General features: G+C 61.3%; 64 protein-coding genes, 1 long non-coding RNA gene and 1 pseudogene across 139 annotated transcripts; 36 read left to right on the top strand and 30 right to left on the bottom strand.

Annotated features, from left to right (window-relative positions):
• Positions 1-1,385: 1,385 nt before the first annotated feature.
• LOC311425033 (uncharacterized protein) lies at positions 1,386-2,975 on the top strand (the record flags this gene model as incomplete). Its single annotated transcript, XM_084500513.1, has 1 exon — positions 1,386-2,975. One exon carries the CDS (start codon positions 1,386-1,388, stop codon positions 2,973-2,975), a length of 1,590 nt encoding a protein of 529 aa, XP_084356639.1.
• Positions 2,976-6,823: 3,848 nt separating this feature from the next.
• Positions 6,824-8,416, top strand: LOC311425032 (uncharacterized protein; the record flags this gene model as incomplete). The annotated part of the gene is made up of 1 exon (XM_084500512.1): positions 6,824-8,416. One exon carries the CDS (start codon positions 6,824-6,826, stop codon positions 8,414-8,416), a length of 1,593 nt encoding a protein of 530 aa, XP_084356638.1.
• Positions 8,417-15,350: 6,934 nt separating this feature from the next.
• On the top strand, positions 15,351-17,039 carry LOC311424997 (uncharacterized protein). Its single transcript, XM_084500475.1, has 2 exons — positions 15,351-15,386; positions 16,500-17,039. The coding sequence occupies exon 2, from the start codon at positions 16,521-16,523 to the stop codon at positions 16,779-16,781; it is 261 nt and encodes an 86-aa protein (XP_084356601.1). The 5' UTR covers positions 15,351-15,386; positions 16,500-16,520; the 3' UTR covers positions 16,782-17,039.
• A 4,543-nt stretch (positions 17,040-21,582) lies between these two features.
• LOC311424996 (uncharacterized protein) lies at positions 21,583-21,861 on the top strand (the record flags this gene model as incomplete). The annotated part of the gene is made up of 1 exon (XM_084500474.1): positions 21,583-21,861. The coding sequence occupies one exon, from the start codon at positions 21,583-21,585 to the stop codon at positions 21,859-21,861; it is 279 nt and encodes a 92-aa protein (XP_084356600.1).
• Positions 21,862-24,666: 2,805 nt separating this feature from the next.
• Positions 24,667-24,945, top strand: LOC311424995 (uncharacterized protein; the record flags this gene model as incomplete). Its single annotated transcript, XM_084500473.1, has 1 exon — positions 24,667-24,945. One exon carries the CDS (start codon positions 24,667-24,669, stop codon positions 24,943-24,945), a length of 279 nt encoding a protein of 92 aa, XP_084356599.1.
• Positions 24,946-27,950: 3,005 nt separating this feature from the next.
• Positions 27,951-28,800, top strand: LOC311424980 (uncharacterized protein; the record flags this gene model as incomplete). The annotated part of the gene is made up of 2 exons (XM_084500470.1): positions 27,951-27,979; positions 28,480-28,800. The coding sequence occupies exon 2, from the start codon at positions 28,501-28,503 to the stop codon at positions 28,798-28,800; it is 300 nt and encodes a 99-aa protein (XP_084356596.1). The 5' UTR covers positions 27,951-27,979; positions 28,480-28,500.
• A 2,959-nt stretch (positions 28,801-31,759) lies between these two features.
• LOC311424981 (uncharacterized protein) lies at positions 31,760-32,059 on the top strand (the record flags this gene model as incomplete). Its single annotated transcript, XM_084500471.1, has 1 exon — positions 31,760-32,059. The coding sequence occupies one exon, from the start codon at positions 31,760-31,762 to the stop codon at positions 32,057-32,059; it is 300 nt and encodes a 99-aa protein (XP_084356597.1).
• A 2,981-nt stretch (positions 32,060-35,040) lies between these two features.
• LOC311424979 (uncharacterized protein) lies at positions 35,041-35,891 on the top strand (the record flags this gene model as incomplete). The annotated part of the gene is made up of 2 exons (XM_084500469.1): positions 35,041-35,070; positions 35,571-35,891. The coding sequence occupies exon 2, from the start codon at positions 35,592-35,594 to the stop codon at positions 35,889-35,891; it is 300 nt and encodes a 99-aa protein (XP_084356595.1). The 5' UTR covers positions 35,041-35,070; positions 35,571-35,591.
• A 2,735-nt stretch (positions 35,892-38,626) lies between these two features.
• LOC311425031 (uncharacterized protein) lies at positions 38,627-38,926 on the top strand (the record flags this gene model as incomplete). The annotated part of the gene is made up of 1 exon (XM_084500511.1): positions 38,627-38,926. The coding sequence occupies one exon, from the start codon at positions 38,627-38,629 to the stop codon at positions 38,924-38,926; it is 300 nt and encodes a 99-aa protein (XP_084356637.1).
• A 4,467-nt stretch (positions 38,927-43,393) lies between these two features.
• On the top strand, positions 43,394-44,359 carry LOC311424917 (uncharacterized protein; the record flags this gene model as incomplete). Its single annotated transcript, XM_084500439.1, has 1 exon — positions 43,394-44,359. The coding sequence occupies one exon, from the start codon at positions 43,394-43,396 to the stop codon at positions 44,357-44,359; it is 966 nt and encodes a 321-aa protein (XP_084356565.1).
• Positions 44,360-56,063: 11,704 nt separating this feature from the next.
• On the top strand, positions 56,064-56,663 carry LOC311424840 (uncharacterized protein; the record flags this gene model as incomplete). The annotated part of the gene is made up of 1 exon (XM_084500272.1): positions 56,064-56,663. The coding sequence occupies one exon, from the start codon at positions 56,064-56,066 to the stop codon at positions 56,661-56,663; it is 600 nt and encodes a 199-aa protein (XP_084356398.1).
• A 2,689-nt stretch (positions 56,664-59,352) lies between these two features.
• Positions 59,353-60,018, top strand: LOC311424820 (uncharacterized protein; the record flags this gene model as incomplete). The annotated part of the gene is made up of 1 exon (XM_084500238.1): positions 59,353-60,018. One exon carries the CDS (start codon positions 59,353-59,355, stop codon positions 60,016-60,018), a length of 666 nt encoding a protein of 221 aa, XP_084356364.1.
• A 4,019-nt stretch (positions 60,019-64,037) lies between these two features.
• LOC311425056 (uncharacterized protein) lies at positions 64,038-64,295 on the top strand (the record flags this gene model as incomplete). The annotated part of the gene is made up of 1 exon (XM_084500536.1): positions 64,038-64,295. One exon carries the CDS (start codon positions 64,038-64,040, stop codon positions 64,293-64,295), a length of 258 nt encoding a protein of 85 aa, XP_084356662.1.
• A 7,992-nt stretch (positions 64,296-72,287) lies between these two features.
• LOC311425249 (uncharacterized protein) lies at positions 72,288-72,623 on the top strand (the record flags this gene model as incomplete). The annotated part of the gene is made up of 1 exon (XM_084500895.1): positions 72,288-72,623. One exon carries the CDS (start codon positions 72,288-72,290, stop codon positions 72,621-72,623), a length of 336 nt encoding a protein of 111 aa, XP_084357021.1.
• Positions 72,624-74,163: 1,540 nt separating this feature from the next.
• Positions 74,164-76,018, bottom strand: LOC311425243 (uncharacterized protein). Its single transcript, XM_084500891.1, has 4 exons — positions 75,891-76,018; positions 75,350-75,505; positions 74,758-74,893; positions 74,164-74,357 (listed from the first exon to the last, which is right to left on the bottom strand). The coding sequence occupies exons 1-3, from the start codon at positions 75,903-75,905 to the stop codon at positions 74,789-74,791; spliced, it is 276 nt and encodes a 91-aa protein (XP_084357017.1). The 5' UTR covers positions 75,906-76,018; the 3' UTR covers positions 74,164-74,357; positions 74,758-74,788.
• Positions 76,019-80,535: 4,517 nt separating this feature from the next.
• Positions 80,536-82,510, bottom strand: LOC311424916 (protein MRP-126-like). The gene is made up of 3 exons (XM_084500438.1): positions 82,315-82,510; positions 81,599-81,757; positions 80,536-80,910 (listed from the first exon to the last, which is right to left on the bottom strand). Exons 1-3 carry the CDS (start codon positions 82,321-82,323, stop codon positions 80,701-80,703), a joined length of 378 nt encoding a protein of 125 aa, XP_084356564.1. The 5' UTR covers positions 82,324-82,510; the 3' UTR covers positions 80,536-80,700.
• A 2,461-nt stretch (positions 82,511-84,971) lies between these two features.
• On the bottom strand, positions 84,972-86,595 carry LOC311425017 (protein S100-A7-like). Its single transcript, XM_084500482.1, has 3 exons — positions 86,529-86,595; positions 85,613-85,826; positions 84,972-85,260 (listed from the first exon to the last, which is right to left on the bottom strand). Exons 2-3 carry the CDS (start codon positions 85,805-85,807, stop codon positions 85,096-85,098), a joined length of 360 nt encoding a protein of 119 aa, XP_084356608.1. The 5' UTR covers positions 85,808-85,826; positions 86,529-86,595; the 3' UTR covers positions 84,972-85,095.
• Positions 86,596-88,560: 1,965 nt separating this feature from the next.
• LOC311424911 (protein S100-A12-like) lies at positions 88,561-89,605 on the bottom strand. Its single transcript, XM_084500432.1, has 3 exons — positions 89,478-89,605; positions 89,204-89,360; positions 88,561-88,929 (listed from the first exon to the last, which is right to left on the bottom strand). Exons 1-3 carry the CDS (start codon positions 89,516-89,518, stop codon positions 88,702-88,704), a joined length of 426 nt encoding a protein of 141 aa, XP_084356558.1. The 5' UTR covers positions 89,519-89,605; the 3' UTR covers positions 88,561-88,701.
• A 2,094-nt stretch (positions 89,606-91,699) lies between these two features.
• LOC311424912 (protein S100-A6) lies at positions 91,700-93,511 on the bottom strand. Its single transcript, XM_084500433.1, has 3 exons — positions 93,036-93,511; positions 92,293-92,444; positions 91,700-91,923 (listed from the first exon to the last, which is right to left on the bottom strand). Exons 1-3 carry the CDS (start codon positions 93,100-93,102, stop codon positions 91,783-91,785), a joined length of 360 nt encoding a protein of 119 aa, XP_084356559.1. The 5' UTR covers positions 93,103-93,511; the 3' UTR covers positions 91,700-91,782.
• Positions 93,512-93,740: 229 nt separating this feature from the next.
• On the bottom strand, positions 93,741-94,717 carry LOC311424913 (protein S100-A4-like). 2 transcript variants are annotated; one of them, XM_084500434.1, is made up of 3 exons: positions 94,624-94,717; positions 94,127-94,284; positions 93,741-94,017 (listed from the first exon to the last, which is right to left on the bottom strand). In XM_084500434.1, the coding sequence occupies exons 2-3, from the start codon at positions 94,265-94,267 to the stop codon at positions 93,853-93,855; spliced, it is 306 nt and encodes a 101-aa protein (XP_084356560.1). In that variant the 5' UTR covers positions 94,268-94,284; positions 94,624-94,717; the 3' UTR covers positions 93,741-93,852. The 2 variants fall into 2 exon arrangements, with proteins under 2 accessions (XP_084356560.1, XP_084356561.1); XM_084500435.1 differs by lacking the exon at positions 94,624-94,717 and adding an exon at positions 94,374-94,438.
• Positions 94,718-96,122: 1,405 nt separating this feature from the next.
• Positions 96,123-97,580, bottom strand: LOC311424915 (protein S100-A4-like). Its single transcript, XM_084500437.1, has 3 exons — positions 97,512-97,580; positions 97,186-97,336; positions 96,123-96,613 (listed from the first exon to the last, which is right to left on the bottom strand). The coding sequence occupies exons 2-3, from the start codon at positions 97,324-97,326 to the stop codon at positions 96,455-96,457; spliced, it is 300 nt and encodes a 99-aa protein (XP_084356563.1). The 5' UTR covers positions 97,327-97,336; positions 97,512-97,580; the 3' UTR covers positions 96,123-96,454.
• A 2,594-nt stretch (positions 97,581-100,174) lies between these two features.
• S100A16 (S100 calcium binding protein A16) lies at positions 100,175-103,029 on the bottom strand. 4 transcript variants are annotated; one of them, XM_084500429.1, is made up of 3 exons: positions 102,900-103,029; positions 100,979-101,147; positions 100,175-100,863 (listed from the first exon to the last, which is right to left on the bottom strand). In XM_084500429.1, the coding sequence occupies exons 2-3, from the start codon at positions 101,129-101,131 to the stop codon at positions 100,699-100,701; spliced, it is 318 nt and encodes a 105-aa protein (XP_084356555.1). In that variant the 5' UTR covers positions 101,132-101,147; positions 102,900-103,029; the 3' UTR covers positions 100,175-100,698. The 4 variants fall into 4 exon arrangements, with proteins under 4 accessions (XP_084356555.1, XP_084356554.1, XP_084356556.1 ...); XM_084500428.1 differs by lacking the exon at positions 102,900-103,029 and adding an exon at positions 101,611-101,737; XM_084500430.1 differs by lacking the exon at positions 102,900-103,029 and adding an exon at positions 101,487-101,736.
• A 2,587-nt stretch (positions 103,030-105,616) lies between these two features.
• LOC311425223 (protein S100-A14-like) lies at positions 105,617-110,047 on the bottom strand. The gene is made up of 4 exons (XM_084500846.1): positions 109,905-110,047; positions 107,710-107,807; positions 106,239-106,385; positions 105,617-106,141 (listed from the first exon to the last, which is right to left on the bottom strand). The coding sequence occupies exons 2-4, from the start codon at positions 107,740-107,742 to the stop codon at positions 106,022-106,024; spliced, it is 300 nt and encodes a 99-aa protein (XP_084356972.1). The 5' UTR covers positions 107,743-107,807; positions 109,905-110,047; the 3' UTR covers positions 105,617-106,021.
• On the bottom strand, positions 108,735-109,590 carry S100A13 (S100 calcium binding protein A13). Its single transcript, XM_084500845.1, has 2 exons — positions 109,362-109,590; positions 108,735-108,927 (listed from the first exon to the last, which is right to left on the bottom strand). The coding sequence occupies exons 1-2, from the start codon at positions 109,512-109,514 to the stop codon at positions 108,790-108,792; spliced, it is 291 nt and encodes a 96-aa protein (XP_084356971.1). The 5' UTR covers positions 109,515-109,590; the 3' UTR covers positions 108,735-108,789.
• Positions 110,048-112,138: 2,091 nt separating the features above from the next.
• S100A1 (S100 calcium binding protein A1) lies at positions 112,139-114,567 on the top strand. The gene is made up of 3 exons (XM_084500427.1): positions 112,139-112,267; positions 114,018-114,166; positions 114,272-114,567. Exons 2-3 carry the CDS (start codon positions 114,026-114,028, stop codon positions 114,413-114,415), a joined length of 285 nt encoding a protein of 94 aa, XP_084356553.1. The 5' UTR covers positions 112,139-112,267; positions 114,018-114,025; the 3' UTR covers positions 114,416-114,567.
• An 825-nt stretch (positions 114,568-115,392) lies between these two features.
• On the top strand, positions 115,393-124,219 carry CHTOP (chromatin target of PRMT1). 2 transcript variants are annotated; one of them, XM_084500426.1, is made up of 6 exons: positions 115,393-115,548; positions 116,706-116,787; positions 118,278-118,431; positions 121,371-121,554; positions 121,667-121,804; positions 123,018-124,219. In XM_084500426.1, the coding sequence occupies exons 2-6, from the start codon at positions 116,723-116,725 to the stop codon at positions 123,218-123,220; spliced, it is 744 nt and encodes a 247-aa protein (XP_084356552.1). In that variant the 5' UTR covers positions 115,393-115,548; positions 116,706-116,722; the 3' UTR covers positions 123,221-124,219. The 2 variants fall into 2 exon arrangements, with proteins under 2 accessions (XP_084356552.1, XP_084356551.1); XM_084500425.1 differs by having other exon boundaries at positions 121,368-121,554.
• Positions 124,220-124,881: 662 nt separating this feature from the next.
• Positions 124,882-131,948, top strand: LOC311424903 (mothers against decapentaplegic homolog 4-like). Of its 5 annotated transcripts, none has more exons than XM_084500406.1 (12): positions 124,882-124,941; positions 127,129-127,377; positions 128,505-128,679; positions 128,783-128,803; positions 128,896-129,084; positions 129,199-129,339; positions 129,431-129,559; positions 129,644-129,697; positions 129,802-129,985; positions 130,767-130,935; positions 131,368-131,506; positions 131,615-131,948. In XM_084500406.1, exons 2-12 carry the CDS (start codon positions 127,141-127,143, stop codon positions 131,824-131,826), a joined length of 1,650 nt encoding a protein of 549 aa, XP_084356532.1. In that variant the 5' UTR covers positions 124,882-124,941; positions 127,129-127,140; the 3' UTR covers positions 131,827-131,948. The 5 variants fall into 5 exon arrangements, with proteins under 5 accessions (XP_084356532.1, XP_084356534.1, XP_084356535.1 ...); XM_084500408.1 differs by lacking the exon at positions 124,882-124,941 and adding an exon at positions 125,448-126,604 and having other exon boundaries at positions 128,946-129,084; positions 129,209-129,339; XM_084500405.1 differs by lacking the exon at positions 124,882-124,941 and adding an exon at positions 125,451-126,604.
• Positions 131,949-132,136: 188 nt separating this feature from the next.
• Positions 132,137-133,852, top strand: SNAPIN (SNAP associated protein). Its single transcript, XM_084500424.1, has 4 exons — positions 132,137-132,578; positions 133,127-133,173; positions 133,278-133,396; positions 133,492-133,852. Exons 1-4 carry the CDS (start codon positions 132,466-132,468, stop codon positions 133,594-133,596), a joined length of 384 nt encoding a protein of 127 aa, XP_084356550.1. The 5' UTR covers positions 132,137-132,465; the 3' UTR covers positions 133,597-133,852.
• Positions 133,853-133,998: 146 nt separating this feature from the next.
• On the bottom strand, positions 133,999-138,597 carry ILF2 (interleukin enhancer binding factor 2). 13 transcript variants are annotated; one of them, XM_084500421.1, is made up of 15 exons: positions 138,525-138,579; positions 137,882-137,928; positions 137,541-137,583; positions 137,297-137,416; positions 136,417-136,521; positions 136,088-136,165; positions 135,797-135,899; positions 135,657-135,722; positions 135,430-135,546; positions 135,242-135,320; positions 135,032-135,119; positions 134,817-134,878; positions 134,616-134,730; positions 134,450-134,540; positions 133,999-134,262 (listed from the first exon to the last, which is right to left on the bottom strand). In XM_084500421.1, exons 5-15 carry the CDS (start codon positions 136,513-136,515, stop codon positions 134,102-134,104), a joined length of 1,059 nt encoding a protein of 352 aa, XP_084356547.1. In that variant the 5' UTR covers positions 136,516-136,521; positions 137,297-137,416; positions 137,541-137,583; positions 137,882-137,928; positions 138,525-138,579; the 3' UTR covers positions 133,999-134,101. The 13 variants fall into 13 exon arrangements, with proteins under 13 accessions (XP_084356547.1, XP_084356540.1, XP_084356536.1 ...); XM_084500414.1 differs by lacking the exon at positions 137,297-137,416 and having other exon boundaries at positions 138,525-138,597; XM_084500410.1 differs by lacking the exon at positions 137,297-137,416 and having other exon boundaries at positions 137,869-137,928; positions 138,525-138,596.
• A 1,168-nt stretch (positions 138,598-139,765) lies between these two features.
• On the top strand, positions 139,766-149,610 carry NPR1 (natriuretic peptide receptor 1). Its single transcript, XM_084500404.1, has 21 exons — positions 139,766-140,453; positions 142,097-142,296; positions 142,593-142,706; positions 143,086-143,221; positions 143,470-143,561; positions 143,649-143,784; positions 143,876-143,960; positions 144,045-144,165; positions 144,266-144,340; positions 144,411-144,488; positions 144,577-144,681; positions 144,830-144,901; positions 145,242-145,401; positions 145,479-145,634; positions 146,385-146,553; positions 146,679-146,825; positions 147,475-147,667; positions 147,753-147,927; positions 148,660-148,758; positions 148,862-148,953; positions 149,215-149,610. Exons 1-21 carry the CDS (start codon positions 139,781-139,783, stop codon positions 149,275-149,277), a joined length of 3,141 nt encoding a protein of 1,046 aa, XP_084356530.1. The 5' UTR covers positions 139,766-139,780; the 3' UTR covers positions 149,278-149,610.
• A 907-nt stretch (positions 149,611-150,517) lies between these two features.
• INTS3 (integrator complex subunit 3) lies at positions 150,518-188,438 on the top strand. Its single transcript, XM_084500403.1, has 30 exons — positions 150,518-151,136; positions 153,291-153,374; positions 154,271-154,354; positions 159,044-159,157; positions 159,375-159,459; positions 160,988-161,054; positions 164,461-164,605; positions 165,461-165,590; positions 168,647-168,744; positions 169,519-169,710; positions 170,650-170,737; positions 171,263-171,342; positions 173,280-173,371; positions 174,204-174,310; positions 175,100-175,219; positions 176,576-176,705; positions 177,629-177,683; positions 178,578-178,681; positions 179,213-179,257; positions 179,630-179,749; positions 179,865-180,018; positions 181,581-181,649; positions 182,915-182,990; positions 184,286-184,399; positions 184,505-184,553; positions 185,312-185,479; positions 187,015-187,115; positions 187,330-187,402; positions 187,479-187,635; positions 187,722-188,438. Exons 1-30 carry the CDS (start codon positions 151,038-151,040, stop codon positions 187,797-187,799), a joined length of 3,078 nt encoding a protein of 1,025 aa, XP_084356529.1. The 5' UTR covers positions 150,518-151,037; the 3' UTR covers positions 187,800-188,438.
• Positions 188,439-189,209: 771 nt separating this feature from the next.
• SLC27A3 (solute carrier family 27 member 3) lies at positions 189,210-194,199 on the top strand (the record flags this gene model as incomplete). Of its 2 annotated transcripts, XR_014686251.1 has the most annotated exons (11): positions 189,210-189,720; positions 190,973-191,182; positions 191,277-191,435; positions 191,520-191,644; positions 191,727-191,921; positions 192,016-192,106; positions 192,215-192,413; positions 192,538-192,635; positions 192,727-192,857; positions 192,941-193,271; positions 193,332-194,199. XR_014686251.1 is itself a non-coding variant. In XM_084500789.1 (10 exons), the coding sequence occupies 10 exons, from the start codon at positions 189,210-189,212 to the stop codon at positions 193,115-193,117; spliced, it is 1,896 nt and encodes a 631-aa protein (XP_084356915.1). In that variant the 3' UTR covers positions 193,118-194,199. The 2 variants fall into 2 exon arrangements, 1 of the variants encoding a protein (XP_084356915.1); XM_084500789.1 differs by having other exon boundaries at positions 192,941-194,199.
• A 975-nt stretch (positions 194,200-195,174) lies between these two features.
• On the bottom strand, positions 195,175-231,291 carry GATAD2B (GATA zinc finger domain containing 2B). The gene is made up of 11 exons (XM_084500398.1): positions 231,200-231,291; positions 210,179-210,508; positions 206,361-206,490; positions 205,972-206,103; positions 205,529-205,660; positions 203,751-203,921; positions 201,656-201,971; positions 200,340-200,542; positions 199,338-199,448; positions 198,663-198,780; positions 195,175-198,530 (listed from the first exon to the last, which is right to left on the bottom strand). Exons 2-11 carry the CDS (start codon positions 210,505-210,507, stop codon positions 198,397-198,399), a joined length of 1,776 nt encoding a protein of 591 aa, XP_084356524.1. The 5' UTR covers position 210,508; positions 231,200-231,291; the 3' UTR covers positions 195,175-198,396.
• Positions 231,292-232,007: 716 nt separating this feature from the next.
• On the bottom strand, positions 232,008-243,556 carry DENND4B (DENN domain containing 4B). Of its 3 annotated transcripts, XM_084500392.1 has the most exons (26): positions 241,443-243,555; positions 241,113-241,365; positions 240,957-241,026; positions 240,467-240,636; positions 240,148-240,389; positions 239,990-240,056; positions 239,854-239,912; positions 239,615-239,759; positions 239,334-239,415; positions 238,528-238,628; positions 238,212-238,427; positions 237,306-237,451; positions 237,078-237,217; positions 236,869-236,992; positions 236,550-236,756; positions 236,331-236,459; positions 236,112-236,238; positions 235,850-236,020; positions 235,407-235,774; positions 235,200-235,307; positions 234,940-235,115; positions 233,755-234,139; positions 233,567-233,675; positions 233,318-233,483; positions 232,567-232,631; positions 232,008-232,455 (listed from the first exon to the last, which is right to left on the bottom strand). In XM_084500392.1, exons 1-26 carry the CDS (start codon positions 243,147-243,149, stop codon positions 232,310-232,312), a joined length of 5,679 nt encoding a protein of 1,892 aa, XP_084356518.1. In that variant the 5' UTR covers positions 243,150-243,555; the 3' UTR covers positions 232,008-232,309. The 3 variants fall into 3 exon arrangements, with proteins under 3 accessions (XP_084356518.1, XP_084356517.1, XP_084356519.1); XM_084500391.1 differs by having other exon boundaries at positions 235,407-236,020; positions 241,443-243,556; XM_084500393.1 differs by having other exon boundaries at positions 235,407-236,020; positions 239,334-239,509; positions 241,443-241,870.
• Positions 243,557-244,705: 1,149 nt separating this feature from the next.
• Positions 244,706-253,015, bottom strand: CRTC2 (CREB regulated transcription coactivator 2). Of its 2 annotated transcripts, none has more exons than XM_084500395.1 (14): positions 252,830-253,015; positions 250,655-250,756; positions 250,403-250,519; positions 250,207-250,268; positions 249,188-249,256; positions 248,217-248,320; positions 248,085-248,114; positions 247,899-247,978; positions 247,615-247,664; positions 247,249-247,493; positions 246,435-246,880; positions 245,934-246,203; positions 245,637-245,817; positions 244,706-245,545 (listed from the first exon to the last, which is right to left on the bottom strand). In XM_084500395.1, the coding sequence occupies exons 1-14, from the start codon at positions 252,998-253,000 to the stop codon at positions 245,337-245,339; spliced, it is 2,136 nt and encodes a 711-aa protein (XP_084356521.1). In that variant the 5' UTR covers positions 253,001-253,015; the 3' UTR covers positions 244,706-245,336. The 2 variants fall into 2 exon arrangements, with proteins under 2 accessions (XP_084356521.1, XP_084356522.1); XM_084500396.1 differs by having other exon boundaries at positions 247,899-247,963.
• A 686-nt stretch (positions 253,016-253,701) lies between these two features.
• On the bottom strand, positions 253,702-256,322 carry SLC39A1 (solute carrier family 39 member 1). Its single transcript, XM_084500400.1, has 3 exons — positions 256,018-256,322; positions 255,219-255,349; positions 253,702-254,714 (listed from the first exon to the last, which is right to left on the bottom strand). Exons 1-3 carry the CDS (start codon positions 256,193-256,195, stop codon positions 254,034-254,036), a joined length of 990 nt encoding a protein of 329 aa, XP_084356526.1. The 5' UTR covers positions 256,196-256,322; the 3' UTR covers positions 253,702-254,033.
• Positions 256,323-256,717: 395 nt separating this feature from the next.
• On the top strand, positions 256,718-258,839 carry CREB3L4 (cAMP responsive element binding protein 3 like 4). Its single transcript, XM_084500399.1, has 9 exons — positions 256,718-256,909; positions 256,999-257,197; positions 257,300-257,382; positions 257,464-257,550; positions 257,633-257,742; positions 257,835-257,903; positions 257,989-258,073; positions 258,208-258,304; positions 258,363-258,839. The coding sequence occupies exons 1-9, from the start codon at positions 256,832-256,834 to the stop codon at positions 258,815-258,817; spliced, it is 1,263 nt and encodes a 420-aa protein (XP_084356525.1). The 5' UTR covers positions 256,718-256,831; the 3' UTR covers positions 258,818-258,839.
• Positions 258,840-258,951: 112 nt separating this feature from the next.
• Positions 258,952-263,785, bottom strand: LOC311424899 (ras-related protein Rab-13-like). The gene is made up of 12 exons (XM_084500401.1): positions 263,626-263,785; positions 262,286-262,346; positions 262,143-262,203; positions 261,970-262,047; positions 261,789-261,878; positions 261,634-261,699; positions 261,481-261,531; positions 261,315-261,382; positions 260,373-260,413; positions 259,678-259,763; positions 259,490-259,569; positions 258,952-259,364 (listed from the first exon to the last, which is right to left on the bottom strand). Exons 1-12 carry the CDS (start codon positions 263,747-263,749, stop codon positions 259,208-259,210), a joined length of 963 nt encoding a protein of 320 aa, XP_084356527.1. The 5' UTR covers positions 263,750-263,785; the 3' UTR covers positions 258,952-259,207.
• Positions 263,786-263,890: 105 nt separating this feature from the next.
• Positions 263,891-265,054, top strand: RPS27 (ribosomal protein S27). Its single transcript, XM_084500402.1, has 4 exons — positions 263,891-264,060; positions 264,290-264,398; positions 264,500-264,610; positions 264,832-265,054. The coding sequence occupies exons 1-4, from the start codon at positions 264,055-264,057 to the stop codon at positions 264,858-264,860; spliced, it is 255 nt and encodes an 84-aa protein (XP_084356528.1). The 5' UTR covers positions 263,891-264,054; the 3' UTR covers positions 264,861-265,054.
• Positions 265,051-296,817, bottom strand: NUP210L (nucleoporin 210 like). Of its 2 annotated transcripts, XM_084500394.1 has the most exons (40): positions 296,642-296,817; positions 295,898-296,034; positions 295,501-295,632; positions 295,236-295,329; positions 294,524-294,674; positions 293,939-294,071; positions 293,047-293,205; positions 292,425-292,493; positions 291,589-291,695; positions 291,017-291,157; positions 290,007-290,144; positions 289,030-289,182; positions 288,353-288,554; positions 287,913-288,058; positions 287,108-287,329; positions 286,434-286,607; positions 285,769-285,961; positions 284,994-285,082; positions 284,577-284,681; positions 283,879-283,980; positions 282,894-283,022; positions 282,564-282,691; positions 281,774-281,906; positions 281,255-281,317; positions 280,509-280,688; positions 279,834-279,914; positions 278,784-278,915; positions 278,208-278,366; positions 277,845-277,936; positions 276,945-277,119; positions 276,136-276,311; positions 275,659-275,879; positions 274,509-274,645; positions 273,747-273,873; positions 273,211-273,360; positions 272,845-273,095; positions 266,585-266,789; positions 266,384-266,488; positions 265,696-265,770; positions 265,051-265,425 (listed from the first exon to the last, which is right to left on the bottom strand). In XM_084500394.1, exons 1-40 carry the CDS (start codon positions 296,800-296,802, stop codon positions 265,358-265,360), a joined length of 5,595 nt encoding a protein of 1,864 aa, XP_084356520.1. In that variant the 5' UTR covers positions 296,803-296,817; the 3' UTR covers positions 265,051-265,357. The 2 variants fall into 2 exon arrangements, 1 of the variants encoding a protein (XP_084356520.1); XR_014686216.1 differs by lacking the exons at positions 265,051-265,425; positions 265,696-265,770; positions 266,384-266,488; positions 266,585-266,789; positions 274,509-274,645 and having other exon boundaries at positions 272,841-273,095.
• LOC311424825 lies at positions 266,822-270,359 on the top strand (annotated as a pseudogene). The gene is made up of 4 exons (XR_014698959.1): positions 266,822-266,994; positions 267,165-267,380; positions 267,646-267,879; positions 269,004-270,359. The product of XR_014698959.1 is annotated as an uncharacterized misc_RNA (transcript).
• Positions 296,818-297,031: 214 nt separating the features above from the next.
• LOC311424890 (uncharacterized protein) lies at positions 297,032-311,866 on the bottom strand. 19 transcript variants are annotated; one of them, XM_084500386.1, is made up of 12 exons: positions 311,698-311,866; positions 309,165-309,298; positions 308,323-308,440; positions 308,026-308,096; positions 307,173-307,248; positions 306,081-306,143; positions 305,894-305,963; positions 304,085-304,163; positions 302,189-302,258; positions 299,843-299,898; positions 298,754-298,873; positions 297,032-298,158 (listed from the first exon to the last, which is right to left on the bottom strand). In XM_084500386.1, the coding sequence occupies exons 1-11, from the start codon at positions 311,827-311,829 to the stop codon at positions 298,807-298,809; spliced, it is 936 nt and encodes a 311-aa protein (XP_084356512.1). In that variant the 5' UTR covers positions 311,830-311,866; the 3' UTR covers positions 297,032-298,158; positions 298,754-298,806. The 19 variants fall into 19 exon arrangements, with proteins under 19 accessions (XP_084356512.1, XP_084356510.1, XP_084356511.1 ...); XM_084500384.1 differs by lacking the exon at positions 307,173-307,248 and adding an exon at positions 306,614-306,689; XM_084500385.1 differs by lacking the exon at positions 307,173-307,248 and adding an exon at positions 306,614-306,689 and having other exon boundaries at positions 299,862-299,898.
• A 334-nt stretch (positions 311,867-312,200) lies between these two features.
• On the bottom strand, positions 312,201-314,928 carry LOC311425029 (uncharacterized protein; the record flags this gene model as incomplete). Its single annotated transcript, XM_084500501.1, has 4 exons — positions 314,784-314,928; positions 314,236-314,365; positions 313,257-313,443; positions 312,201-312,231 (listed from the first exon to the last, which is right to left on the bottom strand). Exons 1-4 carry the CDS (start codon positions 314,895-314,897, stop codon positions 312,201-312,203), a joined length of 462 nt encoding a protein of 153 aa, XP_084356627.1. The 5' UTR covers positions 314,898-314,928.
• Positions 314,929-318,852: 3,924 nt separating this feature from the next.
• On the bottom strand, positions 318,853-322,412 carry LOC311424889 (protein C1orf43). Its single transcript, XM_084500371.1, has 7 exons — positions 322,249-322,412; positions 321,217-321,318; positions 320,913-321,021; positions 320,670-320,723; positions 320,367-320,533; positions 320,204-320,262; positions 318,853-319,910 (listed from the first exon to the last, which is right to left on the bottom strand). Exons 1-7 carry the CDS (start codon positions 322,315-322,317, stop codon positions 319,712-319,714), a joined length of 759 nt encoding a protein of 252 aa, XP_084356497.1. The 5' UTR covers positions 322,318-322,412; the 3' UTR covers positions 318,853-319,711.
• A 95-nt stretch (positions 322,413-322,507) lies between these two features.
• UBAP2L (ubiquitin associated protein 2 like) lies at positions 322,508-351,908 on the top strand. 9 transcript variants are annotated; one of them, XM_084500362.1, is made up of 29 exons: positions 322,508-322,624; positions 325,769-325,898; positions 326,744-326,821; positions 327,246-327,356; positions 329,702-329,870; positions 330,118-330,213; positions 330,923-330,968; positions 331,253-331,365; positions 332,811-332,870; positions 336,069-336,121; positions 337,406-337,491; positions 337,932-338,103; positions 338,957-339,158; positions 340,445-340,722; positions 341,003-341,175; positions 341,872-342,061; positions 342,662-342,716; positions 343,205-343,379; positions 343,875-343,947; positions 344,508-344,703; positions 344,801-344,889; positions 345,589-345,642; positions 346,260-346,341; positions 347,860-348,077; positions 348,164-348,269; positions 349,450-349,517; positions 349,782-349,979; positions 350,430-350,480; positions 350,991-351,908. In XM_084500362.1, exons 2-29 carry the CDS (start codon positions 325,809-325,811, stop codon positions 351,084-351,086), a joined length of 3,378 nt encoding a protein of 1,125 aa, XP_084356488.1. In that variant the 5' UTR covers positions 322,508-322,624; positions 325,769-325,808; the 3' UTR covers positions 351,087-351,908. The 9 variants fall into 9 exon arrangements, with proteins under 9 accessions (XP_084356488.1, XP_084356489.1, XP_084356486.1 ...); XM_084500363.1 differs by having other exon boundaries at positions 332,811-332,885; positions 350,445-350,480; XM_084500360.1 differs by having other exon boundaries at positions 332,811-332,885.
• A 623-nt stretch (positions 351,909-352,531) lies between these two features.
• HAX1 (HCLS1 associated protein X-1) lies at positions 352,532-354,372 on the top strand. The gene is made up of 8 exons (XM_084500370.1): positions 352,532-352,599; positions 352,720-352,931; positions 353,005-353,120; positions 353,228-353,273; positions 353,359-353,474; positions 353,775-353,925; positions 354,009-354,153; positions 354,245-354,372. Exons 1-7 carry the CDS (start codon positions 352,547-352,549, stop codon positions 354,125-354,127), a joined length of 813 nt encoding a protein of 270 aa, XP_084356496.1. The 5' UTR covers positions 352,532-352,546; the 3' UTR covers positions 354,128-354,153; positions 354,245-354,372.
• Positions 354,373-354,949: 577 nt separating this feature from the next.
• On the top strand, positions 354,950-357,045 carry AQP10 (aquaporin 10; the record flags this gene model as incomplete). Its single annotated transcript, XM_084500829.1, has 6 exons — positions 354,950-355,054; positions 355,793-355,919; positions 356,056-356,193; positions 356,331-356,449; positions 356,523-356,740; positions 356,817-357,045. 6 exons carry the CDS (start codon positions 354,950-354,952, stop codon positions 357,013-357,015), a joined length of 906 nt encoding a protein of 301 aa, XP_084356955.1. The 3' UTR covers positions 357,016-357,045.
• Positions 357,046-357,277: 232 nt separating this feature from the next.
• On the top strand, positions 357,278-368,087 carry ATP8B2 (ATPase phospholipid transporting 8B2). Of its 2 annotated transcripts, none has more exons than XM_084500480.1 (27): positions 357,278-357,436; positions 358,153-358,211; positions 358,917-359,030; positions 359,191-359,289; positions 359,484-359,545; positions 359,677-359,749; positions 360,084-360,154; positions 360,345-360,424; positions 360,655-360,813; positions 360,905-360,993; positions 361,068-361,264; positions 361,970-362,178; positions 362,404-362,447; positions 362,541-362,706; positions 362,786-362,974; positions 363,122-363,237; positions 363,371-363,535; positions 363,615-363,726; positions 363,839-363,944; positions 364,056-364,200; positions 364,280-364,463; positions 364,649-364,872; positions 365,207-365,290; positions 365,551-365,796; positions 365,930-366,068; positions 366,169-366,299; positions 366,397-368,087. In XM_084500480.1, the coding sequence occupies exons 1-27, from the start codon at positions 357,406-357,408 to the stop codon at positions 366,682-366,684; spliced, it is 3,582 nt and encodes a 1,193-aa protein (XP_084356606.1). In that variant the 5' UTR covers positions 357,278-357,405; the 3' UTR covers positions 366,685-368,087. The 2 variants fall into 2 exon arrangements, with proteins under 2 accessions (XP_084356606.1, XP_084356605.1); XM_084500479.1 differs by lacking the exon at positions 357,278-357,436 and adding an exon at positions 357,626-357,718.
• A 262-nt stretch (positions 368,088-368,349) lies between these two features.
• Positions 368,350-371,928, top strand: IL6R (interleukin 6 receptor). The gene is made up of 10 exons (XM_084500805.1): positions 368,350-368,498; positions 369,361-369,600; positions 369,716-369,839; positions 369,968-370,152; positions 370,224-370,384; positions 370,476-370,620; positions 370,708-370,748; positions 370,846-370,930; positions 371,036-371,144; positions 371,224-371,928. The coding sequence occupies exons 1-10, from the start codon at positions 368,405-368,407 to the stop codon at positions 371,417-371,419; spliced, it is 1,380 nt and encodes a 459-aa protein (XP_084356931.1). The 5' UTR covers positions 368,350-368,404; the 3' UTR covers positions 371,420-371,928.
• An 858-nt stretch (positions 371,929-372,786) lies between these two features.
• On the bottom strand, positions 372,787-377,163 carry SHE (Src homology 2 domain containing E). Its single transcript, XM_084500269.1, has 6 exons — positions 376,234-377,163; positions 375,395-375,521; positions 374,168-374,464; positions 373,931-374,081; positions 373,712-373,831; positions 372,787-373,267 (listed from the first exon to the last, which is right to left on the bottom strand). The coding sequence occupies exons 1-6, from the start codon at positions 376,681-376,683 to the stop codon at positions 373,081-373,083; spliced, it is 1,332 nt and encodes a 443-aa protein (XP_084356395.1). The 5' UTR covers positions 376,684-377,163; the 3' UTR covers positions 372,787-373,080.
• Positions 377,164-379,274: 2,111 nt separating this feature from the next.
• Positions 379,275-387,335, bottom strand: UBE2Q1 (ubiquitin conjugating enzyme E2 Q1). Its single transcript, XM_084500241.1, has 13 exons — positions 386,998-387,335; positions 386,212-386,316; positions 385,822-385,926; positions 385,371-385,421; positions 383,159-383,299; positions 382,557-382,641; positions 382,024-382,084; positions 381,396-381,486; positions 381,237-381,295; positions 380,897-380,945; positions 380,540-380,635; positions 380,129-380,195; positions 379,275-379,700 (listed from the first exon to the last, which is right to left on the bottom strand). Exons 1-13 carry the CDS (start codon positions 387,277-387,279, stop codon positions 379,669-379,671), a joined length of 1,224 nt encoding a protein of 407 aa, XP_084356367.1. The 5' UTR covers positions 387,280-387,335; the 3' UTR covers positions 379,275-379,668.
• Positions 387,336-387,699: 364 nt separating this feature from the next.
• On the top strand, positions 387,700-391,968 carry CHRNB2 (cholinergic receptor nicotinic beta 2 subunit). Its single transcript, XM_084500240.1, has 6 exons — positions 387,700-387,978; positions 389,064-389,209; positions 389,295-389,339; positions 389,799-389,908; positions 390,016-390,973; positions 391,630-391,968. Exons 1-6 carry the CDS (start codon positions 387,936-387,938, stop codon positions 391,798-391,800), a joined length of 1,473 nt encoding a protein of 490 aa, XP_084356366.1. The 5' UTR covers positions 387,700-387,935; the 3' UTR covers positions 391,801-391,968.
• A 1,246-nt stretch (positions 391,969-393,214) lies between these two features.
• ADAR (adenosine deaminase RNA specific) lies at positions 393,215-406,060 on the bottom strand. 4 transcript variants are annotated; one of them, XM_084500844.1, is made up of 15 exons: positions 405,995-406,060; positions 402,316-403,854; positions 400,925-401,111; positions 400,698-400,855; positions 400,143-400,284; positions 399,736-399,953; positions 399,332-399,488; positions 398,167-398,365; positions 397,476-397,569; positions 395,937-396,065; positions 395,699-395,832; positions 395,358-395,540; positions 394,757-394,869; positions 394,232-394,359; positions 393,215-393,954 (listed from the first exon to the last, which is right to left on the bottom strand). In XM_084500844.1, exons 2-15 carry the CDS (start codon positions 403,755-403,757, stop codon positions 393,714-393,716), a joined length of 3,525 nt encoding a protein of 1,174 aa, XP_084356970.1. In that variant the 5' UTR covers positions 403,758-403,854; positions 405,995-406,060; the 3' UTR covers positions 393,215-393,713. The 4 variants fall into 4 exon arrangements, with proteins under 4 accessions (XP_084356970.1, XP_084356967.1, XP_084356968.1 ...); XM_084500841.1 differs by lacking the exon at positions 405,995-406,060 and adding an exon at positions 405,769-405,966; XM_084500842.1 differs by lacking the exon at positions 405,995-406,060 and adding an exon at positions 405,769-405,965 and having other exon boundaries at positions 398,167-398,338.
• Positions 406,061-414,420: 8,360 nt separating this feature from the next.
• Positions 414,421-441,818, bottom strand: KCNN3 (potassium calcium-activated channel subfamily N member 3). Its single transcript, XM_084500478.1, has 8 exons — positions 440,910-441,818; positions 436,525-436,620; positions 431,392-431,810; positions 426,911-427,052; positions 424,717-424,827; positions 422,728-422,855; positions 422,456-422,525; positions 414,421-421,157 (listed from the first exon to the last, which is right to left on the bottom strand). Exons 1-8 carry the CDS (start codon positions 441,648-441,650, stop codon positions 420,861-420,863), a joined length of 2,004 nt encoding a protein of 667 aa, XP_084356604.1. The 5' UTR covers positions 441,651-441,818; the 3' UTR covers positions 414,421-420,860.
• Positions 434,516-436,478, bottom strand: LOC311425014. Its single transcript, XR_014686221.1, has 2 exons — positions 435,744-436,478; positions 434,516-435,436 (listed from the first exon to the last, which is right to left on the bottom strand). It is a non-coding gene; the product is annotated as an uncharacterized lncRNA (long non-coding RNA).
• Positions 441,819-443,050: 1,232 nt separating the features above from the next.
• On the bottom strand, positions 443,051-445,431 carry PMVK (phosphomevalonate kinase). The gene is made up of 5 exons (XM_084500359.1): positions 445,287-445,431; positions 445,137-445,200; positions 443,978-444,130; positions 443,786-443,915; positions 443,051-443,570 (listed from the first exon to the last, which is right to left on the bottom strand). Exons 1-5 carry the CDS (start codon positions 445,367-445,369, stop codon positions 443,434-443,436), a joined length of 567 nt encoding a protein of 188 aa, XP_084356485.1. The 5' UTR covers positions 445,370-445,431; the 3' UTR covers positions 443,051-443,433.
• A 669-nt stretch (positions 445,432-446,100) lies between these two features.
• On the bottom strand, positions 446,101-450,041 carry PBXIP1 (PBX homeobox interacting protein 1). 3 transcript variants are annotated; one of them, XM_084500243.1, is made up of 11 exons: positions 449,944-450,041; positions 448,879-448,969; positions 448,698-448,800; positions 448,560-448,615; positions 448,328-448,472; positions 448,032-448,247; positions 447,928-447,951; positions 447,772-447,845; positions 447,562-447,687; positions 446,433-447,469; positions 446,101-446,345 (listed from the first exon to the last, which is right to left on the bottom strand). In XM_084500243.1, the coding sequence occupies exons 2-11, from the start codon at positions 448,936-448,938 to the stop codon at positions 446,288-446,290; spliced, it is 1,899 nt and encodes a 632-aa protein (XP_084356369.1). In that variant the 5' UTR covers positions 448,939-448,969; positions 449,944-450,041; the 3' UTR covers positions 446,101-446,287. The 3 variants fall into 3 exon arrangements, with proteins under 3 accessions (XP_084356369.1, XP_084356370.1, XP_084356371.1); XM_084500244.1 differs by having other exon boundaries at positions 448,566-448,615; XM_084500245.1 differs by having other exon boundaries at positions 448,879-449,068; positions 449,944-450,004.
• Positions 450,042-450,125: 84 nt separating this feature from the next.
• PYGO2 (pygopus family PHD finger 2) lies at positions 450,126-452,113 on the bottom strand. 2 transcript variants are annotated; one of them, XM_084500247.1, is made up of 3 exons: positions 451,943-452,110; positions 451,770-451,819; positions 450,126-451,658 (listed from the first exon to the last, which is right to left on the bottom strand). In XM_084500247.1, exons 1-3 carry the CDS (start codon positions 452,067-452,069, stop codon positions 450,558-450,560), a joined length of 1,278 nt encoding a protein of 425 aa, XP_084356373.1. In that variant the 5' UTR covers positions 452,070-452,110; the 3' UTR covers positions 450,126-450,557. The 2 variants fall into 2 exon arrangements, with proteins under 2 accessions (XP_084356373.1, XP_084356372.1); XM_084500246.1 differs by having other exon boundaries at positions 451,770-452,113.
• Positions 452,114-452,711: 598 nt separating this feature from the next.
• Positions 452,712-462,472, bottom strand: SHC1 (SHC adaptor protein 1). Of its 6 annotated transcripts, XM_084500353.1 has the most exons (15): positions 462,375-462,460; positions 460,666-460,733; positions 460,340-460,417; positions 456,992-457,153; positions 456,689-456,759; positions 456,164-456,227; positions 455,861-455,980; positions 455,430-455,483; positions 455,246-455,297; positions 454,950-455,076; positions 454,696-454,864; positions 454,418-454,478; positions 454,127-454,294; positions 453,715-453,977; positions 452,712-453,528 (listed from the first exon to the last, which is right to left on the bottom strand). In XM_084500353.1, the coding sequence occupies exons 2-15, from the start codon at positions 460,675-460,677 to the stop codon at positions 453,400-453,402; spliced, it is 1,530 nt and encodes a 509-aa protein (XP_084356479.1). In that variant the 5' UTR covers positions 460,678-460,733; positions 462,375-462,460; the 3' UTR covers positions 452,712-453,399. The 6 variants fall into 6 exon arrangements, with proteins under 6 accessions (XP_084356479.1, XP_084356480.1, XP_084356481.1 ...); XM_084500354.1 differs by lacking the exon at positions 460,340-460,417 and having other exon boundaries at positions 462,375-462,456; XM_084500355.1 differs by lacking the exons at positions 460,340-460,417; positions 460,666-460,733 and having other exon boundaries at positions 462,375-462,472.
• A 248-nt stretch (positions 462,473-462,720) lies between these two features.
• CKS1B (CDC28 protein kinase regulatory subunit 1B) lies at positions 462,721-464,070 on the top strand. Its single transcript, XM_084500358.1, has 3 exons — positions 462,721-462,889; positions 463,533-463,660; positions 463,771-464,070. The coding sequence occupies exons 1-3, from the start codon at positions 462,831-462,833 to the stop codon at positions 463,821-463,823; spliced, it is 240 nt and encodes a 79-aa protein (XP_084356484.1). The 5' UTR covers positions 462,721-462,830; the 3' UTR covers positions 463,824-464,070.
• A 404-nt stretch (positions 464,071-464,474) lies between these two features.
• On the top strand, positions 464,475-468,737 carry FLAD1 (flavin adenine dinucleotide synthetase 1). Its single transcript, XM_084500350.1, has 8 exons — positions 464,475-464,618; positions 465,236-465,995; positions 466,250-466,397; positions 466,600-466,698; positions 466,787-466,976; positions 467,373-467,446; positions 467,550-468,288; positions 468,605-468,737. Exons 1-7 carry the CDS (start codon positions 464,478-464,480, stop codon positions 467,683-467,685), a joined length of 1,548 nt encoding a protein of 515 aa, XP_084356476.1. The 5' UTR covers positions 464,475-464,477; the 3' UTR covers positions 467,686-468,288; positions 468,605-468,737.
• Positions 468,738-469,624: 887 nt separating this feature from the next.
• Positions 469,625-473,201, top strand: LOC311424880 (mothers against decapentaplegic homolog 6-like). Its single transcript, XM_084500349.1, is given in 6 exon segments — positions 469,625-469,840; positions 469,842-469,946; positions 469,948-470,005; positions 470,287-470,703; positions 470,884-470,991; positions 471,604-473,201. Coding segments are annotated over 6 exon segments (1,425 nt in total). The 5' UTR covers positions 469,625-469,639; the 3' UTR covers positions 472,140-473,201.
• A 217-nt stretch (positions 473,202-473,418) lies between these two features.
• Positions 473,419-489,544, top strand: ZBTB7B (zinc finger and BTB domain containing 7B). Of its 5 annotated transcripts, none has more exons than XM_084500346.1 (3): positions 473,419-473,495; positions 486,337-487,349; positions 487,785-489,544. In XM_084500346.1, the coding sequence occupies exons 2-3, from the start codon at positions 486,346-486,348 to the stop codon at positions 488,227-488,229; spliced, it is 1,449 nt and encodes a 482-aa protein (XP_084356472.1). In that variant the 5' UTR covers positions 473,419-473,495; positions 486,337-486,345; the 3' UTR covers positions 488,230-489,544. The 5 variants fall into 5 exon arrangements, with proteins under 5 accessions (XP_084356472.1, XP_084356473.1, XP_084356470.1 ...); XM_084500347.1 differs by lacking the exon at positions 473,419-473,495 and adding an exon at positions 475,323-475,502; XM_084500344.1 differs by lacking the exon at positions 473,419-473,495 and adding an exon at positions 475,497-475,630.
• A 688-nt stretch (positions 489,545-490,232) lies between these two features.
• Positions 490,233-493,930, bottom strand: DCST2 (DC-STAMP domain containing 2; the record flags this gene model as incomplete). The annotated part of the gene is made up of 15 exons (XM_084500500.1): positions 490,233-490,332; positions 490,413-490,670; positions 490,771-490,864; positions 490,939-491,054; positions 491,162-491,292; positions 491,368-491,468; positions 491,566-491,733; positions 491,853-492,017; positions 492,111-492,268; positions 492,345-492,558; positions 492,674-492,739; positions 492,858-493,052; positions 493,139-493,240; positions 493,369-493,539; positions 493,621-493,930. 15 exons carry the CDS (start codon positions 493,928-493,930, stop codon positions 490,233-490,235), a joined length of 2,349 nt encoding a protein of 782 aa, XP_084356626.1.
• An 87-nt stretch (positions 493,931-494,017) lies between these two features.
• DCST1 (DC-STAMP domain containing 1) lies at positions 494,018-497,789 on the top strand (the record flags this gene model as incomplete). The annotated part of the gene is made up of 14 exons (XM_084500499.1): positions 494,018-494,117; positions 494,196-494,321; positions 494,396-494,470; positions 494,558-494,686; positions 494,773-494,912; positions 494,986-495,163; positions 495,284-495,427; positions 495,591-495,712; positions 495,790-495,947; positions 496,119-496,218; positions 496,333-496,428; positions 496,507-496,633; positions 496,772-496,888; positions 497,008-497,789. The coding sequence occupies 14 exons, from the start codon at positions 494,018-494,020 to the stop codon at positions 497,787-497,789; spliced, it is 2,394 nt and encodes a 797-aa protein (XP_084356625.1).
• Positions 497,790-498,591: 802 nt separating this feature from the next.
• Positions 498,592-514,550, top strand: ADAM15 (ADAM metallopeptidase domain 15). Of its 6 annotated transcripts, XM_084500341.1 has the most exons (29): positions 498,592-498,920; positions 499,926-500,029; positions 500,750-500,826; positions 501,220-501,298; positions 501,390-501,466; positions 501,551-501,731; positions 501,808-501,870; positions 501,947-502,015; positions 502,117-502,286; positions 502,381-502,465; positions 502,532-502,680; positions 502,771-502,948; positions 503,101-503,193; positions 503,319-503,514; positions 503,584-503,692; positions 503,762-503,912; positions 503,988-504,065; positions 504,139-504,253; positions 504,361-504,499; positions 504,841-504,894; positions 505,162-505,267; positions 505,816-505,887; positions 506,215-506,286; positions 506,423-506,544; positions 512,315-512,607; positions 513,483-513,551; positions 513,672-513,731; positions 513,812-514,077; positions 514,185-514,550. In XM_084500341.1, exons 1-28 carry the CDS (start codon positions 498,848-498,850, stop codon positions 513,904-513,906), a joined length of 3,129 nt encoding a protein of 1,042 aa, XP_084356467.1. In that variant the 5' UTR covers positions 498,592-498,847; the 3' UTR covers positions 513,907-514,077; positions 514,185-514,550. The 6 variants fall into 6 exon arrangements, with proteins under 6 accessions (XP_084356467.1, XP_084356462.1, XP_084356463.1 ...); XM_084500336.1 differs by lacking the exons at positions 512,315-512,607; positions 513,483-513,551; positions 513,672-513,731; positions 513,812-514,077; positions 514,185-514,550 and adding an exon at positions 507,056-507,209; XM_084500337.1 differs by lacking the exons at positions 504,841-504,894; positions 512,315-512,607; positions 513,483-513,551; ... (1 more) ...; positions 513,812-514,077; positions 514,185-514,550 and adding an exon at positions 507,056-507,209.
• Positions 514,551-526,120: the final 11,570 nt, after the last annotated feature.

Raw genomic sequence — 526,120 nt, 5'->3', positions numbered from 1 at the left:
CATTTACCATTACTTCGAACAGGCTGGCAAGTTAACATTTAAAAGAAAAATAGCCCTTGAGGGTAAATATCAGAGCAAGAGGTGCTGGGGAACCGAGGTGAAAGCGAGGTGTCCCTGCTGCTGTCCCATCTTCAGCCCCAGCACCCAGCTCGGCCACCACAGCCCAGGCTGGCACAGGAGTACCCCATCCCCTGCCTGCCCCATCCAGGGGATCCAGCCTGCACCAATCAGCACCCAGAGCATCCAGCTTGCACCAGTCAGAACCCAGGGCACCCAGATTTCACCAATCAGGATGCGAGGAGTCCAGCCAGCTGCACCAATGGGCAGGCAGGGACTGAAGCCAGGACCCCTGCCCCAAGCACCTGGCTGGATGTCTTCACCCCACCTGCAAGGGCCAGCGTCCCCTCCTGCAAGGGACATCACAATGCAGGCAGGACGGGCATGCTGGGGTGGTCCAGTCATGGGGAACCTTCTGCCCCCCTCTGCTGCCTCATGGCTGCAGTCCTACCCAATGCAGCTCTCTCCTTTCCCTTGGGCATCTCCATAGCCCATCATGTTCAATAAACACAGTGTCACTTCAGCTGCCACCCGCCACCCCATCAGCCTCTCCCAGCAGGGGTGGGGGGCTCTAGCTGCAGCCCCACAGCCCTAGCCTTCGCCCTCAACCACAGGGCAGAGCTCACATGATATCCATGGCCAGACTTCAAGTAGCCTAGGAAGTGATGCACCAGAGAGGCATCGATCTGATTCAATGACTCAGGACAAGTAGGTTGATGGAGAACAGTTTGTTTTGTAAATCCACCCATCGCCATTCCTCTGGATGCCTCACATCCCAATTAGGAAAACTAGAAATGGTATAAAGGTTGCTGAGTCTCCCAGGTGCTCCATTCGCTCAGCTTTGCTCTGCTCTCTGTGTTGCCAGAACAGGGAAGGGTAAGTCCATTTCTGCTGAAGGGAGCAATGTTTCTCGAATATTTGTGCTTACAAAACAGAAATGTTTAGGTGGAGTATGCCTGATGGGTGGTGGCTTGAAGGTCAGGAAGGTTGCTTTGGTGAATTTAAGCTTTTTGTGGATATCACCAGAAGCAGGATCATCCCATGATACTGGAAATAGTGTTCCAGGAGGATAGAGATCTAGATGGAATATCTATGAGATAAAAGACTCTAAAATAACAGCTGATTAGCTATAGGGTCTCTACTGTCAGCAAAAGGCTTTATGTGTGATTGGGATGGATGGATAACAAAGTACATAAAGGAAAGGGCATTTGGTGACTCCAGAGGCTCTGCTCGCAGTGGCACACTGGTGCTGCTGCCTGGGGTCTGTGTCAACAGTGGCTTCCTTTGGGTAACAAGCATGATCTTCCTTGCAGAGTTGCTGTACAAAGATGTGCTCCCGACAGAGCTCCGGAGGCTGCCATGAGACGTCCTCCCAGTCCAGCGGGTGCCACAGTGGGGGCTCGTGCTGCCACGGGGGCAGCTCCTCCAGCTACCAGGCACAGGGCTCCTCTTGCTGTGGAGGCAGCAGTGGGGGCTCTGCCCAGGTCATTGTGAGCTCCGGCAGTGGAGGAGGGGGATCCTGCTGTGGTGGAGGCTCCTCTGGTTATGGCATGGGAGGAGGGTACAGCAGCGGTGGCTCTTCGGGATCAAAGAGCATTATTGGAGGTGGAGGCAGTGGTGGTTCCTCTGGGTGCTGCGGTGGAGGATCCAGCAGTGGTGGATCATCAGGAGGCAAGATCATAATTGTCGGAGGTGGAAGCAGCAGCGGTGGATCCTCTGGGTGTTGCGGTGGAGGATCCAGCTACGGCATGGGAGGAGGATACAGCAGCAGTGGCTCTTCAGGATCAAAGAGCATTATTGGAGGTGGAGGCAGTGGAGGGTCCTCTGGGTGTTGCAGTGGTGGATCCAGCAGCGGAGGGTCTTCGGGTGGCAAAATCATAGTTGTAGGAGGTGAAAGCAGCAGTGGTGGATCCTCTGGGTGCTGCGGTGGAGGCTCCTCAGGCTACGGCATGGGAGGAGGATACAGCAGTGGTGGATCAAAGAGCATTATTGGAGGTGGAGGCAGTGGTGGTTCCTCTGGGTGCTGCGGTGGAGGATCCAGCAGTGGTGGCTCTTCAGGAGGCAAGATCATAATTGTTGGAGGTGGAAGCAGCAGCGGTGGATCCTCTGGGTGTTGCGGTGGAGGCTCCTCAGGCTCTGGCATGGGAGGAGGATATAGCAGTGGTGGATCTTCAGGATCAAAGAGCATTATTGGAGGTGGAGGCAGTGGAGGGTCCTCTGGATGCTGTGGTGGAGGCTCCTCTAGCTATGGCATGGGAGGAGGATATAGCAGCAGTGGCTCTTCAGGATCAAAGAGCATTATTGGAGGTGGAGGCAGTGGAGGGTCCTCTGGGTGTTGCAGTGGTGGATCCAGCAGCGGAGGGTCTTCAGGTGGCAAAATCATAGTTGTAGGAGGTGGAAGCAGCAGTGGTGGATCCTCTGGGTGCTGCGGTGGGGGCTCCTCAGGCTACGGCATGGGAGGAGGATATAGCAGTGGTGGATCAAAGAGCATTATTGGAGGTGGAGGCAGTGGTGGTTCCTCTGGGTGCTGCGGTGGAGGGTCCAGCAGTGGTGGCTCTTCAGGAGGCAAGATCATAATTGTCGGAGGTGGAAGCAGCAGCGGTGGATCCTCTGGGTGCTGCGGTGGGGGCTCCTCAGGCTACGGCATGGGAGGAGGATACAGCAGCAGCAGTGGAGGATCTGGCCAGAAGATCGTTGTGAGCTCCGGAGGTGGAGGAGGTGGCTCCTCTGGATGCTGCTGCAGTGGGGGCTCCAGTGGGGGCAGTGGCAGTTCCTCGGGCCACACAATCATCATCGGCTCCGGCGGGGGCAGTGGCGGTTCCTCCCAGGCCATGCAGCAGAAATGCCCCATTGTCATTCCCAGCACCCAGGGACATCAGAGCAAGCAGGCCTGTCCCTGGCCCCCCAGCCACAAGTAACAGCCCTGGCAGCTCAGTGCTCAGCACCAACAGCCATGCCTCTGTCTTACAAGCTTGCTCATTTCCTTCCAGCGTGTCCTCATCTCTTCCCCTCATGTACCATTACTATGCTGTGAACTCCCAGAAGACTTTTGTCACCCTTCATTGTAACATAAAATAATAAAAAACTACTGCATTTAAAAAGAACTGGTTTTGCAAAGTTGCTTTTATTCTTTGACAGTTCCCCGTTTGCTTTCAGATAGTTAAAAAATGCATCAAACACATTCAGCTGAGAAATCTGCCTGCAGTGCCAGAACAGATGCATGTTAACAGGTCTTGCTTGAGAGAGATCTTGTTGCTTAAGGAGAGTTTGGTGTCAGTCTTGCTAATAGTGCTCACCAAGGCTGTAACTTAACCTGGGGAAGAGCTCCATCTCTGTTTCCCCTTCCCAGATGAGGAAGCCAAGCACAAGCTCTGGGTTTTGCTGCTGGGATTTCAGTGCAGGCAGCAGCATCCTTTGGAAATACTCAGCCAGGGTTTTATGTTCTCCATTTCTTGAGTTTTATCACAAGGAAACCACACATGTTGGTAGGCAACATACAGCAGCATTTGTGCCTAAGTCAGACATCTTCGGAATAGATGTCATTCAGTCTTGTGTTCAGTAAATTTTATGCTAAAGGTTTCTGTGTCCATCTCCCACACACAGCTGGTAGGCAGGTAACAACGTTAGGCATATAAGGGTAATTTTCCAGAGGTGATCAACAGTCATGCAAATGCTTGAAGGTTTAAAACTGATCAGATTGTGTGTGTGCAGAAAAATTGGAGAGCTCCCCTTATGCCAGTGGTATCTTCATTGTGACCAATGCCATCCAGGTCAGCACTGCCATGCATGAAGAAAGCAGCTGGGGAAATGGACGGCGGGACCTGGCCGAGGTTCTTCTCTCTCTCCACCAACACACACCAAGGCACCGTCCCTTGAGGTGTTTGCAGTGCCATGACTGAAGGATAACAAAACCTGCCTGCCTGTCCTGAGCACAATGAGTCCACCACACAGAAAAGAACCCAGACACTGCCTGTGGTTGTTTTACCTTGCTGGGCAGCTGAACTCTGCCACAACCACTCTCTCACTCCCCCCCCCCTCAGAAGAGGAGTGGAAGAAGAAAAGGAGAGAATTCATGGGTTGAGATAAGGATAATTTAATTAAAGGGAAAAGTATTATTAAGGGAAAATTAATTATAATTAATTATATAATTTAACTAAGAGAAAGGGGGAAAAGGGGAAAGGGATAAATAAATCAATAAATAAATAAACAAGCAAAGGCCATGTGTAAGTGCAGAGGAAAGAAATTACTCTCTGCTTCCCACCAACAAGCAATGCTTGGCCATGCCCCTGAACGCACATAGCCGCTGTTCAGGAGGACTGACATTTTCACAACGAGAGCCCACTCCTCCCCTCTTCTTCCTCTTTCCACCTTTTATTGCTGAGTGTGACACCACCTGGTATGGAATATCCCTATGGTTGGTTTAGGTCGGCTGCCCTGGTGATGTTCCTTCCTCCCCTCCTGCCCACCCCCAACCTGCTGGCTCTGAGGGGTTGGAAGGAGTCCTGATGTTGTGCCAGAACTGCTCAGCAGCAGACACAACACTGGTATGATACCAGTGCTGTTCTAGCTACACGTGCAGAGCACAGCACTGTACAGGCTGCTGCCGGGAAAGTTAACTCCATCCCAGACAGACCCAGACACTGCAAAGCAGGGTGGCCCAAATTTGGGTCAGTCTCCCCATGAAGCATTTTGCATCCCACCTGGCCTTTACCCAACATATGTATCATAACAGCTCTTTAACCAGAGGGGTTTGATGGGCACCCATCCTGCAGCAGTGGTTCCAGCCACACTGTTCCTCCATGTGGGCTGAGCAGCACACATGTGCACGTGTCACAGGCTCCATGTTTCCAGCCTTTGCACGAGGTCTGCGTGCACACAGGTGGCACGGTGCTTGCAGGAACACTTCTTGCCACCCCTGCCAAAAGCCTCCACAGCTTTCCCTCACAGCCCGGGTCCTGATGAGCCACAAATCCTGGATGCCCCTCTGTGCAAGTCCCTACAGGTTAAATCCAGGGATCAAGGTGTTGTGATGCTCCATAGCGTGACACCCACACTTCACGGCTGAGAGCCAAAGTTGTTGTGAGACCTTAGCTTTCCCTTCGGTGACTGGAGCAGGGCTTAAGCTACTGGAGGGAGTCCAAAGCAAAATGCAAGAAAACCCCTGCACCCCCTTGCCTGGAGACAAGGCTGATGGTCCTGTCCCCATGCCACCAGAGCTGCATGTGTGCCCAAAACTATGTTCATCATGAAAGGGCTGGGCAACCTGTTGCCACCGTCATGCATCCTCTCAGCTAAAACCACCCAATTATACCTTCCTCTACTCCGTCTCTGTCAGGGTGGATGCTACCGTCAGCCTCCAAGCATGCGTGACGCAGTGGAAGGATGAAGGTGCTGCAAAGCATGGCAGCCCGTGCTGCAGTTTACATGCTGACAAAGTGTTCTTCTCCAGAAAGGCACATTTCACAGCAAAACATACAGATGCCCCCCTAACCTCAGCTGCAGGGGGGCTGTCCAGCAAAGCAGCACCTCCAGAAGATCACCGGAGACAGAGGAAACACTCAGTGTGCTGTGCATTTCCAAGGGTAGGATCTTGATGACCTTCAAATGAGCTTTTGCAGAAGGAAATATTTCAAGACTTTACCAGCCCTGATCACTCAGCCCAGTGATCAGGGCACCTGGGAAGCTGGAGCTGAGCACAGACCTCTCCCAGGCCCCTCAGGACTCTGCTCCAGCACATCCTTTGCCCTCGTCCTTCCACCTAGCCCTGCCTTGCTGCAGCCTCCATCCCTTAGCATCTGCTCTGCCTCCACTCTCTGATGAGCACCCAAGAGGCTGCAGACAAGGGGAAAGGAGTAGGGAGCCCCCTCTTTGTCCTGGGGGTCAGACCCCCAGGAGATATTGACCCTCAACATATCAGAGCGAGGCTCCCGGAAGTTAATCATTAGCTAAAAATAGCAACTATGGTTCAAAACGTAATTGGTACATCATTGATCACCTCTGTATCACCTATCTGCAGCAAGTGAGTCAAGGGAGGCAGGTGAAGCCAGGCTCGGTAAATAAATCTATCAGCATTCCTTAGGGTGTCTCACTTCCCTTAAGAGCCCCGTTGGTTCGATATAAAAGCTAACGTATCCGACAGCTCCTCATTCGCCTACCTCCAAGCCTTGCACGCATTTCCAGCTGCACGGAAGGTAAGCCTTTGACAAGGGAACTTTCCCAATCCTTTCTCAGAGAGGTCGCTCTACCTGCGGTCTTGGGGCATGCTTTGAAATGGGGAACCGTGCCAGCTCGACTTCAGTTCTACAAAACCTTTGTGGTGTGCCTGCAGGACTGCCTCCCTTACAGAAGGGGCTGTACCTGGCACCCTCAGGATACTCAGCCACGGCCAGGTTTTTGATAACCGCAGGTTTTAGCAGCTTGTAAATCCAGAAGGATTTCCAGTCGGACTAAGCTTTTCACAGAATGCCGGCTCTGAGCTTGTCTGAGCAAGCACGCAAATCTCTGGGGATGTTCTCCATGTTCCTGCGTGCAGCATTTTTCTGTACATGGTGTGATCAGAGGGACAGACCATAGGAGGTTATCAGTGCAGGTCTTCCCTGCTGTCTCTCAAAGGAGAGGGGATTTATGAAGCTGACATTGAAATAGGACTGGAGAAGATGAGGCAGATGGGATAATGCAAGAATTTGGGTTTGCCATGACACCTCAGCAGCATCTCTGAGGGGTTCCTGAATAACAGCTCTGTTCTTTGCAGGGTCGCTGCTCAAAGATGTGCTCCCGACAGAGCTCCGGAGGCTGCCATGAGACGTCCTCCCAGTCCGGCGGGTGCCACAGTGGGGGCTCATGCTGCCACGGGGGCAGCTCCTCCAGCTACCAGGCACAGGGCTCCTCTTGCTGTGGAGGCAGCAGTGGGGGCTCTGCCCAGGTCATTGTGAGCTCCGGCAGTGGAGGAGGGGGATCCTGCTGTGGTGGAGGCTCCTCTGGTTATGGCATGGGAGGAGGGTACAGCAGCGGTGGCTCTTCGGGATCAAAGAGCATTATCGGAGGTGGAGGCAGTGGTGGTACCTCTGGGTGCTGCGGTGGAGGATCCAGCAGTGGTGGATCATCAGGAGGCAAGATCATAATTGTTGGAGGTGGAAGCAGCAGCGGTGGATCCTCTGGGTGTTGCGGTGGAGGCTCCTCAGGCTCTGGCGTGGGAGGAGGATATAGCAGCGGTGGCTCTTCTGGATCAAAGAGCATTATTGGAGGTGGAAGCAGTGGTGGTTCCTCTGGGTGTTGCAGTGGTGGATCCAGCAGCGGAGGGTCTTCGGGTGGCAAAATCATAGTTGTAGGAGGTGGAAGCAGCAGTGGTGGATCCTCTGGGTGCTGCGGTGGAGGCTCCTCAGGCTACGGCATGGGAGGAGGATACAGCAGTGGTGGATCAAAGAGCATTATTGGAGGTGGAGGCAGTGGTGGTTCCTCTGGGTGCTGCGGTGGAGGGTCCAGCAGTGGTGGCTCTTCAGGAGGCAAGATCATAATTGTTGGAGGTGGAAGCAGCAGCGGTGGATCCTCTGGGTGTTGTGGTGGAGGCTCCTCAGGCTCTGGCATGGGAGGAGGATATAGCAGTGGTGGATCTTCAGGATCAAAGAGCATTATTGGAGGTGGAGGCAGTGGAGGATCCTCTGGATGCTGTGGTGGAGGCTCCTCTAGCTATGGCATGGGAGGAGGATATAGCAGCAGTGGCTCTTCAGGATCAAAGAGCATTATTGGAGGTGGAGGCAGTGGAGGGTCCTCTGGGTGTTGCAGTGGTGGATCCAGCAGCGGAGGGTCTTCAGGTGGCAAAATCATAGTTGTAGGAGGTGGAAGCAGCAGTGGTGGATCCTCTGGGTGCTGCGGTGGGGGCTCCTCAGGCTACGGCATGGGAGGAGGATATAGCAGTGGTGGATCAAAGAGCATTATTGGAGGTGGAGGCAGTGGTGGTTCCTCTGGGTGCTGCGGTGGAGGGTCCAGCAGTGGTGGCTCTTCAGGAGGCAAGATCATAATTGTCGGAGGTGGAAGCAGCAGCGGTGGATCCTCTGGGTGCTGCGGTGGGGGCTCCTCAGGCTACGGCATGGGAGGAGGATACAGCAGCAGCAGTGGAGGATCTGGCCAGAAGATCGTTGTGAGCTCCGGAGGTGGAGGAGGTGGCTCCTCTGGATGCTGCTGCAGTGGGGGCTCCAGTGGGGGCAGTGGCAGTTCCTCGGGCCACACAATCATCATCGGCTCTGGCGGGGGCAGTGGCGGTTCCTCCCAGGCCATGCAGCAGAAATGCCCCATTGTCATTCCCAGCACCCAGGGACATCAGAGCAAGCAGGCCTGTCCCTGGCCCCCCAGCCACAAGTAACAGCCCTGGCAGCTCAGTGCTCAGCACCAACAGCCCCGCCTCTGCCACAGCACTGCTTTCCCTCCCAGGCCTGGCTGTTTGCCAGCCTCCTCTCAGCGTGTCCTCTTCTCCTCTCATCCCTTGGTGCTGCCTCCCCATGCCATGAACTCCATGATCATCAGCCTTTTGCCCTGCTGCTGGCTTTGGGACATCTTTGATCGGACACCTGCTTTTTCGAAGATCATGTGTAAAGCTAATAAATGTAATCATATCGCAAAGCAGACTTAGTTTGCAGTTTCTTATTTCTTGTATTCTCACCCAGCTCCTCACTTTCTTGGCAGCTAGGATAATATCTGAGTAATCATGTGCCACCTCTCTGTGGAGGAGATGGTCGGTTCAGCAGTGCTTTGCCACAAAGTGAGCACTAAAGCCACCCATCTCACAGCCCGAGCCACTGTTGCACCTTTTGTTTCCCCTAGGCTCCAAAACAGAGCAACAGCACTGCCTAAAACACCAAGCATGCACATCTCCCTGTGTCCCTGCAACACCTCTGTAGGGTGCTTCCCTCTCCCAGCCATCCCAGACCCTAGCCCCCTCCCAGGACTGCAGAATGTGAGGATGCTCCCAGAGCAATGCAGAGCTGTGGGAGGATGCAGCTGAGCTCCTCAGGTTTGCTCCTGAAGTTCAAACACCAGGGATGAGCCATGCTAGCAGCTGTCACCACCCAGAGTGGCTGATAATTCCATGCCAATGTCCATGTCTTTGCTCTTCCCCATTGCTCCCAAAGCTCAGAGGGGTTCTGTGCAGAGGTGGGCCTCTGTGCTGGCTGAGCCAGCCCTGGGCCAGGCAGAAGGAAATAAAGCCAGCAGCACATCCCTTAGGCCACTGAACACACCGCAGCACGCCTCCAGGCCTTAATCCCTCCTTGCCCAAGCTCTGGAAACCTTCTACTAAATGCAATACCAAGCACAGCAGCACCACCCCTTTGCTTTGCTTACTGCCCGGTAGATTTGGCCTTGAGCCAAAGCTGGGACTCAGCGTCCCCAAGGGGAAATACCTTGGGGCTGAGCAGACTCTTGCCAGAAAGAGCCAAGCTGGGGCACCAAGGGTCAGGTAGCACCACCGGCACAGCCCCCGCACAGCCCCCTGAGGCCAGACGGAGCAGCCTCCCTGCAGGCCCCAGTACTCGGTGGTCTTCCCAAACCAGAGGAAGGGCACAGAAGGGTGTACGCAGAAGGAAGGCAGCTGGTGGGTTACTCCTTCATTTGAAGGGTAATCCTGCCACAGAGGATTTAAGTGTTAGGACATTTACACCTTTGCAATTCTCTCCAGGGTCCCTAAGCTTTCCCAGAGTATCTGTAGCATCTTCACCAAATACCCAAGCTGGCCGCTTTGCTTTGGACAAGCTCCTGGTTCAGAAAATTCCCCTACAGAACCACCAGTGAGATGTTGGAGGGTGCTGGGTGCAGCCTTGGATGAAAACATCCCCATGCCTTCCCCTCTCTGAGTACCCCTTTATCACACCTGCCTTGGCAGTGATGCTGAAGCTGGACCCAGGCAGCACCCCCCTCTGCCCCACACTCACCAAATTCTCATTCTCAGCATTTCCCTGCACCCACGCTGCCACCCACCTCCCCCAGTGTTTCTGCCTTGCTGGGGACAGGAGCCATTCTCCTCGCTTGGGGCAAGAGCACAGGAATAGGGTCATTAAGCAGAAAATAGGATCATTAAGCAGAAGTAGCAATTACCGCCGCATGCAGCACAGTGAGCAGTGCGAGGGAAAGATATTGATCAGTTGTCATGAGTCAAAGCAAACACTGAAATCAGTGTTTGATTGGTAAATAAATCCTTGCCATTCCTTAGGGTGTCTCACTTCCCATATATGCTAAACGCCATATAAAAGTTCCTGTGTGTTAAAGCTCCTCATTCAGTCAACTTTAATCTTCTAAATGTGTTTCCAATGGCTGACGAGGGTAAGTCTGCTTTTTCTTCATCTTTATGATTGTATATTTATGGGAGATAGATAGCTTCATTTGAGATCTTGACCCCTGCTGCCTGAGCACCCCTAGCAAAGTTCTTGGGGTCTGTATGGTTTATTCCTATGGCACAGGCTTTATTACACTCTCCCTTGGACCACTGGGAAGCAAAGTAAAGTCAGGTCACTGGAGTATGAGCTCGAGCAGGCTGAAAACCCAGCTGAGTCTCTAGCAGGATCAGCAGAGGATAACTGGCAGAGTCTTTGCAGCTTTCAACATGTTTGAGAGATATTTTTTATATTATTTAATAACAAGCCTACATCGTACTTCCTAGTGGTTACGTAGGAAACCTCCCATGGCTGGGCTGCTCACCTTATCTAAAGCCCACTGGGGACACTACGCAAAGGCTGCAAAAATGCAAACGGCAACGTCACCTTGCATGGAAATCTCGATCCCCTGCTCTTGCAGCACTTTCTAAACAGAAGCAATGATAATCCGTGCTGTCTTTCCAGATCATCATGAAGATGAGTGGGGGGAACCGTAGTGGTTATTAGAAGTTAAAAGAATGTATTTCAGATTCTGATTCTCCAGAAAGACAGCTTAGGGTTTAGAAACAGAAAAGCCATCCCAGCAACAGTCAAAATGCTCTTGTACTTGAAGATGAGCTGAACAGTGTCCTGGCATTGCCCCAGGCCCTGGAAACACCTTTCTGACCACACTGTCTGCAGTCTCCCTGCCTGCCAGGGTGCAAACCTGAAACAAAATGAGGCAGTGAAGTTTTTCTTTTTCCTCTTTCAGATTTTTCACTGTCTCCGAGGGAGATGCTCCCGCCGGAACAGGGGCTACAACAATGACATCCCCTCGCACTACAGAGGATGCCAAGGGTGCTCCTCAAGCATTGAGGGACGGGGCTCCTTCTTCTTTGGCGGGGATGGCTCCGTCACCTGCAGCCGGGAAGCTTCGCCCTGCCCAGTCATGCCAGCATCCTCCACCTGCAGTGTTTCAGCGGGGTACAGCTGTGGCGGGGACGGGGCTGTTATCATAAGTAGTGGTGACAGTGGGGGGATGTCCAGCTGGAACACTGCAGGAGGCACAGTCCCAGCCTACAGCACCCGGCGGGGAGCAGGATACGGCATCGAGGACACGGGACGGAGAATGGTTGGCAGCTCAGGGGGTGGTGGAGGATCCAGCTGCTACTCTGGGAATTTGGGCATCGGTGCGGGAAGAGGCTCCAGCTATGGAGGCTATGCATGCCACAGAGAAAATGCTTTAACCGCAGGTGGGAGCAGCGGGGAATTGGGGTTCTCTAGTGGAGCATCGGGCTATGGCAGTGGGGAGTTCTCCAGCCCAGAGCTGAGCTCTGGAGGTGCTGGGTCCTCCCAGGCCATGCAGCAGAAGTGCCCCGTGGTCATTCCCGACATTGAGACCCAACAGAGCAAGCAGAGCTGCCACTGGCCCGCCAGCCAGAAGAAATGAAGGACCCAGCAGCCGCCCCTGCCCATGCAGACATGCCCTGGATGTGCCACGCTGAGGCTTTTCCCATGGACCAGGAGCTTTGAATTCCTTACATCAGGCTGCACTTGTAATGCTGTTGGGAGCACCGCTGGGAAAAGGTCTTCATGCTTTGGTGGTTGGTTTGGCTTCCTCCTTTTTCTCATGGCTTGGGAAATAAAGCCTCATTGTCTGTGGGAACTTCAGTATCAGGATGGTTTCTTTAGTTTCTGGCTCCTTCATTCATAGCACAGGCAGATACTCAAAGAGTCTACTTGAAGATTTACTTTCCCCTACATATGACATATGTTTCACAACAAGACCTAAATGTAATTTAACTTTAGTACAAGTAAAATGCACGGCTTTCACCAGCAGGAGAAGCTGCTCCATGTGGCTCTTGGAGATGCTGGAGCTCCCCCTGATGCTTTCTCCACCAAGAGGAACCGCTCTGCCCTGCTGAGCCTTGGCAGGGGAGCGCAGGCCAGACCCTACAAGCTACGTTAAGCAGATATGCAAAACGCCCAGGTGATTTCCACCTGATTATTATTTACAGCGTGACCTTGGGAGTGCAAGGCTGTTTACTTGGAAACAATTACACGGCAGGCTCCCGTCCCAGCAAGATTGCAAGAGATGTCGTAAGCTGGAGCACGTAAACGTTTGCTTGCACCAGCAGCATGAGGCAACTCGAACAAGCTGGTTTCCTTCCTTGCAGCAACCTGCTTCATGACATTTTTTGATAGGATCAGGCCCTAAATTACGTGGAGGTAGAAGACAGTTCCTCTGTGCTGATGGGGCAGTGCGGGGGAGGCTCGAACGCCAGGTCCTCCTTGTGACTTGATATGTGCCAAAAGTTACAAGTTTCAGGATTGTTCTCTGGATTTTTGGACTCCTCCAAATGTTGGTAACAGAGAAAAAAACACCCGTAGATCTGTGCTCACTTAAATTTACAATTCTGCTGTAAAATATTTTTTACCTTTGCTTCTTTCACTCACCTGGGAGGATTTTGAACCTCTCGCCTCCATAAATAACCAGAAAACTTTGCCCTGATGTTCATAAAACACCACGCCTTACAAAAACCCAAATCCCCTGAGCTCCAGCCCTCTGTTCAGTGCCATGACAGGTATTTTCTTGCTGTAAAATGTTGTAAGACTGGAGACCTGTAGTGCAGGGAACATTACACAACATTTTGTCACCAGCCATAATAAATTCCGTTCTAAAATTAGTCATCCTTATCATTTATTTGCATCTACTTATATTTCTAAAATCTACCTCTTCATTATTGATTTCTATTATTTTCCCTGCTTCACCTGGTAGGATCATAGGTAGTGAAGAACTCAGAAAGCTCAAACAACTTCTGAGAGACTTCTAGAAGACCCAGTAAAACCTGGAGTAATAAAAAACTTTTTGGATATTCAACTAACTGACAAAAACAAAAACAAAACAGAAAAAAGAAGAAGAAAAAAAAATTCCACTAACACCACCCCCCAAAAAATGAAATAATTGAAATGTAGACCTGTTATTCACTGTTCCACCCAGCTCGTTCTTAGAGGCTCATCTCAACAAGCACAGCACGAGCTTGGCGCTAACCAGGCTAGATGATACAATAATAAAGTAGACACAGCAGAGGAGGATGCTTTTGCACCCAGAGTTTGAGCACAATGCTGCTGGGCCTGGGGCTACATCTCTTTGGATCCCTCCATCCCTGGGGCTGCTGCTCTTTGCATGCCAACGTGCAGGGCTTATCCCTCCAGCATGAAGCTGGGTGATGCAGAGGCTGGGTGTAAGAGCAGGCATGCACACTCGTGCGTTTGCACTTGCACGTTTCCCCTCCACTAATCACAATGAGGTAAGAGAGATTTGCTTTTCCTGGCTGCAGGTCTGCGATAGCATCCCAGAGCGTGTTGGCGCCTGCCAAAGCCCCTCTGCGTCTGTTTGTAAACAGGCACAGCAAATGGTAAACATGAATCTGGCATCTTGATGAAAGCCATGGACTGATTCCTCTGGATAGAAACTAAAGACATTTCTTTACAGATAGCATGTGGGAGGCAGCCCTCTGCTTCAGAAGCTCCATCGATCTCTGCCCACCAAAACCTCACAACTCCTGCGTCTGCAGAAGGAGCTAAGATGCAAAATGAGCAAAAACACTGAGTGAGCACTGCAGGAATGGCACAGTCTAATGGGAGAGAAAAGGAGAGATCAGGGCTGTTGCAGCTCAGCCCTGGGCCAGGAGCTGAGTAATTATTTGTGACATACAAAGCAGAGGTTGCACAGACGATTGCAGCGGAGCCGGGCATGCAGCAGCCCGCTGCTTTGCACCGCGGGGGGAGCTCACGCCGGGCATCAGGTGCAGGGTCATGGTCCCTGCCCTCTGTGCTTTCCTCACAGCTTACTCACAAGCAAGGTTTGCCCCATCGGCAGCTGTAGGCGTGCGTTTCCTGTCACAGACAGTGGCCACTTCAGGTACAGGTGACAAAAAAAAATAAATAAATAAAATAAAATAAAATAAAATAAAATAAAATAAAATAAAATAAAACAAAACAAAACAAAATATTTGAAAAACGATCATTTAAAAGTGCAATTTTCTTTGATGTTTTTCAGCGTTGGCCAGGAAAAATGTCAGCAATGAATACTAGTGGTAAGTGTGTCGATGCCAGTGTAATGGCTATAAACATCAGACTTGAGGGGAGAAAGACAAGTAGAGAAACCACACGGCATGTTGGGGGAATTCACAGGTACAAGGCAAGGCTTCCAAAAGTGGCCAGCATTTTTTCTGCCCAGCTCTTATGGGGCACTTTCCAGCTGTAGCTCTCAGTGCACTCCCCATGCCCCCATCTTCATTAACCATGTTTTATTGCTACAGAAAATGACACAGGCTGAGAGAGAGGGAGTCAAGATGGGGCCCTTGGCTGCTGACCCACACAGTTTGCTGGCACCTCCAGATGTCATACGGGTGAAGGCACCTTTAGAGATGCTTATAGAGGATGTGTGGTGGGGACTTTCTAATAGCTTGCCATTAGTTATGGCTGGATAGTGGTGGCTCTTGTCCACCATGCACGACCCTGCCAAAACACTGAGAGGCACCACAGCCAGGTGTTGTGACCTCTCCTCCCCGCCAGACTTAGGGCAAGAGGTTTCAGCAGGGCAGAAACCCAAAAAACGCCACCTTTGCCATCCATTTTGCAATATAAAACGCATCCGGGCATGACGGTGAGACAGCCAAGCCACCCACACGATTTTCACTCTTCGTGCATTACAACCCGTGTGGGGCAGGGTGGCAATTAAAGCTGTGTAACACAAGGAAGACAATCTACTATATGACAAGTCAATCAAAGGAACCAGGCTGAATAAGCTTTTGAAGGTGGTGGATAATTAGGGGTGGGGCTGTTTTGTAAATACGTTGGTCATTTTTCCCCAGGGGTTATTGCATTTTCAGGAAGAGAGCTAGGAACCGTATAAAAGTTCTCAGATGGGAGAGCAGCTCATTCACTCAGCTCCACTCTCTCTTCACAGACTTCCCAGCCAAGGTAAGTTGTTGCTGCATGGCTAACATTGCATTCCTAGGAAAATCTGCTAAAATTAGATATGTTCTTACAGAGACAGCTTGGTCTGCAGGTGCTGGGATTATGGCCAGCCAAGTTCTGCCTCCCTGGCAGGGGCAATTTGCTCCATCAAAACTGGTCTCCAGACTGCTGATGCTAAGTAGCAGAAATATCAGATGTGAATGTATTTGGGTTGCTTCAGTGTTCATGATTTCTAGTATTTGAAGGACAAACTGGAAACAAAAGAGTAAAGAAGGGGATGTGGAATGAATGAGAGATGGCAGGCTGATTTTTCAGAAGAAACCTTCAGGTTCAGCCAGGGACTCTAATTGCTCTTATGAACCTGATTCCTTTACCTAACTGTTTTAGAATATGTAAATCTTCAGGAGCCGTAGGTATTTAGCTGTCATTATAGACATTTAGGAAATAACTGAGAAGGCAGATTTAACTTATGAGAGGAAGTAGCCTGAAGAGCCTATGGATCTTCTGAACTGCTGAAACATCAGCTCCAGGGGCTCGGTTCCCCTGAAGGTGGTCAGATGTGCCCACCAGATATTCCTCATGCTCTAGGAAGTCAGGCAGCAGTGAGCTGTGGGTGTGCAGGGAGCAGAGGGTGAGGAGGCCAGAAGGAGGGAGGAAGGCATAGGAGTTTCTTCATTTTGGGAAACCGGCTTTGAAAGTGTATTTTGCTGCTGCTCCAATACCAGCAGTCCCAGCTGAAAATTCATTGACTGTGCCTGGGAGCCCAGTTTTTCAGACCCTTGTGCCCCAGCATAGACTGACAGTGGGCAGTGCATTCGTTCCTCCCTTGCACAGCTTCTCCCAGGACATTTTGCACGAGTGCTCATGGGATGCATCAAGGGAGAGCAGGGAAAGGGAATGTGGAGCCAGGCAGAAATGGAGACTGGGGCCGTGGTGAGGGCATTTTTCTGGTGCCAATGATGTGGGAATGAAGCTCCAAGGTGGGAAAGCAGGGTGGGTGGGTGGGCAAACCCTGCCTAGCCCAAGCAATCTCGTAAACACACCGAGGAAATCTGAATGCAAAGCAGGGTGTGGAAAGCTTTGTGCATCTAACTACGAGGGTTTTCTCTTCCCCAGGCTCCCCGCACTGATCAAAAAATGTGCTCCCGTGGAGACAGAGGCTGCCACAGCAATGAGAGCTCCTCCTGCCACAGCGGCAGCTCTTCCTGCCATGGCTCCGAGGAGGTCGTCTGCCACGAAGTGAGCGCCGTGCAGGATGTGACACCAGTGGTGGTCCTGCAGCCCCAGGGCCCCGTGGTCACTGTGCCCGGGCAGGGTCCGGTGGCACCCGTCCCCTGCCAGCAGCAGCAGCAGCAGATCAAGCAGCCAGTGCAGTGGCCCCCGCAGCAACAAAAGTGAAGGGCCGAGGATGCAGCGACGGTCAGCCGGCTGCGGGGCTGCGCTCGCCCCTCGCCTCCGCAGGGTGCAGCCCTGAGCTTGGGCAGGTCCTGCCCCTTCCCTCCAGCGCAATGTGCCTCTCCTGCTCCTGCGACGTGGTGTTAGCACGTCCGAAATGTGATTTGCCCTCTTGCGAGCAAGTATTTGAATCCATTAATTTCCTGCTTCTGTCTCCAGTAGCAAAGATGTGATATATATTAAAACCTAAAGCTCACAAAATGTGCTGGTGTCCTGGTGTGTTTCCAACATTACTGCGTTTAGCATCATTTCCAAGCTCACCTTTATGAATGAGAGCTGCCTTTCACAGCCTGCAGACAGCTGCCCCCCTTCCCACGGCACCTCCCAGGCAGCAGTGATGTGCTACAGCTCCGGTCCCCAAACCTTCAGCACCTGCCAGGCAGATCCAGGCACTGGGTTGGGCAAAACTGTCTGGGGCTGGAGTTTAAGGTCACCCTTGGATCTGCGATGCCAGACCCTGAGGCTCAGACTCTTGGCACATTTTGAAAGAGCAAAACCTAAAAGCAAAGCCTTGGATTTGCAATGCTGAGTCCTCCATACATGGCTGCCAACCACAAAAGCAGACTCCTTCTAGGAAACCTAAAAGTCACTGATGACCATAAACAAAAGGGCATAAGGAGAGGGAGGACCCCATTATACTTAATCATCCTTCTGATCTATTCTAGATATGGAACATGGGGTTAGGCAGATATTTTGTGCAAACTTTACCTTCTTTGAAAATGCCAGCAAGGGCCCATATTGCCTAGATGAAATATTGGTTAATGGAAGAAAAAAAAAAAAAAAAAAGAAAAAGAAAAAGAATTTAAGTCAGACCATATGCTGCAGCATTGACTCCCATTGTGAACTCGAGACCTGTAACCACCACATACTGGGGAGGAGGGAGGAATTAAAATGCTGAGCTTTCCTAGCAGGTGGAGAAGAAGAAAAACATAAATAAAATAATATCAAATGGAGAGATGTCCATAAAAATCAGCAGCTGTGTTTCCATTTGCACTATCCGCAGCTTGCACCAGCACAGAGGCAGATTGCTGCCTAAACTCGTGCCTCTGTGGGATGAGAGCAGTATGGTGTGTAATGTGCTAGATATTTAATTAGCGAAGGGTTTGCACTGAGTCTTTGAAAGAAACGAGAAACTTATTATTAGCACTTGTTTTATTATAACTGTTAATTAAAATAATAAGGTGCATGGTTCCCATATGCAAGGGACACAATTGCAGATGGAAGGGTCAGAGATGTGCAGCCCTGTACTGGCAGGAATCATTGTGTGGTGCCACTGACTGTCCCCATCCACCAGCCACCAGGTACCTGTCTCCCCATGCCAAACCTACCCTACGGCACGCAGGACGTGGAAACCAAACCAGACAGGAGGTTCTGGGCTGGGCCTGAGCCTAACTGAAAGCCTTTGAGGGAAGGGGAGATAAAATCTCCTATCTTAGTTCTTTTATAGCAGTCCAAGTTCTCACCTACGTGCCTGGCTAAGCTGCAGTGTTGCAGGTTGTGTCATTCATTTAGGGATGAGTCCAAGGAACAGAGACAGCAAATCTCACCTTAGCTGGAGTTTTATTATCTCATCTCACTCGGCTGGGAAGAGGAGCCAGAAAGCAGATTGCATAAATTCAACAAGAAATTGTCCTCACCTCCCTCCTGCTGCGATGGCACCTGTGCCAAGAGCAACCTCCACAGGGGACATTTTCCGGATATGGCCTTGAGCCATCCAGCAGAAAAAGGGGGACAAGAAATGGGTTGCAACAAGCAAGTTAAACCAAGGCAAACATCAGAACTGGGAGAGGCGAGAAGGAGTGCCCCCGGACCACATTTCTCAGCATGAACCACAGCTATGGGATCCCACAGAGCTCATGGCTGCCTCCAGCTGCAAGCCCAGCCCACCACCTCCTACCAGGTTGAGTTCAAGCTGAAGAAGGATGCCCCCCAGGGGAGCACACCATTTCAGGCCCTGGGTACTCATGCTGGAAAGGTCACCTGGTGCTGGATACAAGGAAATCTCTTTCCACACCGTTTTTTTCTCTACTACACTTAGAGATAAGCAGGGCTACCCAGGAGTAGAGGGCTTTCCTACAGTAAATTGGGACTTCTTTTTGTCCTTGTTTTATCTTTGTCTGTGGTATTATCTTCTAGATGACATGTTAGAAATTATATAAAAGCTTAGTCCAAAAACCTCTTTATTATCATTTTTAATAATTAAATGTGATTTATCAGTGAAAAAAAAATAAAAAATGAAATAATTTTTTTTAAAAATCAAGGAATATTCCTTATAAAGTATCTCTCACTTGAACTATTTAAAGTAAACAAATTGTTTGGATTTAGGCAGAGCCAAGTCAAGACGTAGCGGGTAAAAACAGAGCTACAATCTACAAATAAGTTTCCATAAATGATCCAGATCATCAGTTTAATCACGTACCTTACTGAACAACAGGGGTACAGTGTAAGAGGTAAAGCCAAGCTGAAGGGAAGGGGCTGAAAGAGGAGACCTTTACAGAGAAAGCAGTGATGAGGCACTGCAGGAGCATAGGGGCTCTGCTGTCCCCTGACCACAGCAGTTTTTATTTGCTGCCCTTTCTTCCTGGTAGCTGATTCACCTCTTTTATTTTACCATCTGGTCTCTTCAATATGACAATAGATTTACTTCCACATGTGACCAAAGGTTTCTAAAGGCATCACCTAGCTACAGCCTAAACAAAACATTGCAGCAAAGTATTTATAGGTTCATTCTGTACGTTGTGATACTGAGGCACAGACACAAATAGGCCAGTTTGAGGGATCCCGGTGAGTCAGGAGAGCATCACCCAAAATCAGTTGTGCCTGATGTCTAATCCCACAATGCCATCCCTGTGCTGACACATTCTTGCCTTTTATGTGAGAAGAAAATGTAATTGCTGGGTGAAATGGGCATGACCTGTATGGGGACATGGGAAGGAAACCTGGAGTTCACCTGTGATTCACATGAAAATCCAGACTCGAGAGCATGTACTTCTACCGCAGTTGGCTGGTTTGTTTGTTTTTTCTTGAGCTACAGCCCTGTCCAATGTGTATTTCTGCAAGAACTGCAGAACTGAAAGCAGGGCAACAATACCAGGAGAGTGCTCTCCAGCTAACAGTTCATATATCATCTTCAACATTCCTTCAACATAACTAGATGATCTTCAAGGTCCCTTCCAACCCAAGACATTCTATGATTCTGTGATTGTATGATTCTATGATCATTGTGAAGTTTAAGAACTTCCACCTTATGCTGGAGGCAGGCACATGGCTCACCTGCTTACAACCTCAACTGGTAAAAATTTCCCACAAGTAAGCTAAAGACACATTTCATTTAAAATTTTAAGAGGTAAATAGGAATAAATTAAAGGACAAAGGAAAACAGGAACAGAGAGTAACTACACCTCTGGGAGCACGAGTGGGACTTAAGAGTGGTGGGTGCACCTCAACACATTGTGCCCTAGGCACTCCATACCACTGCCATCGGCACAGTATTGCAGAATTAGGCTAAGGCAGCATCTACAAGAGGAAAAAGAATCTTTGATAGGACATACCGTATAGACAGGTTGGAATTATCCATGAGGGACTTACGAGGGCTAATTCCGAATCTCTCATTAAAGTTTCCGGTTCCATTGAGCAATTCAGTTAGAATATTCCTGCCCTAAACATAATCCCCATGAGTTCCCATTAGTAATCAGTTTTCTTCACACACAGGTGTGATGACGTTTAGCTCTCAGTCCATGTGACATCCCGGCATAGCTTGAAGAATTAGTGTTTCTGAATTACAAACACCTCTTCCGCTTGATACTTGCTGTCCATGACCAGATCTATTAGTATCTTCAGTACTGGCGTCACTTCACGCAAAATACCTTCCAATCTCTTTCATAGGGAGGTGAAGGAATTAAAGCACTATTAATAACCTATGGGACAATTAAAATGCTAAAAGTACAGTGCATCAAAGGGAAAATGTCGGAAGCTGAATACAGTGGATAAAAATGGGCTGGGATATGTAATTAGGTTACACTTGCCAAGAGATGTCTCATGTCCCAGATAACCCTCTGGAACAGTATAAAAGCTCTCTCATCCTGGTTTCCTTCATTCGCTTCTCTGCTCCTATACACCTTCATTTCTGTTGCTGAAGGGGTGAGTTTAATTTTTCTGTTTCTCCTGAGTTTCTCTACAATACCATCTGCTTTCATAGAAGCTCTGGTAGAGTTGGAGTATGATACCTATTTCTTCCCCCTGGGCCTTGGATATGCCAGTGACCAAGTTCTTGTTACCTATGAATGAACATAAATGTTAAGTGGGATGTAGACTTCACAGGAAGAGGCACAAAACAAAACAAAACAAAACAACAGAAAGATTGGAAAATACCAAGAGAAGAGGAGAGTCAGAGAGCTTTATGGAAAGGAGAATTCTGAAGTTTTCAAAGAAAAGGCACTGGAGGCTCTGGGACAGCTTATGGGCAAGGGATAGTTTGAGTAATTTTTTGTCTGAGGAGAAAATGGCACCTGTAAAAGGTCATTTTTTTAGTGGGGGATGTAAATCCTTTCCCAATACCTAAGCAGCATTTAAATAATCTTCTTGTCCATGAAGAAGAAATTAGGAAGAAAATGGGAAGCTCCAGAGCAAATTAAGGCAAGCAGGTAGGAACTTGCACATTGGTGACTTCTGTATCAGTATGACGGTCTCTCTCTTTCTCTCTCCCTCTCTTTTTTCCCCACAGCTTTGCCGACTCCCCAGAAAGATGTGCTCCCGTGGATCCTGCCACAGCCGCGAGACCTCCTGCCACGGCTCCCGCTCTTCCTGCCATGACTCTGGGTCCTCCTGCCACTATACCTTCCAGAGGGAACCCGTCCCACAGTTCCCCTGTGTGACGCCATGCTGCCCCCCCGTGCAGCGCTACTGCCCCCCCGTGCAGACCTACTGCCCCCCTGTGCAGCGCTACTGCCCCCCTGTGCAGCCCTACTGCCCCCAGTACACCAAGAACATCTGCAAGCTGCCGCCAACATACCCCAAGTACTAGTAGCAGGATCCAGACACGGACTCGCCAACACCAGCTGCCTCCTCCCGCGGATTCTCTCGATGCCTAAAGCTCAAGTCGCCATCTCTCCATTCCCATTTTTGGTTTATGTGAATCCTTAAATACCTCTTTTGTGATCTGAATTTTCTTCAAAATATAAATATGATCTGTTTCAATGTATTTAGCATGCAAGACCCATTCTTTGTTCTTCTCTAAAAGGCTGGGAATGATTTATTCTAGTAGTGGCTTATATATGATATTTCTGTGTCATCCTCCAAAGGTGTAGATAAGACAATAAAATTTCATTTCCAAATATAGAAAATGTTTATGCTTTTTTACTCACTACATTTTTACATGAGAATTATCTTTACCTCTGTCTTCTTAGTCACAGCTCCTTGTTCTTCTCTTCTCAATCACCACAAAATGCCCACATCCCAAAGTTTCAAAATGAATGAAAGCCAGTCATTCCAGACACACTTCTGCAGCAGACGAATGCATTTATGTACAGCAAAGGGAGCTTGTCTGCACCCTGGTTAGCCTGGGACTGTCATTCTCACTTCCCTAGTTCGGCAGTGCCACATACTGTGTTTGTTACTCTGACTCAGAATTGCAAAGGTTTTGAGGTGTCTAATAAATGCAAATAGGCACCTAGAGGACTTCTCTAACCCTCCTCTTTCACTGAACTTCAAATTACTGTTTTCAGCAAATATTGCACACACTTTAAAATAAATGTGAAATCTCTGTCTACTTTTTACAACCTAAGACAATTCTTATCTCCCCAGTCACCAGCCCATCTAGCTGAGACATCTATTCTAGAACAGGATCGCTCGCTTCCTTCTGCCAGTTCCTCTCCATCAGTTTCACAAAGAGCTCCACAATTAGCTTCAGCCTAAATGACTAACTTCTAGTAGCTACAATGGGGTGAAATTAATGCACCCTGCAAGACAGAGAACCAACACAAGGGTCTTCCCAAAGTATACTGCTTTATCAACCTTGTTGAACCATTCCTACATTCCTTAGAACTCACAGTGCTGTGCAGAAGGCTCCAGATGAGATTTTCTTAAACAAAGGCAAGCTTATTTTTTGCTGAATCATGGCTTGAAAAATAAAAAATAATTAAAAATAAACAATATATATAATAATTTAAAAAAATATATATAAATCCAACCAGAACATGGAGGCATGCTGTCCCAGGATGTGTTTTCAGGTTCAGAATGAGTTAGCATCTCAACAACACTGACAAAGTAGCAAGATTTTTTTTATTTCTTTTTTCATTTGACATGAAAATACACTTCAAAAGGCATCTCTACAGGGATAGCTGCCAATTCATGAACTCAGTAAGCAACTTTTCAGACCCTCTTGTTCTACTTGCAACAGCACTGATCCACAGGGTGCTCCTGAGGGTTCCGGCAGCTCCCACCTGGATAAAAATCACAAGAAAATAACAAATACCCATTTCATCATTGTAAAGTCAAGTCCTAAGCTGCTGTAAGAGAATCCCAATAGTAAAAGGTGAAGCACTGCAATGAGTTAAAAACTACAAATCTGCTTAAGTAAGGCAGAAGCCTGAAGCAATTGGGGATCTGAAAACAGGGGGCTAGTAGGTGAGAATTTCCCAGCACTTTCTGGTCAATATTTTAAATCCTCTTCTTCTAGGAGGAAAGCAAACAGGATGGTATCATGGCACAAGGAAAAACAGCCAATGGTTTGTGAACTCACAAACAGAATGAAAAAATTGGAATTGGAAACATCCTTGTAACGTCATTTCCAGTGTTGAGGCGTTAGGTGCATTTGAGCTAGTCACCAGGACTTCCCCCTAAGTATGGTCCATGTGAGTTGTGGATGTTAATTACTGTCCCTTGTGTCATGAAAAACATATCAACAAAAATGTGAGTCTGCCACATGGACAAAGGGACAGCATGCGGAGCAGGAGTCAACACTTTTGAATTGCACGTTGATGCAATACTGGTTGCCCAATGACAAATCACTCAATAACTTTAGGGTTAGGTTCTTTCTAATATGCAACTATGAAATTACCTTCAAAATCCCCTTATAAAGCAGATTAGGAAATCCATTGCCAATTAACATCTCAAGGGAAAACTACTAATTGTTTTTCCCGACTGTCAAATCGGAAGTGCTAAAAATTACACACAGAAGATAAATATGAACGTGACTACATGATTAATTGTCAGCATTGCCAAGAGATGCATAATTTCTTGGGCAAGCCTACTGCAAGTATATAAAAGTAGCCATCTCCTGCTCCTTCTTCATTCAGCTTCGCTTCTCAGTGCTCTTCCCTGCTCCGACAAAAGGTAAGTTGGACTACACTGAATTATCTGTTATGTGACATTAGGATACCACACAGGACATTTGGTTGACCGGTTCTGTGTTGAGACCTTGACTTTCTCTTAGATGTTTCTTGTTCTTAGTTTGTGACTGGGAGCCTTTGGGATCTAGCAAGGAACTAATTCCCAAACTACATAGAGACAGAGGGAGAGAAATTTCAGCTGAAGCACTGCTGAGAATCAGAAGTAAACATCAACCTTCAAATGCCATCAGAATTACTTTGCTGATTTCTAAAATTTCCACCAGAACTGGACCACCATAGATTATACCCTAAAAGACATGGCATTATCAATTTCAGAATCATCATTACGTACATATGACAAAGGACAGGAAAAAAACTTCAAGAGAGCAATAGGGAAAACCCTAAATAGAGTGCAAGAGCTTGGAGTAGTGTTGCTGTACAAGTGTGACAGTATCTTTCTCTCTCTTTCTTCCCCACAGCTTTGCCGACTCCCCAGAAAGATGTGCTCCCGTGGATCCTGCCACAGCCGCGAGACCTCCTGCCACGGCTCCCGCTCCTCCTGCCATGACTCGGGACCCTCTTGCCATTCCACCTTCCAGAGGGAACCTGTGCCACAGTTCCCCTGTGTGACGCCGTGCTGCCCCCCCGTGCAGCGCTACTGCCCTCCCGTGCAGACCTACTGCCCCCCTGTGCAGCGCTACTGCCCTCCCGTGCAGCCCTACTGCCCCCAGTACACCAAGAATATCTGCAAGCTGCCGCCAACGTACCCCAAGTACTAGCACCAGGATCTGCTCACCCAACGCCAGCTGCCTCCTCCTGCACACCCTGGACACCAGGAACCCATCCTTATGTCTGTCCCAGGGCTTCTGTCCCTTGCCTCACCACTAACCCACTTGAACTCTGCCATGAAGAATCCCGCAAACAGTCCTTCTTTCCAACCATACAGGAGATGGCCCTTCCAGGTGTGCCGGACACAGCTACCACCAGGAAGCCTTTGATGCTGCATGCTGCTCTATCAGGATCCTCTAAATGGGGAAGACAATAAAGCTTATAATTCATGAAACCCACATTCTCTTTCTGTTCCTTTGCTCACTTTCCAGGGCCTTAGAGGTCTTCTGGATTTTTCTCTCCAAGGTTCTCCTCCTTGACATGGGCACCATTTTCCCTATCTAGCAGCAACTATTCCCAGGGACATCAGGGAATAAAAGAGGCTCATTGGTAGAGGAAAAAGCTCTTAGCTCACAAGTCTCCATGTGCATCTCGGGGGCTGAGCAGCACAAAGCTCCCTCTCTTGACACAGATCATTTGCTGCCCCACACACCTTTGTCCCATGCTCTGGAAAAAAACTACAGCAAACACCACTGACTGCAAACTCTGGCTTTGGGGCACAAGCAGAGCTGTTCCCTGAAAGGGCAGGAAGGAGTTCAAAGCTGTCCATCCCTTAGGCAGTCCATGCAGTGAGCTACTCCAATGCCAGCTGCCTCATCCTGCACGCCCTAGGCCATGCAGAGCCCATCCTTACGGCTGTCCTGGGGACTCTGCCCCGTGCCTCACTGCTACCCCACATTAACTCTACCCTGAAGCATCCTGCAAGCAGTCCTTCTATCCAACAATGCAGGAGATGGCCCTTCCAGGTGTGCCAGGCACAGTTACCAACAGGAAACCTTTCATGCCGCGCACTGCATTTTCATGCTCCTTTAGCTGGGGAAACAATAAAACTTACAATTCATGAAACCCACATTCCCTTTGCATTTCTTTGCTCACTTTTCAGGGCCTTGGAGGTCTCCTGGATTTTTCTCTCCAATGTTCTTCTCCTTGACATGGGCACCATTGTCCCTGTCCAGCAGCAACTATTCCTAAGAATATCAGGGAACTAAAGAGACTCATTAGTGGAGGAAAAAGCTCTCCGCTTAAAAAATAAATCTAAGTACATCTCAGTGGCTGAGCACCACAAAGATCCTTCTCCTGACTCAGACCATCAGCTGTCCCACACACATTCCTACTCCCAGGCTCTGGGAAAAAAAAAAAACAACAGCAAAGACCACTGCCTGCAACCTCTGACTTTGGGGCACAATCAGAGCCATTCCCTGGAAGGGCAGGAAGGAGTTCACAGCTGTCTGTCCCTTAGGCAGTCCATGCACCAAGCTACTCCAACTTCAGCCGCACAGATTTGCCACATCACTGACTTCATATATATTAATGCCTCGGAGAAAAAAGAGAAGCCATACACTTCTCTCCACTATGCCACTTCTACTGGTCACTGGCATATGCTTTGGAGTTGAGAAATGGCCTAGCATGTGAATGTTGACCTCACATAAGATCCAGGTTCACTACTGTGACACCAATGCAGTCCCTGTAATCCCTTACGATGGAGAAACCATCAGACAATCCCTGATGAATGCAATCGAGGCTTGCTTTGGCCTTTCCTCTTGTACTCCCCTCAAAGAAAGGCACGCCATTGATGGCAGCTCCACACAGTCATATTTCCCTTAGCGGGACCTGAATGTGAGAGCTCAGAAACATCAGTGAGAGGGTGTAAAACGAGGATGCCCCACACAGGAAAGTCTTTGGATGGAGGCGGAGAGAGCAATGGAGAACGCCAATGGGACGCTGCAGGATGAAGCCTGCAGGCCAGCCAGGAGAAGACTGAGCACAAAATGGACACCCGCAGAGAGCAAGCACCAGGGTCAGAACCTGGGCACTTGAAGCCTCCTGGAGTTTGGGATCCACAGCAGAGTCAATGAATGTCCGTCAGCAATTCACACCATCCTTCCTTGCTGCAGAAAGTTCACTACAAGTCACTTCATTGCCTTTAGCCTAAGGTATTCCTTGGGCTGTGGAACACCCGGGTTCTGGAGAGATGGGAGAAGAGGTTCTGGGACCAGAGAGCCAGATAGTTGGATGACTCATGTTTTCCAAGGGGGATTAGCTGACACCTTCCTGGCTTTACACTTGACAGGATGACTCAAGTGGGACTAAAATCCAGCCTTAATATCCATCATGTTTCCCCCGGGGACAGGATGAAAAATTTCTCAAAGTTCAGCTGAAAATCTCCCTTGCTCAGAATCATTGCCTTCCACTCTTCCCTGCTCATGAACTCAGCTGATAAAAGTGTACGAAACGGCTGTAATGAAAAAAAAAAAAATAAGGAAAGGAAACCTGAATGGCCACAGACCACGGATTTGTTCTCTGAACTTCAGCAACAAGGAAACTTTGCTACAGGTGGGGAGAAAGGTGAGAGGCCCTTTCCTCTGGCAAGTGCAGAGCCAGGTGAAGAATCACAAAGAGTTTCCATTTAGCCATAGTACAGGGCCAAGGAAATCCCAGCAGACTGCCCAGCATCGAGCCAGGCCATGCTAATCCCATTTCCTCTTGCCGTAAAACAACACCTCAATTAACGTCCTGAGCTGTCTCTTGCACACAACGGTGTGCCTGCTGCAGGAGTCAGCATTTCTGAGCAATAACAACATTTCTCCCCCTGATGCAACCCCGGCTACCAATCAGCAACCCAGGGAATACTGATGAGCTTAGTGTCAGTCTCCAGGAAACGGGAAAGAGATCGCTTCCCCCATCCTCCTAGGGAAATCTCTGGCATTGAAAGATGGGAGAGAACACCGTGCGTCAGTGAGGAAGCACTAAGAATAGGGTAGCGCCAGCACGTGCCACACTGAGCGCGTGAAGAACCCCACCGCCCTTGTGCAGTGGTGTCTCATACCCGATGTGACCTCTGGGAGCTGTATAAAAGGCAGCTCAGCCCAGGGCTCCTCACTCGCTCACCGTCACATCCAGACACCGCTCCCTGCAGCTCCAGAGGTAAGAACATTTTCTCCTCATCCTCTTCCTCCTTCTGCTGCTGCTTCTGCTAGAGGAGAAGCTGGCACTGGGGGCCATGGTATCCTCCTGGGTGTGGGCACAAAGCTTTGTGTCATATCATCACACTCGATTACTGCTCCAGGAGAAGCTGGTGTGGGGTTGGGGATGGTGGGGCAGGAGAGGGGGCAGTGAGACAATGGCAAGGGAGCTCCCTGCAGGTGGCCCTGCACCCTGGGATGGGAAATGGTCTTCAGGACATGCTCGGAACACTAATTGCATTGGCGCAGTGGGACTAAGCTCCATGCAGGAAGGGCTGGAGCAAGACACAAGGGTAAGGCAGTCCTTAGGGCACATTCGGGTTGGGCTGAGAAGACACAGGAAAGAAAGAGGGCAAAGAGGAGAGATGGGGAAAAGGTATAATGAAAGAAAGGCGGGGACGAGGCTACGTGAGAAGTGCACCTGGGTCTCCTCTAACCAGGATGATCTCTTCCTCCTGACAGCTTTACCGACTCCCCGGAAAAATGTGCTCCCGTGGATCCTGCCACAGCCGCGAGACCTCCTGCCATAGCTCAGGGTCCTCCTGCCACGGCTCCCGCTCCTCCTGCCATGACTCGGGACCCTCCTGTCATTCCACCTTCCAGAGGGAACCTGTGCCACAGTTCCCCTGTGTGACGCCGTGCTGCCCCCCCGTGCAGCGCTACTGCCCTCCCGTGCAGACCTACTGCCCCCCTGTGCAGCGCTACTGCCCTCCCGTGCAGCCCTACTGCCCCCAGTACACCAAGAACATCTGCAAGCTGCCGCCAACGTACCCCAAGTACTAGCACCAGGATCTGCTCACCCAACGCCAGCTGCTTTCTCCTCCGCACTCTGGCCATGCAGCACCCATCCTTATGGCTGTCCCGGGGATTCAGTCCCGTGCTTCACCGCTACCCCGCGTGAACTCTGCCCGGAAGCATCCTGCAAGCAGTCCTTCTTTACAACCATGCAGGAGATGGCCCTTCCAGGTGTGCCGGACACAGCTACCACCAGGAAGCCTTTGATGCTGCATGCTGCTCTATCAGGATCCTCTAAATGGGGAAGACAATAAAGCTTATAATTCATGAAACCCACATTCTCTTTCTGTTCCTTTGCTCACTTTCCAGGGCATTAGAGGTCTTCTGGATTTTTCTCTCCAAGGTTCTCCTCCTTGACATGGGCACCATTGTCCCTGTCCAGCACGTACAATTCCTGGGGACATAAGGGGACAAAAGGGGACATAATGGGTATATCAGACACATTATCAGAACAAAAAGCTCTCACCTCACAAATCTCCATGTGCATCTCAGGGGCTGAGCAGCACAAAGCTCCCTCTCCTGACACAGACCATCAGCTGCACCACACACATTCCTTCTCCCAGGCTCTAGACAAACAGCAAGAGCAAACACCACTGCCTGCAAACTCTGGCTTTGGCGAACAAGCAGAGCTGTTCCCTGAAAGGGCAGGAAGCACTTCACAGCTGTCCGTCCCGTAGGCAGTCCATGCAGCCAGCTACTGCAAACTCAGCCCCACAGCTTTCCCACATCTCTGCCTTCAACTAGCTTAATGCCTCAGAAAAGAAGAGATGTCATGCACTTCTCCTCCCTGTGCCATCACGGCTGCTCAGTGAGGTATGCTTTGGTGTGGAGAAATGGCCTAGCAGGTGAATGTCGACCTCACGTAAGATCCAGCTTCACTACTGTGGCACCAATGCAGTCCCTGCAATCCCTCACGATGGAGAAACCATCAGACAATCCCTGATGAATGCAAACGAGCCGGTACCAACACCCACATCACTCAAAAACTGCATTTCATCACTCCACGTTGGCCTTTCCTCTTGTACTCCCCTCAAAGAAAGGCATGCCATCGATGGCAGCTCCACACAGTCATGTTTCCCTCAGCAGGACCTGAATGTGAGAGTTCAGAAATATTTGTGTGTGGGTGAAAACCGAGGATATCCCACTCAGGGAAGTCTTTGGAGGAGGTGGAGAGAGCGAGGGGGAACGCCAATGGGATGCTGCAGGCTGAAGCCTGAAGGCCAGCCACGAGAAGACTGAGTGCAGGATGGGCACACACAGAGGGCAAGCAACAGGGTCACCGCCTGGGCACTTGCAGCCTCCTGGGGTTTGGGATCCACAGCAGAGTCTCCAAACGACCCTCAGCAATTCACGCAATCCTCCCTTGCTGCACAAAGCTCAGTACGATTCACTGCATCGTCTCTAGCATAAGCTATTCCTTGGGCTGTGGGACATCCATGTCCTGGAGAGACTGAAGAAGAGGTTCTTGGAGCATGGAGCCAGTTAGTCGGATGGGGTAGTGTTTCCCAAAGCTGATGAGCTGACACCTTCCTGGCTTTACACTTGACAGGATGACTCAGGTGGCATTACAAATCCAGCCTTAATATCCGTTGTGTTGCGCATGGGGACACGGTGAAAAATTCCTCAGAGCTCAGCTGAAAATCTCCCTTGCTCAAAATCATTGCCTTCCACTCTTCCCTGCTCATGAGCTCAGCTGATAAAAGTGTACGAAACGGCTGTAATGAAAAAAAAAAAATAAGGAAAGGAAACCTGAATGGCCACAGACCACGGATTTGTTCTCTGAACTTCAGCAACAAGGAAACTTTGCTACAGGTGGGGAGAAAGGTGAGAGGCCCTTTCCTCTGGCAAGTGCAGAGCCAGGTGAAGAATCACAAAGAGTTTCCTTTTAGCCATAGTACAGGGCCAAGGAAATCCCAGCAGACTGCCCAGCATCGAACCAGGCCATGCTAATCCCATTTCCTCTTGCCGTAAAACAACACCTCAATTAACGTCCTGAGCTGTCTCTTGCACACAACGGTGTGCCTGCTGCAGGAGTCAGCATTTCTGAGCAATAACGACATTTCTCCCCCTGATGCAACCCCGGCTACCAATCAGCAACCCAGGGAATACTGATGAGCTTAGTGTCAGTCTCCAGGAAACGGGAAAGAGATCGCTTCCCCCGTCCTCCTAGGGAAATCTCTGGCATTGAAAGATGGGAGAGAACACTGTGCGTCAGTGAGGAAGCACTAAGAATAGGGTAGCGCCAGCACGTGCCGCACTGAGCGCGTGAAGAACCCCACCGCCCTTGTGCAGTGGTGTCTCATACCCGATGTGACCTCTGGGAGCTGTATAAAAGGCGGCTCAGCCCAGGGCTCCTCACTCGCTCACCGTCACATCCAGAAACTGCTCCCTGCAGCTCCAGAGGTAAGACTTGTTCTCCTCATCCTCTTTCTCCTCCTGCTGCTTCTGCTAGAGGAGAAGCTGGCACTGGGGGCCATGGTGTCTACCTGGGAGTGGGCGCAAAACATTGTGCTGTCTGCCACTGCTGAGGGCACACTCTGGCAGTGGCACCGAGAGCATCAGGTGCAGGGACAGAGACAGCAGGGGCTGGTGAAGAGACACCGAGGCCTCAGCAAGGGATGATCGGAAAGCAAGAATTCCCTGTGGATGCACCAGGTTCCTGGGATGAAAAAAGAGCTTCAGGACAAGCTGGGAAGGTGCCTTCATCAGCCTGGGGGACTAAGCTGCATGCAGGAAGGGACAGAGCAAGACACAAGGGTGAGGTAGGGCTCAGAGCGTATTCGTGTTGGACTGGGAAGACACAGGAAAGAAAGAGGGCAAAGAGGAGAGATGGGGAAAAGGTATAATGAAAGAAAGGCGGGGACGAGGCTACGTGAGAAGTGCACCTGGGTCTCCTCTAACCAGGATGATCTCTTCCTCCTTACAGCTTTACCGACTCCCCGGAAAAATGTGCTCCCGTGGATCCTGCCACAGCCGCGAGACCTCCTGCCATAGCTCAGGGTCCTCCTGCCACGGCTCCCGCTCCTCCTGCCATGACTCGGGACCCTCCTGTCATTCCACCTTCCAGAGGGAACCTGTGCCACAGTTCCCCTGTGTGACGCCGTGCTGCCCCCCCGTGCAGCGCTACTGCCCCCCCGTGCAGACCTACTGCCCCCCTGTGCAGCGCTACTGCCCTCCCGTGCAGCCCTACTGCCCCCAGTACACCAAGAACATCTGCAAGCTGCCGCCAACGTACCCCAAGTACTAGCACCAGGATCTGCTCACCCAACGCCAGCTGCTTTCTCCTCCGCACTCTGGCCATGCAGCACCTATCCTTATGGCTGTCCCGGGGATTCAGTCCCGTGCTTTACCGCTACCCCGCGTGAACTCTGCCCGGAAGCATCCTGCAAGCAGTCCTTCTTTACAATCATGCAGGAGATGGCCCTTCCAGGTGTGCCGGACACAGCTACCACCAGGAAGCCTTTGATGCTGCATGCTGCTCTATCAGGATCCTCTAAATGGGAAAGACAATAAAGCTTACAATTCATGAAACCCACATTCTCTTTCTGTTCCTTTGCTCACTTTCCAGGGCCTTAGAGGTCTTCTGGATTTTTCTCTCCAAGGTTCTCCTCCTTGACATTGGAACCATTGTCCCTGTCCAGCACGTACAATTCCTGGGGACATAAGGGGACAAAAGGGGACATAATTGGGTATTTCAGACAGATTATCAGAGCAAAAAGCTCTCACCTCACAGATCTCCATGTGTATCTGTCGTGGTTTAACCCGACCGGCAGCTAAACACCACGCAGCCGTTCACTCACCCTTCCCCTCCCTCTCTGGGACGGGGGAGAGAAATGGAAAGTGAAGCCCGTGAGTTGAGATAAGGACAGTTTAATAAGACAGGAAAATAATAATAACAATAATAATGATAATACAGTGATGATAATAGTACTACTACTAATAATGTGTACAAACAAGTGATGCACAATGCAATTGCTCACCACCCGCTGACCGATGCCCAGCCTAACCCTGAGCAGTCCGGCCCCCTCCCCCGGCTAGCCACCCCTATATATTGTTTAGCATGACATCAGATGGTATGGAATACCCCTTTGGCTAGTTTGGGTCACCTTTCCTGGGTCTGTCCCCTCCCAGCTCTTACTGCACCCCCAGCCTGCCTTTTGGCAGGACAGAGCAAGAAGCTGAGATGTCCTTGGCTTGGTATAAGCACTGCTCTGCAACAATTAAAACATCGGGGTGTTATCAGCACTCTTCTCATCCCAAGCCAAAACACAGCATACCACCAGCTACTAGGAAGAAAATCAACTCTGTTCTAACTGAAACCAGGACAGCATCTCAGGGGCTGAGCAGCACAAAGCTCCCTCTCCTGACACAGACCATCAGCTGCACCACACACATTCCTTCTCCCAGGCTCTAGACAAACAGCAAGAGCAAACACCACTGCCTGCAAACTCTGGCTTTGGCGAACAAGCAGAGCTGTTCCCTGAAAGGGCAGGAAGCACTTCACAGCTGTCCGTCCCGTAGGCAGTCCATGCAGCCAGCTACTGCAAACTCAGCCCCACAGCTTTCCCACATCTCTGCCTTCAACTAGCTTAATGCCTCAGAAAAGAAGAGATGCCATGCACTTCTCCTCCCTGTGCCATCACGGCTGCTCAGTGAGGTATGCTTTGGTGTGGAGAAATGGCCTAGCAGGTGAATGTCGACCTCACGTAAGATCCAGCTTCACTACTGTGGCACCAATGCAGTCCCTGCAATCCCTCACGATGGAGAAACCATCAGACAATCCCTGATGAATGCAAACGAGCCGGTACCAACACCCACATCACTCAAAAACTGCATTTCATCACTCCACGTTGGCCTTTCCTCTTGTACTCCCCTCAAAGAAAGGCACGCCATCGATGGCAGCTCCACACAGTCATATTTCCCTCAGCAGGACCTGAATGTGAGAGTTCAGAAATATTTGTGTGTGGGTGAAAACCGAGGATATCCCACTCAGGGAAGTCTTTGGAGGAGGTGGAGAGAGCGAGGGGGAACGCCAATGGGATGCTGCAGGCTGAAGCCTGAAGGCCAGCCACGAGAAGACTGAGTGCAGGATGGGCACACACAGAGGGCAAGCAACAGGGTCACCGCCTGGGCACTTGCAGCCTCCTGGGGTTTGGGATCCACAGCAGAGTCTCCAAACGACCCTCAGCAATTCACGCAATCCTCCCTTGCTGCACAAAGCTCAGTACGATTCACTGCATCGTCTCTAGCATAAGCTATTCCTTGGGCTGTGGGACATCCATGTCCTGGAGAGACTGAAGAAGAGGTTCTTGGAGCATGGAGCTAGTTAGTCGGATGGGGTAGTGTTTCCCAAAGCTGATGAGCTGACACCTTCCTGGCTTTACACTTGACAGGATGACTCAGGTGGCATTACAAATCCAGCCTTAATATCCGTTGTGTTGCGCATGGGGACACGGTGAAAAATTCCTCAGAGCTCAGCTGAAAATCTCCCTTGCTCAGAATCATTGCCTTCCACTCTTCCCTGCTCATGAACTCAGCTGATAAAAGTGTACGAAACGGCTGTAATGAAAAAAAAAAAAATAAGGAAAGGAAACCTGAATGGCCACAGACCACGGATTTGTTCTCTGAACTTCAGCAACAAGGAAACTTTGCTACAGGTGGGGAGAAAGGTGAGAGGCCCTTTCCTCTGGCAAGTGCAGAGCCAGGTGAAGAATCACAAGGAGTTTCCATTTAGCCACAGCACAGGGCCAAGGAAATCCCAGCAGACTGCCCAGCATCGAGCCAGGCCATGCTAATCCCATTTCCTCTTGCCATAAAAAAAAAAAAAAAAACACCTCAATTAACATCCTGAGCTGTCTCTTGCACACAACGGTGTGCCTGCTGCAGGAGTCAGCATTTCTAAGCCATAACGACATTTCTCCCCCTGATGCAACCCCAGCTGCCCTTCGGCACCCTACGGAATACCGATGAGCTTAGTGTCAGTCTCCAGGAAACGGGAAAGAGATCGCTTCCCCCGTCCTCCTAGGGAAATCTCTGGCATTGAAAGATGGGAGAGAACACCGTGCGTCAGTGAGGAAGCACTAAGAATAGGGTAGCGCCAGCACGTGCCGCACTGAGCGCGTGAAGAACCCCACCGCCCTTGTGCAGTGGTGTCTCATACCCGATGTGACCTTGGGGAGCTGTATAAAAGGCAGCTCAGCCCAGGGCTCCTCACTCGCTCACCGTCACATCCAGACACTTCTCCCTGCAGCTCCAGAGGTAAGAACATTTTCTCCTCATCCTCTTCCTCCTTCTGCTGCTGCTTCTGCTAGAGGAGAAGCTGGCACTGGGGGCCATGGTATCCTCCTGGGTGTGGGCACAAAGCTTTGTGTCATATCATCACACTCGATTACTGCTCCAGGAGAAGCTGGTGTGGGGTTGGGGATGGTGGGGCAGGAGAGGGGGCAGTGAGACAATGGCAAGGGAGCTCCCTGCAGGTGGCCCTGCACCCTGGGATGGGAAATGGTCTTCAGGACATGCTCGGAACACTAATTGCATTGGCGCAGTGGGACTAAGCTCCATGCAGGAAGGGCTGGAGCAAGACACAAGGGTAAGGCAGTCCTTAGGGCACATTCGGGTTGGGCTGAGAAGACACAGGAAAGAAAGAGGGCAAAGAGGAGAGATGGGGAAAAGGTATAATGAAAGAAAGGCGGGGACGAGGCTACGTGAGAAGTGCACCTGGGTCTCCTCTAACCAGGATGATCTCTTCCTCCTGACAGCTTTACCGACTCCCCGGAAAAATGTGCTCCCGTGGATCCTGCCACAGCCGCGAGACCTCCTGCCATAGCTCAGGGTCCTCCTGCCACGGCTCCCGCTCCTCCTGCCATGACTCGGGACCCTCCTGTCATTCCACCTTCCAGAGGGAACCTGTGCCACAGTTCCCCTGTGTGACGCCGTGCTGCCCCCCCGTGCAGCGCTACTGCCCTCCCGTGCAGACCTACTGCCCCCCTGTGCAGCGCTACTGCCCTCCCGTGCAGCCCTACTGCCCCCAGTACACCAAGAACATCTGCAAGCTGCCGCCAACGTACCCCAAGTACTAGCACCAGGATCTGCTCACCCAACGCCAGCTGCTTTCTCCTCCGCACTCTGGCCATGCAGCACCCATCCTTATGGCTGTCCCGGGGATTCAGTCCCATGCTTCACCGCTACCCCGCGTGAACTCTGCCCGGAAGCATCCTGCAAGCAGTCCTTCTTTACAACCATGCAGGAGATGGCCCTTCCAGGTGTGCCGGACACAGCTACCACCAGGAAGCCTTTGATGCTGCATGCTGCTCTATCAGGATCCTCTAAATGGGGAAGACAATAAAGCTTATAATTCATGAAACCCACATTCTCTTTCTGTTCCTTTGCTCACTTTCCAGGGCATTAGAGGTCTTCTGGATTTTTCTCTCCAAGGTTCTCCTCCTTGACATGGGCACCATTGTCCCTGTCCAGCACGTACAATTCCTGGGGACATAAGGGGACAAAAGGGGACATAATGGGTATATCAGACACATTATCAGAACAAAAAGCTCTCACCTCACAAATCTCCATGTGCATCTCAGGGGCTGAGCAGCACAAAGCTCCCTCTCCTGACACAGACCATCAGCTGCACCACACACATTCCTTCTCCCAGGCTCTAGACAAACAGCAAGAGCAAACACCACTGCCTGCAAACTCTGGCTTTGGCGAACAAGCAGAGCTGTTCCCTGAAAGGGCAGGAAGCACTTCACAGCTGTCCGTCCCGTAGGCAGTCCATGCAGCCAGCTACTGCAAACTCAGCCCCACAGCTTTCCCACATCTCTGCCTTCAACTAGCTTAATGCCTCAGAAAAGAAGAGATGCCATGCACTTCTCCTCCCTGTGCCATCACGGCTGCTCAGTGAGGTATGCTTTGGTGTGGAGAAATGGCCTAGCAGGTGAATGTCGACCTCACGTAAGATCCAGCTTCACTACTGTGGCACCAATGCAGTCCCTGCAATCCCTCACGATGGAGAAACCATCAGACAATCCCTGATGAATGCAAACGAGCCGGTACCAACACCCACATCACTCAAAAACTGCATTTCATCACTCCACGTTGGCCTTTCCTCTTGTACTCCCCTCAAAGAAAGGCACGCCATCGATGGCAGCTCCACACAGTCATGTTTCCCTCAGCAGGACCTGAATGTGAGAGTTCAGAAATATTTGTGTGTGGGTGAAAAGCGAGGATATCCCACTCAGGGAAGTCTTTGGAGGAGGTGGAGAGAGAGAGGGGGAATGCCAATGGGATGCTGCAGGCTGAAGCCTGCAGGCCAGCCACGAGAAGACTGAGTACAGGATGGGCACACACAGAGGGCAAGCAACAGGGTCACCGCCTGGGCACTTGCAGCCTCCTGGGGTTTGGGATCCACAGCAGAGTCTCCAAACGACCCTCAGCAATTCACGCAATCCTCCCTTGCTGCACAAAGCTCAGTACGATTCACTGCATCGTCTCTAGCATAAGCTATTCCTTGGGCTGTGGGACATCCATGTCCTGGAGAGACTGAAGAAGAGGTTCTTGGAGCATGGAGCCAGTTAGTCGGATGGGGTAGTGTTTCCCAAAGCTGATGAGCTGACACCTTCCTGGCTTTACACTTGACAGGATGACTCAGGTGGCATTACAAATCCAGCCTTAATATCAGCACTAACAAACCTTTGACAGAGGAGGAGAAATAAGAGGGGCCCGATCCTCTGGCAAGTTCAGGGGCAGGTGGAGAATCACAAAGAGTTTCCATTTAGCCACAGCACAGGGCCAAGGAAATCCCAGCAGACTGACCAGCATCAAGCCAGGCCCTGCTAATCCCATTTCCTCTTGCCATAAAAAAAAAAAAAAAAATCACCTCAATTAACGTCCTGAGCTGTCTCTTGCACACAACGGTGTGCCTGCTGCAGGAGTCAGCATTTCTGAGCAATAATGACATTTCTCCCCCTGATGCAACCCCAGCTGCCCTTCGGCACCCTACGGAATACCGATGAGCTTAGTGTCAGTCTCCAGGAAACGGGAAAGAGATCGCTTCCCCCGTCCTCCTAGGGAAATCTCTGGCATTGAAAGATGGGAGAGAACACTGTGCGTCAGTGAGGAAGCACTAAGAATAGGGTAGCGCCAGCACGTGCCGCACTGAGCGCGTGAAGAACCCCACCGCCCTTGTGCAGTGGTGTCTCATACCCGATGTGACCTCTGGGAGCTGTATAAAAGGCGGCTCAGCCCAGGGCTCCTCACTCGCTCACCGTCACATCCAGACACTTCTCCCTGCAGCTCCAGAGGTAAGACCTGTTCTCCTCTTTGCCTTACTCCTCCTGCTGCTAGAGGAGAAGCTGGCACTGGGGGCCATGGTATCCTCCTGGGTGTGGGCACAAAGCTTTGTGTCATATCATTGCACTCAACTACTGCTCCAGGAGAAGCTGGTGTGAGGATGGGGATGGCTGGGGCAGGAGAGGGGGCAGTGAGGGAATGGCAAGGGAGCTCCTTGCAGGTGGCCCTGCACCCTGGGATGGGAAATGGTCTTCAGGACAGGGTGGCAGGACTCCTTGCATCAGTTTGTAGGACCGAGCTCCATGCCAGAAGAGCCAGAGCAAGACACAAGGGTGAGGCAGGGATAAGGGTGCATTCGGGTTGGGCTGGGAAGATGGAGACAAAGAAAGAGGTCAAAGGGGAGAGATGGGGAAAAGGTATAATGAAAGAAAGGCGGGGACGAGGCTACGTGAGAAGTGCACCTGGGTCTCCTCTAACCAGGATGATCTCTTCCTCCTGACAGCTTTACCGACTCCCCGGAAAAATGTGCTCCCGTGGATCCTGCCACAGCCGCGAGACCTCCTGCCATAGCTCAGGGTCCTCCTGCCACAGCTCCCGCTCCTCCTGCCATGACTCGGGACCCTCCTGCCACTACACCTTCCAGAGGGAACCTGTGCCACAGTTCCCTTGCGGGACGCCATGCTGCCCTCCCATGCAGCGCTACTGCCCTCCCGTGCAGACCTACTGCCCCCCTGTGCAGCGCTACTGCCCTCCCGTGCAGCCCTACTGCCCCCAGTACACCAAGAACATCTGCAAGCTGCCGCCAACGTACCCCAAGTTGTAGCACCAGGATCCGGGCACGCGCCTACCACCACAACCACTGGATGACTCCTTGCTCAAGGCATTGAATTTGTCTCCAGTTTTCGTCGCTCACCATCCGTAGCACTTCTCTGCAATCAAATGCTTTTAAAGCAGTTGGAGTGTCATGCAAATTTTTGGATGAATATCTTGCTTTTACTATCCTAGAGCTGTTTAAGTTCTATCAGCCAATGTAAATCACAATGTTTTCTGCTGGGATTTTCCTTCATGCTTTGCTCCTTCAATCTTCAGCAAGAAAATAAATGTTGTATTTCAACAGTTCTGGGTGTTTACAGTCATCATTCCATCATATCTGTTTTCTTATGGCATCTCTTTTACTTTGTGGCTTTTCATCCATATTTTAATCACTGGTGAAATCAGCCTAAGTAGGAGGAATGCTAAGGAAACACAAAAGTCGAGGGAAATGCCTGCGGCACCACAGGCAGAGGGCTGGAAGAAACGCATCGGTTTAATTCTTAGTGAAAACTGACTACTTGAACTGAGCTCAGCATATGCAACGAGGGTTTAAGAGTTACAGCTGGGGGCCTTGCCTGCACATTCATGTTTTCACTCCAGATGGGATCTGCTGCTATATCTGGAAACAAAACAAAGCAAATCCTGCAGGGACATTAACCTGCCTCGGAACACCCCTAATTAAACATTTTCTACAGTGTAAAATGAGCAAAGGTTTCCCAAGCATGATTCATCCATCCTAGGGCAGGCATGGGAAATAGGCTGGATGAGCTGGGCACTGGAATTCCCTAGTAAATAACCAGTTGGTACATAAGTAATTGGAATTAGTTCTTTATAAGTTACGGATAAATTCGTCATTATAGAGGAACAGCCTATTAAAGAGGAAAAGTTGCAAATGGGAGACAGAGGACAATTAATTACATGTCTAAGTTGTTGCCTTCACTACGAGACGGTTCATTTTCATGCAACCATCGGGAACGACATTAAAAACTCTTTTCCCTATTCATTTTTCACCTCTCTCCAATTGGGCATTAGATCAACAAAGCTTTCAGAGCACATGAGTAGTTTTGCCTTTAAATATACATACGTTCACTTTCCTTTCCTGCCCCAGGCCTTGAAGTTTCTATTCTGTGACTAATCACAGCATATTTCCTTTCCTTTAGTCCCACAAAAGGCATGAAGCCTCCAAGCTGGGTATGCTTACTGCTGCGCTTGAGCTTGAAGTTCCCACTAGCTTCAGGATGAGAAACCAGAAATAAGGAAACAAGAATTAAGCTTTTGTCAGCCCTGGAAAGATTCACCAGCTGCAACAGCATGGATCAAAGCCTTTATGGAAGTTTTACTTCACTAGAATACTTGTAAAAAAAATCAGAGACCATAAAATCTCAGAAATGAAGAAGTTCTCCATACCTAATGCTTTAGGTAGCTTAGAGGAACATTTCTGCTCCACTGTGTCAAATAACATAATAGCAGATTTCCACAAGCAGCATAAACCATTAGCAAACCCCTAAGGTTTAATGAGGAGGAATTTGTGTTAGCTGGTTCATGGCAAGGATTGCTTCACCACATTCGTAATTCTCTAAACAAAATAAACAACACTTTCTTACTCTGGGCATCTTTCTGAGGCTTCTGTGTTCATTTACTCAGCCTGAAATATAAGCGAGGTTTCTTCTTAATTTTTTTAATCTAATCGCAATTTTTTTTGTAAAACTCCTCTTGTAAAATTGGTTACAGTTCACCAGGCAGCCAATCTGGCTGTCTCACATGGCTTTATCCATCTCTGATGTGCACATCCAGCTCTAAAAGCAACAGTGCATTTTACATTCTAGCAGGTGAACGGATAAAGCCCTGCACTGGATCCATACATAGACATGTAGAAAGCTGCCTCACTTCAACCAACATCTTTTATCTCACTGCTTAGTCTTACACATTTCTAACATTGGGGTCCCCTCTCATTTCACAGCAATTTCCTCCTGTCTATCCCCTCTGGTTGCCATCAGCCTCCTGATTGTCAGCTGAGATGCACAGACTCAGCTGTTGTCAATTTGTATCATAGAATTCAATTATAGAATGGCTTGGGTTGGAAGGGACCTCAAAGATCAGCCAGTTCCTACCCCCTGCCATGGGCGGGGATGCCACCCACTAGATCAGATCACCTAGGGCCTCATCTAACCTGGTCTTGAACACCTCCAGGGATGGGGCATCCACAACCTCTCTGTGCGGCCAGTGCCTCATCACCCTCCAAGTGAATACTTTCCTCCTAATCCCTAATCTAAATCTCCCTTCTTTTAGTTTAAAAACATTCCCCCTTGTCCTGTCATTATTTTATTGTATCACCAATTAGATGATAATGTGTGGCTACAACCAAACCTAACCAGGTCATTACCGTAAAGCTAGACAAATTCAATAGGCGATGAAGCCTGTATTTTAGCAGACAAGAACATTGACCTTGGGAAGAGCTTGCCTAGAGAAATGGTGACTTCATGGTCCTTTGAATTCTTCAAAGCAAAACTGGGTAGCTTTCTAAAAGCTGGGATCTAGCCAAACAAAATCAGCAGCTACCTGACACAAATTGAGTGGAAATGTGCTTCATGCCACCAGAGGTCAAAATGAAGGTTAATAATGACCTCTTCTGATCTCAGCATCTGTGATTCTGGATTTCACTGTGTTCAGGAAAGTTTCAGGAAACACAAAAAGCCTGATTTTTCTAACCTTTATCTTGGCAGAAATCGGTATATCTCCAGTGGAGCTGTAAGGGAGGGTGGTCCAGGGTCCTTCAGATGCACAGACCCATGGTGGCATGAGCAGGCATTTGCCCCAGGGTGATCTCAGAAACAAAGCACTCAACGACGTCAGTCATGGGCCTGGGTCCCGTGAATTCCCTCTGACCGGAGACATTTTTTTCAAAAGATGTAGTTAGATTCGAAATCTTAAAGATGCTCAGTGCGTCATGTGATGCCTTCAGGCTTTCAAACAAAATAAATATTAACATCATTAATGAATAATTGCAACATGATCATTAACATCAGCACTAATGACTGCCAATGGGTGACTGAGAACTGAGCATAGAGCTACTCCAAAAATAACATCCGTAGGTGGATATTTCATTACTCGAGGGCATACTAGAACTTGGAGTAGAAACGGAGTAGGAATTTTGCAGATCAAGTCATGCTAAGCATATGCTAAGCATGTAAAACTTCCAAGAAACTTTTGTGTTTTGCTTTTATGTAAAGATGTCCAAAAGGAATTGTAAAACTCTGATTTGATCCAAACTCTATTTCACATTTCCATGATGAATTTGCAGAGTTCTTTCATCTAAAATTTCTGATATTGGTAAGACCAAGGCATGCATTTTCCTGTATCTTGATCAAAAGAGGAGATGTCAAGAGCTTTCTGATCCGTATTTGCTCTTCTGATGACCAGAGACCCCAAAGAAAGCCACGAGGCCTTACCATTTCTGCACTCATAAACAAAGCACGGGGACATGGAATCATACACGCTGGAATTCTATGTAAAAAAGACATACCAAGGAGCGACTGACGTCCAAAAGGCCTTTGCGTACCTCTGGAATCCAATGCTCCTCAATCTGAATTATGATTTGTATGTTAATTTCGCACTTGCTAGCTCTGAACTAGCCTCCTAGCCACTTGGTGTAACAGCATTACCATATGCAAAATGAGCAGAAACATATGTTTTAAGCAGTTCATAAGCATCACACGAGAATTAATTTGACATTAAAAAATTGTAAAAAATTTACTGAACAAATTGATAATAATACAAAATTGAGGGTTGGTCAAAAATAATGAGGCAAAGACTAAATAGATGAAGGCACATTCAACAAATAAGTATAGGCTTAGTGGGTAAATCACGAATTGCTTTGGGGTATCTCATTTCCGTCAGGGCCATGTCGAGCTAAATAAAAGGTCTCCCCGTCCCTTTGCTCCTCACTCAACTGAACCACTCAGTTAGCAAGGTAAGTGTTACCTAGTGTTGTTTGCTGACAACGGTTCTCATTTGGCTTTGGTCAAGCAATGGATGTAAATGTGCTTTTGTATCTGCTCTACAACTCTGTCTGAAATCCAGACTTTCCAAGTCTGTTGATCTATTGCTTACTGCAAAAGACAGTTGGTGAAGAGAGCTCAGGCCTTGGGAGTGGAAAACAGGCTTCTTGGGATGAGAATTCAGCAGGTGATGTTCATGGATCAGCACAGGGAAGGTAACACCTAGGATTGTTCAAAAAATGCAGAAATATTGCTGGGGTAGTGGCAAGTAGCTCAATTTCTATAAGGGTTTTTTTGGGCAACTCAATACAAATAAATAGGAAGTGAAGTGTGGTATGGCTATCACCCATGGGGCTAGACAGCAGCATTTGTATGCCAAAATAAAACACATCTATGAACTTATAAAGATGGATTGTATCTGTATGTAAACTGTATTTCAGATCCTCGCTCCCTCCAGCTTGGACTACTCTACAAACAACATGTGCCACAGTGGATGTTGCTCTACTGGATGCTGCTCTGTTGTGAAGAGCAAAACGGTGTGCTGCAGCCCCTGCCAGAAGACCGTTTGCTGTGACCCATGCCAGAAGACCATCTGCTGTGACCCATGCCAGAAGACTGTCTGCTGCAGCCCATGCCAGCAGTCTTGCTGTGACCCATGCCAGCAGTCCTGCTGTGACCCATGCCAGCAGTCTTGCTGTGACCCATGCCAGAAGCCCTGCTGTGACCCATGCCAGCAATCCATCTGCTGTGACCCTTGCCAGAAGCCCTGCTGTGACCCATGCCAGCAGTCCATCTGCTGTGACCCTTGCCAGAAGCCCTGCTGTGACCCATGCCAGCAGTCTATCTGCTGTGACCCGTGCCAGAAGCCCTGCTGTGACCCATGCCAGCAGTCCTGCTGTGACCCATGCCAGAAGACTGTCTGCTGTGACCCATGCCAGCAGTCTATCTGCTGTGACCCTTGCCAGAAGCCCTGCTGTGACCCATGCCAGCAGTCCTGCTGTGACCCGTGCCAGAAGCCCTGCTGTGACCCATGCCAGCAGTCTTGCTGTGACCCATGCCAGCAGTCCTGCTGTGACCCATGCCAGAAGCCCTGCTGTGACCCATGCCAGCAGTCTTGCTGTGATCCTTGCCAGCAGTCTTGCTGTGACCCATGCCAGAAGCCCTGCTGTGACCCTTGCCAGAAGCCCTGCTGTGACCCTTGCCAGCAGTCCTGCTGTGACCCTTGCCAGAAGCCCTGCTGCTGCTGCTGTGGCCAGCAATGCGTGCGGACCTGCTGCTGTGGCTGCCGCCCCTGCTGCTGCTCTGGATGTCTGTCTTGCTGCTCCTACGTGGTGAAGAAGAAGCCTGTTGTGGTGTGCTGCAGCCCCGTGAATTACTGCTCCCCCATGAGAAAGTATTGCATTCCCATCCAGCAGTGCTGCACCACAATCAAGAAGTGCTGCTGAGCCAACTCCGGGTAGGAAAAGCAGTCTGCTGGCTCCCATCTCTGGCGTGCAACAAGAACAGGCACAAGGGGATGAAAACCTGACCATCATTCACTTGTTTCACATGATGACGGAGTAACTGCCTAGCAATTTTCTTCTGGTTTTCTTCTTTCTTCTTTCCTTTAATTATCGAAGATCTACAATGCACTTGAGTATGTCACCCACGGTGTAAGGCAAAGAGATCTTACATATTATTGTGGCTGTTAGTTATTGTGGCTGTTAGTTCTCTTCTTGGTGTATGGGACATGGGATACTTTTGCTGTTAATGTCATCATTCTTCATTTTCTCTCTTGACTTGTAGACAATAAAACTTGGCATTAAGCAAAACGCAAAATACCTTGTTTGGTTGTTCTTACATCACTTTGCCTAGAATGGGCCCTTGTTCTGCTGCCATTTTCTACATCATCATCAGACTCCCAAGGGTTACAAATGTGCTCCCATAGAAGGGAAGAACATTTTAAAAAACAAAGAACCACTCAGCTTTGCTTCCTGTTGGCATGAATTATGCCATGCCTAAAGAGAGCAGAGCAGTGTGATACCTTCTTGCGCTTACTGCAGCTCTGCCTCAGATACTCGGCTCAATTTTGACTGTAAAAGTAAGTGGTTAAGGTAAATAAAACTCAGAGGACTGAATAAAGTATGCATAATTCCAACACTGAAAACACACCACCCCAGCTATGTATAGCAACCCATTCCTGATATTTTAATGGACATTTTAATAGGTACTGAGAGGAATTCATTACTCACTGAACAGAAGACAGCATCTTCTTCCACTAACACCTTTGAAAACAAAATTTAGAGAGCACCTTTAATTGGTGGATTATTTTATATCAGCAAAGATTTTCCTATGTGGCATTCCTGGATTACAAGCACTGGAATGAAACCCAAATGCTAGCACAGAACTTAAAAGCTCCATTCCTCAAATAGCACACACATGAGTCAACAATACCTTCTCTACCTGGCTGGGACTTCCTTTACTATTAAAATTCAGGACACAGCTCTGAATTGCATGTCTCAGAAAAATGCCTTGAGCACTGTCTTGATTGCTTCTCTCAACCAAACCTTCATAGTATACACTATGAAGATATACACAAGTTTGCATTAGAATAAGCTCTACCACCTTAGACTCTCCTGAAAAGATTATTCAAGTCTTCAGGAGTTTTTGATTAATAGATAAATCATTTCCAATACACTGGCAGAAGGATATCCTATACCATATTATAGAATACTATATCAGAAGTGCATATTGTGAATATTAACTTTAGCACATGCTGGAAAAGTTGCCATCACAGATTCCTCCCAGTTCACAAAGGTGCTGCCACTCCCAAACTCACGTAACCACCGTGGAAGTTTACAAAGCCATAGCATGGCATGTAACAGGGATTTAGTGTGGAAGATATTTCTGACCAAATAAGCATTAAATCCCATTATCTTCTCAATACTTGTATAAAACCCTGTTTAGCAACAGTCCTGCAGGGTTCACATCCATTTCTACACAGGGATAGTCTTGGCCAACATGACAGCAATAATGGCTGATAAAAAGGGCAATGACTGATTTATTCAGCGGGTGGCATGTTTGAGGGTTTCCACAATGGGGTATTACCTCCTGCAGGCAGGTATCTGCCTGTTATTGTGTGACCAATGGTCCCCTGGGGACAATTCCAGCAGGGACACCCAACGTCATAGAAAATCATGTTCACAGCTTGGGAAGAAACTACGTGTCCCAGCCAGCATGGATCTCCTGCTGTCACTCCAGCCACACATTCAGAGTCTGCTGAACATGACGGCAGCCTTTAATTGAGGTGCTGTCTCAGCATCTTGGGACTCCAATCTTACATTTTTATTCCCTCTTCTCATATGAAAACTATCTGCAGCTTCTTCTCAAATGGAGCTGTCCTGACTCTGCACGTGACCACAGCTCTTTTCCTCATCCTCAAGCCTGTTTCATAATATCTTCATTGATTCCAACACAATCACAAAATCAGGGAATTTTCTATGTGAGAAGAGACCTCTGGGTCCATCCAGTCCAACCCCTGCTCAAGCAGGGACACCCAGAGCAGGCTGCTCAGGACTATGTGCAGAAGCTTTTGAAGATCTCCAAGGAGGAGACTCCACAACCTCTCTGGGCAACCCATGTTCAGTCCCCAATCAGTACAGAATTGTTTCTTGGTGCCCAAACAAAACCTATGCTCCAGGTTGTGCCCAGGGCCTTTTGTCTGGGCCTTGGGCAGCATTGGCAGGATCCTGGCCCTTGCATGGACATGGATGGGATCCCCCTGAGTGTCCTCTCCTCCAGGCTGATCAGCCCCAGCTCTCAGCCTCTCCTCCCAGGAGAGGGGCTCCAGGCCCTCCAACAGCATGGTGGCCTTCATGGTACTCTCCCCAGTAGGCCCAGGCCTTTCCATGGGACTCTCCCCATGCCTCTCCTGGACTGGGGTCCCAGCACTCCTGATGCAGCCTTGCCAGTGCTGAGCAGAGGGGCAGGATCCTCTCCCTCGACCTGCTGCAATGCAGGGCCTAACACAGCCCAGGACACCATCAGCATTCTTTGCCCAAGGGCATGCTGCTGGCTTGCATTCACTCCAGGGCCTTTCTGCCAGGCCACTTCCCAGCTAGGCGCCCCCAGCATGTCCTGGTGATGGAGCTGATCCTCCGCAGGGCCAGGACCTTGCACGTCTCCTTATTGAACTTCATGAGGTTTCTGCCAGCCCATTTCTTAAGACTTTCCAAGTCCCTCTGGATGGCAGCACGATCCTCTGGTGTATCCACCAATTCCCCCAATTTTGTTGTCTGCAAACTTGCTGTGGCCACATTCTGCCCATCTTATCTGTCTCCTCCTATTTGGCAGAACTCTGCATGCACAGCAGCCTTGGCCTTAGCTCATTGCATCCATAACAGCTAGAGGCAATCGCTGAAAAAGTGCTGACAGGTGCCTGAACCTAGAGCACCTGTGTGATACCAGGTGAGCATTAGGGGTACAGGAGAGTTGAATATCATATTTGCAAACAAGGGTGTAGAATCAAATTCTTTGTATGACACCCTCAAATTTAATCAGCATGAATATCATGAAAGACAAGTTATCTCAGTCTCACAGACCTTAAAAATAATCTCAGAAAATGAAGTATACAGAAACAACACAGAGGAAAGCTAAAAAGTGTGCACTGTGGCTTTGAAAGCTGCTTAATATAGACTCAACAGAGCCCTTTATGAGTGAAAATGAAAAAAAAATCTTTAATACTATGCAAGAAATAAAAAGTGGAGGTGTGAGGACAAAGCACCATGGTGTGAGACCTAAGCACAAGTCTGAACAAAGATAAATTTTTCAGTCAACTTTGGACGCACAGCCACCTCTCAGAGGCAGGAAAGAATGATTCACATTTGCCAATAGTTTCCACTGGTCCCCAGAATCACAGCCAAGCTCAGAGGGGACATGTGAGTGATGACATTTCCTAGTTCCAGACACAGTTCTCCCACTGCTTCAGCACCCACCCCCCCCCGGGCAAATTGTTAGGTGCTTCTGTGTCTCAAGGTCACTCACTCCTTAGGAAGTGGATGGGAATACCTTATAGCTACCTCCGATTCCCATTAATGTAAATTCATTAGAAAATTTGCACCTGTTGTTCATATGTACAACTAATTATGGTGCAGAATTGAGGTGGTGAGCAAACAGAAAGAGGTAAAGATTAAGTACCGGAAGACACGTGAGAGGCATATACTGGGTGGTAAACAGTGAAGTCAGAATTGCTGAAAAATGCCTCATTTCCAGGGGGTGGTGGTTTTGAACCATATAAAAGGCTGCCCATCACAGAGCTCTTCATTCACTCCTTGTGTTCCTCTCACCTGTCCTCACTGGTCAACAGGGTAAGTTGGAGTTTACTGCTTGCCTTCTCTTTTGCACTCTACTGTATTTCTGTGTACTTTGTAGGAAGTCATCCATGATTTCCTACACTGTCTTGTCTGGGGCCAATTTGGAGGGATTGGTTTGGAGATCCATCTGGGTGGCTTCTTTCTGATGGAACCAGTGCTGGCCACTATGCCAATTACACCGCTGGCCAAAGCCGGAATATGGATATCTCAGGGACAGGCTACCTTGGGATTCTGGACAGAAGGGACTACACCATCCATCCAGTATGGGATAAACCTGGGGATAAGCAAGGTTTAATATGCATAGACAGTGGTCAAATTCAGGCAGAGAAAAATAAATTCTTTCTGTTGCTTTCCAGCTTTGCCTACACTACCAACAACATGCCCTACGGAGGTTGTGGATGCTGCGGTGGAAATAACTACTCTGTCTGCTGCTACAGCAGTCGGAAGTGCTGCAAGACGCCCTGCTGCTACCCCTCGCAGTGCTGCTGCCCCATGACCTGCTGCATGCCCATGCAGACCTGCTGCTACACCATGAACAACGGAGGCTGCTGCGGTGGCAGCGGTGGTGGCTGCTGTGGCAACTAAATCCCTGGGCATGAGGCAGGCAGGGCTGTGCTCACCTCCTCTGCTGCAGCACTGCCTGCTGCTTCCCACCTGGCTCACTCTGCCTTGGATATGGATATGACCCTAAATGTTCTTCATCCTCTATTTGGAGACTGCAGATCTCTCCTTTTCTTTACTTGCCTTTAATCACCAAATGCCTGTAACATGCTTTGAAGTTTCTACACACTGATCAGTGTGATTTTTCTTTGTAAGCATTAGTCCTGCTGTTAGTTTTTCCTCTTGGTGTGTGGGATGTTATTTTCATCACTGTTTTGCTTCAATCTGTCTGAAAAAATGAAATAAAACCTGTAGTTCTTGAGACTGCAAAACTTCTGGTGGTTATCTGATTTCTAGCTGGTACACCTGGAGTGTATCACCACATCTATCACATCCTTTTTGCATTTTCTTCTGGCAATGGGATACTACTCTCTAGAAGGTGTTGACTAAGGGGGCTTTGACCACATAAAGAGAATCATTGCATCCCTGATGCAGCTCTGAGCTTATGCATGAGTCTATTCTAATATAAGCTGTGTGTCTTGCACCTGTGCAATCAGCATTTCTACTCTCACTGTAAAACTACAAAGAAATAGGATGAAAATCATACATAAATTTACAAGGATGTGAATTTCTTCTGGAACACTGGCACAGGCACATCACAACTTGGAAAGCTCCATGTATTTAAACCACCTATAGGTCTACTTAAGTACCTCTAGCGAGTTCCTATAAGCAGTTTAACATTTATGAGAAGGAGGCCTTGCTTTTGCTAAAACGTCTGGGTTGTCAGATTTGGAGCTGAATGGTCAGAAGAAATGGTGAGAAGCCTCTACCATCTTCAACAAGTGGCTGGATCAGTAAGAATTTTATTAAAACACAGCATGCAAGACATGTGCTACAGTCCTCAGTCTTTGTCTAATGCCCTTTACCAGTTCCGTTTCCACCCCATGTCAGTCCCTTCTCTGCATTAGGATCTGCAGGCCACTCACCAAGGTCTATGAATATCCAGTTCACCTGCATTGCTGGACATTGCTGACACAGATGGGAAGTGCCCACCTAGATCCTCCCTTCTTGCAGCTGCAGGATTTGCAAATGAGAACTTCCCTGCTGAAGGCACAAGTGAAGTGTCCCCTTTGCTTCTGCCCCACTAGTTCCCTGTAAATTGATCAGTTCTCATGGGCAGGCAACATACGCCTCCTCAGAGGGGATCTGCTAGAGAGGAAATGCCATGCATGTTCTTCTACCCTGGCTGCAGGACTTGCAATTACAAGTTACTTCTCCAGTGTTTTGCTCAAGGAATTATTCTCATTCAGGAAAGTATGGAAAGGAGCTGGCTGGATTTATTGCAGGGGTGAAGCAGCACTAAAACCACAGCCTGTTCCTTTGCACTGTGCAGAAAGCAAACCAGCGTCCCTGCTAGCATCCTTGGGGCTGACAGCAGCTCAGCCAGGAGCAGCTGGCTCCAGAATGCCCTGGGGATGCTGGAGGATGCCGGGCAGCAGCAGGGAACTCACCAGGCAGGCTCCACCATCCTCTCATTAGGCAGCACTCCTCTCAGAGTAATGTTCCCAAGCCATCAGATGAGAGCTGCAATTTTCATCTGTGTAAAAACTTCCTCTCAAATACCCTGTGTTCCTGCCAGCATTCAGCCCCACAGCAAAGTGCATGGGAGGCCGTGGCTGGTGTTAAATAAGCATTCATTCACCCTGGCTGAGTGTCCCATGGTTCTGCCTTACCTTGACCTTCCTGCCTCCCTCTCTCCCTTCCAGAAAATGGTTCCACCTGAGCAACATCCCTTCCTGCATCGCTTCTGAGTCTCTGCCTTCCACTTAACTCCATGACCCTTGTGAGGACCAAGGAGCTCATGCAGAGCTAGGTCAGATCAGTGCCAGGGCTCCAGCACACAAGGGCATTTTAGCCAGATGCAAGGGGAGGAGGGAGGAGGGACATTTTGTCTTGAAATGACAGAATCATGAAAGGTTTGAGTTGGAAGGGACCTTTAAAGATCACTCAGTCCAACCACACTGCCACTGGCAGAGAAACTTTCCTGTAGATCAGGCTGTGGAAGCCCCATCCAGCCCAGATTTGAACACTACCATTGCCAGGGCATCTGCAATGTGTATGGGCAGCCTGGGCAAGGGGACCTCACCGCCTTCATCGTGAAGGGTTTCCTGCTAATACCTAAGCCAAACCTACCCTCTTTCACTTAAAAACCACTGCCCCTTGTCCCATCACTCCAGACCCTGGTAGAAAGTGCATCCCCCTTGTCATAACCCTCTTTATGTATCAAAAGCTGCAGTGGGGTCTCCCTGGAGCCTTCTCCAGGCCTAACCCCCCCAGCTCTCAACCTGGCCCCACACCAGAGGTGCTGCAGCCCCTGAGCAACCTCGCAGCCTCCTCTGGCCCCACTCCAACAGCCCCACGTCCGCCTCATGCTGGGGACCCAGAGCTGGATATGGTGCTGCAGGGGGGGCTCATGAGAGTGGGGCAAAAGGGGACAATCCCCTCCCTCGCCCTGCTGTTCCAATCTGCTGTTCCAATGGGGTTGCTCTCAATCCACCCGTACCCAGTTAGATTACTCCCACTAGGTGCAGGAGAATGCACTTGGCCTTGCTGGACTTCCTGAGGCTATTTTGCATTACACCTGGCCCCAGAGCCATGCCTCCCTGCATTACCATTTGCACAAGCAGTCCCTTGACTTTTTAATTAAAATGCAAAATATCCTGAAGTGAGGCCAATTCACTTTAGAGTCTTAGAAAATGTTCCCAGGGAAGCAAAGTGGAAAGCAAAGCACAGCAGGAACTGAAGGACTCTTGTCCAGCCTGTGTTGGTAATGCCCACATGCAAACCTGAACCCATAGGCTGGAGGATTTGCAGAAGTTTAGGCAAGCCAAAGGACAACACCAAGATGCTCTCGGCATGCAAGAGGGGACGATGATCTTGTGCGGAGTCATGTGCGGGTGACAGACCCAGGAACTGGCGTGACTCCTGACATGTCCCGAGCACGTGGTCTTCTCACTCCCTCCTCACATGCACGTCCTGTGACTAGTAACAAGCATACCTATTTTCATGACATCTGCCAAATATTTCTCTCAAACACCAGCCCGGTGAAGCAACCCATCATGTGCCCAAAAGACATGACCTGGGGGCTTCTGTTGGGCTCTTACACTGATTCAGCACCAGCCACTTCTGAGTAAGTCCCTTAGCATCTCTGGCCGTCACCATCTGCATTCGTCAAACGGATGCAAGGATGCATTTTTTAGCTCCCATGCAAGGCTGCAGAGAGAACAAATTCATTAGTATTCATAGGAGCCCTCTGATTATCTGCAGGCTAAATAGTTATGAGACAAAACAAAGGTAGTGATCACATATAATAAGGCAAAGAGTAAATAGCTGAAGACACGTATAGCTAAAAAGTATGGGTTTGTGTTAGTAAACAGGGAAGTCTGAATGGTCGATGGCTGTCTCATTTCCACATAGGATGGTGCCCAGGACTATAAAAGGTCTCCGGGCCCAGCTCACTTCATTCGTTCATCTTCTCCTCCCTTCACTTCTCCTCACCGTTCAACAGGGTAAGTGAGAACATCTTGATCTTCCTTCCTCTTCACTAAAGAAAAATGCTATGGATATCTTATAACAATAGCAAATACAGATGGGTCTCTAGATTGGACCTTTGGCTAAAGTTGGTCTTTATGAAGAGTGTACTGGGAATTATGGAGACAAATTCAAAGCCTTAAGATGGAGAGGCTGCAGGGGTACCAGCAGGGCCATGCAGAGCAAAAGGTCTGAGAATGTTTCTGGCCCAGGACTGTCTGCACCGTGTTGGTAGCACTGCTACCCAGAGGGATGCACTGGTGCAAGTAGGTGAGCATCTACATGGCAGCAAAAAGACAGAGGCAGGAGTTATAAGCAATATTTATTAGAAAAAAAAAATAAAGACAACAGTGGGTTTCAGTTCCTAGAATATCTGAGTTTAGCATAAGCAGCGCAATGGATGATTTCTGCATTTCCAAATATGCTGCTCCTGATCACAGCCTGACTCTTTCCGTTGCTTTCCAGCTTTGCCTACACTACCAACAACATGCCCAACGGAGGTTGCGGTGGATGCTGCGGTGGAAATAACTACACCGTCTGCTGCTACAGCAGTCCGAAGTGCTGCAAGACACCCTGCTGCTACCCCTCGCAGTGCTGCTGCCCCATGACCTGCTGCATGCCCATGCAGACCTGCTGCTACACCATGAACAACGGAGGCTGCTGCGGTGGCAGCGGTGGTGGCTGCTGTGGCAACTAAATCCCTGGGCATGAGGCAGGCAGGGCTGTGCTCACCTCCTCTGCTGCAGCACTGCCTGCTGCTTCCCACCTGGCTCACTCCACCTTGGATATGGATATGGATATGACCCTAAGTGCTCTTCCTCCTCTGCTAGACTGCAGATCTCTCCTTTTCTTTACTTGCCTTTAATCACCAAATGCCTGTAATGTGCTTTGAAGTTTCTACAGTGTGATTTTCCTTTGTAAGCGTTAGTCCTGCTGTTAGTTTTTCCTCTTGGTGTGTAGTATGCTTAATGCTGTTGATATATCATGCTCTTCTTTCTTGCTTTAATATCCAATTACTCATGAAAGACAATAAAAGCTGTGGCTTATGACACTGCAAACTTCTGGTCTCTGTTCATTCATTTATCTTTTCCTTTTAAGCTGTAGCTCTGATCCGGGACTTCTTTAGCATCTGCTTAGTTTCTGATTATGGGGAATTTTTCAACTATTCAGCCTGCTGCCGATGGCAGCACCCCAGGATATGCAGTGAACTTGGGTCAGCCTCTCACCTGAGGAAAAGCAGCACTTGCTGGTGTCAGTGCATTAAGTGACAGGCTATGCAGTGTTGTGTTATCTTCTCCCTGCTTATAAGATGTGCAGTCTGCAATGGAAGCATCTGTATCATCCTAAGGCTAGAGCTGAGGGTCTTTTTTGTTAATGGAATCCTTCCCAGTAAATTTGCTGAGCTTTAAAGCAAGCTTCTTAAAGACCCAATGTCTTATCAATGAGGTGAAATAGACCAGCAAGTGTCTCATCTGAAAACAGATGGTGCAAGGAGAGAGCCATTGAAAGTCTGGCCTGAAGGATTCAGAAATGTTATCTAATTCCATTTGGGGTTCTATTAAAATATGGCACATTTTAAGAGGTGATATTCAGAAGTGAAATATTTGCACTTCATGATTCCCTTGGGAACAGAAGTGACTCCAAAACATCTTTGTTAATATAAAAATCCAAGTTCTGTAGAAACACCATAATCGCAAGAAAGCAGTAACGAGCTATAAATCAAAAGTCCTAGTTGGCCCCTAACCAAGGGTTTTTCCACCTCTACATGCAAGTCCTGTGCCTTCCTGCAAGGCAATTACATTTTTCCTGTAGCTGAAGAATAAATTATCTCAGCAGCAGCGGAGCACGCGCCCTGCAGTCACACCCCTGAATTCTGCACATGCTTTTCCCCGTGATTCAAACCCAACCGCCACTTGGACAGACCTCTGAGCATCTCTTCCACAGCTCTGCTGCGGAGTGAGTGGATGGAAATTCCTTTTGCACTGACAGCCCGGGGCTGCTGTGCGAGATACATTGCTGGCATTTAAAAAATGCCTTGACCATCCACAGAAATGCACAGAGGAGGAGCTCCACAGACAGTGAGTCAAAGCAGAACTGTCAGAAGGCGGATGTGGCACTTGACAAAGCCTGGCGTTGTTAGTTCGTGAGGTCAGCAGTGCCCTGGGTTGTACTCATTCCAGATTTGCAGAGCATAAAAGGGCTTTTGGTGTTGTACCCACTCACTTGGCTGAGAAACTTCTCACTTGGAAGGGAATTAACTCCTTAAAATGGGGGAAAGGACATACCCACCACAGCCTGACCCCGTGCCCAGGTGCCTGCCAAAGGCTCTCTGGGCACAAACAATTAGGTGATGGTACTCCAGGACCATGCACGTGGGAGAGGTCCAAAGTCACCCAGCCAAACAGGAAGGAGATCAGGGGTGAAAGAGGGGAGAGCTGTGGGAATCCCCCAAGAAATTTCCTATTATTTCTGCAGGCCAGTGGGTTTGACACAGCAGTGACATGGCAGTTTCACAAAGTTAGCATTATAAAAAAAAAAAAAAAAAAAAAGGTTTTCCCACTACTAGTTTCATTCAAGCAGGAATGATAGGTGAATGTAGCCCCTGTGCCAGCCGCAGACCACAGTGCCATGGCACAAAGCATGGAGAGGCAGGAAATTCCTCTTGTCTACATCGAGCATGGTATTGCAGCACCAAACTGGACTTCCAGCTGTGGGTGAAAAGGCCAAAGAGTGGCTTGGGGTTAAACCCCAGCTCCATGAACACAAAGACTCCTGGTTTAGAGTTGGCCAGGGTGGTTTTAGGCTGAAATAGAGTTGAAAAATCAATCACTTATTAATGAAAAAATAATTTATTTCTTATTCCATTTTTTCCTTTAAAAAAATACTTTGCAGGAAGCTTTTTTTTTTTTTTTAATGATAGATTTCTCTCTACTTTGTTTTAATCTCATGAAAACCTGTCTCTATTTACCCACCTCTGCTCTGACACCCCATTTCATGGCACTAGTGTGCTGGGACATGGGACTGGACACCAGGAACCCCGGACCTGTAGGTGACTTTCCCACTGCCACGAGAGGCTCTTTTTGCACACACCAGTCAGCATCACGGCATTCCAGGTATCCTTATCCCAGGATCCCATCTGACTGACATTGGGTAACAGCCTATTTGAACATGACCGATGGGAGAACAAATTAGTTAATGGCCAATGCATATGCAAAGAGCTAAGCTGACGTTACAGCGAGGGAGATGCTAATTGCAGCTGATTAATCCAATAGCAAGTGCCAGAAAAAATATACATGCAGAAGTGGCACTCACTGCTTAGCTATTAATTCCCATGGCATGCCTCATTGCCAAGAGAGCAAGGCTGCATATAAAAGCTTTTGGCTCCAGCGCGGTCCTCAGGACTCGGACACCCTGCTCAGCCCGTCTGTCACCAGTCGCAGGGTGAGTTGGATTCCCTCTGCTGCCTCAGATTACTAACATTTTTTCATAGAAAGAGCCAATTAAAATAAATAAATAAATAATAACATTAATAATAACAATAAAAAAACTCCATTGTTTTCTTTTTCTCAGACTTTATCCCCGAGGGCTTGGACATCTCTGCCACAAGATGCAATACCGTAAAGGCGAGGATGACCAGGATTTGTGCCATGACGACTCCATCTGCGGCTGCCACGAAAGCCCCATGGGGGTCACGGACCTGTCCCCCTGCCAAGACCCCGGCAGCCTCAGCCGCGACGTTGAGGGGTCCTGCCAGAGCGTGCCACAAGCCTGCCAGCTGCCGGAGCCCTGCCCACCCCAGAATTGCTGCCCGCCACAGCAACGCTGCAGTTTTGGCAAACCCCGTCGGCGGGTGGAGCTGAGCCCCGTGCAGCCTTCTTGCCCCCCGACTAAAATCCACCGCCGGCCTCTGCAGCAGTATCGGCCACCACTGCAAAGCGAGGATCCAGGGAGCTGCGGCAAGCCCCGCAGGAGAGTGGAGCAGTGCCCCGTGCAAGAGCCCTGCTCGCCCATCCCGCTGCATCCCCGGCCACTGCAGCGCCGCTGCCCCTGCGTCCCGTGCTGCTGCCCACCCATCCAGCACTGCCGCCCACCCATCCAGCACTGCCGCCCACCCGTCAAGTACTGCTGCCCCCCTGCCGTGCAGCATCCCAGCCAGCACCAGCACAAACAGGTCCCTCTCTTGCCCCCCTGCCTGCAGAAGAAATGAGGAGGGGGCCCTCCCCAGCGTGTTCCCCCTATGCCGCTGCTCGGCGCGGAGATGCCCCGCTTTTTGCTCAAACTGCTGGTGCTCTCAGCTCTGCTTTCTGGCTGCTGCTCTGCACGCCCTGGATTCAGGGACTGTGATCCCCTGCTTGACCCCGGCACTGACACTTTAAATCAATGCCCTGGCGCAGGCTGCCCGCGGGTGCACCATCCCTGGCAGTGCCCAAGGCCAGGCTGGATGGAGCTGGGGGCTGCCTGGGCTGGGGGCAGGGGTCCCTGTCCACTGCAGGGGGGTTGGAACAAGGTGGGCTTTAAGATCCCTTCCAACCCCAACCACTCGGTGATTCTGTGAAATTCCCAGGATCTTCCCCCCACCAGGGAATAGGCTTTAATCACCCAAACCCCATTTTGCTCCTCCTTTGCTGGGAGTTGCTGGTTCTTCCCTCTGGTGGGAAGGCAAGCAGAGGGGATGGATGAACTGAGCAAGAAAAGCCAGAACAAGGAGGTGCAAGCAGCCTGCAATGGACGCCCCTTTTCTTGCAGCTTCAGCGGACTGTGATTTCAAGGTTGTTCCTAAACAGGGACAGGACTGTACTGGCAAAAGGCACACACTGTGATGGCAGGAGCACCAGGGACTCCTGCAATTTTACTTTCTCCCTGTGTATTCAAGAATAAAATTGACAAAAATTAGTTGACACTTTGTTCCTTTTTCTTTTCCACCAATAATATCACTGATATTACAATGAGTAGATATTAAAGGTCATTAGAATTCTCACAAGGATATCTTTGAAGTTAAAAACAAAATTCAAGGTCACACATGACAACTTCAGCCCTGGCCATGGCAGTTTCACCAGGCTGACCTCAGCTGTGTGCTGTGAAATTTTCCCCATGGTGGTTACCCATGAGAGGACCGATGGGTGGACTTCACTATTGCCCATCACGCACCCTTCCAGTAAGTGATCTCAGCACAAACTGTTTGCCCCACAATGTGTTCCATTACCTCCATTAGCTATGCAGTAACACCACACTGGGAGGCTGTCCCTCATATAAGTGCTAATCAGGATAATGAAGCGTGTGCCTCAGCACGTGAGGCACGTCTGAGCATGCCAGGAATGTTCTCCCTAGGTGCAGGAAGGTGCGGGTCAGCCTCTTCCCCACGGACACGCTGCTAATGTGCTGCTTCTCTCTCACTTTAGCAGAAAAGCCTTTCACTATGCACATTAAAATACCCAGTGTTTTTTCTTTGTATTGCCTTAGCATAGCCCCAAGGATCCCCACTAGCAATTCCCAAGGAAAATCAGGGGGAAAAAAATAATTTGTATTTACTTAAGACAGAAAACCTGCCATGGAAAGGCCGCAGGCCAGCTCAGTCCTCACACCTCCAGCTTGGCTCTGGTCTCTCTTGTCTTCAAAACTTCTTTTCACCCGTCCCAGCCACAGGACTCTTTCTCTAGCCTGCCCAGGTCCTGTCCTCCAGCAGTCTGGGGCACTCACCCTAATTTGGTGCCACCTGTGGACTTGCTGAGTCCACCTCATCATCCAGGGCATTAATGAAGATGTCAGCCAACATCAGCCAATGTTAAACCCACCATATAGTTTACCCGTTCCAGGCCATACTTCCACCAGTTTAACCACAAGGCTGCTGTGGCAGACACTGCCGAAAACCTTGCAAAAGTCAAGGCATCGCCATCCATTGCACTCCCCATCCACAGAACCGACATCATCATCATCATCATCATCATCACCGAAACCCATCAGCATGATTTGCCCTCAGTGGCTCTGTGCTGGCTCTTCCCAGACCCCTGTTTGTGCTTCAGACACCTGGAAATGCTCCCCGTGGGTAGCAGAGTGGGAACACCGGGGTGATAACGCTGTGCACATGGAGGCTCCTGACTCATAGGTCACCCATCAGCCTGCACGCGGTGTCTCAGTACTCTGGAGCTGGTGAATAAGTACGATATTACCTGCCTCATATAGACTATGTGTGGCTTAAACTCTGTGAGTCCTTTATGTGCACTACACAGTAACTATGGTATAATTAAAAGATACTTATCAAGAATCATGAGTCAAGCAGAACATGCCAAGTCCTGGGAACAGCATCCAAATGGAGGGGATGTTTTGTCAATAAATAATTTAGTCCTCGTTCCTGCAGTGTGTTTCATTTACAAGGGGAAGACTTGGAACTGTATAAAAGGGCTCGGTCCCTTTGCCTCTCACAATCTGTTCCCCCACTCAGCGTCTGCCTTCTCCTTGTGAATTGGGTAAGACAGCTCAGAGCACCTGGGTTCATTTTTGGATGGGTGTCTGGATTTAGGATGTCACAGACCGAGCATACTAGTGCTTTCCTTTAGACTGTGCTCCTCACACAGGGGCTAGAGGATGGTGGGCTAAGCCGCAAAAGAAGCCTTTGAGGGACTTGGGTTCAGGATTTTCAGCAATGTCGCTATGTGCTGCAATGCTATATGGCTGCCTCTGTTCTTGGAGACGGGAAAAAAAAAATAAGAGTAAGGTCAGAAAGAGGGTTTGGACATACTGAGTGACAGCAAGGACTTTCTTTAGATCCTGGGTTTTAGGATAAGCAAAGCTGGACTATGCATGGGACACCAAAGTAGCTTATGAGAAGTTAAATGAAAACAGAGATGAAAACACAAGCTTCTTCATGTGTTTTTCAGATTTTTCCCTACAACTGCACTATGATATACTCCTCTGGAAGGGAATCCTACTTCAACTTGAACTCAACCTGGTACGATCCCTCAGGGTCCTGGCTGGACACGCGGCGCACGCCCTTTCGCTACGGCTATGAGACCTGCTCCTCGGGGTGCGACGGCGAAGGCGTGGAAGGAATGAGGGGGCACAACTACCGGCACTATGGCTACCGGCAGCCGGTCTGCTCCGAGCGGTGCCACAGCTACACAGCGGCTGATTCGTGCCACGGAGGCGGGGGCTGTGTCAGGAGACCCACCTACAGCTATGGCTCCACGGGGGGATGCCACGGCTACGGGCAGTCGGTGTGCTCCGAGAGGTGCCACACATCCTCGGGTTCATGCCATGGAGGTGGTGGTTCCAGCTGCGTCAGGAGACCCACCTACAGCTACGGCTCAACCGGGGGATGCCACAGCTACGGGAGGTCGGTGTGCTCTGAGAGGTGCCACACGTCCTCCGGAGGAGGATGCCATGAGACCCGCCAGAGCTCAGGGTACCAGCCATGCTGCAGCAAGCCCGTGCAGCGGGTGCCGCAGATCTGCCCACTGCCCACCTACCCCATCCCAGTACAGCAAGGCTGTGTGCCTGTGGCAAAGTGCATCCCCAGCCAGCAGAAGCAGCAGGTCTGCAAAGTGCCGGCCCGGAAAATAAAGTAGAGGATGTGAGGAGTGGGGATGAACGGGAAACTTCTCATCCTCGCAACATCGCCCCAGTTTTCGGCATGTCCTGTGTCGCTCAAGGGTTTCCACTCTTCTTGTCATTTTGCTTGTAACGTGCTTTGAAGATGTAACCCACTGTCTCAGTGTGAAATATTAAGTGCTGTTCCTTATCTTGGTGGCTCATGTAATGAAACACCCTGCACTGTGATCAATTCACCTCCCACAGTTCTTTCACAGCAGATGCAGAGCCAATAAAAAGTACAGCTCATGACCCCCTTGTATCTGTGTTTTCTACTTCATCCCTTTGAATTGCTTCTGACCCTTCCTGTGGTGGAATCTGATGTCTGCAGCACCCCCGTTCACCCTGACTTCAAGGCTCCTGGTTGATTCAGACCAGTTTCACACTATTCCTCCTCCAGGCACACCTTCCCTGTTGAGAAAAAGCTAACAGTTTTCATCACATGCTCTGTGTGCAACCCAGCAATTAAATACTAATATATTAACATGAAAAAAAAAATAAAAACACACCACACACACTTTGTCAGAGAGGTAAAAAGAAGAGTTCTGCTTGGCACCTCATTTCATTCATTGCCCTCTGTATCCTGGGCAGCCGGAGCTCAGCAACGTTCGGTGCCACTCTGATGGGTGCTGATGGGGTCAGGGAGGGGTGAGACCTCTCGGGGATGGAGCCTTCAAGCTGGGGGAGGAATGGGGACTGTTTAGCTAGGAATACAAGCCAAATGGGGATCAGAAGCGTGGCAGTAGACAGGGGAGGAGTTGGCTGGACCCACTCTCTTTAGCAGGGCAAAAGGCCCCCAGCCCCCTATAGGGCCAGGTCAGGGGGGTTAGAGGAGCTCCCCGGGGGGATTGCTGGCAGCAAAGCAGGGACCTGCAACTGGTGACTCACAGCCTCATGTCCCAGGAGGCTCCTCGCACCTCACCCAGCCCAGGCAAGAGCCTCCAATGTCCCCACCGCCCAGCGTCCTGCCCGGCCCAGCCTGCAGGATGTGACACATCGCAGTCAGCTGCTCGGCAGCGTTAGAGGTGGAGATTTCTCCTGCAGCACAACCTGGAGAGGAAAAGGAGGTGATGCAGGTGCAAGGTGCCCCTTACTGGAATGGAGGCTTTGTCAGTGCACGCATGGGGCTCTCGACATGCCAGCCTTCCTCACTGAGCTCTTCCTCACCCAGGCACACAGGATGATGCCATGACACATTGAGGATCACACAGCTCCCATCCCAAGCATGGCTCCTTGGGCTGTCCCAGCCCTGTGCAGCCCAACAGCACAGCCCACGGGCCTCGAGCACTCAGGCTGCAATGGCTTGGCCACCCCATGGCATGCAATGTCACTTGTGAGCACCTTGGGGACCTCTTTGGGAAGGATGGTGCCAGCAAAACTTTCACAGGAAAGGATGGGGCTGGGGCAAAGTGACAAATCCACTTCAGATCCCTTCTGGAGCTCACTGGGCTGGGGAAAGGAGGGATGGGACAGATGTCAGGAGGGCAGCTCCTGCTTTCCACTCCCCGGGACAGGAATTGCTTTGCCTAAGCCAATTCGACATAGGTTTGTCCAACCTCTAGTGAAGGGGATTCCGCATGAACAAAACCTGCCTGAAAACAAAAAGGGATTTGGAAGTTTGTACTTGTGCCAGACTTGTCCCACAGATTCTTCTAAGGTGTAGTATTTTTTTCTGTGCTTCATTTATCCCCTCTGTAAATTGAAAACCAATAACTGAAATATGGAATAATCATGACCAGTATTAGGACAATTGCAAATGCAATTATTTCCATAAAACCAACAAATTACACACAGAACAAACCTGCAATCCACTCCATGTTGGACCAAGGGACTCAGGAAAGCATTTCCCAAAGTCTAGGTGCTTTGTAGAAGAACCTTGGGTCTCAGGCAGCAGCTATAGGGTCAGACACAGGTCTGGGTCTCTAACATGCGTGAGCATCCTCCCTGCCAGACCATGTTCAGGTGGATGTCTCTATCGCTGAGAGAAGTGATAAACATGTTTGTCACCATCCGGGTGATCCAGGGTGCAATTAGTGCTTCATCGTGAATAATAGTTTCACAAGAATCTTCATTCTTCTGTCATTTGTGAAATATCCCCAGACACGTTCCGGTTTCCTCTCGGACCTCTTCAATCAAGTGATTCAGCTCCACTGCCTAGCAGTGAATTTCCTGGACACTATTTTATTTCAGTCTGTCCGTGCTATTATTAATATTACAGTGGCCTCTAGAGTCCTGGCTGGGATCAGGCTGCATGTGCTCCACAGGCAGAAAGCCACTTTCCTCCCCAAAGCAGAGCACTAAAGGGCAGAGACACAAATCCAAATTTACATGTGAAGACAGAAGCAGAGAGGGAGGGAAGAGCTCAAAAAGCTACAGAGCTTTTTTTCCCTCTTTTTTCTCCTATCTGAGTGTCAGAAAGGAGATCAGTATCAGACACTGGGAGCAAATGTCAGGGGGATGGGACAAATGGCCTTGTGAGCCTCCTGTTGGGATGCGTTTGATTTCCTTATAGGGTCTTAAATTCCTTCTGTTTGGGTTAAATGTCTCTCCTTCAGTTAAGAAGGACTGACTTAAAATATTACATCACTCCTTTGTGCTTCTTTGCTGTTTTAGTCAGAAATAGGTTTATCATCAATGCTGCTCCCCTGCCTCCCAGTCCATGCCCAGCCTGCATTCCCCATTCCCATCGCTCCAACTGGATGCATCCAGCAGGAGTTTGCTCCAAAGTCTCCCACCTGAAAACCCCAAACCCAAACCTCAGGAATGGGTTCAGACCCCAGAGGCCTATCCACTCCTTCTGTACCCCAACAGGACCAGCCCCTATTGCCCTGGGGCCAGTGGAGGATGCTCACACTCCTTATTTCAGGGCACCAGCCCCAGGCTCTTCGCTCACCTCCTGCCGACCCATCATGTGCTCATACCTGCATCCTTAATTCCCTTTATCTCTTTCGCCCACTCACAACCTAGATTTTTTTTTTCACAAGCTGCCCAAACACACTCATTTATCCTACACACCACCATGGCCTTTTTTTAGCCATTTTTTTCTGCTGGGTCCCTTGGCAACCCATAAAACCCCAAGACCAACATCCCACCCCATTATTCCACCTTCCTACAACATGTTCACATTGCTGAATTGGACTCTTGGCTGCTTCATGCAAGGCAAATGCAGCAGGCAAGTATTTCGGGTAAATGCAGCACAACTATCCAGAAACCTCCCCATCCCTGCACATGAACAACACCAGGTGTGGTGGGCAATTAACGTTTTTATGGAGTAACAAGAGGAATGGTGATCCCAAAGGCAGGATATTGATCTGTTTGCAACACCGTGAGTCAAAATAGGAGAGTAAAAACTCCAATTAGTGAAGTGTTTGCAGTGGTGAACAATCAAGTCTCTCCGGTGGGAGCTCCTCTTGTTTCCGGAGGAAAAATCCCGAGCACCCTATAAAAGACCTCACACCCCATTTCTCCTCATTCTCTCAGCTTCACATCTCCTCTTGAGCTCCTGCTGAACAGAGTAAGTCCAGCTCAAACTCCTGCGTCAAAAGACGATTGCCAACTTTGTCCTTGGCCACTTCTCTTACGCTTCTCATCTGTGTGCCTGTCTCTGCTCACAGTAGCTCAGTCCTTCTGGCTATGTTGTCTTCTCTTTCTGTACGTGAGTAAAAGAAAGTAACTAGAAAAAACTTAAAACTTTCTGCTTCAGGCTGTTGAGGTCAGGACTCTTCAACTCAAGTGCTGGACTCTGGCCACCACTTCTCACTAATCCCCGAGTACCTTAACATCTATCTTACATCTTTGCTAAGCATGGAAGTGGAAGGGTTAGGGGTATGCATCACTAATTTTTCTCTATTCTTCAAGAACCTGGTTTATAATGATAATATATTCTTGATATGTAATCCCACATAATGGCACTGCTGCTGCTGGCTGGCAGACACGGCAGTGCCTCTTGCCTTTGCACCCACTCTAAGGTGACGGTCTTTCTAACAGCCCTGTGAAGATGTGCTCCCGCCAGGACAAGGACCAGTGCCACCGGCAAGAGCGATCCTCGTGCCACAGCAGTGAAGGGTGCCACGGGAGCAGCGGGGGATCCGGATGCCACAGGAGCAGAGGATCCGGGTGCCATGGGAGCACTGGTGGATCTGGGTGCCATGGGAGCAGTGGGGGGTCTGGATGCCACAGAAGCAGGGAGGGATCCTGCCATAGAAAGCCACAAGATTGCCAGCAGCAAATTTATCAGGTGTCAAAGATGAAGTGATCGGGTCACTGCCTGCATGTGGTGCACATGTTCCAAAATCCTTGCATGTCTCCCAGCAATCATAAAATGCAATGTCTCTTCTCCCTCTCCTGGCCAGTCTTGTACCTCTGATGAGCTTATGCGTAGGTGCCAGAAATGTGCTGTGCATATTCAGTCTGACATGGTTTTCTCTGTATCAGTCTTTGACAATAAATGAGCCATAACCATTTGGAGTGCATTGACAGTTTTGTGTTCATGGTTTTTCTTTCCCCTTGCATTTCATATCATGGTGGTGCAACACCTTGTGCTTGTTTAATGGCTCTGAATTGACCCTGTGCAGGTCCAAGCAATGGGGTGGGCACTGCCACTGTCTCCTTTATGAGCTCCTAATGAAAAAAGGAGAATAAATATTTTTAAATGCTGGCATTTTCGGAGGCTGGCTCACACATCCACAGTGCAGGCTGTTCTCCTCCACACCATCTTCCCACCGAGACCCCATAGGATGCGTTGCTTAAATCTTTGGGACCAGCTCCGGACACACAGAGGGGTGACACAGAAAAAGTCCTCTGGGGTGAGGGGATGGGGGCAGAAAACCCTTCCATTGCCATCTGCCCTCGAGGCACCATCCCCAGGGCAGGTGTCTCCATGTGCCGGTGACAATCCTTCCAGACAGCCTTTCCAGAAGCCCCCTGCCCAGTGCTTGGAGAGCCCTGGGTCGAGCCAGAGGTGTAGCACGATGCTAGTGGTACATGATGAACTGATAAATTTCTTCTCAGCACGTAATTAAATAGAATTGTGTAATTTATTGGTCTGCTATTGCCGTTCATGAAATGGTTGTAAGATGATTCCCGAGTGTGTCACGATGATCAGAAATATCTGGCATTGCTGAAAAGGGTGCAGACAGAAACAAACTCCCTGGGCAGGCTGCGCTCAGCACAGGAGCACTGAATCGATTGAAAAAGCCGGTTCTGTGGCTTCGTGCCTTACGTCCCAATTACAAGTCCCATTCTCAAGGCATGCTAAGGAGGACATGCACAAAACTTAGAGGTGCCCAGGGCTGCTGATCTTTAACACACTCAGTTAAACAAAAATGTGAGGAACTGAACACAGCACAACTTCCAGAGCTAAAAATTACACTTAACCTTTTATTCATGGAGAACACTTACTATATTTCTTCTAATGGCAGATCAAAATACAATTAAAAAGAAGTGATCAAACCTGAGTACAGTTTGCCCTGACACTGTTCTAGCTCGTAACAGCAATTAAGCAATACAAAAGAAGCATTTAGATTGCGTGCCTGATTCATTAGCCCTGCCCTGCCCTCCCGCCTTTCTAAAAATCCTCCGCATTTAGGTAGCAGCAAATGTGTCAGATGTTTTCCGGATGAGGAACTGCTCAGGATGGGCAGCACGTTAACAAAAGGCTCAAGAACCAGGTCTCAAAGCAAGAGCTGACACTGGGCTGGAGATATACTTCCACGCCTGGGTTTTCTTGGTTTTATAGCCGTTCCCCAAAACACGCTGCGTCTCATAACAGTGTGAGCAAAGTAGGGATGGGGCTATGGCTGTTGTGCGGGCCTGGGAGTAGCATGAAAACTTAAATGGAAAAATTAAATGCATGAAGAAAAAAAAATATAAGGCAGCAGAGTTGGACCAAGAATACTACACAGTCCTCAAGTATAATGAACATGGTGGAGGACAGGGAGCCCTTCAGTAGCCATGATTTGAGCATCTCTTCAGGCAGGCGAAATACTTCAACGTTGCTTGTGGTCAGCCGGTATTTGCTGAGCTCTGGCAAAATCTCAGCAGTTCCTTATTTCATCTGACTCTTCACAGTACTGATTTTAGTCTTTTATTCACTGCCTATGCAATAACTGAAATATCTTCCATGAGTAGTTGCAGAAAAGGGCAAAATGAGATCTGTGGTCCTCAGCACATACCCAGAGCCCAAGCAGAGGAGGTAGTGGAAAGGTACAAGGACTATCCCAAATTACTGCTTGTAATTAGCTCTCATTGCAAACACAGTGCGTGGCCTCAAGGCTCCTGTGGGTCTGTGCATTAGTCAAAATAACACATGGATTTCTTGGCCAATTATGAACTAACTGGGGAGAAAAGGGCTCCAAAAATGATGTTACTACCAGCTTGGAGAAAGTCCCTGGGGTCTGCCAGCTCCCCAAGGCACAGCACCCACCACAGGCCGCCACGCGTCACTGAGGGCAGCACCCACGGGAGCCTTCTCCTCCACTCATGACCTCAAAGCAGCCACCAGTGCTGCCACTCCGGCATTAATCACAGGCTGAAAGTTAACCACATAATTATGCACCTTGCTCATCTGAGATCACTACCTAGGGCAGATCTTCCCCCTTCCAAAAATAAGAATCCCAGATGCTTTTGGTCCTTCTCACAAAAGGCAGAAAACTTTTGGGCCAATAAAAAGTTTTATAGGAGCTGCCTTTTCTCTTTCTTCACAACTGCATCCCGTTCCTGCTAGGTTAGCAGAACCCAGCCAGCAGTGGTATCCATCCAACTGCTATTAAGGTAGAGCTCTACAGTGCCAAAGGCATTGCTGGTACTTCCAGAAACATCTCTGGGTTTGTGGGTGTTTAAGAGCTCCCCTAGACCTTTTAACAGGTGTACATGACGCAGGTCCAGGACATCGCCACATCCAGCTCTGGGTCTCCAGCATGAGGCGGATGTGGGGCTGTTGGAGCGGGGCCAGAGGAGGCCGAGAGGCTGCTTGGGGGCTGTAGCACCTCTGGCCAAGCAGACAACAGAGGAGCTGCAGTGGTCGGCCAGAAGAAGGCTCCAGGGAGACCTCCCTGCAGCCTTTCCATACACAGAGGATTAAGAGGGTTAGGAGAACAAGGGAGACTTTCTACCAGGGCCTGGAGTGATGGGAGAAGAGGCGATGGTTTTTAAGTGAAAGAGGGCAGTTTTGGTTTAGGTATTAGCAGGAAATCCTTCACGATGAAGGCGGTGAGGTTCCCCTGCGCAGGCTGCCCATACAGGTTGTGGATGCCCCATCCCTGGCAGTGCCCAAGGCCAGGCTGGATGGGATTTCGGCAGCCTGGTCAGGCAGGAGGTGTTGTGCCTATGTCAGGCATTGGAATGAGATGGATTTTAATCCCCCTTCCAACCCAAACCATCCCATCGTTCTGTGACTCTATGATTATTCCCCCTTCCACTTCCCCCCAAAGGCGAAGCAATCCTGAGCTGCAATCAACACCAAAAACAAGCTGTGGAAATCAGGGCCACCCACGCGACTCCCCCACCAGAGCTAAGTGCAGGTAGGGCTAGTAATTAAATATTTCTGTGGCACAGGAAAGATAGCCGATAACGAGAGGCGATACCCAGCGCAGACAAGGTGAGTCACACAGGCAACCCAAAGAGTGGGGACGCAAAAAAAAAAAAAAAAAAAAAAAGCCACCAGTGAATTAAATGAGCAGACAGACCTATGCAATGGGGAGGTGTTTCATTTCCAGACCACATCTGCAGAAAGGGTATAAAAGCGCAGCTGTCCCAGAGAGACGCATTGCATCCTCATCCCTTCATTGCACGAGCACCTCGGGTAAGAGCAGCGATGCTGCGGGGCTCTGGGCTCAGTGGGGTTGGAGTTTGCTCCATGGGTGCTCAAGAGCAGGGAGATGGGGTGAGGAGGGAGTGCAGGGCTCCAGAAGGGCGATGCTGAAAGAGGGCAGAGAAGTTTGGAGCCAGAGGGAGGTCCTGGGGCACTGCTTTGTGAGTTTTTTGGAAAACCCAGCCACGTTCCCCCTGTCCAACAACTCCAGATGCCTCCTAGCATCTCTGGAGACAGCTCCACTTGGACAACCACAGAGGTTCTGGAAGAGACTTGTGGCACTAATGGACCTGGTTTAGTGGTGGGACTTGGTAGGTCAGACTTGGACTTGATGATCCTGAAGGTGTTTTCCAACTTAGATGGCTCTACGATTCTGTGATTCTTAAGTTTAGAGGTGATTGTGGGAGCTGGCGAGGAACAGATAAATGTAACTTCCAGAGTCCTCTTCCATGGAAAAGCAGAAATGGGAAAGGAAAACCCTGACAGCCGCTCTCTCCCACAGGCCACTCCAGCACACAAGGATGTGCTCCCGCCAGGAGAAGGACCACTGCCACAAGCAGGAGCGCTACATCCGACAGAGCAGTGGTGGCTGCCACAGCTCCGGCGGTGGTGGCTGTCACAGCAGTGGCAGTGGTGGCTGTCACAGCTCTGGTGGCGGTGGTGGCTGTCACAGTTCCGGTGGTGGCGGTGGCTGTCACAGCTCCGGTGGCGGTGGATGTCACAGCTCTGGTGGTGGTGGATGTCACAGCTCTGGAGGCTCCAGCTGCCACGGGAAGCCGCAGGTGGTGTGCCAGCAGCAGCAGCAGCAGCAGCAGCAGGTCCACCAGCTGCCCTCGCAGAAGCTGAAGTGATGGGGCGTCCCGTGCGGCCCCGCTGCGGCAGCAGAGCCCACGCATGGACCAGCTCCGTGCGGCCTCCCCGAAGCTCTGCACGCCCCGGGGCACCCGGCTGCAGCCCCCCAGCTCTGCCCCCCAGCTGCAGCTGCCTGGGATGGGCATCGCTCCTGCTTCCCTGCCGCCTGAGCCACCAGGCTGTGCCTTGGCCCCAGGAGGTGCCAGCAACCCAATAAAGCATCACATTTCTCACATCTCTCTTGTCTCAGTGTTTCCTTAAGCTCCTCATCCTTATTTTCCATGCATGCCATAGGGATGCAACTGGGGTTTTGTGGGACATAGTGTCCATACAGTTATTAACTTGTCATGTATCTTAACCAGGGGATGTCACCCCTGAGGACATGCCCTGCCCTTTAGCCCATGTGTACAAGGAGACTGTTTGGTGTTGCCTCCCAGGGAGAACTGTACTGCAGGAATGAAACAGTACAGCGTGTATAAGAACCAAATTAATTCACTGAAGACTTTGCCCTGTGTCTTTCCTGAAGCTTGTTGTGCGTGTGCCAATGTCAGATGAGATCAGCAGATACCTGCCTCTGTGGGATGTGCCACAGGATGCAAAGAATCCCCCTTCCAGGAAGAGAGCTGGCACTGAGAGAAGCCAAATGCATCTCTCTCTGCACCCAGGACCTGGCAGAGATGCTACAGGCAGGCAGGGGCCAGCCAGGGGAGAGCTTTTGCAGCTGGTAGCTGCAAACAGCCTGGCCCAGGTGTTTTACAGTGCTGTGCAAAGGCTGACCAAGGAGCTGGGGGTGCACCATACCCCACTGCCAGCCCAGCTCATCCAGGAACAGCAGCAATGCCCTAGAACCCTGAGAAAACACTAGGAGTGACGGCTAGCTGTATGTTTTGATGGTCTTTTCCTTTGCCTCTCTGTTTTTTGTCTGTTTAAAGGTTTTAATGTCTTTTTTTGTGTTTTTTGTTTTGTTTTGTTTTTCCCCTGTAATCGTAATCTAAAAAAAGACAGAGGCTTCTATGCCCCCATTCTAATGTGTTTTCTGTCTTTAACTGAAAGTTGAATTAACTATCCTGAGAGGGTGGGCATGCAAGGAAAGCACCAACTGTTATGAAACATGGTACACGGTTAAACTGAAAATCCTCACGTGTCTTTCCCCATTGAATGAATGAGATCATCACCCAAAAAGCACTAAACTTTCCTGCACAGAATATCACCCATGACCTGGGAAAGGCAAACCTGCTCCTAGTAACCTCTGGAAAAGACAAAAAACAATTGCATCAAGCAATGCAAAGGCTCCTTGCACAGAAATGCATTTGTCCTCAAGACCTTAGTCATGGTTTGCTGCTTGGGGTGGTAGGGGGGATGCACACAAGCCCCCCGGACATGGGGCTCAGCCCAGTCCATGCATGCAGGCACTTGCTCTAACAGCCGCACGGGTTTTGCCTGTAGCACACTCAGCTCTAAGTGGGAGCTTGCCCAGCTCACCTGCTAATTACAATCTCAGCCACCGGTTTCTATGTGAATTTTTATGACACCAGTGGCAGCCAGCACAGTAAACACCAGCTGCATTTCGTGCTTGGCAAGGCTGCAGGAGAGCTTTTCATCCCTCCCACCTGTGGACCCCTCAGATAAGAAGAGGCAAGCTCCATGGCAGGGCAGGAGACACAAGGTGCAAAGCTCAGCCACCCAAAATATCAGACTTGAGCAGCTCACACCCTATAGAGCCCTGCTGCCCCATTTGGAGGCTTCATCCTGTTGTCACCATGCTGCTCCAGCAGGGCCACGTGCAGGACACAAGGACCACCAGCAGGCATTTGTGTGAAGGCAGACGGGAGCCACCCAACAGCTTCCAGGAGGAGCAGGAAGGAGTTAATTTTTGGTGCCACTAATGGTGTGGAATGCAATGAAATGGGAGCAGTGGGTGTGTTTGTTTTTGGGGAAGGACATCAGCTTTCTGCACAAGCACTCCAAGCCCTGGTGCCTCTTCCCCACTGCAGCTTTTCTCTGGGGCAGCAAGGGGAACTTCGGTGCCTCTTTGTGTGGTTCCCATCGTTGTCTCCTGGGCCTCGGGTTTTTTCTTGGGTTCATCCTGTAAACAGGGAGCTGCCTGTAGCCTTTACAGTGACACTTTGGGGTGATGAAGGGCCTTTCGGCCAGGACAAGACGTGCAGAAGGGCCATCTGAAGACCTCCACCTTTGTGCCAGAAGACAGAACGATGAAGCACGCAACACCGGATAAGTCTTTGCATTTCTCAGTATTTCCCAACCCTGTCATTAAGATGATGGAAACAGTCTTTGTCAATAAAGTATTCAAGGACCGTGCTTTCAGATGCCTGTACATGAACCTGTGACTACACAGCAGGGCTCGCAAGGCTTTCAATGGGCCCCAAGAGCATCTTCTGGCTGCTCAGGTGCCTTTTGGGGAAAATTCCCACCCTTTAGATCACAGAGGAAACCTAGGAAGTCCCTGACAAAGACCTGAGACACCTCTCTAGAGGAAGCCTGGGGGGATTGAGGAAGAAATAGAACTTAAGGAAGAAAATTTTCATCATGAGGGCAGTGAGACCCTGGACCAGGATGCCCAGAGAAGTCATGGACGCCCCCATCATCAGACGTATCCCAAGTTGGGTTGTTCGGGGCTTTGGGCAAGCTGTCCAGGTGAAAGATGGCCCTGCCTGCAGCACGGGCTTGTTGTCAATATTCTTTAAGGGTCCCTTCCAACCCAAACCATCCCAAGATTCTATGACTTTGTCCTGGCTACACCCATGGCTTTTTTTGGCTCAAGCACCTAATGGAGAAGAGTGAGAAACTCCACTCTCCTTTGTGCGTGGATTATTTCTGGGTTTATCCATTGCCAGCTCAATAGCAGGGATTAGACTCCGAAAGCAGAGCCTCATGGGATGGGGCTATAATTATGCCTGGATTTGGTTTAACAAAACAAACCCCAAACAGACAAGACTTTGGAAACCCAGGCACCCACGGGTTTCCCTATTAAGAGCAGGTGAGGCTGCCAATTAGATACTTATGTGGCACAGGAAACAGATAAAAAAGGAATGATAGCCATCTCTAATGAGTCAGGTGAGCGATGTAAACAGAGGGTGGTTTGGTGGGGATTGGGTATTAAATTAATGGATCGCTGTGACAGAGAGCTGTCTCATTTCCGGGGAAAGGGATCTGAGATCTCTATAAAACTGCCCCTGCCCCCGAGATCTTCATTTCCTCCTTTCGCCTTCGTCTCAAGCTCAGGTAAGTCTGGCAACGTGGGTTTTCCTTCTCTGGGACAGCGTCTTCCAGAAAGGGATGCAGAGGATGGGTTTAATGCAAACTCCGCTGCTGGGGACTCGGCGATGCTCCAGGGTGGTGGCGTGAAGGCATCCTCCATGGTGCCATCCTGATGGCATCCTGCATGGGAGGATGCAGGGCACTGGTCCGGAACCAGAGCTTTCCTGGGGGGTCCACAGCTCCTGTGGTGCCAGGGGTGGGATGGCAACCAGGGTGGGCATGGGGACCACCAGGGCAACGGGGGCAGTGGGACTCGTAGCAGCCCTGACAGCCCCTCTCTCCCACAGGCCACTCCAGCACACAAGGATGTGCTCCCGCCAGGAGAAGGACCACTGCCACAAGCAGGAGCGCTACATCCGACAGAGCAGTGGTGGCTGCCACAGCTCCGGCGGTGGTGGCTGCCACAGCTCCGGCGGTGGTGGTGGCTGTCACAGCTCCGGTGGTGGTGGCGGTTGCCACAGCAGTGGCGGTGGTGGTGGCTGTCACAGTTCCGGCGGTGGCGGTGGCTGTCACAGCTCCGGTGGTGGTGGATGTCACAGCTCCGGTGGCTCCAGCTGCCACGGGAAGCCACAGGTGGTGTACCACCAGCAGCAGCAGCAGCAGCAGCAGGTCCACCAGCTGCCCTCGCAGAAGCTGAAGTGATGGGGCGTCCCGTGCGGCCCCGCTGCGGCAGCAGAGCCCACGCATGGACCAGCTCCGTGCGGCCTCCCCGAAGCTCTGCACGCCCCGGGGCACCCGGCTGCAGCCCCCCAGCTCTGCCCCCCAGCTGCAGCTGCCTGGGATGGGCATCGCTCCTGCTTCCCTGCCGCCTGAGCCACCAGGCTGTGCCTTGGCCCCAGGAGGTGCCAGCAACCCAATAAAGCATCACATTTCTCACTTCTCTTTTGTCTCAGTGTTTCCTTAAGCTCCTCATCCTTATTTTCCATTCATGCTCATTCCATATATGCCTCTCTCGATTTCAACCCTTATGATACTCTGACCAGACCTGGTATGGATCATCCCTGGATACTCATCCCTGCTCTCCTCCACCAACTGGGCCACAGGTGATGGAGAAAACCCCAAAACCTCTCCACTCCCTGCAGGAATGCCCAGCCCTGGATTCCCCCGGTGCCCCCACATCCCAGGGGCTTTGCACTCTTTTCCCACCCCCATGGGGCTTCCCAACCTCGACATCTTTTTAGATGCAGCCCTGAGCTGGTGATCACCAGCTGGCACACAGCAATCAGGCAGGTTTTGTGTTGTACAGGTTTTATTGCTTTTTTTTAATGGTCTCACAATATTTATATAAGAAAGACAAAAATAAGCCCAAAACCCTTTTAGATATTTACAATACAGTCAAGGCAGCTGATGTAGCAACTCATTCGGACTGAAGGACTGGATCCTGCTCGCATCAGCTTGAGGGAAATATATCACTGCAGCAAACATCCATCCTCGTGGTTAAGTGACCATGAAGTGAATCCTTATCTCTGACTTTGCTCTCTGGCTTTCCAGAACTTATAGGCGAGGACAGGAATATTACACACCTGAGAGCTATCTGCAATATCTTTTTCCACTGGAGTTTGGGGTTTCCAGCATCCCCTCCTTGCTATTAAAGCAGCTTTGTTTTATTGGTTTCTGTATCAGGAGCAAAACCTTAACCAAGAATGGATGAGGAAAGGAGCCCCATTCCTCATCCTCTGATCACTCACTGTCAGCTGCACTTCTTTGTGCATCTCTCTGCTTTTTACACAAAAACATGGGTAAAAGCTTTCCTAAACTTAAAAAATAAAACTAATAAAAAAAGAAGGCTGGGATTCCCTTTTTTTTTTTTTTTTTTCAATGGAAAAGGAAGACAATACACTGGCTGAGCTGTATTTATGGGACCAAAACATCTCTGAAGTGCTGAGGTGTGTTTCTGGCTCCCTCAAACCCGTGGGAATTTTGTTGTTGACTTCAAATCAGCCAGAGATGAACTCCCAACCACAGACCTTTAATTTTCCCCAAATAATTTTCTCTCTTTATTCAGTATTACTGGACAGCCTGAGTCAACTAATTGCATAATTCATTCCAGCCCTTCTGAGTAGCGATTTTTCACTTTCTACCCATTAAAACCAAAGGAGCTGGCAGAGGACAGGGTTCATACATCAGCCCTGGTTTTGCTGCTGCATTTATGTGAAGAAAACAGCAAATCTGTCCCCGTACCCCCAGATCTTCAAGCTGCATTTGCAAAGCACCCCAAAGAGACGCCCATGGAGCATCGGGACAAAAGAAATAGGAAACCCAGGGTTATTTTTGCCTCATGGAGGTAATACATGGAGTGGGGCACCGTCCTCACATCCCCCCCATCGTGTGATCACACCGTGGTCTGTCCTTCGCCCACAGGGGAATTCAAGGATCCTGCAGGAGAAGGGAGAAAACACCATGGGGCAGCTGCCCCCAAGCATCCCAAAGCCCCATTAAAAGCTGGTAGCCCCCCCAAATGCCATCTCCCTGCCAGCTGCCCTGGGCAGCTGCAATGCTTTGCATGGAGTTTGTACCCAATTAGCAATGTGTGATTTTATTGGAGCTATTAAAGCTGATTAAACACTCCCAATGGGAGCTGGAGCATGGCTCCTTGCTCTACCCCATCCCATCCCATCCTCCCCAATGGGTTGTGTTTGCTGGGAAAACCAGGATGGGCAAAGCATACATGGGGCACCTTGGAGTGATGCCAGTCCTCAGGACGGACCTGTCCCTGCAGGTTAAGGCAATGCAAATGCCATTTGGGATCATCAGGTACTTACTGCCCCCTCCTTACCTCCTCATCTCCGTGCCCCAGGAGCAGCCCCTCAGTACACGCAGGCTTTGGCAGAGCGCCTCTCCTTCTTGTTCATGGGCTCAGTGTCCGAATCTGGCGGGCTGCCGATGTAGTGGTACTTGCTGGTGGCGGACCTCTGGGAGGAAAGGAGACCCTCAGAGAATCCCCAGGGGGCATCGAGGGCTGCTCCCTACATTGCGAGGGCAATGCAATGCAAAGGGCGGTCACAGCAGAGGTTGCACAAGGTCTGGAGCTAACATTTCACAGCATGGGGGAAATACCTGGCTGGTGTTTCGGGAAGGCACAGCAGGGACACAGCATCCTGGGGACCATGCACCCCTTCCTTGCCCTCCCCGTCCCAGGAGGATGGGGACAGCAGAAGCTGCATGGGGGCTTTGCTGCCTTGCAATACAACCCCGAGGAAAGCACCTGTGACACTAAACCCCAGGAAAATCAATGACCAGAGAAATCCAGCTGTAATTCTGGATGTGGTGTGGGTGTTGCATGAGCCCTCATCACCCCCTGACCACCCTCAGATGTCACCCCAGAATCTTTCCCACTCATCACTGCACCCTCGAGCCCATGCAGTTACCTTCACAGGAGCAAACTCCTGCTGGATCAGCTTCTTGAACTCACTCCTGCTGAAGGACTCAGACTTCTTCCCCTTCCTGGCATTTCCGTGGTAGCTGTCCATCATGTCAGTGATGGCTTTGATCAGCCTGGACATGTTGGAAGGATGCTGCCAGTCCTCATGAGGAGAAAAGCATGAGGACACGGTAAGGTGACTGTCTGCAGGAAAGCCCCTGCCTTCCCTTCCAAAAACTCAAAAATCAAAATGAAACATCCCTTGGCAGCTGGGCTGCCCCTCTCCCTGGCTGCTCTCAGGACTTTCACCTTAATTCACTTTGATTCTTCCCTTTCCCACTTCCTTTAATTCAAAGGAGCTGCATCCCCACAACCACCCCAGGCACTTGTTGGGAGGAATGAATCAGCTCCTGAAGCTGCGCTCGGGGCTGGGCAGCATACGCTGTGCTTGTGTCTTTAGTCCCTGCTGCCCTGAGCCCTGCAGGAAGAACAGCCCTGGAAACGTAAAAAGCTCATTTTGAGTACAAAAAGGAACAGCACAGACTCACCCCACTCACCCGCATCCACCGGCCGACGGGCGCAGGTCGCACTGGCAGCAGCCGCTGGCTGCGAGCTCCTGGTGGGGAGGAGTGGGTGGAGGGCGAGGATTTCCCCCGGTCTGTCTTGTTCTACCTCCCCGCATCGCTGCGCTTCCCAGGGAGCCTCCCTCGTCCTCCTGCCTGCTGAGGATGTTTACCTGGGAAAGCCAAATGTAGGTCAGCACACGGAGCTGCATGCCGCAGGCACAGCTCGGGGCGCCAAGCTTGGGCTTTGCCGGTGGCAGGAGGCTGCAGGAATCTGCTTGAAAATATTTCTAACAGGGGATTTTTGCTTCATTTTTGAAAGACTGCATTTAGCTGCCCATAAAGTGTTTTTTGTTTGTTTGTTTTTAATTTAAAATCACAATTATTTGTGACTTCATGGGGTTCTGCAGTGCCAAAGCCTTGAAAAAGTGAGAGAGAAAATAAGTTCTTCCAGAAAATGTGGGATTAATCTTATTTTCAAGGCTGTTCCATCTGCCTGATATGGCCTGACAGAGAGCCCAGGCTATGTTCAGAGTCTTGCCAACAGCACCTGAGCTGTGGTTTCTTCTGCAAGGAAGGAGAAAGAGGACCACGCTGTCTGCTTCATGGCAGTGTGGGGATGCCCCGAGTGACGCCACCCCTGGGTGCCCATGGGTCTGGATATAAGCCATGGGTGTGGATATGAGCCTGTCCCCTGCGAAAGTCACTTGGTGGCTGCTGGGGAAAGAGCATGGCACAGGGCTGGGGACAGGCGGACGCAGCGAGGTGGCTGGGACAGGACGCCTGAATCCCCGTGTGGTCTCGGGAAAGGCGAAGGCCGCAGGTTGTGCACCGGGACAGGGCTGTCAGGAGCCCTCCCTACGTGCAGGGTGTGCCAGCTTTCAGCTAGATCGCCAGATCTGGTCGGAAGCCAGGTGAGATCACACTCTGCATCAGCCTTCCCAGGCAGCGTGTTTGGGAGAGGAGGGGTTGCTGGAGCCAGCCTTGGCCGCCCACGTGTCGCTGCTGATACCGCCAGCACGGTACAAGGCACCTCTGCAATTAAGTGGGTTGGAAACGAGACACAGAGCATGGTCTAGAGCTAAATTTTGCCCTGCAAGTTGCTGCAGGCCCTCTGCGAAACAAAGGCTGCCTGGCACACAGCTGATTTTGTTGCACATTGGAGCAGCCCAGGAGTTGTTTGTGATCCCTGGGAGCTAGAGCTCTTGGAGGAGCCTTGGGTCAAGATGGGGCAAGGAGCAAGGCTTCAGGGCTGGCCCCATAGCTGGGCACAGAGCAGGGGGTGCTGGTGTGGTGGCCAAGCACTGCGGTGCAGCAGGACGTGTTTGTGGAGGAGGACGGGAGGCAACGCATGGCAATGGCACCTCCACCTGCCGCGCTCCTCCCTCCACCCCAATTAGCACACGTCCGCCCTGGGAACAGAGGGAATTAGGAGGAAAATTGCTCTGAATCACTCCGAGCCATTCCCTTCCACCGGTTCCTCCCTTCCAGCCAGCTGCCACCACGGTGCCATCCTGCGGTGGCACGTCCCCACCCAGAGCAGCGTCAGCAGCCCCTGAGCCCCCCGCCAGGCCAGCTCCACTGGGCTATGGGCACAGGTCAGATCCTGGCCACAGCCCTCACTGGCACCCCAGGACTGACCAGTTTTACCCTGCCACAGCTCATCCCTCATCCCCTGCGCTGGGAGGAGAGGCTGCTCAGCCTGGAGGAGAGGATCTCAATCACATCCAGGGCCAGGCTCCTGCCAGTGGTGCTCAGGGCCAGGACAAGAGGGTTTTTTGAGCACCAAGAAACAATTCTGTACTGACGGGGGACTGAGCACAGGTTGCCCTTAGAGGCTGTGGAATCTCCTCCTTGGAGATCTTCAAAAGCTTGTGCACATGGTGCTGAGCACCCTGCTCTGGGTGTCCCTGCCTGAGCAGGGGTTGGACCAGACAGACCCCGAGGTCTCTTCCCACTTCAGCCAGGCTGCGGTTCTGTGGTGGGCAGAGCAGGGGGCAGGGGGATGTTAGGGCTGTGTCACATCTCCTTGTTACGGGGTCATTCATAAAGCCCAGCCCTGCAGGCTGCAGCCCCTTTTCTCCAGCCTGGGAGCTCTGGGAGGGGTCTGAAGCGTGAGGAGACAGCAGGAATACCTTGAGGGCATTTTTGTGGGACAGGGAGTGTGACAAATAGGAGAGAGATGGTCCTTGGGTGTGGGCTGGGCTGGGCCATTTAGCAAGGTATGAATGCAAAACACTGGCAAACTCCAGGAGGGGGCTGTGGGGTACAGCCCCCGAGCAGGGAAGGGGGAGCTGGGGCTGGCATTTACCTGCAGCCACCATTTACCTGCTGCTTGCGGTGCTTCTCCTGCTGCTGCCTGCCGTGGGACACAGGTGAGGAGCGCTGATGTGGCCGTGCTGGGGAAGAAGCCAGCCCTTGCTGGTGTCCCCGCGCAGCGACTTGAGCAGGGGCAGCAGAAAAGGAGCGCTGTGGGTGGCTGCAAACCGCTGCACGTCCCGGTGCCCCCCAGCCCAGCCCAGAAATTCAGTTTTTCTTTCAGACTCGTGGAGGAAAATAATAAATGTACTCGCTGCAGCAGCGCTGGTGCTGTAGGAGCGGGGTGCGGTGAGCGCCGGCTTCGTTGGCGGTGGCCCTGCCACCAGGTGGCAGCCGGAGCCTGTCCCAAACCACCCGGCCTCGGTATCCGGAGCCCAAATCCTGCCCTACAACCTGGGGCTGGATGCGGGGAGGCCGGGGCTGTCCCCCCAGCCTGCACCCTCCTGCTTCGTGCTGCTGCCCCTGGAGCAGCGGGGCTGGAGGGGCTCAGGTGTTGTCCCCATTCCCAAAAGGACCAGCGTGGCCGTGACCACGTCCCACAGGCAGCAGCGCACCCAAAGCTGCTGAGCTGCTCAGCCTGACTGCACATCCCTGCTGTATGGGATATGGGATCTTTGGGGTTTATCCAACACGTTCCCTGCGTTGCTTTGGTGTCTTCTCTTTTGTGGACCTGCGAGCTTTTGGAGAGTGATGGGATGTGTACGGCTTTGGGGTCCGCTCAGCTACTGCAGAAGGAGCCAGCCATCTCCTCTGCTTGCTTGCAGCCCTGCTTTGGTGCCCTGGTCCTGCTCTGCTGAGAGCAGGATGTGGCTCGTGCTTCATCTCCTCTGCCATGGTCTGACAGCCCCAGCAGATGACACAGCAGGAGTCCCGCACCCCAGCTATCAGGGCAGCGTGAAGTCCCGCTGTGTTGGCAAATATCCTCTTGCATCAGCAGTGGTTCCTGGTGGAAGGGGCGAGGATGGCCCTTGGGTGCCTCCGGCACCCAGATTTGTGCACTTGGACTCTGCACAGGGAGAGCCCCTTGCTGCTGAGCACCCACTGGCAGGGCGCTGAGCGCCTGGGTAAGTTGAGTTGCTGCAGGAGAGGACCCTAACAGCTTGTCCCACAACGGGCACGTCCTCATGGGACTGCTCTGCTCTTGGGTACAATGTGCTTCTGCCCTGGCAGGGTGGTGGCAGTGACCCTGCTCTGCTCTCTCCCTGCTGTGGAGACACAGAAATGCTGTAGGATGGGGTGCATGACCCATTTTGGGGTGCAAGACCCATTTTGGGGTGCAGGATCTAGCTCCAGCTGGGATGCGCCACCCTGTGCAGGCCCCCAGGCAGAACTGATCTGATCCTATGTTCACTCCAGCAGATTTTACCTTGTAGGAAGGTGTTTGACATGTTTCGTATGTCAAAATCAACCCTAAAGGAAGCTGAAGCAACCTGGCCAGCGGCAGTGAAGCAAACTTGTGGCAGTCTTGTGTTAGCCAGGGGGCTTGCTTCAGTGCCGCTGCTTTTGGGAAGCTTGTGGCAAGTTTCTTCACTGAGCAGGGCAATTTCAGGGGTTTGACTCACCCTTGGGAAATCACTACTGTTCCTTTTTTCCCCTCTAAAAGGTACATGCAAATCAGTAACAGGGCTCTGTGCATTCACGGTGTGAAGCTGCTCGGAGGCACCGCCGGCATTTCCAGCTCCCAAGATCAGCCCTTCAGAGCAGACCTCCTGATGCAAACCCCGGATGCTCAGAGAAATGTGTTGGGGTTGTTCTCAGTTCTTGTCCACGTGAAACCCAGCACCCCAACCTCACTGCTGTCAGTGGCCCCCTGGCATGAAAGTGCAATGCATCCACCACCCAGTGCCATGCAGAGCAAACGTGCCCTACACGGGTGTTCCTCCAGCTCTGTCACCCACCACTGCAGCTCAGTCCTAGGGGACATGCAGAGCACTCCCAGGCCAAAATGGACCTTTTAGGTGGAAATGCACTTAGTCACATGGAAATGCACTTAGTCACATGCTCTAAACTTTTGGGTAGACCTGTGCGGTGCCAGGAGTTGGATTTGACGATCCTTACGGGTCCCTTCCAATTCGGGATATTCTATGATTCTATGAAATGCAGAGATCTGACAGATTGTGCTGTCTGTCTGGGCCTATGGAGGACACTGCAAGGGGTACACCACTGCAGTGAACCCTGTTGTCCCCAGAAGGCCACCTCGCCTGCAGGAACCTGCAGCCAAAGTCACATTTCAAAACCTCACAGTCAAATTTCCTGGTTTAAAGCCCCACTGGGGGAGGGCAAGATGATAAAACTCAGGCAGAAACAGGAGAACTTTGACAGCCTCAGGGCAAATCTTTATTTGGCAGCAAAACCATCCAACTTGAGGGGAGGGAGGCAGGCAGAGAGGAACAGAGAGGGGGAGCAGAGGGGTGGAGGGGAGAAGCCAGGGGAGAAGCACGGGGTGGGAGCCCTTGGCCACGGAGCACAGCTCGCTTCAGTGGTTGTGCTGGTGCTGCTGGTGCTGCTGCTGGTGCTGCTGCGGGTGCTGCGGGTGCAGCCTGTCCTCGCAGAAGTGGAGGTGCTCGTGGGTGGCAACAGTCACCCGGATGATCAGGAGCATCACCTCGCCAAAACTCAGCTGTTCATCCTTGTTGGTGTCAAGGTCCTTGAAGATTTGGTCGATGGAGACCTGGTTTTTCACGTGCTGCAAGAAAGGAGCTGGGGTGAGGACAAAGTCCCACCAGTCACAGCTCAGAGGTCCCCCCAGCCTCGCTGGGACCCTCCTGGGGTCTCCAACAGCCCAGCCCAGTGCTTGGCTCCATCTCTGTGCCATCAGGAGCTGCTTTGAGTGCAGCAATGACACCCACGGCAGCAAAGCAATGGGAGAGCAGGAGGCTAACATCGCTGCAGGAATGCCGTGCAACAAGGAGGCCAGCGAAGGCAGTGGAGTTGTGTCACCACTAGCTGCTTTCTTAGCACATCAGACTAGAAACACTTACCTTCTGCCTTAGAAGAGTGAGTTATGGAAAAATGGGTGTTTGGGTTTGTATTTCTGATACTGCTCTGAGATGGCAAAGGAGCTGTTGGGCAATGGGGTTCTGATTTTTGCAGATGAGGTAATGAGGATAAATGTTCAGCTAAGGGCACACCTGAGCCTTGGTGGGTTTCCTTCTGTCTTTAGGGCATCTCATGGAGCATGTGGGAAAGTGGCAGGTGGAAGGGAAGGGCCTGGGCAGACGGTGTTGGGGCAGGAGAAGAGAGCAGGAGGGAGCTGTTGGGATGAATCTGGTCCCTGGGGGCATTTGGGCTGGTAAAGACCAGTGGGGCAATGGGGTCCAACCCAGTTTCCTCCCCACGCGGGTCAGGAGAAGCCCTGCTTCGGCTCTGCTCACCTTCAGGTAGTTCACGAGCTGCTTCTCAATCAAGAGCTTCAGCTCCCTCCTGGTCAGGGTGTCCTTGTCCCCCTCCCGTCTCGAGTACTGGTGGAAGACATCGATGATGACATCTATGGACTTCTCCAGCTCGGAGAGCGGTCCCTGGGTCTGGCAGCCCTGGAAGAGAAACAAAAAGCTGAATAAAATCAGGGGCCACGAAAGGCATTTGGTGCCCACCAGCAGGCTCCCCTACAGCCAGCTGCCTCCACCAGGTGAGGATGCAGCCTGGCTTGCAGTCGTTCTGATTTCAGGCTAAATTTGGGCTGTTTGCTTGGGTTTGCGCTTATCTAGCACAAGCTGAGGGAGTCTGAAGGGAGCTGCAGCCTCTCTTTGCTTCAGCTCTGGGTTGTGCGACCAAGAACATCTGAGAGCTATTATTTTCCTCTGCAAGGCAGGTGCTGCTGGAGGGAGCAAGGCTCCCCAAAAGCCCCTGTGGAGATGTAGGCGCTGAGCATGAGATCTGACATCCACGAGCCCCTTTGGTGGTCGGGCCATGCTGCAGGGAATCTTTTCCACGAGAGACTTTGCTCTTCGTGGTCATGTCCAGATGAGCCCCAATGGAAGCTGTCACCCTCTGCCAGGACTTGTGGTGGGTCCCTGCACCTCCGGTGGCCCAACCTGCACCTGGAAAAGAGCACGGAGACCTTAAAAGCCCACAACACCCTTAGACTTGCCTTGCTCATGTTGACGAAGCAGCGAGACGGTCCGGGGTTGACCTGCAGCTGGGCTGGAGCGTGACACCTCTTATAGCCTGGCTGCCGGCGCTGCCCCCCCGTTGTGAAATGTCCGTTTCATCCAATTCCAGTCCATCGTCATGACATACTCATGTTGCTTAAGGCTCAGGGGTAGTTCCTTAAAAGGGGGCTCTGTGGCTTTTCCTGTAATGTCGGTGTGTCATGTCCTCTGGGTGGCAGGGTGGTGGCCAGGGCACAGCCGTGTCCCCCCAGCCATGTCCCCGTGGCTATCAGGGCTGTCATTTCCCATTGACTTGACAAGTCCATCTCCCTTGCTTGCTTCCCTCTAACCTATTTTATTCCCCTCTGTGAGGTTGTTCTGCCATGCCACGAGGCAAAGGGGACCCCCGGTATCACATCTGCCCTTTTCCAACAAACCTCGCAGCGTCCCTGCCTTGGTGCACCCTGAAGCATCCCCGATGTGACTGGGGTCACCCGTGTGACATGGGGATAGAGCCGTGCCCCAGCACCGGGGACCATCCCCTGCCTGCAGCGAGCAGCTATTCTTGAAAGGCAAATAACGTGGGGCGGCTTCCAACCTGGTGCGGCTCCAGGAGCTTTGTTTCAGCTCTGCAGGTCAACCAGAGCCCGTGCCCGAGGCGGTTCCCCCACCTGCAGTATGCTCTGAGCCCTGGGGATGGGGTGGGGCTAAAAGGTGTATTTTTGTGTTTTTAAATCCATGTCCTCCCTTTGTGGCATTTTATTGTGTTGTTTCTTGGTGCAGCAGAGACCGCGCGCAAGCGCGTTGGCTCAGAGCAGCACAGAGCAGGAGCAAAACAAGATTTTCCAGTGCTGCTTTATTAAAATCCCCTCCCTGCTGATTCAGCAGGTTTGTTTGGGGATTTGTTCAACCTGCCGAACATGATGCTAATCTGGGGCTCCAAGTGCAGGCCAAAACGGGGCAGTGGAGCTTCAGACGAGTGGCCATGGAGCAGCACCATGAAGGGAGCATCTGGGGGGCACAGCCCCAAGCCCCTGCCCTTGCCACTGGGGATGCTCCGCGTTTCACAACAGGGGAGCTCCACGATGCACGGAACAGCTGAGGAAGGGCCAGGGTGTTTCACAACGGGGTGCTGGGGACCATCAGCTCGGTTGCAGAATTTTGTAGCAATTTCACGAAACTGAGCTTTTGGCTATTTTATCATCCCGGAGGTGGGCAGGGCAAGGATGGACACAGGGCATGGCATGGGCCAGGGGTTTCTGAGCAGGAGCAGTAGATAGATGCTTTGTTGTGCCCACCAGGCAGCAGCAACGAGCCCCCAGGAGCAGCATTTACCATTTAAATTTGAACGAAGCCCTTAAAATGACAGGGGAGCCTGGGTACCACTCAGGGTCACGGGAACGTGTTGGCACAACTCCTGACCTAGCTTTGCAGGTCTCTCCTCGCAGGAGGAGCCTTCCAGCCCGGCCGTGCCCGCGGGCCATGCCAAAGCAGCTGCAGTGAGCTGCAACCCTGACCCCAAGGCCGCCAGGGTTGAGCAAGCATCCGCTTGCTGGAGCGGCGGAGGAGAAGGAGAAGGAAGCAGGCACCGCACAGCACGGAAAATCTGGTTCCAGGTGACCAGGACTGGTTGTACCTCGAGGAGCCGAGCCCTCGCCGGGCACCCTGTGCTTGGCAGTGTTTGCAAAAGTGCTTTCAAAATACGGATTTACAAGTAGGGAGAAGCAAAGGGCAGGCAGCTGGCTGAGCGCACGGCAGGGTTCATTGCTGTGAGGTGCACTGCATTTCATAACAGGCATTAGCCTGAGATCTGGGTTGGGAATACGTTATCGTTGCTAGATGTGGTTTTAGCTCAGGGAAATCAGGGGACTTGCTCTGAGCAAGGCAGATGCTTCCTGAGTGAGGGTCTGTGTGAGATACCCACAACTGCAAACCCTACTGGGGAGCAGCCCCTCGGGGCTGGGTTGTTGCAGGACCCTTTGGGCATCCCCAGGCTCCTGTCAGAGGTGCTCAGGACCAGGACGAGGGGTGCTGGGCACAACCTGGAGCACAGGAGGCTCCTCCTGAACACCAGGAAGCACATCTGTGCCATGCAGGTAACAGAGCCCTGGCACAGGTTGTGCAGAGAGGTCTCTCTGGAGACCTTCAAAGCTTCCTTTAGCTCAAGCCAAGATTTTGGCACCCCATGGGGTGGGATCTCTATGTACAAATAGCAACTTTTGCCTGTGGGTTTTGTGGGGTTTTTTTGTTTGTTTTGTTTTGTTTTTCTTAATAGCCCCATGGCTTGTTCTCACTGTAAAGCTGTGGCCTGCTGCTGTGGGGGGTATTAATGCATTTTCCTCACCCAGGAGAAAAACCTCCAGTGGAGCTGCTCTGTGTTGAAGCTTTGTGGTTAAACCCAGCAGGGCTCAGTGTCCTGCACAGGCCTTTCATTCCCTCCCAGCCCTATTGGCTTGGGCCAGGCACTGAGCGATACAGCTCTTGCCTGCCCACCCACCCCATCTGCCATAAATCTCTCCCCCCAGGGGTTTTTGGGGTTCCCCATTTGGGCAAGCTCTTCTCCCAGGGATGCTGCAGGACCTCGTGCTCCCTGCAGCTGGTGCCCACCCTGCCCATCCATGGGAAGGGAGTGCTGAGATAGGAAGGACTCATTAGGTTTCGAGTGATGCTTTATTGTCTCACGAGCAATCCAAGCAGGCAGAAAGCAGCCACAGCCCTATTCCTACAAGCAGCCCCTTCTGGGTCCTTCACAGGGGCCAAACACCACAACACGTGTGAGCTCAGTTGCTCTCTGGTTTACATCTGTCTTCCCCGTGCATGATGCGATGGGCGTCATCAGCCACCTTGGCCAAGACGATGGTGAACTCCTCAAAAGACAGCTCTTTGTCCTTGTTTAAGTCTGTCTCCTTGAACAGCTCCTGCAGGTAGCCAGGACGGTTCCTGTTCTGCAATGGGGGACAGAGCATGTTAGCGTGCCCCCTCCCCAGGCTGGGCTCCCACTGGTGGAAACCAAGCCAGCTCTGCTCTCACGTACCCCAGGAAGCATTTGGAAGCTGTGGGATCATTGAGCCCCTCTTTTGTCCTGTGTGTAAAACCCCCAGATGGAGAGGGTCTTGCCCCAGGCCCCCTTGGCTGCTCAGCACCCTTGTGCTAGCAGGCAGGATGAGCAGCCCCCCCAGCGCACAAGCCGGGCCTGATGGACCACAACCCCTGGGGGATGAGGGCACCCTGCTCCCACCACAGCATCCCGAGGAGCACCCCAGCACCCCAGGAGATTCCTTCCCCCATGGCACTCACACAGGCCGCCAGGAAGTTCGGTGCCTGCTCGTTCAGCAGCGTGTTGAATTCTTTGAAGTTGAGGAAGTCGATTTTAGGCTTGCGGATGCTGTAGCGATGGTAGACTTCCACAATGGCATTCAGGGCCATCTCCAGTGTGCAGTTTCCTGGGAACTGCTGATGCCCAGGCAGGGTGGTGGCAGTGCTTGCAGACATGGCTGAGCTTTCAGGGTACCTGCAGAGAGACCCCAAAGCCGTTGGAGGGGTCAGGCCCGGTCCTGAAGGGGACAAAGCCAAGCACCCCACACCATGCGCCTGGGCACCCTGAGGCTGAGATGCACCTCACCAGTGTGCAAAGGACCTGCCCCATCCCATGGGGCCAGCAGCACCCAGGGGCGGTCAGCAGCTCCTCGGTGCTGAGCAGGTAATGAGAGATTTTAGGAATCTCACTGTTTTACAGCACAGCCCAAACACATTATTAACTTCACCCAAGAAGCGGCTCTTTGTGGCTGACCCGGGGGCATTGCTCAGGCAGGACGGACAAACCCATGTATCAGCACCATGCTGCCAATGGCAGGGATGGCTTTGAGTCAACGCAGTTCTGATACCAGCTCCATCACAGGCTCTGCCTGACTTCCTCCTCCTTGTCACTTCAGGTTTAAAACCCTTTGGACCACGGACACCAAGCACAGGGAGACCCTGCTCTCAGCTGGGTGCCACCACAAAGCAGAAACAACTATACCCCACTAAAGATGGCACAGAAAAACCACTTATTTATACTAACACAAAGCCTTGCTGCAGCCAAAACCAGCCTCCCCAAGGTGGGAAACACTGAAACAAGACAGACACGATACGAAGTACTATAGAGATGAAGTACTATATAAAATCACTTCTCCCTCACCTTATTTGCTGCAATAACCATTGCAATGTTACTCACCTTGTGTCCAAGTAGAGTTTGCAGAAGATGGGTCTGTTGAAGTGACCCAGGCATCTGGGCAGCCTTTTATATGCATCTGAGACTCTCTTTCATCAGAGATGGTGACACACCTGCTGCAAGCAACAGCTTGAATTAGCATTTCCCGCACCTGGAAATTGCAAGGTGGGAACGTCTGAGCCCCTCCCCATCTCATTCCTCTGCTCACAGTTCCTGGTTGCACCCACCGGCCTTTGGAAATGCTGTCCTGTCACCCCACCATTGGCTCCAACCAGGCAAAGAATGGGGAAGCCACTGGATGTACTCCCCTACCTTGACGGAAACGCACCGTCCGCCTTGACAGGACTTGACAAAAATTTGCAGGTTTTGCTGAAAATGTTTCCCTCTTTCATGCCGGTGTAGAAAAAAGATGGGATTTTTGGAGAGATGTGGATATATTTTTAGTGTGATTGCAAACTGTTTCCTACATTATGAACTGGACAAATGCTAGCAAAAATGAAAGTGTTGTCTACATTTCAATAGATGGTTTTCCAGATTATTTTCCATTATTTTCCATTTCATATCACCTGCACCAGACCTTCCGTCTTGCTCCAGAAACCTGGTGGAGGAAACTGGGCTCAAAGCAAGCAGAAAATCTGAGGTCGTGGTCTTTGCTGCCCCAAGCATTAACTGGGATGTTTTGCAACAGCCACCCCCGTGACACTAGCAGAGCAGGTACTAGAAGGATGAAGATGAGACTATGAAAAGGTGTAAAGACAAGACAATAGGTTCCAGGAAGAGGGTGAGGATACAAAAACAAACGGGTCACCACTCCTGTTTGAGGGTGCTCCTCACATGTCTCAGGAGCAGTAACGAGAACTGTTGCAGGAGGTTTATTCTGGTATCCCTGACTCACTTTATTGTTTCTTTTATTCTCTCATTATGGCCCATCAGCAGTCCCAAATTGCATCCTCATTCTCCAGCTGTCATTGCAAGCCACCAGCCCGGCTGGGTTTTGCCCTGTGTGTCTGTATTGTCCCCCCAGGGGCAGAGCTGTGGGTTCTGAGTCCCCAACTCTTCCCCAAAACCCACAGTGATGCCCAAATGATGCCCAGGGACGCTGGTAGGGAGCAGGGGGTGAAGAGCACCCGGATGGGGGACAAGGACTCCTTGCCGATGGCAAAACAGCTACGTCGGAGAGCGACGACTGGTGTCATCGAGTGCAAATAACCACGCAACAGCCCCGTGCTTCCTCTCCCAGCTCAGTTTCATAGAGCGTGGGCTCCTGGTTCCAGTTGATGCTGGAAATGTCAAAGCCTCACGAGCCCGGGGATTTCCCCTTCTGTGCATGGCTCCTCACAAACACCCCAGCTCTTTTCCGCTTGTGTGTTTGGCCCCCAAGAGCCTGGAGTGGCTCCTAAACCTGTCGGGAGCCCAGAAGCTGCCACCCAACGCTAACAGAAGTGTGAGGCTTCATCGTGCAGAGTTAAAACTGCATCCACAAAGCCCCTCTGCACTGTTCATTGTGCCAGTGCTGGGTTTGCAAGGAAAACATCAGTAGCTCTGCAGGTTGCAAAAGCAGTGCCCCCACCAAAGGTCAGTGCTGGGGGGACTCAGCAGCACCCCACGAGCACCCGGCCGTGCTTCGCCCACGGAGCATCCTGGAGCTGGGGCAATGAGGGGCTGGGAGCACAGGGGTGAGGATGCTCTTGTGCAGCCCCCCTGGCTGCCCCCGCCCAGGAAACCCAGTGCTGGGGCCAAGCACCCCCAAGCAAGGAGCCTGTGAGCCTCAGGGAGGTGGTGGGGACCCTGCTGGGGACTGGGTGCTGCAGGATGGGGAGCCTGCTATGTGAAACAACCCCATGTGAGCTGGCGTGTGGCTCTGCTCTGTCCCAGAGGACATAAGCAGGGATGTGTGGCCTGACTCCCCCCTGCCTTCCCTGTCCCACTGCTTCCCCATTACAACCTGCATTTAACCCCCCGTGGCTGCGGGCTGAGCTGGGCACACATCACATCCCCCCAGAGAATGCAGGATACATAGCACAGATGCATTTGGTGCATGGAGAAAGAAATTTTATTTCAATGCCATAGGCAGAAGCAGACAACACAGCTTTGGTTATATGCTTGTGGGCAAATGGAAGAGATGATGCTGCTGGAAGAGTACAATTCTGTGGGCACAGCCACCCTGGGAACAGCCTCAGTTGCGGGGACCGTGTCCATGGTCATGTCCATGGTCATGTCCATGGTCATGACCACCAACTGGATATGGGCCTTCGCCCCTGCTAGGCTCATGGGACCTATTATGGGCATCAATGGCTGCAAGGTTCAGTGTGGTGAGGAACTCGGTGAACTTCAGGCGACCATCACGGTTTTTGTCTGCTTTGGTAAAGAGCTGGTTTATGTAGTCATCGATGGACATATTGGGCTGCAGGACAAATGGGGACAAGTCAGTCCGACGCACAGCGGGGCCCTGGGCTCCCTGCCACCCCACAGCTACATCACAGGGCTCTCCAATTCCCTTCATCTCTGCAAAGAACCTCGGTTTGGGGAGGGTCCATGCAGGGACAGCACAGCTTCAAGAAAACCCCATCAACCCTCCCTCCCCTCTGGGAGGCTCTCGGCCACCCCGTGCCCCAAGGAAGCCAACACCCATGCAAGCTCTCGCCAGCAGTAGGAGACCCAAGCTGCACAGCTCTCACCGGCACAGTGCGGGTGAGGAAGGTCTTGGCAGTCTCCTTCAACAGCTGCGTAAACTCCGACTTGCTCAGGAAGTCATCCCGGGGGTTCTTGATGGCATATTGGTGGTAGATGTTGATGGCGCACTCCAGAGCGAGCTCCAGGTCAGTCTTCGTCTTGCTAAAGAAGGAAAACCAGCAAAACATTATTAGAGGAGACGGATATCCATCCCCTCCAGGAGCTCAAGGTGGGCTCTGGCTGCTTCCAGGAGCCCCTGTTTGGAGAAGAGCTACTCACCGAGTGGTGGGCCTGGGGATGGCTTGTTCTGACGCTGACATGGTGAGGAGAGGAGTGGGCAGGATCGGTTGCTGCACGGTGCTGGAGAGGGCTCTTTTATACCCTCCCTGAGCTACGATTTGTGACACCCTCAAATCTTCTCTGAGGTGATAACCTTGGGAATTGTGCAAGGCTTCTCGGCACGCAGCACGCCCAGGCGGCAATTTCTTGCATGTCTCCAGGAACCAACTGCTGCTGGGGTTAATGAGGGAGGGGACACACCAAACTCGCTAGTGCAAAACAAGGAAACACTGAAAGAGACCTTTGCGGGGAGCCGGAATAGTGGATACATGACGGCACAGGGGTTTCCCCAGGCTTGGGGTTCTTGGTGGAGATGAGGAAAGAGGGATTTTTCCGGAGCGCATTAAATATGCCAGGTGAGGGTCTCCATGGGGTGATACTGGTATTTCCCAATGGGAATGTGGTTCTTCCTTCCTACGTCGGCCCCAGTGTTTGGCTTTGGATGGAGATGGGGTGTTTGAGCCAACCTGTGGGTGCTGGGGGATGCATCCCACCCTGGTCACCTCTCCAAAATCACAGGCAGCATCCCTGGCGCATCATTTCCTAACAGCTAGCGCAGGCAGCCAAGGAAGACATTGCAGATCAGGACTTGCCGGCATGCCGGAAGCCTGCCAGCTGTGCTTAGGTGGCATTTCCCAGCAGAGGTGATTGCTGCCTGATGACTACCAAGATTATTGGCAATCGCCACCTCCTCCAGGGTCACAGAAATGCCACAGCTCGTGGAGACCCCATGGGGTTCCTTGTGTCTGGTTCAGCAGGCAGCTGAACCATGCATGTGTTGGAGGAAAGGCCACCTCGGGGGAAGCCTGCACCCCAGGATGCCCAAAATTTTCACCCCAAGTCTGTGCTCATGTGGAACAGCACCACAAAGAGCCCGTGATGCCCCTTAGGGATTTTGAGAGATGGGAAGGACAGCGGTGGTGAAACCTCTCCCCGTCTACGTCCCGCTCCAGGAGCATGAGGAACTGGTTCCAGAAAAAGCACGCGTTGCAAAAGAGTGAAACAAAGGGTCAGATTGTATGGTGGGGCAGGATGGGTGCGACCTCCATGGGAGGGGGGTCCGACCAGGCCCTGGTGTCTGTGGTGACGTAGCAGCAATCCTCACAGTAATTGGCAATAATTGTGTCCCGCCTGCGCAGGACCAGGGGCATACACACACCTCACAAAGACGTGATGGGACACAGACACGCCATCGGGGAGGCGCAGAGGGACGTGGGGACACGTGAAGGGACGTGGATGTGCCACACGGGGACACACAAAGGTATGCGGATTTGCCACGGGGGGACACACGAAGGGACAAGGATGTGCCACGCAGAGACATGCGAAGGGACGCGGATGTGCCACTTGGCGAGGTGTGAAGGAACACGGATGTGCGGCTCCGGGAGGTGTGAAGGGACATGTGTGTGCCACGTGGGGAGGTGGGAGGGGACGCACACGCCCTGTGACGGGCAAGAAGAGGCATGCATGCACCGCAGGTCCTCCTGTCGCCATCCACCACCTGACGTGCCATGGGTTGCCCTTGGCACAACCCATGAGCCTGCCCCATGCAGCATGGGTGCTGCCGCCTGCTGCAGGGCTGTGGGGCTGGAGCCAGCACAGCCCTGTGGGGACAGGGACAGGGACAGGGCAGTGACGGTGCAAGAGAGGTGGGAGGACCTGGATGCTCGTGAATGGCATTGTGCCAGCTTCAAAGAGTGACAAATTGCAAAGCAGGCGCCAAAAGGGCCAAGGGATTATCGGGGCGGATGTGGGGAGACCCCTTCCCATGCCTCTGGGATGTGAGTACAGTGCTGCACCAAGCCCGGAGGGCTGCTTATACATTCCTTTCCCTGATGCAGATGTTCAGGTGAGCTCTGCCTGGCAGGGTCACAAAACAACCCCTATGCCCTCCATCTGGGGGCAGGGGGATGCACAGAGAGCTCAAACCCCAGCCCCTGCATTGCCAAGATGCAGCATGGGGTGGGAGCAGTAAGAGCATCGCCAGCACATGACGGACACGGGACGGGGACGTGAGCACAGGGTGCAGCCCCTCGCTGCCTCCCCCCAGCATACCCAAAAAAAAAAAAAAAAGAAAAAAAAGAAAAAAAAAAGAAGTGAAATCAGCACCGTCCATGAGCTTTTAATTTATTTGAGGTTCAAAAACAACTACGAAACGCAGCAGCAAAACTTTACAAAAAGAAATTTTATTGGACCTCAGAGAGGCATTGGGGAGGGGGGGGGTGTCTCCCTGGCGGCCGGCTCAGCTCTACTTGTACTGCAGCAGGGCGTCGTTGTAGATCATGGCCAGGGCGCCCAGGAAGGTGACGTACTCCTGGAAGTTCACTTCCTGGTCCTTGTTGCGGTCCAGGTCGTCCATGAGCCCAGCAATTTCCGCATCCTTCAGTTTCTGCAGCCCCAAAAAGCACAAAGCCGTTACCAGCCGGGGTGCTGGGCAGGGGGGGCACATTGCCCTGTGCTTTCCCAGAGTGGGGCTGGGGGGGGAACCGCAGGACCCAGCCAGACGTGTGTCCCCCGTTATATCCCCACCCCGTGGCAAAGCAGCGTTCACACCAGGTGCCATAAAAGTAGGTGTGGGGACAGGGCTATGCCACAACTCCCCCGGGTGACGTTATTCCCCGTGTCACCTCCCACTGCGCCCGTCCCCTGCCCCTGTCCCAGGGGTGTCCCTGCACCCAGGTCCCTCCAGGTCCCTCCCTGCACTGGGAGGTGACGCCCTTGGCTTGCGAGGAGAAGGCAGAGGGGGGGTCGCACTCACCGGCCCGATGGTCAGCTCCTTCTGGATCAGCTCCTTCAGCTCGCCCTTGCTCAGGGTGTTCTTGTCACCCTCCTTCCCTGAGTACTTGTGGAAGGTGGCCACAAGGAGCCCGATGGCTTGGTCCAGGGGGGCTGCCATGGCTGTGGGCTGGGCTGTGGGGATGGGGGAAGCTCAGCAAGCAGCCCCTCAACTTGGGGAGCCCCCTGGCACGGTCCCCACGGGGGTGTCCCGCAACCCTCCCATCACTCCTGTGCCAGCCGGGCTGGGGGCAAAGACCCCACAGCCCCATCTCAGCATAGCCCTGGAGTCTGTCCCTGAGCGGGCAGGGGGCTGTCCCGTGTCCCCCCCCATCCCGGGTCGGGCAGGGGGCTGCCCCGTGTCCCCCCCATCCCAGGCCATTGCGTAAGCCGAGGCTGGTGGCTGCGGTGACTCACGGGGCACAGCTCCCGGCCGCCTCCGCACACAGGCTGGGCCCATGGGGAGCAGCTGGGGGGGACCAAGGGGGGCGAAAGCAGGGCATGAATTTAGGGCTGGATGGGCAGAAGCCTTCGTGGCACCGCTGCCTTGCCAGGGCGAAGTTGTCCGCCCAAGGTCTGGCTTCCAGGAGTGGAGGGAAGGGAGGGGGGTCCACATCTGGACAGGGCAAGCTGCACATCTGGAGCCCAGCGCGCACCCCTGGGGCGGCCACAGATGTCTGATGAGGGGGGGGGAAAGGGGATGGAATGGAGGAAATGGAGACTTACCGGCTTGAGCAGGACAGGATCTGGGAGCGGGGAGGGAGGGCTGTGCCTGCGCAGCTCCTCCTCGCATTTATAGCCATGGGCTGAGTCCTCCCATGCCGGGGGGGGCAGGGGGTGGCTGGGTGCATGGGTGAAGCCACTCCTCTGCACGCCATAACCCCACCCCAAGTGGGAACACGACCGAAACCCCACTCCCCAAGGGTTCACTTGGCGAGGGGATGAGGGTCCTGGATATCCCCCAGAGCAGTGGGGTGGGGGGACAGACCCTCACCCCCCCATGAGTCACCCCAGTGAATGTCCCTACCATGTCCCTTTGGCATCAGCCGTGTCACTCAGTGTCTCGCACAGCGGGGCTGAGCTCCCAGACACTGGGTCAGTGAGTGCTGAATGATTTTGGCCAAAATTTGTCCACCTGTCCCCATTATCACAGCGCGGTCGGAGGTGTTAATCCCCACGAAAGCTCCCGCTGAGCCCTGCCCGAAGCAACGAAAGGGTGCTGACTCACGGGGACGCGCCCGCAGGCAGTGCGCGAGGGCTCACAGGAACGGGGTGCCCACGCTGCCGAAAATCCCGTGCCAAAATCCGCCTCCAAAGCGCTCCTTGCTGCGGGGCATCGTCCAATGCCCGCAACGTGCCACCGGGGCTTTCCGTGCACCATGGCGCGCTGCCCCAAGAGCAAGACCCCCCCTTGCCAAACACACGGAGAGCTTGGTTTAAAGCAATCTTTATTGAAAGAACATTGGAACCGCGGTGGGAGGGTGCTGGGGGGGGTCAGGGGGTGCAGGGGGGCATGGTGCAGCCCCAGCTGGGGTCCCCGCACTCACTTCTTGCGCGGCACCTTGTCGGGGTAGCCCTGGAAGAACTCGTTGCACATCATGGCCACGCAGGCCAGGAAGGTGGCATACTCGTGGAAGTCCACCTCGTTGTCCCTGTTGCTGTCCAGGTTGCTCATCAGCTTCTGGAAGCCTGCCTCGTCCGTTTGTTTCTGCCCGGTGGGAAGAGGGGTCAAAATGAGGTTTTTGCATCAAGGGGCTCATCCCCGGGGTCTCCAGGACTTGGCACCCCCGGCCCTGGCGCAGCAGCCCCACACTTACGCTGATGAAGCTGGGCAGCTCCTTGGTGAGCAGCTCCTTCAGCTCGGCCTTGCTCAGCTTGTACTTGTCGCCCTCCTTCCCCGAGTACTTGTGGAAGGTGGTGACCATCACGGCCAGCGCCTGCTCCAAGGGACACGCCATGGGGGACACCAACAAGCCTGGAGGCACCGATTGCAAGAGTGGGTGAGGACGGAGCGCGGTGTCCCCAGGCACGCCCCGTGCATCACCGTTTCCTCCCAAATTTCACCTGCCCGCTAACGGCTGGGCTGGGCGTTGCCGCCTGGGATGGGCGCTGAGCAACCCCGCAAAAAGCCATGCCCGAGGGGGAGAAAGCAACGCCGGGGGTGTGGGCAGCAGCTTTCAGAGGGGAAACGTGGCCCCCAAGCTCAGCCAGGGGGGTCAGCGTTGGGGGTTCGATGGAGACGCATCTGGAAGGCAACATCTGGAGGGACGGCGGGGCGAGGGAGGCCGGAGCATCGCAGGAAAAAACAACTCACCAAGAGCTCGAACGCAAAGCAGCAGCCGAGGAGGGGCAGGGTGGGAGCAAGGCAGCGGGAAGGCACCGCATTTATAGCCCCGCCTGGCCCCCCCCTCGCCGTGCGGATGAGCAGGCACCAATGCTGCCGCGGCGCCTGGCCGCACGTTGGCTGCAGGAGGAGGAGAGGAAACCCCGGGGGCAGCCCCGGCCCCCCCCCCCCCCCAAAACCCTCCTCCCCGTGCTCTGCCAAGGGGCTGGTTTGGGTTAGAAAGAGGAAAATGTGCCCCTGGGGATGGACGGGGACAACTTGGACAAAGTGGCAGGCTGGTGGGGGACGAGATGCCATGCACAAAGGGTTTGGCAACATCTCCGGGGGTGTCCGGAGCTGCACGAGCCCAAGCAGGTTTTGTCCAAGACTTTGGGCTTGGCTTTTTCTTTTGTCCTTTTTTTTTTTTTTTTTTTTTTTTTCTGTTTTCAACTCAAGTCGCCTGCAAGTGATTTCTGTTTCCTAGCGGCGAGGCCAGCGCGGCACGCCGCCCCGTTGTGTAACGGAGCGCTATTTCGGTGCCTGCGTGTCCCGCGCACGTGCCGAGGAGCCGCGGGGACAGCCGGGAGCCTGCGGGTTGCACAGCCCAGCCCTGGGACGAGCCGGCCCCCCGCTGTGACACGGGGGGGCTGACACCACCCCTGGGGTCCCCAGCACCACACTGGGGACGGTGGCACCTGGCACTGCAGGGACCAGAGTGAGAAAACCAGGGGATGAGACCCCAGGACACAAAACCTCAGCCAACACCATGAAGCATCTCCCAGGGTCGGGCACTTCCTCAAAAACCATTTTGGGAAAAGAAATCCCCAAGCCTGAACCTTGTCTCCCCATTAAGGAGCAGGTGCAAACTGGTGCAGGTTACTGGGAGAGGGCAGAAGCCCCTGGGGGCTGGTTTTAAAGACCCTGGGAAGGGGACGAGCAAAGCCTGAAGCTGCTGGTGGGCTTGGTGAGGTTTTGGGGGGCGTGGTGAGGAATGAGGCAGGGGGGTTCCATGATTTGGGGGCTCAGGAAGGATTTGGGGGCTTACTGAGGGGCTGTGAAGGGGCCATGATCTGCTTTGCAGTGGATTTTTGGACCCAGGGTGCTTTCTGCAGGGTTTTGGGGTGCTGGGGACGGCTGGAAGCAGCTGCGATGCTTCCTGCAAACCAGCCTGGACTTGCCGTGCCTGCGGGGGGGCCAGCCCCATCCAGCCCCATCCTGCCCGCCCGGTATCACAGCCTGGCGTGCCCAGGGTGCTGCTGCTTGTCCATAACCCCACAGCAAATTGAGGGTCTTGGGCCCATCCCTTGCAATGCAGCCCCCCAGGGTGGGCTCATCCTTGGCCCAGGGGGGCTCCTGTGGCCTCCCAGCCATGGTTCATCTCCACCTGCACAGGTACCGGGGCCTGCTCTGGGCTTTGTGGCATGGACCTCGTGTGTTCCTGCCCAGTTCCTCCACTCCACCTTTCTCTCCCCCCAAATCTGCATTGCCCAGGGCAGCTCGTGCCAGACCACAAGCCCTGCGCGGCTCAGGAAGCTCCTGTTTGGGGACAAATGCGCACCAAACCTCTCCCCTGGGACAGCAGGGACAAATTGGGGTGTGTGGGGGGATATCTCAGCGACTCGCCTGGAGGCAGTTCGGAGCTGTTTTGCTCAGACTTTTCCAAAAGAGCCTCCGGGGGCTGAGCCGCACCGTGGAAAATCCCACGGAGGGAAGGACGGGCTGGGGGAAGGCGTGAGTCACCCACAACACGCAGCCCTGGTGAGGCTTTGGGAAGGTTTTTATTAAAAAAAAAAAAAAAAAAACACCACCGACGGCACCAGGGTCACTTCTTGCGGGGCTGCTTGGCATCCTTGAAGAACTCGTTGAAGCCCATGGCCACGCTGGCCAGGAAGCAGGCGAACTCCTTGAAGTCCACCTCGCTGTCCTTGTCGTGGTCCAGGTCGTTGACCAGCCTCCTGAACTCCCCCTCGTCCATTTGCTTCTGCCAAGGGGGAGAAAGTGGGGAGGGGTGAGTGGGTCTGGAGGGTACAGGTGGGGAAGGAAGGATGCAAAAGGCTCTAGTTTGCTCCCGGCTGTTTGCAGGAGGGCTTTCCCTGTGTTGTCAGAAGGAGGTGGCACGCGGAGGCACAAGTGGCTTTCCTGGGACCTGAGGTGTGCAGCAAATCCGCCTCTGCCTCTCCGAGAAAGCTTTGTTAACAAGCTGTGCCTCCGCCCCCCTCCTAATTTAAACCACATGCCAGAAAGGGAAGTGGAAAATAAAATTTAAAAAAAATAATAAAATAATAAAATAAAAAAGAGGGAGAAAAACATTGAAATCGGAGCACAACTTTGCCAATGAAAATATTCAGTGGGTGTAAGCAAAGCCAAGTTTCCCCTCGCTCTGAGCCTGTTCCAGCCCAGGTCCCTGGAGCACGGGGCTGCATCCATGGGGTGGGCTTTGGGGGAACTCGGAGACCACCTGGGCCTGCCCCGTGCTCCATGGGAAACCCCGGGGCTGGTACAATGCCCGGGCACCGTAGGGCTGGGCAGCGCCGTGATCCCAAGGCCACTTACGCTTCCGAAGCTGGGCAGCTCCTTGTTGAGCAGCTCCTTCAGCTCGGCCTTGCTCAGCTTGTACTTGTCGCCCTCCTTCCCCGAGTACTTGTGGAAGGTGGTGACCATCGCGGCCAGCGCCTGCTCCAGGGGACACGCCATCGCCAGCCTCCTGCGTGGGGACAGCCCCGGGGACGGTGTCAGGGGGTGATTGGGACCCGTCCCCCCACCCACCCTGCTCGAATCCACCCGGGATGCTAAGCACCTCTCAGGGGGCTGTTTTGGGGTGCAGCAACCGCTGGGTGAATTTCATCAGGAGGGCAAATTTGGGGCACAAAGGGACTCACCGGGGTCGGTGCTGCAGTCGCCGGGGTGCTGTAGCCGCTGGGGTGCTGCAGCCACCACGTGCCGGGTGTTTATAGCCCATCTGGGGGAGCTCTGCCCAGCACAGCCCCTCGCCTTGGGGCTTTCCCAGCTGGAGGTTTCACCCACACCTCATTTTTGCCTAACGAACCGCGTGATGCCATTAGTGAGAGGTGCTGAGGGGGTGCTGCTGGGGGCCGAGGAGCACACGGAGGGATGGGGCACCCCACAGGGTCACCACAAAAAGTGGGACACCAGCCTGTGTCCCCACTAAGCCACTGCTGCCAGCAGCTCTCTGGGCGCTTGCTCAGTGGCCCCAGTCTCCCCAGCACAAACCAGCGCAAACGAACTAGGGACTGGGGAGGCGGCAGCGGTTTTATCCATACCACAGGCTGAGGATCAGCAGGGCAGGAGGCATCGGCCCAGATATCACTGCTGTGCACGCTGAGACAGCCCAAGAAGCCAGAGGACCACCTGAAGTCCACCGCGTTGTCCTCCTCACCCTCCAGGTCCTCCATCAGCAGAGGGGGAGGATGGCGGGGTCAGGGACGGCACCGCACAGGTGGGCATCACCGTAGCCAGGTGGCCTGGGCAGATGGGGAGCCCATTTTTGGGGGGGGAGAGAGCCCAGCCCCAGCCTCACATCTCTCTGGGCAGCAGGGAAAGGCGTGAGGGTGCTGGTGGGGCTCAGCTTGTGGGGTTGGGCAGCTCCACCAGCTCAGCTGGCACTTGTCACCCCCCTGCCCTGAGTGCTTGCGCAGGGTGACAGCGGCAGTGGGGGGCTGTGCAGAGCTCCTGGAGCCCATATGGCTCTTGGCATGGGGACAGGGGAGGCTTTTCCCTGCTCTGGGTGCTGGCCAGGAGATGTCACTACTGGTGGTGTCTCCACAGCCTGGACTTTTCTCCCAGCCCTGCCACCAGGGGTGGGGACTTAGGGGGGACAGCCCTAGGACGACCCCAGCCACCCTTCTCCTTCATGGGGGTCCTTCTGGGGGGCTTTTTGCTTTCTCAGGTCCTCCTGGATGCCTTCTGCTGAGCTCTGGAGGTCTTCCTCCTCCCAGAGATTTGGTGGCTGGAGAGGACCACAGGCAATACACATTTGGGGCTTTTTTTGGAGTCTTGCAAATCCTTAGGGCTGTGTCAACCTTTATGACAGCCTGGCAGTGCTTGTCCCCGAGGGGAATGGGGTGGGTCCCACAGACCCCAAAACATGCTGGGGACAGGCCCTGGCCACCCAGGGGCAGGAGGACGGATCTGGCCAAGCCCTGATTTCCCAAGGAGGGACGAGAACCGCAGCCACCTGCGCTGGCACCTCGCCCTGCGGTGGCCTCGGGCGCGCACCCAGCACCCAGGGCTGGCAGAGCCGGAGCTGAGGAGTTCCTGGTGGGTGTGGGTGTGTGTGCTCGGGGTCAGCTTCACCCCCCAGGACCCTCCTGCCACCCATGGGTGCCTCGAGGCTGGGGAACCCCAAAGCTGGGAGAGCAGCAGGCACAGGCTGCCCGTGGCTGTTGCTGCTGGGGACACGGGGACGGGAACGTGGTCCCTAAACGGGGACCAGCTGTGGAGCCTGGCAGCCCTGTCCTCATCGTTCCCCTCCCCGCCTGCCGTATGGTGCCACCCAAAGCACCCGAGGCTTTCCAGGAGGAGCACCCCGGGGTGCAGCTGTCGCTCACAAAGCACCCCTGCCCACGCAGGGAAGCATCCACGAAGCACAGGGGGACAGCCCTAACTACGCACCGCAGCCCTTCTGCCTCCAAAACGGGGGCGTTGGGGGCCGGATGCCCCCCACCCCGCTGCGGCACTGGGATCCCGTGCAGGCAGCCGGGCACAGCGCCCAGCCCAGCCCCGCAACCAGCACCATGAGTCACGGCCCTGCCCTCGCCCCAGCGGGATTCCTGCACCGTGACTCAGCCCCGGCCCTGCCCGACGGCAACGGCTCCCACGGGGTACCCCAAAACCCACCCGCCATACCCCAAAACCCACCCTGGGACCCCAGTCCTGCGTGGCAAGAAGGGGGGAGCTTCATTGTGGGGGGACAGGGAGGAGGTGGGAGCTGGAGATGCCCAGGGGAGCGGGGGGCTGGATGGGAACGGGGGTCTCGGCTCTGAGGTGCTGCCACCCCACGTGCTGTAGGACACGGAGGGGGGCGCGGGGACACCCCCGGGGGAGCTCAGGGGCCACCTCCCCACTCGCAGCCCTGCAGCCAAATCCCCTCCCGGTGGAAAATCCCCAGCAGGCAGAGGGCTCGGGCTCCTCGCCAGCGCCGTGGGCGTCGCGGAGCGATGTCAGCACGGACGGCCCCGGGTGCGCAGCGTCCCCGTCCCCAGCAGGGTTTGAGCTGCACCCAGGCGCAGCGCGCAGCTGGGGGTCCCCGGGGTGGCCGTGCCCTTGGGGTGCACAGATTGGGGGTGCCGTGATCCGAGGCTGCTCGGGGACCTGCAAGGGGACGCACGGTGGCAGCACCCGACGGCCGCGCCGGGGGTGTTGCGGTGTCTGCTGACACCTCGCGGTGGTGCGCGCAGCCCCAGGCACCGGGCGAGCCAAATGGGGCGTTACTGGGTGACAAGGGGCAGGGCAGACCCCATCCTCCGTCCTCCCCCACCACCACCACCCCGTCCCTACAAGGCCAGCCTCAGCGTGCCCCCGCTGCTCCTCCAAACTTTATTGCTGCAATAAATAACCGCACGGCCTTGCCCAGGCGCACCGAGCCCGAAGGAGCAGGCAGGGCAGACCCTTCACCAGCTGGGGCGGGGGGGAAAGGCAGGGGCAAGCCCGTTCCCCAGGGAGATCCCGACACGGTGACGGGGAGAAGGGGGCTCCGCGGGAAGAGGGGGTGCCGGTTGCGATGGGGTTTCTCCCAGCAGGGCTGAGAACAGACAGCATTCATGCCCTAGATGCGGGGAAGCCTTTCCCTGTGCTTCTCACCCAGCATCCCAGCAAGGATGGGACACTCCGAGGGGGGAGGAAGAGGGCAGGGATGGGGCGAGGAGGAGCCCCCCGTGCCAGCCTCACACCCCTTCACTCCATCACAAAGGCTCTGCCTGCCCAGGCAAAGCCGCAGGAGGCTGGGATGCTCTGGGACAAGCAGGGGCTCGGCAGCGGGGGAGAAGCAGGGGGCCGTGGAGAAGCAGGGGCTGAGCCCGGGGGGGTCCGGGTGGGGAGGGCAGCCCGCTACTTGGTGTGCTTGATGCTCTGCTCCTGCTGGCGGATGATGTGGGCGATGGGGCTGGCGATGCCGCCTATCAAGGTCCAGTACTCCTCGAAGCTGATGCGCCCGTCTTTGTTCTCGTCCAGGTCGCAGATGAGCTTGTCGGCCGCCCGCCTGTTCCCGGTGTCCTGCGGGAGAGAGCGGAGATGTTGGTGCTGGGGAAGGGACGGGTGCAAGGTGGGGGGGACCCCAGATGTGCGGCAGGAGCTGGCCCCCACGTGTCCCCGCGCCGCCCGGCCTCACCGTCAGCATGTGGTTGAGCTCACAGCTCAGCATCTTGCGGAAATCCTTCTTGCTGATGCGCCGCGGCTTCCGGCAGCAGCAGCGGCTCGAGTACTTGTCGAAATTGTTCACCAGCACCTGGATGGCCCATTCCAGCTCCGTGCAGTCTGCCATCGCCGCCTGCGGTCACCTGCAGGGACCAGGGTTGGGGGGAGGCTGTAAAAGATCGGGGGTCACCAGGCCACCCGCGAGCCTCATGGTGCCATCAGGGTGCACAACGAGAGAGGAATCCATGGGACGGCGCAAAGCCGGGTGCCCTGTTCCCTGCATCACCCCAAAAAGGCAGCACCTGCCCCGCCTGCCCCCCCGGGGCAGCCGCCCCCGCGCGTGGGACGGGGAGGCAATTATGGCGCCAGGGCCCCGCAGCACCCGGACCGCGGCGCCCGGTTCCCAGGGCTCATTAGGGAGGAATGGGGCTGGGAGCGGCGGGCGAGCAGGCGCACGGCGGCGGCACAAGGGCAGGAATTACCGGCCGGCCTTCCTCTTGCTTCACGGTGCCGGGAACACCCCGGCGGGGCTCTTGGGCTGGGGCGTCCCACTGAGCAGGTCTGGGCCCCATCAGCCAAGGGTTTCCCCAAATCCCACGCTCCTACCCTGCCTGCGAACGGGGTGTCCGAGCCTTGTTCTGCGCCCCCCCGGCTGCTCCAAGCCAGGAAGCCCCTTCCTATGGAGGAACCCAACGGGACGGTGACCGTCACGGGGTCCAGCATCCGCGTCCTGGGCAGGATGCGCACGGGCGGGGACGGGAACTGCGTCGCCTCGTCCGGCCTTGGCTCTTTCCTGCCCCAGCCGGGGCACGGAGCAGGGGCTCAGGGCGAGCTGGGGCACGGCGCTGCCGCTCCTTTTTGCAATGCTGATTTACACCAACATTTACACCTTGGGTGCAACGCCGACCAGCCTTGGAGGAATCCACCCCAAGGGGTGGCTCGTTGCCATCCCCAGCTCCAGCCTGGCTCCCCTGCACCCCAAATCCACCTCTCTCTGCACCCACCATCCCCAGTTCAGCCCCACACTGAGGACGGTGGCTCATCGGGGTGGTGACAAGGGACATGAGGTGCTCCTCATCGCAGAAGGGTCCCCAGGAGCCATCCCCATTCCTCTGCCGTCCTGTGGTGCCACAGCCCTGTGCCACCCACTCCCCGGGCTGGGGCTGGGTTTTGAAGGGGGACCCAGTGCTGGCAGCAGGCCCTGCTGTGAGCAGCAATGCTCATCACGTCCCCACGAGAGCCACTCACCGCAGACATTCATCTCCATCCCCTCCCTGTCCTTGGTCATTAAATACCACCACAAATTAACCAGACCCCAGCACACCCATCCCCTGCATCCCCCAGGTGCAGACCCCACGCTGGGGTCCCCCATCCCCAGCCGCCTGCACCCAGCCCGTCCTCGGGGCACCACAGCTCCTGCTTCCCCACTGACTCACGGCACCATCCCGGCCCTGCCATGCACCCCTGGGGACAGTTTGGGGCTCAGGGACCTTGTCCCCATAGTGAGGGACCCGTAGTGGGATATTGTCACCACACTGGGGCATGGGGACGCCAGGAGGGCAAGACGGGGCTCGTCGACTGCTCCGCTCCCGCCGCCATGGTTTCTGCTTTCTCCTCTCCCTCTCCTTCCTCCCACAGCTCCAACCCATGGCTCTGGCATTGCAGTTGGTGCACCAGGGGGGAAAATTCCCCTTCCTGGGGGCCAGCCCCCTACAAGCCCCCCCCTGCCGAGCTCTCCATCCCCTCCACCCCAGCCCCGCGCGCGTGGAGCTGCCGAAGGGCTCGGGGGATTTCCACCCAACCTGCGGCCGCACGTCCCAGCATGGATCCCGGTTGAACGTTCCCCCCCCATGGGAGCAGGCGCCGATTTTCCCATCCTGGGCTCGGCGCCTTACCTGGCCCCGTCTGTGGGTCCTGCTTTGTCCGTCTGTCACCGCCTTTGGCAGCAGAGGCAGTGGGAGCCGGTGCCGCCCGCTCGCCGCTCACCTTGCACCCATGCCCTGGGCCCAGACGGGTTTTAAAGAGGCTCCCGCCCCTCCCTGACGTTCCCAGGGCGTTCCCAGGCCGGGGCTCACCTGGAAGCAGCTCGGGTTGATTGCAACACCCGGCCCTGCAGAGCAGGGGCGCAGCGGCTGCAGCCCCCACCCCATGGCCATGGGGTGACGGTGGGCGCATGGGAGCCAGCCCAAGGACCCCCAATCCCAGGCACGCTGTCTCTCCCAGCCCCATGTTTCCCCCAGCATGGTGTGAGAGGTTCATAGCGAGGTGGGGAGTAGTATTTATTGGAGTAGTATTTATTTGAACCAAATTTGCTCATTCTGAAGGCAATGCTGTGAAAGCACCTTGTGGTCTCTGCTACATCAGGGCCCTGGAAGCACAAGCGCCAGCCCCAAGCAGGGCCATATCCAGCTCTCAGCCATCTCCAGATACACGGGGATAGATAAGGTGCTGGTAGCTGTGCTTGTAAACTCACATCCATAATTAATCGGGCCAGTAAATTGTACCCCTGTGTGTCGGCCGGAGCAATGGCGCGGTGATGTGATGCCCAGATTAGATACAGGAGGTTTGGGGAGCTGCACATTTAGGGATGCAAAATAGGAGGTGATGGAGCCCAGGCAGGAGCCACCCACGCTTTTTCCTTTGCTCTCTGGGGACCTTTACTCTTTGGGACACCAGTCCCGGAAAAAGTGCGTGTGTCATCCCCGCTCTCAGCCCTCTTCTTCCTAATCTCGGGGGGAAGGAAGCAAAGCCGTCCTCGGTGGAGGTGCTCGGGTGTCATTGCTGCAATATCCCAGGAGGGTGGGAATCCCTCCCCGACCCTGCAGGCAAACAGCTCACCTCTGAATCATGGGCTTTCATTACCCTCCTGTGCCTGGCAGATGTCACAACCGCATCCAGGCCCTTATTTTTACAAGGCATCCAAGGGCGTGTGCGTGCGCTCGGAGCAGCCACGTAGGGCCCAAACCCATCACAAGACAGTTCCCAGCCAGCCCGCTTATCCCCACAAGCTTCTTCTGCCCCCCGTCCCACCAGCTGGAGGGCGAGGGGCAGCTGGGCTTCTTGCTGGCAGGCTCTGCCCCATGGGACCCTCTGCAGAGGGGGACCAACGAGGCTTGTGGGGACCAAAATAACCCCGCTGTGCCCCTGCACACGGCAGCCACCAGCCCCGCTGCGTTTCTCGGGGCTCGCCGCGTGGCTCACACGCATGCCCAGCCACCGCTGAGTCACCGAGGGTCACCGGCGCGGGCTGAGCTGTTTTCTGCCACCTGCGAGGACTTTCCAGGTCCAACAGATACTTATCAAGGATGGCTCACGCCGCTGGAATCGCCGTCCTCCCGACAGCGCATCGTCACGCTGGGGTCGCCAAACCAGAAGCCTGGAGTCCCCACTCCCACGGCCGGGAGAGCACCCAGGAGCCCTGGCTCCCCTTTCCCCTCCCATCACCCCAACCATTTGACACATTTCCTGTCTCTAATTAAATGCACACCACACCTCTCGGCTTAATTTCCATGTATTTATTTCCAAGGCAGGAACAATAAATAGTCATTCTCGTTGTGAAATCCACCCCAAGGTGAGAGGAGACAGAGGGTGGCCGCGGCCGAGTCGCGGTGGCGGTGCCGGCCGCCAGCCTGGGAGGACCGGCCACCCAGCCTGGCCTCAGGTTTCATCACTTTTCTCCAGGGTTTGGGGTATTTCATCGTTTTGTCTCCCCAGAGCACAAAGTGCACAGTGACAGAGGTGTGGAGATGGTGCCCGCACCCCCTGCACCCATTAGGGACCCCATCTCCATCCCGATCCCTGTCCCCATCCCTGTCCCCATCCCTGTCCCCATGTAGGGCTGCCCATGGGCTCCTCGAGGACATGGAGCTCAGCAGAAACCATGGTTCCACACAACCTGGATGGGACCATGGCAAGGAAAGGTGGATGGCCAGGCTCGGTGGGTGCCCTGCACCTTCTCCAACCCATTTCTTCACTCTCCAAGCTCTCGTTGCCTGCGCTAATTGCTCCGTCCTAGGAAGCCACCGCTTTGTGGCACTTGCTGTTTCCTAATTTGCTGCAATTACACGGAAATCCCACGCTCACCCAGCCCAGGTGGGATCCTGTTCACTGGACCCACAGCTCCTGGCCCTTTCCAAACCCAAAGATTTCGGGGCTCCTCTGGGCTCCCTCGTGCCCAAATCCCTCAGGGTGCGGGTGACACAGCCCTGCTGTGTTTGTGGGGTCCCCAAATGAAGACCACGGGCATGGGCCATGCCACTACATGGGCACCTGCACACCCACAGCCCCGTGCACACACCCACAGCCCCGTGCACACCCACAGTGCACACACACATGCAACCCTGTGCACAGTTGTAGCACCCCATTGCACATTTGCATCACCCCTTGCATGCCCACAGTACACCTTGCACACCTGCAGCACCCCTTGCATGCCTGCAGCACTCCTTGCACACTTCTAGGACCCCTTGCACACCTGCAGCACCCCTTGCACCCTCGTGCTCCGCACTGGGGCTGCACAACCCAGGAGCGAGCGATGCTCGCTCAGCACCACAGTCCCATCCCTCCCTGCTCCCCCTTCTCCCCAAAAAAACAAGGTCTCCCCATCCTGGCTGTGTTTGTTTGTGGTTTTTTTTTTCCATTTTTCCTTTATTAATTTATACAAAAATGGTTGCAAGTGACGCAAGCTGATAACAACCCGCCACCAGCTCAGCCCCGAGCCCGGCTGCCAGCCAGGGGCAGGTGGGGAGCCTCGCGCAGCACCCCAAAAACTGAGCAGCGCAGGCATCGTGCCCCCGGTCCAGGAGGGTGGGAGCAGAAACTATGCCCAGGCCACCAACGGCGACATCGGGGCTGGCCCGGAGCCCCCACATCGAAGGGATTTGGGGGGGGTGGGGAAAGGAGCAAAGTCCCTCTCGCTGCGACGCTCCGGGGCCGGGGGACCTGCAACCACGCAGCCGCCGGGACCTCATCGCGGTGCAGAGCCCGAGGCCTCGGGCGCCTTCTCGTCCCCCGATGCCCTCTACTTCCTCCGGCAGCCCTTGGCCGCGTCCCCCATCATGTCCCAGTACTCTCCGAACTCCAGTTTGGCCTCGTCGGGGTCTCCCATGCACTCAATCTTCTCATCCAGCGGGCCGACGCACTGCGGGGCGGGCAGAAAAAGCATCAGGGGGGTGATGGGGATGCGGGGTCCCACGTCCACCCAGACCCCCCTCGCTGTCCCCAGGCTCTGCCCTCACCTTCCCCAAGTGGGGCAGCTTCTGCACCACCAGCTCCCGCATCTCGTTGGGGGTCAGGTACTCCTTCTGCCCCTTCACGGCGTAGCAGTGGAACTGGTTGATGACGGTCTCGATGGCCTGCTCCACGTCGGTGAGCTCCTGGCAGTCCTGCAAGGGGGGGGAGAGACGGTGAGGTACCAGATGGACACCCCCGGGATGGAGGGGAGACCCCCAGGATGGAGGGGAGACCCCCAGGATGGAGGGGAGACCCCCGGGATGGATGATGGGACACCCCTGAGATGGATGTGACACCCCCAAGCAGATGTGCTGACGCTCCCTGTAGATGTTCCACCCCCCCACGCCGATTTAAAAAAGCTCCTTATCAACACAACACCCCCCCGTTCGGAAGTGGGACCCCTCGTACAGACGTGGGACACCTCGTATGGATGCTGACCCCTCTGCAGAGACCTGAGACCCTCGTACAGACGCAAGACCTCTCCACGCTGCTGTGAGACCCCCTGGACAGACACAAGACCCCCCAACACAGATGTGGGACCCCACCTTTTAGATGCAGGACCCCTCTTTCCATATATAAGACCCCTCCTTCCAGGCCCTGCACGCCCCCAATACCCTCACACAGCCGCCATACCCCTCCGTACGGTCACGACACCCCTCTGTGCGGCCACGACACCCCAAAACGACCCCCCCGGCAGGTCTGTCCCCCCCATCTCTCCCTGCCCAGCCGCCCCAGCGTCTCCGGGCGCTACACCCACGGCGCGGGGGCCGCCGCCGCCGTCCGGACTGGTTCTTCCTCTCCTTTGCACAAGCGGCAGATGGAGGTGTGAGTCAGTGCCCGGGCGCACGGCGGGATGGTGGCCGCCCTCCTCCCATCCCACGGGGGCTGCAGCCCCCCAGCCCCAGCCTTGGGGGGGTGCGACCCGGCCCGACGCAGCTGCCCGACCACTCGTGCTAATTAAGCGAAGCTGGAACTGAAGGGAAACGACGGTGATTCACCCGGCGCTGTGGTTTCCCCTCGAAACACCTTTAAACCACATCAGGCGATGGCCATTAGAGAAGAAACCAGCAATCTTCAGAGCCTCAGCCCCGCGCCCCGGCCCCAAATCCTCCGCAGGTGCAAAGCGCCCGGCGAGAGCCCCCCCCCGACACATGGGGTGGGTGCCTCCAGTTTGAAAGCAGAGGGAAGCAGGAGACTTTCTGACATCGGGCATCCTCGGAGAGGTTGCAAGGAGCAGGGTGGCTCAGCAGGAGCTGGAGAAAGCCGCCTGGGTTCCCCAAGCTTTCAAACCCCTGGCACCAGGTGCCCAAGCCCGGGGCAGCGTCTCCAAACCCCAAATTCATCCTAGGGGTGGCCCTCGGCCCCGCCGTACTGCTCAGAGGCACCCCATGCTCCGAGGGATGGGGGACACATGGGGTCCCCCCCCATGCCCCACGGCTTCCCGGCCCTCCCGGTGCCGCGGCGTCGCTCAAGGACCTTGCGCTTCTTGCGGCAGTTGCACTGGCCCATGCTGCTCCTCGTGGGGTCTGTGGGTCCCTCGGTGGGGCTGTCTGCTCCGACGGGGTCTTGGGGAGCTGGTGGGGGAGGGGAGAAAGTCGGGTTTCAGCTCTTGCTTGTTTGGGGGGGGTTCCCCTCCTTCTGCGTCGGGGCGAGGAAGGCGCCCTGGGATGCGCTGAGCTGCCGGGACATGTCCCGGAGATGGGAGCGTCCCTGCTCCAGCAGCAAGTCGTGGCAAAGCCAAGCGTGGGAGCAAAGCGGGGGCGGTGAGACCCCCAGGCACGGGGACCCCCTCCCCGTGGAGGCGGCCAGGCCACTTACCTGCTCCGAGGGCTGTCCCAGGTATGAGCGGGCTGCGGTGCACCGGGGTTTTATACCAGGGAGGTGTGAGTGGGAGCTCCCTGCGCACGGTGTGGTGCAAGGCGGCTCATTTCGGAGCCTGGCCCCGGGCCAGCGTGGGGCTGGGAAACGCCTCCTTCCCGGCCACACCGAGCGCTCCCCATCCCCATCCGGCACGGCACGGCCACGCAGCGCCGCGTGGGAACGGCCACCGGGCACCGGCTGGCTCAGGGACGGGGCACCCGTCACCCCGCCGAGGGGATGGCACCGCCACCCAGCCTTCTTGGGGGACGGGGGAGCTGAACGCCAGGGCTGGGGGCTCAGCTGGAGATGCTGAGCCCGGCGTGTGGTTTATCGAGGGGACGCATCCCCAGGTGACCCTGGAGCAGATGGATGTTGGTGTCCTGGAGGTGGCCGCCACCAGCAGCCATCGCAGCGGTGCTGCTGGAGGTGGTCCTGAGCACCCCGCCAGCCCCAGATGCATTCTGCCACCCATTGGGGCTGCTCTGCGTGACCCCACAGGGTGCGGGGTGGGACCCTGCAAGCCAGACCAGCACCAGGGCACTTTGGGAACGGCCCCACCTGCTCGTGGCATGGATGGGCCCAACAGGGAGATGGGCTGCTCGCACCGGAGCCTCCCGCTAAGAACGGCAGCGATGCCCATGCTCGGGGAAACCTCTTTTATTAGCATCGTGTCACCCAAGTGTCCCCCCGTCCCCGTCACTTCTTCTTCTCCGCTTTCTCCCTCCGCATGGCCCTGGCCAGCTCGCCGATCAGCCTCCAGTACTCGCTGAACTTCAGCTCCTGGTCGTTGTTCACATCCAGCTCCCTCATCTTCTCCTCCAGGGAGGGGACGTCCTGTGGGGAGGGCAGGGGGGGCTCAGATCTCCCCCAGGTCCCCAGTGAGCAGGGTGGGGACGGAAGAGCCAGGGCTGCCACCACCAGGGGACACCTCCGTCCCTGTCCCCAAACAGGGCTCAAGTCAGGGGCATCCCCCGCGGCAGGGAGCCCCCAGCCCAGCTGAGGGTGGTGCAGAATGGGGTAATGGGAGGGACAGACAGATAGATGGATGGACAGACAGACAGCATCGGTCCTCTCCGCCCCCCTACCAGCAGAACACCTCCACCTGCAGCAGCTTGGACCCTTCCTGCACCACCCAAATTCCACTTTTACTTTTGCTTTTCCACCCTTGGCAAACCCCAGGGTAACCGGAGCAGCCGCTGAGCACTGGGGGCTCCGTGGGAACCACCCAGCCCCCCCAGTTGCACCCCTCACGCTGCCCTGACCCTCACCTTCATCAGGTTGGGCAGCTGGAGCTGGACCAGCTCCTTGAACTCCTCGGCCGTCAGCGTCCCCTTCCTGCCCTCCTTCCCCGCGTAGGTGAAGAAGACGGTGACGACGGTGTCGATGGCCCGCTCCAGCTCGGTCAGCTCACCCGTGGCCATGGCGTGCCGGGGGGGGCTGGGGGCTGCAGAGCCAAGAAGGGGGTGGGAGGGGAAGGAGCATCCCGGGAATGTGATTGCTGGAGGGGGCTGCATGGGTTAAGGGACCCCTGCCCTTCCCCAGCCCGGGGTGCAGCGAGTTTGCACAGCCTCAGCCCTGCAGAGCCGAGTCCCAGTGCAGCTGGGGGCTGCCCCATTACGCGCTAGGGATCCAGACCCCCCCTCCCAAACCCCCAGCATCACTGCGGGGAGGGCACAGCCATTTGGGGACAGCCCTGCCATCCCACAAACGGAGGCAGCCAGGGCAGCAGGACACCAGGAAGCAGTGGCACCGTGCAGGCCCCAAACACCGCTGTGGGACGGGATGGGGATGAGGCAGCGACCCCGACTTACCCCGCTCGGCTGCGGGTGGCTGCGGCCCCCCGCGGGGTTTTATACGGGGCGAGCGCGGCGCTTTGTCCCCCCCGGCCGCGGTGTAGGGTTTCCCGTTGCAGCCAGGCGCACGGACACCGCCCGGCAGCCGACGTTTTCCCGTCTTCCCGTCTCCTCCCTCCCCTCATGGGCAGCGGCCCAAACCCAGCGCTCGGCACAAACCCGTGTCCGCACCGCGCTGTGGGGGCGCAGGATGGGACCCTGGGGTCCCACAACACATTCACTCCACGGGGTCTGGGGCTCAAACATCACCTGGATCATTCCAGGGGTGCAGGCCATGTCCCCTCCCCTAAATGCATCCCATTCTCTGCCCTGCCCCGCCGAGGATGGGGATGCACCGGGGACGGGAATGTTGTCCCCATCGCTGTCCCCACCGCTGTCCCCATCGTCCCCCAATGCCGCAGCTCGTCCCGGCTGCGGAGCCAGGGCTGGGCTCACCCTGCACCGAGTGAGAGTTGTGACTCAGCCACCCGCTGACATCATCCCTATTAATAGTGGGCTTTGTGAAAATTAATTAATCCAAATTAATTAGGGGGTTGGGATTGCCCGAGCGCTCCCCTTTAATCGCTGGGTATTTATAACATGGCAACCCCGGCAGGTGTCCGCTGCGGCACGGCCGTTCCCACAGGGCCCCCGAGCTGTCCCCATGTCACAGCACTGGGGACACCGGTGGCACGGGATGGAGGGGACACGGGCGGTGTTGGGACCGTCCCCACCGGGAGCACGGCCCTAATTGCTACTGCCCCCAGTCCCTGCCAGGGCAGAGGTTTGCTGGGTTGCACAGCCAGGGTTGTCCCCAAAGTTGAGTGACATCGAGCGTGACGGGGAGCAAGGATGGGACAGGGATGGACCCAGGGAGCCCAGTCACCAGTCCCCATCACCAGTTTTGGGGACCAGGAGCAGGGTGCGATGCAACCGTCACCGTCCCTGACGCATTTGTTCCACCTGTCCACGGGGACAGGGTGGCTCCGGCCGGCACCGGGCAGCCCGGTCCCCACCCGCGCACCCGTCACACCAGCTCACGGGGGAGGAATTGGCTTCCTGCAGCCCCATCCGGTCCGTCCCCATCCCCGGGGTGACGGGGGGACGGGGACGGGACTTCCGTCGAGCCCCACGTCAGGGGACCGGGATGGGAAACCGCCGGGGTGAGTCAGGCTCGGAAGGGACAGGGACAGGTTTGGGGTGAGTCACCGGCCCCAAGAGCCAGGCGGGCCCGTGACTCGCCGCCCCTGGAATTCGGGGTGCCGGGATGGGGTGAGGAAGGAGCAGGCAGTGCAGCGGCCCCGTGATGGGACGGATGCGCGGGCAGGGAGCGGTGACGTGGCCTTGGGGTCCCCGGCGCTATCGGGACAAGCCGAGCACCCCGGGGCAGGCTGTGGGGTTGGTGCCTGTCACCGTGTCCTGGTGCTGTCCCCGACCTCTCTCTGCTCTACCAGGGGTGCTCAGAGTGGCTGTGGGCACTGGGGGCACTGGCCCAGCACTGGTCCACACCGTCCACCAGGACTCATCACGCTCCCCATCCATTGAGGCCACGGTAGAAAAGGCCACCACACCACATGCCTGGTGCCATCACAATGTCCCCAACCCTGACATGGTGCACACCCAGCAGCTTCCCCCTCTTCCAAACTCTAGGGATGGAAAAGCCTCTTCCATACTCCAGCGATGGGTCGGAGAGACAAGATCAAGCCCAGCCCCGGCACCAGCAACTGGAGCAACTGGTTTAGCTGGGTCAAAGTGGAGCACGGGAGTCGCAGAGGCTGAAACCTGTTCCAAGCTGTGTGTAAACCTCCTGGCATGTCCCTCGCTGCTCCCGGTTTGGTAAGAGCTTGTCCTGGGGAGCTGCCAGTGCGGACACGTCGGGCTGGCACCGCTGCGGTCCCCGTTCCTGGGACCAAACCCCCCCCCAAAGTGATGTCCCCGCAGCAGCGGGGTTCGTGGCTCCAGGCGGTCCCACCGCTCAGGGAAACACCCGGTGATTCCTGCTCTCCGGGGAGGTTTGGGGTTTAATGAGAGTGGGGCAGAGCCTGGCCAAGCGCACACAGAGCTTGGCTCGACCGGGGGTTGGAGCAAGTCGGTGGCCGTGAAATGGCCGTGAAACAGCCACCGGCTCGCTCCAAGCACCCAACCGTGCCGATGTCCGGTGGCTGCGGGGCAGGGCCCGGGTTATTTTTAAGCTTGGGACTGTCACGGAGCAGCTGGGCAGGCGGCGCAGTGCCGGGGCCGGGCATTCCCGGAAGGCTCGGCCGGATCCTGCCCGCTGCTGAGCTGCGCTGAGACGGGTACGGGGGTGCCACCGCTGCCAGCCCCTGCGTGGACACTGCCAAGTGAGTGACACCAGGGTCCCCCACCTCTGCCCGGGACCCCCACCTCCTTCCAGGACCCTCACCCCCATCTGGCAACCCAACTTCCTTGCAGGACCCCAGTTTTCATCCAGACCCCCTGCCTCGATCCGAGACCCCCACCTCCATCTGGGAACCCCACTTCCATCCTGGTCCCCTATCTCCATCCAGGACCCCCAACTCTGGAACACCCACTTCCATCTTGGACCCCCAGCTCCTTCTAGGACCCCTCATCTCCATCCAGACCCCCTACCTCCTTCTGGCACCCAAATTCCACCTGGGATCCCCATCTCCATCCAGGGCCCCTTTTGTGGCCACCCCAATAGCACCAGGTACAGCCCCCAAAGATGCTCCAATTCACCCCAAAACCCTCCACGCCATCACCCCCCAGGACAGGGCCATGGTGGGTCTGCCTCCCCATGGGACCAAGCCAGGGTTGGGGGGGTGGCAGCACTTTTGGGACCCCCTGGCTGCATTATTTCCCAAACAAACGGGACGGGAAGTATGGAAAATGGAAACGGAGGGAGCGGGATATAATTAGCCCCGAACAAGGATTGGAATCTGGGATAAAGAGCCCGACACCACGCGGCTCTTGCGAAAACGCCGCAGTGACAGCACCCGGCAGCCCCCCTGCTCCCTTGGGGGCACAAAGCGGGGGGATCGTCCTGGCCAGCCCCATTTGGGGGCTTGGCACCGGCCCCGCTCCCGGGGGGCCGCGCGGGGATGGGGAGGCCGCAGCGGGCACGGCCGGGCCGCGCGGATGCTGGGCCGTAACGAGAGCCGGGATTATCAGCACGGCCGGGGAATCTGGTTTCTTTGGCCGCGCCGTTGCTGAGGCAACCTCGGGGCAGGGATTGTGGGGCATTTTTCATGCGACAAGAGGCCTTTCTGTGCGCGGGGAGCGGGGGGGCCCACGCCAAGTCACCCGATAGCCCCCGCCGGTCCCCCCCGCCCGGCTCCGAGGACACCGGACACCCGCGCCGTTATCAGCCACGGAGCGGGGCTGGGGCCGGATCCGGCCTGGCACCACGGTGCTGACGGATGGGGGATGCCAGCAGCTCACCCCTGGGGTCAGGATCCGACCTGGGGCTGGCCCCACGGCCCACCCCTTCCCCGGCACCCCACTGCTGCTCTTCCTATAGGGCCGCAGCCAGGCCAGCTTTGGCCTCAGGGGTGCAAAAAGGGATGCATGAGGTCTGGCACAAGGGAGATGTGGACCCCCAAGAGTAGCTCCATGCCCCGTAAGCATCAAGAGAAGCTCCAGCACAGCCCTCTGGTGCACAGTGAGCCGGCCATGGGGCGGCAGTGGGGCTGGTGGGGCGTCCCTGCATTCCGGCCCCCGTGAAGGCAGCGCGGGGTGTCCCGGTGGTGCCAGCCCGGCTGTCCAGCCCCGGTATCGGATCCTCCCGGAGGGAGGGGGCTTGGAGCTTATTTAACGTCTCCAGCTGGCCCAGCCCGGCACACTTGGTGCAGCGGGGAGCTCAGGTGAGTGCAGGGCTGGGGACGGAGTGTGGGCACCCACCAGGGTTTGACCCTATAAAGGGGGGCACGCAGTCAGGGTCCCCTCCTGCAGAAGCACCCCGATAAAGCCTAGGGGGAGCACCAGGGCACCCCACAGTCCTGTGGCACCAAGATGGGGAGGGTGGGGTGGGCAATGCTCCTGGGATGGGGAAGGGGGGCACTGAAATTTGGGGCTCGCAGCGGCCGCCGTAACGCAGCGGGTGCCTCCCTGCAGCCAGAGCCATGGCGTCACAGCTGGAAGGGGCCATGGAGACGCTCATCAACGTCTTCCACCACTACTCGGGCAAAGAGGGGGACAAGTACAAGCTGAGCAAGAAGGAGCTGAAGGAGCTGCTGCAGAGCGAGCTGGGCTGCTTCCTGGAGGTAGGGTCTGTGCTGGGACACGGGAGATGGGCTCCCCGGTCCCTCCGTGCCCTGGGACATGTCCCCAGCTCTGGGGCTCACCCTTTGTCACCCCCCCCCCAACAGACCCAGAAGGACACGGGTGCAGTGGAGAAGATCATGCAGGACCTGGATGAGAACGGCGACGGGGAGGTGGACTTCCAGGAGTACGTGGTCCTGGTGGCCGCCCTCACCGTGGCCTGCAACACCTTCTTCTGGGAGAACGCCTGAGCCGGGTTGACCCCAGCCCCCCCCCACAGCAGCCAGCCGCGGCACCCCAAAACGCAGAGCCCCCCACGCCACCCCTCCTCACCCCCCGCTCCCCAGCGCACCCAGGGGATCCCGCGGGGATCCAGCTCCGCAATAAAGGCACCGACCCAGCCAGCGGCGTGTTGTCAGCTCCTTCGGGACCCCCTCCCCGGTCCCGCTGCCCGTGACCCCCCCCCGGGACAAGCCCCCCCGGTTCACCCAAGGGCCCGGGGACGTCCCCAGCTGAGCCGGGCCCCAGCCCCGGACCCCCACGGGCCCCGCACCACCGGGTCGGGTGTCCCCAACCCGTCCGGGGCTGCGGGATTCGGGGGCCCGGGGGCAGCCGCAGGCCGGGACTCGCTGCCCGCCGTCCGGGCGCCCGGTGGGGCCGGAGGAACCGGTTCGTTATCGCCTCGCCCAGCGGCCCCCGCCACCAGGCAGCGCCCGGCCCGGCGCAGGGCCGCCAGCGCCATCGTCCGCCGGCGTTGGGGCCAGACCCGGAGCTGCCCGGGGGGGGCACCCGGGAACCACCGGGGGCAAGCGGGACGCCCGCATCCCACCGGCGGCGGGGAGAACGGGGGCACCGAGAGGACGACGGGGACCTCAAGGGGAGCACGGGGGCTTCGGGGGGGGGGTGGATGCCCCACGGGGACGAGGACGGGGGCCGCACGGAGCCTTGGGGACGCCCCCGCCCCACCGGGGCCATGCCCCGCCGCGCAGCGACCCCCCGCCCCCGGCCCCGCCGCCACCGCCCCTGCCCCCGGGCGACAGCGGCCGGGCAGCACGGACAGAGGTCCCGCCCACCCCGTGCCGGTTGACCAATAGCGGCGGAGGAAAGCGCTGCCCCGCCCAATGGCGGAGGGCGCTGTGCTGGCGGCACCCCGCGCCTGCGCTGTTGGGGCCGCCGCCATTTTGGCCGGCTCGTGGCTGGGCGGCAGGGAAAGGGGGGGGGGGCGGGCGCTGCGGTCGCGGCCGCCATTTTGTCGCTGAGGCGCTGGAGGGCGGCGGGAGCGGGCGGAGGGCGACGGAGCCAGCCCCGGTCCCGTGAACCGTGAGCAGCCGCCGCCGGCCGGGTATAGCCGGCTACAACCGGGACCTGGCGACCGCCTGCTTCGGTGAGAGGCCGGGGGGGCGGGCGGGGAGCCCGGAAAGGGGCCGGGGGGGGCCGCGCGGGGCCCTTGAGGGGCCGGGGAGCCCTCAGGGGGCTCTCAGGGGGCCCGGGGGGCCTCTGAGGGAACCAGGACCTGCCACTGCCCAGGCTCGGGGCAGGGCTCCCGGGGGCGGTTGGGGCCAGGCCTCTCTTTCCCCCCTCCCCCCCCCGGGCCCTTCGCGCTGTGGCGAGAGAATGGGGGAGAAAAGGATCTTAAAAACGCGTAGTGGTTAAAAACCAGCCGGGTTTTAGCTCCGCGACTCGGTGGTGGTTGGTAAAAGCCTGCCAGGAGGCCGCTATGCCGGGTATTGTGAGGGGGAACGCTCGGCAGTCAGCGTTGAGCTTGATGGCGGTTATAAAAAATAAGGAGTCGTTTTTGTTTTTTTTTTTCTCGTCGTTTTTTTCATGCTCATCGCTGCGAAAACACCCAAGGCTTGAGCCGTGCTCGCAGGATCGATAACAGCTGGGTTTAAATCCTTTCGCTGCTTTTGTGCCCCTTGCGGCACGCTTTCATGCTAGGCAACCACATCATGCCTGCGGGTGAGCTGCCTGCTGAAGCGTTAGATAACAAAAATCCGAGGGGACGGCACATTTACAGTGTGTCCCTGGCCAGCCGAGCTGTGGCAATCATAACATAGCACGGGGAGATGGAGCCTTAGTGTTTTTAAAGTGCATAGCACTTCTGTAGGGTAATTTTGGGATCTCATTGCGAAGTACCCGGCATTATCTGCTTAAAATAAATTGGGGTTTCCACCTGGCTTACACTAACAGCTTAGGAACTGTGGCAGTGTTGCTAGATGCAGTACTAAGCAAGGTGTTTAGGGGCTGCCTCGACTGCCAATGCGCTGTATTTTTGCAGCATTACGCCTACCAGAGGAAAAATTTTCACTAAAGTGAAGTCTATTTAGTAAGAATTAAGTTAACATAACTAAGTAATATATTAAATGTGCTGCATCATGGCAATGGCCTAGAGAACTTAAATTGTGCTGATAAAATCGCAGTTATATGCCCGTTTCTTGATTCTCTGTACCAAAGGAGCTGGAATGCAGATTTTTGAATGTTTAGCTGAATAAACGCAAGATCCCCGTGCTGTTGGTTACATCCAGCTCTCTTGTTTTGCAGATTCTGTTGATCTGAAGATGGCTGCACAGTCAGCACCGAAGGTTGTGCTAAAGAGCACCACCAAGATGTCTCTGAACGAGCGGTGAGGAAGCCAACAGCAGCTTCAGCTCATAAGAAATTTTTTTACTTAATTATCACTGTCCGGTGTCCAAAAACCAACGTGGTTTCTGCCCTCTTTTAACCTCAGTAAAACAAGCAGATGGCTATGCACCTCTGTCTTAAACTGCAACAAATGTGGTACGCAAGGTTAAAAGGGCAATTGTTTTGGAGCAGTTTATCCATAGCAGTTAATATTAAACTTCTCAACACGTAAATATGGCGGGATGTGTTATAACAACAGAGAAACCTCACACCCTCCCTTTTTCTTCCACATGTTTTTACATTTATATAGTTGACACTGCGGTATGGTAGCATGTTACCTGAGCTGCAGTAGGCTTGCTGCTTTGTCCGAGGCAGACACACGTGCATGTGGTCTGGCTGTAAGAGGCATGCAGCAGGCCATTAAACAAGCCCAAAGGCCCTTTAACAATGTTTTGGGCCTTGTAAGAGGCAAACGCTTTGCTTCATCTCCATCTCTCTTTTCTCGATACCGATTTCTTTATTTCTTCTGTTGAGCATTCTCCCGTTTTTTCCATGCCATTGTGCTTCTGCAGTTCTACAGACAACTAACAGCGGCACTACAGTGACGTTTCACTTTCTTACTAATCACTCGTTGGTTAACTATATTTATATCAGTGAACCAGGGAAAAATGGAGCCGTTTGTGTGCAGTTCCTGCTCTGGCAAGTGCTGCAGTGAGAGCCAGCCTGAGCCAACAGTTGGAGCTTGTTCCCGAGAAGGCATGTGGTGAGGTGCAGTGCAGAGGAGGCTTGCTGGCCTGTTTCATTTTGGTCAGTCCCTATTCCTTACCCGTGTTTTCTTTGCCAACTTGTGTAGCTCCCAGGACAGGGTAGACAGCTGATGGGTTGCTGCTAACGCTGCTTACCGTCTTGCTGTGTTCTGCTCTGATACAGCTCCTAAAGACAGAGGATTCTCCGTGCACCACAAACACTGCCAAGCAAACTGCTCTCATCAGCGAGAGCGCTCAGCTGGTGGCATTTCTTAGGCACCAGTTCTGTGGTGTGCCAGGGGCATCTCATTCTGTCCCCAAGGTGATGTCTCCTGTAAAGCTGTCCCGTGGTATTGAGTTTTTTTTTATCAGGTTTCTGAGATCTTTGAGGGTTAATTTAGCTTTTGCAGTCAGATTTCACTTGGCTTTTCTGTTTGTGTGATGTCCTCTTCCATCTGTCATGGTCATCTCTGCTTATTGCTTGTTTTCATTCCTTCTTCCATTTCTAAAATCAGTAACCTAAAGCTTTATCACTTCTGAATTAATATCCAACATCACTTCTGAGTTTCCAATTCTTGCACACTTGTGGAAAACAAGGAATATGTAATCACATATGATGTGACCTAAGTACCACTCTTTACATAAGGTTCATGGGATCTGGAGATCCAATCTTGAGAACCATGAAATGCCAATAAATGTATGTAATAAAGCTTTATTTAAACACCCATTTTATTCGACCTTGAAGCTTTACTAACATGCTGAAGAACAAACAGCCGATGCCAGTGAATATTCGGGCTACCATGCAGCAGCAGCAGCAGCTAGCCAGTGCCAGAAACAGAAGACTGGCCCAGCAGATGGAGAATAGACCTTCTGTCCAGGCTGCTTTGAAGCTTAAACAGGTGAGAGAAGGGGGCGTGCTGTGGTGTGGCCAGGTGATGCCTGTCACCAGCTGATGGCTTTTCAGGATACGGTGGATTTTGAAAAATGGTCCTGAAAGTTAAAAACTAGAAACCTTGAAGGGGCTTGAAAAAATCCTGTTTCTCACTCCAGATAAGTAATACTTCGTAACTTACTGGTTAATATTACTGAGCTCATTGTTTTTGTGCTGGCTGTTCATATCTCCTCTCTATTTTTTCAGAGAAATGTTCTCATTCTGGGTTTCTGGATCTGCAGAGTTCTTCATCTCGCACTGTAGCTGCAGTTACAATTGCTGCAGATTGTTTCCAGCACTTACTGTCCAGTTGAGGCTGGTTGCTCCCATCCCCAACTCCACCCTCTCTTGGTGCACTCCTTTGATAGCAGCTGGCTGCGAGGACCAGATGAACAAACTGATGCTTGATTGCTTGCAAATGCTGGGCTGCAGGCCTGGATTTGAGGAATAGCGTTGCATTTTCCTCATGCAGACGGTCTTTCTCCCCATTTTAGTGATGAATGCTATAGATTGTGGGGCATATTTGTCAAAGTATCCTCTCTGTACAGCAGCAGGTTTGAGCAAGCATGCTTGCTTTTGATTTCTCTGCTGCGGTCCACGTGCTTTCCTGTAGCTGTGGGCTTACAAAAGGGGCAGTGGTGAAAAATAATGTAGAGAACAGGTGTTTGCCTGGTCTGCTCCTTATCAGGCCAAGGGGTTTTGCAACCCTTAAAGCTTGTATTTAAATGGGAAGGCTGAAAAGATCAGCTTAAAATGTGTGTATAGGGCATGGATTGGAACCTGTGGGGTTGTGCTGCACAGCTGTGCAGTGAGTTTAAATAGCAGCACTGCATGACTTGACTGCAGCAGAGCTTAAATATAATTCTCTGCATTATCTTGCACGCCAGGAGAAAGCCCTGGAAAGTTGTTAGCTGAGCTGCTTCACTAAATAGCTGGAATACTTAAACCTGCCACACGTGCTCATGTTCAGGGCTTAATTCCTGATAAAGAGGAATGCAGCTGCTTTTTAAGATCTCTTGAGAGTTCTGTTTTAAAAACAGACTGCGGTGCCAGTTAGCCTCCCAGAGCTTATAAACAAAAGCTCTGGAAATGGTAGCCTGAAGAACTTTCTGCTTTAAAAAAAAAAAAAAATCAAACCTTAAGAATTTCGTAAGTGGTAAGTGAAACTGGATTGAAAGCATAAAGTTTCAGCTTGCTGAACTGAGGAGAACAGGAAAGAGCTGAGCCAAAAGCTTCGCCCATATGCCAGGAGTAGGTGTACTTCGCGTTCTTCTGGGACTGAGTGCTGCCAGGGTGGGCTGCAGAAGCGCGTTATAGGGAAATCTGGAAACCTGATTGATGTTGGATTGCTCTTTGAAGACTGTAAGTTGCTCTGGGAGTTGGTGTGGTGACAGGTTTTTTGCAGGCACTTCACTTGGTAGCACCAGGAGCTTTTCTGATGCATTTGGATGTGCTGAGGAGCATTGATTCCAGGGATGGCTCACCTGTGCTTCAGAAAAGTACTCTCAACTCCTGCAGGGCACTGCGTGTGCTAGCCTTATGGGTTTGTCTTTGTACCCACTGCATCAGTCTTTACGTAAACCTCCCTTCTCTTGCTGAGTAACAGCATTTGTGTCGTGGCTCTAGGCATGCACTTAGTGAATAGCTGCAGCAGACCAAGGTGCTGCTGCGCTGAGGTAAGGCAGGAAGGTGAGCGCTCTCAGGCTCTGTCAGGGCAAAGTCCAGCAGTTATCTTAAACTCTCATGGTAATATAAATGAGTAATGGGATGCGAAACGTTCACCTGCTTTCTCGTGCCTTTCTGCCGGCTGGGCTGGGCAGAAGGGAGACAAACATCTCAGGCTGCTGCGGCTGTCAGAGCAGCGAATGAGTAAGCTCTGAGGCAGTAAAACTCAAACCTTAGCTACAGAGGAGGCTGCTTTAAGGAGAAGCCTTTCAGTTGCCCACAGGCTTGAGTCAAGTAGATATATAAAGCTCATGAGAAGCATAAGCAACTCTGGAAAGCTGTAGTACACTGCTGGGCTCTGTGCCTTACCTGCTGAGAGCTCTTGAGAAGCTCTAAAGGTCCCCACTGTTTCCCAGCCCATCGCAGGGTTCGATAGTTGCTGCAGAAGCTGTAGTCTGCTGTGTGGAGCCAGGACTGGTCCCAGTGCGTGTTAAAAACACCGGGGTGTAAAATTGGCAGTTCTGCTGCTGCTCCAGGAGCAGTTGGGCTGTGCCTGCAGCTGGGCTGGTGCAGGCTTTGAGGACTGGAGCAGCTGTGGCTGTCCCGAGGGAAGCCAGCTCTGTGAGATGGGCTCTGGTGCTTGGACCTGCAGGACTTCAGAGGGGGGGAAAAAAAAACAACTTCACCTTAAAATACAGATAAAGATAACTTTTCCAGTTCCTGTGAGGGTCAGGTGCTTCAGTACAGTTTTAGTTTGGTGGCCAGGCCGGGGCTGTAGCAGCAGGCCCCTCGGAGCGGTGTGCTGGTGTGAGGTAGGCCAGGCTCCTTCCCCAGCAGGGGTGGTTGCTGTGTAGCTCAGAGGTTTTCACGGTCGGTAACCTTCCAGCAAGAAGGATTAGCGGGCTGCCGTGCGGATTAAGTGTCTGCTTTGATTCGGACCGAGCAGCGCTGCTAAAAATGGAGAAAAATACTTCCTCCTGAATCTGCAGACTTTCTTGTCTCTGTACAAACACTTGCTTCCAGGGAAGGTCTTTGTTCTCGGTTTGACCTTCATAAATTATCCCTCCTGAAGCAGATATGATTGTCCTCTGTTTGAAGCTCGATTGTGTGCTGCAGAGAGCTGTTGACCCTCTATGTTTTTTTAAAAAAAACCCTTACTGATAAGCAATTGCCATGCTGTTTGTGTCGCAAGTCGGAGATTGCTGCATGACTTTGTTCCTTCAAAATCTTTCATTCCAGAAGAGCTTGAAGCAACGCCTCGGTAAAAGCAACATCCAGGCACGATTGGGCCGTCCGGCAGGACCCCTTGCTCGCGGAGCCATGGGAGGAAGAGGACTGGCCATGGGGCAGAGAGGTTTGCCACGAGGAGCCATGCGTGGCGGCCGGGGGGCGAGAGCTCTGCTGAGAGGGGGACTCCCGCTCAGGGGTGAGTACCACGGCCGGTCCATCAGCAACGCCGCCTGTTGGACGGCTCGGCTCCGGTTCCTTTGCTCAGTCTCGAGCTAATTTGTCTGCCTGGAATCCCGTCGCTGTTGCAGGTCAGAGCATGCTTCGGGGCGGACGAGGAATGTCCCCCAGGATGGGCCTGAGGAGAGGCGGCCTGCGAGGTCGCGGTGGCCCTGGAAGAGGTGGGCTGGGCAGAGGCGCCATGGGCCGCGGTGGACTTGGTGGCAGAGGTCAGTGCGCAGAAACTGCGGGAGCAGCGTGCTGCTGCTGCACACACCCGGGTTCCCTTCCCCGTTTAAGGTTAGCTGATGTGGGTACATGCAGCCCGAGAGCCACTCACGCCCAAATGGGTGCATAACACAGTGCTAGGTGAAGGCTTCCTTTCCTGAAACATCTTGCCAGGCCCTGTGCTTAAGCCAGATCTTTGACTTTCAGTGGTGCTAGAGGGGGTTTGGGTAGTGCTGTTCCCTCCTGCAGGTATCACTGGCTCTGATGCTTTTGGTAGTAGTGCAGGCGGTGAGTTATCTCTGAACGTGCTGAGGAAGGCCACGCTGTCTTCTCGTGCTTCAAAAAGGAAATGATAAATGGCCTGTGTAAACCACAAGGCTGGGTATTTTAATTCAGTGAGGGGTAAAAACCTGATAAAAAGCTCAAACTGGTGTATGAAGGAGCAGGTTCCTCGCTGACCCTTCACATGGGCAAAGCAAAATTAAATGCAAAGTCAGAAACCGAATCAAGTCTTGGGGAAATGAGCCTTCCCCTTGTTAACAACAATGAGAAGCACCAGAGTGAAGCAGGAGCACAGGGGGAAGTAAGGAGACAGCTGCTGATGGCAGGGTCAGTAATGTTTCTGACATGTTTGGTTAGAACATCTGCCGGACGTGCTCTCCTGTTACTTGGAGATGAGCAGTGTTTCTCAGAGCAGTCTTTGGGAACCTGCATGTCTCCTGACGGCTTTGGCTTTCGCTTTATTTCTTTGCCTGACAAACTAGTGCTAGTACTGATCAGAGTGGTCTCCTGGGTGTCCTGCTTCGGAAATAGTCTGAAAACTCTCAGGATTTGAGGTACTTCAGTAGAAGTTTGCTTGTAATGTTTGCTGGAGTTGGCTCTTTGCTGAGAGCTTGAACCTGTCCCAAAAATCTGCAGGGGCTGCACTCGGCAGAGGAGAAAGTATGCGGAGTGGTGTAGGGGCTGGAATGCAAGCAGGAGAGCTGGCAGTCGGAGCTGAGGGCTCGGCAGATAGCTGCGGCTCAGATGTCTCCGGGCTGAAACCGAAGCAGCCTGGGGAGCGCAGCAGAGCCCGAGTCCTGCAGCTGGGGGCAGCAGCTCCGCCGAGGCTGCCTGGCTCCCCGGGGAGGTGCTGGAGCAGCTGGGCTGTGGCTCTGCCACGCCAGGCCCCGAGGCTGCGTCTGCTGCCTGTAACTGTTGTCTCGTCTCTGTAAGGTCGCGGCATGGCGGGCCGGGGAAGAGGGGGCTTCGGAGGCCGCGGCAGAGGCAGAGGACGAGGAAGAGGATCGGCACGCCCGGCGCTGACCAAGGAGCAGCTGGACAACCAGTTAGATGCTTACATGTCGAAAACGAAAGGACACCTTGACGCCGAGCTGGATGCCTACATGGCTCAGACAGACCCCGAAACAAACGACTGAGGGTCGTTGCGAGAGACTGTCGGTGAAGTTAGTGTGTTATGTCAATGCCCATAAGCTAAAAATGGAAACCCTGATTCATGCTGGAAGGACCCACAAGAATAGGGAGCGGCCCTGTTCTACCAAGAAATCAGCCTTTAGCGCGTTTCTTTAATATTTTGATACTCTGTGTTGTATGGAACCTTTCCGGATTGTTTTTTGTATCTTTTGTTTTTTTTTTTCCCCTCCCCTAACTACTCCAAAGGTGACTCTGACAGACGTGCTGCCGTTAGCCCCTGACATCAGCCGGCCGCGGTTCCTTGCAGCCCCCCCGCGGAGGGGAGCTGCTCCTTGGTGCTGGGACCGCACGGTTCTGTGCCTCCGAGGCACCGCGGTTGCATTTTGGGACCGGTGCTGTCCCCAAATGCGACCGAGGGGCCGAGCTCACGCCCCCAGCTCCCTTCAGTCCATCCGAAGCAAAGGCTCCCGGCAGGGTGAACAGTTGAGCCAGGTTTAGGTGTAGCGCTCCTTGTAGACTTGCCAATCTTGCTGTTTTGCACCCAAAATTCCTCTCTTGTTGATAGCTAGCGTTCTGTTAATGAGTAGTGGGGAGGACTTCCCGAGTTGAAGGCTTTTTGGGGTTTGTTTTAGATAAAAGTTTGGATTTCTTTTTGTGTTGTGTACGAGCAGATGGCACCAGTGGTTTCTGTACCTGCAGGAAATTTTATTTAAAGGGATGGGAAGCAGGACCACGGCCTTACATCAGTGACAGCAGGTCGGGGCAGAACTGGCTTTTCAAAACCCGGGGTCCAAGGTTTATTTACTCGCCGGTGCTGTTAGGGCTCAGTGTAACCGAACCCGAGCCCTCAGAGCAGCCCCCACGCATTTGGGAACGGAGAAGGGGCCCGCTCCTCCCCCTGCCCTCCAGTTTGAAGTCCGGCCGTTCTGTGACCTGTTCCGTTTCGCTGGAATCCCGTATTTCTGGTTTGTTGTAACAAAAGGAGAAATAATTACAAAAGCAAAGTGGGCTCCGGCTGCTTTCTTTCCCTTTCCTTGGCGTGCTCTGGGCGTCACCACGGCCTTTCTGCCACTGATTTGGGGCACATCCGCGCTGTCCCCTTGCACCCCATGCATTAGGGTGCTGGGGGCAGGGCTGGACCCCAAAACCTGTGCCCTGCAGGGTGGGGGCGCGTTCCCTAGGCCTGCAGCTCCTCGTGAGGGGGTGCTGGCGGTGGGGGGATACTCAGCCCCCCGCACACATCGCTGCTCCTCGCTGGGGGTGAAGTTCCCTCGGTGGGTGCCTGGGGAGCGCCCCGCTGCCTTCCCCGTGCAGCTGGGGGGCTGCTGGGGGAGCTCCAGTGCCTGGAGCAGCGCGGGGGGAGCCCCTGTTTTCCCCCCTCACCTCCCCTGGCCCTCCTGGGTCAGGGCGAGGGGCCGGAATGGGGCCGGGGGCTCCGGGTCCCTTGTGGCCGGGTCCCCCCCCCCCAGGTCCCCCCGGGGGGCTCCGCGCCGGAGCCGCGCCCGGAGCCGGGTCCGGAGCCTGGGGCAAGAGCCCCGCCCGCAATGTAAGCCTTGCCCCCATTGGCCGGCGGGGCGGCGGCCGGCTGTCACGCCGCCTGCCATTGGCCGCGGCGCGGCGGCGCCTCCGGCGGCCCCTTTTGTTGCCGGAGCGCCCAAGTTGGCGGCGGCGGCGGCGGGGATGCGGCGGGAGCCGGGCCCCGGCTGAACGGAGCCGGGCGGCGGAGGTGAGTGGCTCTGACCCCCCCCCCCGGCACTGCCCAGCCCCACCAAGCCTCCCCCCGCTGCCCCCCGTCCTCGCCCGGCTCGACCCGGCCCCGCTCCCCCTCGCCCACCGCCCGGTGGAGCCCCCCCTCTGCTCCGCTCCCCGCTTTTCTCCCTCCCCGGTTTGGGTTTGTGCAGGGGGGGGCCCCGGTGCCACCGGGGACGGAGCCGAGCCCCCGCTCCGGGACGTCCCGGGGGTTGCAATGAGGCGCCGGGAGCCCCGCGCATCCCCTCGGCACCCTCCTGGCTGGGGGCTGCAGCCCCCCCTCTGCACCCCCTCCCAGGGACCCCAGCACCGGGCTGGCAGCGGGACCCCCCCCGGGCACCGCCGGTGCCTTTTCCGTGCCCCGGGGATTACCGGGGAGCGAAGTTGGCGGCCCCGGGGTTAGGCAGGGGGGGCGCGGGGTCCCCTCCGCCGGGCTGGGGGCGGTGGTGGCCGGGGCGATGCGGGGTGGGGGGGGCACAGAGCCCGGCCCGAGCCCCCCTTCCGCTGCTGGAGGAGCAGCGAGGGCCGGTGAAAAGCCCCCCTCCGGCTGGGACAAAAGGCTGGCGTAGAAATGTCACCTCCAGCCCGAGCGGGGGGACCAGGCACCGGGAGGTGACCCCAGCGAGCGGCCGCACCGGGACCCCCGTGGGGCCTCGTCGGGACCCCCCGGCTCTGGGCGGCCCCGTCCCGTGGCACCGGCAGGGCCGGCGGTGATCTTGGTGAGCCAGCAGCACCCCTCTGCTTCAGTTTGCCCCAAACTGGGCTGACTTTTGGAGGGGATTGGGGACGGCAGCGCTGGTTCTCCTCGAGCCGTCCTCCCGGAGCCACCGGCATCACCGGAGCCGCTGGGAGCCGCAACCGACACCGGGAAGGCTCCTGCTGGGGTGGCCCCGCGCAGCCCCATCTTTCAGGGGCTCCCTGCTGCCCTCTTTCACCTCCTTTGCCCTCAAAATTTGAGCCTCGCTCGTGAGGCAAAGCGTGCCAGGCCGGCGGGGTCCCCGGGGACAAGCTGGCTGGCAGCGAGCACCACAAGCACCGGCACCGGGGAGCTCCGGGCATCACCGCAACGCGTGCCGAGGCACCCACGGAGCAAACCCCACAGCCCGCAGGGGAACCCGGGGCCATGCTCCAACAGCGGGGGCCCCTCCGGCGTCCCCCAGTCCCGCTCCCGACGGCATCTGGCTGGCCTCAAAGCGGGGGAGCCCAGCCAGCAGCATCGCCCCAGCGAGGGGGGGGCCGTGGCCATGCGCCCGCGCCAGGGGCCGAGCCAGCAGCGCGCTGGCAGGACAAGCGGCCTCCCGGCCCGCAGATAAGCGGCGCGGAGCAGGGGCGAAGGGTTTGTTGTGTCTGCCGCCGGCCCAAGGATTTTCCCAGGCCCGGGAGCACTCGCACCCGCCGTGACTCAGAGCCCCGGCTGGAGAAGGCAGGCGGGGAGGGGGGTGGAAGGATGCTCGGGGGCCCCGGCACACGCGTGTGCGCGCGGCTCTCGGCGTGCGCACGGAGGAGGCAGAGGGAGAAGCCCAACGCAGCAGCCAGCGAGGGGTTAAGGAGCGGCGCCAGCAGCTCGGGCTCTGTTTAGTCTGGGCTCCGCGCTGGAGACGGGGCCGGGGCAGCGCCGAGCACGCCTGCGGCACCCCGAGGTGAGCACTCGCACGGCCGCACGCTGCGCACACGCGGGCGGCCTCCCTGCCGCACGCCGTCGGGGTGGCGCGGCTGCTGGCCGCACGGCGCTGCCGTCCCCACGGACCCCCGGGCCGGGCGCGTGGCCACCCGCGGGCTCTGCCGCCGCCGGGGACACCCCGAGCGCCCCAGGCATCGCCGTTCCCCCCGTGGCCTCTTCCCACCCCGGATAGGGACCGTGGAAGCCAGGCATCCAAGCTGGTCCCCCCCCCAGTTCGAGGTGACACATGGCTCTGTGCCACCTCCTCGCCCGCCACGTGCCCGTTCCAGGTGCCACCGCGTCCCCGGTGCCGCAGGGGGGCCGAATCCCCCCTCTTCTCGCCACCTCCAGCCCCCCTGCGGGCACCGGCGCGGCGCTGCCACGATGCTGAGCGGCCGAGGCGGTGGCCCCGTGCCGCGGTGGGCGCGCAGGCGAGGGCAGGGGGGCCGGCGGGGCCCCTGCCGCGGGGTGACGGGCAGGGCCGTGCCGTGCCGTGCCTTGCAGGGGAGCGGCGCCATGTCCCTCGGCGCGCCCACCAGCAGCGACGCCTGCCTGAGCATCGTGCACAGCCTGATGTGCCACCGGCAGGGCGGGGAGAACGAGACCTTCGCCAAGCGGGCCATCGAGAGCCTGGTGAAGAAGCTGAAGGAGAAGAAGGACGAGCTCGACTCGCTCATCGCCGCCATCACCACCAACGGCGCCCACCCCAGCAAGTGCGTCACCATCCAGCGCACCTTGGACGGGCGGCTCCAGGTAACCCCCACCCCGGGCACCCCACGGCCTCCCCAAAGGACCTGGGTGATCCCAAGATCCTCCAAACATCCCTGAGCTGGGGGTCCTGGGGGTCCTAGGGGGCACCTGATGCTCCATAACCCCCCCCCCCAAACCCCACAGCCCTCCCCAGGCTTTGGGGCCCTGGGGTCCCAGTGCCCCGTGAGCCCCCAGCACGTGAGGTGTCCCCAGTCTGGAGGGCCCGGGGTATCCTGGTGCCCTGCAGACCCCACAGCAATCCCCAGCTTTTGGCCTTTGCTGTCCCTGTGCAAGCAATCACTGAGCTGGGGGGTCCTGGGTTTTGGGGTACCCCAGAGCCCCCCAAGACCCCACAACCCACCCCAAGCTTTGGCTACCTGGGTGCCAATCCCCTGAGACCCCAGCGCCCTCCCCAAGCTGGAAGGCGGGGACAAGGTGGGAGGGGGGGGCAGGCATGGGGGCAGGGGGAGACCCACCAGAGGGGCCCCCCCGAGCAGAGGGGTGCACAGGGGGGGTCCCCACAATCCCCACCCCACAGCTCCCTGCCTGGCACCGTGCTGATTTCAGCATCCGTGCTGAACCACACGTGTCTGCGGGGGGGGGGGACAGGGGGCAGGCAGAGCAGCCCCCCCCCAGCAGGGCAGAGCCTCCCTGCAGCATCACAGGGGGCTGCTTTGCCCCCCACCCGCTATCCCGTCCCCCCACCACCACCCCTTTTCTCCGGCATCCCCGTCCCCCGGCGGCGCTGCCCCCCTTGCGGGGATGAGTCACTGTCTGGCAGCCTGCAGCAGGGGGGGGGCGCGGGGGGGTTGTTATGTCTGGAGCGAGCGCGGCTCCGGGGAGGCGCAGGGGGAGCCCCCAGCCGCTGCGGGGTCCCAGCCTGGCGCCAGCGCCGAGCTGCGGGGATTTATTTGGGGTCGGGGTCGGGGGGCTGGGTGATGGATGGATGCTGGGGGTGTGGGGGGGTCCAACCATGCGTGTGTCCCCCCCCCATCCCCATGTTGGGGGTGCCATCGGTGGGGCTGGCTGCGCGTGGTGGGGTGCAGCGTCCCCCTGGGCACCCACCCTGTCCCCTTCCTCACCGCGTGTCCCCCTCCTCACCCCGTGTGTCCCGTCCCCCCCCCCAAAAGGTGGCGGGCAGGAAGGGGTTCCCCCACGTCATCTACGCCCGGCTGTGGCGCTGGCCGGACCTGCACAAGAACGAGCTGAAGCACGCCAAGTTCTGCCGCTTCGCCTTCGACCTCAAGTACGACAGCGTCTGCGTCAACCCCTACCACTACGAGCGCGTGGTGGCCCCGGCCATCGGTGAGCCCCGACACCCCCACAACCCCCCCCCCACATTTCTCCCACACACCCCCCCCCCCATAACGCCCCCCCCACACCCCCCTCCTCATCTCTCCCCCACCAGGTCTGAGCATCCCCAGCGCAGGTGAGACCCCGGCCCCATTGCGACCCGGCCCCGGCGGCCCCCTCCGCCCCCCCCCCAGCCCCCCAATGGTCTCCGGTGTCCCCCCCGCCCAGCGCCCCCCGCCCGCCTGGTGAAGGAGGAGTTTGTCCATGCCTGTGTGCAGATGGAGGTGCCGCACGGGGCCAAGCGGGCGCCGCGCCCCCCCGCCGAGCCCTACCGCCCGCCGCTGCCCCCCCCGCCGCTCCCCGAATCCCCCCGCGCCCCCGGGAGCCTCTACCCCGCGCTGCCCATGTCGCCCCCAGGTAAGACCCACGTTACCCCAACCCCGCTCAAAATCAGCCCCATTCTTCTTGGGGAAGGGTTTGGGGGCACCACGCCGAGCCCCCCCAATCCTCAACCCCGTCCCCAACCCGCAGTGGCCCCCAGTGGCCCCCTGCTCCCCCTGCCCCCCGGCGAGGGGCTGCTGCGGATCGCCTGCCCCACGCCGCCCCCCGCCACGCCAGCGCAGCCCCCCCCGCAGAACGGATACCCCGCGCCCCCCAAGCCGCCCTACCACGGTGAGTATTGGGGCTGCCCCGTCCCCCAGCTTTATGGGGGGGGTCCTACACGCTGACCCCCCCACCTTTGCCACCCTCTCTCCCACCCCAGGTTCTCCAGCGAGCTGGAGCAGCGGCAGCACGGCCATCTACGCCCCCAGCCTGGGGGGGCTGCAGCCCCCTCCCCAGCCTGGCAGCCGGAGCCACCCGCAGCCCCCCCTGCACCACCCCAACCACTACTGTAGGTCTGGGGGAGGGGGTTAATGGGGTTGGGGGGGTGCACAGCATCACAGCACTCACCCCATTTTATACCCCCCCACCCCAGGGCCCCCACACCATAGCTCCGCGCCCTACCAGCAGCCGGTGTCCACGCACCCCGGTAAGCACCCGGCGGGCGCCCAGCACCCCAGTGCTCATTTCGGGTGCCCTGACCCCCCCCAAAAAAAAAACAAAAAAAAAAAACACGTGTCCCCCCCCCCCCAGGGCCAGAGTTCTGGTGCTCCATCGCCTACTTCGAGATGGACGTGCAGGTGGGGGAGATCTTCAAGGTGCCGTCCAACTGCCCCGTGGTCATCGTGGACGGCTACGTGGACCCCTCGGGGGGCGACCGCTTCTGCCTGGGGCAGCTCTCCAACGTGCACCGCACCGACGCCAGCGAGAGGGCCCGGTGGGGCGGGGGGCGAGGGGGGGGCAACGGGGGTAGGGGGGGAGGCAGGGGGTAAGGGGTGGGATGGGGGGAATGGGGGGGTAGGGGGGGGTGTGGGTGTGAAGGGGGTGGGGGGGATGGGGGAGTGGGGAGGGTGTGGGGGGGGTGGGGGGATACAGGGGGAATTGGGGGAGGTGTGGGTACAATGGGGGATTTAGGGGGGGTATGGGGGGAGATTGTGGGTGAATGGAGGAGGTAATGTTAATTAGAGGTAATATAGGGGCAAAAGGGGGGGTAAATGGAGGAGGTAATATTAATTAGGGGTAATATGGGGACAGAAGGGGGGGTAAATGTATGAGAGTATTAATTAGGGGTAGTATGGGGGCAGAAAATGGGGGTAAATGGAGGAGGTAATGTTAATTAGGTATAATATGGGGGCAGATAGGAGGTTAAATGGAGGAGGTAATGTTAATTAGGGGTAGTATGGGGGCAGAAGGGGGGGTAAATGGAGGAGGCGCAGGTCCAGCAGGGGGTGTACGTGGCCAAAACGTGATGCGTGGGGCAGAAATGGGATTAAGGGGGCAGCTTGGGACTGGGGGGGGTAAAGGGGGGTGTGGGGTGGATGGGGGTGCGTGGGGCAGGAGGGAGATACAGGGGGCAAAATGGGGGACACGGGGGGCAGAAGGGGGGCAGAGGGGGCAAATGGGGGAGGTAGAGGGCAGGTGGGGGGGAAATGCAGGGGGTGGAGGGGTGCGGGGGCAGGAGGGGGGGACACGGGGGGCTGACGGCCTGTCCGGGGCAGGCTGCACATCGGGAAGGGCGTGCAGCTGGAGTGCCGCGGCGAGGGGGACGTGTGGATGCGGTGCCTGAGCGACCACGCCGTCTTCGTGCAGAGCTACTACCTGGACCGGGAGGCCGGCAGGGCCCCCGGGGACGCCGTGCACAAGATCTACCCCGGCGCCTACATCAAGGTGGGGGACAGGGGAGAGGGGCTTTGGGGGTTTGGGGGTGGGGGGACCCCCCGTGCCCACGTTAAAGGGGGTCCCAAGGAAAGTGTCCCTTATTCTGGGGGGGAAAAGAGGGGCTCTGGGGACTGAGGGACCCCTTGCTCGTGTTAAAGGGTGTCCCAAGGAAAGGGTCCCCAGTGCCAAGGGGCAATGGGAGGACCCCAGGCAGGGCAGGACCCCAAGGCCACGTTGAGGTGGGTGCCAAGCAAAGGGGGACCCCCGTGCTGGGGGGGGGGAACCATAAAAAACAGGGGATGGAGGGACCCCACGGCCAGGTGAAAGCACACCCCCGGCACGGGGTCCCTGGTGCCAGGAGGGGACGGAGGGGCTGCGGGGAAGGATGGACCCCATACCACGTTGAGGGGTGTCCCCCCCATCCTCCTCATCCCCCCCCAGGTATTCGACCTGCGCCAGTGCCACCGGCAGATGCAGCAGCAGGCAGCCACAGCCCAGGCCGCCGCCGCCGCTCAAGCGGCCGCCGTGGCCGGCACCATCCCGGGGCCCGGCTCGGTCGGGGGCATCGCGCCCGCAGTGGGTGAGTGAACCCGGGGGGGTGCGGGACGGCGTTTGGGGTGGTGGGGGCATGGCGAACGTCCCCCAGCCCTCAGATCCCGCATCCCACGGCCGTCTCCCTCCCGGGCAGGGCTGTCAGCGGCGGCGGGGATCGGCGTGGACGACCTGCGGCGGCTCTGCATCCTGCGGCTCAGCTTCGTCAAGGGCTGGGGGCCCGACTACCCGCGGCAGAGCATCAAGCACACGCCGTGCTGGATCGAGGTGCACCTGCACCGCGCGCTGCAGCTGCTGGACGAGGTCCTGCACACCATGCCCGCCGCCGAGCCGGGCCCCCTGCGCTAGCACGCAACGCCGCCCTCCCGTCCCCCCCCGCGCTTAATTTAATTTTTTGTAAGGAAGAGACCTCCCAAAAAAAAAGAAAAAAAAAAAAAAGTTAAAAGAAAAAATGAGGAAAAAAAAAGGAAGATACAAAAAAGAAGGGGAAAAAAACGGGTATAAAGAGGGGAAAAAAGGAAAGAAAAAAAAAATTAAAAAGGGGAAAAAGGAAAGGAAAAAAAAAAAGGAAAAAATGAAGGGGAAAAAAGAAAGGAAAAAAGAAAGAAAAAAAAAGGAGGAGAAAAAAAAAGGAAGATAAAAAAAGAAAGAAGGGGGAAAAAAGTTTTAAAAAAGAAGGGGAAAAAAGGAAAGAAAAAAAAAGAAAGAAAAAAAGGAAAAAAAAAAACGAAGGGGAAAAAAAAAGAAAGAAAAAAAAAAGGAGGAAAAAAAAAAGACGAAACGACCCCAAAACGCGCTGCTCCTCCCTGGGCTGTGGCCGCAGGCTCGGTGCAGGGCGGCGCCCCCCGAACTACATTTCCCAGCGGCCCCCGCGGCGCGGACCGGAAGTGGCCGCGGGAGTGCGGCGCGGACTCCATTTCCCGGCGCCCCCCGCGCGCGGCGGCCCCGCCGCCATTTCCCGTGGGTCCGCGCGGCGGCGGCGCCAAGATGGCGGCGGCGGGGGGCGGTGGCCTGGCGGCGCGGGAGCTGTTCGCGGAGGGGCTGCTGCAGTTCCTGCGGCCCGCAGTCAGGCAGCTCGACGGGCACGTGCACGCCGTCAGGTCCGGGAGAGGGAACGGGGCACCGGGAACGGGAACGGGGCGGGTGGGGGTAATGGGAACGGGGATGGGGCTGTGGGGCCTGGACGGGCGAGGGGGGCTGGGAACGGGGTCGGGAACGGGACCGGGCATGGGACCGAGACCGGGACCGGGCTGGGTGGAGGCTGAGAACGGGACCGGGACCGAGATCGTGGGGCCGGGATGGGCGAAGGGAGCCGGGAACGGGGCCGGGGGGCCAAGAACGGGACCGGGACCAGGGCTGAGGGCCGAGAACGGGACCGGGAACGGGCTCACGGCACCGGGACCGGAGCCTAGGACCGGGACCGGGGCAGTTTTGGGCCGTGAGGGGCTTCGGGGGTGGTGGGGGCTGAGGGTGGGGCCGCACCGGGGGAGAACCGGGGCTGGGAGCAGGGCTGGGGGCTTTTGGGGTGGTGCCTGGGGAGCCGCAGGGCATCGGTAACGGGGGGAGCAGCACGGGAGGGGGAACGGGAGGCGGGGGGGGGTCCGGGCCGGGTTCCCGGTCCTTGCCCCCAGCTCCGTGTCCCCCCCAGGGAGAGCCAGGTGGAGCTGCGGGAGCACATCGACAGCCTGGCCACGGGTGAGGAGGCACCGGGGGTGCCCCGTTGGGACCGGGAGGTTGGGGGGAGGGGAGGGTCTGGGGGGGGGTTCCCCCCGCCCTGAGCCCCGTGCGGGTTCCCGCAGAGCTGTGCCGCATCAACGAGGACCAGAAAGTGGCGCTCGACCTCGACCCCTACGTAAAGAAGCTGCTGAACGCCCGGCGCAGGGTGGTGCTGGTCAACAACATCCTGCAGAACGCCCAGGTGGGCGCGGGGAGGGGGCTGCGGTGGTTTTTGGGGGGGGTCCCAACCCCCCCCGGTGCTGACGGCTGCCACTTTTCCCCCCCTCCTTCGAGCAGGAGCGGCTGCGGAGGCTGAACCACAGCGTGGCCAAGGAGACAGTGCGGAGGAAAGCCCTGCTGGAGGCCGCCGGTGGCTACCCCCAGGGCCTGCCCAGCAAGTGAGGCTCCCCCCGCGGCACCGGGCTGGATCCGTGGCGGCTGCGCCCCCCCCCGGGGCGCTGGGACGGAGCGGGAGCAGCACCGACAGCACCGGGCACGGCCCCGCCGCGAGCGGGTGCAGGAATCCATGGCTGCAGCACGGGGGGGGACACGGGGAGCCCCCCCGGTGGGGCTGCAGGGGGTGCTCAGCGAGCTGGGGGCTGCGGCTGCTGCGCTTCCAGGGGTGGAGGCAGGGAAATAAAGGGCGGTTGGTGCTCGGTGGGGCAGTGTGGGTCTGTAACGCCGCTCGGGTCAGGGCCTTGCATGGGGCTCGGCCCCCCCCAGGCAGCACCCGGTGGGGTCAGGGCCCCCCCAGCCCCTTTGGTGAGCCCCTGCTGTAGCGCGCGTCGCTGCAGGGACACGGGACACACTCAAAACGGGGAGGTTTTAATGCGAACCTATAAAACACAAACACAAGGGGAGGCACAGCGGCTGGCTGTGCTCACTGAGGATGCGCTGGGTCCTTCAGTCACTCCTGAGTCTCCATGCTCTCCTCTTCCTCGCCTGCCGCGGGTTCCTCCTGGTTCTCCTCTTCCTCTTCTCCTTCCTTCTTCTCCGGAGGCTTCTCATAGGCCTTCTCGGAAGGCGTCACTATCACTCCATCCCAGGTGGACATTTCAGAAGCCAAATCTGCGACAAACAGCACTGAGCAGGCAGCTCACGGCCCCCCGGGGCTGTCAGGGTGCCCCCCAGCATCAGCCTGCAGCCCAGCAGCCCCCCCCTCCAGCTGCAGCTTTGCCTCCTGGGCATTATTAAGCAGTTTTTTGCTTAAAAAACCGGGCCCATTCCCCCCAAAAACCTTTTCAAGCCTACTCACAGCTGGCGTCGCCCTCCTGGCCCAGGATCTTCCTGTAGCCTCCGTGAGAGAGGATGCGGACGAGCGTCTGCGCCGTGTAGCACACCATGTCCTGTGCAGGGCTGGGGTCAGCGCAGGGCTGATTTCAGCCCCCACCGCGGTCCCCACAGCACTCCAAGCGCCTCACCTGCTGCTCCAGGGTCATGACGGTGTGCACGCGGAAGTTGCCGCTCTCACAGGGATCCGTGATCCCCACCGAGCCCGGCAGGAAGAGCCCCGCCGCCAGGATCTGGAGGCAGCGCCTGCAGGACAAAGCCCCCGATGGTTTTTAGGCGCCAGGATTTGATTTAGGGGCACAGGAGGTCGTGCAGGTGAAGCGCAGACTGACCTGTAGGCGATGTTGAGGGCCAGGGGCTGCCTGGTGGGGTTGTTCATCACGGCGTAGTGCCCCTGGGGAGGGAGGGGAAGCGTTAGGACGAGCCTGGCTCCCTGCGCGGGAAGGGTGGGCAGCCAAAATCCTGCTGGAGCTGCTCTGAAGGTGTGGAAGCGACCACAGCTGCAGCACGGCTGGCACAGCTCCAGCTTCTGCCTTCATGCGCTCACCAGCAAATCCAGGATCCAGGGAGTGAGGGGCTCGAAGCCAGGGAAGCGAATCCTCAGGTCTTTCAGCAGCCGGATTAACACCTTCACCCTGGACGAGATGCAAGGAGCAGAGCTCGTAACGCATCACACGTGATCCTGCCACGGGAGCAGGAGCTCTCCCTGCTCCCTGGGAGGAGAATTCCAACCCGGCTGACTCGAGGCCAAACTCACGTGGACTGCGAAGCGTTCTCCTCAAACCAGCGAGCGTGTCTGATGGCAGCCAGGGCGCTCTGCAGCACCTTGATGTCCACTGAAAGAAGCAACAAAAACGCCCGTTTTTTCACCCAAAAGGCGAGCGGGTGCTAGGGGAGCCCCCGGGGAGGGCTGGCACGCAAGGGCAGAGCCAGCAGAGCCCTTACGGTGCAGCTCGGGGTCCAGCTTGCGCAGGTTGGGCGGCACCGTGGTGATGAGGATCTTCACCGTGGCGTCGGCCGAGCTGATCTCGAAGCCGGTCTCGTTGGTCAGCATGGTCAGGACTTTGGGGGGATGAAATTCAACTCCCTCAGGGGGGCCGCAAGGATTTAGGGACCCCCGGCAACGCCTCAGCCCCAGCACGGGCAGGGTCAGAGCCCCGCGTTGCCCCTACCTTCGCTGGGGTCCTGCGCCCTCAGGCTCTCCACCACTTTGTTTCCCAAGGCCGCCACGGCTTCCACTGGGGAGCAGGAGAGGTTCTTAGAGCAGGGCCGGGCCCTGCCCTCCCCCCGCAGCCCCGGGAGGGATACTCACGCGTGGGTAGGATTTTCAGGATCACCACCAGGTCGGCCACGTTGTGCCCCGTCGTCATGGTCCCCTTCTTGTAGGAGCCGACCTGGCGAACCTCCTCGATTTGCTGTCGAAATAAAGGCAGAATTAGCAAAACCAACGCACGCGCTGCATTTCGGGGACAAAGCACGGACCTTTGAGTGGCTGAAAAATTCAGGGTGATCCACCTGGGGCGACGTTTGGCAGGTGGCATGCCAGCATCCCCCTAAAACACGTCCCCACGTAGCGTTTCCCAAGGGAACCGCTTGGACTCACCACCTCGAAAGTTCCCGGCGCTACGATGAGGTTGTCAATCACGTTGTTGATTTTGGTCACCAGGGAAAGGATGGAAGCCTGGAAGGGAATGGAAGACGGGTGCTGGAATCGAGCAGTTCCCGGGATGGTCTCGAGGAGCGCAGCACAAATGCAAAATAACAATTAAATGCTTATTTGGAAATCATTGTGCAAAAAATCTCTTGGACATTTCTACTGCAGTGCTTCAAAGAAACGACTACTTTTTAGGCTAGCCACGACCTCTATCAGCTACGTTCTCTGCACGAGTCTCTCTCTGCACCCCAGCTAGCACACGAGGTGATTTTCAGCACCTGTTCAGCTGCCGTTGGTGCCAGGTCCTGGTTCCTCTTCAGCAAGGCCTCGCTGAAGGCGCTCTCATCAGCGGCGGGCTTAACCCGCGGGAAAGCCATCTCGCACTGAAACGGGAGCAGAGATCAGACCACAGACATCACAAACAGCCTGCAGCTCAACCTGCTAACGAGCACAGACACCAACAACTTTTTATTTCTGCTGTCTGGGTTTTGTTTCCTTTGTGACTGCCAATCTCACCTCGCAGCTCAGCTTTTAGTTGAGCCGTTCTGCTGTCAGAAGGGTGACCGGAGCTGCCCGCCCTGCCCACGCCCCCTGGCCCTGCTCTGCAGATCCTCAGGACCTGCACAGGAGCCACCAGAACGCCCCACCTGGGCAGGTCCTGCACTGTGCAGCACTTCTCAGCCAAAGAATGAAGCAGCACAAGACAGAGTGGAACTAATTTAAGAACAGCTCCATCACCAAGGGCTTTTATTAGCTCCGTGGCTGCCCCTTAAGAATAAGGAATAAGAATCTGCTTTGTTTGCAGACAGCCAGAGCGTTTCAGTTGCTGTGACAGCATTCACAGCCCCAGGGCCTGGTAACCAAGAAGGAGTGAATTTGTTTTCCCTGAGTCACGTGTCCACGAGGACAGATGCTGGGCAGAAGGAATGGATTTCCTCCTGCAGAAGGCGGGAGAGGCGCGTTCCTGCTGCTCCCTGCGAGGAGCAGCAGCGCAGGGCAGCCTGGAGGACATCTGCCAGGTGAGTGACAGCTGTCAGAGTAACGCACGATGCTGGTGCTACAGGGATTTGGCAGAAGCTGGGGCTTGGGAAGGTGGGGAGCCTCAAGCAGCAGGGAAAAATCTCAATCAAGGTGTTTTTGTGATTGCGATTACTCAACTGCATCCCAGTCATCCCGTGTGACACAAGTACTCCACACAATCCAAACCAACACAGAAAGTATTTCAGCTTAGTTACTGAGCCAACGGCATTTGCAGTGAACTCCTCTACTCCGGGTAAGCTAAAAGAAGTCAAACCATCACACGAAGTCAGCGCACGCAACGTTTTTAAACCGGCATCTTTAAACAAGGAAAAGCCCCGCGGCCGTTGCCTGCAAACAGCTCCGGAGGGCTCGGTTTACTCACGACATAGAAATCAAAGGGGATGTGCGGCACAAAGGGCCGGAACCTAAAGGGGGGAGAGAAAAAAGCACTTTATTCTCCGCAGCAGCGCGCGTCTCCCACCCACCCCAGAGAGGTTCAGCCCCGAGCAGGAAAGGCCCTACGTGGACACGGGGAATCTCAACGCGCCCCCACCCCCCCCTCCGCTGCACCTCGCTGCTACCCTGCGCTACGCTGCCAGCCCCCGGCCCTGCCCTGCGCCCCAGCAGCACGCCACACGGGGCGGCTGCAGCCCCCACCCCCTAGGCCTGCGCTGCTGGAACCCCCTGGCTAAAGCAGAAGCCAGACTCGCCCACTGCCAGGGCCTCCCCTGGAACCAAAGCGTCCGCCACGGCCTCGGCCTCGGTCGCCCCTGCGGGAGAAAAAGGAGGAAAAAGGTGTCAGAGAGCAGCCCCAAAGCCCCTGGGCACAGTCCCTCGAGCCCCAAAGCCCCCCAGGCCCCAAAACTGCCCGAGCCCAGCCCCCAAGCCCCCTGGCCTGGTCACCCAGGCCCCAAAGACCCCTCTCAGCCCGGCCCCCGAGCCCCCCAAAGACCCAACCCAGACCCCAAAGCCCCCAAATACCCGGCCCAGCCCCCGAGCCCCTCAGGCCCGGCCCCCTCAAGCTCCCGCAGGCCTCAAAGGCCCCTGGGCCGGTCCCCCCCGACCCCCAGAGCTCCCCCAGCCCAGCCCCCGAGCCCCAAAGCCCCCTGGGCCTGGCCCCAAAGCTCCCTGGGCCCCCCCGACCCAGCCCCGGGGCCTCAAAGCCCCCCACAGGCCCCAAAGCCCCCCACAGGCCTCAAACCCCCCGCTCCACCCTCCCGAGCCCCCCCGGCCTGCCCAGCCCGGCCCCAAACCCCCCCCAGCCCCTCCCCAAGCCCCCCCAGCGCCCCCCAACCCCCCGCCCGTCCCCGTCCCGGCCTCCCCGAGCCCCCTCAGCCCCGGAGCCCCCCGGGCGGGCCCCGCGCACCTCATGGCTCCTCCGCGCACCACAACCAGCGCCCGCCGCCACCCCGCAGCAAGCCGCCCGCCCGTTGGCTGCCGCCCCCGCCGCCGGAGCTCCGCCGCACGCCGTTGGCTCAAGGGAACGTCGATCTAAGCGGAAGCGGCCAATCGCAAAGCGATCCCGGGGGAAGGGGGCGGGAGTGTGGGGGAGCCGCGATGCGCATGCGCCGGCTCCGCAGCGGCCGCTGGAGGGGGCGCAATGCTCATGAATGGAGCAGGCGGAGGGGGCTGCGCGCATGCGCACACCGTGAGGTGGCGCTATAAGAGACGCGGGAGGTGGATGTGCAGTGGCAGCAGAGTGGCGCAGCGGAAGCGTGCTGGGCCCATAACCCAGAGGTCGATGGATCGAAACCATCCTCTGCTAGTAGAGTTTTTCTTCCCCTGCCCCGGGTGTTTTTTTTTAATTACCGCTTTAATTAAGTGATTTGATTACAGCCGCCGACCTCCGGCGCTCCCTAGTGCCTCTCCCCGGCCACGCTCAGCTGCTGCAGCCTTGACCGGCGCACCCCGGCGGGGCGCGGGCATCCGCGGTGCTGGGAGCACCCCGGGAGCCTCCCGTGTGCTGGGGGCCACGCGTGTCCGGGGGGGCGAGCCCACGGGGCCGAACCCACGGAGCCGCACCCGTCCCGCGGCGGGGCTCTCCGTGCCACCCTTTTCCTCCTCCACGGCAGTGGTGCCCGGCGCAGGGCTGTGATTTTTTTCCCCCGTGGGGGTCGCGGCGACCCCAAAACCCCCACGGAGCCCTCGGGGGGGGAGAGACCGGAAGCTGCCGGGGCCCCCCCCGGATCCCTCGGACCCCCACGCGTGGGTGCGGGCGGGCGGCGCTGCCCCCCGAGCAAGACGCGACGTGGGAGACGGGGGGGGCAGGACGGGGGCCGGCACCCGGAGGAGTGGGGGGGTCCCACGGAGTCCTGGGGGGGGGGGGGGGTTCGGGGCGTTCCGCACCGCCCTGCCCAGCGCTGGAGCCGTCGGGGCAGCCGCCGGGTGTCCCACGCGTGTCCGCGGCGCGGGTGGAGAGCGCTGCGTGGATCCGCGTGGGGCGTGGGATCGGGGGCAGGGGGTTTGGGCGAGGAGCCCCCTGGGTGCGGCGGGGCCGGGCAGGAAGGGGTTACCGGCGGCGGCTGGGAGCAGCCCTTTGTCACCGGCCCGGGGAGGGGTGGGGGGGGGCCAGGAAGGGCTCAGCCCCGCCGCGGGGAGCCGCTGGCGGCGGGCGGCCGAGCGATGCTGGCGGTGCTGGCCGCGCTGTGCGGCGCGGGGCCGGGCGGCCGGGCGGCCGCGCTGACGCTGGCGGTGGTGCTGCCGGAGCGCAACGTGAGCTACCCGTGGGCATGGCCGCGCGTGGGGCCGGCCGTGCGCCTGGCAGCCGCCGCCGTCAACGGGCGAGCCGACCTGCTGGCCGGCCACACGCTGCGCTGGGTGTTCGGTAGCAGCGAGGACCGGCACGGGGTGTGCTCCGAGATGGCCGCCCCGCTGGCCGCCGTCGACCTGCGGCTCGCCCACCACCCCGCCGCCTTCGTGGGGCCCGGCTGCGTGTACACGGCGGCGCCCGTGGCGAGGTTCACCAGCCACTGGCGGCTGCCGCTGGTGACGGCGGGGGCCGAGGCGCACGGCTTCGACGACAAGCGGGAGGAATTCGGGCTCACCACCCGCGCCGGGCCGAGCCACCGCAAGCTGGGCGAGCTGGGGGTGCAGCTCCACCGCCGCTTCAACTGGACCCGCCGCGCCCTGCTGGTCTACTGGGACGAGAAGCTGGACGACCGGCCCTACTTCTTCGCCGCCGAGGGGCTCTACGTCCAGCTGCCCACCCTGCGCAACCTCACCGTCATGGACGTGGTGTTCCGCGACAAGGGCAACTACTCCTTCATCATCCAGGAGATCAAGCAGAAGGGACGCAGTGAGTGCGGGGGTGGCGGGGCACGGCCGGGCGCAGCTCCCCTCGGGTGCCCGCGGCTCCCCACGGGTGTCCGGGGCTCCCCGGGGTCGTGCGCGGCTCAGCGCGGCCAGGCACGGCTCCCCTCGGGTGGCCACGGCTCCCTGTGGCCAGGCACGGCTCCCTAAGGGCGTTCGTGGCTCTCTACAGGTGTTCCCGGCTCCCCGGGGTCGTGCGCGGCTCACCGCGGCCGGGCACGGCTCCCCTCGGGTGTCCGCGGCTCTCCACGAATGTCCGCGGCTCCCCAGGGTCGTGCGCTGCTCCCCAAGGGCGTGCGCGGCTCGGCACTGCCGGGCGCGGCTTCCCTCGGGTGTCCGCGACTCCTCAAGGGCGTTCGTGGCTCCCCACAGGTGTCCGCGGCTCCCCAAGGACGCGCGCGGCTCCCCACGGGTGTCCGCGGCTCCCCTGGACGTGCACAGCTCCCCAGGGTCCGCGGCTCCCCACGGGTCTCTCCAGCTTTTCCCGTGTGTCCCCAGCTCCCCACAGTTTTCCGCGGCTCCCCACGGGCGCCCCCACCTCCCCACGGGCGCCCCCACCTCCCCACAGGCACCCCCAGCTCCCCACGGGCGCCCCCGGCTCCCCACGGGTGTCCGAGGCTCCCCAGGGGCGCTCCCAGCCCGCCCCTGCTGACCACGGCTTTGCCCGGCTGTGCGCGGAGCCCCCCCCGCGGGGAGCACGGGGCGCGGGGCTGTGCGGGGGGGGCGCGGGCGTGCGGGGCTCCCCACGCGTGTGCACAGCCCCACGCACGGCTCGGCACGGCCGGACACGCGTGGGCACGGGCCGGGGGGGGGGGGCACGCCACACGCCCGCAGCGCCCCAGCCCCGTGCGCTGCCCCCCCCGCCCCGGCGGGGCGCTGGGCACCGGCCAGCCCTGGAGCGCGGCCCGGGCAGGGCCCCCCCCCGCTGGCGGCTGCTTTCCGGGGGCGCCGCCTGCCCGGGGCTGGCACGGCCGGGGCACCGGCCCCCCGCTCCCGCCGGGACGGAGCCGTCTGGGCGCCCCCCCCCCGGGAACAGCGGCTCCAGGGGCTGGCAGCGGCGGGCGACGTCTGCCCGACCCCGCTGTCCCCGCTGGGTGCTGTTTGGGGACCCGGCGGTGGCAGCCCAGAGACACCGGGCAGCACCCCAGGGTGCTGCCGGGGGGAGCGGGGAGGGGGTGCGGGGCAGCGGCACCCACCAGGGTCCCGGCGAATAAATCTCGGCCGTCGATCTGGGCCGTGCGGAGGAGGAAACAGAGTCAGGAAAACAGGAAACCTCGGGCAGGGCTCGGCGGGGGCACACGGGCGGGCAGCGGGCGCGGGACCCCCGCTCCCCCCAGCATCCCGCTCGGTGCCCCCCGAGGGCGCAGCAGCCCCCAGTCCCTGCTGCACGCCGTGCCGGGTGGCGCAGCACAAGGCACGTCCCCTGCTGCGGGATGGGGGACCCTCAGGTCTGATAATGGGACGGGGCTGTAATTAAATCACCCTAATTATCGCTGCCGGTCCAGCCGCTGCAAATCCAGACCCAGGCACGGAGGGACTCGGGGTGCGGGGCTGAGGTCGCCGCCCCCGTTTGGGGTTCTCCACCCTGGGTGGGGGGTCCGGTGCCATGAGCGGTCTCGCCCCGCGCAGTTGTCTACGTGTGCTGCGCGCCCGACACGCTGCGGGAGCTGATGCTGCAAGCCTGGCGCGAGGGGCTCACCCGCGGCGACTACGCCTTCTTCTACATCGACATCTTCGGGGCCAGCCTGCAGGGCAACCACTTCCCCGAGCCCCAGCGGCCCTGGAAGCGGGGTGACCGCGACGACGCCGGCGCCCGGCAAGCCTTCGAGGTGAGCACCCCGGGGTGCTGCGCACGGGCAGGGACCCCCGCGTGCGTCCTCTTCGCCCCCACAATGTGAGTGCCGGCGCTGCCCCAGCCTCCCCTGCCCGCCTGCTCCCTGCTGGCAGCCCCGGAGGAGGAAGGAAGCGAGATTAATTTCCCCAGGTCCCGGCTCCAGCGCTGCCCGGAGCTATTAATAGGTGCAGCACGAAGCCTGCCCCAGCCCCTGGGACTTGGGGGACCCCATAAGGGAGGGGAGCGGGCAGGGTCCCCGTCCCCGCTGCCAACTGCTCACCCCCACCCCAGGCTGTCACCATCATCACCTACAAGGAGCCCGAAAACCCCGAGTACCGGCCCTTCCTGGCCCGGCTCAAGGAGGAGGCGCTCACCCACTTCAACTACACCATGAAGGACGGCTTGGTAGGGCACGGGGACGGGGCTGGGGACGGTGGGGGGCACAGGGTGGGGCTGCGGGGGGACAGAGGTGGAGCTGGGGACGTGGGATGGAGCTGGGGACAGGGGGACAGGGGATGGAGGCAGGGACACAGGGACATGGGATGGAGCTGGGGACGTTGGGGGCAATACGTGGAGACGGGGATGGAAATGGGGACAAAGGGACACGGGATGGAGCTGGGGAAAAAAGGGACATGGGATGGAGCCGGGGCTGTTGGGGATGAGGGGGTGCACGATGGCCTTGGGCTGTTGGGGACCAGGGGCAGAGGATGACCTGGGGCTGCTGGGGACAAGAGGATGCGGGTCCCCGGCTGTGCCCTGTCCCCAGCCAGCTCCGTGCCCCCAGATGAATTTCATCGCGGCCGCCTTCCACGACGGGGTGATGCTCTACGCCCAGGCCGTCAACGAGACGCTGGAGCGGGGCGGCTCCATCACCAACGCCTCCGCCATCACCCGACAGATGTGGAACCGCACCTTCTACGGTGGGCGTCCCATCCCCGTCCCGTCCCCGTCCCCATCCCGGCCCCAGCCCCGTGCCCGGCCCCAGCAGGGCTGGGTGCTGCCTGCCCGCCACGCTCCCAGGCTGGTATTTTGGGATCGGAGCCAGCGGGATGGAGATTTACAGCCCCGGGCACGACGGAGCCACCATCCCTGCCAGCGCTGGCCCCGTGCCCCGTCCCCTGGCTGGGGTCCCTGGCTCGTCCCCGAGCCCCTCGCCCTCCGTCCCCAGGCGTCACCGGCTTCCTGAAGATCGACGAGAACGGGGACCGGGAGAGCGACTACTCCCTGTGGGACATGGACCCGGTGCGCGGTGACTTCCAGGTGAGAGCCAGCCCCAGCGCGGGGCCACCTCGGTCCCCAGGGGGCTACCGGGGGCCTCGTCCCACCCGCGTCTCGTCCCCATCCCAGATCGTGGCCAACTACAACGGCACCACCAAGAAGATCCACATGGTGCCGGGGCGCGACATCCACTGGCCAGGGAACAGGGTTCCCTCCGACGTCCCCCCCTGTGGCTTTGACAACAGCGACCCTCAGTGCCGCAAGGGTGAGTGGGGGGTGGTCGGTGGGGGGAGACCCCCTCGGGGCAGGGGCTGGGGTGCCCACGACCCCCTCACCGCCCTCCTCTCGCCCCGCAGCCAGCCTGAGCACCCTGGAGGTGCTGTCCCTCGTGGTCAGCCTGATCCTCCTGGCCATCACCATCATCTCCTTCTTCATCTACAGGTGCGGGGAGCGGGCTGGGGAGGGAGGGGGTGGCCCAGGGGGTCGGGGGACCCCCGGGGGTCTCATCCTGCCCTCCCGCTGCAGGAAGCTGCAGCTGGAGAAGGAGCTGGCGGCCGAGCTGTGGCGCATCCGCTGGGAGGACGTGCAGATGAGCAGCCTGGAGAAGCACCTGCGCAGCGCGGGGAGCAAGCTCACGCTCTCGCTGGTGAGCACCCAAAACATCCCCAGACCCCCCCGGGCAGTGGGGACAGGGATGGGGACAGTGACAGGGACGGGGACGAGCTCACCCCGCGTGCTTCCCACAGAGGGGCTCCAACTACGGCTCGCTGATGACCGCAGAGGGGCAGTTCCAGGTCTACGCCAAGACGGCGTACTACAAGGTATGGGGGCACGGGAGCGGGGCTGGGTGCCCCCCACCTACCTGGCACCCACCCCCTCGCCTGCCCCCAGGGCAACTTGGTGGCCGTGAAGCACCTCAACCGCAAGCGGATCGAGCTGACGCGCAAGGTCTTGTTCGAGCTGAAGCACGTAGGTGGACCTGGGAGGGGGGGACAGGGCACGGGGCAGGGTCCCCGGAGCGGGGCAGAGCCCGGCCCCACAGCCCGCTGTCCCCTAGATGCGGGATGTCCAAAACGAGCACCTGACCCGCTTCATCGGCGCCTGCACCGACCCCCCGAACATCTGCATCCTGACCGAGTACTGCCCCCGCGGGAGCCTCCAGGTGCCAGCGGGGTCCCCGCTCCCCGATAGGAGCCCATCACCCAGCGTCGGGGCTGCACGGGGCCAGCACCCTGCCTTCGGGCTGCATCGCCCCGTGGGGCTGCCCGGGGTGGGGTAGAGCAGCGAGGTGACCCCCCTGCACCCACCAGGACATCCTGGAGAATGAGAGCATCACGCTGGACTGGATGTTCCGCTACTCCCTCACCAATGACATCGTTAAGGTAACGAGCTGCTTCCCATGGGGGTCCCTGTGGGGCGGGGGGACCGGGTCCAAGCGTTCTCCATCCACCCATCCATCCATCCATCCATCTGTCCAACCGTCCGTCCGTCCATCCATCCATCCATCCACTCATCCACCCACCCACCCACCCATCCATCCATGCATCCACCCAACCATCCGTCCGTCTGTCCGTCCGTCCATCCATCCATCCGTCTGTCCATCCATCCATCTGTCCAACTGTCCGTCTGTCTGTCCACCCATCCATCCATGCATCCACCCAACCATCCGTCCATCTGTCCGTCCACCCATCCACTCACCCACCCACCCACCCACCCGTCCAGGGCATGCAGTTCCTGCACAACGGCGTCATCGTGTCCCACGGGAACCTCAAGTCCTCCAACTGCGTGGTGGACAGCCGCTTCGTGCTGAAGATCACCGACTACGGGCTGGAGAGCTTCCGCGCGGCCCCCGACGGCGAGGACTCCCACGCGCTCTTCGCCAGTGAGCAGCGCCCCCGTGCCCCGCCGTCCCCGTCCCCGGGGTCCCTGCCCGGCCCGACCCCGTCCCTGGTGCCGCAGAGAAGCTGTGGACGGCGCCCGAGCTGCTGAGGATGGAGGCGCCGCCGGCGCGGGGCACGCAGAAGGGCGACGTGTACAGCTTCGGCATCATCCTGCAAGAGATCGCCCTGCGCAACGGCGTCTTCTACGTGGAGGGCATGGACCTGAGCCCCAAAGGTGGGAAAAGGACGGGGTGATGGTGACGGGGAGGTGCTGAGGGGTGCTTGGAGCTGATGTGATGGGTGCTGGGATGTGGGATGGGGTGAAGGGACCTGCTGTGAGGTCTTGGACATGCTGTGATGGGTGCTAGGACCTGGGATGGGGTGATAGGACCTGATATGGGATGCTGGGATCTGTTATGGGGTCTTGGACCTGCTGTGATGGGGTCTTGGATCTGCTATGGGGTGCTGGAACCTGTTATGGGGTGCTTGGACCTGGGATAGGGTGATGAGACCTGGGATGGGGTGCTTGGACCTGCTATAGGGTCTTGGACCTACTGCAGTGGATGCTTGGACCTGCTATGCAGTCTTGGACTTGCTATGGGGTGCTTGAACCCACTGCTATGGGGTCTTGGACCTGCTGCTATGGGTGCTTAGACTTGTGATGGATACTGGGACCTGCTATGGGGTGCTTGGACCTGCTATAGGGTCTTGGACCTACTGCTATGGGGTCTTGGACCTGCTGTGGGGTGCTTGGACCTACTGCAATGGGTGCTTGGACCTGCTATGGGGTCTTGGAGTTGCTATGGAGTGCTTGGACCTGCTGCTATGGGGTCTTGGACCTGCTGCTGGAGCGCTTGGACTTGCGATGGGTGCTGGGACCTGCTATGGGGGCGCTTGGACCCACCGCTGCGGGGTCACGGACCTGCTGCCGGGTTCTTGGAGCCACCCAGGGTGCCGGCCCCGCCGACGGGTGCGCGCCCCGCAGAGATCATCGAGCGGGTGAAGAGCGGCGAGCGGCCCAGCTTCCGCCCCTCGGCCAGCGTGGGGTGCCAGCTGGAGGAGCTGGGGCAGCTGATGCAGCACTGCTGGGCCGAGGACGTCCTGGAGCGCCCCGACTTCAACCAGATCAAGGTCCAGCTCCGCAAATTCAACAGGTGCCCGCGCCTCCTCCCGTCCTGGTCCCCCTCCCCTCCCCAGGGTGGTCCCTGGGTGCTCCCCGGGTGGTCCCTGTGTGGGTTTCCCCCCCCCAGCCCCATGGGTGCTGACCCCCTGCCCGCAGGGAGAGCAGCAGCAACATCCTGGACAACCTGCTGTCGCGCATGGAGCAGTACGCCAACAACCTGGAGGAGCTGGTGGAGGAGCGCACCCAGGCCTACCTGGAGGAGAAGCGCAAAGCCGAGGCTCTGCTCTACCAGATCCTGCCCCAGTGAGCTCCTGGGGGTCGGGGGGGGAACAAGGAGGGGGCGACTGGAACCCACCCCCAGCATCAAGCGCCCTGGGGCACCACCCGAGGGGTTCCCCCTGTGGGTTCCCCATGGGTGCTGTGCGTGGTTGGGGGTGCTTGGAGGGCCCTGGGGTGATCAGAGGACTTGGGGATCCCCAGGGCCCCCCCTGTGGCTTGGGGTGATCGGAGAAACTGGGGATCCCTGGAGACCCCAAAGCTCCCCCAAGACTTGGGGTGATCAGGGAACCTGGGGATCCCTAGAGACAGACCCCAAGGCCACCCCAAGGCTTGGGGTAATCAGAGGGCTTGGGGTGCTCAGAGGACCTGGGGATCCTTAGAGACCCCAAAGCTCCCCCAAAGCTTGGGGTGATCAGAACTGGGGATCCCTGGAGACCCCAAAGCCCCCCCTGTGGCTTGGGGCTGGGGGTGACCAGAAGCACTGGGGACCCCCCCCCCACATTCCCCTCCCCATGGCTCACCATTTGGGGTGCCCCCAGACCCCCCAAGCCCTTCAGAGCTGCTCAGCAGGCTGGAGCCCCCTTGGGGACCCCAACACAGCTGAGGGCTGGGGACACCGGAGAGGGGTCCGAGGGGCTGCGCCCCCCTCACCCCAACCCCAAAACGCCCCCAGCTCGGTGGCGGAGCAGCTGAAGCGGGGCGAGACGGTGCAGGCGGAGGCCTTCGACAGCGTCACCATCTACTTCAGCGACATCGTGGGCTTCACGGCGCTGTCGGCCGAGAGCACCCCCATGCAGGTGGTGACGCTGCTCAACGACCTCTACACCTGCTTCGACGCCATCATCGACAACTTCGACGTCTACAAGGTGAGGGCGCGCGCCCGCCGCGGCCCCGATCCTCCCAGGGGTGTCCCCACGGAGCTGGTGGCACCCCCCCATGGCCCCCCCGCAGGTGGAGACCATCGGGGACGCCTACATGGTGGTGTCGGGGCTGCCGGTGCGCAACGGGAAGCTGCACGCCCGCGAGGTGGCCCGCATGGCGTTGGCGCTGCTGGACGCCGTCCGCTCCTTCAAGATCCGCCACCGCCCGCAGCAGCAGCTCAAGCTGCGCATCGGCATCCACACGGGTCAGCCGCACGGGGACGGGGACGGGGAACGCGTGTGGGGTGGTGGGGATGGGGATCGGGACAGGGCACCCATGTGGGTCAGTGGCACAGGGGACAGGGATGGGGACATGGCACATGGGTCATTGGGGACAGGGATGGGGATGGGGACATGGCACCCATGTGGGTCAGTGGCATGGGGACAGGGATGGGGACGTGGCACCCACATGGGTCAGTGGCATGGGGACAGGGATTGGGACGTGGCATCCACACAGGTCAGCGGCACGGGGACAGGGATGGGGAACACGTGTGGGGCAGTGGGGACGGGGATGGGGACAGGGCACCCATGTGGGTCCATGGGGACAGGGATGAGGATGGGGACATGGCACCTATGTGGGTTGTTGGGGACGGTGACGGGGACAGGGACAAGGCACACGTGTGGGGTGGTGGGGACGGGGATGGGGATGTGGCACCCATGTGGGTCAGTGGGCATGGGGACGGGGACGTGGCACCCACCTGCATCAAAAGGGTGGGACTGGGGACACGGCACCCACAGGGGTCACTGGGGATGAGGGCTCCCTGCCCCCCCCCCATCAGGGCTGGGGGGCACCCAGTGGGGCACCCACCCCCTACAAGGACCCAAGGGACAGGGGCGGAGGTGACACCAGCACCCGGGGTGTCACCAGGAGCCAGTGTTGGGGGGGGGGACCAGGACAGGGCTGGGGGTCGCGGGGGGGCTCACTGGGGGTCCCGCAGGGCCCGTCTGCGCCGGCGTGGTGGGGCTGAAGATGCCCCGGTACTGCCTCTTCGGGGACACCGTGAACACGGCCTCGCGCATGGAGTCCAACGGGGAAGGTGAAGGCTTGGGGGGGGGCCAGGGGGGGTTAGGGGGGCTTAGGGGGGTATGTTGGGGGGGGTCCGGGCACCCATGGGTGCTGACGGGGCCGCCCCCGCCCAGCCCTGAAGATCCACATCTCGGCCGTGACCAAGGCGGTGCTGGAGGAGTTCGGCTGCTTCGAGCTGGAGCTGCGGGGGGACGTGGAGATGAAGGTGAGCCCCGGACCCCCCCCAAAAACTGGGGACCCCCCCACCCACCCAGCGGGGTCCCCCCGTGTGCTCCCCCCCCACCTGCATCCGTGCCCTGCAGCCCCCCTGGGGCGATGGGTGCCCCCCTGCACCCCCTGCCCCCAATCCCGCTGGGTGCCCCCCTGCGCCCCCTGCCCCCCCCCATCCCACCCACCGTGCCCCCCCCATCCCAGCCCCACTGGGGGTCCCTAAATACCCCCCCCGACCCCCCCTCCTCTCCCACAGGGCAAAGGCAAGGTGAGGACGTACTGGCTGCTGGGGGAGCGCGGGAGCAGCACCCGGGGCTGACCCCCCCCCACCGCACCCACAGCCCCCCCACGGGGCCGGCACCGCTGTCACCGTGTCCCCCCCCCCAAAAAAAACCCCAGGCTGGGGTCACACGGGGGGGGCCCAACGCTGAGGCTGAACCCCAAAACTCGGCGGGTGGGGGCACCCCGAGCCCGCCGGGGGGGGCATCGGCCAGGATGGGGCACGGAGGTGGCCGGGGGGGGGGGGGGGGACGGGACACGGGGATGGCCCCGTGGCCCCAAGGGGGGGGTCAGTGCCCCCCCTGCCCCCCCCCCGGCGGCGGGATGGGAGCGATGGAGCTCGGATTTTTGTAATAAAGCTGGTGTGTGCGCAGCTGCCTGGCTGTCCCCTGCTCGGGGGGGGCACTGGGTGTCGCCCCCCCCCCCGTATCACCCTCCATGGGGGGCACTGGGAGCCCCCCCATGTCCTCAATCTGGGGGGGGCCACTGGGTGTTGTGTCACCCTCCCAGGGGGGCACTGGGTGTCCCCTGACCCTTGGTGCCCCCCCCCCGGCCCCCCCCTTTTGCAGGGTGGCTCGAATTTGGGGAGGGGGCTCGGAATTTTTTTTTTTTGGGGGGGGGGCACCCCGGCAGTGAGGTTTGGCGGGGTGGGGGGTCTGGGGGGGGGGAGATGTGGGGTGCTGACGGCCTGGGGGGGGTGTGTCCACGGGGTGGGGGTTGGGGGGGGTCCCGAGGGGGGTTGGGGGGTCCGGGGGGCTCCCGGGGGGGGTCCCGGGGGTCCCGGCTGTGCCCGCCCTGGGGGGGTCCCGGGGGGGTTTGGGGGTCCTGGGGGGGCCCGGGGTTGTCAGGGGGGGTTGTGGGGCCCGGGGGGGTCCGGAGGGTCTCGGGGGGCCCCGTCCGTGCCCGCCCTGGGTTGGGTTTGGGGGTCCCGGGGGGGTCCCGGGGGTCCCGTCCCCGCCCCCCCCCCCCGCGCTCACCCCGCGGCGCCCCCCGGCAGTGGGCGGGGCTCCCGCGCGGCCCGGCCCCGCCCCCTCCACCCCATTGGTCGCCCCTCCGCGCGCGGCCCCGCCCCTTCTCCCCTCCTCCCCGCGCTGCCACTCAAACCCCGCTCTCCATTTCCATTGGCCCACACGAGCCCTAGGGGCGGGCGCTTCCGGCGGCGGCCGCTTCCTCTTCCCGCCGGGCCCTCCCGGCCCTCTCCCGGTGACTTCCGGCCGGCGGCGCTGGGCGGGGGGCGCGGAGCCGCCGCCCTCCCCCCGCTCCCGGACCCCCCCCGGCCGCGATCGGGCCCTGCCCGCCGGCAGCCGCAGCCCCCCCGGCCCCCTCCCCACACCCGCCGGGGCCTCGTCCCCTCGGGGCTCACCGGGAGCCTCCGCCCCGCGCCCCCCCGGTGCCTCCCGGTGCCCCCCCGGTGCCCCCAGAGCCCGCAGGGGGGGGGCCGAGGCCTGGTCGAAGAGCAGCCCCCCGGTGTGTGCGCCCCCCCACCCCCACCCCCACCCCGTGTCCCCCCCTCCCGGTTCGCCGCCGCCGCCCCCCCCTCCGGTGCAGGAGCTGGGGGGGGGCTCCCGGGGGGGGTTTCGCCCTCAGCGCCCCCCCCTCAAAAAAAAAAAACAAAAAACAACAAAAAAACCACCCCCGGTGAGGAGGGGCAGGGCGGGGACACCGCTGGGCTGTGCACGGGGGGCTGAAGGGAGGGCTGCTGCTGGCGGGTGAGCCCCCCCCCCCCCACCCCGAGACCCCCCTCCCAAAAAAACCCGGTAGGGACCCCCCCCCGTTAGGGTCCCCCCCCCCCCGGCGGCCATGGAGCTGCAGAAGGGGAAGGGGGGAGCGGCAGGAGGAGGAGGAGGAGGGAAGTTGCTGGTCTCCACTCTTCTGGATGCCAAGGATGAGTTGGAGGAGGTAGGTGGCCGGGGGCGGGGGGGGGTTGGGGGGGGGGTAGGGGGTGGGCAGCGGGCAGGGGGCACCCCCAGCAGCCCCCCACACTCAGCACCCCCCACACATACTGGCCCTGTGTTCTCAGCCCCCCCCTAGGGTTCCCTTCCTGCAGTGTGAAGCTGGGCAGGGGCTGGGGGCTGCCCAGGAGCCCCCCCAGGAGCCCTGCACCCCCCCTCCCGGCCCCTCTTCTTCACCCCTGGTGCATGGGGGGAGCCCCGGGACCGACCCCGAGACCCCACGGGGCCTTTGTGTCCCCCCCCCAGCAGGTGGGGGTGCGGAGGGGTTGGTTGTGTGGTGGGACACAGGGTGCGAAGCCCTCAAAGCAGCACGGATTGGGGAAAAAAACCTGCGGGATTTGGGTTTGAGGACAAAAAACGGGGTGGTGACGGGAACGGCTCGGTCCCAAAGTGCTCAGTGGGCCCCGTGTGTGCTTTGGGGTCTGGCCGGGGCTGTGCGGAGCCCTCCCAGCAGGGTCCGGGGCTGCCCCCATGGGCGCTGCGGGCAGAACCAGGGGGCTTCCAGGGAGTTCTCCCCGGTTCTGCCCCTGCCCTGCATCGAAGCCACGCTTCCAGCAAAAAGCTCAGCACCAAAAAACGACTTTGGGCATCGTTTGTGCTCCTGAGCGCGGCAGCGCCGATGGATGCAGCACCACGGGGTTGCTTCTCGGGGTAAAGCCCCAACGGGTGGGACGAGGAGCACGGGAGGAGCCGCGTGGGGCTGCACGCGTCGAGGGCTCAAAGGAACCGGGCTGCTTGGGGACAGCTCAGAGACATCTTGGGGACATCTTGAGGACACACCATCGGTGGCAGGGCTGTGGGATGGGTGTTTCTGTCTGGCAGCCCCCTGTGAGGGCTGCAGCTGGTGGAAACCTCTTGTCCCGGGTGTTGGAGCGGAGAAATCGCCCTCTCAGACAGCTGGGGGGGTTGGTTGGGCTTGGTGCTGGGCCGTGAGCTGCTGGAAGTGCTCCGAGGCTGGAATTGGGTTCTCAAACAGCTCGCAGCACGGCTCCCACCTCCTGCTCGGCCCCAGAAGCGAGCCCCGAGCCCATCAGCAGGGCTCGGATCAGAGCCTTCATCTGGCGCTGAACCTCCTCTCCCGGTGGCCCATTGGCTGCGTCACCTGCCAGCGACTCGTCTCACTCACACCCAGTCCTTCAGCCGCTGGGCCCTGTCCTCCCCTTCAAGGATCCCGCCCGCCTTACAGTGGGGATTTTCACGGGTTTTGCCCCATTGCTCCCGCATAAAGCCGGCCCCGGGCCTCCAACAAAGGCATTATCCCAGCCTTACTGACCGCTGCTGCTCTCACCCTGCACAGCCACTGACCCCAGCCTGAGGCCCATCAGCCCATCGGGGGGGCTCGGATCAGAGCGACTTCTCCGCAGCCCTTTTGATATGCGGAGAGGTTAATCAGGCCCCTAATTCTGCTAATCAGGCCCCTAATTTGCATGACAGGCTGGCATTTTAATCAAGAGATGCCCGTGCAGAAATAACCTCCTGGGATCCTGCCTGCTGCCCGCCTTGCACCACGTCCCCTGCTTGTCCCCAGGGCCACCAGGGCCACGTTCCTGCCACCACACCTGGGGTTTTACACGGGGTGGGGGCCGACCCCGCTGTCCCCACCGTGTTCTGCTGTTCCTGGAGCCGTCAGGGGGCTTGGGGGAGGCAGCGCAGGGGCTGCATTGTGCTGCTGAGGGCCAGCTTTGAAGCCAAAGCCATCGGCTACAGGTGAAATAATTTTCAAAAACCCTGCGGAAAACCACTCCGATCTCTCGAGTGGAGCAGATGTTGCCACGAGCTCCTCTGAAGTCACACCTGCACTGTCCCTGTCACACTGACACGTGTTGGGGTGGCCTCCACCGCTTCACAACCAGGGCTGCTTGCCTGGAAATATCCAAAACTGCTCCTTGTTCTCAGCCAGAACTCTCCAGGGCGTCGAGCAGCCCCAGCAGAAGGTTTCCAGGCTGCCAAGTGGCACCGAGGGGCCTTGCAGAGACCCGGGGCTGCTGCTCAGAGGGAGCTCGTAGAAATCAGCCTGGGCCTTGGCCTCGTGTCGAAATGACAGCAGAATTCCCATCGCTGGGTTTCGGGCCCGGCCCTGACGCTGGCTCTCTCCTTTCAGAGGCTGGAGCGGTGCGTGGGCATCGTCACGTCGCTGACCAGCGGGCTGTCGGAGAGGGAGGCCAACGACGCCCTCAACGCTCACGTAAGTGTCACCTCCTGAGAGGTCCTGCCTGCAGGAACGGCTCTGGGGGTGCTGCGCCCACACACATCGCCTGGGGGCAAGCACAGAGAGCAGGCAGGAGTCAAGAGCCTGGGGGACGGAGCCTGCTGCCTTCTCCCCGTTCTCAACCTCTGAAGGATTCTCAGAGCTATTGCGGTGAAAAGACAAAGCAGGGGCACTCTCATCCCCGCCTGGCAGCGTATTTGGAGGCCGAGCCGGGTGCAGCTCTCGCTGAGCGCGTCCCTGCCAGCCTGGAGCGCTGCGCACGTGCTCCTGGTGCTGTTGTTTCTCGTGTATTTTTGTCCTCCTGCACCGCTCAGGTCAGCTTTTTCTTGGCCTCCCGAACAGCCGGGCTCCAGCCCGCTGGAAAGGGCAGGTTCAGTCCCCCTGGTGAGGGATGGAGCATTTATTTCCAACTCGGCATGGCCTTAAAATACTTGCCAGCGGGCTGCAGACGTTACCGTATAAGGAGAACTGCCCTGTGACATCTTAACGGGCTCCCAGACTTGTTAGTTGTGTTTTTTCCACCCCAGAACACCTTGGGCTCTTGGAATCAGCAGGAAAACGTTGCCTCCCCCTTAATGGGGGAAAAAGCTGGCGGCTCAGGCTGCACCCAAGGCTTGGAAGCTCATGAAATGCCCCACGAGGACAGATGGGGGCTGCAAGGAGACCCCCACGGGTCCCCAGGCTCCTGATCTGCTGGGTTTGGGGTGTTTTGTTCAAACGGTGCCACCAGGAGCCCTGGGAGGCTCTCTGCACATGAGCCTCACCGGTGCGTACTGGTGCCGGGGAGACCTTGTGCGCTTTGTGTCCCCTTGTCCCTTTCCTCTGCCGTCCCCCGACCCGCTCACAGGCAGCGCGTGCTTTTTCTCTCGCAGATATGCAAAGGCACCTCCCAGCACGAGGAGATCTGCCTGGGCCTCTTCACTCTGGTCTTGACCGAACCGGCTCAGGCGCAGAAGGTAAGGCGCGCGCACGCCCGCTGCGAGCTTCTTCCCGAGGGTTTTTTTTGCTTTCCAGGCAGCCCGGGATCTGCAGAGGGGCTCCTGGGGAATTTTCTGGTCTCGTGCAGACACCAGCAGGCGCCTGGCTGCGGTCCTCAGCGCTGAGCCCTGTTTATTGTAGCGGGGCAGTGACTCTGCTTGGACCATTTCTGGTTTCGTTGCGTCCACGTGGCGCAGGCGCTGCAGCAGCTGCTGCTGGGGGAATGCAGACGCTGCCACCAGGGAAGGGAGCTTGGCTGGCTTCTTTCACAGCCCTAGAATTAATTGTTTCTCGTTGTGGGAGGCGAGCACTCAGTCTTTGAGAAACCATAAACCCTTTCCCGGCTTCTACCTTGCCTGTGGAGGCCCAGAACAGATTCGTGTGCTGGGGGCTGGGTGCAGATGCCTACAGAAATAATCGCTTAGACTCTCGAGGAGAAGAAACACGGCCAATTCCTAGAGAAAATTGCATGTCAGCAGCTGGCTTCTATTAATTTCGCAGACCAGGTTTAATTTTTAAGTAACTTTTTGATGCTGTTCTACGCTGTGATTCTACAACTGCTGTTAGTTACCTCGGTGAAGACGGACGCTTTGTGTTTTGAGGGCCTCAGACACGGGTTGGGCAGCGTTGCTGCTGGGTGGGGGAGCTCAGGGAGGGAGCTGGGATCGCTGCTCTGTTGGAGGAACCAGACCTAGCTGTAGCAGCCCAAAGGAGAACCCAAAGCACTGCTGGAAGGGCTGCGCGTGGGAAGAGGTGCCCGGGGGGTCCTCGTTTGGATGTGTTTCAGCAAGCAGGTGTTGAGCAGAGCTGGGGAGGGTTGAAGTGGACTCAAAGCAGGAAAACAGTGGCTGCAGCATGCCGTGCCGTCAGGGATGTGCTCTGAGCCCTGGCACTGTGCTGGACCGAAGGTGACTCATGCAATATCCTCTCCTGATTTAATCTCTGCTGCGAGGGCAGAGCTCTCCCTGCTGAAGCCGTGGGTCCAGGTCAGCTCCCGGAACGTGTGGCTGTCTCAGCGCTGCTGGGCGCTGAAGTTCCAGCTCTGCTCCCCAGAAATCACAGCTCGAAAGCAAAGCACGCTTCTCCTGGGAGTCTTTAGCCCCGGCTGCTCCCAGTGCTGGTCAGGTTGGGTTTCCTTCTGGCTGTTTCACTCTGCCTCCTTGAAGCCTGCTCGCACAGCCCCTGCCCTGCTGTCCTTCGGCTCCGGCCTGACTCTGCCTCGTGCTCCGGACACCAGATGTTGGACTCAGCTCCTTTCTGAGCAGCTGTGGCACAGGAACCACCAAATGAAATGCTCTTCTCTCCTCCAGGGCCGCAGCTGGTGGGGAGCACCTGGACCCTGATAGCTGAGCGCAGGTAGTGCAGGGTGCGTGGGGCAGGGGAAGCCGAGGCAGAGTGACTCCAGCGAGCTCCAGCGCTCAGTCTGCGTGGCAATCACACTGCGAGGGGCAGAGCAGAGCCTCTCCAGTGGTTTCCCCTCTTCAATTTCCTCTGGCAGGGGGCGAGCTGTCTGGCTCCGCGTGTCCCAGCTGCTGGCGGGCACCCGCGCACTGGGGTAATGAGACGTGGCTGCTCCTCCCGTCCTCCTGCTCTTGTCAGATCTGCTCTGGGGAGCGTGGCCCTTTTTCTCAGGGAGTAATTGGATCTGCTGGGCTCTGATGTCATCTGCTGTTGCCACCTGCCCTGTGTCCAGACGGCAGGGACAGGAAGCCCGGCGGTGATTTTCTGCTGGGTTTCGGGGGTGATTTTCTCCTTGCCTTCACTCCCGTGCCTACCAAGAGGGGTTAAGGCTCGCCTGGCAGATAGGGCACCTTGCGGGACTCCTGAGAGAGCTCTGAAATGGGCACACCACGGGCAGAGCTGCGTCCATCCTCCAGCAAGGACCTCCTGCAGGTCCTGGGCATGCAGCGCAGCCAGCCCTGGTCATCCCAGCCTCCGCACCTCTGGTCCTGGGGGAGGATTCCCAGCCTCGGGGGGCATCAAATCCCAGCAGGATGCGGTGGAAGTGGTGCTGCCCTGAATCGAGCACAACCCCTGCAGGCTTTGCTCTCCTCCACGAGCCCGTTGGTTTGCCCAGGGAGGAAGAAAAAAAGAAAAAAGTCAAGACTGCTGCAGCGAGCTGTGTTTATATTCAAGGGTACTCGTGTGCTCGTTGCCCTAGGAGCCAGGCAGGGCTGTGCGGTGCGTGCTGCAGCCCCAGCACGCCTGCAGAGGCATCTCCTGCCATCTGCTCGGGCATCTTGTGCTCCTTATCAGGCGCCCGGTCCCCGCGTGCTGCTGGGGCTCAGCTGGCCCCGTGGCCGTGCCGTCCCCCAGCTGCTCCTGCTGGTGTTTGGAGGTGCAGGCGCCACCGTTTCCTCCCGGGGGGTTGGTTACAGCATCTCCCTTCTCGGGAGGGGGCTGAAGCTGCCCCAGGAACTCGCCGATGGGGTGAAGAAGCAGCGGCCAGCCCTGGCGGTGGGCACGCAGCTCTCCTCCTCCTCCTCTTCTTCCTCCCCCCTCGTTGCCCTGACGCTGCAGCCGGGGGAGCTGAGCCGTGCTGAGCTCCCCCAGCTGCGAGGAGGGCCGCCTGGCCGCCTCCCAGCACCCGGTGACAGCCCCTGGTGTGTCACTTCGCCCTCCTCCGCCTGCCACCCCTCGCTTTAATTAACGCCGGGCTGCGGGATCAGAGGGCACGGAGCCCTCCCCGACAGCTCCCGACATCTCCTCCAGCAGCCGTCTGCCTGCTGGGGGGGGCCTCTCCCCCGCTCTGTGCCTGTTTTCTTCCCCCCACATATCCCTCATTTAAAGCAAACATTTATCATTTGCTCCTTCCTGTTAATTAAATGGCCTGCGCGACCGGCGGCTCCGATCTGCCGAGAGCGGGGAGGAGGCGACGGATCGCGTGCAGCCTTGGCAATAAGCAACAACTTCAGGTCCTCTCCCCGCCCCCTCGGCAGCCCTGAGGATTTTTCTCCGAGCACCTTTGGGTCCTCGCTGCCATCCTGGTGCCCGAGGCTGTTTAGGCAGGGGGCCGGTCGGGGCTGTGTGAGCAAGCAGGGAGGCGACAGGGCCGTGAGGTTGGTGAAAGGGGATTTGTGCTCCTCTGGTTGTGTCGGAGCAGGCGTCAGGAGCGTCCTTTGTGTGGGTTGTGTTGTGGTTTTCTGCCGTGTTTGGCGTTTTGGGGAAGTTGGCAGCGAGCGAGGTGAAGGGAGAGCTGCCAAACCTCCGTGGGTGCCGGGGTGGTGATGGCCTTCTCCTGGGACTGACACCGAAGTGAGTTCCTTGCAGCATCTCTCCTGGCTGCTCGCTGCAGCCTGCCAGGGTCAGCCCAGCCCATCGGGAGCTAATCCATGCTCTGAGCTGTGTCAGAGGACCTGGAAGTGGCTTTAAATGCAGAATTGGGCACCGAACCTCCTGCACAGCCACCAGAAATCCAAAAGGCAGGTGTGTCACTCAGAAAAGGAGCTCCAGGAATGCAGCAGAAGCTCCTGAGTGCCAAGAAAAGCTGCTAAGGTGAGAAGCGTTCACCTCCCTGCTGCTCCTCGGGGTGCAGAAACAAACCTGCCCGTGAGAGATGGGTGAGGAGCGGTGCGTGGTCACCCTGAGCCCGCAGAGGAGGAGGATGCAGGCAGGGCAGGGGCCTGACAGCGCTGGCGTTTTGCAAACAACGAAGGAAAAACCTTGAGTCTGGGCAGAGCTCGGGGGAATTGGCATCCCGGGCTGGCTGTGTCCCGGGCTGCCTCCTCGCAGGCATTTTCCCTGATGGATGTGCTGCTCCTCCAAAGGAGAGGCCTGATCCCGGCCAGGTAGCAGCCTGCGTGGAGACACCGAGTCTGGCTCTGCTTTGCGGGTACCCGTTTAGCATTTCAAAAGCAATTGGAGGTCCCCAAAAGACTTCACCTCTCGGGTTCTGATTTGTTGTGTTGTTGCTGTAGTTTTGTTTTTATTTCTGTCAGCAGTGCCCTATGAGAAAGGCAGGGAGAAAGCCTGAGCATGGGGAGCCGCATCAAAGGGATCTTTGGAGGCCTCATTAACTCTCTAAAGGAGGATGCAGAGAGCAGACCCCTGCTCTCTGGAATATCATGACATTTACCGGTGCAAATTAACATTCGTTCAGACCTCCTTAGCAAATTACTTCCTCGGCGCCCTCCACCCCCTGCTGCCCTGAGCCGAGGGGAAGGGAGAGCCAGCACCTTTGCTCTCTGGCCAGCATTTTTCCTGGCTGCTGGCCGATAAGGTCCTTCCTCCCCCTATCTGGATGGGGGCTGTTTATTCATTGATCCTTCCCAAGGACCGGTGGCTGTCTTTCCTCTCCGGTATTGGTCTCTCCGGAGCTGTGGCAGAGCCCGGGGAGGGCTGGGATGAGGGGATGGGGGAGGTTGTCGTGAGCCACCCGACGGTGTCTGTGCTGGAGTGTGAAACCTTTGGCCCCCAGGGCTGAACCCAGCGCATCCAGCTGGCATTTGTGATGCCCCGGAGGATTAATGGCTCGGCCTGGCCTGGCCCTGGGATGCTGATTGAGGTCACCCCACGGAGCCTGCCTGCCTTGATGTTCCTCCTTCCCTGAGATGAATTTATTTGCTGTTATCTGATCAGGTTTTGATTTAAAAAAAAAAAACCACCAACGGTATGTTTTCCATCGTGCTCCTTTATCTGTAAGCATCTCCTGCCATTCTCTGCTGCAGTGCTACCGGGACTTGGCGCTGGTGAGCCGAGATGGCATGAACATTGTCCTCAACAAGATCAACCAGATCCTCATGGAGAAGTACCTGAAGCTGCAGGACACGTGTCGGACCCAGGTGAGGAGAGGTCAGAGCCCCAGAGCCCCCCTCCTGCTGCCAGCCTGGCAGAGGACGAGCAGAGGGCGCTGGAGCCGGGGGGGCTTGGGGACAAGCTCCTCACGTCGTGGAAGGGAAATTGGGGTGGTGGCGTTTGCCACAGGGGCACCCGGGGTGTTGTGGGGAGGTGTCGTGGGAGGGTCTGGCAGGACCTGCGCTCACCTCTCCCCCCGTCCAGCTGGTGTGGCTGCTGCGGGAGCTGGTGAAGAGCGGCGTGCTCGGCGCGGACGGCGTCTGCATGACCTTCATGAAGCAGATCGCAGGTGGGTTCCGTGCTGCAGGCAGCAGGATCTGAGCTGCTCGTGCCAGCAGGCTGGGCAGGCAGCAGGGCGCGTGGTGGAATCGGATCCAGAGCCCGGGTTGCTGCACGGCCAGGTCCCGACAGGCTCCCTGCATCGCGGGACCCGGGACAGGCAGGAGCAGAGCTCGCTGGCAGGCACTCAGCCTGCCCCAACCTGTCTGGTGAGGAAATCTCTCCAGGAAGGATGGGGCAGAGGACAAACCCTCACGAGTCTGTTGCTCCCAACAGCCTCTACGAGGAGTGAATCAGAGAGAGCGAGCCAGGAGGCTTCTGGCAAATGCTGGAACAGGAACCAAATTAGTTCCTGCTGCTGCCAGCTTGTCGCGAGCACCAGGATCATCCCCGCTCCCTGCTCTGACCTGGGCGATGACAAGAGCTGTGTGGCCCATCAGAGATGTGGTGTGAAGGCAGGAGCTCTCGCAGGGAGCTGGGGCTGCCCGTCTGGAAGCCCGCAGCGTGTTCCCAGCGGGCCTGGTGTGAGCACCCCACACTCGTGCGCGCACACACGCCTTTCCGGATTCACAGGAACGGTGCCTCTTCCGTGTTCCCTGCTCAGCCCTGGTGCTGGCCACAGCGGGGGAATTAATGTCCCACCATAAAAACCTGACATTGTGTTTTTATTGTGCGCGCCCGTGACGCGGGGCTGGGCGGCCTGGATTGGAAATTGCTAGGTCTGCTCTTCAGGGGAGGAAGAACGGGGAGGGAGGGGACAGAGTCCTGAGCGGGAGCCAAGCTGTCCTGGCCCTGTTGTCGCAGTGTAAACAGAGCATTTAAAAACCCATCGGCGAAGGCATCCCTTGTTTCCCCTTGCTTACACCTCCCCGTTCAGGGCCCCCACAGTTCTGGAAGGACGCCGCCGCCTCAATTCTCACCGCATTTACGATGCCTTAATTGTCGTGACCCCATTGTTTTGGCCTGCCTGCTGCAGCAGTTCGCCGTGCCCCTGCCGCAGGAGGCCCTCGGCTCCTCGTGGCTTTGGCCACGGGCTCCAGCCTCGTGCCGAAGGGCCCCGCTGAGAGGGCGAGACTCTGCTTTGACACCTGGCCTTCGCTGGAGAGCTCGGGTGTTCTTTGCAGATGCCGTGTCCCCATTGTAGGCTCAGCAGCTGGGAATGTGTTTTTGTTTTGGTTTGTTTTTCCCAGCTACTGAATCTCGCCCCTTTCTGGCTTCTCCTCTGCTTTCCAGAAAGAATAATCCCTGGCTCCATATTCCAGTTCTTCTGCAGGATTGCAGTAAAGACTCCCTGATCCCCTAACAGAAAGCCAGTCTGCTGCCCTTCTAAGCACGCTATCAGCACATCTCGGAACAGCCAAGCGTGTGCAGCAGGCAGAGTAGGAGCAGACAGCAGGATGTGCTCCAGAGCCCTTAATTAGCTTCCCCTGGCTGGGGGTGCGGGGTCTGAAGCCGTCGGTGGTCCAGCTGAATGCGGCAGCAGAACCACACCGTTAATCTGACTGTTTTTTCTCTCCTGCATTGTTTCCCACTTTCAGGCGGGGATGTGACTGCGAAGAATATCTGGCTGGCCGAGAATGTCCTGGAGATCCTGACGGAGCAAAGGTACGGAGCTCGGGAGGTGCTGGCAGAGGCTGGTGCCATCAGGAGAGCAGCAGCCGGGCGTTAGGTGGCTGAGAGCGCGCCTCAACTGCCCGCCAGGAGGGTTTGTCGTCCTGCCCCGTGCACGAGAGGCAGGTTTGGGAGCAGCACTTGCAGCACCAGCTCAAGTGGGAGTGCGTTGATGGGGTTTCCTGTGCAAAACACCTCTACGTTCCCTTAACGTGTCACCAAGCACATTGCTGGCTGTGCCACGAAGCCCTCGCTCTCAAAGGGTTGTGTGTGGGAGCAAACCTACACGGGGTTTGGAGAGGGGCTGCGTGCCACGCTAGGTAGGATGCTCTGCCCGGGCTGGTGCCTGTCCCGCAGCCTCCCGCGGGCGTTGCAGGAGGACACGGCTGTGCCGCAGCATGCAGCACCTGGGCCGTGCCACGGCAGCACCCGGCGTGCGGAGGAGCACGCGTGGCCCCCGAGCAGCATCCCAGGAATATTTTCTTCCTGCGTTTCCTGAGCTGCGGGGGAGGTGTTCCTTTCGCAGGAGTAGGACAGAGTTAATTGCCCAAAAAGCTTCCTGTGTTTAAACAGCTCCTGCTTCGTCGGGGCTGCAACTTTAATTTGTTGGGGACGAGCCATCTGGGAAGTATTGTCCTGTGGGTTCAGCATTGTCCTTTGTTGGCAAAGCAGCCGCTAATTGATGATAAGCAGAATTCCTCGCTGCAGCCCTCAACTGGGCAGAGTCATTATTTTTAAATAGCCTATAGCTTTTCACCAAGCGCTGTCTATAATAGCAGCGATTCTCCTCAAATCGCTTATTACTGTGGTTAACAATCAAGTTGTTAAAGCATTTATTTGGCCACGGCTAACAGTCCTGGTGATTTGTCTCCGGGATTAGCTGTGCCGATGCGCGCTGCCGTGAGTGCCATCTAGTGCCCTGCTGCACGGGCTCGCTGTAGGAACCGTGGAGAGACCCTCCGAGATCTTCCAGGCTTCTCTGACCTTTGCTCCTTGGCAGCATTTCCCCGGCTCCCTTCGTGCTAAGCTCAGCTCTTCCATTCCCAGCTGCTTCCAAGCTTTACCCGCTGGTAACGTGGTCTCGCCGTGCGCTGGTGCTGCTCGCTGCTGCCAATCCGCGCCTCGGAACATCCCCGAAGCTCTGCTTGTCTGGCCAAAGCACGTTACAGCTCTTGCCTTGCAAACGAGTAACTGCAAACAGCTGGACTGCGGGAGAAACAGCTTCTTGCTGGCGATTCGAGTCCACATCTGGCCTCGGGTCTGCAGGAGACAGCCCAGCGCACTAAATATTCGCTGAGCTCGATGACTGAAGGAGCCTGACAGGAGCAGATGTGGAAGGAAAAGGCTCGGTCCCTGCTGAAGGTGCTGCTGGAGTGTCCGGGGAACATCCTGCAGCAGCTCAGAAACCCTGCACGAGGAGAGCTGAGACCTGGTAGTGAGCCCAGGGGAGAACCTGCAGCTCTCTGCGGGGATTTACGCCCTTTGATCAGGGGGAAAGGCAGAGCTTTAATTAAAGCCACGCATGTGAAGAGCTGATGCCACGTTCAGAGTGTTGAGTGCTTGGTTTAATTAAAAGCAGTAACAACAAAGCTGCTGTTCAAGCACTGGAGGGGAGGCCACTCCACTCCCTCTCGGAAGCCAGCCGATAATTTCGCTGCTAACGGCTGCGCAGCGCTTCCTCCAAGCGTTTTCATCTTCTCTGCCTGCCCGATCGATGAATCCTGGGGCTGTGGGTGGCTTCTGACCCCCCCCTTTGACAGCATTTTTCTTATCTGCGCGGCTCTCATTGGGAAAAGGGGGAGATGCTGACCTGACAGCCCCCGGGATCCCGGCCTTAATTACTCCCACATCCTCCCTAGACGTAACCTCGCGCAGCGCCGCCTGGCCACGCCGCCCGGCCGCCTAATTAATCAGCTCCTCGCAGCCAGCTCGATGCAGCGAGAAGAGCCTGGGAAAGCAAGCACTTGTCACGTCTTCTCGGGCTCCCCCCGGTGATTTAGGGCAGCTGACTCATTTGCCACCGGGCTGGTGTCTCTTCAGGTGGCGGTGGCGTTGCAGCTGCCGCGCGCAGCGGTGCCACTTCTGCGGGGCTCTGATTTACGGCCGGCTGAGCCGGGAGATGCTGCGGGTTCTCCATCACGCAGGAGGCACCGAGCCGGCCTGGCCCGTTCTTGGCATCCAGCGCGAACAGCCAGGCTGACTCGGTCGTTTTTACGGACCCAGAGTATTTATTGTTGCAGTTAGATAAGGGAGGGTGAGAACGCGGCACACCCAGCAGGCAGGGCGCTCGCGGGAGCCGCGGCGGCTGGCGGCCGCGCTCTACCACGGGAGCAGGGCTGTGGCGCCCGCCCATACGACTGGGAAACAAATCTGCTTGCAGAAAGCCATCAGAGCACTGCTCGGTGAGCTGCCTTGCCCTCCGAGGGTGTAGAAGCAGAGCATGACCGTGCCTGTGGGCACTCGTGCTGCTGGCGAGGCTCACTGCATCCTCTCACCTCTGTCCTGCTCCGAGGGGGATGGATTCCTGTGCTGTGCTGTCTGTCCTGGTGCGGTTTCCAGACCTTCTCTACGTAGCTAGATCCGTCCTCTCGCAAATCAGCACATCTCCTCATCCCCAGCTCTCTCCTGGGTGGTTGAGATGGGGCAGCAGCAGCTCTTCATCCGCCCCCGAGCTCCACGTGCTGCTCCAGCCAAGGAAAAGGGACAAGTGCTGATTTCTTTGCATCCCTGCTGCCGTGCTGCCGCTCCCCTCGGGCAGCACAAGGGGTGGCTTTCCGCTCGGCAGCGCCACGCGCCTCAGCTACGTGCGAGGCACCTGCTTTGTGAGCAGCCCTTTGAGGCAGGCAGCGTGGAGCCATGCCCATGAGGGAAGGTCTTTTGTGCTTGTCCTGCTGCCTTGTGTCTTGCTCGGTGCTGAATGGCTGCAGAGACGGGAGGAGATGCTCCTGTGGCAGGCAGTGCTAGCGTCGAGGCCGAGTCCGTTCGTGGAGCTGCTCCCTGTGCTCCCCCTGAGCATGTTATCGTTTGCAGTTGTGAGTAGCTCAGTTTGTTGTGGCTCTGAGCACTTCTGTTGCCCTGGAAATCTAACCCAGCAGCTCCTGTGTGTGTCTGCCACCCTGCCACAGAGCTTGGGTCCGAGCCCCTGGCTGGCAGACTGTGATGGGACCCTCCACGGGGGAGGAAGGGGTGGCCTGAAGTGTAACAAGAGCTGGCACAGAGGTGGTTGTGGAGGGCAAACAGTCGGTGGGTGAACGTTTTCCAGGCTGGAGTCCCTGCCCTTGCTCCTTTCCTCAGCACTTGGTTTCTTCTGGTCTCAGTCTCTCTCTCTGTATATAATTTCTTGTTGTGGTTCCCTCTAAGATGTGGCTGAAAATGTTTTTTTTTTTCCTTCCTTTGGCAGAGAGTGGGTCCTGAAAAGCAGCATCTTGATAGCGATGGCGGTGTACACCTACCTGCGGCTCATCGTGGACCACCACGGAACATCTCAGCTCCAGGTGCTCCGCCAGAAGGAGGTGGATTTCTGCATCTCCCTCCTCCGCGAACGGGTGAGCGAACTGGGGGACGGCTGGGAGGGGAGGCCTGGCTCCCTGGGGTGGCTGTGCCTGCCTGCGTGGCGCTGCCTGTGCTCCTCGTGCCCTGCTTGTGTAGGAAAAGCTGGCTCCTCGGGGTCACCCCAGCGTGCACCCTGCTGGCACCGGTGCCTGGTTTGTTCCCACCGCAGGCTGTGAACAGCTTTTGAACCATTTTGAGTAGGCTGCCTCGTTCCAGCCTGTTCTATTCAGGCCACAAGGTTTGAAACCGTTCCCTTGCTGCTGCTGTGGTGCCTCGGTGGTAGTCTCAGCTTAAAATAGCCACAGGAATATCAGCTCCTCCCTTAGGGAGGCAGCTGGTAGCCTCGCAGGCTGGTGGAGAACATGATAGCCAGCTCCGGGCCACTCTTAGGCCATCCCGTGCAGGAGAAGCCACCAGCACCAGGTGCTGGCTGGTGTCCTTGGGCTCAGCATCCTCACCCTGCGGGCTGTGAGGTCCCCGCTCTCCCCTTGCTCCGTGCTGGGCAAGAAGGACCAAGCGCGGAGTCGGAGCTTCAGAGACTGGCTGCGGTCCTGGAGACAAAATGCCAGATTTATGGGCTGATTGTTTGCTTTGCAAGAGAGGGAACATTTTAAAATAGCCGTTGACCTTCCCGCCTGTCACCCTGCCTCTCAGAACCTACTCACTTCAAAAGAGGGGCAGGCTGCCAGGGGCAGGAGTGTAGATATTGTGCAAAGAGTGAATCATCTGGAGCCGGCGGTAAGGTTGAAGGACTGACTGTTCCTCCCTTCCCCTCCTCCCCCCAGCGCCTTCCCCCTGCTTGGGAGCAGGTAAACACTCGGTGAGACTTTTTCCTCTTCTTCCCCCAGTTCATGGACTGCTTCATGGTCGGCCGTGACCTCGTGCGGCTCCTGCAGAACGTGGCGAGGATACCGGAGTTTGAGCAGCTCTGGAAGGACATCATCCACAACCCGCAGGTCCTCAGCGCGCAGTTCACAGGTAGGCAGGGCCAAAGGGGTGGCCGGATCCGTCCTGCCCTGCCCACGGGCAGGGAACAGCCCCTGCCGTGTCCCCAGTAGCCCCGAGCCACCCCGTGTGCCTTTGGCAGGCTGCTGACGCCGCTGTCAGTCCGTTACAAAGCAAAACACGCCGGGCATGGGGGCTCTTCCCAGATGCTCTCTTAGCTCTCCCTGCACGCTCTGCTCTATAATTACCCCGTGTGATCCCACCTCCGTCGGTGTGGGGGCCCACGTGGCTGTTTGCAGAGCCTCTCTCGCTGCTGACTAGGAGGAGATGCCTCCAAAGGCAGCTTGCCGCTGGCTGCAGGGGGCTTTGAAGAACGGGTGGTTTGAGGGGGACGTAAATGCAGCTGGGCCACAACAGTCACGGAATCGTATTGCCGGTTCTGGACTTCACGCTTCCATAACCACAATTCGTGTTTTTAATCACCTGATTTATAAGCAGAAGGCCAGAGATATAAAGTGTCTGAGCTCTTCAGACTCTCCAGAAGAGACCTCAAGGAACCAAGACGCCCAGAAGATGCAGCAGCTGACACTTTCTAAATGGGTTTTCATTTCTCCCAGTAGCTTTCCACTCTTGGTGTGTCAAACGCGCAGCTGTGAAGCACTCTGCATAGTCTGGGTTAAAATAGATGTGATGGAGAGAGTGTTACATTTATAATTTTTATTGCTATAAATTATTCACTTCACTAGGGGCTGTCACATCATTATCTGTCTGCAGCAATTCGAGGGAGCCTTTGGAAACGGGGCTTTAAAGTGTTCTTTGCCCACCCCCCAGTGCCTGCTCTCCTCTCAGGGGCCGTGTTAGCGTCACTTTAAAGATCTCAGATTATGCTGAGGGAAACTCGCAGCACATCATTTGATTAAATGCTCCTTAAGCTCTGCGATCTCTGGCTTCTTCTCCATCTCCAGAACCTCTCCTGTCATGGCCGGTCTCTGCTGAGGTTTGCCAGCTGAAGGGCTGCAGGGACCGAGTTTTCCTCTCTGGGTGTCGGAGCTGGCTCGTGGAGGCAGAGGAGACCTGGTCCTGCCCTAAGGGAGGCTCAGCCCTGCCTCTTCTAACAGAAGCCTTTCTATTAGAAGCATTCCCAGTTCAGTCTGGATCTGTGCTCATGCTTCTAGAGCATCCTGGGGCATCTAACAAGCATCTCTGTGGCTTCTCTCCCTCCCCACACTGGTAGGGGCAGCGGTCGGGGTGATTTTCCTGGTTTGCTGCAGTTTTAACCAAACGACCCTACAAAGCAATCCCTGACATTGGCGCTCCCGACTCGTTCTCTGCTGACAAGCAGCAAACTCCCTGCAGCTTTTGCCCTTTCTCCTGCGGTTCTGTTTTTCTCCTGTTTAGCACCGCCACCGCCAGCCCGCGGCATTGCCCGCCGATGCACAAAGGTGAGACAACGCCTGGGCCGTGCATGTGCTGCTGAGCGTGTCCCCGTGCAGTTCCTGCTGCGGAGCGGTGGCGTTTTACCCGTGGCCTTGCAGCCCTGGGTGCGGCGGGGAGAAGCGAGCTCTTCCTGGCTGTGCACAGCAGCAGCCTCTGGGCTTTTCCTCCCCATCCCGCAGAGGACCCTGCAGCCGGCTCGGGGGGCTTCAAGCAGAATCTCATCTGTCCAGGGCACTCATCAGGGCTGTTTCCTGATTTTTGGTGCAGTTCTGGCCACGCTAATGACCCAGCAAAATAGTCCCTAAGCCGGGGCTGATGTTGGTGCTCCTGACTCATTTTCTGCTGACAAGCAGCAAATTCCCCACGGCTTTTGCCCTTTCTCCCGTGGTTCTGTTTTTCCCCTGTTTCACACCACCGCCAGCAGCCGGGGGCATTGCCCGATGATGCACAAAGGTGAGACAACGCCCGGGCATGATCCATAAAGCCAAGACAACGCCTGCGCCTGGCTCGTGCTTCGGAGCCTGCTCCCCAAAATAATTCCCCTGCAGTTGGCCTTTTTCATAGGACTTATTCTTTGCCCTCTTGCCGCCTGCTGAGAGCGTGCCGTAATTGCTCTGCGAGGTGGCTGTCAGCCCCAGCAGCCGCCGGCACACGCTCAGCTCGGTGCTGCTCTGATCCAAGCCAGGCTCGCTGAGCTCTGCGCTCCCGTGGCTGGGGCTCGAGCCCAGCAGCACCGAGCTCCGGGTTCAGGATCCGTCCCTCCGAGGGACGTTGTGCTGGGAGCTTTTCACCGGCGAGGTGTTCCTGTGGCCGTGCAGCCTTTCTCTGAGCTCTGCAGGAGCTTCCAGCCATGCTCCCTGCTCTGAAGCTTCCCCCCAGCCGTCCCCCAGGTGCGACCTGGCTGCGTGGTGCAGCAAAAGCCCCCGAATGGGGAGGGCGAAGCGCACCTCCTGCCTGCAGCATCCCCGGCGCCCGCCTGTCTGCGGCGGAGCTGGCGGCCTTGTAAATCCTTCAGGTCTTGCCGAGCGGCAGCAGAGCCTCTCTGCTCAGGTCATAAATTCCTCCTCTTCCAGCTGCCCGGGAATGATGAGTGGCTCTTGCAGCCTCCCCTTCTGCTTTCCTCCCCTCTGTTCTTTACGCACGAGTTGTTTTTTTTCTTATGTCTGGTCTTCATCTTCACATCTGGGCGCCTTTACGCCAGGGGAGGAGCTGGACTTCGATCCTGGTAGAGCCCTGGATGTGGGCTCTTTTATGCCAACCCTGCTTTTTGGTGCCAACTGCTCCATCTGAAACCGCCAGCTGGGGTGGGACGAGTGGCAGGGACAAGTCTAAGGTCATCTTTGTGCCTCCTGGCAAGATATGGGAGATGTACTGTGGTGGTTATAGCTTGCACCTTGGTGTCTGGGCTTCCTCACCCAGACCTTACGCCTGCCTTCTGGTCACTGATGTCCCCACTGATCCCTGGACAGATGTTTTAGTAGACCTTTCAAGCCAAAATCATGATCTCTTTCCAATGCTTGTGGCCGTAGGGAAATAGAGCTTAACGCTCTGACTTGAACCCACTGAGGACGTTGGTAAATCCCCACGCAGATCCCGTTCGGTGCCATCCGTGGGGTCTGTGCAGACACTGAGCCCCGTCTGTCTCTCCCCAGGTGTCCTGCAGCTCCTCCAGTCGAGGACTTCTCGCAAATTCCTGGCGTGTCGCCTCACCCCCGACATGGAGACCAAGCTGCTCTTCATGACCTCGCGGGTGAGTCCCCTGCACTCGCTCGGGGTCCTCTGCCAGCACGGGGGAGGAGGGTGCTCATCCCTAACAGGTCCACCCTGCACCAGCTCCGTGCCCACGTGGGGACAGGGAGCAGCACACCCACGCCTGCTGCTGCCACGGTTCAGCAGGGAAGGTTTCTGCGGGGTGAAACGGTGCAAGCAGCTAAAAGGAAAGGGCTGTCCGGGGCTGGTACAAATGTTCTTTGCTTCTGGCATCTAATGGCAACGAGAGGAGGGAAGACTGCCCAGCAGGAGCTGATGTAGCTGGGCCCGAGACATCCCTGCTATTCATTAAAAGGCACAAAACGGCTTTGCAGGGGAACATTGCTCCTGGCTGGCCGCTTTCCAAGGCGAGCGCTTTCTCTGAATGGCTGCGATGCGGTGGGTTATCAGGGCTCTGACAACAGCAGCGCTGTTCGAGAGAGGCCAGGAGCTGCGCTGCGACAGCACGGGGGTTAACCCTTATCTGTGCTTGCACGCCAGGCAGGGCTGCTCCCCCCTCGCCGGGCTGCGCCGCGTGCTGCGCGCAGGGCGTGTGGTCCCGTCCGCTCGGCTGGAGGCGCGCTGCACAATGGCCCCTTTGCTTCCTCCAGCTCTCTGCCAACGTGGGGCTGGTGGGGAAGCAGGGCGTGAAGGGGAGCCTGCCAAAAGAGGCAGCTTGCAGGAGGGCAGATGAGCCCGTTGGTGGTTCTGGTGTTTTTTTTCTAACCTTTCCCCGAGCTCTGAGCAAAACCCGTGGCTCCCCCTTCCCCTCCAGGTGAGGTTCGGCCAGCAGAAGCGGTACCAGGACTGGTTTCAGCGGCAGTACCTGTCCACCCCCGACAGCCAGTCCCTGCGCTGCGACCTCATACGCTACATCTGCGGCGTGGTCCACCCCTCCAACGAGGTGCTCAGCTCCGACATCCTCCCGCGCTGGGCCATCATCGGGTGGCTGCTCACCACCTGCACGGTGAGTCCTGCGGGCCAGGGGCACCCTCGGCTCCTTCTGCCCGTCCGGCAGCTCGGGGAGCACGTTCTTCCAGCAGTAATCTGTAAATTATTCCCAAGTAAATTGTTCCCAACCTCCAGCCAAGCCTGAGAGCGGGTCACGGAACTGCGTGGGATCCCGTCCCTGCACGGGGAGGGTAACCTGCTGATGCTGAAAGCTGCCGGGGAGATGGGGGTTAGGCTTTGCTGGCTGGGCTGGAGGAGAGTTGCAGAGCAGCAATTAGGACGTCGGTCTTTGTTCTGGGCTCTGCATTCCAGTCCTGGCTCTGCTGCATGGTGGAGCCTTTGGGATTGGCTTTCCCAGCATGAACTTCACCGTCTCACTTCTAGCTTGTCACGCACTTTGCTTTTGTGCCTGGACAAATCTTGGAGGCCTCTACGGTTAAAGCAGGATGTGAGAGCACACAGCCCGAGGCCCCCTTACAGCCTCGATCAGGGCTCCCTCCTCCCAGGCAGTTCCTTGTCCCTCCCAGCACTGCACTGTGCAGCGCCTGTCAGACAGCAGAAGCTGGAGAGGAGGCTGCTGCTGTGCCTGTGAACGCGTGGCAGATAAGGCCAAACGAGATGCAGAGTCCAGTCCAGCACCACTGCAGGCTGTAGCCCCGCAGAGCATGTGGCTGGTGTCTCAGTCTTGGAGCTGCCTTGCCCTCTGCTGCTCTGCTTATTCTGGCTGGAGCTGCCTTCAAAGCTGGCAGATTTCTTCAGGAATTTCCCACCTGGTCTGAAAACCCACCCAGAGCAGCAGCAGGAGCCCAAGGGAGCTGGAGCCAGCCCTGCCTTGTGCTGGTGGTGGGGAGAGCATCTCTGCCCCTCCTCGTGCAGCAGCAGGGCCCGGCACGTTGGGTGTGCAGAGACCGGTGCTCAGCACTCACTAATTGACTTTTTTTTTTTCCTTCTGTAGTCCAACGTTGCTGCTTCGAATGCCAAACTGGCCCTGTTCTATGACTGGCTCTTCTTCAACCCCGAGAAGGACAGCATCATGAATATAGGTACCCAGAAACCCATCTCTGAATGGGGTCAAAGAAGGGGTTAACGGCTTCCGGAGCTGGTGGAGCCAGTGGGATCTGGTGGGGAAAGCCCAGCAGATTATCTCCAAAGAGCATCAGTTCCCTCCCCTGCCCTGAGCTCCCGGGGTCTGGCAGCTTGCAGGGGAGCTGCTCTGTTGGAGCCCCTTTTAATTGTGGCTTTCGCCACGTGGCAGCAGCAAGCCTCTTCCCCGAGGTCCGTGGCCAGCCCCAGCGTGTCCCTCCCTGCGTGCCTGGCTGCAGGGCTGTCCCCAGGCTTGGGGCACGTGCGTGGGGACTGGCAGAGCCCTGCTGCTGCCCGCAGGGAACCTGCTTTGTGCCTGCTGCTTAAAGCCCAGATGTTATTTAGGAGCTGGATGAGGGCAGGGGTGCAGAGGAGCCAAAAGAAGGGGGTTCCCTCTGCAATGGAGGGGCAGCAGGGTGGGGGAGAGAGGAGGGTGTTGGTATTTTTGGGCTCTCAGCACGGTGTGCCCTGCTCTCTCCTTCCAGAGCCTGCCATTCTCGTGATGCACCACTCCATGAAGCCTCACCCTGCCATCACCGCCACGCTGCTGGATTTCATGTGCCGGGTGAGCCCCTCCTGCCTCGCTCCCAGGGGAGTTCCCTGGCTTGCCAAATGAGTTGCGTGACCAGGGTTGAGTGGTGGTGGCTTTGAGAGCAGGGTCCACGTGGTCCCTCTGCCACCAGTGGGACAGGGACTCCTGTCCAGCGTGAAGAGAGGATGGTGAGGAGGAAGGGAGCCCCGTGGGCCATCTCCCTGCTGCCTAAACCACCCAGCTGAGCAGAAGTCATGCTCCAAAGACAGCTGAGAGAGCTGGTCACTGTGCCAGCCCCTGGGGCTTGGTTTAGCCTCATCTGCTTGCTCCTGGTGCACGGGAGTGGAAGTGTGCTGGGCAGGAGCCGCTCCCTTAGGGATTGCAGCCGTGCTCTCCTCTGAGCCGTCCCCGCTGCCCATTGCTGGTGCCCGAATGCGTTGGGGTAGGTCGGTGCCTTCCCTCCTGTGCTGAAACTGGCTGGCTGCACAGCCTGCTCCCCACGAGCTGCCCCTCGGTCTGTGCTGGACAGTCCCACAGGGCAGGCACCAGCAGCGCAGCCACAAGCAAGGCAGATGTCTTCACCCCCCAGGGAGTTCCTGGCGCAAAGGCCGCTGCACCCCGCAGTGAGGGCATTTCAGAAATCCCTAAAGCCAGCGATAATTGAGCTGCAAAACAGTGTCATCTCACTTCAGAGAAACAAACAAACAAAAAAAGCTGTTCCCCCCTTCCTTTTTTTTTTCTTTTCCTGCATTCCTCAGTGCATCATCTGGTTTTGCACTGTGCCTCTCGATTGCGAAACAGCCCGCGGAGCAGCTCTGAATCTGCCGGCAGCCCAAGAGAGCCCTTTTAACCTCCCCTTACCTATGCTAAATTACGGAGGGATTTTTCCCCGACTGGTCTGCCAGGACCATAGTCAGGCACGCTGCTGTGGAGGCTCAGCTAAACGATTTGCCTCTTCAAACCAGCCACCAGGGGCTTCTGTGAGTCCGTGTGGTCTCTTGGTAAATCCAGGGCTGTTTCTGGAGCGCTGAGCCCCGGGCCCATGTGTCGTTCATTAATGGGAATGCCACTGTGGGAACCCGTCTAAGACTTCCCATCTCTGCACATAAACCCTTCCAGAAGGATGAGCATTAGGAGGAAAAAGGCTTCTGAATTGTTCCCTTTGGTACCTAATGAAGTGCTTGGCCCAGCGAGGTCCCCTGGGGGTAAACAGAATCTGTTTGCCATGTCCCCCAGTCAGACCCATCACCTCCCTTTCAAAGCAAGGCCCTGCTTGGGCAGCAGCTACAGAGCTGCCTGTGCCCCTCAGCGCTGGGGGCAGCGGTGCCAAGAGGGCTGCTTCCAGTAATTTGGTCCCGGGGAGGGCTGATGGAGTTCTTGGAAGCGGGGTCTTTCTGTGGCATGAGCGCTGGAGGAGCTGCTCGTTGCATCACTTTTCCTCCCTCGCGCACAGCGCCGCTCGCTGCGCTCCCATCCCGGGGCTGCCCGCGGCCAAAAGCAACTGCTGCCTTCTGGCAGAGGATCTGGGTGGAAGGTTCCCGGGATGACCCAGATTGCAGGGAGGAGTTGTCTTCCTCTCGCCAGAAGCAAAGGACTGCGTGTGGACAGGGCTGAATGTTGCTTGGGGTGTCTGTCTCCTGTTCGCCCTGCGCCTGCAGCGCTCGCTGCTGCTTGGAGCATGGCTCTGGCAAGCCCTGGAGCATCTCAACTGCCCGGGTGCTGCCTCGGGAGATTTCTCATCCCTGGGGGATGTGCAGGCTGGTCCTGTGGGGTAAGGAACCAGAGGTACGGGGCGGTCCTCCCTCTGTGCTCCATCCCCGAGATGCTGCACTCACGGAGCTCTCCTGCTGCCCCTCTTGGTCAAGAGCAGCAGGGGTTTGGCCCAAGAGTTTGTGCCACGGACCTTGGCTGGTCCCGGCTGTGTCGGGGAAGGGCTGGTGGCACTGACGTGGTCTTTCTCTTGCTTTCAGATCATTCCCAACTTCTACCCCCCGCTGGAGGCTCACGTGCGGCAAGGCGTGTTCAACTCCCTCACCCACATCGTGGAGAAGCGAGTCCTGGCGTAAGGCAGCCCTGAATTTTGCTGCATCCAGAGAGCTGCTGTGCAGCAGCCTTCCAGGGCCCCGCTCTCACCAGCCTAGTCAAAATGAACCTCAGTCCCTGCAGGAGGCATTCGTATTGCATACAACCCGTGGAATAAGCCTTAGCTTTGTCTTTGCTGTGCTGGGGCTTGTGCTGAAAGCAGTCCCTTGAGCCAAGGGGTTGGGGCAGTTAGGAATGCTGCAGCCACTCAGCCTTCCTGGTCGCCGAGCTGAGCAGCCTTGCTGGTGGTGCTCCAGCCTGCAGATAACTGCAGCAGCCACGTTCCCATCCTGGTGAGGCCTCTTCTCCCCTTCCCGTGCGCCTGTTGGTGACACGGGTCTCGGTGGTGGCAAAGCGAGGGCCCCCCAGCTGCTGTACAGGAGGGAAGGTGGCACCGTGCAGGCTGTGGTGTGTGGGACGAGTCAGAGCCCAGACAGAAGGGAGGAAATCCTCGGGCACGTGCAGTGGGGAGCAGCTCGGCACGGCCCAGATGAAGGCTCATCCCTGGCTCATCACGCTCTGGAAGTGTTTGGGGCTCGTTCCCCTCAGCATCCAGAGGGGCAGGGTTGGGGCAGGAGGCTTTGCAGAGCCCAGCACAGCTTTTGGGGCTGGTAGCAAGCTGCCAAATGAAGCTGTGGAAGGAGGGTGGCCCTTGGGGGACTGCCAGGAACTAGGGAAGGGAAGGGCTTTAAGGACCGTGCAGTGGCTGGAGGGTCTGGCAGGTCTTGCTTTGGGTTTCCAGCTCTGTAGGGAAGCGGGGGCTGCATCCCAGCTGTTTCTCACCCCACTCCCTTCCTACCCCATCAACACAGCCACTTGGCCCCTCTCTTCGACAACCCCAAGCTGGACAAGGAGCTGCGAGCCATGCTGAGGGAGAAATTCCCGGAGTTCTGCAGTTCGCCCTCGCCCCCCATCGAAGGTAGGGAGCGGGCGGGTGGCAGGGGGAGGCTGCAGCAGGGCTTCCCCCAGCCGTCCCGCAGCAAGAGCTGCCTCCAGGAGGTCAGAGCTGAGCCCCAGGGAGATGATGAGAGCTCTGGGTGCCTGCGTTTTTGGGTGGCTGTGAGCTCCCCTCATCCCAGCCCCGCGGTACGGTAAAGCCGCTCGCTCCCTGTTTCTCACTCTGTTCCATGGGGGGTGCTTAGCCTTTCATCTCTGTAGGCTAATTGATTAACCTTAATGAGGTTAAACAAAGAGCAAGCGTTTCCAACCTGAATTTACCAGGAGAGCGCTGCTGCTCGGCCATATCCACTGAAGGGCTGTGCCTGGCAGCCTGTCCTTGCTTGGTGCATCAGCTGAGCTGACAGAAGGAACCCATCCCAGCAGCAAACCCTGCTGCCCCGAGCCCCACGGCCTTGTGGAGCTCCCCGAGCTGTGGCTTTGCTCAGGGCCTTGGGCTCTGCTGCTGGCTGGGGCGAGGGACGGAGCAGGAAGGGAGCTGGGCAGCTCGCATGGAGAATGCCCTGGTGCTGCCGCGCTTTGCCCTGAGTGGGGATGGTGAAATGGAGTCAAAGGGAGTCCTGAGCCCCAGCGTGAGTTTTCCAGGGCCTGTCACTCGCCCAGGATCTCTCTTCCCCTGTGCAGAGCACTCAGCTGTAGCCAGAGCCTGGTTGTGGTGACTCACGAGCAGAGCTTGTCCTGCCCCGGGGCTGTGCCAGGAGCCGCCGTAACCTCGCTTCTGCTCTCACCCCTTTTGCATTTGTTCCCTCAGTCAAAATTGAGGAACCCGTTTCCATGGAGATGGACAATCACATGTCAGACAAAGATGACAGTTGCTATGACAACGCCGAGGCCGCCTTTAGTGACGATGAAGAGGACTTGAACAGCAAAGGTGAGGGGTGCAGCCAGCCGGGCACCGATGCTCCCGGCACCTTGGTGTCGGGGCAGTGGCAGCCAGCGCTCCGCCACAGGTCCCCCTCGTGTTGGGAGGTCCCCCAGCTGCAAGCACAGTCCCTCAAAGCCCCTCTCCACGAGCAGCAGGGATCACTGCACTCCAGGCAGACCCAGTTTTCAACACGCAGGCTTCCGTCTGCAGGAGATGCTCAGCCCGATGCTCTCCTGCTGCCTGGCTCTCTGAGGCTGCTGCAGCTCCGAGCTCAAAGGGAGAGGCCGTGGGGCCTCATCGCCTTGTGCGGCGATTCCCCGGAGCTTCACACCTCCGAACGCAGCGCTTTCCTTGCCCTGAGTCCTCTCTGGATGTCTGACTAGTCGCAAGCCCTGCTGCACTGCGTGGCTGGGAATCCCTGTGGCAGATGCTGTGCCGGATGGTTTGTTTGGGAACAGGGTGTCTCTGTTCTCAGGCAGCTGCTAATGAGGCTCAGGCCTTTAATTGCTCAGTCACACGGTTTTCATTACACTCACTGGAGGCCTCTGCGAGTCCCTCTCGAAGCCATGGGGCTGACAAAGTCTGCACAAGGCCAGAATCCCCTCTGCTAGCTCTCTGGAGCTGGAAGCATCTCAAGCTCTTCCTGGCCCTGGTGGTAGGACTCCCCTGGGCCTCCTGCCGTGCTGGAGGGCTACCCCTGCGGTGGGGAGGGGCCACAGGCCCAGGATGGGGGGAGGACTGTGCTGGGGCAGTCCAATAGTCCCGACAGTGCCGCGATGGCTGCCTGGGGCCCTGGAAGAGGCACAGGCTCAGAAGCCACACGCAGAGGAGAGGATTTTTGCAATAGGGATCGGCCACCTTGTCCCATCCTGTGGTCAGAGCTTCCCCGAGGGCACTTCCCTGCTGACCCTGGCACTTCTGGACTCTGCTGCAGTTCATTTTTTATGCCTGAAGTGAGGCTGGAGGATGAGGGTGTGGAAAAGCAGTTGGGAAGCAGTTGGGGTGCCTTGGTGCTGGAATCCTGACAGCGAGCGTTTGTGCCTTGGGTGGAGAGAGCCCCGTGAGCGAGCTGTGTGTGAGCACGTTGGGGCACAGGGAAAGCATCGCTTCTGGAAACTGCACTGAGTGGGGGACACAGCTCTGATCACCCCCGTGTTCGGATCCCATCCTGCCCTCCTGACTGTGACCCCGACACATCTCCCAAGGATGAAGACGAGGCCAGGGGCTGGGTCACACACCAGGGCACCGAATGCCCCAGCGGCCCCACGCGACTCCTGCTGCTAGGGCAGATTGCCTCAATGCCTATCAGATGCAGCTGCTTGGGAAAACGGGCAATTTCCAGCCTTACTTCTTTTGTTGCAGGGAAAAAGAGGGAGTTCAGGTTTCATCCGATCAAAGAAACCATTGTGGAGGAGCCCGTTGATATCACGCCGTTCCTGGACCAGCTGGATGAGTCACTGAAGGATAAGGTTCTGCAGCTGCAGAAGGGAAGGTTGGTGCTGGGTCGCGTTTCACGCTGGTGTCTTTGGGGCAGTGCCACATAAGACCTTAGAGCCCTGCTACTCAGTGCTGCTTACTTCAAGAGCCCTTCTCAAAGCTGATGCCCTCCTGTGGCTTTGTCTCCCTGTAGCCCCCAGAGGTCTCTGCACAGCTTCTGCAGGAAAAGCCCAGCTGGTTTTGCACAGTGCTGGCTAAAAAGAGCCTTGCAATCTGTCCTCGGAGCAGGCTCAGGCTGGGACACCCCAGCAATGCTCCCACTTGCAATGCACCCACTTGCTCACCCCAGCAATTTCCTGGGGGCTACAGCGTTTCTCTGAGTCGGGGGCAGGAAGGCAAAAGGCTTTGAGCTTCATCCTTCCCTGCTGCTGGACTGCCGAGGGGAAGCTGTGCAGGCCTTTGGGGCTCCTGCTGCTTGGGGCTGTCAGTGCCTCTCTGCACGGGGCACGCTCTCGATGCAGAGATGTACCTGTTCCTCTGCCTGCATGTTCCCCATCGCCGCTGTTGATTTGCAGTGACCTTGGAATTAACTCCATCTAAAGACGGCTAAAAAAGCTATTGTTTTTCAGACCTTGGCATAGTGGGCTGATTTAACGTAATTTATGGCTTTATGGCTTTAAGTGCATTTAATCTGATGCTTTTAGTCATTTAATTTGTTTGTCTTGCTGCAGACAACCTCGGGCACTTTTGTAAGTAGGTGCCGCAGCAGTGCAGCGCGTTCTCCCAGGGCTGGGTCTCTGCAGTCTGTGCTTCGGAGCCGTGCCTTCCTCTAAGCCTGGCACCAGCGCAAAGCAGGGCCACCCCCACTCTCAGGTCCTGGGGGCTCCCGAGCAGAGCCAGCTCAGCACAAAGCCCCCTTGTCCCTGCTCTCGGTATCTTCCTTTGTAACTTGGATTTCCTCTTGTTTTTGTGCTCCAGCGATACGGAAGCTCAGTGTGAGGTCATGCAGGAAATCGTGGATCAAGTCCTGGAGGTAACAGCACGGACCCGGAGCAGTGCTGCTGTCTAGCTGTAAAACGAGAGCAGCTGGAGTGGCACGGGCCAGGCAGCTCCAAGCCCGCCTGGTTCTGCCCCACGAGCTTTGTCTGAACGTGGGACACAAGCCTGAGGACACTCAAATCTGAAACGAGCTCCAGAGGCCACCGGGCAGCTTCACCTGTGGCTGTTAAACACAGCCCCAAGCTGCAGCGTGCTGGGAGGCTCTTAGGGAAGCTCACACCGTGCAGTTTCCTTATAACCCATGGCTGAACGTCCCCAGTAGCCCCTGTCAGGCAGGGCGCTGGGTGCTCACGCCGTGACCCCACACAGCTGCAGAGCTGCTGGGGGCTTCTGCAGGCGCCGTGCAGCCGGGGTGCTCCCTTTTGGTGCTCCAGAGCGGCTGCAGCAAGGCCAGCCCAGCAGATCTGCTGTGGATGTTTTCCAGCAGCTCAGTGCCTGCAGGGAGGTCGCATCCCCTCCCTCTCATCAGCTGCCTGCAGAGTCAAGTGGCCTCTCAGCACAGCTCCTCCCGCGAGAGCGTGGGGACGGGGCTGGACGGGGCACGAATCCTCAGCACCAAGTGCCCCTGGTCCCTCCTAGCCCTGTGCAGTGAGAGCTGAGCTCGGTGAATCACCGTCCATCAGAGGACGAGTGGACCCCAGTGGTTGTGGAGTGCTTCAGAGCTAGACGTCAGCTTGGGGCTTGTCATGCTGGTGACCAGCTCTGGCATCTCCCAGGGCTGCAAAATAGCAGCAAAATGGCTCCCGAGCAGCTTGGGTGGCGTTCCCAGCAGCTCTGCTGCATCCCTTCCAGCTGGACCTGTGCTGGGCAGGCAGGCTTTGAGCTTCTGCTTTCCCTTCTCATTTCTTCCCTCCTTTCTCTCCACCAGGAGGACTTTGACTCCGAGCAGTTATCGGTGCTCGCATCCTGCCTCCAGGAGCTATTTAAGGCTCACTTCCGTGGTGAGGTTTTGCCAGAAGAAATCACAGAGGAGTAAGGATTTATTTTCCTGTCTCATCCTTTCACACTGGGACTCGGGCTTTTCCTAGTAACGCTTCCACCATTTCTGGAAGGCTGTGCTGAACCCAGCAGCTTGCCCTGTGAAGCAATCCAGGGTTCACCAGCGGTCAGCATGGAGCTGCTCAGCAGTTATATCCCAGGCTCCAAAGAAACCATCAGCGACCTGCTGCCACAGGTCCTCATGTCAGAGCTCAGTTTAGGGGATGCTCGGGTGACTCCTGGCATGCAGAGTACAAAATAATCCTCCTGCCTCTGCTGTGCTGGCGTACACCAGCGCCATGCACCCTTCCTCCTTGATTTTATTGTCATGGGTTTGAACTGAGAGGTTTGGGGTTCTGGTATCAGGACCATTCCTGTCTCCCCATCAGCTAGGGCTAAGCCTTGATGGCCTGAGGACTGCAGCAAGAAGTGCACGGGGCTTTTTTCTTGCTGTTTTCGTGCTGATTTAGCCCAGACCAGAGGCTGAGTCCCCGCTGAGCTCTGATTGTTGCGTTTGTCCCGCAGGTCTCTGGAGGAATCGGTGGGGAAGCCACTCTACCTAATATTTAGGTATGTTTGTTCAGAGCTAGTTCAGACTCTTGTTTGCTTCTTGACCACCACCGCGGGTGAACCCCCTGGGTCTCATTCTACCAAGACCCCACACCAGCCCCAGCACCCCCCAAGATACCACAACCAGAAGAGTTTATTCCTTCCTTCTGCCTATGCAGCGTTTTGTGGGGTAGAAACACTTAAACCACAGGAAAATCCCAGCTCATCTGGCCGTCTGGGGAAGCTGGGGGGATCCCTGGGGTCTCTCCCCCATACCTGAAATCAGCGGGTGGCCAGGACCTGGGGCTGGGTTCCCTGTGAGCGGCCGGTCCTTGGCAGCAGAGAGCTCTCGTGTGGCATCTCGCGTAACGCAGCCGTTCTCTGCTCCCCAAGGAACCTCTGCCAGATGCAGGAGGATAACAGCGGCTTCTCGCTGCTGCTGGATCTCCTGTCCGAGCTCTATCAGAAGCAGCCCAAGATCGGCTACCACCTCCTGTACTATTTAAAAGCCAGGTAGGTCAGAGAGGGTTGGAGGGAAGCACCCGAGCCACGACGTGGCTCGCACGGCCTCCCAGAGCCAGCTCGGTGCTGGGGGGCTCCCCCCTCACCCCGGCACGTCTCCTTCTAGCAAAGCTGCGGCAGGGAAGATGAACCTGTACGAGTCCTTCGCTCAGGCCACGCAGCTGGGAGACCTGCACACGTGTCTGATGATGGACATGAAGGCCTGCCAGGAGGACGACGTGCGGCTGCTCTGCTACCTCACCCCCTCCATCTACACAGAGGTGAGGACCCCGCAGGCACCAGGAGCACCACGGGGGCAGAGGCAGGCTGCTGGGGCCAGGCTGGTTTGCTTCTGAGGTTCAGGCTTGTTACGCTGCAGCAACAGAGCAGACAAACCTAAAAAAAGCTCCTTTGGGCTGAGCCCAGCCCAGCCTCCATCCACCCCCAGCCCAGTGTGGCGGGGACCAGCGGGCTGCCGTCATCCTGCTTCCTCACAGCCCCGTTAGAGCCTTGTGCTGTCTGCGTGGTGACGTGCTGACCTTGCTGGCCCAGCTGCATCTCGTGTTTGGCTCCGAGCACAGCATTTTCTGTGCTCCCTGGCTGCGGTTTTGCTCTCCCTCCTCTCCAGAGAGCGGCAGGTTGCAGGCTCTGCGCAGACGCCTCATCCCCGAGTCCGGAGGAGAAGCAGCGCTCAGAGCGAGTTCTGCTGCCTGCTCCAAACCCCTGGGTTCAATGAAACGTTTTATTGCTTTCAGCACTCGGTGCTGAGCCGGAGCCAGCTGGACTCGCTGCAGCAGTCGAGAGCAGGGCGCGCTTGGAACGGGGTCGCAGCTCGGTCCCAATTCTCACAGCCCAGCCGGGTCTTGGACGGAGCTGCTGCTGCCTCCCCGCTGCCAGGATGCTGGCGGGGCTGCGAGGCTGCAGCCTTCTTGTGCGGTGGTGGCAGGGCAGAGGCTGCAGCCAACAAGTGTCCAGCCACTGCCTGGCTGCTGGGAGCAGCACTGGGGGTGGGAGGGAGGAGGGAGGCAGGCTAACATCACGCACTCGGGCTCATCGCAGGGGTCACGGTGCTGCCTGTACTTTCTCATTCCCTGGGAGGAATGAGCTGGCCCCTCTCCTCCCTCCTTTCTGGCTGGTTCAGCAGGAACATCTGCTGGGCCTTCAGGCTGTCAAGCCCCGTTCCTCATGAGCGCTCCTGAAGGTTTCTGTGGGGCAGGGAGCACAGCAGCAGCCCGGGAGAGGGAGGAAAACCTGCACACGAGCAGGTCTCACCCCGTGGTGCGTGCCCCAGAGGGATCCTGGCGTAGCACAGCAGCACGATCCCCCTGGTGCTTCGAGCGCTGGCTTTAACGCCCTCACCCCAAAACGGGGTCAGGCTGCTGCCCCCATGGGTGCAGTGACCGGCACGAGCCCGGCAGGACGTCCCGAGAGCAGCCCGTCTGAACAGCCCGATCCCGACTGCGCAGCGGGAGCTCACCGCCGCCAACTTCCCTGGCCTTTTGCCCCGCCTGCTGATTTTCTGATTTGCTTGCAGCTCTGCGTAACGCACGAGAGGGCCTGGGACAGCCAGCGAGGATGTGGAAAAATGGGGAATTTGTAACCGTTGTGCTCTGGCTGACTTCTGGCAGCCAAAATTGAAGCAGCCTCGCTCCTCGCGCTGCCCTGGTCAGTGCCGGCCGCATCCCACAGACGTGCTGGGCTCTGGCTCTGGCACGAGGAGGGATGCGCGCATCAAAGCCGGCGCTGAGGAGGAGCCTTGCTGCAGCCCAGGGGATAGGAGAGCTCGGCTGGCGTCTCCCTCCAGCTCTCTGCTGAGCCCTGCCTTGCTTTTGCACCCTTGCAGTTCCCAGACGAGACCCTGCGAAGCGGCGAGCTGCTCAACATGATCGTGGCCGTCATAGACTCGGCGCAGGTAAGGCAGGACCTGAGCTGGGGCTGGGGGCAGCACGTTCCCCACATGGCAGCGCTCGCCTCTGCTCCCAGGGGGGTTAAACCCCAAATGGCCCGGCCTTGGAGGGCGTGGGGCAGTGGGGTCTGCTCGCTAAGTCCTTCATGCTCCTGTTCTGGCTCTGGGATCCCCCTGATGGCCGGTGCTGCTCCGGGAGCTTGGCCGGGAGGTGCTTGGTGCAGCTGGGGAGGTGCCGTGCCCTGCTGGGTGCAGGAGGATGCAGGGAGCCCGTCCCTGCAGTGCTGCAAGCCCAGTGGGGCTTGGATCACGCCCAGCTCCCCATCCCAGTGGGAGACCCCGCTGAGCGGGGAGCCAAGCCCTCGTTAGACCCTGCTGGAAGGAGCCTTTCCCCACGGGCACGCCGAGCTGCCACAAGCAACCCAAAAATAGCCCCGGCGAAAGCTGGGGGCAGGGAGGTGGGCACCGGCAAGAATGCTGTGCTGCGTGTTTCTGCTGTCTAGGCTCGTCTGGAGCGTGATCTGCTGATAACCCCGTAACTCGCCCTATTTATACACCATTCCTGGCCAGCCGCGCTTTTCCCAGCTGTGCCGGAGCCAGAACGCCTCGCCAGCAAGTTTTGCTTGGCGGGCCGGGGCTGGAGCTGGGCGCAGGAAAGGTTTGGGCCGCGCTGCCCTGACCCCCCCAGCCCAGCCCTGCTCTTGCTCCTCCGCTCCTGGGCTCCGCCGCGCTCTGCAGGCAAAGGTTTTGTGTTTCCCAGCAGAGGCCCGTAGCGTTTCCTCTCCCCTCCCTTCTCCGATTCCTTCTCTCCTTCCTGTTATTCTTCAGCTGTTTCCCCGCGATGCTCTGGCTGCGTGGCCCCCTCACCCGGCCCACGGGGGCCCCACAAACCTGCTGCCACGAGGGGAGCGCTGGGGGCACGCGGAGCAGGTCCCCGCTGCTGGCAGGGCTGTGCCAGGAGGGGGACAGCCCATGGGGATCTGCTGCCCATCCTGCGCCCCCAGCCTGGGTGTTGATGCGTGATTAACCTCTCGTTACTTCCCTGGTCCCTCACAGCAGCTGCTTCTCCTTGGTGCTTCCTAAACCGGCCCTGATTTAGGAGCCACCTGCAGCACGCAGGAGTTTGGGGCTCTGCTGGATCCCTGCTCCCGCTGGGATGATGCTGGAGGACTGATAACACCTTGGCTTGCTCTCCAGGCCCAGTTGTTCCCATGTGAGAGGGCTCCTGTGAGCCTGAGCATCCCGCTAACCCCCTTTGCTCTGCCCCCCAGTTGCAGGAGCTGGTGTGCCACGTGATGATGGGGAACCTCGTCATGTTTCGGAAAGACTCGGTGCTGAACATCCTCAGTGAGTAGCCTCTGGGGCAGGCACCAGGGCAGGGGGGAAACTGGGACCTGGGCATCCCCAAACCTTCCTGTCCCCACTGGGCTTTGCAGAGAGAGCCCAAGAGGGCCAGTCCCTGCAAAGCCCTTGCCAAGGTTTTGCCCTTTCTGGCTGCTCACAGAGCAACCGAGAGTGGTTCTTGCTGGCCCTGTTACGCCGAGGTCTGGATTTCCTCATGGTGTTATTGCCACTGCTTAAAGGATCACTGCCCTAAACCCGATTGTGAGATTGAGCCGCGCGATCCAAGCTGTGAGCTCTAATGGGTTTTACCGAGCTGGCTGCGTGACGGCTTTAGGAGCCCTGGCTCTTTGCAGTGCCAGGCAAAGCCTAATCCGGGGCTCTGCAGCCCGCCTGGGCCGAGAGAAAGCAGAGAGGAGAGCCCTGAAATCCCCCCTGGCCACACAGCCTCACCCCCTGCTCCCGGATGCTGGCTCTCCCGGGCTGTGACCGCGTCCTGCTCAGTCCTGCAACATCATGGCACGACAGCATCGTGCCCACGACCTCCCGAGCAGCGTTCCTTGCCTTTTCCCCCCAGCCCACCGGTGGGTGACCCAGTTCCTCTTGTTTTTTAATTGCCCTTTGGCAGCCTCGGAAGCGTTGTGCTGCTACCTCCACCAGGCTGCCTACAGCAGAGATGCCCCTCAAAGCCTCCAGCCAGTGCCGTGCTGTGGCTGCGTGTGCCCCGTGGCCCCCCGGTCCCTGCCAGCCATGACCAAGGCACTCCGGGCTGGGGCAGTCCCACACAGGAGGCAGCAAACACCCCGAGAGATCCCCCGGCGCCTCGATCCAACAGCTGCCCAGATCCAGCTTTGCTGTTACACAAGCTGCGAGCAGCAGACTAAGCCCATTAATTACAGAGCCTCGTTAATTCTCTTCCTCTGAGCCCTGAGCAGCTGCGGTAGTGACTCTGCCATCCTGCTGCCCGTGCCTCAGCTGGCAGAGCTGCTGCTGGTGCCAACTGCGGGGTTCTTGGGACCTGAGCGTCCGTGGCACGGTGCTGGTGGTGCAGCTGCCCCAGCACAGCTCAAATCCTGCCCTCCCCAGCATACCCGCTGGGATTTCACCCCAAGGAGTGCCCTGCCCTCCTCAGTGCCCTGCTCTGGGCTGGAGGAATGGGGGTAATGTGCCTGGGATGCAGCGATGTCCCTGGAGGACCTCACAGAGGGGTCGGCAGAGCCGTGTGGGGTGGCTCTGGCAGGTCCCGATCCTTCCTCCGAGCACCCTGCAGCTCCCCTTCACCTCCCTGCGCTTGCCCCTAGTTCAAAGCCTGGACTGGGAGACCTTCGAGCAGTACTGCACCTGGCAGCTCTTCCTGGCACACAGCATCCCCCTGGAGACCATCATCCCCATCCTGCAGCACCTCAAGTACAAAGGTGAGCCACCCCCGGGGCGGGCGAGGCGCGGCGCTGGGTCACCACGGCCCCGCACCGCGGTGCTGAGGATGTGCGGTGCTGAGGCTGTGTGTGCTTCCCTTGCAGAGCACCCCGAGGCGTTGTCCTGCCTGCTGCTGCAGCTGAGGCGAGAGAAGTAAGTGCTGCTGCGTGCTCAGCGCTGATCTGCGGAGCCTCTGGGGGCAGAAAGCTGGCAGGGCTGCCCCCCAGCAAGCTGGGGGCTTAACCGAGCAGCGTTGGTGTGATGGGGACAAGGAGATGCCACCCCCTCCTTGCAACAGCAAAGGGGAAAAGCCCTTCTTGCTGGCACCAAGGGGTTCCCAGCTCCCTCTTGGGAGAGCCCACATGCAAGTCCTCGCCCTGGATCCTCTCAGGGACAGAGCAGGGTGCCACGTGTGGCCCTGTGGTGGCGGCTTTCCAAAGGCTGCAGCTCCCTGCTGCGAGGGTGAGCTCGCAGCCTGCTGAGCCCCAGCGCTGTTTGCCTGCCACCCTTTGTGCCCTGCAGCCCCATACTTGACGGGGGGCAGGCTGTCACCTGCCTCTCGGGGGGGGCCACGTCCCGCCACTCAGAGCGGAGAGCACTTGATTTGTTTTCATTGATGCAGTGCGTGGGGCTGGGTCATCTACTCCCAGCTCCAGACTGCGTGAGTGAAACACCAGCGATGGCAGAGGCGAGCTCCAGCCTTGCACACAGCAGCACCGCGTGGTTTCCCATGGGGAACAAGGAGCCAGGGCCAGGAGCTCGCTGCCGGCTGCTCTCGGGAGGGTCCTTTAGCAGCAGCCTCAGGGTGCCGCTGGCCTCCCCTGGGACCTGGGACCCAGGACGGAGGTGCCAAGGCTGGAGCCGAGGGCACCCACCCGGCCTCTTCCTTCCCCCTCCCCGTTTCGCCGCAGGCCCAGCGAGGAGATGGTGAAGATGGTGCTGAGCCGGCCGTGCCACCCCGACGACCAGTTCACCACGAGCATCCTGCGGCACTGGTGCATCAAACACGACGACCTGCTGGCCGAGCACATCAAGTCGCTGCTCATCAAGAACAACAGCCTGCCACGGAAACGCCAAAGGTGAGGGCAGCAGCAGGGGGCTCTGCGGGGCCAGGATGCTGAGGGGTCCTGCGGGACATCACCCAGGCACGCCAGCCCACCCCCCTTTGGGCCAGGGCGGTGCCGCTGCCCACCCACACGCAGGCAGAGCCCTGAGTGAGCGGCTCTGCTCCCGAGCTGACATCCCACCAGGAAGACCCTTTTGTTGTGAGTCTGTTCCCCAAGTTGTTTGGGGGAAGAGCTTCCATTTCAGCTGTTGGTGCGTGCGGTGCCAAGCCTTGGTGCTCCCCTGCTGCATCCGCGGCCTCCCCTCAGCCCCGCTGTGCCCGCTTGCCAAGCAGCATGATGTTTCTGGAGCATTTTTGGGTGCAGATCTCCCAGGTGTGGCCGACCAGGCGTGCTTGGTCTGTCCTGGGACACTGCAGCCGTTGGGGTGGCCGGGGTCAGAGCCCATCGGCACAGGGGGGCTGGAGGAGGCAGCCGGGTGAAGCTGGAGCCCGCAGGACCTCGCTCTCCTCCGCTCTGCTCCCCAGGCGCTTTCCCAGCCTTTCATCCAGCCTCAAAAGCAAACACCAAACCCAGAGGCAGCCTCTCCCGCGGGCACAGCCCGCACGGTGCCCGGCAGTGGCCACCAGCACCTGCTGCTCCCTTCGCTGCTCCGTGCCCCTCCGCAGCAGCGCGGGCACCACCGGCCGTGCCGCAGCCCCTCGGTGCCGGGGTCTCCTCCTGCAGCCCCCCGGTGCTGGTGCTCAGCGGGCTGCCAGGCCGGGGCCGGGCAGCCTTTTGCTGGAGTAGGAAGGACACCTAGTGTCCTGGGGAAGCAGAGCAGCACCGCGAGGGCTGCGTGTCCCCAAGGACCGCTGGCAGCCGGCACCGGGACAGCGTCCGTCCCGCTGGCACCGCGGGGTCCCCCACATCTCCTGCGAGGCTGCTGGGGAAGTCAGCTCGTCCGTCGGTTCCCTTCTCCTCCTCCCCGTTAATTAGCCGTCCTCTGCAGTGGAACAACGCGGCTCTTTTCCCGGTGTTTCTGTTCCAGGATCCGGGATGAAGCCAGGTCTAATCCCTGCTAATTAACCGGCAGCCAGCTGAGGCTGGTAACGCCCGGTGCTGGCACCGCACCGTGTCCTGGGGCTGCACACAGGGCGCTCAGTGCTCCGCAGAGCCCCCGGGGAGGAGGTGGCGAGCACCCTGAGCAGGATTCATCCCCTTACTCCCAGAGCAGACAGGCTGCAGAATCCCTCATGTGCTGGGGCAGGAGGAGAGCCCTGCACTGCTCTGCACCCGCAGGGTCATGGCAGAATCACCCCTGTTACGGGTGCCGGTCCCCACACCCCATGCCTTGAAGGACAGCCCCGTTAGCTCTGCCAGCACCATGCCCTGCATCTCCTTGGGGATTTGGGGGTTCTCGGTCTTCCCTCAAGCACTGCACCAGCTCAAACAGCTCCTGCAGCCCGGCTTGGGGGGACAGAGCAGGGATGGGGTTGGGGTGTGCAGGAGGAGCGGGTCCGTGGCTCCTGCGCCCCCCAGGACCAACTGCGCTCCCGCTCTGCCCCCAGCCTGCGCAGTTCCAGCAGCAAACTGGCCCAGCTCACCCTGGAGCAGATCCTGGAGCACCTGGACAACCTCCGCCTCAACCTGACCAACACCAAACAGAACTGTAGGTACCGCCGCCCGTCCCCATCAGCCTGTGGTGCCTTGGGGCACGTGCAGATCCCAGATGGGGACTGGGATGCTCCAGGATGCCGAGACCCCCCCCCACTTGGCTCACAAAACCCTCAGCACCCACCTGGGGGGCCAAACACCTGCCCTGGGGGGTTGACCCGGCTCCTGCTGTCAGGTCCCTGACTCCCCTTTTTCTGTTTCCTTGACAGTTTTCAGCCAAACCCCCATCCTGCAGGCCCTGCAGCACGTCCAGGCCAGCTGCGACGAAGCCCACAAGATGAAGTAAGTCGGCGGCGCCCGTCCCGGTGCCCCTGCCTGCCCTGGGGCAGCGCCTGACCCCATCCCTGCTTCCTTCCAGGTTCAGCGACCTCTTCTCCCTGGCCGAGGAGTATGAAGACTCCTCCACCAAACCCCCAAAGAGCCGCCGAAAAGCCACCCTCTCCAGCCCCCGCAGCCGCAAGAACGCCGCCCAGCCGGCCAACAACGAGGAGGAATCGGCCTCCAGCAGCGCCTCGGTAAGTGGGGGGCCGGGGGGGGGCCGCGTCTGCCAGGGACCCTTCCCATGGTCGTGACCACCACTTCCTCCTCTCCCCCCGCACAGGAGGAAGAAGACACCAAGCCCAAACCCACCAAGAGGAAAAGAAAAGGCTCCTCGGCCGTGGGCTCGGACAGTGACTGAGGGCGCAGCCCCGCGGCCGCTCTCGGACAAAAAGCCATCGCCAGGACGGAAAGCAGAGCGCGCGGCCCCTCGCCCGCTCTCTCCGCATCCCCTCCGCCAGCCTCGGAGCCCCTGGGGACGGGGGGGCCCCCCCGGCCCCCACCGCGGGCGCTGTGCTTCCACGCCAACCCTCCTCACTCGACTTCGGTAACGGCGGCGGCCGGGGCTGGAGCGCGTCGCCCCCAGACCGCAGGACCTGGCCCCGACCCCTGCCTGGCTCGAGCAGCGGATGGGGGTCCCCAAGGAGGGGCCGCAGCGGGGCCGAGCCCCCCCCCTGCCCTAGCAGGGGTCTCGGGGCAGGCAGCCCCCGGCTGTCCATCCCCAGCCTCCTATTTTCATATAAAAAATGTAAATAAAGGGTGCGAACCAGCTGCCTGCGCCGGGATGCTTCGGGGAGGGGGACGGAGGGGCCGAGGGCGCAGGGGCGCTCCCCCCCCCCCGGGGCACGGAGCTGCTGGGGGGGGGGCTCGGCTCCGTGGTGCCACCCAGGCTGGAGCTCATCGCCAGCACGAGGGGGGGGCCGCTTTCCATTTTCACCCCCAGAGCTATTAGCGATTTTTAAGTGTTTTTAAAAAAAAATAAAAAATAAAAACTCTTCCACTGTTTTGTACCCGGCGCCCCCGCTTTGTGCCGCGGCTCCTGGAGGGCTCCGTGGTGCTGAGCCCCCCCCCGGACCCCATCCCATGGCAGCAGCCCCCCCCCCCCCAGTGCAAGGGGGCTGCGGTGCTGCTGCCCCCCCCCCAGTCCCTGAGCCACGGGGGTGGGAAGGGGCCAGGAGCAGAAGGGGGAGGCTGGGGGGGGATTGGGGTGAAATGGGGGGGCTGCGGCTGTGAGGGGGGGGGCACGGGGAGGGGGACGGATGGAATGGGGGGGCGTGGGGAGGAGGATGAGGAGAAGGGTGATGCGATGGGGGGGCTGTGGGGAAGGGCACAGGGATGAAATGGGGGGGCTGGGGCCGTGGGGGGGGACGGGGGTGGAAGGGGGGGGCGTGGGGAGGATGTTGGGGACGTGGGGGGGCTGTGGAATGGTGGGGGGGGGGGATTGGGGAAGGGCACAGGGATGGAATGGGGGGGTTGTGATAAGGGGGTTGGGGCCGTGGTGGGGGGCACGGGGCTGGAATGGGGGGGGCGTGGGGAGGAGGAGGAGGAGGAGGGCACGGCGGGGGGAAGAATGCCAGGGACGAAATGGGGGGGGGGCAAGTAGGATGGGGGGGTTGGACCGGGCTGGGGGGGGGCGTTCCACGGCGGGGCCAGCCCCGGGGCGGGGGCGGGGGCGGGGGCGGCTCCTCCCGGGGGCGGCCCCTGCCGGGGCTGTCGGTGGCGGCGGAGGGGGCGGGTGAGGGTGGGGGGGGGGGGTCCGGGGGTCGCGGCCATGGCGCTGGTGGCGCTGCTGCTGGCGGGGCTGGCGGCGCTGGCGCTGCTGCAGCGGCTGCTGTGGCCGCGGCTCTGGGCGGACGCCGCCTTCGTGGCGCGGGCGGCTCGGTGCCGGCGGCGGGCGGTGGCGGCGGCTGGGGGGGGTCCGGGGGGGTCCGGCGGCGGCGGGGGCAGCCTCGCGGCTCGGTTCCTGCGGGCGGCGCGGGCGGCCCCGTCCCGGCCGTTCCTGCGGGCGGCGGCCGGGCCCGTGCCCTACGGGCGGGCGGCGGCGGCGGTGGCGCGGGTGGCGAACGCGCTGCGGGGGCGGCCGCTGGCGGGGGGCGGCGGGGAGCTGGGGCCCGGCGTGGCCGTGGGGCTGCTGGCGGGGAACGAGCCCGGCTTCGTCTGGGGTTGGCTCGGGCTGGCGGCGCTGGGGGCCCGGGCCGCCTTCCTGGGCACGGCGCTGCGCCCCAAGGCGCTCCGACACTGCCTGCGCGCCTGCGGGGCCAGGGCGCTGCTGGTGGCGCACGGTGAGGAGCTGGGGGGGGGGCAACGGGGGCTGCTGGGGGGGCACCGGGATGCTGGGGGGACCGAGGGGGGGGCGCTGGGATGCTGGGAGGACTCGGGGGGGGACAGCGGGGAGCAGGGGGGGCGGGGGGAGAAAGGGATGGGGGCTCCAGGGGGCCAGGGGATGGGCACTGGGGTATGGGAGTACTGGGGTGGGGGGGCTGGGGGCACTGGGTAATGGGGCACCAGGATACTGGGAGTACTGGGGATGGGGGCACTGGGGACACCGGGTAATGGGGCACTGGGATACTGGGAATATCAGGGATGAGGGCGCTGGGGGGAACCAGGGGGACCGGGGGTACCAAGGGATGGTGGCACCTGGGGGACCGGACAATGGGGCACTGGGATACTGAGTGTACTGGGATGGGGGACTGGGGGGGATTCAAGGGATGGGGGCACTGGGAGTACCTGGGTACCAGAGCTAAGGGCACCAGGGGTACCTATGGGATGGGAGCACCGGGAGGCTGGGAGTACTGGGAGAAGGGGCACCAAGAGGTGGGGGCATCCAGGGTACCGAGAGGACTGGGGGAACCGGGGTACTGGGATTACTGGGGGAGGGAGCACCAGGGGTACTGGGATACTGAGGTACCAGAGTGGCACCAGGATACCAGAGATAAAGGCAGTGGGGGTGTTTAGGAGATGGGGACACTGGGAGTACTGGGATGGAGGTATAGGGGGTTCCAGGGATGGGGGTACCAAGGGGTCATACTGGGGTACCAGGGGCATGGTGGGTGGGGGCACTGCGATCCCAGAGGTACCGACAAGGCCACTGAGGCAGCAGAGGGATGAGGGGTGCCAGGGTACCGGGGGCACCAGGGGTTGGGGTACTGGAGGTACCTGGGTACCTTGGGGGTACTGGTGATGGGGCCACGGTGGGCACAGTGGTACCGAGCCCAGGATGGCCACCCGGGATGGGGTGGGACACAGGGCAGTGCTGGGGGGGTCACTGGGGTGTCTCCAGCATGGGGGCGATGCGAGGTCAGGGAGCTGGGGGTGCCCAGGAGGGTCCCAGCCACGTGCCCCATCCCCTTGCCCCGTGGCAAAACCAGGGCTTGGGGTGCCCTGGCTGGGAGGGGGGAGGTCCCCAAAGGCTGATGCCACCCACAGGTGTGGGTCCCCAGCTTCTGCCCCACCAGGACAGGCTTGGGGGTGTGGGGGGGGACTGGAGCCATGCCCAGGGCCTGCCCCCACCCCATCCCACGCCCCCCTCCCCAGACCTGTTTCCCATGGTGGAGCCGATCCTGCCCAGCCTGCAGGAGGACGGCATCGTGGTGTGGGTGCTGGGCGCGGGGCCGTACCCCCCCGGCGTGGTGGCCCTGCAGGAGCTGCTGGATGAGGCCTCGGAGGAGCTGGAGCCCGAGGACGTGTGGCAGCCCGAGGACATGAACGACACCTGCCTCTACATCTTCACCTCGGGCACCACCGGTGGGGACGGCGCTGACGGGACTGGGGCACCGCAGGGAACAGGGCCCGGGGCGCAGGGGGGGCTCAGCAGCATCCTCCCCCCTTTCCCCACCAGGTCTCCCCAAGGCCGCCCGCATCTCCCACCTCAAGTCCATCATGTGCCTGAGCTTCTATGAGCTGGTGGGCGCCTCCAGCCGCGACGTGGTGTACCTGGCGCTGCCGCTCTACCACATGGCCGGGTCGCTGCTGGGCATCGTCGGCTGCATCGGCATCGGTGGGTGAGCGGCGCTGGGGGCCCCCGGGTGGCATCTGGAGGGGGGGGAGGCAAGGGGGGGGCTGATTCCTCCTCTTCGTGCAGGGGCCACGTGCGTGCTGAAGGAGAAGTTCTCGGCCAGCCAGTTCTGGGACGATTGCCGCGCCGAGGGCGTCACCGTCTTCCAGTACATCGGGGAGCTCTGCCGCTACCTGGTCAACCAGCCCCAGGTCTGGGGGGGACCTGGGGGGGAGGCAGGACCAGGAGGGGTTCCGCAGCCCCCCCCCCCAGTGCTGACCCTGCCTCCCACAGCGCCCTGGGGAGCGGCAGCACGGGCTGCGGCTGGCGGTGGGCAGCGGGCTGCGCCCCGACGTCTGGCGGCGCTTCCTGGAGCGCTTCGGGGCCATCCGCATCGTGGAGACCTATGGGCTGACCGAGGGCAACGTCACCCTCTTCAACTACACCGGCACGCCGGGCGCCGTGGGGCGCAGCAGCTTCATCTACAAGGTGCTGGGGGCATTGGGGGAACGGGGACGGGGGCTGGGATGGGGAATTCCTCGTCCCCGTCCCCGTCCCAGCATCCTGACACCGCCCTCCCCAGCTCTTCTCGCCCTTTGAGATCGTGCGCTACGACGTGGCCGAGGGAGCCCCGGTGCGGGACAAGGCCGGGCGCTGCATCCGTGTGGGGACGGGTGAGTCGGGGGGCCAGGGACGGAGCTGGGGGTCCCAGGGAATTTGGGGATCCCAGGGAAGTTGGGGGTCCCAGGTCCATCCCCCTCACACAGCCCCGGTCCCCGCAGGCGAGACGGGGCTGCTGATCGCCCCGGTGACCCCCCGGACCCCTTTCCTGGGCTACGCCGGCAGCCAGGAGCTGTCGGAGCAGAAGCTGCTGCGCGGGGTCTTCGCCGAGGGTGACACCTACTTCAGCACTGGCGACCTGGTGGAGCAGGATGCGGCCCAGTTCGTCCGCTTCCGCGACCGCACCGGCGACACGTACAGGTGGTGCTGAGCGCGCGGCCCCCACCCCCTCTCCGCCCCACGGGGACCCTGCAACCCCCCCTCAGAGCATCCCCCCCATCACGCTGGGGTGCTCAGCCCCCTTCCAACCCCCCCCCCCCCCCAGGTGGAAAGGTGAGAACGTGGCCACCACGGAGGTGGCCGAAGCCCTGGCGGCCCACGAGGCGCTGCAAGAAGTCACCGTCTACGGTGTCAGCGTGCCAGGTAGCGCTGCCCCCCAAAGCCACCCCGCTGCCCACCCCCACCCCACCCCATCGCCCAGCGGTGCCCCCCAGCTCTGCCCCTCGCCCCCCAGGCCACGAGGGCCGTGCCGGGATGGCGGCGCTGGTGCTGCGCCCCGGCTGCCAGCTGGATGGTGCCGGGCTCTACCAGCACGTGGCCGAGCTGCTGCCCCCATATGCTTACCCTCGCTTCCTCCGGCTGCAGGTAACGGGGAGGGGGACACACGGGGACAAGGGGGGGACAGTGGGGAGGGGAGGGGGCCCAGCACCTCCGTGTCGCCGCGCCAGGAGCGCCTGGAGATGACGGCGACCTTCAAGCAGCAGAAGGTGCGCCTGGCGCAGGAGGGCTTCGACCCGGCGCGCGTCCCCGACCCCCTGTTCCTGCTGGACGAGGCCGCCCGGGCCTACGTGCCCCTCGGCCCCGCGCTCTGGGAGGACATCGTGGCCGGCCGCGTGCGCCTCTAGGCCGGTCCCGGTGCCCCGAGGGGCTGGGGGGTCCAGCAGGGGGTGGCCCACGGCGCAGTGGGGCTGTCCTGAAGTGCCCACGTCCGTCCTGCGGGCCCTAGGTCCGTCCTGCGGTCCTCATGTCTGTCCTGCAGCCCCCATGTTCATCCTACAGGTCCTATGTCTGTCCCACGGCCCCTGCATCCATCCTACAGCCCCCATGTCCATCCTGCAGCCCCCACGTCCGTCCTACAAGCCCCATGTCTATCCTACAGGCCCTATGTCCGTCCTACAGGCCCCGTGTCCATCCTACAGGCCCCATGTCTGTCCTGTGGGTGTCACACCCATCCTACAAGCCCCATGTCCATCCTACAGGCCCTATGTCCGTCCTACAGGCCCCATCTCTGTCCAACAGGCCCCATGTTCATCCTACAAGACCCATCTCCATCCCATGGCCCTCACATCCATCCTACAGCCCCCACGTCTGTCCTACAAGCCCCATGTCTGTCCCGCAGTCCTCACACCCATCCTACAGGCCCCATGTCCATCCTGTGGTCCCTAGGTCCATCCTGCAGTCCTCCTGTCTGTCCTGCAGCCCCCACGCCCATCCTACAGTCCCCATGTCCATTCTGCGGCCCTCACCTCCGTCCTGCAGCCCCCACATCCATCCTGCAGCCCCCACATCCATCCTACAGGCCCCACATCCATCCTGCAGTCCTCATGTCCATCCTACAGGCCCCATGTCCATCCCACAGCCCCCACGTCCATCCCACAGCCCTCACCTCCATCCTACAACCTCCATGTCCATCCCATGGCCCTCACATCCATCCGACAGGCCCCATATCCGTCCTGCAGTCCCTATGTTCATCAACAGGCCCCATGTCCATCCCGTGGCCCTCACATCCATCCTGGGGTCCCCACATCTGTCCTGGGGTCCCCCTGTCCGTCCTACCAGCCCCAGCCCCCCCCAGACCTCCCTGTGTCCCCCCCCATGGGGCTCCTGCCCCAGCCACCAGTGCCTTCCCCCTCTTCGGGGCCCTTTCTACGTAAAATTCTCCCATTTCGGGTTGTTTTTTTGGCAAATAAAGACTTTTTGTAGCAAACCTCGCCGCCGCGACTGTCACCCCCATCCCACCCCATGCTGGGCGGGGGGCACCCATGGGAGGGCACCAAGGCCAACACTGACGCTTGGCCTCAATTCGGGGGGTTTTGCCCCAAAAAAAAGGCCGGCTGGGCCACGCGCCCACCTCCCACAGCCCCAATGCACCACAGCAGCCGCATCCAAAGTTATAAATCATTCCTTTCTTTATTAAACATAGCTTGCAAGTGATAAATATTACAAAGTTTTTTTTTATTATTTTTTTAATTTTTTAACTCCTTTCTCCAAAAATTAGCTTATTATTTGTAACCAGTCACTGCGGAACCAGTTGGCAGTATTCAAACGGCTTTTTGCTTTTTTTTTTTTTTCCTTTTTCAACCAGATTTTTCAAACACAATGCAGAAAAAAAAAAGAAAAAAGAAAATGGGGGGGGGGAGGCTGGGGGGGGGGGGGGCGCATTAAATTGTGCAGTTTCACACCTCCTGCTCAGCTGCCACCCCTCTTTTTTTGGGGGGGGTCTCTCATGGCTGCCTCCCCCCCCACGCTCACACAGGGGTGACCCTGGCGCCCCCCCCCCCCCAAAAGGTGACAGAGCTGGGGGGGGGGCAGTGGTTTGGGAACCATGGGGGGGGCAATTTGGGGGTGGGGGGTGGGCAGGGACCCCCCCAGTGCCCCAAATGAGCAATGGGAGCTGGGGGGGGGGGGTCTGCAGGGAGGGGGGCTGCTGGAGATTGGGGGGGGTCCCCAGTAAAAAGGGGGAGGATGCTGGGGGGGGGCAGCCTGATCCTGGTACCCATTTGGGGTGGGGGGGTGGGGAAGATGCAAACCAACCTCTCCTAGCAGCTTTGGGGCAAAATCTCTGCAATTTGGGGGGGGTAACCAAAGCTCCTGGTTTTGATATCGGGGGGGGGGGGGCGGATGGGATTTGGGGGGGTTTGGAGGGGGGGGGGGCGAGACGAAGGAGGCGGCACACCGCAGGTTGTTATAGCTGTATATTGTATATATGCCAATGCAATAATAAAAACAGTGCAAATACAGTTACAGTTCAGAATACTCGTCCCCCCCCCTCGCCCCCCCCTCCTCGCCCAACCCCCCCCCCCCATCCCCATCACTCTCCCCCCCCCCCGAATCCCCGGGCCCCCCGCTCCCGGTGCTCTGCGGGAAGCCCCCCCCAGGCCCCGCCGTGCTGGGAGGGGGGTCGGGGGGGGGGAGCTGGGGGGGGGGGGGGGGGCATTTTAGGGGTTGGGGGGGGGGGTCGGGAGGGGGGGGGGGGTCCTGTCGTGTGTGTGTGAAGGCACAGATTTGGGAGGTGGCCGCCGCCACCAGTGCATCCCCGCCGCCCCCCCCCCTCCCCAAATCGCCCCCCCCCCCCCAGCCCAGCCGGCCCCCCCCCACTTTTTGCACGGTTCATGTCACACGCACGAGGCCACACTACGACAAGGACGTGACAACTTCCACAACACCCATGGCTAGGCTGGTTTTTTGTTTCTTTTTTTTTTTGTTTTTCGGGTCAGGTTCTTTTTTTTTTTTTCCTTTTTTTCCTTTTTTTTTTTTTTTTTCTACACAATGTACAATTTTTTTTTTTCCTTTTTTTTTTTTTTTCTTTTTTAATGTGTCAAGAAATAGCTTATATACACGAATGAGTCCTTGTTATAACATTTCGGCAGCAATACCATAAGCTAATTAAGATCTCGTCGGGGTGGGGAGGGTGGGGGGCGATGGGGGGGGGAGGTTAGAGGTTGGGGGGGGGGTTACGCCTTTGGAGGAACCAAAAAAAAAATTAAAAAATAAAAATAAAACCCCAATAAGCATTTTTTTTTTTCACAAGCGGCTCTACACCTAGCGGTAAAAGAAAAGCTAACAAAAGCGGGAAGAAATCCTTAGTTCTGTATCCAAAAAACAGGAAAAAAAAGAAAAACAACCAAAAAAAAAAAAAAGGAAGAAATGACGATTTTCTACCGTACATCACATCCAGGGGGGGTGCAGGGGGGGCCGGGGGGGGCTCGCACGCGGTGGTCAAGACGAAAGCAAACCGGGAGCTGCGCATCCAACGGGGGGGGCCGGGGGGGTCCCAGGACCCCCATGGGGGGCTGGAGCGGGGCCGGGACCCTCCCCAAATTTCCCTTAGCACCATGAAGCCGCCAGCCTGCCCCGCAGCGGGACGCTGTGCCCCCCCCACCCCGAACCCCCCCCCCCCCCCCCGGCGGCAGAGACTCATCTCCGAAGTATTGCACTTTTTTTTTTTTTTTTTTTTCTTTCTTTCCTTAAATTTTTTAAAATTTCATCTCAACCAATGCGCCCGGGTCACCTCGTACCTCTCGGCAACACCTGATTGGGGACAATGGCACTTAAATGAGGGCTGGGGGGGGGGGGGGCCTGGGGGGGGCGATAAAACCCCAAAAAGTCTCAGCTGGATCCAAGGGGAAAGGCCAAGCGGGCACAGCCCCCCCCGGGCAAGAAAAAAGGGGAGAGGTTGGGGAGGAACCCGGGGTCCCGGGGGGGGGTTTGCAGGGGGGGGCCAAGCCAGCTAAAAGAGTAAAAAACAAACAAAAAAGAACACACACAAAAAATGTGTATATATATATAGGTTATATATATATACATGCCACTACGCTTCACTAGTGTCCCCCCCCCCCAAAAAAAAAATCCTTTTGCTTCTGGAGGGCCCCGGGCGGGGGGTTTGGGGTGCCCACACCCCTCGGGGAGTAAGTGCTCATCGAATTGAGGGGGGGGCACCAGGGGGAGATGGTTGGGGTTGGGTGGGGGGGCACTGCCCAGAGTTGCCCCCCCCCCAGCCCCAAAATTGGCCCCGGCAGCGGTTGAGGGGCGGCGGCCGCAGCGCCGGGGTGGTGATGGGGGGGGGGGGGGGGGCGCCCCCAAAAAGCGGCTCCCTGCGGGCGGCTGAAAATTGCACGAGAAAATTTTAAGGTGAGGAAGAAGAAAAAATATTAAAAAAAAAAAAATCAACCACACACACACACAAAAAAAAAAAACAACTCGGGGGGGGCTGGGGGGGGGGGAACTCCCTGCGGCCGCCTGCGGGGTCTGCTCCGTCGCAGCGCTGGGGGGGCAGCTTTGGGGGGGCAGCGCAGGGACCCTGGGGGGGGGGGGGGCACGCTCCAGCTGCCCGCTTCTGCTCTGCGGAGGCCGAGGAGGAAGGAGAGGAAGAGGAGGAGGAGGAAGAGGAGGAAGAGGAGGAGGGGGGAGGGCCCGTTAGTGTGAAGGTTAAGTGCAAATCGAGCATTTCTCCGACGACTTCCGCGGCTTTTCCTCGCTTTGGGGTTTTGCCACCAGCGGCCGCAGCCCAGCTCCCGCGCGCCAGCCGTGCCCGGGGGGCCGCAGCGCCGAGAGGGGTGTGGGGGGGGGCCGCAGCCACGCGGGGACATCGAGACCCCCTCAGGGACCCCGAGACGGCGAGGGGAGGGGGGTGGGCACCGTCCGGCGGCCGCGGGCTGCCCTCCTCCGGGAGGGACGCGGCGAGGCGGCCGTGGAGCATCTCTCCTGGCTTCTTCTGGTGAGCAAAGGGAAAATAGCACCCTACCGGCGGCGAGGACGGCCGTCCAGGCTCCAAGCCCATCGCATCGCTTTGCCCCAGTTTTTCCCCCGTGAGTCAGCACAGGCTGCCCTTTGGAAAAAAAAACGGTCACTTTTATGTAAAGTGGATGACCCTTTACAAGTCTCTGGAAAGGAGAGAAAAAAAAAAAAAAAAAAAAAAAAAAAAAAAAAAAAAGGTTTAACCATCCATTTAGCAAAGGAGGAGGAAAGGGGGGGGGGGGAAAAACAAAAAAAAAACAAAAAAACACAACACAATTAAAAATTCTATGCTTTGTCATTACAAAAAAAATAGCATAAAACAAGCTTTAACACATGGATAGTGCTGACTTCAAGCAGACATTGTTCTGACCTCGGGCAAAGGAAGTGACCTCTCACTGCTATAGAAAACCAAAGAAGTTAAGGTTTGGAAAAGGACAGGTCGCTGAAGGTTTGAAATGGGATTTTTTGTTTTTTGTTTCTTTTTTTTTTTTTTTTTTGTGGATTTTTTTTTTTCCGTTTTGTTTGTTTGTCGTTTTTTTTTTTTTTGTTTCGTTTTTGTTTCTTTTTTTTGTCTTTTTTTCCCCATGTACGGTAGGCACCAGTACAGGCACTGCATGCGACGGAGGTGGGGAGGAAAGGGGGGGTGGAGGGGGGCGCTCAGCAGGCGTTATTTCTGTCCGCTGATGGACTGCGATATAGACCGGGGGGGGATCATATCTAAAAGGTATTCCCGCTGCCGGTCCGCCAAACTCGACGCTTTGTGGCCTCCGATGCCAGCATTCAGGTATGCAATGTTAACACCTGCAGAGGGGAGAGAAAAGCAGCTGGGGACTCCTCTAGGACGTGCAGCAGCCAGGGGGGGCGGTGGATTTCCCCCCCCCCTGACCTCCCACCCGCCCGCTCCCCGGCTGCCCCCCGCCCCGGGGCCGTTACCTGGCATGCCGAGGAGACCGCCCGCCACCGAGAGCTGCGGCGCCTGCGCAAAGTTGGAGAGCATGGAGCGGGCAGAGGTGGGGATGCCACGCTGCAAAGTGCTCTGGGGCTGCGGAGCCTGCGGGGGGAGAGAAGGAACGCGGGGATGTGAGCTGACGGCGCGCCGGGGGTGGACGGGACCCGCGAGGACTGGGGGAGTCGGGGGGAGCTGAGTCTCTCGGGAGGAGCCCACCCGATGCTGAGCCCTGCGTGCGGCAGAGCAGCCCTCGGGAAGGTGCCGGGGCTGCAGCTGGAGGATGAGGAGTCGGCCGTGGCCTTGCCCGGTGCACGGCAGCGCGGTCCCAGCAGCACAACGGGCTCCCCCGCTGGATGGCACGGGACCGAGGGGGCCAGGACTCGCAGGGGAAGGGGGGAGAGGAGGCAGCAGCAGCCACGCGCTGCTGGCACTGCGAGACGGGTCACCGGGACTGCGGTCAGAAGCAACCGTGGAGTCCAGGGGAAAAAGCAGAGTGCCCAAGGGGAGCCAGAGCCTAAACCCGCTGCGAGGGCCAGGAGAAGGCTGCTCTGCAGGGTGCCCACATCTCCCTCGCTGCAGGAGGGCTCGCTGCGCCCAGCCAGCTCGCATCCTGCCCGTGTGAGGTGACGGCGTGTCGGGGACGGGTGGGAGCCGCTCACCTGCCGGAGCGTGTGGTGCCTCATGATGTTCTCCTGCTTGCTGACGCTGGAGACGGCAGGGGCCGCAGTGGGGGACAAGGCCGCCTGCTGCTGTAGCCTCTGCTCAATTTCCTGCAAGGAAGGAAGAGGAGAGGCCTCAGGTGCGGGCGGGAGGCTCAGAGCTTACCCCACGAGGTGAGAGCCCTGCCCCAGGAGCTCGCCCCGCGCCCCGGTGGCATCCCAGGAGCAGGGGAAAGCGGGTCCCTCCCACGGGCTGCTGTCCCCATGCGGTGCAATCACAGCTTTATTTGCAGCCCTGCTGCCCACTTAGAGCTCGGCTGCCTTCCCAAGGTGTGACTGGAACTGCAGGCTCGCTGCAGCCAGCACGAACAGCTTTTTTCTCTCTGCACCCACTTGTTACAAACAGCCCAGAGAAGACGACTCCTCTTGCTCCAAAACAGGCACGTCCGACTTGTCAGCAGCCGGATTCCGCTTCGTCTTGTATGTTGTTTTTTTGTGTTTTTTTTTTTAAGCAGTTCACAAATTATGATTCCGGTTTATTTCCCCCCAGGGCCTCCAAACGAGTTCTGCAGCACCAATTTATCACGGGAACCCAGCGAGTCGTCCCCCCCCATCCTCCCCCTCCCTTTTCATAGCCGAGCGAGCAGGCAGCAAGCGGTTAAGCGACTTCCCTCGAGTTCCAGGAAGTCAGTGGCAAAGCGGGGAGAGCAGCCAGCTGTCCTGACTCAGCCCTCAGCCCACTCTGCCTCCCACTGCTGTCAGTGGGACGAGTCACCAAGCCGGCGGGGAAGCGCACCGAGGAGAGGCAGAGCCGCTCCTGGAACACCCCGCGCACGGCGGGAGCGGGCAGCGCGTCCCCAGGGAGAGGTGAAACTCCTCGAGGAGCCCCAGCAGAGAAACCGAAAGGATGGAGGTGCGCAAAGGGAGGGGAGCAGCAGCTCCCGGTGCCCCGAGGGGAGCTGGGTTCACCCAGCAGGTTTGCCGTGCGCGCCGTGCACTTGCCTGCTCCTGCTGCAAAGCCTTGACGAAGGCGTTCTTCAGCCGGTTGGTGTGCTCTGCCTTCAGTGCCTTCTTCTGGTTGGAAGTCATGCACTGCTCGCACAGGATCTTGCCATTTTTCTCCTGCTTCCAGTGCGGGGTGAAGTCGGTGCGGCACTGAGCGCAGACGAAGGGCTCCACACGCAGGAGGGACGCGCAGCTTTTCCCTGCAAGGCGCCAGGAGCGGGAGTTAAGTGGGGCACGGGGCAGCTCGGCTCTTACACCGCCTCCTCCCACCTCGGGCACAACACCAACGCACCATCGTGCACGGCACCAGCACACGAGGGAAGGTGCCACTGCTCCAAGGGGTGGAAGAGCGTCCCGGGAGGGGTGCACGGTGGAGGGAAGGGCGAGGTGAGAGCTGGTGGGGCTTCCCGGGAGCTTACAGCCACCAGAACCCCGCTGCCAGCATCACAAGGAGCTGCTGCTGCCCCTAGGCCCTGGCACCCCCAGCACGGGGACCCTCGGGGCTCCCATGGGAGCAGCCAGCAGCCAGCGAGCCCCTGCCCAGCGCGGGCTGTCCCTTCCAGCCTCTCCCACCTCCTTTTTGCAGGGGTTCTCGCCCCAAAATCGCTGCCGTGGGCTTTTACGTAACCCAGTTCGTGCGACTCCGCCACCGGCTAATCGTCCCGTTCCCATGGCAACGGGCAGCAGAGCCCGAAAACGGGCCGAGGTGCTGAAAAACCAGGGCGAGGTGCTCAAAAATGGGGCAAGATGCTCAAAAACCAGCCACGGGGAGCTTGGGGCTGCCGGGGACGGGCAGGGGCACGGCCCCTCGCTGCGGGGACAGGGACAGCAGCCGGCCACGGAGCCCGGGTGCTCCCAGCTCAGGGGCTCAGCGGGTTTTGCATCTCAGCTCCCCAACGTCTGGGGACAGGGACGGGACCGGGAGAGCCCTCCCCACGCCCGGGTCCTGCCAGGCGGGTTGCACCGGCCACCGAGCCCCGCGGCACAGCCAGGGCTCGCGGGAGGGCTGCAGGCTCGGCACATCAAGGCTGCTGCCGGGGAGAGGCTCTCCCACAGCGCCAGCCCCGCCAGACGGGCTCCGTGCCCGCGGGGCAGGCAAGCAGGCAGCTCCCGACTGCTGCAGGGCCAGGCTTGGCTGGAAAAAGCTGCAGCAAGAGGGGATGGAGGACAAAGCTGGGTATGGGCAGCAAGTGCTCGCCTGCAGCCCCCAAGCCGCGGGTTTCAGCGTTGTGCAGAGCAAGAAGGGGAAGGAAGGAGCCAGCTCGTGGTAACGCTGCTGGTGCTGAAGGAGGGGAACGCTCCCCGGGGCTCACCTTGGCTGTCGATAACGCTCTGTACCACCTCCTCCAGCCCCACCATGTAGATGAACTCGCTGTTGGCTGCACTCGGCAGGAAGTGAAGCAGGGGCGCGGGCGGCTTCGGGGGTGGGATCTCCAGCAGCGTCTTCTCCAGCTGCTTGCGCAGGGCAAGCTTGGCGGCTGCCTGGGAGTTGGCGGCGTCGTTCAGAGCACTGGGGCTGGGGAGCGGGGACGACACCCTGTTCACAGTGCCAGGCTGGATGTGAGAGGCAAGGTTCATATAGATGGCTGAAGACGACGTACGCTGGCAAGGAACAGAAGAACTTGATTGCTGGGGAGGAAGAGGAGAAGGGGATTAATGCGGGGCTGACACTCGGAGCAGGAGAGAGCCTCGTGCGCCCCGGCTACGGCTCAGCTCCTAAAGCAGCCCCCCGACAACCCACCCTCTGCCTGCACGCCTTGCAGAAGGGCTGTGCTAGGACTCAGGAGCACTGAGCGTGGCTCAGCCCCTCCGAGGAGCCAGGCACAAGGCAGGTGCCCATGGAGTGAGGCGCCCCGGCGAGGCTCGGCGTGGGGAGCAGCCCAAGGACCCTGCAGGTGAGGGAAGGCGTTGAGGAGCTGCAGGCCCAGCGGCGTGTAGGCAGCTCCGCGCGCCGTGATTCACTCGCTGGCACCATTGTTCGCGGCAAGTTCTGCTCCTCCACCTTTTGCTTCACCGAGCTGGCGCGCGCCCAGGCAGCATCCCCGCTGCCAGATGGTGCCCGTCCCTCCCACACAGGTGCTCCGAGCGTGCCAATTCCCTCCTCTTCCATTTCCAGCAGCTTTCCTTCGGCATCCTCCGTTCGTTTGGATTCGCGGTCCCTCCGGCACGTGACGGTAACGGAGCACAAAGACTTCTGCTGACCTGATGCTGCAGCTTTCGCTGCCTTTTGTGATAAGAAGCCATCAGCCTGCAACCTATTTGAGCACGGCTGCTGCCAGCCTTTCACGGAGCCTACCTGTCTCCTGGGGTACCAACACTTCAACGCTTGCAGAGGAGAAAATCCCACACAGCAACAAACTGGCTCAGCAACTCAAACAGGGTCAACTACCAAAGCTCGGGGGACAGCGCTGTGTTGATCGAGAACAACACGCAGAAGATAAAACAGAAAACTGGGGCAGACTGCTTGAAGCCTGCTAATACCCAGCTGATTGTGAAAAAGGGCAGAGAACCGAGCTAATCCCAAACCAGTTGGTCTACCGTAGGTCTGAACTAATGGTAGAGCTGATCGGGGATGACTCACGCAGATTTAAATGAGAAGATGATGAATTAACACCAATGAACTTGCAACTCTTCTGTAAGAGGCTGTTTTTTTTTTTTTGTTTGCTTTTTTAAAATCAGACGTGCAATTACGTTCGACAGTTGCTCAAATGCAAGGCTTTTGGACCGTTGTGCAGTCACGTTTGTAATTTATACGGATTTGCACTAGAGCATCATTAGGACAGATTAAATGGCTTAAGAACTGGCAACAACCTCTGAAAGGAGCCAGGAGTGCTTGTTAACCTGGGCCCACAGAGCCACACAGCGTGGCAGCCAAGCGTTGTAGCCCGGGACAAGGACACAAGACTGTGCACAGAGCACAGGGGCATCCCAGGGAGCTGGTCTGTGCGCAGGACAAGGGCTGTTTTGCTTCATGCAGCACCGAGGAGACCAGTGCTCCAGCTGGGAAGTGGTATTTCTTTCCTCTCCATTGCCAGTTTGACTTCCAGATGTAAAACGGATGGTTTTAAGTGGCCGGCTCCTAGAGCTTGTGTCAGTCTTCCTCCTCAGGGAGAGGAACAGGGGCTGCTCCCAAAGCGGTCACCTCGCTGCACTGGGGCCTTGGTGGCACCGTTTGGGTGACCCAGCGTGGTGGCAGCTCCACGTCGGGAAGCTTTCCATTAGCTACCACCCCACTCCACACACGGGTCGGGGACATTTGCCTGTGTCCACATTCAGGACGCGTTTCCAAACCTTGCTGTGATGACTTCACCCCGAGCCCTCCATGGCACGCACCGGGCCCAGAGGCGCCTCCTATTTCCCTTCCTGGCCAACCCCCTGTGCCCAAAGAGCGGCGAGTCGGGGACCTACCGGCTGGTAGTTGATGGCTGGATTCATGCTTGGAGTTGTAGTGCGGATGAGGCCAGGCTTAGGAGGAACGCGCTGCCCTTGTAACTGGGCAGGGTTCGGAGCAATCACACGCTGCGACATAAGCATATGGGGCAGAGTCGTGTTTGTGGCAGACCTAATGACACTGTGACCCTGTCAAGAAAGGAAACAAGAAGGAAATAAAGAACTGGAGGCAAAGCAGGGTTTTTAGTTCCCTGAGCAGGCTCTACGACAGCCGAGCATCTCCACTTAGCCGAAATTCACATTACATTCAAAGGAGAGAGGCCACTCAAAGACCCAACTTCTCCTCTAAACGTTCTTTACTTAAATAACCACATTCATTTTGCCTAAAACAAGGGTGTCTCACGTTAACATACTCCTATTTTCCCCTCTAGGCTGTAGGCCATGATGGTTCAGGAGCTGATTCTCCAGACCCACCTCCGTGGCCTACACTGCATTAAACACAACCGAGCCGATTTGATCAATACGTACAAATGCGAGGGAAAAAGGAAAAAAAAAAAACAAAAAAAAACAGCAGGCAGTTTGCCAGCTAATGCTGGCAGTGCCAGACACGGCGTGGGGCTCAGTGAGGGGCTCAGGAGGTCCCCGAGGAGGCTGAGGGCCAGGGCCAACCTGCCCAGGGTCCACTCATCTCCGTGCACCACCAGAAGGGCTCTGCTGGGAGGAGGGCAGGTGGAAGGGCTCGATTTTTTTGTGTGTCTTAAACCACTCCTGTCTGACAAGCTTTCTCTGCCCCCCCCCGCTTTATTTTTTTTTAATCTATTTTTTTTCTAGATGAGGTTCTTCATTGTCATACGCAAGAAAATCTTCACAAAGCCCCTGCAAACAATGCGTTTCCTCTTCCCCTCCAGCCCGTTTCCTTTACCAGTCCGGTCCCACTGTGAAGCCACAATAGACCTGACCCCAGAAGCGTTGCCATAGCAAAGCAAACAAATGCCACCAACAAAGGAGATGGTTCAGGGAGGGAGAAGTGATCAGCAAGGCTGCAGCCAAAGCTTTCGGCAGAAGCACGAGGAGGCCATGGGCAGGCAGCTGCTGGAGGGACACCTCAACGAGCTCCTGCACGGCCCGTGCGCCTTCCTCCCAGCATCTGCTTTCCCAACAGCATCACGGGGACGTCGTCCATCTCATTTCTGTCCCCTGGCCCCCTGCCAGCAGGGCAAAGCCCACGGGGTGATGCCGCCGAGCCCTGCTCCCCCTGGGGAGGCAGCAGCCGAGCGAGGTGCTTTCACCCACAGCTCCGACTGGTGACATCCAGAGCGAGCACGGAGAGGTGGGCGGCTCGGCCGGCACCCCGCTCTGCCCACAGCACTTTCCCAAAGAAGGGGAACATTTCAATCCCGTGTTTTGTTTGCAGTTTGCTTCCCCCTCTTCCTCTGCCCATTCTGTGCTGTTTCAGAACGCTGCCGAGCCCTCCCTGCTGCTAAGTGCAAGCTGACAGCTTTCCTCCTGCAGCCCCAGAGCTTGTGTCACCGAGCAGCAGGCAACTTTCGTCAGGGTCAGCACCAGCCCCTAAATTCAGCTCCTCCCACCTCCTGAGCTGCTGCTGTAGGAACCTCCAAGCTTTGTGACCACTTTTCTGCTCAGGGTGCTGAAAAGCATTTATCTGCCTCTTGGCAAAAGCACCTCAGGCAGCCAGGACGACTGACGTGCACACGGCAGAGACGTTCCCTCATTCACGCACACGTGCGGGGTGACGCGGGGCCCTCTGCACAGCAAACGGCCTCAGGAAGGCTCACCTGTAATGTCCTTAAGTTCTGAGGCTCAACCCCCTGAGCTCCAGGCCTGGAGGGAAGCTTGGACAGTCCCTGCTGTCCCACGTGAGCAGGAGATGGCTGGACAATAGACGCCGCGTTCTGGACGACCGGAGTCTGGATCGAGAGAAAACAAAGACTGGGTCAACGCGGTGCTGGAAAGGAGCTGTACCAAGACCCAAGGCCAGCTGGTGCTCAAATGATGTTTCAGAGCTGCACAAATTCACCTCCCCAGCTGTCCTCACGGGCAGCACGGTGGCCTGGCCTGTGGATTCGCTACGCACTTAGCTAAGAAAGATCCCACAGACACAGAAGTGGAGTAAAGCAAGGTCCAAAACCAGCGAGTCCTCAGCATTTCTCCACTAACAGGCTCCTTTATAGCACCCGCACCCCCAGCCAGCCCCAAGCGCTGCTGCTCAGAGCTTCACCTTCTGTACCACGTTCTCCTTCTGCAGCTGGCTTTGTCTCAGTTTCTTCAGCAACACAAGCCTGGCCTCCTCCAGCCGGAGCTCATCCCGAAGCTGCTTGATGAGCTGCTGTCGCTCCTCTATGCTTTTACCCTACAAGCACACAGAAAATCAGTCAGAGCTTGCACAGTCGAAACCTGCTGCTGTGCCTCGATGGCAGGAGGGCTTTAGGAGGGGTTACTACAGCAAGAATTTGTAGCACGGGTAATGAGCCACCATGACCAGAAGTGACCACGTTGCTCGGAAATCCCCCCCAGTTCCCAAGTCCTTCAAAAAGCGCCCCCCCTGCAGCAGGAGGGCTCCCCCTGCTCGCTGCCCCCACTTCTCAAGAGCACCGAGGAAGCCCTTACCTTGAACATTTCAAGATTTGCTGCCTTAAGTCTTTCTTCCATGCGAGAGCTGGACCGGGGACTGGACGCCTCATTGTCGGAGAGGACAATTATATCTGGAGAAGGGGTTAATCGCCCCCTGTCCTGGTCGCTGCGGGACAGAAGGGAGAAAAAAGATTGAGCCGTGACTCCAAGAGCTCAGCAGCGAGCTGGGAGCTCGCTGCTTCTTGTTCTGTCACAAGCAGACGGCCAGCGCCAGGACAGGAGCATCCTCTGCTCGCAGGTGATCGCGTTCGGAAGGGAACGGGCTCCCTGGAAATGTTTCCTGCAGCGGGGTGAAAGGTGGATTGCTCGGGTGTTAATGAGCCACGGAGCAAGAAAACAGGGAGAGACATCCGGAACCAGGAGCTGCGAGGAGGGGGAGCAGCAGTGACACTTCTGCCTGGTGCTGCTCGTCCTTACCCAAACCCAAACCCATCGTCCTCATCCCACCCCCTGAATGACAAGGATGGGGACGCGTCCCCAGGTCAATGCAGACGTAAGCGCTCCAAACCTCCCTCACTGCAACTCTGTTTTAAAAGGCTGCCCGTGAAGGGAAGCCTGAGCAAACACCCTGCGCAGAGGCAGGAGACCCGGCTGAACCGTGACCTAGAAACCGGTCAACGAAAGGAGAGGAATGACAAGAGCCCCTCGCTGGGAAAAAAAAAATCAAAATCAAAATCAATGCCGGGCGCCGGCAGCACCCGAGTGCTGCTTCGTTTGTTATGGCATCATCCTGAGCGAGGAGATGCTCCTAAAAGCCCTTTCCTATCGCTGACTCAACACGATGGTGCTTGGAGAGCCTTGGAAAACGCTCAGCAGTCAGGGGGAAGCGGTGAGAGCAGCGCAGCTACGACGGCACCGGGCTCGCTGCCACCACCACTGGAAGGTCTCCGAGGCTGCAGCAGGGAGGAGATGCCCGGATTATCCCATCCGGGGCTTCGGGCTCGGAAAAGCCAGCACGAGCCACAAAGCCAAGCCCAAATCCCCAGGCTGGAGTACTCCAGGGGCCGCGAATCCAGCCGGGATGCCAGGAGCCTGATTCATCCCGCTGCCCCCACGGGACACGGCCCGGGGGCCGTTTCCCTGCCAGACCCCGAGGGCTGGGTTTGGTCTCAGTGCCACTGGACGAGGGTTAGGAGAGGAGCTCTGCTGCCGGCCGTGCTGAGGTCGGTCATCACCACAGGGCAGGCTCCTGGCCACACCGGGGCTTTGTGCCCGCTGCAGGCTGCTGATAGCAGCGCCCGGGGGTCTCCGGGGCAAGCCCCCAGCACCAGAGAAGGTCCAGGACACCCCACAAGGAGGGACTCGACCCTAAAGCACCCCCCAAAGCACCCCGGAGGAGCCCAGCGCCGGGCTCTGCTTCGGGGTTCTCCTGGAGGCGCTGCCGCCGCGCTGGCAGCCGGTGGTTGTCTTGGACGAGCACCCAGATACGTCCGGGCTGTTTTATTTACATTCCGTGGAGGCAAAAAAAAAAAAAAAAGGCAAAAAAAAAAAAAAAAAAAAAAAAAGCCAGCGTCAAAGCCAGACAGGGGAAAACGGGGCCATCTGCAAAGAATTGCTGAATATGTCAGGATTGTTTTATTTACTTTTGTCGAGGCAAGGGCGTAATTACAACAGAACTACTGGAAGGAAGGAAGGAAAGCTGCGCTGCTCGTGCAGGAGGCAGGCAAAGGTGAGAAGGGAAGGAGCCCGTTCCCAGCCCGCCCCGTTAATGTCCCTTATCAGCTGGCAGGCAGGTGACACACCACCTCGCCCTGATCCTTCTCCCTCTCCTTAGGGCTGGCCCCCTGTGAAGCTGTCACCAGGGGCAGGTTTTGGTCCCAGCCTCTCCCAGAAACCAAACCTGCTGGGAAAAGCTCAGGATTTGGGGTGCACAACCCAAGCTGCTGCAACCACCTCCTTTCTGCGGGGTCCACATCCAGCCCCGGCACCCGGCCGGACCCTCTGCTTCTTGCCCTGCGTCCCAGCAGCTCAGCCAAGGATCCGCAGCACAAAGCAGCCGGGCACTGCCACTGCTCCCCAGCATTTAGCACCTCCGGCAGCCAAAACCACATCGAGGGGCCGGATATCCCCCGTGCTAGGATAACTGGGTTATCACAAATCCTACCCAAACGCTGTGCTGAGGACCCCTGACCCCCGGGTATCCTCTGCCACTGCGAAGCCGCGTTAAACTGGAGCAAAGCGGGGAGTTTGGGGGCAGAACTGCACTTTGTGGAGGTGCAGCAGTGCAGTGCCACGCTCCCAGCAGGCCGCCAGCGAGCCCCAGGTGCCTACGGAGGGAGCTGCAGGTGTCTGAGAGCTCCCACGGGCACAAACGGGACACCGGGGAATCCAGCAGTGCCGTCCCTGCCTCACCCCCGTGGTTCTCCACGCTCCGCAGGAGGCTGAGCCAGCGGCGGCGATGCCTGCACAGACTGGGGCCATGCACGGTGCTGTTAAAGACAAACAACCCCGGGGATTTTCTCCTCCCCACCACCAGCCCTTCAGGCCTGTTCGCCCCTTCTGCTGCTCATCGAGCCCAGCTGGAACACCGCAACCCCCTGCTCCTGGCTCCTGGCCCGGGGTGGGGGCAGCCTGCACCCCCTGCCTGCCACAGAGCTGCACAAAGGCCCTGGCACAGCGGCACGGCGAGGGGCAGGAGCCGCAGTTGTGCTGAATCACGAGCTGGTGCCTTCCCAGAGGGGCAACGGGAGGCTGGGAACACACTGTGATGGCTCCGTGTGGCCTGGCACCGGGGGAGGCAGCCAGGAGGATCCGCAGGAACCCGGCTCCCAGCCCACGGTCGCCACGCTGCTGGCCCCTGGACTACGTGGCCGTGGCTGTGGCTGTGCCCGGGGATCACCGCCTCCTTCAGCCACGTTTCACGACACAAGGCCGGCTCCGAGCAGGGCGCAGGCACCTTCAGGCACCCCGAGAGCATCGCGGGAAGGTCGCGGCTCCGGGTGCTTCCCTACAGCAGGACTCCTCCGCCCTGCCCCTCTGCCTGCTCGCCAAGCTCGGTACCCAAAGCGAGCCAGAACTCGGAACCGCTGCCTTTGGTTTGATCTCCCCAGTGACACCGAGCCAGGGACTGTGACAGGCTCCGCGTGCGACCCCCTCGGCAGAGCCCAGCTGCAGGTGCTGGCTGCGGAAATTGAGCTGCCGGAGTTCCCCCCCTGATAAAAATCAGGTGGGAGCGCCGTGCACAGGCAGGATGCAAACGCAGAGCACACGAGGAATGCCCAAGAGCTGGCAGAAAGCGGGCACGGCTCCCCAGCACCCGGCCGCCTGCCTCTCCTGAGCAGTCCTGGCTCAGCAGCAAGAAGCAAACGCCTCTGGCCCCGGTCACAGCCCAGCCAGGGCCAGGTTTGAGAGCGAGATCCGTGCCCTTACATCGGATTTGGCCTGCAGCTACACGAAGGGCTTTTGCTGACACTTCTGGGGACGCTAATTAGAAGTCCCAAGAGAATCGAAGCCCCCTGCCTTCGTGCACGCCAGCAGTCTGCTTCTAAGGCACCCAGCTTGTAATGCTGAGCACAGGGACAGAGGGAGCAACGCAATCTGTCTGGTGTTGGGGGCAACAGGGAGGACAGCAGAGGTAAAAGCAAGAAAGGAACAGCGCTGAACGCTTCCAGAGAAGCTCTGCTGGGAGAGCAGCGCAGGCTCTGCTCCTCGGCGTTCAGCCAGAGGCACCCCGCAGGCACCACAGCGCCGGGAACCCCCCGAGCCCCAGGACCACGAAATGCCCGTTCAGTTCACACCTGGCAGCGCTGGGTTCGCGAGAGGCAAGCTACCGAGGCGAGCCGCTGGGCACCTACCTTCTCCTCGCGCTCATATCCACCGGCTCGTCGTTAATGTTCTCCTTCCCCGGCCTCCCTGCAGTCCTGCCATCCCCATGGGGCCTGAGGCTCCCATTCAGCTTTTCCTCGTAGACTTTCACACCGTCCTGCTTCACCGGGAGCTCGTGGGGCACCTCGATGCCCGAGAGGTCCTTCCTCTTCAGCAGTGCCAGCATCTTCAGGCGCTCCATCGCCTCGTGTCCCTCCATCTTCAGCCTCTTGGCCAGGACATCGTCCCGATCATCCGCTTGGTCCAAGCTCCGCTTCAAGAGGTTGAGGCGCAGCGCGTCCTCCGTCATCCTGTCCATCCTGCGGGGCAGAGGTTGACATAAGGACAGGGTCAGCACCGCGCCAAACGGAGCGAGGCTGCGGCAGGCTCAGCTCGAGCACGGAGCCCGGCGAGCGAGCGGCTCCGCGCGGGGCATTTCCCCCGGGCTCCGACCTCCCACGCGCCGGCGTGCGGGAACCTGCCGGCAGCGGCACGCCGCCCGCTTTCATCCCCGGCCCCAACCGGCCCGACGGGGAGTTTCCCGAGCGGGGAACCGCGCACACCTGAAGGACGAGAGCCCCCCGAGAGCGGCGGCACGGTCCCGCACGCGGCACGGACGCCGGCTGCGTGCCGCGGGCTCGGCTTGGAGCGAGGCAGAGGCACGAGGCTGTCGGTACAAACAGCACGGCGTTTCTGAGCTTTTTTCCCATTGAATAAAGAAAATTGGTGTTTTTTTTTTTTTTTGTTTTGTTTTGTTTTCCGCAGGCCCAAGCGAGGCCCTGCTGGGCCCACCGGGGTCTCGCGAGCACGGCGCAGGCGCACCCGGCGCCATCCCCGCCCGCGCTGCTCCTCTCCTTCCCCTGCCGCTCGCCCGCCTCTCCTCCAGGTGCACAAACAGCCCGTGGCAAACAGCTGCAGCCAAAAGGGGAAGGAGCCGCAGAGCTCTCCCGGCCTGATCTCTCTGCTCCCAGGCTGATAAGAGAGCAGCTACCAGCAGAGCCCGGGCGGCTCCACCTGAAGGCGAGGCCAGACCAGCTCGGCGAGGTCCTTCCCCAGCGGCAGGCAGGGGACGGGGGCCAGGAGCGAAACGGGAGCACCGCGGGCAGGGTCTGCAGGAGAGCCCACAGCTGGCATCCCCTCCGCCTGCCGGCAGCGCGTGGGGGCACCCGGGGAAGGAAAGGCAAAGGAGAACGCAGCAGAAAAACGCTCGGCAGGAGGATAAGGAGAGGAAAAAGAGCAGAGCTGCCCCCCTGGATGGATTCTCCTGCGCGAGGCCACGAGCACGGCGCAGAGGAACCAGACATTTCGAGGTCTTCAGGAAAACCCCCGGTGGTTTGGGGCTGCTGCAGCACGGCGCCAAGGCGGTCACACAGAGCACAAGAGATTACTTCGGGTGCTTCGTTTCACTGCCACTGCTTCGTTAGGGGTGCCTGCGTGCCCTGAGCAGGGAGACGAGGGCAAAGCACCCGCAGCTCCGGCACCGCGGCTCCTACTCCCCCTGCTAAGGCGGAGCTCGCGCAGCCCTGCCTAAATCTGGCTGCGAGTCCCTCACGAGATAAAGCCTCGCAGAGCCAAATCTCTGCCAGGAAAATGTTGTTCTGGCTCGGCTCTCAATCCCCTCTAATTACACATCTTCCCAAGTACAGCTGTCACACGAGTTCAGCTCCAGCAGCGAGGCGGCAATGTGGGTGCAAGGGGACGAAGCGCTCGGGGAAGCCTCGCTGTAAAAAGGGGCACAGCCACCAGGGGGGAAATCTAGGCACTGAAAGGCACGAAAAGAAAGCAAACCAAGGCACTAAACCAAAGGCAAGGCACTAAAACAAGCCTCTGTGGCACAGCTCCGGCCCCGGACAGGCTGCCACGTTCAGGGTGAGCACCTCAGGCTTCTTTCTGCTCGCCAGTCTCGTCTCCATGCAGGAAAATTCCCGTCTGCGGTAACCAAATATAGAAAGGCAAGCAGAGACAAGCTCAGGAAGGGCTTTGGAAGGCGCAGGAGCTGCAGCTCTCCGCCCCCGGCCCTACCAAGTGACCCCAGGTTAAATCCAAGCCGAGAGAGGCGGGGGGTGAGGCGAGACACCACAGCACGGCGCGGAGCCTCACCGCACCCCACGCCACTGCTGGGAAGCCACCCGGCTGGGACGCGGCAATGCCGGGGCGTGCGTGGCTCTGCTGCACGCAGTGCTCGCGGCCAGGAGCCCACAAGACAAGGGCTGGGGTGCTGAGAGGCAGCGCTTGCCCCCGGAGGAGCCTCGAGGGTGAATTCCACAAGCGTCCCCAGCCCCCGGCACCCACCCTGCAGGTTGGGCCCGCCTGGGGAGCCCTCGCGGAACGAGCTCGAAGTCGGGCTGGAAGCGGAGCAGCCCCACAGGGTGCTTGAAAGCCCAGGCAGACGCCAGCTGGACTACTAAGCGACCCGAAGCACTTCCCCTGAGTTACGTCTCGGTGCTCAAAATCCTCGCACCGCTTCCCGCACGCGGGTATTTCAGTATTTCACGCCGTGCGTCCTGACACCAAGACGGACGCGGCCGTAATGTCACCATCAAACAGAAAAATGAAACAACCCCGGGCACACCAAGGAGACGCGGGCTCCCTGAGCGCACAGCGGGCTTCTCCTGGGCTTCAGAAGGGGAGGGAGATGGGCCCGTGCAAGGAAAACCACCGGGACACGGTGAAAAGTTTTGGGGTGCCCTCCCCTTCGAGATAAGCAGCTTCGGTCCGAGAAGCAAAGGAGAAGCGCCGTTATCGGGCCCAGGTACCACAGCGGTGTAAGCCCTTCAAGAGGCTTTCCAGGCTCAGCAAGGGGCACTTTCAGGCAGACTCAATAAAAATGAAATCAGGCTTCAGGTTCGCTATTGAACGGGGCCCTTCAGCTGCAAGGAGGGGGCAGGGGAGGGGAGAAGCTGCAGCCTGCCCGGGAGCTGCGAGCACCGAGAGGGGCCGCTCCGTCCCAAACCAGCAGAAACAAGCAGGAATCCCTCAAACCGCCGGTTATTTAGCGAGTCTGAAGGTCAGACAGTCAGGAACCTCGGTGCCAGCCTGCTCTGTGTCAGCGTAACCCCAGCGAGAACAGAGATTAAAGCTCTGCGGCTCGAGCTGGGAGTTGCGCGGGCTCAAGGACCGGCTGCTGAGCGTCGCCTCGGTGTCAGGGAGCGCAGACGAGGCAGGAGCGGCTTTCCCCCCGTTCCCAATCCCAGTCACCTTCCAGCAGCAGCCAGGTGGGCAATAACCAGGAGCACAGGACCGGGACCAGCACCCGAAAGGGCAGGCGGAGAGCAGCGGGCATCGCCCCCACCGGGGCCGGACCGCAGGTGGCTCGGCCTCGCCTCCTGCCGCCCACGCCGCCGAGATCTCGCGCAGCCCGGCGAGCAGGCTCCCCATTTCACTTCCCTAAAGGAACTTTATTTAACCGAGAGAACAACAACCAAAAAAAAAAAAAAAGAAAAAGAAAAAAAGAAACAAAATTCTCAAATGGTGGCAAAATCCCCTCAGGGGAAACAAAAGAGCCATAAAACTTGTTTTGTTTCTGACTCGATGCAGGCTGTAATTATCTCCAATTGCACCTCCGTAGGTGAGCGAGCTACTGGCTGCCTCACGCAGCCGGTGCCGGTTTGGGCCCAACGCTCAGCAGCCACGAGGATGAAGAGGAGGAAGAGGAGGCCAGAAGCCAAGGCAGGATGATGCCCTGCTCCTGCCCTGCTCCTCGATGCCCTGCTCCTGCTCCTGCCCCTCTCCCCGCAGCGGTTCGGTGCCGAGGCGCGGCGCAGCTTCCCGCTGTCCAGGGAAGGGGCAGGGATGCTCTGAGCACACCCCGGTGCTGAGCGCAGGCGCGGCGCAGAGGCCAGCAGGCAGCCTGCAGATGCCGGGGTCATTCAGCCGAAGTTCGGCGCAGTCAGGGGCACGCCAGGCGTGAGCTGCTTCGGCATCATGTGCCGCTCGCTGCGTGCCTCTGGCTCGAGGCGGTTTCGCTTCTCTGGTGCTAGAAAGACAGGTTTTCCATTCCCAGACAAACAAAGCAGCGGCCCAGTTTTCCATTTACATTTGATAGAGCACCCACAAGTGCACACACCGTGTAAAAATACAACACGGCGCTATTTTAGAAGCTGGAACAAGCGAGTGCAGCTGAAAAAATTAATGGCATACCGGAGAAGCGAGTATGTCGAGGAACGAGATAGAGCCACTTCTAACCACAGCCTGCCCAGACAGCGATCATCCCGAGATTCACCTGGGGAAAATGAGGCAGAACTACACCGATTTGGCAGCATCAGAAAAAGTCGGATTCCACCTGATTTTATTGGGGGCGGCTGCGGGAGATCGCAGCCCCCTCCGTGTCTTCCTCCCGGGTCCCTTGGCTTTGTCAGCCCACCCCTGGGTGCTCCTCCAGTCCTCCGGGACCAACCGCGTCGTCCAGCCACCCTGCCCAGCCTCAAGGCCCCTACTCCTAATTGAGGGGCTGCAATGAGCAGGCTGGAAGGAAGCAGGGGGTGTCCTGGGTGTCCCCACGCAGCCGAGTACCAGTGGCCCCTAGGAGAGGCCTTACAAAGCGATCACCTCCTGCCCTCTCCAAGCACCAGCCCGCTCCTCGCCGAGCACAGAGGGAGGCTGCAGGAGGCACAAAGCCTCCAGACGGTGCCTCCGCACACGATCCCGGCCGGGAGGTGCCACCTGCACTTCTCCTTCCCTGCAGGAGCCCAAGAGATGCCCGAGGCCAAGGCCACGACATCTGGGAGCCCCCCAGCAGCACGGGCACCACTGGTGGAGCCTCCAGCTCCTGGTCCTGAGCTCCCCAACCTCTCCCAGCCTCAGAGGCCTGGCTCAGCCGGGACGGGACACGCTGCACTGCTCCATCCCCAGCCTGGGCACAGCAGAAAGTTTCCTCTTTCCCTCTGTTACAGCTCTGCCACGAGGAATCTCTGAGCCACCTCCGAGCGAGCGCTGCGGCGTGGTGCAGGGTGCTCCCAGGCTCTCCTGGCAGCCCTCCCCGGGCCTTCCTGCCGGGCTGTTTGTGCTGGCCGCTGCCACGGGCATCCGAGGCAAGATGGACTCTGCAACAAACCTCTGCTGACATTTCTTACAGGGAAAAACTTCCCCGGAAAAACTTCCCCATGGGCCCAGCCACACAAGCTCCCACCTGGCCACTTCCACCTCTCCCGGCAGCACGGGGAGCACCGCGGGCAGAGCCGGAGCTTCCTGCACCGAGGCACGAACCAGGAGCACGAAAAGAGAATAAAAAGTCTAAAAGCAGAACCCGGAGCTGGCCCTCGCACTGCTCCTCGTGAAGCCGCCCGTCTTCTGCAAAGGAGAACGGCGAGGCCCAGGCACTGCACCGGGCACCGCGAGCGCAAGAAGCATCGCAGAGCGAAGCGCAATGCTCCGAGTGGGGAGCTCACGGGGAGATCTGCTTCCTTCACCACCTCTAGAAGCAGCAGGAACGGGCAGGATTCACGGGGCAGCTCCGGGCAGTGCTGCTCGCACCGAGGCCGCAGCACCAAGCGCCAACCTTTCGGCCCGAGCCTGCTTTGGGGTGCAACGCTCCCCAGCCCTCAGCGGCTCCTGGAAGCACGCGGGGTCGCTCGGTGCTCGCAGGGAGCACAAAAGCAGCGGCAAGGAAGGGGCTGTGCGTGGATTTATCTACAGCTGGGGCTCGGACAGAAAGCCAGCAGGAATCCCAGGCTGCTGGCAGCGCCCTGGGACCGACCCGCCGGCCGTCACCACGCGATGCTCAGGCACAGCGGGCACCAAAAATGTCATGGCAGAGAGGGTGCACACGTGGACGGAGCACACGCAGCGATGGGAGCACATACAGGAGAGAAAAGCCTCTCTGTGACAAGCGGGTCACCGAGCTCGAGCCCTGGGAGAACAGGAGGAGGAATTGATGAGAAGGGAGCTTGCAGTGCCGAGGTGAGGGGCAGCTCAGCGCAGCCCTTCGCGCGGGCGATCCGAACGCCGAGCTGCAGCAGCGAAGGCCGCCTGCCCGCGCCGGGAGCGAGGCCGCCGAGCCCCACAGCAGGAGGCTGGGAGCACCCCGAGCACCCCGAGCAGGACACCCTGGGGAGCTGCTGCATCCCTGCTCCTGCTGAGCGCAGCACAAGAACAGCAACAGCACCCAAACCCCCGGCTGCGGGATGTCCAGCAGGCCCAGCAAGGCAGAGCAGGGAGAGAGCAGCTTCCAGCCACCAGCAGCAGCACGAAGCCCCCCAGCCCTTCGGTCCCCGACAGGCACAGCAGCGAACGAGGCCAGAGCATCTGAACGCAGAACTTTCCCCTCCCGTGCTGCCCCAGGGAAGCCTCACGGTGCTGCAGGCTGGCTCCCTCCTGCCATCGAGCACCAGGCTTGGCCAAAACTCAACGCCCCGGTGCTGCTTCCAGCCTCAGCCCCGATTTCACACGAGGTTTTGCCCCCGGCGGGCACCACAGAACCGAACGGACGCCACCCCTCCAGGACGAGGACCTGCAGATGCGACACGTGCCCACGCTCAGAAGTCCCAATAAATAAAACCCAGGGGAGAGCAGACGCTTCAAACGCGATGCAGAAACGTTTGGAGCCACTTCAGTTCAACCAAGCGAACGCGTTGGGTTACCGGGACGAGCACGGTGGCAACGGGGAGGGTCTGGGGCAGCACCGGGACCCGCACGGAGAGGACAACACCGCGCCGGCACCGCAGGGCGCGTACCCACAGCAGCACCCAGCACCCGCGGGGCTTTTGGAAGCCGGCGTTCGACCCCGGCACCGCGACGCTCCTCGGCCGGGGAGGAGCCGGTGCCAAAAGCGCCGCCACCGTCGCGGTACCTGGTGGAGCCGACGGAGTGAAAGCTGCCGAATCCTCGGCCGGTCCCCGAGGGCTCCCCGCGGCAGGAGGGGGATTGGGGCACGCCGAGGCAGCACTCGAGGTCCGGCTCACCTGCGCGCGCTGCGCTCTCGCCGCTCACAATCCACTTTGGCGCATCTGGACTCCGCCAGCGCCGCCGCAGGCTCGCCAACAGCACGAGCCCACACGGAAAGGGTTTGGAGCGGTTCGGCCGCTCGCCCCCGACCCGCTGGGGTGAAGAAGCGGCCCCGCGTGGGGAGGAAACCGTCCGTCTGGGGGCTCACGAGAGCCTGCCCTACGCAACGCGAGCGGCGTCTTAACTTCCATCTAGACTGAGCACAAACCAACATCGATGTCGTAAAATGCATTTCCACACAGCACACACAAAATGGCTGGCTCCCAAGACGAGCATTTCCATACAATACTATAAAAAGGGTAATAACCTAAAAAGGTAATTATGACTTAACGGCGAGGCAGGCTGAGGAGAGATCTGCGAGAAGACGGATTAAAAAAAAAAAAAAAAAGAAAGAAAAAACACACACACAAAAAAACGCTATCAAATAAAAAAACATGCTGCTCTTTGAATCCTGATGCTGCAGATTGCAAGTTGTCAAGAAATACTACGCTCAGCTCGGGTTATTGTGCAAGCTGCAGGGAGAAATCCTACGCTACAGCTGTGTGGAGGAATTTCATGCAGGTAAGAAAGAAAATATGTAGGCCTATCACAAAGATTTTATCAAGAACAGAGCATGCACGAGTCTTTAAAGAAACACACGATCCGAAATGCCCCCTGAACAAAGAGAAAAGAGCTGACAGATTCTTTAAAAATTCACCGTGTGTAAAAGTCATTCATAAATCGGGGGGTTAAGCCAGGCTCCTCCGCCGCTACTCAGACGCACGAGAGCGAAATAATAATAATAATAATAATAAAAAAAAAAAGACAAAGAAAACATTCCGGCAGACAAACCGTAGGGCTCGCTCTCCACAGGACCGGGGAGCTGTCTCTCGGTTGCAGCAGACCATAAATTCTTCCAGGCAGCTCGGCGCAAACTCGTTAAACAGTTCCGCCGCTTCCCTCCCTACCCCGCTCTCGGGATCTCGGGACCGGAGCCGCCGCCAGCGCTCGCGGCGAGACCACGGCGAGGCTCCGGGGGCTCCGCTCCTGCCCCATTCCCTTCCCCTGCCGGACCGGGGGGGCTGCGAGGAGAAAGCCAAGCCCCAAAAGCGAGCGGGAGGCGGCGCGGCGGCACGGCAGTGCCTGCGCTCACCGAGCCAGCAGCGAGCGAAGGGCAGCGGGAGATGGAAGCCGTGGGGGCAGAGGGGAAGGCGCGGGGGGCTCCCTGCGCTGCCCTCCGCCCTCCCCAAGTTTTGGGGTGTAGCCAAGTTGGTTCAGGAGCGAGCTCCGCGCCGGGAAGCCCTCGGGGAAGCGAGGCCACTGCCATCCGAGCGGCGCCCCACAAAAACATTTCCAGGTTGTGGCACATGGAAAGCGGGGAGGGGGGGGGGAGGAGAAAAATAAAATAAAAAGCTGCTTTTCACCCCCCACCCCCTTCTCCTAAAGCGCTGCCAAAAATGAGATGGAATGAAAAGGCTCAGGGGGAATCGGGGCTGGGCGCCCCCCACCCCGGCCACCGCCGTCCTCCTCGGGGCGAGGAGCGAGGTGGGGGGGGGACACGAGGGGCTCGGGGAGCGCTGCGGGCGCTGCGCTGCGCCTCTCCTCCCCTCGGGCAGGCCGAGCAGCTCGGCGGGGATGACGCAGGCTGCCGGGCCTTATATAACGGGCACGGCCCGGGACTTCCTCGACTGCCACCGGGGCCGCCTTTGTGCGCGGGGCGGCCGCGGGGCCGGGGCTGGCGAGGGGCCACGGCGCCCGTCAGGCAGGGGGGGACGCGCCGCAGACAAAAGGAATCCCCCCCTTTTTTTTCTTTTTTTTTTTTTTTTCTTTTTTTTGGGAATTTATTTATTTATTGGAGGAGCTCAAATAGCGCCGGGGCTCCGTTTTTAAAGCCCCCCAAGGAGCCGTGCCCCACGGAGGGAGGGCAGGGTTGGGGCGCTGCAGCCGAAGAGCGGCGCGGGGAGGAAGGAGCCTGGGGAGAGGTGGGATTTTTGGGGGTTTTTTTTTTTGGGGGTGGGGGGGGGAAAGGGAAGGGACCGGCTCCAACCGCGAATCCAAGCAACAGTGCCAGTTTTCTCCTGAAAATATTCTGTAAAGGCATCGCATCCAGCTGCCAAACTCACGTTTTTGGGTTTTTGGTATTTTTTTTTCTAAAAAAAAGGAAAAAAAAAAAAAAGCAGATCTGATAATCCATAAAGAGCCTTTTGTCTGTTCAAAAAAAAAAATAAAAAATGAAAAAAAAGGACAGTCTAAAGAATACTTACAGGTACAATATTCCTGCTGCCTCCTCTAGTTGTCAAGAAAATTAGAGACAGGGAGGAAAGAAGGGGGGAAAAGCGAGCCAGCGAGCGGGGAAGGCAGGGTGGGAAGGGGGAGGGAGAGGAAGAGGCAGCTTTTTTTTGCCGAGGAGCCCTCTCCGAAGAGCATGGGCGGCCCCGCGTGCCATCCCCCTCCAGGGACCTGCAGAAACCCTGTCTCAAAACGGGCACTTCCCTGCCAATCATGCGCCGTACTGTTATATTAAACAAAAGAAAAGGGGGATGCTTACTTTTACCCATGATGCCTCGCGGGGCAGGGAAAAAGGAAAAAAAAAAAAAAAAAAAAAAAAAGAAAGAAAAAAAAATAAAAAACCAGTTGCAGCCGGTTTGTAACCTCAGGACATGGAATTATCTCTTAATTTTTTTTTTTTTTTTTTTTTTAAAGTCGTTTGCGGTATAAAAGTCAGTTGGCTGCGCCCCCCCCCCTCCCCTCCCGCCCCCTCCCCGGCCGCCAGCAGCCCCTGGCTCCCGGCCCAACTTTGTCTTCATTCATGAGAGCTCCTCTCCTCCTCTCCTCCTTCTCCTCCTCTCCTCCTTCTCCTCCTTCTCCTCCGCCGTGATTTTAACCGCTTCGCGCCCGCCGCCGCCGCCACCGCTCCCCCGGGGCCCTCGCGCCCAGTGCCCCTCTCCGGGGAGCTCGGGGGCACCCGGGGACGCGGCCGCTTCAGCCCCCTCCGGCCCTCGGGGCGGCGAGGCCCGGGGGGCTCGAGGCCACGGGGGTTGGTGGCCAAAGGGACTCGAGGCCCAGGGGTTCGAGGCCAAGGGGACTCGAGGCCGCCAGGTCGTGGTTTCACCCAGCAAGTTCGGGTGCTCCCCGCGCCCCCCAATGGGTGTGAGACCCCCACAGCACGTGCCCGGTCCTCTCTGTCCCCAGTCCTCTCCGTGCCCCACCTGCGATGCCCCAACCACCCCAAAGAGCCCATCCGTCACCCGTGCCATCTCGCAATCCCCAGGTCCCCGCACGGGGTCTCGCCCCCATGGGTTTATGGAGCCCCCCGAGGCTATGCCATGGGGGCTCGGCTCTACACCCCATGGCTCTAGGAAGGGGGAGCCCCGCTACGAGGCCAACCACGACTAAAAAACGCCGGGAAGGAGGCGGACGGCACCGGGGATGGGCAGAGGATCGGGCACGGCTTCATCAAATCCAGAGGCACGAGCGCAGGCGGCGAAGGACGAGCACGGGGGCAGGGAGCAACCACCAGCCCGTGGGGACATCGCCACCACCACGGCTCGCTCGAGGGCACGGAGGAAGGCACTGAGGTCCCTCGGAGCCACACACCAGCCTCATCTGGCCACCGAGCACCCGCCAGCCCCAGCGGCACGGCTGTTCCCAGCGGGTGGTGGCGGGGAGCTGCGCCCTACGGGGACCCAACCATGTCCTGCGGGGCGAGAAGGGGAAGGCGGGTGCCCCGAGCCCAGCTCTCACCCTGCACGCCTTCACACCGACCCTTCGGCCCTCGCCGAAGCAAGCAGCAAGGATCTGCTGAGGCTGGGGCCTCGGTAAGGAATTAGGAGCACCCAGCGCACCCAGCAGCTCCTCTGGAAGCAACACGGACAGAAACCATTCCCCTCGGTCCAGGTCCCGCTCTGTCGAGGTCGCCGGCTTTTGTACAACGCCCGACGAGGTTTTGAGCTCAGAAGCCAGACCCGGTACACTCCTGCACACCGACAGCAGGAACAGAAGCCGTGGCCCCGCGCCTCTGCAAGCCGGAATGGAGAGCGAGAGAGATGAAGAGCCCGGCGTGAACGTGAGGCAGAGCCAGGCCCCTGAGGCTCACCGAGCGCAAACATCTACTTGGACGGGTCCAGAAATCGGCTAAAAGCAGCTCTGGGGCAGATTTTTAAGCGCCCACCTCGTTGCAGGGCACGGGGCAGGGACCCGCCGAGGACCGCGCGCGTTACCGAGGGGCTGAAATAGCTCCTGAGCCGGGACCCTCCATTTTGGGCTGCAGATTGCAAAACGGCGCTAATCAAAGGTTAACGAGAGCGCCGGAGCAAATTTGAGGAGACTTCCTGCGTGTCATTAGCATTAGCACTGCACCTCGTGGATTCGTGGAGCAGGCAGCAGTGACCGCCGCACGGATGACATCTTTGTCAAGCCCAGGTTGCGCTGCTTTTACACGCGGAAAGCACGATCAAATCATCCCCTAAAAATAAACCCATTCCGGAGCGCACAAATAACCATGGCATCTGCGATACCCAGCCACTATCGGCTGCTTCGTCAACCCAAGGGCTGCAGAGGAGCTGGTAATTAAAGCAGAGCTTCCACGCCACGCTCAGCGCCGGTACTATCTGAGCTCGCCTTTATTAGATAAAACGGAACAATTTAGTTTACAAAGGGGGAAATAACTAATTAGGCTTTAATTACATGGTAGTTACCAGAGATTTATAAACTAATGAGGTGGTTGTCGGGGCCCCCCTCAGATTTATTTTTCGGGTGGTGCTCGCTCGAAGCGCGCGGGCCGAGCGCAGGGCAGCACCAAGCTCCTTCGGTGGCTTTCTCTGCCCGCAGCTCTTTCGTTTTTTTTTTTCCTTTTTTCCATTTTTTAGCACCGCTTCGCCCTTTTCCGAGCTCCTCACCTCCCTCCAGACCTTTCAGCGCTGTTTTAAGGCGCGAGGAGATGGGGCAGAGATCAAGCAGCTTCCCACAGCCGAGGGGCGGCCGGGACGCCTCGCATCCCTCCTCCCGCCCCGTCCTTTATCGCGCGGCCGCGAGGCTTCTGAGAGATCTTTATGGCCAGGATGGGGAAAGGTACGGGTACAACATCACTGGACTATTCATTTAATTGAATTTTAGGGTCCTTTCATAAGGACCCATCCTCCGGGTGCTTCTATTTCCAGCATGAAAAGGCCTTTGACTAAATCTGCAAAAGTGCCAACAATAGCTGCTTTTATGCCGCTCCGTCTCCGAACCCAATTCATTATCTGCAGGTGATCCACGGCTGAGAAATCTCGCCCGCTCCCCGCCGGCTCTGCCGGGTGATTAGCCCAGAAGTCGCCGGCTCCTCTTCATTTACGCTTTCGCCGCGATTCTTGCAGGAGGGCCACAAAGGAGGGGTGGCAGGGGGCTGCGGCGCGACGAGCCTCGACGTTTTCCGAGGCAGCTCGTCGGGGAGGTAAGAGAGAGGTGGCCGAGCGGAGAAGTGCCATGCGGTCACCCGGAGTTAATTTACGGGGACTCGGCCTTGGGCAGGGACTGGATGAAACCTTCCAGGGGCCTGGCAGGGCCCTGCACCCGCAGAGGGGCAGGGCGAGGGCTGGTGGCAGCCCAGAAGCACTGGGGATGCCGCCAGGACCCTGGCTTAGGAGGCAGGAGCAGAGGTGGAGGAGAAAAAGCTTCTGTTACAGCAACTGGAGCGAATTTGAAATTCAGTCCTGCCACAGACACAAGCTGGGGCTGGGAATTAAGAAGGAATCAAGTCAGTGGCTCAAAACAAGGCACAGGGCCACCAACAGACCGCTCCTCGCGCTGGATCTCCGGGCGATCAGGACCCAGCCGTGCCCTGGTGCTGCTGGCATCTGGAACTGATGCATCTGGGCACAGCCCTCCCCTCGTGGCTTTTCGGAAGGAAAACCCTGCTCCAGCAGGCTGCCAGCACAGCGCTGCTCCGCGTCGTGGCCAGGGACGTGGAAGGGCCCCGCGGGACGTCCTGCAGCAGCGGGCACGGGGCGCAATCCCCCAGCCTCGTCCCCCCCTCACTGCTTGCTCCCCACCTGCGCTCGCCCTGGGTCGTAAATCTGCCGCCCGAGCTGCCTCTTCCCTTCCAAAACAGAGGGACCCCGGAGCAAATCCCTTCCTCGTCGTGTTCCTTGGCCGTTTTTCCTTCCCTCTCATTAACTAATAGCAACCAGATGATCGTCACCAGCACGATGCAGCTTCAGACTCGCGCCGAGGACCCTGAGAAACGTTTTGGTGAAACTGGAACACAATTACACGAGGAAAGGAGTGATTTGATTTTTTTTTTTTTTTTTTTTTTTTAAGAGACCTAAATTGCCATTCAAGATAACTTCAAAGCCTGCCAACCTCAACGCGAAGGAACTGGTTAAGTGGAAACAAGGCTCCCAGCAAGCTTACAGGGAGCAGAACAATGTTCAACAGGAAAAGAGGGCGAGCACAGCCCCAGCAGAACCCAGAGTCACTTTGTTTTCTGTGGGCTAGGCACAACCCGCATGGCACCACCGCTTTGCAGCCCAGGTTTGGGGCAGTCTCCTCTGAAATGACCGATTCTCTCCGAAACGCCACACAACCAAGGCTGAACCGAGTCCTTTAACCTGCTCAGAGCTGTCCAGCTCACCGGGGCGAGCTCCCCTCGCCCTGTGGCTTGTCACATCCATGGCAATTCCGGCAGCCCGGTGGCAGCGAGGACAACACGGAGGGGCTGCCCCGTAACGTCTCCATCACGGTGGGACCCCAGAGGTCCCATTTCCATCCCCGCCACAGCGCATGGGGATCCAACCACATCCACCAGCTGCCGGCCTCCAAGCACCGCTGGTTTCAGCAGGGCTCAGCGCTCAAACCCTCCCCTGGTGAGCCCACGCCAAGGGCCTGGGCACGTAGTGGCCAGAAGGACCCCAAAACCCTCCTCGGGGCTGGCCCTAAGACCCCCTCAGGGCCTTACAACAGCTTCCTGACTGCTGCTCGCTCTGATTTACCCAACCACTCGCCCCGATTTACCCAACCCCGATGGAAGCGCGCTGCCCGAACACAGCCGAACATTTGGGAACAGCTGGGCCACGGAAATGAGTTCAGGGCCCCATCTTCTGCCAAAGCCACAAGCAGGGCTGGGGGCACAGGGGTCCCCGTGGCACACGGCGCTGCCACCGAGCCGGGGCCACCCCGAGCACTGCCGCACGGCCGCCGGTTTGGTGGAGCTGTGGCAGGGAGCACAAGAAGAAGCCACTGAAGGGCCGGAGCAGAATCACACTGCGCTGGTAGGTATTTAAAGCTGTCGAGTCTCCAAGATTAAATTAGAATCAGGGAACTTTAATAACGAGCAAGTTGAGGAGTGATTCATAGAAGGGGAAAGTGCGTTAGGTTTGGCCGCGTGCAGCAGCAAGGGACCAGTCCCAAGCAACCATTTTGAAACTCTCCAGAAGTCTGCATCTGTCTGATTGATTTCCTTTCACTCAAAAGTTCCTTTCTAAAACCAGAGATCTAGAGAGCCTCGTCTCCCTGCTGCTTACAGAGGTGAGCGAGGCCGTGCTCAGGTGCTTTTTGGGTAGCCCTGGCTGCGCCCTGTGCTGCCACCAGCCTGGGAAGCGCAGCAGGAGCCACGGGGCAGCTCCGCAGCCAGGACAGAGGGAGAAGGATCCATGTTTAGCCAAAATTTCAACACTTGGACCCAGAAACCCGCTCTGGCTAAGCAGCAGGTCCCGCTGCTGACAGGGAAGGCGGCTCTCCCACCAAATATTGGAGATCTCTGCCGAAAGCGCCGGATTGCCAGGGCGTGAGGCACGGAGGCACCGCCGGCATCTGTCGCTGTCAGCCTTCGCCGTTTGTTTCTGGGTATCCGTGTGCAGCTCCCAACGACGGCCCCAGAACACGAAGCAGAAGTAGAGAAGATCCATTTGGCAATGGAAAAGAGTTTAAATGAAAAGCCGGGATGATAAAACCCCCCGAAACACTGCGATTGGCAGCACGTACAGGGCCTTCGAGGTGATGTCCCGTCTCCTCCCTGCCTCGACTGCTCTCAGCAGCACGGAGTTTCAGTTCTTTTGTCTTTCCGGAGTCTAAGTCAATTTTATTCTACTCAAACAGCGACTCTGCTGCAGACAAAAGGAGAAATGGAGACCCACTGCAGTGAAACAAGTTTTATAATTCATTAGAGTGAATTATCTTTCCTCTCGTACAAACTGCGTTAGGCGGCTGGGGGAAGAAAAAAAAAAAAGAGGAGCCGCGCAAACTGTTAAAGCCAGAACTTGTCAGCAGCGAAGATCTCGGCTGCGGGAGGATCTCAGGTTATCCATCTCACTTAACGTCTCCCGAACCCGAGACGCGATGGCAGGGGAGCGCCGAGCAAGATCTCACGTTCGCTCTGCACGCAGGATGGTAACGAGCGGGAGGAGGACGGGGAGCGGGAGCTGGCTCGAGCTCCGAAGCGCTCCCACCAGGCCCGACAGTTTGGGGGAAAAAGCGTCAACTTTAGTCTCAGGCAAGAGGCGTTTTAAGCACGGCGAGAACACGTCCTCCCTCCTCGCCGCCGAGCCGAGAGCTCGAAGGAGCTCGCTCCCATCTGCTGCATGGCTCAACTGGAAGGTTCTCGGGTGAAACAGGGAGGAGAAGAGGGGCGAGGAAGAGCCCGGCGAGGAAGAGCTGGCCCCTCTCCTCCGCAGCCCCATTTTGGAGGCTGGGGAAGGCACCATGCAGAGGCAGCGCGTGCCGAGGGCTTCTTCTGTTCCCTTCTGCCGCCAATTGGCAAAAATTTGGCTCCGTGCAGGTCTGGTGATAAAGATGCTATCGGAGCCCGGGATCCCAAAGCAGAGCTTCGGCTGGAGCCAAGGGCAGCGTTTCAGTGTTGTGTCTTCGTGCCCCGAGCTGCCCTGCTCCGAGATAAGCATGGGCAGAGCCCTGCGCCGCCAGTCCATGAGAGGGGAGACGAGCAGCAGGCAGCGGGGCCGAGACAGCAGCCGGGTTCTGGTCGGGTCTGCTTCCAAAAAAACGCGATTCCTGCCTTCGTTTTCCCAAATCCGGTGACGGTGAGGCCTGAGCCCAGGCTCCGATGCAAAACCCTCAAAACCGAGGGGCTGCAGGCGCTGGGGGCTCACCCCCGCCTCACAACTCGCCCCAGGAGCCTGAGCCCGGCAGCGATGCCACCACCACCCTCGCGGGGTCACAGGCACGGGGCAGCCCGGGGCAGGGCCGAGCAGGACCACGAGGAGCTGCCGCCCCCCTGCCCCCGGCTGCAGGCGCTGCTCTTCTGCCGCCGGTGCCCAGGAGGCAGCAGCGCGGGGCCGGAGGCAGGAGGGAGGCTCCCACGGCGCGTGCGCCAGGCACCCCACCTACGGCCCGGCGCATTTGCATATTCAGCAGCAGCAGCAGCGATGTTTGCCTTTCAAGAAAAAGGCAGGAAAAACGCACGCAGGAGAAAGAGCTGCTGTGAGGACGCCAACTGCTGCCACGCCAACCCAGAGCCGCGAGGAAACGCGCGGCCGAGGGCAGCTGCTCCCCGGGCACCCTGATGCCACCGCGCCTCTCCTCCGTCCCCGCCGCTCTCAGCGCGGCCTGGAGCCCTCATTCCTCCGTCTTCCATCACAATCCTGGCGGTGTCTCAATGCCTTTCTGCCTCTCACGACTCTCCCGGCCACCCCGGCACCTCGAGGAGCCAGGCCGGGCTCAGCGCCGCCGCCGTAGCGCTCGCCAGCCTCCCGCCTAGCACTGTGCCCCCCAGATGGGACAATTGCAGCGTTCGGCCCCAAAATAGGTGCTCAAACCTAGCCACCAGCACCCAAAAGCCCCACTAAAAGCCCGTGAAGCCATCCCGGCGTGCGGAGCTTGGCACCACCTACCTGGGAACGCCGCCGCCGGACGGCTTCGATCCGGAGCAGCACAAAATGGACGGGGCCGGGCAGAGCGGGCGCGGGAGCGAGGCGAGACGCTCGCTGCGCCGAGGCTGCGTGGAAAAAAGCCCCCGAGGCTCTTTATAGACTCCTCTGCGCCGTTCTTAGGTCTAATTTTAGAGAGGAGGCTTGGAAGCTCCTCTCCTCACACCCTCACATTTGTGTGGCACTCGAATTCCAACACGGATGCGAGTCTTCAGAAGGATTTCGGGCATATTCTGGATACCGCTACCGCCAGTAACCCGATCACGTTCCACGGCCAAGGACTGCCATTGCCAAACGAATCGGGACCCGAAGTTTACCATTATCTCCCCTTTTTCAACACCATCTCCTAGGTAAACCCTTCTTTCCGAGGGCTGCTCGACAGCGGCTAGAAACGAGGTGCCCCAATTGCAGGAAAACCAAGGAGGCCGGGGAGGGAGGGAGGGAGCCCGGCAGCAGCCCCCACGCGCCTTTCCCACGGACGGGGGAGCTTCCCGAGGGCTCCGCGTGCAGCAAATCAACTAAAAAGCACCTCGCAAACCTCACAGCATCGAGAAGAGCAGCCCGAGATAACCGCTGGCTCCGATTTGAGAGCACAGGACAGAAGCAGGGGGCTGGGGAGCCACAACAAGGCAGCCCCCGGGTCTCGGGGCAGCGTTATCGGCGCGTGGGGCTGAGCTCTGCTGGGAAAGGCAGCGCCTCTGCACAGGGCTCGCTGCCCCCGTCCTGTGGGTCACACAGGGGAAAAACGAGCATCCAGCCCAAAAGTGCTCCTTTTTTCCTAGGGACACAAGACCCCGAGGCCATTCCTTCGGGTTTCTGGCACCGGAATGGGAGACAGCAGGGCCGAGGGATCCTCTGAGCACGAGGATCAGCCTCTGCCAGCCCCGTTAAGCAGGACGAGGCACCTCTCTTTGAGCACAGCGAGATTTCGAGTTTTCCTTTCAGCTCGAGGTCCAGAAAGGAACAGAAAAACGGTGCTGCCAGCCCCGCTACGCCGCGCACAGCCCCGGCTGCTCCCCCAGCACCATGAGCACTGAGGAGCTCAGCGTGCTCCCCGCCAGCTCCCAGCCCTGAAGGTAAATCGGGACGGCTCCGTGTGCCCCAAAACCTCTCACCTCCTGCGTGCTGCTCGCTGCCAAACCCGGGCTCTTCTCCTCTCGATTCCCTGCAGAGAGCGAGGCTGAGGAGCAGGCGAGGGGCACCGCTGTGTTGGGGGCAGCGTCCGTGGAGACGCCGCAGCTCCGGGGCCGCGTTCCGGAACCTCGATGTCACTGAGGGGCTGAGCACGACCCCGAGGGGCTCAGCTCACACTTAAAGCCCCAGCTGTGGGGTAATGCCCCTCAGCAACCTGTTCCAACTCCATCTCCACCAGTAAGGACGTGGCCGAAGGAGCCGCTCCCCACCTTGGTGGCCCGATGGATGCTGAGCAGCACCGCTCCCCGCTGTTCTTACTGTGTCTTGTTTTCTTTCCAAACAAAATTCCTTCAAAAAGACCCCAAAAAAAGCCCCTGAGGCAGCTCCCCGCTGTCGCCCATCACCTGCGGGGCTGAGGCAGCACCCCACCTTCATTAGTGCTGTTCCCTTAATGACTCATTTGCTAAGGCCCAGCCTGGTGTCCCCTGCCCCTGAGAGCCTTCACCAGGTTTTGGGCGAGCCGAATCGCCTCAATTCCCCCAAGCAGCCCCAAAGAAGCGGCCCCGAGCCTACCCCTAAGAGAGGAGGGGAGGAACGAGGAGCCATTGCCCCACAGCTCACCGCATTGCACCCAGCTGATGCAAACCAAGCTCCAGAGCAGCAAGAAACACCTCAAGCCCACGTGCTGAGCAAGAAAAAAAAAACCCTACAAACCAACCGGGCCGCCAGAGGAAACCCCGGAGCCCCGGGCACAGCCCCACACGGCTCCCCGCGAGCCCTGGGCTCATTCAGGGCTCGCCGGCAGCCCCCAAGGAGCCGCGGGCTGGGGGAAGCGAAGGGATCCTCAAATTGCAGCCGCACGCCGCCTGCGCGGCCAGAAAACTTTCTGCTCCATCTTCCAGCGGCCGGTCCAACGCCGGGAGGCTGCAGCAGCATGTGGCACTGCCTGATAGGTTGAATTTGTCGGCGAGCGAGAGGTGGATAGCTTTACGCCGGGATTAGATTTATAGCCAATCTTTTTTTTTTTTTTTTTTTTCTATTTTTTTTTTTTTTTTTTAAAAAACAGCAGCAGAAACATTTCGCCGCCGCGCCTCAGCCCCGGCGCGCTGTGCAGCCGCAGGTTCGGTGCCCCTCAGCCTTTTGCAGACAAAAAAAAGAAGTCTCTCCCCGGATACAGCCGGTTGTAAAAAAAAAAAAATGGGGATTTTTCCCCCCCCCCCCCCCCCCACATCCCCGGTTCTCGTTATTGCCACCACGTTGCAGGAAGCCGAGAGCAGCCCTCACAAGCGAGCGGGGTGTGGGATGTGACACGCCGGGACGCAGCCCGGCCCTGCCAACCCCCCCGCGTTGGACATTTTGGGGTCGGAGAAGGGATGGCAGCCCAGAGAAATGATAATTAATAGGAAAAAGCAATAAAAAGAGCCTCATCCGATCAGCTTCCCTCGAACACGAAGGGAGCAGCGAGGGACGAAAGGCACCGAGCGAGCAGAGCCAGGGAGCACACCTCGTTTCGAGCCCTGCACATCCCAGCGGCTCCTCGCCACCCCCTCGGGGGAAACCTCTGGCAGAGGAGGCGCCTTCAGGAGCAGCCCGGGCTCTGCTCCCATCACCGAGCACCCCTCCCGGTTCCCCCCCCCACCCCGTTCCCGGTTGCCGGAGCCCCGGAGGCGGCGGCGAGGCGCAAGGAGCCCGGCAGGCGTCTCGGAAGAGGAAGCGGGGCCCCGGCGGGCACGGGCAGAGCGCAGCCCTGCAAAGATGGATGCTCCCCGTCAGCCGCACGTCACGCTCGGTTCCGCGCCGCCTCGTGACTGGGAGAAGCGCCGAGGCTCAGCTCGCACCGAGCCCCCCGCCACCGGGCTCCCGGTGCCCAGCGGTGCCCAGCGGTGGGTGACGGCGGCTCCGGTGTGACCGGGAGGAGGAGGAGGAGGAGGAGGAGGAAGAAGGAGCGAGCACGGGGGAGCCTCGAGGGGATCAGGCCCTGCTCCGCCGCCGTGCCGCGGGCACGGAGCCAGCCGGGGGCACGCAGGGACCGAGCGGCACCGAGGAGCAGCCGGGCTGGGTAAAAGCTGCCCGAGAGCGAGGGACCGAGCCCAGCGGCTCCCGGTGCCCCGGGGGGAGCGGGAAGGGGACCGGGACCTGGGGGGGGGGGGGGGGGCGGCCGCCGAGCCCCAGTTGGCTCCGTGCGGCCCCCGCCACCCGCACCCAGCCCCCCCCCCCCCCCACCGCGAAGCCTCCCACTCCTGCTCCCTGCAGGGACTCAGCCCCCCCCCCCCTCCCACCCACCCTCCCCTCCCCCTCCGGCAGCCTCGAAAAAAATAAAATTAAAATAAAATTAAATAAAATAAAAAAAAGGAAAACCGACCCCAAAAGCCATTTGGGAGGGGGGGATGGGGGGGATCTCGGCGAGGCGGCGCAAGGGAATCAATCGGATCGCGGCCGTACCCTGCCCACCCCCTACCTTACACCGGAGGAACCCCCCCGGTGCCCCCCCCCCATTCCCGGTGTCCCCCTCCCCGCCCCCCCCTCCTCCTCCAGGCGCGTCCCGGAGCCGCGGGGCGAGGAAGGCCCCGGGGCTGCCCCCCCCCGGCCGCGCCCCGACGCCCACCCCGGGACTGGCGGGGCCGGGGGCGGCTCCCGGGGCCCCCCCGCTCGGTGCGAGACCGGAGGGGGCGGGGGGGAGGGGGGGGGTTCCCCGGTCGCGCCCCCCCCCCCCGCAGAAGAAGAACGGGGGGGGGCGGGGAGGGGGTGCGGGGACCGGGGGGAGGCGGGGGGGGAGGGGCACACCGGGGGGGGGTTGGGGCACCCCGGGGGGGCTCCTCCCGCTGCCGCCCCCCCCCCCCCCCCCTCCCGGTGGCGGTACCGGGGGGCGGGTCCCGGCTCCCCCAGCCCCGCCCCAACCCGGGCCCGGGCCCCGGTTCCCGGTGGGGAGCAGCAAGGAGCCGCCCCTCCCCCCCCCACCCCCCCATCCCCCCCCACCTCCCCCTCAGGGCCGCCCCCTCCCGGTGCCCCCTCCCCCTCCCGGTGCCGGTCCCGGTGCCCCCCGCGGCCCCTCCCCGGTGCCCCCCCCCGCTGCCGGTGCCCCCCCCCCGGCCTCACCTGGCGCCGCCCCGGGGCTGCGGGGCCGAGCGGGGCCGGGCCGGGCCGTGCCGGGCGGAGCAGACGCGGCGCCGCCGCCAGCAGCCGCCGCGGAGCGCAGCCGGCACCACCACAAACAATGCCGCTGATTGGGCAGCGGACCCGCCGCGCTCGCCCCGCCTCCCGACCCCAGCGACGACGCCCATTGGCGCGGCGCGGTGAAAGACGGACAGGCCGGCCAATAGAGAGCGGAGGGCGGCGCGGAGAACCCGCCCGGCGCTCCTCACTGGCCGGCGGGGGCGGCGATTGGCAGGCGGGGAGACCAATGGGGAGGCGGCGAGCTTCCCCGCGGGGCGCCTTTAATGGGTCCCGGAGCCTGCACATCCGGGCACTCCGCCGGCCGCCTCCAGTGGCGGCGGGCGCAGCCCCCACCCCCCCCCCGCTCCCCGCGGCCTTTCGGCCCACGGCGGCCGCCGTACGGCCCGCGGGGCCCACGTGGCGCCGCCCGCACGTGCCCGCCGCGACGCCGGGGGGGGGCCCGGGCCCGGTAACGGGGCTGAGCCGCGCCCCCCCCCACGCATCCCCGCCCCCCCCCACGCATCCCCGCCCCCGGCCCGCCCGGGCCCCGGCGCCAGGCCCCGGAGGCGCGGGGCCTCCGCTAGGCCTCAAGATGGCCGCCGGGCGGCGACGCTCTGGCTCGGCGGTGCTCGTCTCTATGGTACCGCCGGGCCTCACGGTACCGGGACCCCCCCCACAAAAAAAAATAAAATAAAATAAAAATAAAATAAAATTAAATTAAATTAAATAAAGGCGGCGTTGGAGGCAGGCGGAGAAAATACTGAAGCGGCTTTATTTACACAGCCGGGCCCCGCGGGGCGCCGTATTGCACAGTGCGAGGGCGGCCCCCCCCCGCCCCGGGACACCCCCCCCCCAAAAACCGGCCCTGAGGGGGGCTGGGGGGGCGCTGCCAGCCTGGGGGGGGGGCAATAAATAAATAAAAATATTTTAACGCGGATGTACAAAACCTGCTTTGGGGGGGAGAGGGGGGAGCGCGGTGCCACCCCCCCCTCTCCAGCCCCATAAATTGGGGGGGGGCTGCGGGGCCGGATCGTGCCCCCCCCCCCCCCGGCCCTAACACTCCAGGGTGGCCCCGAAGCTCTTGCGGCAGTCGATGGCTTTGGAGCTGGGGGGCTGCGCCCGCCGCCGCCGCAGCTCCTCCTTGCCCAGGCTGCCCGCCAGCTTGGCGTAGGCCGACTTGTACTTCTTGTCGAAGGCGGCTATGGGGATGGGAGGGGGACAAGGGGGGGGTCAGCATGGTCACGGCCCCCCCAGGACCCTCCTTGACCCCCCCCAGGACCATCCCTGCCCCTCCCCGTATCGCCCCGTACCGATGTCCGTGTGCTCCCGGCCCAGCGCCGCCAGCATCAGGAAGAGGATCTCCCGGTAGATGCTCCTGGGGGGGGGCAGAGAGGTGAGGGGGAGGCACGCAGCCCCCCCGGGGGGGTTAGGATTGGGTTGGGGGGGGTTAGGGTCGAGGGGGGGTGTTTAGGATTGAGGGGTGGGTTAGGGTCGAGGTGGGGGGTTAGGATCAAGGGGGATGTGTTTAGGATTGAAGGGGGGGTAAGATCTGGGGGGTTAGGATTGAGGGGGGGTTAGGGTTGGGGGGGGTGTTTAGGGTCGAGGGGGGGTGTTTAGGATCGAGGGGGGGGTTAAGGTCAAGGAGGGGGTTTAGAGTTGAGGGGGTGTTTAGGATTGGGGGGGGTTAGGGTTGAGGGGTGTGTTAGGATCAAGGAGGGGGTGTTTAGGGTCGAGGGGGAGGGTTAGGGTCAAGGGGGGCATTAGGATCGGGGTGGGGGGTTAGGGTCGGGGGGGGTGTTAGGATCAAAGGGGGGGTGTTTAAGGTCGAAGGGGGGTGTTAGGGTTGAGGGGGGGTTTTTAGGATCGAGTTGGGGGTAGGGCTGAGGGGGGGGATTAGGATCAAGGGGGGTGTTTAGGATTGGGGGGGTGTTTAGGGTCGAGGGGGAGGGTTAGGATCAGGGGCGTGTTTAGGGTCGAGAGGGGGGTTAGGATCAAGAGGGAGGTAGGATCGAGGTGGGGTATTTAGGGTCGAGGAGGGGATTTAGGGTCGAGGGGGGGTACCTCTGCGTGTGCCGGGGGCCGCCGTGCGCGGGCGGCGTGTCGAGGAAGAGCGCGATGGCCTTGTGCACCTCGCTCAGCCCCACGTGCCGCAGCACGGCCTCCAGGAAGGCGAGCGAGAAGGGGTGCTCGCGCTGCTGCCAGGCCTGCAGGCGGCCGGGGACGTTACCTGGGGGGGGGGACGGCAGGTCAGGGCGATGGGGGCGGCACCCCCCGACTCACCCTGACCCCCCCTGAAGTAAAACAACTCACTGTGAAACCTCCAGAGCACGTAGAGCGGGGGGACGCTGTCGGGCTCGGGGACAAGGACATCCCACAGCAAGCGCACCCCCACCGTGGTGGTGGCATCGGGCGGCTGCACCTACAGGACACAGCAGTGGGCACCGAGCCGGGCAGGACCCCCCCAAATTCCCCAAACCCCCCCTACAAGTCCCCATTACCTGCGGGGGGGCCGCCACGTGCTGGGAGCCCAGCAGCAGCCGCGGCAGGTTACTGGGCAGCCCCAGGCGCTGGAAATACCAGAGCAGGTTCCAGTAGAGGATGGGGTGGCTGTCCACCAGCGCCGCCTGCGCCAGGCACTCGCTGCCCTCGTTCTCCACCAGGCTCTCCAGCTCCTTGCGCAGCACCAGCGGGCTCAGGTAGGCGAAGGCCACCCGCTCCTGCCGCCGCGGAGGGCCCCGCGCCGCCCGCTCCTCGCAGCCGTTGCACAGCCCCGGCGGTGGCCCCGGTTCGGGCTCGGCCTCGTCCAGCGCCAGGCAGCGGTGGCGGTCGCTGAGCACCGGGCCCTGCGCGGCTGGGGTGGGCACGGAGCTGTCCTCGGGCCCGCTGAGCGGGGAAAAGGGGGTTAGGGGGGTTAGGGGGGTTAGGGGGGGCAATGGTGGGGTGGGGAGGGGATGGGGTGGGTGCACGGGGGTGGGTGGCGGAGGAGGGGAGGGCAGGGGACGGCAGGGATAGAGAGGGGACACTGGGAATGGACGGGGGGACAGACAGGGGACACCAGGGATGGACAGGGGACATCAGGGATGGGTAGGGGATATCAAGTATGGACAGGGGACACCAGGGATGGAAGGACAGGGGACACCAGGAATGGACAGGGGACATCAGGGATAGATACGGGACACCAGGGATGGTCAGAGGGACAGACAGAGGACACCAGGGAAGGACAGGACTTCAGGGATGGGTAGGGGACACCAGAGATGGGCAGGGGATACCAGGGACAGGCAGGAGACAGCAGGGATGGACAGAGGACGGACAGGGAACACCAAGGACAGGCAGGAGACACCAGAGGATGGAAGGACAGGGGACACCAGGGATGGGTAGGGGACACTAGGGATGGCCAGAGGGACAGACAGGGGACACCAGGGACAGACAGGGGACTTCGGGGATGGGTAGGGGACACGAGAGATGGACAGGGGACACCAGGGACAGGCAGGAGACAGCAGGGATGGACAGGGGACACCAGAGGATGGAAGGACAGAGGACACCAGGGTCGGATGGGGCCATTGGGCCAGCAGAGGGGATGGCGGGTAGGGACACTGGGTACAAAGAAGGGACACAATAGGGCCGCAGAGCGTTTTCCCCAGAAGATGGCAGGACAGGGGCCACCGAGGACGCGGGGTGCCCACCTGGGGGCCTGCTGGAAGTCCAGGATCTCGATGCTGAGGAAGGGCACGAAGGCGCGGTCGCAGAAGGGGCAGGTGGTGTTGAGGTTGGAGTCGTCCGAGGTCCAGCCCGCCATCACCTCCTCGTCGTACACCAGCGAGCCGCAGCCCTGGCACCGCGAGCAGCTGGACAGCAGCACCTGGGGGCACCGCCGGCACCGTCAGCCCCCCACGGACCCCCGGCCGAGCCCCCCACCCTCCTAGCACCCAGCCCCCACGCTCACCTCCACGGCGGGGGGCTCCTGCGCCACATCCCCGGGGGGCTCCGCGGCTTTGTGGCTGCCCAAAGACGTCTCCGAGAAGTCGAACTCGCTGCCCAGTGAGACAGAGCTCTGCGGGGACACACGGGGACAGGGGCACAGCCGTGACAACGCTGGGACAACGGGGCCACCGCCGCACCCCAACACCAGCCCGGAGAGGGGGGGGGGTACCTCGGATGCGGTGGACTCGGGGCGCTCCCGGGGGTGCAGCAGGGTGTCCATGGGGCTGCGGCGCTGGGGGGGGTCCCGGTCCCGCTGCTCGGTGCCGCCGCCGTCCCGGGGGCCACCGTGGCCCTCGGCAGCGTGCCGGGGCGAGGGTCGCTTGCCGGGGGACAGCAGCTGCTGCAGCTTGGCCGCCAGCCCCCGCCGCGGTGTGCCCACGCTCTCTGCGTCCCGCCGGCCCCCGCTGGGTGCCCCCCCTTCATCCGCCCGCTCGCTCTCGTCGGTGGCGAAGCTGACGTCCGACAGGCTGCCCTCGGCCGAGGCGGGGGCCGTGTCCCGCACCCGGGGGGGCTCCGGCGCGCCCAGGGCTCGCAGCACTGCGGGGGGCAGAGGGGGCGGTGGAGGGGTCCGGGCCCCCCCCGGCGCCCCTTGCCCGGCCCGGCCCCACTCACTCTGTCCGACGCCGGCTTCCAAAGTGGTGGTTTCGGCGCGGGGGAAGCTGAGGCTGCCGCTCTTCACCAGCTGGGGGGCCGCGGGGGGGTCCCGCAGGCTGCGGCCGGCCCAGGTGGTTTGGCGCTGCAGGGCGGCGCGGGGCCGGGGGGGCGCGGGGGGCTCCTGGAGCTCTGCACGGGGACGAGGAGGGGGTGGCAGCGGGGGTGACAACCCCGTCGCCGTCCCGTCCCCCCCCCCATTTCTACAGCCCCCCCAGCTCACCTGCCTGCCGCTGCCGCTGCCGCAGGGGCTGCCGAAACTGCGCCGCCCCCAGCACCACGTTGCGCAGCTTGGCCCAGCGCAGCCGCCCCCCCTGGGTGCTGGCCGGCCACTTGCTCTCCAGCACCGCCTGCCACGGGGACGGAGGGGGGACACGGGGACACGGTCAGGACCCGGGAGGGCCCCCTCGGTGCCCCCGCGGTGCCCCCCCCGTGCTGTCACCTTGTTGTAGTATCCGTAGGTGATGGTGTTGGGGACGATGCCGGCGCGTTTCATCTCCAGCAGCACCCGCACCGACAGCACGGGCTCGCCGTACTGCCCGCACAGCTGCATCAGGATGCGGTAGCAGACCTGGGGGGCAGGCGTGGGGGGGGTCAGAAGCAGCCCAACCCCCCCTCACACCCCTAAATCCTCGTCCCTGCAACGTGGGGGGGTGCCTACCTCGTCGGGCAGCACCACCTTGTGCGTCTCCATCTTGCGCAGCACCTCGTAGGCCAGCTGCAGCGCCCGCACCTTGGAGGGGGCGGCGCGCACGTGGGTGGGCAGGTAGATGAACCACAGCCCGTAGCAGTGCCCCAGCAGGCACTTGGCCCACATGTCGGGCACCCCGAAGTACTTCTGCGCCACGCGCTGCGCCACCTTCATCTCCTGGGTGAGGGAAGAGGGCGGGTGAGTGTCCCCTGGCCCCCTCCCCGGTGGTGCCGAGCCCCCCGGGGGCACGGCGCTGAGCGCGGTGAGCTCGTGGCACCGCCGACCCCACCTGCTTGGTGCGGCGTGGGGCCGGGCTGCTGGGCGCACTGCTCCGTGCCTGGCACAGCTGTGCCATCAGCAGATCCTGCGCGGGCTCCAGCAGCTCAGGGCGCAGCGTGGGGAAGCCGTCGTAGCTGGGGGGGGGGCACAGCTCAGTGGGGTTTTGGGGGGTTTTGGGGGGTTTTGGGGGGTTTTAGGGGGTCTTGGGGGGGGTCTCACCAGTAGGAGGCGGGCAGCTCGCTGCCGTCGGGGGCGGTGGGCTCCTCGGGGGGCATGATGAAGACGGTGTGCTCGCTGCCGTGCGAGTCGTCCAGCTCCATCAGGGGGACGTCCTCCGGCTTCTCCAGCTCCACCTGCACCTGGGGAGGGGGCGGCGGCGTCACCGTGGGCTGCAACCCCCCCGCCACACCTCCCACCTCCCCCCCGGGACCCCCTGCCGGGCCCCACCTTGTCCACGCAGCTGTCGAAGAACTCGAGGCAGGTGTAGCGGTCGCTGGCGAAGGAGCAGTCCTCGATGAACTGCGTGAAGAGCTGCGTGCGCAGCAGCTGCCCGTAGAACTTCTGGTAGGCCCGATCCCGAGACTTCAGGAAGCCTGGGGGGGGCACCCCAGGGGGGGCAGCGGGGTCAGGGCCGTCCTGACATCCCGCCTGGACCCCCAAAATGCCCCTCGCCCCCCCAGATACCCACCAAGCTCTCCAGCCCCCCACCAACCCCCCCAGATGCCCACCAGTCCCTCCAGACCCTCACCGACCTCTCCAGCTCGCAGCCACCTCCTCCAGGTCCCCTCCGAGCCCCCCAGACCCCAACCAACCCCTCCAGACCCCCCTCAACTCCTCCAGACCCTCACCAAGCCCCCAGACCCCCACCAACATGTCCAGAATCCCACTGAACCCCCCCAAGGCCCCCCACCAACCTCTCCGGAGACCCCCACCAACCCCTCTAGATCCCCACCAAGCCCTCCAGACCCCCACCAAGCCCCCCAGGATGCTTCTCATCCCCCCAAGACCCCACCAAGCCCCCGAAACATTCCCCTCATCGCCTCCAGACCCCCACCAAGTTCCCCAAAAATGTCCCTCATCCCCTCCAGACCCTCACCAAACCCCCTAAAGATGCCCCTCAGCCCCTCCAGACCCCCCCTGAGCCCCCCAGGATGCCCCTCATTCTGTCCAGACCCCCACCAAGACCCTAGGATGCCCCCCATCCCCTCCAGACCCCCACCGAGCCCCCCCAAAATGCCCCTCATCCCCTCCAGACCCCACCCTGAGCCCCCCAGGACTCCCCTCATCCCCTCCAAACCCCCCCCACCGACCCCTCCACCTCCCCCCTTTCCCCCCCCACAGCCCCGCGCCCACCCTGCAGCAGGAAGAGGCTGGCGGTCTCGCGGCTCTTCTCGGGGGGCGCGGGGGCGATGGGCTGCAGGAAGGAGCGGTAGCCCTTGAGCAGGCAGGCCATGAAGCGCAGGAAGGCCGCGCGGATCTCCAGCTCCAGCTGCTTGCGCCGCCCGTACACCAGGTCGTAGTCGGTCAGCAGGAACTCCAGCGACGCCTCCTCCACCGGCTTGTTGTACACTGCGGGGGGTGGGGGGACACACGTAGGTGCCAGCCCCCCCCGGGTGAGGCCCAGCGCCCCCCACCCGAATGTGTCCCCCCCCCCCGTGTCCCCGCTCACTCTCGTGCAGCTGCTGGGACAGGCTGTGCAGCGAGGCCAGCAGCACCTTGCAGGGCCGGCGGGGCAGCGCCCGCGGGGACAGCAGCTTGCGCTCCTCGCTCCTGGGGGGGACAGAGTGGGGGGCAGCATCGCCACACACCCCCCACCCAGTGCCCGGCACCCCCAGCACCCCGTTGTCCCAATGACCCCGGCACCCCAACACCCTGGCAGCCCGGCAGAGGGCTCAGCACCCCCCAGCCTCCCCTGACACCCCCAGCACCTCCACAACCTGGCACCCCCGGCACCCCAAAAACTAGTACCCCAACATCCCCAGCACCCCCAGCACCCCAAATCTAGCACCCCAACATCCCCAGCACCCCAACAAATAGCACCCCAGCACTCCAAAAACTGGCACCCCTACACCCCCCAGCACCCCTAGCACCCCATCAGCCCCAGCACCCCAAAACCCCAGCACTCAGCACCCCAACACCCTCAGCACCCCAACAAATAGCACCCCAGCACCCCAAAAACTGGCACCTTACACTCCCCAGCACCCCAACAGCCCCAGCACTCCAGCACCCCATCAGCCCCAGCACCACAAAACCCCAGCACTCAGCACCCCAAAACCCCCAGCATCCCAACACCCCCATTTTCCCAAGCACCGCAGCACCACAGCACCCCAAAACCCCAGAACTCAGCACCCCAACACCCCGACACCCCCATTTCCCCAAGCACCGCAGCACCCCAAAACCCCATCCCCCAGCACCCCCATCCCCCTCCCCAACCCTGTGGACGCCCCCCCCCCAGCCACGGCCGCCACCGCTCACTGGAAGATGTTGTTGGTGTCCAGGTCGACGAAGATGACGTCCTTGGGGGGCTCGTGGAGGTCGAAGTAGCTGGAGTGGATGCCTACAACGAAGGGCACGGGGGCACTCAGCACGTCAGCCAGCGCCAGCGGGCACAGCGGGATGTAGGGGCACTGCCAGCGCAGGGGGAAGATCATCTGGGGACAGGACAGGGCGGTCAGCGCGGCGCCACGGGGGGCACGGCGCGGCCGGTGACACCAGACCCCCCCCCACGCACCCCCCCAATAACCCCCGGCACTCACCGAGACCAGGGCTTCGCCCACGCTGGTGAGCACGTCGGGGCGCAGCGAGTGGATGAGGAGCTTCTGCTCGGTCAGCACGGCCACCAGCAGCGTCACCGCGTTGTCGGCACCCAGGTTCTGCAGCAGCGTCAGGAAGCTGGCCCCGCTGCGGGGACGGGGACGGGGGCGCGTCACCAGGGTGTCCCCGGGGGTCCCCCGCCACCTCCCCAGCTCCCCACAACCTCCACGGCTGTCCCCACCTGAGCGGCAGCGGGGAGGACACGGGCTGGCACAGCAGCAGGTTGTCGTACGGGGACATCTGTGGGGACAAAGGGGGGGACACGGTGAGCCGGGGGCGCGCCGGGCACCGCGGGGCACACGGGGACGGCGACGCACCTGCACCAGGATGCGCGGGCGCTGCGGGGACGGGAAGGGGACGTTGTGCATGAAGTGCGAGATGTGCCTGCAAGGGGGGGGACACCAGGGCGGCCGGTGGGCGACGGGGTGGCACCGGGGGTCCGCGGGGCCACCTCCCCGCCCTGCCCGGCGCTCACGTCTCCAGGGGCAGCACGTGGGGCCCCGAGATGGAGTAGCGGTAGATGAACATGAGGAACTTGCGGAAGACGTCGAAGAAGGGCCAGTGGGAGAGGACGCAGATGCTCTTGCGGGTCTGCACCGAGCGGCCGCCGATGGGTCTGCGGTCCACCACGCTCAGCAGCCCCAGCCGCAGCCGCTGCTTCTCCGACAGCCGCTCGCGGGCGAAGGCTTCGTGGAACTGGATGGCGGCCCCATAGACCTGCGTGCAGAGGGGACGGGGAGGTCAGGGTGCGACCCCCTCCCCGACGCCCACCCAGCCCCGGATCCCCTCCTCACCTTGTCGCCCGAGGCGCCGGTCAGCACGAAGGTGGAGAAGACGGGCAGGGGGTACTTGGTGTCGGCCGGCCAGCTCTCGATGGTGGCCCCCATGGGCAGGCAGAAGACGGGCACGGACTCGGGCAGCGGGAAGGACTCGCTGTCCTGCTCGGGGTAGCGCCCCAGCAGCCCTGTGCCGGCACAAGGACGGCGCTGCAGCGGGGGTCCCCTCTCCCCGCGCGCACGGAGGGGCAGCAGGGCAGCGAGGTGCTGCCGAGTGAGGCTAACGGCCATAAATTGAATGAATCTTCCCCAAATTGAGGCTGTTTCGCCTGCGGTGGTGGCCGGGGACCACCTCCCACCCTCACCTCCACCCAAACCTTTCCCATCCCCACCTCATCAAGAAGCATGAGAGCGGTTAGGTGGCGAAGGCGAAGCCACCACCAGCTCCCACGCAAGCCCGTGACCCCCAAATCCCCAGTAAACCCCCCCAGCCCGCAGCCCCCCCTACCTGCTTCGTACACCAGCGTGTTGGCCTTGGCCATGGCGATCTTGTAGCACAGGAACAAGGCCGGGCCCCACTGCAAGGAGAGAGCGCGGCGGGTGAGCGCGGGCGGCATCCCACCGGGGAAAATAGGAGGGGAGGGGTCCCACATCCCGCGCCCACCATGCTGGTGTTGAGGTTCTTGTCCACGCGGCAGAAGGTGTGCGGGGTGCTCTCGCCCTTGCTGGGCATGATGAGGCAGATGTCGGTCACCCCCAGCGCGTTGTGGCCCTGGGGCTCGGCCGCCCGGCGGTACACCAGGAAGGTGCGCTGGTGCCCCGGGCCCCCCGAGTTGAGGTTGGCCGAGCGGCTGTAGGGCGTCGTGTCCAGGATGGTGTAGCCCGGCTTGGGACGGTCCTTCCCCTCGTAGTGCACCCTGCGGAGAGAGGGGGCGGTGAGAGGGAGCCGGGGGAGAGCTCAGGGACCCCCCCCCGGGGGGGCGCGGGGACGCACCCCAGCTCGATGAGGGGCAGCTTGTCCCGGCCCCGCTTGTAGCAGATGAACATCTGGGGGTTGTTGAGCAGCCCGGCGTTGAGGTCCACGGGGTGCCCCGAGGTGGTGGTCTCGATGCAGGTGAAGCCGTGCGGCACCTCCTCGCCCTGCGAGCGGATGATGATGGCCACGTCGGTGATGGGCTCGCTGGGCCGGGCCGGGCGCTGCTGCTGGGTCTCGTCCTCCAGCGGCCGCGAGGCGTCCGTCAGGCCGGCCACCACGAAGTAGTCCACCAGCTGCGGGGGCTTCTCGTCCGACATGGCTCACGGCATCTGCGGGCGGGCGGCGGGCAGCGGCACAGCTCGCACCTGGACCCCCGCCCTGCCCGAGGGACCCGCTGGTGCCGTGGGGAGCCCCCCCCACCCCTCGGCCGCGGGGCACGCGGGTGGCGGAGCTGACGGGGCGAAAGCGCCGGGGACGGGAAGGGAGGAGGCTTCCTGTTTGCCGGTCACGCTGCGCCGCGAGGGGACGGGGAAGCTGGCACCGACGGAGGGGCTGGGGCCGTGCCCCCACCCCGAGCACAGCGGGACGCCCGGCACACGGAGATGGGGGTCCCGGGGGGCGGTGGCGCAGCCCCCCCGAGGCTGGGAGCTGGTCCCCACGTCCCCACGCTCGCCCCGGGGTGGCTCGTGCGCCGCGCTGCGTAGGGTGGCTGGAAAGGGGAAGGAAGCGGGCGACGAAGCTCTGAGCTGTGGGGCTGTCACCGTGGGGGGGCCACGCGGCACCAGGGTGTGACACCGGGCAACGGGAGCGGTCCCAGCCCCGCACACGCACACCCGGAGCAGGAACCGGAGCAGCCACCGCATCCCCACGGGACCCGCGACCCCAGGGCAGGGGGTCCGAGGACACCCCATTAACTGGGGGGGGGCACAGCCAGCAGCCCCTGCGTGGGCAAGGGGCGGCCTGGCCCTGTCCCCATCCCTGTCCCCGGGACCCTGGGGACCTTGGGGACCCCGAACCCGCCGGCTGCCGCCCGGGTATTTTTAGCCCAGCGCCGCGTGATGACGGCCGGGCTGCGGCGACGCAGGCTGCCTCCCGATTTAATCTCCTGCAGCTCAGCTCAGTGGGGAGGAATCGGCCACGGAGGGCACGGGGACCATGCCCCCCATCGCAGCCCGCCCACCCCACAGCGGGGCACCCCGCTGAGAGCCCGCAGGAGACACCGGGGGCCCCGATCCTGGGGTCTCCCAGCCCCGAGGGACCCCCAGAGCCCCGGGGCAGGACCCGGTCTCTGCCAGGGGGGAGCCTGCCCCATGGGGCGTGGGGACCCTGCCCCCCTGTGTGCCCTCTGCCCCACAGCGTGTCCTTTACCCCATGGGGCCGGCAGGGTTGCAGCACGCCCCACGGCCGCCCCATGCCGGGCAGCCTCCCCGCACCTGCCTCGGGCTGGGAACAGTGGGATGGAAACGGGGCATTGGGAAACCAACGCGCCCTGACAGCCCTACACACCCCACAGCGGGCCCTATGCACCCCGTAGCAGGCTCTGTGCATCCCACAGCTGCCCCTATACACCTGTAGCAAGCCCTGTGCACCCACATCAGGCCCTATGGACCTTTTGACAGGCTCTGTGCACCCCACAGCTGCCCCTATGTCCCCACAGCAGGCCCTACAGACCCCACTATGCCCCCTCCAGCACACCCTGTGCACCCCACAGCTGCCCCTATACATCCATAGCAGACCCTATGCACCCACAGCCAGCCCCTTGGACCCCTCAGCGGGCCCTGTGCACCCCCAGCTGCCCCCCGGCACCTATGGCAGGCCCTACGGACCCCATAGCAGGCCCTATAGCCCCCTGAGCTGCCCCTCTGCACCCCACTGCAAGCCCTGTGCACCCACAGCCAGCCCCATAGACCCTATAGCAGGCGCTATAGCACCCCACAGCAGGCCCTATAGCACCCTATAGCAGGCCCTATAGCCCCCTGGCAGACCCTACAGACCCCCCAGCGGGCCCTATGCACCCCATACCAGTCCCTATAACCGCCTGGTAGGCCCTACAGACCCCACAGCAGACCCTATAGCCCCATAGCAGCCCCTACAGACCCCACAGCAGGCACTAGAGCCCCCCATAGCGGACCCTACAGCCCTCTGGCAGCCCCTACAGCCCCCCGGCAGCCCCCCCAGACCCCATAGCAGCCCCTATGCACCCCAGAGCAGGCCCCACGCCCCCCCCAGCGGGCCCTACACCCCCTATAGAGCCCCGCGCCCCCCAACATCCCCCGTGCCCCCCAGCGCCGCCCCCACGGCCCCCGGGGCAGCCCCCCCACGGGCCCGGTGCCCCCTCCCCGGGTCCCCTCCCGGGCCCCCCCCCCCCGGTACCTGCGGGCCGGGCCGGGGCCGCCGCGCTCCAACCGGGGCCGTTATCGCCGCCCGGCCCCGCCGCCGCCGCCACCGGCACCTGCCGGCCGGGAGGACGATCTGCAGCCGCCGGGACCCCCCCCCCCGGAACGGGGAACCGGGACCCCCCCCCAAGGAGCACCGGGAACCGGGACCCCCCCCCCCACGGAGTCCCGGGAACCCTCCGCCCCCCGCCGGGGTCCCAAAGGCGGCAGAAAGCTCCTGGGGATCCCCCTCGGGACGCAATGACCCTAAAGGTGCCAGGGCCCCCCCGGTACCTTAAAAGTGAGGGGACACCCCCAGACCCCCCCCGGACACTCATGGGACACCCCCAGCACCCCAAAACCTCATGGGACACCCCCCAGCCCCCCCAAGCCCCAAAACTCATGGGACACCCCCAGCACCCCAAAAAACTCCCTGTAACCCCCAGCCCCACCCCCCCAAAACCCAAAGCACCCAGGAGCCCCAAAACTGCCAGGATGCTCCCAGGTCCCCCCCCCCCCAGCACCCCAAAACTGCCAAGATTCCCCCCCCCCTTCCAGACACCCACAAAGTTGCCAAAATCCTTCCCCCAAACACCCCCAAAATCGCCAGGAGTGCCCCCACCAACCCTGCCCCCCCAGCACCCCTAAACTACCAAGATTTCCCCCCCCTCCAGCTGCCCACAAAATTTCCAAAATTCACCCCAAAAATTGCCAGGATTGCCCCCACCAACCCTGCCCCCCCCAGCACCCCAAAACTGCCAAGATCCCCCCCAGGCACCCCAAAATTGCCAAGATCCCACCCCAGCGCCCCATTATCCACAGGGACACCCCCCCCCAAGTAGAGGATCCCAACCGCCCCACCCCAATTAGAGCCCCCCCCCCCCCTAAATCACCATCAGGCGGAGCTTTTAATTAACATATAATATATTTTAAAAAATAATAATAATAATAAATCACTCTGGCTTCCTCCTCGGCGGGGGGAGCGCGGTCCTGGGGCCCCCGGTGCCTCCCCCCCACCCCCTCACCCTGCCGCCGGGGCCGGGACCCCCCCGCGCGCCCCGCCGAGGGGCCCCGAGTGGAAGTGCTGTGCCCACGCCCCGGGGGTCCCGTGGGGCTGGGGGGGGGGGTCTGGGGGGTGCATACGCGGCGTAGCGGGGGACGGGGAGCGGAATTTCTCGTTAAACATGATGATTAGCCGGGAAACAACACCAAACCGGAGCGCCCCCCCCACCCCAACACCCCTCCCTGGGCTCTACCTATATAGGGTTTATGTACAGCCGCCCTCGGCCACGCCGGTGCTGGGGGGGGGGCACTGAGCCTCCTGCCCCCCATTGGGATATAGGGCTGGCCCCACAGCGCCCGCTGTAGGGCTGGGACCCCCCCTCCTGTTATGGAGAGGAAGTGGAAGGAAAAATAAAACAAAAAAAATAAAAAAAAAAAAAAAAAAAAAAAAAAAAAAAAGAGGGGGTGCTGTGTGTGTGTGCGGGGCGCGGGGGGTGGGGGGCAGCCCGGGGGGTGGGGGGCAGCCCGGGGGGGGTCACTGCAGGCGGTCGGTGCGGAAGGAGTCCTCGACGGCGGGGTCGGTGAGCAGCGCGTAGGGGTCGCTCAGCATGTGCAGTCCGTCCAGGCTGAGCGGTTCGATCTTCAGCTCCTCCTCCAGCCCCAGCGCCGCCGCCTCCACCTCGAAGCCCGGCACCCCGGCCAGCGCCGTGGCGATCTCCTTGGAGATCCCGGGCGGAGAGTCCCCTGCGGGTGGAGGGGGGGGCGTCAGTGCCGAGCGGGCGAGGACCCCCCCCAAATCGCTCCTCACCTCCCGTCCCCGTCCCCCTGCACCCACCGGTGAGGATGATGTTGGGCACGGGGCCGTGGCGGCCGCAGTTGCTCAGGTTCTGCCGGTTGAGGACGTGGGGGTCGTAGCTCTCGCCGGGGGGGGGCGGGTACAGAGCCCCCAGCTCCTCGGGGAAGGCGCCGCTGTTGTTGTTGCCCGTGGGGCTCTCCCCCATGCCGAACTGCTCCAACTGCGGGGAGAGGCCGCCGTGGGGCTGAGCCGCCCCCAAAAACCCCTTCCCCGAGCCCCCCTGACCCCGTGTGTCCCCCCCCCAGCCCCGTGTCCCCCCCCATCCCAAGCACTCACGCTGCTGATGCCGAAGTCGCCCAGCGGCTGCCCCAGCGGCGGGTGCTGCAGGGGGGCGTCAGGCTGGTACTGGGGGGCGTAGGGGCGCTGGGCGGCCGCGCCGGGGGGTCGCACCGCTGGGGCTGGGGGCAGAGGCGGCTGCGGGGGGGGCTGCTGCAGGGTTTTCTGCCCGGGCTGCGGCTGGGACGGCAGGACGAGGCCGGGCTGGCTGTAGGAGTACGGCGGGAGGCGCTGGTCGGCCGGCAGCTTGCTGGTGTCCAGGGGCACCCCCTGCGAGCAGAGCGGAGCCGGGGGTCAGCGGGCGCTCCCCCCCCGTGCCCCTCGTTCCCCCTTTTGAAGTTTCGGGGCGCCCGGCACCGGCCGGGATAGATGGGGGGGGGGGGGAAACGCTCAGCGGCCCCCGACAGCCGAGATGAGGATGGAAAGGAGACGACAGAAAGGAGGAGGCGGAGGCGGGCGCGCGCGGCGCGGGGGCCGGCGCGGGCGATGGACCATGCATACCTGGGTGATGGAGGACAATGTGGGTGACATTGTTGGTGAGAACTGTTTGGGGTGCTGCCTCCTGGAGTCGCCACCCATTGGGAGGGTGAGGGGGCTGAGCGGGACCCGTCGGCGGGGCGAGGTGCTTATGGACGCCTGCACCATGGGGTAGGAGGAGGCGCTCAAGCCGGAGGGCAGGCTGGGGTTGCTGGGGGAGGACTGCATGGGCTGGCTGCGGGGGGACGTGGGCAGCGAGGGGTTGCTGAGCGAGGAGGAGAGCGAGGAGGGCAGGGACTGGTTGGAGAGCGAGGAGGGGATGGAGGAGCTGCTCTGGGAGGACTGCAGCGAGGGGTTGCTGAGGGAGGACTGGAGCGAGGGGCTGCGCAGGGAGGCCTGGAGGTTGGGATTGCTAAGCGAGGACTGCAGGGACGGGTTACTCAGGGAGCTCTGCATAGGTGAGGTAAGTCCTGTGGGGACAAAAAAGAAGAGACAGCGCCGTTACCCACGGAAGGGCCGCCCGCCCCCGGCTCCCCTCCCCGGGCTGGGCCAGGCTGGGGGCTCCCCGGCTGCCCCGGATGGGATGGAAGGTGACGGGAGGAGACCACAACGATGGAGACAGCGACACAAACACACACGGCCCGGGCACGGGGGGGCTCCCTCCGGGACCACCTGGAGCTGCCGACCTCTGCCATGAGCCGGGGCTGCCGGCTCCAGGCACGGCACCGTCCCGGTGCCAGCCCCAGCACGGGGACCCGGAGCCACGCGGGCCGGGCAGCACCGGGCCCCGGGTCCCGGCTGCGGCGTCCCCGAGCCGTGGGACGGGGCCGGCGCTCACCTGGCGAGTCGTAGCCGGTGCCCAGCCCCATGCCCCCGCTGATGCCCAGGTGCGTCATGGTGTTGGCCAGGTTGCTGGTGCTGCTGCCCCCGCTCAGGCTGGGGTAGGCGCTCTCGTCCGGGTCGAGCGGGGTGGGCAGCGGCGAGGGGAAGTGCAGGTTGGTGAGGTCGGGGAGCGAGCCCCCCGTGTTGAGGGCCGAGGGGATGAGGGGGACGTTGGCAGGCTGGTCCGGGGATGGGAAGATGCTGAGGGGGGGGAAAGAGAGACAGGGAGAGCTCAGCATGGGAGCGCCGCCGCCTCCCGTGACATCCTCCAGCCCCCCAGCCCCAAAAACCCCGGGCCGGGGCTGCCCAGCCCTGCACTTACTGGATCCCAGGGACTTCGCAGGAGCGCGGCCGGGCCGAGGACGAGGAGAGCTGTGAAATCAGAGAGGAGGAGTGAAACACGGCCAGGATGTTTATGCCCCGCTCCCCCAGCCCGGGCCGGCCGTGGTTTGGGGGCAGGAAGCAGACTGCGGGCCCCGGTGTCGCAACGCTCCCCGGCAGGAAGCAGGCAGGGGCAGGGGACGCGGCGGCGGTGGCGGCTTCCCCACGGCCCCCCCCCGGCAGCAGAACGCAGCCCCCCCCGGGGGGAAGGGGCCCGGCACCCACCTTCTTGGTGTCCCAGGGCTTGAGCGAGTGCTTGTTGTCGTCGAAGCTCTCTTCGATGGGAGGCACTTGGAAAAGAAAGACTGGCGAGGGGGAGCAGAGGGTGAGGGCAGTGCGGGGGGCGTCCCCCTGCCCCGTCCCATCCCGTCCCCCCCCGCCGGGCTCAGCACCACCAGGGCAGGCTCTTACCTTTACTGTCCGCGTCCCCGTCCAGAAAACCTGAAAATAAAACCCAAACGGGAGATTTTCAGCAGGAGGGGACGGGCGCAGAGACCCCCCCGCGGGGTAACTCGGGGCGCTGGGGGCAGGGCAAGGACTCACCGCTGCGGCGGCCGGGCTGGGGGGCGCCCTGCGAGGGGCCCAGGTAGGCGTCCTGGGGGGCCGGGTTCATCACGCTGGTGTGCAGCGCCGAGTCCGAGTTTGTTCTGCCAGGAGGAAGGGGCGGCCGTCAGCCGGGCACGGGGAAGCACGGGACGGGCACGGGGGGGCCGCAGCCGGTGCCCCCGAGGGGACGGAGGGACGGGAGGAACGAGCGCCGCTCCCGCAGCCCCCTGAGACCACCCATAGCGCGGACACTGAGCCCTAAGCGGGGCTGCCCCCCCCCCACGCGATGCCCCAGGTGTGTGACGGCGCCCCCAGCCCCTCGCCCTCCTCCTCCGGGCTCGGGGGCTTCCTCCCAGCCCCATCTCCTCCTGGGGGAGCCTCTGCCCGCTCCCGGGGTGGCTCCGGCACCGCAGCGAGGGCTCCGCAGCCCTCGCACCCCTCAGCGTGGGAGCAGCAAGGAGGACGGGCACCCCCCCCCCGTGCCCCTTTGTCCCCCCTGGGGGCCCTGCCACCCATTGTGCTCCCAATTAGTTGGCCCGAGGCAAACGAGCGTGGGGAGGGGCTGGGAGAAGCTGCCCAGGCTGACGGGGCGCCCCGGCACCGCACAACGGGGACATTGTTCGGCGGCCGCGCAGCTGGGAGGCAGGAAGCCCCCCCCCCGGCCGCCCATGGGACTCGGCCCCCACCCCTGTGGGGCCCGGCTGGGGGGCAAAGAGCTCCTGGGACCCGGGGAGGGGGCTGCAGGGAGCCCCCACCCCACCAGGCAGCGAGGGTTGGCCCCAGGGAGCGCGGTGCCCTCGGGGATGCTGCGGGAGCACGGAGCCCGCAGAGGGACCGGGACCACCCCATCGGGGCAGCCTGGGGACCCCGACCCTTCCCTGGGGGGCTGCGCCCACCCTGGGGGGGGCTGGGGACGGGTCAGAGCTCAGGGCAAAGGCGGGGAGAGAAGGGAATCCAAACTCCTTCACCTGTTGAGAGCTGACGGCAGCCTGAAGAGGTGGCCCTTCTCCATGGGGAGGTTCCCCCAGGGCATGGTCCTGCCAGGGGAAAAACAGCGGGGTTATGGGGGGGGCGCTGCCCCACGGGGCCCCAAAACTCACCCAGCAGCCGGCTCGTGCAGAGCACAGCTCCCCATTTACACCCCACAGCCCCCACGAGGATGGTGAGGCCCCGCAGAGGGAGAAACCCCAAAGGCACCACAAGGGCCAGCGCTGGGGGACCCCGAGCAGCCCCCCCCTCCTTGGCCCTGGGGAAGGAGCGAGGAGCAAGAGGAACCCGAAGGAGGGGAGCCCCCCGACCTCCTGCTGGGGGCTGTAGGGCCTGCTGTGGGGTTCACAGGGCTGGCTGTGGGTGCACAGGGCTTGCAGTGGGGTGTGCAGGGGCAGCTCAGGGGGCTGTAGGGCCTGCTATGGGGTCTGTAGGGCCTGCCATGGGTGCAGGGGGGTGGCTGTGGGGTTCATGGTGCAGCGGGTCTGCCCCAGGAGGCGCAGAGGGCACCGGGGGCACGGGATGGGGCCGGGGCCACGGACCCGGGCCGAAGTTCACGGCACGGAGCGGCTCTGCCACCGCAACCCACGGCCACGGCTCGGCCCCAGGCCGGGGAGGAGGAGGAGGAGGAAGGAGGCAGGAGGCAGGAGCTGTGCCGGGCACCAGGAGGAAGGGCAGCCTGGAAAACGAAGCCCTGAGCGAGCTCCGAAGGGCTGAGCTGAGCCCAACAGGCTCCAGAAGCACCCAGGAGGGACGGAGCAGAGCCAGGGGCTGCTCTGTGCCCAAATCCCCACCGTTTCCCCCTAAAAGCACCCCCAGGGGGGCAGCGCTGTGAGGAACCGGGCAGGGCAGAGCTGCTCCCGCTCCCCCAGTGCTTCCCAACCTCCCCTCGCAGGGGGAGCCACCCAAATCCTCCCGGCCCTGCCTGGCCCCGGGCACGGCACCGAGGGGGCTGCAGGCAGGGGGCAGAGCTCCGGGAGCAGCTCCGTGGGGTCTTTACCTCCTCCAGCTGGGCTCCGGCGGGGGCGACAGGTAGGTGGGGCCGTAGGGCGAGCTGTCGATGTGGGGGGCGCGTTAAGGAGCCAACGGGGGCGGCCGAGCCGAGGGGGCGCAGCCCGACCCCAGGGAGCAGTGGGGGCACGGGGAGCGGGGCAGGAGCCCGGGAATAGGGCCGGGGGGGGGCTGCGAAAGGATATCTGGCGCACGTAGCGGCGCAGGGGGGACATCATCCGGCGCGGGTCCCGCTGCACCCTCTCCACCAGGCCGTGGTGCCGCGTGCTGCGCGTCGAGTCCAGCGGCGAGTGCAGGGGGCCCTGCGGGGAGGAGAGGGGGCAGGATCAGAGCCCGGGAGCGACCGAGGGTCCCAAATGGACCCGGGGGGGGGGCGAGGGGGTTACGAGGAGCCATCCCCTTGCCCCTCGGTGCCCCACGGTGCCCCATCCACTCACCTGGAAGTCGGAGACGCCGCTGCCGATCTGGTTGACGTTGGGCAGCGAGCCGCTGTAGTAGGGGCCCCGGCTGTGCGCCAGCCTCAGCTTCTGCGCCTGCAGCTGGGCCGCCAGGGGAGGGGAGAGAGGGGAGAGGAGAAAGGGGAGTCAGGGGGGGCCGAGCACCCCCAGCCCCGCACCGTCCAGCGGGATTAGGACCTGCAAAAGGGGCAGGGCCGCCAGCCCCCGCCGCCGGGCGTTCTGCTGGCACCGCAGCGGGGTCAGGGCGGCCCCACGCCCGCCGCCGGCCCTGCTCAAGGCCAGGGGAGGCCGAGGGATGGAGCCATGGAAACCACAGGCGGGAGATAACCGGGAACGGCTCGGCCCAAAGGGGTCCCCGCAGCACCGGGCGGCCACCAGCACCCCCAGCGCAGACCCCGACCCCGGGGCTGTGGGGCCGAGGCGCAGCCCGGTGCCGGTTTTCTCCTCCCGGTGTGCTGGGAAGGGGCTGAGCCCCGCCGGGAAGGCCGGGATCCCTGCTCCCAGCACAAATCCACCGCCCCGTTGGGACCCGGAGCCGCCCCAGCACACGCAGCGTGCCCAGCGGGACCCCGGGAGCAGCCCAGAGGAGGCTGCGGGCAGGAAACCTGCAGCAGCAAATCCCCGGGCTTAAGAGCAGCGAAATCCAGATCCAGGGAAAAAAAACAAAACAAAACAAAATTAAAAAGCAACAGCAAAAAAAAAAAAAGAAAAAAAAAAGGAGATTTAGCCAACAGCTGGCTGCGCTGGCACCGCGGGGCCTTAAGGTCCTGGGATCCTGCTCCGGCCGCGTCCCTGCGGGGGCCAAATGGGGACGGACCCAGGAGGAGCCCACGGGTGCTGGGGGAGCACCAGGAAAACACCAGAGGGGCCGCTGCCGACCCCGGATCCGCAGGGACAGCAGCTGGAGCAGCCCGGGAGGAGGTGGCAGCTCCCAGGGGACGCGGAGGGGGGGGCCGGGGCCCGGCTCTAATGCGGGGCCAGCGAACGGGGCTGCCCCGTGCCCGGTGCCCGGCTGCGGAGGGAGCGAGGAGGACAGCCCAGGCGCCTCCCTCGCGGCCCCGCTGCACATTAACCAGCTGTTTGCTGTGCAAACACCGCCCGCCGCCCTCCAGCCCCCTCCCAAACCCCGCGGGGCGCTGAGCGGGGCAGGATGGGACCCAACGGGGCAACGGGGGCGGCTCCTGGCCCACAGCCCCGCGAGGCAGCCTCGGTTCCCCGGGATTGGGGTCACCGGGGGCGGCCGCCTCGCCCGCCCCGGGGGTCTCCAGCCCCAATTTTGGAAAACCCCGGGGGTTTTGCCCCGTTTTGCCCCATTTTCCCCGAGCCCGGGGTGCCACGAGCAGCGCCGCCGGCAGCTGACCCGCGGCCAGAGCCCGTTCCCGGTGGGGCTGGCGCAATCCCCAGCGGCTCGGTGGGGCCGGTGCTGAGCGAGGCGCGGAGCAGAGCCCGGTGCTGCCCCCCCGGGGGGGGGGACACGGCTCCTTCGGTCCCAAAAAACGGGAATTTGGTCCCCCGGGGGGCTGCGAGCGGGACCCCTGGGACACGGGGCAGCACCGGCCCCGCCGAGCTGCCTCTGAGCATCCCCGGGGATGGAGCAGGCGCCGCTCCCGGGGGGGGCACCGGGCCCGGGGGGGCCTCGAGCGGCCGCTGCCGGTGCCTGGGGGGGAGCCGCCACCCCCGGGACCCCCCCGGGGCTCGGCCCTGCCCCGGTTCGGGGGTGCCCCCGGCCCCACGCGCGGCGGTGGCGGCCACGTGCGGCCCCGCGTGGGTGAATTCTTGATTATTTTGGTAAAAAAAATCCATAATTCACAATTACAAACACACCGAGGGGAAGGGGAAGCGGGGCCGGCGGGGAGCTGCTTCCATCCTGGGCCCCCCCCAGGCCCCTCCAGGCCCCCCCAGGCAGCGGCCCCGCTCCCCCCCGGGCCCCCCCCACCCTCCCCGGGCCCTGAAGCCCCCGGTACCCCCCCGGTACCCCCGTTAAACCCCCGTTCCCCCCCCAATCCCCCCCTCACCCCCCTTCCCTCCCCCTCCCCCACCCCGCTCCCCCCTCCCCCGCCCCCCCCGTGCCCCCGCTCCCCCCCCCTCCCCCCCCGGTCCCCCCCCGGTGCCCCCCTCCCGGTCCCGTCCCGCATCCGGCGGGGCGTCGCTCACCCGTGTGGAGCAGATCTCCATCATCACCTCCTCGAAGGCCGCCGTCTCCTCCGCCTGCCGCTGCTTCTGCAGCGCGATTTTCTCGCTGAACTTCCGCGGGTTCGAGGCCCCGGCGCCGGCCGAGGAACCCGCACCGGGCCCGGGCCCGGCCCCCGCGCCCGCCGCCGCCATCTTCCCTGCTCGGGCCGCTCCGGCCGCCGCCGCCGCCGCCGCCGCCGCGCGGGGCATGCCGGGGAGGCGAGTCCGCGGGCCGGGCGCCGCCGCGGGGCGGAGTGGGCGGAGGGACTACGATTCCCAGAGGCCCCCGCGGCGCGGCTGTGGGGGGTGATGGGAAATGGAGTCCCCGCCCCCCGGGGAACGCCCCCGCGGCGCGCGGGGCGGGGAGGGCGGAGCTGACTACAAGTCCCGGCGTGCACCGCGGGACGGGGAGGGGAGGGGCGGGGGGGGCGGGGTCACCCCTCCCAGCCCGGAACAGAGCCCCCAGAGTCCCCCCCCCACCAGGAACCCCCCAAAATTGGGGCCCGAGCCCCCCCCAGCCCCAGCCGTGCCCCCCCCATCACGGCCCCATGCAGGACCCTCCCCAGGAGGGGGCCCCGCGGCTGAGCCCCCCCAAATTCCCCCCCCCGGCCCCATTCGCGCCCACCCCCCACAGCAGGGGGGTCCCACGGCCGAGCCCCCCCCCCAAACCCCCCCATCCCATCACAGCCCCACTCAGGAGCCCCCCAACGAGCCCACGAGGGGGTCCCACAGCCCAGCACCCCCCAACCCCCCCCAAGGCCCCACTCACGACCCCCCCACGAGGGGGGGGGGGTCCCACAGTGGAGCCCCCCCCCAAAAAAAATCCCCCCCAGGCACAGGACACGGGCACCCTCTCCTCACCCAGTCCTTTATTGCTTCGCCCTCACCCCGTGGGGGGGGCAGGGTGCTGTAAGGGCACTTATTTTATTTTAGGGGGGGGCTGATCGCCCCCCTGCATATCCCTGAATTAGGGGAGGGGGGGGCTGGGAGAATGGGGGGGGGCGCCACTGGGGAAACCCCGTCAGGGAGCGGCGCTGCTGGTGCAAGAGGGGAAACTGAGGCACGGGGCTGCTGGGGGGGGGGCTGAGCCCCAAAAACCGCCCCCTTTGGCACTTGGTGGGGTATTCAGGGGGCATTTAACCCCTTGGGGGGGTGACTCGGGGGGGTGCCCCCGCCCACCCGGTGATCAGATCCTGATGAAGAGCACGGCGGTGACGAGGCCGAAGCCCCCCAGCAGCGCCAGCACCTTGGGGACGCGCAGCCGGGCCCCCCCCAGCTCCCGGGGCAGCACCTCCAGGAAAGCCACGTAGAGGAAGGTGCCGGCCGCCAGCCCCTCCAGCACGCTGCGGCACAGCCGCTGCCTCGGGCCTAGCCCCCCGGCACCCCCCCCACCCCAAACCGGCCCCGTCACCGCCAGCCCCACCGCGACGCCCAGCGGGGCCGTGAGGGCGAAGAGCAGCAGGCAGGCGGCCACGGCCCCCCGCCGCAGGCGTCCCCGCAGCAGCTGCAGCGCCAGGCTGAAGGCCACCAGCCCCTTGTGCAGCAGCAGCGCCAGGCACAGGCGCAGCGCGGCCCCCCCGGCCTCCTGCAGCCCCAGCGCCAGCCCCTCCAGCGCCCCGTGCAGCGCCAGCGCCAGCACCAGCAGCCCCGAGCGCAAGGGGCTGGGGGGATTCGGGGAGCCGGGGGGGTTGCGGGGGGTGCCGGCGGGTAGAAGGGCTCGTGCCGCTGCTGTTGTGTCTTCTTCATCCTCGTCCTCGCCCCCCCGGTTGGGGTCGGTGGTGTCTTGTTGGGCCAGCGCCGCCTGCTCCAGCACCAGCACCAGGAAGAAGCCCATGGCCAGGATGAATTCGGGGAGGGGGAACTCCAGCTGGGGGGGGGGGGAGAGAGGGGTGGGGGGCTCAGTGCGGGGCTGCTGGGGGGGGGGGGGGGGACACGGGGGGAGGGAGGCGGAGGTGGAGGCTGCCGGGAAGCCGTGCCGGGATCTTTCCGTGAGTCACAGCCGGACGGCGCGGCCTCCCCGACAGCCCCCAACCCCCCCAGCCTGCCCCCTCCATCCCCTTCCCCACCATCCCCTTCCCCATCACCCCCTCCCACCCCCACCCCCCCCATCCCACCCCCACCATTCCTTCCCCACCCATTGTCCCCCCCCCAGCCACCCAGTCGCTGCTGTCCCATTCCCATTACCCTGCCCCCCACCCCCCCATCCTGTCCCCATTGTCCCCCCCCACTTTTCCACCCCCCCCGACCCCCTCCCCACTGTCCCCGTCCCACCCCACCACCCAGTTCCATCCCATCCCCTCCCATCCTGTCCCCGTTGCCCCCCCCATCCCCATGTTGCCCCCCCCCGTCCCCGTGCCCCCCCCGTCCCCACCGGGACTCGCAGCTCGTCCAGCGCGGCGGCGATGCCGGCCAGGTAGGAGGGCAGGAGGTCGAGCAGGCAGGTGCCCAGCAGGACGCCCCCCGCGAAGCAGCTCAGCAGGCTCAGCCCCGGGCTCTGCAAGTCTGGGGGGGCGCAAGAAGGGGATGAGACCCCCCCCAGACCCCCCGAGCTGCCCCCACGAACCCCCCTAGATCCCCCCAGGCCTCCCCCAACCCCCAGGGCAGCCCCATGGGACCCCCAGACCCCAGGTTGCCCCCCCAGACCCCATAACCCCAGGGTAACCCCTTCAGGTGCCCCCCCCCCCCCCGGACCCCCAGAACCCCCCCCCAGCTTGACCCTGGTACCCCCCACCCCTGGGGCAACCCCGTCGGACCCCCAGACCCTCCTGACCCCAGGTTTCTCCCCCAAAACCCCCCCGGACCCCCATAACCCCTGGGGTAAACCCTTCTGGAGCCCCCCCGGACCCCCAGAACCCTCCCAGCTTGACCCTGGGGCAACCCCCTCGGACCCCCAGACCCCCCCAGACCCCAAGATTCTCCCCCAAACCCCCCAAAACCCCCCAGGACAACCCCTTCTGGAGCCCCCCCCGGTCCCCCCCACCCCCCCGGAACCCCCCCGGAACCCCCCCCGCACCCCCCCAAATCTCCCCCCAGCCCCCACGTACCCCCCCCTAACACCCCACACCTTTACCCTCCACCACCCCTGGGGCCGCCCCCCCCGGGAGCCTCCCCCCCTGCCCCCCCCCATCCTCCCTCACCCCCCTTGTCCCCCCCCGTCCCCCCCCCGGTACCGGCGGTGCCCGGGGGGTGCCGCAGGCAGCAGAGCGGCCCCAGCCCGCAGCCCAGGGGCAGCAGCAGCAGCGCCCCCAGAGCCCCCAGCTTCAGCCCCAGCTCGGGGGGGGCCCCTCGAGGCGCGGCCCCGGGGCTCCAGGCCAGCTCCGCGGCCCCGGGGCCGCCTCCCGCCGCCATCCCGCCGGGCTCCGCCGCCACCGGCACCGGGAAGGCTCCGGGCGGCCGCGCTGCGAGAACCGGGGCGGAGCGGGGAGGGGGGGGGGGGGAGCACGGGGCTGGGACCCGCCCCGGACACGCGGGGATGGCCCCGGGGGGGCGGCCCGAGAGGGGCTGGGGGAGGCCGAAGGGAACGGGACGGGAACGGGAAGGGAGCGGGCGGGGCGGGACGGGAACGGGGCTGGGAACGGGAAGGGGAAGGGGAAGGGACCGGCACCGGGATCAGGACCCCGACCGGGACCGGGACAGGGACCGGGACCCCTACGGGGACCCCTACCGGGACCGGGACCGGGCAGGACGGAGCGCACCGGGTCGTTAAGTGGGGCTCGGTTCTGCCCGGTCCTTGGGGGCTCCGGGACGGGCCCGGGAGGGATCCCGGGGGTCCCGGTGCGGACACCGGCGGCGGCCGCTGCCCCGCAGCCAGCCCCGAGCCCCCGGTAGCGGGAGGGGGGCGCGGCCCCGCCGCCGGTTGGGGGAGGGGCTTGGCGGGGCTCGGCCAGGATCCGAGATCCTGGAGGGGGCGGACCGGGACGGGACGGGACGGGACGGGACGGGACGGGACAGACGGACCGGGACGGACCCACCGGGCCCCCCCCGATGGATCCGGACGAGCTGTGCCTGGGGGCCGACCCCTTCCTGCCCCCCTTTGGGGGCTGGGGGCCCCTCCCGGACACCGTGAGTGGGGCTGGGGTTTGGGGGGGGGGGGCACACCGGGAGGTGCCACCCCCGGGGGTCCCCACCGTGTCCCCCCCCCCCGGCAGCAGGACGGGACCCAGCCCGAGGAGCCGCTGGGCCCGGCCGTGGCCCCGGATGAGGTGTGCGGCCCCCCCCGGCCCCCCCAGGACCCCCCCCCGGGGGATGGGGGGGAGCAGCCGGAGGAGCCCCCCCCCGCCACCAACACCGTCTACGAGGTGGTCTGCACCGCCGGGACCCCCCCACACGGCGGGGTCACCATCCAGCTGGGTCAGTGGGGCTGGGGGGGAGCTCATCCTGGGGGGGGGGGGGGCTCAGCCCGGGGGGGGCCGCATCCCGCAGGGCAGAGCATCACCCCCCCCCCCCCCCCAGACTGGCTGCCCCCCGCGCTGCTGCCCCCCGAGTCCTGCATCATCACCGCGCTGCCCACCCTGCCCCTGCTGCCCCCCCCCACGGTGAGTCCGGCTCTGCTGCCCCCCCCCCAGCACCGTGCACCCCAATTCTCCCCCCTGGCCCCCCCCCAATTCTCCCCGCAGCCCCCGGTCCTGCTGCTGTCGGAGGAGGAGCAGCGGCTGCTGGCGCAGGAGGGGGTGACGCTGCCCGGCTCCCTGCCCCTCAGCAAGGTGGGTTTGGGGAGGGGGGGTTCCGAGTTGGGGGGAGGGGGGGGCAAGGTGCGGGTCCCGGCTCACCCCCCCCCGGCCGCAGCAGGCTGAGGAGCGCGTCCTGAAGAAGGTGCGGAGGAAAATCCGCAACAAGCAGTCGGCGCAGGACAGCCGCCGCAGGAGGAAGGAATACCTGGACGGGCTGGAGAGCAGGTGGGAGACAGCAGGGACCCCCCCCCGGGTGCCCCCCACCCTCTCCTTCCTCTGGGGGGGGCCCTTCAGCACCCCCACCCCTCCCCGGGCAGGGCAGCCTCGTGCTCGGCGCAGAACCAGGAGCTGCACAGGAAGGTTCGGGAGCTGGAGCAGCGCAACGGGTGAGCAATGGGGACCCCCGGGGGGGTGCACGGCAACGCCTGGACCCCCCCCCCATTTGCCCCCTCCCACCTTGTCCCCCCCCAGGTCCCTGCTGAGCCAGCTGCAGGCGCTGCAGGCTCTCATCAAGCAGACGTCCAACAAAGCCGCCCAGACCAGCACCTGCGTCCTGGTACCCACATGCATATCCCCCCCCCCCCCAAAAAAGGGGCTCAGCCACCCCCCGGGGGCAGCACACCCACAGTTCCCCACCCCCGCACACCTCCTGGTGCCGTAATCCCACTCCTGTGTCCTCCCCCCCCCCAGATCCTGCTCTTCTCCCTGGTGCTCATCGTCTTCCCCAGCTACAGCCCCTTCTGCTGGGGCTGGGGGGGCCGCCAGGACCCCCCCCAGCCCACAGGAGGTAATGGGGAGCTGGGGGGGCTGCAGGATCCCGGGGGGGTGGCAGCAGCTGCCCCCAGCCCTGCCCGGTGCTCCCCGTCCCCGCAGTGATCTCCAGGCACATCCTGACCCAAGCGGAGCCGCCGGCACCGACTGGAGAAGCCCCGGGGACGTGGTGGCAGCTGGAAGAGCCGGGGGTGGCAGCGGAGAACGGTGCCAAGGGGGGGCAGGAGGACGGGCTGCCCCCCCCCGGCACGGAGCCGGGCTCCAACTCCTCAGGCCGGGCTCCCCCAGGGGATCCGAGGGCTCAGCCGTGGCCGCGGGACGCAGCAGTGGCAGCAAAACAGGCGCACGGGGACGAGATGTGACAGCCAGCGGGGAACGGCCCCGTGCTGGGGGCTGGGAGCCACCCTGGGACCGGGGTGGGGGGCAGTCAGGGGCCCCCCCCCCACCATGCCCCAGGCAGGGGCGCTGGGTGCCCCCCACGCACAGCGCAGGGGAGGGGAGCTCTGTGCTCGCAGGCGGCTTCTGGTGAATAAACCCACCCCTGCTCTGCACCCAAACGTGGCTGGGGGGGGCTCGGCGAGGAAGGGGCACCCCCGGGGGCAGCGGGGCACGACCGGGAGGCACGGCCCAGCCCCAGGAGGACAAACACCGGCAGCACTGGGGTGATAACAACTGGGCTTTATTGCACGCCACCAGGGCACCGGGCTCCCCGCACAGCCCAAATCGCCACCGGGACCCCACGGGGCACCGGGCAGCCCCCGCTGGGCCGCAGCATCCACAGGGGCATGGCAGAGCGGGGCGGGGGGCCCGCGGGTGCTCCTTCCTCCTCCTCCTCCTCTTCCTCCTCCCGGCTGCTTCGGGAACGGAGCCGAGTCCCCGCGGTGTGGGTGCCGCCGCCGTGCCCGGTGCCCCGCGGGCGCTAGATGGACTCGATCTGCTTGCGCACCTTCTCCAGCGCCTTCCTGTCCAGCACGCGCTGCCGGCACACCACCAGCACGGCGAAGACGGCCGCCACGCACATCATGGTGCCCACGAACCTCCAGAAGACGTGCGCCTCCAGCACCGCCGAGCGGCAGCTGCGGGGAGGGGGAGAAGAAGGAGAAAAAAAAAAAAAAGGAGGAGGGGGGGAGGGCAGGGGCGCGATTCCCAAGGGAGAATGGCCCCAACGCGGCCCCGCCACGGCCCCCGGCCCCTCGCCCACCTCTTGAACTCGTCCCGCTTGGAGGCGGTGCAGCTGATGCGCTCCACGAAGCCGGTGGGGCCACACTCCGGGACCGTCTTCTGCAAGCGAGAGGGGTCGGGGCGAGGAGCCATGAGGCCGGGCGGTGGGCACGGGGACGGTGCCGGTACCAGGGGGCTGGGGGGGGCAGCCCCTGCGGGGTCACTCACCGCCTGGAAGCTGGAGCAGCGGCCGCACTCCTGCGCCACCACGAAGTCCTCCAGCTGCCAGCACGGCGTGCTCGGCGTGGAGCTCGCTGCGGGCACGGTGTGGGCGCTGAGCATGGGTCGGGAACCGGTCCCGGTCCCCAGCCCCGAGCCCTGGTTCCAGTCCTGGTCCCGGTCCTCTGGTCCCGGCCCTGAGTCCTGGTCCCAGCCCTAGTCCCAGTTCCAGCCCCAGCCTCATCCCCAGCCCCCAGTCCCAGTCCACCGATCCCAGCCCCGTGCCCAAGCCCTGGTCCCCATCCCCCGGTCACAGTCCCGGTTCCAGCCCCTGGTCCTGGTCCCGATCCTCTGTTCCCAGCCCCATCCCCCTGTCCCGGTCCCCAGCCCTGGTCCCGGTTCCAGCCCCAGCCCCCAGTCCGGTCCACTGGTCCCAGTCCCAAACCCCAGTCCCCATCCCCCGGTCCTGGTCCTCTGGTCCCAGCCCCAAGCCCTGGTCCCCACTCCCGGTCCCGGTCCCGGTTCCAGCCCCAGCCTCAGCCCCAGCCCCCAGTTCCGTGCCCCGGTCCCGGTCCCAAGCCCCGGTCCCCAGCCCCCGGGCCCAGTCCCAGCCCCAGTCCCAGCCCCTGGTCCCGGTCCCCAGCCTCCGGTTCCAGCCCCAAGCCCCGGTCCCGGTGCCGGTCCCAGCCCCGCCCCGCACCCACCCGAGCGCCGCTCCTCGCCCGCCGCCATCGCCGCCGCCGCCCTGCGGGGAGAGCGCGGGGGGAGCGTCAGGGCCGGGCCCGGAGCCTGACCGACCCCCCCCGGTCCCGGTCCCGGTCCCGGTGCCCCCCCAGCCCCCGCTCACCGCAGGCCGAGCCCCAGCGCTCCCAGCGCCGCCAGCAGCGCCCAGCCCCGCGGCCCCACCGGGCCCATGGCGCTACCGGAACCGGCACCGCGGCGCCATCGCGGGGCGCGGGGGGTGCCGGGAGCGGGGCGGGGCCGCCGAGGGGGCGAGGTTACTGCGAGGGGCGGGGTTAGTGAGAGGGGCGTGGCTTCTCTCGGCGAGGGGCGTGGTCTCCTGCCAGGGGCGCGGGTTCTCTGCGGGAGGCGTGGCTTGGGGATGAGGGGGCGTGGCCTCCGCGTACGGGCGGGGTTCGGGTGTGGCTCGTGCAAGGGGGCGTGGCTCCGAACCAACGGGCGTGGCCTCGAGCCAAGGAATGCGGTTTGGCGCCAAGGGGCGCGGGCTCGGCACAAAGGGGCGTGGCTTAGCGCCGATGGGCGTGGCCTCGCTCCAAGCAGCGCGGCTTGGCGCCAAGGGGCGTGGCGTTAACCGAAGGGGCGTGGCTTTCGTCGGGGGGGCGTGGCCTCCATCCAAGGAGCGCAGCTTGGCGCCGAGGGGCACGGTTTTGGCCAAAGGGGCGTGGCTTAGCGCCAAGGGGCGGGGCTTCCCGTCCCACTGGCGTGCCCACGCGTGTCCGCGTCCCCCCCCCGCTCCCCCCTGTCCCCCCCCCCCCATCCCCCAGACACGGAGCGGAGCCGGGGGCAAGGCACAGGCCGGGTTTATGGCACCTGGTGCGGGGTCGCCCCCGCTGCAGCCCCCCCCCGGCTCCCGGAGAGGCGCCCGCGCTGCCCCGGGGCGGTGGCGGCCCTACAGCAGCCGGCACCTGGAGCTGCCCCGCCGCGGGGCGCTGGGCTCCGGCAGCGAGCCGGCCGTGGCGGCGGTGCTCGGGACCTGCAAGAGTACGGGGAGGGGTTGGAGGGGGACACGGGGTCAGGGGGGGGCTGGAAGGGGGCGCCCCCAGCTCAGCCCCCCGCCCCCAGCCCACTCACCGCTTTTCGGGTTGATTTCTGCAGGATGTCCCGCGCCAGCGTGCTGAAGGCCTATGGGGAGAGAGGGGGGGTCAGCGGGGGCTGCCCCCCGCACAGGGACCCCCCCGACACCACCCCCACCATGGGGGGCAGCGGCCCCCCTGTGCCTCTCACCTCCTCCACGTTCACGCTGGACTTGGCGCTGGTCTCGAAGAAGCGGATCCCGTGCTCCTTGGCCAGCTGGAGGACGAGGGGACGCCGCGTGGGAAGGGGGGACACGGCCCCATGCCCCTGCCCCACAGCCGGGGGGGCTCGTGCCCCCACCCTACCTTCTCGGCGGCGTCCCGCTGCACTTTGCGCTTGCTCTCCATGTCGCACTTGTTGCCGATGAGGAGCCGCTCGACGCCAGCAGACGCATTCTTTGGGGGGGGGGACAGAGAACGTGGCAGCTTCACCCACCCACCCACCCACCCCAGCCCCTTCACAGCCCCAGCCCCACCGTGCCCCCACCTCCTTGATGCTCTTCATCCAGTTCTGGATGTTCTCGAAGGATTTCTCATCCGTGATGTCGTACACCAGGATGATGCCCTGCGAGGACGGCGCGGTCAGCCCGGCAGGGACCCGACACCACCCGGGGGCTGCCCCAGCCCCCCGGGGTCCCCCCCACGTCCCCCCCGCCGTACCACGGCCCCGCGGTAATAGGCTGTCGTGATGGTTTTGAAGCGCTCCTGCCCCGCCGTGTCCCTGCGAGGGAGCAGAGGGGGGGTGTGAGGGTGTCCTGGCGGTGCTGAGGGCCAGGGGGTGCCCCCGCGCCCCCCAAACTCACCAGACCTGCAGCTTGATCTTCTTCCCATCGATTTCCACCGTCCGGATTTTGAAGTCGATGCCTGGGAGGGGAAGGGGAGGCCGGTGGGAGCGGGGACCCGGCTGCGGGGCGAGGAGCTGCCCGGCCACAAACAGCCCCGGGGGGGCAAAACCGGGTGGGAGCAGGCAGGGGGGGCACCCCCAAGCCCCCCAGGATTGGGACGAGGCATTCCCGTGGGACGGCATCACAGCGCCCCGAGCACCGGGGGGCTGCCCGGCTGGGGGTTAACCCAACCCCACAGGCTGCCAGGAGCCCCCCCCAGCCGGGCTGCCTCCCCCAGCCCCCCCAGCGCCCACGCTGCTGCCCGCCGGTGCTCAGCATGGTTGGTGGGTGCGGGTGCCAGCGGCCGGCAGCCGGAGTTGATGGAGTTTGGTGGAGTTGGTGAAGTTTTTATGGAGTTGGTGGAGTTTTTATGGAGTTTTTATGGAGTTTACGGAGTTGCTGGCGGGACGGGGCAGCTGCCGCCGGCTCAGGAAATGGCTTTGAAGGCAGGGCCGGGAGGAAGAGGAGAAGCAGGAGGAGGAGGAGGAGGAGGAGGAGGAGAAGGGCCCCGGGTCCTGGCCTGGCGGCAGACCCGGAACACGGCCGCCATCAGCGCCCCCCCCTCGTCCTTTTCGGTGTGGGGGCGGCCGAGCCCTGCCCGCAGCGGTTCTGCCATGGACCCCCGGGGGTGGCCAGGACCCGGTCCCGGGGGGTCCCGGTGCCGTTCCCCCAGGGCAGGAGGCCCCGCGGAGGCCCCCCCGGGGCTCAGCCCCGCTCGCAGCTCCCGGAGGGGGGGTCCCGGGGCCGCTCCGGGATTGCAAAACGGCGCGGGCCGGATCCGAGCCGGATCGGGCGAGGCAAAGAGCGGCGGGGGGGGGCGGGGAGGGGCGGGGGGGGGTGGGGGGGGGGTCCCGGTGTTGGGGGGGTGGGGGGGGAAGGGAGAGGGGGAGGAGGGGGAGGTCCGGTCCCGGTGGGGAAGTTCTGGGGGTGCGGGGGGGGGCGGTCCCGGTGGGGGGGTTCCAGAAGGGGTCGGTCCCGGTAAGGGGGGGTGCAGGGGACCCGGTCCCGGTAAGGGGGGGTGCAGGGGACCCGGTCCCGGTACGGGGGGGTGTAGGGGACCCGGTCCCGGTGGGGGGGGGGTTTAGGGGGGCCGGTCCCGGCGGGGGGGTTCCAGAGGGGGTCGGTCCCGGTAAGGAGGTTTCAGGGGACCCGGTCCCGGTGGGGGGGCTTTAGGGGGGTCGGTCCCGGTGAGGGGGGGTGCAGGGGGCCCGGTCCCGGTGGGGGGGTCGCGGGGGGTCCCGGTGGCGGCGGGGACGCACCGATGGTGGAGATGTAGGTGCTGGTGAAGTTGTCCTCGGCGAAGCGGATGATGAGGCAGGTCTTGCCCACGCCGCTGTCTCCGATGAGCAGCAGTTTGTAGAGGTGGTCGTACGCCTTGGCCATGGCCCCCGCCCGCCGGGCCGCTCTGCCCCCCGCCCGCCACGGGGCCCGGCCCGGCCCGGAGAGGCGGGGCTAACCCAAGTCCACGCCCCCTTCTCGTAGCCACGCCCTCCTTGTCGCGGCGCCCCGCCCCTTCGCCGGGGAGGTGCGCCCCGCCCTTCCCAAGATGGCCGCCCCCCGCCCGCCCAGCGACCTTCTCAAGATGGCGCCGCGCCTCGCTTCCGCCCGTGCGGGGAACCCCGCGGCGGATATAGCGGCGCTCGCTTCCGGTTTGGCCCCTTTCCGGCCGCGGCCGCCCGCACGCCACCATGCCCGTGAGTGCGCCGCGCCCCCGGGCCCGGGCCTCGCCGCCCCGCCGCGGGCTGCGGGGCCGGGACCGGGCTCCGCTGGGCTGGGGGTGGCCAGGGGAGGAGGAGGGGAGCGGGGAGGGCCGGGGGGAGCCGCGGCCGCCGCCATCTCCTCGGCGGCGGGGGCGCAAGATGGCGGCGGGGGGCGGCGGGGCCCGGTGGCGGCGGGGCTGAGCGCGGCTGTTCCCGCCCGCAGCTGGCCAAGGACCTGCTGCACCCGTCCCCCGAGGAGGAGAAGAGGAAGCACAAGAAGAAGCGCCTGGTGCAGAGCCCCAACTCCTACTTCATGGACGTCAAGTGCCCCGGTAGGCGCCTCGGGGAGCGGGCGGGGGGGGCGCGGGGCCCGGTTCCCTCCCGGTGCCGCCCCGCGCCTCAACGCCGCCCCCTCCCCGTGCTCTGCCCGCAGGGTGCTACAAGATCACCACGGTGTTCAGCCACGCGCAGACCGTCGTGCTGTGTGTCGGCTGCTCCACCGTGCTGTGCCAGCCCACCGGCGGCAAGGCGAGGCTCACAGAAGGTGCGTGGGGGGCACCGAGCCCCGGGGGGGGCGGCACGTAGCGGTTAATTGCTGGGTTAAAAAACGGCTTGGGCCTTACGGGGCTTTTCTTCGGCGGTAGAGGAGCAGGGAGGTGTGTTTCTGTGGTGAAATGGAGGAATTTCTGCCAAGAAGCGCGGTGTGGGTGTTGGTTTGAGGGGTTTCAGAAGCTCCCGGCTCTCACCGCTCTGCTCTGCCCCCAGGATGCTCCTTCAGGCGAAAGCAGCACTAAGCGGGGGGAGCTGGGGTGGCTGGGACACGGCGCACGGATGGCCGCGCAGCTCGCCGGGAGGAGAGGTGACCACAGAACGAGACGCCAAGGTGTGACCTGAGCATGCTGCCCGGGAAGGCCAGCCAGGAATGTGACTGTCATGCTGTCCCTGTAGCCCCGCCCATCTTGCTTCAATAAATTTTGGATAAAATACACACCAACTGGTCTGCCTTTAATGCGTTTGCTGTCTTGAGCGTTGATTTGAACTGGGACTGGTAAAGAATGGGGGTTACGAGCAGTTACAGAGCACATGAGAGGGAACGTGGCTGGTGGGCCTGCCGTTAGTCCCAAAAGCTAACCTGGCCCGGCCCTCACCGTGCAGTTAAATGTCAGGAGAGCACGGGTACTTAACCTCCAAGGCTCAGATCAGCAGAAAACAGGGTGAATTAAACAATTCCTTTCATTCAGGTTGGAAACAACCCATCCCTGCTTGCAGTGGGGATCTCCCTGGTAAGGATTCACCTCTGCACGCTCCAGAGCCCCAGCTGAGTCCTTTCGTGCTGGGAGCTGCCAGGGTAGGAATATCCTGCAAAAAAGGAAACAAAGGGAGGCTGCGTTCAGAACTCCAGTGTTCCTGGCTCTTCACAGAGGAGGGGATGTTCTTCAGACCCCTCCAAAGGCCCCATGTTCTTGGAGCTCACCCTCAGTGGTGAATTTTGGGGGTGTTTGTGTGTAAAGTGGTGATGAACTCACTGAGCTGCACTGCGCCATGAACCCAGGATGCTAGCCTGGCATGTGTGTGGGAAATAAGACTAGAAAGTGCCAAAATAGAGGGGAAAAAAAAAAAAAAACTTACCTGTGTGAGGTACAGCAGTGGTAGGCATATACACAACAGGCACCGTTTGCAGCCTGGTCAGGAACGCGTTGTAGGCTGCAGAGAACCAGCACCCTGGTTAGATTCTGAGCCCCCTATGGTCAGCAGCAGGGACTTGGGCTGCCATTTCTGAACCCGTGAAGGTGGGGTCCTGCTCAAACCCCTCCCTGGGCTGCACCTGGAAGCTTTTCCTGGGCCCAGATCCCACTGCTGACTCCTGTGGGTCAGCCACTGGCTGCTTTCAAGGACAGCTGCCCCCAGTTAGGCTGTGCTCTAACTGGAGCACGGGCTGCCTGCATTGAACTTAACAGTTTGTTTTTTCCCCCAACTCTGGCAGCTCTTCCTCAAAGTGCTGCTTCCCCCCATCCTCCTGGATTCTATCACATTACACTGCCTGCAGCTGCAGGGGCTGCAGTCACAAGTGGAAGGTTTCCTTCCTTGTTGCCTCCTGCCTCTGGCTGAGGTTCAGATCCCCAGTAACTGAAGGGAGGACTGCTCAAGACAAACAATTGCTGTCACATCTTTTCTAGAATGACTTCAGTTTCCTAAAGCTCCCGAAGAGTGCTGTGCTGTGAAAGGCAGGGACATGGAACTGGCCCTAAATCACAGTGAGGGAAGCACGCATCTCTGCTTCATCTAGGTGTGACCTCTCGAGTTACAAATCACTCACCCAGGAACATAGCAGCTGTCAGTGCTGAAACAGCAAAGAGAGTGAAGAGAAGGACGTGGTAAGAGCTCGCTAGCTGGTGATGAATTCCCACGTCTCTGCAGTGACCTGCGGTGTGAAGGACAGGGTGAGTGCCGCACACGGGCAGCTCCCGGCTTGCAACAGCTTCCCAGGAGAAGCTTCCCTTCCCCTAACGGTGCTCACCGGGCGCACAGTCCCCGCCGAGAGCTCTCACTGCTACCGCTGCCCTTTGGCCGGTGAGAGCACAAGACACGGTGACAAAGGCCGGTGCTGGCATCTGCTGGAGAGAGGTGAAGTTGACCACGCTGACCACGTAGGAGACGAGCCCGGGCACGCTGAGAGAACGCTCCGGAGACATCACGGTTAGAGCAGGACAGCTGGGCTGAACCTTTGGGGACAGACAGACAGAGAGGCTTAAAGATGAGAGCCAGCAGCGTGACTAAACGCCGTGTGACTGATACACTGATGGTCTACGCAGCCATGGAACACGGAGTCACGGCCGTGTGGGTGACGCAGACCCACCCCACGCAACCCCCTGAGCACAGCACCCAGCCCGCAGTTGCTCCCCAGTGGCCCCACCGGGTTACCCCTGGGTGACCGGCGATCAGCTGGAGCTGATGGCTGGGGGGGCACTGGCGGTAACCAGGCAGAACAGGAGGAGGTGGCAACCAATCGGAAGGGGCTGCCGGGCTCGGACGGGCCAATAGAGCCACGCGTGATCATTGGGAACGCACCAATCAGGAGGCCGCGTTGGGCCCACAAGCCACGTGCAGCACGTGCAGCTGGCCCAGCGGCTCGGCAGTGCCCGACCCTGGGGGGCTCCGGTTCTGCACCGAACTGGGGGCCTCGATCCCTTCACGTGGTGCCCCCGCTGTGACTGGGGCAGAGCAGCGCCGCACGAACACCCAGAGGGCACCTGGCTGCACGAAGCTCACAGCCAGATCCCAGCTTTGACCCCAGGACATGGCCTGAAGGGCAGGTGAGCGGCTGGGCATTCACAACGGGAGCTGAGCTTGCAGCAGCAGAAGAGGCTGGAGTGAAATTATTAACGCAACTGTTAATAAAAAGGGGTGTAAGGTATGAGCCGTTTAAGAAAAAGCTACTATAGGAGTTTTTGCAAAAATAAGGGGTCCTCTCGACGGGCTCAGCTGTATGCGATGTAAAGATTTGGGAACAAGTGGGGGAGGCAGCACCCAGTGGGGATGTGGCTGCTGCTGAGGTTATGACTCCGAGGTGCCCAGCAGGGTGAGAACAGGCACCAGGGCCACACAGGAGGAGATTTGGGGCCTGCCCCATTCCCTGCACGATGGCGACGCCAAGCCCGGGCACCATGGCGGAGGTGGAGGCTGGCAGCCCACCGGGGCAGAAGACCAGGATCAGGATGCAGGAGGTGGACGGAAGATCATTCATCAGACGTTTCTTTCTCCTTCCCAAATGACTGCTTTGTCAGAATAAAATGTAGAAGGAGTTCAAAAAGAAACTGGCTCAAGAAACTGGCTGCTCTTGGCTTGGACTGGCGCACGCTTCGTTGGGTTAGAAACTGGCTGGATAGCCGGGCCCAAAGAGTCGTGGTGAATGGAGCCAAGTCCAGTTGGAGGCCAGTCACTAGTGGCGTCCCCCAGGGCTCGGTGCTGGGGCCGGTCCTCTTTAATATCTTCATCGATGATCTGGACGAGGGCATCGAGTGCACCCTCAGTAAGTTCGCAGATGACACCAAGTTAGGTGCGTGTGTCGATCTGCTTGAGGGTAGGAAAGCTCTGCAGGAGGATCTGGATAGGCTGCACCGATGGGCTGAGGTCAACTGCATGAAGTTTAACAAGGCCAAGTGCCGGGTCCTGCACCTGGGGCGCAATAACCCCAAGCAGAGCTACAGGCTGGGAGAGGAATGGTTGGAAAGCTGCCAGGCAGAGAAGGACCTGGGAGTGATGGTGGACAGTCGGCTGAATATGAGCCAGCAGTGTGCTCAGGTGGCCAAGAAGGCCAACGGCATCCTGGCTTGTATTAGGAACAGCGTGACCAGCAGGGCTAGGGAGGTGATCGTCCCCCTGTACTCGGCTCTGGTGAGGCCGCACCTCGAGTACTGTGTTCAGTTTTGGGCCCCTCGCTACAAGAAGGACATGGAGGTGCTTGAGCGGGTGCAGAGAAGGGCGACGAAGCTGGTGAGGGGCCTGGAGAACAAGTCCTACGAGGAGCGGCTGAGGGAGCTGGGCTTGTTCAGCCTGGAGAAGAGGAGGCTCAGGGGTGACCTTATTGCTCTTTACAGATACCTTAAAGGAGGCTGTAGAGAGGTGGGGGTTGGCCTGTTCTCCCACGTGCGTGGTGACAGGACGAGGGGGAATGGGCTTAAGTTGAGCCAGGGGAGTTTTAGGTTAGATGTTAGGAAGAACTTCTTTACAGAAAGGGTTGTGAGGCATTGGAACAGGCTGCCCAGGGAAGTGGTGGAGTCACCATCCCTGGAAGTCTTCAAAAGACGCTTAGATGTACAGCTTAGGGATATGGTTTAGTGGAGGGCTGTTAGCGTTAGGTTGGAGGTTGGACTCGATGACCTTGAGGTCTCTTCCAACCTAGAAAATTCTGTGATTCTGTGATTCTGTGAAAAAAGGCTGGAGGAATTCCTGAATCTTAAACAATTAAAGACATCCTTGAAGGAAGATATTGTCTTAGATTATTATACTGCCAGACTTTGGTGGGCTAAAGAAAAGAACTTCAGTCTTGTGCAGCTCTCAGGATTCTATTGAACTTCCTGTTGGAGAATCTCCATGACAAATGTATGACCTTAAGAGATAAAATAAAGGACCTTGGAAAAGCAATGGCTGGAATAGGAGAAACTGATTCAGAAAGAAGTGGTGACATGGATGTCTTCAGCATGGAGCAAGCCAAAGCAATCATTGAGTACTTGAATATCAGCTTATTTAAACCCTATAAATGGTATGAACATCTCTTCCACAGTCCTAGAGAATTTGTGATAAGTAATGTGTGTGTGATTGTACTTGCCCCACCTGCAGTTACCCCCTTCCCTCCTTTACTGGAAGAAGGTGTGCCTTCAGAGAGCTGTGCATCACTGTTACTATTGCCAACAGCTGCAGAGATGGAACCCAAGGGAGCTGATCAAGGTCACCTGGAAGAACCCTGTCCAGAGGCAGAGCCCCTTGAGGCAGGTGCTGTGGCTGATTTCACTGTTGAAGATCAGAAGTCTGCAGTGGGTGGAATCCCAAATGAAATTATTGCCAACCTTGAGGCAGAGATAAGGGAAAAGCTGCAAATGCAAGAAGCAGCTCGTACTTCGAGAACAGAAAAATTAAAAAGTCCTAAATAACCAGATAAGAAAGGATATTTTGCTAGAAGAATACACAGAAAGGAAATGTAATTTTGAGGTATTGCAGATACAATAAGGAGAAAATTTAATTAACATGTAATTATACAGCTTTTTCTGTAGTTATTCATTAATAACATGTATGTTATTTCACTTTATTTTTTTTCTAAGCTTTTAAACTAATTTCATATATTACACTTCTTTATTTCCACCATACTAAAATTGCATAAAAGAAGAGTATGGACTTATACAGTCTTCCCAGAAAGATTTCCATTTGATTTCCATGGATTTTTTTCTGGAATATGTGTAACGTTTCATCTGAAAATGTATTCCCTATTCCTCTGTATGCTAACATCATTCCATATTTTGTCAGCCATTATAGAAATGTTGTCAACACAAGAGGAATCTAACTACATAATAATTGACATCAGAAGAACTCGTTTAATGTCTGTGTTTCAAAATAGTTATAAATTGCTGTGTTACAGAACTCTTTGCCTTAGAAAGCATGTTAAAAACAAGTCCTGCTTTCAAGCGTAAGGGCTGGATTGCATGTTCAAGGGAATATCTAAGAAACAGAGTATTTTATTCGTTACAATTTTGTATTTGTTTCTCATTAAGTAAAATGTTAGGTTTTGTTTCACTTCACCCACATTTTTATGGTGATAATGAAAAACGTTCACAAGCCTGACACATCCAGGCAAAAATGACAGTCACCTGAAATTGTTTGCCTAAAAGGTCTTGCATGGGTGTGCTCCCTGGGTGTGCTCAGAGCTGAGAGCACAGCCAGAAGGGGACATTGCCTGCACGTGGTTCATCAGAAAGAGCTCCCAGACCAGTAACTGCACTTGAGTGCCAATAGCCTGGAAGTACTCTTTAAAGTACATGTCAGATGTGTGGGCACTGGACTCCTGTAATGCCGTTGTTTGAGATGTTAAGTGGGCAGAATATTTTAGTTGGTCTCACGTGTTGAGAAAGATTCTTCCCGTTACATGATCAGAAGTAAGCTCTACGGCAAGTCACTAAAAGTTCTCTTCATTTTCCTATCCAACATGGGCCAACAAGTTCATAAGAGCTTCCCTTCCGCTATAAAAGCCAACTATTCCAATTTGAAGGGTGAGGTAACTCATCAGGTTTATCCTAAACCATTATCCTAACTCATTGGTTTATCCTAAAAAAAAATCCTTTAAAATTTCTAAGATTCATGGTTATGTTCTGCAATGTTTTATTGCCTTGAAATATGACTTTTTTGTCATGAAAACTTTCTACAATCAAAAGGACCTTTATTTTGATACATAAATTAATTTCCCAGAGCATTATGCTAATGTCACAAGTTTCCCTGGTTTTGAACTAAAAGGTGTGAACATAACTTCTGAAGAGAACTGTCTGTATGGAAGGGGAGGAGTATTTCTTATTTTTTTTTGCTGAAAACATTATTGTCAATTTAGCACTTCAGTCAAATCTGATGACTACAACATTCTTCCTAAGTTACAAAGCAGAAGAGGAATAATGATGATTTATTTATGTTAGGAACAATGCTAAAAAAAGGCTTTTGCCCGTACCTCTTCCTTCCTCTCCCGTATTTTGAGGAGTTTCTGGGAAATTTTGAAGTGCTCTGAAGATGAGAAGTTGTATGTGAACATCAAGTATTACTGCAATGATTTGTGAGCAGTCACTCTTAGTACATAAGAGAAATCCAAGGTGGAGTTCAAATCCCACAAACCGTACTTGTAGCTCTCTTCCTGCTGAATAATATTTGTAGCTATCCTCCTGCTGAAATAATGCTACCAATAAAAACAGCCCCAGGGACTTCTTATTTTTTTGAAATGAGCAGGAGGATAGTTAAGGAGAATAAAGTGAAGGTGGGAAGATGAGCAAAAGGTGGACATGACATCTGTCCAAGCAGTCAGAGTACTGCTCTGACACAGCACATGAACATCAAATTGAAGAATCCTTTCATGTCTTCAGAATGTTAGTATGAAATGCAAAACGTCATGCTTTGGGTGGATGGGTAGGAACAAAATATGGTGCATTAAGAACAGTCTCCAGCCTGTATTCCTGGCTTTTCTGTTGGTTTAGATCAGGCTTGCTGTTTTTAAAGTCTCCCATGTCATGCTGAGTTACCGCTATGGTTGTCTCTAAAAATAATTATACCGTCATTTCTGGGACCTACAGTTGAGGCTTTGGCATAATAATCTTTGATTTTTTGTTTCACTACTGATGTGACACAGTTCTTAATGGGTTCCACCCTACAAAGCTTTCAATTTAAATCAGGCAGATGTAGAAAAGAAGAAGGATGTTACATTCTGCCTTGTCTCCCAGACAAGCAAGGATTTTCCAGGGGAAAAGGGATAGAAAAAACACTATAGTTTTTCCTGTGTAAGGTGTAGTATTGATGAGTATTGATGCTTTTTAGCGTCTGCATGGTAAAATCCTGGTGTCCTCTAGAATTTTGTAATGAGATCGTGAACAGCTAGTAATTATCCTCTACCAAAAGAAAAGCTTTTCAAGCAGTGCCTTCCTGCACGACACTGCCGGCGGATGAAAGTTTATAAAAGATGGAAAACAGCTTTCCTAAGAAGAAGCTGACTGGAAAAGATGGAAAAGGGGTGCTTATTTTGCTCATTGCGTTTGCTACAATTATAATAGTTGCACCATGCCTGTTGCAATGTTTGCAAAAAATGATTAATTGCTCGATGCGCACGATTTGGCTTGTAGAAACAAAAAAAAGGGGGAACGCTCCGGAGGCATCATGCTTAGAGCCAGAAAACTGGGCTGAACCTTTTGGGACAGACAGACAGAGATGCTTGAAGATGAAAGGGAGCAGGGCTCCTGAATGCCGTGTGACTGCACATACTGATGTTCTACGCAGTCATGGAACAGGGAGTGACGGTCGTGTGGGTGATCTTTGTTGCCTCACTTCTCTACACGGCTGTCAGATGGAGGCAAAATGCAGAATCACCCCATACAACCAGTCTCTAGTTCTTGACTATCTTGGAGTCCGTGTTGTCATTCCCTTCAATTGCTCAGAAGGAACTTGGTATATTCAAGCCCACATTTCTCCCAACACCCTTGTAGAGGGGTTTATTCCCCTTCCCAGCAATGGGGACAAAAAAAGAAGCATTTCACGTACCTCCAGCTTCTCTAATACTTTTTCAACTCCCAGCACTTGTAGCACACCAGTTAGCTGTGTGATACTAAAAACCAATTCTGACTGGTAAAGGTAGAAGGCAGGGAGGAAAGGAACAAGGATTCGTTGCGCATCCCCCTTCCTCTGGTCACTGCTGTGAGAAACGGTCACGTATACAGAAGCATCAGCCAAGCTCAGAGCCAGGAGGACTTCATTGGGCTGGGGTTTAGCTGTGATCACACAGGCATAAAGACCTAAATTCAAGACAGGATTCAGAACAGAATAAACAAATCAGAGCTTGCGTTTGAAATGGAAAAAATATCACCAGAATGAAACCCAAAGCACGAAGAGGTAAAAGGTCACACCTACCTTTTTGGATGTTGAATCCTGACTGCACAAGGAAGACCTCCCCAGCCGAAACGTCCAGCACGGTGTTGCTGAACCCAACTCCACATGTCAAGTAAGACTCCGGCAGAAGCCGATTTGTGATCGCGCTGAGCTGAGTTGGGCTGCAGGGGCCTAAGGGAGAAGAGCAGAAACAAGTCAGTGAGCTTCTTTCCAGTGCATGACCCTTCAGCAAAACAAGACACAACGCTCCCTAACGCACTGAGCGGCCTGGCTGTCAGCCTGTGGTTGTCATTCACATTTCCTAAGCAGAAACTTACTTCCCACCAGTAGCCCATAGTCTTGTACCTACTGTGGGCGGGTTGTAGTTCATGCAATTCAGTGTTTCAAAGACCAAAAATCCACTGTTTTGCTAAAGCACGTAGATGACTAAAATAAATTGTGATTCAGTTCCTACTGCTATGGACTAAGAACATGTTCGTGTCCATAGTGTAAACGTTTTACTGCAGAAAAGGTCAGCATGAACCAGGAAAGAGGAATTTACAAACACGGGTCTTTACCTCTGAGGGTTTCTCTTCCACTGCTTGTGGTGACGGGAACGTGGAATGCAGAAGAATCAGGAGCATTTGTTAAATAGTTTTTTTGACCAATCTGGAAACTTAGATTTGAAGAACCATTGACAACTACCTGTAATATTAAGAAAAGTGCACTGCTGTGCCCAAAACATTGATTCATACAGACGGCAGGGAAATTTACTGCTTCATTTTTCTTCTGCTATTCTACAAAACTTGCTTAACTGGATAATTGTCATTAAAGCTTAGTCTCATTTACACTAACAGGAGTGCTGTAAAACACCTTTAATGTGAATGAGAACCAAGCCCTCCCTGTTTTGTTTTGAACTGGCCTTTCACTTGCAAACATTTTTTGTTCACACCTAGGAACTGAGCTGCAAGCCACCAGCAGGCAGCCGGCAAGTCAGAGTAAAGGCTCTGCACCCCTCTGCTGTGAGAGTTTCAATCCCTGTGCTAACACCGCCTACCTACGTATGGACTGAGCGTTCTGAGAAGCAAAGCATTCAGAGAGAAAAGCTGACATTGGTTTTCTTTTGTGGAGTCCCCATCCCTGGAAGTCTTTAAAAGACGTTTAGATGTAGAGCGTAGGGATATGGTTTAGTGGGGACTGCTAGCGTTAGGTCAGAGGTTGGACTCGATGATCTTGAGGTCTCTTCCAACCTAGAAATGCTGTGATTCTGTGATAAATAAATATCCAGTCCTGGTACACAGTGGCAAGCTGGTCTTCTCCCCTCATGCTGTGACAAATACCTCTCTGTATGTTTTCCCTGTGCCTGGGATATCGTGGTAGATCGTAGCTGTTCCCGTGTTCCTCACTAACGCTGCTCCGCTCACGCTGTCTATGTCCAGCATATCACTGGGGGAAATACGCCACATCCCTGAGGCACCTATAAACGAGGTACAAGCTGGGATCTGCTGAATGGTGTCCACTGAAAAGGGTGGGAGACCACCGAGGGGCCTCCGATGAGGAGGATTCATTTAACACCCTGGCAATAAACATCACGTATCTTTTCCCATGCATGATTAGAGAGTTCCTATAGCATGCTGAAACACACAGGTCTTCTCTTTTTAGGCCTCCTACAATGAATCTTCCTGAATGTTAACATATCCCGGGTGAAGCCCTTCCCTGCATTTCCCAGGGAAATACACTGAAATAGCATCTGCTTATTCTCCAGGACAGAGAGCTCATAAATCATATTTACTCGAGTAAATTGGGACCATAAACCAGAAGGTTAATTTTGGGGTTCAGCAAGTAAAGAGAATGCTCAACTGAGATTGCACAGAATGGGGAGAACATTTTTTGCATTCCCTGGGAGGCCCCCCGGTTACCTTTTATTCTAAAAATGCTATCAAAGACTTAATTTACCATGTAGCTCTGATTAGTCAGTAATAAAACTGTAGAGGCAGGACTGTCACTCCATTATGCACGGAGTCTTTTAAAGCAGTTAAGGAATGCTTTGTTTAAGTACCAGTAAATTCCCCTGAGCAGCCTGTCCTCTTGAATAGCAATGAAACAGCCGCTCTGAAGTTGGGGAAAATGAGGGAAAAATACTCTTTTTGTCTCAGTGTAAAAGACATTAAAATTGGGCCCGCACTTGAACTCTGAAAAGGTAACAAAGTGAGCCTTCCTATGAATAGGAGTCACGGAGGCATGGAGCCTAAGGCTCAGGAATTCCTGTGCACGTGGACACCTGCCACCATCCCAGAGCACCAGCTCCATTCCCATTCTCAGGCGAGGCACCCCATCCTGAAACAGTTTTGAGGTTTCACAATTTTTAGAGTTCTCCCATGAAAACACAGTCAGCCTGGTTTTGCTCAGCTTCTGAAATCGACTGAGACCACATGACAAGTCGCCCTGCTTAACAGCCTGGTCAGAGGCTACAGAAAAACGCGTACAAACCTTCTTGGTTTACAAGGGGTGAGCTGAAACAGATTACATCTCCTACTGCCACAGCCTTTGAGAGATCTGGCTTGATGGCGGGTTCCACAGGCACTGGGATGTAGTCAGCCACGCCTGGGTGCCTCTCGTCCTGCACAGTCAAGAGCGTCACTCCTCTGTTCACAGCCTGAGCATTGTATGTGTGATTCTTATTTGCAGGTCTAATGAGTAGCAAGTCATCTCTGAAAAGAAAGATTTCCTAAGCAAGGGGAAAGTGATAAATTGCATCCATCTAAAGCTGTGTGTTTCCGGTATGGAAACCCTCACGTTACTGCAGTATCAGTGACTCAGTGAAACAGCTCCCAGTTCTGGACAGCTGTTTTCAAATGGATGTCAGGTTTAAGATGAAACTTGACATTTCTGTTATTTTTTGCGATATAAGAGAGGTCATCTGAGTTCTCGTGTCCCTACCATGTGCCAGTGCTCTCAAGGCTGTACCTGTTCACAGATAAGTGCAGCTGGGCATTCTGGGCATGGAACTTCTCCCCAATGCTGTTGTAGAACTCAACTGTAATGGTAAAAGACATCCCCAGGGGAAATGTAGCCAAGGGCATGCCACCAGCTGTGTAGATTTTGGGACTAATGTTTATCCTTAAATAGGAAATGGGTGCAACCTGGAAAAAAATTGAAGTCAAGCTAAGTCTTGGTATTTGTCCCTTGGAGAGTCCTTCGTAGCTTACTGTTTGCTGTCACGGTACTTTTTCAACAGGTAATGTGATTGCCTGCGGCACAGCACACTCCCTTTCTGTCTTACTCTTCTATGACTGCTCCTGACTCAGAGGGATGACAGCCATCTCCTCAGCCAGAGCATCATTTTCTGAAGCTCTTGGATTTGTCTTGGAAAAGTCCTGTCAAAGGACCTACAGTTGCTCCCAAACTGATAAAGCACACAATGGATTTATGTCAAGCAGGTTGGTATAGCTTCAAATAAACGTAAGGAAGCTGCAAACAAAACATTTTATACTGCTGTGAGACTTTCCATACAACAAATAATTCTTCAGTGTGAGATATATTAATAACTTTTTCCATTCTACAGACTGGTATACTAAGATTTGAGTAAGAACCCTGACCCATTTACAGGGTTGAAAATTCAATCTTTCCTTTTACACCTAAGACACAATGGCACTGATGAAAAGAATCACAAAACACAACCTCTCTCCATCAATTTGTTTTCAGTGGATTGAGAAATAAAGTGCTGCTACTAGTTGCTTCCATACAAAAACTCTGGTTTATGCCTGAAATCTTACCTGGATGCCCGTTATGATTGTCTGATTGGCTCCAAAGAGCTCTAGAGAAGTCACTTCCAACACTGCAATGCCTGTGATGGGTCCAGCTCTCAGGACACCTTGGTCATGCTCCTCAAGGACAGAAGAGTTGGGGTGACACTGCAAGATCTGAAAGCTCACAAATGCAGCCCCTTCCCTTACCCAAGAACAAAAGTGAAAAAGGACTGTTAGACTTGGATAGGCTGGGAGTTTGTTTCACTAAAACAACAAGAAACATATCTAAGTTCTTCTAGTTCAATATCACACTAAATTACTGACTGGCAGGTTCAACAATAGCAGGAGATCGGGGACGGCATTAAATGTGCACTTCAGCTTCGTGCTGACAGCCTGAGCACCACGAAGGCGCGTTACTCTGGAAGAGATTTGTCTGACTGCGTGTAAGGGGGAGATGCAGCCCTGCTCTACAGTCACTCCAAAATACATCTGCAGGCTGTGGAGTAACCCAGAAGCCTCCAGAAACATACAGTGTAAACCTATCAGCAAAAACCAAAAATCTGTATAAGCAGACACTGCCTGAGCCCCAAGATCTGTTTTTGTAGGTACACAGGAGTTCATTTTCTCAGATTAATCACGTTGCCCTATCTGTCAATGCCAGTGGGGAATGTTTCACCCGTACAGCGCTATCCCTTTAAAATCTGACTTCCATTTTCTGCTCTGTGGTGAACTGCACTTAATACAGTCTTTTTAGACAGTAACTTGAAACTGAGCATGCCTCAAATTCTCATTCTTGCAGCAGGAAGTACGCAAATCTCTGCTGAATATCTTGGGACGGGAAAAATAAGCTAACAGGCAGTTTTATGCACTGAAAGGAGTGAAATATGTTGTAAGCTGTCTCTGCAGCCTGGATTTTCTTTTGTCTACCTGTTTGTGTACAGCCTGAGTTGAGAATTCGTGGACATTAAAATTTGCTCAGTGGAAAACGAGGGAGAGAATAGCGACAGCTTATCAAATACCTACAGGCAGAACAAAAAGAAATTATTAAATAGAGCTGTTGTTTTTTAAAATGGATTAATGACAGCTGGAAGTTAACAGTGAAGGAAAACCACTATTGGTCATCAGAATAAAACAAACAAAAGGAGGTGTAAACCTCTCTGTGCAGCTACGCCCAATGTGTACACCCCAAAGGAACCTTTTATTGATGCATCTGTTCATGCATACTGCCCACAGGTTTCTTCCTCTCAAAATACACCTACTTCTACAACAAGCTGCACCAGCAACACTTACCAGGATTTGCACTTCATCTGATAGTTCAGTCACGTTTCCTTCAAACTGCCCAGCAGATGCATTCAGACACCGCACCATCACCTTAATACTGGTTCTACCTGCTGATTTTGTGTGCACAACCATGGCAACATTATTGTCTGACTGGAGCTGGATGGAAACCTGTTAGAGAGAGGGCACAGATGTCAACACGTATCAGCCAGTCTTTAGACTAAAGGGCTAGTTTTAGTACGGAGATTACAAAATGAAAAAGGAGATGTGTAAAAACAGAAAAGATTGCTTTTCTTTTAGATTCTGTTCCTAATGACAAGATCTCTTATCACAGATGTGATTTCAACTGTTCAGACTTAGCTGCTTTTCATAGGACATACAGAAGTTTCTAATGGCACAGCCTCAACCAGCTCAATCTGGACCACACATATGTAATAAGTAAAATAAAAAAAAAAAAAAAAAAAAAAAACAAATTACAGTGACATTACTACAAGTTCAAAAGTTGTACGTGAAATGTTCTGAAAAATCTTCTGATGCATTCAGCAACAGCACCAGATCTTAAACCCATTCTTGTGGCTTTCTCCATACCTTTGTGTGTCGAGGAAGAAGGTCTAGAACATCTCTTTTGCTCACTGACCACTGAAATCTCAGTTCTGGGTTAGCATTACTGAAGGAAAATGGAGTCAGCATGTTGTTAAGCCCCACAACAAAGACTGGCATCTGGAAAGGAAGAATACTGTCACCATAGAAATGTGAGGTCAGCTATGCCATTAGAAATTGAACACAACCCCCTAAAATTGGGAATGGAAGGGGAATCATGTATGACACACACACCAGGAATTTATTATCAGTAGTATATTCTCTGCAGTCCTTTAAAATACAACACAAGCCCTCCTGTCCCTTGCTTAAAACACTAACCTCAATGAAAAGATCACACCCTCTTCCCACCAAGAATCTGCTGAATATATATTTCAAGATCTGAAACCAGCCCTTGTATCTCCAGGGAAACGGGGGGGGGGGGGGGGGGGGAGTGGCAAGCTGCCTCTAAACAACGTTTTCTATCTGAACATATCCAGATATTCCGTAGCAGCTAAGAAATTCACTTTTTGAAAATGCATTCCTTACTGACTGCCAAAATCTCCCTTCAGAATCTTTCTCATTCATTTTTAAAGCACCCAAGGCATGTGACAGCCCTCCACATTTCTGAAAAAGGAATTTCAGAAAGTACATACCCTGCATTTGTAAGCTAAAACACAACTAAAACCACTCCTTCAGGCATCTGTGACTCGGCACTCTAAGCTCCTCCTCACTAGCCCCATGGTACAGCTCTGTTGACCTCACACACAGTTGTTTCCCAGATCCTAACTTCGGTTAAGTGCTGATTACAAGACTTGAATTCCTTGCAGTAGGTAAACAACCAGCCCAAACATCCGGACAAAGCTGTTGCTTCTCTTTAATCTAGTTGTGCTACTTTTCTTTAGCACATTAGGCTTACCAAACTAGAACACTGACATTCTTTTTATTGATTCCTGCACTCAGATCAACACCTACCTCAGGGTTTAGACCTACCCTATTAGGATAAGAATCCCCCTCAACTTTTGGCCACCAGAAGTCTCCAGTATCAGCTACAATACGTACCTCGGTGCCTGTTATAAGTCTTGTAGCAGGTACGTGAATTCTCACTGCTTTTAACTGAACTACTTCTAATTCCACTTGATCCTGCAAAAGAAAACAACAATTAAGCTTTGAGACATCAAACTGAACTGAGCAGCCTGCAAGTGGCCTGTAGCTTGACTTCTGAAACAAACTGTCCATATCTGGTTAAGGGCTTAACTTCTTTGCCAGGCAGGGAAGGTTCAGCTCGCACGTCTCGTGGAGCCTCCAAGTGGGCAGTAAGATCGCCATGCTGCCTCGTCATCTACAGAAACTGTCAACTCTCCAGTGGTGGTAACTGCTGACAACCCCGACACATTAAGATGTCTTTTAAAGATCTTTGATCCTGTTGGCTTGTCTCATGGACTAAACAGCGCCTTTAACGATATCCCACTGGGGGCGCCAGAAAGCAAAAAAAAAAAAAATGCCTGGAGAAAGCTTCCCATCCAACTTGTGGTGGCCTCATCTCTTGTTTACAATAGGAAAGAAGTTAGCCGCTTCCTTTTACTGCCACACTACAAATATTAGTGGAAGTTTTTTCCAAGGTCAGATTTTCCATATCAGAGCAACCAACGTAATTAAAACATCTGAGAAACCATTACCATTCTTTCTAAGAAAAAGGTAAAGGAAGAAAGACTGAAGAATATAATGGAAAGATACCTGTGAAAAAACAGCAACTCCTCCTGTGTCTTCACTAACCACCCGAATAGCGCCCTGTATCGTGGTTGTTCCTACTGTCCTTGCTGTGACTTGTCCAAGCTGGTTAACCTCAGCAACAGAGGAGTTAGTGACAGAGAAGTGGATGCTGGACTGCGGCTGGGGACCACCTTCTGACATCACCTGAAGTGTATTTAAATAATACACAAGATGTTCACTAAGAAAACAAACACACGCTAATTCTCTAAACCACAGCATCTAGACTCACTAATTTCTGTCTCTAGTTGCCTGTTCTTTGCCCCCCCACCTGAACATGCCACTTCACTTCAAACTATCAGCGTTCCACGTGGAAACCCACCTTCATATGCCCTTTAGGCTGGCCAAACGGACCAGTCACAGAAGTGGCCAAGCTTCAGGACCACGCTTGCTGTGCCTGCAGCGACTCAGCTCTCCTGCTTCAGGACACACATGCCAGAAGCAGCTAGCTGGATCAATGAAGCTCATTATAAAAGCCAACACAGAAGGGCTCTAGAATTTACTGTCTACCTTGATCCACTTAACTGCTGATAAAGAGAGGTCCGGCCACCACCGGATTACCACAAGCCAGGATTTGGGAATAAGACTGGTAATAGGATTCAGAGCCTTTACTCCTAGTTTAATCAAGCTCTTTTCACCAACATTAAGCGCACCAATACTGAGGGGGAAAGGAAGCAAAAAATTATCGTTTGCTCAGAAGAAATAATACTCACTTGCACCATGTTGTGTGGAATAAGAGTAATTTTCTTTGGAATCAGTTTAAATGGAGGGAAGACCTGGTATAAGGGAAGAACATTCTACTTTAAAATGTTCTACATTTTGTTTGTTTGTTTTTGTGGGGAAAAAAACACATTACTAGACAGAATACTAGGACTGTTAGTGTTGAATTATCACATGAGCATGTCTAAGTAGATCTTAGGACATCCTCCTGAGAAATGTATTATCGTGTACAGAGATTTCTAGTAAGGGAAGTGGATTCTGCCTTCTGAATAAAGGGGCTAGGAGAACAACAGACACTGCCAAAATACAGAAATGGTACCGGTGATTACTAATGAGATTTATAAGGATCCTTTTTTACCAGAATTTAAGAGTCAGAGAACATCAAGGCTTTAGAACATCATCATACAAGCAGGCTTTTTTTTTTTTTTTTTCTAAAGAAATTTGAATACAAGGATTCTACAGTGGGTCAGAAACACTCAAAGTGAGCAGACTTAAAAGCTGTGCTTTCTTACCTCAACTTTCCGAGGAGCAGAAGTAATTCTTCTTCCCATCTTGTCCCAGGCTGTAGCTACCAAAGTAGTCTGGCCTACAGCAACAGCCTGAAGTACATGCAGTTCAGAATATTCTCCCACTTCTTCCATTTGCCTATGAAGACACTTTAGCATGACTTCTCTTTTCATTTCCTGTATTATAACTAAGAGGTAACTCAGGCAGGAACAGAGTGTGACTACTATAATATAGAGGTTTTTACTTTGAGTTATCCATAGTCATAGAGACAGGATGCATAGAGCTCTGAGTGGCAAAACACTACACAATAAATACAGTAAATGTGCAGGAATCAATTCCTCCATAAAAAGAAAAGTTTATATTCAGAGCTACCAGGTGTAAAGTAACGCAGAGATATTTCAGACTCTTTCAGATATTTAATACACTCACGTGGTGACACAGAATCACAGGCAGTAGAGATGACAAAACATCTTGCAGAACATTTTGTCATCTGCAACCACAAATCTCAAGAGCTTTGCAAATATGAGTTAAATCACCCAGCCTGCCACAAAAGATACGCATACATTAATTTACTTTTTACAGAAAGGTAAGTGGAAATTCTCCTGAGAATCAGTTGCTAAAACTGGCAGTTACAGTCCTGACACCTTCCATGCACTCCATCAACGTTTATGCAAAGCCAGCAAACAGCTATGGGGTTGTAAACAGTTCTTCTGTAATTATTGGTTCTGTTTTTCAATACAAGGTGAATATTATCAGCACTTAAGAATGTTCCAACCCACCAGTTGTAATACTTACGCAAGTGTAACAATAGGTGATGCTGCTTGCAGCGTCAGCTTCATGTACTTGAAGTATTTACTCTGCAAGGGAAGTCGCTGAAAACCCAGGACTTGAACAGTAACAACGACAGATTTGCCAATCTCAAGCTAGATTAAAAAGAAAAAAGCAAAGGGGAAAGGAAGAGAGGGATTCCTACACTCTTTCTTAAGGCCTCTACATCTATGCTCTGCTCTGGATGCTCGATCCTAAGATGCATCTCCTGGTGCTGCCTCCTCCCTGTGGGCAGGGGAATTATATCCTACCGCATCAGGTCTTAGAAACTTCTGAGCTTCTCCCAGTTTGTATCACCTTATCAGTGAGATCCACTTCCACTTCATACATGTCAGACACGTGCAGATAGGCAGTAACCGGTTCCAACAATGCCAAACACAAATCATAAATTTCCAGGCTTAAAGATCCAGGCTGCAGAGGGGTGACCTATAACAAAAGCAAACAGGCACAACCATAGTAACTGAAGAATATATTTGTATGTCTATTACAGAGAATATAGATTCACAAAAATGAGGTATTCTGCTCAAAGGCACTGCTCAAATCAACCATGTTGCTCAATGGTACTCAGTTATGCTGATTTGGAGCATAAGAAAGACTTCACTGGGTTCAGTCAGTGTAATTCACCACAGGATTCTTTCCTGGAACAAAGGGAGCAGTGCATTGTCCTGCATAATTTTAAATGCCCTAACACATCTGGCTTCCACTTCAAAACTATGCAGCAGTCAAAAGTTCAGAGTGTTTCTTCTCTGGCAGTGAGATTAGATTTCTGTCTCAAATAAAACCTGACAAAGGTTTGATTTCTGACTCAGCTACTAACTCATGCCCTTTGGGTCATGAATGCCAAGCTGTACTGCAGATATTGCTGGAGGATATAGCAGTGTAGGAAGGAATCTGTAGGAAGGAATTTTGATAAGGAACTAGATAAAATGAAAATCTCAGTCTAACCAGGATGTAAGCCAAGAGTAAAGAATATAAATAGCGATTATCTATGCACAACTAACATGGCCTATTTAATAAATAACAGGATTCCCCTTAAGTTAATGCTCTTTGAAGCAAATATTTGGCCTGAATTACATAGTTGCTTAAGATGAAGTGGCCTGGGACACAAAAACGGAATATATGTAACCAGCTCCAAGAACAACAATGACAGAGACAGAGGAAAGGAAAAGAGAAAAAAAAAAAAAAAAAAAAAGGTTATTTCTTCCTTTTTCCAGAGGATGAACCTCCCTTTAAAATTCTCAACCCAGGCTTCTCTAGCGCATAACATCTCGACTATAATCACCTCGATGGCACTTTCCGCCTCCCGATACTTCATGTTTACTATTCCACCCTCACTGCTGTTGACCAGAAAGTATCCAGATCCTTCCACTAGGTCAAATAGCTCCTGTCAATGAAAACAAAATTACATGAAAGATCTAAGCCCTTAGTCCTCAACTGTTTTAAGTTTTGCTAAGGAAAAGGGAGATCACTACAGACTTTGAGCTATAAAATCTGAGGTCTTTTTTATTTATTTTTATTTATTTTTAAGCTACCAGCAGAGATTCCGCTCAAGAAAGAATTGAATGAAGAGCAGAATGAAACCCTGAGCAATCAGCCCCTGAATGAGGACATCACCAAAACAATCAGGAAAATCACACAGGGTCACCATTCCTTCGCAGATTAAAATACCAACGTAGAAAGGCAGATATCTGAAACCTGATGACAATAAGTTTTTCCTCTCAAACAATAAATAACACATCACTGAGTTAGCAGTGGTGTGATTCCACCACAGCACATAAATTACACTTAGCATCAAACACCACTTGGAATAATAAAGGGAAAATTGCTTCACCAAAGTGAAATGGGTTCATGAGTTTACGCAGATTGGTCCTTTCTGCCTTCCAAAACCAGTGGGAAGCATCTCTTAATGCTTCAGTAAAAGGCTACCCAAATCATCAAGGAATGGGAAGGCACAAAATAAGCTGTGAGCAAGGTTCTTACCTTTACAGCAGGATGATTATATATAGTGGCATTATCAGGCACGACAGTCACATCCTCTACCAATAAAAGCTCCACAGAAGCAGAGGTAAGCAGGTTAGACACTTCCTAGGAATGCAAACACGATCAGAAAGCTATTACATCAGTATTGCTCAGGTTACAAAAGCACCACTTTCTTCCTTCTCTTGTACAGAAAGGAAATGATGATTGCAGATAGCAAATGAGCATTTCCCCCACATAACTACACACTGAAATAAACCCTCCCTGTGAAAGCACAAAGGTCGGTATTCAGAACTGAAAATGAATTGTTACTCCATTACCCTTGACTGTCAAGGATATTTTGCCATCAAATGAAAGAAAGATCGGGGGAAACGCAAGCAACCCCTCTTCTGCTCACCAGGAAAGCTCCTCATTACTCACTTTTGGGCCACCTCGTAATGCGTAGTTCACAAAGCTGACTCCAACATAAACAGTACCTTTAATTTGGTGCACTTCTAGAAGCCGATGTCCTGCAAGCAACAGATGCAAAACACACACACCAGGACATAAGAAATAAACATAATTTTGAAGATTTTTAAAATTTCAACGAGTTCCTGAGAAACAATTTTAAACATCAGGATAAAGTAATTTCATTCTGTGGTATTTACTTGAATTACTCTTTCACCAGTCCTTCTCTTCACATTTACAAACACACAATATAACCTACCACAACATCAGTCTGAAATGTATCAATCACCCTGCTATTAGGGCATGAATATACTAGAAAAGCTCTGCAAGTAGGTGTTACTGATTTGCTGAGACAGAATATTTGTTGTCAAGGGAAACAGACTGAACTCCCAGAAACGGAAGACTTACGATGACAACGTGTTTACTAAAAGCTAATCCCAAGAAATACTTCAGTTTTGGGCTTTACAGAGAATACCTGTTTTGGTGCCTCTGAAAGATACCTGTTTGTAATCACAGTGTTAAGGAGATAACAAAAAATAACCATGCAGTTCCTAAGTATTGGTGCTACACCGTCCACGCTACAGATGGGTCACAACTCTGAGAGAGTATTTCACAACTGCACTGTGAATTTTGAATTATTAGAGGAAACAGAAGTAAGCACTCTAGTCATGTTTCTGTTAGATGGAAGGAGGAAGAAAGACAGAAAATGATGCAAACAGTCACAATTCCAATAAATTCTGAGCAGTACCGTGCAGCTGGGTCTGCCCAGTCCCGTCATCCTTCGCTACCATCTTCATGCTTCTAGCCTCAGAGAAGTGTGCAAGGGTTTCATTGGATGATTTCCACTCGAGCACCAGAGAACTGAAGTTGTCAAACTTCCGCTGCTGATGATCAAACACAGCTAACTCCAGAACCGTACTCCTCACACTGGATATGGGGATCTACAACCAAAGAAACACAGTTTCTATTGGTAACCTTGTGCCTGGCCTTAGAAGAAACATTTCCTCCTCCTAAACAAGGATCAGTCAAACCGTGATGGACAGGTTTCTATTTAGCAGTGACTGCTCCTTTCATCTCGGCTACAGCTTCATCACCCCAACACATTACAGGGCCCAGGTTCTTCAAATTCCTCTTTTTGAGCTTTCCTGTTTGGAAAGTCAATTACTGCCAAATTGAACACAGCAGCCAGAGAACACCTTGTCAGCAAGGGGATCGGGATGTCAGTTATTGTGAAGGAAGTTATTTCACTGCTAGATAAATAACTTTGCCAGTACAGAGCTCTGCAGTAACAGTTAACAATGCACAACCTTTACCTAAGGACAGACAGTACCTTACACGTCCCACATTCCCAACCATCCCCCAAACGAGTGCAGGATCCTAACACAGCATTATTAGCTCTGTTTCGAGTCTTACCAGCTGTTTGCTCTGCTGCGGCAATGGACAAGGCTGAACACCAGTAGCTGCTTCATACACGGGGGTCACAGACATACTGGCGGGATGAGCACAGATGAACATCACCTGGATCGCCTCCACGGCAGGAGCAGGGTTCAGGAGCCCTGGCTGGTTACCTACTCGGAACGTGAGCACCTTCAAGGACAGGCAACAAGACGGTTACACAGCCAGCTTCATCCATTCTATCCGTGCATAAAATTGGCACGTTCAGCAGTGTCTTAAAATGCAAAGGATTGCATGCATGGGGTTGAATCTACACTACTGAAGTAAGTGCATGCCAGTATCATTGTGAGGGAGAGATGGCTATTTTTTTTTCTTTCAAAGGTGACCTGAGAAACTTTCTGTAGGCACAGTTTATAGGAAATTTTCATTACAACTGTCTACGTATGTATGACACAACCACTGGCCTGAATAGGATGTGATCTTTTATTTTTTTTCCTAAACACAGTTCTGAGTAGAGGGGGGACTGTTACACCAACAGGTGTAATGAGAATGAAACTCACTTATCTAATACTACCACAGGCATTGTGCCTTTTAGTCAAGGAAAATGGTATTTATGAGACTCTACATGCAATTTTATCCACACTGTTTGCATTTCCGTATTAAGTTGCCAGAAAGATTAGAGGTTTCCTTACCTGCTCCCCCAACTGCAGGCATACAACCTGATAAACGTACTGGTTCAGTTTCCTTTTTGTTGGAAATCGGACTTGTACAGCCTCAATTTTCTCTTCATGCTCCACAGTTAGTTCCGAAAAGAAACGAGATGGTTCCAAAACCCACGGTGCTGGCCCACCTTCAAATACCATCTCCTTTGCTGCCTGCCAGGTCACTAAAGCCATCTCTACTGGGTTGACAGCCTGTGAAGACAAAAAAGCAGAAATTCACACTTTTAATGCAATTTGACAGTGAGACACTGGTCAAAAAGGGACAAAAATAAGAACCACTGATACTACCATTTAGCATAAGGCCTCTTAACTACTCTGGCAATATAAATGATGTTTAAGACCAAGCCAGAGGACTTTTTCAGTGCTGTACATGGGGCCATTCACACATATGAGAAGCAGACGAGGAACTACACATCCTTACAAGTAACATAATTTGTTCTTCTATTCATTTATTCCAATCTAACTGAGAAATCTTGCTTGGTGCGCACCTACTAAAATGCTGACAAAACAGCACACAGCTCAGAAAAATGAAGACTACCTCAAATGCCCTGCTGATTTTTCACAATTAAAACAATGGTCAAGTTGACTGTCAAACTGATTTACTTCTATCTGATAGAATAAGAAGTTCGTGTTTTTGTAGGTGTCAGTCAATTCCCAGCTGCAAATTTGTTTCTAGAGAAAATGATTCAGGACTTGGCACTGTGTAACAAATGCATTAACTCCTCACCAATTTAGTAATTCAAACAGAACGGGGTGAACATGCACACTTCCTCACCTTGAGAGGTTCATAAGCAGCAAACACTGCACTTGTTTCAAAATGCTGTTGGTGCACAGTAATGCTTGCTGTCAGTAGCGTATGTCCCACAGACTTTGCTTCTAACTGGAAGCTGGAGCAGAATGTCTGTCCAGGCTTCTGATTACCTAAAAATTAAGAACATCTTTGCAGCAGGTCTCTTAGGAGAGATGAAATGCAGCAGAATCTTTAACCATTTTTCCCAAAAGGTTTCCCCAAATGTCACATCTCTCCAATGCTTCCATCTAGTTGTAGGGAGAGTCGGTTACAAAGTGCCACAAGAGACTCTTCAAACCCAGTGACCGCCTCAGACTTCGTTAGTGGCTAATGAAATCCCCACATACCGTACATGGGGGTGACTTCAGGGAAATTATTTAAAACACACTTAGGGAAACAAGTATTTTGGAGCTAAGTGATCATACCTTCTTCAGCAAGGACAAATACTCCTTGCTTTTCCATGCTTATATTCAAAGGTAAGAGGGAACAATCAGTGAAAGCAATGTTCTCCCTTGTTTCCCTCTCCGTGAAATACATCTTGAGAGGAGCTTCCAAAATTTGGCCAATCTCAACGTCTGCACGAAATGGCAAAAGTTCCACCTTTGCCAGCTGTTCCACATACACCTGCAGGAGCAAAGTCCAGGGCAGCACCCTGTGAGAGCAGAAGGAACTAGCACAACGAAGTCAGAACTACAGCATGGCCTAACAGCCCAGGCTGGAGCAGGAAACACCCCGAATTAAAGTACATGAAAATGTTTTGACAGCACGTCTGTTTACAAATGCTTCAATAGTTCATACATGAAATTAAACGCAATCTAAAATAAAACAATGCTGTATTCGATAGCTAAATAGTACTGCATTAGGAAGCACCTGATACACAAGAAATACGAAAAACTAAGATTCAGGTCTACTCATTAACAGGAATGTAAACTGGAACGAGTTCCACTGACAAAACTGCAATAAAAGCCACAGGAGAACCAAGCCCGTTGCTACTGAACAGGTGCCCAACAAACTTTGACCTTCAGGCAGAAACTTTCGGTTTCTAAGCCTGGACAAGCCATTATTTCAGAACAATAATCTGCCCAGAAAAGAGACTTCCCTGTATTTCTCCGTAATGTAAGGGGTTCTGTACATCTCTGGCCTGAACAATGCAGTGCCCCTGGGCCAAGCCTCCGGTCACGACGCCTTTTATGGTGACGGTGACCACAGTCTGGTTGGAGGAAATCCATGAGAAATTGCCACTGCCTCCTTCTACCTATCAAAATAGAAGAAAAGGCAAGCAATGTAAAGTGAAGGTAAACAGCGTCCTGGAAACAGAAGTAGGATGACATGCTGGTATCATATGAGCATTATTGATCTGACAAATACATATATATAAAGTTTGGGCTCTTTAGCTATGGAACAGCAGTAAAAATAAATAAAACAGCAGCATTCCTGTATTTTTTTTCCGCTGAAGATCTCAAAGTACTTTTCAAACTTCTCGTACATATAATGATGGACTGTTAGAAGTATAAAGGAAAAACAAGTAGGCTTATTCTACAACTCAAGTAGAATCAAATATTCCCAGCCAAGTCAAAGGGAGGACCTTTTCCCCAGGTGAGTAAAGAGAAAGAACAGAAAAGTGAAAGAATAGAATAAAAGTACATCTCTACTGCCTTTTCTTATACTTACACAACACTTTCAGCAGTTCAAAACTGCAGTGAACTTTAATGATGTATAGCCAAGTGAACAACAAATGAACTGGGACCACAGGCGTTGGATCAAAGAACAAAATAACAAAGACATGACAAAAAGAAAATGGAAAAGCAAAAGGGTGAAAAAAGCACTGGAGGATTAGACCATGGCATTTCTGGAGAAAGGAAAAGATTATGTTGCTTTATCAATGAAAAACTGATTTTGCTGGAGGGAGCAGAACAGTTACAAGATTAAAGTAGGAAAACAGGAGTAGTTTTGCCTGTTTAGTGCTCAGGAGTCTCACTGAGCCTCAATTTGCTGCAAGTTTTTAATTAACTTTTCTTCTGGAAGAGGATCTCAAGCCAAGGAGGCTTTCATGATTTCCCAGGACATAGTCAGCTTCACCTGAAGGTTGTATCGATACAGGACTTCCGTGGGATGGTGTGGAAACGCAAGGATAGGAGGTGACAGTTTGATGGGAAGGTAAATCTTCACCTCCTGTTCGTGCCTGACTGGTACGGGTAAGTAAGCCTGAGAGCCATCCTAAAAACAAGGGGGAAAAAGGACACCGTCTTTCAACCAAAGTAGCTTACAACTGACAGGAGAAAGTTAAGGCTTTTACACACTTGATATAGGTCTGAAAAGGCCTGAAACCCCATGAAGAAGATTGTACCAATTGCTTAGAATGTAAGCTTTAAAAAAAAAAAAAAAGTATCTGAAATCAATTGCTGCTTTTGGGGGAGTGATCCAAATGCAGCTGTAACGAGTCCAATTGTTTCCAACATATTTTATTTTGTGTACAAATAGAGGCAGGAGTCTATAGCTACATTTACACTATCTCCTTAACACATTTAATTTATATTCCCAGCTGCTGAGGCCAGCTGGCATGGACTAACATGCTTCTGCTTTCAAACTCATCAGCTTCAACAACTACACCTAATTCCCTCATGGAGAACAGTCCCTGGAACACCCTCATTCCAAAACTTTGGAGGTTGTTTACAAGAACGCTACTTGGCAAAGAACAAGAGTGCCATTGACCCGCACATGGCCTGTATAAGAAGACATGCTGCATGCAGCTCTGGTAAGAGCTGTTGCTACTCCAACACCAGAGCAGGAAGTTCAGCAATCCCCGGTGTAATTCATTTCTTCCCAGCCTTTCTTTGCATCTGCCCAATTTCTCACATATTCAAGAGAATCGTATTTGCCTCTTGGACTGCTCACAATTCAGAAACAGCAGAAGGCGTCGTCTGCAAAGACCTTGTGGAGAATAACTTGTTCTAGCAGGATAAATATAGCATAACTTGAATCACAGAGCAGCTCGTTTCACATAGATGCGCGCAGTATTATGGGACAACCTGAGGGACTAGGAAAAAAAATGTATCCTGAAGAAAATTACTACCATCCTTGTTTCTTACCTGTTGAAGAACAGAAACCAGTTCAGCTTTTATCCCTGTGATGCCGTCTTTTAGGACTTGAACTATATGGTAAGACCCATTATGAGAAGATATTAGCTCTTCAAAATACTCCTTAGAAAAGCGGTGAATTATTCGGAGATTCTGCAAAGTGACAAAAATCAGTGAACATTGTGTCCCCCTTCCAAGGAAAACCTGATTCATTTTCCATGAACACCCACAGCATTGTGCATTTCTGTACAGGTTTGTAACACAGGGAAGATTGGTACAGATGAAACTGAATGGAAATTTTTTTGAGAGACTGCAGGAAAGATTGAGATGATAACAGAGCAAGAATTAATTTCCTTCTCTCTCTAATTTCCTTACCGGTCCTGCACATGAAATGAATCACAGAACGACCTGGGTAGGAAGGGACCTTAAAGATCATCTACCTCTGTAACTCTCTTAGGAAGTACTTTCAATAAACTTGGAAAGGGCAGGAATGTTGTATTCATCCCACACCCTCCATGACAGTAACATAATTCATCAGGGCACTCTTCTGGCGGCTGCTCCTTGCTAACTAAACATGTACTCACATCGGATAAATAAACTTTAGTGCTGTCTCTATCATAAACTTCTACAGTGATCACATACTCTCGCTGCACTTCCAGGATCCATCTGTCTCCTGGATAGACAGTGAAACCTGAAATAAAAAATGTGGTTCGCTCTTGAGAACACTATCAGCAGCAACCAGTGGTGGTAAAACATCCTTCATTGCTAACGGTCAGTACTAGAGTTGCTTTTCTTAGTCCAAAGGATAACTGAAGAATTCCTAAATTGGTTTAGAAACCTTAACGTTGTACTCCACTTTGTCCTCAATCAGTGAGAGTGCCAGTGATGCTATGTTTTGTAACAGAGACATCTTTCTGCTGCCAATAAACAGAGTTTAGTGTAGAATGCAGAATGCCAGCCATGAGGCAGTAAGGGCTTACAGTCACTATGAAACCTTCCTGGATAAGAAATAGTGACTGAAGCAGAAAGGCTCTCATTATTCATCCTCTAAAGTATCCAGTATCATGTAAAAACAAATTCTTGAATCCAAGCACTCTCTAACAAAAATATATAGTTCAGCAAGAAGTACAAAAATGGCATGTAAGGCAATTATGACACATTCTTTCCGAGCTCTGAAGCACATTCTCTCTTGCTAATCTTTGGCTTAATTACTCTGATTTAGAAAGCAGCCCATCAAACAGAGCAAAGCCAACTTCAATTTTCAAATCAGTGCACTTGAAAAGATGCAGTCTGTTTTTGCCTTAAGTTTTAGGTGCTTACTGGCAGCATAAAGAATACAATGGTATTTTAAAGCAGTATTTTCCTGATTAAAAAAAAAAAAAAAGTTACTTTTACAATCAAACTTCCACTTCCTTATTACCTAAAAATCCAGCTTCTACGACATAGATAGTGCAATTTGGAAGTCCAGAAGCAGCTCGCATGTGAACATCTTTATTCTCGCATAGGAATTCTTTAGGGATTTTCATTTTATGAAAAAAGCACACATCCATCCTCAGTGATCTATAAAACTCCAAGTGGTTTAAACACAGAATAAGTGAGGGAATCTGGGGCTTGATCCAATTTTCATCGACATCAGTGTCTTTCTGTTCCCGTCAATAAAAACTACATTGTGCAATTGGCTGGAGGAGGAGTCATTGTCAATGTAGGAGAGAAAGGAAGTGTACAGGCTACAAAGTGATCTCTTGCTAAACAGCCAGCAGGCAGCAAGGAGGCTCTTGAGGCTGACCACTGACTGTGCTGACACGCTGACCCAGAAGAAAGGTGGAGACTCAAAAAGGAATCCCTGTCTAACAAAGTAACTACTCTGAAAAGTTAAAGCATTCAGAGAAACTCAGAATCAAATCTCAAAAAATCCTGTTTGCCTTTACAATCTCTTTTACTCACAGCCTCTGTTACTATAGATAGAGTTGCCCATGCTTGGAAAAGAGGATAGCTATGGATTAGCACATAATATATGGCAGGAAGTCTCTTTAGAAGGATACTTTTATGAACAAAGGCAAGAGTGCTCTGTCCTAACTGCACTGCTCTCACAACGGCTGTCTTCACCTCCAGGCTGGCCACCGGCAGAATGTCAGAGCCACCGGGCCCAATAACTTGATCGCGAAGTTCAAGGTCATAGTGTTCAAGAGGAAATTCTAATTCTGCAAAGAGGTTACTTCAAAAGTTACATTAATTTGATAACCATCTACACTCCCCTATGAAACCTTACCTTGACACGGGTACCAATGCAAGGATCAGACAATAATGACAGCAAACAAGCAACATAAACATGTAATTAGCTGACATTTTCTCCCCACTGCACACTTGTGTTAGTTTGACTCTCAGGCATGGATACACGAGGTTTGAAAAATCAGGGGCAACTCCAAGCAGCTCACAGCCAGCCCCCAGGCGCTTCTTGGAGCCTCCACCAGGCTACCACCAAGCCCATCACTGGGTGTTAACGCAGCCCCCACTGGCCCATTACTGGAGCAATTGCTGGGCTTCTGTCAGAGCCCCCATCAGACCAGTTCTGAGCCTTCAGTGCAGCTCATTGACCCATTTCTGGTCCATTTGTGGTCCAGTCCCCAGGGTCTCTCTGGATTCCTCTCCGCACCATTGCTGGCCCACTCCCTGCACCTTCCCTGGAGCCCTCCCTGCACCATGAACAGGCCACGGGCTCTTCGGAGCCTCCCCTGGACCAGCCCCGGGGTGTTTCTGGAGCCCGCTCTGCCCACTGCTGAACCAATCCCAGGGTGGTTTTGGAGCCCTCCTTGGAGCCTCGTTCTTCACATTAGAGAGCAGTTCTACAAAACCAAACTGTTAGGACAGTGCATTTAGCTAGGAAGGCCAGCGGCAGATTGCGTAAAATATGGTGGTGCTAGGAGAATAATTTACCTGTCATCTTCCCCCGGACCATTTTTGCTACTTGGTATTTTATGTATGCTCCAACCAGGAGGTAAACATCGTGAGACGGTATCAGGAGGATATTCTCTAGAACCAGCAAACGGATCGAGGCGGCAGCTACTTTCTGATGGAAAATGAGTAAATGTACTTTAATAGCACAAATTAAAATCTAGTAACACTTTCTCCATATCCTTACCTGCTCAACATTCTGGTTGCCCTACATTCCCTTGCCAATCTGGTATTTCAGTTACATGCTTTTATTTTTCTCTTGTTATGTGAAGGACAACTAATGACAAGAAAAAAAAATAACTCTCACAGTATCTTCAATATTTAGTGGGGGAAAACCAGCAAAATTGGTAATCCTAACAGTACTGCTAGATGTGGTAATAAAGAGATTTTTTTCTCTTATCTGTTACTTGTGGTAGTCTTAGCTGTCTCTGTAATGCAGCAAGATAGATAACTTCACATGTACTTATGCACACTCTTAAATTTCACTTTCTAAAAAATGGGTTCCCAAGCTTTAAGAATTTGTATTCTTTTGAACTGAAAAGAAGGATTTTTACAGTCATTATTCACCTTGTAGGTTGATTCTTGCATTCGGACTTTTATGACTGCTGCACCAGTTTTGATTCCTGACACCAGAATCCTGTCTCCTTGTTTTTCTGCTCTTTCCATCTCAGTTATGTAGTCTGGTGGAGAGTAGTCAGCTTCTGAGTATTTTAAAATCCTGACCAAAAAAAAAAGTAACTTTTGGTATGATCTCCATGATCATTTCAGATTCACTAGTACAATGTAGATGAATTACCTTTCTCCTCAGCTAAATGAACCCAATTCCCTGAACCTCTCCTATCACGGCTCTTGCTCCAGACACTTTTTCACAAGTGTCTGCTGGATTCCTGTCTCTCAGTATCTTTTTTTGTGCTTGAGGGCCCCAAAAATAGAGCTTCTGAATTGCTCTGACAAGATTTGCTGATCATTGCCTCAAAACTATTGGGCCCTGTGATGCCAACATGGGCTAGGCTATCACAAACCATTTTAAACTGTACAATACTTACTATCCTTGCATTTAAACCAAATGCATTCTCTCAGCAGACTGCCCCTGCTGCCAATTTTACTCACGTGATTTATCTAAAAGCCAAATTAACAGCACTCTTACACCTACTGGTGGTGCAGTGATAAATCACTTATCTCTGTCCCAATTTACCCATCCTATTTCTTACCCATTCCAGGAGTATCCCAGGATGAAAGCGACTGCAAAACGTTCATTTATAATTTCTAGCATAGGTACCTTACTTTGCTTGACGGTTCTAAACTTTCGATGTCATCATCCTTTGCAATGCTCCATTCAAAAGTCATTCCTGACAAGCTACTGAACGTGTTTCCTGAAAACAAAAAGGAAAATTTGTATCGAGAGATAAACTCCTGTATTCTAGCCAGCTGATCCAGTGAAATCAAACCTCCTTTCTTTCTAAATATAAAGACAAAAAGCAGCATTTATTCCTCAGAGTAAAACTTCGGAATTACATCAGGAAAGCTTGTCTCACAAGCAATACCTTCAATATCCAGAGCTCTCACAGCCAACTCCAGAGGAGAATCTTCCACATAGATTTCCCGAGTTCGGGAGATAATCTCAATACTGTTTATCAGATCAACAATGACATCGCAACGGAGTAAATGGCCTGTCACTGAAGCAGTAGAACAAATAAACCTTAATTCAGCATCTACTAGTTCATAATGGCTTAAGAATCGTGAGAAGTTAGTACTAGTGAAACTAATAAATACATGGCTTCTTATTCTACAGAACCTAAGATTTTTTTTTTTTACAGACCACAGTTTTCCAACAATAGTGTTCATATTTCTAAAAATGTATGAGTACAATCCTAGGCTTCCATAAAAAGCCTCAACTCACAAATTACCTTCTGCTTTATGGATTTTTGCTTGTCTACCTACCACTTTCCTCAGCTATCACTACACCGCTTAGCTTTGTGGCTTGTGAAGACCGAGCAGAGAGCAATGCTTTTTGGGAACAAATGCTTCCATTCTCATAAATGGACTCAACAGTGACTATATCATTATGTGTGGAATACCTGAAAGAAAGACAGGAAGACATTTTTCCGCACTCTACTTAAAAGTGTATCTTTAAATGGGTTCCAAAAAAAAGAGGAGGGCAGATTGCTCAAATAAACACAGGTTTATATTGCCTTTAAAACACTGTAGTTTTTAATATTTATTCCTGTAACACCCTGCTTAAATCCATTAGTCTTAGTGCTGGGTGCCGCCGGGTAACAACAGCTCAAGTTTCAAGTTCCAAAGGCCAATAGTTTATGGTCCCCCTTCTCCAAGTCCTAATGTTGACACAGAGCCCAGAAAACAAACAACCCCTGCTCTGACCATGTAAACCCATCCCTTACAGCTCAGCACAACACACGGGTCAATATCCCCCTGCTACCCTGCTCCCTGGCAGAACGCTGAGGCCTCTCCCTGAGCTGTTAAGCAAGCCGAGAGCCTGCCTCACAGGCACACAGCACAGCTAGGGCCACCTCTATTCCTTCCTTCAGACATTCTCCCTATCTTCTTGCCCTGAGCCCTAGCGGGTTCCCGTCTCCTCTCGGCTCCCCCAGTCGCTTTTTGTCCCGTCAGCGCCCCCCCCGTCACCAGCCCCCATCTTCCCTTCAGCACCGCCCCCTCCCTCACCAGGAGTAACAGCCCCCCTCAGCCTCCAGCACAAAAGGGACCCGCAGCTCCCGACTGAAGGGCAGCAACACTTTGGGCACGTTCAATTTAAACGCGAGGCCGGGCAGGACGAAGAACAGGAGGGGGAGGAAAAGGCGAGAACGGAGCCGGGCCCGCCCCATCCTGCCAGAGAAGAACCAAGATGGCGCCGCCGGCAGGGCGCTCTTCCCGCCTTCCGCCATGGCTCCGCTCCGCGCATGCGCAAAGGCTTCCAGTCCACCTCTCCGCCGGAGCCTTGCGCATGCGCACTGCCACTCCCCCCCGCGCTGAGGTAAAAGATGGCACCGCCCCTCCCGCCCCCCCCCCCCCCCCCCCCTTCACCCACTGAAGCACTGCAAGGGGACAGCAGCGTGGAGGGATCGGTTTTTATTTCAAAAGACAGTAATACAAGTTCTCAATTTAGTATCAAAACACTTGATATGGTTCTTTTCTCCAGATTGGCCCCTAGAACTGCTACGACCAAGCAGCATGCTCGAACCACAAGCTACACACGACATCTCCACACTCACGCCTCACAAAAACTACAATGCACAGCAAGATGGCTTGTACCTTATTAAGACATTAAGAGCACTCCTGGCCAGGAGAGGGAAGGCCTCGGCTTCCCTCCCCCAGGGTAGGCAGAACTTTTCAAAGAAAACAAGACTTTTGTACGTAAGCTGTTAAGTTTAACCCAGCGATGAGTGATAAAGCTTGGTGCACCAGCACTTAGTGAAGGCAAATTCAACCCCTGTGTAGCAATGTGTTAGAGGGGCCGGGGCTTCTCTAAGCCTACCGGGAAAGGAAGTGGCCAACACTGGGGGGAGGGAAGGGAAACAACCCCTGGGAAGGTTCAATTGTTCAGATAATAGGCTTGGCTTTAAAAAGAAAAAAAGTCTGCTTTTGCTCAAGTTGCTTCTCCACGACAGAGTTACCTTAAAGCTGAAAACTGAACTGCTCTTTTGGCAAACAGCTCCTGGAGTGGAAGCTTTCCCAACAGGCCTCCATTCCTAGCCAGGAACCATCACACCCATCTTCCTCCCCTGCTAAAGCAGAGGGGCCCAGAGCTAATTAACAGAAGGTTAATATCAAAGTTTAAAGCCAAGAGCTTTTGAAGTGTTGCTCACCAGCCTCGGTTATTTGGAATGTTTACAATGGTTGCTACAAAAAAAGGTAGTTACAAAATGTATACATCTCAAACATGCTCCCCCAAACATTATTGCATTGTTTATTTCCCTTAATAATGCTGTTTGAAGCTCTGCCCAACCTGATGACCTTTAACCCTGAGGTGAAATAGCAGATTTGTGTTTGGTCAAGTTGGCAACAGAAAGTAAACCCTGGTCCCCAAGGGTTAGAGGTCAGCAGCGGCTGGGCTGGCCCCCCATGGCATCGTGTGGCGGAGGCAGTGGCAGGGATCCATTACATTTCATTCAGGTCTAGCAGGGTCTGGTCCAGCATTCTTTGCGTGCAGAGATGCTCCTCTTTGGTGGATTTCAGTTTATCTGGCAGGAAGCAAGAGTTAAAGAGTTACAAGTCAGCATAAGACAAGCGAGAAACCTTCGCCAAAGAAAGCTTGCACTAGCCCCTTCCCAGCACGCTGCCGTAGCGAGTTCTCAGACCGTGGGTGCCTGGCTGGCTGCAGCTAGAAGCTCTGAAGTTACCTGGCTCATTTGTAGCCCTCGTCTCTCGCGCTGCTGGTGCTCCGAATTGGCACGGTCAGGAGGTACTTTTAGCTAGTGCTCTAGGCAGTATTTTGCATGCAGGTGCCTCAGATTGCAGCTAGCTTTCGCCAGGGCTTCAACACTTTCAGACAGCAGTCCCCAGTGGCCCAGCAAGCCACCCAAGAGCAACTCGAAGATTAAACACTTAGAAAATCAACCCCTGGAATTCCAATTGATTGTGCCCCCCTTCCCCCCAGCACAGGAGAGTGATGCCAAGCTGGTCACCAAGACCGTAACTACCTAGCAGCAGGGAGCAGACAACCAAGGACAGTGGGGCAGAGGCTGTTTTCAGGGAACAGCAGGCAGTGAGCAAGTAGGAGCAAAGGTGCTACAACTCTGCCCAGGACTACAGGCAGCTCGCACAGTCGGTTCTCACATGTTCCTTAAGCCAGGAGAGCTCAGATCAGCAACTAGCACTCTAGGTAGGCTTCACTCCATAGGTGAGCCCACCATGGCCACTGAAGAAGTCCACGCGCCGGGACACTGGATAGACAGGCTGTAGAAAGACGTCCTTTAGGCACAGGCAGTTTCTCAAAGCTGCTCCCCACCTCCCCGCTCCCAAGGGGACTGCCGAGGGGCTGCAGCAACCCAAGGTCAGAAAGAGCACACTGCACACACAGCAAGAAGCATTCCTCCTAAGGCACTAGCAACTGCAGTGTTTAACGATTCCCTGCAGGCACTCAAGAGATAGCTTCATGTCATGGACACAGGGACTTGGTTTCAAAACGTCCCTGAGCTTCCCAACCCGTCCTGAGACTCCACAACTGCACTGGGATCAGGCTCCGGGCATGACTACTTCCCCCAAAGCCTTCTATCTAGGTCAGGACTCAGCTCTGTATGAAAGTACTACAGGTGTGCAGTGTTTTAGACCACAAGGTCAGTCATTTATTGTTAGAAGCCATCATTCCATGCAGCAGGAAATCCTATAATCATTCAGCTAACAGTAAATTAAGCCATAGCACTTGACAGGCATCTTCTAGCAGACGAGCCTAATGTCACCCCACGCCTCTCTTGGAGGGTGCAGCAGTTCTGGTTCCATGGAGGAGCCAGGCGAGACCGCTCAAAGAACTGCCAAGTCTGAGGGTTTCTTCACCAATCGTACAGGTTACCTTTTATAAAAAGAGCTCTTAAATAAAATAAGTTAGAGGATGAATTCAACTGCCCCATTCAACAGCAGCAATTGCATAAAATTTGCAAGTCTGCCAGTCTTAAGAGTGATCAGATTTCACTGTGGTCCACAGCACTGGTGGTCGCAATAAGCTTGTTTAATGGCATTAGAGGGCCCCCTTCTCAGTCACACAGATCATGCAGCGTTAGCTTCAGCTCGTTAGAGAGCAGGCGGTTTTTCTCAAGCTGGCTGTACAGGCGCTCTGCAGCAGCAACAGGATTAGGGGAAACAAGAGGAAGAGAGAAAAAGAGAGAAAGGGAAGGTTAGTAGGGTACCAAGATGAGCACATCAAATAACCTGTCTCCATAGCACGTGCCTCTGAAGATCAAGTCTAGGCTATTACACAGATGAAGCTGGGAAGAACAAAGGTTTGTGTTACTCTAACTTGCTTTTCAGCTCAGAAGATCACAGTGGAAGCAAAGTGTGGGCAGAAATGGAAGTGCTGCCAAGGGCTTGCGAAGGCAAAGGAAGAGAAGAACACCAGAAGAGGAGCCTGCAGGCTCGGCTGCACCGTACCCAGGTAGGGAGAGAGACCTGGGATGTGCTTTAGGCCTGGGGAGTACCCTGCAGAAAGAAGTCCCACAGCAGCTGAACCAAGAAGCACCTTCCAGGGTGCGTCACCACCCAGCAGTAGGACTGAGGGCTTTAGGCAGCTGAACAGGGACACGGGCATCTAAGGACAGCAGAACTGAGACTGACAGCATCTTACCTAACCCAAAGGACATGACTTTATCCCACACTAACAACCCACCACGTCTAAACAAGGACCGGAGACGGTATCTAGAGGAAAGGGAGTACTGCTCTGATGCTCTCCCAGCTCGGGTCGCCTCTCAGCCACGGCCCTGCAGTCCATCAGACACAACCAAGAACCTATTGAGCATCTGTTTTTGTCTGTCTACACGGGCAGCATCCTCCCAGCCTGACAATTCCCATTCCTGTATCTGGGAGCATTCCACACAGTGAAAATTCCTTACACAGGGGCTTCCAGCCTGGTACAAACAACCACCACACACCAAAGCAATATGCACAGCGTGCTGCCGTTGCCTGATGAGTCAATACCTACAGCACAGCAACTCTCGCTGGCCTTAAGCTTCTTAAATCCTTCTGGTACTACAAGGTTACAAGATTTTAGTACTACTACAAAGGTCTGAGATCCCCAGGAATCCATGGCACCCTCTGAAGGGGGGGTTACACTATTCTTCACTACTTTTGTCCTAGAATTAATTGCTCTTGAGCGAGACCTGGCTACATAAGGCTCAGGACGCTCAAGTGTTCACATGGAGCAGCCAAAGCACAGCTCCCTGCCCCAGAGACCTAGCTCAGTCTCTCCAGCACGACAGCCACACATGAGAGGGAATTATTCCACCTTCACCCAGCTCCCCTCAGCCCCCAGCACCTGCCTTAGTGACACCTCGCTGCAGGACAGGAGCTGGGAATGCTGCCTGGCCCTTCTTTAAAGCCACCGAGGAACAACCAGAGCAGCTGACAATTTCTGCCCCCTGCAATTTGACTACAAGTAGAGAAGTTGTGGTGCGGGAGACAAGTGCGCTCGGTGCCAGCTTACACCAGAGCCTGCCTCGCACGTGGGCTACTCGTGCTAGGGACCCTGCTCTGAGCAGGCGACGTGGGCTGGTCCCGGGTCTCTGGAAGAGCAGAGGATGGGAGGGATCTGCCACCAACAGAGGTACGAGCAGCTCAAGGCTGCTGCAACACCTCCCAGCCTTCAAGCAAGCATTCCTGCCTGCGGCCAGGGACCTGACGATCCGCCCACGAGGGAGCAGACTGACTGGGGTAATTAGCGTGACCTTCCGGAGACCTCGGGAATGGCTTCTCCACACAGAGCACTTGCTCAGGGCTGCCGGGGCTCGCTGCAGCATCTGACCTGCTCCCTTCCTCGCCCAGCCCGCAGGGCAGCCTTACAGGCCACGGGGAGCTCCGCGACCTGTGCCTCCTGGTCAGCTTATCTGAGCTCACGGCTCCCCTGGGTTAACAGCCCGGCTCGCGGTAACCAGCCCGCACAAGCCTAGCGATCCTGTCAGACCAGAAGCCTCTCAAAACCTCCCAGGGCAGGAGTTGCATCACCCACCACCCAGCGTGGAGTTCCACCGGGACGAGCAGGGCAAGGGCCTGCCAGAGCCCAGCCCTCGAGAAGGTCGCTTGCGACACCACCACGCAGCGGGGGGCCACCCGCCCCGCTCGGCCCCGAGCCGAGGAGACCACCCCGCGAGGACAGAGGCCATTTCACAAGGGCAGGGAGCGCGATCCTGCCTCCTGCTTGGTAAGAGCCAACAGGAGAACACTGGGCTGGAGGCCTCCCCTCGCCCAGACTGCTGTGAGATACCCCTGCCCCTCCCACGGGATGCAGCCCCTTCAAAATTCAGCTGCAGGGTTGGTTACTGAGAGGACTCCTGCTTTGGGGGCACAGAGCTATTGCCCTGAAGAGCCAGAGCACCACCTGCCAGACCTTTCTGAGCTATTCTCTTGGGAATTCCTTCAAGTGCTCCCTCCTTCCCTGCCCGGAGCAGCAGAGAGGGGACAGCCCCGACGCAGAAGGCAGAGTGAGAACAGGCTGGGGCAGCGCGGCACGTCCAGGCTGCGCTCGCTGCCAGTGCCACTTGTGCAGAGAGCAGGGTGCACACAAACCTGAGGTTGAGGAAACCACGGGAGGTGTCCCATTTCACCAAAACTCGACTCCTGAAGGGCTCTTCGGGCACTGTGGCAGACGAACCGACCCAAGAGGGAAAAAGTATCGGACAAGCCACTGTCAGGCAGTGCGGTTACGAGGCTGATCAGTGCTTATGGTACCCGAACAACCAGCGGTGGCACGTGCCAGGTGCTTGCTGCCAGCCGCAGAGCTCTGTGCAGCGCTGCAGGCCACGCTCCAGGAGGATCCTGCGACCCTCAGCCCCACGCAGGGAGCTGGAGCACTGCTGTGCGTGGACGCCCTGGCCCTGCTGCCCTCAGCCCTGCGCTTCTCCTCCCTGAAGCAAGGAGCCAGATGTGCCCCCCACAGGCACAGCACCCACCCAGCCCTGCCCAGCTGGAAACCAGCCGGCGTTGTGTAATATTTATTAGCTTTCACAACTTGCCAGTGCCCTCAGTGACTATCGGGTGCGGCGACTTCCCGCTGCAAGCCAGCGTTTGGCAACCAGTGCCAGTGAATGCCGGAGCAGGCAGGTGAGGAACATTTCCCTGAAGCAGACAGCGTGAGGACCTCTTGCTACAAACCCCAGCAGCCTGCCCGAACCTACAGAGCGTGCCGTGCACCGAGGCAGCGTTTGATGCACATCTGTGAGCCAATAAGACACCCAAAGGGGAAAACCTCGTGCATTAATGCAGTCTGTGTATTCCACCAGCATGGGTACGGTTACACTGGTTTGAAGGCAACATCGCAACAGTTACTCTAAAGCAGCAAGTGGTCACTAGAAACCCATTTCTCAGCAGCACCAGCCGTTCCATTCAGTTTATACAAGGGTTGTTTTTCCTTAAAAAAGGTGACATCATGCTCAAGCAAGAGGCAGGAGAAATACAAAAGGAGCTTTATAGCTCTACACAAGATATGCAGATGAGAACAACATACTCCCAGCTACACCCAGACATTGAAAAGGGCAGCCCCTCAGAGCACGGCAGTGTCTGGCACATCGGGTCAAACAGAGGGAGCTTTGTTTAGGAGCAAGTGCAGCATAACTGGGGGCTGCTGCTGCTGTCAAGCTTCAGAGTCTGTACAGCGCTCATTCCCAGGGATGCCCTGTGCACAGTAACTGGAAAAAGGTACTGGAATTCAGAGTGAGATGAGGAGAGCACGAGTGCAGGGTGCAGATGCAGAACAAGCCACCAAGCAGAGAGGCAAATCCAAAGTGGCGTTTGGAATCGCAAGACTTATCTGTGTGAAACAGAAGGAGACACTAGTTTTAAGAGAAACTTCAGTGTTTGTGCACGGCAAACTGCTCAGGGCGCTTTGGAACGCTAGCGTTAAGGCTCTTCTCTGCAGCGCAAGTACCTGGCCTCTCCTGGGTTAGTGGTAAGGACTGTGCAGAGCAGCTGTTAGCAGAACCCACCGCCAGTCTCAACAAGAAGCCAAGTAGCAAAGTTGCAGGAACGCGAGGTCAGCTACTTCCACAGATCACTTCACGATCCAGCCCGTCTCAAGCCTGTTAGGGCAATTCCTGAGGCATCTGCTTGAGCACTGCCCACGGCCACTCCCAGGAAGAATCCCGAGACCGTGGCCCAGTGGCTCCAGCAGGCAACGAAGGCACATTAAGCCCTTCCCAGCGGGGCTGGGAATTGCACTGGAGTTCAGGTCCGAACTCTGCCAGGCCAGCACAGCACTTGGTGTTACACATGCAGCTCACAAGGCCCTGGAGTTAGAACGCAGCATGCTGCAGGGAAGCCTCGATCCGAGAGGCAGAGATCTGTAGAAGTAACCTAGACAACACAGTGCCATTGATTCTCCGGCTATGAAAATCACAGCAAACCAAGCAAGCTCCGGCGGTCTAGCCTGCTGAAGCGAGAGGCAAACACCAGCCAGCTCATATTTACATGGAAGTCATGTCATTCAGGGCGTGGTCCAGTTCCTCACTAATTGCTTTGTACTTCAGTTTCTGGGCATAGAGCTCATCTAGAAGAGGTTTAGGAGGAGAACAAAAGGGAAACAATGAGGGAAGGCAGAGGAGTTCTTCCAACACCCTGGGGCAGGAAAAGCAGTGTGGGATTTGTGAACAGAAGAAAATGAAGTCAGATGTGGAGCCACCACGACTGTTGGACTCTGGTCGCTCCTGAGCAATGGATGGGAGGTTTCAGACAGCCCCAGGGCAGCCTGACCGGCCAGGGCCCTCCGGGACTCCGAGCCAGCTCCGAGGGGAGCCGAGCCGAGAGCTCCAGCCCCACCAGCCCGTGAGAACAAGCTGCCGGCTAGCTTAGCAAGAACCACGGGCAGGAGGAGTACCAGGGAGGGCAACTCCACTTGGGGAGGTGATTGCGACACCTAAGGCAGGCACGGATCGATGGAGGCGCTTTGTTCTCACCTTCGGTTTCAATATAAAAACCTGTTTGGGAGAAGTCAGTTAAGTAATAGTCCTGAGCATCAGAGGGAATTCCCATTAGGAGCATACACAGCTCAGCAGGATACGCCGAGCAGACGGGCCACACCTGCGTTCTCCATCAGATAATGGGGCAGACTGGCAATCACCCACCTTCCCGTGGAGGAGGCAGCCTTGAAACTCGCACTGATGCACTCCTTTAGCACTGCACAGCGCTGGCACGGGCTCCTCCCAGCACTGGCTGCCTAGGCTGCGATACAGCTGGAAATGTTGTTAACTGCTTCGCGGAGCCCAGAGAACTCTGTCAGTTGTCATAAACTAGGTCACTTCCACAGCAAGGCCGGAGACAGGAGCCAACTCTCCCGATCAGGGGCAGCACGCAGGGACTCGGAGCTTTTGCGGTTCTCCCAGATCATGAGGTGGCTCAGATTGCTGCTTGGCTGCAGTTCTGGAACGGCTCAGCTGACACCGCTGCTATTTCTAGATAAAACTCCTGAGTGACTCCAGCCTGTAGGATGTGGCTTTGAATCTCCAAGACCTGGCACTAAGCGACCACTAAGGCACATGCTGTGGTTGGGGCAGGAGGCCTGGAAGAGCTCTGGCGTGCCAGCGCAGCCGCCCTAGCCACAGCTATCTCTGAAAGAATCCAGCCACAGCCCCAAAACTAAGGCAGGCACGTGGAGCCTTCTCCTTCCGTGGCTCGGGGAGAGTTAGGACTGTAACAGCAAGCCTCGGGAGTGCTCCTGAAGTTCTGTGAAAGCAGGAGGAGGAAAGGAGCCCGGCCTCGCCCCAGGCCGACCACCACACTGCACGGGTGGGACTTCTGGTGACTTTATCTTGAACCGATGCTGGGGCGTCTGACTCTTCCCGGGGCTGGTTCGTGCCCCACTGACTGCAGTAACGCTGTCTGCAGACAGCCACGTGCATGGGATTCCACACACAGGTATGTAATCGCAACCAATTCCTGGGGAGTTCATGTTTGTTTTTTTTTCCTATGCCACTCCTCAAATTGGGTTAAGCTGGAGCCCAGGAATCCAGTTACGCTCCCGAGGACATCACGACCAAGGCAAGCAGCCGTGCTATCTGTCCTATCAGTCAGACACGGCAAGGTGCTCGGATCAAAAGCTCGGGGGCTGCCGCAGCACGGCCAGGGAATTGTTTCCAGCAGATGCACAGGGCACAGCCCCGGAGTCTAAGAGGCACCGGCCTCACCCCTGAGGCTGAGCCAGGCTTTGCTCCCAGTACCAAGGAGCTCTCCTTCCCCAGCTCATCACCACAAAGCCTTTGGCTCCCCATCCCCAGCACGTACCTTCCAAATCATCGATGGTCTTCTCCAGCTTGGCCACAGACCGCTCGGCGAATTCAGCACGGGTCTCCGCCTGCCAGACAGGAGCGGGTCGGTCAGCAACAGCTTGGGGGTACAAGGGGCCCCAGAAGCAACCGCCCGAGGGTGCTCCCACTGACCAAATCGAGGCCATCCCGACACGGTCACTCACCTCTTTGAGTTTATCAGTCAGGATCTTGATCTCTTCTTCGTATTTATCCTCTTTTTGAGAGTACTGTGGAAAAGGAGAGGTGTCAGCGACCAGCAGCAGCCCCCCTGCATCTCCCACTCCAGAGAGCCACGGCTACAAAGGGAGGCTTCAACTCCTCGCTGTGCTGCACGTGCCCACGGACTTCCAACTTATTCACACCCCTACCCTGCTCCAGGAGGACCGGGTCAGACAGCAAGTCCCACACCATGCACGTGGCACAGAAACTCGGGCACAGAAAAATTCTCCTCCCAGCAGCATAAACATCTCTCGGCTGCTCAAGTCTGCCCCAAGGCAGGGCAGGGCAGGCAGGCTTCCCGCACTCCCAGCTCCTACAGGCAGCAGCAGCCCTGCGCTGAGCTCCGTTAGCTCTCCTTGCTGCTTAAGGCTGCAAAGTGGCATTATTTCCATCCCAGTGGGTGCTCCGCTTTCCATCCCAGTGGGTGCCCCTTCTAGCAAAACAGAAATGTTTCTGGCCCTTTGAAAAGCAGCCCTACCTTCTCAGCCTGAGCCTCAAGAGACTTGAGATTGTTGGTGACATTCTTCAGCTCCTCCTCCAGCTCGGAACATTTACTGTGGGGTTTTGTAAAGAAAGAGGGGAGAGAAAAAAGGAAAAGAAAGTGGGAGGGAAAGACAGGAGAGAGGAGAAGTGAATCCATGTGCAGGGGAGACCAGGGAGTTCTTTAGGAGGCGGTCTGTGATCAGACTGGATGGGACCCTGCTTTGGAGCACTTCTGCAGAAAGCAAGCTCCCTTCCAGCCTCCAAGGTCAGAGTTTAGATACTCCGCCAGCACGCGCAAAGGGCACCGGGCTGAGCGGCTGAGACACGGCCACAGACTGCCAGACCTAGCACCTTCACGTAGCAGCCACACGTCGGGTTTGCTGTAAGGAGGGAAGCTGTTCTGGCGGACAGACGGACAGCTGCCACCACTCAGACAGGAGCAGAGAGGACAGAACATTCCAGGAGAGAAAGACGCAGTGAAGCGGAGGGAAGGAGCGTAGCGAGAAGACCACAGGAGTTCTGGTTTAATGGGTCGAGAAGGGAACGGTTAGTACCTTTTCTTCGGCAACAGACAGACACTTCAAGTTCTGGTCCATCACTCTGATCTGCTCCTGCAGCTCCCGGACACGACTGTTAGTGACGGTCGCATGATGGCACAAGCCAGGTGGGGGCAAGGGTCAAAAGGAGCACCGATAACACAATACCGCAGAGCAAAAAAGGGGGCAGGGGAAAAACACAAAGAAGTCATGGTCACGACATGCATGTCTGGGCAGGAAGCACAGTGCTACAGCTGCACGCATGCTAGCTTTGTTAGACAAGGCCCACGGTACAGAAAGGCCCTGAGCAGCTCCTCGAGGACCTGCTCGAGCATCCAGAGACGTGAAAGGAGCCCAAACCACACGGCCGGTGTCTCTGCTCCAAGCAGAAGTTGTTTAGCTTGCTGAGCAGCAGCGCTCACGTCTGCAGTGGTTACTGAAAATAACTCAAGGCCACAGAGCAGCCCCGGCACCAACTCTGCTCTTGGACATCCTGCGTGCTGCTTCACGGGAGGCCTCGGCCCTTTTGGGACAAGCACCGTGCGCTCGTGTGCCCCGTAGCGGTGTGCAGGGAGCCAGTGACCACACTCGGGAGCAGTGCTGGGGAAAACCGAGCAGGGGAGGATTCTCTGACCTTGCCACCAAGGAGGTGGAACAGCCCCGCTGCGAGCCATGCTGATTGTGACGGACACAAACTCACATCCCCGGTGCATCGCATCCTGCTCCGAGCAGGAGAACGCTCCCGACTCTGTGACCTGGAGCTCTAAGCCCCCCCTGTACTTCAGGCCTTGTGTAACAAGGTTAGAAATGCCGGTAGTGTTAGTTCCATGCGCAGGTAGACATGCCAGCCACACGTGAGCAGATTACTCACGACTCTGCAAGCTCAGCTCTCTCCTCGGTGCGCTCCAGGTCTCCTTCTATGATCACCAATTTCCGGGCAACCTGGGGGGCAGAACCAGAGCTCAGAGCAAGGAAGATTTTCGCACTGCTAGGTTGTGCGAGGCAGGAAAGGGAACGCCTGCAGGAGTCACTGCTGCCGCCAGAGTTCCTCCGGCTGGGGAAATGGTGATGAAGCTCAGAGGGCCGGGATCTCCCCGCACCACGTCTGCAGGAAGAGGAGGCACCGCTCCTGGCCAGGGGCAGCTATCCCAGAGCATCGCAGCCTCACCTCCTCGTACTTCCTGTCCGCCTCCTCCGCAATGTGCTTGGCTTCCTTGAGCTGGATCTCCTGCAGCTCCATTTTCTCCTCATCCTTCAGAGCTCTGTTTTCGATGACTTTCATGCCTCTGCCCAAAAAAAAAAAGCAAGCGCAGCAAGGGGTGATGTATGAAACGGTGCCACACAAGCCAGGACAGCGCCGGGCGCAGAGGACAGCGCAGAGAGCAGACGCTGCTGGGCTGAGGGAAACGCAGCAACCTCGCCTGCCCAGGGCTAACTGCTCCTCGGAGCATTGCTCCAGCAGCTCATTGGGCTCCTGGGCCATGAGAAACGCCGCTGAGCACGAGTCAGGATGTCGCAGGGACTCCGCACGGGCGAGCCAAGCACTTTCCAGGCCGCGAGGCAGGAGGAGCCAAGTCCTCATGGCAGGCCGTCAGCTGGGCCCGGCTGCGCAGCGCTGCGGCCAACTGGAAGTGCTCTGAAGGGGCCGCTCCCCTCCAAATCACATTCCCAGGTCAGGAGCTCCCTGCCGGGGGGGAGGAAGCAGCAGGAAGAAGCCCCGAGCCCCAGCAGCGCCCTTCACCAGCCCAAGGCTCCCCAGGCCCCGCTTCCCTCTCCCCCAGGGGGGGTGCGCAGCAGCAGGCAGCACCCCTCGCCCTTAGCCTCAGGCTCCGCGATATTCCCGAGGGCAGCAGCATTGTTTGGGCGGCTCTGCATAAGCAGGCAGGGCTCCCACACCCTGCCTTGATGTGGTGGCCACTTCCCACCCTCCAGGAAGCCCAGCAGGCACCCGGCCCTCCCTCCGGAACACGCCTGGGACTCAGAGCGAGAGCAGCAGCAGCCCTTGCTCACCTTTCACTTTCATCCGCAGCCTTCTCTGCCTCCTCCAGCTTCTGCAGAGCCGTGGCGAGGCGCTCCTGGGCCCGGTCTAACTCCTCCTCTACCAGCTGGATGCGGCGGTTCAGAGATGCCACTTCTGCCTCGGCCTGGGGGGAGCGGAAGGGGTGACTCAGCCCGCAGGGCAGCGGCGGCACGCAGGAAACCGAGCCGAAGCCGAGGGGCTTTGCCCGATTTTTCACACCTGCGCTCCCAGACGCCTGCAAGTTGAGCCTTGCAGCACCTAGCAGGGGTTTGGCTGCGCAGCCGTCACCGCGCAGGTTTCTCGCCCGTCAGCTCGAGCTGACACGACAGCTTAAGCCACGAGCACTAAGCAGATGACTTACACTAATGTGTCTTCTCCGCAGCTGCTCTAATCCTGCCAGCCCATCCATCAGGCCCGTTTATCCCCCATCCCAGCGCCCTCTGACAGCTGCTATTTAGCACCGCGTCAGTTTACGCGTGTGATCTGGACGCGAACGCTTCTCGGAACGAGCCCTCTCATCAACCTGAGGTGATTGCCAGGGCTCAGGGCTCTGCCCGCCGCTGGACCAGGCTCCGCAGCGGGCTCAGCCGCTGGCTGCAGCGCCGGCAGCTCGGGGCTCAGACTGCGAGGAGCCAGCCATCCACCCACAGCCCTCAGCAAGAGCCAAAGCCTCCGCCAGCCCCGAGAGCTCCTCGGCCACCTCATTTCTGGAGTCGCGAGCTGCCGAGAGCCCACGGGCGGTTGCCAGCAGCGTGACTACAGGAGTGAGCGAGGGTTTAACGAACCCACGAGGTCAGGAGGCGTCGCGCACCCCCAGCCAGCCCTGCTGCAGCCCCATGGCCACCAGCCACAAGGCAACTGAGGATCGGTCTGTGGCGAGCCCCGAGCAAACTCCAAAAAGCCCCGGGGACACCCACACCCCATCTCGGCCACCCCAGAAGAAGCCGGCATCCCCTCCAGCAGGATTTCCACACCGCTGCAGAGGTGGAGAGCACTGTGCCTGTCTCAGAGCAGCACAGTGATCCACCAGAGGCCAGCACGCGGGCACATGCCGGGCGTGTGTGAAATATCCCAGCCGCTTGCGACAAAGCAGCCCGCGAGGACGCGCTGCCTCGAAGCGAGCCCGCCGATGCCCAAGGAAGGAGGAGCAGCGCGATGAAAGAGGCCAGTGTTGGAACGGGGCCTGACACAAACCACGCTCGGGCCGGGGAGAGGCTGCCGAGCTCTTCCCCGCGGAAACCCGCGGCACCGCGAGGCTCGGAGGAGCCGGCAGCCTGCCACAGGGGCGGCTGGGCCCCGGCGAGCAGCCAGCACCAGCACATCCCTCCGGAGGAGGAGGAGGAGGAGGAAGTGGTCTGCTCGAGGAGGAACAAAACGATAACGCCGAGCAGCGCTGGGGAGGAGGCTGCCTGGCACACACACACACACACATTTTGCCTCCTAAAGAGGCAGCGAGCTGTCAGGCCGAGCCTCGTCCTGCCCCCAGGGGCCGGAGGCACAGCAGCCCTCTGCTTCCTGCCCTCCTCGACCTCACCGCCCAGCCCCGGCTTCCTGCGGGCAGCACCAAACCCTCCCCGAAAAGCCCCGGCTGCCAGGAGCTGCTCGGCCCCGCTGGGGGGCTGCCAGGGGCCTGATCCTTCGGATCCTTCCCCTCTGCCCCCTGCACACGGCGGGGACGCCCCCAGGCAGCCCCCTGCCCACCAGCACCTTGGGGGATCCTCGGGGGAGGAAGCCCCGAGCCAGGGGGACGCAGGGAACCGGCACCGGGCTCAGCACCGGGCTCGGCGCCGCTTCCCGAGCCCAGAAACCGGGGCTGGGAAATCCCTCGGGACCCCGGTACCGGGAGCAGGGATTCTCCCCGGTGCGGGAGGCCCGGGCCCGGCAGGGCTGGGCCCTCGGGGCGGAAAAGCCGCAGTTTTGGGGCAGAACCGGCAGAATTGGCACACGCAGCGCGGATGCTCACCCCCCCCCCCAACCCCAGCCACCACCCGCGGTACCGGGACGCGACCGGGGGGGGAAAAAAGGGGGGAGGGCACCGCCCCGTGATGCCCCCCCCACCCCCCCCAGCCCCATTCGGTGCCCGGGATCGCCCCGCCGAGCCCTGCCCCCGCTCCCCGAGATGCCCGGGCCGCCCCCCCACACACACCGGGAGCCCCCCGCGGCTCCCCCCGGGACCCGGTACCGGGGAGGGGCCCCCACGGCTCCTACCACACCGGGACCAAACCCCCCGCACCCCTCCCCAACAACAACGAGACCGGCGGCCGAACCCCCCCCTCCCCCCCCCCAAAAAAAAAAAAAACACCGGGAGCCCCGGGGGCGCTCCCGGTACCGAGCCCCGGGGCGCGGCAGCACCGGGAGGGGGCACCGGGAGGGGGCTCCCCCCGCCGCCCCCCACCCCGCGGGCAGCTCGCAGGGCCCGGCGCACGCCGCCCCCTTCACGTTCCGGTTCGATCCCGGTTCGGTCCCGGTTTGTCCCAGTTCGGTCCCAGTTCGGTCCCGGTTCGTCCCGGTTTGTCCCGGTACCTGCTCCCGGTTGCGGCGCTCGGCCTCCACCTCCCGCTGCAGGCGGTCCGCCCGCTCCTCGGCGTCGTCCGCCTGCTGCTGCAGCACCTGGATCTTGCGCTTCACCGCCTCGATCGTGGTGGCCCCCGCCATGGTCCCGGCCGCTGCCCGCCCCGCCCTGCGCTACCGGAACCCGCCGCCCCGGCCCCGCCGCCCCGGCCGTGACGTCACTTCCGCCCCGCACCCCCCCGCCGCCCCGGTCCGGATGCGCCACGCCCCGGCCACGCCCCGCCCCCTCCCCTTCCCCCCCCCCCAACACCGGTGTTGCCGTGGAGACCGGGGGCACCGGGAGGGAGGGGGCACCGGGGGGGGGTACCGGGGGGGGGGCACCACCGGGACCGGGGGCACCGGGACTGGGATCTGCCCCAGCGGGACCGGGAGCACCGGGCGTGGCCCCCACCGGGACCGGGACCGGGGGCACCGGGACCGGGGGCACCGGGGGTGTGGGCATCGGGCACAGCCCCCTACTGGACCGGGGGGAACCGGGACCGGGATCTGCCCCACCGGGACCGGGGGCACCGGGAGCACCGGGTACAGCCCCCACCGGGAGCAGGAATACCCAGGACAGCTCCCGGGGTACCGGTGGCACCGGGCACAGCCCCCTGCAGACCCAGGATGTGCCCCCCGGGGACACCAGGGACAGCCCCCGGGGGACCGAGGCACCTCCCCAAGCAGCAGGGCCACCGGGCACGGCCCCCACCGGGCCCAGGCCCTGTCCCAAGGGGAACCGGGGGCACCGGGCCCTGCCACGCACGGTACCGGGGGCACCGGCACGGCCCACACCGGCCTCGGTGCTCCGGGCCCTGCCCCACAGCAGCCTGGGGACACCGGGGCCAGCCCCACGCAGGACTGGGAACACGGGGACTGTGCCCCACAGCCCTGCCCCACGCGGCCCCCACAGCCCCCGGTGTCCCACGGCTGAGCACCGGGGCCATGAGCACCGGGGCCGTGCCGCAGCCCCGCGGGCCTTATACGGGCACGGCCGGGCCGGCGGCTGCGCATTCCCGGGGGCTGAGCTCACCCCGCGGCCCCCCTCCCCGGTCACCGGCTTCCCATCCTCGGGGTCGCCCGAGGTGCCTGGCTCCGAACCCCCAGCCGCTGCCAGCGGGGCCGAGCGTCACCCCAAAAATGGGCCGAAAAAAAAACATTTCCTGCTCCCTTCTGTGCTGCTACCTCGCTCCTGCCCCGCTGTGTGCCAAAATCCAGTGCTGCGACGGTGCCAGCCCCGGGGTAAAACTCTCCAGTTTGGGGTCAGGGCACAAAACGCGTGATAAAAACACGGCCGAGCCCCGGGGCTGCGCTCGCAGCGAGGCTGTGGGGCGGTGGAGAGGGGAGTGGAAGCGGAACACGGAGCCTGGTGGGGACACGGGGACGTGGAGCAGCCTCCGCCACCTCCTCCGAGTCCCAGGGGCACGTAGGGAGGGCTCGCGTGTGCCCTGCACGTGCTTGGCCGGCCGGGAGCCCGGGCACGGTCCCCTGGGACGAGCTGGCGAGCGAAAAGGGCCCGACCCTGCGCCCACGTGTGAGCGCTGCCTGCGGCTGGCAGCGTCCGCTCCCCGGGGAGCTGGGAGCAGCCGGGAGCTCGGCACGGCCGCAGCCCCCGCTCTGCCCCCATGGGCTGTAGGGCAGCTGGGATGGGGCAAACGGGATGCAAAGCGAGCAGGGACGTGGTCCTCGGTGCCACGGCAATGGAGACGGGCAGGAAAGCTGCGGGGAGAGGGGGTGGGAGGGCAGCAAAGGGAAGGGTGAAGGGTGCGAGGAGGGACAGGGCTCCAGGAGCCCCGGTGAGCGCAGGCAGTGCAGTGCCCGGTGTGCCGAGCACCTTCCCGAGCTGGGACAGCAAAGCCACGGGGCTGTCGAACCTCCTGGGGGGTCGGGGAGGGCTCAGAGGTCCTGGTTACGATAACTGGAGCTGGGACAGCCCAGCAAAGCAAGCCCAGGCACCGCAGCTTGGGGTTCTTCCCCATTGCACTGCATGAGATCTGCGTCTTCCCAGCGAGGAGCCCGCGGGTGCTCGACCCCCCGGGTGCCGGAGGGTGCCGGCCCCTCTGGCCACCAGAGCCCCGCAGGTGACAAACGGGGACATCGCGCCACGTGGCTGCCAGGAGAGCGGCCGGGCGGCGAAACCCTGCACCGCTCGCGCCATTGTTTTCCTGGAAAGGGCGGCCAACAATAGCAGGGCTGTGCAGTTGTCGCGCTGCCCACGCGGCCCCCGCCTGCCCCCGGGGGGGGACGAGCGGCTCCGTCCTTCTTTGGAGTTTGGCTCCTCCGCCGGCAGCCGTGACTCAGAGCTCTGCGGGGCCGGGCGCTGACCCCATGCTCCAGGGGCTGCTGGTGGCCGCCAGCCCCTTGCCAGCTTCCTCCCAGCTCCCTGCGGCTCTGTCCTGGCCCCCTGCCCTGCTTTGGGGACCATCCTCCATCCCCGGGGCCGTGGGGAGGGCCGAGCTCTGTGGGGAGGCTGCCATCCAAGCCCCCCGCTCAGCCCCCTGCCCCCCATACGTACGTCCGCCGCCTTCTTCTCCGCCAGCTCCAGCTTCTCCTGGGCGTCTTTCAGGGCCTCGGAGTACTTGTCCAGCTCGTCCTCCGTCCCCTTCAGCTTCTTCTGCATGGCGGCCAGCTCATCCTCCAGCTGGAAGGGCAGCGGCCGTCACCCCAGGCGGACACCCCCGGGACCCCCGCAGGGCACCAGCTCCCAGCCCATGGCAGACATTGCCCTACTTCTCTCCCTCCTCCCGGACCAGCTCTGCCCCTCAGGCTCCCTCCCGGCCCCACATCACCCAAACTGGTGGGGGCTGAGCCGTGGGCAGCCCACAACGGGGCTGCCATGAGCAGCACTGCCCCACGGCATGCCCCTGACCCCTGCCCGGGGGTTTTTATCGCTCTGGATTTCCCCACAAAGCCCCAGCCTGGATGGCTCAGCTCCGCGGAGCATCCCTCGCACCCTGGGCCCCTTTCCCACGCCGTGATGGGTCCGGCAGGGCTCCGTGGGGCAGCTCGGGGACAACCCCCACCCGCTCCCCTCCCCGTGCTCCTGCCACCCGTCCCACCTGCTTGCTCCGCTCCTCCGCCTGCTTCTGCTCGGCCTCCGCCTGCTCCGCCCGATCCAGGGCGTTCTCCTTGTCCAGCTTCAGCATCTGCATCTTCTTCTTGATGGCCTCCATCGCTGGCGGTGCTCGGGGGGGCTGCGGCGGGCAGCGGGGCGGGCAGGGGCAGGCGGGGTGGCACTGCTGCCCGCCGCCCCGCCGCCCGGTTTATCAGCGCGCCCCTGCCCGCTGGGCGCGGGGGCTTTGCCTTTCTTGGGCCGAGCCGCCTCCCCGCGCTCCCAAAAAGTCTCTGCTCGGGACCCATTGTCTGGCGTGGGGGGGTCCAGGCGGCCGCGGCCTTATTTGGGCTCCTGCAGGACAGCTGGGGCAGTTATAAAAAGCAGCGGCAGGTCGGTGAGCAGGGGGTCCCGCATTGTCCTGGCTGCCCGCCCCCCTGTGCAAGGGGACACCCTGGCTGGAGGCACAGGGACACCGTGTCCCACCCCGCCGGGCACCCCCTGCGTGTGTGCTGGCACCGCTGGGGTGGGCAGGGGGGGCTGGGGGGCTCGGATCCCCAGCCTGGCAGCCTCTGGGGGTCGGTGGCACTGCTGGGCACCCGCAGAGTGGGTGCCACCGCTCCACGGCCCCCGGGACACGCTGGGGAGGCACCGACCCAGGTCCTCGTGGCACCAAAACTGAAGCCCCCCCCCACTCGCACCCAAGCGGGGGCTCAGGCCGTCCATGTCACCAGTGTCACCAGGCACCCCAGGCTGACATTTATCCGTGCCTGGGGGCGGCGTGGCAAAGGGCGAGCTCAGCCCGCTGCTATTTTAGGCGCAGGAGCTTAGCAGCAGCCCCCAGCCCACATTGTTTGGCTCCGCGGGGAGCAGCGGGGGGAGCCGAGCCCCCCAGGAGCCCGCTGAGTCCCCGCTGGCCACGCTGGTGCCCAGCCGCGAGGCTGAGGATGCTGTTGGCATCCGGAGGAGCAATTTCCCCTGGCGCAGGGAGGAATTGGCAGGAGCGAGCTCCTCGGCACTTCCCACGCTGCCGGGGGATTATCGGCCTCCTTGGAGCCAGCCCTGCGAGCCCGGCTGGGATCTCCCGCAGGGGACATCGGCTGCACCCAGCTGGGGGCTGAGCGGGGCAGGAGGGAGCCAGGGGGGGGTCAGTGCCCACAAAGGGTCCTGGTTCCTGCCGTGTCCCCTGGCTCCGTCCCTCGGGAGCCGTAATTAGCCGCCAGCCCAGGGCAGCAGAGCCAGCAGTGGGCACGGGGCCAGGCGCCTTCGCCCCGCGCTCGTCCCGGGGTGGGCAGGGGACAGGTGGCGAGCGCTGAGCCCGCGCGGGCGGCATCTTGGTGAGTCGGTGCTGGGCGGCCCTGGCGCTGTAAGAATATGTTTGATATTTAGTTGGTTTTCCAATAAAACAACCTAATATCAAACATATCAGACAGAGGCAGGGGCAGATGGAGGCGGACGGGACGCGGGGCTCGGCTGCCTGGAAGAGAAAGAGCAGAGACGAGGCGGAGCGGGGCCGCGGCTCCTCGCGGTCCGCCTGGGCAGGACCTGGGGGCTCCGCACGTGCTGTGCCCTGGCCTCAGCGTCTTCAGCTGTGGGCTCCTGCTCCATCGGCTCTGGGATCCTTGGGGATCTGGTGGCCAAGAAGAGGCGAAATGCAGCGGGGATGAGGCTGGAGCGGGGCAGTGCTGGCACCGTCCCCTGGCACGGCACGGCGAGGTGGGCAGCGCTGCTCACCCCGTCCCTGCGCATCCGGGGCTGAGGGGACACCGTGTCCATCGCTGCCTTACCTGGGCCAGCTCGGGGGGCTCCTCGGCCGCTCTGGCGCGGGGGCCGCCCGGCCGCCATTTATAACCGTGCTCGGCTGCACCCGGCGGGGGGACGCGGCCGGCAAGCGCCCCGGCCCCACGCACGTGGCCTCGTTCCCATTAATTACCACCCATCGATGTCCCCCTGCCCCCTCGGCGCAGCCCCGCGCCCTTGCCGCGGAGCGTGGCCGGTCGATACGGGTCGATGGCCCCGCGCCGCCTGCTCCTGCCCCCGGTCACACGCCGCCGTCATTAGCGGGGACGTCGATACCGGGGAGCCGTCCCCGACCCGGCGGGCTCACCGCTGCTGAGGGGCTGTGTGTGACCCTGCCCAAGGACGAGCCCTGGCTGGCGCTGGGGGGCTGTGCCCCACGTCCCCTCCTGCTCCATCCTGTCCCCGTGCCTTGGGTTTGGGGGAGCTGCTGAGGACGCAGGGAGTGCAGGAGCATCCCCTCCACGGGTGGCTGGAGGCAGCGAGCGCCTCTGTCCTCCTGCACCGTCCCTCGTGGGGATGTGGCCCTGGTGCTCTGGGTACGGCTGGGTGACAAAACAGGACCCCAGACCTGCTGTGGGGCGGCTGCCCCATAGATGGATGGCCCCATAGAGCTGGGAGGGCACGTGGGGCCTCGTGAGGTGCCTGGCAGCAGGGGACACGCAGCTCCTGGCCTAGGGAACAGAGCTGGGGGCTCTGCGGGGCCCAGACCCACGGGGCAGGACGTGGGGCGGCCAGAGCCCCAGTACCACGGGGGGATGGGGACACAGCCCCTGCCCAGGCGGCCTCTGACAGCCAGGAGGGTGGCATCGGGGACAGCAGGGACACGTGGAGGCAGCGCGGGGCCGGGACACGGGGAGCTGCGTGTGGCGGTGGTGATGTGATGCGACCCGACAGCCGAGCTAATGAAGGGCCGTTGGCGGGGGGGTGCCGGCCCAGCGGCCCCCAGCCCTGTCAATAAACTGAGCCAGGGCGGGCGCTGATGGGCCCTGGGGCCGGGAGACACCAAGGTCGGGCACAGGCAGTGGGGACGAGGGGCAGGAGGGGGCTCGGGGGGTGCCCGGATGGAGAGCAGGGCCATGGAGCATCGCACCCCAGCCCCGTCCCTGGCACAGGGGGGACAGCGGCGTGCGGCTGGCACCAGGAGTGGGTCCTGACCACAGAGCACGAGGGGCTGCAGGTGCCACGTCCACACATGGGGCAGCCCGGGAGAAGCAGAGCGGGTGCAGTGGCCGTGCTGCCATCTCCTGGCACAGCCACGGCCGGGCCCGCGTGCCAGGATCTGGCACAGGGGGGCCGCAGGCGATGCTGCCGGATCCCAGCCGCGAGGATCGGGCTGCGCTGCCCCTTCCCTCTGTCCCGCGGCCGTCCCCATCCCCAGCAGGCACAGCCCCGTCTCGCTCAACTCCTTTTATTCCCCCCCAGTGCTGCCAGCCGGGCGCTCAGAGCCGCTCCACGTAGAAAGCCTTCCCGAGCTGCTGCAGCTCCCGCTGGTGCTGCCGGTGCTCGTCCTGGAGGAGCTGGTGCAGGGCGGCCCGGCGGACCTGCGGGGCGTTGGGGCCAGCGTGAGCCGCGCTCCTGCTGCCGGGGGTCCCGGGCCCTCTGCTGCTGGAGCCAGGAGCACCCTGGGGATGAGGGGCACGCACCGCGGGCAGGGCACCGTGCCGAAACCGAGCGGAGCTCACCGTGGTTTGCTCCTTGGAGGCCAGGCGCAGCTCTGCCCCCAGGCTCCACCGCAGCTCCCCGAGGGCCGTGGCCCAGACCCGCTCCTGGCGCTGGGGGTGCTCCCCAACCGCCCGCCCCCAGCTGCGGGGACAGGGGGGTGACAGGAAGGACAGGGTGATGGGACAGCGGGGCAGCACGGGGTCCCCGTCCTCCCTGCTGTGCCCCCCCTCCTGCTCTGCCCCCTTCACCCCGGGGACCCCCTTTGCTGGCTCTACCTCCGCAGTAACTCCGCGTAGGCTCCCTCCTTCACCAGGACCTGCAGCAACCAACACATCGGGGGGGCTCAAACCTGCCCGGGTTTTCCCCACGTAATGGGGACGCAGGACAGTGACTGCCCCCACCTTCTCCTGCCGCAGGGACAGGGCCTTTTGGGCCGCCGCAGCCATGGCCGGTGCCGTGGGGACCCCACAACCGCCCCCTGCCCCAGCTGGGCCGTTACCAACGTCCCTGTCACCGGGGCGGCAGCGCGGCGACAGCCCCACGGTGACCGTTGGTTCCTTGGATCCCCCAGGGAACGGCTCCTGGCAGCCAGAGGCCTGTGGCACGCATCCAGCTGGGGGTAACTGTTGTTTTATTAAACAGCAATTAAAAAGAGTGCAGAGGCCCGGGGAAGGGGCACGGCTCCCAGCCCACGCGGGGAGCAGCAGGCGCTGCCGGCAGGACGCCGACACGGAGCTGGGCTCCCCCCGCCGCCAGCAGCCCCCTCCCCTGGGCATCCGAGGCGCTGGTGAGAGCGGGGAGGAGCCCCCGGCAGGGCAGACGGGGCGGCTGCAGCCGGGATTTGTCTGCCCGAGACGTCCCCAAAGGCCCAGCTGCAGGACAGAAACCGCAGCCTGGAGGGGCACCTCGCCCACCGAAATATTTACACTCCGTCCAGGCCCCCAGCAGCGATGGTGCCGCGGGGAAATCGTTTCAGCGGTCTTTGGAGAGAAGAGACGAGCGGCTCCGCAGCCTGAGCTCAACGCAGCCAGGACGGAAAGGCAGCATCAGCCCCTGCTGGCCGCCACGGGGAAGAGGAGAGGTGGAGGAGAGCGCTGGCTGGGGGGGGAGGATGTCTTTTATAAATAAGCTAAAGCTAACCAGAGTTTATTCACAGGGCCGGGGCTCCGAGGCGGAACAACGCCTGCAGCGCGCCCCAGCCTGGCGCAGGGGCCAATCCCCGCCGGGTTGGGCAGGGGGCACAGTGCTTTGCAACGGGCTCCTGGCGCGGGGGGAGCTCCAGCAGCTGGAACGGAGCCCCCACGGAGCTCCTCTATCTGCCGTCGTGCAAGAGGGAGGCCCAAGAGCGTGGCCGCTTCCTCCCAGCTCCGCCTGCGCGCTGACCCACGGCTAAAATGCACCCGGGACACTGAACTGCAGCCCCCAAGGGGCTCTGCTCTCGGCAGGTCCCCGGAGCAGCGCTCCCCGCCCCGCTCACAGGGTGCTCTCCAGCGTGTTGTAGTTGTCCTTGAAGCTCTTCAGCTCCAGGAAGTGTTTGGCACGTTTGCTCTTCTGGCTGGAAGGCAGGTAGGTGACCTGGATGGTGGCAGGGCTGGAGACTTCGGGGGACAGAGTGAGGTCCTTGGCTGCTGACTGGTGCTGCCGCTGGCTGCTGCCTACCCGGGCCTTGGTCCTGCAGAGAGAGGCACCGTCAGGGCTGGGGAAGGATGCGGCCCCTCCCCGGAGACCCTGGCTCAAAAGGTGCAAGCAGGAACGTGGATGCGACCAAAAAACGAGCCCCAAAATGCATCAAGAGGCCGTAAAGAAGCAAACCTGGAAGCACAGACTGGTGTGAACAGCCTGCCCCTCAGAGGCTGGCCTTCTGCCCCAAAGCCCGTCCTTGCTCACACCTCCACAACAGGCCACCGAGGCCCAAGAAGCCCCCAGCGTCCCCCAGCAGCCACGCACCCGGACAGAAACACTCACATGTTTGCCAGCTCGTTCAGAGCATCCTGGTACTTCAGGTATTCTGGTTTCCCAAAGACCTGGACGCAAACAGAAGAGACCCTGCCAACCCCGGCCGAGGGCACAGCGCGATGCCAGCCCTGCCAGCCCAGCAGGAGCAGCCCCCGGGGGGCCCGGCGCTTACCCCGGTGCCGTAGCGGGCGCTCTCGTACCCGTCCAGCAGGGTGTCGATCAAGGCCTTGCGGATGCCTTTGAAGGAGGCGCTGGAATTCCTCAGCTCCAGCAGGTAGGCACAGAAATTCTTCCCTATTAAAGACTTTGGGTATCTGCCGTCCGCGTGAAATGGTATTTCTGGGAAACAGAAACCACCCCACCACTGCCTGAAGCACAGGTCAAACGCCTGTGTTCACCCACAAAGCGAGACGCACGCCTTGTTTCCTACACACGCTCTCCCTCTTTCTTTCCCTCCCGCCGTGCCCTCGCTTACCAGATGTCCGAATCGCATCCAGCGCCTTCATCCTGTACAGGTAGTTATAGCAGCCTGGGAAGAGAAAACCCAACCTGAAAGCTCTGCAGCACTCGGCAGCAGAAGGGAGGCAGGGCGCAGAGCCACCACCCCCAGCAGCAGCCAAACGGCGTCGCCGCGAGGGCAGCACCGAGAGGCCCCCGCGGCAGAACAAGGCCGGGCGGTGCCCGGGTGTCCTGCAGCTCGCGGCCAGCCAGGGGGTACCTTGTGTCTCCAGCTGCAGCAGCCTGCTGTCGTCCTCGGCCAGCAGCCGGGGCTCATACTTGATGTCTTGCACCCGTGACAGCCGAATGTCGATTTCTTCCTTTAAATCCTGCAGAGCAGAAAAAAAATAAAAAAGAAAAGAATTTAGAACGCTCGCTTCTTCAGCAGGATTCTAAGGGTGATTATAGGCAAACCCTGAGGGCTTCCTGGTGTAAAGCTGGGGGAAACCCATCCCTTAACAGCTCCCAGCGATGCCGTTTCAGAGCAGACCCCAGCAGGGACGCCCCCGCCACCAGGCACCAACCTTGGGCGCGTGCTGTCCAACAGGCACGTGGGGGCCGCGGCGGGACTTCATGGCGAAGCGCATGATCTGGCGTTTCACGAAGATGAACAGCAGCACGAAGACCTAGACCCCGCCAGGGGGACAGGCGGTCAGCGCACCGAGCTGCGCCCCCAGACACCCCAAAACCAGCCCCACACCCTCCCCCAAACCCCAGCTGTCTCAGGACCCCGCTCGGCCCACCCAGAGCCCCACGGACACCCGGGACAGCCCCACAGGCACCCCCCTGCTGGCTGTAGAGGCCCCAGCCCACCTCCTCCCCCTGCCCCACAGCCGCTGTGGGGCTGGGGCCGTGCAGGACCCTCCAGGCTCCTAACCCAGCCCCACAAGTACCCTGTGCCTGCTCCCCACGGACACCCCAGGATGTGTCCCACGGGAGCCCCACGCAGCACCCAGCCGGCCCACCCCCACCAGGGACCGGGCGATGGAACCCATGGGACCCACCCCCACCAAATGACCAGCCCCACGGGGCCCAGGACCCACAGGGACCCGGTGTCAGGACCCACGGGACCCCCAAACACCCGGTACCCGGCCCCACGGGGATCCCCAGACACCCGTGGACGCCCATACCCAGCCCTACGGGGACCCACGGGGACCCCCCAACACCCCAGTGCCCAGCCCAAGGGGACCCCCAGACACCGGCTGCGGGCCCCACGGGGACCGGGACCTACGGGACCCACGGGTAACGGGACCCACGGCACCCGAGGCCCACGGGCTCCACGAACACCCGGTGCCCGGCCCCCGGCCCCACGGGGACCCACGGACACCCGGTGCCCGGCCCCACAGACACCCGGTACCGGCCCCACGGGGATCCACGGACACGGGGTGCGGGCCCCACGGGGACCGGGGCCTCCAGGCCCCACAGGCCCCGCTACCGGGCCCCACAGGCCCCACGCACCCCCGGTACCGGGCCCCGCAGGCCCCACACCCCCCCAGCACCACCCCCGCAGCCCCCCACACACCCCCGGTGCTCCCCCCGGTCCCCCCCGCCCTCACCAGGCTGCCGTAGGCCATGACGAGCACCACGTTGACCCCCGACAGCCAGTTACTGCCGGCCCCCGCCATCCCCGGCCCGGCCCGGGGCCACACAACATGGCGGCCGCCGAAGCCTCCGAGCGCCCCCTCCACGTGACGCGTTCCGTTCCCCACCCCCTCCACGTGACCAGGGACCGAGGCGGGGCGGGGCGGGGCGGGGGGGGGGAGCGGGAGGGGAGGGGGGGGGTGAAGCCGAGCGCGCCCTCCGCTCCCTTCAGCCCGCGTCACGTGACCCGGCTCCTCCCTCCTCCCCCCTCCCCTCCCCGAAGCGCCGCGGCCCGCGTCACGTGATGGGGGCGGGCGCCGCTGGGTGCTTGTCAGTGCGGCGCCGACCCAGGTAAAGTTGGCTGCGCGGGGCGGGCGGCGCGCGGCCCCTTTAAATCCCGCCCCCCCCTCCCCGCTCCCCCCCCCTCCCCTCCCTGCACCCCCCCCCCTCAGCCCCCCCCTCAGCTCCCCCCCGCTCCCCCCTCCCCTCTCCCTCCCCCCCCTCCCGTCCCCTCTCCCGCCCCCCCCCCCCCCCCCGCGGCCCTGTCCCCGTTACCGGGCGCCTCGCGGCCTGCAGGGCCGTGCCGGGCCGCTCCGGGCCGTGCCGCCCTCAGGTGAGGCCAGGCGGGGAATGGCGGCCGCCGCCATGAGGGCGGAAGCAGGGCCCGGGCTGGCGCCGCGCTGCTCGGAGCTTTGGGGGGGGGGGGGAACGGGAACGGAGCCGCCCCGCCGGGCCCCATTGTCCGCCGCCGCCACCGGGGCCTTCAGCGGCCGCCCCGCGGCAACGCGCTAACAATGGGGCGGCCCCGCGCTGCCCCCCCCACCCCCAGTCCACGCCGGCCGGGCCCCGGTACCGGGGCCGCGAACAAAGGGCCCCGAACCCCCGGGGGGGGGCGCGGAGCCGCGGGGCGTGGGCAGGGCGCGGCCCCGGGACCCCCCCGGGATCCCCCCGGGAGCCCCGATCGCCCCCCGGTGCCTCCCCGGTTCCCCCCCTGGGCCTCCCCCCCGCCGCCCGTGCGGGCCCCGTGCCCCGCGGCAGCACCGGGCGGGCCCCCCCGCGGCCTCCCCGCCGCCCCCGGGTGCTCCCGGCCCATCCCTTCCCCCCCCCCCAGCCCTGCCGCACGTGCCCGTGACCGGGGGGGGGCCCGCGGGGTCCCGGGGCCGTGCCGGGAGCCCCGGTAAGGAGCTGGGCTGCGCCCCGTGCCCGCAGCGCCTCCGCTCCCAAAGCTTCGTTGGACGCCTCGCGGCCCCCAGGCCCCCCCTGCCCGGGGCTGTGCAGGCAGCGGGGGCTCTGCAGAGCAGCGCGGGGCCCCCCCGCTGTGTTGCCTCCCCGGGCAGCCCCGCAGATTGCGGCCGTGAGGCTTCTCCTGCACCCTAAATCCCGGTGAACACCTCGCTGTCCTGCTGGCGTGGGGCAGGCCGGGCACAACGTGGTCCCCCCCCGCCCCGCCGGCACGGCTCGGCCGTGGGTGTGCTTCGGTCAGCCGGCCGTGCCCCCCCACTGCCTCCCTCTTGCTGCACATATGTATTTTTTTATTCCTTTTTGAACAAAAAGAGGTAAAATGCTTGATAAACGCTGCTCTGAACTCGCTGTTGGACTCGTCGTTACCTGTGCGCTGCCAGCCCGGGTGTGGAGCCGACGTCGGGGCTGGGATTTGTGTTCAAAAACCGCCCGGGAGCTGCACCGAAGCGCCCCGCTGGAGGGATGGAGCCCCAGCAGACAGAGCCCCATCTCGGGGCACCCTGTGCTCACCTGGAGGTCTCTGCAGCACCCAGGCCTGCTGCTGCTTCTGCCGTGGCTCTTCCTCTGGTGGTTTTTACACTTAAAAAAAGCTTTAATGCTCACCAAAACTGAGCAGAGCGCGGCGGCTGTCGAACAATGCCCGGCGCTGCCCGGAGGCTGGGGACAGCAGCGCGCCGTGGAGCCGCAGCATCGCTTCCCCTTGGGCCCGTGGTCCTGCTGCAGGATGGGTTTAACGGGGGGCCTCGTGTCCGCACGAAATGCGTGGGGCTGGGCCAGACGGGGCCGTGGGGAGAGAGAAGAAATTCCGTGGGGAAGGAGCACAGGAGGCGGCGTTGGATGTGGGGAGCGCTGGGGCTCGGCGCTCCTGGCGAGGTGCTGGCTGCACCCAGCTGGCCCCAGAGGTGGCGTGGGTTCCCTCCCGCTGTGAAAACCTGGAGGTGCGTGGCCAGAAAGCTCCGTTCTTGGGGTGCCACGAGGCGTGGGCACCCCTGAAGGGCAGCCTTTGGAGGTTTTGGGGGAGGCTGCGGAGTGCGTGGAACCCCAGCACGAGTGGGGCGAGGTGCTGGCGTGAGCCGTGGGGGTCTGCCACGGTGGGGAGGTGCCGTGGGGTCCCTGAGCTCCCACAGAGAGGGCCCCCAGCCCCACTGCTCTGCACTCGCAGACTTCAGCTTCCCCGGGTCTCGCAGGCCCGTTGGCTTTGCAGCTTTTCCACTTTTCCCTCTTGCACCCTGAGCCCTGCTCTGTGGTGATGGTGACGAGGAAGGCGTCGGGTCGCGTCCTGCAGGCTGCGTTTCCTGGCTCAGGTCTCCTCCTGCAGCCCCTTCTCTGCCCCAGGCCTGGCAGCAGCAGGAGCAGAACCTGTTGCTTCGGAGGGGGGCTCGGCGGCGTTACCAGCAAACCCCAGCGCTGTGGGGCTGGTGATTGTTGAGGTTTCGGGGTCTCAGGGGCAGCGAGGCCTGCCAAGCGCCTTGTGACGTGCCTGGTGCCCCTTGCTTTGGGGACACCGTGGGCAGGGTGAAGCCCTTCACCTCCTGTAGGACTCCGTCCTCCAAACCCGGGGCGTGCGGCTGTAAAACTTCACATCCTAGGGATGCTCCACGGCTCCTGCAGGGATTTTTGGCCTCAAGCAGCCCTCCAGCAGTTATTTACTGTTATTCCATGTTGGCACTGGGTTCGTTTTTGGGGTAACTTCAGAATACTCGTTAGAAGACAAACGTGATGTTCCTGGATCTGGGGAACAACTGGAACAAGAAAAAGCAGCTGGTTCTACTGGGATCATATTCCTGTACAAACAATCCCCCCAGGCCTGCAGCAGCACCTTTTGCCAGCAGGTTTTTGCTTCCTCTGCACCAAATTTAAGCCAGGAGAGGGGAGAGCTCAGGGTGCTCAGCCGGCACACCTGAGGCTCGGAGGTGTTTGCTCTCAAAGCAAAGCTTCTCGCAGCGCTCCTCGCTGTCGGTGGCGACCCCGTGCCCGCTCGCAGGCACCTTCTGGCAGCGCGTGGCTGAACCCTTTCCACGGGGCTCCTCTCCTCGATGCCAGGCTGCAGAGGGGGCGCGGTGGTGGCCGTGTTTGCCGCAGGGCACTTGGTGGTGGGGGGCTGGCTGCAGGAGCCCGCGGCAGCCCCGGGCACGCAGTCGGTTTTGGGGAAGCGTCGGGAGGGTGGGGCCGTGCCGGCTGCCTCACTCGGTCGCTGCCTGGTGTTTTCAGTTTCTAACAGCCTGTTCTCTCTTCTCCCCCGCCCCACCGCAGAGCTCTACCTTGTAAATACTGTTATTTGTATATACTGTAAATGATGACATCGGTGGGCACTAACCGAGCCCGGGGGAACTGGGAGCAGACACAGACACAGAGCCAGACACAGCACAAGCAGCGGCCGCAGGTAAGGGCAGCGTCCTTGGAAACCAGCTGCGTGGAGGTGGAGACCTGGCGCTCCCGGCCGGGCGCTGGGCTGGGTGCAGGCCCACAGCTCCCGGGGTGCTCCCGGGGCAGGGCGGGCGCCTCCGCCTGGGTGCTGCCTCCCCTGGCTTTGTAAACCTTTGTAAAGGTGTTCACAAATCCCCCAGGGGTGGGAGACAGACGGAGGGGTTCGGCCAACCTCTTGTCAGTGGTCTGTGGGGACAGGACGAGGGGTGATGGTCACAAAATGGAGCCCAGGAAGCTCCGCACCAACAGGCGAAAGAAATTCTTCATGGTGAGGGTGCTGGAGTGCTGGGACAGGCTGCCCAGGGAGGCTGTGGGGTCTCCTCCTCTGGAAATATTCAAGGCCCATCTGGACGCCTCCCTGGGCAGCCTGCTGTAGGGAACCTGCTTGGGCAGGGGGGTTGGACCCGATGATCTCTGGAGTTCCCTTCCCACCCCTCCAGTCCTGTGATTCCCTCCGGCCGTGCCCTGTTTGTTTTACCCAACGGACGTGGCCGCAGGGCCGTCTGCAGCTTGGCTCCATGTCCTGGTGCTGCCTCCAGGTGGAGTTAGGTTCGGTGGCTTGGGCTCGCCCGTTGCAGAGGTCGCCCGGCGGTGTTTCCCTTTCTCCTGGGCTCCCCTCCCTCGCTCCTCTGCTCCCTGCCTTGCTTTCTGCAGCTTGCCTCTTCCCAGCCCTCGTTTGCGCCTCGTCCTCGTCACCTCGGTTCCTTTCCAGCGTCCTCGGGAGTGGCGCGGCCGTCGGAGGAGGGCGAGTGCGAGGCGTGCCGCGCTAACCCCGCTCTCTTTTGATGTTCATCTCTTCAGGCCACTGCGGAACAGATCCGACTTGCACAGATGATTTCGGACCACAACGACGCTGACTTTGAGGAGAAGGTGAAACAAGTGAGTGAGAACCCGCCGGGAGGGCGAGGGCAGTGGCAGAGGGCAGCGAACGCCCCCGGGGCAGGGCAGGGCAGGAGGCTGCTCCCTGGGCTTCCTTAGGCCACCGTGATTTTCACTGCCCCGCGTGCCTGCTGTCTTCGGCCCCAAAGCACAAGGCTCAGCAGCATCCCGAGGCACGGAGCTGGGAGGCTAGGTTGTGGGGAAACTCGGTGACTCAGAAATTCCCACCCTCGGTTCTGGGGATCTGCTTCTCGTTCGGGGGCATAATTAAGCTGGGGAGGCTGGCACGACTGCCAAACCCCGTCGTTCCTTCAGACGCTTTCTGTTTTGGGATGCAGTTTGCTCGCCTCGTAAGAGAGCCGGGGGGCTGTCGGTGCTGTCTTGGTTTGGGAACGCGCTGAGCGTGGCGGTGTCTCTCCTACAGCTGATCGACATCACAGGCAAGAACCAGGATGAGTGTGTGATTGCTCTGCACGACTGCAACGGGGATGTTAACAGAGCCATCAACGTGCTGCTGGAGGGCAACCCGGACACGGTAGGGTTGGGTGCTGTAAATCTGGTGAGGCCTAGCTCGGTGTGGCTGCCTGTTTGGAGCCGAGCTGAGCCGTACAGTAACGTGCAGATAAACCGGAATGACTCACGAGGAGCATGGGAAGTGTGGTTATCTCCGGGCTTCTGAACGTTGTAGGTTTGGAGAGAACAGGAGCGTGGCCAGCCTGGAATAGGGAAATGGAGGGGAAAATGTGATAAATCCACCTGCTTCCTATTCCTTCTGAATCCGAGCAGTTGTACGGATGCCAGCGTGCTGGTGGCAAAGCTTTCACCCTGCCGTGAGCGGGAAGTAACTTCTCTTTTCTCCCAAGGGCTGAGAGACTTGTGGTGAAGGGCAGGTGTGGCAGCAGCGGTTCCTTTCTGTTACTTGGGCACTTTTGTTTCTCCAGCCCTAAATGTTTCCTCCTCGTCCACAGCAACTTGCTGATTTTCCTGTGCCGCACATTTTTGGGTCTTTTTGCCCTTTCTGTGCCAGCAGTGTTTTCTGTCGAGTTAGGTGAGCCAAGGTGAGCTCTGTAAACGAGTGGGAGCTCCTCCATGAAGCACGCAGGCTGTGGTGAGGGCATCGGACACAAATCCTGCTGCAAACCAGCAGAAAGCTGCCGAGCCTCAGACCCTTCCCCACCGTGGCTGAACAGATCTCCCAGCACACCGAGATGGGACGGAGCCAGCCAAACTGCGAGCAAAGCTGAGGCTGTAGCTAGCGCTCCAAATGCCATGCACTAGCTCTTTTTTTCCCCCTCTTTATTAGCCATGAGGTAGATGGATGGCTTGGACAGCTCTGTGTTGTCTAAGGCAGCTGCTTCCCAACATCAGGTGCTCTGCTAGCTCTGGCAGCGGCCGAGTTCAGTGTGGTGCACGTGAGGATCCTTGCCTTGCCTTCAGAGAGCCCTTTCCATCGCTAACTGAACAAAACAGCTGTTGGAAAACCCTTTTAGGAAGGGGGGTGGCATGAACGTGCATCGCTGAGGCAAAGCTCTGCTCTGACTGTGTTTTCCTCCACGTCCCTTGTAACCAGCTGAACGCCAAGGCCCTGCTATGGCAGCAATTACTTTTCCTCGATGAGCACATTGCTCACGAAAACAGCGCTCGGGGTAGCGTGCAGCAAGCCGCGGCGTCTCCTTTATTCGAGCAGCTGAAGCCCCCCAGCAGCGCGAGATGCAGGGCAAGGCACGCTCGCTGTGGAGGATTTGCAGAGGCAGGAGTGGTGTTGGCAGAGCAGAGCCCTCGAGTGGCTGCCACTTCTTCAGCCTGCGGTGCCCTGGGGGCCCTCGGGCTGCTACCCGCAGCTCACAGCGCTCGGAGCTGCTTCTGGGCTGGGTTCAGCTGGTGCAGCAGTTCCCTGAAAGGGGTTTCCTGGTAAGGAACAGACTTGTTAATGGCTCAAACGCTCACCTGCTGAGCTAGTTACTCATAATTTACTGTATTTCAAACGGGAGGGGAGCCGGCGTGATCTTCACGTTGAGTTAGACTCTGCTTAAAATCGCAGTATTCCAAGGAAACATTTTCCTGAATTTCCTTCTGAGCCAGATACCCACGGAGAGAGACTTGAGAAGCCCTTGGTTTGAAGGCAGTTTGTGCCTCTAAGGTTTTTTGTTACTGTCCCCGCATGTTGCCATCCAAACCCAGCTGTTTGTTTATCTGCCAGTTATGTTTTCAGGTGCTCGTCAGTGACTTGTGACTATTTTAATTATTCTACCAGTGTGCAGCATCAGCTTAAGAATGTGAAACCATCACAGAGTGTCATAAAACAAACCCGTGTGGGCTTAGAGCAGTAAGCTGGAGGCGTGCTCAAGTTTTTACAGCCCAACTTGGGATGGGTTGAACTCGCCTGTGGATAAACTCTGATACTCTCCTCTGTGGGATCGGCTGTTCAGGGAGGGGTTTTCTTAAACAGCTGCTTTTGGGAGAATAACTCACCCGGAAATGTTGACTGCAGAGCACTGGGATATTTACCTGGTTATTGCGGGAGCTCCCTCAAAGCAGTGAGCTGTGTGCTGGGCCAGCCTTGTTCCTGCTGGACAGGGTGAAGCTTCCAGGCTTTGAGCTCCAGTATTACGCCCGCTTTGTTGCAGAGGCCCAGGGATCAGTGCAGAAATAGAAGGAGCCATCTCCTCGTACCTCCTCTGGCATCCCAGCCGGCTGTGCGAGCACCCTGGGAAGGAAGCAGTGCTGCGTGTTGGCAGATGGTCTTTCCCAATGAAATTAGGCTGGAAACAATTTGTTTTCCGGAGTTATGTTCTTTGTAGGCTGTTGAAGCATGCGTGTATGTTGCATCCAGCGCTGGTCAGCCTGTGATTAACTGCTCTCCCCTTTGCAAACCTTCAGCATTCCTGGGAAATGGTCGGGAAGAAGAAGGGTGTCCAAGGACAGAAGGAGAGCGGACAGACAGAGCCCAGTGAAGAAAGCAAAGAAAACCGGGAGAGGGATCGGGACTTCAGCAGACGACGTGGCGGGCCGCCAAGGCGGGGGCGAGGTGCCAGCCGTGGAAGAGAGTGTACGGACCTGCCCCTTCCTAACACCCCTACCTAGCCATAAAGCTGCTCGGGCAGGCACAGCTTTGGGGAGAATCAGCCTCGTGTGTGTGGCGACCTGTTTGAGATGCACCCTTAGGTGCTGTGCTTGGCATCGCCGGGTTAAGAAAAGTTTCGGGAGCCACCACGCTTCAGTGTCCGAGGTCTGTTCTTGTGTCCTCCCTAAAGCAGGAGGAATCCTGAAGGTTTCTTTGCCTTGTTCTCTTCCAGTTCGGGGCCAGGAGAACGGACTGGATGGTGGCAAGAGTGGAGGCTCTTCTGGAAGAGGCACGGAACGAGGGAGACGGGGACGTGGCCGAGGCCGAGGTAGGCGCTGGGCTTCGGGTCGGAGGGTGGGAGAAGGACGGTGTCAGCACAGCTCCTCTGTGATGTGCCTCTATCAAAGGAATTGCCAAGCCAAAAAGAAGCACCTGATTTTTGTTCTTAGGGTTAGGATTAGTGCCTGTGCCTTGCTTCCCCGTTTTAAGCATGGTAGGAACAGTAACGAGTTCTTGTGTCCCGCCCGGGGAGGTGAACTGAGCCCGGCTTTATCCTACAGAGCTGGGATAGCAGAAGAGCTAGGAGCCTGTTGGCAGGTGGGCAGGCTGCTTGTCAGCGACAGCACCTGGATCTTCCTCGTCCCTGCACATGTGTCTCTCAGCACCAGTGCTGTGCAAACACTTGGCTTGGTTTTTAAAGACTCGGTGGCAGAAATTCATTTTTCTCCAAAAGCCGTGCTGCTCAGGAATTGTTGCCGAGGACACAATGCAGAAATCAGAACCTGGGGTCCGGTATTTACGCTTTGTGCCAGCTGGAAACCTCATCTGAGCCTGGAATCGCGCATCACTAATTACACTGCCAGCCAGCTGAGGTCATTCATGTACATATAAAGCCGCTGCTGGAAACCCCATCTACTCGGGACGATCCTCAACGCTTTATATTCTGGGCATCAGAACTCCATATGTTGTTCAAATGTTTCTTCTCCCAGTGGCGCAGAGCCAAGAGAGATGCTCAGCAGCGTGTGTGTGTTTTACAGGTGGCTCCGGAAGGCGGGGGGGAAGATTTTCTGCCCAAGGCATGGGGTAAGTTTCATTAGGACACGCCACGGCAAAAAACACAAAACCTTTGGGTGTGAATACTGCCATTTGCTTCACTCTTCTGCCTTTTGTTGTTGTTTTTAATGAAACAAAAACTGCACCATGCTAACTTAAACTTGGAAGGGCCGCTGTAGCTGGAGCATTCCTCTGCTGAGCAGAGCAGCCTTGGGGGAATCTCCCAGCTATAATACAGCACAAACACCATCAGCTGTTTTTTAAAATGTTTAGCACGACGGAATAACAAATTCTCTTCCCCGTGTTTCTTACAGAACTTTCAACCCGGCTGACTACGCTGAGCCGGCCAGCACGGACGAGAACTATGGGAACAGCAACAACAACACGTGGAACAACACTGGCAGTTTTGAACCGGACGATGGCACAAGTAAGCGGCCTTTAAGCTTGTTGCTGTTGTGTTTTTAGGTCAAAAGTGGGGTTTGTGTCCCTTCGGTCGTGCTGAGGAGGTTCTGGGCAGGTCTTAGGCTTGAGGGTGGTGGAATAGGTTGTTGGTTCAGAGCTGGAATTCAGTCGCTCGGTTTCTTTGCATCCAGAGGTGCCTTTGCTTTGAGGAATATCCAGTGTGTATTTGGGTTTCCTGTGAAATAATCCTTGAGGTTTTAGATCTGACTGTAAAGGCTGGATCATGTCGTTTGTTAGGGCTGGAAATTTGGAGCTGGATGGTTGTTCAGGTGTGATCTTGTGCGTGCTGTTGCTGACAGAGGCCCAGGGACACTCACCTCAGGTGTATTTCCCAGCAGAAGCTGTGCTGCCTCTTTGCAGAAGCATTTTTACAGGCAGGAGTGTGATAAACACACACAGGCTCCCTGGATGTTCAGTGCATCCTCCTGAGAATATTGCTCTGAGTTCAGATGTTGGGCTCGGTACGGGGAGCGTTCACATTTAGTGGTCATCTTGCTCAGGTTGCTGCAGGGTGAGAGCCTGATACAAGAAGTTAGCCGAAATGAAACCTTCATTGCTTCCCTGCTGGAACCAAGCACTTCTCTGCTGGGTGGTTGCAAACACCCACCTGCCCTTGCATGTTTGAGGCCCCCCCGCAGCAATCTTGTACCACAAACCATTTCTACGTGACACAAGTGCTCAAACATCACGTTTTGGTTATAAGAACCATTCACAGCTCCACGTTAATGCTGCATTAGGCCAGCTTCGTATTTCTTGTGTTTGCTGACAAGCTAATAGCTTGGCAAAGAGCAACGCAGGATTGAGAAGTGCTGTCCCTTCTGCTACGTGTTGTTAGTTTAGACTTTGTTTTTCAGAGAAAAAAGAGCTTTTCTGAAAGGAGAAAGTAGGCCTGGATGCGTAAAACTCTAGCAGACTGAGAGATCATTCTGCTGATGGCTCTAAAAACTGAATGGCTTCATTTCTAAATACCAGAGGGATGTAGTAGAGGAGTCTGTTGGTTAAGGGCAGTGGGGGCACGTGTGCCTCTGGAGGGAAAAGCAAAAGGAGCAGAGCTCCGTGTGCTGCAAATCGAGCTGTCTGGTCTGAGCAGACATCTGTGTGTGCTTTTCTCTGTCCGTGTTTTTTGGAAATGCAGAACAAAGTGGTTTAGAGCATGGCTGGAGTGGAATAAAGACAGTTTCTGACACAGCAGTTGGGATCTGCTCTAGAGTTACAGCGCAGCCCTGAAGTTTATCGTTCACCTGTGTCGTGTGTGGTCATTTTGTTCCTGTTGTAGTAGCCTCAGGCATCTCTTTGAATTAACAATATCCACAGGTACAATGTGACTGATGTACGTGGGGGCAATGAAACTCTTTCATTTAAGTCAAAATTTCACTGGTTGTCTTTTTCTTTTCTTTTCTTTTGTTTCAGGACTTGATTTCATTGGGGGTGAGGGGTCAAATTATCCCCGAAAATTTGACACTGCTCCTGGTACGATACATCCAGGTGCACTAACTGCCCCGGATACCTTTACTTTATAGCTTTTTTTTTTAAACAAACTGAAATATCTGTGGATATGTCATTCTTCTCTCTTAATTTGTTCATTTTAATGAATTTTGACGTTTGTTCTGACTCTGCTTTTACTAATGCTGACACCTTGAATATAAATTGGGAGAGGTTAACCTGCATACTTGTGGATTATGTAAATTTTGACTTCAGCCACTGCTTCTCAGCACCCACGGCAGTGCAGTGTCCCCAGCACCGACAGAGCATCCTGCCCCAGGGGAAGCACGAGGCAGCTCAGCCCTCTTCTGCCCATCTCACATCCAGAGAGCTGTGACTTGCTGTAGTCCCCATGCCATTCCCTTGCCTCTGCAGCTCGCTCTGCAGCAGTCTCTCCGCTCGCCTCCCCGCTAGGTTCCAAACGCTGCTGTGAGGGTGATTGTGCTGCTCAGCTGTCTCAGCGCTTTACCTCTGCTTACGGCTGCCTCCGGACCGCCACGCTGCTTCCCTCCCAGCAGCCCTGCAGCCGAAGGCGGCCACCGATCTGCACAGAATCGTAGAAACAAGGGTGGAAAGGACCCACAGGATCACCTAGTCTGCCTGTCCTAGCACCGATGCTAAGCTACTAAATCACATCTCCATTGAGACAGTCGGATGAGCAGGATGCTTGATGGCGAAGCTGCTCGGTGCCTGGCCAGTTTATTTCCTGTTTTTATCTTGTTATGCCTTAGGAAGCCAAGAGAGACCGATGGGCTGATCCCGTTGGCCCTATTAAGCCCACCTAATCCCATTAGTGCCCCTGAGAAGGCCCAAAACATTTAACCAGTGTCTTCTCTTCTGGTCATGGTCCTGGGCACCCTGCTCCGGGTGGCCCTGCTTGAGCAGGGATTGGACCCAGAGGTCCCTTCCCACCTCAGCCCTTCTGCGGTCCCTGAGGTCTGGAAATCCAGGCTGAAAGCCCTTCTGCTTTGCTCCTTTCTTTAGAAAAAGAAAATCCTGACACGATGGGATTTTGGTTTTCAGCAGTGGTTGCAGCAAGCCTCTTAGTTCACCGTGCTGCCGAGCGGCACGCCGTGGCTTAAATTACTTAAATTACTTAAATTACTTACACCCTCCTCTGCTGCAAGATGGGACACTCAAGTTCTGCCTAAAAACATAATCATATAATCAGATTTGCAAGCCCCCTTTTCCTGCCTGGAGAAGCTTAAAGAGATCAGCTGCTCCTCGAAGCTCCCTGAGGGCAGGGAGGGTTTCCCCTTGGGGTTCCACTCCGAGGTGGCCGTGGCAGTGGCAGCGCCGCGCTGCTGCTCCCCACGCGGCTCTTCCAACAGGGACAGAGACGCTTGGCTTCTCTCAGAGCAAACCAACTAAAAAGCTCAGCACACCGTGCTGCTCAGGGAGCTTCCTGGAGCATTCCCAGAGAATGCAGCGAGCGTCGCACGAGCGGGCAGGGCTTGGGTTCCTTGTCCCTCTCTCTTTGGGTGCCTGGCACCAGCAAAGCCCCATCGGTGGCTGCTCTTCACCTGCAGGATTTCTTCCCGCTTTCCTTGCTGCTTTGCTTTTCTTCTCCTTTCCCCCCCCACGTGAGCAAAGCTAAAGCCGAGCCCTGTGCTCTGCTCCGTGCACAAACTCTTTGGGACCTCTCTGAGCCTCCTGCTCTCCCCCATGGACTGCAGTGGGGTGAGGATCCCGCAGCTCCTGCTTTCCTCCCAGGGATTTTCCGATCCCTGCAGCCTTCCTGCTGCCCATGAGTGAGGGCACGAGCAGGCTGAGGAACGGGGGAGGCTGTTCCTTAACCCCCGCTGTGTGTTGGGCTGGGTTTGTCCAACTCTTCCCGGTGCTTCTGTCCCGGGAGGAAAGGGTCGTGAGCCTCGAGACTCCCAGGAGCCAGGGAAGTTGTGTTAACGTCTGCATTTCTAAATCAAACTAAACAAAAATAACCCAGGAAAGCTTCTTGGATTGGTTCAATATCAGGTAAAGAAAAAAGAAAATATTTCTTTGGTTCTCTGAACACCCCACCTGTACACAAGCAGTTGTTTGGATGTTTTGGCTTCAAAATTGGAGTGTGTATGGGGAGATCTACTGACCTCTTCCCCCCCAAAACCCAAGAGCCTGATCGTGTCCTGCAGAAGGATCTGCAAAGCCCTCATTCCTCACGTGCTGGTTTTATGCTGTAAAAGGCTTTCAGCTGATAAAGGGGCTGATGCCAACTTGTTCTGTCCTTGTGACTCCCTCCAGAATTAACCCCCTGCCTTTTCTTGGCTTCTGTTCACCTGCTTTGCGTGGGCTGAACCGACCTGGGCAGGGGGCTTTCTTTTTTTGCCCTATGAATTCTGGGGATGGAAAATGCTCCCACTTTCTTCCCACAGCAAATTTTCATTTGCCCAATGGTTTGGGAAGCCACCACACACAGCTCAAAGTACTGGGGTTTAAATGGTGGTGTCTGTGGGACCGAACAAGTTGAAGATGCAGCCAGGCAAAGCTTTTTTTTTTTTTTTCTCCCTCTGATAAATCTTGCTTGTCTCGCGATTAATTGTGGCTGAAATCTTGTGCTTTTCCCCCGGAATACCCTAAACTTCCTCACTTGGAGCATTTCTCCGAAATTGGACCCAGAACACTGATGGGTTGGTTAGCCCCAGAAACTTTCCTTTCAGATTCCCATTCCCCTCTCCATGAGACTTTGACACTTTTTTTGGGGGGGAACAACCATGTGAATGGTTCGGTTGCCCCTGGGTGCTGCAGAGGCTCGAGGCTCGGCCGGGGGGGGTCCTGTACAAGGGGGCCCCGCAGCAGAGGTGCTCTGTCCGAGCTGCTGGGGTCACACCAACTGCTCGTGGGTGCTGCTGCCGTAGGAGGGGGGAGAGCAGGGAAATGGGATGAGGAGGCTGGGGACGGTGCCGGGGCTTCCTCGCCAGGCTCAGCTTTCCTGTTTGGTGCCGGGGGGCGCGCGCTGCCCTAGCTGCTGGCCCAGGGCCCCCCCTGGTGCTGCTCAGCCCGAGCCAGGCTGGGGCAATCCCCTCGTGGTAACTTGCCCGTGAATTTTGGGTTGGGGTCGGCTGCTTGAACTTGTCTGGTTGGCAAATAAAAGTCCTCTCGGCTGCTTGCAAAGCTTCCCAGTGCTTCCCCGGCTCTTGTAAGCGGAGCTTTGACACGCGCCTAACTTCTCTGCCTCTTGTTGTCCTTCAGGTGCATGGAGGGCAGCGACGGAAGAATGGGGCACGGAGGACTGGAATGAAGATGTAGGTACTCCCCGAACCCCTCTCCTCTGCGTGCTGCTGGCGGGGTGCTGTCCTGCCTGTGTACGCAGCCAGGAGAGAGGCACAAAGTCCACCCTCTGCGTGCTCCGGGCATAGCCCAAACCTCCCAGCTCCAGGAGCTCTGATGACTGAGGAGAGTAAATATTGCTAAAACACGGGCGTCCCAGGAGCCCAGGCCAGCAAGGGATCTCCTGGAGCACTCAGTCTGGCTCTCTTACTTCTTCCAGCAGCATTTTTTGAATTCTTCCATTAACCGGCCTTGCTCTCTGGCTTGTCTTGATGAGCTTTGTTCTCCACCTGGAGCCTCAGTTGAGAGATGGTGGATGTTATTACCTGCTGTTAACGCCTGTCTATTGGTTTCTTCTGATTTGGGCTCCAGTCCCACTCTTTAAACCGAGGGAGAACTTCTGGTCTTGCAGATGGGAGCAGGGTTGGGCTTCTTAGCAGCATTACTAGTTTTGCATGCTCATTTTAGCTAGCCCTACTGAATGGGCACGAAGAGAAAGCTTTGGCTTTCCAGGCACTGTCTGAGGGAGGCTCTCCTGCTGGGCTTGGAGGCGCAGGCAGCTTCCGTCTGTTCCAGCCAGGTCTTTGCTTAAAGAGTGTCTTGGTAGCCCGTCTTGCCTTCAGTGTGTGTGATATGCTCTCAGAGATTCCTCTGCTGTGGTTTTGTTGTTAAACTCCCGCAGCTTAGTTGCTGGCAGCTCCTCAGGCTGGAATAGAAGCTGGTTGTATTCAGCTGAACGCTGAGCTCAGCCTCAGGTGGTTGTTAAACCTCCCCTTCGTTTGTTTTTGAGCAGCGTTGTTTTCCCTTCCACAGTTTAAGGAGATCTGTTGGTATCTGGTCAGATCACCCAGGTGAAACCAGGATTGTTGGAAGCTAAACTGCCAGTCGGAAGCTTTTTTTCCCTTTGATTTCTTCAGTAATATTTGCACCTAAACCCGTGCAGTGGGTTTTGCAGATGTGTGCTGAACACCATGGCTTTGGAGCACCTGACTAAATCCACCTGGATTTTAAATCCACCTGCTGGGGCCATGTGGACTACAGGAAATTTGTAGAGGGATTTATTTTTTTGACTTAGGGGTGATTTGTGCACTTGCCCAAGAAGAAATCTGCAGAAAGATGATTCTGATGGGAGCCAAACGCTGAAGTTTTAAGACCTAATTCCTTGAATCATCCCGGGGCTGTGTCTTGTGTGCTTCGCTCGGAGTCCCACCATGCTGGTCTGAATTTTGGAATTCCTTTTTCCCTCTTTTATCTTTCAGCTGTCTGAGACTAAGATCTTCACTGCCTCCAACGTGTCTTCAGTGCCTCTGCCTGCAGAGAATGTGACAATCACAGCCGGACAGAGGTGAGAGCCCACGGCGGTACCAGTTTTGTGGGACAAGTGGCACCCAAGTCTCAGAGCAGTTTGCCTTTGGAGGCTAAACCTTGCCAGCTAGATAAAAACGCAGCAGCTCTGAATGAGCTAACACATATTTAAGTGTAGAAGTTGTTAGAAAGTCTGGATTACAGTGCTCTTCTAGGCTCTGCCACTGGTTCTTCAGATTTTGGGCATTTGCCAGTGCTTAAGGTATGTGTTCCATGATGTAAACAAGGCTGTGCAGGATGTTGCCTAGTCTCTGTCCTTTGGAGGTTGCTAGTGGCAGTTGTGAGCTGAAGTTCTGCAGATTGACTGGATGTTTAAAGGAAAAAGCACAAATCATGTGGCTGGAGGTAGAACGCTGCTGTAGTAAAAGCAATGTGACAGCTCCTGCTCACCTCAGCGGGTTGTCTTCTTTCTTCATCCAGAATCGACCTTGCAGTACTGCTAGGAAAGACTCCCTCTTCCATGGAGAACGAGTCAACAAACCTGGAGTCATCCCAGGCTCCTTCCCTGGCCCAGCCGCTGGTGTTCAGCAATTCGAAGCAGAGTGCCATGGCCCAGCCGACCTCCGGGAACTCCTTCTCCCACCACAGCATGGTAAGGAAATGCCGCTCGCTGCCAGCCTGCGGGCTTGTACAAACGGTTTCCCTGCTGCTCGCTGCCTGCATTTGGGCCACGTGGGTAATTCCAGTTCTGACACCTGTCTGCTTCGCGTGGCAGAGTCCTCCACTTGGGTGATTTGCCAGTCTGCTGTAAGCAGAAGCATGGAACCCGTTGCTTACTTAGAAATAAATGGGATCGTTCCTGCCCTGCTGCCCTTGCTGGGCTTGCAACTTTTCCTCTTTCCTGCTCAGAGGGAAGGAGAAGCTCTTGCAATCCAGAGGCTTGCAAGTTTGTCAGTTTGAGACTTGGAACTGGCTGGGGGGTTGGTGTGGGGTGAAGTGCTAGCAGCTCTGCGCTGATGGGTGAAGAGAGGAGGTCTTGAATCTGAGTTGGTGTGCGCAGACCTGGGAACGTGCTTTGTCATATAACTTCAGCAAAGACATTGTGCATGAAATGATGAGATGGTTCTGAGCCCCCTTCCTGACCTGCCCCAACGGGAAAGCCAAGTTCTGGTGGTGGCTGTCTTGTCTGGTGAAGCCAAGTGCATGTGTGTAATTCAGTACATTTTAAAGATCTGTCTGTTGACTGGCTTTGAAAGCCTCCAGGACGCTGCACGATGCAGCGAGTTAGGCAATAGATGGAGTTACCTGGGCTTGAGCATGATAAAGGCAGTGAGACAAGTGTGAGGCCTCCTTGCTGATGGTGTCTGTGTACCTGAAGCTCAAGGCTGTTAAACGGAGGCACTCGGCGAGAAGCAGCAGGGTGCAGAGTTCAGGCTTGTGTTAGGAGATGTGCGTGTCCTCTGAGCAGGGGAGATGCTGACTTTGTTCCATTGCTGAAATTGCAGGTGAGCATGCTGGGGAAAGGGTTTGGAGATGTCGGAGAGGCCAAAGGCAGCAGTACCACGGGTTCTCAGTTCCTGGAGCAGTTCAAGACAGCCCAGGCTCTGGCTCAGCTGGCTGCTCAGCACACCCAGCCTGGCAGCAGCACCACTGCTTCCTCCTGGGACATGGGATCCACTACGCAGACCTCGTCTCTCGTGCAGTACGGTAAGGAAAAGCAGCTTAGGTCCTCAACGGGGAACGCCTTCTGTGTTCCCCCAGATCCGCAGAAGCGTGCTGCAAACAGTAGGGTGAGGGATTTGGAGGAGGAACAGATGTTCAAACCCTTTGACCAAATGCCCCTCAAGTTCGCAACCAAGCTAACTTTAGCTTGGGGAAATTAAAAGAGCCACAGGTGCAAGTTTGTGTAAGGCATTCCCTGACAAGAGCAAAGTGTAGTAGTGCATCTGAGCCTTTCCCCGTTCCCTTTATATGGGGAGCAGGCAAACCACAACCTGTTGGCTGTTCCAGGCAGCCTCGGGGCCAGGGATCTGGGGTTCCCAAGCCCTTCACTGTGCAGAACTTCTGCTGGGTGTAAAGCTGTGTAACAGGAGATCTGCAAGTAGGTGCTTCCAGCAAGCGCTTCCTGAACACAAACACTTGTCAGTCTCGTCTCGCTGCTGACCTGATGCATCTTTTAAAGGAATGTGGTTCTGGTGACTGCTAAATGCCAAGAAGTAATCCTGCCTCTGGGCTGGCACGAAGGGGTAAACGCCAAGGAAGAGAGGCTCGTGCTTTTCACATGAGATGTTGAGCCCTACAGGCCTGAATCTCAGAAATGCTGCGGTTGGGTACTAGGGCCATTTCTTTCCGATCGTGCATTTCATTTCTTGCCATAGAGATGTGGCTGTGGTTCAAATCTAAGCTGAAGAAAAATTGAGCCCTGTCCTAGCTGCAGTCGGTGTTGGCAGCTCCCGATCTTTTCAGACAAGGAGCCACAGAGGAGCGTCGGAGGGAAGAGGAGCTGTGTATTAATGGGCTGTGCTCCTGGCTGCTTTAGGCAGAGGAGGGTGGTCCTGAGGCTGGGGGTGCTGCTCGCAGGGTGCCCTGTATTTTCAGGGGAAAGAGCAGGCAAGGAAACGCAGCAATGTTGGCAGAGAAGGGGGAGGAAACACTGCCAAGCCCGTGCCAAGCAGACACGCGGTGCCTCCACGCAAGGGACCTTAAAGTCTGTTTTTTTCTGGGAGGATGGAGGACTCCTGCTGTCCAAGCTTGCTTTGTCCCCTGGAGATGATGGAATAAGTTTTGGGGACAGGGGCTTAGAAATCTCCGCATGGATGGTGGTGAGAGTGCAAAGTGAGGAGCAGGGGTGCTGGGCTTCTCTGCGCCCTCATTTTAAGGGACCTCAGGAGGTGCAGTGTGAAGTGATTTTATTTTTCCTGATAGTGAGAAGTGTCAGAACTTGCTTCTGTTTTAAGGAAACGCAGCCTAACTCAGCTCTCTGCCCCTGGCAGATCTCAAGAACCCGACGGACTCTTCTGTGCATAGTCCCTTCACCAAGCGTCAGGCCTTCACGTCAACTTCAACCATGATCGAGGTGTTCATGCAGGAGAAGCAGCCCGTGGTGACTGCCTCCACGACTGTGCCGGCACCCCCTTCTTCGCCGCTGCCCAGCAAAACCAATCCCGTTCCCCAAATGTCCCCGGGCTCCTCAGACAACCAGTCCTCCAGTCCCCAGCCAGCACAGCAGAAGCTGAAGCAGCAAAAGAAAAAAGCGTCGTTAACATCCAAGGTGCAGAGCGATGGTGGGAAGGAGGCGTTGTGTTGTCAGAGCTCCAGCAAGCTCCCTTTGTGCTGCTGAGGGAGAGGCTGCTCTTGGCCTTCCTGGGGTTGGCGTTGGCTCTTTGGGGGGCTGGAGGAGGGGATGATGGAGATCAGTTGCCTTCCTGGGTTGCACAGAGTAATTCAGAGGATGTGAGCCACCGCTGTGCGGTGGGACTGGGGGAGCTGGAGTCATTTTCTGTGCTGATCCCGGGGAGTGACTGAGCATTTCTGTTTTCCCTGCCTTGCAGATTCCTGCACTTGCGGTGGAAATGCCTGGCTCAGCAGATATCTCAGGGCTAAACCTGCAGTTTGGGGCATTACAGTTTGGTTCGGAGCCTGTTCTGGCGGAGTACGAATCGACGCCCACCACAAGCGCCGCCGTTAGCCAGTCCCCGAGCAGCCTGTACACCAGCACCGCCAGGTGAGGGCCCCCCTGAGGAAAGGGGTGATTGATCCGAGCAGGGAGCAGCTCACCCCGTGGGCTGCGGTCACACTGCATTCTAGTAGACCCTTTCTGACCCTGCCCGTGGTCGCAAAGGGGGGACAAGGTATGCAACAGCAAGGTGCAAGTTGCCAGCAGGCTTTCGGGCAGTTCTGTGACCGGTTGGCCTCGGGTGCTTGTACAAAAACCAGAAGTTTCCTGCAGAAAACTGTTCTGCTGGAAACACTGGAAGGGAATCCCCGGCCCAGCTGCTCCTGGTGAGCAGGTTCCGTGTGCTTCCCACGGGCTTTTGCCTGGCACACCGGGACGTGGTGCAGGAGGACTACCTACAGGTGCTGATGTGCAGGCAAAATAAATTTCTCCCATCTTCTCTTGGGCTGCCACTTGGGTATCTGGTCCCTTGAGTGCTCGGACCTGAGTGGTGACAGCTCATGAAACGTCACCTGGAGCAGAGCAGCGTGAGGCAAGCCTGCAGCTGGGTGCCAGCACCCTCCTGCAGCGGGGTCAGCTCTTCCCTGGGTCTGCTCCTGCCCTTGGCTGCGTGGTGTGGCTCCTCCGTGCTGGGGCTCGGGGCTCTTTATTTTGAAGACTTGGAACAGTGAGCCCGCAGTCTGTGTCAGCAGCTCGCAGACAGGGGTGATTTGGAGGAAAACAAAAACTTTTTGTTCTTTGTAGTGAATCTTCATCCACAATTTCGTCCAATCAAAGCCAGGAGTCTGGTTACCAGAGCGGCACAATACAGACAGCAACATTTACCTCCCAGAACAGCGCTCAGGGACCACTGTACGAACAGAGATCCACCCAGACGAGGCGATATCCAAATTCCATCTCCTCCTCGCCCCAGAAAGATCTGACCCAGGCCAAGGTAAGCAAGCAGCTTTGCTCATCCTGTCTGCCAAGCAAGTGTGGTATGAAGCACTGCCTCGGGGGAAGCCAAGTGGTTGAGCGTGTCTGATCCTCCAGCCTCACCCCGTGGCGTGTGGCCTCTGGTGAGAGCTCTGCTGGCTGGTACCAGAGCCCTCAGTTACGTGACTTACCTGGGGCTGGGCCGCTGGGGTGAGCTGAGGTTAAGTGGATTGCGGGCCATGTTTCGTGTCACGCGTAATTACCCTGCAGCAGAGTGACACTGGGGCTGAAGATTTAGTGTTATCTGCAGGGTTTGATTCTCGCATGCTGTGCGGGTTCAGTAATGTTGATTTCTGGCTAGCTTGGGCTTGGGGTGTTGAGGCAGCCTAACTGCCAGCAGCAGAGATTCTTCTTGCATGTCTCCCAGACGTGCTTGGGGCTCACGTTGGTGCTGGACTAGCTGAGCTAGGGACTGACCCCAGTGTGGTCTGATGGCATTTGGTAGCGTGCCCTTTTTCACAGCCGAGGAGGGAGTGTGGGCAGGGGTTGACATTAGATCTGCCTCTGGAAATGAGCAGCTGCAATGCCCAACACTCTTTTATTTATTTTTTTTCCTCAGAATGGTTTCAGTTCCGTACAACCCACGCCATTACAAACCACACAGGCCGTTGAAGGTGAGTCTGCCAGTGCCGCGGGTGTCCTGGGCCTCTTGTACTGCTGGAATTCTGTGCTTTGGATGAAAAGCTTCACTTGGGCTAATAGGAAGTCCTTCCCGTGCTGAACTAAATGCTGCCACTCACACTTTGCTGCCACTCACGTTTGCTTACCTGGAACTGTTCAGCCTTCTGCTGGTGGTTCCATGAAATCCTTGATGAGTTAGCCCTCACATCTTCTCCCTGATGACAATAATTACTCTGTGAAAAGCTCCTCATTGGCAGGGCTTGAAGCTCTTTGCAGAGCCATTGACCCTGTGTGGGGGTATTGGGGCAAAGCGAGACACAGAACACAGTGCCACCGTCACAAGTGTGGAACTGGTTGGCAGCACTGAGACCCCCCCCCCCCCCCCCCAGACCTCCCAGCTCCTCTGGATGAACTTTTGCTGATCCTTGCCACTGCACTGTCCTCTGTGAGCTGCCCCTAACCCAAAGCCCTTTGTTCACAGGTGCTACAGGCCCCGCAGTCAAGTCTGATTCCCCCTCTGCTCCCAGTATCGCGCCTCTCAACGACGGGGTGTCTGCGTCGGCCTTGCTGACAACAGCCAGCCAGCACTCGACAGCTCTCAGCAGCCTGAGCCACAGCGAGGAGCTCCCCAGTACAACGACCACCCAGCTCAGCAGGTGGGCACACGAGGTGGTTTTCTGGGGAGGCGAAGTGTCCGAGTGTTTTGTACGGTTTCCATGCAGCAGGGAGGGGGAGATGCATTGAAACGACTCGTCCCATCCCAAGGCGCCTCCTCCAAGAGGTCTGGGTCCACCTAGAGCTGGTCAGCTGTTGCAACAGCCCCAACAACAAACTTGAAAGTATCCAGAGTTAGATGAGAGGAGTGACCGTGGGGCTGGTCCTTCCACTGGGGAGGCAGACAATTCCCTTCCTTTAGGGTGGTGCAGGTGCTCTGTCTGGGAAGCCTTGCCAGCTCGAGGCCTGGGCTGGGAGCTGCTGGCTGTGTTGGGATGCACCTTGGTGCAGCTAGGCCTCGTGGGGTTTTTGGATGTGATCTCATCAGGGGATGTACTTTTTCACCACGTAGCATAGGTGGGGAATGGGATCTGGTGTGGTGCTACCAGTGGAGACTCTTGCAGCTCGGCTTGACAGCTTTTCTCCTCTCTCTGCAGTACGTTACCCACCCAGCAGAACAGTCTGTCCTCATCCACGTCCTCTGGGCGAACGTCAACTTCAACTCTTCTGGTGAGTCTGGGTGTGCTCGAGCACCGTGCACCCCTCTATTGCTGTCCAGATACTGCCTGTGCACCCCTGGCTTAAGGCTTTTGCCCCCCTGCCTGTTTCAGACACACTAGCAGCTTCTCTCAAGCCTGTAGTAGATCTTAAAAATGACACGGAGGTGCAACGAGATGTCAGAGCAAATTTGTAGCTGCTGGAGTGTGGCTGTTCAAACATTTACTGCTGGAGCTCCTGCAGTAGAGCCCTGTGCTCTTGGCTTCTGCCACAGAATAAATCTCCTCGCTGCAGGCGTGGCGTTCAGTCCTGCCTCTCCCAGCAGCTCGATGCGTTGGGACACAGCAGCGCGAGTGGCTTGGAAGCGTTAGGGGTTGGCTGCCTCAGGACTTTGGTCTCAGGCCAGGTGCAGAGCAGGTTTCTTTGTAGCCTGCAGCAGCCAAGTTCACCGCAGGCTATCGGGAATGTCTGGGAGCAGGCAGAGCTGCGCGATGCTCTGCACACATCCTGCAGTGTTTCTGCAGCCAGTTACGTCAGCCCGGTTCCCTCACTCTCTTCTCTTCCTTCCCCAGCACACAAGTGTGGAGAGTGAAGCAAGCCTCCATTCTTCTGCTAGCACTTTCTCCACCTCCTCCAGCACAGTATCAGCTGCCCCGCCAGTCGTCAGCGTTTCATCCAGTCTCAGCAGTGTCAGCAGCCTGGGCCTCAGCCTCAGCAGTAACTCCACGGTGACAGCCTCGACTCGCAGCTCCGTTGCAACGACATCAGGTACTTGCCTGGGAACTGCCGAGTGAGGGGAGGCACAAAGAAACAGGTTCTGCTCTGTGCTTCACTGTGTGACTCTTCCTTTCTCTTCCTTCTTCAGGAAAAGCCCCTCCCAATCTCCCTCCTGGAGTCCCACCGTTGTTGCCTAACCCATACATCATGGCTCCAGGATTGCTACACGCCTACCCGGTGAGTGGGACGCCCACCTCGTGCCACGGGGGCCTTCCTAGTTTAGCCTTCAGCCAGCAGGGAGGGACGGGGTGCAGCAGTGAAACCAAACCTGCCCACCGATGGCCAGGCAGATCAAGCTGGTTCACAGCATGAGCTAAAGCTGGTAACAGCAGCCCAGCAGGGCAGCCTGGGCCAGGAAGCTTGGACCTGCTCTTCCCTAGGTAGTGGCAGAGGAAATCCATGTACCCTTGTGGGTAAGGGGCTGTAACTGGTCACCACACAGCAGGTACTGTCTGTCCATTCTCTGCGGCCTTCCCAGCCTTTGGGGAGCAACAGCCAAAGTTGGAGGCTCGTAAAAGTATGGAGCTGCATAGCTGTGTGCTGTGACAGAAAAGAGAACAAGGGAGACAACTGCCACGGAGGTTAGGGCTATGTCACAGCTTTCTTTTGAAGATGAAGCCGTATTTCAGTGTTGCAGTAACTTCTGGAGGAGAATTGTTGAGTGCCTTTGCAGTCGGAGGCCGTGGAGTTAGGCATTGGTGCTCTCTTCCTCTGAGCAGCTTGGAGAAACTCTTTGCAGCATCAGTCTTGCAGCAGTGAATGCTGACTGTCTGCAGCTGGTGTAACCTCTGATCTGGCTTTATCCAATCTTCATCTGAATGCTGAATGTAAAATTAAATTAATCTGTGTCCCTAACATCATCTGCTCTTTTTCTAGCCACAGGTGTATGGATATGATGACTTGCAAATGCTCCAGACGAGATTCCCGTTGGTGAGTACTGAAGGCTGACGTGCACAGAACACTTCCATGTTCCCTAACAGTTGCCCGTGCTGCATGCCTTGGGTGCACAGCCCCCTCAGGCTGCGAGGAGGAATTGAAAAGCTGGCAGAATGGGGTGTTGAGTAGATGCACCTCTTTGGCAGTAGGAGTTAATCGATTGCTCCTTCACGCTCAGGAACTGCTTGCACCAGTTCAGGGGGCAGTGCTTATGGGGGGCTAGGGACCACATGCGCTGCTGCAAGCAGAGCCGTGGTGTCCAGCAGTGGAGTGAGGAGCTCCTGTAGATACCTCTGATCCTGATTTTTTATTTAGAAATATGATGTATGTCACTTGTGTTGTGAAGTGGTGGGGAAAATCCAGGCGTTTTAAGGACTGCACACCAGTAGACCTTATCTGGTTCTTCCAATAGCCAGACGAGGGGGACGGTGCATGCAATAAAAACCTGGGGTTGCTGCAGGCTCTCATCAGCCTTGATGTGACTGACTGAACTGCCATACTCCAACATAGCTAGTGGCTGCTCTCCAGGAATCCCTGTTTTCCAAATGATTTTGCTTTGCATATTAGGACGGAGCTTATAAAGCTGCTTCTCCTCTGTTTTTATCCTTCAGGATTACTACAGCATCCCGTTCCCTACACCCACCACCCCGCTGACTGGAAGAGATGGCAGCCTGAGCAGCAATCCGTACTCTGGTAGGGGAAAAGGCAGAGCTGGCTGTGTGTCTGCTCAGGTGTTCTTGCCAAACACACTACTGCTGCCTGGTGGTTCCCTGCGCCATGGTCCACTGGAGCTACGTCAGCCCCAGCCTCCCGTGCTGCCTTTGGTCTGGAGCACTTTTCTCACCAGCTGAATTCCTCACGTCTTTGGTCACGTGGAGGCGTGTTACCAGGAGGATGGGGATGTGGGAGAGGATGGGGCTGTTGGAAAGGGAGTGAGGAAGGGCTGGAAGTACCCACACGGCACAAAACTGGGGAGCTGCTTCTCAGGCAAGGCAGAGATTAAGCAGTGAGCACTGCTTTCAAGGCACGTGGAGTGAAAATATAAAGAAAATTGGGATGGAATATCCGGAGAGATTTGGTTTCTATACCATGCAGCAGTCTGAGAGGAAGAAGGGCAATTGGGATCTGTCAGATTTAAACTAAACGCCCAGCAGGTGGTTGATCTCTCATTGACCTTGGAAGGTGCTGTTTGTCTGAACTGCTGATTCACAGGGCGAATTAGAGAAAGGAGGCCTGTGAGCAGCAGTTGCTCTGAGCCTTTACATGCGTTGGGAATTGCTGCACTTTGTGGATCACTCCTGTTCCAGCACGGCTTCTCCCCTGCTTCAGCGGGAGCTTGTTTGTGCAGAAGTGTTTCTGCCTGGCACGCCGAGGCTGAAATCCCAAGCTCAGAGCACAGGGCTGCTGCTTGCATGATTTGCCAAGTTAACATCGATGATAATTAATGTGTGTGGCTACCCTGGCCTTGCCTGTGAGCTGGGGCAGCGCTGAGAAATTCACTGGCTTTACTGTGTGAGCGTTGAATAGGGAGAGTGTTTGCGTGGAGGAGCCAAGCAGGTGCTCCTAAAGAAGGGCAGAGGGAGGCTTCCCCGCTCCACGCAGCCGAGCCCAGACAGGGGAGAGAGGAAGCGAGGTTTCTGACGACTCCCTGCAGGCTGCTGGCCCTCCGCAGTGACATTTGATTCAGTGCCACCAGGCAAGAAGGAGGGAGGTGGGAGCCCTGCTTGCAAAAAGGGGCCATTCACACATCCTCAGCTGGAAGATACTTGGCTCAGCTCCTCGAAGAGCTGTTTGGTGTGAGGACAGGGCCCCCAGGCTGCCTGGGGCTGTTTTGGGGAGCAGTGTTTGGGGTTGCACAGAGGGCACTTGGGATACTCCAGCACCCCAGCACTGCTCCTGTGCAGGTGGCTGGCAGCAGGGGTTATGCAGGGCTTGGAGGTGGGCTGGTGTTGGGTGTTGCAGCTCCTTGGTTCAGCTGCTGTGGGTTTCCTCTCTCTGCTGAAGTTCTGCCTGGCAGTGGATGGGCGAGCAGCACAGCCTCACCAGTACCTAGCTGGCACGTCACACTGGGGTCTGAGGGCTTGCCTGCACAGCAGGAGGGGGGTTGATCTGTGTCGCTCTTAGCCCAGAGGTGACACAGCCTTCTGATGAGCTGCAGTGGGCCAGGATTTGCTATGTCTGATCCTCACTCCCCTTTCATCTGTGTTCCAGGTGACTTAACAAAATTTGGTCGAGGTGATGCCTCTTCCCCCGCTCCTGCAACGACTCTGGCCCAGCCCCAGCAGAGCCAGACCCAGACTCACCACACCACGCAGCAGACGTTCCTGAACCCAGCGCTGCCTCCTGGCTACAGTTACACCAGTCTGCCGTACTACACAGGGGTACCAGGGCTCCCCAGCACCTTCCAGTACGGGCCCGCCGTGTTCCCTGTGAGTTCCCCGGAGGCAGGGCTTGGCATTTGGGTCAGAACACCTCAACAGAGCTGCTTCTCACTCCTTTCCTCTCATTTCTTCAGGTTGCTCCTACCTCTTCCAAGCAGCATGGTGTGAATGTCAGCGTCAACGCATCAGCGACCCCTTTCCAGCAGCCCAGTGGCTATGGCTCCCACGGATACAGCGCTGGTAAGAGACCTGGCCAGGCATCCTTTTCTCAGCAGAGTTGTTATTGTGGGGTTTGTTCGCAGTCTCCCTGACTGCGTGAGGGCACTGCTGCCTTCACATCAGCAGCATCCAGAAGGGGAGATGGCCTCGGTGCAGCTCACGTGTGGTTTGATTCTCCTCGAGGAGGCCCAGGCTTGTTCTGTATTCACGGGCCTGGTGTGGCTTTGAGGTGCTCAGAGTATTTCACGCCCTCTGAGACTTACAGCTGCATGGCTGGGCCTTGGCTCACACCGGAGCTGAAGCCACTGAATTGAGTTATTTTACCATGTACATGTGATCGATAAATCAACGGTTACTCCAAATCTGAGCCTGGGAGCTTGTTTGACTCCTGCACTTGGCATGCTTTCTAGAGAAGCGTCCTGTCCCGATTCTAAGAAGCAGGGTAGCGGTGAACCTGCCACTTGTCTTGTTTCACTGGTCAGCATCAGCTGATTGAGAAGGGCCTGCGTTTGGATCTGTCTTCCAGCCTCTAGATTCCAGTTGTGCTGCCTTTTTCCACTGCATTAGAGCCTTTTAGGACTGAGAACCTTTTAGGACTGTTTTCTCGTCACAAAGATACTTCAGCTCTGCAGCAGGTCACCTGAAATAACTTTCTGAGAAAGCAGAACCTGAGTCTTTCAAATCTTCAACACTTTTTGCATGCCTTAAGTGATTGCAGAGGCTTTTCTCTGTATCCCCACCTTTTAGAAACACCAAGCATCAAATGCGGGCTGTGTGTCCACGTTGCCAGTTGTTGCACCAACCCCATCAGCCTACAGTTGTCGCCGTTGCCTGTTTTATGGCCAAGGAGCTCGCAGGCCCTTCCTGCCAGTGCATCATGCTCGGGGCGTTGTTTAATTTGCTGCATCCTCTCAGCTCTTCTCAGAGTTCTTTTCTGAGCTTTTCAGGAATTCGTGTTTCTCTGAGTGGCAGCAGGCCCCTGACTTTATTTTTTTTCCGGATGCTTTCAGAAACTACCATTGTTCAGAGGAAGAGTTTGCCCTCGTGCTGGCACGCTGCACCTTGGCCTTGCCAAGGCTCTGCTCCCTGGGGGATGTCTCCCAGTCTTGGCAGATCGCTGGGCTGCTCGCTGCCTCCCCATGCTGGCTCTGCCAGCAGCAGCTCCCGCTGAACCCTAAGGCTGGTGTTTCCTTCTCCCCAGGTGTATCTGTGACATCCAGTAACACAGGCGTGCCGGACATCTCGGGCTCTGTCTACTCCAAAACTCAGGTGCGTGCCTGCCGTGCGCCGCTTTGCTGGGGAGCTCAGGCACTGCCTCCCTGGGTGAGGAGGGGTCTCCCCTTGGAGCCCCTGGACAGGGAGAAGGGGAACGCTTGGCTTTCCCTCACTTAAAGCAGTTCTGAGCCGAGGGAGGGCTGTGGGTGGAGAATCGGTGCGTGCTCTGCACCAAGCACTGGTTCCCTTGCCAATGACTTGGGAAGGGGAAGCGTCCCGGTGCCTGGCCTTACCCCGCCGCTGGCCTCTCCCCCTCAGCAATCCTTCGAGAAGCAGGGATTTCACACTGGAACCCCGGCAGCCTCCTTCAACCTGCCTTCGGCGCTGGGCAGCGGCGGCCCCATCAACCCCGCGACGGCGGCGGCGTACCCCCCCACCCCCTTCATGCACATCCTGACCCCGCATCAGCAGCCCCACTCGCAGATCCTCCACCACCACCTGCAGCAGGACGGGCAGGTAAGCGCCCCCCCTGCCCCAGGGGTACCTACACCCCTCGCTGGGGTATCTCTAGGGCTCTCGCTCCCCCCGGCCCCCCCCCTCTCCCTCCCTCCCTCACGCCCCGCAGCGGACACATGCGGACACGCGGTGACACGCACATGCACATACACACAGGGCCGATGAGGACGAGGTGAGGAAGGCCCCGGGGTGCGCTCCGCTGGGGGGTACTCGGCACAGCCCCTTGCTGCTGGGCTGTACCAGGTACGGTCGGGTAGTGCCCCTTCACGCAGACATGCCTGGTCCGTCCTGACCTCCCCGGTGCTCGGAGTGGCGGCTCCGCAGGCCCTAAGGCAGTTCTAAAGGGGTTCCTCGCCACAGCCACGACCCCGCCGTAGCTTTCAGGTCTAACCGTGGATTTCTATTGTCATAGTTTGTCCCTTTATTTTACATATCCTGGTACTGCAACAGCTTCCATATTTGCAGATGATACTGTGCTGCCAACGCCAGCAGGAAGATCAGGTAATGAACCTCTCTGATAATGCATTGCACTTGCCCTGGGGTCTCCCCCCGCCCCTAAGGCCCCCCAGGCTCACGTAGCCCCCTCCGTCCCCCCCCCGTGGCCCCGCCAGGCGAGGAGAGAGGCCCGCAGTCAGTATGTGCACACACACACACCCGCGCGCACAGACACACACCCCCGTGCTCATCCCCTTCCCCTCTCTCCCCCCGCGGTGCGGCCAGGGCCCTCGCTGCCGCCGCTGCTCCGGAGGACGGCACCAAGGGGGGGGGACAGCGGCACGGCGCCGGGGTCTCCGGTTGACCACCCGGGAGCCGGTGCCGGAGGCCGCGGGGAGCTTTGTGCTGGGCTGAGGCGGCTCAGCGAGGAGCCGTAGCCCGCAGCGCCCCGGGGCCAGCGGTGCCAGCGTCACCCTGCGGAGCTGCCCGGGGCTGGGACCCCAGGGATGGCAGCGCCCGCGCCCCGGTGCTAACCCTCTGCTTCTCCTCCTTGCCCCCCCCCCCCCTTCCCCGCAGAGCGGCTCCGGGCAGCGCAGCCAAGGCAGCTCCATCCCCCAGAAATCCCAGGCCAACAAGTCTGCCTACAACAGCTACAGCTGGGGCGCCAACTGAGGCCGGGGCGGCCCTCGCCCACCACTTGCTTCCGGATGAGTCCCACGGAGCCGACGCCGACGGATGCGGGGAGGAGAGCGCCCTGCGCGGGGCAGCGCCTGGGCCCCCGCGGCCCCCGGGCAGGGCAGGGCGGGCCGGCAGGCGGCTCCGCATTGTCTGTTTTCAGCCACCTTTCCTGTTGTATGTAATATAGAATTTGTATTTTTTCTTTTTTTTTTTTTTTTTTTTTTTCTCCTCCTCCTCCTCCTCTCTCTGCATTCAGATTCTGAATCGTTTGCCGTAGGGGCCTTTTTTGGTTTTTACTCCTTTCTCCCTCCTCCCCCTCCCCGCACCTCCTGCTGCCCCAGAACCTCTCGGATCCAAAGGAGTGGAAGCTGCGAGTCGCCTACAGCAAACCCCCTTATTATTAGGAATAAGAACAGTAATTGATATGAACAGCATTGTAAGATGAATTAGTTGAAGTGTTTTTTTTGTACCGTGTTCTAAATTTAATGGATAAATGTGTCTTGTATATAAAAACAAAAACCCCACGCCGTCCTCTAGTTCTCTCATTTCCGTGCCCCCGCTGCTCTCTGCGACCACCCCCAGGAGCTGGGGAGGGCCCCCCCCCATTTTCTGTTCTCCCTCCGCGGGCCCCGAGCGCAGGCCCTGCCCCCCCGCACGCTGTAAGTATCTCCTGCTTCTCCTTTACTTTTGGTCTTTTTTTTTTTTTTTTTTTTTTTCTATGCAGTCCAGATCTTGTATTTTTCAGTTCAAACCGCTCACTTCAACTGCAGCCCCCGTGGGGGTTATTTACTGAAGAGAATAAAGATCACAAAGCGACGTGTGTCCTTTCTCATCCCTCCCTGTGCCCGGGGGGGGCAGCGCTGGCCCCAGCCCCCCGGACCCCCCCCATGGGCCCCTTCTCCCCTCGGGCCCCCCAGGCTCCCAGCACAGGGACGTCACCGCCTGGCCCTGCTCCCCCTGCCTCTGGGGGCCGTGCTCTGGTGTTACTGGGGCTACTGGTGTTACTGGGGCTGTTGCTGGCGGTGTTACTGGGGTTACTGGTGTGTTACTGGGGCTGCTGGTGTTAGTGGGGTTACTGGGGCTGCTGCTGGGGGTGTTATTGGGGTTACCGGTGTGTTACTGGGACCACTGGTGTTAATGAGGTGGCTGCTGTGTTACCGGCGTGACTGGGGCTGCTGCTGTTACTGGTGTGCGGCTACTGGTGTTACTGGGATTGCCGGTGTTACTGGTGCTACTGGGACAGCTGCTGTTACTGGTGTATTACTGGTGTGTTACTGGGGCTGCGCCCCCCGACAGGCCCCAGGCCCCCTCCGCTCCCGTCCCCTCCCCACAAGCGCCGTGGCGGGGGGGGTCGTGGGGGGGGCGGCGGGGAGGCCCCGGGCCCTGTCCCAGCCCCGGTTCCGTTCCCGGTCCCGGGGGCGCTTTGCGGCGGCGGCGCTTTACGGCCGGCCCCGATGAGCTTTTACGACGCCTTCCGCGGCTTCTTCGGGCTCCCGGGGGGCCGCAGGTACCGGGGCCGGGCCCGGGACCCCCTCCCGGAGCCCCCTCCCGGCCTCCCCTACACCCCCCCGGCCCCCTCTGCGGGCCCCCCGTTCCCCTTCCCGGTCTCAGCGCCCCCCCCCCACAGGCCCCGGGAGCCGCTGTTCGGCGGAGCGCCGCGGGACGAGGACGAGGACGAGGACGAGGCCGCCGAGGGCCCCCCCCGGCCACCGCCGCCGCCCCCCGATGTCTTCGGCTTCGGCTTCGGCTCCGGGGGGGCCCTCGAGGAGCTGTTCCGGGACGCGGCCGAGCTCCTGGGCGCCTTCGGGGGGGCTTGGGCCGGGCCCCCCCCGGCCATAGGTGGGAACGGGACCGCAAGGGGGGGCCCCGAGGCCCGGCCTCACCCCCCCTCACCCCCGGTTGTGCCCCGCAGAGCCCCCCCTGCCCGGCCCCGGCCCCGGGCGGCCGCTGCGGGACTCGATGCTGAAGCACCCGGACGGCCCCGAGGGCTCCCGAGACCCGGCCCGGCCCTGGAGCCTCCTCCCAGGGGTACGTGGGGGGGGCCCTGCCCTGCTGGGGGGGGCCCTCGGGTAGCGGAGCCCCCCCCGGGTCCTGGCACCGGGCTCCGGTGACCGGTGCCTGGCTTTGCCTTGCAGCTGGAGGACGCTCGCCCGGCCCCCCCGGAGCGCAGAGAGGACCGAGGTGGGTGCAGGGGGCGCCTCTCGTACGGGGGGGGGTCGGGGCCGGGCGCCCCTTCCCCGTGCTCACCGTGCGGCCCCCCCCGCAGATCTGGACTTGCAGGTGTCCTCGGAGGGGCTGGGCACCATCCTGCGGCCCCACGAGCCCCAGCCCCGCTCCTACTTCCAGAGCGTCTCCGTCACCAAAGTGACGCTGCCTGACGGGGTGAGTGTGCTTGGCGCCGTGCCACGGCGTGGGTGTCCCCGTGCCATGGTGTGGGCGCCCCTGTGCCGTGTTGTGGGAGCCCTGTGCCATGGCATGGGTGCCCCTGTGCTGTGGTGTGGGTGCCCCGTGCCATCATGTGGGTGCCCTGTACCATGGTGTGGGTGCCCCATGACACCTTATGGGTGCCCCATGCCATGGAATGGGTGCTCTATGCCACCTTATGAGTGCCCAGTGACCCCGTGTGGGTGCCCCATGCCACCTTGTGGGTGCCCCGTGCCACTTTGTGTGTGCCCCGTGCAGGCGGTGGAGGAGCGCCGCACGGTGCAGGACAGCCACGGCCGCCGCGAGACGACCGTCACCCTGCGGAGGGGCGCCCAGGCCTTCGTCAGCACCACCACGGAGGACGGGCAGGGCAAGGAGCACCGCGAGGAGCTGCTCGGCGTGGACGACCGTGAGTGGGGCGCCGGGGAGGGGGACAGGAGGGGTGAGGGGAAGGGGACAGCGCCCTGCGAGCGAGCCCCCCCTGCCCTCCAGGGGAGCTGGCGCAGTTCGCAGGCACGTGGCCGCCGCACGACGAGCTCCGTGCGCCCACCCTGAGCGACCCCTCGGCCGTGCTGGGCAGCTTCTTCCGTCGCTGGTTCTCCGGCTGGTAGCCCTGACCTCCTGCTGGCCACCCCCCGTACGTGAGAGGGGTGGGGGGGGCACAGGGGGGTTTTCTGGCTCTGCTTGGGGTGGGCGCAGCCCCTTCTCACCGCCCGTTTTCCTCGTAGCTGGGCCAGATCCTGCAGGGATGCAGCAGCTGCGCTGGGGGCTGCCCCCGTCCCCCCTTCTGGGGCACCGCCAAGTTTTGGGGGCAAACATGTACATGTGTACAGAGCAATAAATCTATTTATGCTAACAGTGGTGTGCGAGGCTCCTTCGGGCACAGGGTGGGCTGCGACCCCCCACAGATTTGGAGCTGGGGGTCCCACTGCAGCTCCGGGGGCTGCCCTGTGGGTGCAGACAGCCTCAGGGCTCCTCTGCCATGGCCCCGTGCCCGCGCTGCTCCCTGCCTGCCTCCCCCGGGCCCTTCTCGAGGGCCTTGGGAGCACTTCCAAGGCCTTTTCATTAGCGCTGCCTGCGGTTGTGGCTTGGGAAGGGACCCGGCAGAGGAAAGCAGCAGCTCTCCAGCTGGGGAGGCTCCCACACCGGGACGCGGGGCAGCACAGACTTACACGAGCCAGGACTCGGTGCCCCGCGGCCGCCGGGGGATCCTCAGGAGGCTCCGGCACCGCAGGCAGGGACGGGTGGGAGCAGGGACGCGGCTGCTGCCCACGGCCCCACGCGGGACTCTGGTCCCTGCGAGGCGTCTCCCCGCTGCAGCTCGCAGCCCTGATTGGTGTAAAGTCTGCGTGTTATCATCCACCCCAGCCCGGGGCTCATAAAATGCCCCAGGGAGCCGGTGCTTCTGCCACTGCCCCTGCCTGGCCGGCCCCATGGGCTCCACATCCTTCTCGAAGAGGGCTCAGGCCCTGCTCCGCATCCGGAACCAGCTCCTGCGGGAGTGCCTGGCCGAGCTGCTGGCCGTCTTCGTGCTCATCGTGAGCGGGGCACGGGGGCTGCGGGTGGGACGGGGACGGGGCTGAGCGTGGGGCGGCCACCACTGGGGTCCTGCAGCCCCGCGGCTGCGCTGTGCCCTGGGATGGGGATGGGATGGGGCTGCCTGGGGGGTGGCCGTGCCGTGACTGACAGTGACCCCAAACTCGCCTCACTCCGGTGTGAACCCTGGTCCCACGATGCCCGATGCACCCTCTGCTGCGGGCGCTCCGGTGTGATAAGGGAACGGGCGCTGCCAAGAGTGCCTGAGGGCGCAGAGCTGGGCGACGCGTGCCTTGACGCCTCCTGCCCCAAGGCAGGCAAAGGTTGGGCTCCAGAGCTGTGCTGGGCACTTGGGACGGATCCAGCAGCGGTGAACGTTGGCACCGCAGCTCTGCCAGCGCCCCCCAGCCCTGAGGTCTCCCTGCAGAAGCTGGTGACTCAGTTACTGATAATGTTTTTCCCTCATCATCGAAAACGTGAGTGACGGCAGTAACCACAGCCCTGCCTGGCCCATCCCGCGTGGGCAGCTGGAGCCCAGAAAATGGGGGAGCCCCGTGCCCAACCACACAAAACCACGGAGACTGCAGGGGAAGAGGCACCGGGGCAGCGCGTGGCACGGGGTGGTGGTGGTGGTCCTGACAGTGGTCGCAGCGTGGGGGGGGACCACGGGTGCTGCACAGGGACCCAGCGAGGGGCTGGGGGTGCAGAGGCGGTGGTGGAGCCGTGCCCCTCTCCCCCAGCTGATCACGCTGAGCGGCTCGGCGCAGATGGTCACCAGCTCCGGGACCAAGGGGAACATCCTCACTGCCTACCTGGCGGGTGCCCTGGCCGTCATGGTGGCCATCTACACGGCGGGGGGAGTCTCTGGTGAGGCCGGGGTCCCTGCGCTGCTGCGGGGGCTCTGTTCCGCGCTCCCTACGCTCGTCCCTCCGGCACCAGGCTGCTGCCGGCTCAGATCCTTCAGGCCCCCAGCTCCCAGCCCCTCTTCCCCGCTCTGTTGCAGGGGCTCACCTGAACCCGGCTTTCTCCCTCTGCATGTGCCTGCTGGGGCAGCTCCCGCTGTGGAAATTTCCCATTTTCGTGGCCGTGCAGACCTTGGGATCTTTCATCGCCGCCGGAGCCGTCTACGCCCTGTACTATGGTATGCAGAAGCCCACATGCACCCCGGCGCTGTGGGGACAGGGTGTGCACGGGGCAGGCGTGCTGCTGGGGTCCTGGCTCTGCCTGTGCCCCGCACCGAGGGGTCACCGGCCCGCGTGCGCTGGCTCTGCCCCACAGACGCCATCCAGTTCTACAGCAACGGGACCCTCGCCACCTCCGGCCCCCTGGAGACCGCCTCCATCTTCGCCACGTACCCTGCCGAGTACCTCTCCCTCTCCAACGGCTTCTTGGACCAGGTGGGTGCCAGCCCCGTGTCCCCCCACCGGGGCGCTGGCCCCCGTGGTGCTGAGCTGCCTGCCGGCCCCGCAGGTGATGGGCACGGCGCTGCTGATCGTGGGCATCCTGGCCATCACCGACGCCCGCAACAAGCGCGTCCCCGAGGGCCTGGAGCCGGTGGCCGTGGCCCTGCTGGTTTTCTCCATCGAGGTCTCCATGGGCTCCAACTGCGGCTGCCCCATGAACCCCGCGCGGGATTTCGGGCCCCGGCTCTTCACCTACGTGGCGGGCTGGGGCGCGGAGGTCTTCAGGTGGGTAGGGGGGGACACGGGGAAGGGGTTGGGGGCAGCGCGGACGCCCCCGCGCCCACGCTGCCCCCGTCCCCAGCAGGGACAACGCCTGGTGGTGGGTGCCGGTGGTGGCCCCGCTGCTGGGGGCGGCCGTGGGCACGGCGCTGTACCAGCTCCTCGTGGCCTTCCACCACCCGGCGGAGGACGGCGGCGGGGCCCGGGGGGCCAAACGGGACAGCGGCGGCGGCAGCGGCAGCACCGCCATCCCCCTGGGAGCCGGGCCCTGGGACAAGTGACAGCGGGCAGCGGCCACAATAAAGGAGCCCCGAGGCGGGCACCGTGTGTCTGTGCTGGGGGGCACCGGGCCGGGGGGGGGGGCACCGGGAACGGGGGGAACCGCGGGGGGGCACCGGGAGGAGGAGGGGGCACCGGGGGGGGGACACCGGGCATGGGGGGGGTCACAACCATCGGTCCCGGCCCCGCTCCCCGCCGTGCCCCGGGGTCCCCCCCCCGGTCTCTCCCCGCCGCCCCCGCATCACTTCCGCCGCCGCCCGCCGACCGGCGCCGCCGCGGCCATGGGACGCTGAGGCGGCGGCAGCGGCAGCGGGGCCGCAGCGGCCCCGGCCCCGGCCCCGGCCCCGGGCCCCCGCCCGGCCGCTCCCCATGGGCTGCGGGGCCGCGGGGCCATGGAGCGCTGCGCGGCCCGGCGGGCCCCAGGTGAGCGGGGCGGGCCCCGGTAGGCCCCGGCGGGCCCGGTGGGTCCCGGTGGGCCCCGGTAGGCCGCTCTGGGCCCGGTGCGGCCGTTGCCCCGGCAACGCGGCGGCTCCCGCAGCGGCGGGGAGGGGAGGGGCGGGGCGGGGCGGGGCGGGCCCGGGGCACCGGCACCGGCACCGGCCGCGCGGGATGGCGCCGCCGGGGCGCGCCGCGGGCCCGCAGCCATGACGGTGCCCCGGGAGATGCCCGAGAAGTGGCCGCGGGTCCGGGGGCCCGGGGGGGCAGGTGGGTGAGGGACGGGGCTGCGGGAACGGGAACGGCACCGGGAACGGGAACGGGAACGGGCCGGGGAGGGGAGGGGAGGGGGAGGAGGAACGGGGCCGCAGCGCCGGGGGGGCGCAGAGCAGGGCCGGGGGGCCCCGGGGTGCAGGGCCCGGGGGGCCCGGGGCGGGGGGGGGGGATGCAGCCCGGGGGGGGGGGGGTTCATGGGGTGCAGGGACCGGGCTGGGGCGTTGGGGCCGGGGGGATTTGGGGTGCAGGTGAGTTGGGGGGGGGATAGGAGAGCCTGGGGGGGCAGTTTTGGGGCTGGGGGTGGCAGTTTTGGGGCCGGGGAGAACAGTTTTGGGGTCGGGGGGCAGTTTTGGGGTCGGGGGGCAGTTTTGGGGCTGGGGGGCAGTTGTGGGGTGGGGGTGCGGGGCTGAGGACGCGCTGTGTTGCAGAGGAGGAGCGGCGGGTGCGAGCCAACGCGCGGGAGTACAACGAGAAGTTCCAGTACGCGGTGAGTGGGGGGGCCCCGGCAGCGCCCCCGCGGGGGTCTGGGGTCTGGGGTCTGGGCCTCACGCTGCCCGGCGGGTGGGTGCAGGGGGCTGGGGCAAAAAGCTGGCGTTTGGCCCTGAGGTGATGGTGCTGACCGGCCGCTAACGCCCTGGAGCTGCGGGGCCGGGGCTGGGGGGGGGCATCGTGTGCTCCCAGGGGGTGACGCGGCCCCCATCAGGATGCTGACCCCCCCCCAGATCTGCCTGCGCCCCCTGCCCGGTCCTGGAGCAGCGAGGTCTGGCTAATTAACGAGCTTCCGGAGCGGCCGGGGGAGGGGCAGCGCTCACCTTGGCCTCCCCCTCCACGCTGGAGGTTATTTCTGGCTGCTCTGGACCAGGCCCTGCCTCGGCCTCACCGCCCGGGAGGCCCTGGAGGCTCTGGGCCTGGGAGGCCGCCGGGGGGACTGGGAGCCACTGGGGGGACTGGGAGCCGCTGGGATGCTCCGGAGGAGGAGGCCAACCCCGGGTACCGGCTGGCGGCGGAGGCAGAGGAATTGGCTTCTCGAGGAAGATGCCACAGCGTTGGCACTAGGGCAGGAGCCGGGGGGCTGGGTTTATATCCCCAAAATCGGGGGGGAGCTGTGCCGCAGCCCTGCCCCAGAGCGGTGCCGGGAGCCACAGGGCCTCGGCGACTCCTGAGCCTCCCTTCTTGCCCACTCCGTCCTCAGAGCAACTGCATCAAGACCTCCAAGTACAACATCGTCACCTTCCTGCCTGTCAACCTCTTCGAGCAGTTCCAGGAAGTGGCCAACACCTATTTCCTCTTCCTCCTCATCCTGCAGGTGAGTGCTGGGGGCCGGGGGCGATGGGGGCCCCCACGCTGTCCTTCCCGGGCCGTGCAGACGGGGCCCCAGGGCACGTCCTGGCCCTGGGGAGCTGCAGAGTTGGTGGCGTGGGGTCGGGGCTTGCCCTGTCCCTGTAACTCCCTCTCCCCGTCCCCAGCTGATCCCGCAGATCTCTTCGCTCTCCTGGTTCACCACCATCGTGCCTTTGGTTCTTGTCTTAACCATCACAGCTGTCAAAGATGCCACCGATGACTACGTGAGTACTCCCCGTGCGCCCCTCTCCTGGGGCTGCCCGCCCCGTGTCGGGCACGGGGACGTGGGGCGGGGCGGGGCGGGGGGCTGCGAGCCTGGGTGGGTGCACAGGGCTGGGTGGTGGTGGTGGGGGGTGCAGAGGATGCAGGACCCCATCCCCGGTGTGGCTGACGCTGCTCTCCTCCCTTCTGCGCCCAGTTCCGCCACAAGAGCGACAACCAGGTGAACAACCGGCAGTCTCAGGTGCTGATCAGTGGAGTGTGAGTGTCACGGGGCCAGGGCCTCTGGGGAGGGGGCACGGGACCCCCACGGGATGCAGCCCCCTCCGGAGGGGCGCGGGGAAGCGCTGCTGCTGGCTCCCGCGTGACGCCGCCCCGCTGTCCCCCTGCAGCCTGCGGCAGGAGCAGTGGATGAACGTCCGCGTTGGGGACATCATCAAGCTGGAGAACAACCAGTTCGTGGCAGTGAGTTTGGCCCCAAAATGAGCATGGCCCTGGCTGGGCAGCGCGCGGGGACACGGGGAGCTTTCTGCTCACACTGCTTTTGTGCTCCTTTGTCACCTCGGGGCTGAGACCGCAGGGTTTCCTGAGGCTGGAAGTTGTTTTAGGCTGTGTTTGAGGTCTGGGGGTTAGTCTGACACGGGCACTTCAGGCAACGGCATCCAAGTCAGCTCCAGAGACCCTGCTGGCCTTACCTTCCGTAGGGCAGGGCTGCATCAGAGGGCCAGGAGCTTCCCCGAGGGAGGCCGAGGGGAGCCCCAGCGGCAGCGCAGCCCTTTCAGCGTGTCTCTCCCGACAGGCTGACCTCCTCCTCCTCTCCAGCAGTGAACCCCATGGGTTGTGCTACATAGAGACCGCGGAGCTGGATGGGTAGGTAACTCCCCCTCTCCTTGGGTGCCGGCGATCCCTGGGCCTCGGGTCGCAGGGGAAGGCAAGAGGTAGGAGTGAGATCAGGCTGAGGGCAGGGTGGGAGCTGCCGGGGGCCCAAACTGGGGGAGCGTTCGTGAGTTCCTCCCTGCCAGGCTGTTGCTAACCCTGTGCAATGCCTCCTTACCCACAGAGAGACCAACATGAAGGTGCGACAAGCCATCCCCGTGACCTCGGAGCTGGGTGACACCAGCAAGCTGGCCCTGTTTGATGGTGAGTACCTGAAGGCAGCGCGCTGTGATGGGGCGGCTCGTGGCTGTCCTCCTCCGTCACTTGGCTTGGGTCTGCCTTGCTCCTGGAGAGACCAGGACCGTCCGCGTGGTGCTGCAGTCCCGTGGCTCAAAATGGATCTCTGGGGAGGGTGCTGGGAGCACTGGGATGGAGCTGGAGCTGGAATGGAGGTGGAGAAGGTGTGTTAGAGCTGAGCTGTCCTCTGCGTCCAGGCGAGGTCATCTGTGAGCCCCCCAACAATAAGCTGGACAAGTTCGGCGGGACGCTGTACTGGAAGGAGAACAAGTACCCCCTGAGCAACCAGAACATGCTGCTGCGGGGCTGCGTCCTGCGCAACACCGAGTGGTGCTTCGGCCTCGTCATCTTCGCAGGTGGGCTGGGACGGCCCCGCACCGCTGCCCCCCCGAGGAGGGGAGAGAAGAGAAGAGGAGGGGACCCACCAACAGCTTTCCCTCTCCCCAGGTCCCGACACGAAGCTGATGCAAAACAGCGGCCGGACCAAATTCAAGCGGACGAGCATCGACCGGCTGATGAACACGCTGGTGCTCTGGGTGTGTGGAAAGGGAGCTCTGGGGGAACCCGTCCCTGACCCGGCCGGGGCTCTGATGTCCCCTCCCGGCCCCAGATCTTCGGGTTCCTGGTGTGCATGGGTGTGATCCTGGCCATCGGCAACGCCATCTGGGAGCACGAGGTGGGCGTCTGCTTCCAGATCTACCTGCCCTGGGACGAGGGGGTGCACAGTGCCTTCTTCTCCGGCTTCCTCTCCTTCTGGTCCTACATCATCATCCTCAACACCGTGGTGCCCATCTCGCTCTATGTGAGGTAGGGCAGGGGCTGTGGGGCTGGGCTGTGGGGGTGCGAGGGGCAGGCGCCAGGAGCGGGGCTGCCCTCTGGGGAGGGGAGATGGGGATGGAGACCCCGGGGCAGGGCTGCGTGCGCGGGGCGGGCGCGGGCTGCTCTCCTGGAGATGGGCCACGTCTGCCCTTGGGGATACCCCAAGACCTGAGGCCCTGCAGGTCCCTCGGGGCCCCCCCTGGCTGTGTCTGTCTGGCTGCTCATCTCTCCCTGCCCTGGCTGCATGCTGGTTATTTTGCTCTGCCCTCCTGCAGCTCCCAGGCTCCTGCACTGTCCCCTTCTCTCTCTCTTTTAATTTCTCTCTCTTTTCGTTCCCCAGCATGGGTTCTGTCACCCTTAGCCCCGAGGTAAGAACGTGTCGCCCCCACCCCTCCCACTAGCTCATTGCTGTCTGCCCTGGGGGCTGGGGAGGGGGTTTTGGGGCACGTAGGTGTTTGAGAAGCTCGGGGAGCCCTGCGAGCTGTCCCCTCCGTGTCCCTGCTGGCGGCTGTTGGCAGGAGTGGGTGCGGGCCAGCCCCGGGGAAGGGCGCGGGAGACGGAAAGCAGCTTGGGGCCCTGGGTGCCAGGGTGCCCCCGGGGCTGGGGGCCTGGGGTGGGCGTGCGTGTGCCCATCGCTGGCTCAGCAGAGGGTGCTGCCCTCCCCGGTGACACCTGGCTGTGCCCCCCACGCAGCGTGGAGGTGATCCGGCTCGGGCACAGCTACTTCATCAACTGGGACAAGAAGATGTACTGTGCCAAGCGCCGGACGCCAGCCGAGGCCCGGACCACCACCCTCAACGAGGAGCTGGGGCAGGTGGAGTACATCTTCTCCGACAAGACCGGCACCCTCACCCAGAACATCATGGTCTTCAGCAAGTGCTCCGTGAATGGGCACAGCTATGGTGAGCACTGGGGATAGGGATGGGGCTGCCTCGGGGCGTGGGTGCGCCGGCTCCTCTCCTGCAGATGCCTTGGGGCAGCCGTTTCCTTCTCCTGGGGGGGATGAGGGGATGAGGGGGGCTATCTGCAGCGCCGTGGGGCTGTCCTGTGGCACTCCTGGGCGTGGGTACCAGCAGGACAGCAGCGCTCGGTCCCTGCCTCGGTTAATTCCATGCCCTGGTTTGCAGGCGACGTGCAGGACATGCTGGGTCACAAGGCAGAGCTGGGAGAGGTAAGGGCGCTTCAGGGCCAGTGCCTGCGGTGCTGGTGGCCGTGTGTCACGGATGTCACCCTGTCCTGTCACCCTGTCCTCTCCCCCTGCCAGAGGCCAGAGCCAGTTGATTTCTCCTTCAACCCGCTGGCGGATCCACGGTTCCAGTTCTGGGACCCCAGCCTGCTGGAAGCTGTCAAGCTGGGGGATCCCCACGTGCACGAGTTCTTCCGCCTGCTCTCGCTCTGCCACACCGTCATGTCCGAGGAGAAGAGCGAAGGTGGGCGAGGAGGGCAGCACTGCCTGCCCAGCTCGGGAGGGGCACCGGCCCTGATCCCCGTGCTGTCCCCTGCCCCCAGGGGAGCTGTTTTACAAGGCTCAGTCCCCGGACGAGGGGGCTCTGGTCACGGCCGCCAGGAACTTCGGCTTCGTGTTCCGGTCCCGCACACCCAAAACCATCACAGTGCACGAGCTGGGCCGGGCCATCACCTACCAGCTGCTGGCCATCCTGGACTTCAACAACATCCGCAAGCGCATGTCTGTCATCGGTGAGCTTCTGGGCACAGCACCAGGGCTGCGGGAGGGCTGCAGTGGGGCCAGGGTGTGGTGCGGCTGTGGAGGAACACGGCTGGGGCCTGGAGCAGGAGCTGCTCCTGCAGCCCTGAGCCTGGCAGCTCGTCCCCTGCGTCCCGCAGTCCGCAGCCCCGAGGGCAAGATCCGGCTGTACTGCAAAGGCGCTGACACCATCCTGCTGGAGCGCCTGCACCCCGCCAACCAGGACCTGACGAATGTCACCACTGACCACCTGAATGTGAGTGGGGCACGGGGCTGGGAAGGGCAGGGGGGCTGCCCAGAAGTGCTGAGCCTGGGCTGTGCCCCATCCTGGGGGGGGATTAAAGTCTGGGAAGGCTGCTGAGGTCTGCCTCAGCTTCAGCTGCTTTCAGGAATATGCCGGCGAGGGGCTGCGGACGCTGGTGCTGGCCTACAAAGACCTGGAGGAGAGCTACTACGAGGACTGGTCTGAGCGGCTGCACCGAGCCAGCGGGGCCCCCGAGGCCCGTGAGGATCGCCTGGCTCGGCTCTACGATGAGGTGGAGCACGATATGATGGTGCGTGGGCTGGGGGACTGGGCTGGGAGGTGGCCGGGGGGCTGCCCGTGCTGACCCCCTGCCCGTTTGGATCCCACAGCTGCTCGGAGCCACGGCCATCGAGGACAAACTGCAGCAGGGGGTCCCTGAAACCATCGCCATCCTGACGCTGGCCAACATCAAGATCTGGGTGCTTACGGGGGACAAGCAGGGTGAGCCACTGCTGCTGGGGGGCTACCGGTGGGAGCTGAGAACCCCCATGGGCTGGATCCTGCCATGTGGAGGGACACAACCCCCGCTCAGTCCCTGGCTCCCTGTCCCCAGAAACAGCTGTGAACATCGGCTACTCCTGCAAGATGCTGACCGACGACATGACCGAGGTGTTTGTGGTCACGGGCCACACGGTGCTGGAGGTGCGCGAGGAGCTCAGGTGAGGGCAGGGGGGCAGACAGAGGACACCCGTGGGGCACAGCTCTGCATGGGGAGCTGGGGGGTATTAGGGTACCCTGAGTAGAGCCCCCCCCGATCTCTCTCCCCTCAGGAAAGCCCGGGAGAAGATGATGGATGCGTCACGCTCCATGGGCAACGGCTTCTCCTACCAGGAGAAACTCTCCTCCACCAAGCTCACCTCGGTGCTGGAAGCCATCGCGGGCGAATACGCCCTGGTCATCAACGGGCACAGCCTGGTAGGGCCCGGTGGGGCTGGGCTGGGCGCCCTGCCTGCCCCTGCTCTTGTCCCCAGCTGTCCCCACGCTCTCCTTGCAGGCCCACGCGCTGGAGGCGGACATGGAGGTGGAGTTCCTGGAGACGGCGTGTGCCTGCAAGGCCGTCATCTGCTGCCGTGTCACGCCCTTGCAGAAAGCCCAGGTGGTGGAGCTGGTGAAGAAGTACAAGAAGGCCGTGACCCTGGCCATCGGGGACGGCGCCAACGACGTCAGCATGATCAAGAGTGAGTCCTGGAGCCTGGCGAGCCATGGGAGGGACGGGTCCGTCCTCGTGCTGTCCTGGCGCCTGCTGGAGCCCCCGCCCTTGCCCCTCTGCATCGTGCAGGAGCACAATCCAGCCTGGGGGGAACTGTCACTGTCCCCTGTGCTCCTGGCAGGACCGCGTCACCCCACGTCTCTCTTTCCACAGCCGCTCACATCGGGGTGGGCATCAGCGGGCAGGAGGGCATCCAGGCGGTGCTGGCCTCCGACTACTCCTTCTCACAGTTCAAGTTCCTGCAGCGGCTGCTCCTCGTGCACGGGCGCTGGTCCTACCTACGCATGTGCAAGTTCCTCTGCTACTTTTTCTACAAGAACTTCGCTTTCACCATGGTCCACTTCTGGTTTGGCTTCTTCTGCGGCTTCTCGGCACAGGTCAGTTTCTGGCTCCGTGCTCATCTCAGGGTCTGCGCGTGGGCTGCGCCCTCAGAAGCGTTCCCCGGCCCTTGGGGCTCCTCATCCTGCAGCAGCAGGCAGAGCCCGGGCTCCTTCTAGAGCAAGGTGCTGTGCTTGGTGCTTGGAGCCCTTGTCCCAAGGGCTGCCAGGTGGTGGCAGCAGCACCCCGCGCTGCTCGGGCTGGGCACCCACAGGCACTGGGGGTGGCTCCCACGTCCCTGCTCTTTGGGGACTGTGGGCACGGGGATGCGTGGGCTGGCTCGGGTGTGGGGCACGCGGGTCTTGCACCCCCTGAGCCCCCTGTCCCACGCAGACCGTGTACGACCAGTACTTCATCACGCTGTACAACATCGTCTACACCTCGCTGCCTGTGCTCGCCATGGGCGTCTTTGACCAGGTACAGTGGGGAGCGACGAGGCCGGGGGGTGTCCGGGGGGCACAAGGAGCTGGTGCTGCTCTGCAGGGGCTGCGGGGGCAGCTGTGGGAGCTGCCCAGGATCCGTGCTGCCCCCGCCTGGTGTCCTGCGGGAGGAAAGGCTGCTCCAGGCTGGGCTGGGCTGGGCTGTCCTCGGCCCTGCTGCTGGCGGTGGCAAAGGCTGGCTCGGCCCCAGGCTGCCTGGGGCTGGAGGGAGGTGCCCAGATTGCTGCGTGCCCTCAGGACGTGCCGGAGCAGCGGAGCATGGAGTACCCCAAGCTCTACGAGCCCGGGCAGCTGAACCTGCTCTTCAACAAGCGGGAGTTCTTCATCTGCATCGCCCAGGGCATCTACACCTCCGTGCTCATGTTCTTCATCCCCTACGGCGTCTTCGCTGACGCCACCCGTGACGACGGTGCCCAGCTGGCCGACTACCAGTCCTTTGCTGTCACCGTTGCCACCTCCCTCGTGATTGTCGTCAGCGTGCAGGTAGGGAGGGAGTCCTGAGCTGCGCCGGGAGGTGGCCATGCACCGAGGGCACGTGCAGTGTGGGGCCTGTGGCCCTGCTCAGGGCTCCCTGGCTGTCCCTCGAGCCCTGCCTCCTCCTTCCCCGCTCTGCCAGATCGGTCTGGACACGGGCTTCTGGACGGCCATCAACCACTTCTTCATCTGGGGCAGCCTGGCAGCCTACTTCGCCATCCTCTTTGCCATGCACAGCGATGGCCTCTTCCAGATGTTCCCCAACCAGTTCCGCTTTGTGGGTGAGTCCGGGGGGGGCCGAGCGCTGCTCTCCCCCTGTTTTGGGGCCCTCGGGCAGGGTGCTGTCCCCACCAGGCCCCGGCTCACGCCTCCCCCCGCCAGGTAACGCGCAGAACACGCTGGCTCAGCCCACGGTCTGGCTGACCATCGCCCTCACCACTGTGGTCTGCGTCATGCCTGTCGTTGCCTTTCGCTTCCTCAAGCTGGATCTGAAACCTGAGCTCTCAGACACGGTAAGCCCCCGGGGGGAGCGCGGGGGGAGCGACACGGAGAGCTGCTGTGCTCCCCTTGTTCCCTGACGGTGCCCCCGCTCCCTGCCTCTGCCCCCAGGTGCGCTACACTCAGCTGGTACGGAAGAAGCAGAAGACCCAGCACCGCTGCATGCGGCGCGTGGGGCGCGTGGGCTCGCGCCGCTCCGGCTACGCCTTCTCCCACCAGGAGGGCTTCGGGGAGCTCATCATGTCGGGCAAGAACATGCGCCTCAGCTCCCTGGCGCTCTCCGGCTTCGCTGCCCGCCCCAGCGCCAGCTGGATCGAGACCCTGCGCAAGAAGAAGGGCGGCGAGGGCAGCACCGCCTGCAGCCCCAGCGGCGCCCCCGACAAGACGCTCAAGGTGTGAGGCTGGGGTTGGGGTCGCGTCCCCTCCCGTGCGGCCAGGGGGGGTCCAGCCAGCGCCAGCCTGGGGCCTCCCCCCCTCCCGTGCCCTCTCTCCACGCAGCCATGAGCCAGGCCCCTCCTGGGGGTGCCCTGGGGGGAGCAGGGGCTGTGCGGGCCCGGGTGCTTGAGGTTTGGAGGAGGCTGGACTGTTGCAGTGTAACCAAAAAAAAAAAAAACAAAACAAACTCTTCCCTGTCCCTGCGCTGGACAGACGGACGCTGCCCCCCCGCCCCCCCGGGGCACTTCTCTATCAGTATTCACCTCCACAGCGTGCAAACACCCTGATCACACGCGAATGTATCATGCCAGAGCCACCACCACGGGCAGGGCGTGGGGGGCCAGGGGGCAGCACCCTGCACCCTGCCCGCTCCCCCCCACCCCTCACCCACGTGTCTTCTTTTTATATAAAAAAGGAAAAAAAAAAAAAAAAGACTACAAAAAGGAAGAAAACCCCTCCAAGTTTACAGAGCGCCTCGTTTCTCTCAGCGGTGGCACAGCTGGTTAGGGAGAGAGCACGGGGACGGGGACGGGGGGCAAGCTCCCTGCGGGTGCAGGGGACGTCGCCGTCCTCTCTGCCACTCACTCCCGCGTGGGCACAAGAGGGAGAGGTCCCCGCAGGAGAGAAGCCCCTGCAGGGTGACCCCTGGGCCAGGCTCTCGGGGCACGGGACCCCCGTGGGGCGTGCGGTGGGAAAGGGGAAGCGGCCCCTGGCGCCTTCCTGCTTTCTGCGGGCAGGAGCCCAAGGCCCTGTGGTGTTTGCAGGCTGCCGTGATTCACTCCCACGCCGGGGGCTTGCACAACCCTGGGCCTCCGCTTCCTTCTCCTTTGCCTTGGGACCTCTCCCTCCTCATCCTCATCCTCGCGGGGCACCCACCCCCTCCCCGGGCAGCCAGGACCCCTCTCTCGTGGGGACCTCGTGGCATCGTCCCCTCCCCTGTGCTGCCCCTTGGGGCTGGATCTTGGGGCTGGGGGACCGAGCAGGGGGGGGGACAGCCGGGGGATGACCCCATCCCCTCCGTGCCCTTCCCCAGGGCCGCTTTGTTCCTTTTCGGCCTTCTGGGAAGGCGGCGGGGCCGGGGGGTGCCAGCCCCCGGGACCTCTCCGTGCTCATACCAAAGAGGAAACAGTTCAGGACCGGCTTTGGCGGGGTCTAGAGTCTATTTTTGGGGGCGTTTGGGGTTTATTTTCTGGTCTTCTCGGGGTGGGGAGGGGTGGGGACGGGCGGGGGCCGAGGACCGTCGCGTATAATTTATTACACATTTCTATACTTGCCGAACTGTATCATTTTATGGGTACACAGAGGAAAATAACCAGCTTTTTATATGCATATATCTATATCTATATATAAATGTTCTCAGCAGCTTCTGCCGTGTCTCTGGTTCCTGGCCCGGCGCCGGAGGTGGGGAGGGGGAGGAACGGGGCGGGGGGGGGGGGGCGCAGGTGCCGCGGGACCAGGTACGGAGCCGGGACCCCCCCCCCCCCCCAGCCCCCGGTCCCGGTGGGGGGGGTGGCAGAGGGTCCGGGAGGGGGGTGGAGGCACGGAGGGGTGTGTGGGGGGGGGGGGCGGATCCGCCCCGCCCCCGGTGCACGTGCGGCCGCCCCCGCGCCGGTTTCACAACCGCGGGCCCCGGCAGCGCCGCCGGCGGCTCCCCGGGTGCGCTCCCGGCCCGGGGCCCGGGCGCATGGCGGGGCCGCTGCTCCCCGCCGCGCTGCTCCTCGCCGCCGCCGCCGCTGCCGCTGCCGCTGCCGTGCCCCGGCGGCCCTGCGGCCCCGTGGGTGAGTGCCTCCCGGTACCGGCACCGGGAGCTGCAACGGGAGTTGGGGGGGGGACGGGACCGGGGCTTCCCGCAGCGCCCCCACCCCCGGTAGCGGCTGGCGGGGCCGCTCCGCTTCTGTCCGGGCGCTGTCCGGGGGGGTCCCGGTGCTCCCCACCGCGGTCACGGGGCTGGGAGCTGCGGGAAGGCGTGCCCGGGATTACCGGCCCCGGGAGAGCAGCGGCGGGGGGGGGCCGGGGCTGGGAGCGGTGCTGGAGGGGATCTGGGGGGGTCCTGGGGACTCGGGGGGGTTCTGAGGGCACTGGGGGGTCCTGAGGGCTCTGCGGGTCCTGGGCACTGGGAGCGCTGGGGGTGCTGAGCGCCGGGGGTCCTGGGGGCTCCGGGCACTGGGGTCCCTGGTGGTCCTGGGCTCCAGGGGCGCTGGGGTTCCCGGGCACTGGGGGTCCCGAGCACCGGCCCCGCTCCCCGCAGGGGGAACTTTCGGAGCCGCCCGCTCCCCGCTGACCTTTGCGGCCGCCCCGGGACTGAGCAGGGGCAGAGCTGCCCTTGGCGGCCTGCCTGGCCCCGTGCTCAGCCCGGCGGCCTCGCTGCTTAACCCCTCCGGCACCGCCTGCGCCCCCCCCCCTTCACCCCCCCCAGGCCCCTGCTTTCCTCCAGCCACGCTTCCACCTCCTGGGACCCCCGCCCGCGACCCCCCGGCGGTGCCCGGCTCAGCCGGGGAATTGCCAGCTCAGCAGGAGCTGGCGCCCGCTCAGCGCTGGCCGCAAATATTGACACTGAGCGGCCTCCGGGTGCAGGCAGCAGGTGGACAGCGAGGGGGGGGGACACTGCTTAACCCCCCCTCGTCCCCGCCTCGCTCCCAGGGCTCTCGCAGGACACGGTGCTGGGACGCCCGGGAGCCAACGTCACGCTGACGTGCGGGGCCGAGGGGCCGCTGAACGGCTCCGTGGGCTGGAGGACGGAGAAGCAGGCGCCGGCGGGGGGCCGTCGGCTGGCGGGGGGCCACGCGCTGCTCCTGCAGCGGCTGCAGGTCGAGGACGCGGGGCTCTACAGCTGCCACGCCGGGGGCCGCACGCTGCGCACCCTGCGGCTGCTGGTGGAAGGTGGGTCCGTGCCGGGGCAGGGGCTTCCCCGGAGCATCGTCTGCTCTGGACACCCTCCCCCACCCCACCCCGTGCCCCTGCTCGCTCACCCCCCCAGCGCCTCCCTGCCTTGCAGAGCCCCCCGAGACCCCCCACGTCTCCTGCTACCGGCGCAGCCACGACAAAGACGTCCTGTGCGAGTGGCGGCTGCGGGCGAAGCCGTCCCCGGGCACGCGGGCGATGCTGTGGGTGAAGCGGAGGTGAGTGCGCTCTGGGGTACCCAGGGGGGGTCAGCCCCCCGCCTGTCCGTGCACCCCCCTTCCCCACGAGCCCTTTTCCCGATCCCAGATGGGGCCACCCCATCCCCGGCCGTGCCGCGTCCCCGCAGGTTCACGGTGGAGAACGCCACGGAGCAGCGGTGCCGCTTCTTCTCCAAGGCGCAGAAATTCGTCTGCCGGGTGAAGGTGCCCCCCGGCGTGGACGACAACAAACCCCTGGTGGTGTCCACGTGCGTCCGCAACGCCGCAGGCGGCTCGGCTGGCGAGGACAAAATCATCACCCTCAGCAGCATCCGTGAGTGCCGGCTCCCCCCTGCGCCGGCCAAACCGCGCGGTGCCGGTCCCTGAGCCCCCCTGTGCCCGCAGTGAAGCCGGACCCCCCCCTCAACGTGACAGTGGAGGCGCTGGAAAAAGCCCCCCAGCGGCTGCGTGTCACCTGGACCTACCCCTCCTCCTGGGACCCCCGCTTCTACTGGCTCCGCTTCCAGGTCCGCTACCGCCCCGAGCCCACCCCGACCTTCACCGAGGTGAGCCCCCACCCCGAGCGGAGCAGGACCCTGGGGCTGTTTGGTCTGTGCCCCCCCCCCCCCCGGCTCACACTGCCCGTGTCCCCACCAGGTTGACCAGGTGACGAGGACGTGGCTGGACATCCGCGACGCCTGGCGGGGCACGCGGCACCTGGTGCAGGTGCGGGCGCAGGAGGAGTTCGGGCACGGCGCGTGGAGCGAGTGGAGCCACGAGGCCGTGGGCACCCCGTGGACAGGTACGGGGGGGGGGGGGACGTGGACGTGCGTGCCCCCACCCAGGCTGTGCTGTGGTCCCCGTGTCTCATGGACCTCTCACCTTGCAGACCCCAGGGATGTCACCGAGATGGGGCCCTACAGCTCGCAGGTAGGACATGGCGTGGTGACCCCCCTCAACCCCCCCAAAATGTCCCCCTGCTCGGAACTGCCCCGTCCCACCGTGTCCCCCCCGCTGGCTCTTGCAGCTCCCCACAGAGGATGGTGCCTACGGCTACGGGGCCACGCTGCCGCCCGAGCTCTTTGAGGACGATGCTGCTGATGGCGATGGAGGTGAGGCGAGGGCTGGGGGCTTTGTGAGGGGCTGGGGGCTTTGTGAGGGGCTGCCCCCCCCCACTCCAGTCCCACAGACGAGCCCCTGTCCCCTCTGTGCCGCAGGAGCTGTCCTGGAAGCCAGCACCCGCTCTGTCGCCTACCCCTACCCCTTCCTGGTGGCTGGGGGCAGCCTGCTCCTGGGCATCGCCCTCTTCATCGCCATCGTGGTGAGGTGAGTGCTGAGGGCGGGGGGCACCTGGGGGGGGGCTCCGCCGGCCCTCTCTGACGTAGGGCTGCTCTCCCTTCTGCAGGTACAAGCAGACGTGGCGGCTGGGCGTGCGGCGGGGGGCCAAGCCCGCGGGCGAGGGGCAGCATGCGCTGGTGCCCCTGGGCCCCCCCAGCCCCAGCTCCCCGCTCAGCGCCACCCCCCTGCTCCCGCCGGCCACCCCCCCTGCGCCGGGGCCCCTTCACGTCACCAACTTGGACTATTTCTTCTCGGGCAAGTAGCCGGGGGGAGGACGCTGGCAGACACCCATGGGTGAAGCTGGGGGAGAAGCGGGGGGGGCCCGGTGCTGGCAGCTCTCCCAGCCCCCCAGCGCCCTCCCCAGGCTCTGGGGCTCGAGCAGCCCCTGCAGAGCGGGATCGGTGCCACCCCCATGGGGAACTGACCCCGGGGGGGGCCCCAAGCTGGGTCCCCGGGGGGGGGCAGCTCTGGGGCCACGGCCAAGCTGGGGTGGCCGGGGGTTAAGGCGCTGGAAGTGCCGGAGCGTGAGAACGGGGCCGCGCTCGCCCCGGGGCTGGGTTTGGGGTGGTGGCGCCGAGGGTCCCGTGGGGAAGGGCTGAGCCCCCCCCCCTCGCGCCCGGTGCCGCGGGACTGGGAGGGCCTGGCTGGATCAGCACCGTCCCTCCGCCCCTCTGGCCCTGTGCAAAAGTTTATTTTTTTTTGTTTTTAAAGCACGTGTCGGGGCCACGCGGCACAACGCGCCTCCGAAATAAACGCCTGGTGTTTTAACAGAGCAACGAGGATGGTTGGGGAGGGGGGGGTCTGTGCAGCTCCTGTTCTTGGACCGATACCGGCAGTGCTGGGGGGAGGCTGGGCTGTGCACCCCCTTCCTCTGCACCCTACGCCACGTACCCTCATGCCCTGCACCCCGGGGCCGTGCCCCCGGCAGCCCACCCCGCGCCGCGTTGTGCAAGGCCCTGGGGAGCTGCAGCTGTGCCCGGGCAGGAAACCGCAGGGCGAGGGGAGCGGGTGCCCGAGTGCCCTGGGGACGCCGCGTTCCCCGTGGGCCGGCCCCGCTCTATAAAAAACCCAGCAGGATGCAGGGGGGGTGCGGGGCGGGGGACATGGGGACCCCCAGGACCCCTACCCCACAGGCAGGGGGGGCTGCGGTCCGTGCTCGCTGCGCTGGCTTTGGGGTTGTCGCCCATTTCCGTGCTCTGTGGCACCCAGGTCACCCCGGGGTGCTCTGCCACCTGCTCCCCCCCCGGGGCCGTTCTGCCCTTGTTCTCCCGTGCCCCGACGCGGGCCCCATCCGGGGCTGTGCCCTGGGGTCAGCCCCAACGGCCCCGGCCCGGAAACCTGCCCTGGTTTCGGCAGCACCCGGCGCTGTGTGAGGCAGAGCCGCGTGCTGAGCCTGTCCCGTGCAGCCACGCAGGGTGCTCAGGGCAGGATCTGTCCCCGTCCCAGCCCCTCTCAGCATCCCTGGGGCCCCTTGCCCTCCTGCACCCCTTCAGCCCCATCCCTGCCCTCCCCCTACACCCCCATGTTCTGCTCCCAGCCCCATTCTGCGTTATTACGATTCCCGTCCCCACCCCTGTCCCACCGGGACCCTTCCTCCCTGGCCCCCCCAGCCCCATCCCTGCCCAGCTCCTCTCAGCCAACGAGTTTATTTCACTATTTCATTACACGGCCCCGTAACGGCCTGTCCCCCACCCCAGGCTGTGTTTGGGGGGGGCTGCAGCCCCCCAGGGCCCAGAGCCACCCGCGGCTGCATCCATCCCACGGGGAGACCACCGCAGCCCTGCCAGAGTCCAGCGGTGAGCAGCAACCAGCGGGCAGCCCCAGGGGCTTGGGGGGGGGGGACAGGACACGGCTGCAGGACCCCCCCCCCATGGCACGCAGCCCCCTGCCCCGTGCCGGGGTGGCAGCCAAGTCCCAGTGGGCGCTAGTACAGCTTGCAGTGCACGGGGTGCAGCAGGGCCATGTGCTCGGCCCCCTTGAAGGGCAGCTTCTCGGTGGAGTAGTGGTGCACGACCTCGGGGATGCTGGCGAAGACGCCGCTGGCCTGGCTGAGCGTGTACTTGTTGTCCTTGGTCTGCGCCACGATGATGTGCACGCAGCCCTGGCTGGTCCTGGGTGGGAGCGCGGGGGGGGTCAGCAGGGGGTTGGCAGCCCCCCGGCGCCCACCCACCCAGCGCGGGGTCCCAGCCCGGCCGCTCCGGGGCCGCATCCACCCCTGTTTGTTCCCTTCCCGCTCCGATTGTTTCGGCTCCAGGGGCTCCGCTTCCTCAGGAAGGAAATGCCGCCAGCGCTCCCGACAATGCGCCGCGGGCGGGGAGGGGGACGCGCCGCCCCCCGCCCCCCCTTCCCCTCCCCAACCCCGGGCAGCTCGGGGACAGCCGTGTCCCCTTGGTGGGGTAGGACGAGGGGGTGCCACCCCCCGGACATGGGCGCTGCCCACCCCACTGGGGTGTCCGTGCATAAAGTGGTAACTCCTGCGGCCCCTGTGCTGCCACATCCCTCCATGGTGGGACCCCCCCGTGCCGGGACCCCCCCGTGGCTGCAGGGCCACTCACTTGAGCGCGATGGAGTACTTGCCGCTGCCGGTCTCGCTGGTGCGCACCAGGTACCCGGCCTCCTTGCACGCCTGCAGCCGGGTCTCAGCCTCGGCTCGGGTGATGGCCCCGTGGTACCAGCTGCAGGGGAGACACGGGGGGGGGACACTGAGAGGTGACCCAGCCCCCCCACACACACACCGCCACCGCTGCCCCACGTGGCTCGGCCTCGTGACTCACGGCTGCTTCTCCAGCGACAAGGCGGGGTCCACCCGCTCGCCCTCGCCGTGCTCCGCGCTCGCCGGCTTCAGCATCTTGGGGGTCCAGCTCTTCTGGCGGAGGTGCTGCCGCGGCGCCTCCTCCTTGGGCCGCTCCGAGCCCTCGAACTGGACTGGGGGAGCAGGGTAGGGGGAGAGGCGTGAGCCTCCTGCTGCCCCCCAAGCCCACCCGCAGCCCCCCCCCAGCCCCAGCCCTTACCCGACAGCGCCTTCACGATCTGCTCCTTCTTCCACTCCCAGGGCTGCTCGTACTCGGCCGCCGGGCGCTCATCATTTTCGGGCAGGCGCCCGTCCCCAGCCCTCGCCTTGCGCTCCGGGGTGCCCTCGCCGGGCTCGTAGGGGGTGTCGTAGAGCTGCGGCCCCTTCCCTGCTGCCTCCTTGCCCCCCGGCCACTTGGCAGCCTCCACCTTGCCCCCCACCTCCCCGGGCTCGCTGGGGCCGTCCAGCAGCAGGATGGCTTTCACCAGTGGGTCCTTGGAGCCCCGGCGGCGGATTTCTGTGGGGCAAAAGGGAGGCGGGTTGGGGAGGGGGCTGCAACTCCCCCCCCCCAACCTCTACAAACGCTCCCCATGGGGAAGGAAATGCGGTGGGAACCCCACGTGCCAGGGGCGGGAGGAGCCGGGGCAGGAAGGAGCCCATCCCCGTGGCGCCCGGCCGCCGTCGCGGCCCCGAAGCGCTGGCGCCGCCGGCACAGACGCCCGCCCGCAGGGCCGCCGGGATCCTGGAGGAAGCGGGGCCGTGGCTGCAGGATGCTACGCCCCAGCGCGGGGGCGGTGGAGCAGGGGCTCACTCCCCTCCACACCCTGGGGACATCCCCAGTGGGCGCCCCCAGCCCCATCTCCCCTTCCCCGGGGCTCCCCCTTCCCCGACCCCGTTCGCCCCTGACTCCACCAACACCGCTTGGACAAACAGCCCAGGCTGCCCTGCACGGAAAAAAACCATCAGCAGCAAATCTTTTATTTCCAGCTTCCGGCCGACTCAGTTCCTGTTATTCTGTCCAGCTGTGCGGCCTCCTGGGTGGAGCGGGGGTCGCCGGCCTGGGGGGCACAGCCAAGGGGCGGCGGGGGGGACCCGAAGCCGGGGCGGGTGATGGGAGCGCAGCGGGGTCCCCACGGGGTGGGGAAGGGGCGCGGTGGGGCCGGGTCCCCCAGCACGGCCCCACGTGGCAGCGCCAAGCCCTGGGGCGTCGTACGGGCCCCGTGCACCCTCCCCAGTGGCACCAGGACTTTGCACCGGCGGCCGTGGGTCAGCGCCCGGCCAGGGCAGGCCATCGCCGAACCCGCGCCTTATCTCTCCCCGTGCAGCAGCAGGAAACAGAAGAGCGGCTTTCCTGTTCCCAAAGCCTCCCGCGCCGGGTGGGTCCCCGCCTGACGGCCCCGGTCCTGAGCGGTGCCAGCCCCGCGGCCCCCCCCGGCGCGGCACCCACCTGTGATCATCTGCTGCGCGTCGTAGGGCTCCATGTAGCCGTCGTTCTCCCCCAGCCGCTCGGCCTCCCGCTGCCCCTTGGTGCGCTTGGCGTCGTAGGGGTCGGCGTAGTCCTCCAGGATGATGACCTGGGGAGGGACAGCACCGGCTGAGGGGGCTCGGGGTGGGGGTCCCATAGTGGCGATGGGGATGCTGTCACAGTGTGCTGTGGTGTCTCATGGCAGGGGACAGGGACGTCCCCAGGTGGGGTGGCGAGAACTGGGGTGCTAGCCCCAGGTACTGGGGATGTGGGCCATGCCCACGAGTGGCACCTTTTTGGGTGTGTGTGTGTGGGGGGGTGCAGCATCCATCCCCACACAGTCCAGGACTCAGGGACGTTTTTGGGTGATGCTCAGGAAGCAGCAGGGCTCCGACCCCAAAGGCCACCACGGTGGCAGCCTTGTCCCCGAGAACACACCGGGCTCCAGAGCCCCACTCCCCCCCCCTGTGCTTGTCCCAGCACAGCTTTATGTAAGCATTTATTGAACCAGTCCCCGAGCAAGTGCCAAGCAAGCGGGGTCAGGCCGGGCTCCTGCAGGGCTGGGACCGGGGAGGGGTGGGGGGGGCAACACGGATTAAGGGAAATTGGGATGAAAGGAATTTGACAGCAGCTGGAGCTGGGCACGATGAAACACCGGGGTCAGCCGGGCTAATGATGCTGAGCCCGAGGCTGTTCGAGCTGCCGGTGCCAAGCGCTCCCCCTCTGCTCCGAGGACGCGGTGGCTTCGGCATGGCCACTGTCCCCGTGCACGGGGGGCTCCATTCCCCCCAACCCACCCCCCCAGTAAGGGTCCCCCTTACCGTCTCCGTCTTGGCGCTCTTCCCCTTGTCCTGCTCGGGCGCGGGGCTGGTGCTGGGGTAGCTCTTCCCGTTCTTCTCGTGGGCCTCCACCTTGATCAGGCGGTTGATGTAGGTGCCGCAGGTCTTGGGGGGCCCCTCGGGCGCTGCCCCCTCCGCCCGCGAGTTCTTGCGCATCTTGCCGGTGGCGGCTTGGAGCAGTCCCTGCAGGTTGTCCCTCGACAGCCGGCTGCCCCCGTCCTTAGCGGCCCCGGGGCCGGCCCGGCAGCCCCCCAGCTCCGCCGCCGAGTTCTTGCGGCTCTTCCCCGGGGGGGCTCCCCCGGGCGGCTCGCCGGGCCCCAAGCTTTTTCGGGAGGGGCCGCACAGCTTGCCCAGGCTGCCGCCGCCGGGCCGAGCCCTCTCCGACACCGTCTTCAGGTTGGCGGGGAACTCCTTGAACCACTTGGCCGCCATGGGGCCGGGGGCGCGGCCCCCCCGGGGCCGGCGGAGGGGGTCAGGGCCAGCTCAGCCGCGGGGCGCGGGGCAGCGCCGCTCCCCCAAGCCCGAGGCACCGGGGGCCAGCCCGGGGCAGGGGGGGGCGCGGGGGCCCCGAGCGTCCCGAGCCCCGGAGGGGACGGGGGCGACCCCCGCGGGAGGGGGTGCGAGGTGCGGGGGGGGCTCTGCGGGGCTCCAGCCCCGGGCTGCCGGCCCCGGGGGGGGGGGTCTCTCGCCGTGCTCCGGGGGCAGCTCCCGCAGCCCGGGCTGCTCGCCCCGCGGCGGGCGGGCGGTGCCGTCGCGGTTCCTCGACGGGGGCCGCTCCCCGGGGGCTGCCGCTCGGTCAGGCCGGCCCGGGGGGCCCCATGCGGCGGCGGCGGGACGGGACGGGACCGGCCGGGACGGGACGGGACGGGACGGGACGGAGCGGAGCCGAGCGGAGCCGGGGCTGGAAGCGGCCGGAGGGGGCGGTGGGGCCGGAGCTCCCCGCCCAGATCCGGAGGGGGCGGCGCGGCCCCGGGGGGGCGGCGGGGCCGGACCCTGCCCCGACAGCACCGGTCGGGGTCAGGTGGGGGCCGGTGGGGTCCTGGGGCTGCTTGAACGACGGGAGGGGAAGGTGCTGAGCCTGCACGGCCCCCATGCAAGGCCCCCATGTGCGCAGACCCCATGCAGATACCCCAGACCCAGACCCCGCACGCAGCTCCCCCCCCCCCGCCACGCACCCACCAGCTCAGCCCCAGCGCCCTTGCTGCCACCCCGGCTGCGGTTCCTGGGGCTCAGCCCCATTTCTGCCAGAAATTTCTGCGGGAAACCTCGGTCGGGCCCAGAGATTTGGGTTCCTGCACGGCGGGGAGCGGGGCTGCGCGGTGCCAGGGCTGGCACCACTCACAGCAAGAGGAAAGGACGGGGATGGGGCAGGGGCTTTGCAGGTGCAGCCCCTCCACCAGCCCCAGGCCAGAGGCAGGTTCCCAGCCTCGCACCCATCCGGAGCAGGGAGCGGAGCCGCTCCGTTCCCCCAGGGCTCGAGTCCAAGCTCAGCTCCTCGCCAGCACTGCTGGGCGCGGGGCAGTGAGCGTCCCTCCTGCAGGCTTTAGTTAATGTTTGGCTTTGTGCGGGTGCAGACAGCTCCCGCCAGCCCCTACCCGTGTGTTACTGATCTACGGGCAGGCTGAGGAGTGCTGGTGTCCTTTGGGTGTTTGGATAAAGGCTGAGGAGGAAGGACAGCGGCGTTTAACCCCAGCTCCCGCTGCTCTTCCACTTGACGTGAGCGCGGTGACCCTTCGCCCTCTCCCCAGCCGGTTCTTGGTGCTAATGAAGCCGCGGAGGGGAGCAGAGCCCTTTGCTTTTCTCCTTGTTGAGCTTCATGAGGTCCCTGGCCGCACACTTCTCCCGCCTGCCCTCCAGCCACGCACTTAAAACGCTCCCTGGCAGAGGCTGGAGCCGCTCCTGCAGCGAGCAGCCCCCAGTAATCCCGCTCATCGAGCGTCTTTTTATTCCAAGGCTCGAAGCAGGGCAACGGGTAATGAGCAGAGCAGCTGCTGGATGCGATAATGGACTGCTGAGGCCCTTTGATTTCCTAATAACTTGGATTCAAACAGCAATGAATTAATACCAGTGGCTTGGCTTTGCGGCTGATGAGTCAGCCGTGCCCTACAGCTGAGGACTCAGCACCAGGAGCCGGAGCAGCCACAACACCCAACTCCTTCCAGCAGCAGCAAGCGAGGCTCGAGCAATGGGGCAGGACTGCACGATGCCCCCCAGTCACAGCTGCAGCTCAGCCCTGCACCCAGCAGAGGAGGAAAAATGAAATCCTACGGAGCTGGGCTGCTCACCACAGGTGGTTGCTGCGGGAGCAAGCCTGGAGGCAGCCCAGGTCCCAGGTCCCAGCGACTCACAAGGCACTGCCCTCACTCCCTGAATTCGGTGGCTTTCACCCACAGCACAGGGACAAGGCCAGGGCTGATCACACAGCTGTGTGCATGCAGAGCCTCCAGAGCACAAATATGAACACAGCCTCATCCCCTCAGCACAGGGGTAGTGGGGAGAGACTGGCAAGAAGGGAACAGCCCCAGGGGTGGTACAGCCAAGTCTCTGCTCATCTCCCAGTTTCACAGAATACACCACTGAGAAGTTTGGGGGCAGCAGGCAGCCCCCAGCTGCACACACAAACCCCGTCATCCACAGCACAACAGGGGCCAGTGCTGCAAACGCTCCCCTCTCCCCTCACAGAGGTGCACAAGGTTGCAGAGGCTTGTTCCTGGTGTAAGAGAGGGGGCAGAAGCCCCTCTCCTTGGCTGCCCAGAAAAAAAGAAAAAGGGGGAGTTCTCTTCCAAAAAGGTCGCAGCAGCCCTCGCTGCTTGGCTTGTCCTGGCCCATTGCAGCAGGGACAGCAGCAGGAGCTGCAGCTCTTCCTTTACCCCCACCTCCAACACCACCCCGGGACCGGACCAGCGTGGAAGACGTTGGAGGCACAGACACCACAACCTGGTTTGCTCCACGCTGCCAGCACAGGGTTCAATCCACCCAGCAGCAACAGAGGGAGGAAAAAAAAAAATAATGAGACCGGTATCTTCAAATTAACAAACTGTAATTTTTCTCCAAAGATACATTTTCCATACACATCCATCATACACTGTAACAAAAAAAAGCAGTGTACATGAAATAAGAAAATAAATTAAATCCATAGCATAGGTAAGGAGGACGCTCTAGACTGGAGTAGAGTCGAAAGTTTCCAGCGATACAAGAGGCTCAAAAGTTTGTTTTAATAAGAATGCCTGCTAGCAAGGGTCCAGCAAGTGTTTTAGGTCAGTCCAACTGCTTAAACAGTTTTCTTTAGAGTTTATAACAGCCATTATTGTCCTGCAACAGGCAGAGCTATTATATCCTGGGAGAAAGCCAGAGAGGCATCGTAAGATCCAAGTACAGCGTTCAGAAGATGAATGGATCGGTCCTGCAGGATCCGTGCTAGCCATCTTCCTTCGGTGGTGTGTACCAGCCTGAAACAAGAACAGAGATGCACGAGGGATGCAGCTGTACAGAAACAAATGCCATACCTAGAAACACCTGGCTCTACACCCACAAATACCCAGCAGCACAAGCACGCTGAGTCCGTTCCCACAGGGCTGTGGACAAGAACTGTGCCTGTCCAAAAGGGACCCCAAATTACCGGGGGCTTTCCCTCCACGTTACTTCAAAACACCATGCAAACAGTGCCACGCCGCCTCTAGCCACACCAAAGGCCACCAGCACCGACCTCTGGGGCCAGAGCAGGAATGGCAGAGGGGTGCTGCAGCGTGCTCCCTGCTTTAGCAAGCAGCTGCTGACCAGGAGCGTCACCGTGCTCTGGGTGATCTCTGACTTGGGGCAGAAAAGCCTCGATCCAGACCAGCAAAGGGCAAGGCACCCCCTGTCCCTCAGGCCTTACCATTCTTCTCATGGATCTGAACCAGGGACTTGTAGGACTGCTGTGCTCTTGTCAGGCTGTACTGATTCTGCAAGGGAAGCCAGGGTGACAATCAGTCTGGTGTAACAAGCAAGCCATCTCACAGCCCACCCCCACCAACTGCGCTGCCACAGAGCTGCTTGTCTTCTCACCTGCCTCTGTTCCCCTCCCAACCACTTCCCCAGTTCCCTTACACAAGGCCAGAGGGGATTTCCCACACACCTGCCCTTCCCTTCCCAAGAAAAACTCCCTGGGCTACAGCACACCCACAGAAGCCAGCCCTCGCGCCGAGCTCTCGGGATCCCAAGTGCCAACGAGCTCCGTTCTGCCTTAGCTGCACAAAGCAGCTGCTGTGTGCCAAGAAGGAGAAGCCCCTGCCTGACCAGCCCCTACCTTATTGGCTCCAAATTGCACTCGCGCTTTCCCTTTCACCAGGGTGGCGCTGATCTGCATAATCACCGACTCGATGGAGTAGGCGCTGCTCCAGCCCTGCGGGACAGAGAGCACCAGTGAGGCCGGCACGGACACGAGCAGGGCCCTGAGGCAGGGAAGGGCTTTCCCGAGCCCTGCACAGGCATCGCAGAGCCACGCCAGCTCTCAGCTGCTGGCAGGAGGCGCAGGCAGCAAGAGGAGCGGGATTTGGCTGCCAGCAGCTGGAATATGAGGTGTGAGAGGCAGCAGCAGCTACCCAAGAGCACGCTGGCAGCCTTTGAGCCCTGGGTCTCCCGCAGGGTCACGCCTGGTACCCACCTGTTTTGTGAGTAGCTCCATGCAGATGGCACCACCACCCAGAACATACCTTGGGGAAAGAATTGGGGAAAGTTACGTGAGAGAGGGACACAGCCTCACCCACCCGGTGCTCTGCTAATGAGCCATTTGCTCAGAGAGGATCTCTCAGGGAAGACAATACACAAAAAACCATCCACCAACCCCGTCGGTACTTCCCAGGAGGGTTACTACATGTTACTACTCGTACCACAAAGGTGACAGGACTTGCAGCACTCCCCAGCGGATAAACTCTTAATGAAAACCTCTCCAAAAACCAGAGCTAGAGACCCCAGAGAGAAGAGCCAGGCAAAGAGTTACTCACCCCCCAGACAGCACAGGGGACACGACCCTTACGAACGGTGGATCAAAAGGAAAGTTGTCCTGGAACAAGAGAAGGAAGCAAAGCCATTGAGAAACTTCTCCTCTGATGACTCACTGAAGCAGGCGTGCATCGAGGATGACAGGTTTTGGGAGGCCTTACTTTAAAGGAGAAGTTTAGGAGGATGAAATCTGTTCCTTCTTTCTCTTTGAGGATCTGGAGATCATTGTGCAAAGCGCTATCCTCGTCAACCCTGCCGAAGGAAAACCCCAGAGGCTCAGAGTCAAGGTCACGCTCGCCAAGTCAGCCACGCTCCCTGCCAGTGAAGCCCAGAGCTACCGTACCTGACAACCTGGCTGCCACGTGGGCCCTCAGGTTCACCCCCAGAGGGCAGTGACAGCATGCGCTGCCAGCATTCTGCTCCTGGTTTCCAGAGAAGGCCATCACACACCCTTTTTGCATGCCAGCTTAAATATAAAGACTGCCTGGCCCAAGGAAAAGGCAGCACTGGTGTCTGGAGGGTGTGAAAGCTCGGGGTTTTGCCTGATGCACCTCTTCCAGGACTCTAGGAACAGCAGACAGACTTGCAGAGCCCTCAGATTATCTCATCTGTCTCTGGAGATGATGCCTCCTCCTTTCTGGTGCACAGACAGCAAGCGAGCTGCCCGTGGGACTAAGAGGCTAACCCCCGCTCTGCCAGGTGCCCCCCTGCCCTGCTCGCTTCCCCCCGGCTCATGGGGATGTTTTGTTCCCACCACCAAGATCCGTGACCCCAAGCTGTGCCACCTACTTCAGGATTTTGACGTTCCAATCGTACAGGCTGTCATTCACTAGTTCAACTGCATAGTATCCTGCAAGGCAGAGGAGAGGTGTCAGCACAGGAGGAACGGGCGGGGGCTGAGCCACCCCCTGGACTCCAAATCCCCTGCAGCACAGCCTCAGCCCGGCACGGGCTCCCCTTGGAAAAGGGCATCCTAACAGCAGCGGTTTGGGGAAAGAGTGTGGGCGCCATGGCCCACAAAGCCTGTTACACATGGCAGGGTGGAACAGCTGAAGGCATCAAAAACCAGCTTCTGTCTCAGAAGCCCTCCCACCCACGGCAGGCTCCTCGCTTCCATCCAGCACAGACGGGGAACAGACACCACAAGAGGCTGCTCTGCTCGCTTTTGAGCCACAGCAACCCAAGGCCTGAGATCCTCCCCGCAGCAACACCACGGAGCAAAAGGATCCGGCTCTGAGGCCCCTCCGGTGCTGCCCAGAACGAAGGGCAAGGTCCCCACAGCCAGCAGCCCCCTCCCTCCCTCCCTCCCGCTCCGCACTTACCGCCCTTGAAACTTGGTGATCGGTAAATATCCCTGAGCTCCTTCATTAGCCGGTCAGTGGCCTGCACAGACCCAGACACTGCACCCTGCAAGGAATGGGGGGGCTGCACTGTTACACTGCTCCCACTGCGGCCGCAGCTGGATGAAGCAAACGCCCGAGCCAAACTGCCCAGCCTCGAAACCAGACCTCGCTGCGCCCCCACCTCGCTCAAGTTTTCCCCTTTCTCCCCACAGAAACTGCCCTGCCCCAGACAAACACGCCCCAGGTGGTGCAGCTGCAGCAGAAATACCTCCCTGCCCCCCCTGCTGCAGAAGACCCCAGCCCAGGGGTATAAAAGCACAACCCACCAACCTTCTCCAGGACCCAGGGCGAGACCCAGCTCCTGGGAATCCCAAATCCCGGCTGCCCTGCGTGGCACCGCTGCCTCAGGTGCATGGGGCTCACCCGAAGCCTGGGGGCACTGCTCCAGCCCACCCCTGAGCTGCTGCTGTACCTCTGGCCAGAGCTGGCCCCTTTGATTTGGGGCTAGCAGGCGCCTCCAGCGCTCCTGCCCTTGGGTCCCTCTGCTTCCCCAACCCTCCCGCCCTCCAGGTGACACGTACATTTAAGTAATCTTGCCTCTGGTTCTTTTTTATTTTCTCTAGAATGGCCAGGTTTTCCTTCCCAATGCCTTCATCCTCTGTTTTCTTCCCATCTGCTGGCTCTTCCTCTTTCATCTCATAGTGGTCCAAGTCCTCCGTGTCCTGCGAAGGGGAGAGGTGAGCTAGCAAGAGACCCACCCTCGCTCCTCCCCGCTCCGAGTGGTGTAGAGCTGAGGTGTCCCGAGGATTCCTGGTGCCCATTTCCCCTCCCCAGGAAATCCCAAGTGCAGACACCGGGGTGGAAGACACAAGGGCTCAGCGCAAGGCCTGGGCACACTCCATAAAGAAGTTTTGGGCCCCAGCAGCCCTCCTGTGCCAAAGCCAACAGGCAGAGGGGCACACTTCCCTTTCCAGATTTAAATTGGGCTCCTACAAGCTCTTTGTTCGCTGGATTCTTCTCTGCCAAGCCTCACGCCTGTCCACAATCAGCCACTAATCCTACGCCTGCTCCCCAACAAGTCCCGTGGAGCTGCAGGGTGCTGCATCTCGGCAGGAGCAGGGCTCGAGCAGCCCCGTGCTGCTTTCTGGATGCCGGAACACGGCACGGCACGAATATCCCTGCTCCGTGACCAAGCTCCCAACACAAACGGGTCACCAGAAGCACAGAAAGGAGAGACTCGCTCACACCACTCACAGGATGTTCTCCCCTCCAAGAGAGGCCACGTTTCAGGGTGCACCCAGAGGCCCTTTTACGATCAGCTCAGCTCTCCCTGTTCACAGTGAGCTCCTGATGCTCCCCCAGCAAGGGCAGAGGATCAGCCCCTCACCCCCTTCCCCTGCGCTCACCAGGCTGACGTGCATGAGCCCACCGATGGCAATCAGCAAAAGAAAGAGCCACAGCAACCAGCGGCTGCTGCAGATGGTGCTTGGGCAGCACGCAGCCACTGTCACCACGTCAGCACGCGGGGTTTGGCTGCCTGCAAGGGGCTGCGGGCACACAGAGCTCCAGCGCTGGTCTTAAATCCTCTGAGCAAGGGTTTACTTCGGCCTCGCTGGGCTGGCTGCTGCTATTCTGGCTGAGCAGCGTTTTGGGAAGGGCTTTGACATTTTTAGATCGTCACCCAGGAAAATAGATCCTCCTCGAAAATCCCTCGAGTGGATTAACCTGTATAATGCATCTCTGCACCAGGGCACGGCTCCGCCGCTCTGCTCATCAAGCCCAGGCCGGCAGATCTCGCTGCCCAGCGAGAAACCTTTGCTCTGAAGGAGCGCGCTGCGTGCTGCGTGACACGAGCTGTTGGCAGGGAGCACAAGTGGGAACGCTCGCTGCCAGTCCTCACATCCTGAGCGTTTCTTTTCCAGCTCACAGGAGCGTGACAACTTACCCGCCGCCACTTTGCTGGGAAGCAGCAGGTCTGCAGACAAGCGGGGTTATTCGTGGTAACACTCGGAGCCTCCACGTTTCCCCCGGGGACCCTCGCGAAGGCTGGCCTCGATTTAACAAGCCGTCAGCTTCGCTAAAACCCCGCCAGCTGCTGCCAAGTGACCTGCCCCCAGGTTCTGCGGCGCTGCTGAGGAGGTGCGCAGGCCTCGCGCGCCCAAGGAGAAGTGCACCGCGAAGTGTCACCATGGAGATTCAAGATTATTCCACCCACTTCTAGAGATCTCTAAACCACAAACCAAACAAGCGAAGCCTGTGGGTTCTGCAGCGTGATATTCTCAGCCTGCAGTGAAGAACGGCCTCCCCTGCCTCTCCTGGTGGCTCTGCTGCTCGCACACGGAGCCATCCCACCTCATCCTCTCTGCGGCGCGATTCCCCCGTCAGCTGCGGGAGCTCAGCCCCGCGCCCCTCTGACATCAAACCGCTGCAGAGGAAATCTCAGGCTCTCCAGCACAGCAGCACAACCAGAACTTGCCCGAGGGGCTCCATCCTCACTCAATTTACCTGCCCTCAGAGGCCACAGCAGCGTCCCCGGGCTGCCGCAGTCCCCTGTGTCCTGTCAGCGCACTGCTCCCAGCTGGGGCTCAGGACCCAGGTCCCCAGCAGCAAAAAGCTGGGGAAAAATCCAGCTTCTGAGCCTGGATGGCTTCAGCAGGCCCTATCCTGTCCGCACTGTGCCAATTCCTCCCCCCATGGACCTCTGTGGCTCAGCACCTCCCGTCAGGCAGCTCACAGCAGGTCGCTGTGCTCAGCTCCCGGGCGCGCGCCCTCACGCAGCGAGGAGACGCTCACCTCCGGCATCTCTTCGTCTTCCTCTTCAGAGGACACCTCTTCCTGCGTGCTCTGCGAGGACAAAAGGGCAGAGCCCGCACCGTTAGCTTCCCCTGGCCACGCTCCCCTGCCTTCCGCGGCGCTTCCGAGGCAGGGATTTACAAACGAGCAGAGCCAGGGTAAAAGCAGAGCGAGGCTGAGGACCTTTACAGGCACCTGCAGCAGAGCAGCTGGGCAGGGATGAAGGGAGGGAAGCAGCGGGAATAAATCAGATGAATAACATCTGAGGTGTCAGGCCAGGGGGGCAGAACCCAGAGCCCCAGCTGGCCGGGCAGCAGCACTACCAAGGAGAGGATTCCACCCCAGGGAGGGGAGGAAAAACCCCACACCCGCCGTGCGTTAGGAAGCCGCAGCCTTTAAAGCGAGGCAGCTCCTTCTGTCGTCTCAGGAAACCGCGTCCCAGGTTCCTCACCTGTTCTGCCGGCAGAGGCTGGTCCAACATTTCGACATCTGGATGCTGGGGGAGGTTGTACAGTTTGCACAGGTCTGAAATTATTCGCTTCAGGTGCTGCAGAAGCTGCCCGGAGAGCAGAGGAGTGTCACGGCGACACCGAGGCCGCACACGGAGCTGGACCTCAGCCACCCTCAGCACCGCCACTGCCTCCCCTCCCGAGCAAGCAACAGCCCCCCAAGAGCTCCTTCCTACCCCGCCCTGCTCCAGGGGAGCAAAACCACCCGGGAGAAGTCGGAGCTGCTCAGCCCCAGCGTCCTAAGCCCCTAAAAGCCCCGGGGGCTCAGCGCAGGCACTGGGGAAGCAGCCAGCCCCTCGCCACCCCCCCTCCCCACGCAGCTGCCCCCTCACCAGCGTGTTGCCCTTCCTGACTTCCACCAGCCGCTCCAGGATAGCTGCCAGGTTGGGGTCGTCCGACTCCACGGACCAGATCGGGGGGACAGCTGGGTACGACTCCTGGGAGCAAGGAGAAAGCGTTGGAGAGACCCCCAAACCGCCCCAACCCCACAACCCCGGTCAGCCTGGGCCCCACACCGCTCCTCCCCGCGAGCCTGGAGCGAGGGGAGAATTTGGGGGGGGGGAATTTCGGTTGCCCCTTTGGCTCCTGGAGCATTTGGGGGCTGAGAGTGATTACCGGGGGCTACCGAGGGTGCTCCAGGCTACCGCAGAGGCTGCTCGCACCACAAGCTGCGGGACCGACACCGTGGGAGGCTCACAGGTGTGGTGCCCGAGGGCTGCTCGGGGCAGTGCTGCCACGCTTCGTGCCCCCGTTCGGCCCCAAGCACCCGGGACAACAGAAAAAGGGGAAAAGCCCCCGGGGACTCGACCGGGAGGGCGCCGGTTGGCGTAAATAACGGGTGGCAGCAGCAGGCACCTCCCCGGGACCCGGTGGCGCCCCGAGCCCGACGTTGAGGCCCCGGGGGGGGTCCCGGTGCCCGTGAGCCCCTTCCCCGGGGGCAGCAGCCGGAGCTGCTCCGAGGAGCCGCCCGGTAACGGCCGCCCCGGCTCGCCCCGTGCCGCACCGGGGCCGGGCCCCACGCACCGGTTCCAGCGGGGCCGGCGGGGGCCGCCAACGCTCGCAACGGCGCCGGGGCCTGGCGGGGCCTGTCGGGGCCGTCCCGGCTGCCCGGGGCTCACCGTGATGTTGCAGTGGATGCGGACGGGCCCCGGGGGCGGCCCCCGGGACGCGGAGCCCCCGGCGCGGGCCCCCGGCCCCGGGACGAACTCGCAGCTGATCTCGTCGGGGCAGGCGCTGCCGATGCGGAACCGCTCGTGGCCCCGGTGGAAGATGGACTCGAGCAGCCGCAGCTCCCGCTTCAGGAGCCGCCCGGCGGGGGCCGCCCCGGCTCCGCTCCGCCCGGGCCCCCCCCCCGCCGCCGCCTGCGACCCCGCCGCCTCCTCCGCCCCCGCCCGCTGCATCTTCCCATGGAGGGACCCGAGGGACCCGCTCCGCCGCCACCGGCCCCGGGCCCCGCCGCCGCCGCCGCCGCAGCCCCCGGAGCCGGCCCAAGATGGCGGCGGGACGGCCCCGCTCGCCGGAAGTGACCCCTCCCGCCGCCGCGGGAAGGGGCGGGGCGGGGCGCCGGAAGCGCGAGCGGCGCCGGGCGGGGCGGGCGGCACCGCGCCGGAAGTGACGCGGGGAGGAGGTGCGGACCGGGAGGGGGCGGGGCGGGGCGGGGCGGGGGGGCGAGGCCCCGCCCGGCGGGAGGAGGGGCGCGGGGGGGTCACGTGGTCCCCGGGGAAAGGGGGCGGGGCTTGCGGAGGGGGCGGGGCCTGCGGTCCCGGTTGGGGGGGGAGGTCCCGGTTGGGGGAGGGGGGTCCCGGTGGGGGGGGTCCCGCCCGGCCCCGGTGCCCCCAGCCCCACCCCCGCCGCTGTCTCCGCCCCTCCCCGGTGTTCCCGGCGGAGCGGCGCGGGGCGGCCCCGGCTGAGCTCCCGGCACCGCCTCCCGCCCGGGGCCGCCCCGCCCGGGCCGCCGCCGCCGCCGGCTCCAGCACCGCGGAGAGCGCGGGGGCAGCACCGGGGACAGCGCCCGGGCACCGGCAGCGGGGTACCGGCACCGGCACCGGCAGCCCCCATGGCGCTGCTCCGCGTCCTCTGCCTCCTCGCCGCCCTCCGACGTAAGTGCGGCCCCGAACCGGCACCGGCACCGGGAGGGGAGGGGTGGGGGTGGGGAGGGGGCAGCGGGCGGGGGGCTCCGGGCCGCCGACAACGACCCCCGCACGGCCCCGGGCCGGCCCCGCCGTGTCGGTAGGGGGGGACCCCCGGGGCTCCCGGCCCTGCGCCTGCAGCCCGGGCACGCGCCCCCCGGTACACCCCCGCCCCACCGCGCTCGCCCCATTGCACCCCCACCCCTCACACCCCCACCCCTCACACCCCCACCCCACACACCGCCACCCCCTCACCCCATTACACCCCCACCCCATGCACGCCCCCCCCATACACCCCCACCTTACTGTAATCACCCCACTGCGCTCCCCCCATATGCTCCCACCCCACCACACCCCCACCCCATACACCCCCATTACACCCCCATTGCACCCCCACCCCACACACCTCCTCACACCCCTACCCCATACAACCCCATTACACCCCCACCCCATTACACTCACCCCATACACCCCCACCCCATACACCCCCATTACACCCCCACGCCGTACACCCCCACCCCCTCAGCCCATACACCCTCACCCCATGCAACCCCATTACTCCCCCACCCCATTACAACCCCACCCCTCACACCCCCACCCCATATACCCTCACCCCCCTCACCCCATACACCCCCACCCCATGCACTCCCATTACACCCCCACCCCTGACACCCCTACCCCTGACACCCCCACCCCATATACCCCTACCCCATATACCCTCACCCCATACACCCCCACCCCATGCACCCCCATTACATCCCCACCCCATTACACCCCCACCCCCTACCCCCTCACCCCATACACCCTCACTCCATACACCCCCATTACTCTCCCACCCCATTACACCCTCACCCCTTACCCCCCCACCCCATATACCCTCATCCTCCTCACCCCATACACCCCCACCCCATGCACTCCCATTACACCCCCACCCCTGACACCCCCACCCCCTACCCCCTCACCCCATACACCCCCATTACACCCTCACCCCATGTACCCCCACCCCACACCCCCCCGTTACCCCCCCCACCCCCACGCCCTGTCTGGCCCCGCAGGCAGCCTGGGCACGGACACGGAGGAGCGGCTGGTGGAATACCTGCTGGACCCGGCACGCTACAACAAGCTGATCCGCCCGGCCACCAACGGCTCGCAGCTGGTCACGGTGCAGCTCATGGTGTCGCTGGCGCAGCTCATCAGCGTGGTGAGTTGGAGGGGGCTCGGCCCCACGACCCCCGCCCCGCGCCGCCAACCCCGATAACCCCGTAACCGGGCCCCTCTCTCTGCAGCACGAGCGGGAGCAGATCATGACCACCAACGTCTGGCTGACCCAGGTGAGGGAGCCCCTGCCCTGGGACCCCCTGTCCTGGGACCCCTTAACCAGGACCCCTGCACTAGGACCCCTGAACCAGGACCCCCTGAACCAGGACCCCCTTAACCAGGACCCCCTGCACCAGGACCCCCTGCACCAGTTCCCCTGCACCCTGCCCCATGCAGCCTTCCCCCCCAGACCTCCATGCACCCTGATTTAGGACCCCCGTGCCCCCTGCCCTAGGACCCTCCCCATTTCCCTGCCACGGGACCCTCAGCCCCCTGCCTGGGGACCCTGCGCCCTGCCCTGGGACCCCCCAGATTAGAAACCCTTGTGCTCCCTGCCCTGGGACCCCCAGCCCCCCGGATTCTGGACCTCCACATCCTCCTCCCTGGGACCCCTCCTGTGCCCTGGGACCCCCCCTGTGCCCCCCTGTGCCCCCTGCCTGTGGCCGGGCTGGGCTGAGCGTGGGTGCCGGCAGGAATGGGAGGATTACCGCCTCACCTGGAAGCCGGAGGACTTCGACAACATGAAGAAGGTCCGCCTGCCCTCCAAGCACATCTGGCTGCCTGACGTGGTGCTCTACAACAAGTAGGTGTTGTTTTTTTTTTGGGGGGGGGCGTACACACCCCAACCCCACCCAGGGCACGCTGCACTGCTGGGGCAGGGCCGGGGCTGACTGCATCCCTTTGCCCTAGCGCCGACGGGATGTACGAGGTGTCCTTCTACTCCAACGCGGTGATCTCCTACGATGGCAGCATCTTCTGGCTGCCCCCGGCCATCTACAAAAGCGCCTGCAAGATCGAGGTGAAGCACTTCCCCTTCGACCAGCAGAACTGCACCATGAAGTTCCGCTCCTGGACCTACGACCGCACGGAGATCGACCTGGTGCTGAAGAGCGAGGTGGCCAGCCTCGACGACTTCACGCCCAGCGGCGAGTGGGACATCGTGGCGCTGCCGGGGCGGCGCAACGAGAACCCCGATGACTCCACCTACGTGGACATCACCTACGACTTCATCATCCGGCGCAAGCCGCTCTTCTACACCATCAACCTCATCATCCCCTGCATCCTCATCACCTCCCTGGCCATCCTCGTCTTCTACCTCCCGTCCGACTGCGGCGAGAAGATGACGCTCTGCATCTCCGTCCTGCTCGCCCTCACCGTCTTCCTGCTGCTCATCTCCAAGATCGTGCCGCCCACCTCGCTGGATGTGCCGCTGGTGGGCAAGTACCTCATGTTCACCATGGTGCTGGTGACCTTCTCCATCGTCACCAGCGTCTGCGTGCTCAACGTGCACCACCGCTCGCCCACCACGCACACCATGCCGCCCTGGGTGCGCACCCTCTTCCTTCACAAGCTCCCGGCGCTGCTCTTCATGAAGCAGCCGCGGCAGAACTGCGCGCGGCAGCGCCTGCGCCAGCGCCGGCACACCCAGGAGCGCGCCGCCGCCACGCTCTTCCTCCGGGCCGGCGCCCGTGCCTGCGCCTGCTACGCCAACCCCGGGGCCGCCAAGGCCGAGGGGCTCAACGGCTACCGGGAGCGGCAGGGGCAGGCGCCGGCCCCCCCGGCCCCCTGCGGCTGCGGGCTGGAGGAGGCAGTGGAGGGCGTGCGCTTCATCGCCGACCACATGCGCAGCGAGGACGATGACCAGAGCGTGAGTTGGGGCAGGGCTGTGGGGTGCACGGGGAACCGGGGGGTGTCTGGAGGGCTGTGAGGTGCACGTGGGGCTGTGGGATACAGGCAGGGGTGTGGGCAGGGATATGGGGTGCACGCGGCGCTGTGGGGTGCACGCATGACCATGGGGTGCCTGTGGTGCAGCGTGTGCGTGCTGGTGCCCGGCTGCACCCGGGGAAGGGACGTGCACTCCTGCACACCACCACCAGCGACGTCCCTGTCTGGCCACATCCCTGGGGCCCCTTGGGACCCCGTTCCTGGCCCCAACCCCACTGCTGCAGCCCCTTCCCCAGGCCCAGCAGGATGCGGCTGCTCCAGCCCTGTATCCCAGAGGGCTGACCCCATGCAGCCACCACAGCAGCACCGTGAGGCTGCAGATTTCAGCGCAGGCAGGCCCGGCTGGGGCTGCTGAGCAGCGAGCTGAGTTTTCCAGGCTCAGCAGAGGGGCTGGGGCAGGGCCCTGGGGCTGTGCCGCGGGCTAGAGGCAGCTCCAGGAGCCGCAGTGCTGAGGGTGCAGATTTGGGGCTCTGCAGAGCAGCGAGGAGCTGAGCCTGCGGGGACACGGGCAGGGAGAGCAAGGCTGGTGCGAGGCAGCTCGACCCCAGGGCTGACCGAGTTTCTCCTGGCCCCATGCAGGTGAGCGAGGACTGGAAGTACGTGGCCATGGTCATCGACCGCCTCTTCTTGTGGATCTTTGTCTTCGTCTGCGTCTTCGGCACCGTCGGCATGTTCCTCCAGCCCCTCTTCCAGAACTACGCCACCAACTCCCTGCTGCAGCTCGGCCAGGGCACCCCCACCTCCAAATAGTGCCGGGGGCCGCCCGCCCTCCCCACCAGCCCCCAAGTGCCGGGGGCAGCGGGGGACTGTGGGCTCACTGCCTGTGCCCCCCAGCGGAGCCAGGCGGGTAGGTCCTGGGGCTGGGCGCTGGGCTCCAGGCAGCCACTGCAAACCAATAAATACTCACACAGGAGGGAACTGCTTCATTTTATTTTTCATTTCATCCCACACCGCTCCCCAGAGGTGCTGGCACAGGGCAGGTGAGGGAACAGGATGCGGGCAGGGAGCCCCCCCCAAGCCAGGTAAGAGGCTGGGGGGGGTGATGAGCTGGGAGAAGAAAACCAAAATTGCCAAGGGTTGGAGCATAGTGGTGGGAAAACAGCTCCTGGGGAAGCGTCTGACTCCTTCCCACATCCCCATTTTAGCACCGGGTGCTCCCAGGACCTCCCCTGGCGATGCCAAAATCAGGGTGAGGGGCCTGAGCCCCGCATCCCTCGGGGCTCCCTGGGGCTGCGCTGATGCAGCAGCACCAGGAGGAGGCTGAGGCTGCTCCAGCTCCCTGCGGTGAGTGCACTGGCAGCAGGACACTATTTTTAGGTCTGACCTGGAGGCATGGACAGGGCAGCGAGCGCGGCAGTGGTGCCACCATCCTCTGCAAAAACCCAGGCTCAGCCCGCTGAAACCAAGAGCAGCCCTGGGATGAGCTGCAGTCATGATTTATTTTCATTTTATTGTAAATTGGGCAGTTTGAGGCCGAGGGTCGCAGCACGGGGACAGCAGCCCCAGCTGGTCCTGCTGCAGCAGCGCTTCCCACGCTGGCACTTGCAGGCAGGAATTGGCCTCATGGGGAAACATTTTAAATTGAGTGTTTTCTATAAATACCACTTATCCTCTGTGCAGCCAGGGAGCAAGGAGCAGACAGTGACCAGCAGCGGGTTGCTCTGGGGGAGGCCACACCCCAGAAAGGATTTAAAACCCAGACATTGCACCCAGCCAGAGAAATCCCGGGCTGCTGGAGTTGGTGCTCTCCAACCCCCTCCTCTCAAAGTGCTCCATGGTGTGTACAGGACAAGAGCCCCACTTAATGCAGCAGGCTGGGGGTTTGTCATGCTTTGCCTCACCTTTGGGGTGGAGTTCTGGGTGAGCACAGGACAGGACGGAGGGAGCAGCAACCCACACAGCCTCATGAGAGCCCAAGGAGGGGAGGAGCCCCCCATTCCCCAGCCACAGCACCCAGAGCTGCCAGCAGGGTAACAGAGGGGGAATGCAGACTGGAAGGGGCCCCAGCCCCAAAACCTCTTGGTTAAACTCAGAACTGCCTGAGTTTTGTGCAGAAAATTCCTTTTCTCATAGCCCTTTTCCCCTCCAAAAAAGCCCTCAGCTCTACCACCCAGGGATCCTTTTTCAACCTGCAGCAATTCACACAGCCGTGGAACAGAACCAGTTAACAATACAGAAAATTTATTAAACAGGGAATGTAACGCTGGCCGCCTTGCAGAGATCAGTCTGTGTCCCAGCCCAGACGGGCTGCCAGTCACCATCCAGAGAGAACAAGAGACATGAAACCAGCCAGCTTTCTCAAAAGAGAGAATTTGCCTCAAAACCTGCCAGAGGGAGCTGCAGTGCACAGTGCAGTGTTTCAGGTTTGCAGTCCAGGAATCCCTCTGGTTTCTTGTGCCTTCTTTTAAAAAAGAGAAGATGCGAACATAAAGCAAAGAGACTAAGCCTGCCCCAGATTAAAAAAAATACAACAAATTCCATGCATGTTTTAAAAGAGAAAAGGCAGGGTCTCAGAGCAACAGGAGCAGAGAGAAGGCAGCCAGGCCTACAGGGGAAACTGCTGCGTCCTACCGACTCCATTTCAAAATGGTGGTGGTGAAAGATGGATGCATACACCCATGCTCCCACCTGCACACTCAGCCACACACCCACAGGGAATCTCACTATGCATCAAGGAAAGAGAAATTATCTTCCTCTTGGGGTTTGCGGATCCAACTGCCGTAGCCCATCTCTTCTAGCGCGCTGAAGAAGCGCTGCTTAGCTTCTTGGTAGGACGTGGCTGCCTCCTTAGCTTCTGAGTACACCAAGAACTTCTGCAGGTCTTTGCGGTTGTTCTTGGCACATAGCTGCTGGAACAGGGCAAACGTTTTCCTCTTCGACACACGAGACACCTCCAGCTTCGGTCTGAGAGAAAAAGGCAGCCATGTAAGACACGACAGAGACACAAGCAGGAGCAGGGGACATGGGGAACAACCGCACAGTCGAACGCCTGCAAGATCTGGCTCAGTGAGACTGGTGTAGGGCCTGGGCTGGGCAGTGTTTGTTCTGCTTCAAGAATACTGGCTCAAATCAGCTTGAAATTCTCCCCGGACACGATACTGTAACTGCTCGGAGCATACCAATTCTTCATGGCTGCCCCTCTCTCCCCAAGCAGAAAATCAGCACGAAAGACTCCTCTTACCCATCTACTTTCCCTTTTGTGCCATCCAAGACTTCAACTTCGCTTTCATCAGCAAGGCACCAGTTCACTGAAGACTCCTTCGTCTTGCCCGTCTGCCTTGCAGAGTCGTATACGCTGACCCGCCCAACCTGCATTGTCAGGGGTAAAGGAGGGTTTTGTGAGGTGTTAAATCCCAGCTACCCCACTCTGCTCCTTCTGGGAACTGATCGCACTGGGTCTGATCTCATCTGGGACAAGCAAAATCTGAGGCGTTCCTGTTCCCTGTGGAGAGGGGGCTCAGCCTCTCCCAAGCACTAGGTTCTCACCAAGCTGAAGGCTACAGGGGCAACCCTTGGTCTCCTTTCTCCCAGTAACCCACAGACACTGGGGAACAACACAAAGTGCTGGTTTACTGGTCACTACCCTCCTGACCCTGCTGCAGGAGCTCTGTCAGGTGACACCCCTGCAGGGGCCTCAGTGAGGTCCAAGCCCATGGACAGAGGTGGAAGACAGGATGGAAATAAAGAGGTGTCAGGGCCACGGTACCTCAGGGTGGTTGATGTGATACGGAGCCTGCAGCCTCTTCTGCAGCACGTCCCCATCTCGCACCATGCGGCAGCAGATTGCACGCGTCAAGTGGCCCTGGCTGTACAAGTAACCTGTGAAGATGCACGCGAAGGCATTAGGAAACAGGGAACTGCACAGGTAATAGACAAGGCACACGCTGAGAACCACAGCACTTCCCACAGTCTACAGAATGCTGGCAGCCACAGGGATCAGCAACAGCGACCTCCTCATTGCTACACGTCCCCTAGACATGTAAGATGATTTATAGACTGCAACGTTTATCACCAGACACATCCAGGCAATTTTTGTCTCACCCTCCTAGATCACATGTGCCTTCTAAAAATCGAGAACCCTGGAGAAAAACCTCTCTCCACCTACTACATAAAATCCACAAACTCCCTTTATACTTCAAAACAGAACAGCTCTGCCAAGAACGGCGTTTCGGTCTGTTACTCCTACAGCCTCCACAAACGAGCTTTTCCACCCCTGTGGGAGGCAGGGTATTTGTCAGTGCAGCCCATTTCTAAGCAGCAGGGCAGCACAGCTGTCCCAACCCAGAAAGAACCGGTGGGTCTCATACCAAGTGTAACAGAACTGAGATAAACTGGCTCTATGAAGTGTGACAGCAGCGCTCCTTGCAAACCGAGTACATTCCAGCGTAAGATTTTGTCACTGCAGGACATGGTGCGCAGCCTCTCCCCATGCTGGATCCCATCCCAAGTTGGCACAATGTCACTCGACTCCACGGGAATGGTACCTTCCCCTGCACAAGCAAGGAAGAAAGCTTTTCTGTAGAGTCAGGTACTCAATAAACCTCAACACCCCATCAACAGCTGGATGGGAAGTTATCTTCTGCACACAGGCACTGAACGATCTCTGAAGTCAGCCTGGCTCTGCCACGCAGGGAGCAAACACACTCACCGTTCTCCACCTTGGTCCGCAGCTTGCCTTGCTTGGGGTTCTCAAAGAGAGGCTGATGCTGGGCTTGCCCCATCACGCTCGCCTGATCACTGCAGGATTTATCAAAGAGTGCCCCGTCCCCACAAGGTGCTGTGCTAGAAAAGAAATGCTCCCCAGGTCAGAAGCAGGTTGCAGGAAGCTGCCGTGGCCAGCAGTGCAGCAGCCACTCAGGTCACTGCCTGTACAACCCCATACAGACCTGACGTAGAGGTGAAAGGTGACATTGCTCTTTATTTTGAGTCTCTTCTTCCCCGCTGGCTCAAAAATGCTCTCTTCTGCAGAAGAAGGATTAGACGGGTCATACTTCATCAGCTCACTATAGAGAAACCTGAAAATAACAGCAGCATACCATCAAAAGGCTGCTTTGCCCCTCTAACAAGGAGTACCTCAGTCCAACCACTGCCACAAACTGAGGACACCGCTCCTCATCCTGCCACACACGAGAGCAAGACAAGGAGTCGTGGTGGGGAATACTTGGAAGCCAACCTACAGCATTTGACACTCCAGACAAGGCATGAAATAAAGCAGATTTCTTGCAATGCATAAGACATGTAGTAGAAAATGAGTATTCTGTCAGGTAAGCAGACAGAAGCACTGGAAGGGGAGAGAAAGGAGCCTGGCTGGCTCTGCTCTGCTGCTTGCATGCACCTGATCCAAGCGTGAAGACGCCTTCAAGGTTGGTAACCTAGCACCTTTAGTCAGCACCAAGTTCACATTAACAGTAAAAAGCCCCAAAGGCAGCTGAACACAAGCAGAATTGTTAGCACAACCCCACGATCCATTTACAGCGACTGGGTCTTTTATGGCTGCTTCTGTCCGGGACCAGAGAAAAACCTTGAGGTCTCCAACATGCTGTCAAGGACTAAAGAAAAACTGCGGCTTCACAGAGATTCCTCAAATAAAACCTGTGCAGGCACTTTGCAAGGAGAGGTGGAGCTCACCATTCTCATCTCTGACAGGCTTTGCTGTGCCAAAGCAGCCCAGCAGCCACAGCTGTCAAGATTAATAGCAGAGACAGGCAGTAAGCAAGAGCGCAACGCTCTGATTTTACAGCTTGCTGGGGAGCAGCCCTCAACACCTTCCAGCGCTGAGGAAGACAGATCCTAACAGCAGCAGACAAAGGCTTTACAAAACCAGCTGGCTTCGCTGTTCGTAACTGGGAAGGGCAGAAAATTATAAAAGGCTTGCCCAACTGCATCTCACTTCAGTTCAAGGAAAGAAAAAAGCGCCATGCTGGATGTTTATGCAAAGATGAGAACAATTGCACTGTTTGGTTTGGGGAAAGCCCCTCCCAACTGATGGAAAATAATTTCTCGCTTCTCAACATGAACACGTTTGACAAATTTTCCTGAAGCTTTCTACACCTGTGCCCAGAAAGGCCGCAGCAGGATCTGGTGGGCAGATTCCCCGACACTCTGACAGAAAGCTGGGCTCAGACTGAAACCACGCTTTGCGTGCTGGCCAAGCAGCCTCTGCAGGAGGCTTTATTTTAAGTACATCCAAAGCAGCCCTTGGGCTCTTGGCAGGTTTCCAGTTCGGTACTAATTTGGGACCATTCAGGCATGGCCCTTTCTTATCAGAAATCATATCCTTCTGTTTAACAACACATGGGTAAACAGCGGCGTTAAAGGATCACAGCTACCTCCAAAGGAACCATCACAGCTACATCCCTTTAGGATGAGGTGAGCACCTTTTGGCAGGCACCTCTCCCTCTCCTTTGGGTTTCCCCTTGTCTCACCTCACAAAACCTCTTCGAGAAATGATTTCCGCATGACAGTCATTCACAGTCTCCCCCTTCAAGCTCAGTTCTTCTCCTTTCACACATCGATTACCTGAAAAAAAACAAAACAAAACATCACAGAGTCAACACACAGCTTCACAGAAGAAGCAAGGATTTTTAAGGTTTTATCTCACCTGAGGTTTTACTTCTCTGGGCTTCTGAGTAGCAGCACCCTGACTATGAGATTATCCTGATCCAGGCAGTTAGGAAAATAAGGGACAAAGTACAGGCTACTTTAGGGATAGTGAAGGCTTAAGTTACCACAGTTTTAGGGCAGTGACCCTTCAAAACCCTCTGTGCTTTTCAACCAACCACTCTGGGTGGAAGCACAGCAGCTAACTGGGAAGAGGCCTAAGGTATACAAAGCTGTGAAACACTGGGGGATCTTGTGCTACACAACGCAGGAATCCACGCTCTGAAGGATGTGCACAGACTAGTGCAGAGCAATGCAAGCAAAGATTAAGAGCAATACAGCTGAAGGCACAATCACTTTGTTCTCTCTCTCTCTAACTAAATCACTTGTGACACTACGCCAGCCCCAGGAGCATTTCTTGCCCTCTCTGAAGAAGCCTGTAGCAATTCCCTACTCATAGCTGACAGGGAAGAGCAGGGGGTTCAGAGATCAGCTCATGCTGGAAGCTGTCCATACCTGTTCCGATGCTGACCACGACTCCCAGGTCGTTGTTTTCCCTCCGCATGATGATGGCAGCCAGGATCTTCCGCCCAAGCAGGCTGTGCTGGATGCGAGCAGTGAGGGCGTTGAAGCGCTGGTGGCTCAGCATGGCCATCTGATCGTGGAGGGTACTGCCACTTACAGGGAGCTGGAACGGGGATGCAGACCAGGATGGCTAAGAGACCACAAGCAGGTCAGTGAACAAAACAGCTCGAGCAGCAGCAGCTAGCCTGAAACACAGCTACCCAAGCAGAAGGCAGGAAGACAAAACACAGACCACAGGGAATGCAATTTTGGGCTGAACACACGGAGAGTATCAAGGGGTGGGTGAGGTTCTTTTGGTTATTTCTGGGGAAATACTCTCCAACGCGCTGAGCTCCGCTTTAAGCACGTCATCAACAGACAGCAGCAAGCTGTCCTCCTGGCAGCAAGCTCAATGGGCTGAGGAGCGGCCTCCTGGGATTGCCAGGGGGAACCCCACTGCAAAGGAACAAAACCAATCTTGCCCGTTCCCAGAGACTCAGCCGAGGAAATCTGTTACTGGTTTCGCAGGAATTCCTTCTCTGGCTGCCTGTTGGGAGACTGCACAGTCACTTGCCTCCTCTAGCACTGCTGACTGCCACACTGTCCCCGATGGATTTTCTATTTACAGACACAGCTGCTACACTCAGCTGTGCAGCTGGGAATGCAGCTTTTAAGACACCACAAAACTCAAGTGTGATTTAAAGAAGCACAGGTTTGGGACAGCCATCCTGACACAAACAGGGCTTTGTTCTTATCTGATACACGACTTTTTGAGCTGACATAATGTTTAGTGTACTATGAAGGAATGCAGAATGGAATTATTTTAATCACAAAACAAAAATGAGCACGTTCCTGCTCCACCACAGGAGCATATTTCAGCAGCTTGGGGAAGTATCTGAGGATAACATAGCCCTACAGCAGGCACCATCATGAGGGAAGAGAACGTCTATGCCCTGAGGAAACAACTAACCCATTTTAGGAGAGCAGCAGCTTATCTACACCTTCAGAGAACAACGATCTCACAGTTGCTCTTGAAGGCATTTTTCTGCTGGACTGAACAGCACAGGACAGGCAGGGCTAAAGAAGCAGCCCCAGCCTTGGAGGAAGAGGATGTTACCTCTGTGATGTTGATTCCCTCCATGCGCTCAGACTTCTCTGTTTCCCCGATCAGGACTCGGAGCGCTGCGTCAGCTGCCTCCTGCTTGCCCTGTTTTTTACTGTGTGCAGTTACAGCTGGGAACCAGCGGCCTCCAACCTTCGCCTGATAGACAAACCTGTAAAGACAGCAGCGCACTTCTGAGAACCTCAGAGGCCCCTGGATTTCAGTCTGCTTTTATATCTCAGTGTAAAAAAAGAGCAGAGTGGGGGTAGCTTATTGTTGTCTGGACACGAGGTTTGGCAGAGGCAGCAGAATGTCCTGTTGCCACCTTTAACTGCATCAGGAACTTTCTCCTGAAGAACGGATAGAGAACACAACAGCAAAAACACACAGTTTCCTCCCCGAGGGATGCAGCTACTTACTTTGGGTCATGGGGAGGTCCCGACTGGTCAATGAGTTTGAACTCTGCAGCAAAGCCATTAGAGCGGGCGTACTCCAGCAGGCCGCTGACAGGGTTGACGTTCAGGTATTTGATGAGCTCCCCAACACCCTTCGCTTTTGCTGCCTTGGATTCATCCGGAGCGATGACCTGTGCCCCACAGCCACGCGTGGACTGCTCACCCTGGGGCTTCACGACAGGCTAGAGCAGAGTTAGACAGGAGAAGGCTGTTAAATACAGAACAGCAGAACAGCTGGTATTACTGCGGGACAAAGCAAACCTCTGCTAGAGCCAGGACATGACTTTGTGGGGTGAAATCCAATGGAATACAAAACAAAGAGGAAATATGACAAACAAAGTACTTGGGTCTTATAAAGAAGCTCTCTGTACCTGTTCAGGTGAGGCACATGGCACAGGCTCTCCAGAAAGAATCTTCATGGCAACTTCTGCTGCCATTTGCTTTGCTCCCTTCTTGCTGTTTCCTACCACAGCAGGGAAAATTTGGTCACCCATTTTCACACAGTAGCTGAACCTGACAGGACATTATAGCATACAAAGAGTGTTAAGCATAGATGTTGCAGTCTGTTTATTACCCCCTTCTCCCAGTTTAAATTAAATCCTTCCACATTCTCTCTTATTTAAGTCTACCACGACGGCCTCAAACAGTTTGAAATGCCAGTCCAGCACTACCAGGTACAGTACAAGACTAGAAGCTGCTCCTGGTTTGGTAGAACAAACAGCATCCTTTTTCTCTGAGAAAAGGCATTACTTTTGGTCTCTTTCTGGAGGCAGATGTCTTGGAGAAGCGATTCCCAGACTCCTGGGATAAGAGAAGCACTCAGCTAGGTCAGCAATGACCACGGGAACGTGGGTAGCATGCTGAACAGCAAGGACATTAAAGAAAGGGTTTCTCTCCTCCCCGTAGTGGACAACGCCATGCCATACCTAGGATCATGAGGTGGGCCGTCCTGAGAAAGCAGCTGGAATTCAATCGTGTTCCCTGATTTTTGTCCATACTCCATTAATATGCTGATAGGGTGCTTCCCGGGAAGCACGTTCAGTTGAGCTGGAGCTGACGATGACTCTGGCTCTGAACACAAGGGCTACAGAAAGAAACCAATTTCAGACCAAGCAATGTTTGACCAGACTTACAAACAGAAGACAGGACTCACCAGTTCTGATTCAGAACTGTTGGATGGAAACGGCTCTTCACATTTAATTCCATCGGGCCTTCCGTTCTCTGCTTCTTGCATCAGGACCTTCATAGCGTTAGCTGCTGCCTCCTGCTTAGCAAGCTTTTTGCTCCCTGCTTCTGCTGGTGGGAACCGGCGCCCGCTGATCACTGCCTGGAACTTAAACCTTTGAAAGAAAAAAAAAAAAACAAAACAAGGTTAAACCACGAGGCAAAACCATGGTATTCTCACAGCAAGCAGCTCCTCTTGCGATTCAAATGAGAAGGAACAGCTAGCTGCCACAGACAAAAATATCAGGGATGCCAAGAGCTCTGCATCTGGGCCTTGCTTCATGGCATTTCCAGAGTCATACAGAGTCATGAGACATACAGCAGCTCTAGATTTCATTCTGAAAGTAAAGGATGAATTGTCTTGTTCCGCAGTTTCCAAGCCCAAGAAGTGCAATGGCTGTATGCAAATAACAGCTCAGCTACGTCTCCTGCACACAGAGGAAGCTTAAAAGCAGCTTGCAGTTCCATCTGCACCTGGTCATCCAGGGACATCTGTCCCTCCGGCATTTTCCCTGACTACTCAAAGTGCTCATGAACCACCCAGTGCGTTCACACCACCTCAGAGGTGCTGCCACACGTAAACCTCTTGCCTGCAATGTTTTTGCCTCCCTCCTCCTTGTGAGCACTACACGGCTTTCCTCCTGGCCTCCAGCCCCTGTGCAGAGGAAACCTGCTTCCAGAAAAAAGGGGTCAAGTGGGATCTGGAGAGGGGTTGTGGGGCTGAATCCATTCAGATCACCCCTTACAAAAAAAGCCTAGGACTCTGTCTTTAGAAATTAGGCCAATTTTCCTGTCTAGCGAGTCTATTGACGTACCCCAGTGTGGCACATACGTACTTTTCACTGTCTCACTGGTGCTCAGGAACAGCCACAATCTGACAAGTGGAGGCAGGACTCCACAAACCGTGGCGTCACACCACGCTCTGCTCGCACGGCATCCACTCTGACCTGCTGCACCACAGGGATGTTCTGAGCAGGTTCACCTCATCTAACCCGAGATATCCACGCCCAAGGGCTTTGTTTGGGGCTCCCTTTATACCACTTCCACAGAGAGAACATCCTGACTGCGTTTGGATAAGTGAGAGGCACCCCAGAAATGCCTGTTTTACTCTCTGTAATCTGAAAGTGATGAAATCCAGGCTGCCTGGGGTTAAATTTCATTTTTTTGTTTGTTTTTAAGCTGCTACAAGGAATCAGCAAGGCCAATCAGTCCCAAATGAGGTAAACATTAAAGAACAGGCCCTTGAGGACAAGGCCGAGGTGGAGTTGGTTCAGGTCAGCTTAAACAAAGAGACAGCTCAGGGAAGTTAGGAAATCTTACCGTGGCTCGTGAGAGGGCCCGCTCTGCTCCAGCATTTCAAAGTCACAGTGCTGAGAGGTGTACTGGGAATATTCGGTAAGGCCACTCACTGGGTTCTTCTCCTGACAAGCCAACAGTTTCTCGACAGGCGTACATGGGAAACCAGTGTCAAACTGGGCGGCGTAACTGGGGGAAGCCTGGGAGTTCACGATGGACTCCGACTCCTCAGGCTGCACGTTGATAGTGTTCAGATTGTCTGGGATGTCATCCGAAGCCCACCTGCCATTCTCAGAGCTGTCATAGGTACTGAAGCTAGAAAATACGGGCTTAGCGTCCTCAGGCACGGCTGCTTCTGTGTCACTGTCGCTGCTCCGGTCAGTCTGCCCCACAGCCTGCTGCCCGTTCTCCATACTCGATCCTGCTGCTGGTGAAGCTACAGCCACGGTCACCTCCTGTGGGTCTGCAGGAACAGAGGAAGATGGCAAACTCACCCCAGGCGCAGGATCTGCTCTTCTGGTTGCTGCGCTGGCCTTCAGCCGCATCTGCATCCGCTCGCGTTTCCTGTCGGTCAGGGACCATCGTGGAGGGTTGGAGTTTTCCTTGTGGACGTCGCCCAGCTTCTCCAGGGCGCTGAGGAAGGCGTTAACGTCCTTGGCCTTCGAAAAGCCAATGTTCTTAGCAAGGTTGAGCGCCGTCGTTTCTGCCACCCTGAACAAGTAGTTGCAGATTTTGTCCTTTGTCTCAGCCATCGTGGGGCTGACGTCTCTCGAGCTGGCCGCGCTCCTCTCCCCTCTGCTCTCAGAAGCTGAGGCCGCGCTGCCCCCGCCGTGCTCAGGAGGGTTTCTTTCTCTCCCCGTGCTTGGGCTGGCAATCCTCCACAGCGGCGGCGTCTCTTCGCCTTTGCGCAATTTGCCTTCTCTGAGGAGCTTGTACAAAATACGGTTGACTTCTTTCTTTTGAGTTTTAAGCTTCCGTGCAAGATCATAAACTGTACAAGTCTTCCCCACCCCAAGCTGCCTGAAGATATTCAGAATTTCCTGTTCATGGTTCTGCCCAGCAAGAGACAGTCGCTGGAAATTCAGACTTATGGTGTCAGAATCTCTCTCCCGGTTCTCCTGATTGTGGTGCTGAGGAGGGCGACAATGCGATGAAGTTTCCACCCGCGGGCACTTGTTGGAGAACCTATGGCATCCTGCTCTGCCACGCCTGGCTTGCCATCTCCCTGCAGGAGCTGCTGCCACAGCCGGCCAGCCTCCGACGCGCGGTTCCTTGTAGGATTGCGGCTCCTGGATTACACAGACTTCGCTGTCCTGCCTTTCTAGGAATTGCTGTCGTGAAAAGGCTTCCCGGTTAGTTTCCCATGAGGTACGGGGGCGGTGAAAGAAACCTGGGTTAGTGCTGGAGAAGTTAGGTCTTGAGCCGGTAAAATATGAGCCTTTGCCTCGAGTGGTGCCTCTGTTCATAGCGCACTGCTGCAGCACGAGGGGGGGCCGGGCTGCCTTCGTCCCGGTAGAAGAGAAGCTGCTGTTCCCTCGGCGCACTCCAATCCTGAACAGGAACCTGTCAGGAGGGGGAAAAACAGGACTTCAAAACCCAGTTACACAATTACAGGCTTCCAGAAACCCAGTCGGAACAGCCTCCCTGCTACCGAGACATCTGAGGCATCTTTGCCTTGCCAAACCTTCCTCTTTCCACAGCGTTTAAATTATTCATGTAAGCACAAATGGCAAATTCTGTCCACCCAGCACAAAATCCGGCAGTTGGGAATCACAGGTGAAGATACCCACGAGAAAACGGCTTAAAAAAAAAAACAACGAGTGACCCTCTCTTCTTTTGGGGCTGAATTTCAAGCTGGCTGCACGGAGGCTGTTTGTCTTCTGGCAATGCCTTCTGTCAAAGGCTCACCAGGCGCCTCCAAAACAGAAGCAGCTTTCACTTGACTGCCCTCAGGGAGGCGAGAATCACAGCTCTGGTTTGCAGAGAAACAGCGGCACGAGGAGGTGAAGCAGCTCGCACAGGACAGAGCAGAGCTGCAGCGGGCTCCGAGCAGTTTTTAGACTCGTGGCCTGAAGTCTGACACCCTAAATGTACTTTCCTTCCTGGACGTGACCTACAGAGGTAAAGCATCACACTGCACGAGGAGTAAAGTGATAACATACAGAGAAATCGGATAGGTGCAGGCTTCCTAACGGTATGAAAGGTATTTTGGGACCGTGGCCCCGATTTCACTCGCATCTCTGACAGCTGGGCCGTCCCCTGTGCTACAGGGCAGAGGTCTCAGCTTTTTAAATAAAAGAAACCAAACACAGGATAAAATCTAGCCCTTCCAGCACTGCTGCTTATGAACCGAGCGGGTAAAAACATGCAACTGATACCCTCCTACCTCCTCGGTGACACCCAGGTCACCTATCCTCACCTACATGGCTCAGGCTTTCTTTGGAAAACTGACTTGGTGAAGAAAGTTCCCTTCCTTCATACAAGGAAGGAAGTTCCCTCTCCTTCATGAGAGTTTTGCAGCCACGTGGTGCAAGCTTTGATGGGAGAGGTGTAGGAGCTGGCAGTGACACAGTGACAGGGAGAGAAGGAGGTGGGCTGCGTGCGGGGTAATTCATTCCTAAAGTCACTTAAATGGCAGAATAACAGCAAAATGCACAGAACCGAGTACAGCTCAAGGTCACTGGGGGGGTTCACTCTTTAAACAAGCGGGTTAAAAACCCCTGCCTGCACCCAGCCATCACCACGGGGACTTCATTCCGTCCCCACCCCGGGAACACCGCGGGCTCCACGGGAGGGGAGCCCTGAGCTCAGGGCAGGGCTGGCAGAAGGATGAGGGGTCGGGGATTCACTCCCAGGCTGATGCTCTTACCTCGCTCTTGGCCATCAGCTCCCACACGCGCCAGGCCCAACCGTGCAGAGCGCAGGCAGCACCGGGCCCCACCGGGCACCCCCGCAAGATGGCCGCGAGCTCCCTTTCGGTTTCGGTTCCCGCACCCTCCCCGCCCCAACGGGGGCGGGCAGCGCCCAGGCTTGGCCCCGTGCCCGGGACAGCGGCGGGGAAGGGACGGAGGAGACGGGGAGGGGGAGGCGCAGGCAGGTCCCGGGGCTGGGCAGCGCTCGGGGAGCGGCTCCCGGCGGGAGCCTCGGCCCGGCCGCCAGCACCGGGGCTCTCCCGGTGGTACCGGGGGCTGCGGGACCCCCGGCCCCTCACGGCCGCCGCTCCGCGGGGCGGCTCCCCTGGAAACTCCGCAGCGGGGACGGCTCCGGGCCCACCGCCTGCGGCCTCCGGGACACCGGGAGGGGAACGGGGGGGGGGGAGCAGCCCCGGGCCGCACCGGGCAGCCCCGGGCCACACCGGGCAGCTCACGGGGCAGCACGGCCCGGCTCCCCGAGCCTCCCCCCGCCCGCCCCGGGACTGCCGGTGCCGAGCCCGCCCCCCCGCACCTCCCTTCCCCCCCCCCTCCGCCGCCCCCTTACCCCCTCCGCCGCCGTCGGCGCCGCGGCGGGCGCAGGATGATGACGCCACCAGGCCCCGGCTGCGCCTGCGCGCAGCGCCGCGAGGCCGCGCGGCCGCCATCTTCCTTCAGGGCACAGAGCTTCAGGGCCCGTTTGCAGGCCGGGCAACGCATCGCCGCGGCGTGCCCGAAGCCTGGCCGCGACACCCGGCTCCGCCACGGGTGTGGGGGGGATGCTACGGGGGTACCTTGTGGCGGGGGCCGGCGGTGGAGGCTCCGGTTTTATCCCGGGGGGCGGCGGGAGCGGCCGCCTCAGGCCTGGGCCCGCACGTGCCCGGCACGGCGCATGCGCCACGGTCCCGCCGCTGGGCCGCGCATGCGCACTGCGCACGGGCCGCGTGCCGGGGGGGGCCCAGTGGCTCCCCGACCCCTGTGGGGCTCCTACCCCAAGGCCACCCCCCCCAAATCCTGCAGCCCCCCCGGACTCCCCCCTCCTCAAAACAGTGACGTTTGGGGACGTTTTTGTGAAGCTTAGGTTCAGGGTTGTTTAGATTGCTTTTCTTTTTTTTTTCTTTTTTTTTTTTTTCTTTTTTTTTTCTTTTTTTTTCCTTTTTTTCTTTCTTTCTTTTTTTTTTTTTCTTTTTTTCAGATGATTCTGGGATTTTTTATTTTTATTTTTATTTTTTCTTTTCTGGAAGATTTGGGGGTTTGTATTCCCCAGGCCAATTTCTGCATTTTATTTTATTTTATTTTATTTTATTTTATTTTATTTTATTTTATTTTATTTTATTTTATTTTATTTTTCTGTAACAGGGATGCTCATTTTCTTAAATAATAAAAAAAAAAAAGGCCCCCCCCTCAGTCAGCTGAAATTTTCACCTCTTGATTCCTGGAGGGATTTGGGAGTGCAGAAAGCCCTGCCTGGGATGAGGCTCAGCCCAGAGCCGCAGACACCGGGGTCAGGCACTCCCAGCGCAGCCAAGCAGCGTTTCATTTCTCACCCACTCATGAGCAGCGTGAATGACTGCGGCGTGCAGAGCACAAACCATCAAATCCTCAATCTGTTCCTTTTTTTTTTTTTTTTCCCCGTTAATTGCCTGTGATCACTCTGAAGCTTTAACCCAGCCTCAGTGAATCTGATTCATTCCTGCAGCTCCCGAGGCCCCGCAGGAGGGTTACGGAGCTGCTCCCTGCGGTGTCGGCGTGATTTACCCTGTCTGTGAAATAAATAATCTATAGCACGAGTTATGGAGCCATACATCCTCCTGAATTGCAACGCCCCGAATGCGACAGCTAGCCACTTAATCGATACGAGTTCATTCTCCGTTCTCCTCGTTTGTGGAAAATTGGGCAGCCTCCAAGCTGGTTTCCATAGGAACGTGATTTGAGACCATGCGAGCCGAGCTGCCGGAGGCCCGGCGTTAGCACGGTGGCGTTCTCAGCCTCGTGCTGCCAGAAGCTCCCGGGGCCCCCCCGTATTGCAGCCGCCCAACGCTGGGCTCCCGCTCGCTGGAAATGGGCTCGGGGAGTTCATTTGTGCTGGAGATCAGGCGCCGATAACCGCTTCGTGTGCTGCTGTGGCCGAGGCGGAGGCTGCTGCCTGCAGGCTGCTGCCTCCAGCCCGTGGTGGGGGCTGAGGAGGGTCCCTCTGCCCCCCCGGCAGCACCCCACACGAGAGCTGCCGGGGCTCGTCCTGCCCCACGCCCCGTGGGGGCTCCCCCAGGCCCCCACCGGAGGCTTCCCGGAGCCGCCGTCCCCGCGCGATGGCAGCATTTGCTAAGGCACTAACGGGCCGGAGACGCCTCAGGTGTCTGCTTTGTTTTGCCTCCCTCTTCTGAAATGAAATGAGATGAAATAAATTGTAGCACAGCTCCCCCGCCCGACTCCCTGTTCAAATGCCAGCTCTTGGATACGGCTATTGTTCCGCCGAGCTTCATTTTAAAGCTGCTTTATTAGCCGCTCTGAAATATCGCTTCCTCGCTGTTGAAGTCAGCCTGTTCCTACCAGGGAGATAAAAGCCGATGGCTTGATTGCAGAGGGGACATTTTGTTGCTCTCCTAAATCAGATGGCTGCATTGTTTAATTGAACATGGCCCTGGGAGCGCTGCTGTGTTATCGGGCTTGCTGGTGCCTGCCCCCCTCCACCCCAGGAGCAAATTCTGCTCTCGTGCTGCCGATCCGAGAGGTGCAGTTAGGTGCTGGCCTTCTTGCAGGAGCCCCCATCAAGCCCTCTGGGCTCCTCGCACAAGGAATTGGGCTGATTCAGACCCTCCATTCTCCAAACCAGGCAGTGTTGCTCTTCACGCTCCGGGTGCAGATGCAAAGCTGGGAGCTGGCATGGAAAAACCGCAGCTCCTGTGCCTTCAGTTCCCATGCAAAGTATTTTTTTTCCCCCACAGATAATTTGTTTGTAGCTAAAACCACAGTGCAGGTAACGTGATGGGTCCATCCGGGAGTGTTTTTGTGGTGGTATGCTTTTTATACAAGCGTCTAGCAATTAATCAGCCCGAAGAAGAATTACCCCTAGCTTGTTACAGCACCACAGGACAGGACCGAGCTCTGCGTGGACCAGCTGGCGCTCGCTGGCAGACAGATGCACAGACACCTGCTCATCCGGAGGGAGGTTGCGCTCACACCTCCAGCCCTCGGCCTCTTTTTTCTCAGACATGGGAAAATCTGACCCATCCTGAGCCTGGGGCACAGGGGAAGGTGCTGAATTGCCATTTTTTTGCTTTGCTTCAGCCCCTCCGAGCCTGCTCCTGCTCCCACGGGGCTGTTTCCCAGCTGGCAAAGCAGCAGGGCTACGCGGAGCATCGCGCAAGCTTTTTCTTCTAAGGCTCCTTGCCGTTCAGCAAAGGCGTGAACCTGAGCTTTGATAAAGCCCCGGCAGCTGCCATGTCTGCTCTCCAGAGATGTCAGCAGCAATTACTCATCTCCAGAGCTCCCGGTGCGGAGGGGAAGGGGGGGACTCTGCTGCTTCTCCCATCCACACGCCGCTGGTCCTGCTCCGGGGACGGGACAGCACGCTCCTGCGGCCAACATATTCGGCCCCGGGGTGGGAAGCGTGGTGTGGGAAGGCAGGTGTGGATGGCACAGATGCGGCAGTGCAAGGAGCCGCAGCAGTGACTCCCAGCGCAGCTGCTGCAGTGAGGAGCGCAGGTTTGTGCCGGCTCTTACAAAAGGCAGGGCGTTGCTTGGAAAAAAAGGCAGGAGATGGAGCGCGGCACCGCCGCCGGCTGATCCTCGCGTGGCTGGGGATGCCACGTGAGCACAGCCTTCGCCTTTAGCTCTTGGATGATCACAGGCTTATCTGCCATGGGTTCACGGCCATCACAGTGTCCACTTGGCAACTTTACCCTGCGGTGTTCTCCTTCAGCCTCGCACCACAGTTGCCAGGGGCTCGTTTGGCTTGGGGACAGGTTGTTCCGCCGCTGCCACCGCAACCAAGCGCTCTCTGGCCTTTTGCTGCCTTCAGACACCGGCGTCACTCCTTGGCGTGGCTCACGCTGCTCCAGCCTGGTCATCTCCTCTTTATCAAGCTGTTGTCCCTCAGGTGGTGGCTGAAGCACCACAGGGTGTGGGATGGGTGCCCGGCACCTCTCGCAGAGATTTCTTGGAGGGGGATCAGCATGAAGGGGACCCCACGGCCACTGAGAATTGATGCAGCAGCTCCCAGAGAGTGAATCAGTTACATTAATGAACACTTCCAAATGCCAGATTCCGAGGAGCTCCCTAATATATGGCATTAATATTCTCTTCTGTAACCTTTACGTTGCCATCCAGTCCAGTTCCCTTTTGCCCTTTGCTACTCCCTTTTGCGTTTAATATTAAATCTGATTTGGCAGAGAGAGGGCTTTACTGTGCACTCAGACAAATCAAAGGGATTTCACAATCCCTCAGCTGGGAAAAGCATCAGCCCGAGGGCAGAACGCATCCCCTGGGGCTGCGCCCCCAGGCAGGGCTCCCCGCTCGCAGCTCCCCTGCTGCTCGTCACCACCCCGAGGGCAGGGAGCCAGGGGCGGTTTTTCATCCGCAGCGCTCGAGGCGCTCGCCTCGGGGCTCAGCCGAGCCGCCTCCCTGCTGACCCTGCCATTTTCTTCAAGGTCAGCGCTCTGCAAACTTCGGGAGCTGCCTGGGGAGGCAGCGAGACAGACAGCCCGCTGCTCTCAGCTCCTTTTTATTTATGGAGCTATTGAGCACAGAGAGACTGTTTAATGGATTGTCTCGCAAGGGAAAGCCTGGCGCAGCCGGGTCTCCAAAGGGCTTCCTTGCGTGGAGGACTTCTTTGTGCCTCCCACAGGATCCTATTACACCTTCTTCTCGGCTTGTTCTTTATTCGCTGTGAATTATTTTTTCACGCAGCACAACCCAGCTGACAGAGCCGAGAGCTGTAGATCAGTGACTCGCAGAGATGGATAGGCAGGAGGGCGGCTGGAGGGAATGATGGATGGCACGGAAGATAGTTGTTTGCAGATCTCAGGGACATGTACGGTGCTTTAATTGGTTGGTCTGCACAGATTTCCCCACAAACAGCATTTTTTAATCTAAAAGAAAGCAAGAAACTGGAACGTGTCTTGCTTCTTTCATGACTTCCCTGGAGGCAGCAGCAGCACATTAAGGAAAAAGAGAAGGAGGAGGAAAAAATAGTCAGAAGCACCAGGTGGCTGAATATCTTGCAGCCTAATTGATTCCTCTTTAATTAGTACAAAACCTGTTGCTCCCAACCAACGTTCAGTGCAGGCTTTGGAGCAAGCAGCATCCTCCCCGGCTCCACACCAGTTTGGCGTGGCGGCACGAGGCGAGGAGCAGCTGGGGAGCGGCGCAGAGCTGACGGTGCCACCTCAGCACCTGGGGACAGGGCTCACCTCCAAGGTCTGAGGTGTTCTTCCAAGCAGCAAGAGCCAGAGGAGAAGAGAGGAGAGGAAGCTGTGTCAGCACAAGGTGTTGGAGGGGAGCGTGTGGGTAACGTGACACTTCGCCTGCCCTCGCGTGGAAACCGCTCGCCAGTTATCACCCCAAACACAATGGCATTTTTCAAATGGAAAAGAGCTTAATGCCATTAAACTGTTTGTCGTGGATACGATTTCAAGAGGCTTCATCCAAGTTCAAGCCTGCTTCTGGCTTGTACGTGGCCAGTGAAGACAACCCTACAGCAGCGTGCTCCTGAGAGCCCAGCGCCAGGGCAGGGCAGGAGCCAACCCTCCTCCAGAGGCAGCCTTAAGTGCAGGCGTACGTAGCACACAGGAGCAGATATTTAGCTTCAGAATATCAGCTTGCTTTTTTATTAGTGGAAAGGATGATGTTCACTTCCAGTGAAGTTACTTCTCTGCTTGCTGCCTCCTGAATTCTGAAAGGACGTTCAGGGACTTGCCTGAACCAGGTTCTGTGCTCGCTGCTCCCAGGTCAGGTGGGGACTTTCTCAAGCAGGCTCAAACTCAGCCCCCGCAAGCATCTGGCCAGGTCTCTAGGGCTTCTGAAAATGCCACTTTATGGTTTTCATTTTGGTCTTTCTGATCCATGTCATCCCTTCCACCAGCACAACGTGGGCACAGCCACTCCCCTCTCACCCAGCAGCTCCTCTGCAGCAGGAATCTGACTCTGCTTCTGGACCCCCACATCTGTCAAAATACTGGCATGGAAGAGGCGATAACTGGTCTGGAGGTCTTGCAGCAAAGCCCCCTCTGCCAGCCGGTTCGCAGCAGTTACCATTGCTTAAGCACAGTGGCTGCTCCCCAGCAGGAAATCCAGAAATACCCATTTAGGTAGAAAAGTGTAATTTACCATTGCATTTCACAGCTGGTTCCTGCTGAGAAACCCTTCTTATTGTGCGAGTGCCAGGCCAGCAGGCTCTGGGAAATGGAGATAGCTTCTTCCATCCTGATAACCACGCAAAGGGACACAAATGCCATTAATACGAGCCTGGCATCTTTGCAGGCAGATGCATCCTCTGTGAGCGCTCATGGGAATTGCAGGCACGTCTGGGAGAGGAGAGGAAGCTCATGTGCGAACACTGCGGCCTGACCAGAAAGATAACAGCACCCAGTAGCAGCTAAAACATCCCCTACGAGCATCCACATGCAGACCCAGCCCCGCAGGTCGCTGCTGCTCTGGGTGACCGTGGAGAAATGCCGGAGACCCCGGAGCAGGAGGGGAGGCAGCCAGAGCCCCCTCCCTGCCGTGCACCTCACAACAGATCAGGAGCAGTTTTCGCGGTGCCGAGCTGCTTGGCTGATGTTGCCCAGAGCTCTCCGGAGGCGTGATGTGGCCTGCAGACCTCACACCGCGCTGCGGGATAATTAACAGTAACTAACAGCCCCAGCGGCGCCTGCGCTCCCAGGGCCGGGGTGATGAAATTAGCAGCCAGGCAGCCCCAGTTTTACCTTGGAAAATGAGCCCGTGTGAAATGGAAACAACCGCAGGGAGACAGGCCCCGAGCTTGTTTTATTCCTGCAGCAGAGCTCAGCCTTGGAGGGGGAGGTTATTCAGGAGGCTTTGCTGATTGCAGCTCCCCGTGGCTGCAACCTGGCCCCTCGAGAGCAGAAAACCACTCTGCGGCTGCCTGCTGGGTGCCCTTCAGCAGGTAAAGGGGCTTTCAGCTCGTCAGCTGGGGAAATGGCAGCGTGCAGAAGCTGGAGCCCTCCTCCTGCCTCCTTCCAAGCACAGAACCTGCTGCAAAGCCCCCGGCGGCCACGCGCCCGCCCTCGTCCCCAGGAGCTGCCTCCTGCGCCCAGCTCATTTCCAGCACGCAGGTGCCTATTCAAACCCAGGGCTCGTGGAGCAATTTCCTCGTGGTTCTCCCCTCCCTGCTGAAGGCCAGCAGTCCCCTACTGATTATAAAAAGCTCCATCTGCTTTCAAGAAACCGTTGAGCGAAACAATTAATAGCTTTTTTTTTCTTTCCCTTCCCATCTCCGCCACCGCAGCGCACACACCGATGCTGCCACGGGCACTGAGCGTCCCCCCCAGGCTGGGAAAGCAGAGGACAAGGGGACACGCGAGGGACACGGTTCTCTGCCTCCATGCAGAAGCCTTAATCCTAAACCATTAATAAAAACAGATTTCATGCCGCACGCAGAGATTAAAGGAATTTCACCTAGTCTCCGGGGGCAGCATCAGAGCTACAGCTGTAGTCACACGTTGGGGGCTCTGCTTCGCTAAGCCACTAATTTGGGAAATGAAGCTATATGCTTTTAATCGCTTATCAAAGAGCCCCTCAAATTGTTGGAGGTATTTTTAGAGTTTACAGGTATTAGCTCAAAAAAAAAAAAAGCCCAATTTACGGATTCGTCACGGTTCAACCGCCACACATCACCCCCTCCTTCCTCCTCTGCTGGCCCCGCAGCACCCACGCCTGGATCAGCCAAAGGCTTGTGCCCACCCGAGCCCTCCTGCCACGTGTGCAGGACGTGTCCCGGGGCAGCTGCTTGGCTGCCAGGCCCTCGCACTGCTGCTGCATTGCCCGATTTTTTATTTTTTTTTCTAAATGGACTGAGCCAAAGCTCACAGCACAGCGCTCACAGGCTTCAAGCGAGGCTTTTGAATCGTCGCCTGGATTTAGCAGCACCAAGTGGGAAAGGCTCCAGCTTCCCCTTCTCTTCTGTTCCCTCTCTGAAGTTGTTTTTGTGCCCTTTGCGCTCCAGCCAGCTTTCATCCTCATTTGTTAGAGGTAAGGGACAAACCAAGCCATTAGCTGGATTGAAGGAGCAGTCCAGGTCTGACACATTCATGTCTGTAGTGCTCAGGTCACGCTGGGGGAAGCAGGAGGGGAATCCTCAGGACACCTCGGTGCATGGCAAGAGGAAGGAGGACTTGTGACACTAGCAAGGACCTGGAGTGTGCCACAGACCCCACGAGGCACATGGAAACCCCAAACGCCTTCAGCAAAACCCCTCTGGGAGCAGGTGGCTTGAAAACACCTTGCTGCTCGTGTAGGAACCTGAGATTCCTGGGAGGGAGCAAGGAGCTCACGCGGCCCTACAAAGCGCCGAGCAGCTCCCGGCACGGAGCTCGTGTCGCAGCTGGAAGGTGGCAGAGCAGCCCCGGGCTCTGGTAGACGCCGCAGCCGTCTGCTCAGGTTTCTCCAGGCACTTCTCCTCCCTGCTCGTCGCTCTCATTCAGAAAAGACGAGCCCGGCGCGGATCAGAGCCAGGCGGGCTGCCAGGAGGGAGCCTGCGATTAGGAGCAAAGCCGGCATCTGCCACCTCCGCGGGCACAGCTCCTCCCTCGGTCCAGCTCAGGGTGACCCACGGGGAAGTTTAATTCTCTCTGGTGCCAGTGGCAATGACAGAAGCCACCTCAAAGCCTGGCACTGGTGCTGCTACCCCCGTGCCTCCCTCCAGCCCCATCGCTGTCTGCACCTCAGCACCCCCACGGTGCAACGGAGCGGGGATGCTCCCCCCTCTCCAGGGTCTCCCCGAAGCACATGGATGGACCATGGCAGCCTGGCGCAGACCCCCAGAGGCACAAAACTGCTTCCCAGGGACATGCAGGGAGCTCAGCACCACCTGGGGACGTGCTACCCAATGCCACGGGTTTCCCACCCTGCACCTCTTGCGGCACGGGGTCGTCCTACAGGAGCGATGCAACCACGGCACGAGCACCTCGAGCCTTGCTCCGAGCCAAAGCCGAACACCGCTCCCACCGGCAGGAAGAACAGAGCTCCAAAGACCAGCAGAACAGAGGGGTCCGAAGCATTTATATATGTACGTATATATCATATATTTGTGTGTGTAACTATACATAGGTATCTGCATACTTACACACCGCACAGGTAAATATTTATAGATACTGACCTCTTCAGATTAAAGTCCAAGGCACTTTTTACAGTGAACAGGTTAAAGCCATAGTTTAAAACATGCCTGTTTCTGGGTACAGATCAGTTTTATGGCAATGCTGTCGGGACAGGCAAGTCCCCACTCCCTTCCCCGGTTAGGAGACCCAGCCACGCTCAGACCAGAAGGAGGAATGTAAGCCCGGGGCCAGAGCCTGACCGCAGAGACACGAGCAGCTCCGCCGGGGCCAGGAGGTGCGTTGGGGTGTGCTAGGACCCCGGCAGCGCGAGGGGAAGAACACTTTGGGTAGAAGACGGAGCAGAGCCGGGTGCTGCGAGGCGCGCACCGAGCGTCCCGGCTGAGAGCAGCCACCGGGCTCACGGTGCTGGAGACCTGTCCTGTGCCCCACTGCCTGAGCAAGAGGGGGCAGACGGGACTCACCTGGGGGGAAACACCTCATCCCACAGAGCAGCTTGGCTTTCCCCTGCAAAATCCCCCGTCTGCAGCCCTGTGCCCTCCAGGTGGCTATGGGGAGGAAGCTCGGAGCTGGGTGAGAAGCTGGGGCTGGAAGCGGAGCAGAGCCTTCCAGCAGCAGCTTCCCAACCCCCCCAGTTCACCACCAACACCCCAGCAAACCCACCTGCTGGGCACAGGGCTGCAAGCCAGCCAGGGGGACACGGGGCAGGAGGAACCCGAGGGAGAGCAGCGCAGGGGGCCCAAGCACCCTAGAAATCTCAAGGCACCCCCAGAGCCAGCAGGAGAGAGAGGGGCAGCCCTGCCCTCCCGAGGAGAGGAGCCAGCCCCTCTCCTCCAGCCCCTGTCTGGTCCTGGGCTGGGTCCCAACGGGGCGCAGCCGGAGCCAGCCCCACCACGGAGCTCGGGGCAGCATCACAGCAAGCTGCTGCGGGGCAGGAGCTGGGGGATACCGGAAGAGATCGGGCTGCAGGGGCCAGCAAGAAGACGTTGGAGCTCACGGCCGGAGCGGTCGGTGAGGTACAGGCGCTGCCATGACTCCCAGTGGGATAATCGGGCTGGGAGGGTCAGGCCAGCACAGCTGGGACAGCAATTAACAGCGATAATGGCAGCACTACGGTGACAACTGCTCTGATACGGAAGAGTTGGAGTAGGGGCTTTTGTTCGCTCTGGAAGAAAGCAGGAGTTGGTCCCACACGCTCTGCCCGTTCCTGGCCACGCTCCGCACAGGAAGACTGCCCAGGAACAGGGGGCAGGGCTGCAAAAGGAAATTTAAGACTTATTTGCCCACAAATCTTGTCCTACACGTGATGCAGATCAGCTGCAGCCAATTGGGGCTGGATGTGAGGAAGAGCTGCTCTCGGGGTACCATCAAGCACCGGAAGGCTGAGAGGTCCCTGCACCCTCACCGCATCTCTCTTCTAAATCCGGGGCCACCCCTCCATCTCTCCACACTGCCACAGTCTGAGATGGAAGGGACCAAAACCACACTAGTGCCTCCGCAGGTCAGGTCGCAAAGCCCAAAACCCTCCCAAGGGCCAGCTCCTGTCCTGCCCGAGACCTGGCACGAGCTGGGCACGGTGCCCGAATCCCCTCGGGGCCGCTCCCCGCCGGGTGGGCGCAGCGGGATCCCTCCCTGCGCCGAGGCCTTACCTGCAGCAACAGCGGTCGCCCGCGCAGGGCTGTCCTTACCCCATCATCCCGGCAGCTACGTGTTGACCTGAGAGGAAAAAGAGAGCGCGCTGCCTCGGCGTCCCTCCTCCCGAGGGAACCCCGCGCTGCCCGGCTCGGGGGCGAGGGAGCCTGAGCGGGCAGGATCGGCCCCGCGGTGCTTTCTGGCGCGCAGCTCTGCCAAGGAGGAGGAAGAGGAGGAGGAGGAGGAGGAGGATGTTGCACCCCTCGCGCTTTTCTAGGCACAAGTGATTCCCTCGTTCAGAATATCCGCATCCTGCCCGTGTCACTCGGTGCTGAGCCAAAATGTTTTGGTCTCTGCGCCAAAAGCCCAGTGGGGAGCCCGGCACACCCTGTGCTGCTTCGTCCCTGAGAGCCTCCATCCCCGGGGGCAAACGGGGAATTTTGGCCCTTGTACAGTCCGTGCCCGGTGAGCTGAACCCCACCTTTGCTAGAGAAGACAACTGGGGGAGGAAATGGCTTTGCAGGAACCGCTGAGGGGGCTGAGACCCCGGGAGAAAAGGGAAAAACGCCTTTCCCTAGGGAGAAGCAAAGCTCCAGTGCGGCCGGGCTGCGCGAATTTAGACCTGCTGAAGGCCAGCTTCCAGGCAAGGGGAATTAATGCCCGGGGGTGGAAGGGATGAGGAGCACGTGGAGTCCTTCTGGACGGAGTCCAGAGAGCCTCCTCTGCTACCCCTGGCCTCCGTCCTCACGTGGAGCAGTGACTGTACTCAGAAACAGACATTTTGGCAGCAGGCTGGCGTCGCTGCCTGCTGACAAACTGGTTGGATACAAAACCATAATTGAAAGTTACAATAACCTTTATAATATAGCAATATATTTCATAGTTAAAATAAACTATTATGCTTTCCCCTATTATTAAAAAAGAAGCGAGCAGTACAGAGGCAAGATGCAAACCCATGTTGAAGCTCCTTAAGTCTGGACAGAAACGCTTCAGTCTGTGAGTTTGCAGAGAGGATTTTGTATTTTTCTGGCGTTTCTAGGACGTTTCCTTGCAGGCAGTGCAAGAGGTTCGTGGAGCAAAAACTGAGGCTGTGCCAAAAAGGAGACTGGCTGTCGTAGGGTGGGTCCTGGAGGGGCTTCGGGGTGCGATCACCTCGCTGGCTCTAGCAGCAAGAGAGCACGGGGCGGTTTTTCTCTTGCGTTGCAAAACGGGGGTGCGGGCAGCTTCGGTCCTGGTGGTGTGCGGGGTCCGACGGCTTCCCGGCTGCAGGAGGAGGTCAGCATCTCTTTGGGTTTATAAATTTACGTTTCAGTTTTGTTCTTGTGCTTTTCCTCCGCATCTGTCGGTGGTCCCAGCTCTTCTCTCCGCTTGCCCAGACGCAGTTGGATGGGCAGCCTCTCCGGACCCATGGCCGCAGGCTCCGAAACAACTCTCTCAGGTGTGTGAACAGCACCGGGGAGCATCCTGCCACGGGCAGGGGGAGGCTGCACACCGCGGTCCTGCCAGCCGGCTGCCGGGGGGGAAGCTCTGGGGCATGAGCGTGCTCCCCAGTGCACGTGCGTTGGTGGCTACCACGTGCACCGGGGTGACGCCGGCGCTCGTACCAAGATGCAGGGAGCAGGGGAACAGCTCCAGGTGTGCACCCCAGGCACCAGACCGTGCTGGGGTGTCTTGGGTTGGGGTCGTGGAGAGCTCGCCCCATGCCCGCCTCTGCCTGCTGGGGAGGGGAGCCCTCACCATGGCCTCAGGGCGGCTCCGGTCCCAGCGGCAGGTCTGGGGCTGTGAGCTGGGGGGGAGCCCTGGGGCTGGCCCCAGTGGGCTCAGTGCCCGGGGTGGGCACCGGGACTTGGCCCCAGGACTGACAGTGGGATGCGGTGCTGAACCAACAGGGGGGTGCGGGATGGAGGAAGCAGGGTGCACAGTGAGCAGGATGGGGGATCAAGGGTGCGGGATGGAGGATCAAGGGTGCACGTGCTGCAGGGTGCAAGGTGCCAAGCACAGGGTGCAGACCTAGGGCTGTGAGGTGCTGGGCAGGGTGTTTTGGGGTTGTGCAGGAGTGAGGACAGGAGGTGCAGTGTGTGGGGTGCAGGGCTGGGGGCTGCAATCTGCAGGTCGTAGGGCACAGAGCCCGGCGTGAAGGATGCAGGACCAGGAGCTGCAGCGGTGCCGTGAGCTCTGGCACCCCAAAGCCATGCAGCACCACATGGCCCGGCACAACCCAGCACTGCAGCCAGGATCCCACCTCCCCAGCCTGGCTCCTGCCACTCCTGGCCCCTCGTGACAGCACGCCGAAGCAGCAGCTCTGCCCAAAGAGGAGCTTCTCCTGCACTGGTTGCACTACTCGAGCTTTCACCGCTGGTATTTCACTCCCCTTCACAGCCTCAGGTCCTAGCCAGCTGGCATTTCCTCATCCCGTCTTACTCAGTTTGATTTCCCAGACTTGATGATTAGCCCATAAGGAGGTTCCCGCTGGTGATATCGATTCTCAGGCATCAATACTTCCCTCAGCTATCCAACGCCCTAGGATGCATTTCTGCCTCTCCGTGTACATGTTGTACACGGCAGTTTGTTCCTACACAAACCACAGAAGAGGCGGGGAAATGTTTTTCTCTGCTGGCTGCCTGCGGCCAGTGGAGATTCTGTATTTTAGGCTCACTCTTACAATTTACAAGGCTTTCTTCATTGCCACGCTTGAAACCTCCTTACAACGATGGGCAGAAGCTTCTTTATCCCCATCTGAGGGCCGGGGAGGTGTGGACGAGGGTTACCTGTAGGCACACAGGGACTGGCAGCAAGGCTCAGAATAGAGTTTTGGGCTGCTGCCGAGGCAGTGACACTCTCCCAGCAGTCCTGCCCACCCTACAATTACACTAATGACAAGATCTTTGAAAAGGGGAAGAGCAGCGCATTCCCAGAAGCTGAGTATCTGCTGCCGGCCAAGGAACAGAAAAGGCTGGCAGTGATCTCCGTGCACCTCCTCTCCTCCCTGAATGCAAAACACGCGACAAGAACAACCACGGCTTGCTACCATGCTACCGACAGCCTTAACACAACCACCTCTGCAGCACCAGGAGCTCATTTTGCAGCTCCCCCGGAGCCCACAGCAGAGGAGCCTTCCTCCTCTTCCTCCTCCTCCTCCTCCACCGCATGCTGATGGCTGGAGCTGGCGGGGGGGAGCGCGCCTCACCACCCGCCGCTTGTTTTCTATGCAACTTTAATTGCAGGGCGCAGGGAGTAAAACACCTACCACCAGCAGTAAGTGGAGTTTTGCACAGAAATCCCTCTGCACCAGGCTGATACGGCCCTGCCTACGTGCGCGTGAAATGCGGCGTTATTTATGGAAGTGAAAGAGTTACACAGGAGAAGATTACAGGCTAAGTATACCTGGCGTAACACAGTGACTTTGATTACAATTACTGACACTGCCGGGTGATGTGTAATTAATATCGCGGAGTAATTACATGGTTACTTCATCTGTTTAAAAATATATAAATATCCTCTGCTGAGTTTTCATTGAAAGCAGCAAACACCATCCCAGAGCTGCAGCCTGCTGGCAGGAGGCAAGGCTCTGTGCAAAGACCAGGCAGAGCCCCAAAAGGACCGCAGGGCAGAGCTAAGAAAAAGGGGAAATGGTGAAAGCAGAACAGAAAACGGTTCCTTCCCAAAGTAGCCAGGTGATGCCCAAGCATCTGTCAGAGCTGAGCACCAGCTGCAAGCTGGAGCCGGCCCCGGATGGTGCTGCTGATCCCCACCAAACCCAGCAGAAGCGGGACAAGGGAGGTGGCTTGGTTTTAAACAGATGAAGCGTCCCACTCGGTACTCGCCTTCGTCACTACACCGCTTTACAGGGAGCCCCCAACCTCGGCGCCGTCGGCTCAGCTGGGGGCATTGGGCACCCGGCAGTTCTGGGGCTGCTGTGAACAGCACCGGGCTTGGGGACGTGCCCGGCGCCCTCCCGAAATGCAGGGGTGCTCCAGGGTGGGTGACGGTGGGGACACCTCCGAAACGGGGCGGCGTTCCCCGCCTGCTTTAGGCACTGCTTCCCGAGCTCCGGGCGCCAAGAAGGAGAAGAAGAAGAACCGCTGCTTGTCCTGCCCGAGCAGAAACCTCTCGCTGCTCCGGAGAGACACCCCCACGCAGGTCAGGCACCGCCACCTACCCTGGAACGCGAGAGGTGCGTGTGTGCATTCGTGTCTTGGCAAGGAGATGGGATGGAGCGTGGGCATCTTAGGTCAGAGCCTGTGCAAGAAGCCACGGGATGGGCGCCTGCCCGCCGGGGCTGGGAGCGGAGCAGGAGGAAGGGGAGCGCGCCCTGGGCGAGCGGCCCCAGCCTCGCGCCCGGCCCCGGGGTCCACACAGTGGAATACTCTTCCTCTGGTGTCTCCGTTGCTTCAGTGCTTCCGACTTGGTTTTGTTTTTGTTTTGTTTTGTTTTCAATGTGAAGACCTGAGATTGAGCGTGGATTTCTGTCCTCCACCGAACACTGCAGCACGGGCCTTGCCAGAGGCTTCGCCTCCCGTCCCCTTCCTTCACCACGTGTAGAGGCACCTAAACGGGGATTAGATTTCCGATTCCAAGGCGTTAGCGAGCTCCGAGCACCCGCTCAGCACCGCCGGTCGCACCGAACGCTCCCGCGGCGCTTCGGGAAACCCGAGGAAAGTCCCTTGAGACCTCAGGACCTGTGCGTCCGCTCTTCCCGTGTCCGTGGAGGGCCGAGGGGCTTCGCTCTGCGTTTCTAGCAGCTGCTTGAGCTAGTGTAAGGGGTGGGGAAGGAGGTGGAGCTGACCCCGATGGGGCTCTCGGAGAGAGGAGTTTGCGGGGTGCCCACCGCCACGCTGACCCCCCGCGCCTCGATGAGGGCGGCCAGCAGGCGCTGCTGCTGCTGGCGCAGCATGTCCGCGATGAGCAGCGGCAGGGAGTTGAAGCTGGCGCTCAGCTGCTCCAGCTTGGACTCCAGGCTGCCGATCTGCTTCTCCAGGTCCTCGCTGCGGTCGTTGAGCTCGGTGATGAGGTCGTACATCACGTTCTGCATCTGCGGGGAGAGAGGAGACAGCCGAGGGGTTGGCGCGGTGCCGAGGGGCGCTGCGCCGCTGCCTGGATCAGAAACGCCGAGCCCTGCTCACAGCGCTCCTGCGAGGCAGCCCCGCACCGTCCCCGGGCTTCAGAGGCTGCTTCTGAGCCACCGCACGGTGCTGGGGCTATGAGTGCCGGAGGTTTCGCCTGCTGAGACCTTGTGAGCACGCCCCGGCACTGTCAGCTCTCATCAGGCAGCTCTGCAAGCTCAGCACAACGCGGAGAAATAGAGGAGAAAGAGCAAGCAGCAGAGGAGGGGGACAGGGAGAGGATGGGGAAGGGGACCAGGAGGGGCCCTACATCAGCCTGCATCAGTGGGGGCTGGCAGCTCCCCTCCCCATGCGTCACCTTTAGGCGGTCACCGCAGCGGAGCAGCTCGTCGCCTCCCCAGAGCATTTACCCGAGGTGCAGGGGGCAGCTGTGGCTTTGCCTCTAATGCTCCGTTTTCTTACAACCCACGTGTGCCCCACCAAACTGATTAATGCTCCTGGGCCCTCGTTGCAGCTCCTGGGCTGCTCTCGACCATCTCGGCCCCACTGCCTGCTCCCAGGCATCCTGCCCAGAGCCCCCCAGGGCAGAGCTGATCTCCTTGGCTGTGCTGGCACGAGAGCCCCCGAGCTGCCCTAACAGCCCTGTTAGCAGAACGGGAAGGGGGAGCTGCTGCCCGCTTCGAGCCAGCTGCTGTCGGGATGCAGGCAGGGCCCCAAAGGACGGGCAGCGATCTGGGGCGCCACCCCGCAGGATAATCCCTGCGTTTTAATCCCTTCCTGCCAGCAAAACCAGCCTGCGCCCCCAGAGCCTTCCCGTGCCAGACCAGGACGGGGCGCTGGGAGGTTCGGGCTGCGGGAGGCCGCACAGCAAACACCACGCACCCGCTGCGGCGCATCCGGCCCCAGCCCCTCCGCACTGTGACTGGTGCTGGGCTCGCCCCCTCTTCCAGCACAAGGACATTAAAATGATGAAACCCAGCGCTGCTGACCGCTGAGCAGCCCCAGCTGGGGCTACGATGCTTTCCCAAGGGACAGTGAGCACAGACCCTTACTGGAAGCGGGGTGCCCCCCCCCCGCTCGCCTCCCAGCTTGTGTTTGTGCTCTTTCCTCCTGCCTTGCACATGCAGCAATCCCCTGGCAGCGATTCCCAGCTGACAGCTCAGGAACCGGAGCGTTTTGCAGTCAGCCAGGTCTGCTTTAGGGTCTCTGAGTGAGGAGAAACACTCCTGCAGCCTGGCCGGGCCGCGAGGTTACAGCGAGGACTTGCCTTTGAGAGGTCAACCAGCGTGTTGGCCTGGTCGCTCAGCTTCCTCTGCTCCATCTTCACGCTCCGCAACCTGGGGAGGAGAGAGCAACGTGGATGCACCCCCCTTCCCAAACTACAGCTGCAAAACGCAGCCAGGGACCCGTTTGCTTCCAGGGAAATGGGAAATTGTCCCCGGTCCCCCGCAGACGGGCAGGGTCACCCCTCCCCAGGGCTCAGCAGCCCACTCCCCTCCTCGCCCCATAGCTGCGGGAGCTGGCGCACGCCCCACTTACTGGTGAATGGCTTGTAGGAACTTCCTCTGGTGCTTCCTGACTTTTGCGTGGTCAATCTTCTTCAGCAGCTTGGTGTGCTTGTAGATGAGCCACGTCTCCCGCAGGACGTTGGCTGCAGCGTTCTTGATCTGCAAGAGAAGGGAGTCGGCCGCAGGTCACCGGCCCCATCTGCTCTAGCGCGTGGGACATGTTATTTCACGGAAACAACGCTCTGGCTTCGCCGGGTTCTGCCGTTTGTGAGCAGAAATAGCTGCTGTGCTGCTGCCACAGCCTTGACTCGCCCCAGCTGGGAGCGTGGCGCTCGGCTCCGTGCGCCTGGACGAGCTCCTGCCTGTGTGCAAGGGGTCACGCGCGGCGGGGACGGAGCAGCCTGTGCTAGGGGCAGAGCAGCGTGTCCTGGCCCCCGCCGCGTCCACATCCCCATCCCACCCCGCTCTGATGCCCTGGGGAAAACTGCTCCTCGCGCTCCAGCCATCAGGCGCCTCACCCGCGTGGGAAGTTTACACTGAACCGACGCCTCAAAGGAAAATAAATCCCAAAGTATTTCTCCTCTCCTGCATCTGTCTGCTGGTTTTGGCTGGACGCACGCATGCACAGAAGGCATCAGCCCCGTGCTTGGCTCAGCTGCTGGTGCTAGGTCGCGGCTCCCACAGCCTCTGTGGCTCAGTTGCAGCCCTGCTGCTTGCTCCGGGGTGAATTGGCCGCAGCCTGCCTGGCACACAGCCCACAGAGCCACATCCCCGGCCGCAGGAAGGGGCTGACCAGCTGGGTGCTGTCCCAGCCTGGCCACGCACACCACCCGGCACCTGTGGCTGCAGCCCCCTGGCCACGGCTCAGCCGCGGGGAGCGAGTGGGGGAAGGATGCTGAGTCCTTCCTGGGGACATCGCTGCTCACCCGGGCTGTGCTTTACCTGCTTGCCTGCATCGAGGTGGGGAGCATCAGCTTTTCCTGCCCAGGGATGCCGCTTTGCCCAGTGCTGGACACTCAGGGCTCCCGTTCTCACCATCTGAGGGTGCCCCATCCCCACCAGCCGGGCAGAGGGGCTGTGCCTCTGCTTCCAAGCCCGGCTGCACTGCCCCTCACTCCATCTCACATAAATCTGCCCCAACATCGGTGTTAGGAGCACACCCAGCCATGCAGTGCCGCTGGGTCACCAACGCTGCGCCACGACGGGGCTGCTGAGACCAGAGGTCTCCCCCCATGGACCTTGCACGCTGCTGGGGACACGGTGCCCAACAGGTCACAGGGCCCTTGTGCCACTCACAGCGACCACGGATGCCTTGGCATCTTGCAGGGCAAACAGGAACAGGTTTGGGATTTCACTCCCTTGAAGAGGTGGGGGAGCTCTGTGGAGATGCCCAAACTCCACGCTGCGACGCTGCAGCATGGTTTGCTCACATGGGACATGTCCTGGGTGTCCCACAGCCCCCGATGCCACCCTTGTCCCCTTCCCCTGTGTTTTGCTGGTGACTGAAATCCAGGAGCAGGCAGCCCAGTGGGGGCTGGTGCCCACGGACCTGCCACAGACACGGCCTCTGGGTCCCTCTTTGGGGACCAAGACCGCAGCAGCATCACGGCACAGCTCTCGTCTGCAGCAGGCAAGATGCTGAATCACTGAAATCCTCTCGTCTTCCTGACACTGAGATAAGTGAGATCATATTCCACAAGAGGAGATGGTTTGTCTCCTCCAAGGAAAGAAAAAAACTCAGGCATTTCCTCCCCGAGGTGCGGCGGAGCTTGTTGCATTTCCTACAGCCCTGCAAAGTGGAGTGGAGTGGAGTGGAGGGCTGATGCCATTTGCTTTTACCGTAATGCCTGAGCCTGCTCTGCATTCAAGGCACTCAACGCCTCGCTCCCGCCACGGTACCCGTGGGACCGGCCCTCGGGGATGCTGCAGGCTGCAGCTTCCCATCAGAGTGGAGAAGAAAACACCCTGGAGCACCCCTGGTTCCCGCTGCCCCCGCCCCGAGCTGTCCCTGGCACCTTACCCGCTTGGTCAGCTGCGTGTCCATCATGAAGTTGTGGACGTGCTTCTCCGCTTTGGTGAGCTCCAGCTTCCTGGCCACCACGGCCACCACCAGGGCTGTGCAGCCAGCGCCCTGCATGGGAACAGCAAGGATGGGGGGGACACAGGGACGTTGGCTGGGGAGTGGATTCAGCCCTGCAGGCGCTCTCAGCCTTGTGCTTTCCCCCAGGATTGCAAACCCCTAATTAACTGAAGCACCGCATGCCCCCTACCCACAAAACCAATGATCCCACCAGGTTAACCTGGGTTTATCAGAGGACCCAGCTTCCTGCAGCGTCCTTGAGCATCTGCCAACGCACCCAGTAATTAACGGGGCTGATTTACAAGGTCAGTGGTGAGCCCTCACCTCCCCAGCGCCCTGGGGACAGGAGGAACAGCCGAGCCGATCCTGCTCATCGCTGCCAGCCACGGACCAGGATCTGCCCCAGCACCGCGATGCTCGCCCCGTGTAGGGGTGTCACCGGGGGCTCTGGGCAGCAGGGAAGGCACCGAGCATCCCAGAGGAGAGCAGGGATGGGGTCCCAGCCCCCTGCAGTGCCACGGGATGGAGGGGGACCTGAACGGCTGCAGATGGTGACAGCTGGAGCTCGCTTTATCCCAGCGATTAGCGGCGGATCCGCGCCGCTCCACAGCCGTCACCTCCGGCGCCTTTGTCGGCAGAAACCCAAGGTGCCAAGGCAGGGGAGCCTCTGCTCCCCGCGGGGCTCCGCACGCCGCCTGGCTCTGCCCGCACCAGATGAGCCGCTTCCCCCTCCCCGGTGCTCTGGCAGAGGCCCACGACCCTGGCAAACGATCCTTAATTTATTAAAGAGTCATTAATTAACATCATGGGCTGAGCTGAATCCTTCAGCATCCCGGCAGGTCCCAGCGCGCACTCTCGGCTTTCACCACTTCTCCCTTTGCCAGCGGCCCCGGTGCTGCTGCTCGGGGAGCCCCAGCGTGCTCCTGGCCCCCAGGGCTTTGCAGGAGGGCACCGGGGGGGTCCCCAGTCCTGAGGGGGTCCCCAGCCTGGGGGCGCCCACCCTAGTTCCTGGCTGGAGTGGGGCTTTAGTGGCCAGCTCTCTGCTGTGCTGGTGGAAACGCCACGTCCAGCCCTCCCTGAGTTTTCTCCCTCGGTTGGCTCCTATCAACAGCATCAGCCTCCCTGGCGCCCAACCTTACATGAGACAGATGAAATACTTGCAGATAATATCAAATTAATACCCTCCAGCAGAGCCGCCTCAGCCAAGAGCTCTCCTGGGGCACGACGGCAGCCGAGCCAAGCGATGCTGGTGCCGGTTGCCCGTGTGCCAGGCGGGACGGGGGCAGCTCCATCCCCAAAACCGGGCACCTGAGGCAGGGACCGAATTGGGGTGCTGATCTGCGTAGGAGCTGCGCCTCGCCGGGGCCCCTGGTGCTGGCTCCTGAGCTGTCCCCAGCTGGGAAGCCGCACAAGCTGGGACGTCTCACGAGCATCTTGGAGCAGGTACGCTCAGGGCCCCGAAGGACAGTGACCGTCTGGCCACGAGCACGCAAAGCAGCGGTGCCGTGGGCGGGGAGCGCTCCCAGCTGGCCCCCGCTCCCCACGGGACGCCAGCAGCATTTGGGATCACTCGGCGCGATGGAAGCCAGGCTGCGCGAGCAGGGCGGCCAAGGGATGCTCGGGGGCCTCTCTGTGTCCCCATCCGCAGCTGCTGCCCCCCCCCCCCGCAGGCTTTGCTATGGCCTGGCTCCCTGCTCCCTTGCAGCACAAGGGTCCAAATTCACCCCAAATTCACCCTCAAGGACGAGCAAAGGCAAAGCCAGCTCACAGGTTTGCAGCCCCAACGTGCTCCAGTCCAGGGACCGGTGTCCCCAAGGGACTCGGTGTCCCACGCTGTGTCCCCAAAGGATTCAGGCACCACCCAGCACCCCACAGCACCCAGCAGGCACCCCGTGCGCACCACCACCTCCTTACCCAAACCAGCACGCCCTGCCAATTACCGCACTTACAGCAACTGCAATTACAGCTCCAGCAGCTTTCAGGCTGCGAGACCTCAGAGCTGAAGCCATTATGGCTTGGACAAGCCCGCTGAGAAGCTGGTCCCCATAAAAACCCCACTGCCTCGGTGCCCCGCTGCCCCAGCCTCAAGGAGGGGCCGAGCAGAGCGCAGGGGCCGGCTCGGCGCGGCGCTTACCATGATGCCGGTGAGGAGGCAGACCCCCTTCCCGCAGTAGGTGTGCGGCACCATGTCGCCGTACCCGATGGAGAGGAAGGTGATGGAGATGAGCCACATGGCCCCCAGGAAGTTGCTGGTTACGTCCTGCTGGTCGTGGTACCTGTCAGGGAGACGCGGATGTCAGTGTGACAGCAGGGGACGGGGACGTGACCTGGGTGCCACGGAAGGTGGCTTCCCACCTGGAACGCCGGCGCAGGGCGGCAGCGGGTGCTCGCGTGCTGCAGGGGGTGCACCTGGGTGCGACGGCTCCCCAGGCACGAGAGCATCGTGCGAAACGGGGAATAAAGATGAACAGCACGGCAGGATGCCCCATAGCAACAGCGATTGCACAATTTCCGGCAAAGAAAAAAAATAATATATCCACATGCACAAAATCAGAGCAAAAACTCAACAGCGAGGGCTTCTGCTTTCGGTCAGACCTGTCACCACGTCCCAGTCCCTCCGGCTCCGTCCCCGGTGCCACGTGGCGCGGCGGCAGGAGCTGTCTGATGGGAGAAACAGATGTGGGGCCCCTGCTCTGACCCAGAAGGGTCTGGACCTGCAAACCTCGTGGATGGAGAGCACGGGGCAGAGCCTCCCGGCACATCTGGACCCCCAAGGACTCGTTTTCTGGCTAGAGCTGCTGTGCAAGTGGACGGGTGTGCGGGCACCGTGCTCAGGGTGCTTTGTTGAAGTGGTCACAGTGGTGTCTCACACACGAGCCCCCAGCCCTGAGCATCAACAGCGCTGACCCCATCTGCTCCTCGTCCCGTCCCCACTCCTGCATCCCCCCCTCCATCAGCTCAGGATGCCGACGCGCCGCGGGGACGCTGCCAAGCCACAGGCACGCAGCGCGCTCCTGGCCGCAGCCAGGGTCGGCTCGCCGCGCGGCACCGAGCGCCCACGGAGCGTCTCCAGCTCCAGGGATGCTGCAAACCTTCCGTGGCCACGTCCCTGCCGAGCCCCAGCGTCCTGCCCTGCTTCCTGCCCTGCCGGGGTCAGCGACCGCAGCAGCCCGGCTGCCTCTCCTCCCGCCAACACGCGAGCAGGCCCCCTGCTTGCAGGCTGTGCGTGCCCCCCGAGGAGCCCCCGCTCGCTCCAGCCTCCCCCAATCCCACCCAGGGTGGGCACCGGCCCCCACGCCGGGCTCTCCGCCGCCCGGCGCCGAGCCCTGCCTGCCCGCGTCCCTTCCCCGCAGCAGGTTTCTCCCAGCCTCCTCACGAAATCATTAGAGGAAAAACAGATGGAGCTTTTGGCAATTCCCTGCAAATCAATTCATCCAAGCTTCGCAGCTCATAACTCGCCCAACAGTTGGGTTTTCTCCTCTTCCTACATTTTTTTTTTCCCTCCCCCCCCCTCTCCAGTAACTGGAGACCCTAATGAAATAGCAGAGCAGGGGAAAGCATCTTCAGCCACGACGAGGCGAGGCTCCAGCCTGGACAGAGGGGCTGGAGAGCACGGCTGCCCCGGGACCCTGTGAGGGCTCCCCAAAAACCAGCTTCAGTGGCTCCCTGTGCCGAGCCCACCCAACGCATCCCACAAGGCAGCCTCAGCTCTGGCCCCCAGGACATCGGGGGGCTGCCAGCAGACACCCAGCCCCCCCAGCCCCCGATGCAGTGTGCTGAGGGGTGACCCAAGTGGCACGGAGGAGCTGGCTGTGCCGTGCTGAGTAGACACCCCCAGGGCGATGTGGCCAAGGGGCTTTCCCCTGCCTCAGTGCGCGTTTCCCCTCTGCTGGCGTTTCCCTGATAAAGTCTGAGCCCCGTTTCCCGCGGCAGGATGTGAGCTCTCAGGCCGTGGGGACGACCCCAGCTGATGGGAACAACGTGCCGGGGGCTGACGGGGGGGAAGGGGGCTCCGGAGGCTCCAGCCGGACCGACGGCTTCCCTTCCAAGAAGCACTCGGAGCTCATAAACAGGAGCAGCTGGCATTGCACGAGCAGGAAGAGGGGCCGGCCGCTCGTGCCAAGGGCTGATGCAATTGTTTAGACCCGAGCGCCGATTTCCAGCACCCCCTCGTCTGCGCTCCCCGCAGAGAGCGAAGCGCAGCACGGCCGCCCCGAGCATCGCCCCAGCGCCCAGCCCAGCTCCACGCCGAGCATCGCGGCACTGGGATGTCACCGCGGCACTGGGATGTCACCGCAGCACGTGCTCGGCCGTGCCGTGGGGTTGGGGGTGGCCGGGCTGTGCCGAGAGGCCGTGCACATGCGGAACACCCCGAAATACAACGGGGAGCGGGTGGGGGGCACGTGCGGGCACACGTGTGCGGCCGCAGGCAGCACCGCAGGCAGCGCGGCGGCCGGGCGAGGGTTGCTTAGCGACTCGCTGCCTCCAGGGAGATGCGGCCCCCCCAGCACGCGGGGTGGGGAGGGCGCCCAAAGCGATGCTGCGGCCCTGGGGGGACGCGAGGGGGAGGTGGGGGGACGCGGCACGGCGATGCCACCCCGGTGATGGGGATCGCGCCTCGTCCCGGGTGGGTGCTGGGCGGGAGCTGCTGTGGAAGACACAGCAAACTGGTTCCAGTGCTGGTGCAGCGGCTGACTGGGGGGCACAGGGACACGTCCTCTCCCCTGTGCAAGGGACACGAGTGTCCCACTGCCACACCTGGTGGCCCTTTGCAGGAGCTGTGCCAGCACCCAGGACCCCCGCGTGCTGCGAGCACGTCCCTTGGGGTCAGCGCCTGTCCCTGGGGGCCTGGACCCCCCAGGTCTCTGCGTGCCCCGGGGACGGCGTGTCCCTGGGGTCAGCACAGCTCCGTTTGCCACTCAGTAGGCACAAGGAGGTGGTGGCAGCTCACGGCAGTGCCGGCGATCTGCAGCAGCTCTCCTGCATCATTTCTCTTTTTCCTTGCTAATGGCTATTTATTTACAGCGGGTTTTTCAGCCTAAGCCCCCCAGGTGCAGAAATCCATCCCCTGCGTGTCCCCTGGGAGGCTGCCCGCCCGCTCCCCATTTCGGAGGTACAAATAAAAACCTCCCAAACACAATTAAGGAGCACACAACTCTCCAGCACATTCTAATAGCATCATTAAGAGAAACAGGAACATAAACGCAGCCTGTAAAAGCTCGTAAAACCCAAGCGCGCAGCTCCAGTCCACGTCCATGGTACTTAAAGCTGCCCTAAGCAGTTCTGTGTGGCTCGGGGACCCAAGGGGGGACCAGAAGGTGACTTCTGCGAGGGAGGAGGAGGAGGAAGAGGAAAAAGAGAAGGAGGAGGAGGGTCTTCCTTCCTCCTGCCCTGCAAGCACCCAAAATTGAGCCGGGCACCCCGGGTGCTGCCAGCCCCGAGCAGGACCCGCTGCAGCATCCCCCGAGCGGGGCCAGGGGCTCAGGACCGGCTGCAGCGATGAACCCCTGCGTTTCTGAGCCCAGCACCAAACCGCCGCAACAACTTAAAGGGATTTAATGCGATTTGGCTAATCCACTTAAAGCAAATAATAACACGCGTTTGTCTTCTTGAGCGGTTTCCTGCAGAGCCCACGCGCCCTGCCTCCCTCCACCCCGGCCAGGGGGAGAGGAGCAAGGGCCCGGTGCCGGTGGCGCCGAGTCCCGGTGCTGCTGGGGGACCAGGAACGGGCCCGGCAGAGGTGGCTGTCACCAGGGGAATAAAAACACGGGCACTGGGAGGGAGCCCCGGCTCCCCAGCAGCATCCCTCGATCCCAGTGGGGTGTCCCAGCACGCCCTCGGCCACCGCCTTGGACAAGCCACCAGGGCTGGGGCTGCCCCGGCCCCGCTCCCCGGGGAGGTGGAGGAGCAGCGAGAGCAGCCCTGGGAGCGGAGCCAGGCAGCAGGCAGGGCCGTATCCTGCTCCCTGCACCCCCGGGAGCCCCGCGGGCCCACCCACTGCTGGTGCCACACTTCCAGAGCCAGCACAAGTGTCTGCTGAGCGAGAGCAAGGCTGGGAGCCAGGGCTTGAGAGCTGTCCTGAGCCATTACCCTGCTTTGATTGGGCTCAGCACCCAGCACAGCCCCCTGGGGACAGGGACAGCCCCGCACAGGACCAGGGGGGCCTCTCCCTCCCCCTGCCCCGGAAGGCGCAGCAGGCCAGGGACGAACAACTCCCAGCAAAGCCCTGGCAGGGGCTGGGGTGCCCCCGCCACAGCCCCCTGGCACCCACGGGGGGCCCCGAGGGGTGCTGGTGCATCCCAGCACCGGAGGCGCCGCGGTACCCGCCGGGACCGGTCGCCACAGCAACCCCTGCGCCGAGCGCGGCGATGCCGGCGTGATGCCATCCGGCAGTGGGTTTGCAGCCGCGGGGTTGTCATGGCACTCGGCTCACAGCGACGCCAGAGCCAGGCACCGCCGCTCGCCAGCCTCCCCGCACCCAGCGGGGCCCCCACGTGTCCTCGTCCCCCCCCCTCTGCCATCCCCGGGGCACCTCCTGGGGACTCTCCCTGCCTGCTCCAGGCACCCCAAAGCCCCGCAGCCCCAAAACCCAGCCGCAGCCCCCGCCCCTCTCACCTCTCGCACACCCGGACCGTCCACGCGGCGATGATCCAGAGGGAAATGCTGAAGACCAGCAGCACCGTCCCGGGGCAGATGGTCATGAGAGTCTTCATGACGAAGCGCGTGTTGAAGTTGATCTTGTTGAGCGCCCCGATGCTGCGCGACGAGGCGTCGGTGAAGAGCTTGCTGTGCAGCAGCATCACCCGGGCGATCAGGTAGAGGCGCAGGAACATGGGGATGGACAGGATGATGTCCACGTCTGCCTCTGCCCGAGAAGGCGTGTAGGAGAAAGCCAGGCGGGCTGTCCAGAAAAATTTGTACTCCCCGGGGATGGGGTGTATGGCACAAACCAGCATCTCCAGGCTGATGTAGAGGATGCGCTCGTACGTCATCGCTATCCGCCAGTCGTCGGCCCCGTTGTCGATCACAAAGAGCTACCGGGAGGCAAAACCATGGGGTTACCGGGGGGCCCGGCCACCCCTGCCCCGCAGCACAGCCCCGCAGCTTGGAGGGGACCGACCCCAGAGCCCCACGGAGATGGGTAAAGGGAACTGCCCTGGGGAGCCAGGGATGGAAGCAGTGGGAACAAACCTTCCCCAACCCCTCCAGCTGCTCTGCCTGCACCTTCAGGGCATGGCTGTGGTGCTGGGAATGCCCAGAAAGCTTTAGGGTGCCCCAAGACATCCCCAATGCAGCGGCAGAGGTGGGCGAGCCACGGTGTCACTGGCGCGTGCCACCCTGGTCCTTTTGCTCGCACCAAAAGTGGCATCGCCCAGGCGCCACCGCAGCCCTGCTCTGCTCCCAGCTGCAGGCGCAGGGCCAGGAGCTGGCGATGCCGATGCGGGCAACTTTTCAGGAGGAAGCGTGGCAATGGATGGGACCAGGTTGTCATAGCAACTGCAGGTTCATCCTGGGCAAAGCAGCGCGGCACCGCTCCTCTCCAACCGCTGCAGCGGGAGCCGGGGGCTCTGCAGGAGCCCCAGCACCCGGCAGGATGGGAGCAGGGGCTCCTCGCCTGCCCGGGAGCCACGCACTGCCCAGCATCACCCACACGGCCCGTGGGAGATGCGGCCTCAATCCACGTGTTGGTGTGCCTCCACGGCTCTGTTCTGTGCAAGCTGGGCCACATCGGTGCCACCAACATCCCCTCCAACAGCAGGGACCAGCTCGGGAACTCCCCGTGAGCAGCACTTGGCAAAGACACCGCTGGAAACGGACCCCAAGGGGACGTAGCAGCACGCTACCCTCACCAGCACCTCCTCGACCCTGCAAAGAGCGGGGTAACCCCAGCTCGTCCTGGGGGCTGGGAGCATTCGGGGGGGCTGGGATCCCTGGCACAACGCTCCGTGGGCACCCCCAGCCCCAGCACCTGCCGCGAGCCGCGGGGCCGGCACAAGGTGGCCCACGGGGCTGTCCCCAGGGACGGCGAGAGCTGCTGGGACTGACTCACGGAGTGCCTGTCCCCGGCCACCTCCCTTTCTGTTTGGAAAGCTCCACTCCTTTTAGCTGCTTTGAGAAATTGTTTATAAAAAAATGCTCCAAGCTGTCAAGGGAGATCCTCAGGCATTTAGCAAGCTGACAGCCCATTCCTTCCTGGAAAAGGGTGTTAAAAATAAACAAATTAGCAAGAGGAAAAAGCCAGAGAGCCTTTTGGCTGCGTGTGGGGAATTGCACCGGGTGAAGGGCACGGGGAAGGGGGGTGCTCAGGGCAGACTTCCCCTTCTGCAGCCCCTCTGCAGCTCGCAGCACATCGCTGCGGCGGGGTTTCCATGGAAACCCCAGGCAAAGTCCGGCGGCACCCCGGCATCCCCGGCACCGGCTCCGGCAGGGGAAGGAGCGAGTGCGTTCACCGCCACGGCTGCCAGCGAGCAAAACGTGTGGGAAAGCACAAGGAAAGGCGCTGGGAAGCCACACGGTGGAAGGAAAGGCTCCCGGCAGGGTGCTCGCCCCGTGCCCCCCCGGGGGTCTCCGCTCCCACCACTCACCCGGATCCCGGCACGGGCTGTGCTGGGGCTGCAGCTCCCACCTCCGTGCACACCCGTGGGGCTCACAGGGCAGCGCTCCGGCACCCTTGGGTGCACAGGTGGGGACTGAACGCACAAACCACAGCTCTGGGCAGCCCCGAGGCAGCCCCCCCAAAACCTCCTGCCGGAGCTGGCAGCCTGGAGGCTGGCTGAGCGCTGCGCCCCATCACGTGCAGCAGCAGCAAACACCGCGCTGGCACATGCCGTGCTGTCCCCAAGGCCACGCGGGCACCAGATCGTGCCAAGCCCACCGCCTCCCCCAGCACCCAGCCCCTCAGCACCCATGGGAGCGGGGCAGCCCCCGCCACGCAGGTGCAAAGGGCTGGGAGCAACCCGCGCAGGGAGGAGGAAGGCTGGGCTGCGCCAGCTCCCTGCACACGCTCAGCTGTAACGAGGAGCGAGTGACACACGCAATTAGCAGCAGATCGTGGCCTCGCAGCGGGAGGCAGAGAGCTGAGAGGCTGCTGGGGGCGGGGGAAGAGGAACCGCAGGGAAGGATCTCGTTCACCTGCAGCCCTGGCTGGAGGGGCGACGGGCACGGGGACAGCGTGGGGACCTGCTGCTGTCTCAGCTGGCTGGGGACAGTGGGTGGTGACAGCCACCTCCCTGCCACACAGCCAGCTCGGCCGCCGGAGCTGCTGCCCCGCGGGAGCAGGGATGTGCCCATCCATCACCGAGCACTTCATTACAGTCGGATGCAACAGGAAAAGGACCCAGGATGCTGGGCGGCTGCTTTTTATCTCTGGGGGATAAATCCTCCCGAGGAAAACGTCTCTGCCTGCTCCTTCCCATCCCAGGCAGAGCCGGCTGCCGAGCCCACGGACACCAGGACACGGTGCAGGGGGGCGAAGAGCCAGCATGGGGACAAAGTAATGCCCCCAACCCCAGAGAAACCATGGCAAGGGGAGAGCTGGGAGGGTCCCCAGGACTTGTCAATTAACGTAATTAGCACCAAGGGAAGCAGCTGAGGCTCTTGACTAATCTTTTCTGTAGGGTGGGGAGGGCTGGTGGTGCTGGCAGGGTGAACGCAGCCCCCCCCCGAGCAAGGAGGAAAGGAGAAGCTGAGGATTTACAGCTCTGTCAGCCCCACTTCCATCTCTGCTGAGATCCCGGGCCAGATTATCGGCAATCCCTTTATAAGTACCTAAAAGATAATAGGGCGATAAACAGCCAGCATGGATTTGTCAGGAGCAAATCGAGTCAAACCCATCTCATTTCTTCCCCTGCCGGAGTCCCCGGCACAGCAGAAGGGGGCGAAGCGGGCGGGGGCAGCTCGGTGGCAGCGGGCTCATTGCACGGACCAACACGATTTCCATGCACGGGGACCGGGATCGCTCCCGGCAGCGGGCTCCCTTGGCTCCAGCTGGAGAAGACGAAGCCTGACAGAACCCAGGGGTTCCAGGAACGATGCGGGACAGCGGCCGAGGAGGCTGCGCTGGGCAGGGGGTCGCAGGCAGGACAGCGGAGGAAATTATTTCACAGCGCTCGTCGCTGCCAACAGGGAGCACAAAACAACACGTCCCGCTCTGCGTCAACGGGGACGGGGAGGACTGGAGAAGGCCCAGAGGAGGAACCACGAGGATGCAAAGACCTTGGCAAGTCCGTGGGGAAAGGTGGAAGGAACTGAGCTGTTCGGTGGGGGATGAAAACCTCGGGGTGGAAAATCTTCGCCCGTCGGGAGCTGCGCTGGGGTTGCTCTGGTTTCAAGGCCCATCGCCGTGCTCAGCGCCCGCCTCTCCCATCCCCCAGTGAGCCCCCGGCGCAGCATCCTGCCCGCAGGGTTACGTCCCCGATCCCGCCGGTTCTGCAGATTTTAGCACGTCCTCCAGCACTTTCCTGACCCACAGCCTGAATAAGCAGACCCGGGCCATCGGAGGGGCCACGCACTTGAAGACAATGGGGATTCCAGCCCCGTCTCCAGGCGGAGCAGGATGAGAGCTGTACAGCCCTGCGTGCCGGTCAGGGTGGACGCGGTGTTTGCAGAACCAAGAACAACAACCAGAGGAAGCCAGAGAGAGCCGGGGGTGCAGCTTGCCCTGCCGACCACAAACAAAGCAGCCCTGGGGGTAAATATTATTCCAGCAAAACCCAGCTCTCTCAAATATTTGCTTTGAGCAACCCATCACCCGCGGGCAGTCCCTCCGGCGCAGGCTGGAGCGCGAGCAGCCCGCGCAGAGCCCTTTTGCACCGAGGTTTTGCCAGCACCACAGCACAGCTCTGCTTTTTAGGGCCAGACAAGCTCAGACCCAACGGTGCACACAAGGCAAGCCAGCCTCGTGCAGGACAGTGAGGACCTGGCCCCAAATGGGCACCCACAGCTGCAGGGTCCCCTGCTGGGCTCACCGGGACGTTGGTGGCTCCTGGCCCCGCTGCTCGGATGCCGTGGCCCCAGCTTGGCCGGGAGCCCAGGGAGGAAGTTTGCTTTTCCAGCGCCTTTCCTTGGCCGCTTGCACACATCGAACCCGCAGGAGGAGCAGGAGCCAGTCCCAGGCACAGCCTTGGAGGGGCTGGCAGGGGACAGGGCACCCTGGGGACAGCAGCGCTGGCCGCGCGCCCCAGCCACTCTGCCACGACAGCCCCCAAACCCGGGGCATGGTTCACAAGCTGCCGTCCAGGCAGGATCACACCAGCACCGGCTCCTTCTCCCACCCAATTCCTTCTCCCATCCCCAAAATACGTCGGCACTGAGCTGGAGCAAACTGGGAGCCCTTTCCTCTCCCAGCTGCGCTGGAGCGAGCAAAGAGGAAAAGAATGGGCAGGCTTGATTAGGAAAGTATTTCACAGCTTCCCTTGGCACATCACCCGTGCGGTGAAAAGAGAAAGTCAGGGCCCAGCCCTGCTGCCTCCTCACCCAGCCCAGGGCACCCCTGCAAAGCTGGGAGCAGGGTGAGGGAGCAAAACCCAGCCAGAGAGAGGCAGTGGCGGCTTTAATGGGATTAACGAGCTAATTCCCATCACTCCTGCGGAGCAGATCGCAGGTGCTCTTCCCCACATGAGGGTCAGCAGCCAGAGGGACGTCACGGGAGGGAACGGATGTCCTGGCACCCAAACCCTGCGGGCTGGTGGCCGGGCGCAGCAGCGAAGCCACAGCCTGCCTGTCAGGGCCAGGGGCCCCGGGACCTACCTGCACCTCCCGCGTGTGGTAGGCGATGATGAGGCCCAGCAGGATGACGGTGGACAGGCTGATAAGGCATTTCAGGGCCAGGGAGAACATGGAGTCCTGCAAGGAAACAGCAGGCAGAGCGTCAGCGGCGGGGACCCCGACGGGACGGGTGGCACCACAAGGCTGGAGGGTGGCACCAGCGCCGCTCTGCGCCCCCAGGGAGATGCTGACCCCCTCCCCAGCACGGGCATCCCGCGCCCTCCCCCAGCACTCGGCCCCCCCATTTCCCCAGCGTTGGCATCTCAGCACAGCAGCCCCAGCCCTGACGTTGCCACGTGCACTGGGGGCACTTCTGGAGAGCGGCGCTTTCTCCAAAACATTTTGATTGTTTTTATTTTTATTTATTTATTTTTTTAAATCCACTTCCGCCAAATGAAATTACCAGCCTCCCCTCGGCTGGGACGAGCGACTCCAGCGATCCATCCACATCCAGCGTTAGCCCAATATTATGGCACCCTAATGGATGGTCTAATCAGATCCTCCTGCTAATTAGCTCTATGTAAATTAAACCAGCCCCTGATTCACTGGTGACTAAAGCACAGCTCCCAGCCTCCCCCTGGCTCCCTATAGGGAAGGGCAGGATTCACCGAGGGCTCATCCCCAGACCCCGTTTTGGTCGCTGTGAGCCTGTGCTGCCCCCCCGGGCGGCAGCAGCCCCCTCCTGGTGCTCATCTCCCCCCATGGCCAACGCGGCCGGGGCGTGGAACGGGACCAAGGCAGCAGTAAAGGCCAAGCCGTGGACAGCCAGGAGGGTTCAAGGAGGGAGAGAGGAAAGTTTTCCTAAGGAGAGGCTGCTGGCAGCGCTGCGGACGCTCGGGGTGCTCCGGCCACGCATTGTGAGCAGCTTCACAACTTGGCACTCGCCTCTCAATTGTGTGCATATAATGGCTGGTGTTGAGAGAAGTGCTGGGGACCAAACAACGCTATTAATAGGCAGCCTCCAGGGCAGGGCTCGTGCCAAGGCCGGGCCCTCCCGAAGCACCGATCCTGCCCGGGTGATGCCGCCTGCATCCATGCACGGGACCCTCCCCGCAGCGCGGGGCCGGCAGGACCCCGAGCGGCTCTGCCACCGCCACCGAGCGCCACGGGGCGAGCTGGCAGCGAGCTGGCTATTTTTAGCGAGCTGGTGTCTCGGGGGAACACCCGGGATTAATTGCAGCGAGATGTCACTCCCGCAACGGATCTGGCATCCTTTAGGGCCAATCTCAGTCGCCGTCTAGACATCCTTAACCCTCCTCCTGCCAGCACCCGCTGCGAGGCAGCTGCCTGGCGGCGCCGGCTGAGGACGCGAAGCCACGGAACTGGCATCGCCCCGTGCCAGCGCGGTGCCGCGCCGGGCAGCTGGCAGCCCTTGCCCTGTCCTGAACCATGGGGGACCTCATGCTGCTGGGGACACGCACCCACGGGCACCCCGAGGGGTCCTGGCAAGCGGTGCCGCACGGCAGAGCTGGTCCTGGTGCTGGGGCTGGTACAGATGGGGGAGGGCAGCAGATGGGAACCCCCCAAGCGCTCGGCACGGTCCACGCTCATCCCTCCTCTCCCAGCTCTGGGCACCGTCCTCGTGCACTGTCACCTCCGCAGGTGGCGTGGCTTGGCACCCAATATCACCCCAAAACCAAGCGGGAAGGGTGCACGCGGGGGGCAGACCCCCCCCAGCACAGCCGGGCAGGGAGGTAACGAGGCCAATGCCGTTTGGCAAAGGTCACCGCACACCCACCGCCGTTCTCAATGCCTCCGGCCAGCGCTGGTCCCGCAGGGGCCCGGCAGGAAGAGCGGCTGCCGGCTCCCACGCTCGCGACAAAGAAAACCACGGGGCCGGGGAGACCTCGTCCGAGCGGCACCAACGCCTCAGCCCCCCGAGGGACCCCGGCACGCATCCTCCCTGCACCACGTGCAAGTGCCAGGCTGCTTTGCCCCGGCTGTGCCGTGCAGGCTGCTGGCGGTGCCGGGAAGCAGCGCTGCCGGCCCCGGGGGCAGGAGAGACCGCATCCTGCCCGAGGAATGGGCAGAAAGCAGGCAAAACCTGGCCGCCGCATCTCCAAGCCCAGTTTATCCACAGGCCGGACCCTGCTCCAGCCTTTTCGCCCCACCAACCGGCTCCGACATCCCGAGGAGCGTGCGGCATCTCTGCTGCCGGCCGCGGGGGCAGAGCTGGATGCGGGCCAGGGCCGGCAGCACCGAAATCCCCATCCACGCGACAGCTGCCGGCCCCGGCACTGGGCGCTCCTTCGGTCACGGCCGCGTCCCTGCCAGCGAGCTCCGGTTTCCTCACGGAGGGGGCTGGGGGCTGCCGGGGGGTATTTATAGACAGTCGCCCACGGCTCCGTGCGAGGCACCGGGGAGCCCCCTCTGCACCCCAGGGTGCGCTCAGCAGGAGGGGAGGGGATTGCGGGGGCCCAAAGAGCCCCAAACCCTTCTCCAGCTGGCAGCAGCTCCCTGCCCGTGCCCCCGAGCCCTCGGCACGGGCACCGTGGGTGGGCGGCAGCCGCCGGGGCAGGGGTCGGGGCGGCTGCATGGAGGCAGCGCTGACTCACGGGGTCTTCCCCGGCTGACACAGCCGCTCGGCGCGCCGGGGCTGCTGAGCGCCGCGGCAGCGCTGCTGGCAGCCGTGCTGTGCGGCGAGGGCGGCCGGTCCCCCCCCTCTTTTCTCTCTCCCCCCACCCCCCCAGCACCACGCACACGGGCGTCTGTGGCTCAACAGGTAGTGGGCACCCTGGGGGGGAGGCTGAGCCCCGCTCCTGCTGCAGGGCAGGGTGGAAAACGCCTGGAAGAGGCTCTGGCGGTGGACAAGAGCATCGTCCTCCGTCGGCACAGGGAGCGAGGGATGCAGGGCTCGGCGCTGAGACATCCCCGTGCCTCGACTGGAGCAGAAGGAGCCGGGGCTCCCCCCAGCTTGGCTCAGCCCCGGCGGCAGCTGCGGGCAGCTGGGGCTCGGGGAGGCACCTCTGGGGGGTGCGCCCGCGCCCCGACCCGTTTCCATGGGGACACCGCAGGGTCCCCCGCACCCACGGGACCCCCGGGCGCGTCCCTGCCTCCACCTGCTCTCAGCTCCATCGCCCCCTCCACCCGCACGAGCCCTCCCCGCCGCGATTGCCAGATAATCGCAGGAAGCAGCGAGCAGCCCCTTCCCACACGGCTCCTTCCCCTCCGCACCATCCCCACGCACGTGGCACCCTGCCCCACGGCACGGGGACCATCCGGGGTCCTCCAAGCCCCCCCAGCCCCCCCAGAGCGCTGTCCCACTGACGCCCATGGGTGCCACGCACGCCCTGCCAGTGCGGGTGCCTATTCCCTTCCCCTCTCTGGATAGGTATAAATAACATGACAGATGTCTATACAAAGAGTTATTCATATCGCTGCCAACGAGCACAGCCAGGGAGCAGGAGCTGAAAGGGGTGTGTGGGGGGAGAATTATAAATAAAAGACACCGTCCTGCAATAAAAAAAAAAATACAGAAGAAAGGGGTGTGGAGGAGGATGGAGGGCTTCGCCGCACCGCGGAGGGCACGGCTCCTCGAGGAGACCACGCACGGGGTGCCCGCATCGCTGGAAGAGGACGGGGACCCCCAGCCACAGCTGCCCCCACCCGCCCCTGCCCAGCACCCCGGGGGATGCCCAGCTCCCCCTCTGATCCCACCCCCAGCCACAGCACCCACCCTGGGAGCTCCTAAGGGCGAATCCGCCCCTGCCGACCCCCAGGCTCCCCTGTGCCCCCCGACTTCGGGGCCACCCCCAGGAGGCCGTGCCCACCGGGTGGGCCGGCAGTGACACGAGGCTGATGCTGGCAGGGCACAGGCAGGCTGCTGGCAGCTCCTGCTGGCTGCGGTGGCAGCAGAGCAGCTGCAGGGCCAGGCAGGGCTCCCCCAGACCCCCCACGCCAGCCAGCCCTGGTGTCCCCAGCCCTCAACCACCACCACGGGGCCAGCAGGGATGCAGACAGGGCCCCTTGCTCCCCGAAGGGCAGTCGGTGGCTTTTATGGGGCCTCCAGGCAGGAGCCGCAGGTGGGGACGAGCCAGGGCGCACCCAGCGGGGCTCCTGCTCACGAGGGCCAGCGAGGCGGGGGGCCCGGCAGCCCCCTGCAGCCAGGAGGCACCGCGGTGCCGGATGGGGCAGTCCCATCCTCTCCATGGACACCCACTGGGGGCACGGGACGGCTCCACCCAGACGTGGCGCCCACCCCAACCAAAGCACCCACTGCACGCAGCCCCATTGGTGCCCGCCCCGTCCAACACCGGCAGCCACCGCGAAGCCCCCGGGACCCCAAGAAACCCGCGCGGCCCCGTGCGGCCACAAACACCTCCAACGGCCACCCCAGCGGCCCCCAACCTCCCCGCGGCCACCCGTACCTTGGAGTAGAGCCCCCAGGAGAGCTCGGTCTCGATGACCATGACGACGATGCCGAACATGCCGAAGATGAGCGCGTAGTCGCTGAGGCGCTTGCGCTTCTCGAAGAGCGCGCGCCGGTGGCCCAGGCGGTAGCCGATGTTCTGCGCCTTGCGCTTGGGTCCCTTGGCGAAGGCGGCGGGGGCCGGGCGGGCGGGGGCTCGGTCGGCACGGGGGCCTCGGCGGGCGGGGGGCCGCGTGGCGGGCGCGTGGTTGTCCTCGCGCGAGACGACGATTTCGGGGGGCCCGCCGGCCCCGAAGAGCTGCAGCGGCTGCGCCTCGGGCTCCGCCTCGATGAGGTTCCTGCGGGAGGCGCTGAGCCGGCTGAGGGGCTTCATCACCCCCCCGCTGTACTTGCAGGAGCTCATGGCGATCTCGGTGAACGGGTTGCTGTCCCGCCGGTGCACCAGCGGGCTGGGCTGCCGGTGCTTGCCGCCGCCGCCCGCCGCCGAGCCCGGCGAGTGGCCGGCCAAGTGGTCGCTGAGGTTGAGCTGGCTGCCGTGGCGGGAGGAAGGGTGGAGGGCGGCGGGGGCGGCGGGAGGAGGGGCCCGCAGCGACCCGGGCGAGGAGTGCAACAGGCTGTGCTGGAGCGGCGGCAGCGCGGCGGGCGGCGGGCGCTCGTCCCCCGACGACGGGCAAGGGCACCGGGGGTCCTCCTCCAGGTCCCCCACGCCCGAGTCGTGGAAGTGCCCCGACGTGTCCATGGCGGCGGCGCCGCCGCCTCACCGCCCGCCGCGCACCTGCCCCGCCGCGGCCGCTCCGCCGGGCGCCGGCACCGGCCCCGGGCCGGCCCCGCCGCGCCCCGCTCCGCTCCTCGCCGCCGCGCCCGGCACCGGCCCCGGCCCCGGCGGCGGCGGCCCCGGGGCGGCGGGCGCGCGGCTGCTCATGAATGGGAGCCGCGTCCCTCCGGCGCTGCGCGCTCGCCGCCGCCGCCGCCCCCGCCGCCGCCGCTGGCCCGGCCCCGCCGCCAGCACGGCCCCGCCATTGGCCGCGCCGGGGCTCCCCGCAGGCTGACATCATTCCCCGCCCCGCTCCCGCGCCCCCGGCCCCTGCGCCTGTGCGGGGCGCACGGGACTTGTAGTCCGCCGGGGCGCACCGGCGCCGGTACCGGCAGCGGCGGGAGCCCCGACGGCGGCGGTGCGAGCGAGCGCGGGGCGCCCCCGCCCCCGTCCCGCTCCCGGTCCCGGTCCCGGCCCCGCCCGTCCCGCAGACAGCCCCGGGCCGCTCCCCGCCGCCGCTCCCCCCGCTCCCACCGACGGGCGGGCGCGGAGCCCCCGAGCCGGGCTGGGCGGCACCGCGCCGGGCAGCGCCGCTCCGCTGCGCCCGGGGCCGGCCCGCGGCTCACGTCGGGGGCGAGGAGCGGCGGGACCGGGGGCTCCCCGCGGCCCCGGAGCGCTGCCCGCGGCTGTCGCCGCTCGCTGCCGGCCGCCGCCCCTCGACGGGGGTGCGTGGGGGCGTCAGCGGGGACCGGCCCGGCACGGGGGCGCTCCGGCGGCCGAGGGGACAGAGCTGCCCCCCCAGGGGGACCCTGGGCATCCCCTGGCCCCCCGAGGAGCCACCTCGCCAGCTGCCGTTATATAATGCCCCATAATCTCCTTACGGCCTCCGACGAGGCTCAGGGCCTCGAGCAGAGGCCAGAGATTACGGGCAGCAGCTAGAGCTGGCAGAGCCCTCGCTGGGGCTGGGGCTCCCCCTTGTCCCCTGTTCCCCTCATCCCCTAGGTCTCCCCGTTGTCCCCTGGGGAGACTGTGCCAGCCCTGGTGCTCCCGGCACAGGGAAGGGGGGGGACAGGGCCAGGCTGGCCCCCAGACCCCCACTGTCCCTGTCCCTGCCCCCGGGCTGGGCCCAGCTGCTGTGGGAGACGAGCTCCCAGCGGGCAGGTATTAGGGCAGGAGCCTTCTGCTTCGGAAGCAGATAATCCGCGGGGAATTGGCTGCAGGAAGCCTATTAAAAACACACCACAAGGTACCCAGCTGGCGGCCCCCAGGGCGGGCACAGGGAATTAAACCGCACCTCACCCCACCGCCACCCCCCAGGGCAGGGGCACAGCCCACCCCCCAGTGACCTGAATTCCTCCCCCCCCAGGAAAGGAGACACAGCCCTGGGCGTTTCTCAGCGTCAGAGCTTTATTCCAGTGCAGGCATCGCCCCCAGCCTGGACAGGAGAGGCAAACTGGGAAGCGCTGCTGGGCTCGCAGGGGACACAGGATGCAGGACACGGTCCCCGAGCCACAGCTGAGGGTCACTGAGCAGCAGCAGCCCCTCGCCCCTGGGGGAAGGCACGGCCCCTGCGGGGTGTGGGTGAAGCGGATGGAGATGCTGGGGGGACTGGCTGCCTCCCCCCGGTCTCCTCCTCCCCAGCACCACTACTGGGGACCCACAGGTGGCCCCCGTGATGCTCCCCACGCAGGGTAAAGCCCCCAGGAAGGATGAGGCCCTGTGTGAGCGGCTCTGAACAGCCGCGTGCCCCCCAAATCCCATGTGGGAGCTACAGCCGGCTGCGGATGGACTGCAGCAGCGCTTCCAGCTGCCCGTCCAGGGACAGCTCGTCCCCGTCGTTGGTGATCACCCAGTCGAAGGCCACTCCCTGGTCCAGGCCGCACTCAGACTCGGCGTCGTCCACCCCTGGGGAAGAGCAGAGCCCATACCACAAGTCAGGATCCGTCCCCTGGGGGAGGCACCGCGCAGCCTCACTCCCCGCCCGCTGCTCCGAAGCTTTATCCCGACCCTCCGGCTCCTGCACTCCGGGCTCAGCAGTGGAGACAGGGCAGAGCCGTGCTGCAGGGAGCTGTGATGCCCCGGGTTTGGCTGCGGTGTGATGGGAAGCAGCGCTCGCTCACCCGCCACGAAGACCCAGTTCCTCCTCTTCCTCGTCTCCTCGGAGGCCACGACCCGCACGGTCTGCACCACGTCCCCGTAGACGTCCCGGAACCACTCCACGTCCGAGAGGCGCCGCGTGTCGCTCACCACCTGCACCCAGGCTGCGTCAGCGGCCGCCCCACGCCCCCGTGCTCCTCCCCAGCCCCACTCACCCACACCGGCTGCGCCACCCCCTCCACCACCGTCCTGCAGAAGAAGCCGGGGTCAGCATGGCGCTTCTCCTCGCCCCAGCGGATCATGTCCTGCCGGTACATCTCCTTGTAGGCGCTGGCGTCCAGGAGCCGCTGGAAGTCCAGGCCATGCTCCTGCGGGAAGAGGGTGTGAGCAGGGCATGGCCCTTGTCAAGGGGCACGGCATGGCAAAGCTCAGCACGGCGTGATGTGGTGTAGCGTAGCATGGCACAGCACAGCTCAGCATGGCATGGCATGGCACAGCATAACATGGCACAGCTCAGCATGGTATGGCACAGCACAGTGTAACATGGCACAGCTCAGTATGGGATGGCACAGCACAGTGTAACATGAACATGGCATGACGTGGTGCAGCATGGCATGGCACAGCATAACCTGGCACAGCATGGTGTAGTATGGCATGGCACAGTGTAATATGGCACGGCTTGGTGCAGCATGGCATGGCACAGCACAGCTCAGCATGGCACAGCATAACATGGCATGGCGTGGCGCAGGATGGCATGGCATGGCACAGCATAACATGGCACAGCTCAGCACGGCATGACTTGGCGTAACATGGCATGGTGTGGTGCAGCATGGCACGGCATGGCACAGCTCAGCATAACATGGCACGGCATGGCCCAGCACGGCACAGCACAGCTCAGCACAGCGTAATATGGCACGGTGTGGTGCAGCATGGCACGGCACAGCACAGTATAACATGGCACAGCTCAGCATGGCATGGCATGGCGTAACATGGCAGGGCGTGGCACAGCATGGCACAGCACAGATCGGCATGGCATGGCACAGCATAACATGGCACAGCTCGGCATGGCATAGCACGGCAAAGCAGAACATGGCACGGCACAGCTCAGCATGGCACAGCTCAGCATAACACGGCACGGTGTGGCACAGCATGGCACAGCATAACACGGCATGGTGTGCTGCAGCATGGCACGGCACAGCACGGCTTGGCATGGCACGGCACACTGTAACATGGCACGGAATGGTGCAGCACGGCACGGCACAGCTCAGCACGGCACAGCATCACATGGCACAGCTCAGCACGGCGGATCCCGATGGATCCCGGCGGATCCCGGCCGCCCATCCCCGCTGCACCCCGTCCCGTCCCGTCCCGTACCTCGGCGTAGCGCTCCTTGAGCGGCGCGGAGAGGCGCAGCACGCAGCACACGGCGGGGCCCAGCCTGCGGGACAGCGATCAGCGGGACGGGACCCGGCTCCGCCCGCGGCCCCCCCCCCCGTCCCGTCCCGGCCCGTCCCGTCCCGGTACCGGCTGCGGAGCTGCTCGGCCACGAAGTCCTTCCCCGACTTCCTCTTGCCGCTCAGCAGCAGCACGGCGCGGGGCGCCGCCATCCCGGCACGGCCCCCCCCGCGGCACGGAGGTGGTACGGCCCGGGGGGCGGGGCGGGGAGGCTCCGCCCCTGGGTGTGACTGGCCACGCCCCTTGTGTGTTTGGCTCCGCCCACCCGCGCTATAGCGCCCCCTGCAGGGCGCCGCGGGGAGGGGCGGGTGGCACCCCGAAATAGGGGGCACCCCAAAACCGGGGGGCACCCCAAAAACAGGGGGGTTACCCCAAAACCGGGGTGCACCCCAAAAACAGGGGGGTTACCCCAAAACCAGGGGTACCCCAAAACCGAGGGGGGTCACCCCATAGCCAGGGGTGCACCCCAAAGGCAGGGGACACCCCAACAACGAGGGGAGTTACCCCCAAACCAGTGGCATCCCAAAACCCAGGGGGGTTACCCCAAAACTGGGGGGGGCTGCACTCAGCCCCCCTACACCCTCACCCCCCACACCCAGTCCTGACCCCCCTACGCCTCCGTCTTCTTCCCAGCACCCCGTTCTCCCCCCATTTCCCCCCCATTTCCCCCCCAGCACCCCTCCTTCCCTTCCCAGCACCCCCCTTCCCCCTTTCCCCCCCCAGCACCCCATTTCGCCCCAAGCATCCCCACACCCCCCAGCATCCCCCTTCCTCCCCCACACCCCCATTCCCCCCCCAGCACCCCCTTTCCTTCCTGGCACCCCCTTTTCCCTGCCCCCCCCCCCCGTACCCCATTCCCCCCCCCAGGCACCAGTCCCAGCCGTGCCCAGCGGTGACTTTATTGCATCTACAGCAGTGCAGCATCACACAGTGCAGCAACTCGGGGGGGAGGGGGCACGAAGCAGCCCCCAGACCCCAACCAGGGCCCAGGGGAGCCCCCCCAGGTGGGCTCGGGGCCGTTGTGCTGGACGAATCCTGACAGCGGGGTGCCCCCCGCGTGCCCCATGGCTCTATCTGCCCCCCCCATGCTGCCGCCAGGCTTTCCGGCCCCGCTCCTTCCCGGTGGAGCTGCGAGAGAAGAGGGGCGGTGAGGGGGTCCCGGCTCCGACTCCCCCACCCCACAAAGACCCCCTCTGTCCCCCCCGTCCCGCTCACCCGCCGCCGTCCCCGGCGTAGTGCCGCAGCACGTAGTCCTCGAAGCCGTCAGCCGCCTCCTCGTCGCCCCCCTCGCGCCGCGCCAGCTCCTCCAGCATCTCCTCCACGTCGTCCACGAAGTCCACGAAGCGCAGGCGGTCGTGAGCGAAGGCGCCGTCGGCCCCAAAGACGCCGTCCAGCCGCGCCGCCAGCCCCCCGAAGTGCCCCCCCCAGCCCAGCCGGGCCATGAAGCCCTCCAGCAGCTGCAGGAACTGCGCCTTCTGCACGGGCTCCAGCGCGGCGCCCAGCACCTCCCGGCCCTCCTTGCGGGCGCAGTCGGCCACCCCGGCGCAGCCCTGGGGCGCCCGGTAATGGCTCAGCGGGGGCAGCTCCCGGGGGCCGTGCTGGGGGGGGGCGTGGGACGATTTCCCCCTGGCTTTGCCCGCCTTGTGCTCCCGCGGGGGCCGGGGCTCCTTCCCGTGCCCGTGGGGTTTGCCCTGCTCCTTCCTCTCCCACCCGCCCCGCTCGTGGGGACCCTCCCCGGCGCCGTGCCGCTTGTGCCGCCGGCTCTCCTTCTTGTCTGCTTTGAACGGCTTCTTCCAGGGCCCGGGGAAGGGCCGGGCCCCCTCTGCCTCCAGCTCGCGGCCCAGGTGCTCCTCCAGGGCACTCAGCTGCTCTGGGAGCCGCTCGAGCCCCCCCGAGCCCCGCGCTTGCTCCAGGGCGGCTGCCAGCTCCTGCCGCACCCAAGCCAGCAAGCCGCGGTGCCCGGCCCCCTCCTGCCTTGCCGTGTCCCCGCTGCGGGCTGCACCCTCTGGGCCATGGGGCTGCTCCACTGCCGGCTCCCCAGCCTCGGTTTTGTGGGGCTGGGGGCTGCCCGGGACCCCCGCCTCCTGCATGCGCTGCAGCTCGGCCCGGGCGGCTCGCAGCGCCTCGGTTTCCCTCTGCAGCGCCGCGCGGAGCTGCTCGTTCTCTGCAGCCAGGCTCTGCTGCTGCGCCCCGGCCGCCGCCGCCGCCCCCTCGCTCTTCTGCAGCAGGGCCTGGAGCTCTTCCTTGTGGGCCTGGGGCAGGGGGGGAGAGCGGGGAGGGGGCCGTGAGGGCGTGGGGGTGGTGCTGGGGGGCAGCTTCCCCCGGGTACATCGTGTGCGCCCACCTGCAGCTCAGCCTGCATGAGCCGGATGTCCTGGTTCTCCTTGGCCAGCTTGTCCAGGAGGAGGCTGACGGACTGCACGCTCTGGGGGTCCGCGGCGGCCGGCGGCGGGGGCTGCTGCACCAGATCCTGGGGGAGAGGAAGGACGAGGCCGTGGAGGTGCTGAGGGAGCGGCTTCCCCTCCGCCAGCCCCGTTCCCACCCCTCTCCTTACGCTCCCATCCGCAGGCACCGGCGCCTCCTGCTCGGTGTCAGCCACGCCGCGGCTCACCACGCCATCCACGGGGCCTGGGGGGGAACCGCACGGGGACGTCCGAGCGCGTCCGGGCTGCCCCACCGGGCACCACGGGCCAAGCCCCTCCACGCTCACCGTCTGCCGGGTCGTAGAAGCCCCCTGGGGAGAGGAAGGGACAATGAGGGGGACACCGGGCTCCCCATCCTGCCCCCCCACCCCACCCCGGGACCGCGACTCACCGGAGATGAGCAGCAGCGCCACGGCCGCCAGCGCCAGCGCGCCCAGCAGGTACTTGCTGGTGCTGAGCCCGTCCTCGTCGCCGCCGTCCTGCGTCCCCCGGTGCAGGGCAGGCCCCGAAGGGGGGGGCCCGGCACGGGGCTCGGGGACCTGCCGCCTCCGCAGCCCCTCGGTGTCGTCGTCGCTGCTGGTGCAGCTCCCCTCCTCCGCTGGTGGTCCTGGGGGGGGGACGGGGACCTGCAGGGAGCGCCCACACCCCGGTGGCACCGGCACAGGCCCGGTGTGCTCCCGCTCTGACCTGCTCTGGGGGTGTCCGGGCACGGCCCCCGCTCTGCCGTCACGTCGGGCTCCTCCTGCTCCCAGCTCGGCGTCGTGCTGGGCTCCGTGGGGCTGCCTGTGGTGGGCACCGCCTCGGCACCGCGCTCCGGCCGCTCCTCCACATCCTGAGGGCGCGGGCTCTGGGGTCTCACAGATCCACACACAGCAGGACCCCAGCCCCACCGCTCCCCCTGCCCCCTCCCCAGGCTTACCCCAACCTTGGGACACGGCGTTTGGCCCGGGAAGGCTCCGCTGCCACCGTCACCAGCTGGGGAGAGGCAGAGGCGGGCGGTGAGCGGGCTCCCCGTGCCACAGCACCGGGAACGGCCGTGCCTGTCCCATTTTCGTACCCGTGGCCGTGTCCTGGGCGCTCTCCTCCTCCTCTGCCTCTTCTTCCTCGGCCTCGCGGGAGGCCGCATCCTGCTCCGGGCCCACCGTGTCCACGGGCAGCCCCTGGGGCGAGGGGCAGCAGCTGGCACCCGCGGGCTCCCCGCATCCCCCCCCCCCCCGGGGGGGTCCCCGGCCCCTCACCTCGGTGCCCGCCAGCACCCAGCTGCTGTCCGAGTCCCGCGAGTCCGATTTCTCCGCCATGCTCCCACCTGCGGACGGCGCTGACCCCCCCCTGCGAGGAGACGGATGGACGGACAGACGGAAGGACAGACAGACAGACAGACAGGTGGACGGACGGACAGACCTCACCCTGTCCCCGCTCCTGATTTGCCTGGCAAAGCGAGTTTAGGGGTGGGAGCAAAGGGCGGCCCGGTGCGGCCCCGCGGTCCCCGCACGGGTGGGATGCCGCAACCGGGCACCCCCCGGTGGCACCGGGATCCGGGGGGGGCTCCTCCGGGGGGCACCGAGCCCTCGCCTCGCCCGGTGCTGGCAGGAGCAGGGCCGGGGCGCAGCGGTCACGGCGGCGGTGCCCGGGGATTCTGCACATTCCCGGCACAGCTGCGGAGGCGCCGCCCCCCCGAGAGCCCCCCCGCGACCCTCCCCGGGCCCCCCCGGGGCTGGCACCGGCCCAGCGGCGGCGGGACCGAGACATGGGAAGTCCCCCGTGGAGGCACCCATGGGGGGGGGGGAACGGGGCTGGATACGGCCCGGGGCGCGCAACCGACCCCCCCCTCCGCTGCCCCTCCGACCCCCCCGCCGGTGCCAGCCCCCCCGCCCCGCCGCCAGCCGTCCCGCGGGGTATTTTTAGCCGCGGTGATGCCGCCCGGCAGGTGGACGGGGACGCGACGAACCCGGGGCCCGGCAGGCACCGAGCGGCGGCCCCCGCCGCGGTATTTAGGGCAGCGCCCCCGGGGGGGGGCCCCCCCGCACCCCGACTTCCACCAGCGCCGCGCCCCGGGGCTCCCCGGAACCGGGGGGAGCGGGGCCGCAGGCGGAGCAGGGGCCGTGTCCCGGGGGCGATGCGCGCTCAACCCCCCCGCGGAGCCGGTCGTGCCCCGGGACGTGCGCTCCGCTCCCCGGGGGAAGGGACCGGGAGCGGAAGGACCGGGAAGGGACCGGGATGGGACCGGGGGGGGGGTCCGGGAAGGGACCGGGGGGGGACCCGGGGCGATGCTGCGCGGCCGGGAGGAGCGGGGCGGGCGGTACCTGGAGCCGCTCGGGGCGCAGCTCGGCCCGGTCCCGGCCGCAACTTTCCGCCGGTGCCGGTCGCCGCCCTCGGGACGGGCGCGCACGTGACGCGCGCAGCCAATGGCGGCGGGGCGGGCACCGGGGGGGGGTGGAGGGGGGGGCAACCGGGGGGGCACCGGAGCAGAGCAGACACGGACACGGCGGTTTCAGAGTTTTATAGCGACGATACAAAAGTTTCCATTAACGCTCCGCTAAAACGGGGGGGGGGTGGGGGGGGCACCGGGACCTCCGCGAGCGGAAAAGGGGGGCGGGGGGGGGCACCGGGACTGCACGGAGCAGGGGGAGGGGGGGCACGGTGCCCCCGGGGCACCCGTGCCAGCAGGCAGAGCCCCCCGGGGGGGGTCCAGGGAAGCTTGAGCCCCCGAACACCAGCACGATGGAGCTCCCCAACACCCGAGGGAGCCCCCCCATGGCACACACCGGCACAGCCAGAGCCCCCCGTGCGTCCCGGCGGGGGCCACTCGCTGCCGTCCCGTGCTCACGAGTCCAATGGCTACAAAAAGGGGGGGTTTGGTCCTAAAACTGCGCGGGGAGCTGTACAAGGCTTGGGGGGGGGAGTCGCAGGGGGCGGCTCAGCCGTCGTTGGCGGCCACCAGCTGCCCCATGCCCTCGCGGACGTACACCGACTGGATCTCCTTGGTCTTCAGGCAGAAGTCGCAGGCCCAGACGGCCGAGGCCTCGGTGGTGAGCAGCCCGTAGGCGTTCTCCGTCATGCCCGTGCACTCGCGGTGGAACCACTTCTGGCAGGAGGCCTCGCACAGGATGGCGTCCTGGTCGTCGTTCACCTCGTTGCGGCAGGCCCCGCACGGGTACACCAACCCTGGGGGCGGCTGGTGCCCCGAGCCGCCGGCCGCCTTGCCGGGGGGGGGCGGGAGGCTGTTGGTCTCGGGGGTGCCGCCGCCGCGGCCGGCGCTGGGGGGGGCGAAGCTGGGCTGCGCCCCGTTAACGGCAGCCGGGGAGCCCGAGTGCTGCTCCTGGGGGAAGCTGCTGGGAGGGGGGTTCAGGTTCTTACCCCCCTCCTCGCCGCCGGCGGGGAAGCCGGGGTCCGCCCCGGGGAAAGGGCTGGCGGTGGGGGGCAGGGGGGGCACGTTCTGCCCGGGGCGCTGCATGGGGGACTGTCCGAAGAGGTTTCCAGGCTGGCCGAAGCGCTGAGCCATGGCCGGGCCGCCGGGGGGGTTGAGGGCCGCCGGCCCGGGACCCATATCCCCCCGGGGGGGCTGCCCCATGGTGGGGGAGATCATGGGCCCGAAGCCCCCCACGGGCCCCTGCATGAGCTGCCCCGTGGGGGGGCTGAAGTTCTGTCCGAGGGGCTGCCCGAACGGCTGCCCGGGGAAGCTCATGGCCCCGGGCTGCACGTAGCCGGGGTTCTGGGGGGGCATGCCGAAGGCCGGGCCCATCTGCCCGGGGGCGAAGGGCGGCGGCGGCGGGGGCTGCCTGCGCAGGGGCTGCGGCCCCCCCCCGCCGTAACCGGGGGGCACCTGCGGCGCCAGCCCCCCCTGCACGCGGAAGCCGCCGAAGGGCACGGGGCTGCCCAGGAACGGAGCCGCCGCCGCCGCCCCCGCGCCCACCTTGGGGGCGCCGAAGTCGTCCTCGAAGGGGTTGGAGGCCACCAGGTGATCCACCATGGGCGTGGGCGGCGGCGCGAACTCCGACAGGTGCGAGTAGGCCGGGCCCTGCGGGGGGGGGAGGGCGGGTCACGGCCCGGCACCGGCACCGGCACCGGGAGGGGGTACGGGGGGGGGTGGGGGGGGCAGTCCCGGTGCCGGCCCCGCTCCCGGCCCTACCTGCGTGTTGGATTTCCGCCGCTTCTTCTCCGGGCTCTTCATCTGCAGCCCTGCGGGGGGAGGCGGCGCCGTCAGCACCGGGAAGCGGCGGAGCCCCGGCCCCCCCCCAACCCCCCCCTCCCTCCCCTCACCCCCCGGTACCGGCAGGCCGCGGGCCCTCCCCGCTGTCTCACCTGCCTTCCCCTGCTTCCTGCCGGGCCCGCCGGCGGCGGCGCTGCCCGCGGGGTGCGGGCCCCCCCCCGGCGGGGGCGGCGGTGCCGGGACGCCTCCCTCCAGCTTCTCGCCGTGCGGCGCCGCCATCGCCTCACAGCCGGCGCGGAGCCGCCATGGCCCCGCCGCGCCTCCCCCCCGCCCCCCCCTTCCCCGCCCCACGACCGGAAGCGGAAGCCGCGGGCGCGCGCGCGGGGCCAATCGGAGCGAGGGGGCGGGGCGAGGGGAGCCCGGCGGGGCGGGACGAACCATGTGGGGGGGAAAGGGGGGGGAGAGGGTGGGACGGTCCATGAGTGGAGGTGGGGGGGAAGGGAGGGAGGAACCATGTGAGGGGAAAGCGGGGGTGGCGGGAGGAACCACGTGACGGGAGGGGGGGAGGGAAACGGGGAGGGGGTGCACGGGGCGCTGCTCGCCCCCCCAGGCCCGTTACTCGCCCCCCAGCCCCTTTACTCGCCCCCCAGGCCCAGTACTCTACCCCAAAGCCCCGGTGCTCGCCCCCCAGCCCCTTCACTCGCCCCCCAAGCCCTTTACTCGCCCCCCAGCCCCTTCACTCGCCCCCCCACACCCTGATGCTCGCCCCCCAGCCCCCTTGCTCAGCCCCCTGGCCCCCCTGTTTGCCCCCTCAGTCTTAGCACTCGCCCCCAGCCCCAGTCCTTGCCCCCCCCGACCCTGGTGCTCACCCCCCAAGCCCCCTTTTTGCCCCCCCCCGGCCCCCAGCACAGCAGCCGGGCCTAGAGAAATACCAACTTTAATTCCGCCCGCCGCGTCCTTTGGTTATAGCGGGGCCGGGGCAGGGCTGCGCTTTGGCTTCAGGGAACGAGGTGCATGCGGCGGGGCCCGGCCACTCCCCCCCCAAAAAAACCCCCGAGGGTGCCCGGGAAGGGGCTCGGCGGGGGCCCGGAGGGGGCTCGGGGCCGTCGCCCCCCCGCCCGGCTGCATTGCATAAGTGTGTGGGACCTGCGGGGTCAAGGCACAGTTAACACGTAAAGTGATCGGGTACATTCGGTGCGCGGCCACCCGGCCTTGTGCTTGGGGAGCCCCCGGCCGGACCCCCCCCCTGGGGCTGGCGGGACGAGGGGCCGAGGGCCCGTGCGCCCCCCCCGTGGGTGAGCACAAAAGGGGTCAGGGCCACACCACGCCGCGGCGACACCGCCCGGGGCCAGGCTTTGGTTCGAGCTGAGCTGCTGTGCAAAGGCTGGAGCTGGGGGGAGGCAGGGGCTTTGGCAACGACAGCCCCCCGCCCTGCAGGCAGCTCCTGCTACGCCATCCCCGTGGCCACCAGCTCCTCGTGGCGGATGGGGACCGGGGACGGGGCCGTCCCCAGGCAGTCCGAGCCCGGTCCCGGGCTGCGAGTCCAAGCGCTCCCCCCTGGGGCAGGGAGTGGGGCCGGGGGGGGCCGCGCACCGGGGTCCCCGGGCGCTCACAGTCTCCTTTCCACAGGCTGCTGCAGGCACATCTCGCTGCCAGCCGAGATGATGGGCAGGTGATTGTCCATGTGGTAGCTGATGAGGTGGCTGACGCTCTCGAAGCGATGATCTTTTGTCCGCACCTGCGGGAAGGGGCGCTCAGAAATCCGCAGCTGACAAAGCCCCGAGCCCCCCGTGCGTTGCTGTGCCCGCTCCATCCCCCAAATCCAGCCCCGGGGTGCCCCCCGAGGGGCAGCAGGAAGCCCAGGGGGCTCCTGTATCTCGCAAAGGGGTGCAGGACCCCCGGCTTTGGGGTTTCAGGGACTCACCACTCCTTCGGGATCGACGAGCAGCAGGTGCTTGGGCTGCCCGCCCTGCAGGCCGGTCAGCACGTACTGGCCGGGGGTGGTGGTGCTCTCCCGCACCAGGAAGTCTCCGTTCACCTTCAGCAGCTTCTCGGCCTCCTTGCGGTTCATCTTCCCGTGGTACCAGGGCTCCCGGCGCAGCTGCTCCTCCATGGAGGCCACCACCTGGGCCGGCGGCAGGCTCACGGGCACGGCGGGGGGCACGCGCAGGGCGTCCTCGAAGGGCTCTGCAGGGAAAGGAGCGGGGCCGGCGCTCGCCTCGCACCCACGGCAAACCCCACAGCCCGGGCACTGCCACGGCTGCATCCCGTTTAGGGGATGGACCCATTGATCCCTCGAGGTCCCCTCCAGCCCCTACAATTCCCACCGCACTCACTCATGTCGAAAAGGTCCCGCTGGGCGCTGCCGTTGGCCGTTGTGGGGGCGCCGGCAGCGGACGCCTGGCGCGCCTTGTCCACATTCTGCACGTTGACATAGGACGGGTCATCAAACAGGTCGGTGCGGCCCGCCACGCCTGCTGCAGCCGGGTATTTCTCTCTCCCTGCTGCAAAGAGCACAAAAAGTCAGCGGGGCTCCAGCCCGCCTCGGTCCCAGCGCCAGCGCTCGATGCCGGAGCGGTTTGGGGTGCGGGAGAGCAGCACGGGGACAGCCACGGCCCCCGCATTACCCTGGGCAGGAGCGTGCTGCTTCCGCGGGTCGTACTCCCCACCAGAGGTCTGGCCGACGGGCTGCAGAGAGAGGCACACGGTGAGTGAGCCCGGGGGGTCCCATCGTGCCCCCAAGTCCCCACATGGGGCTGTGAGAGGTGCTGGAGGTGCACGCCGCGGACTCTGGGCTGGAATAACCCCAAGCGAGCAGCCCAGAGCTCCACCAGGGTCCCTGCATCTCCCTCGTAATGTGGGATCTCCCCCCGAGCACCCTGCGCAGAGGTGCCCCAAGCCTTACCAGCGTGGCCCCCAGGTGGTTGGGGGTCTGCGCAGCCCCCTCGCGCAGCCGCATGTCCACGACCCCCCCGATGGGAGGCTCCTTGCCGGGGAAGTCGTTGTAGTACTGGTGGTCTGGGGCTGGTTCCTCCTCCTCCTCATCCCAGGCAGAGCCGTCGAACCCCGCCATCCTGGGGGGGGGCACGGCCCAGCTCAGCAGCCACCAGCAAAGCGTCCCTGCGCCGCCCCCGGGAGATGTGACACCTCCCTGCCTACCTGTCGTGGGGCGTCACCAGCTTCGGGGGGTTCTTCAGGTACTGCTTGAAGCGCAGCTCGAAGGCCTGCCCGATGGTGCTGATCACGTCCTGCGCCAAGCCCTCCGGGCACTCCAGGATATGGCAGGCTGGGAAGGGAACAGCGGGGTGGGGGCGGGGAACCTCAGCGTTAAATCCTCCGCCCCTTGAACCCACCCTGTGCGCCCCCCCTGAGGGGGTCCCAGTGCCCCCCACCCTGCCGAGCTGCACCCAAACACCCACAAAACGGGGCTCTGGGGCAGCCGGCAGTGCCCTCACCTCTCTGGTTGACGGGATCTTTGGCAACGTAGGCGACGTACTCAGCGGTGTCCTGCGGGAGGGAAGGCACCGGTGAGATGGGGCTGCCGGCGACCACGGTGCCCCAGACTTTAGGGCCAGGGCAGGGGAGCCCCGTCCCGTGCCAGGGGTCAGGACCCAGCCCGATGGGAGCCGCCGTACTCACCGGGTCTCCCCCCGAAGCGAAGGAGATGGACTGCATGTGGTGGTTGGCAATGATCTGCAAGGCACAGGGGGCGGTGGCTGCGGCTCCTCAGCGCCCAGCCTCGGCTGGCACCTCCTGCCTGCCACATTCCCCCTGGGGCTGGGGCTCACGGGCTCGGGGGGGCCCTGGTTATGAGCCACAGGGCACCAGAGAACGGCCGAGACACCCCCGGAGCCACCAACAGAGTGCCTGGAGCTCCCCTCAGATCTCTGCCCCCAGCAACGGGTGAGCCAGGCCCCTCGGACCAGGAGGAGGTGGGTGCTCGGCAAGCCCCGCACCCACCCAGATGTCCCCGTGGAGGCTGGGGACACCCCCTGCCCCCCAGCGGGGCCCGGAGGGGACACGACGACCCCTCCCCGTTTAAAGCCAGCCGCCCAGCCCCTGCCTCTCACCTGCTTGCAGTCGGAGGCCATGAGGTTGAGGCTGCTGGTGGAGATGGTCAGGGTGATGGGCATGCCGGCGAACTTCAGGTTGCTTTTCCCCAGGATGGAGTTCAGGGAGCGGCCGCAGGGCTGGGGGCAGACGGCAGCGTTGGGAAGGGGGCTCCTGGGCCCGGAGCCTCGTCCCCCTCCCAGCAGAGGCAGCCAGCTCAGCTCCCCACAGGGCCAACGAGAGCCCCGGGTGCCCGGGCTGAGGTCCAGCCCTCGGCCACGGGCAGCCCGAGCCCGCTGGCAGCCCTCCCGGCCCAGCCTCACCTTCCTCCTCCGCACGGCTCCCTTGGCACCGGGCACAGCCTCGCACACCAGGCCGATCGCCTCCCTGCGGGGAGCGCAGCAGGACGTCAGTCTGGGCTGGGGGCCCCCCCTTTGGTCCCCCCACCCACCCCAGCACAGGGACGAGGCGGCGGCGGGGCGGCTCCGCGCTCAGCGCCACGTCCGCAGGGCGCTGCTGGGCGGAGGGCGAGGGAATCAGCGCAGGAGGGACGGGGTTAAAGCGAGGGACACAAAAGGGAAGCCCTCGGGCTGGCTCCCGACCCGGCTGGGGCAGGGGAAGAGCTCCAAGAGCTCGGTTAATATTTGATGGGGTCGCAGGAGCGCTTCCTGCCTGGCCAAGCCCATTGACAGGCGCATCGATCCGCCGGGCAGCTGCCTCCAGGGCTGCAGACAGCCTGGCCACCAGCTACGGACCCACCCCGGGGCAGCCCCAAGCCCCCCCAGCCCAGCAGAGCCCCCCCAAGCCCAGCAGAGCCCCCCCAAGCCCAGCACGGACGCAGGGCTCACCTGGTGACCTGGGTCCTGGTGTTGAAATCCAAAGCCCTCATGGACTGCAGGACTTCCACGCAGCCCATGTACTGGCAGGGGAGAGCGGGGTCAGCCCAGAGAGCCCCAAGCTTCGCCCCCCACCTCCCCACGCAGCCCACGAGCGGGGAGGGGACGGGGACAGGTCCCCTGTGCCACCCACCACATGGGGGTGACCCCCGCAGGACACCCCCCACCCACCTCCCGCCCGCAAGCAGCACACCGGGAGCTCTCCCGAAGCCCACCCTGCCCCTTCGTGCCCCCCAGCCCGGCCCCAGCGCTCACCCTGACGTGGTAGGAGACCCCCGGGCCCATGACCTTGTCGTCCGGGTGCAGCCAGCCGCGCGTGGGCTTATTGACAAAGCTGCCGTGGCGCGTCCATTCATCGCCGCCCAGCTGGCCGCCTTCCACCCGCGTCTTCTTCCCGCAGCTCAGCTTGTTCATATCCTGGGAACACACAGCGACAGGGCCCGCTGAATCGGGGCCGCCGCCGGCTCCTCCCGGTGCCGCTGCGAGCGTGGCGGCCGGGCCGGGCTCCCCCGGGCTCCCGGCCTCCTTGAGGCTGCCGGCCGTGGAGCCCCGCAGGCTGAGCAGGTTGGCGGGGTTCGAGAGCTTCAGGTTGGCCATTTTGGGGAAGAAGGAGCAGAGGGTGGTGGGGCTGTCCTCCGACTCGGACGAGAGCTCCCCGAGAGGCAGCATGGGGCTGAGGGAGGAGGACGACAGGGAGCCGGGCAGGGAGCGCGTGCCCGCGAGGGGCTCCACCGGCGAGGCCGGGGCCCCCCCGCCGCCCCCCGCCTCCTCCAGGGAGGAGACGGACTCATTCCGCAGGTGGCTGTATTTGCTCTTCTGCAGCAGATCCATTCCGGGGAGAGGCGAGCAGGGCTGGCACGGCTCACAGAGGCCCCATGGGCTGTCCCAGCGCCTACGGCCGCCGCGAAGCCGCCCCCGAGCCTGGGCCGAGCTCGGTGCCGGGCGCTCGCCAGCCCCGCATGGCTCGCGGGCAGAGCCGGCCCCGCTGCGCCGCGGGGGCTGCCCAGCTCCACGCCGTCACAGCCCCGATCGATGGCAAGCGGCGTCAGCGAGGACGCAGGGATCCGGCCAGATGGAGAGCGACCCCTGCTCCCGGAGCGGCGGGGAGGAAACGGGGCCGCGGCTACGCCCCGGGGCCGCGCGGAACAGCCGGAGAGGGGGCTCAGCGCGCTCGGCCCCCAGCCTGGAGGGCCTGGAGCCCCTCAGCCCCGCGCTGCTCCCGAACCGGGCTGCCCACGAATCCCATTGTCTTCGGTCGAGGCCCGATCCGGCCCCCTCTGCCCCGCAGACGGGTCCCAAACCGCTGCCCCTCCGCCCCCGCCGGCTCGCTCTGCCCCTGCGCTCCCCCCCAAGCAGTCGCCGGCAGCTAAGAGGAAATCAAAAGCATGAATATTTAAAGCCCTGAGACAAGGCAGCCACAGAGCGCATCCAAGCCCAGCCCAGCCCTGCTCCAAGCCCCGGCCAGGAGCGAACAAGGTCCTTCTGTGGTGGCCAGCGCTATGCAACCCACGTGCCGGCGGCAGGCAGCTGCTGTTGGCTCCCCGGGCTTTGCAGGGGGGAGCGGCGCCCGAGGCAGGGGGGGCAGCGATGCCAGGACGCCTCCGGTGCTCGCTGGGGCCGCGGGGACATCCAGCCCTTTGGCGGCACGGCTCCGGGCGCAGAGGAAGGAGGACGGCCGGGAGCAGGACACAGGTGGGTGCCGAGCCCCCAGGGAGAGGCCGAGCTCAGCGCGAGCCCCCGGCTGCGGCGCGGGGCCGGCGGGAGCCGCCGATGGCCGCTGCTCCCCGCGGCGCGGCCGCTCCTCCCGGAGGAAAACGGGGCTGCCGGTGAGCTGCCGGTAAGCGGCGGGGCCGTGCTGACTCACGGGCGGCGGAGCGGGCTCTGCCCGCGCCGGGGCTGCGAGCGGGCTGGGGTGGCAGCGCAGGAGGGGCTCCCGGAGAGGGGTGGGGACCCAGCCAGTATCTGGAGCAGAAAAATCAAGGTCACAGGCGGAGCTAGCGGGAGCTGGGGAAAAGCAGGAGCGTGCCGGCGGTGCCGGGGCAAAGCTCACCCCCTGTCCGTGGCAGGGAGGCCGGGCGTAGCCCCCGTTTTGTGGTGGGGGCTGCGGGGGCTGCCCCGCTCCCCCTTCATCCCCACCTGATGCAGAACGGGGCCAGGAGGAGCTGGGAGCAGCCCAACCCCACCACGCGCATCCACGCTCATCGCCACGGCCTCGCCCTCCCCACGGGGCCACAGCTCCCCTCTCACCTCCCGGGGATGCAGCCGGGGCTTTCGGGCCCCTCCGACCCAGTGCCGGGCACCTGGGCAGTTCCCAGGGACCCCTCACTCTGCAAAACCCAACACTGAGCCAAATTCAGCTGAATCCAACCCAAGGGAAGGGCTCTCCCCGCTCGGACCCAGCACGGCACCGGCGGCCTCTGGCCCCGCTTCCCAACTGCTGGCACCTCCACGCAGCCAGGCAGGAGCTGGAAAATCCCCCTGCACAGGGCGCCCCGACACCGGGGCACCCTACGGCCCGCTCCCCACCCCGAGCCCCCCACCTCGGTCCCGCAGGAGCCCGTGCCAGCCGTCCCGCCGCGCGCTTCGTCCCCGCCCGGGGCCCCGCAGCCGCTCAGCGCCGTGACCTTCCCATGGCCGCTCCAAAGAAAGGCAGGAAGCCCGGGGCCGGGGAGAGCCAGGAAGCAGGGACCCGCCAGTGCCGCCGGGGGGAGCGGGGCTGGGCGGCGTTGAAGGGGCTCGGGGGGCTGGCGAGGACCCGGGGGGCTCGGGGACGCGGGGTTGGACACCCCACCCGGCACGGCGGCCCCCCCGGGAAGCCCCGAGGGAAGTGCAGAGGGGCAGGGGTCTCCTGGAGCCGGCTGGGAAGGGGACCCCAAGAGGCCAGGCAGGCGGCAGGGCTGGGAGCAGCCAGGGCTCTGCTCTGAGAACGGAATCGGTGCTGATTTTATCAGAACCTCCGGCATCGAGGCCGAGGCCAGATAGCGCACGTGATCCCAACTGGCACCGGCTGGGCATGAGGCGGGTCGCATGATGCCAGCCCTGGCAGACAAACAGCTCGTCTGCCACGGCCCCCCCGGCCCAAGGAGGCAGAGACCCCCTGAGAGGCCGCAGAGACCCCCCCAGGGGCCGCAGAGACCCCCCCAGAGCGCTGAAGGCAGACCGAGACGTGCGAAGCCCCACGAAAAACTCCTGCCCCTGAAGCTAAAGGACGCAGGGAGCCGCCAGAACCACCGCCCCCGAGGAGCTGGCGGGACACGTCCCGGCCGAGCCGCTCCTCGTGCCTGGGAAGCGAGGGGACGTGTGGGCTCGGCCGGGTCCTGCGTGCTTCTGCGTGCCCGGGGACCTCGAGCTCGGCGCGCAGCAGGAGGAGAAGCAGAGAGCGGCCGCAGCCTCCAAACCGGGACCGAGCCAAGCCCGAGCCCGTATTTTCCCCGGGCGCCGAGCGGGGCCTCGCCGCTGGGCCAGCGCCCGACATCCTCCCAGGAAACACAAACCGGGAGCTGAGTCAGAGAGCTGGAACACGCGCGGGGTTTGGCAAGGAATCGCGGCGAGGCGCTCGCGGCCGCGCGCAGACACGGGCCGCCCGCCGCCGCACGTACGCACCTCAGCGGCGCAGGGCGGGCCGGAGACCCCCTCGGTCGGAAAGCAGCGGCGGTGGAGCCCTCCCCGTCCCCCGTCCTCCTGCAGCACGGGGCGAGAGCAAAGAGAAAAAGGCTGAGCGCCGGCCTAGGGCTGCGTGCTTCCCCCCCCAGATATCGCTCCAACGTCACGCGGCGGCGGCGCGGCCCTCCTCTCTCCGCCGTCCCCGCCGCCTCCTGGGGCCGGGGGAAGGCCGGCGGGGGCCCGGCGGGGAGGGAGAGGAGGCAGGGCCCGCCACCGAAGCCACCTAGCCGCCCTCCACCGAAGCCCCGAGCGCCGGCCGGCCTTACCACGTACTCCATCGGCGGCGGAGGGCAGGGAAGGGAAAGGCAGAGCCCCTCTCGTCTGGCCGTCCCACCTGCGGTTCGGGGACAAACAGCGAGTTAGCCGGCCCGGCCCCGGGCTGCGGGGAGGTGGCCCCAGCTCCTTTGAGTCACCACGTCCCCAGCTGGAAGGGACCCGCGGGGGTCAGGGGGCCGGCTCCTCGCTGGCTGCAGGCGGACGGGGCTGCCACGCTGCCGAGGCGAGGGGCAGGGACCCGCGAGGCGTCCTCCGTCCTCACGGCCCCGTCCCGGGACAACGGTGCCACCGGGATGCTCCGGGGCACGAGGCCGAGCTGGGCACGGACCCGGCTCTGTTCAGGCCTCGTCCACCAGTAAAAGGAGTTGGGAGCCACACGGGGCAGCTCCCCAAACCAGAAGTGCCTCGGTTTCGGTGACTCTGTGCTGTGAGATGAGCGCCGGAGCTGATCCCCAAGGCCCTGAAGCTGCCGGGTCCCCAAAAAAGCACCAAGAGGGTCACAAGGAGGGGCCCCCCCACGCAGAGCAGCGCCCCAAACCTTCTCGTGTCGCCCCCCAGGGCTGGCACACGAAGCCCCCCAGGGCTGCAGCCCCGGGAGGGAGCAGGACGGGAGCCGGGGTTAGGAAGGAGCAGAAAAAGGAGCCCCGGGGAGCCAGGGGGGGGGGGAACAAGAGCGGCCCCGAGAGCCCCCGTTGGGGCGGAGCAGGGCAGCGCTTCCCGGATTTACTTCCTCGAAGCCATCGCGCCCTTATCTGGGGCCGAGGCAGGGAGATAAGCAGGGCGCAGCCACCCCCGCGGGGCTGCCGGTAACGGCACCGCCTCCCGAGGCCCCTGAGTGCCCCGCGGGGCAGGAACAGGGCTCGGACAGCGGCGGCGAGAAGCGGCCCCAAACCCGGCACCGGGAGCACCGGGCCTGCCGGGGAGGCTGCGGCACCGGGGGGACCTCCGGGGAGCCTCTCGGTGCCCCGCCGTGCCCGTGGGCCCCCAAAAAGCTGAGAGGGGTCATGGCCGCGGCCGCCCCGGTCCCAGCCCCGGGGGAACGGCGGCGCCTCGCAAGCCACGGGAGGTGCCGGGGTTCACCGGGTGACCTCCCGCACACGGAACCGAGCGGTTTGAACCCAAAACGGGAAGGAGCCGGGTCACGAAGGCCTCGGGGGGAAGCGTCCACCGGGCCCGCACCGGACCCGTCCCCTGAGCCCCCCCCCCGGAGCCCCGGGGCTGAGCCGGGCCGGGGGCGCGCCACGGGACACGAGGGGACCTCGGGGCCCGGGGTCGCCGGTTTGGGGCCCGGAGCGAGCCCCCCGCGGGTCCCGGCAGCGCTGCCCGTGCCGGGGACACCCGGCCTCGGCCTGCCCGCAGCACCGGGAGCCCCGGGGCGCCCGGGACACGCGCGGGGGGGGCACGGAGGCGACCGGCGGGGCCGTCCCCAGCCCCTCCCCCGCCGCCGGTAACACCGGGCGGTCCCCACCGGGCGTGTAGCGGCACCGGGACCGACACCGGGACCGGGACCAGCACCGGGCTGGCCGCACTCCCCGCGGGGCACAGCCCGGTGGCGGGCGGCAGGGGGCGGAGCCCCCCCCCTCAACCGCACGGCCCCGCCCGGTGCTCTCCGGGGCCTGCCCGTCCCGGGAGCCCTCCCGCGGCCTGCAACCGGCCACCGGGGAGCCCCCCACGGCCCGGTCCCGCGGGCTGCGCTCACCGGGGCACCATTGGGTGTCGCGCGGGTCTCGCGCCGGCCTCCTCCGCTCCCGGCAGCCGCGGCGCCCCCCCCGCCGCCGCCGCCGCTCCCGCCCCGCCCCCCGCCGCCCCGCCACTCACTTCCGGCCCCCGCCCCTCACGCCGCGACCCCGCCCCCCAGTCACGTGACGCGCCCGCGCGAGCGCGCGCGAGGAGAGGGGAGGCGGCGGGCGGGAGCCGCGCGGAGGGGAAAGGGAGGGGCGGGGCGCCGCGCGTCTCAGCCAATCGGGTGCCGCGCCTCGCGGCCCGCCCAGACGGCGCGGGCCAATGGGAGCGCGGGGCGGCGGCGTTTGAAAGCGGCGCGAGGCGGGGGGGGGCGGGGGGAGGCCAACGGCCCGGCGGGGCGCTGAGGCGAGGAGAGGCCGAGGAGAGGCGAGGGGCGCGGCGGGGGCTGCCGGGAAGGGGGCGGCCCGCGGTCATGGCGCACAAGCAGATCTACTACTCGGACAAGTACGACGACGAGGAGTTCGAGTACCGGTGAGTGGAGGGGGGCGGGGGGGCGCCGGTAAACCGGGGAAAAACCGGGGAAGGGAAGGGGGGCGGAGGGGGCGGGGCGGGGAACGGCCGCCGGTAACGCCGCCCCCTGAGGGAGAGGGGCACCGGGAGGGGGGGCGGGGTGGGGTGGGAGGGGGGCGGCGGGGGGAACCGGGGGGGGGCGGATGGGATGGGGATGGGGGCGGCGGAGGGGCCACGGGGGCGGTGGGGGAGCAACGGGGGGAGGGGAGGGGGATGGGGTGGCGGCCCCGGGGGTAGGGGAGGGGTTGGGGGGGGGGCTCGGGGTGGAGGGGGAGCAACGGGGAAGGTGGAGGAGCCCCGGGGGTACCGGGGGGAAACGGGGGGGGGGTCGGGGGTGAGCCCCGGGAGTGGGGGGGGGAGCCCCGGGGGTGGGGAGGGACCGGGGGGGAGCTCCGGGGGTGGGGGGGGAAATGGGAGGAGCCCCGGCGGTGGGGAGGGACCGGGGGGGAGCCCCGGGGGTAGGGGGTGGTTATTGGGGGGGGGTTCAGAGCGGCAGGGGAGCCCCAGGGGTGGCTGAGGAGCCCTGGAGGGATGGGGGGGGAGCCCCGGGAATGGCCGTGCCCCCCCGCCGGCCCGGTGTGAGCCCCCCCCGTGGGCGCCGCAGGCACGTGATGCTGCCCAAGGACATCGCCAAGCTGGTGCCCAAGACCCACCTGATGTCCGAGTCGGAGTGGCGCAACCTGGGCGTGCAGCAGAGCCAGGGCTGGGTGCACTACATGATCCACGAGCCAGGTGAGGCCCGCGGGGGCTGCCCCGGGACTACGTGCCCCGGGCCGGCTGCGCCCCTCACGCTCCCCTCACGCTCCCCTCACGCTCCCCTCACGCTCCTCACTGTCCTGCAGAGCCGCACATCCTCCTCTTCCGACGGCCGCTGCCCAAGAAGCCAGAGAAGTGAACGGCGCCGCTGCCGGCCGGGCCACCAAAGCACCTTCCTGCTCCTCTCCCGTACCCCCGGCCCCCAGGAGCCCCCCCACGTGCCCGCCCGGCGGCCCCGTGCCCCCCCCGGGGGGTCTCGCTCTGCCCGGCCGGGGCCGAGCCGCAGGATGCCCGTGAGCGACGGTGCCGTCGGGGCAGCCGTGGCGGCTCGGCCCCATGCTGCGGGGTTGGGGATCTCCAAAGCTTCAATAAAGGACGTTTGGGAACTGCCGTGTGCTGCCGGTGTACCGGGGGGGGGACAGGAGGGGGGTCCCGGCACCGGGAGCAGCTGCCAGTGTGCCCCTGGTGCCCCGGGGGGGCTTCCCGGGGGGGCATTGCCCTTCCCTGGGGGGCTGGGGGTGGTGGGGGGGCTCCCGGTGCCCGTTTTGGGGACGGGAGGAGGGGGCGGGGGGGTCCCGGTGCCCGGGGGAGGCGGGGGAGGGGCACCCGCCGCAGGGCTGGGCGGGCCCAAGTCCCCGAGGAGGGGGGGGAGCGGCCCCCCCCGCCCCGCAGCCATGGTTCCGTCTCCCCTCACCCAATCAGAGCTCGCAGCGCGCCGTGACGTACGCCCCCGCCGGCCAATCAGAGCGCGGGGAGGCGGCGCGGCCTTGCCCGGTGCACCGGGGCCGGCCCCATGCGGGTGGCGGCGGCGGGGGGGGGGGCGCGGCTGCGGGCCCTGCTGCGGGCACGGCGGGACTCGGCCTCCCGGGCCATGGCCGGGCCGGGGCCCGCCGCCACCGCCGGGATCATCGTCATCGGGGACGAGATCCTCAAGGTGCGGCCGGGAACCGGGAGCGGGGGGGACACCGGAGGGGACCGGGGGGGTTGCTCCCGGTGTAAGGGTCACGATCCCGGGGTAACGGGCGTGTGCCCGGTGTACCGGACACATTCCTGGAGTAAGGGTCGTGATCCCGGTGGAAGAGGCACGTGCCCGGTGTACTGGGCATGCTCCTGGTGTACCGGGTACATTCCCGGTAGTATAAGGGTCGTGTTCCCAGTGTAACGGGCACGATTCCGGTGTACCGGACGTGTTCCCGGTGTAAGGGTCATGGTCCCGGTGTACCGGGCATGTACCCAGTGTACCTACCGGGTATGCTCCTGGTGTGCTGGGCACGTTCCCGGTGTACCGGGAGTGCTCCCGGTGTACCGGACACATTCTGGGTGTAAGGCTCATGATCCCGGTGTACTGGGTGTGCTCCCAGTGTACCGGGCATGTACCCAGTGTACCTACCGGGCGTGCTCCCAGCATACCGGGCACGTTCCTGGTGTAAGGGTCACGTTCCCGGTGTTCTGGGTATGCTCCCGATGTACCGGGCGTGAACCCAATGTACCTACAGGGCGTGCTCCCGGTGTACCGGGCTCATTCCCGGTGTAACGGGCGCACCCCCTTAGGGCCACACTCAGGACACCAACTCGTTCTTCATGTGCCGGCGACTGCGCTCCCTGGGCGTGCGCGTGGCCCGCGTCTCGGTGGTGCCCGACGAGGTGGACGCCATCGCGGGGGAGGTGGCCGCCTTCACCTCCCGCTTCACCTTCGTGCTCACCTCGGGCGGCGTCGGCCCCACGCACGACGACGTCACCTTCGAGGCCGTGGCCAAGGCGTTCGGCGAGCGCGTGGTCCCGCACCCGGAGCTGGCGGCGCTGGTGCGCGACGTCTTCGGCGAGACGGAGGCGCGGCGCCCGGCCATGAAGCTGGCGCTCGTCCCCGAGTCCTCGCGCCTCCACTACGGCACCGACCGGCGCACCGGCGGCGCCTTCAAGTACCCGCTGGTCAGCGTGCGCAACGTCTACATCTTCCCCGGCATCCCCGCGCTGATGGAGCGCGCCCTGGACGGGCTGGGCCACCTGTTCCGCAGCGAGCACACCCGCTTCCACTCGCGGGCCGTCTACGTGGCGGCCGACGAGATGCTCATCGCGCCCGTGCTGGACCAGGCCGACGCCGCCTTCCGGGACCGCGTGAGCCTGGGCTCCTACCCGGACTGGGCCAGCAACTACTACCGCGTGAAGCTGACGCTGGACTCGGAGTCGGAGCAGCACCTGGAGGAAGCGCACCGCTTCCTGGTGGAGAAGCTGCCCCCCGGCGTGGTGGTGCCGCTGGTCACGGACCCCGTGTCGCTGGCGGCCACCGAGGTGTACGCCCTGGCGGAGTCAGGTACCTCGTGTGCAGGCCCTCGTGCTGCTCCTGCATGGACCCCGTAGCCCGGGCAGGCCCCGAGGGGCCGGGGCAGTGGGAAGGGCAGCCCGGGGGATCAGCACCGTCAGTCTCTTGGCCCCAGGGTGCTGTCCCAGGCTGTTTGGGGGCAAAACGAGCCCCCAGGAGGGAGCTGGGCCCTGGGGCTGAACCGAAGCAGCGTGGCCCTGGGCAGGCAGCAGTGCCAGCAGGCAGCGAGTGTCCCCTCCCAGCAGGCTCAGCCCTGGGACAGAAGGTGGCAGCAGCACTGCGGACCATCGAGGAGGCTTTGGACCGCTACAGCCTGGCCCAGCTCTGCGTCGGCTTCAACGGAGGCAAGGACTGCACGGCCCTGCTGCACCTTGTCCATGCCGCCCTGGAGAGGTACCCAGCCACGGGGCTGCCCCGGCACAGCCTGGGGCAGGGTCACGGGGGTCCCCCAGCCCTCAGCTGGGGCTCTGGGGCTCTCCTTTGCGTCCTCTGGGGCAGTGAGCAGATTGCTGGGGCCCACCGGGTGGGGTCTGCATGGCTGCCCTGCCCCGAGTCTCCATCCGCTGGGGCCCCTCAGTGACAGGTCTCTCCCCAGGCGGTACCCGGAGAGGCAGGAGAAGCTGCAGGTGCTCTACATCCGCACCGTGTCCCCCTTCCCTGAGCTGGAGCAGTTCATCCAGGCGACTGTCCAGAGGTACGGGACAGCGAGGGGCCGGTCCCCGGGCAGGGGATGAGCGGCGCCTCCCGCAGCCCGGCTGGCAGCTGCCTGTCCTGCCCGCCAGGTACAAGGTCCAGCTGTGCACCGTGGAAGGCTCCATCCGGGAGGCCCTGGTCGCCCTGAAGGAGCAGCAGCCGCAGCTGGAGGCTGTCCTGATGGGCACGCGGCGGACGGACCCCTACTCACGCACCCTGACGCCCATGTGCATGACGGACCCCGACTGGCCCCAGTACATGCGGGTCAACCCCTTGCTGGTGGGTGCGCTGCCTCAGCTGCCTCTGCCTGCACGAGGGACAGGGGCAGGGCTGCTCGAAGCGGTGGGGAGGGAGCAGCATTCATCCTTCCTCATCCCTGGGGGCTTTTCTCCCCAGTTTCCCTTCTCCTCTTGACATCTCCCGCCCTGCTGCCTGGCTGTGGGCACCCTTCACTGCAGCCTGGTGCTGGCAGGCAGGGCACGTTCCTGCACATCGGTGGCTTTTGTCACATTTGGGGACGTGCTGGGAGGGACAGGCGCACTTTGAGGCTGTGGGCAGGGGGTGGTGGATTCCCACGGGGGCTGGCTGCCCCCTGTGTGCTCCGGGCCGGGGTGAGCTGGCTTCCCTGGGGCAAGCGGGCAGCCTGCAGCGATCCCTGCACCATTTTGCTCACAGGACTGGACGTACCGGGACATCTGGGAGTTCCTGCGCAAGCTCTTCGTCCCCTACTGCATCCTCTATGACAAGGGGTGAGTGCTGGGAGCTGCTTGGCACGGCGATGCCCCACCGGAGGAGGACAGAGCGTGGGGCCGTGCTCCTGGGGCCACTCCCAGCCACGTTGTCCCTCCGCAGCTACACGTCCCTGGGGAGCATGGCCAACACCACCAAGAACCCGGCGCTGCGCTACACCGACGCCCGGGGCCGCGAGAGCTACCGGCCCGCTTACGAGCTGGAAAACGAGGAGGAGGAGCGCACGGCCCGGCAGTGAGAGCCCGTGGGCTGTGCTCGGGGGAGCTGCACTGAGACCGCCGCCTGCGGGGTCTCCATCGGGTGTCCCCGCGGGGACAGCGCTGCGTCAACCCGCCGAGTGCCAGCTCTGAATAAAGCTGCTGTGCTCAGCCTGTGCTCCACGCCTCATGCGGGCTTGGCTCTGCTGCTCCCTCCAGGCCCTGCGGGGCTGCAGTGGGAGCGTGAAGCGGGCTGAGGCCGGCTCTGCCCGAACAAAAGGGTCCCCGGGCAGTGCCCCCTCCCTGTGCACGTCACCGCGGCGGCTTTTGAAGCGCAGAGAATGGAGCAGGTTCCAGCACTTGCCCCGGGGCCCTCGTGGCCACGCAGCTGCCTCCCCGCTGTCACCCTGCATTCGCTGCAGATCCCTCGGCCATGCCTCTCCTGCGCACCGCGGCGGCACGGCTGCCGGGCGCCCCGAGGCGAGCGGTGAGGGCGGCGGCACTGCCGGCACCCAACGGCGATTCCTTGGGGCTGCGCCTCGGCTCCTGGCTGCTGCGGGTGCTGCGGGAGTGCGCCTACCTCCTGCTGTGCAGCTGGTGCATCCGGGAGCTGCTGGATTAGGGCACGGGACCCCCGCGCCCCGGTGAGTGCCCGGCTCTGCCCGTTGGAGCCGGGGAGCCCTGCTCCGGGTGGGGTGCGGGGGCCCAGCCGCGGTGTTGAGGGGGTGATGGGGTGGGGAGACGTGGTCCTGGTGGTCCCCGGGGGTGGGGAAGGGTTTGGGTGTCTGGCTGTGATGCTCTGGGGGTGGGGATAGGGCGCAGGGCCCCGGTTTTGGTGCCGGTGGGGGTGATGGGTTGGGGGGTCCCAGCCCGCGCTGCTTGCAAGGTGAAGGCTCTGGGTGCCCAACCATGGTGCCCCCCGGGGCTCCTCACCCCTCTTTGCCTCTCTCCCCTCCCCAGGACTTTTTGTGGCTCCATGATGGCTCTGCCCTGCCCTGCACAGCCCGCAGCTGATGGACCCCCAGCACCAGGACCTGGCCCAGCCCGTGGCCCCCTCACCACCCAGACCCCAATAAACCTGAGCAGTGTGTGACTGGCTGTGTGTGCTTGGGAAGGTGTCCCCACGTGTCCCCCCAACTGTACCCCCAAAACTTCCACCCTCTGCACCCAGCTACAACCTCTACAACATCCCTGCCCTGCGGTGCTGGGACCCACCGCCCCCACCTGAGGGTCCCCGTCCCCCTTGGTGGACGGGGGCCAGTGCCGGGGGCCGTGGCCCCGCTGCCCCCTCTGCCGGGTTATCTGCTGTGACTCAGCCCCTTGTTTAGCGAGTGCCTCCGCTTGTCCCCGTTCCAGGCTGTTTCCTGCCCTGGCCCTGCACGCCCGGCCGGCACCAGCGCTGCCAAGAGCCAGCGGGAAGCCGCCGGAGCAAAACGTACCCCGAGGGCCCGGCAGGAGCTGCAGCGAAGGTCGCGGGATGCACAGGGCACCACAGCCCTGGGGGCTGCCCACGGTCCCCTGAGCCCACCGTGCCCCGGAGCTGGCCGGGCCACTGCGGTGCCGGGCTGGCCCCGGTGCAGGGGCTGCCTGCAGCCCTGTCCTGCTGCAGGGGAAGCTCCGCTCACCCCGGCCGCGGCGGGAGCGCCTGGCGCCAGCACGGCCTCCCTTATCTCGGCGGGAAGTTGGGAGCAGGAAGCGCGGCCCCGCGCGGGATAAGGGTCCCGTTTACATTAGCTGCTTTGTTGTGGCGCGGGCTCCCACCCTCGCGGAGTGCCCGCGGGGGGGCCTGGCTGCAGGGACGGCCGGGGGGCCCTGGGGGGCAGCGGGGACCCCTGCCTGGGGGGGCTCAGCCCATCCCTGCGGCCCCGTCTCGTTGCTGCGGGCAGGGTTGGGGGCTTGCAGACGGTGCCGTGGTGCTGCGCCCCGCTGCTCCCACTTTTCCCAGCACGGCCCACGTGCCCGGGGCTGTGCCAGCACGGCCCCTCCCTTGCAGCCATGCGTCGCCGCGGTGCTCGGTGCCCTCCGGGCTCCTCGCCACCCCCCTGGCCGTGCCCGACAGCCTGGGGAGACAGCCTGGCTCCGGCAGCCCTGCAGGCAGCGGGGCATCCCTGCCCACCACGGCCCACGCGTCTGGCGCCTGCCCCGCTGCCGCCACGTCCTGGCCCCGGCCGCAGCTCAGCCCAAGGCCTGGACGCCACGAATCAATGAATTTCCCAAACGGGGAGGTCCGGGGGAGGAGAGAGTCCCGGCACAGGAAAAAGTCCTGGCTGCGGCGCGCCGCGGGCAGAGCGGTCCTGGCCGCCCCGAGAGCACAGCCCCACGCGCAGCCCCGGCTCCTCGCACCCAGCTCCGCTGCCCACCGTGAGTCAGACCCCTTCCCCTGGGACCCCTCACCCAGTGGGGATCCCTGCCTTGGGGCAGGCAGCCTGCCCTGCACGGGGCTTTTTTTGGGGGGTTGGGGGTCACATCCCCAGGTGAGCCTGGGGACCTGGCACAGAGCGACGCAGGGCACCGCAGCTCCGTGTGCGCTGGGACCAGCGGGGGGACAGATGGGGCAGCCCCCAGGGGCACAGCATTGCCCTTGGGGCAGGAGGGGGGGACCCGGTGTGGCACAGCGAGTGACGCCTGTCCCTGTCCCCCAGCTCGTCGCTGCTGCCCCATGTTCCGCTCGCGTCGTGCCGCGCTGGTGAGGCGGCTCTGGCGGCAGCGCTGCGCGGCGCCCGGCCCCGAGGACGGCCACGGCGCCCTGAAGCCCGCGGCACATGCCCTGTTCAAGAAGCTGAAGGACGAGGAGCTGGAGCTGCTGGTGCAGGCGGTGGAGAGCCGGGGCGCCTGGGAGTCCGGCTGCGTCTGGGCGCCGCGGGGGGACCCGCGGGGGGCCAAGCAGGCGCTGCCCCCCCAGGTGCTGCTCTGCCGCCTGTACCGCTGGCCCGACCTGCGCCAGCCCCACGAGCTCAAGCACCTCTCCTACTGCCAGAGCGCTGGGGGCCGCGGGGGCTGCGGGGACGCGGCCGCGCTCTGCTGCAACCCCCACCACTTCAGCCGCCTGGCTGTGCCTGGTGAGTGCCCCCCCGTTCTCCCAGACCCCCATCCTCGCCCCCCCTTCCCACCCTGCTGCCCTCCAGCATCTGGTCCTTGGGGTGGGCTCAGGGGGGGTTGAGGGGGCTTTGGGGAGGCAGGGGACTTTGGGGGGCCAGGGAGCATGTCCCAGCTCCTCACCCGCTTCCCTGTCCCCCCAGAGACCCCTCCGCCCCCCTACTCGAAGTCGTCCTTCAGCCCCTCCTGGCCGGCCGAGCCCGAGCACCCCCAGCTCCTGGAGTTCAGCTACAACCGCGTGGAGTGGCGCGGTAAGGGGCAGCGACGCGGTGCCACAAAATTGGGGAGCGGATCTGGGAGGCAGCAACGGGACGAGGGGTTCCTGCCGGGGGAGCCAGCCTTGGCCCGGCCCCCTCCCGCGCCACTCCTGTTATTTTTGGCCGTGCCGGACTCCCCGCCGGAGGAAGCGCTGCCCACGGGGACACACACAATGTGCCTTGACGCACAAAGCCGCGGCTCCAGCCTGGCTGCTGGCCACGAGGCCGCTCCATGGCAGGGCTCCACCTTCCCCTCGCGACGACGGGGACCCCCCCTCGCCGCAGCCCATGGCCCCCAGGGACAATGCCTGGGGCTGCCCTGGGCCTACGTGCCGGCGCTCAGCAGCTCCGGTGACTCACGTCCCGCACCGGAGCCGGCCGTCCCGTACTGCCGGGACATCCTGGCGGGACAGCCACGGGGTGCCGCGGCCGTTTGTCCGCTCCGCCAGCCCCGGTGGGAGCTGGATGCCCCGTGCATGACCTGGGGGCATAAAAAACTCTGTGCCCCCATCCCTCAAGGCTTCACCTTGGCCTGTGCTGCCAGGTGCCTGCGCGGCATCGGGCGCTGCTCTGCCCAGCACCAACGTCTCTGCTCTCCCCCAACAGACACCAGCCTCTCACGGAGCACCATTAGGGACGGCTACTGGTGCAAATTGGCCTACTGGGAGCACCGGACGCGCGTGGGCCGCCTCTACGCCGTGCACGAGGCATCGGTGAACGTCTTCTGCGAGCTGCCGCGGGGCAGCGGGTTCTGCCTGGGCCAGCTGCCAGCAGCACACCGGAGCCAGGCCGTGCGCCGCGCGCGGGGCAAGATCGGCCGCGGGCTGCTGCTGAGCCGGGAACCGGGCGGCGTGTGGGCCTACAACCGCAGCGAGCACCCCATCTTCGTCAGCTCCCCCACGCTGGGGCCCCCTGGCGCCCGTGGGCTCGCCGTCCTCAAGGTGCTGCCCGGCTACTCGGTGAAGGTGTTCGACTACGAGCGGGCGGGGGGCTTGGCCGGCTGGCGGCACCCCGGGGACGGCCCCTGCGACACCCACAGCGTCCGCATCAGCTTCGGCAAGGGCTGGGGGCCCTGCTACTCCCGGCAGTTCATCACCTCCTGCCCCTGCTGGCTGGAGGTGCTGCTGAACCAGCCCCACTGAGCAGCCGGGGGGTGATGGGGGCAGTGGTGGCAGGTCCCCCCAAGCTGGGTGCAAGGGGGACACGAGCCGTGGGGCCCCTCTGCCTCGCCCCAGCCTCTTTTTTCCCTGGCTGTGTGGCCACGGGGCTGTCCCGACCCATGAGACCCCTGCTGGGACCCCCCCACCCCAGCCCCACTGTGGGGCCGTGCCCCCAAGCCTGGCTCTGCACCCACTGCCACAGGTCTCTCGCTAATGCGGGGCATTATTTAATCTCTCTTTTTTATTTTATTGGTTAATTTTATTTTAATTTATCTTATTTTTGTAAGAAAGAAAAAAAAAAAGTAAAACGTAGGGGTTGTAGGGATGTAGAGTGGGCACCCAGGGAAGGTGGCTGGGGCAGGGTGTGCAGGGGCTGGGCAGGTCTGGAGGAGGCAGGGGGGCAACAGGAGGGGTGTGGGGGCAGAGCCCCAGAGCCCCCAGCGGGCAGGGGGCTGCGGATGCAGGGCCCCTGGGGCATGGCAAGCGTGGGGGGAGTCGGGGGGAGCAGAGCTGGGGGAGTGTGAGGCAGGTGAGCACAGCTGGAATTTGGGGAGGTGAGCACAGCTGGAATGTGGAGGGACGAGCACAGCTGGAATTCAAGGAGGCGAGCACAGCTGGAGCAAGCACGGGGCAGGTGAGCGCAGCTGGAATATGGGGAGACTGGCACAGCTGGAATTTGGGCAGGTGAGCACAGCTGGAATGCGGGGAGGTGAGCACAGCTGGAGGGAGTGCAGGGCAGCTGAGCACAGCTGGAGCGAGCATGGGGCAGGTGAGCACAGCCGGGACAGCTGCTGCCCGGGTTAGCGCCCCTGGGGGGGTGCAGCCCGGGTTAGGATGGCCGGGACGTGGGGACCGGGGGGAGCTGAGCTCGGGCGCAGCTCAGGACGAGCGCGGTGTCCGTGAAGGTCCCCGGAGCCTCCCGGTCCCTTCCAGCCCCTGGGAGAGCGCAGCCGTTTCGGGAGCGGGTACCCCAGGCCCCGGTGCGCCCGGGCTGTGTCCGGTATTTATAACCAATAAACGGTGCCACCGGCACCACGGAACCTCGTGCGTCCCGGTGCGTCCCGATGCGTGCCGGTACCGCGCGGGGCCGCCGGTTCTCCCCCTAGGAAGCGCCCCGAGGGCTCCCGGTGCCGTCGCCCGGGGCACGGCGCGCTCGGCACCCGCGGGGCTCCGCTCCGGGGACCGGCAGTGCCCTCTGCAGGCGGCCGGGCCGGGCCGCGATGACCGCCCGGTCCTTCCTGCCACGCTGCCGGCCCGGCTTAGACGGGGCCTGGCGGCTCCGCGGCCCCCCCCCGGCCCCGCCCGCGCCCCGGTCCGGCCGCGTCCCGGCGGGAGGAGGTGAGCGCGCACCGCGCCGTCGGGGCCGCGCCGCCGGGCCGTAGGGGGGAGGGGGGGGGAGCGCAGCCGCGAGAACCGAGGGCTCCGCCGCCGGCACCGGCAGCGCAACGGCGGGCACCAAAATAGAGCGCAGGCGGCTAAAAATAGCGGCGGGGCCGTCGGGGCGGGGGCTGCGGCCGCGGGTCCCGGGAGGGCGGCGGCGGGGCCCGGCCCGGGGAGCGGGAGAGGCAGCGTCGGTACCGGGGGCTGAGAACGGCGCCGGGGGCCCGGATCCATCCTCCCCCCGCCATCGGCGGCGGGGCTCTGGGGGCTCCCGGAGGACGTGGGGGGGGATCCCCGGGAGACGCGGGGGGGCTCCCCGGGGAAGGGGGGCTCCGGTGCCCGCCGGGGCTGCGGGGAGCGGCAGGCGGCGGGGCCGTGGGAGGCCGGTTTCGGGCCGGTGGGCGGCCGGGCCGAGGCCGCTGCGAGTCGGCGCCGCGGGGCTGGGAGCGGCTTTCGGCGGCAGGCGGCGCGGAGGGGATTTTCTGCGGGGTTCCCCCTCCGCCGCCCCCGCGGGAGCCCCGAGCGGGCCCTGCGGCCCCGGGCCGGCTCCGGTGGGGCGGCCGGGCGGATGGACGGGCGGGCGGGCGGGCGGGCGGAGGTGCTGCTCGCTGCTGCCCGTAGGCGACGGGAGGTGACAGAGGTGCAGGGACGGGCGGGCGGAGGCGAGGCAGGTGGACGGACGGGCAACCGGACGGACGGACCGACGGGCACGGCGGAGATGGGGGCAGCCGCACGCAGCCCCGCGCCCCGGGCACAGCAGCGGCAGGTGCCCGGTACCGGCGGCAGAGGCGGGGCCGGCCGAGGCGGGGGGGGGGAGGCGGGGAGAGGTGGGGCCGCGGGAGGCGGCGGCGGCCCCGGGGGCCGCGGGGCCCGGCCGGGAGCGCTGCGGGGCGGGGGGCGGCCCCGGCGCTGGAGCGGTGCCCCCCGGCGCGGCCCGCCCGCCCCGCTGACATAACGTCTGCGCGGGGCGGTGTTTGCCTTGGCAGCCCCCGGCGGCGGCGGCTCACACTTTCCACCAGCGCCGGGCAGCGGCCGCGGCCGGGCTCTGAGTCAGGAGCGCTCCGGGGGGGGGCCGGGGTGAAGCGAGGTGAGCGCCGGGCCGGGCCGGGCCGGGCCGTGCCGCTGCTGCCTCCCGGGGACCGGCGGCGCCCAAACAGGTTGTGCGGGGCCCCCGCCCAGGCACCTGCGGAGGGGCCGCTCCGGGAGGGCCGGGGGGGGTTGGGGGGGGCGCCGCCGCCGCGCCCTGCCCTGCCCGCACCGGCAGCCGGGGGGGCCGCCCCGCCGCGCCAGCCCCACCGGGCCCGGTTCTGCGGTCCCGGTTCTCCGCCCTGCGCTCCCCGCTCCCCGTTTTCGCTCGACGCCGCCGCCCCCCCCCCGGTGCAGCCGGGGCCCGAGCGGGGCGCGTCCGGGCGGAGCGGGGCGGGCCCGGCCGCAAACGGGCGGAGCGCGCTCGGCGCCTGGCACCGGGCGAGGCGCGGCCGGGCCGTGCCGGGCTCCCTCCACCGGGGGGCGGCGGGGCGGCCCCGGGGCCGTCCGAGCGCGGCCCCGTTAACCGCCCCCCCCCCCGCCCCCCCCGGCCGCGCCGCCTCCCTGCGCCTCTGACTCAGCTCTTCCTCCCCCCCACTCCCCGGGGCCGGCCCCGGCCGCGGCCGCGGCTCCGCCGCCCGCACCCCCCCACCCCCCCCCGCCGCCCCCGGGGGGGGGGCCGCGCCGCCGCCCGCAGGGCCCCCGCCCTCCCGGGGGTGTGCCGGGGCTGAGGGGCGGCCCCCCCCGCCAATGGCAGCCCGGGAGCGCGGCGCGCCGCCCAATGACCGGCCCGGGGCGGGCGCTTCCTGGTGCCCGGCGGCGGCGGCCGGGGGGGGGGCGGGCGGGGCCGGCGGCGGCAGGTGAAGGCGGAGGCGGGGCCGCGGCCCCGGGACCGGCCGCAGCTCGGGCGCGGCGGCGGCGGCGGGGCGGGGCGCGCAGGTGAGCGCCGGGCGCGCAGGTGAGCGGCGGCGGGGGCGCGGGCGGGCGGACGGACGGAGCGCACGGACCGACCCGACCGACGGCTCGCAGCGGAGGAGCGACCGGCGCCCGCCCGCAGCCCGGCCCCGGTGAGTGGCGCGGCTCGGGCCGGCCCCGCTCCCGCCCCGCGCGGGGCTGCCGGTGCCTCTCGCTCCGCCGCAGGTGCTCGGGCAGGTGCGGCCGCCGCGAGCCCCGGGGCCGGCGGCTCCGCTCCTGGTGCGCGCCGGGAGCGGCGAGCCCGGGAGCCGCCGCCGCCGGCCCCGCCGTGCCCGGCCGCCCGCCGCGGCTCCGCGCTGGGGCCGCCGGACGTGGACACGTCGCCGGGCCGGGTGCCAGGCGCGGGGGGGGAGAGCGCGGGGGGGGGCGGCTCGGGCCGGGCACGCGTGGGTTGCGCGCACCGGGCGCTCGCTCCCTGCGCGCACCGGGCCCGGCTCCGGGGGAATTCCCCGCAGCGAGGAGTGCGGGAAGCCGGTGACAAGGGCAGGTCCCCGCCGCCTGCCAGGCCTCTGGCCGCGGCCCCGGTTTCCCGCACCGGAGCTCGGGGGGGGCGCTCCGGGTGCTCGGCCCCCGCGTGCGGCCGTGCCGCGGCCCTGCCCGGCCCCCCAGCGGCTGGGCCGCCCCCCCCCCTGCTGCTGCCCAAGACCCTCAGCCACGTCCCAGGGTGTGTGGGCACGGGGGCTGCTTGGAGCCCCCGCTGCTCTCCCGTCACCCTGGGGGTCTGGGGCCAGCCGTGGCACGGCACGCGGTGTCCCCGTGTCCTGGCACACCGTGCCGTGCTGCAGGGCCTGCCGGGGACCTGCCCGGGCCTGGCGAGCTGGCAGCCACGGCACCCGCCTTCGTGATGGAGAAAGGGAGCTGCTGCCCCTGCCGGGGGCGAAACGGGGCCCTGGCCATGGTTCCCTTCATCCGGCCACAGCCGTGGGTCTGCAGGGGGGTGCCCACCCCACCCGGCTGCCCCGTGGCACCCGCCGAGCGTTGGGACCGGTGGACTCTGCCCCGCACGCACCCAGCCCTGCTGTAATTGTTCCCACCCGGGCTGGCTGCCCCCAGCCTGGTGTTTGTCCAGGGGCGGGGTGCGGTATTTACCCTCCCGCCGCGGCCGCCCCGGCCTGCGCCAGACGAGGGCTGCCGTCTTGGGCTGCGGCTGCCCTTGACCGGGGGCTGCTCACGCTGGGCAAGGGGACGCGGGACTGGGCTTGGTGTGGGCTGGTGTCCGGGCACCTGCGTTCCCTCACAGCGGCGAGGCTGGAGGTCCGGGTGCTCCCTTCCCCAGCTGCATCCTGTGCGTTGGGGTGAGTTTCGCCGTGCCTCAGTTTCCCCTGCTGGAGCTGGGCTGGCAGCTCTCCCCAGCACGGCTCCAGCTGCGTGTTTGGGGCAGGGGGCATAGGCTGGCGGTACCGGCGGAGGTGTGCGGGCTGGCCTCAGGGTTTGAGGCTGTGGTGGTGATGCCAGGGCCGGGCACGGAGGGAGGGGTTGGGCTCAGGAACTTGAACTTGGAGCCTGGAGAAAAGGAAGCTGTGGGGTAGGGGAGGGGTGTGGGGCAGCAGGACTGGGCTGCCCGTGGTGGTCTGGGGGCTTGGCGTGGAGAGAAGGGGCTGCTCAGGCTGGGGTGCCTGTGCTGGGGAGGGGGGCGCACGCAGCGGGTGAGGCTGGGGCGGGGGGTGGTGACGGGTGGGTGGGGGACATCGGTGGCTGCATCCTGGGGAGGCTCAGAGCCACCCGTGCAGGGACAACCCCCCACCAGTCAGTGCCAAGCCCGAGGCTGTGGAAGCGCAGCTCTGCCAGCTGCTGCTGAGCACCCTCTGTGCACACGTGGCACGAGTGCGAAGGCCCCGAGCGTGCAGGGGGAGGGCAGTGGGCGCAGCTGGGGGTGCGGGGCAGCCCCTGCGCTCTGGCCCTGGAGGGGGTGGCTGCTGCCCCGTGCGTGGAGCAGGAACTTCTCCTTCGGGGCGGGCGGTGGATGATGAAACCACAGAGAAATCTCTCCTGGCAGCATGCTGGCTGCTCGCGGGAGCCCCCGAGAGTGCGCGAGCTCCCCCCGTGCTGCGGCCTTGCCATAGTAACCCCAGTGCGGGAGCCAGCGGGGTGCCGGGGGTGGGAGCCGGGCTCCCTTCTCCGCACCCGCCCGGCTCCCCGAGGCAGCGCCGGCGTCCCCCGACATGCCCCGGGAGCTGCGTGTCCACACCCCGGCGAGCCCCAGGGCGGCCGGAGGACCCGGCGAGGGGCTGGGCTGAGACCCGTCGAACTCGCTTCGTGCCAGGGAGGTGACGCTCGGGTGGCCGCGCGGGCGGTGGGGGAGGCGGCCGTGCCTGCTGCGGAGCTGTCCCCAGCTGCGGCCGGTGACCTTCAGCGCGCCCAGGGCCCCGCCGTGCTCCGTGCCCCGGGTGCGGCCGACCCGGCCACGTGCACGCCGGTGCCGTAGGGAGCCGCGGGCCCTGGCGCCCTGTGCCCCTGGGGAGCCGCTGGCGTGACTTGGCGGGGCTGTGGGCGGGCGGGGGGACCGAGCCGTGGTGAGGGAAAATGAAAGCAGGTGATGCGGAAGGAGAAGTAGGTCAGGCGAGCGCTGGCCTCTCCCGGCAGGCTCGGCTGCGCTGCGTGCTCCGCTCTGCCCTGGCTGTCCCTGCCGCGTCCCCAGGCCCCATGGGCAGCGGCTGGAGGCAGCGGTGAGTACGGGGTCCTGCCGCGGGGCGCTGGGTCCCTGGCGGTGCAGGCGCTGGATGCTGCCCACCCTGGGTGCCAATGGGCCGGGGAACGCTGCGATGCCTTGGCCGCTCTGCTGCGGTGCTGTCCCCGGCTGTCCCCGTGCCGGGTTCCCCCCAGCAGCACTGGGGGCTGTGGTGAAGATGGGCAGGAGGATGTTCTGCTCTGGGGGCTGAGATGGGGAGGGGAAGGGGATTCCCGTCCCTCTGGGGCTGCATGGGAGCGAGCTGGCTCAGTGGGGGCATCCCGGCCGGGTTGCTGCAGGGCTGGGGACAGCGTGGGGACAGTCCCACGTGCGGTGACCTGGCTCCGTGTCCTGCTGCCCCAGCTCCGCTCCATCGCAGGCACGGGTCAGGGTCTGTCGTGCCCCCTGAGGTGGGGGGGGCCTGGCCGGGGGTCTCACTGTTGGTGCTGTGCGGGCTGGGGGGGCTGTGCCAGGCTCAGCCTCGTTGGCAGCGCTAAGTGGGCTCGGGGGGGATTAGGGCCGCCCGCTCCCTCCCTTCCTCCCCCAGGATCATCCGTGGGCAGCGGGGAGCTGGAGGCAGGCAGCTGCCGTGGGGGCGGAAGCTGGGCTATTTCGGGGGGTTTAAGGGGGGGCTGCGGGCTGGCACTGTCCTTGCCGGGTGACCCCACGGGGACCAGCCCCGTCCCAGTGCCGGGATGGAGCACTGGAGCCCATCCTGCTCCGGTTCCATCGCTTGGTTCCCCGGGGTGCCGTGAGGACAGGGTCCCACGTGGGGGGAGGAGATGTCACCAGCCTGTGGCACCCCCCCAGGGCCACACAGTGCAGCAGGACCTGGGGGTCTGGCTGTCCTCCAAGGGGCTCCCGTGACTGTCTGCGTGCTGCGGGGCGAGCGGGAGCGGAGCCGCCTGGCCCTGCACTCCCCAGCGCCGGCTGTCCCACGCTGTAAGGCTGGTGGAATCTGGTCCTGCTGCCCCTGACTCTCAGTAGCCAGAACGTGGCTCCTGGAGGGTGCCTGGGGCTCGCTGCTGCCCGTGGGGGCCCCGGGCAGGGTGTGGGCAGCCGCCCCACGGAGTGGGCTGGGCTGTGGGACCCAGACCACAATGGGGCCCCTCTCGGCGCTGGCCTGGGTACCGAAGGCCCAATTTGGAGCCGTGTGAGCGCCTCTCACCCTGGACAAGCCCAAACCTCAGCCCCAACCCTTCCCTGCCCTGGCAGACGCCCGTGGGTGGGTTTCACTCTGCGCTGGGGCGATCCGATGCAGTGTTTGCTGTTGACCATTTCCTTCCTGTTCCCCCCTTCAAGCTCCGTTTCGGCAACCCCTTCCTTCCTTGCTTCCTTCCTTCTGCCTGCTGGTGCCTCCGCGTGGCCCCGCTCCTCGTGCCACCCCAGCAGGGTGCAGCTGGGGACAGCCGAAGCGTCCGGCCTCGCGTGGCCTCTCCCCTGCCCTTGGGACGTCCCAGGACAGCCGCGCTCGGAGCGGGGAGCTCCGGGGAGACCCACAGAGGCTGCACGCCCCCAGCCACCTCTGCCCCATCCGCTGCTGGACGCGCAGGTAGCAGTGGGGCCGTGTGTCCCAACAGGTCAGGGCCCCACATTTTGGGGTGTGGAGCGGGAGAGGTGGAGATGCCCATTGGGGTGCTGTGGCTGGATGTCCGTCCTGCCTCGGGGACAGGGGCTGGTGCTGTGCTGGAGCCAGGCCTGGCCAAGGACGTGCCCTGTCCCTATCCCGTGGGGAATGGGGGTTTGGGCATCTCCAGCCAGTGCCATCATTGGTGGCACCAGCCACGCTGAGGACGGATGAGGGTCAGTCCCTCGTTCCAGAGGCCAGCACCCCGCTTCTTCAATAACCCCTTGCCCGCTGGGTGGACCGAGAGCTCCACGGGTGGGCACCCCCCGTGCCCCCCAGCTGGGCAGAGCGGCCCCGTGGGGCTGGCGATGGCGCGGGGGAGGTTGCAACACCCCCAGGGTGGGGGGGCCGCGGTGAGTCACCCCCAGCGGGGCCTGGCCACCAGCGGGAACCCTGAGTCAGGGCTGCGTGCCCATGCCGTGCCCCTCCCTGCCCGCCTCGCCCACCTTATCTCCCGCCCTTAGCACCTGGCACACCTGGGCCAGGGGGGGCTGGCGCCGTTCCCCTCCTTTATGGGGAGCAAAGGGCAGGCGGAGGGTTGGCAGGCAGGTGCCACGCTCCCTCCCTCCCGGGGCTGCTGGTGTGGGGCTGTGCCCACTGCCATGTCCTGCCAGCCCCGAGCATCGTGGTGTGCTGGGGAGGGCTGCTGGCACCGTGAGCAGCGGGGGCCTGCCCGATCCGTGGCACGGCTGCGCCCTGCCTGGCGCACGGTGCCCATGAAGGCGAGATGCTGGCGTGGCTGCTGCCCCTCTGCACGCCTGCTGCCCGCCCGTGTGGTCGGGCTCTTGCACAACACAGCTCGGCTCTTTCCGAGAACGTTGCTGGGGCCAGAGGCCCCCTCCCTTACGGCTGGGGCGGCCGCGCCAGCGCAGCGCTCTTCCCCTTTCTGCCAGGCCTCATGCCATGGCCAGCGCAGCTCCCGGGTGCTGGCACGGCCACCCATGGCCTCAGCCAGGCTCGGGGGGGGGGAGCAGCCCCTGGCACGGCCCTGGCCGGGTGCTGAGCTGGTGTGGGCGGCCGGGGCGGATGCTGGGTGCTGGCGGTGGGGTGTGGGGAGCGCTCCTTGGGCTGCTAATTGCTGTTTAGCCGGGGACGCAGAGGGTGTAATTATGGGGGCATTGCGAGAACCCTAAGCCTGCCCCAGGCAGCGGAGCAGGGGGCTGAGCAGGGGGTGTGGGGCCGGGCAGCGGGGAGCTGGGCCCCGTGGGTGCCCCTGCCTGGCTTGCGGAGGAGACCGAGCGACGCCAGGTGCCCGGGGCCATCCGCAAGCCCCTTCCCCAGGTCGTGGCATGTGCAGCCCTTTGTGCCAGGGTGCTGGTGGCCGGGCTCCCCGTGCCACCCGCCTTGGCCAGGCCGTGGCACGGCGGGACCCGGGGCGGCGCGGCGGTGTCGGGGCTGCCTTTGGGGGCAGAGCGGGACGTGCATGTGCAGGGCTGGGGGGCGGCTCCGGGGCAGGCCATGGCACGCCGCACCGAGCCCAGCCCTGCGGTGGCAGCCCCGCTCCCGCCGAGCGCAGGCGCCCTCCTGGCTTGGCCAGGGCCGGCCGCGGCCAGCGGCGAGCACCCAGCGCCCTGCCCCGGGGCGGCGGGAGGGCGAGGGCCCGGCCGACGCCTCGGCACGGGGGGCCGGTGAGGTGGGGAGGGGATGCCCGCGGTGCGGGGCGCACGGTCCCAGCGTCGCTGGGAATTTCCTCCAGCGGGAGGGTGCCGGGGCTGCCCCCTGCCCGGTTCCGGGTTGGCGCCCCGGCCGCGGTGCCGGTTGCAGAAGGGTTAATGCTGTGTGTGTTCTGGGAAGCGGGGCTGGGAGGTGCGTGACCCGGGGTGTGGGCGTCAACTCCTTTTGAGGTGGGATCCGCGCTGAAGTGCAGCGGGGAGCGGGGCCAAGTTCACACAGCACCCTGCCTTCCCCTCCCTGCCGCTCGCGGGCCGTGGACCCAACGGCGGCGGAGCACCGAGCCACGCGGGGACACGCGCCAGGTGAGCCGTGCGCCCACCCGCCGCCGGCCACGGCGGAGACGGTGCCAGGTGGCCCTTGGGGAGCCGGCAGGGCCCTGGCACAGCCGGGTGTGGGGAGGGCACCGGGGCACCGGTTGGGAGGCTGCCGGGCTGGCCGGCGGGATGCTGGCGTCAACCGAGCCCTGCACCGCCCTCGCTGCCACTGGGATGGGGAGGGACGGGATGGGTGGCGAGGTGCGGGTCACCTCGGTGTCCCCGCTTGGCAGAGTGGGACCCGCGCCCCATAGCAGTGGTGCCGGGCGCGCCTCTGCCTGGCACGGGCAGTGGGGAAGGCTTTGGCAGCAGGACGGGGCTGTGCTGCCAGGCTGGGGCCCGCGGGCAGGGGGATGGAGCGGGCTCCCAGCTGCTGGTCCCCACTGCAGGTGCTGGGATCGGCGGTGGCGATGCCACCGGGCCGGCCGTGCCACCACGACGGGGCTGCCCATGCCTGGAGCCTGGCCCCGGTCTTGGGTGCGCACAGAGGCAGAGCTGGGCCACGATGCTCGGGCGCTTTGGTGCTGAAGGCTGGGCTCTGGGTGCGCGCCTGTGGCCGCGGGGCACTCGCTACTTGCGGGGACCAGGAGCTCTCCGGGTGTCACTGCGGGCTGGGAGGAGCTGGGGGGGGTGCGCAGGGAGCTGTGGGGCTGCTGGTGGGGCGGCTGCTGTGGGGCTCACCCCCCCTCAATACAGGGCGGGTGGGTTCTGTTTGTTCTCTTGTCTCTTCAAACCATTTCCTTTCTTGTGTGCTCGCTGTTTTCTTCTTTCAAAGAGCGGGACCGCTTCCCCAGCCCACGTCCGGGCTCCCCTTCGGCATCGGGACCCCCAGCTGCACCTCTGGTGCGTGCCCCTTTGGGGACCACCAGCTCGGCCAGACCCTGATCCATCCATTTCATTGCAGTTGGCAGCGGGGCTGTGCAGACCCCGTCCCGCAGCCATGCCACCCCCCATGCCCCACGGCGTGGGCGCCTCGGCCGCCGCTGCTCCCTGCAGGCTTTGGGCAGGGTGACGGGTGGGTGGGGGGACGCCCGGCCACCTGAGTCCCCTTCCCACCTCCCAAAGGGCGAGGGGCCCCTCTGGGGCGAGGGGCCGGGGCCCGATGCGCTGCCTGGTGCTGCGCTCACCTTCCTGGGTGACTCATTCTCCCCGGTGCGGCTGTGAAGTCCCTCGACAGCGTTTCAGCTCTTGTTAATGAGAGCAGCAGCACCCAGGAGCAGCCCGGAGCCGCGTACCCCGGGACCCCCACAACCCCTCATCCTCCTGCCCACAGCAGGGAACAGGCAGAGGCCATGGGGTCCCCGCTCCCACCTGGGTCTGCTGGCCCCGTGGCCGGGTGCTGGATGGGTTCTGCGGGGGGGAACGCAGCCGGTTCCTGCGCCGGGTGGGTGCTGGCTGCCAGGTGCCGCGGGGCCGGCAGCGGCTGGGATGTCAGGGTGACCCGGGAGCCATTGTTCCTGCTGCAGCATGCCCTGGGCATGGGAGCCGGCTCGGCGTGGGGAGCAACCCCCCCTTTTTCCCCAGCCCTGTGCAGCTGCGGAGGGCAAAACGGGCCCAGCTGCGGGCATTGACGTAACCGAGAAAGTGCTGGCTCGGTGGGGGCACGGGCAATGCTGCCAGCCCCTTCCCCAGCTGGCTGCACCCCGCCGCATCGTCCCCCAGCACCGGCCAGGGGACCCTGCCGTGCAGGGGGGGCTGGGGGTGGCTCTGGCTCCCTCACACCTTGCCCCCCCCCATTTCCTTATCGCCGCTGCGATCTCCTCAATGGCACCCGCTCAGCATGTGACTTCGCTCCAGTGGGGAGGATGCGCGGGGGGGGGGGGGGTGTCGGGGAAGAAGCAGTAACGGGCGGTTTGGTGCGATGGAAAATCCCCCTCCTGCCACCTCTTCGCCCCCGCCCTGCCCCAGCGCGGGTCGCTCGTCCGCAGGCATCCGGCCCCAGTGGCAGCTCCCGGGGGTCCCGGCTCCTTCACCCCGGCCCTCAAATGGTGCCTCCGAGGAGCTCTGCAGCACCCGGGCTGCTCCCGCGGACAGGGCGCTTGAGCTCGGGTTCCTGCGCGCACCCCATAGCACGGCGAGGCTGCCAGAGGGATGCTGAACAGAGGCCGCGTGTGGGCCTCGGAGCCCCCCCCGGTGCAGCTGGGGCCTCGGGTGCTGCAAGGGGCCCGTGGCGAAGCAGCACCCCAAAGGGGAGCGTGCCAGCGGTGCCAGCCCCGGCCCTGCAAACAGGAAGAGCCGTACGAGCGCATCGTGCCCGGATGTCTCGAGGGGCTGGGGGTGCTGGAGGGCACGTGGGGACCTGGAGCAGCAGGTGCCTCCTGCTGCCGTCACGTTTGTTCAGGGGATGCAGCGAGCGATGGACGAAGGAGGGCACGAGCAGGCTGCCTCGCTCTGCCAGCGTTTCCTGCCCTGCTTTGCTCCCGTCCATCTGTCCTGCCATTGCATCCAGTAGCAGTGCGTGCCACCCGTCCCAGGACAGCCGGTGCTCAGCCTGCCTGCTCCAGCCCCGGGGTGCTGCAGGTAGCGCTCGATGGACACTGTGTCCCTGTCCCCCCCCCCCCAAGGGCCACCCGAGCCCCGGCACAGGGCGCTCACCTCCCATAATCCTCCCCCCGCTGCTAATCCTGCCTAATCTCATCGGGGGCTGTCACTGCCTGTTGGCTCCCAGCGCCCTGATGGCTTAATCGCCCCTAATCCGCTCGCCCCCACCTCAGCGGGCAGCGGGGACCTGGGGAACAGCGCAGGGCGCGCGGCGGTGGGCACCGCAGGGTGGGTACGGGGAGGAGGGGGGGGGGCACAGGATTTCAGTGGCGCCGGCGTCCCGGGCGGTCGGCACTGCCCGGCTCCCAGTTTCAGGGGCGGCTGCCGCCTGCCCTGCCGGTCGGGCCTGCTCGGCAGCGGCTGGGGCGGCTCCACAGCCGGTTGCTCCGGGGCCGTTCCCAGCCGCCTGCCGAGGCAGCCCCAGCTGGCGGGCGCCCAAGCGCAGGGAGCGGCCGGCGTGGGGATGGGCCCCTGTGCCGGGGGCCCGCCGGCCGCGCCGCCCCTCGGCGGGCAAGAGGGGGCACGTCCCCCGCGCCCGCCGACGGCACCGCGCGGCTTGGCACGGCCGTCCCGGCGCGGCAGGGTTCGGTTCGGAGCGGCTTGGCCTGGCACGGTGGGGACGGGCACGGCTTGGCGCTGTCCGGCGGTGCCATGTGCAGCCAGGGCTGTGCTTAGCGTGGTGTGGCACAGCACTGCTGGGTGTGCGGGCATGGCCATGCCATGCTCTTGGCATTGCCTTTGCCAAGGGTTGTGGCCACCAGGCAGACCCCTCACCCCGGTGCCACCGAGCATCCAGAGGGCTGGGACAGCCTTGCTGGTGGCTGAGCACCGGGGCCATGTCCTGGCTGCAGCTCCGGAGCTCCTGCAGCCACCGTCCCATGCCCAGGGCTGGGGATAGCAACAGGGCTCCCTCATCCCATGTGTCCATCGCCCTCTGAGCACCAGCACCAGTAGCTGGCCGTGGCCACGAGTGCTGCTGTGTGCTGGGTGCCTGCACGTCCCCTCCTTGCTGCTCCGTGGGGACCCGGCGCTGGTGGTGCCCCTGTGCTGGGCACAGCCTGCCCCGCGGTGCCGCTGGCCCGGGAAGGCCTCGGTGCTGGGTTTATGGCTGCGTTGACGTAAAGCCCTGCCAGTTGCAGCGTGGGAAAGGCCCTGCTCACGCAGGCAGGGCTTGGCTGGGCGAGGAGCGGCCCCGGGCTGGGGCAAAGGGGGAGGGAGGGGGCTGGGCCCCCACTGGGAGCGGGGGCAGGAACCGGCGCTTGTGCTGATCCTAATCTGCCGTGGCAGGAAGCGTGGCCCGTGTTCCCAGCTCGGCTGGGCTCTGCGGGGCGGCCCCCGGCCCTCGGGGCCCTCTTCCCGGCACTCGCCCGCCCACCCGCGCCCGCCGCCGGCGAGGCCCACGTTCCCAGGACGGGGTGCCGGGAGCCGGCGGCTGCGCCCGGCCGGGCTTGGGGGCCGCAGGGGGTGGGCTGGCGCAGGAAGCGCCGCGCCTCGGCACCGTTCAAAGGCACCGCGCCGAGATTTCCCCCTTTGCTGTGGTCGCGCGGGGGGCGGCGCGGGCGGCTGGGTGCTGGCGGCAGAGGAAGTGCAGGGGGCTGCGGCGGGGGGCCCGCCGCCCACCAACCTCACAGCGGGGGGCGAGGGCAGCCCCCGCGGCACGGCTGCCTCAATGTGGCGGGGAAGGTTCGGTGTCCAACCCAAACCCAAGGCCTTGGCGGTGCCAAGCCGTGCACCCCTCCAGCCCCAAGCACCCCGCTGCTGGGGGCACCCTGCCCCTGGTGCGTTCCTCAACAGCAGGGGGTTTCCTTGCCCCCCCGGCTCTGCAGCAGAGCTGACACTTCAGCCACAAAGTTTCCTCCGAGCGCCATCTTCCCCCCGCCTCCCGTCAGCCCTCTGCGCCGTCAGCACCCCATGGCTCTGAGCACCCAAGGGCGCTGCCCGGTGCTGAGCCCCCTTGGCTTCTGCTTCCCGCAGGTGAGGACGATGGCGAGCCCGGAGGACGACCTCATTGGCATCCCCTTCCCCGAGCACAGCAGCGAGCTGCTGAGCAGCCTGAACGAGCAGCGGCAGCTCGGGGTGCTCTGCGACGTCACCATCAAGACGCAGGGGCTGGAGTACCGCACGCACCGGGCTGTGCTGGCCGCCTGCAGCCGCTACTTCAAGAAGCTGTTTGCGGGGCAGGGGCCGGGGCAGGAGGTCTGCGAGCTGGACTTTGTAGGGCCGGAGGCGCTGGGCGCGCTGCTGGAATTTGCCTACACGGCCACGCTCACCATCAGCAGCGCCAACATGGGCGAGGTGCTGCAGGCTGCCCAGCTGCTGGAAATACCGTGCGTGATCGCTGCCTGCGTGGAAATCCTACAGGGCAGCGGGCTGGAGGCGCCCGGCCCCGATGATGGCGACTGCGAGCGGGCTCGCCGCTACCTGGAGGCCTTCGCCACCCTCCCCGAGGACGAGGTGCCCACCCTGCCACCCGCCCGCCCCGTTGCCCGCCGCAGCAAGAAGACCCGCAAGTTCCTGCAAGCCCGTGGCTCCCGGCTCAACAACCACACCGAGGAGCTGCCCGCCGAGGCCGAGGGGTACGACAGCCCCCTGCCACCTCCCCAGCCGCCCTCGCCCCCGCTGCCCCCTCTGCCTGAGGGCCTGGTCCAGACCTACGAGAGCTACGAGATGCCCGAGGAAGAGGAGCTGCCCCCGCACCCCTTCCCCTTCCCGTACCAGCCGCCCCTGTCCCCCGAGGAGGGCGGCTCCGACGAGGACGCCATCGACCCCGACCTCATGGCGTACCTGAGCTCGCTGCACCACGAGTCGCTGGCGTCCGGGCTGGATACGCCCGACAAGCTGGTGCGCAAGCGCCGCTCGCAGATGCCCCAGGAGTGCCCTGTCTGCCACAAGGTCATCCACGGCGCGGGCAAGCTGCCCCGCCACATGCGCACGCACACGGGCGAGAAGCCCTTCGCCTGCCAGGTCTGCGGGGTCCGCTTCACACGGTGAGTGCTGCCGGCCTGACCCCCTCCCTGCCCTGCCTCGGGGGTCCCTGGGGTACCCTGTGACACGTCCTCTTCCAGCCCCTGTGGCTCCTGGTGTCCCTGTGGCATCCCTAGGACACGTTTCCCCTGGGATGCACACCTGCCTGGGGGGGCTTTGGTCTCTGTGCACCCCAGCCAGGCAGCAGGGATGTGGTCTCCTGTCCTGCCCTGCCAGAGCACCCCGACCCCACGTGTCCCATGCACTCCGCTGGGATGCTCGTGCTGCCCCCAAGCCCATCCTTGCTCTGGGGATGCCTGTGCCACCCCCTGGCACATCATTGTCCCATGGGTGCCCCTGCTGTCCCCACAGCACATCCCTGCCCTGGTGTGCGCTGCCATCCCGGCAGTCGCTGCCCGGGGGTGCCTGCCACCCTGCTGACCTCTCCCCCTCCCCAGGAACGACAAGCTGAAGATCCACATGCGCAAGCACACGGGCGAGCGGCCCTACTCCTGCCAGCACTGCAGCGCCCGCTTCCTGCACAGCTACGACCTGAAGAACCACATGCACCTGCACACGGGCGCCCGGCCCTACGAGTGCAACGTCTGCCACAAGGCCTTCGCCAAGGACGACCACCTCCAGCGGCACCTCAAGGGCCAGAACTGCCTGGAGGTGCGGACGCGCCGCCGCCGCCGCGACGAGCCCCCGCCGCCGCCCGCCGGGCCCCCGGGGCTCGACCTCTCCAACGGGCGCCTGGACGGGCTGCGCCTCTCCCTCGCCCATTACTGGGGGCCGGCGAGGCCCGACGAGGAGGAGGAAGAGCCCGAGCCCGAGCCCGAGCCCGAGCCGGAGCCCGACGAGGGGCCGCAGCCGGACGGCGCCGTGCCCGTGGAGTCGGCGTAGGAGCCGCCGCGGCCGCCCCGACGGAGCGCGCCGGGGGGCGGCGGGCCGAGCCGAGCCGAGCCGGACCGGGCCGGGCCGGGCCGTAGCGAGCCGAGCTGAGCCGGGCCGGGCCGTACCGGGCCGGGCCGTGCCCGCCGGGCGGGGGGGGAGGCGCGGCGCCGGCCCGCCTGGGTCCCCCGGGCAGCCCCGGGCGCGCTGCCCCGCCGCCGCCGCGCCCCGCCGCGCCTCCCGACGGGGTTTCTGTTCCTGTTTTTCCCGTCACGGTTTGTTCTGAATTATGCAAAAGGGGGAAACTCCCCCCCTGGCGGATTTGCACAATGGGGCGGGGGGGGGGCCCCCTCGTCGCCGCCCCCCTCCGACCCGGGGCGCCCCCGCCGCCGCGCCCCCCTCCGAACCCCGACTTCCCGGGGCGCCCCCGCCGCCGTTCCCGGGACGCCGGAGCCGCCGGGAAGGGACCGGCCCCGGGCCGGGAGGGGCCGCACCGCCCTCCCCGGGGCCGCCCCCCCCATCCCCGGTAACCGGGAGCGCGGCCGGGGGCGGGACCCGGCCGGCGGGGGGGCGCCCCCTGGCGGCCCCCCCCCCCCCTCCGCGGCACCGGCCGGGGGGGGTTTCCCCGCCCGCTCGGCCCGCGCTGTACATAGCTTGTCCCCGGAGCCCCCCCAGCCCACCCCCGCAGGCCCCCGGCCCGAGCAGCCCCCCCCTCCCCGGCGAGCCCCCTCGCCCCTGCACTCCCGGCTGCTTTCTCTGGTTGCACTATTCCGGGTGAGCCCCCCCCGGCCCCCCTCCCGCCTTCCTCCCCCCCCCCCCCCCGCGACGCCCCGGCCCTGTGGGACCCCTTCCCCGGGGTGGCCGGGCCCCCGCGGTCACCCCTCTGCCCTTTGCACATGCCCCCAGGGCGCAGACCCCCCCGGCACGCCCGGGGGGCAGGGGACCGGCACTATTTGCCTAAAATAAGAGTTTATCTATATTTAAAAAGATGATGTAATATATTCCCCCCCCTTCCACCCCCCCCTCCCCATGCCCCTCCGCTGCTGCCCGCCAGCGCTGCCTGGCCTCTGCGTGTCTGTCCCTTGCCATGGGGTGACGGGAGGGGTGATGGGGACGGGGGGGGGGTTGGCTCCTGTCATGGCTTTAAAGTGCCTTATGGTGAACTTGAAATCTTCGGCTACTTGAACCTCTCTGGTGTAAGAAACCAAATGAAATAATCCGCGGGCGGCCGCGCCCCCCGCGCCGCCGGGTCGCGTCTTTTTGTTGTTTGTTTGTTTGTTTGTTTTTTTAAACGAAGGCTGCTTGATAATAAACAGAGAAGCAGGGATCCCGTGCGCCCCCCCGTCTGTCTGTCCAGCCCCCCCCCCCCACACCAGTACAGCTCTGCATGGGGTTGGGGACACCACAGGGCACAGTGGGGCTGGAGACATCACCGTGATAGGGCTGGGGACATCACGGTGATGGGGCTGGGGACACTGCAGGGATGGAGATGGAGCCATGTTAGGGCTGGGGACACTGGGGGGACACAGAGGGGGCAGGGGGCACTGCTGGGATGGAGGTGGAGGCACAGTGGGGTTGGGAATAGCGTGAGGACCAGGGCACCGTGCGGCTGGGGACATCACGGGGACAGAGGTGGGAGAGCCACCAGGATGGAGGAGGGGGAGCAATAAGGTTGGGGACAGGGATGGGGCTGGGGGCACCATGGGGACAGGGCTGGGGGCACCGTGAGGGATGGGGACGGGGTTACAGCAGGGCTGGGGACAGCGCAGGGCTGGGGCTCGGAGCTGGGGGTGCAATGAGGGGGGAGGACGGGGCCACTGCAGCGATGCCAGACACCAGCTTGGGGCATGAGGACACTGCTGGCTTGAAGACCGGGTGCTTTATTCACCAACCCCTCCCCACCTGCCCCAGCAGCTCACGGCTTCCACTGCACTGCTGGGGCTCCGGCCACATTCCCAGAGCCTTGCGCTGTGTCCCCGCAGCCCCCAAGCCGTCTGCGCGGCACCGTCCTGCCGTCACCCGGCCCTGCCCTCGCTGCTGGGCGGCTGCAGGACCCTCACCTCCTCCAGCTCGCTGCCGCTGCCCTCGGGCTGCTCCTGGTAGCTGAAATCAAGGCTGGGAGGGGATGGGGAGGGCAGAGCAGCATCAGGGACCCGCACCCCCATGTCCCCAAGGCCACCTCTCCCAGTCCTCACCTGGAGAAGGAGCTGTCCTCACCAGGCACCCCGTAGCTGTCCCCATCGCTCTCCTCGCTCGCCTCCTCCTTCAGCCGGGCTCGCAGCTGGGCCAACAACTCAGGGGGCAGGCGGCGGGCTCCCCCTTGGCCCCCCGCCACCTCCTGGATGCGCTGCCTCAGCAGCCGCCCTTGCTCCCGCAGCTCCTCCTGCTCGTGGCCCCGCAGCGTCCGCAGCGCTCCCAGCCACAGCCCCACCGTCTCCTCGTCGCTGGAGTCCCTGTAGGGAGAGGGCAGAGAAAGCCCCCCCCATCCCACAAACCCACGGGATGTCCCCAGCTCCACGCCTTCCCCCGTGTCCCCCCCCCCAGCCTGCTCACATCTCCTCGTCCCCCATGTCCTTGTAGCTCAGGGGACCCATGCAGATGGAGCAGACGTTGTTCAGGGTCTGGTGGCACTCTCTGCAGTACAGCCCTGGAGGGACAGCAAGCAGGGTGGGGTAGGTGTGTGTGCGTGGGGGGGCTCCTGCCCCTTCTCCCACTGCCCACCTTTGCAGTCAGGTGTGATGCACGCGATGAAGTCCTTCTGCTCCGCCATCCCGCAGGCCAGGCAGTGTTTCCTTTGGATGCCCAGGAGCCGAACCAGCCGGGCAAAGGCAGGCACCCTGCAGGAAGGAACGGGGACAGCTCAGTGGGGACAGGGCAAAGCCACCCTGGGGGTTGTCACCGAGCTCCAGCAGTGCCCAGCAAGGTGCGTAATGGGGACACTTGCCTGGAGGTGAGGAAGAGGAGCAGATTGCCTTGCGCAGCATCCCCCGAGTTCATCCTCACTGCCTCGCGCAGGGCACGCACCAGCCCTGCCCGCCGTGCCAGGATGGTGTTGTAGAGGAAGGACGTCCGCTCCTGGGCACGAAGGTGACAGGAGGGTGAGGGCAAGCGGCTGCTGGGGGTGGGAGCGCCTTGGTGGGGGCTTCTCACCTGCTCACGAGCCGGGTAGTAAGCGGCACACACCACCCGCCGCAGGCGTCCCACGTGGTTGCCGAAGATGGCAACGAAGAGGCAGATGCCGTACAGGATGCCTGCAAAGAAGGGATGGGTCATGCCGTGGTGATCCCCCCCCCATCTCCTTACACCCTGCACGGGGTGCGGGCACCCCCTGCCCGGCCCCTCGGTCACCCATGCTGATGTAGGCGCCATAGTCAGGCTCCACGGGCTGCAGGAGGCACCGCTGGGAGAGCACCGAGACGTTGCCCTGCTGCAGCACGTCGAAGGCAGACACCAGGTCCTGGAAGATCTCACTGGTGTAGCCCGTCCCGTCCACGCTGACGGCCAGCATCGCCGGGGCTGTGGGGTGGCTGAGTCAGGGGCATGGAGGGACCCCAAAACCTCATCCCCGAGCCAGCAAAGCAGAAAGGGGGAGGGGGGGGGGCAGGGAAGGGCTCAGGCCAGGGACACCCACTCACCTCTCGCAACGATCTCGCCCTGCATCTGGTGCCGCACCAGGTCGAGCAGCCAGAAGAGGCTGTAGTCGGCCAGCACCAGGCTCAGCCCCAGCAGCACGTGCCGCAGCACCCCCGTCAGCTCCAGCACATAGCGGCGCCGCTCCTGCTGCGAGAGCCACGGCATCCCTGGGCGGGCACGGGAGCACCGTGAGGCTGTGCCATGCCGGGACCCCCCCTGGCTCCACGGCACAGGGGGACCCTCCCCACCTTAGGGCTCACCGGGGTGGATGTAGCGGTCGCTCTCCCAGAAGTTCAGGGGCAGCACGGTGGGTTTGCCCTGCTCAGCTCGCTGCACGTCCATGTCCATGAAGCGCTGCGTGATGTAGACGTTGTCGAAGGTGTCGTCCCGCAGGTACCGGTGGCGGTACCGCAGCGCCCTGGGGAGGGTGTGGGGTGCTGGGCACGGCTCGCTGGGCTCCCCGAGCCCCCGGAGCACAGCCCCAGCACCCTCACTTCAGGTACAGGTAGAGGATGGCGCAGGAGGAGGCGTATGCGAAGAGACCCACGACCTGGCGGGTGGGCTCCAGGCGCCGGCTCACGCCCTCCATGATGTCCAGGGCCACATCAGCCAGGGTCTTGCTGGAGTTGAGGCTGATGTCGAAGTGGTGCACGGCCGAGATGTTGAACTCGAACTCCCTGCGCACGCGGTCCAGCGCTCTGCTGAGGGCTGCGGGGGTGGCAAGGAGCGGGGCAGTGCTGGGGGTCAGGGTGAGAGAGACAGAAAAGGGGAAATGGGGGGCACAGGGGGGTCCCCAACCCCCCGGCAGTGTCAGGATGCTCACGGGCTGCGATCGTCTTCTTGAGGAAGGACTGGATGTACTGGGGGATGATGCAGAAGAGGAGGCCAACTGCGGAAAGGGGAGGCTTTGCCAGGGTGGGGCAGGCAGCAGTGGGGTAGGCAGCGGTTGTGGCTCTGCCCTGCTGTGCCCCCCTCACCACAGAGGGGCCGGGGGGGGATGTACGCACCGTTGGCCAGGCCACAGAGCGGCCTGAAGGTGATGATGATGTAGCAGAGGAAGAAGAGGAAGGAGAGCGCGCGCTCGCAGTTGTCCTTGGCCTCCTCAAAGAGGCGCAGGCAGCGGCGGAACGGCGTGCCCAGCTCCTGGTTGCACAGCTCGCCCACGCTGGCCAGCCAGCGCCACACGTTGCGCAGGGCTCGGGCTGCGGGCAGGGAGAGGGCAATGGGGACAGGGACCGGGGGCTCGGGGGGTGATGAGGCTGGGGGCAGCCCGGGAGCCCCCACGCACCGACGTGGCTCACGGAGTCCATGATGGAGCGGAAGAACTTGCGCACGCGGTCGCCCACCACCTTGGCTTTCTGGGCAATGTCCTTGATTTTGGCCAGCACTTCTGCGGAGAGCAGGGCCCTGAGCGCACCTCGAGGGTTGTGGGCAGCCCAGGACCGGCCAGCACTGCCCACCTCCTCCCACACCCCGGGGAAAGCCCCCCCCGTTCCCCCAATCCCCCTCCCATCTCACTCAGCAGTGGCTCCCGGGCACGTTGCAGCCTCTCGGCCGTCTGGTTGAGGGCGAGCTCAGCACCGCACGACAGGGACTCGGCGGCCCGGGAGAAGTTGTGCAGGATGTTGGTGCAGGGCCCCTGCACAGCCATGCCCAGCGCCAGCAGCAGCAGCAGCATCTTGCCCTCCCCTGTGGGGACAGGGTGGCCCTGGGGCTCTGCGGGGGGCTGGCACCTCCCGTGCCCCCCGCTGCGGGACCCCGGCTGCTTACTGGTGAAGATGTGGGGCAGCGTGAGCAGCACGGAGACGCGCACCTTGATGGAGAAGGCCATGCCCAGCCCCAGCGCCGTGCCCAGGCTGATGGTGGTGACCAGGCAGTACCAGAGGTTGCCGCTCTGCGCCAGCAGGACCAGGGCCCCGTACAGGCTGGCCAGGGCCATGCCCAGCGCGAAGCCAGCGGTGCTGCGGGCCACCTCCCGCACCTTGCTGTCCTCCTCCAGCCAGCGCTTCTGCCGCGGCTGCCTGCCCCAGGCCCTCTTTGCCCAGCCCCGGAGCCTCTTCAGCCCCATGACTGGCTCCATGCTCGGGTCTCTGAGGCTCCCGGTGCGGTTCCTGCAACCGATGCTGCCGGTGGAACGGCAACGGGCGGCTCACAACACAGCGGTTCCATGGGAGCACCCGCCCGTTACTGGGACGAGCACCGAGCCACGGAGCTGGAGAGCATGGCTGGCACGGAGGCACACGGGAGGCAGAAGCCACCCAACACGAGTGAGGGCCTCTCCTGCCCGGCTCCTGGCCCCACGGGATGCAGGCGAGGGCAGGGCTGATGCTTCCCTCCCCACCCAGCCCTGAAGCGAGCAGCGGTCATGCTGCTGCCCACCTCGTGCAGCCAGTTCCTCTGGAGCCGGCCAGACCAGCACCGCGGCACCAAATTCTTCCTTGGTGCCAGCATTGGGAGCCTCCTCGGCCTTGGTGAGTGTGTCCCGGTGCAGGGCACAGAGGGCTTTTTGGCACCAGGGACTCGGGGCACTGTGTGGGTGTTTCAGGGCTCTGCCAGCTCCTCATTGTCCCCATGAACCTCTCGGAGACGCGCAAGGTGCAGCTGACGTGCGGGCTGGCAGGTGAGGATGGAGCTGGGGGGAGGCACGGGACGATGGGCGCCATTGGTCCCCCGTGGGGCCATGGGGACAGCTCTCTGCTCCCCGCAGGGGTGACTGCACTGGGCTGGGCCACGTCCCCACACATCCGCTGCGCCAGCCTGCTGGTGGCCCCCAAGTTCCTGGGCAAGGAGGGTCGGGTCTTCGTCCTCTCCTTCGTCCTTGCTGCTATCTACAACGGTAGGGACCCCCACCCGCTGCCCTCGCAGGGTCCCTGGTTTTGGGGTGGGGGGGTGGGTGGTCTGAGCCAGCCCTGCCTGCACCAGGGCCCGTGGCCAACGTGTGGCACAACCTGGACGAGGTGATCCGTGCAGTGGGCTGCGTGACGGAGCTGCAGGTCAACCACAGCCGCCACCTCTGGCGGGTGTCCACGGTGCCGCTGCGCATGGTGATGGAGGACATGGTGGTGAGGCTGCGGGGCGGGGGGCGGCGGGAGGGGGCCGGGGGGCGCGGGGCCGAGCCGCTCCCCCCTCCTGCAGCGTGGTGGGCAGAAGCTGGACGCCGAGACGCAGAACATCTCGCGCGCCTTCGTGGAGCTCAACGAGGAGGTGGCCAGCGAGGAGGGGTACGACCTGAAGCAGGGCGAGCACACGGACTCGCAGGCTGGGCTCAGCACCCAGAAGCTGTACGAAATGAAAACCAAACTGCGCTGCACCTGTGAGTGGAGCCCGGTGCTCACCCCCACAAGCCCTGGGTGGTTCACGGCTGCAAGCGAGCACGGGTCGGGGCACAGGGGAGACGTGCGCTGAGCTGAGCCCCCCACATCTGCCCCCCCAGATGTGGTGGACCAGGCCATGCAGCGGTGCCGGGACTGGTTTGACAAGAAGCACAAGGCTTGCATGGCGCTTATCGTCGTGCCCCTCATCAGCCACCTCCTCTGCTTGCCCATGAAGTTCAAGTTCCTCTGCCACATCGTCAAGGGTGGGTGACGGGGGGGGCCCAGCCCCGGCCTCCCACGGGGGAGCTGCTCCGGGAGCTCAGCCCCCTTTGCCAGACCCCTTGGATGTGAGCCCCAGCCTGTGCCGGGGAGGCGCCAGGGGGATCCCCCACTGATGCCAGTGCTGTCCCCTCCGTGCCCCCCCAGTCATGCACAGCTGGTGCTGGGACAGGATCCCTGTTGAGGGCAACTTTGGGCAGATGTACGACATGCTGAACAACTCCGTCAACAACCTCAGCCAGCACTTCAGTGCCAAAGTGGTCGTACAGGTGGGCGCCCACCCCATCCACCCGGTGCTGGGGCCGGGGCAGGATCGTGCCTGACCCCACGCCCCCCCCCGCTGCAGGAGGAGCACCACGAGATGCTGGTGGGCATCAACGTGTCCGGGGAGCAGATCGTGGAGGAGGTGACCTCGCAGATCCAGCAGCACAGCGCCCGCCTGGGCCAGGCCTTCTCCTTCTTCCGCCTGCTGCTCTCCTTCACCTTCCTCCTTGTCTTCATCTCGTGAGCCGTGGGCTGGGCTGGCTGAGCCCTGGGGCTGGGGGCTGGGAGGGCACGGAGGGATGGGAACCTCCCTTAGGGACAGGAATGGTGGGCTGTGAACACACAGGGGGTGCTGGGTGGGGGGGTGGTTCAGCTGCCCCCTGCCTCCCTCGGGACCCCCTCTCTTCCCAGGGCGTTCTCCTACACCAAGAAGTACTGCCAGGACATCTGCTTTGACAACCTCTACATCACCACCTATTTCCGCCAGATCGACGCCCGTCGCAAAAAGCAGGTGAGGGGGGAGATGGGGCAGGGGGTCCCCCCCAGTCAGGGGTCCCTGCCACCCCCTGGTCCTCCCGGGCCCCCCCAGGGCTGTACTGAGCCCCCCTGCTCTCCCCTCTCCCAGAACAAGCGGACGCTGCTGCCGCTGCGCCGGGCGGAGATCCCCACCGTGATCTTTCCGTGCCGCCTGGCCATGCAGCCCCGCGAGCTGCAGAGCGTGGTGAGGGGCTGGAGGGGGGGCTGGGGGAGTGGGGTTGGGGTGCCAGGGGCAGGTCGTGGAGGACCCCGCTCCCCGCAGGTGCTGGAGCTGCTGGAGTGCATCCCGCCCCTGCTCCTGCTGCTGCTCGCCTGGGGCCTGGACCACACGCTCTACACCATGCTGAGCATCATCCACCAGCACTCCTTCGTGCAGTACTCCTTCCGCAGTGAGACCCGGCCCCACAGCCCCCGGGGGGCAGCTCCCAGCCCCACAGCCCCATGGCAAAGCCTTTACCCCCCCCCCACCTGCCTCCCCAGCCCCCAGCCTTGCCACACAGCCCCCACGTGCCCCCGTTCCCCCGCAGGCAGCCACCACTTGTCCGTGCACGTGACGGGCACGTCCCTGATGGCTCGGCTCCTGCGGAGCACCATCGGGTCCCTGAACACCTCCTCCGACACGGAGCTGGAGACGTCCAACTTCGGTGAGGGCCCCCCTGGGGATTTATCCCTGGAGATGGGGCGGGGATGGGAGCCCCCCTAGGCTCCCTGGCCTGGCTGCTCCCACCCACGAGAGCTGCTCAGTGCCACTGTCGGTCTCCAGTCTGCCTGCCGCAGCCCCGGGGCATGACGCAGCAGCAGTACATAGACAGCTGCCTGCCCCTGGCCGTGCTGGTGCTGCTGTGCCTGCTCCAGGTCTACATGTACCGCCTGCGCCGCGCCATCGCCGCCTTCTACTTCCCCAAGGTGAGCGGTGGCACCGACCCCAGAACCCCAGACCCCGCTCATCCCCAGGGGCTCCATTTTTTTGGGGGGGACTCACAGCCTGTGCCCGGCGCAGCGGGAGAAGAGCCGCGTGCTCTACCTCTACAACAAGCTGCTGCGGCAGCGGCACTGCTTCGTCCGCCTGCAGAGGAAGCGCATCGCCCGGCGGGCACGCCGCTACCCAGCCCTGGTGAGCGGGGACGGGGGCACAGGGTTGGCACCACACCAGGGAGCTGGGCCCCCCCTGCCTACGCCAGGATGGGCAGCGCAGGGTGTCCCCCGCTCCCTGGGTCCATCCTATTTGCCCCATTGGGGTGGCCGGTCCTCCCCACGGGGCAGCTGGAGCCCCACGTGTCCCCGTCCCTGCTGCAGGGGACGTCCCTGCTGGAGTGGTGCTGCCGGCGCTGGCCGCGACTGCGCCGCTGGGTGCGCCAGCCGTGCACGGTGTGCGGGGAGCCCGAGTCCCCCCGGGACCACCAGGCCTGCCCCTCGTCTGCCTGTGGTGCCACGTACTGCGGGCCCTGCTGGAGGGACGTGGGCCGTGTGTGCCCCGCCTGCACCCCTGGGGACCACGGCCTCTCTGAGGACAGCAGCGAGGAGCAGGAGGGGTACGCGGCCTGAGGGCGCCCGGCACCCTGCAATAAACACTGAGTGTCCCCCCCCCAAAGTGAGTGGTGAGGTCTGTGGGGTGACGTGCTCTGAGGGTGCGGGGCCTTGGTGTAGGGGGTGGTGAAAGCGGGGGTCTCTGCTGCACAGGGTGACAAAGGTGGGGGGCTCTGGGGTATGGGGTGGGGTGGTTGGGAGCCCACAGTGCATGAGGTGGTAAAGGTGGGGGTCTCCAGTGTACAGGGTGATGAAGGTGGGGGTCTCCAGCGTATGGGGTGATGGAGGCAGGGGGCTCTGGTATACAGGATGGTGAAAGTGGGGATCCACAGCATGTGAGATGATGAAGGTGAGGGTCTCCAGCATATGGGGTGATGAAGCTGAGGGACTCCAGCATACAGGGTGATGAGGGTGGGGGCCTCTGCTGTATGGGGTGATGAAGGTGGGGGTCTCCAGTGTATGGGGTATTGAAATTAAGGGTCTCCAGCACATGGGGTGATGGAGGCAGGAGGCTCTGGTATACAGGATGGTGAAAGTGGGGGTCCACAGCGAGTGAGGCAATGAAGGTGAGGGTCTTCGGTGTACGGGGTGATGAAGGTGGGGGCCTCTGCTGTACGGGGTGATGAAGGTGGGGGTCTCCAGCACACGGGACGGTGAAGCCGGGGGTCCCAGCCCACGGCACGCTGCAGGCGGGGACCCTGCTGCGCACCGGCAACGAAAGCGAGGGGCTCTCCGGAACACCGGGCAGCCGCACCGAGCTCCCCGGCGCGCCCGCTGCCGCCGCTGCGCGGAGCCCCGGAGCCGCGAGCCGAGGCGGAGCCGCCGCCGTCCCCCAGGCACCGGCCGGGGCTGGGCGTCGCCGGCGGAGCGGCGGCGGCGGGCGGAGCCGGGCGGCGGCGGGCAGGAAGTTCCTCCTCCCGGGCCGGGCCGGGCCGCTGCCGGTGGAGGCGGTGGCGGTGCAATGCGCACCGGGAGCACCGGCGGGGGCGGCCGCGCCGGCTCAGCTCGGGAGCCGCCAGCCCGGGGCCGCGGCAGCCCGCACCGGCTCCGGGACGGGCCCCGGTGCCGGCAGGGCGATGGCACGGGCGCTGCTCCTCGCCCTGGGGGTGCTGCTCGCCGCCGCTACCGGGGCGCACGGGAGAGGCGCAGGTGAGCGGGGACCGGGAACCGGGGACCGGGACCGGGACCGGGACCGGGCGCGGCGGGGTCCGGCGGCGGGCACCGGGCTCTCTGCCTCCTCTTCATCATCATCGTCATCATCTTCCTCCTCCTTCTCCTCATCTTCCTCCTCCCCCTCCTCCTCCCGGTACCCGGGAGCTGCCGTACGCAGGGGGCTCGGCGTTGTCCGTGCCGGGCGGGGGGGCTCGTCCCGGTTGGGACCGGCTGCCGCGTCACCTCCTCGGCCGTGTGTCACCAGCCGGGGCCGGGCCGTCCTTCTGTCCGGCCGTCCGTCTGTCCCGCCCCCGCCAACCCCTCCCGGGCACTCGGCACCGCTCGGGGACCGCCGGCCCCCGGGGGCGAGAGGGGCTGCGGCAAAAGGGAAAGGCTCCCGTGGGACCGGGACGTGGGGGAGGCTGTCACAGCCTCGGGAGATTTTGGGGACAACGCCACGGCCCGGGCGTGGAGGGGTCCAGCCCTTGCCCGGAGTGTCAGGGCGGTGGGGATGGGGGCGTGCAGGTGTCCTGCCGTGGCCCCGGACTGTGCCCAGAGCCCTCTCGGAGGGTGGGGAAGCGTCGTGGGGAGCTGCAGGGGCGAGGGACACTGAGTCAGCTGGGGCCAGGCCTCCCCAGTCCCCGAGCGGGTTGTATGGGGCGGCTCGGTGCCGGCAGCTGACGTAAGAGCTGGCAGGAGACCCCAGGAAACCCATCCCACCCGGCCCGGGGCGTGCTGCGATGTGGGGCCACAGCCTCCTTCGTGACCCCACGTGTCACGTCCCGGCTGCAGGTGCCATGTCCAGGCACCTCCAAGGCTCAGTGCCCTGGTCCCTCAGGACCAGTGACACTCGGGGGCTGCACCCAGTGGCAAACTGGGAGCTGCTGGGGTGAGCCTGGCAGCCCCGGCTCCTGTTCCCCACCCTCCTGCCCATGCTGGGGGGGTGGGACACGGACTGTGCTGGGTGACCGAGCTGTGACAGTGGCTCTGGGCCCTGCACAGGTGACAGCTGGCAGCAGCACCCTGCAGAGCTGGGACACTACTGGCATGTGACGCCGCGGGTCCTGCGGGGTGAGCGGCTGCTCCGCCTGGAGGAGGCGATGCAGGTGAGCCCCCGCCGCCTCCCTGGGGTGCCCGTGCCACGTGGGTGCTTGCCTGGCTCGTGACAGTGGGATTGCGGTGGGGTGGGGGCTGCCCGTGGCCTCGCCACATTCCCCTGCACCCTTCCTGGTGCAGGAAACCCAGCATCCGAGTGCCCCCGACCCCAAATCCCCCAAGGGATCGAGCACCTGGAGCCTCCGGGCGCAGCTGCTCAGCCCCGAGGTCAGCGGGGAAGGGTCCGGTGGGGTGTGGGAGGGGGTTTGCTGTCCCCTTCTCCTCTCCCGGTGCTGGGAGGGACCCTAGCAGGTCCTGGCACCCACCGTGCGCCCAGCACCCCTCCTGGCCGGGGCGGAAGGGCCCAGCCCACCCCATGGCCGTTGGGAGTCTCTCCAGCGTTTCCGCCGCCGCACCAGGCAGGAAGCGAGGGGGGCGGCCGGGGGGGGCTGGGGGTGGTGGCGGCGGCTCCGTCCGACACCCCTGTCCCCGCACAATGCGCTGCCGAGGGAGGGACGCTTCCTGCGCGGCGTGAGGGCGGGGGCCGGGGAGCACGGGGGGATCCCTTCCGCCCCTCCCTGGTGGGCACGCGCCAGGCTCAGGCGGGTCCCCGGCCCTGCTGGCACCCAGCTGGGGGACGAGGCGTTTCGGAGGGCACGTAGGGATGGGGTGGGATGGGTGGGGATGGGTCCTTGGGGTGGGGGTCCCGCTGTGACCGCTGCCTGTCGCAGGGGGGGTTCCCCAGCCGGCTGCAGGTGATGCTGGAGCTGGAGGGAGCGCAGCTGGTGCTGGAGCTGGAGCAAAACTGGTGAGGGGGGGGGCTGGCGGGGGCATGGCGGGGGTGGGAGGAGTGGGGTGGAGGTCCCATGGGCCCTGTCTCCATTTGTGGTTTGTGTGGGGTGGGGGTCCTGTATCCCCCGAGGAGGGTGCAGGGTGGGGGATCCAAGGGCCCCATCCCCACCCATGACGCATGTGGGTGAGGGTCTCATCTATTTCCAAGATGTTTGCAGGGTGGGGGTCCCGTGAGCCCCGTCCCCATCTGTGATCCACGTGGGGTGGGGGGCTGGGGTTGTTGTCTCCATCCACAGACATGGAGCAGGATGGGAGGGGGGATGCCGGGGGCCCTGTTTCTGTCTGCGGTGTGCTCGGAGCAGGGCGAGCTGGGGGACCCTGGCTTGGGGCTGACACACTCCTCCGGCAGGGATCTGGTGCTGGGCACCGGGGCGCTGCTCTACTACCTGCCCAACGGCACGCGGGTGGTGCAGGAGGCCAGCAGGCAGGTAGGACCTGGGTGCCCTGCGTCCCCGAGCCCTCCCCGTCCCCAGAGGGCCCCCAGCACGGGGCCAGCCCCTAAACCTCTCTCTGCTGCAGGAGCACTGCTGCTACCGGGGGAACGTGCGGGGTTTCCCCAGCTCCTGGGCCAGCCTCTGTGCCTGCTCCGGACTCAGGTGAGCCCCCAGCCCCGGTGGTCCCCAAGCCCGGGTCGTGCTGTGCCGCTGATGCCTGGTCCCCTCCTGGTCCCCTCTTTGCAGTGGCCATTTCCGAGTGGCAGAGAACAGGAGCTACGGGCTGGAGCCGGACACCAGCGGCCCCCCGGGGAGCCACATCTTGTACCGGCTGCGGGAGGTCCGGCTGGCACCGAGGGCCTGTGGGCAGGGCCCCCCGGAGCCTCCCCCGGTGGAGGTGGAGACAGAGCCGCCCCGGCTGCAGAGGGTGAGGTGGCCCTGGGGTCCTCCCCCACCAGAGCAGGGTCCCCTCGCTGCTGCCCTGACCCATTTTTGTCCCCCAGGGCAAGCGTTCGGTGGCGGAGCCGCGGTTCGTGGAGCTGGTGATGGTGCTGGACCACGCCGCAGTGAGTGCAGGACGGGTGGGCGCCCGGTGCCGGGGGCTGCCCCCTCCCCTGCTGATGCCCTTCCCTGCGCCCGCAGTTCCAGAACTACCCCGACCTGAAACGTGCCCGCACCCGGACCCTGGAAATCGCCAACCAGGTGGACACGGTGAGTCGAGCCGGGCCCCTGCCACGCCGTCTGTGTGTCTTCGTGTCATCCCCTTGCTGCTGCGGGGGTCCCTGACCCCCCCCCCCCTCCGTGCACCCCAGTTCTTCCAGCCGCTGGGCGTGCGCGTGGCCTTGGTGGCGGTGGAGGTGTGGAGCGAGGGCGACAGGTTCGAGGTGGGGCGCAGTGCCCGGGCCACGCTGGAGCGGTTCCTGCGGTGGCGCCAGGAGGAGCTGCTGCCCCGGCTGCCCCACGACAACGCGCAGCTCCTCACGTGAGTGACGGGGACGGGGACAAGGGGACGGGGATGGACGGGGCAGGGCGTGCAGGCGGTGTCAGCCCTGCTGAGGCTCGTGCTCTCTCCCCAGGGGCTCCAGCTTTGACGACGTCGCGGTGGGGATGTCGGTCCAAGCCTCCATGTGCTCGCCCACGCGCTCCGGGGGGGTCAGCATGGTCAGTACCCCCGTGTCCCTCTGTCCCCCTGCTGCCCCCCCGCCCTGAGCCCCTCCTGTCCCACAGGACTACTCGGTCAGCGTCCTCGTCATCGCCTCCACTGTGGCCCATCAGCTGGGGCACAGCCTGGGCATGAGCCATGACGGCGTCGGGCGCTTCTGCGAGTGCAGCAACCTCTACCACGACCACGGCTGCATCATGGACTTGCCCACGGGGTGAGAGCTGCAAGGGGGGCTCTGGGAGAGGTTGGGAGGGTGGCAGGTGCCCCCCCTGCCCTCCTCACTGTCCCCTCTGCGTCCCCGCAGGCTCACGCCCGGCTTGAGCTTCAGCAACTGCAGCCAGCAGGACCTGGAGCGCAGCCTGGGGCAGGGGCTGGGCTGGTGCCTCTTCAACGTGCCCGAGCCCCAGCAGCTGGCCGAGAGCCCCCGCTGCGGGAACCGCTTCCTGGAGCCGGGCGAGGGCTGCGACTGCGGCCTCAGCCTGGTACGGGGGTGCGGGGGGCACCGGCTGAGCCCCAGCTGCCCTTGCCCTGGCTTAAATTTGTACCCAGGAGCTGTGCATCCCAGCCCCGCTGTGGGGTTGGGGTGGCAGCGGGGGGTCCCACCGTGTGCTCAGCGCAGTCCCTGTGCCCGCAGGAGTGCACCGACCCCTGCTGCAACAGCAGCACCTGCCAGCTGGTGCCCGGAGCGCAGTGTGCCACGGGGGACACCTGCTGCCATGACTGCCAGGTACCTGGGGAGGGGTCTGGGACCACCACCCGCCTCCCAGCCCCTCCACAGGGATGGTTTTTCTTGGGGTGCCACCCCTGGGGATGCAGTAGGATCCCTGCCTGTCTGACTTTGCCCCTCTGCAGCTGCGCCGTGCGGGACATCTGTGCCGGGAGCCTCTGGGGGAGTGCGACCTGCCCGAGTTCTGCGACGGGGTCTCACCTCACTGCCCACCCAACGCCTTCCTGCAGGACGGGCAGCCCTGCGCTGGGGGGCGGGCACGCTGCTACGGTGGCGCCTGTGCCACCTACGAGGGGCAGTGCCAGCAGCTCCTGGGGCCAGGTATGGCGGGGACGGCATGGGGACAGTGGCCTGGTGTGGGGGGCTTGGGCTCACTTCTTCCTGCTGCAGGTGCCAGCCCTGTCTCCAGCTCCTGCATGGCCTCTCTGAACGCGAAAGGGGACGAACGTGGGCACTGCGGGCAGCTCGCCAATGGCTCCTACGTCGCCTGTGCCCAGCAGTGAGTGCTGGCCCCATTTTCACTGTCCCCATCCTCGCTGTCCACATCCCTGACCCTTGGTCTCCGCAGGGATGCCGGCTGCGGGAGGCTGCAGTGCCGGCGTGGCGGTGCCCGTGGGGGCCGAGCGGAGGGCTCGTGCCAGGGAACCACGCTGCCCGGGGTCGAGGACGTGAGCGACGCAGCCATGGTGCTGCCCGGCACAGCCTGCGGCCCCGGGAAGGTGAGCGTGAGGGCTGCGGGGGGTGCCGGGGGTGTTCTCCGTGCCCACGGGTCCTGACACCGCATCCCACCGCAGGTGTGCCTCCAGCACCAGTGCCAGGACGTCTCAGTGCTGGGCGACCAGCAGTGCCGGAGCAAGTGCCACGGGCACGGGGTGAGCTGTGGGACTGCAGGGGACGCGGGGGCTGCCAGCAGCTGGGGGCTGAGGCTCGGTGTCACCCACCCAGGTGTGCAACAACCACGGGCACTGCCACTGCGAGCCGGGCTGGGCACCCCCCACCTGCGAGAGCCCCGGAGCGGGGGGCAGCCAGGACAGCGGCCCCGCCGCCACGCTGGAGCGAGGTGAGGGCACGAGCTTTGGGGGGGGAGCAGCGGGGAAGAGAATGGGGCTTTGTGCTGCCCGAGGCGGTGCGGGGCACAGCCGGGCACTGACGTGTGGCTCTCGGCAGGGGGGAGCGCCCTGCCCACCGCCCTGCTGCTGAGCGCGCTGCTGGGACTGGCGCTGGTGCTGGGGCTGTGCTGCGCGCGCCGCGCCGGGCTGCACAAGCACCTCTGCCAGCTGGGCAAGGGGACGTCGTGCCAGTACAGGTGAGCGCCAGGGGTAAGCACCGGGGGCGGCCACCCAGCCATGGTCGTGCACACGCGTGTGGCTGCATGTCACGGGGCTGCCTGCATGTACGTGGGCACGCGCGCGTGGCCGCGGCGGGGAGCGGAGCGTGTGGGCTTGCATGAGCGTGTCCGTGAGCAGGTGACCGAGCCGTGTCTGTGCACGTCCCCCCCGGCAAAAGTAGCGGACCCCGTTGCACTTCGTCGTCCCATGTCACTGCAGTTCCCCTGCCTGCCCTCCCCACCTCTCCACCGCGCTGCAGGCGAGCCCCAGCCCCCCGGGCTGAGCCCCCCGGGCTGAGCCACGACTCTTCTCCCCACAGCGCTGAGACCCGGGTCCGATTCCTGGGTCCAGAAGCCCCAGACGGCTGGAGCGGGTAACGTCACTGCCGGAGCCTGGGTCTGGGGGCTGTCCCTGAGCCGTCCTGCTTCGCAAGGCGTCCGGTGCTGCGATCTTCCCTTGGCAGTGCCCTTGGGGTGTGGGGACGGCCCCGGGCTCGGGGGCGCAGGGTGTCGCATCCTCCGGTGCCGAGGGGTTCGTTTTTCTTCGGCTTCTGCTTGGTGTTGGTGTCGCTTGGTTGTCGTGTGGGGTCCAACCCAAGGGCCAGGAGCGAGCGGGGCCTGATCCTGCCTCTCCCCTGCAGGATCTCGCAGCCGGAGCCCCCCTTGGCCGGGCAGGGCCCCCCGCAGCGCCCCCGGCCCCCGCAGTGGCGCCAGGCCACGGAGCTGCAGGTCATGCACAGCAGCAAGGTGAGAGGCGGGGGGGGATTGGGGACGTCACCCCGACGGGCACCGGCCTCCCTGGGGAGGGGGCTGCCGTTGCTGTGGTTATGGGCTGTGCCGCCAGCCTGCGGTGCGGTTGCCTTGGGTACGGGGGTTTTGTGCGGCTGTTGCTGAGGAGATGCCCGGCGGGGAGCAGCTCGGAGCGTCCCCGCTGCCCGCAGCCTCCTGGGGCTTTGTGCTTCGGCTCCGTGACTCCCTGAGCCTGGCACTGCCCGGCACAGCCCCCAGCCGCTGTCCTGGTGTCCCCGTGCCTGGCACGCTGTCCCTGTGCCCATGGGGGCTGCAGTCAGGGCCCCCATGCACGGTCCCGCAGCCTGGGCTCCGTGCCTGGCCGGGGGCTGCGGTGGCCACCGTGGAGCGGGGCTGAGCCCCGGATCCCCCTGCTTGTAGGGTGGGGTGGGGGGGTCTCCGCTTTGCTGGGTCGGGGGGGGGTCTCCGCATGCTGCACGGCTTGCACCAGCCCCGTGCACGGCTGCATGGCATGCCTGCCCTCCGCCGCCTCTCTCTTTCTGCAGCCGGCTGTCCCGGCCCGGCCCGATCCTCCTGCGCGGCCTCTCCCGCCCGACCCTCTAACCAAGGCCTCCCAGGTAACGCCCTGCCTGGGGTGGGGGTCCCCTGGCCCCCCCTTTCTCTCTGCCCTCCTCTGCCACTGCTGCATGCATCTGTGCATGACCTCAGGGGCTCAGCCTCCAGGGCAGAGGCTGGGGCTCAGCACCCAGGCAAGCTGCGCCCCCCACCCCGCACCCACCGCCCCCAGCGGCTGGCACCCCCCCGTGCCACAAGCCCCGACACCCCCCCCCCAACCTCTACACCCACCCTTCCCATACCTCAGAGCCCTGCCCTGGGAGGCTCTGCCCTGTGCCCCCCACCCTGCTCGCCAGGCTGCGCTCACCGTCCCTGCTCTTTCTGCCCAGGCCCCCCCCTCGGACAGGCCGCCCCCCCCCACCCGCCCGCTGCCTGCGGACCCCGTGGCGCCAGGCACTCAGGTAACGGCAGCACGGCGGCACCCGGCAGGACAGCGGCCCCCTGCTCCCCCCGGGGCAGGGGAGGTGGTTGGGGCCCCCCCAGCCTCCCGGGGGGGTCGCTCCATACCGCAGCTTTGACGCCCCCGTTCCCCCGCAGCCCCCAGGTCCTGCCAAGCCCCCCCCGCCTCGCCGGCCCCTGCCCTCGGACCCCCTGGGGCCTTCACTGCCGCGCAGCGAGAGCCCCCCCGGCCACCCCCACGTCACCGTCATCCCTTCCAGGTGAGTGGGGGGGGCAGGATTTTTTATTTTTTTGGAGGGTGAGGGTAAACTGAGGGGCAGCAGGCAGTTTTGGGGGGGGTAGTAGGGATTGTAGTAGTGGGGGGGGGTGGGCATAGGGACTGTAGTGGGGGGGCTGTAGGGACTGGGGGGAGCTGCAGGCAGTTTTGGGGGGGCTGTAGGGACTGTAGTGCTGGGGGGGGGCTGTAGGAGTTACAGTGGGGGGGCTGCAGGGGCTACAGTGGGGGGGGCTATAGGAGGGGCTGCAGGAACTGGGGGAGGACTTGGGGGCCTGTAGGGACTATATGGGGGGGCTGTAGGGACTATATGGGGGGGGCTTCAGGGGCTTGTTGGGGGGCTATAGGGACTATGGGGGGGCTGCAAGGGCTGTAAGGGGGGGCTCAGAGGCTGATGGCGGTGAGGTGGGGCTGGGGGCTGCAGAGGGGCACAAGGGGTGCTCGGGGGGGGCCCTCGCCGCACTCCCCCCCCCTCACCGCCCCTTTCCCCTCCCCAGGCCGGCGCCGCCGCCCCCCGCGGGCGCCCCCCGGGAGGCCTGAGCGGGGCCGGGACCGCCGCTGGAGCCGCCGGGCCGGGGGGGTGGGGAGGGTGGGGGGGGGCCTCGCCGCCCGCTTGTCGCCACCGGGCCAATAAAGGGGCCGTGAGCCTGCCTCCGTGCTGCCTCCGGGGCACCGGGGGGGGGCGGGACGGGGAAGGGCACCGGGGGGGGCTCCGGGACTACAACTCCCGGCAGCGCTCGCGGCCCCCCCCCCCCCCGGAGCGGCCGCGTTACCGGAAAGGGCGCCGGGGGCCGCCAGCGCCGCCTGGTGGGGGGGGGGGGGGCACCGGGGGGCGGCTGCAGTGCGGGGGGGGCCCCGGTGCTCCTCTGGGTCCCCCCGCGCTTCTGGGGGGCTGTGGGGGGGGTGAAGGGGCGGGGGGGGGCGGGCAGGGCCCCGAGAGGGCCTCGGGGGTCTGCACTGGCGGGGGGCTCGGGGGGCGCCCCCGGACACTCGGCCCTGAGGCTTTGTGCCCCCGGGGGAGGGGGGGGCAGCAGGAGGGACCCCCTGAAGCTCGAGGGGGTCACCCTGCCCCCCCCCCCCCCCGGGCTGTAGCCCCAAAACCCGACTGCACCCACCGAGGGAGGGGGCGTCCCCCTCTCCTGAGCCCCCCCCCCGCAGCGCCACGTCCAGCTCTGGGCCCCCAGCACGAGGTGGGTGCGGGGCTGGGGGCTGCAGCCCCTCTGCTGGGGGGGGGGCAGCTTGGGGAAGGCTCCAGGGAGGCCCCCCCTGCAGCCTTCCCGTACACAAAGGGGGCTGTGAGCAACCAGGGGGGCCTTGAGGTCCCCCCCACCCCAACCCAGGGGTCTGCGGGATGCCCTGGGCACGCAGCCACAGGCGTGAGCAGGAGCTGACCCCTGTGTGCAAACACACGGACAGGAGCTGGCCCTGGGGTGCACACGTGCAGGAGCTGCAACGTGCACAGACACACGTGCAGGAGCAGCCCCCGTGCAAGCACACGCGTGTGCAGGAGCAGCCCATGTGCAGACACGTGTGTAAATACGTGTGTAAGAGCAGCCCGTGTGCAGACACACCTGTGTGCAGGAGCAGCCCATGTGCAGATACATGCGTGTGCAAGACCAGCCCATGTGCAGACACGTGCACAGGACCAGCCCGTGTGCAGATATGCGTGTGCAGGACCAGCCCATGTGCAGACACACGCCTGTGCAGGAGCAGCCGATGTGAAGACACACGTGTGCAAGACCAGCCTATGTACAGACACATGCGTGTGCAAGACCAGCCCATGTGTGAACACACACGTGTAAGACCAGGCCATGTGCAGACACATGCACAGGACCAGCCTCTGTGCAGACACACACGTGTGCAGGAGCTGCCCCGGGTGCAGGACCAGCACCGGACCCCTCTGGGTGAGCAGCACCGGGTGCTGGTGGCCCCCAGCTCCCACTGCACTTGGCTGCAGCCGGGGTGCCCCAGGCTACCGGTACCAGTGCAGGGTGGGGACCGGTTCTGGGCCCTTCTGGTCAGTACTGGTCTTGGTGCAGTCAGCACTGGGAGAGTCCGTTGGGGCTGGGGGTGGGGATGCCAAGTCAGTACGGGAGGGGGCAGGCCCAGTCCCAGTCGGTACTGGGGATATTGGGCCAGTGCCAGTCGGTACCAGGGATGCCGGGCCAGTGCCAGGGGCAGCAGTCCCAGTCCCAGCTGGTACTGGGGATGCTGAACCAGTGCTGGGGATGGTGGTCCCAGTCCTGGTCGGTACCGGGGATGATGCCAGGCTGGTGCCGGGGCAGTGGTTCCAGTCCCGATTGGTACAAGGGACACCGGGGGCAGTGGTCCCAGTCCTGATTGGTACCGTGGATGCCAGGTCAGTGCCGTCTGGTTCTGGGGATGCTGGGGGTGGTGGTCCCAGTCCCAATCAGTACTGGGGATGCTGGGCCAGTACTGGGGGCAGCAGTCCCAGTCCCAGCTAGTACTGGGGATGCTGGGCCAGTGCCAGTTGGTACTGGGGACAGTGGTCCCAGTCCTGATCAGTACTGGGGATGGCAGGGGTGACGGTCCCAGTCCTGGTTGGTACTGGGGATGCTGGACTGGTGCCAGTTGGTACCGGGGATGCTGGGGGCGGTGGTCCCAGTCCTGATTGGTACCAGGGATGCCAGATCAGTGCTGCCTGGTTCCAGGGATGCTGGGGGCGGTAGTCCCAGTCCCAGACGGTACTGGGGATGCTGGGCCAGTACCAGGCGGTACCAGGGATGCCAGGTTGGTGCCAGGGGCAGTGGTCCCAGTCCCGATTGGTACTGGGGACACCGGGGGCGACAGTCCCAGTCCTGATCGGTACTGGGGATGCTGTGCCGGTGTCGGGGACGGTGGTCCCAGTTCCAATCGGTACTGGGGGTGTTGGGCCAGTGCCAGGCGGTACCGGGGATGCCGTGCCGGTGCTAGGGGCGGTGGTCCCAGTCCCGATCGGTTCCGGGGATGCCGTGCCGGTGCCGGTCGGTACCGGGGACGCCGTGCCGGTGGCGGGGTGCCGGTGCCGCCCCCCCCTCTCCAAAGGGTTAATGGCACTCGGGGAAGTTGCCGGGCGGCGGCGCAGCGCGGATTGGCCCGAAGTTGTCGGGGCGGGGCGGGCCTGGCCGGGCCGGGCCGTGCCGTGCCGGGCCGCCCCCGGCCCCCGCCCCCGGCCGCCGCCGCCGCCGCCGCCCCCCGCCCGCCGCCGGCGGAGCCATGCGCCCCGCGCCGCTGCTCGGGCTCCTGCTCTGGGCGCCGCTGCTCTGGGCACCGCCGCCGCCGGTGCGCGGCCTCCGACACGGCGTCCACTGGAACGGGAGCAACCCCAGGTAGCGCCGCCGCACCGGGGCGGCCCGGGCCGCCCGCCTTTGTGTGCGCCGGGCAGCGCGGCCGAGCCCGGGCGAGGCACCGGGAGCGGCACCGGGAGCGGCACCGGCCCCGAGCCCGCGCGGCGCCGCCGCTGCTCGGCACCTGGGCGCGGGGCCGCGCCGACGGGAGGGGCGCGGGACCGGGGCGGCGGGACCCCAGGGCGAGGCGGAGCCGGTGGGCACCGAGCCACACCGGGCATCCCCGCTGGGCGCCGAGCCCCGGCTGGCACCGAGCCGCTCAGTCCTTCGGGCGGCACCGAGCCACCGGGCACCTCGGGGTGCCACCGAGCCCCGGGCACCTCCAGTGCCACCAAGACCCAGGTGGCACCGAGCCATCGGGCACCTCTGGTGGCACCGGGCACTCCCAGGTGACAGCAAGCCTTTGGGCACCACCGGCTGACACCGAGCCCTGGGTGCTACCAAGCTCGTGGGCACCCCTGGGTGGCACCGTGCCCCCGGTGGCGTTGGGCATCCTTTGCTGGCACCGAGCCCCTGGTGGCAGCAAGCCCTGGGTGTCCCCAGCCTGCCAGCCACCCCTGGGCAGCACCAAGCCCCCCACCCTCGGTGGGGCATCCTCAGGTGGCACCAAACTGGTCACCAGCTCTGGGCATCGTGCTGGTGGGCGCAGAGCCCAGCATCGCCCCCCTGGCCGGGGGTGCCGCCCGCGTCTCTGCCATCATCCCTGGGCTGGGGTCCAGCCCCGCGCTCGCCTCAAACCCATCTCCCCCTCCCGGCCTCCTCCATTTTAGGCAGTTCCAGGCTCGGGGCTGCTCTGGGCACTGGAGGAGGGGAGAGTGCAGGGGGCAGGGTCAGAGCGCTGTGCGGGGGGCCCTGGGGCCGCGCTGCCCCGTGGGGGGCTCCAGCCTGTGGAGCCAGGTTGAGGCAGGTGGGCGCACACCCGGGCAGGGTTTGGGGCACCAATTTGGGTGTGGGGAGCCGTGGATGCAGGAGGTGGGCACCAAAGCCCACAGGCACCCCATGATGGAGGAGGGGGGTTGCTCAGCACGGGGCTGGGGTGCTGAGCGCCCATCTGCAGGGTCAGGGTGTGCGCCCTGGCCCCCGGGAGCCCTCAGCCCTGCCTGGGCTCGTCCTGGCCAGCGTAGCCCAGCGGGAGCAGCCTGGCTGATGCTCTGAGTCAGCTGGGAGCCCACGCCTGGTCCTGTCCTCGAAGAGCCCCCGGCTTGGGGGGGTGCTCACAGAGGCCTGAGCCTCCCAGCCCCGACAGCGCTGCCGGCCCGGTGATTAATGCGCCGGGCTCTGCCACAGCTGCCAAAAATCTGAGCCTGGTGTAAACACTGCCCCGGCCGGGCACTGGGGCAGGAGGAGGGGGGCTCTGCTGGCCGGGGGGGCTCCCCGCTGGCCCTGCTGGGCTAGAAGTGGCCCCAGAGATGGGGCAGCACCACTGGGTTGGCCGCAGCAAGCGGGCAATGGGAGCCCTGGGCTGTGCTGGTCCCAACATGCATCCCACCCCATCAGGCTGGTAAAGGGTGCGGGGCAGCACCCGGTCCCAGGTGCTGGCTCCACGTCCCCATCCTTGTACCCAGGAGTCCCCCGTCCCACCACGGCTCTGCCAGCACGGCCAGGGCTCTGCCTGCTGCCAGCTCAACGCCCAGCCCTGGGCTTGCCCTGCTTGCAGCAGGATCTGGCCGGGGGGAGACGTGGGCGCAGGGTGGGGGCTGCCACCCTGCTGGGGTGGGGATGGGGAGAGGGGCTCCTGCTGCATCTCCCGCCCCGGGCTGGCAGGACCGAGCGTGTGCACACGTGTGTGCGTGTCTGCGTGTGTGTGTGCACACGTGTGTGTGTCTGCAGAGGTGTCTGCTCCACCCTGGCCTGGCTGCACAAGCTGTTTGCACAGGCGTGAGCTCATGCCGCGTCGCTGCGTGCCTGCCTGCGCAGGTACCTGGGCTGTGCCCCCTCCCCTGCCCGTCCCCGGGCTGGGTTTGCACAGCTGGGGGAGCCCCTCTTTGGGGCCAGAGCCCCCCCCCGCCAACCCCGCCAGCTGCCCCATTGCAGGGCCAGCAGCACTCGGGGCCACCCCCCGTCGGGGTGTCACCGCCGATCAGCGCTGGGGGCCGTGAGGCTGCTGCCTGGGGCGAGGGGCTTTGTGCCCCGGCCCCTGACCCCGGCCCGCGTGGTCGGGCTCCTGCGGGCCAGCCCCGGCCCCCCAGCTGCAGCCGCTGAGCCCATTCAGCTCCATCGGGCTGCAGCTAATCGGAGCTGATGCCTGTTTGTTTGGAGAGGCCGGGTGCCCGGTAGCTGTTTCAACAAAAGCCTGGCCACCCGCTCTGCCGGGGCGAGGAGTGGGGCCGAGCGGAGCAGCACGGGGTGGGGGGCGTCTCTCCCGGCCCCCTGGCGCCCACTCCCCAGCTCCCCCCTCCTGCCCGGCAGGTTCCTGCGGGACGACTACACCATCCAGGTGTCCATCAATGACTACCTGGACATCTACTGCCCGCACTACGAGGGGGCTGTGCCCGCCGGCCGGGCAGAGACGTTCACGCTCTTCATGGTGGACCGGGAGGGGTACCGCGGCTGCTACGAGACCCCCGGGGCCTTCAAACGCTGGGAGTGCAACCAGCCCCAAGCGCCCTTCGGGCCCGTCCGCTTCTCGGAGAAGATCCAGCGCTTCACCCCCTTCTCGCTCGGCTTCGAGTTCCAGCCGGGGGAGACCTACTACTACATCTGTGAGTGCCCGTGACGGGGGCTGGGGGCACCCCCAGGGCTCTGGGGGCACCCGGGTTGGGGTGCGTGGGGGCTGGTGTGCGCTGGGGGCTGCATGCGGTTGTAGTGGGGTGCAGCCAGGCTTGGGGTACACTGGGGGTCTGGCTGCCCCCCAGGGCCGGGGTGCCTGGGGGGGTCCCAGCTGTGCCTGGGGTCTGGGTGCAAATGGGGTTGTGGTGCATGGGAGGTGGGGGTGCAATGGGTTGGGGTGCACTGGGGGTCTGGGTGCAGTGCGTGGGGGTCTGGCTGCACCCATACAACCAGGATCGGGACACATGGGGAGGTTGGGGTGTAGCAGTGGTCTGCATGGAACTGGGGTTGGATCATGCTGGGGGGGCAGGATGCAATCGGGGTTGGGGAGAAATTTTGGGGGAGGGGGTGTCTGAATGCACCCGGGGTCTGGATGCGATCAGGACTGGGGCACACGGGAGGGTGCAGCGATTGCACCTGGGGGTGTGCATGCAACCGGGGCTGGGGGGGCTCCGGCTGTACCCAGAGCTCTGGCTGCGTGAGGGCTCAGGGCACGGGGGGGGCGGGGGGTCTGGGTGCCCCCAGGGTGGGGGTGCACCATGACTTTGGATGCAGCCAGAGGTGCGGGAGGGGTGTGGGAGGCGTCTGGGCACCCCGGGGGGGAGGCGCACGGAGAAGCGGGGCTGTGCGCGGGGGTCTGGATGGGGGGGGGGGGGGGGGGGATTCACGCCCCTCATTCCGCCGGGAGGGGGCGCGCCAGGCCCGGCTCTGGCCCGGCCCGGCCCGTCGGGGAGCCCCGGGGCTCCCGTCCAGGGCGGCGGTGCCGGTGCCGGTGCCCGCGGCAGCTGCTGACCCCCCCTCTGCCCAGCCGTGCCCAGCCCCGAGAGCGCCGGGCGCTGCCTGAAGCTGCGCGTCTCCGTCTGCTGCAGAGCCACTAGTGAGTCCGCGGGGGGGGGGGGGGGGCTGCTGGGGGGCACTGGTTTGCACTGGGGCTCGGGGAGGCGCGCACTGGTGCCGGGAGGCACCGGCTCTCTGACACCCTCTGGGTTTATTCCAGCGCCGGAGCCGGTGACGGAGGTTCCCAATTCCCAGCCCCGCGGGCGAGGGGCCCCCGACGGTGAGTACGAGGTGGGGTTGGGGTGGGGGCCCCTCCGGGCCGCCTCACGCTGACCTCTGCTCCTGCTCCTGCCCCTGCAGACGCGGGGACGCCCCGGGACACTGCGGCCCCGGCCCTGCCGCAGCACCGTGCCCAGTGCCTGGCTCTTACGCTCCTCGCCCTGCTCTGGATCTGACCCCGCGGCGCTGCCCGCGGCGGGGACACGGGCTCCTCCGCCACGCTGGCCGCTTGCGAACGTTTTTCTCCTGCCACTGTCCCACCGAGCCCGTGGGGCAGCCCTGGGTCACAACTCTCCTGCCAACCCCCTGCCGAGCTGAGCTGGGGGCCAGGGGCTCCCGGCTGGAAGGTGAGGGGGTCCCAGGGGTCTCCCTGGTCCAGGCAGCTCTGCAGCCCCTGGAGCTGCGCCCCTCGGCCGTGCCGCGGTGTCTCCTGACGGCGATTTCTTCTTCCTAGGGGCATTGCTTCCCTGCCAGCATCCCCGCGCGCCGGCCCCGACAGCCGCCCTGCCCCGGCGCTGTGGGCTCCCTGCAGCTCCTTGGACGCCTGCTCTGCCCCAGCGCCGCCTCCTCATCTTGTGCCTTCCCCCATGGACCCCCTGCTGCGGGGGGCCGGGGACCCCCAAGCCCTGGAGCAGGGCGACAGCTCCTCCGGGCGCTGGATGGAGGCAGGCGCCCGGCCCCTCCGCTCGCCTTGTCCTCCAGCGAGGACACCGATCTGTCTTCTGCGAAGACGCCCTCCTCCTCCGTGCGGTTCCAGTCCGTACGGTTTGGTTTTAACCCCTGGTAGTGACTGAGCCGAGTAATACAGTATTTGCAAGACCGCCGTGCCCTCGGGCTCTGCGCCGCGGTCCCTGTCCCCGCGGGGTGCTGGGGTGTCCGCCTCGCAGCCTTCGCTGCAACCTTTCAGGCTGGGGGGGGGGGGGGCTTTAATTGCAGCGATTGATATTGAGACATCAGCTCATGTGACAGGGAGAGCTTTAATTACAGATCAGCCGCCTGCAATTAGTGCCGGGTGGCAGGGCCCGGCGCCGGCACCTGCAGAGGGGCAGGGGCGAGGGGGTGGCAGAGCGGGGGTCGCTCACCCACAGCTCCAGCCTGAGCGCACTGGTCCTGATCCCTGCTCTTAGCCGGGCTCAGACGCTGGTCCTTGGCCTGTCCGTACTCATCCTGCGCCCCCCCCAGCCCTGCAGCAGCACCTGGGGGGCCAGCACGCTGCTGCCATCCGCTCCCTGCAGCGCCCAGGCAGGAGCAGCGCTCACGTATGCCCTGCAAAAAGCCCATGAAATGGATTTATCCCCGGGAGCCGGCGCCCTCCTCGCAGCGCAGCTCTACCCGGCATTAACGGGGGGCCCCCCCTCGCCCTGCATTAAATGAGGCAATTAGGCTCTGCTGTGCGAGGCGGGGGGCTGCGTGCGGCTGCGGAGCCCTGCAGCAGCCCCTCCACACAGCCATGGAGCCCTCCCCACCCTGCTCTGGGGGTGCCACCCCTCTCTGCCGGAGCACCCATGGGGGATTTCTTGGCACGGCGGGGCCCAGCACCAGACCAGCAGCATCCTGGGCGAGCGGCACTCGTGGAGGCAGCGGGATGCAGCTCCTGCGCCCCCCCCTAATGTGGGGCTGAACCCCAGGCTGGGGGGTGCCTGGGGGCAGCCGGGCCCCGCCACCCCCCTTCCCGGCGCAGGCGTTGCGTTGCGGCCGCCTGCCGCAGTGGTGCCGGGCACGTCAGACAGGTTTTATGGCTTCTGGAGAGAAACTGCTGGGCGAGAGGCTGAGCGAAAGCAGCGGCCGCTGCCGCGCCCCTCCCTGCAGCCGCTGCGCCCGCCGCACCCTGCGCCAGGGGGGCCCCCGCGCCCCCACCCCGAGGCTCGGTGGGGCAATGGGGCCCGGCCTCCGTGCCATGGGGACGGGGGGGCTGGAGGGGGGGCGTTCGCTGAAGGACCCCACCATGTGGGGATGCTGGGGGGCCTGTGCCCTGTGGGAATCTCCTTGCAGAGGTGCTGTGGGGGGGGTGTGTCCCAAGAGACCCCCCCAGTGTGGGGGTGGTGGGGAGGGGGATGCCCCAAGGACCCCCTGTGTGGGGATGTGCCAGGGGCTCTGTGCCCTAAGCCCCCTCCCCCTGTGGTTGCTGGAGGATTCGTACTTTAAGGCACCCAATGTGGTGGTGCTGGGAGGGGGGGCTGTACCCCAAGGGACCCAAAATGGGGATGCTGGTCAGGGAAATGCCCCAAGAGACCCCCCCCATGAGGGCATGCTGGGGGTACTCTGCCCTGTGGGACCCCCATGCGGGGGTGCCATGTCCCGGGGGACCCCGTGCGGGGATGCTGGGGGGATCTGTGCCCTGCAGCACCCCGATGTGGGATGGTGGTGTCTGTGCCCCAAAGGACCCCTGCGCAGGGATGCTGGGGTCTGTGCCCCCCCCCAGGACAGCCCATCTCCAACCCAGCACCCCAACCCCAACCCGCTGGGACTTCCCTGGGCGATGCCAGGGGGTCCTTGTGGCCCCAGGGGGACACCCCCCGGTGGGTCCCATGCCCCACACCCCTGAGTGGTGGGGCCCTGTCCTTGAGCGGGGGTTGCTTGGTATGCTGGAGCCACCGCCGGCTTCAAATCCCATCGACTTCCAATGAGCAATGCCATCAATAAAAGCTAATTGATGGCACGGCCGCTCCAAATCAGATTCCCCGTCCCCTGAATCGAATTGATGGCTCCGCGCCCCGCAGCCAGCCGCGGCAGAAATTGAATCTATTAAAGGAATAGGCTCCATTATCCCTTCCCTTCCGTCTCGCAACCCCCCCGCCCCAGGGCTCCCTCCAAATGCCAGCCCCCCCCCGCCACCCACACCCGTGCCAGCCAGGATATTTGGGTGCCAGGGTCCCACGTGGGGAGGGTGAGCAGGGCTGTGGGGTGAGGGTGCCCCACGGGCTGCCTGGGTCCTGCTCCCCCTGCTCCAGCCCGTGGGGTACCGGGGCTGGTGCTTGGGGTGGATCTGCACCCCCTGAGGCCCATAGGACAGGGGATGTGGGGTGTGCATCGGGATGGCTCCAGGACCAACCTTGGGGCCCTGTGGTGCTCCCTGGCTGGGCGGCAGTGCCACAGCCCCGCTGCGAGGAATTTGGCTCCGGGGGGGCAGCGTCCTGGGTGCTCCCACCCAGCCTCCAGGACAGGAGACCCCACGCACCCCTCGCCAGCCTGGGAGGGGGCTGAGAACCGCAGCTATCTGGGGGGGACAGCAGCAGGGCACAAAGGGCTGGAAGTGGGGCCCAGCAGCACCCCAAAGGCATCAAAGGGAAGAGCATGCTCCCCCCCCCAAGCATACAGGGGGCTCATCCCTGCCAGTCTCCCATGGGCGCAGGGCAGTGGCTGCAGACCCCACCCCGGGAGCTGCTGAGAGCATCCTGGAGATGGGAAATGGCTCCGTGTCACCATGGAAACGGGGCCACCGGCTTGCCATGCCGAGGGGACGGGCACGTGCGGAGCCCCGTGGAGCGCAGCACCGGGGCAAGCCGGGCACCGAGCACCGGGCACCAGCCCCGTGCCCCCAGCTGCCACCTCCCCAGCACCCTTTGGCCACGCCACAGAGCCCATCTCCTGCTCCTGCATCACCCGCCCCAGCAGGATGCCACCCCAGCAGGACGTCACCCCAGTAGGATGCCACCCGGGCAGGACGTCCCCCTGGCACGACGCTGCTCCAGCTGGGCAGCCCGGCACCGCTGCAGCCGGGTGCTCAGCACCGGGCACACGGGGCTGGAGCCGGCTGTTCCCCGAGCAGCCGAATGATGATGCGCATCGTCAAGGTTATAATTTAGCAAAACACTCAGCAGGGGCTTTGGAGGGAGCCGGCCCGCGCCAGCTAATTATCCAGAGCCGCACGCACCGAGCCCACGCCTGTCATAGCAATGAGGGTGTGTGTGCACCGGGCTGGCAGGTGTGCACGCCGCTTTGCACCAGCACAGTGCACACGTTGCACGGGGCAGGGGCTGCTGCGTCCCAGCCTGCATCCCGTGGGAGCAGGGCAGGGTGCTGGGTGCGCAGCATGGCCACGCAGGGCTTGGGCAGGCTCAGCGTTCCCCTGTCCCCATTTTTCCTTGCTTTCTCCTTGCTTGGAACAGCTGAGCCCCCACTGGGCGATGCACGGTGCTGTCTCTGACCCCCCCACACACACACACACACACACTGCTGCCCCCCCCCAGCTCCATCCTGGGCCCAGCACGCCGGGGCGGACACTTCGTCCTGCACCTGCTGGGGAGCTTCTCTCCGCGTCTCCTCCAGCCGATTCCTGCTGACGGGGTCGGAGCAGAGGGCACCGCTGCTTATCTCTGCTGGCCCACCGCCAGGGCAGCAGCCAGCACAGCGGGGAGAGCGCGCGTGAGCTCGGGGCGTGCTCTCACCACCCCGTGCACCCGCCGGGTTTGCACACCCAGGCGAACGCCGCCGGCACGCGCCTCTGCTCCGTGCTGCTGCCAGACATCCGTCTCCATCTGCCCGTGTCCTGTCCTGGCCGCCCCCCAGCCCGCTGTAATCCCAGCAGACGATAATCCTGCTGTGCCCGAGCAGGACGGGCAGGAGCTGCCCTTGCAGCGCGCTTCAGCTGCCAGCTTTGTCAGTGCCTGCCATCACCTGCTGCATACTAAGGACCCTCGGCGCTGGAGCTGCCTCTGCCACACCTGGGGTGCCCACAGCAGGGACCCCTGCCCAGCTCCCTGGGGATGGGGCTGGTGGCTCGCGGTGGTGCCAGGGAGCACAGGCACAGCCTGCAGGGGGGGATTTGCCCCATCGAGATCTGAGCAGGGCACGGGGCAGGGCTCCCCCCCAGGTTTTAAGCATCCCATCCTCTGGCTCCTAATTGGTTTTAAATGGAGCCGAGTCCATCCTGGGAATCTCCAGCTGGCGCCCGCCCAGCTGGCAGGGGGACAGCGGAGCCGCAGCTCACCCAGCGCTCAGAAACGTGGCTGGGAGGAAGATCAGGGAAATAACGGGTTGGTACAAACGATACAGCATCAGCCCCCGGCGTGCTGCGTCCCCAGGGACAGCTGGAAGGGGCATCCAGGGCTGGGCTGGGGCTCTTGCTCCTGCACCAAGGGCAGTATCACCCATGGGTGCACTGTGCCTGGGGTGGGTGCTGCCATGGTTGTGGGGCCAGCTGCCCGGACACCCGGGGTTCACTGCGGTGCTAGCAAGGATAGGTCATGCACAGCCTCACTGCCCCATCCTGCACCTCCTTGCTGCCCCATCCACTCCCTCCACGCACGCATCTGGCTGCTGCCGGGTGCTGGTCCTTCGTGGAAAGCGGGGCCTGCACAGAGCCCCTGGCGAGGCTGGAGGGGGACCCCTGGAGCTGGTGGCGAGGCAGGGTGGGGAGGAGATTCTGCCCATCCCATTACCCCGAGCCCCCTGCCTGTCTGGGAGGGATGGGGGCCCTGTGCTGAGGGCTGAGCTGCACAAACGATGCCCGGGCACAGGATGGAGGTGCTGGAGCTGGCAGGCTCCTCTCCGTGGCTCCCTGCCAGCCTGCGCAGGGGTCCCTTGTCGTGCCAAAGGCCCCGGCGCAGGAGCCCTGCAGTGCCTCTGTGCCTGTTCCCCGTGTTCATTGATCCGCTCCATGCTCCTTTGATCGTCAAGCTGCTAACGAGCTTCCCTGGCAAAGACCTCATCAGCTGTGTGAGAGCCCTGTGCTGCCCAGCCAGCACTGCTGGGCACAGAGCTGACGCGCCCGGCCCTGCTCCAGCAGCCCAGCACCCCCAGTGCGTGGGGTGGCTTCCGGAGGCTCCCCAGCTCCATGCAGAGCCCCAGCCAAAGACGGGGATGAGGACAGGGATGGGGACAGGCTGGTCCCCCTGTCTGGCAGGAGCGTGCCTTGGCCGGCCCATGGCCAGGAGCACTTGCAGCAGGAAGCGGATCGATGCGCTGAATTATTTAGCGAGCGAGCGCGTGGTGCTTGTGCGACGGCAACACCCCGTGCGGCGGCGGGGGCGCAGGGCCAGGCTCGCACCCGGAGCACAGGAGCCCAAACACACACGTGGGCTGGAGGGGGCAGACAGACACCCTGCTGGGGTGCTCTGGGCTCCCCCGGGTGGCACTGGGCACCCTGCTCCCCAGCAGCTCTCTGTGCGGTGCCAGGCGGTCCCCAGGCGGTGCCACCAGCACCCCAGGGGTGTCCCCAGCTGCTGGGCTGGGCAGGGCTCGCAGCACCCAGCAGAGGGGCCATTGGGGCCGTCCCTTTTCCTCGGGGACCCAGCTGGGCTGCCACATTTGGTAGGCGAGCACTGATCTATCGCCACCCTCGCCCTGCGTGGCGCGCAGCCCCTCTCAGAGCCTTTTATAAGCGATGCATTATTAAAAATACCCCGCGCCATCACTCACGGCCAGCGTGTCTCTGAATGCGGCACGGGCGCCGCATCAAACCTGATAAATATTTCAGGCCCTGAAATCTCCCCATGCCTTTATTTTTTCTCCCAAGCACCCCCCACCACTCCCCGGATTTATTAGCTTGTTTGCTTCCCTGCGATTCGGCACCGAGGGTGCGGCAGAGGCAGGGTCGCTGCGCGCGTGGTGAGGCTGAGACCAGGCAGTGGGGCTGGGACGGCCCCACTCGTGTCCTTCCCCCGTGCCTCAGTTTCCCTTGCTGGTTGCAGGGGTGCCTGCTCCCCCGAGGCCGGGAGGATTAAGGCAGCCCTAGAGCAGCTCTTTGAAGGAGGAAGCAGCCCCGTGACCACAGCACATTTCCATCACAATGCCGGCTCCTGCTCCTGCTGCACCCTGCTCGGCCCCTCGCCCGACCCCTCGCCCCGACCCCTTGCCCCCATCCAGGCCTGGGGGGTCGGCGGCTGCCAAGCCACAGCTCCAGCCGAGCAGCCTGTGCTGCTTGGGCACCTGGCGGTCCCCGAGGCGCAGAGAAGTGACCGAGGGCAGCAGTGGAGCTGGCTGCACATCCCCTGTGCAGATAGAGCCAGAACAGCCCCACTAATCCAAGCTTGGGGCCAGCTGAGGGTCCAGGGGCACTTCCCGTGTCCCCTGGGACCCTCACACACCTCCCCAACCCTCTTCTGGCACCAAGGAGCTGCGGTCCCCCTGGCACCACCAGCCGTGAGAGCAGGCTGGGAGCACGGGGACAGCCCTGGGCACGGACCCCATCCTGGTGACCCCCCCACACCCCTTCCTGCAGCCGCCTGAGCTCCTGGTCCTGGCAACTGCAGCTGCTAATTGTGGCGTGATCTATGTATGGCGGGAGTGGGATATTGATGCCGCCTGTCACCCCTCTATCGGATTAATGTCACTTAGGCACCGGTAATGGGTGGCTCAGAGCTCTCTGCTGCTGGGCTGGGAGGGGGGCTGGCAGCGGCTCAGGCACCACCGCCCTGCCCCAGCACACAATCGGGGTGCCTCTCGCCACCCCCCCAGGTCCCGTTCATCGCTCAGTCCCCGCGGCTGCTCTGCTGGTGGCTCCGTCACCCCTCTGCACCCAGGGCACTGCCGGGGCCACGGTGGGGTGCACACGGCTGCCTGTGCCGGGATGCAGCGGGCGGCCCCTGTGCACACCGATGGTGCCGGCACTCGTGCTCCTGCACACACCCACACACGCTCACCCTCAGGGTGCACACGGGGCCCCGGGCACGGGCAGAAACCGTGGAGCTGGCAAAGGCCAGGTGTAGGCAGCATTCGAGGAAGGTGAGACGCCCGTCGCCCCCGCGCTGCTGCCAGCCCTGAAGGCAGCCTGGGAGTGTCGAAGTGGGACTGCGGGACAGCACGGCCCTAAAAAAGGCTGAGCTGAGCCCAGACCCCAGTGATGCTGTGAGGCCAAAAGGGAGCTGAGCACCAGGGCAGGCAGCTGCAGGCCCAGCTCTGTGTCCTTGGCCCTTCTGTGGGGAGCAAGGGCTGCTGTGCTGCAGTGGGGGCAGGTGCCAGCCCCCGCCGTGCTCACCCTGATCCAGCTCCCTCCCGGCACAGCCCTCGCAGCCCCTGGAGCATCCTTGCCATGGCTGTGCTGGAGCAGCAGGGGCTGGGCACAGGCCAGCGGGGCTGGGGCTGCAGCTGGCAGATGATATTGGAGTGATCTTGAGGCCAGGAAGGGAGGTGTGCCACGCAGAGGAGAGGAGAGGAGCTGGCTGAGCCGCTCAGCGCTGGCTGCTGACGCAGGCGCTTCTTGCCAGGTAGCCCCTGCTGCGGGCACGGGGGCTGTGGGGCCGAGGGGTGTGGGGAGAGGGGGCAGGAGGACCCCAGCACCCCCCCAGCACCTGGCTGCCACCTGCACCCGCGGTGCTGCCTCGCATTGAGGTCCGAGGCGTGCGCACCGGTGTCAGCGGCGCCCCGGGGCACGGAGCCCGGTATCGGGCTGTGATCAACCGCGGCAGCTCCGCCGCGCCAGGGAGCAGCGTGGGGTGACAGCGGCTGTGGCTGCCGGGCCGTGGGAACCCCGGGGACCTGGCCACCACCGTGTGCTTGCTACGTGTGTGCGCACACGGGCGACCCCGGCGCCTCCTGCCCAGCACCTCCGGGTGCCCAAACCGCCGGGTGCTGGTGGGATTTGGCATCGAGGAGTCCGTGTGCTGCCCCGCCGGAGCCAGGCTTCCTGCGAGCAGGCGCCTGGCGCCCAGGGCAGGGATCCTGCGGCTTCCTCTCTCCCAGGGGAGCAGGAGCAGCCGGGCCCCGTGAGAAACCTCGGGGCTGGCAGCGGCGGAGCCAGGAAGGTATGCATGACTTAATCCTGGCGACTTCGTGAGGAAGCTGATTTCCTCCGACAGCCTGGCTCTGCGCTGCCACCGCCACCCAGCACAGGCGCCTGCTCGTGTGGCTGCTGCGAGCGTGGCGGGGCTGCTGGTGGCTGTTTCTGCATCGGTAATTAACCCTCCTCTGCGAGCCTGTGCCATCAAGTTCCCCGTCAATTAACTCAAGCCATCGAGGTGATAATTAACAAATCACCCCCATGTTCATCTCCCTAGCGGAGCTCACCCCCAGCCCCCCAGCCCCTGCCACGCACGGCATGAGACCACCAGCGAGGTGGCCCCGTGGCCCTGCACCCCTCTTCCTTCCTCGGTGCCACCTCCCTGCCCTTGGATGACGCTGCCTGGACCAGCGGCACCTCCGCCATCCCAGCTCAGGCTGCAGTGCCAGCAAGCCACAGGGGGTCCCATGGGAGGCTCCCAGGCCGGGGGTCCCCCTTCTCCCCAGCATGGGTGTCCCACCCAGCACCTGGCACTGCCACGGGGGCAGCCGGAGCCCGGCACTCACAGAGATGCTGACGCAGCGCGACCATCCGTGAGGCCTTCATTCAAATTTAAAGACCGACACGTGGACAAAAAAAGGAAGCGGGGAGCAGGGCGCAGGGGGACCGTGCAGCGGCGAGACCGTGCCCCAAGAACACCAGCCGTGTGCACTGCCCGGCGGGCCAACAGCACACACGAGCTGCGGCATGGGGCTGGACGTGGCCGTGCCATTTGTAGGTCTGAGCGCTGCCCAGAGGAGCTGGCAGGAGCTCAGCTCCGTGCAGAGGTGCCCGAACCTTTGGCCACCTGCTCTGCAATTCGGGGGCTGCAGCCGTGGCCCCGCCGCCTGCACTGCGTGTGATTAGCATGTTCTTGCCGTGTCCGCTTGGACACGCGCTGGCGCCTGGCTCCTCCCCAGCAGGTCGGGAGCCCTGAGCTCAGCGTGTTCGGGGACGTGTAGGTGTGGCTGGTGAATATTTCATGCCCGCGTTCACCGAGCCCTTTCTTGGTTACACTCCTGCCTCCTCCCCGCGTTCTCGCCATGTTTATTTATTTAATGAATTATTTATCGGCTCCCCCTCTCGCTTGGCTGGTCGCTGCTCCGCTGCTGCCCCCCCCACCCCCCCGCTCCAACCCCCCCGGCGCCCAGCCCAGCGCGATGATTTATTGAATGCTGGCTCTGCTTTGCGGTTGCGACATGCTGTCACAGGAAGCCGTGGTTAAATATTAACCAGAGCAGGCGACGCGGGTCCCCCTGCCCCGCCGGGCACACACGGCCCACAAGAACCCCGTGCCCACCCCAGCCCAGGCACCGCGGGCTCGTGGTGCCCCCCCCAGGGACAGGGCTGTCCAAGGACAGGGTGAGCCCTGCATGGGGCAGGAGCTGCAGTGCCGGTGCCCACGTCCACCTGCTGCTCTGTTCCGACCCCCCCCGTGCCCCCTGTGTTAACGCACAAATCTGCTGGTCCTCACTGCGACGGGTGCAGGGGGTGGAAGAGCCGGGGGGGCTGAGCAAATGGAAGGGGGGGGGGACCCCCGGCTGCTTCGTGCCACGGCGCTCCTGGAGCTGCTGGGAGAGCTCGAGGCCTCTCACATCCTCCTGAGAGCGCAGCCGCCCGGCTGGCAGTGTCCCCAGGCTGTCCCCGCTGCAGCCGCCGTCCCCTGATGCTGGCAGCAAAATGGAGCCGAGCCCCTCCGTGTGCAGGGCTGGGGGGGGACGGGGGGGTCTGCAGGGTGCAGGGGGTGCTGCCAGGTGGGTGCCGGCACCCACCAGTGGGTGCACGGAGGGGGCAGGGTTCACTCGGCCATCCAAGCCCCTCCATCCCCGCACCTGGGCATGACGGTGCCATGCCCCCCCCTCCCGTAGCGGGGGGGGTAACGGGGTGCGCGGCCGTGCACGGGGTGCTTCCAGACGGGCGAGCGCGTTGCCATGTGCGGGGTGTCTCCATGTGGAGGTGTGTGTTGCCATGGGTTTGCCGAACGATGGCGTTTCCATGGCTGCAGGCGCGTTGTTGGTCGTGGTCCCTTCCAGAGGTGCGCACCCCCCCCCAGCATCGCCCCCCCCCCCAATCCTCCCAGCACCGTGCCCCAGCCCTGGGACAGCGCAGGGATGGAGCCACCGCTGCTGTACGGGGGGACCCGGGTGCCTCGATCCCCCCTGCAGCCCCCGGCCCCCTCCTGTGCCCCCCAGCTCTCCGCCCACCTCCCCCCCATTCTTCCCCCCCCCCCCCCAGGCCAGCCGGGGCCCTTTCTCACGTGTTGTATTTTCTTCACTTCACTTCTCCAGATGAATAATTAATGGATGCTTTTTTGGTCCTCCCGGTTGTTCCACCAGCACCCTCCCCCTTCCCGGCAGGACTCCACTGGGGGCTTGGCCCCCCAGAGCTGCTGGTGTGGGTGGGGGCCACCGGGCTGCGGCACAGCCCTGCTGAGGGCACCACTGGTGGGAACAGGGACCAGGGAAGGACCCAGCACGTGCTAACTGGAAGCGAAACCTGGCAGAAAGTGGGACCAAGTGACCTGCCCTACCCCAGGCACCGCTGCCCTCACCCCCCTCCACGGTCTGGGGCAGCATCCACTCATCTGGAGGGTGCTGGGGAGCCCAAAAAAGGGGCCCCAAGGGGGATGAGGCTCTGCTCCCACTGGGAGGTCCTCATCATCTGGCAGCAGAGCCCCCCAGGTTACACCACGTCCCCCTGCCAGCCCCAGGAGCAGCCGTGCTTGGGCACAGGGGGCATGGGGAATGGGCGCTTGGCCCCGCAGTGCCGCGGCCACGCTCACTGCCTCCACGAGGCGCTGGGCCCGGCAGCGCGGACGCCAGCGGCAGCACCCAGGGCTGGCTCAGCAAGCTCGGCGGTGGTTTCGATAGCCTCCCAGTTTCGCTTGCAAGCTCCTCGAGCCGCCGAATCCCCAGGTCATGTGCAACGCAGAAGCAAGGGCTTGGGTCAGTGCCGGCAGCGGGCACGCGCGCACGCTCGGCCACGCGCCCATGTGTGAGCTCGCAGCGAGCCGGCTGTGTGCGTGCCAGTGCCTGCACTGGTGTGAGCGTGCTCGTGTGCGCACACGTGTGCCGGGGCGTGGAGCGCCTGGCACATGGGACCTCTGGGCGGTGCCGCACCAGCAGTTGCTAAGGGAACTTGCTGAGGACGGGCAGCTCGGAGCTGGCACCCAGCTCGATCCCTTCCCGCACGGGCCCCAGGGGGGACTGGTGCCCAGGGAGCACCTGTGTCCCCCCCCCCCAGCTGCCACGGGTGCCCTGGGCACCTCTGCCCTCCACAGACGTTTGGGGGAATCGAGCCACGAGCGTGGGGAGGGCGAGGGGACAGGGCCAGCGGGTGGGTGCTCAGCCAGATGGGCTCCTCGGGGCAGGACGGGGCAGAGCCTGGCGCTGTGACCGTCCTCCCCCGGCATCCGGGGTGCCCTGGCTGGGTGCCCTCCTGCTCTCTCCGGTTGCCCAATGGCCCCCGGGCGGCCAAATCTGCCAAACCCCGGCCCCCCCGTGGTGCCAGCAGCACGCCGACACACAGCTCTCCCAGCCACGTGAATTTCTAGGGGCTGGGGTGCTCAGCCCCGGCACCCCCCCCAATTGAGGGGCTGGGATCCAGCCCCGGTGCCCCCACCCGTGAGTGTCCCGGTGAGCCCCCCCCCGGCAGGACACGCTCCCGGTGAGCCCCCGGTCCCGGTGGGAACC

The sequence above is a fragment of the Aythya ferina genome, assembly GCF_964211825.1.
Source record: "Aythya ferina genome assembly, chromosome: 29".
Lineage (NCBI taxonomy): Eukaryota > Metazoa > Chordata > Aves > Anseriformes > Anatidae > Aythya > Aythya ferina.
Note: the sequence above shows the minus strand (reverse complement) of the source record. Positions and strands in the feature narration are given on the sequence as shown.

Coding starts and splice junctions, on each gene's coding strand:
- LOC311424997 (XM_084500475.1), top strand. CDS start 16,521: ATGTGCTCCCGTGGAGACAGAGGCTGCCACAGCAATGAGAGCTCCTCC.
- CHTOP (XM_084500425.1), top strand. CDS start 116,723: ATGGCTGCACAGTCAGCACCGAAGGTTGTGCTAAAGAGCACCACCAAG. Junction 116,788..118,277: donor AAGATGTCTCTGAACGAGCG/GTGAGGAAGCCA, acceptor TCGACCTTGAAG/CTTTACTAACATGCTGAAGA. Junction 118,432..121,367: donor CTGCTTTGAAGCTTAAACAG/GTGAGAGAAGGG, acceptor CTTTCATTCCAG/AAGAGCTTGAAGCAACGCCT.
- NPR1 (XM_084500404.1), top strand. CDS start 139,781: ATGCTGGCGGTGCTGGCCGCGCTGTGCGGCGCGGGGCCGGGCGGCCGG. Junction 140,454..142,096: donor GATCAAGCAGAAGGGACGCA/GTGAGTGCGGGG, acceptor CGCCCCGCGCAG/TTGTCTACGTGTGCTGCGCG. Junction 143,961..144,044: donor ATCTCCTTCTTCATCTACAG/GTGCGGGGAGCG, acceptor CTCCCGCTGCAG/GAAGCTGCAGCTGGAGAAGG.
- SHE (XM_084500269.1), bottom strand. CDS start 376,683: ATGGCGGCCAAGTGGTTCAAGGAGTTCCCCGCCAACCTGAAGACGGTG. Junction 373,832..373,930: donor TTGTCGCTGGAGAAGCAGCC/GTGAGTCACGAG, acceptor TCTCCCCTGCAG/CTGGTACCACGGGGCCATCA. Junction 373,268..373,711: donor AAGTACTCCATCGCGCTCAA/GTGAGTGGCCCT, acceptor GCTCCCACCCAG/GACCAGCCAGGGCTGCGTGC.
- LOC311424890 (XM_084500383.1), bottom strand. CDS start 311,829: ATGGCGGGGGCCACCACGATCGAGGCGGTGAAGCGCAAGATCCAGGTG. Junction 308,097..308,322: donor CGGACAGGAAGTACGAGGAG/GTGAGGCTGCGA, acceptor TCTGCCCCCCAG/GTTGCCCGGAAATTGGTGAT. Junction 304,164..305,893: donor GACCATCGATGATTTGGAAG/GTACGTGCTGGG, acceptor AACCTCTTCTAG/ATGAGCTCTATGCCCAGAAA.
- CRTC2 (XM_084500395.1), bottom strand. CDS start 253,000: ATGGCGGCGGCGGGCGCGGGGGCCGGGCCCGGGCCCGGTGCGGGTTCC. Junction 250,269..250,402: donor TGCGCCGCTACGTGCGCCAG/ATATCCTTTCGC, acceptor CGCGCCCCCCAC/ATCGACAGCTCGCCCTACGG. Junction 245,546..245,636: donor GCCCAACATCATCCTCACCG/GTGGGTGCAGGG, acceptor CTCCACCCGCAG/GGGACTCTCCGCCCGGGATC.
- RPS27 (XM_084500402.1), top strand. Junction 264,399..264,499: donor CATGGACGTCAAGTGCCCCG/GTAGGCGCCTCG, acceptor CTCTGCCCGCAG/GGTGCTACAAGATCACCACG. Junction 264,611..264,831: donor CAAGGCGAGGCTCACAGAAG/GTGCGTGGGGGG, acceptor CTCTGCCCCCAG/GATGCTCCTTCAGGCGAAAG.
- ZBTB7B (XM_084500346.1), top strand. CDS start 486,346: ATGGCGAGCCCGGAGGACGACCTCATTGGCATCCCCTTCCCCGAGCAC. Junction 487,350..487,784: donor TGCGGGGTCCGCTTCACACG/GTGAGTGCTGCC, acceptor CCCCCTCCCCAG/GAACGACAAGCTGAAGATCC.
- GATAD2B (XM_084500398.1), bottom strand. CDS start 210,507: ATGGACAGGATGACGGAGGACGCGCTGCGCCTCAACCTCTTGAAGCGG. Junction 206,491..210,178: donor GATATGAGCGCGAGGAGAAG/GTAGGTGCCCAG, acceptor TCTGTCCCGCAG/CGACCAGGACAGGGGGCGAT. Junction 198,781..199,337: donor GGCACCACACGCTCCGGCAG/GTGAGCGGCTCC, acceptor CTCCCCCCGCAG/GCTCCGCAGCCCCAGAGCAC.
- PBXIP1 (XM_084500243.1), bottom strand. CDS start 448,938: ATGGCGGAGAAATCGGACTCGCGGGACTCGGACAGCAGCTGGGTGCTG. Junction 447,846..447,927: donor CTTCTACGACCCGGCAGACG/GTGAGCGTGGAG, acceptor GTTCCCCCCCAG/GCCCCGTGGATGGCGTGGTG. Junction 447,470..447,561: donor TCATGCAGGCTGAGCTGCAG/GTGGGCGCACAC, acceptor CCCCTGCCCCAG/GCCCACAAGGAAGAGCTCCA.
- LOC311424911 (XM_084500432.1), bottom strand. CDS start 89,518: ATGTCAGCGTCAGAACAAGCCATCCCCAGGCCCACCACTCG. Junction 89,361..89,477: donor ATCCCCAGGCCCACCACTCG/GTGAGTAGCTCT, acceptor TTCCTTCTTTAG/CAAGACGAAGACTGACCTGG. Junction 88,930..89,203: donor TCCTCACCCGCACTGTGCCG/GTGAGAGCTGTG, acceptor TTTGTCCTGCAG/CCCAATATGTCCATCGATGA.
- FLAD1 (XM_084500350.1), top strand. CDS start 464,478: ATGCGGGTGGCGGCGGCGGGGGGGGGGGCGCGGCTGCGGGCCCTGCTG. Junction 465,996..466,249: donor GTACGCCCTGGCGGAGTCAG/GTACCTCGTGTG, acceptor CCCTCCCAGCAG/GCTCAGCCCTGGGACAGAAG. Junction 466,398..466,599: donor GTCCATGCCGCCCTGGAGAG/GTACCCAGCCAC, acceptor GTCTCTCCCCAG/GCGGTACCCGGAGAGGCAGG.
- IL6R (XM_084500805.1), top strand. CDS start 368,405: ATGGCGGGGCCGCTGCTCCCCGCCGCGCTGCTCCTCGCCGCCGCCGCC. Junction 370,749..370,845: donor TGGGGCCCTACAGCTCGCAG/GTAGGACATGGC, acceptor TGGCTCTTGCAG/CTCCCCACAGAGGATGGTGC. Junction 370,931..371,035: donor TGCTGCTGATGGCGATGGAG/GTGAGGCGAGGG, acceptor TCTGTGCCGCAG/GAGCTGTCCTGGAAGCCAGC.
- LOC311424912 (XM_084500433.1), bottom strand. CDS start 93,102: ATGCGAGGAGGAGCTGCGCAGGCACAGCCCTCCCTCCCCGCTCCCAGA. Junction 92,445..93,035: donor ATCCTGTCCTGCTCAAGCCG/GTAAGTCTCCAT, acceptor CCATCCCCACAG/CCCAGCCCACAGCCATGGCA. Junction 91,924..92,292: donor AGGAGCTGACCATCGGGCCG/GTGAGTGCGACC, acceptor TTGGGGCTGCAG/AAACTGAAGGATGCGGAAAT.
- LOC311425017 (XM_084500482.1), bottom strand. CDS start 85,807: ATGTCTGCAAGCACTGCCACCACCCTGCCTGGGCATCAGCAGTTCCCA. Junction 85,261..85,612: donor CGAACTTCCTGGCGGCCTGT/GTGAGTGCCATG, acceptor CCCCCATTGCAG/AACAGGAACCGTCCTGGCTA.
- LOC311425223 (XM_084500846.1), bottom strand. CDS start 107,742: ATGGGCCAGTGCAACTGCCGCAAGAAGCGCAAG. Junction 106,386..107,709: donor ACTGCCGCAAGAAGCGCAAG/GTCCTTGAGCGA, acceptor CCCCCCTTGCAG/GACTGCCAGGAGCTCACCGA. Junction 106,142..106,238: donor AGCTGCCCCACTTGGGGAAG/GTGAGGGCAGAG, acceptor CCCGCCCCGCAG/TGCGTCGGCCCGCTGGATGA.
- CREB3L4 (XM_084500399.1), top strand. CDS start 256,832: ATGGATCCGGACGAGCTGTGCCTGGGGGCCGACCCCTTCCTGCCCCCC. Junction 257,551..257,632: donor GCTCCCTGCCCCTCAGCAAG/GTGGGTTTGGGG, acceptor CCCCGGCCGCAG/CAGGCTGAGGAGCGCGTCCT. Junction 258,305..258,362: donor CCCCCCCCAGCCCACAGGAG/GTAATGGGGAGC, acceptor AGCTGCCCCCAG/CCCTGCCCGGTGCTCCCCGT.
- DENND4B (XM_084500391.1), bottom strand. CDS start 243,149: ATGTATAGGGGCAGCTGTGGGGTGCACAGGGTGTGCTGGAGGGGGCAT. Junction 239,416..239,614: donor TGGGCGAAGCCCTGGTCTCG/GTGAGTGCCGGG, acceptor CCTTCGTTGTAG/GCATCCACTCCAGCTACTTC. Junction 233,676..233,754: donor ACGTGGCGGCCCCCCCGCAG/GTAATGGGGACT, acceptor TGTGTCCTGTAG/GTGCAGCCGCCCGATGCCAC.
- SHC1 (XM_084500352.1), bottom strand. CDS start 457,567: ATGGATCTGCTGCAGAAGAGCAAATACAGCCACCTGCGGAATGAGTCC. Junction 455,484..455,860: donor TGGCCTCCGACTGCAAGCAG/GTGAGAGGCAGG, acceptor TGTGCCTTGCAG/ATCATTGCCAACCACCACAT. Junction 453,529..453,714: donor TCGTCGATCCCGAAGGAGTG/GTGAGTCCCTGA, acceptor CCCTTCCCGCAG/GTGCGGACAAAAGATCATCG.
- ADAR (XM_084500841.1), bottom strand. CDS start 405,920: ATGCGTTGCCCGGCCTGCAAACGGGCCCTGAAGCTCTGTGCCCTGAAG. Junction 401,112..402,315: donor GGGCCCTCTCACGAGCCACG/GTAAGATTTCCT, acceptor TTTCTTTCAAAG/GTTTAAGTTCCAGGCAGTGA. Junction 394,360..394,756: donor ATCACATCAACCACCCTGAG/GTACCGTGGCCC, acceptor CTGACAATGCAG/GTTGGGCGGGTCAGCGTATA.
- ATP8B2 (XM_084500479.1), top strand. CDS start 357,658: ATGACGGTGCCCCGGGAGATGCCCGAGAAGTGGCCGCGGGTCCGGGGG. Junction 357,719..358,152: donor CCGGGGGCCCGGGGGGGCAG/GTGGGTGAGGGA, acceptor GCTGTGTTGCAG/AGGAGGAGCGGCGGGTGCGA. Junction 363,945..364,055: donor GAGGTGCGCGAGGAGCTCAG/GTGAGGGCAGGG, acceptor CTCTCCCCTCAG/GAAAGCCCGGGAGAAGATGA.
- S100A16 (XM_084500429.1), bottom strand. CDS start 101,131: ATGGCAGACTGCACGGAGCTGGAATGGGCCATCCAGGTGCTGGTGAAC. Junction 100,864..100,978: donor AGCTCAACCACATGCTGACG/GTGAGGCCGGGC, acceptor TCTCTCCCGCAG/GACACCGGGAACAGGCGGGC.
- LOC311424903 (XM_084500406.1), top strand. CDS start 127,141: ATGTCCCTCGGCGCGCCCACCAGCAGCGACGCCTGCCTGAGCATCGTG. Junction 128,680..128,782: donor CGTGGTGGCCCCGGCCATCG/GTGAGCCCCGAC, acceptor CTCCCCCACCAG/GTCTGAGCATCCCCAGCGCA. Junction 128,804..128,895: donor TCTGAGCATCCCCAGCGCAG/GTGAGACCCCGG, acceptor CCCCCCGCCCAG/CGCCCCCCGCCCGCCTGGTG.
- ADAM15 (XM_084500341.1), top strand. CDS start 498,848: ATGGCACGGGCGCTGCTCCTCGCCCTGGGGGTGCTGCTCGCCGCCGCT. Junction 502,466..502,531: donor GCTCCGGGGGGGTCAGCATG/GTCAGTACCCCC, acceptor CCTGTCCCACAG/GACTACTCGGTCAGCGTCCT. Junction 513,552..513,671: donor CGTCTGCTGCAGAGCCACTA/GTGAGTCCGCGG, acceptor GGTTTATTCCAG/CGCCGGAGCCGGTGACGGAG.
- S100A13 (XM_084500845.1), bottom strand. CDS start 109,514: ATGGCCACGGGTGAGCTGACCGAGCTGGAGCGGGCCATCGACACCGTC. Junction 108,928..109,361: donor AGCTGCCCAACCTGATGAAG/GTGAGGGTCAGG, acceptor CCCTCCCCACAG/GACGTCCCCTCCCTGGAGGA.
- CHRNB2 (XM_084500240.1), top strand. CDS start 387,936: ATGGCGCTGCTCCGCGTCCTCTGCCTCCTCGCCGCCCTCCGAC. Junction 389,340..389,798: donor CCAACGTCTGGCTGACCCAG/GTGAGGGAGCCC, acceptor GGGTGCCGGCAG/GAATGGGAGGATTACCGCCT. Junction 389,909..390,015: donor GACGTGGTGCTCTACAACAA/GTAGGTGTTGTT, acceptor CCTTTGCCCTAG/CGCCGACGGGATGTACGAGG.
- LOC311424889 (XM_084500371.1), bottom strand. CDS start 322,317: ATGGCGGGGGCCGGCAGTAACTGGCTGTCGGGGGTCAACGTGGTGCTC. Junction 320,724..320,912: donor GCTGCAGCTGGAGACACAAG/GTACCCCCTGGC, acceptor TTCTCTTCCCAG/GCTGCTATAACTACCTGTAC. Junction 320,534..320,669: donor GGATGCGATTCGGACATCTG/GTAAGCGAGGGC, acceptor TCTGTTTCCCAG/AAATACCATTTCACGCGGAC.
- INTS3 (XM_084500403.1), top strand. CDS start 151,038: ATGGAGCTGCAGAAGGGGAAGGGGGGAGCGGCAGGAGGAGGAGGAGGA. Junction 161,055..164,460: donor GAGATCCTGACGGAGCAAAG/GTACGGAGCTCG, acceptor TTCCTTTGGCAG/AGAGTGGGTCCTGAAAAGCA. Junction 182,991..184,285: donor CTCGGTGCTGAACATCCTCA/GTGAGTAGCCTC, acceptor GCTTGCCCCTAG/TTCAAAGCCTGGACTGGGAG.
- UBAP2L (XM_084500360.1), top strand. CDS start 325,809: ATGATGACATCGGTGGGCACTAACCGAGCCCGGGGGAACTGGGAGCAG. Junction 342,062..342,661: donor AAGATCTGACCCAGGCCAAG/GTAAGCAAGCAG, acceptor TTTTTTCCTCAG/AATGGTTTCAGTTCCGTACA. Junction 349,980..350,429: donor ACCTGCAGCAGGACGGGCAG/GTAAGCGCCCCC, acceptor GTACTGCAACAG/CTTCCATATTTGCAGATGAT.
- SLC39A1 (XM_084500400.1), bottom strand. CDS start 256,195: ATGGCGGCGGGAGGCGGCCCCGGGGCCGCGGAGCTGGCCTGGAGCCCC. Junction 255,350..256,017: donor GCACCCCCCGGGCACCGCCG/GTACCGGGGGGG, acceptor GCGCCCCCCCAG/ACTTGCAGAGCCCGGGGCTG. Junction 254,715..255,218: donor TGGACGAGCTGCGAGTCCCG/GTGGGGACGGGG, acceptor CCCCCCCCCCAG/CTGGAGTTCCCCCTCCCCGA.
- LOC311425243 (XM_084500891.1), bottom strand. Junction 74,894..75,349: donor AGGAGTTTGCTCCTGTGAAG/GTAACTGCATGG, acceptor CTTTCCTCCCAG/AGGTCCGCCACCAGCAAGTA.
- LOC311424913 (XM_084500434.1), bottom strand. CDS start 94,267: ATGGCGTGTCCCTTGGAGCAGGCGCTGGCCGTGATGGTCACCACCTTC. Junction 94,018..94,126: donor AGCTGCCCAGCTTCATCAGC/GTAAGTGTGGGG, acceptor CCCACCGGGCAG/AAACAAACGGACGAGGCAGG.
- UBE2Q1 (XM_084500241.1), bottom strand. CDS start 387,279: ATGCAGCGGGCGGGGGCGGAGGAGGCGGCGGGGTCGCAGGCGGCGGCG. Junction 382,642..383,158: donor AGAGGCAAGATTACTTAAAT/GTACGTGTCACC, acceptor CATTCCTTGCAG/GGTGCAGTGTCTGGGTCTGT. Junction 380,636..380,896: donor TGGAGCTACTCACAAAACAG/GTGGGTACCAGG, acceptor TCTGTCCCGCAG/GGCTGGAGCAGCGCCTACTC.
- CKS1B (XM_084500358.1), top strand. CDS start 462,831: ATGGCGCACAAGCAGATCTACTACTCGGACAAGTACGACGACGAGGAG. Junction 462,890..463,532: donor GACGAGGAGTTCGAGTACCG/GTGAGTGGAGGG, acceptor TGGGCGCCGCAG/GCACGTGATGCTGCCCAAGG. Junction 463,661..463,770: donor CTACATGATCCACGAGCCAG/GTGAGGCCCGCG, acceptor ACTGTCCTGCAG/AGCCGCACATCCTCCTCTTC.
- LOC311424915 (XM_084500437.1), bottom strand. CDS start 97,326: ATGGCGTGTCCCCTGGAGCAGGCGCTGGCCGCGATGGTCACCACCTTC. Junction 96,614..97,185: donor AGCTGCCCAGCTTCGGAAGC/GTAAGTGGCCTT, acceptor CCCCCTTGGCAG/AAGCAAATGGACGAGGGGGA.
- LOC311424899 (XM_084500401.1), bottom strand. CDS start 263,749: ATGGCCAAGGCGTACGACCACCTCTACAAACTGCTGCTCATCGGAGAC. Junction 262,347..263,625: donor CACCTACATCTCCACCATCG/GTGCGTCCCCGC, acceptor TTCCCCTCCCAG/GCATCGACTTCAAAATCCGG. Junction 260,414..261,314: donor CCGCGGCGGGGCAGCTCCAG/GTGCCGGCTGCT, acceptor CTCTCCCCGCAG/GGCGGCGGCGGCGATGGCGG.
- HAX1 (XM_084500370.1), top strand. CDS start 352,547: ATGAGCTTTTACGACGCCTTCCGCGGCTTCTTCGGGCTCCCGGGGGGC. Junction 353,274..353,358: donor GGAGCGCAGAGAGGACCGAG/GTGGGTGCAGGG, acceptor CCCCCCCCGCAG/ATCTGGACTTGCAGGTGTCC. Junction 353,475..353,774: donor AAGTGACGCTGCCTGACGGG/GTGAGTGTGCTT, acceptor TGCCCCGTGCAG/GCGGTGGAGGAGCGCCGCAC.
- KCNN3 (XM_084500478.1), bottom strand. CDS start 441,650: ATGGACACGTCGGGGCACTTCCACGACTCGGGCGTGGGGGACCTGGAG. Junction 427,053..431,391: donor ACGGTCCGGGTGTGCGAGAG/GTGAGAGGGGCG, acceptor TCTCCCTGACAG/GTACCACGACCAGCAGGACG. Junction 422,856..424,716: donor ACACGCAGCTGACCAAGCGG/GTAAGGTGCCAG, acceptor CTTCTCTTGCAG/ATCAAGAACGCTGCAGCCAA.
- NUP210L (XM_084500394.1), bottom strand. CDS start 296,802: ATGGGGCGGGCCCGGCTCCGTTCTCGCCTTTTCCTCCCCCTCCTGTTC. Junction 273,096..273,210: donor AGGATTCAACATCCAAAAAG/GTAGGTGTGACC, acceptor TCTTGAATTTAG/GTCTTTATGCCTGTGTGATC. Junction 266,790..272,844: donor AAGTATTAGAGAAGCTGGAG/GTACGTGAAATG, acceptor CTGTCCCCAAAG/GTTCAGCCCAGCTGTCCTGC.
- LOC311424916 (XM_084500438.1), bottom strand. Junction 80,911..81,598: donor AGCTCGTGAACTACCTGAAG/GTGAGCAGAGCC, acceptor CCTTTCTTGCAG/CACGTGAAAAACCAGGTCTC.
- ILF2 (XM_084500410.1), bottom strand. Junction 135,321..135,429: donor GCTGGACCCCGAGCTGCACC/GTAAGGGCTCTG, acceptor TGCTTCTTTCAG/TGGACATCAAGGTGCTGCAG. Junction 135,120..135,241: donor GAGAACGCTTCGCAGTCCAC/GTGAGTTTGGCC, acceptor CATCTCGTCCAG/GGTGAAGGTGTTAATCCGGC.
- PMVK (XM_084500359.1), bottom strand. CDS start 445,369: ATGGCGGCGCCCCGCGCCGTGCTGCTGCTGAGCGGCAAGAGGAAGTCG. Junction 445,201..445,286: donor GCCGAGCAGCTCCGCAGCCG/GTACCGGGACGG, acceptor GCTGTCCCGCAG/GCTGGGCCCCGCCGTGTGCT. Junction 443,571..443,785: donor GAACTGGGTCTTCGTGGCGG/GTGAGCGAGCGC, acceptor GCTCTTCCCCAG/GGGTGGACGACGCCGAGTCT.
- SNAPIN (XM_084500424.1), top strand. CDS start 132,466: ATGGCGGCGGCGGGGGGCGGTGGCCTGGCGGCGCGGGAGCTGTTCGCG. Junction 132,579..133,126: donor GGGCACGTGCACGCCGTCAG/GTCCGGGAGAGG, acceptor TGTCCCCCCCAG/GGAGAGCCAGGTGGAGCTGC. Junction 133,397..133,491: donor ACATCCTGCAGAACGCCCAG/GTGGGCGCGGGG, acceptor TCCTTCGAGCAG/GAGCGGCTGCGGAGGCTGAA.
- S100A1 (XM_084500427.1), top strand. CDS start 114,026: ATGGCGTCACAGCTGGAAGGGGCCATGGAGACGCTCATCAACGTCTTC. Junction 114,167..114,271: donor AGCTGGGCTGCTTCCTGGAG/GTAGGGTCTGTG, acceptor CCCCCCCAACAG/ACCCAGAAGGACACGGGTGC.
- PYGO2 (XM_084500246.1), bottom strand. CDS start 452,069: ATGGCGGCGCCGCACGGCGAGAAGCTGGAGGGAGGCGTCCCGGCACCG. Junction 451,659..451,769: donor GGCGGAAATCCAACACGCAG/GTAGGGCCGGGA, acceptor CCCCCCCCGCAG/GGCCCGGCCTACTCGCACCT.